The following is a 568987-nucleotide window of genomic DNA, read 5'->3' on the forward strand; positions in this document are numbered from 1 at the left end:
AAGGAAAGAGAGAAAAAGAATGGGTGTATATAAATAAATAAATAATGGATGGGGTACGGGGGGAGATGGGGCATTATAGTCACCGGACTTACCTCTCAGTGCTGATCATGTCACTGACAGCAACGTGACACCTATAACAGTGACAGTTGTCTTAGACAAGACACCTACCAAACCTGATGCCACTCTGCAGGTCCACAGGCACTTTCCCGAAAGAAACAGTGCCACCCAACAGACTGAATCTTTAGTGTAGTAAATTTGGTTATAGACCATTATTGTGAAAGCATGTTTATTTGAATATGTTTTCAAATATTTTTATTGTGAAGCAACATCAACTTAACCACAACCGTCAATGTCCTAAAGTTCGAAGCTTCTTTTTTTCTTTTCTTTCTTATAACAACATAATGAAAGTCAAATGAATGTATGTATAGTAAACAAGGAAAAAGCAAAGGAAACCCTACCACCCTGTCTCCTTTCCCCTTCCCAGCCCTCCCCTCCCCTCACCCTCCAGTGCTGTATAGGTCCTACTGCCCCCCACACTTAGTTCAGCTGTCAGTCTCTTCTAAATACAACAGTAATAGTTGCCAGATTTTTTCAAATTCCTTGAGTCTGTCCTTGACAACGTATCTTATCCTCTCTAGATGCAGAGTATCCATTAATGCAGCCGGCCATTGTCTGAGTGATGGAGTTTCCTCCTTTTTCCAGAACATCAGTATGAGTTTCTTTCCATTAAGTATGCCATAGGTCAGGAGTTGTTGCTGGGTCGCCTGGAATTTATTTGTCCTCGCAGAAGTTCCAACAATTATTAAATTGGGGTCTAGTATTATCTGAACCTTTAGTACCTTCGATAGGACCTCAAGTATTTGCTTCCAATACTCTTGTATCCTGGGACATAAAGCGTAACTATGTAACAAATTTGCCTCTGAGGACTTGGATTTCTCACACATTGGGGACACCTCTGGGAATATTTTATGAATCCTTACTTTTGAGTAATGTAGTCTATATAGGATTTTAAATTGTATTAAACAATGTCTGGCATTGATGGAACAAGAGTTAACATACTCCAAAGCCTCATTCCATATAACCTCCTCTATCTCTGTACCCAACTCCTTTTCCCACTCTTTTTTAATATTATCCATTGTTGTATGACACTTGTTTTGTATGGGGGTGTATGGGGTGTTAGGGAGGGGTAGCACCTCTGGTGGGGTAACATGTTGTGTCCTTTTCAAGGCGGTTAGTCCACCTTTGGTCCCCACCTGGCACTCAGCTCTCACCTGTGGCTCCCCGTAGCTGTTTGCATGCGACAGCGGCCACACCCCGGGCAACGGCTTCGACAAGCCGGCTAAACCGGGTGAGGGTAGCCAACGGGTCTCAAACCCTTGGTGAGATAGGGAGTTGTCTTTCCCAACATGTGAAGACAGACTCCGGCGGATTGAGCGGCGAGACCAATGGAAGGTCCAACGATCAAGAAGGTGGTCTCTGCAAGCGTCGTGGAACGTGTAGAGCAGGACAAGACACAGAAGATGTCCTGGTCATCCACTGCGCCTAGTCCCATCTCCAGCCGTCTCGACTCTGTCTTGCCACTGGATCCAGATGGGAATTGGGAAGAGAGAGAGAGGCTGACGCTGCGCAACTCTCCCCCACTTAAATCCAAGTCACGCGCTAGTCTCGACACCATCATAATGGTGTCGACGTCTTCATCGACGACAACGATGGACGAACACACTGATGGCATCATACAGATAGGCAATGATGTGTTCTGTTCCTAAACATGATCTTAAATGATGACCTAATTTATCAGGTTCTGTCGTCTCAAAACCAGAAAGATTATGTAGTGTCTTAGCTGGAGATACCTGAAAAAATGACTCTTTTACAATCCAAATTTGTCCTGGAGCTACTGAAATTTTGGGTTTGTAGGTAGCTGAGGATTAAACCTCCAATTCCTATGTATTTGCGTCAATTCACCCAGCTCCAGTGAGAAAGTAACAGGGCTGTGGTCTGAGATGACAATATTATGATATCTTACGTTATTGACTTGTGGCAGTACTTTGCCATCAAGGAGGAAACAGTCAATCCTAGTATATACATTATGAACTCTAGAGTGGAATAAATACTCGCTCCCTGTTGGGTTGAATAGTCTCCATATCTCACACAGATTCATATTGTCTATATATGTTTTCAGCAGGTTACTCGCCTTTGATGGTAATGCCCTCTGATTGGAAGATCTGTCTAAATATGTATCCAGAACAAAGTTAAAATCCCCTCCAATAATCAGGTTAACTGGTATCAATCCTAGAACTCGTCTAAAAAATTCTGGGTCATCCCACTTTGGTCCGTAGATATTCAGTAAGGTAACTGGCATAGATTGTATTTCCCCAGTAACTATAACACATCTCCCATCCTTGTCCGCTGTTGTTAGGTGACGAAATGGAACGTTTCTGCGAATTATTATTGCCACACCCCTAGATTTCACTGGAAACTTTGAGGAATATATTTGGCCTATCCACTTGCCCCTAATTTTACAGTGAGCTTCATTCTTCAATTGTGTTTCCTGCAGGAAGATCACATCGGCCTGTAGCGATTTTAGGTGAGACAGCACTTTACCCCTTTTCACCGGCTCATTAATCACATTTACATTCCAGGAACAAAAAGTAATGCGATTTCTTCTCCCCTGACCTCCTAACATCTCAGTATTTAACATCTGTATGATAATGTTTTTGATCTGTTCTGGACCTTGTAAATCTATCGGTCATTAGAAATGAATGGATCCTAAACAGCACTCCCTTACCCCTGTCCCTCCCTCCCCCCACAACCCCCATCACCCTTGAAAGCTCGAAATAACCAACAAAAAAACGTATCTTCATGCACAAGTACACCTAGTCGAAACTCTAGGAATAACTTCTTGATCTCTAACACTTCTCTGAACCAATTTAGTAGCTCCCCAGTTATATAGATGGTCACAGAGCCAAATCTGGCATCAGAATGAAATGTTTATTTGAATATGGTTTGTGCAACAGAAATTGAGTGTTTTGTACATATACGGTTTTATATTACATTAATCTAAAGGAGGAGGAAGTGTAATGTATGGATCTATTTTGAAGCAATGGTTCCCCTCAGCACTACGTATGGACTGATGTCTTCCCATGTGCATTGCTCTCCCTCGTTCTCCCCTCTCCCCTTCCCCCCTCTTTCCCTCTTTCCCTTCTCTCTCTCCCCTTCTCCCCCTCCCCTTCTCCCCCTCCCCTCTCCCCCTCCCCCTCCCCCTCTCCCCCTCCCCTCCCCCTCCCCCCTCTCCCCCTCTCATTGCTCTAATCTGTCACAACACAATACTGCAAACTCTCTTGGCTCAATAGTCCCTTGCCTGCTTAAATGCAAAGCAATTAAGATTATCCTATAGTCTGTAAATTCAGACAATACATGCAATGTCCCATGCTTATGTTAGTTTCCAAACCATATCTCTTAATTGGGCTCCCACTGTGCTAGTAGCCTGCTCTCTATACAGTCTGAGTAGTAGCTTTCCATAGAGCTGCCTAGCCTCCTGAGTCCCTCCAGCATTTTGTGCGTCTTGTTTGTTTTACACAGTTGTCCACATCATTTTAAAACTAAGTACTGCATGTAGGTTACATGTGAAGAGAGTATGGCTGCTTTTCTTTATAGCTGCTTCTTCTTAACTAACACCATGGAGTGGTAATAATCGACTATGGGTTGGAGGTGTTCAACAGAGAACACTTTGTATCCAATGAGGCTTTGTCGTATGACATTCATAAGAATGTAATTGATTAATTCAAGAAGTGAGCAGATAATCAGAAACATCTAAAGGCTTTTGGATAATCAATGAATATTTGTCAGATTTAAGTTAAATATTATAGAACGACATAAAAATTCAGAATTTGATTAATGCCTGTGTATTTAAGTATGAATACTACAGTGAAAGACCTAAAAATTGTTGGATCAAAACTTACATTTTCTCATCTAAATGATAAAAGGTGGGGCATGGAGATAAACACGAAACTTTCTCTCGAGATTAGAGTAAGTTCACACACACTTATTATATCTCAGCTCAATGTGGCACATTTCACAGAAAACTAGTCACAATGTTCTCTGAAAAGAATAAAGCTGGATCAGTTAAGGCAGAAACAGTGCGAAGAATGTACTGAAACAGAATTACGTTTACAACTTTCAGAATGTGAAAGCCAGTACACAAATCTAGATTACAGAACTGTGGTGAAAAGTTAAACACAAAAGTTTCTGCAGATGCTAGAAATCTGGAGCAACACTCACAAAATGCTGGAGGAACTCAGCAGGTCAGGCAGCATCCAGGGGAATAAACTGTAGACATTCTGGGCCGAGGCCGGATGGGAAAGGAAGGGGGTAGAAGCCAGAATAAGGAGTTTGTGGGGGGGGTGCGGAGGAGGGGAAGGAGTGCAACTTGGCAAGTGAAATTAGGTAATGGGGAAGATGGGTTGGAGGGTAATGAAGTAAGAAGTAGGGAGGTAATAGGTGAAAGAGGTAAAGGGCTGAAGAAGAAGGCATCTGATAGAAAATCTGATGGCATAAAAAGGCCATCCCCTTCTCGCAATTCCTCCGTCTCCCCCGTATCTGCTCTCAGGATGAGGCTTTTCATTCCAGGACGAGGGAGATGTCCTCCTTTTTTAAAGAAAGGGGCTTTCCTTCCTCCACTATCAACTCTGCTCTCAAACGCATCTCCCCCATTTCACATACATCTGCTCTCACTCCATCCTCCCACCACCCCCCTAGGAATAAGGTTCCCCTGGTCCTCACCTACCACCCCACCAGCCTCCGGGTCCAACATATTATTCTCCGTAACTTCCACCACCTCCAACGGGATCCCACCACTAAGCACATCTTGCCCTCCCCCACCTCTCTGCTTTCCGCAGGGATCGCTCCCTACGCGACTCCCTTGTCCATTCGTCCCCCCCATCCCTCCCCACTGATCTCCCTCCTGGCACTTATGCTTGTAAGCAGAACAAGTGCTACACATGCCCTTACACTTCCTCCCTTACCACCATTCAGGGCCCCAGACAGTCCTTCCAGGTGAGGCGACACTTCACCTGTGAGTCGGCTGGGGTGATGTACTGCGTCCGGCGCTCCCGATGTGGCCTTCTATATATTGGCGAGACCCAACGCAAACTGGGAGACTGCTTTGCTGAACACCTACGCTCTGTCCGCCAGAGAAAGCAGGATCTCCCAGTGGCCACACATTTTAATTCCACATCCCATTCCCATTCTGACATGTCTATCCACGGCCTCCTCTACTGTAAAGATGAAGCCACACTCAGGTTGGAGGAACAACACCTTATATTCCGTCTGGGTAGCCTCCAACCTGACGGCATGAACATTGACTTCTCTAACTTCCGCTAATGCCCCACCTCCCCCTCGTACCCCATCCGTTATTTATTTATATACACACATTCTTTCTCTCTCTCTCCTTTTACTCCCTCTGTCTCTCTCACTATACCCTTTGCCCATCCTCTGGGTTCCCCCCCCCCTTGTCTTTCTTCCCGGACCTCCTGTCCCATGATCCTCTCATATCCCCTTTACCAATCACCTGTCCAGCTCTTGGCTCCATCCCTCCCCCTCCTGTCTTCTCCTATCATTTGGGATCTCCCCCTCCCCCTCCAACTTTCAAATCTCTTACTAGCTCTTCCTTCAGTTAGTCCTGACGAAGGGTCTCGGCCTGAAACGTCGACTGCACCTCTTCCTAGAGATGCTGCCTGGCCTGCTGCATTCACCAGCAACTTTGATGTGTGTTGCTTGAATTTCCAGCATTTGCAGAATTCCTGTTATCTGATAAGAAAGACTGGTGGATCATGGAAAAAAGGGAAGGAGGAGGAGCATCAGAGAAAGGCGATGGGCAGGTGAGGAGGAAAGAAAGAGTGAGAGGGGATCCTGAGAGGGAATGAAAAAGAGAGAAGGGGGTGGGAGAGAACATCTATTTCTCTAACTTCCAGCAATCGCTCCCTCACTTCCCCTTCTAATATATTGGAAGCAGACAGAAAGCCTGGGAACAACCAACTACATTAAATCCACCGGGAACATACAAACCTCAATGCTGCTTGAAATGGGTAAGGAAGGCCAGAACATTAAGAAATAATGAAAATAAAATACAGGCTGAAACATCCAGAGGGCTATGTTGCTGAAGCAAACAACGGTTATTGCAGAATCTTAGGTGACTTATATAAAGATATTCAAGGAGGAGGTCAGGCTATGAGAGAGTGTATAGGAAGATGATAAGGGTTGGGTTAACCTACAGGCCAAGTCGAAAATGAAACACAATTGTATTATTAAAAGAAATAGGATTAAGATAACTCTAGGAGTTGGTTGCTGGCAGGGAAGATCAAAGAAAGAAAGCGAATATAAGTACAGGCTAGAGAGAGAACAAACATGACTGGAACTTGTAGCCAACAGGACATAGCAGCAGGAAAAAAAGACCGCACACGATCACCCAAAGGGTGAGTGTCTGAAATTTAATGGAACAGATTGTGACTGTCAGTTTTGTTAGTCATTGCTGTGCGCTGGATGCGACTTAAATGGGTAAATCTGTTTTGCGTATAACTAGTACTTGTACCCAAAGTGATTAGCTGTAGTTGCGAGAAGTGTCTCTTCTGTTAGGGAAAACTAAGTATGAATTGGCAAAATTTTACAAGTGTCTATGGAACTGTACTCCACTGAGAGACGATACCTTTTAAGCTATAACCTGATGCAAGTCAGTGTCTGTGGAAGCTTACCATAGTGAGAGTCAGTGTCTGTGGTTCTTTATCTCACTCAGATCCAAGAGCCTTAGGTCCCACAGCACCAGGTTCAGAAGCAGTTATTATCCTACAACCATCAGGCTCCTGAACCAGTGTGGATCACCTCAACTCAGAACTGATTCCGCAACCTACCGACTCACTTTCAAGGGTTCTATAACTCACGTTCTCACTACTTCTCATTCATTCAGTCATTTATTTACACAATTTGTCTTTTGCACATTGATTGTCGATCAGTCATTATGTGCAGTTTTCATAAATTCCTCTGTATTCCTGTAAATCCCTGCAAGAAAAGGAATCTCAAGGTAGCAAATGGTGGCCTATGTGTGGTTTGATATAAATTTTGACAATAAGTCACCCCCAGGCCATGCTCTTTTCTCACTGCAGAAGGTACAAGAGCCTCAGGACTCGCACCATCAGGTTCAAGAACAGTTACTACCCTTCAACCATCAGGCTCTTGAACAAAAGAGGATGACTACACTCGTCTATTGAGATGTTCCCACAACCGATGATCTCACTTTAAGGGCTCTTTATCTTGTTATTCCATACTCGTTATTTATTGTTACTTATTTATATTTGTATTTGCACAGTTTGTTGTCTTCTATGCTCTTGCAGATTCATTGATCCTGTTTATAGTTACTATTCTATAGATTTGCTGTGGATGTCCACAGGAGAAAGAACCTCAGGCCGTGGGTGGTGACATATATGTACTCTGATAATAAATTTTACTTTGAACTTCGAAATTTATTTTGACTTTGACTTTGAACTACATCTCAGTGTGTGGGACTGTGCTGTACAGGACTTAATATCTGTGCCTTTTTGCTCAGTTGTCACCTCAAGCCGTTGCCTTGCAACTGAATCCCAGTTAGAGTTGGAGTCTGCGGAAGTAAATCACGATGAGAGTTGGTATCTGGGACTCAATCCCGGTAGGTGTCTGTGGCACTGTAGTGCTGTGAGATTTAGTGTCTATTGGACTGTACCCCAGTGAAAGACGGTGTCTGTGAGATTGTACCCCAGTGAGAGACAACCACTGTGACTGCAGTGAGAGTTAATATACGTGGGAGTGAATCCCAATAAGTATTGGTGTCCATGGACTATTGTGCAGAGAGTTAGTATGTTTGCGACAGTATCTCCGTTAGAGTCAGTAACTGTGAGACTGTAATGTAGTGTGAGTCGGTGTCTATGGGACAAATTCCCTTATTACAGTTGGTGTCTGTGAGACTGTAGTGCTGTGTTATTGACTCTGATGTTGTAATTACCAATTTTCTTGTTAATGCTTCTATATTAACATTGAGACTGTTTTTGAGTCTATAGTGACAAATGTAATTTTTTATTAAAAGGAACTGTACAGCAGATATATTTTGTTTCTGCAGTGAAGAATAACAGATACATATTGAGTGTTTGACAGCAGAGTCCAGAGGAACAATCACTCGCAAAGGGAGAATTCCCTGCATTTAACGTAACAACATCTGTCATTCTAGCAACATCTGTCTCTCAAACATAAATTGAAGAGCTTTGATTTTTCCGATAGGCTGCCACACGTCATGCTGTGTGTCTATGTGTGGTCCAGAGTTCAGGAGCAGGATGTTTGCTTACAAGGTGTCTGTGTGAACCCAACCACTTTCTAGGTTTTACGTATTAGGGAGCAGGTGGTGGGGAAATCGATAGTGGAGCACAAACCTTAGCAAAGCGAACTAATCTCACTCTTGGTGCACCCCCACTTACAGCAAGCATTAGACAGAGCCACCACTACGTCTCTTCCCTTCCTATCCGTGCTCCTCAAAGCCTCCAGAACATCATTGGAAATGCTCCTCCGGCTTCGGTCCTCATCCCCAAATCCCATCAGGAATCTCCAGGTAGCGGGTTCATAGTTGGTGACTTCATTGGCAAGGTCCCAACTGTCGGGACCAGCGTCATCCATGGCCTGTGGCAGGTGGGAGAAGGGGTCAGTGATATCTGCAGGAGAGACCAGAACACGCTTATCAATAAATCCAAATAACAAGTAGGAAATCTATGTCAGCAGGTGTTCAAGCCAGACTGCAGGCAAGTCCATCCCCTGAGTCTGTTACACAGGGATGGGGGAGACCATTCAGCCTATCAACACCATCACACAGGAACAAGAAGGCAAATGCAATGTTAGCATTCATTTTAAGAAGACTGGAATATAAAATCAAGGATATAATGCTAAGGCCTTATAAAGGCACTGGTAAGGCTTCACTTGAAGTATTTTGAACAGTTTTGGGCCCCTTATCTAAGAAAGGATGTGCTGACATTGGAGAGGGTTCAAAGAAGATTCTTGAAAATGATTCCAGGATTGAAAGGCTCGTCATATGAGGAGCGTTTGATGGGAATTCAGAAGAATGAGGGGTGACCTCATTAAAACCCATTGAATGTTGAAAGGCTTCGTTAGAGTGGATATGGAGAGGATGTTTTCTATAATGGGGGAGTTTAAGACCAGAGGACACAGCCTCAGAATAGAAGAGCGCCTTTTTAGAATGAGGATGAGGAAGAATTTCTTTAGCCAGAGAGTGATGAATCTGTGGAATCCATTGTCACTGGCGGCTGTGAAGGCCAAGTCATTGGGTATATTTAAGGCAGAGGTTGATAGATTCTTGTTTAATCAGGGCATGAAGGGATACAGGGGGAAGGTAGGAGATTGGAGCTGAGAGAGAAAATGGATCAGCCATGATAAAACGGTGGACTAGACTGAATGGGCCAAATGCTCCTGTATCTTAAGGTCTCAGTCACAGAGCATCACAAGCCTGCTATATAGAACTCTGCCTGTTCTATTCTGTTCCTTATTCAAACCTAGGTTGTTCTATGTCTCAACTACTTCTGTGATGGCATAAACATCATTCTCAGACCTTAGGAAAAGCTTCCTACTGCCTCATGGCCCAGTGTCTTGACTTCAAGCATGCACTGACACTGCACAGAGGTGCGGTGGACGCTGCTGCTACCGCCCAGCCCCAGTGATCTAGTCATGGACTCAATGAGCCAAATAGTGAAAAATGAAGAAGTATTTACCACTGTGACTCTTGCAGCAACTGTGTCAGCCGCATGAGTTACTACCTGAGGAGCTGCCTGCAGTTGCAATGCCTGACAGTGACATGGGATAAATTAGATAACATCAGTTCACACCAACCTCTTTTTTATCAGTCAGCAAATTCACTACATTTAACAACTGAACATCCTGATGTGGTTTTCACCAGCAATGAAGGATGCTGTGGCTTCTCTGACTTCACTATATCCTGTCCCAGAAAATAGCATAAACCTTCAGCCTCTTAGCTCAACCTACCAATTCTTGAAAATTAACACAGGAAACAGATCAATATCGCTGCTTCTGATAACACACGGCACGGTACAGCTTCTGCTTGCGGCATGATAGCGTAGTGATTAGCTAACGTTTTACAGTACCTGCGACCCAGGTTTAATTCCCACTGCTGCCTGTAAGAAGTTTGAACTTTCTCCCCATGACCACATGTGTTTCCTCCAACTACTCTGGTTTCTTCCCACAGTCCAAAGGATGTTCTGGTTGGTAGGTTAACTGGTCACTGTGAACTGTCCCGTGAGTTGCCTCGGGTTAAACCAGAGGTTGCTGGGCAGCACGGCTCAAAGTATCAGAAGGGCCTGTTCCACGCTGTATCTCAATGAATAAATAGACCAGAACTCACAGTCACACAGGACGTGTCTGTCATATCCTGAGGAATTTGGGCTGTCTGTCCAGGACAATATGGTCAAAGGTAGTTACAATGATTATCAGTGACTCTCTCTTGCTGGTTGTCACTCTGCCTCTCTTGATTGCTCTCCCACCACTGGGGTTTCTGTTTCTCACATAGTGCAATGATTTCTCACCTTTCCCCAAGATCACTAGGGGAAGAAGTTACACTCAAAGGGGACAGTAGTTTGCTGGAGCCCATTATTACCAGCAATCTAACCTTTCCGTGTTGCACCTAGCTTCCATAATATGGTATTTAACCCTAGGCAGACATTACAGATAGGATGCTAATCCTTACCTGGTATGCTTATCTCAGTCCGTTTCCATCTGGAGCCTCCACAGGTGAAAATAACCGCCCGAATAAACTCTCTCCCACAGAGTTTGACACCGAGACCGGGATTCCGAGCGTCTGCCTCCAGTTGGGACTCCGGCATGAGCAGCCAGACGGCCAGGGTGAACCAGAACTTCTGCATTGCCTGACGTCTGCAGAGAGAGCAAGAGAGAGTGAGCACGAGTCTTACTGGTTGTGGATGAGACTCCGTCTGTGCTCTCCTTGCTCAGAGCTGGCTCTATTTAAACCCTTGTTTATATCTGATAAAGAGATATAATTATAGAGCAGTCACCACACACGACAGGAGACTGATAGTTTAATGAGTGGTGTCAGGAGCAATGTAAAGGTCTTGGGGAATGAGGCGGAGACTGACACTCTAGTGCCTCATACTAAGCACACGTCTCCTTTGTAACTTATCAAACAAGAAATTTAAAAAATTCATCTCAACCAAATACGCATGGAGCAGAATGTTTTAAAGCGGATACGTTGTTAAAATTGTCAATCCCCATAGCTCACCTCACACATTTCATTACAAGTTTTTGTTTAAAACTTTCTCTGCATCTTCTCCCTTTTGTTTATGGCTCCTAATCTCCTGCTCACCTTTTGCCAAAGTATTGTCATTGCATGTGAGGTGAGTCGTTGAGGAAACTTCAGTTTCATCCTCATACAGAGGCCAGAGTCCATTTTTGGGCAGGGGAATACAGAATCCAGTGTTTGTTATTGGGCTGATTAAAATACTCCTTAAGACCTGGCTACTTAAATGGAGTCCACACACTGACATTTATATGGACTTGTAGTAAACAGCACAGTCATCCCACTGACTATCAACCACCCATTTCTACCAGTTCTCCCCACATGCTCATCAGTTGCTCTATCTTGTTCCATCGTATTCTACCACTAATCTACACACTGTGGGGCAATTTTCAGTCTGCCAGCCCCACATGTCTTGGGATACTAGAACAAGCAGAGGAACCTATGTGACCAGAGTAAGAATGTGCAAACTCCACATAGTCAACACCAAAGATTTAAAGATTCAAAGCACAATTATTATCAAAGAATGTATAAATAATACACCTTGAAATTTGTCTGCTTACGGACAGCCACAAAGCAAGAAACACGAGTAACCCAATTTTTAAAAAGACCAAAAACCACTGTGTAGAGAAAGAGAGCAAAATAAAAAACACACATCATGCAAACAATAGAAGCAAGCCAATAGCAATCTGAACCAGACCGTGTCCCAGATCCAGTCCCGAAGTTCATCACACTAGCAGGATAGATGTACACAGCAGCTGGATCAGTTCACAGCCTCAGCACTGCGGAGAAAAGAATAAACAGTCGCAGGAGAACGAGCAACTTACACGTAGTTTTCAAACACATCCTTCTTCACACCCCCACCAGACACCCAAAATGAATGTTAATGTCTCTCTGGATTCATGCATATGTAGACATCAAATGAATGGATATTTTCTGGTTTGTAATCAGCCCCAATCTACAGCTCCAGGGAGGCTTTTGTCCAGAACTGCATTTTAAATTCAATCTACAATCCACATTCAAATCTGAAGATTGTTGCTGCTGAAATTAATATTTGCTCTATACCCTAACTACAGAATATGCTCTTACACAGTTTTAGAGCAATTGTGCACCCTCCACGCAGTCACCACCCGAGGTCAGTATCACAGGAGCTCTGAGGCAGCTGTGTAACTGCAGATATTCAAAAAGAGATATGGCAGTGTCCAGGTTCAAGAGCGATGTACGACCTGATGTTTGGCTGATTTAAACTCCGGGTTAGATTGAAAAGGTCAGGGTGTCAGGGCTGGAGGCAAAGGGTGGGCCAGTGTTCAGCTCACTGCTTGCAAGGTTTACTCGTCTCTGCACTGAACTGAGGCTGTGGCCTGCAACAGATAGGCTTCTGGATCAGCTGTGACTGGTTTCGTGTCTGTGGATTCACTTTTGTGAACTTCAGTTCTGAATGCTATTTGCTTACTTTTGTTTGCACGATTTGTTTTCCTTATGCACATTGGGTGTTTGATTATCTTTTTTTAAATGGGTTCTATTGGGTTTCTTTGTTTTGTGGCTGCCTGTAAGGAGATGAATCTCAAAGTTGTATATGGTATGCATACTTTGTACTTTGAACTTGGGTTTCCATGGCCGGCTAGAAGCCTGCGCTTCTATCCAGGGATAAAAGCTCATTCCCACCACAGAAGCTGGATGATTTAATTCCACTAAAGTGTCAGTAACAATGACGGTTCAGGGCACAACCAGTTCATTGGAGTTAGTCATGCCTATTGGCTAAGGAGACCTGCTGTGCTCAGCTAGTCCATACTACACCTAAAACAGTGGAATTGACTCTGTATTTATCTGCAGATCATAAAGTTCAGGGGCAAGAGACAAATAGCAAAACACTATAGATGCTGGAAGTCTGGAGAGAGGAATTTCAGAAACTATACAGAATCTGCAGAGAGAGAAAGTGAGTTGATATTTTGGAACGATGACCTTCCATCAGAACTGCGCTCAGTCAAATATGTTCTAAGTTGGAGAGAAGGGGAAGGGTTGGGGAGAACAATGAAGCAGCTCTGACTCCATCACCCTGTCACTCTGAGCTACCTGCTCTGCCACCTACACTGTTACAGTGAAGCTCAACATAATTTCAAGGAAGAACAACTCTACTTCCAGTTCAGTACAGTACAGCGTTCAGGAATTTATACTGAGCTCAATGGAGTCAGGTAACCAGTCTTATCAGTTTGTGACTGTTGTGATTGTGAATGAAGTCACATGGAGGCACTGAAGCTGGTGAATAGAAGTCTTTATTCAGCACACAAGTAGCCAACTTGGTAGAAGAGGCCTGCTAAACTCAAAGCACATCGCATTTTTATGCCCTTAAGAGTAATGGTAACTCAATACAGTTTCACTAGTTACAATGACAACATTTACTTCAATACTTTGGGTTGACAAAGCTTCACTTAGGTTACAAATAATTTTCAAACACCTAAATCTTCACACCAACACTCCAGACACTCTAGATTGAATGTTACTCAGCATTGTCTCTCTAGTTGCATTCATGCATATGCAGACATCTCAAGTGAATGAGTTTCCTGTTTTGCAGTGAACCCCAATCTGCAGCTCCAGGAAGACCATTGTTCAGAGTTGCATTTTAACTTCAATCTGTAGTCCACATTCAGATCTGAAGACTGGTTGCCGTTGAAATTAATAGTTGTTATATACCATATAACCTCTATTTTCTCTATAATTTCCTACCCTATATCATAGAGTCATAGAAAAGTACAGCACAGAAACAGGCCCTTTGGCCTATCTAGACCATGTCAAATTGCCTATTCCCATCAACCTGCACCAGGACCATAACTGTCAATCCCCCTACCATCCATGTGCCTATCCAAACTTCTCTCAAACATTGAAATCGAGCTTGCCTGTACCAATTGTGCTGGCAGCTCATTCCACATGCTCACTTATGTTCTTCTTAAACTTTTCACCCTTAACCCATGACCTCTGGCTGTAGTCCCACCCAACAGTGAAAAAAGCCTGCCTGCATTTACCCTATCCATACCCCTCATAACTTTAATACTTCTATCAAATCTTTTCACAATATTATATGTTCCAAGGAATAAAGTCCTAACCTATTCAATCTTCCCTCAAAACTGAGGTCCTCCAGACCCAGCAACATCCTTGTAAATTTTCTCTGAACTCTTTCAATCTTGTTTACATCTTTCCTGTAGGTAGATGACCAATACTGCACACAATACTCCAAATTAGGCCTCACCAATATCCTATACAGCTTCAACATCCCACCTCCTGTACTAATTACTTAGATTTCTTAAGAGCAATGTGCCAAAAGTTTTCTTTACAACCCTATCCACAATATCATAGAAACATAGAAAAACTACAACACTATACAGGCCCTTCGGCCCACAACGCTGTGCCAAACATGTGCTTACTTTAGAAATTACCTAGGGTTATCCGTAGCCCTCTATTTTTCTAAGCTCCACGTACATAGCCAGGAGTCTCTTAAAAGACCCTGTCTTATCCATCGCCAGCAGCCCATTCCATGCATTCACCTCTCTCATATCCTTATGCAATCTCTGCATCTCTCTAATTCTGAAGACTTGATCGCTTTGGAATTTAATTGTGCTACCACTTAAGGCCATGCCTTTAGTGGTAAAGTCCTAAACTCAGAACCTCACTTCGTAAACCTCTGCCCTCTACCTCCTTTAAGATGTTCCTTAAAACCTACCTAGGTTGATACCCCTCTTTCCATCTTGGTGTCAAGCATATTTTGCTCTGTCCTTTTGAGAGAGGGGAAGGACGAGAAAGTGGCTGAGAGAGAAAGAGCAACTATGAGTGAGGCAATATAAGTTTGGGCAACGTAAGCCTGCAAATGAATCTCAGTATGGATTTTTTGAACTGAGTCATCTCATCAATGAATTGCTGCATCTATTATGACGAAGGCAGACTCAGCAATTGATCTAAGACAAAACACTGAGGAACAATTTGTGATGAAAGCCTTTTCCTGTGAATGAATTCCCGTCAATTTGTATGTGTCAAACTGATAACTACTATTCTACCAGAGATCTCATTACTGTATCTGCCAACTCTAATATATGCAAATGAAGGCAATCATTGCACACATATATTATTGAGTATAATAATGCTATTTGGCCCAACTGCTTCATGTTAGTGCTGGTATTCCACTCTGTTATGTCCGCATGTCTTCCTACCCACCCTTTTCCTCATAATTATCTAGTTCTTTATTGAGACACAGGCTAATTATGATTATGAAGACATGTAGTCCTCTTTTATTGTCATTTAGTAATGCATGCATTAAGAAATGATACATTATTTCCTCTGGTGTGATATCACAAAACACAGGACAAACCAAGACTGAAAAAACTGACAAAACCACATAATTAATAACATATAATTACAAACAGTGCAACAATACCATAACTTGATGAAGAAGTCCATGAGCGCAGTAAAGTTCAAAGTTTCTCAAATGTCCCACATCTCACGCAGGCGGAGAGAAGGAAGAAAAACTCTCCCTGCCATGCCGACCACAATCCGACTCTGAGCCATCCGAAAACTTCGAGCTCTGATCAGCTCTCCGACACCGAGTACTGAGCGCCATTTCTGTCCGAATGGTTCGACCTCCTTCTTGGTCGTCAAGAGCAGGCAAGGCTGGGGATTTTGAGGCCTACCCTCCAAAAGATTCCCAACCACACAGTAACGACAGCAGCGAACGGGCGTTTCAGAAATGTCTCCAGATGTTCCCCTGTGCTTTCACGTCCATTCTCCATTAAATCAGAATTACAGGACAATTTACAAAGGCACCTTTGGACTGTGGGAGGAAACAGAAGCACCCGGAGGAAAACACGGACACGGAGAATATTCAAATTCTTTACAGGCAGCGGCGGGAATTGAACCCATGTCGTCTGTACTGTAAAGTGTTGTGCTAACTACTACGCTACCATGCTGCCCTAGTTTCTCTTTATTACCTCTTGGCTCATGATCTTGACCATTTCTTGTCTGCTTAGGTGCTCTGACAAGAGGTAAACATCTGACTGGATCAGTGAGAAGACCTGACCTTCAACAGAACTTCAGCTGGTTGAGGACGAGCTGCGTATTTATTACTATTCTCCAATGTTAGTGCAGTGGGTAATACCTTTGGGCTGCCTTCTAAGGTAATTACCCACCACCAGAGCCTGATACAGGTTCACATGGTGAGTATGAACTGTTGTGATTTGGTCAATGATGTTCTGTGGATACAGAAAACTTCCAGCAGCTTACCTGAATCTGCAGCAACACTGTCTATTGACTGACATAAATCAGACATTGTATTTTTCACTTGTTGGAAAGGGATTCTTCAGTCAAGGGAGGAAACCTTTCCTCTTTTAGCATGTTGTCAATGAGCTGCATGTAGTTTAGTGATCTATTATTGTCAAAGTTTTCAACAACATCCTTGAATACCTTCCATGTGAATTTCTCCAGTCCCACAGGAAGTTCTTCAATTTGCCTTTCATTAATGACCTATGTGATTTGTGGACCAACAAAAATGTGCCTTCCTTAATCTTGGCATCAATTATTCTGATGAATTATGAACTGAAATAACAAATGTAGGCAGTTTTTTAAAAGAATGCTGTGTGATAGGGAAATATCATGGTGGTTTTCAAGATCAGCAGCCCAGAATCCATAAAATACAACCGAAGTATTCAGGCAGCAAACTCGTTGTTCGGTGTAATGAGTAGGGAAGTGGTTTACTGGCAGTGGACAACTAACAGGCCGAAAGTGAGTGGGGGACGGGCAGTGGGTGGGGGACAGGCAGTGGATGGGGGACAGGCCGTGAGCTATGAGCTGACATGGTGAGTGGGGACAGGCAGTGAGCTACGAGCTGACAGATGGTGAGTGGGGACAGGCAGTGAGCTACGAGCTGACAGATGGTTAGTGGGGACAGGCAGTGAGCTACAAGCTGACATGGTGAGTGGGGACAGGCAGTGAGCTACGAGCTGACAGATGGTTAATGGGGACAGGCAGTGAGCTACAAGCTGACATGGTGAGTGGGGACAGGCAGTGAGCTACGAGCTGACAGATGGTTAGTGGGGACAGGCAGTGAGCTACAAGCTGACATGGTGAGTGGGGACAGGCAGTGAGCTACGAGCTGACAGATGGTGAATGGGGACAGGCAGTGAGCTACGAGCTGACATGGTGAGTGGGGACAGGCAGTGAGCTACAAGCTGACATGGTTAGTGGGGACAGGCAGTGAGCGACAAGCTGACAGATGGTGAACGGGGACAGGCAATGAGCTACGAGCTGACAGTTGGTGAGTGGGGACAGGTAGTGAGCTACGAGCTGACATGGTGAGTGGGGACAGGCAGTGAGCTACAAGCTGACATGGTTAGTGGGGACAGGCAGTGAGCGACAAGCTGACAGATGGTGAGCGGGGACAGGCAATGAGCTACGAGCTGACAGTTGGTGAGTGGGGACAGGCAGTGAGCTACGAGCTGACATGGTTAGTGGGGACAGGCAGTGAGCTACGAGCTGACAGATGGTTAGTGGGGACAGGCAGTGAGCTACAAGCTGGCATGGTGAGTGGGGACAGGCAGTGAGCTACAAGCTGACATGGTGAGTGGGGACAGGCAGTGAGCGACAAGCTGACAGATGGTGAGTGGGAACAGGCAGTGAGCTACGAGCTGACATGGTTAGTGGGGACAGGCAGTGAGCTACAAGCTGACATGGTTAGTGGGGACAGGCAATGAGCTACGAGCTGACAGTTGGTGAGTGGGGACAGGCAGTGAGCTATGAGCTGACATGGTTAGTGGGGACAGGCAGTGAGCTACGAGCTGACAGATGGTGAGTGGGGACAGGCAGTGAGCGACAAGCTGACAGATGGTGAGCGGGGACAGGCAATGAGCTACGAGCTGACAGTTGGTGAGTGGGGATAGGCAGTGAGCTACGAGCTGACATGGTTAGTGGGGACAGGCAGTGAGCTACGAGCTGACATGGTTAGTGGGGACCGGCAGTGAGCTACGAGCTGACATGGTGAGTGGGGACAGGCAGTGAGCTATGAGCTGACATGGTTAGTGGGGACAGGCAGTGAGCTACGAGCTGACGGATGGTAAGTGCGGACAGGCAGTGAGCTACAGGCTGACAGATGGTGAATGGGGGCAGGCAGTGAGCTACGAGCTGACAGATGGTGAGTGGGGACAGGCAGTGAGCTACGAGCTGACAGATGGTGAATGGGGACAGGCAGTGAGCTACGAATTGACATGGTGAGTAGGGACAGGCAGTGAGCTACGAGCTCACATGGTGAGTGGGGACAGGCAGTGAGCTACAAGCTGACAGTTGGTGAGTAGGGACAGGCAGTGAGCTACGATCTGACATTGTGAGTGGGGACAGGCAGTGAGCTACGAGCTGACATGGTGAGTGGGAACAGGCAGTGAGCTACGAGCTGACATGGTTAGTGGGGACAGGCAGTAAGTTACGAGCTGATATGTTGAGTAGGGACAGGCAGTGAGCTACAAGCTGACATGGTGAGTGGGGACAGGCAGTGAGCTACGATCTGACAGATGGTTAGTAGGGACAGGCAGTGAGCTACAAGCTGACATGGTGAGTAGGAACAGGCAGTGAGCTACAAGCTGACAGATAGTGAGTGGGGACAGGCAGTGAGCTACGAGCTGACAGATGGTGAGTGGGGACAGGCAGTGAGCTACAAGCTGACATGGTGAGTGGGGACAGGCAGTGAGCTACGAGCTGACAGTTGGTGAATGGGGACAGGCAGTGAGCTACAAGCTGACAGTTGGTGAGTGGGGAACAGGCAGTGAGCTACGAGATGATATGGTGAGTGCGGACAGGCAGTGAGCTACAAGCTGACATGGTGAGTAGGAACAGGCAGTGAGCTACGAGCTGACATGGTTAGTGGGGACAGGCAGTGAGCTACGAGCTGACATGGTTAGTGGGGACAGGCAGTGAGCTACGAGCTGACATGGTTAGTGGGGACAGGCAGTGAGCTACAGGCTGACAGATGGTGAGTGGGGATAGGCAGTGAGCTACAGGCTGACAGGTGGTTAGTGGGGACAGGCAGTGAGCTACGAGCTGACATGGTTAGAGGGGACAGGCAGTGAGCTACGAGCTGACCTGGTGAGTGGGGACAGGCAGTGAGCTACGAGCTGACAGATGTTAAGTGGGGACAGGCAGTGAGCTACGAGCTGACATGGTGAGTGGGGACAGGCAGTGAGCTACAAGCTGACATGGTGAGTAGGAACAGGCAGTGAGCTACGAGCTGACATGGTTAGAGGGGACAGGCAGTGAGCTACGAGCTGACCTGGTGAGTGGGGACAGGCAGTGAGCTACGAGCTGACAGATGTTAAGTGGGGACAGGCAGTGAGCTACGAGCTGACAGATGTTAAGTGGGGACAGGCAGTGAGCTACAGGCTGACAGATGGTTAGTGGGGACAGGCAGTGAGCTACAGACTGACAGATGGTGAGTGCGGACAGGCAGTGAGCTACGAGCTGACAGATGGTTAGTGAGGACAGGCAGTGAGCTATGGGCTGACATGGTGAGTAGGAACAGGCCGTGAGCTACGAGCTGACATGGTTAGTGGGGACAGGCAGTGAGCTACGAGCTGACATGGTTAGTGGGGACAGGCAGTGAGCTACAGGCTGACAGATGGTGAGTGGGGATAGGCAGTGAGCTACAGGCTGACAGGTGGTTAGTGGGGACAGGCAGTGAGCTACGAGCTGACAGTTGGTGAGTGGGGACAGGCAGTGAGCTACGAGCTGACAGGTGGTTAGTGGGGACAGGCAGTGAGCTACGAGCTGACAGTTGGTGAGTAGGGACAGGCAGTGAGCTACAAGCTGACAGTTGGTTAGTGGGGACAGGCAGTGAGCTACGAGCTGACATGGTTAGTGGGGACAGGCTGTGAGCTACGAGCTGACAGATGGTAAGTGCGGACAGGCAGTGAGCCACAGGCTGACAGATAGTAAGTGGGGACAGGCAGTGAGCTATAGGCTGACAGTTGGTGAGTGGAGACAGGCAGTGAGCTACGAGCTGACATGGTGAGTGGGGACAGGCAGTGAGCTACGAGCTGACAGTTGGTTAGTGGGGACAGGCAGTGAGCTACGAGCTGACATGGTGAGTGGGAACAGGCAGTGAGCTACGAGCTGACATGGTGAGTGGGGACAGGCAGTGAGCTACGAGCTGACATGGTTAGTGGGGACAGGCAGTAAGCTACGAGCTGATATGTTGAGTAGGGACAGGCAGTGAGCTACAAGCTGACATGGTGAGTAGGAACAGGCAGTGAGCTACAAGCTGACAGATAGTGAGTGGGGACAGGCAGTGAGCTACAAGCTGACATGGTGAGTGGGGACAGGCAGTGAGCTACGAGATGACAGTTGGTGAGTGGGGAACAGGCAGTGAGCTACGAGATGATATGGTGAGTAGGAACAGGCAGTGAGCTACAAGCTGACAGATAGTGAGTGGGGACAGGCAGTGAGCTACGAGCTGACAGATGGTGAGTGGGGACAGGCAGTGAGCTACAAGCTGACATGGTGAGTGGGGACAGGCAGTGAGCTACGAGCTGACAGTTGGTGAGTGGGGACAGGCAGTGAGCTACGAGATGATATGGTGAGTAGGAACAGGCAGTGAGCTACAAGCTGACAGATAGTGAGTGGGGACAGGCAGTGAGCTACAAGCTGACAGATGGTGAGTGGGGACAGGCAGTGAGCTACAAGCTGACATGGTGAGTGGGGACAGGCAGTGAGCTACAAGCTGACATGGTGAGTAGGAACAGGCAGTGAGCTACGAGCTGACATGGTTAGTGGGGACAGGCAGTGAGCTACGAGCTGACCTGGTGAGTGGGGACAGGCAGTGAGCTACGAGCTGACATGGTTAGTGGGGACAGGCAGTGAGCTACGAGCTGACAGATGTTAAGTGGGGACAGGCAGTGAGCTACAGGCTGACAGATGATTAGTGGGGACAGGCAGTGAGCTACGGGCTGACATGGTGAGTAGGGACAGGCAGTGAGCTACGAGCTGACATGGTGAGTGGGGACAGGCAGTGAGCTACGATCTGACATTGTGAGTGGGGACAGGCAGTGAGCTACGAGCTGACATTGTGAGTGGGAACAGGCAGTGAGCTACGAGCTGACATGGTGAGTGGGGACAGGCAGTGAGCTATGAGCTGACATGGTTAGTGGGGACAGGCAGTAAGCTACGAGCTGATATGTTGAGTAGGGACAGGCAGTGAGCTACAAGCTGACATGGTGAGTGGGGACAGGCAGTGAGCTACGAGCTGACAGATGGTTAGTAGGGACAGGCAGTGAGCTACAAGCTGACATGATGAGTAGGAACAGGCAGTGAGCTACAAGCTGACAGATAGTGAGTGGGGACAGGCAGTGAGCTACGAGCTGACAGATGGTGAGTGGGGACAGGCAGTGAGCTACAAGCTGACATGGTGAGTGGGGACAGGCAGTGAGCTACGAGCTGACAGTTGGTGAGTGGGGACAGGCAGTGAGCTACAAGCTGACAGTTGGTGAGTGGGGAACAGGCAGTGAGCTACGAGATGATATGGTGAGTGCGGACAGGCAGTGAGCTACAAGCTGACATGGTGAGTAGGAACAGGCAGTGAGCTACGAGCTGACATGGTTAGTGGGGACAGGCAGTGAGCTACAAGCTGACATGGTTAGTGGGGACAGGCAGTGAGCTACAGGCTGACAGATGGTGAGTGGGGATAGGCAGTGAGCTACAGGCTGACAGGTGGTTAGTGGGGACAGGCAGTGAGCTACGAGCTGATATGGTTAGAGGGGACAGGCAGTGAGCTACGAGCTGACCTGGTGAGTGGGGACAGGCAGTGAGCTACGAGCTGACATGGTGAGTGGGGACAGGCAGTGAGCTACAAGCTGACATGGTGAGTAGGAACAGGCAGTGAGCTACGAGCTGACATGGTTAGAGGGGACAGGCAGTGAGCTACGAACTGACCTGGTGAGTGGGGACAGGCAGTGAGCTACGAGCTGACATGGTGAGTGGGGACAGGCAGTGAGCTACAAGCTGACATGGTGAGTAGGAACAGGCAGTGAGCTACGAGCTGACATGGTTAGAGGGGACAGGCAGTGAGCTACGAACTGACCTGGTGAGTGGGGACAGGCAGTGAGCTACGAGCTGACAGATGTTAAGTGGGGACAGGCAGTGAGCTACAGGCTGACAGATGGTTAGTGGGGACAGGCAGTGAGCTACAGGCTGACAGATGGTGAGTGCGGACAGGCAGTGAGCTATGAGCTGACAGATGGTTAGTGAGGACAGGCAGTGAGCTATGGGCTGACATGGTGAGTGGGGACAGCCAGTGAGCTACGAGCTGATATGTTTAGTGGGGACAGGCAGTGAGCTACGGGCTGACATGGTGAGTAGGGACAGGCAGTGAGCTACGAGCTGACATGGTGAGTGGGGACAGGCAGTGAGCTACAAGCTGACATGGTGAGTGGGGACAGGCAGTGAGCTACGAGCTGACAGTTGGTGAGTGGGGACAGGCAGTGAGCTACGAGCTGACAGTTGGTGAGTGGGGAACAGGCAGTGAGCTACGAGATGATATGGTGAGTGCGGACAGGCAGTGAGCTACAAGCTGACATGGTGAGTAGGAACAGGCAGTGAGCTACGAGCTGACATGGTTAGTGGGGACAGGCAGTGAGCTACAAGCTGACATGGTTAGTGGGGACAGGCAGTGAGCTACAGGCTGACAGATGGTGAGTGGGGATAGGCAGTGAGCTACAGGCTGACAGGTGGTTAGTGGGGACAGGCAGTGAGCTACGAGCTGACAGTTGGTGAGTGGGGACAGGCAGTGAGCTACGAGCTGACATGGTGAGTGGGGACAGGCAGTGAGCTACGATCTGACATTGTGAGTGGGGACAGGCAGTGAGCTACGAGCTGACATGGTGAGTGGGAACAGGCAGTGAGCTACGAGCTGACATGGTGAGTGGGGACAGGCAGTGAGCTATGAGCTGACATGGTTAGTGGGGACAGGCAGTAAGCTACGAGCTGATATGTTGAGTAGGGACAGGCAGTGAGCTACAAGCTGACATGGTGAGTGGGGACAGGCAGTGAGCTACGAGCTGACAGATGGTTAGTAGGGACAGGCAGTGAGCTACAAGCTGACATGGTGAGTAGGAACAGGCAGTGAGCTACAAGCTGACAGATAGTCAGTGGGGACAGGCAGTGAGCTACGAGCTGACAGATGGTGAGTGGGGACAGGCAGTGAGCTACAAGCTGACATGGTGAGTGGGGACAGCAGTGAGCTACGAGCTGACAGTTGGTGAGTGGGGACAGGCAGTGAGCTACAAGCTGACAGTTGGTGAGTGGGGAACAGGCAGTGAGCTACGAGATGATATGGTGAGTGCGGACAGGCAGTGAGCTACAAGCTGACATGGTGAGTAGGAACAGGCAGTGAGCTACGAGCTGACATGGTTAGTGGGGACAGGCAGTGAGCTACAAGCTGACATGGTTAGTGGGGACAGGCAGTGAGCTACAGGCTGACAGATGGTGAGTGGGGATAGGCAGTGAGCTACAGGCTGACAGGTGGTTAGTGGGGACAGGCAGTGAGCTACGAGCTGATATGGTTAGAGGGGACAGGCAGTGAGCTACGAGCTGACCTGGTGAGTGGGGACAGGCAGTGAGCTACGAGCTGACATGGTGAGTGGGGACAGGCAGTGAGCTACAAGCTGACATGGTGAGTAGGAACAGGCAGTGAGCTACGAGCTGACATGGTTAGAGGGGACAGGCAGTGAGCTACGAGCTGACCTGGTGAGTGGGGACAGGCAGTGAGCTACGAGCTGACAGATGTTAAGTGGGGACAGGCAGTGAGCTACAGGCTGACAGATGGTTAGTGGGGACAGGCAGTGAGCTACAGGCTGACAGATGGTGAGTGCGGACAGGCAGTGAGCTACGAGCTGACAGATGGTTAGTGAGGACAGGCAGTGAGCTATGGGCTGACATGGTGAGTGGGGACAGGCAGTGAGCTACGAGCTGACAGATGGTTAATGGGGACAGGCAGTGAGCTACAAGCTGACATGGTGAGTGGGGACAGGCAGTGAGCTACGAGCTGACAGATGGTTAGTGGGGACAGGCAGTGAGCTACAAGCTGACATGGTGAGTGGGGACAGGCAGTGAGCTACGAGCTGACAGATGGTGAATGGGGACAGGCAGTGAGCTACGAGCTGACATGGTGAGTGGGGACAGGCAGTGAGCTACAAGCTGACATGGTTAGTGGGGACAGGCAGTGAGCGACAAGCTGACAGATGGTGAACGGGGACAGGCAATGAGCTACGAGCTGACAGTTGGTGAGTGGGGACAGGTAGTGAGCTACGAGCTGACATGGTGAGTGGGGACAGGCAGTGAGCTACAAGCTGACATGGTTAGTGGGGACAGGCAGTGAGCGACAAGCTGACAGATGGTGAGCGGGGACAGGCAATGAGCTACGAGCTGACAGTTGGTGAGTGGGGACAGGCAGTGAGCTACGAGCTGACATGGTTAGTGGGGACAGGCAGTGAGCTACGAGCTGACAGATGGTTAGTGGGGACAGGCAGTGAGCTACAAGCTGGCATGGTGAGTGGGGACAGGCAGTGAGCTACAAGCTGACATGGTGAGTGGGGACAGGCAGTGAGCGACAAGCTGACAGATGGTGAGTGGGAACAGGCAGTGAGCTACGAGCTGACATGGTTAGTGGGGACAGGCAGTGAGCTACAAGCTGACATGGTTAGTGGGGACAGGCAATGAGCTACGAGCTGACAGTTGGTGAGTGGGGACAGGCAGTGAGCTATGAGCTGACATGGTTAGTGGGGACAGGCAGTGAGCTACGAGCTGACAGATGGTGAGTGGGGACAGGCAGTGAGCGACAAGCTGACAGATGGTGAGCGGGGACAGGCAATGAGCTACGAGCTGACAGTTGGTGAGTGGGGATAGGCAGTGAGCTACGAGCTGACATGGTTAGTGGGGACAGGCAGTGAGCTACGAGCTGACATGGTTAGTGGGGACCGGCAGTGAGCTACGAGCTGACATGGTGAGTGGGGACAGGCAGTGAGCTATGAGCTGACATGGTTAGTGGGGACAGGCAGTGAGCTACGAGCTGACGGATGGTAAGTGCGGACAGGCAGTGAGCTACAGGCTGACAGATGGTGAATGGGGGCAGGCAGTGAGCTACGAGCTGACAGATGGTGAGTGGGGACAGGCAGTGAGCTACGAGCTGACAGATGGTGAATGGGGACAGGCAGTGAGCTACGAATTGACATGGTGAGTAGGGACAGGCAGTGAGCTACGAGCTGACATGGTGAGTGGGGACAGGCAGTGAGCTACAAGCTGACAGTTGGTGAGTAGGGACAGGCAGTGAGCTACGATCTGACATTGTGAGTGGGGACAGGCAGTGAGCTACAGGCTGACAGATGGTTAGTGGGGACAGGCAGTGAGCTACAGGCTGACAGATGGTGAGTGCGGACAGGCAGTGAGCTATGAGCTGACAGATGGTTAGTGAGGACAGGCAGTGAGCTATGGGCTGACATGGTGAGTGGGGACAGCCAGTGAGCTACGAGCTGATATGTTTAGTGGGGACAGGCAGTGAGCTACGGGCTGACATGGTGAGTAGGGACAGGCAGTGAGCTACGAGCTGACATGGTGAGTGGGGACAGGCAGTGAGCTACAAGCTGACATGGTGAGTGGGGACAGGCAGTGAGCTACGAGCTGACAGTTGGTGAGTGGGGACAGGCAGTGAGCTACGAGCTGACAGTTGGTGAGTGGGGAACAGGCAGTGAGCTACGAGATGATATGGTGAGTGCGGACAGGCAGTGAGCTACAAGCTGACATGGTGAGTAGGAACAGGCAGTGAGCTACGAGCTGACATGGTTAGTGGGGACAGGCAGTGAGCTACAAGCTGACATGGTTAGTGGGGACAGGCAGTGAGCTACAGGCTGACAGATGGTGAGTGGGGATAGGCAGTGAGCTACAGGCTGACAGGTGGTTAGTGGGGACAGGCAGTGAGCTACGAGCTGACAGTTGGTGAGTGGGGACAGGCAGTGAGCTACGAGCTGACATGGTGAGTGGGGACAGGCAGTGAGCTACGATCTGACATTGTGAGTGGGGACAGGCAGTGAGCTACGAGCTGACATGGTGAGTGGGAACAGGCAGTGAGCTACGAGCTGACATGGTGAGTGGGGACAGGCAGTGAGCTATGAGCTGACATGGTTAGTGGGGACAGGCAGTAAGCTACGAGCTGATATGTTGAGTAGGGACAGGCAGTGAGCTACAAGCTGACATGGTGAGTGGGGACAGGCAGTGAGCTACGAGCTGACAGATGGTTAGTAGGGACAGGCAGTGAGCTACAAGCTGACATGGTGAGTAGGAACAGGCAGTGAGCTACAAGCTGACAGATAGTCAGTGGGGACAGGCAGTGAGCTACGAGCTGACAGATGGTGAGTGGGGACAGGCAGTGAGCTACAAGCTGACATGGTGAGTGGGGACAGCAGTGAGCTACGAGCTGACAGTTGGTGAGTGGGGACAGGCAGTGAGCTACAAGCTGACAGTTGGTGAGTGGGGAACAGGCAGTGAGCTACGAGATGATATGGTGAGTGCGGACAGGCAGTGAGCTACAAGCTGACATGGTGAGTAGGAACAGGCAGTGAGCTACGAGCTGACATGGTTAGTGGGGACAGGCAGTGAGCTACAAGCTGACATGGTTAGTGGGGACAGGCAGTGAGCTACAGGCTGACAGATGGTGAGTGGGGATAGGCAGTCAGCTACAGGCTGACAGGTGGTTAGTGGGGACAGGCAGTGAGCTACGAGCTGATATGGTTAGAGGGGACAGGCAGTGAGCTACGAGCTGACCTGGTGAGTGGGGACAGGCAGTGAGCTACGAGCTGACATGGTGAGTGGGGACAGGCAGTGAGCTACAAGCTGACATGGTGAGTAGGAACAGGCAGTGAGCTACGAGCTGACATGGTTAGAGGGGACAGGCAGTGAGCTACGAGCTGACCTGGTGAGTGGGGACAGGCAGTGAGCTACGAGCTGACAGATGTTAAGTGGGGACAGGCAGTGAGCTACAGGCTGACAGATGGTTAGTGGGGACAGGCAGTGAGCTACAGGCTGACAGATGGTGAGTGCGGACAGGCAGTGAGCTACGAGCTGACAGATGGTTAGTGAGGACAGGCAGTGAGCTATGGGCTGACATGGTGAGTGGGGACAGGCAGTGAGCTACGAGCTGACAGATGGTTAATGGGGACAGGCAGTGAGCTACAAGCTGACATGGTGAGTGGGGACAGGCAGTGAGCTACGAGCTGACAGATGGTTAGTGGGGACAGGCAGTGAGCTACAAGCTGACATGGTGAGTGGGGACAGGCAGTGAGCTACGAGCTGACAGATGGTGAATGGGGACAGGCAGTGAGCTACGAGCTGACATGGTGAGTGGGGACAGGCAGTGAGCTACAAGCTGACATGGTTAGAGGGGACAGGCAGTGAGCGACAAGCTGACAGATGGTGAACGGGGACAGGCAATGAGCTACGAGCTGACAGTTGGTGAGTGGGGACAGGTAGTGAGCTACGAGCTGACATGGTGAGTGGGGACAGGCAGTGAGCTACAAGCTGACATGGTTAGTGGGGACAGGCAGTGAGCGACAAGCTGACAGATGGTGAGCGGGGACAGGCAATGAGCTACGAGCTGACAGTTGGTGAGTGGGGACAGGCAGTGAGCTACGAGCTGACATGGTTAGTGGGGACAGGCAGTGAGCTACGAGCTGACAGATGGTTAGTGGGGACAGGCAGTGAGCTACAAGCTGGCATGGTGAGTGGGGACAGGCAGTGAGCTACAAGCTGACATGGTGAGTGGGGACAGGCAGTGAGCGACAAGCTGACAGATGGTGAGTGGGAACAGGCAGTGAGCTACGAGCTGACATGGTTAGTGGGGACAGGCAGTGAGCTACAAGCTGACATGGTTAGTGGGGACAGGCAATGAGCTACGAGCTGACAGTTGGTGAGTGGGGACAGGCAGTGAGCTATGAGCTGACATGGTTAGTGGGGACAGGCAGTGAGCTACGAGCTGACAGATGGTGAGTGGGGACAGGCAGTGAGCGACAAGCTGACAGATGGTGAGCGGGGACAGGCAATGAGCTACGAGCTGACAGTTGGTGAGTGGGGATAGGCAGTGAGCTACGAGCTGACATGGTTAGTGGGGACAGGCAGTGAGCTACGAGCTGACATGGTTAGTGGGGACCGGCAGTGAGCTACGAGCTGACATGGTGAGTGGGGACAGGCAGTGAGCTAAGAGCTGACATGGTTAGTGGGGACAGGCAGTGAGCTACGAGCTGACGGATGGTAAGTGCGGACAGGCAGTGAGCTACAGGCTGACAGATGGTGAATGGGGGCAGGCAGTGAGCTACGAGCTGACAGATGGTGAGTGGGGACAGGCAGTGAGCTACGAGCTGACAGATGGTGAATGGGGACAGGCAGTGAGCTACGAATTGACATGGTGAGTAGGGACAGGCAGTGAGCTACGAGCTGACATGGTGAGTGGGGACAGGCAGTGAGCTACAAGCTGACAGTTGGTGAGTAGGGACAGGCAGTGAGCTACGATCTGACATTGTGAGTGGGAACAGGCAGTGAGCTACGAGCTGACATGGTTAGTGGGGACAGGCAGTAAGTTACGAGCTGATATGTTGAGTAGGGACAGGCAGTGAGCTACAAGCTGACATGGTGAGTGGGGACAGGCAGTGAGCTACGATCTGACAGATGGTTAGTAGGGACAGGCAGTGAGCTACAAGCTGACATGGTGAGTAGGAACAGGCAGTGAGCTACAAGCTGACAGATAGTGAGTGGGGACAGGCAGTGAGCTACGAGCTGACAGATGGTGAGTGGGGACAGGCAGTGAGCTACAAGCTGACATGGTGAGTGGGGACAGGCAGTGAGCTACGAGCTGACAGTTGGTGAATGGGGACAGGCAGTGAGCTACAAGCTGACAGTTGGTGAGTGGGGAACAGGCAGTGAGCTACGAGATGATATGGTGAGTGCGGACAGGCAGTGAGCTACAAGCTGACATGGTGAGTAGGAACAGGCAGTGAGCTACGAGCTGACATGGTTAGTGGGGACAGGCAGTGAGCTACGAGCTGACATGGTTAGTGGGGACAGGCAGTGAGCTACGAGCTGACATGGTTAGTGGGGACAGGCAGTGAGCTACAGGCTGACAGATGGTGAGTGGGGATAGGCAGTGAGCTACAGGCTGACAGGTGGTTAGTGGGGACAGGCAGTGAGCTACGAGCTGACATGGTTAGAGGGGACAGGCAGTGAGCTACGAGCTGACCTGGTGAGTGGGGACAGGCAGTGAGCTACGAGCTGACAGATGTTAAGTGGGGACAGGCAGTGAGCTACGAGCTGACATGGTGAGTGGGGACAGGCAGTGAGCTACAAGCTGACATGGTGAGTAGGAACAGGCAGTGAGCTACGAGCTGACATGGTTAGAGGGGACAGGCAGTGAGCTACGAGCTGACCTGGTGAGTGGGGACAGGCAGTGAGCTACGAGCTGACAGATGTTAAGTGGGGACAGGCAGTGAGCTACGAGCTGACAGATGTTAAGTGGGGACAGGCAGTGAGCTACAGGCTGACAGATGGTTAGTGGGGACAGGCAGTGAGCTACAGACTGACAGATGGTGAGTGCGGACAGGCAGTGAGCTACGAGCTGACAGATGGTTAGTGAGGACAGGCAGTGAGCTATGGGCTGACATGGTGAGTGGGGACAGCCAGTGAGCTACGAGCTGATATGTTTAGTGGGGACAGGCAGTGAGCTACGGGCTGACATGGTGAGTAGGGACAGGCAGTGAGCTACGAGCTGACATGGTGAGTGGGGACAGGCAGTGAGCTACAAGCTGACATGGTGAGTGGGGACAGGCAGTGAGCTACGAGCTGACAGTTGGTGAGTGGGGAACAGGCAGTGAGCTATGAGATGATATGGTGAGTGCGGACAGGCAGTGAGCTACAAGCTGACATGGTGAGTAGGAACAGGCAGTGAGCTACGAGCTGACATGGTTAGTGGGGACAGGCAGTGAGCTACGAGCTGACATGGTTAGTGGGGACAGGCAGTGAGCTACAGGCTGACAGATGGTGAGTGGGGATAGGCAGTGAGCTACAGGCTGACAGGTGGTTAGTGGGGACAGGCAGTGAGCTACGAGCTGACAGTTGGTGAGTGGGGACAGGCAGTGAGCTACGAGCTGACAGGTGGTTAGTGGGGACAGGCAGTGAGCTACGAGCTGACAGTTGGTGAGTAGGGACAGGCAGTGAGCTACAAGCTGACAGTTGGTTAGTGGGGACAGGCAGTGAGCTACGAGCTGACATGGTTAGTGGGGACAGGCTGTGAGCTACGAGCTGACAGATGGTAAGTGCGGACAGGCAGTGAGCCACAGGCTGACAGATAGTAAGTGGGGACAGGCAGTGAGCTATAGGCTGACAGTTGGTGAGTGGAGACAGGCAGTGAGCTACGAGCTGACATGGTGAGTGGGGACAGGCAGTGAGCTACGAGCTGACAGTTGGTTAGTGGGGACAGGCAGTGAGCTACGAGCTGACATGGTGAGTGGGAACAGGCAGTGAGCTACGAGCTGACATGGTGAGTGGGGACAGGCAGTGAGCTACGAGCTGACATGGTTAGTGGGGACAGGCAGTAAGCTACGAGCTGATATGTTGAGTAGGGACAGGCAGTGAGCTACAAGCTGACATGGTGAGTAGGAACAGGCAGTGAGCTACAAGCTGATAGATAGTGAGTGGGGACAGGCAGTGAGCTACAAGCTGACATGGTGAGTGGGGACAGGCAGTGAGCTACGAGATGACAGTTGGTGAGTGGGGAACAGGCAGTGAGCTACGAGATGATATGGTGAGTAGGAACAGGCAGTGAGCTACAAGCTGACAGATAGTGAGTGGGGACAGGCAGTGAGCTACGAGCTGACAGATGGTGAGTGGGGACAGGCAGTGAGCTACAAGCTGACATGGTGAGTGGGGACAGGCAGTGAGCTACGAGCTGACAGTTGGTGAGTGGGGACAGGCAGTGAGCTACGAGATGATATGGTGAGTAGGAACAGGCAGTGAGCTACAAGCTGACAGATAGTGAGTGGGGACAGGCAGTGAGCTACAAGCTGACAGATGGTGAGTGGGGACAGGCAGTGAGCTACAAGCTGACATGGTGAGTGGGGACAGGCAGTGAGCTACAAGCTGACATGGTGAGTAGGAACAGGCAGTGAGCTACGAGCTGACATGGTTAGTGGGGACAGGCAGTGAGCTACGAGCTGACCTGGTGAGTGGGGACAGGCAGTGAGCTACGAGCTGACATGGTTAGTGGGGACAGGCAGTGAGCTACGAGCTGACAGATGTTAAGTGGGGACAGGCAGTGAGCTACAGGCTGACAGATGATTAGTGGGGACAGGCAGTGAGCTACGGGCTGACATGGTGAGTAGGGACAGGCAGTGAGCTACGAGCTGACATGGTGAGTGGGGACAGGCAGTGAGCTACGATCTGACATTGTGAGTGGGGACAGGCAGTGAGCTACGAGCTGACATTGTGAGTGGGAACAGGCAGTGAGCTACGAGCTGACATGGTGAGTGGGGACAGGCAGTGAGCTATGAGCTGACATGGTTAGTGGGGACAGGCAGTAAGCTACGAGCTGATATGTTGAGTAGGGACAGGCAGTGAGCTACAAGCTGACATGGTGAGTGGGGACAGGCAGTGAGCTACGAGCTGACAGATGGTTAGTAGGGACAGGCAGTGAGCTACAAGCTGACATGATGAGTAGGAACAGGCAGTGAGCTACAAGCTGACAGATAGTGAGTGGGGACAGGCAGTGAGCTACGAGCTGACAGATGGTGAGTGGGGACAGGCAGTGAGCTACAAGCTGACATGGTGAGTGGGGACAGGCAGTGAGCTACGAGCTGACAGTTGGTGAGTGGGGACAGGCAGTGAGCTACAAGCTGACAGTTGGTGAGTGGGGAACAGGCAGTGAGCTACGAGATGATATGGTGAGTGCGGACAGGCAGTGAGCTACAAGCTGACATGGTGAGTAGGAACAGGCAGTGAGCTACGAGCTGACATGGTTAGTGGGGACAGGCAGTGAGCTACAAGCTGACATGGTTAGTGGGGACAGGCAGTGAGCTACAGGCTGACAGATGGTGAGTGGGGATAGGCAGTGAGCTACAGGCTGACAGGTGGTTAGTGGGGACAGGCAGTGAGCTACGAGCTGATATGGTTAGAGGGGACAGGCAGTGAGCTACGAGCTGACCTGGTGAGTGGGGACAGGCAGTGAGCTACGAGCTGACATGGTGAGTGGGGACAGGCAGTGAGCTACAAGCTGACATGGTGAGTAGGAACAGGCAGTGAGCTACGAGCTGACATGGTTAGAGGGGACAGGCAGTGAGCTACGAGCTGACCTGGTGAGTGGGGACAGGCAGTGAGCTACGAGCTGACAGATGTTAAGTGGGGACAGGCAGTGAGCTACGAGCTGACAGATGTTAAGTGGGGACAGGCAGTGAGCTACAGGCTGACAGATGGTTAGTGGGGACAGGCAGTGAGCTACAGGCTGACAGATGGTGAGTGCGGACAGGCAGTGAGCTATGAGCTGACAGATGGTTAGTGAGGACAGGCAGTGAGCTATGGGCTGACATGGTGAGTGGGGACAGCCAGTGAGCTACGAGCTGATATGTTTAGTGGGGACAGGCAGTGAGCTACGGGCTGACATGGTGAGTAGGGACAGGCAGTGAGCTACGAGCTGACATGGTGAGTGGGGACAGGCAGTGAGCTACAAGCTGACATGGTGAGTGGGGACAGGCAGTGAGCTACGAGCTGACAGTTGGTGAGTGGGGACAGGCAGTGAGCTACGAGCTGACAGTTGGTGAGTGGGGAACAGGCAGTGAGCTACGAGATGATATGGTGAGTGCGGACAGGCAGTGAGCTACAAGCTGACATGGTGAGTAGGAACAGGCAGTGAGCTACGAGCTGACATGGTTAGTGGGGACAGGCAGTGAGCTACAAGCTGACATGGTTAGTGGGGACAGGCAGTGAGCTACAGGCTGACAGATGGTGAGTGGGGATAGGCAGTGAGCTACAGGCTGACAGGTGGTTAGTGGGGACAGGCAGTGAGCTACGAGCTGACAGTTGGTGAGTGGGGACAGGCAGTGAGCTACGAGCTGACATGGTGAGTGGGGACAGGCAGTGAGCTACGATCTGACATTGTGAGTGGGGACAGGCAGTGAGCTACGAGCTGACATGGTGAGTGGGAACAGGCAGTGAGCTACGAGCTGACATGGTGAGTGGGGACAGGCAGTGAGCTATGAGCTGACATGGTTAGTGGGGACAGGCAGTAAGCTACGAGCTGATATGTTGAGTAGGGACAGGCAGTGAGCTACAAGCTGACATGGTGAGTGGGGACAGGCAGTGAGCTACGAGCTGACAGATGGTTAGTAGGGACAGGCAGTGAGCTACAAGCTGACATGGTGAGTAGGAACAGGCAGTGAGCTACAAGCTGACAGATAGTGAGTGGGGACAGGCAGTGAGCTACGAGCTGACAGATGGTGAGTGGGGACAGGCAGTGAGCTACAAGCTGACATGGTGAGTGGGGACAGGCAGTGAGCTACGAGCTGACAGTTGGTGAGTGGGGACAGGCAGTGAGCTACAAGCTGACAGTTGGTGAGTGGGGAACAGGCAGTGAGCTACGAGATGATATGGTGAGTGCGGACAGGCAGTGAGCTACAAGCTGACATGGTGAGTAGGAACAGGCAGTGAGCTACGAGCTGACATGGTTAGTGGGGACAGGCAGTGAGCTACAAGCTGACATGGTTAGTGGGGACAGGCAGTGAGCTACAGGCTGACAGATGGTGAGTGGGGATAGGCAGTGAGCTACAGGCTGACAGGTGGTTAGTGGGGACAGGCAGTGAGCTACGAGCTGATATGGTTAGAGGGGACAGGCAGTGAGCTACGAGCTGACCTGGTGAGTGGGGACAGGCAGTGAGCTACGAGCTGACATGGTGAGTGGGGACAGGCAGTGAGCTACAAGCTGACATGGTGAGTCGGAACAGGCAGTGAGCTACGAGCTGACATGGTTAGAGGGGACAGGCAGTGAGCTACGAGCTGACCTGGTGAGTGGGGACAGGCAGTGAGCTACGAGCTGACAGATGTTAAGTGGGGACAGGCAGTGAGCTACAGGCTGACAGATGGTTAGTGGGGACAGGCAGTGAGCTACAGGCTGACAGATGGTGAGTGCGGACAGGCAGTGAGCTACGAGCTGACAGATGGTTAGTGAGGACAGGCAGTGAGCTATGGGCTGACATGGTGAGTGGGGACAGCCAGTGAGCTACGAGCTGATATGTTTAGTGGGGACAGGCAGTGAGCTACGGGCTGACATGGTGAGTGGGGACAGGCAGTGAGCTACGAGCTGACAGTTGGTGAGTGGGGACAGGCAGTGAGCTACGAGCTGACAGTTGGTGAGTGGGGAACAGGCAGTGAGCTACGAGATGATATGGTGAGTGCGGACAGGCAGTGAGCTACAAGCTGACATGGTGAGTAGGAACAGGCAGTGAGCTACGAGCTGACATGGTTAGTGGGGACAGGCAGTGAGCTACAAGCTGACATGGTTAGTGGGGACAGGCAGTGAGCTACAGGCTGACAGATGGTGAGTGGGGATAGGCAGTGAGCTACAGGCTGACAGGTGGTTAGTGGGGACAGGCAGTGAGCTACGAGCTGATATGGTTAGAGGGGACAGGCAGTGAGCTACGAGCTGACCTGGTGAGTGGGGACAGGCAGTGAGCTACGAGCTGACATGGTGAGTGGGGACAGGCAGTGAGCTACAAGCTGACATGGTGAGTAGGAACAGGCAGTGAGCTACGAGCTGACATGGTTAGAGGGGACAGGCAGTGAGCTACGAGCTGACCTGGTGAGTGGGGACAGGCAGTGAGCTACGAGCTGACAGATGTTAAGTGGGGACAGGCAGTGAGCTACGAGCTGACAGATGTTAAGTGGGGACAGGCAGTGAGCTACAGGCTGACAGATGGTTAGTGGGGACAGGCAGTGAGCTACAGGCTGACAGATGGTGAGTGCGGACAGGCAGTGAGCTATGAGCTGACAGATGGTTAGTGAGGACAGGCAGTGAGCTATGGGCTGACATGGTGAGTGGGGACAGCCAGTGAGCTACGAGCTGATATGTTTAGTGGGGACAGGCAGTGAGCTACGGGCTGACATGGTGAGTAGGGACAGGCAGTGAGCTACGAGCTGACATGGTGAGTGGGGACAGGCAGTGAGCTACAAGCTGACATGGTGAGTGGGGACAGGCAGTGAGCTACGAGCTGACAGTTGGTGAGTGGGGACAGGCAGTGAGCTACGAGCTGACAGTTGGTGAGTGGGGAACAGGCAGTGAGCTACGAGATGATATGGTGAGTGCGGACAGGCAGTGAGCTACAAGCTGACATGGTGAGTAGGAACAGGCAGTGAGCTACGAGCTGACATGGTTAGTGGGGACAGGCAGTGAGCTACAAGCTGACATGGTTAGTGGGGACAGGCAGTGAGCTACAGGCTGACAGATGGTGAGTGGGGATAGGCAGTGAGCTACAGGCTGACAGGTGGTTAGTGGGGACAGGCAGTGAGCTACGAGCTGACAGTTGGTGAGTGGGGACAGGCAGTGAGCTACGAGCTGACATGGTGAGTGGGGACAGGCAGTGAGCTACGATCTGACATTGTGAGTGGGGACAGGCAGTGAGCTACGAGCTGACATGGTGAGTGGGAACAGGCAGTGAGCTACGAGCTGACATGGTGAGTGGGGACAGGCAGTGAGCTATGAGCTGACATGGTTAGTGGGGACAGGCAGTAAGCTACGAGCTGATATGTTGAGTAGGGACAGGCAGTGAGCTACAAGCTGACATGGTGAGTGGGGACAGGCAGTGAGCTACGAGCTGACAGATGGTTAGTAGGGACAGGCAGTGAGCTACAAGCTGACATGGTGAGTAGGAACAGGCAGTGAGCTACAAGCTGACAGATAGTGAGTGGGGACAGGCAGTGAGCTACGAGCTGACAGATGGTGAGTGGGGACAGGCAGTGAGCTACAAGCTGACATGGTGAGTGGGGACAGGCAGTGAGCTACGAGCTGACAGTTGGTGAGTGGGGACAGGCAGTGAGCTACAAGCTGACAGTTGGTGAGTGGGGAACAGGCAGTGAGCTACGAGATGATATGGTGAGTGCGGACAGGCAGTGAGCTACAAGCTGACATGGTGAGTAGGAACAGGCAGTGAGCTACGAGCTGACATGGTGGTGGGGACAGGCAGTGAGCTACAAGCTGACATGGTTAGTGGGGACAGGCAGTGAGCTACAGGCTGACAGATGGTGAGTGGGGATAGGCAGTGAGCTACAGGCTGACAGGTGGTTAGTGGGGACAGGCAGTGAGCTACGAGCTGATATGGTTAGAGGGGACAGGCAGTGAGCTACGAGCTGACCTGGTGAGTGGGGACAGGCAGTGAGCTACGAGCTGACATGGTGAGTGGGGACAGGCAGTGAGCTACAAGCTGACATGGTGAGTAGGAACAGGCAGTGAGCTACGAGCTGACATGGTTAGAGGGGACAGGCAGTGAGCTACGAGCTGACCTGGTGAGTGGGGACAGGCAGTGAGCTACGAGCTGACAGATGTTAAGTGGGGACAGGCAGTGAGCTACAGGCTGACAGATGGTTAGTAGGGACAGGCAGTGAGCTACAGGCTGACAGATGGTGAGTGCGGACAGGCAGTGAGCTACGAGCTGACAGATGGTTAGTGAGGACAGGCAGTGAGCTATGGGCTGACATGGTGAGTGGGGACAGGCAGTGAGCTACGAGCTGACAGATGGTTAATGGGGACAGGCAGTGAGCTACAAGCTGACATGGTGAGTGGGGACAGGCAGTGAGCTACGAGCTGACAGATGGTTAGTGGGGACAGGCAGTGAGCTACAAGCTGACATGGTGAGTGGGGACAGGCAGTGAGCTACGAGCTGACAGATGGTGAATGGGGACAGGCAGTGAGCTACGCGCTGACATGGTGAGTGGGGACAGGCAGTGAGCTACAAGCTGACATGGTTAGTGGGGACAGGCAGTGAGCGACAAGCTGACAGATGGTGAACGGGGACAGGCAATGAGCTACGAGCTGACAGTTGGTGAGTGGGGACAGGTAGTGAGCTACGAGCTGACATGGTGAGTGGGGACAGGCAGTGAGCTACAAGCTGACATGGTTAGTGGGGACAGGCAGTGAGCGACAAGCTGACAGATGGTGAGCGGGGACAGGCAATGAGCTACGAGCTGACAGTTGGTGAGTGGGGACAGGCAGTGAGCTACGAGCTGACATGGTTAGTGGGGACAGGCAGTGAGCTACGAGCTGACAGATGGTTAGTGGGGACAGGCAGTGAGCTACAAGCTGGCATGGTGAGTGGGGACAGGCAGTGAGCTACAAGCTGACATGGTGAGTGGGGACAGGCAGTGAGCGACAAGCTGACAGATGGTGAGTGGGAACAGGCAGTGAGCTACGAGCTGACATGGTTAGTGGGGACAGGCAGTGAGCTACAAGCTGACATGGTTAGTGGGGACAGGCAATGAGCTACGAGCTGACAGTTGGTGAGTGGGGACAGGCAGTGAGCTAAGAGCTGACATGGTTAGTGGGGACAGGCAGTGAGCTACGAGCTGACAGATGGTGAGTGGGGACAGGCAGTGAGCGACAAGCTGACAGATGGTGAGCGGGGACAGGCAATGAGCTACGAGCTGACAGTTGGTGAGTGGGGATAGGCAGTGAGCTACGAGCTGACATGGTTAGTGGGGACAGGCAGTGAGCTACGAGCTGACATGGTTAGTGGGGACCGGCAGTGAGCTACGAGCTGACATGGTGAGTGGGGACAGGCAGTGAGCTATGAGCTGACCTGGTTAGTGGGGACAGGCAGTGAGCTACGAGCTGACGGATGGTAAGTGCGGACAGGCAGTGAGCTACAGGCTGACAGATGGTGAATGGGGGCAGGCAGTGAGCTACGAGCTGACAGATGGTGAGTGGGGACAGGCAGTGAGCTACGAGCTGACAGATGGTGAATGGGGACAGGCAGTGAGCTACGAATTGACATGGTGAGTAGGGACAGGCAGTGAGCTACGAGCTCACATGGTGAGTGGGGACAGGCAGTGAGCTACAAGCTGACAGTTGGTGAGTAGGGACAGGCAGTGAGCTACGATCTGACATTGTGAGTGGGGACAGGCAGTGAGCTACGAGCTGACATGGTGAGTGGGAACAGGCAGTGAGCTACGAGCTGACATGGTTAGTGGGGACAGGCAGTAAGTTACGAGCTGATATGTTGAGTAGGGACAGGCAGTGAGCTACAAGCTGACATGGTGAGTGGGGACAGGCAGTGAGCTACGATCTGACAGATGGTTAGTAGGGACAGGCAGTGAGCTACAAGCTGACATGGTGAGTAGGTACAGGCAGTGAGCTACAAGCTGACAGATAGTGAGTGGGGACAGGCAGTGAGCTACGAGCTGACAGATGGTGAGTGGGGACAGGCAGTGAGCTACAAGCTGACATGGTGAGTGGGGACAGGCAGTGAGCTACGAGCTGACAGTTGGTGAATGGGGACAGGCAGTGAGCTACAAGCTGACAGTTGGTGAGTGGGGAACAGGCAGTGAGCTACGAGATGATATGGTGAGTGCGGACAGGCAGTGAGCTACAAGCTGACATGGTGAGTAGGAACAGGCAGTGAGCTACGAGCTGACATGGTTAGTGGGGACAGGCAGTGAGCTACGAGCTGACATGGTTAGTGGGGACAGGCAGTGAGCTACGAGCTGACATGGTTAGTGGGGACAGGCAGTGAGCTACAGGCTGACAGATGGTGAGTGGGGATAGGCAGTGAGCTACAGGCTGACAGGTGGTTAGTGGGGACAGGCAGTGAGCTACGAGCTGACATGGTTAGAGGGGACAGGCAGTGAGCTACGAGCTGACCTGGTGAGTGGGGACAGGCAGTGAGCTACGAGCTGACAGATGTTAAGTGGGGACAGGCAGTGAGCTACGAGCTGACATGGTGAGTGGGGACAGGCAGTGAGCTACAAGCTGACATGGTGAGTAGGAACAGGCAGTGAGCTACGAGCTGACATGGTTAGAGGGGACAGGCAGTGAGCTACGAGCTGACCTGGTGAGTGGGGACAGGCAGTGAGCTACGAGCTGACAGATGTTAAGTGGGGACAGGCAGTGAGCTACGAGCTGACAGATGTTAAGTGGGGACAGGCAGTGAGCTACAGGCTGACAGATGGTTAGTGGGGACAGGCAGTGAGCTACAGACTGACAGATGGTGAGTGCGGACAGGCAGTGAGCTACGAGCTGACAGATGGTTAGTGAGGACAGGCAGTGAGCTATGGGCTGACATGGTGAGTGGGGACAGCCAGTGAGCTACGAGCTGATATGTTTAGTGGGGACAGGCAGTGAGCTACGGGCTGACATGGTGAGTAGGGACAGGCAGTGAGCTACGAGCTGACATGGTGAGTGGGGACAGGCAGTGAGCTACAAGCTGACATGGTGAGTGGGGACAGGCAGTGAGCTACGAGCTGACAGTTGGTGAGTGGGGAACAGGCAGTGAGCTATGAGATGATATGGTGAGTGCGGACAGGCAGTGAGCTACAAGCTGACATGGTGAGTAGGAACAGGCAGTGAGCTACGAGCTGACATGGTTAGTGGGGACAGGCAGTGAGCTACGAGCTGACATGGTTAGTGGGGACAGGCAGTGAGCTACAGGCTGACAGATGGTGAGTGGGGATAGGCAGTGAGCTACAGGCTGACAGGTGGTTAGTGGGGACAGGCAGTGAGCTACGAGCTGACAGTTGGTGAGTGGGGACAGGCAGTGAGCTACGAGCTGACAGGTGGTTAGTGGGGACAGGCAGTGAGCTACGAGCTGACAGTTGGTGAGTAGGGACAGGCAGTGAGCTACAAGCTGACAGTTGGTTAGTGGGGACAGGCAGTGAGCTACGAGCTGACATGGTTAGTGGGGACAGGCTGTGAGCTACGAGCTGACAGATGGTAAGTGCGGACAGGCAGTGAGCCACAGGCTGACAGATAGTAAGTGGGGACAGGCAGTGAGCTATAGGCTGACAGTTGGTGAGTGGAGACAGGCAGTGAGCTACGAGCTGACATGGTGAGTGGGGACAGGCAGTGAGCTACGAGCTGACAGTTGGTTAGTGGGTCAGGCAGTGAGCTACGAGCTGACATGGTGAGTGGGAACAGGCAGTGAGCTACGAGCTGACATGGTGAGTGGGGACAGGCAGTGAGCTACGAGCTGACATGGTTAGTGGGGACAGGCAGTAAGCTACGAGCTGATATGTTGAGTAGGGACAGGCAGTGAGCTACAAGCTGACATGGTGAGTAGGAACAGGCAGTGAGCTACAAGCTGATAGATAGTGAGTGGGGACAGGCAGTGAGCTACAAGCTGACATGGTGAGTGGGGACAGGCAGTGAGCTACGAGATGACAGTTGGTGAGTGGGGAACAGGCAGTGAGCTACGAGATGATATGGTGAGTAGGAACAGGCAGTGAGCTACAAGCTGACAGATAGTGAGTGGGGACAGGCAGTGAGCTACGAGCTGACAGATGGTGAGTGGGGACAGGCAGTGAGCTACAAGCTGACATGGTGAGTGGGGACAGGCAGTGAGCTACGAGCTGACAGTTGGTGAGTGGGGACAGGCAGTGAGCTACGAGATGATATGGTGAGTAGGAACAGGCAGTGAGCTACAAGCTGACAGATAGTGAGTGGGGACAGGCAGTGAGCTACAAGCTGACAGATGGTGAGTGGGGACAGGCAGTGAGCTACAAGCTGACATGGTGAGTGGGGACAGGCAGTGAGCTACAAGCTGACATGGTGAGTAGGAACAGGCAGTGAGCTACGAGCTGACATGGTTAGTGGGGACAGGCAGTGAGCTACGAGCTGACCTGGTGAGTGGGGACAGGCAGTGAGCTACGAGCTGACATGGTTAGTGGGGACAGGCAGTGAGCTACGAGCTGACAGATGTTAAGTGGGGACAGGCAGTGAGCTACAGGCTGACAGATGATTAGTGGGGACAGGCAGTGAGCTACGGGCTGACATGGTGAGTAGGGACAGGCAGTGAGCTACGAGCTGACATGGTGAGTGGGGACAGGCAGTGAGCTACGATCTGACATTGTGAGTGGGGACAGGCAGTGAGCTACGAGCTGACATTGTGAGTGGGAACAGGCAGTGAGCTACGAGCTGACATGGTGAGTGGGGACAGGCAGTGAGCTATGAGCTGACATGGTTAGTGGGGACAGGCAGTAAGCTACGAGCTGATATGTTGAGTAGGGACAGGCAGTGAGCTACAAGCTGACATGGTGAGTGGGGACAGGCAGTGAGCTACGAGCTGACAGATGGTTAGTAGGGACAGGCAGTGAGCTACAAGCTGACATGATGAGTAGGAACAGGCAGTGAGCTACAAGCTGACAGATAGTGAGTGGGGACAGGCAGTGAGCTACGAGCTGACAGATGGTGAGTGGGGACAGGCAGTGAGCTGCAGTGAGCTACAAGCTGACATGGTGAGTGGGGACAGGCAGTGAGCTACGAGCTGACAGTTGGTGAGTGGGGACAGGCAGTGAGCTACAAGCTGACAGTTGGTGAGTGGGGAACAGGCAGTGAGCTACGAGATGATATGGTGAGTGCGGACAGGCAGTGAGCTACAAGCTGACATGGTGAGTAGGAACAGGCAGTGAGCTACGAGCTGACATGGTTAGTGGGGACAGGCAGTGAGCTACAAGCTGACATGGTTAGTGGGGACAGGCAGTGAGCTACAGGCTGACAGATGGTGAGTGGGGATAGGCAGTGAGCTACAGGCTGACAGGTGGTTAGTGGGGACAGGCAGTGAGCTACGAGCTGATATGGTTAGAGGGGACAGGCAGTGAGCTACGAGCTGACCTGGTGAGTGGGGACAGGCAGTGAGCTACGAGCTGACATGGTGAGTGGGGACAGGCAGTGAGCTACAAGCTGACATGGTGAGTAGGAACAGGCAGTGAGCTACGAGCTGACATGGTTAGAGGGGACAGGCAGTGAGCTACGAGCTGACCTGGTGAGTGGGGACAGGCAGTGAGCTACGAGCTGACAGATGTTAAGTGGGGACAGGCAGTGAGCTACGAGCTGACAGATGTTAAGTGGGGACAGGCAGTGAGCTACAGGCTGACAGATGGTTAGTGGGGACAGGCAGTGAGCTACAGGCTGACAGATGGTGAGTGCGGACAGGCAGTGAGCTATGAGCTGACAGATGGTTAGTGAGGACAGGCAGTGAGCTATGGGCTGACATGGTGAGTGGGGACAGCCAGTGAGCTACGAGCTGATATGTTTAGTGGGGACAGGCAGTGAGCTACGGGCTGACATGGTGAGTAGGGACAGGCAGTGAGCTACGAGCTGACATGGTGAGTGGGGACAGGCAGTGAGCTACAAGCTGACATGGTGAGTGGGGACAGGCAGTGAGCTACGAGCTGACAGTTGGTGAGTGGGGACAGGCAGTGAGCTACGAGCTGACAGTTGGTGAGTGGGGAACAGGCAGTGAGCTACGAGATGATATGGTGAGTGCGGACAGGCAGTGAGCTACAAGCTGACATGGTGAGTAGGAACAGGCAGTGAGCTACGAGCTGACATGGTTAGTGGGGACAGGCAGTGAGCTACAAGCTGACATGGTTAGTGGGGACAGGCAGTGAGCTACAGGCTGACAGATGGTGAGTGGGGATAGGCAGTGAGCTACAGGCTGACAGGTGGTTAGTGGGGACAGGCAGTGAGCTACGAGCTGACAGTTGGTGAGTGGGGACAGGCAGTGAGCTACGAGCTGACATGGTGAGTGGGGACAGGCAGTGAGCTACGATCTGACATTGTGAGTGGGGACAGGCAGTGAGCTACGAGCTGACATGGTGAGTGGGAACAGGCAGTGAGCTACGAGCTGACATGGTGAGTGGGGACAGGCAGTGAGCTATGAGCTGACATGGTTAGTGGGGACAGGCAGTAAGCTACGAGCTGATATGTTGAGTAGGGACAGGCAGTGAGCTACAAGCTGACATGGTGAGTGGGGACAGGCAGTGAGCTACGAGCTGACAGATGGTTAGTAGGGACAGGCAGTGAGCTACAAGCTGACATGGTGAGTAGGAACAGGCAGTGAGCTACAAGCTGACAGATAGTGAGTGGGGACAGGCAGTGAGCTACGAGCTGACAGATGGTGAGTGGGGACAGGCAGTGAGCTACAAGCTGACATGGTGAGTGGGGACAGGCAGTGAGCTACGAGCTGACAGTTGGTGAGTGGGGACAGGCAGTGAGCTACAAGCTGACAGTTGGTGAGTGGGGAACAGGCAGTGAGCTACGAGATGATATGGTGAGTGCGGACAGGCAGTGAGCTACAAGCTGACATGGTGAGTAGGAACAGGCAGTGAGCTACGAGCTGACATGGTTAGTGGGGACAGGCAGTGAGCTACAAGCTGACATGGTTAGTGGGGACAGGCAGTGAGCTACAGGCTGACAGATGGTGAGTGGGGATAGGCAGTGAGCTACAGGCTGACAGGTGGTTAGTGGGGACAGGCAGTGAGCTACGAGCTGATATGGTTAGAGGGGACAGGCAGTGAGCTACGAGCTGACCTGGTGAGTGGGGACAGGCAGTGAGCTACGAGCTGACATGGTGAGTGGGGACAGGCAGTGAGCTACAAGCTGACATGGTGAGTAGGAACAGGCAGTGAGCTACGAGCTGACATGGTTAGAGGGGACAGGCAGTGAGCTACGAGCTGACCTGGTGAGTGGGGACAGGCAGTGAGCTACGAGCTGACAGATGTTAAGTGGGGACAGGCAATGAGCTACAGGCTGACAGATGGTTAGTGGGGACAGGCAGTGAGCTACAGGCTGACAGATGGTGAGTGCGGACAGGCAGTGAGCTACGAGCTGACAGATGGTTAGTGAGGACAGGCAGTGAGCTATGGGCTGACATGGTGAGTGGGGACAGCCAGTGAGCTACGAGCTGATATGTTTAGTGGGGACAGGCAGTGAGCTACGGGCTGACATGGTGAGTAGGGACAGGCAGTGAGCTACGAGCTGACATGGTGAGTGGGGACAGGCAGTGAGCTACAAGCTGACATGGTGAGTGGGGACAGGCAGTGAGCTACGAGCTGACAGTTGGTGAGTGGGGACAGGCAGTGAGCTACGAGCTGACAGTTGGTGAGTGGGGAACAGGCAGTGAGCTACGAGATGATATGGTGAGTGCGGACAGGCAGTGAGCTACAAGCTGACATGGTGAGTAGGAACAGGCAGTGAGCTACGAGCTGACATGGTTAGTGGGGACAGGCAGTGAGCTACAAGCTGACATGGTTAGTGGGGACAGGCAGTGAGCTACAGGCTGACAGATGGTGAGTGGGGATAGGCAGTGAGCTACAGGCTGACAGGTGGTTAGTGGGGACAGGCAGTGAGCTACGAGCTGACAGTTGGTGAGTGGGGACAGGCAGTGAGCTACGAGCTGACATGGTGAGTGGGAACAGGCAGTGAGCTACGAGCTGACATGGTGAGTGGGGACAGGCAGTGAGCTACGAGCTGACATGGTGAGTGGGGACAGGCAGTGAGCTACGAGCTGACATGGTGAGTGGGGACAGGCAGTGAGCTACGAGCTGACAGTTGGTTAGTGGGGACAGGCAGTGAGCTACGAGCTGACAGTTGGTTAGTGGCGACAGGCAGTGAGCTACGAGCTGACAGTTGGTTAGTGGGGACAGGCAGTGAGCTACGAGCTGACAGTTGGTTAGTGGGGACAGGCAGTGAGCTATGAGCTGACAGTACAGATGGTAAGTGCGGACAGGCAGTGAGCTACAGGCTGACAGATAGTAAGTGGGGACAGGCAGTGAGCTATAGGCTGACATGGTGAGTGGGGACAGGCAGTGAGCTACGAGCTGACATGGTGAGTGGGGACAGGCAGTGAGCTACGAGCTGACAGTTGGTTAGTGGGGACAGGCAGTGAGCTACGAGCTGACAGTTGGTTAGTGGCGACAGGCAGTGAGCTACGAGCTGACAGTTGGTTAGTGGGGACAGGCAGTGAGCTACGAGCTGACAGTTGGTTAGTGGCGACAGGCAGTGAGCTACGAGCTGACAGTTAGTGGGGACAGGCAGTGAGCTACGAGCTGACAGTGGGCTAGTGGGGACAGGCAGTGAGCTACGAGCTGACAGATGGTAAGTGGTGGAACAGGAAGTTGCTAATAATAAAATGATCACCCGATCAACAACAAGCGAGAGAGTTAATAAATGACTAACTGGAAGCAGTGATTTCTTTTCTCATCCCTCCAACAAAAGCCAGAGATATTTCTATTGATGGCCGCAATGCGATGTCCCTCAGCTGGCTTCAGCGGCGATTGGACAAACAGGTTTTTCACAGTCCGCACCTCGCTGCAGTCAATGCCCCATTTCAACTTATTGGCCATTGACCAGCCGATGGCAACAGTGGTTATTTGAGCTTTCTGGGTGGTTCATCCTCCTCTTGTCCCTGACAATCATCCTGATGTCCCCAGAAATCCCAATGTCTGCAAGTCACGCCCACCACAACTCTGCAAGGAGTGGGGGGTCAGTGTGGAAGCAGACTGGCACCCCGGCCACTTAAAGCTTATCAAGTGTTGGTGACTGACAGGCAGACAAGGAGTGAGCAACAAGTATACAGGCAGTAGTGACTGATCGCCAACAAGCAAAAGGCAGTGTCTGATTGCCAGCCACTTATCCAGTTTAAGTTCAGGGGAAAAGCTCAATGGAAGCGTGCAGGTTGTTCAGAGAAACTTGCTTGGGGTTCTGGATAGGTCTTTCCCATCGAGGCAGGGGAAGATGAAGGAGCCATGGTCGATAAGAGATGTGGAACACCTAGGTAAGCAGAAGAAAGACACTTACTGAAGCAAGGAATAGACAGGGCTGTTGAGAGTTATAAGGTAGCCAGGAATGAACTTTAGAGATAGAAGAGGACGTAATAGAGTTTGGCAAGTAGGATTAATGAAAAACCAAGGTGTTCTGCATGCAACTGAAGAACAGGAGGAGAATGAACGAAGGTAGGGTCGATAAGGGATAACTAGAGCGAGGGTAGGATTGATCAGGGATAACTAGAGGGAGGGTAGGGTCAATAAGGGATAACTAGAGTGAGGGTAGGGTCGATAAGGGATAACTAGAGCGAGGGTAGGATTGATCAGGGATAACTAGAGGGAGGGTAGGGTCAATAAGGGATAACTAGAGTGAGGATAGAGTTAATCAGAGATAACGAGTGAGGGTAGGATCGATCAGGGTTAACTAAAGAGAGGGTAGAGTCGATAAGGGATAACTAGAATGAGGGTAGGGTCGATCAGGGATAGCAAAAGTGAGGGTAGGATTGATTAGGGATAACTAGAGGAAGGGTGGGGTCGATCAGCGATAACTAGGGGAAGGGTAGGGTTGACCAGGGTTAAAAAGAGTGAGGGTAGGGTTGATTAGGGATAGATAGAGTGAGGGTAGGGTCAATCAGGAATAACTAGAATGAGGGAAGAATCGATCAGGGAAAACTAGAGTGAGGGAAGGATTGATCAGGTATAACTAGAGTGAGGGTAGGGTCGATCAGGAATAACTAGAGTGAGGGTAGGGTCGATCAGGGATAACTAGAGTGAGGGTAGGGTCGATCAGGGATAACTAGAGTGAGGGTAGGATCGATCAGGGATAACTAGAGTGAGGGTAGGGTCGATCAGGGATAACTAGAGTGAGGGTAGGGTCGATCAGGGATAACTAGAGTGAGGGTAGGATCGATCAGGGATAAATAGAGTGAGGGTAGGGTCGATCAGGGATAAATAGAGTGAGGGTAGGGTCGATCAGGGATAACTAGAGTGAGGGTAGGGTCGATCAGGGATAACTAGAGTAAGGGTAGGATCGATCAGGTATAACTAGAGCGGGGTAGGATCAATCAGGGTTAACTAAAGGAAGGGTAGTGTCGATCAGAGATAACTAGAATGAGGGTAGGGTCGATAAGGGATAGCAAAAGTGAGGGTAGGATTGATCAGTGATAACTAGAGGGAGGATAGGGTCAATAAGGGATAATTAGAGGGAGGGTAGGATCGATCAAGGATAATTAGAGGGAGGGTAGGATCGATCAGGGATAATTAGAGTGAGGGTAGGGTCGATCTGGGATAAAAGAGAAAGAATGGGCCTGGTCTCATAGGAAGTAGGAGAGATCCTTAATAAATACTTTGCTTCAGTATTCACCAGTGAGAGGGACCTTGAAAGTGAGGTCAACGTGTCGATGTTAAGAAAGAGCATGTGCTGGAACTTTTGATAAACATTAGGATGGGTAAGTCACTATGGTCAGACTGGATATACCACAGGTTACCACGGAAAGCAAGGGAAGAAACTGTTGAGCCTTTGGCTATGATCTTTACATACTGATTGCCTCAGGAGTCATGACAAAGGATTGGAGAATGGCAAATATTATTACTTTTTTCAGGATCCCACACCAGTGTCGCCAACTGAAGCATCGTGGGAGTTCAGAACATTGAGATATCAGTGTATGCCGCTGTTGAAATAAGTGACACTGCAGCCTGTTACATCGAGCTACTGGTCTCCTGTCTCGCTGTGGCAGGAGTGATATCTCTCTCTGCCTCAATAGTGAGAGAGCTTGTGGAAGTCACACACACACACATTCTCACACATACACTCAAACACACTCACAAACACACACACATACACACAGTCACAAACATACACACATTCTCATGCGCAGTCACACACAAACACATTCTCACACACACTCACAAATATTCAAATATACAGTGACACACACTCACAAACATATTCTCACACACACAAATGCACAGTCACACACACACACAAACGTACACAGGCTCATATGCAAACAAACACACAGACTCACGCATGAACATACACACACACAAAGCACACACAGGCTCACACACAGACTTACACAATACAGACGCAAACACACAGACTCACACAAACATACACATGCACAGACTCACACAAGCATACAGATACACACACACACACATACACAGACTCACAAGCATACAGATACACACACACACACACAGACTCACACAAACATACACAAAGACACACACATAAACATACACTCACATTCACACACAGAGACACACACACAGTCACACACACACACACAGACTCACACAAGAATACAGACACAAACACACACAGACTCACACAAGCATACAGATACATACACAAAGACACACACATAAACATACACTCACATTCACACACTGAGACACACACACTCACACATACAGACATACATTCTCTTCTCTCACATGTAGGACACAGGATACAACTTTGGACTCTGTCGCATTACTGTTTACTGGAAGTAGGCACTGCTGGTCCAGTGAGGACAAGTTGGCAGAATCTGCTGAGCTGACAGCGTAACACTATTGCCCTGGAGTTTTTAGATTCAACATGAGAACAGAAATGCATTCATAAGATCACAAGATAAAGGAGAAGTAGAAGGCCTTTCAGCTATTCAGTCTGCTCTGTTATTCCATCATGGCCGATATATTATTCCTCTCAACCCCAATTTCCTGTCTCCTTTTGATGCCTTGACTAATCAAGAACCTTACCGACCTTCACTTTAAATAAATCCAATAACTTGGCTTCCTGGCCTCCACAGCTGTCTGTGGCAATGAATTCCACAGATTCGCTCTGTCTGGCTGAAGAAATTCCTCCTCATCTCGGTACCCTGTGTTCTGAGGCCATGGCCTCTGGTTTTAGACTTCATATTATCTCTGCAGAACCACTCTATCTGGCCCTTTCCGTTTCAGATACCGATGGAGTGCAGATGAGCGTCTGTGACTCCTATTGTGAACTCTGGTAACTTGTTCAAACTCCCTAGCTTTACTGTAATGTTTTGACATCTGTTCCACTTAGTAGTGCAATTATATTATTATCAACATTTCAGACTTAACAAAAGAATTTTTCAAATTAATTGGGCACCTAATTTTTAATTACATAGCTTCAAAGGGGGAGAAATGAATGACCTATGAGGGTTGGTATCTCTCAGAAAATTGGTCCTGAGGTGTTTACTCTCTCTGAGGTACAATTCCCTCTCTTGAAAGTGCAGTCTCTTCCTGAGATGCAGTTCTCTCTTCCAAAGGTTTGCCCCTCTCTGGGGTACAGTTTCATTCCTAAACTTCCCTTAATTTGCAACAGTATTTCGGAAAGTGTGATGAACAAGCTGCAAGAAAATCTCAGTACTGGATGTATTGGGTAACTATATTCAACCTTAGGTCTTTATCACTTGTTCAGAGTTGCTGCTTTGTGACATTTGTGTTATGACTGAGCAAAATGTCATTCTGTTGTTCAATAGAAAAGAGGAGTTGATAACTGGTCCATGTACCCAAGATAAAAATAAGATTAAAGCCAACAAGTAAAATGACATTTAACTAATGCCCTTTTGAGATAACATGAAAGTAAATCTTTAATTAAAAGTGGCTGTATTATGCTAACTATTTATGTCACAACCAGAGGTTGTTTTTTTTAGAGATTTTTTTTTGCCTGTTAGCATGTTGATTGTATTTTCTTGGTGTCACCTTGTGAGTTTGCAGTGTTCCTTGGATTGGTTACCTTTTATGTCAGGTTGTTTGTCTTTGGACCGACTCCGGGTTTTCACTTTGTGTTGCGGGAATCACATTTGGGATCATGGGGATTGTTAAACCCTCTTTGTATTTATCACTTTTATTCAGTTTGAGGTAATTGAATTAGCACAGGATTTTCAGTGTCTTGTATTGTAGTTATTTGGGGATTATTGCTTCGTCTGGGCACCAGTGTTGTCTCATTGGTCATGAATTCCCACATGCTCCTGGATGTATTTCAGGGGGACATGCCAACCCCTCTTTGCTCAGCCATTGTGGTTTCTTGTCATGTGAAACTGAGACCAAGTTCTTCTGTGTATCAGGAGCGATTTCAGTTTGTTAAGATTCTGCATAGTTTGCCAGAGCTCTTGATAGTTTGTTGGTTAATTTCTGTAATAAATCTTTAATTTTGTTTGATTTGCCAAAGTCTCTTGAGTTCACTAGTGACCCTTACAATTTACTTCAGGAAGGTCCAACACATTGGCAGGAGAATATTCCATGTTCCAAAGCTGTGGCTCTGAAAATGTCATCTTTTCAATTAATCTCCACAGATCCAAATACCTCTTACCTCGGACTCACCCTTATATTGCGCCCATTCTGTGGTGTCCATTGTAGATCCTCGTGCTCTGTGGACAGAAAGCCCTTCAGTCTTCACTTTACCAAGAAAAACTGTACAGTTTCACTGCTGGATGGACAGTAACATGGACCTTTGGGAAGTGATGACTTTCACCCTACTTCTCTGAGGAATTGAAATTTCTCTGGTTCCCCAAACCCACCAGGGAGCCCTTTAAAAAGAGTTCAGCAAAATTGCCAGTCCACATTCCAGAGAGATTTCTGCTTCTGATCATTAATCCATAAGTTTAGCGTCAGAAAAGGCAAAGTTTCATACAATGAGGTCAAATGTAAACTTGAGGAACGACACTTCATCTTCCATCTGGGCACGTTGCAGCCTTCCAGACTTAAGACTGAACTTTCTAGCTTTAGATAATCAACTCGTTCTATCCGCCCATTGTTATTTGTTCTAAGTACAGCGGAAAAAGTGCAAAATATGCATCATTGCTACTCTTACTGTTCCCCTGTGGACCTATTTGGTCCCATCCTATCAGAGATAATCCCTTTGTCCCGTACCGCTCCCAAGTTAACTGCTGCTGAAAACTAACATTACGGGCAAAGCACCCCCAACCATTGAGCACGACTACATGAAACGCTGTCGTAGGAAAGCTGCATCCATCAACAGAGACCTCCACCCCCCAGGGTAATGCTCTTTTCTTGCTGTTGCCATCAGGTAGAAGGTACAAGAGCCTCAGGACTTGCACCAACAGGTTCAAGAACAGTTACTACCCCTCAACCATCAGACTCTTGAACAAAGAAGATAACTACACTGGTCTATTGAGATGTTCCCACAGCCAATGATCTGACTTTAAGGGTTCTTTATCTTGTTATTTATTGCTATTTGCATTTGCACAGTTTGTTGTCTTCTGCACTCCGGTTGATCATTCATTGATCCTGTTATAGTTACTAATCTATAGATTTGCTGAGTATGCCCACAGGAAAATTAATTTCAGGAAGGACAGAGTCAAGCGAAAAGCTACCCACAATTTTGTTTCCTTCTGGCATTTGTTTACAGAACGAAGAGTGACCCGTGCGGGTTAGGGTTAGCATGTGAGCCATACTGGAGAACAGGACAGGGGTGAGCTGTGTTAGAACATAGGAGACAGAAGCAAGATAGACGATTTGGCCCTTCATGCCTGCTCTGCCATTTAGTAAGAGCAATGATAGCTCATAGCTTGGAGTTATGGAGACAGGAGGTGAACTGATTTAGAGTACAGAATAATATGGCAATTTTTTTGTGAGTATTACAAGTGATTTAGTTTAATCTGAAACCACGGTGTTAAGTCTAAAATAAACTAAATCATACAATACATTACATGGATTGGCTATGGTGCACTGGGAAGCTGAAAGGTGTTACAGTAAATGGGCAGTGTATTTAATATTTTAATAATAGTTAAATATAACTATGTCTCTTTTAAACACAAAAGCCCAGTGGATCTGAGGAAATCACATCTTTCCCTCTCCGCCTTCCGCAGGGATCGGTTCCTCCGTGACTCCCTGGTCCACACGTCCCTTCCCACGGATCTCCCACCCGACACTTATCCCTGTAAGCGTAAGTGCTATACCTGTCCCTACACCTCCTCTGTTGCCACCATTCAGGGCCCCAAACAGTCCTTCCAGGTGAGGCAACACTTCACTTGTGAGTGTGTTGGGGTCATCTATTGCATCCGGTGCTCCCGGTGTGGCCTCCTCTACATCAGTGAAACCCGACGCAGATTGGGGGACCGCTTCGTCGAGCACCTCCGCTCTGTCCGCCGCAACAGACAGGATCTCCCAGTAGGCAGCCACTTCAACTCTGCTTCCCACTCCCATTCAGATATGTCCATACATGGCCTCCTCTACTGCCATGATGAGGCTAAACTCAGGTTGGAGGAGCAACACCTCATATATCGTCTAGGTAGTCTCCAGCCCCTTGGTATGAACATAGAATTCTCCAACTTCCAGTAATTCCCTCCCTCTCCCTTCCCCTATCCCTATTTCACTCTGCCCCCTCCCCCAGTTGCCTACCTCCTCCCTCGTGGCTCTGCCTCCTTTTACTACCCATTGTGTTTTCCCCTATTCTTTCTTCACCTTTCCTGCCTATCCCTTCCCTGCTGCCCTTCCCCCACCCTTTTATCTTTCCCCTTACTGGTTTTTCACTTGGAACCTACCAGCCTTCTCCTTCCCACCCTCCTCCACCTTCTTTATAGGGCCTCTGCCCCTTCCCTCTACAGTCCTGACGAAGGGTTCCGGCCCGAAACGTCGACCGATCTTTTCCACGGATGCTGCCCGACCTGCTGAGTTCCTCCAGTGTGTTGTGAGTGTTGATTTGACCCCAGCGTCTGCCGATTATTCTGTGTGAACAGGAAGAATGGATCTGGGAAAATTTCAGATTTCAGCAAAGCAGAATCAAGAGACTGTTTAGAAAGGGAAATGAGATTTGCCAGGGTTCAGTCACTGAGTATGCTCGAGACAGAAATCGAAAGGCTCTTCAATAGTCAGGAGAGCAAAGCATATGGAGTCGGTACAGGAAAGAGGCGCTGGATTAAAAGATGAGCGATAATCATTAAATGGCAGAGTAAGCGTGAAGGGCCAAATGGCCGATCTGGCTTCTGTTTTTCCTGCTGTTAGAACATTGAAGTGCAGGAGGTGAATAAGAATCCTGCACCTCAACACAACTTGACAGCCATTTCCTGTATTGCAACGAGTGTCAGCACTGTTCCTATGGGCTCCTTCTAGTTGTTTGTACTGCAGTGCTTGTGTATACTCATAAAATGAGACTTGCACAATGTCAAATCATGTTATACAAACTAGTTTTTAGAGGTACTCTTCAAGTTTATATATCTTAAACCCTTTAAAATGAGACTGTACAGTTAGCTGATTCAGCTGATGCTGCTGGTAAGTTTAAAAAGTGAGACCACAGGGTAATTCTGCACAGCAGTCTGCAGAGTGTACGATTTGTTAACTAGGACGGATTTGACAAGTGGGTTTCATGGGAAAGTCACATTAGTTTCTGGCAGGGAGCATCTGCAGGTACAGCAGACTGGGCCCTGTGCTTTTACATTTGTTGTGGTGCATATGTGAGGTTGAGATCTTTGTGATCAGCAGATCTGGGGAGGTAGTCACACTGCTGCTGAATGGTGGGCAGGCAGAGAGAGAATGGGCATTCACCAGCCAAACTAGCCGAAGTCGGCAGTCGGTGCAGGAGTTCCCTGCGCTAATCTCGCTCTCTAATAAATCTTCCCCTCTGGAAACTGTTGGAGGTGATGGCAGCTAGATTCGGGAGCGTGGCTGCACAGATCTGGAGGGAGAACTGTACTGGAATAAAAGTAATGGGGTTTGATTAGTTAGAGGAACAGACAAGTGTTTCTGTGCCCGTTATTCTGGATGGTAAGTTAGCTCCACAGTGCCAGGGTGAAGGACGTCACTGAATAGCTACAGAGCTCCATGAAGTGAGATGATGATTTGGCTGTGGTTCATATTGGTATCAATGACATAGGTAGTAAGAGGAATGAGGTCCTTCAGGCAGAGCTTAGGGTAGGAAAGGGGTTAAAAAGCAAAAACCAAAAGGTATTAATCTCCAGTTTGCTATCAGTGGTATGTGGCAGCGACACAGGAACGTGAGGGAGATGAGATGGAGAGACAGTGGAGGAGTGCTTTCGTGGGCAAAAGAGGACCTCTATAGCCCAGGTGGGCTGCACTTCACAAGGACGTTTGCTCAAACTGTTGGAGAGGTTCACATTGCTTTGGCAAGGGAGGGACCGCAAGGGTATAAGAAGAGCAAAGCTGAGCTGAGAACAGGAGAGAGAAAACCTGTAGATGCTGGAAATCTGGAGAAACACACGCAAAGTGCTGGAGGAACCCAGCAGGTCAGGCGGCATCTGTGGAAAAGAGTACCATTGATGCTTCGGGCCAAAACGTCAACTGTGCTCTTTTCCACAGATGCTGCCTGGCCTGCTGAGTTCCTCCAGCATTTTGTGGTGTTGCTGAGAACAGAAGGATGGGGTTCGAGTGAGGGGGAATTCAGGCAGGAGAAGGAAATACTCGGGGATGATGACAGTCAGCATGTCTCAGGAATGGGCAGAAGGTACTAACGTAAGATGCATCAAAAAATAGGACTGCAGGCAGGATAATTGATGAGATAAAGTTAATGGCAAATAAATGAAAAGATATATGGGAAGACAGTTCACGTCAGATTAGGTCAGTGCAAGTATTTACTTACTGTGGTCAGTGAAAATGGAAAAGATACAACAAAGTTTGGTTACTGTGATTGAACATGAATGTAAATAAGTGCAGCAGGACTTGGGACAATATCCAGGCTTGGGTTGACAAGTGACAAGTAACATTCGAGCCAGGCAATAACCATCTCCTACAAGAGAGGCTCTAACCACCGTCCCTTGACATTCAGTGGCATCAGCATCACTGAATCCCCTACGATCAACTTCCTGGGGGTTACTGTTGACAGGAAACTGAACTGGTCTAGCCATATAAACACTGTTGCTACCAGAGCAGGTCGAAGGCTAGGATCCCTGAGGCGTGTAACTCACCTCCTGACTCGCCAAAGCCTGTCCACCATCTACAAGGCTCAGGTCAGGAGTGTAATGGATTACTCACCACTCGCCTGGATGAGAGCAGCTCCATCAACACTTGAGAAGCTCGACACCATCCAGTACAAGGCAGCCCACTGGATTGGTACCCCTTCCACAAGTATCCAATCCCTCCACCATCGACGAACAGTTGCAGCAGTGTGTAGTATCTGCAAGATGCACAGCAACAACACACCAAAGTTCCTAAGGTAGCACCGTCCAGACCCACGGTCACTAGCATCTAGAAGGACGAGAACAGCAGATACCTGGGAACACCACCACTTGGAAATCCCCCTTCAAGTCACTCACCATCCTGACTTGGAAACATATCACCATTCCTTCATTGTCACTGGGTCAAAATCATGGAATCCCCTCCCTTATAGCACTGTGGGTGTACCTACACCTCAGGGACTGCAGCATTTCAAGGAGGCAGCTCATCACCAGCTTCTCAAGGGCAACTAGGGATGGGCAATAACGAATTTTTAAAGATGTAATGCTGACAGATTTGGACAGACCACACTTGGAATATAGTGAGCAGTTCTGGGACCCTTGTCCAAGAAAGAATGTGCTGGCATTGGAGCAGGTCGGGAGGAGGCTCAGGAGATGATCCTGGAAATGAAAGCGTTAATGTAAGAGGAGTAGTTTGATGGTTCTGGGCCTGTACTTGCTGTAGTTTGGAAGAATGAAGAGGGATTTCATTGAAACCTATCGAAAAATATTGGAAGGCCTCGACAGAGTGGACATAGAGAGGAGTTTCCTACAGTGGGAGAGTCTGACCAGAGGGCACAGCCTCAGAATATGTCCCTTTAGAACAGAGATGAGGAGGAATTTCTTTCGCCAGAGGGTGGAGAATCTGTGGAATTCATTGCCAGAGGTGGCTGTGAAAGTCAAGTCATTGGGTATATTTAAAGCAGAGGTGGATAGGTTCTTGATTAGGAAGGTGTCAAAGGTTACAGGGAGAAGGCAGGAGAATGGAGCTCAGAGGTATAATAATTCAGCCGTATGGCCTAATTCTGCTCCATCGACCTGGCACTCAACGTCAGTAAGACCAAAGAGCTGATTATGGACTTCAGGAAGGGTAAGATGAGGGAACACAAACCACTCCTCACCGAGGGCTCAGAAGTGGAGAGAATGAGCAATTTCAAGTTCCTGGGTGTCAAGATCTCTGAGGATCTGACCTGGTCCCAACATATCAATCCAGGTTTAAAGAAGGCAAGATGGCGGCTATATTTCAATAGGAGTTTGAGGAGGTTTGACTCGTCACCTAAAACACATGAAAACTTCTACAGATGTACTGTGGAGAGCATTCTGACAGACTGCATCGCCTCTGGTGTGGGGTGTGGGGGGTGGAGGGGAGCGCTGGTGCACAGGATTGTAAGGAACTACAGAAAGTTGTAAAATTAGTCAGCTCCATCATGAGTTCTAGCCTCCTTAGTATCCAAGACATCTTCAAGGAGTGGTGCATCAGAAAGGACCCCCATTACCTAGGACATACCTTCTTTTCATTGCTACCTCCAGGAAGGAGGTACAGAAGCCTGAAGGCAGACACTCAGTGACTCAGGAACAGCTTCTTCCCCTCAGCCATCCAATTCCTAAGTGGACAATGAACCATGAATGCTCCCTCACTATTTTTCTGTTTTTGCACTATTTTTAATTTAATTATTTTATATATACTTACTGTAATTGATCGATTTATCTTGTTCTATATTTATCATGTATTGCAATGTACTGCTGCCACGAAGTTAACAAATTTCATGACAGATGCTGGTGATGATAAACCTGATTCTGGTCTTTTGATCATATGGTCTTACCATTTGGCTCCATGAACTCTGTCTCCTGTGTAATACACATCTTTGAATCTTGCCTTCTGTCTACATTTACACATTTCGAACACACAATCCACAATCCCTGTCTTCCATCTCTATTCCTCAGTTTCCACACTCAACAAATGCAATGTTCCGCGATCCTAAGCCAACATAAGATTTAGGAATTCTAATACCCAATGCATTTTTTGAGGATTTCTGGGAGCCAGCCAGTATTACTTTATGGGGAAGGATCTTGAAAGCCACCCAACTAGTTGGGCAATGTTAACAGGGAGTGTCAAACATTGACAAGATGATCTGCAGATGCTGGAAATCCAAGCAACACACATAAAATGCTGGAGGAACTCAGCAGGCCAGGCAGCATCTATGGAAAAGAGTACAGTCGATGCTTCAGGCCAAACCTGCTGAAGGTCGACTGCACTTTTTCCCAGAGATGCTGCCTGGCCTGTCCTGACGAAGGGTCTCGGCCTGAAACGTCGACTGGACCTCTTCCTATAGATGCTGCTTGGCCTGCTGCGTTCACCAGCAACTTTGATGTATGTTGCTTGAATTTCCAGCATCTGCAGAATTCCTGTTGTTTGCTGCCTGGCCTGTTCAGTTCCTCCAGCATTTTGTGTGTGTTGTTTTTGATTTCTTCTTTCAATATTTTCATTTGTTTCTGCATATAAGAATACAGAGTACAAGAAGATATATATTATAAACAAAAAAAAGATAAAATAATACCAAATACATTATATTAGAATCACACGTGCAATCACATTACCCTTTATTCATGTAAATTAAATTAAATCGTAATATTGAAATGTAATAATTTTATCATACAGAAAAAAAACCTAAGTATATGTTAACGCTTTCATTCCTGGGATCATTCTCTGACCTCTCCACCAATGGCAATGCACCCTTTCTTAGATATGGGGCCACAAAATTGCTCACAATGCTCCAAATGTGGCCTGACCAATGCCTTATAAACCCTCAGCATGGGGGTCAAAGTCTTCTTGTGGAAGTGCAACACTTTCTGCACTGACCTCTGGGAGCTGCTAGCACACGTCCACACAAACTGGAGAAGGAGCATTCAGGCAACACACACAAAATGCTGGAGGAACTCAGCGGGCCAGGCAGCATCTATGGAAAAGAGTACAGACCTGAGTCTCGGCCTGAAGCGTCGACTGTACTCTCCCATAGATGCTGCCTGGCCTGCTGAGATCCTCCAGCATTTTGTGTGTGTTGCTTTGGATTTCCAGCATCTGCAGATTTTCTCTTGTTTGTGAAAGGACCATTCGGGGATAGTATAGTATTGAGAACCCCAAGGCCACGTATCAGGTACACACACAGGTCTTGAGTAGAACGAGTGCCTCACCTTCCAAAATTCCCAAGGGCACAAAGCAACACACACAAAAGGCTGGAGGAATTCAGCAGGTCAGCCAACATCTATGGAAAAGAGTGAACAGTTGATGTTTCAGGCCAAGGCTCCTCTTCTGGACTGAGAGGGAAGTGGGGAGATGCCTAAATTAAGAGGTGGGGGAGGGGAAAGAGGCTTGCTGGAAGGTGATAGTTAAAGCCATTTGGGTGGGAAAGGTCAAAGGCCGGAGAGGAAAGAATCTGATAGGAGAGGAGAGTGGAGAAAGGGAAGGAGGAGGGGACCCATGGGGAAGTAATGGGCAGGTGAGAAGAAGTGAAAGGTCAGAGTGGGGAATAGAAGGAGGGTGGGGGAAAATTTTGTTCACTAGTAGAAGAAATCGATATTCATGCCATCAGTTTGGAGGGTACTCCGATAAAATATAAGGTGTTGTTCCTCCACCCTGAGGGTGGCCTCATCTTGGCACAAGAGGAATCCATGGATTGACACATCAGAATGGGAATGGGAATCAGAATTAAAATGTTTGACCATCGGGAAATCCGGCTGGTAGTGGAGGGAGCACCCACCTCCTGCAGCCTCTGTGAAAGACTCTGTAGTTCCCACATTGGTCTCATCAGAACCTACAAAACCAGAAAGTTAATAAATGATCATTTATCCTGTAGAATGGCCTAAAAATTGTTGCGTCTTCCTGTGTGGTACAAACCAATTCTTAATGGTACTGCACGCGCAGGGACTGTTGTTTGTCCCAAGCGAATTGTGGCCATGGGTGCATCTAGGCAAGTTGGGGTTCATGTCCTGGAATTCACTTCTGCGGTTGGCATTTTGAAGTTAGTGTTTAATGTCAGTTTTATAGGATCAGTTACTTAGGCCCAACAGTCACACTGTCCTAAAATGGGTCAAAGTTTTGGGAGTTGGTATCTTGAGCTCAATGTTTTGAAACTGGACCTTATTACAGAGTTTTGTTTTAGGACTTGAGTATGGGGTCACTTTTTCAGATTTGGCGGTTTGGGTTTGGGTTATCAGTATTTCGGGGGCAGTTTGTGGTCAGTAATTCAGCACTAGTGTTCGGGGCCAATCTTTTAAGAACAACGCTTTCAAGATCAATGGTTTTGGTTCAATTTTATAGTTGTTGTGTTATGGTTTGTGCAAAGAGGTGTTCTGTTTGGTATTTCCCCCCCCCCCACCCCATTTTAACCAATTTTTATAGGAGCACCATCAAGAGTGTCCTGACCTCCTGCATCACCATCTTATAAGACCATAAACACAGGAGCAGAATTAGGCCATTCAGCCCATCGAGTTTGCTCTGCCATTCCATCATGGCTGATCCTGGATCCCACTCAACCCCACACACCTGCCTTCTTGCCATATCCTTTGAAGCCCTGACGGACCAGGAAATAATCAACTTCTGCCTTAAATATATGCATGGACTTGGCCTCCTCCGTAGTCTGTGGCACAGCATGCAACAGATTTGCTACTCTCTGGCTAAAAAATATTCCTCCTTACCTCTGTTCTAAAGGGTCGTCCCTCAGTTCTGAGCCTGTGCCCTCTATTTCTGGATACTCTCACCATAGGAAACGTCGTCTCCCCATCCACCCTATCTAGTCCTTTCAACATTCGGTAGGTTTCAATGAGATCCCCTGCACTCTTATAAGTTTCAGCGAGTACAGACCCAAAGCTGCCAAACGCTCCTCATATGTTAACCCCTTGTATGGGAATTGCGAGGCATCTGACTGCAAAGGATTGTACAGACTGCTGAGATATTCACTGGGGTCTCTCTTCCACCCACGAGAGATATTTATCAGGAGCGCTGCATATGCAGAGCCCTTAGCATCATCAGTGATCCCTCCCATCCATCCAGCAATCTCTTTGACCCCCTACCATCAGGCAGGATGTATCATAGCATTAGGACGAGGACTGTTGGGAACCTGCTTCTTCCCCCAGGCTGTGAAACTACTGAATAACCCAGGTCTCACCAAGTGCCAGTAGTCTTGTACAGTTTACATTTTAGCTTGCATTGTATATGCACCTTATCCTTTGTTAATTTGCTTTTGGTAATATTACTTCATGTGTCATGTGTGTGAGTTATCAGAATCAAGTTTAATATCACTGGCATATATCGTGAAATTTGTTAACATTGCGGCAGCAGTACAATACAATACATGATAATAGAGAGAGAAAACTGAATTATAGTAAGTATATATACGTTAAGTAATTAGTGCAAAAACAGAAATAAAAAGGTAGTGAGGTAGCATTCATGGGTTCAGTAACCATTCAGGAATCAGACGGCAGAGGGGAGGAAACTGCTCCTGAATCACTGAGTGTGTATCTTCAGGCTTCTTCCTGATGGTAGCAATGAGAAGAGGGCATGTCCTGGGTGGTGGGGCTCCTTGATGATGGGCACTGGTTTTCAGAGGCACTGCTCCTTGAAGATGGCCTGGATACTACAGAGGCTAGTGCCCATGATAGGGCTGACTAATTTTACAACTCTCTGCAGCTTACTTCAATCCTGTGCAGTAGCCTCCTCCCTCCCTCCCCCCCCCCCAATACCAGTCGATGATGCAGCCAGTTAGAATGCTCTCCACGGTACCTTTGTAGTAATCTGCCAGTGTTTTTGAACTCTGAATGAAGTATAGCCACTATCGTGCCTTCTTTGTAGCTGTGTCAATGTGTTGGATCCAGGATAGATCCTCAGAGGCGCTGACAGCCAGGAACGCTCCCCCCTTCCCATCCCTCTGTAAGGACTGGTGTGCTTTCCCTCATCTGACCTTTTCTGAAGTCCACAATCAGTTCTTTGGTCTTACTGACGGTGCTGCAACACCACTCAACCAGCTGGTATATCTTGCTCCTGTACGTCCTCATATCACTATCTGAGATTCAGCCAACAACAATTGTATCATCAGCACGTTTATAGATGGCATTCGAGCTGTGCCTAGCCCCGCAGTCACGGGTGGAGAGGGCACAGAGCAGAGGGCCAAGCACGCATCCCCGTGGAGCACCAGTGTTCATTGTCAGCAAGGTGGAGATGTAATTTCCAATCCATACAGATTGTGGTCTCGAGGGTCCAATTGCAGAGAGAGGTAAGAAGGCCCAGGTTCTGTAGCTTTTTGATCAGAACTGTAGGAATGATGGTGTTAAACTCTGACAGCATCCTGACAGGTATTTGTATTGTGCAGATGATCCAAGGCCACGTGAAGAGCCAATCAGATTGCATCCGCGTAGACCTATTGCGGTGATAGGCAAACGGCTGTTATATATACTGTGTTATGCACCTTGGTTTGGAGGAACATGGTCAAGTTTGGCGGTGTACATGTGTACAGTTGAATGACATTAAACTTGAACTTGAAACCCTTTCGTCAGGAATGGTGTACTGGCGACGCAGTTTGTAATCAGTGGTTTAGCTCTATTTTGGGTTGCTATTTCTCGGTTAGTGGTTTGAGGACTTTACTGTGTTGGTGTCCTAGCACCACTGCTTTGTCTTGCGTGCTTGAGGTGGGTGTTTAGGGCCTGACAACGTCAGTGTTTTGCAAATCCTGTGTTGGCAATGATGTTTAGTGCTGAGTGATGTGGAGTTTATGCCTGAAGATTGTGTTTTAAGGTCTGCGATTTGAGGTCAGCATTTCAAGTTGGAAGTTTTGGGTGCTATGTTTCACAGTTAAGTGATTTGGATCCTGTGAGTGGGTCTTTTGGAGTCTGTGTGTGGGATTCGTATATTAAAGCTTGCTTAAGCGCCGTGAAAGTTTGAGAAGGAGATGTGGATCTCTGCTGCCATTCGGTGGACAATTCTGGTATTGCATATCATGCCGGTGTGTTGATGCTGTGAAGGAGCATTTGGCCTTTTGAGCATATTCTGTCATTCAGTAAAATCATGGCGGATCATCTGTCACAGCCTTAATTCTTGGTATTTTCTGCACCTAGAAATTTATCTGTCTCAGCCCCAGTTAGTCGAGCCCTCTTTTCTGAATGTCAGGTTCGAGCCTGTCGCTCGCTGCTGTCTGCATGCAGTTTGCATGTTCTCCCTGTGACTTGGGTGCCCTGGTTTCTGCCCACATCCCGAAGACATGCGGCTTGGTAGACTAATTGGCTAATATCTTGTGTGTAGGTACGAGGTAGAATCTGGAGAGAGTTAAACTAACATGGGATTAGTGTTAATGGGAGGTTGATGATTGATGTGGATTCTGGGCCAAATAGACTGTATCAGTTTTGTATAACTCTGACTCAGGTGCTGTCTGTGTGGCGTTTGCACGGTCTCCTGTACGCCTTGGAGTTGATCTGGTTTCCTCCTATATTCCGAAGGTGTGTAGTTTTGTAGGATAATTGGCCACTTTTGGTGAGACTAGACGATGAGGAAATGATGGAGTTGGAAATGGGAGTGATGTATTGACAATGACATGAGACCATAAGACTATAAGACATAGGATCAGAATTAGGCCATTTGGCCCATCATGTCTGCTTTGCCATTCAACCACAGCTGATCGTTTTTACCCTCCTCAGCCTATCTCCCTGGCCTTCTCTCTGTAATATTTGATGCCATGTCCAGTCAAGAACCTATCAAGCTCTGCCAACAACCTGGCCTCCACAGCTGCCTGTGGTAATAAATTCCACAAATTCACTCCCTCTGGCTAAAGACATTTCTCTGCATCTCTGTTTTAAATGGATGCCCCTCTATCCTGAGGCTGTGCCCTCTTGTCCTAGACTTCCCCACCATGGGAAACATCCTTTCCTCATCTACTCTGTCTAGGCCATTCAACATTCAAAAGGTTTCAGTGAGATCCCCCTCATCCTTCTAAATTCCAACGAGTACAGACCCAGAGCTATCAAATGTTCCTCGTATGATAACACTCTCATTCCCAGATTCATCCTTGTGAACCTCCTCTGAACCCTCTCCAATTCCAGCACATCTTTTCTTAGATGAGGAGCCCAAAACTTTTAACAGTACTCAAGGTGAGGCCTCACCAGTGCCTTATAAAGCCTCAGCATCACATCCCTGCTTTTGTATTCTAGACCTCTTGAAATGAATGCTAACATTGCATTTGCCTTCCCCACCATTGACTCTACCTGCAAGTTAACTTTAGGGTGTTCTACATAAGGACTCCCAAGTTCCTTTGCATCTCAGATTTTTAGATTTTCTCCCCATTTAGAAAATAGTCTGCACATTTATTTCTTCTACCAAAGTGCACGACTGTACATTTTCCAACATTGTATTTCATTTGCCACTTTCTTGCCCATTCTCCTAATCTGTCTAAGTCCTTCTGTGGCTTTCCTGTTTCCTCAACACTATCTACCTCTCCACCAATCTTCGTATCATCTGCAGACTTGGCAACCAAGCCATCTATTGCATCATCTAAATCAGTGAAATACAGCATAAAATGAAGCTTTCCCAACACTGACCCCTGCGGAATACCACTAGTCCCAGCTGGTGGTGCAGTGAGATCAGCACCGGACTCCGGAGCGAAGGTTCCCGAGTTCGAATCCAGGTCGGACCACCCCCGAGCACGCTTTCCATCCGTGCCGGGTTGAGCGTCGGGCTGGCCCCTCGGCCTCGTAAAAAATACAAGGGTCGAGTCAGGAACGTTCATAACGTAACCTGGTTAATCCTGACACCACGTGCCAGACAAGAACAGCTGAATGTCTGGTACAACATGCTTAAAAAAACGGGCAGCCAACCAGAAAAGGATCCTTTTATTCCCACTTGCTACCTCCTACCAATAAGTCAATGCTCCAGCCACGTCAGTAACTTTCCTGTACATTTTGTAGCATTTGGAAGATCACGATAAAACAGGGCAAAGTCAGCACAGTTTTTTTAAGGGGAGACCTTGCCTGACAACTCTATTAGAACTCTTTGAAAAGGTAACAAGATTAAAGTTTCAAGATTGTTTAATGTCATTTCCAGTATAGAAGTGTAAAGAGAACAAATTAATTGTTACTCCAGATCCAATGCAGCACAAAAAATATAACGAGATAAAGAACAGTACAAAAAACTCAAATATAAATACATAAGGTAGCTTGTATACTTTTTGCATTACTAATTTAAATGATTTATATATTTTTAATTCTTATTATAGTTTTTTAAAAATATTATGTATTGCAGTGTACTCCTGATGCAAACCAATAAATCTCACGATATATGCCAGTGACATTAAACCTGATTCTGATTTATGTGTGGAGGGGTGATTATTGGGTGGAGGTGTTGATCAGCCTTGGGGCAGGTAGTGAGCAGATTAGACACAAGATGGATGTTCCTTACTTGGATTTTCAGCACTTGAGGCTGCTAAAGAAGATAAGAGCCCATAGCGTTAGAGTCAAAGTACTAGCAATGATAGACGATTGGCTGACTGGCAGAAGTCAGAAAATGGGGATAAGAGAGCCTCTCTCAGGAGGCTTTTGGTGACTAGTGGCATTCTGCAGGGGTCAAGTTGGGGACTGCAACTTCGCACATTGATACATTAATGATCTGGATGAAGGAATTGCTGAAGGGTTTTGGCCCGAAAAGTTGCTGTCTGGCCTGCTGAGTTCCTCCAAGCCTTTTGCGTGTGTCGCTCGGATTTCCAGCATCTGCAGGTTTTCCCTTGTTTGTGATTGGATGAAGGGAATGATGGCGTTTTGCCTGGCTTGCGGTGGAGGTGAAGATAGATGAAGAGGTAGTGTCGCAGGGGCAGAGAGTCTGCAGAAGGACTTGGACAGGTTGGGAGAATGGGGATAGAAGTGTTAGATGAAATTCAGTGTAGGGAGGTGTGGGGTTGTACAGTTTGATAGGAAGAATAAAGTTGTAGCCTATTTTATAAATGGGGAGAGAATTCAAAATCAGAGGTGCAAAGGGATATGGGAACCCTAGTTCAGGATTTCCTAAAGGCTGAGTCGGTAGGAAAGAAGGCAAATGCAATGTTTGTATTCATTTTATGAGGACTGGACTAGAAAAGCAAGGATATACTGCTCAGGCTTTATAAGGCCCTGATCAGACATCATTTGGAATATTCTGAGCAATTTTGGAACCTATATCTAAGGAAAGATGTGCTGGTCCCAGAGATGGTGCAGAGGAGGTTTACTAGAATAATCCCAGCAATGAAAGGCTTAACGGGAATGTTTGATATCTCTGGGCCTGCACTAGATAGAGTTCATACGGTTAAGGGGAGATCTCACTGAAATCTACTGGATAATGAGAGGCCTGGATAGGGTGGATGTGGAAAGGACGTTTCATTAGTAGGTCTAGGATCTGAGGCACCACCTCAGAATAAAGCGATTTTAAACCGAGATGAGGAGGGAATTTCTCCAGTCAGAGCTGTGAATCTGTGAAATTCATTGCCACAGAGGGCTGTGGAAAACAAATCTGGGTGTATTTAAGATGAAGATTCATAGGTTCTTGATTGGGGAGGAGGTTAGGGGTTAAAGGGAGAAGGTGGGAGAATGAGGCTGAAAAAAAAATCATCCACAGTTGGATGGTGGACTTGATAGGCCTGTTCTGCTCCCTATATCTTACGCTCTCATCATGGGATTCCTCTGAGATTGATGGGTCAAATAGACTCCTTTTATGTGTGAGAACATGCCAGAGGAATCACTGCTAAAGAAAGGTTCTGAGCAAAACGGATGGCTGATGTAGACAAGACCAGAATCTCCAGATCCGGACGCATAGCCACGGGCAGGTATGAGTAATGGGAAATAAAAAGAAGCACTTCTGAAGAACTGTCACTGTTGAGATGCAAGAGGAACTGTTGAGGGTCAATGCGTTGATGGCCAGGTCACTGGATTAGTGGTTGTTTTAAACATCAGTATTGGCCATACACATTGGAGTGCCAATTCTGAAATAATACCTGGAATCCTATGAGTGTAGGTCGCTCCCTTGTTCAGTTGTTCATCTGAGAAATTGCACCTTTGGAAGAGCAGTAATTCAGTAGTACTGTCCCTCAGGCAGAACAGAGCACCCTCGTTCCCACCTCTCCAAGAGCGAGGTACTCCCTCACTTTTACCCCTTTGCTTCAGTACCCCCTCTCTGTGTAGCATTCCTCACAATGCCCCTCTAGTGGCACGGCACGCCCTCAGAACAGTGTCTCTCCTCCTGTGCTGCACTCCCTCGGGACTGCCCCACTGATAGAGCACCACTCGCTGGGTAATTTATACGTGCATGTTCCCAGAGTGGGGTTTGAGGGCACACCTCTCAACTCAGAGATGAGAGACCAGTCCTCTGTTGTCACTGCAGGCTCCCATAAGTTAACAGAGCGTAAAGGAACTGGCCAGGGGAGGGTTTGTTTCAGATGAAACGATTTGTGGAACGGAGGATATTTTAACCTTTGATAGCGGGGGATTACAATCATCTTTTATAAGAGGTTTGGTGACTTCTCTTTGTTGCCTTTGAGATTCAGGTTCTTACTAACATGCTGCATTTTGGGAGTTTGATGTCAACTTATCTACAGCTGCCTGGGATTGCCAGGTCAAAATGGAAGTTGGAACTATTGTTTCCTGAGGAAAGAGCTTTCCATAGCTCGCAGGCAGGTGGGGAAAGGCATATGTGCCCCTTCTAAAGCCTCTTCAGCCACCCCGCTCCAGAACCAAACTCTTTCCCCCCACCTGGTCCACTCCCAGAGTTCCACAGGTATTTCCATCTGTTTGGAGAATTGGCGGTAGCTGAGGGATAGTTCAGGAACAATTGTGGACTTTGGGAGTGTGTGGAGCGGAAGGATTGTCGTGGGTTTGATACTGGGTTGTGGGGAACTTGAGGAAAGAATTGAGGTTAGAATTGTTATAATCATTGTAGGAAAATATGGGGAGAAAGTAGGAAGAGGTTGGGAATTGTACACTGGGATTAGTTTGCATTCTTACACAGCACTGGTTTGGAGTAACATGATTAATCTGAGACTGATTAAGTACTAAATCAGCTGGGGATTATTTATTTCGAGGCACGGAACAGACCGGCAACCAATTTACTTAACCCTAGCCTAATCACCGAAAAATTTACAATAACCAATTAACCCAATAACCGGTCTGTCTTTGGAATGTGGGAGAAAACCCACGCGGCCATGGGGGGGGAACATACAAACCTGCTTACGGAGGACAGCGGAATTCAATTCCGAATTCCGATGCCCTGAGCTGTTGCGCTAACCGCTATGCTGTCGTGGCGCTATTGTCAACGATAATGGAGAGAAACGGGAAGAGAGCTATGGTTCTGATGTGGAACAGTTCAGCGTTCGATTGGTACCACTATGAATTAGTCTGAGATTAACCCGGGGATACATTAGAACAATGACATTAGTTTGATCCTGGAACATGAGAAAAGATTGTGGCAATGGGATAGGATTATCGGGATTGAGTGTGGAATTGAGATAGGACAGAGGAGCAAGGGTAAAGCTATAGGATAGATACAGGGGTCATGAGATTGGGATTAGGCAGGGATCAAAAGGGGGATATGGGAAAGAGCGGGATTAGTTTGGGATTGATACAGGGACACGGGGAAGAGTGCGATTAGTTATGGATCAAAGCAGGGACATGGGGAAGAGTGCGATTAGTTATGGATTGATACAGAGACATGGGGAACAGTGCGATTAGGAATTGATATAGGGACACAAGAAAGAATGGGATTTGTTATGGATCCAAACAGGGAGATGAGGAAGAGTGGGATTAGTTATGAATCGATACAAGGGAATAGGGAAGAGTGGGATTAGTTACGGATCGATACAGGGACATGGAAGAGTGGGATTAGGGATTGATACAGGGACATGGGGAAAAGTGGGATTAGTTCAGGATCAACACAGGGACATGAGAAAGAGTGAGATTAGTTTGGGATTGATAGAGGGACGCAGGGAATAGGGGTATTATTTAGGGATCAGTCTGGGACATGGGGAAGAGTGGGATTGGGGATCAATCAGGGACACAGGGAAGAGTGAGATTAGTTATGGATTGATACAGGGCTCTGGGAGAGAGCGGCCACAGGGATAATTTTGTTTTGAAATAAAATATTCACACTTTAAACAACTGTTATCCGTGCTTTTTTATTTGTTTATTGATTTTTGATGTTTGTCATATTTAAGTCCCATATATTGATGGTAAATTTGCGAACACACTGTACACTGATGGACAAACAGGGATAGAGAGGTACTGTCTTGTACAACAAACAGTGTGGCATAGCTAGAACGTGAATCTGGGCCATGAGTTTAGAAACAGTTTACACATGAGCATTACAAATGTACAAAGATTACAATCAGTAATTTCAACTGATTTTTAATACCTTTTCAACATATTTGTGAGATTTGATACTACAATTTACACCAGACCCGAGGCTGAATGTGGAGGGTTGGGTGTTGAAAGTGCCATGTCCTTCACTGTACTTCCTGAGCCAGTAGCCAGCATCTTGGATCGGGAACCGGGCTGTCTGCAAAGTGTGCAGTGTGTGTGTGTGTGTGCACGTGTGTGTGTGTGTGTGTGTGTGTGTGTGTGTGTGTGTGTGTGTGTGTGCGCGCGTGCACGAGTCTGAGTCTGTGTGTGTGCGTGTGCGCGCACGCACGCGTGTGTGAGAGTGAGAGAGAGGAAGTGTGTGTGTGTGTCTGTGAGTGAGAGGGAGTGTGTTTGTGAGAGAGAGAGAGTGAGTGTTTGTGAGAGAGAGAGAGAGAATGAATGAATGAATGAATGAATGAGTGTGAGTGTGTGCATTCACTGCACATTTGCCAGCCCTGTTTGCTGGCATTCTTCCATCCCAGGGTAACAGTTTGCTGGGGCACATTACTTGGACTCACAACTTCTGACCTCACCACGATCACCTCTTGGTCCTCTCATAGCAACAGTTTTGGAATGAACCATTTACAAACATTACATTATGTACAAATATCAATCAGAATTAAACAGAATAAAACTATGAATAATGAACTGAAAAAACTGTACAAGCTCAGTCCTGAGCTGCTGCTGTGGGACCATCCCAAGTGGCCAAGCCTTGCCAGCTAAGGTCTCTCTGTTCCCAGAGAGAGGGTCTTCCAAGATCAGGAGCAAGGATCCCCAAAGAATCCAGCACCAGAATCGAAAGGAACGATGGAGATCAGGTGGGTGATAAACCCAACTTCCCTGGAGAGCACGCAGACTCAAGGTGGACTCCAATCCAAAGGGACCTCCATACGCCCTGCAGAAAGTGACTCCACCCTGACACTCTTCCACCCTCCCAGGCCTTGTGCCTCCATCCCTTCCACAACTCCCTCTTCTGGAATTGGGATTCCTTCCCAGCTCCTTTTCCAAGGGAGTGAGCACCCCACGATAAACAGTTTAAAAAAAAGCCCTGTAGAAACTGAAAATCTGAATTAAAAGCAGAACCTGCTGGGAAAGAGAAAAACAGTCGAAGTTGCAGGTCAAAGACTCTTCCTCGGACTAAGCTAAAGCTAAGTCCATTTCTTTCTCTGGTCAATTAACCCTCCTCTGACTGTTTCCTGGATCCTCAATCCCAGTTTTTCGGGAGGTTCTGTTGATCTGTTAATAATTGCCACTGAAAGGCAGACTGGCTATGGAGCTTGTCAAGACGCTGTGGCCAAGTCTGAACACTGCAGAGGTTAAACACTCTTTCTAGACAGGCTGACCTCACCCAAACCTGACTCCCACACGACCCTGCATAAATGGCCCTGGGTGGAATGGTGGCTGCAGGCATCCCAGCCACAGGAATGATGGTCTTTGGAGAACTGCCAGGAACCTGCAGGGGCAGGGAGGAGCCTGAGAACATGGCCACACTGGAATAGCCTACCCTTTCCATCGACCTCCTCCCCACACCTTGTTTCCAGAGGGCCAAGATCCTTGACCCAGCACCAATGCAGTCCACCTCCCAGTCTACACTCAGTGGGCCATGAAGAGCCGGACTTGCTGACAATCCGGGCAGGCTCCAGCAGCACAGCCAGTAATCACCAACGGCGCCAGCCGCAGTCTCACCTCCCGCACAGCTGAGGCTGGCTGCCGGCAACACAAACCAAGATTAAGGCAACAAAAAAAAAATCTGATTGATCCTGACCTTTTTTATGTAGCAAACCAGGAAAGCAGCAATTTCATGTCTGGAATTTAATGACTGGACGAAATAGGAGCTGAAGGGGAGGCCAGAGCTCATCTTGATCCCAGCAACGGGAACAAACACCGTCAATCCTGCCATACACAAGCAGACACACGTGACTTCCCATGTGCTCACATATGAGTTCACGTCTGTTTGTATGTTAGACTTCAGGCCTGTACAGATGCATAGGTATTTCAATCTGTGTGGTGTGCATTTGTGTCTTGTGTTAATGCAAACACGCGCCTATGCACGTATGCATTTGCGTGTGTATCTGCATGCATGCGTGTCGCTGCATGTGTACGTGTATTTGTGTCCATGCATGTGTGTTCAGATATGTGCACACACAAGGGGGTAAAGTCACCTGTGCATTTGGCTGAGATACCCATTGGCTAGAAAGTTTGCAGCAGTGAGGGTGAGGACCAGGTCCTAGCGCTGACCTCAGTGACAGCTCTCACCCCACAGGAAGGGTGAAAGGGCCTCGCGATTGTCCCGGTGGAACAACTGGACCCTGGACCAAACCTGACTTCCAGCCTGTCCTGGACGTGAAAATGCAGCGAGTTCCTGGGACACAGAAAAGGGGTGGGAGGCAATTCCTTTCCTATGCCAGACAAACACATCCCAGAACCTCAAAACATAAATTATTAAAAGTCCCAAAGATATTGCGGAATTGTGCAAATGAAGATTGAAGGAAGACTTCACAAACTGAGGAGCAGAGTTTAGTGTTAAACTGGGTCCGCTCAAAGCCCCTGGCTATGACCCCTTGATCTAACTCTGCAGAATAAATTAGAAGTAAGACTACATAAAATATAACATTAAAAATAAAATAACTCATTGCTTGACTTAACTACGAAGACAAAGCTTGTAGGTAAATCTAGGAAAGGCACTCCCCAGATCGGGCACCCTCTTCAGAATCCTGGTACTGGAGAGAAAGTGACTCCCAGTGAAACTTACCCCCTCCACCTTCTCTTTCAGTATGTTGGTTTGTGGGGAGGTGGTCATGGGGTGGGGAGGGGTTGAGGGGCGAGAGTGTGGAACATAAATGTTGTTCTGAAGCCCCCTTCTCTCGCCCCCATTACCCGTGCTGAGGTCCAAGGCGGGCAAAGAATGGCTTCCATCTCTGGCCTGTTCCCGCTCGGAGTTTCCTGAGTGTTGGGGGCACACTGATGGCAGAATCCGGCCCGTGGGCCTGGATTCCAATCTACAGTTGACTCGCACGTCTCCAGAAAAAGACAAACTTCATCCGCGTGGTCCGTCCCACCAGCTTCCTGGTCTACGATTCCGCAGGGGAAGAGTCCTTGCACCTGGGACCTAGCTCTCTCTCCTCCTGTGTCACTGTGAAGTCAGCCACAGACTCTTCTGAGTTAATCCAGTTTGCGTCCTCTTCCCCCGTGCTGCTTCTCTCCTTGTCCGACGGGTCGGAATCATCCTCCTCTTCCAGAGTCAGCTCGAACTGGAACTTGTCTGGGCAAACCTCTTCTCCCTGGCTGGGATCATCCAGTGGAGGTGAGGGGCTCTGGGGGATCATACCCTGGTACCAATATCGGTTGTCTTCCAGCGTATCCAGGATGTCTTGGGCATCGGGGTGGACGAGGTCAGCCCACGTCTCCCACAGCGGGTGCACAATGTAATCGATGAAGCCCACCTGTGGGAGTAGAAGGAAAAGGTCAACCGAGTTTCCCACGTTGCCATCCCCGCACCCCACTCCACACCCCAAAGCTCAACTCCAGCATCCCCTCCCTTCACTGTCCCAATCAACATCTTCTCACAAACCCTTTCTGTGCACCCCTTCAGGAGTGTCTCACTGTCGGAGGGACGGTACCGAGGGAGTGTCTCACTGTCGGAGGGACGGTACTGAGGGAGTGTCTCACTGTCGGAGGGACGGTACCAAGGGAGTGTCTCACTGTCGGAGGGACGGTACTGAGGGAGTGTCTCACTGTCGGAGGGACGGTACCGAGGGAGTGTCTCACTGTCGGAAGGACAGTACCGAGGGAGTGTCTCACTGTCGGAGGGATGGTACTGAGGGAGTGTCTCACCGTCGGAGGGACGGTACTGAGGGAGTGTCACACCGTCGGAGGGACGGTACTGAGGGAGTGTCTCACCGTCAGAGGGACGGTACTGAGGGAGTGTCTCAGTCGGAGGGACGGTACTGAGGGAGTGTCACACCGTCGGAGGGACGGTACTGAGGGAGTGTCTCACTGTCGGAGGGACGGTACTGAGGGAGTGTCACACTGTCAGAGGGACAGTACTGAGAGAGCACCATTCTGTTAGAAGGGTAGTACTGAGGGAGAGCTGGACTATTTACAAGTGCACATTCCAGATGTTAAAGTGAGGCAGACTGATCTCATAACTTAAGTCGAAATGATAAAGGACATCCTCTAAAATTAATCCTTCAACTTCACTAAAGCAGTTTACTGGTCATTATCACTGTTTTTTATGGTGCCTTGTGTGCGAGTAGAGTTCATTTCTTTTTACATTACAATGCTGTGGGATACTCTGAGGAAGGCCTGTAAAACCTCCAGCTCCTATCTGCCTCTTATTCCTCATCATCTCAGTGTGAGTCAGGGTATGTGTGAGGGTTTCCTGTACTTTTAGTTTCCTGTCCTGAGTGCAACATGGATTGGAATTTCAGAGTTGGCAGAGAATTGCATGTTGTCCCTTAAATGGAGAAAGGCTTTTGGGGAAAATAAATAGGTCATGGTGTAGGAGAGTGGGACAGAGAACTGGCTGGCGATCAGGAAACTATATACAGGCATCATGGTAATGTAGCAGATAGATATTTTTTGATCCCAAAGGATATTCGTGTCACAGTAGCATTATAAGTGTGCAGATATAAATATTAGAAGTAGAAAAAATAAAAAATAAGTTACCACAAACAGTCTAACGGGGGGGGGGGAGGAGGGTCATCACTTCTCTTGCTATAGGTTGACTCATTATAGAGGCTAATGTATAGAGTCGACGATAAGAATGACCTCATATCGCACTCTTTGGAGCAGCACAGTTGTCTTTGTCTATTACAAGCTGGTGTGCAGAGGGTGAGAAACATTATCCAGAATTGCCAGGATTTTCCAGAGGGTCCTTTGTTCCACCACAGCCTCCAGAGTGTCCAGTTTGACTCCTATAACACAGCCAGCCTTTCTGATCAGATTATTGAACCTGTTGGCATCACCCGTGTTGATGCCATTGCCCCAGCACACCACTGGCAACAAGAGACTGGCAGAACACGTGAAGGAGAGGCCTGCATACTCCAAAGGACCTCAGTCTCCTCAGGAAGCAGGGGTGACTCTGGCCCCTCTTGTACACAGCCTCTGTGTGTTAGTGTTCCAGTCAAGTCTAGCAACGCTATTACAGCTCAGGGTTCAGAGTTCAATCCCAACATCACCTGTAAGGTGTCTGCACATCTTCCCCATGGAATGTGGGGATTTCCTCCGGGTGCTCTGGTTGGTCGATTAACTTGCCATTGTCAGTTGTCATGGTGATTAGGCTGGAGCTAACTCAGGGGTCGCTAAGTGGAGCAGCTCGAAGGACCTTGTTCGGCGCAGTATCCAATAAATAAATAAATAAATAATGGTCCTCTGGCAGGTTATCAGGATGCAACGAGTGATGTTCTGATGCTGGGAGCTCAGCTGTCTGCCATTTATACAAGAACATAAGAACTAGGAGCAGGAGTAGGCCATCCGGTCCATCGAACCTGCCCGCCACTCAATAAGATCATGGCTGATCTGTCCATCTACCTGCCTTTTCCCCATAACCCTTAATTCCCGTACTATGTAAAAACCTATCTAACTGTTTCTTCAATATATTTAGCGAGGAAGCCTCAACTGCTTCCCTGGGCAGAGAATTCCACAGATTCACCACTCTCTGGGAAAAACTGTTTCTCCTCATCTCCATCCTAAATCTTTTCCCCTGAATCTTGAGGTAATGTCCCTTAGTTCTGGTCTCACCTACCAATGGAAACAACTTTCCTACTTCTATCTTATCTATCTCTTTCAAAATTTTGTGTTTCTATAAGATCCCATCACATTCTTCTGAACTCCAGAGAGTATAGTCCCAGGTGACTCAATCTCTCCTCATAGGTTAACCCTTTCATCCCTGGAATCAACCTGGTGAACCTCCTCTGCACTGCCTCCAAAGCCAGTATATCCTTCCTCAAGTATGGAGACCGGAACTGCACACAGTAGTCCAGATGTGGCCTCACCAGTACCCTGTATAGTTGCAGCATGACCTCCCTTCTCTTGAATTCAATCCCTCCAGCAATGAAGGTCAACATTCCGTTTGCCTTCTTAACAACCTGTTGTATCTGCAAGCCAACGTTTTGCAATTCATGAACAAGCACTCCCAAGTCCCTCTGCACAACAGCATGCTGCAATCTTTCACCATTTAAATAATAATCTGCTCTTCTATTATTCTTTCCAAGGTGGATGATCTCGCATTTACCAATGTTGTATTCCATCTGCCAGACCTTGGCCCACTCACTTAACTTATCTATATCCCTGTGCAGACTCTTCACATCCTCTGTACAACTTGCTTTTCCACTCAGTTTAGTGTCGTCAGCAAATTTTGGTATGCTACACTCAGTCCCCTCTTCCAAATCATCAATGTAAGTGGTAAACAGCCACGGACCCAGCACCGACCCCTGCGGCACCCCACTCACCACTGACTACCAGCCGGAGAAACACCCATTTATACCAACTCTCTGCCTTCTATCGGTTAACCAATCCACTATCCATGTCAATACACTTCCTCCGACACATGCATCCGTATCTTATTTATAAGTCTCTTGTGCGGCACCTTATCGAACGCCTTCTGGAAATCCAATTATATGACATCCACTTGTTCCCCTCTATCCACTGCACTCATTATGTCCTCAAAGAACTCCAGTAAGTTTGTCAAACAGGACCTGCCCTTTCTGAATCCATGCTGCATCTGTCTAATGGAACCACTCCTTTCTAAATGTTTCGCTATTTCTTCCTTAATGACAGCTTCAAGCATTTTCCCGACTACAGATGTTAAGCTAACTGGCCTATAGTTGCCTGTCTTTTGCCTACATCCTTTTTTAAAAAGTGGCGTGACATTTGCTGTCTTCCAATCTGCTGGGACCTGCCCAGAGTCTAGAGAGTTTTGATAAATGATTACCAACACGTCTACTATAACCTCCACCAATTCCCTCAGCACCCTGGGATGCATCCCATCAGGACCAGGGGACTTATCTACCTTCAGGCCCTCTAGTTTGCTCATCACTATCTCTTTAGTGACACTGATTTTATGGAGGTCCTCACCTCCCATTTCATCCATAACATCCTTCTTTGGCATATTAGACGTGTCCTCCACCGTGAAGACCGACACAAAATAGTCGTTCAATGCCTCAGCCAATTCCTTATCACCCGATATCAATCTCCCCTTATCATCTTCCAAGGGACCTACGTTGACTTTAGCCACCCTCTTCTGCTTTATATATTTATATCTTTATATTTTTGCTATCTGTTTTTATATTTTGTGCTAATTTACTTTCACACTCTATCTTCCTTTTTCTTATTTCTTGTTTAGTTGTTCTCTGTTGCTTTTTAAAGTTTTCCCAATCCTCCAGCCTCCCACTACTCTTTGCAACTTTGTACACATGAGCTTTTAATTTGATACTATCTTTTATTTCCTTAGTTATCCAAGGCTGGCTCTCCCCACACTTACTGTCCTTACTTTTGACTGGAATATACCTTTGTTGAGCACTGAAAAATCTCTTTGAAAGTGTTCCACTGTACCTCAGCTGTCTTACCAAATAGCCTGTGCTCCCAATCCACATTAGCCAACTCCTCCCTCATCCTGTTGTAGTCTCCCTTGTTCAAGCATAATAGACTAGTTTTAGATCTAACTATTTCATCCTCCATCTGAATGTGAAATTCAGTCATACTATGATCACTCTTTCCAAGAGGATCTCTGACTACGAGATCATTAATCTTACCTGTCTCATTGCACAGGACTAGATCTAAGATAGTATTTTCCCTTGCAGGTTCACTAACATGCTGCTCAAGAAACGGATGCATTCTATGAAGTCCTCCTCAAGATTTCCTTGACCAACCTGATTCACCCAACCTATGTGGAAGTTACAATCCCCCATGACAACTGCCGTTCCATTCTTACAAGCCTCAGTTATTTCTTGGTTAATTGCCTCTGCCACTGCAGTATTTTTATTAGGTGGCCTATAGACAACACCCACCAGTGATTTTTCCCCTTACTATTCTTAATCTCTACCCAGATAGACTCAACATTCTGCTCCATAGATCTTATATCGTCTCTCACAATCGCCCTGATCTCATCCCTAATCAAGAGCACCACCCCACCTCCTCTGCCTTCCTGTCTATCTTTCTGTATTACCTGATACCCTTGGATATTTAATTCCCAGTCATCTCCACCTTGCAACCAGGTTTCTGTAATGGCCACTAAATCATATGTCTTGGTACTGATCTGTGCCCCAAGTTCACTAACCTTGTTTCTAATACTACGGGCAGTTAGATAAGGTGCCCTTATGCTCTTGTCCTTTTAGAATCTAGTGACCTATGCGATTTTTGCTTTTTACTTTTATGCTCTCTACTCTTACTTTTCTCTTCACTAACTCTAGCTTTGGTCTCTGCTTCACTTCCTTCTCCTCTTCTGTGGGGGCCCCATCCCCCTGCCACATTAGTTTAAAGCCTCCCCAACAGCACTTGCTATAAATGAAGGCACCAGAGGTACGGTTGCTGAACACAAAGGTAAGTCATGACAGGAAATTCAAATGGAACACTGCTGGGTTACTTTGATAGCTTAGGTGAGCAAATATCTGTCAAATAGAGTATAAAGGGTGAATTTGTCCATTTTGGCAAAAAAAATAAAAACAAAGCATATTTTATCATTTGCAGAGCTCTGAATCACAGAGGGATCTGGTGTTCCAGTAAATGGTTCACAGAAGTTGCAGCGGATACTAAGGAAAGTAAACAAAATATTTATTGGCAGGGAAATTGAATACAAAAGTAAGGAGTTCATGCTTCAGTTGAATGGAGCACTGGTGAGATCACATCTGGAAAACTGTATTTTGTTATTCTCCCTATTTAAAGGTGAATTTCCAGGCACTACAGTTCAAAGGTTTATTGCCTTAGGAGGAAAGGACAAAAGGCACTGGTCAGAGCGCACGGAGTATTGTGAGCAGTTTCAGGCCCTGATCTAAGACAAGATGGGCTGCCACTCAAGACGATCTAGAGGAGGTTTACAATAATGATGCTGGGAATGGAAAGGTTAACATATGAGGAGTGTTTGATGGCTCTGGGCCTGTACTCACTGGTGTTGAGAAGATTGGGAGGGGTTGAATTTGACTGAAAGTTATTGAATATTGAAAGGCCCAGACAGAGCAGATGTGAATGTTTCCTATAGTGCGAGAGTCTAGCACCAGAGGACACAGCCTCAGATCAGAAGGATATAGAATTAGAACAGAGACAAGGATGAATTTATTTAGCCAGAGGATGGTGAATCTGGAATTCATTGCAGTGGATATGGCTGTGAAGCCCAAGTCATTGAGAATATTTAAAATGGAGGTTCATAGGTTCTTGATTAGTAAGGGCATCGATGGTTACAGAGATAAGGCTGGAGAATGGGTCTGAGAGGAATAATAAATCAGCCTTTAAGGAATGGTGGAGCAAACTTTAAGGAGTAAATAACCTAATTCTGCTTCTATGTCTTATGCCCTACCAGTCTTATGCCATACCAATGGATTCAAAGGACAGTGGCAGCCACATACCTGGGACTTCTCCACCGACGCAGTGTGTTTATCGCACATCGGGCTGATCTCCATCCCGCGCTCCCGCTCCCTGTCACCCTGGCGGAAGAACTCCTCCAGGATTCGGTCAGTCCACTGCCGGTACAGCTCCAGAGGTTTGGTGGGGTTGCTGAGGTCAGCACAGTGCACCATGTTCCTCATCACCTAGCAACAGACACACATCAATACCAGGTTACCAGTGCGGGCCAGCCAATGGCAGCTTGGTCCATTCTTAGCCCCCACCCTGCCACAGTCTGTAATTGGGGGGAGGGTCAGGTGGCTGTGGAAAGACATCTCCCCCGCCCCAATGCTGAACTCTTCCAGACACTCGAAAATCCTCAACACTGTCACATCTCATGACACAGACCTGAGCTCTGCCACCATTGTCGATGCTGTTGCCAGTACAGAATATGTTGCCTTTGAGATGATCCCACGGTGAAGGTGACACGGGGTGAGACTGGTCCAGACCGAACAAGTCAGGCTTGTTGGTCCCTTGTAGGGGAAACTGCAGATAGTGGTGTCTACTGGTGCTCAAAGCCCTCACTGCCAATAATGGCGCTGCCCCAGGGACGAGTTGCCCCCTCCAGAAAAAGGCAAGCTCCACACAACACCCGTCTCTTGGTAATGTGTGCTAGGACAAGGGTAAAGGGAGCTTTTTCTGCATGTAACCTACGTCCTCGCCCACTGTTCAGAAAAAATGCAAATGCCTTGGGAAAGGCCAGAGGAGGCTTCAGTTGTGTTGGGGTTGATAGATCAGGCGTGATCTCCTCAACAGAGGTCAAGACTGTATTCCCTAGAGTGTAGGAGAATGAAGGGAGATTTGATAGAGCCATGCAAAATTATGAGGGGTATTAATAGGGTAATTGCAAGCAGATTGTTTTCCATTGAATTTGGGTGAGACTAGAACTTGAGGTCATGGGTTAAGGGTGAAGGATGAAATATTGAAGGGGAACTTGGGAGGAACATTTTCACTCAGAGGGTGGTGAGAGTGTGGAACGAGGTGCCAACATTCAGGTAAAAGGTACAGGTGAGCCTCAGGACTTGCACCACCAGGTTCAGGAACAGTTACTTCCCCTCAACCATCAGGCTTTTGAATAAAAGTGGATAACTACACTCACTTGCCCATCCATTGAGATGTTGCCACAAGCAAAGATCTCACTGTAAGGACTCTTTATCTCATTATCTCATGTTATCGTTATTTACTGCTATTTATTTATACTTGCATTTGCCAAGTTTGTTATCTCCTGCACTCTGGTTGATCTTTCATTGATCCTGTTATAAATTACTATTATACAGATTTGCTGAGTATGTCCACAGGAAAATGAATCCCAGGGTTGTATATGGTGACACATATGTACTTTGATAATAAAATTTACTTTGAACTTTTGGAATTTAAATACCTCCCTGAAGAGTGGAAAGCCTTGTTCAGAAAGTGTTGTGAAAATGGAGGGGAACTGGCTTGAAAGGTCACGGATGGAGATACAAACACGACAGCTATTTCGCTGTGCAGCAAGACAATAGGGTGGAAATGTTCCCAGAGGGTTAGCATGGACATGGTGGGCTGAATGGCCTGTGCCTGGTATCTATCAGTCCAACACTGACCGAGCTACTAACCCACCCATCCCAGCTAGAGCCCCTTCTCAAGAGCAGTCTCCGCTTCCCCACGCTCCAGCAAGGCACAGTTCCAGTGAGTGCCCTGACTCAGATTATGTCCCTTTCTCTGACAGGATTATTCCCTCGGTCTCCAAACAGAGTTGCTAGTCGCTTCCCCAGAATGGTCCACACGCATTTGTCTTTCCCCCACCCCACGTGGTCTCTCTCATGCCTCCCCCAAGCCCACCCAGGGTCTCCTGACACGGTCAGTACCTGGATCCTGTCCGTGTAGTTATCAAGGAGCAGCACCCCTGAGCTGGTAACCTTCTTTGTCTCCACCATGGTCTTCAGGTCTGCGAGTAGAGTCATGTGTTTGGACATGTCCGTCGCCAGGACCTGCACACGGGACACACAGCTCAGTAACTTCAACTTCAACCCAAACGTCACAACATCCCCACTTCCTCCACACCACAGCTTCCATGCCATGGACCGCTACCGTTAACCGAGGGGACTGTGGACCCCTGCTCTAGACAGCTTCCAACCCACAGCAATATGATTGGGAAATTTACCCCAGTCAGGCTTTGAGTCCACGTGAAAGCTGGCACCAGAGGGCACACTGCTCCTTTAGTTTTGCATCTGCAGCAGAGGGAGGCTCCCTCAGCACTGGCCTCCTCACCGTACGGTGTGCTCGATATGTGCAGGGATACCTCAGCACTGTTCCTTCAGTACAACTCATCCAGAGTGCAGCACTGCGATGATATCCCAGTCCAGCCTCTGCTGGGGATGCGATTCCCACAGTGGAACACTTGCTGTACCCAGTCCCCGAGACACTGTGATCCATACGCAGTGTGGAGCTTCCTCAGCACCACCCCGTACATCGTGCTAATTTCACTCAGTATTGCCCCTCCCACAATGCAAAGCTCCCTCAGTAACCCCCCAGTGTGTGAAGCTCCTTCAGTAACTCTCCCAGAGTGTGGAGCTCCCTCAGTATCCCCCTTCAGAGTGCAGAGCTCCCTCAGTAACTCCCTAGAGTGTGAAGCTCCCTCAGTAACTCCCTAGAGTGTGAAGCTCCCTCAGTAAACCTCTCCAGAGTGTGAAGCTCCCTCAGTAACTCCCCCAAGTGTGAAGCTCCCTCAGTAAACCTCTCCAGTGTGAAGCTCCCTCAGTAACTCCCCCGAGTGTGAAGCTCCCTCAGTAACCCCCCAGAGTATGAAGCTCCCTCAGTAACCCCGTCCAGAGTGTGAAGCTCCCTCAGTAACCCCCTTCAGTGCAGAGCTCCCTCAGTAACTCCCCAGAGTGTGAAGCTCCCTCAGTAAACCTCTCCAGAGTGTGAAGCTCCCTCAGTAACTCCCCCACGTGTGAAGCTCCCTCAGTAAACCTCTCCAGAGTGTGAAGCTCCCTCAGTAACTCCCCCGAGTGTGAAGCTCCCTCAGTAACTCCCTAGAGTGTGAAGCTCCCTCAGTAAACCTCTCCAGAGTGTGAAGCTCCCTCAGTAACTCCGAGTGTGAAGCTCCCTCAGTAAACCTCTCCAGAGTGTGAAGCTCCCTCAGTAACTCCCCCGAGTGTGAAGCTCCCTCAGTAACCCCGCCCAGAGTGTGAAGCTCCCTCAGTAACCCCCTTCAGAGTGCAGAGCTCCCTCAGCACTGTATGAGGGGCCATTTCTTGGACCGTGACCCTGGGACAGCTCTGTACAGGGTGGCGGCGGAGGGAGGAGGGGTGTCCGCTACCAAAGCAAGCACTGCAGGCACTCACCATGTCGATGACCATTTTGCGGAGACTCTGCCTCTGCCGTTTGGGAAGGTTCTGGAAGATGTCGCAGTTTTCCTCCTGGAGGAGCTTGAAGCCCACGGCCAGGTGGTGATTCTCCAGTACAGACTCATCGTTGTACATCAGAGCCAGCTCGGAGTCTGAGGGACAACAGAACCGTGAGTACAGGGCAGGCATGGAGGAGAGGGTGTGGAGAAGCCTGCAGACCCCCAACTCCGACCCCTCCCCCCAGCAGCTGAACCGAGTTCACCTGGGAACTCCGAGCAAGCCACGATTCAATCCCTGCTCTGCGACGTCATGAAGCTGCTGTGTCTGGTCATAAGGACAGGGTCAAGTGGGACCTGTTAAAAACTTTCCCCATCTGTGGTTCTACGCTCAGCCGGAAGTGCAGCGGGAAATGACTCCTCCTGGTCAACTCCGTTTTCAAATTATTGTGTACCCAGTGCTTCAGCAGTTCAGGTAAAGGAAATTCGCCCCTAAATTCACAAGTCACTGTCAAAAATTGGAGATTGTTACAGGCCACTGCCTGTAAGGAGTTTGTATGTTTTCCCGTGACCACATGGATTTCCTCCAAGTGCCCTGGTTTCCTCCCACAGTCCAAAGACGTACCGGTTGGGAGGTTAATTGGTCAATGTAAAGTCTCCCATGATTAGGCTAGGGTTAAATCAGGGGATTACTGGGCAGCACAGCTCGAAGGGCTGCTTCTCAATAAATAAATAATTAAATAAATAAAATTTGCTCTTTCAGAATTTACTTGAGGGAAAAAAAAACTTAAATTAACAAAGGAAGAAAGTTTTGTCAGTTTCTGCCAAGGGTTCACATTGTGGAGAACCACAGTAATTCTAGTTTTCTGGGAACACAATCCCTCTGTAATGCAGGGGGTGCACGGTGTGTCCTTAGGTCATAAAAGGAAGCCATTTGGCCCATTGAGTCTGTGACAGCATACTGAGCAATCCCTTATACCACAAAATCTTTCCTCTCTCTCACATTCCCATTCACTCTGTCCAGACTCTGTCACTCACCCACGCAAGGGCGGGGCGGGGGGGCATTTCCAGCTAATTAACCTCCCAACCCACATGTATGGGGGAAGAAACTCTTGCTGTCATGGGGAGAACACGCCAACTCCACATAGACAGCACCCGAAGTCAGGGCTGAGCACGGGTTGCTGGTTCTGTGAGGCAGCGGCTGCCCACACAAGGATCGGGCCTTTCGAGGAGAAACGCGACTCCCACCTGCCGGACAAAACCTCCACTCGGATGCCAGGCAGGGCACCAATGGAGAGATCATACAACTGGACTGCTAACTTGGATATTAACGAATAATCTTCAGATGCTGAAAACCTGAAATAAAACAGAAAACTCTAGAAACACTCAACAGGTCAGGCAGCATCTGTGGGCAGAGAAACAGTTAATATATTTCAAGTTCAGCATATATGCTGCCTGACCTGTTGTTTCTAGCTTTTTTCATCTTCTCCAGAAGGCTGGAGTAGCAACCTAGCTAACAGTACTGGGCCTCCCTCCTTCACTGCATGGCCTCACCTCCCCAGAGCAACCAGGGGCAGGAATAAATACCCAGAAACCGCCAACAAATGAAACCTTCTCTCAGTCCCAGACCTGATACTCACTGGTGTTGATGAGGAACTGATTGGAAACTCCCGGATGATCCACATCATGAATGGCTGCAGCGAAGAGCGCAGCCAGGGTTTCTAGGTCGGTGAAGACAGCCTGTAATAGACGGTGGAGAAAGGCCGTCAGACACACACCCCACACTCGGCCACCCGCAGCTGAGTGCGAAGGCAAGCTGTGTGCCACGCGGTCGCGGCGGCAGCCACCCAACTGAAGTCAGCTCTGTGTTTAAGGCACTGGTGACCCAGAGTCCATTGACAAGGGGAACAGTGGAGGCATATTCAATAGCCATGTTCATACAGGTAAGTGCCCAAAAGGGAAGGGGGTTGAAGGGCCAAGGGTTTGAGGGTTGGCTGGATTGATCTTACAAAGGACCGATATGGACTCAGCAGGCCAAACAGCCTTTATTCCAACTGCGACCACTCTGTGACTCCGTAATGCCAATGTCTGGTGACGTGAAACAAGAGAAAATCTCCTGCTTCAAGCAGTTTCAAGTTCCTGGGTGTCAAGATCTCTGAGGATCTAACCTGGTCCCAACATATCGATGTAGTTATAAAGAAGGGAAGACAGTGGCTAAACTTCATTAGGAGTTTGAAGAGATTTGGCATGTCAACAAATACACTCAAAAACTTCTATAGATGTACTGTGGAGAGCATTCTGACAGGCTACATCACTGTCTGGTATGGATGGGCTACTGCACAGGACCGAAAGAAGCTTCAGAGGGTTGCAAATCTAGTCAGCTCCATCAAGGGGCAGTGTCTCAGAAAGGCAGCGGCCATTATTAAGGACTTCCAACACCCAGGTTACCATCAGGAAGGAGGTACAGAAGCCTGAAGGCACACACTCAGCGATTCAGGAACAGCTTCTTCCCCTCTGCCATCTAATTCCTAAATGAACATTGAACCCTTGGACACTATCTCACCTTCTGTAATATACAGTATTTTTGTTTTTTGTATGTTTTTTTATCTATTCAATATACGTAAACTGTAACTGATTTCCTTATTTATTATTATTATTTTTTTCTCATTTATATTATGTATTGCATTGGACTGCTGCTGCTAAGTTAACAACTTACACATCCCATGCCAGTGATAATAAACCTGATTCTGATTCTGATCTGCAGATGCTGGAAATCCAGAGCAACACACACAAAATGCTGGAGGAACTCAGCAGGTCAGGCAGCATCTCTGGAAAGTACCAGACAGATGATGTTTCTGGCCGAGACCTGACGGAGGGTCTCGGCCCGAAACGTTGACTGTTCACTCTTTTCCAGAGATGCTGTCTGGCTTGCCGAGTTTTGCGCGTGTTGCGTTATCTAATGATCTGTCCTTCTGGAGAACGGTAGGGTGGGATGGGGGGTTCACTCTCGTTCCAGTAACGGGTCACGGGGCCTCTCTCCTACTGCGGAGTATGTTCCCTGATCAGGAGCGTGCGGACGGAGTACTCACGTCCAGGGCTGGGGTGGAGAGCAGCACGTGAGTGGACTGTACCACATCAGCGGCATGCAGGCTGTTGTGGTAGGCGACGTCAGCGTGGTAATGGTCCTCCAGCGTCATGATGTAAGTGAGGAACGTGTCGACCGGGATCCGGAAGGTCTTTAACAGATCTCTCTCCTGAAATAAAGCAACAGTCACTCCCAATGTACGGTGAACATTTACGTGTACACAGAGAGCAAACCTTCCCCACAGTATGCGGTGACACTACAAGTTACCTGAGAGATCCTGTCCTCAACACAGTGACTACAGTAACCAGAAACTCACTCCACCCTGAAAGACAGCCATACTGTGCCCACCTTTCAAACTACTCCAACGTCAATCTCATGCTTCCCTCCAGCATCGCCTCCGCTTGGCTTCCATAGTTACTATCCTCATTGCTGCCATGAGGGAGGAAGGACAGGAGCCTGACGACCCACGATCAACATTCTCGGAATATTTCTTCCCCTTTGCCGTCAGGTTTCTGAACAGTCCACCAGCTCCTGAACATTACCTCACTATGCCTATTTTGCACTATTTGTTTAATTTTTTATTGCAACTTCAACAGCTTTAATGGTTCCATTTAATATCAGAGAATGAATACAGTATACAACCTGAAATTTTTACTCTTCACAGACATCCACAAAACAGAAAAAAACCCCAAAGAATGAATGGCAGAAAATGTTAGAATCCTAAAGCCCCACCCCTCCCACGCACGAGCAGCAGCGAAAGCATCAACACTCCCCCCTCCCTTTTCCCTCCCCCGCTTGCACCAGCAAAAGCATCAACCCCCCTCCACCCTCCATACAAGCAATAGCAAAGCCCCTCAGAGACCATGACCTAGAGTCCATCAAAATGTACACTCCATCCCAACACTTCAATATCTTAGACAAGCCCTCTCTCTCCCCAGAGGGAGACATTGCTCCTGCAACAGTGACAGGGGAGACCAGCAGCTCGCCGTTTCGATGTGACAGCCTGCTTGTCCGAGTTCTCGCCCCGAGGACCAACGAGGAGGAGGTGGGGGAGTGGGGAGCAGGGAGCGGGAGGGGTAGGGGGAGATATCGCACGAGTGCAGGGGCCTTCTTTCGACAGCAGCGTACAGTGCCTGCTGTCTCGATGTTCCAGCTTCCTGCGAGATTGTATAACTTACAGTAATTCACTCTGCCTGCCGCCACAGAGCAACAAGCTGATGACTTATTGCCAGTGACAGTAAACCCAAATCTGATTCTGATGTAATGTATATCTTGGAAATAAACGGAAAATCATATCTTGTGCCATGAATAACGGCATGAAAATGTGCTATTATACATTTGCAAATGTTATAATTGAGCTATTAAGTTAACCAGAGATTGAGCACCCGCCCCTCAATAAACAGTGACCCTGTATAATTCAGAGGGCAATTCTTCCCTCAAATAAAAAGTATCTCTGCACAGTCATCCATTGAATGAACCCTACCCTGAAAAATCAGTGATTGTACAATGACTCAGTGTGTAATCATCACCATAAAGAAGGACTAAGGGGCATAAATGAGAGATCATTGCGTCCGTACCTGGAAGATGGCGTACATTATGCAGCTGAGCGGCCTGTTGTTTGAGAACTCAGATACCCGGAAAATGTTAAGGCCCCATTTATTCAAGTCATCGAGTTCCTGTAAACAAAATAGGACATTGTAAAAACCGAGAACCAATATTATATCTTAAGACCAAGAGATTTAGGAGCAGAATTAGGCCATTTGGCCCATCGAGTCAGCTCTACCCGTTCATCATGGCTGATCCATCTTCCCTCTCAGCCCCAATCAGTACCTGATCCACCAATACAAACCATTTGTAATCCTTCCACCAACTCTCCCCTGGTGGTGGTGACCCCCGCTCCCCACCTCAGCTGGTGGTGACCTTCCTCATAGCTTACATATCGCACTGTCGTCGCTGTGTTTGTTCCCGGCCGTCATCCCCTGCCCACATGACCGTGGGCTGTGCACTTTGCAAGTGTGACTGGGAAGGGAAGAAGCTGGTGGGCTCCCGTCCAGGCCCTGGCACGGACCAGACGGGGGCATAAGCTCAGGAGCCTCAGTACCAGTGAGGACCAGCCATTCCCCCAGCATCACAGGGAGGGCACACAAAATGCTGAAGGTTACACCGACGTGGTTTGTGGATTGGACTGCAGTTCACATTACGACGTGTTTCCCAGTCTCAGGCTGCTCCTTTTTCTGTTGCTATTTTTGGGTGATTTTTGCATTGGGACAGGCTGCAGGTAATGAACACTGAGCTGAACTAAATAGGGACCCTTGGATTGTGCTTTACATTCTGTGTTTTCGCTCGTTCTTTCTTGTTGCCATTTTGTTTCTCGTATGGGTGGGTTGATGTTTCTGTTTCGTGACCGTCTGCTGATGAGATGAATCTCAGGGATGAGTACTGCATTCGTACTCTGATAATAAATGTAGTTTGACTTTGAACTTTAAGTCAGGCAGCATCTATGGAGTTGACATTTCGGACCGTTGATGCTGCCTGACCTGCTGAGCTGCCCCAGTATTTTGCGTGATGCTCAAGGTTTCGGCACCTGCAGAACCTCTTGTGTTTATCACTCACCAAGGGCCTGCCTGCCTCAGGGCTGGCAGACTCGTGCACCCGGTACTCGGGACCCGTTCTCCGCCCTTACCTTGGTCAGTGCGTCTTCCTGCTGGGTCTTCACTCCGAACCGAGGGATGGAGGAGTTGGCGACGCTGAGGTTCGAACCGTGGGTCAGTTTCTTCACTCCGCTGATCTGACACATAGGCTGCTTTGACTTCTTCTCCCGCTCCTTCGGCGTGGGTGGCGGGATCTCCACTTCATTCTGCTTGTCTGAGAATACGGTGCGTGGGATATTAAATTAAACCCTAAACAACGGTGTGTGAAGTGACACGACTAGGGGGGAGGAAAACTGAAACGACGTGTTCTTACTGTGCAGAGAGAAAGGGAGGCATCTTGGACAGCAAACATAAGCACACATACATGTATGCCAAACTTACACGAAAACGCAGAACATATTCATTCAGACACACGCAAAGACACGAGTGAACATGCAGAACACATACACAAAGAATGCAAACATAGAGGGTGTGTGCAAACACGTACACACATCGTGTTAGGGAACACTTCAGCCTGACAGTTTGTATAGACCTATGCTACAGCGATCTCACTAGTGCCCGCATCTGGACCAAAGACAAACTGCAGGAGTACCTCAGTGGGTCAAGCAGCACCCATGGGGAGCGGGGGGGGAGAGGAGCCGTTAACATTACGGGTTGAGATTCTGCTCGAGAGAGGAAAGATGGTCAGTATAAAGACGACAGGGGCCAGTAAGTGACTGGTTGACCAGGAAGGGGTGAGACAAGGGCGAGTAAATGACTGGTGGACCAGGAGGGGTGAGGGATGATAGGCTGGAGGAGCCAGGTGAGGAGAGAGGCAAAGGTAGAATTGGCTGACAGAGGTGGGTGGGTGATAGATGCAGGCAATCAAGGGAGAGAGAGAAACAAAAAGAAAAATAGGCAAATAACGCCAGGCGAGGGGAGGGTGAAGGTGGAGGCAGAAGGAGAGTGGGAATACAAAATCCATGACTGCTGGAATCTGAGAAGTAGGGAAGACATGGGAGACATTTAATGAAGAGATGAAGGGCAGGTGAGGGAAGTGTGTGGGAAATAGGTGAATGGAATCACACGGGGCAGGAGAATGGAAAGAGACGATGGAGGGGCAGAGGGGGACACTGGGAAAGGGAACACAAATGGGGGGGCCATACAAAGATCATAAGAGAAGGGGACAGAAGAGATAAGGTTCCACTGCAATTGAAAAAAGATTAATGTTGTAGACTACCCAGGTAGAATATGAGGCATTTGTGTTGGGTCTCTCCCTCATCCTTGGAGAAAGCCAATGATGGAAAGATTGATGTAGGAACTGAAGTGGGAATTGAAATGATCTGTAGCTAAGAGCTCGTGATGGTCAATGTGGACGAAGTGCAGGTGCTCTGGAAACCTATTGCCTGGTCTGAACCTGGTCTTATTGAATTAGAGGAGGCCACGTGCAGCAGACGAGGTTGCAGGAGGTGCATGTGAATGGTTACCTCACCTGGAGGGACTGCTTGGGTCCCTGGATGGTGCTGAGAGGGAAGGCGTAGGAACAAGTGTGTCTGCAAGGGGAAAGTGGCACGGGTCAGTGGAGAGATGAGAGATACTGAAAGAGTGGTCCCTGCGACAGATAGAAAGGGGTGGAGATAAGGAGACCTGAGATCTCATTACAGCTGGTGGAAGTGATGAAGGATGACGTGCAGGAAGTGGAGGCTACTAGACTGAAAGGTGAGGACTAAAGGAACTCTATTCTCTCTGGAGGGAGGGTGGGTGGGAGTAGAAGACAAGGAAACAGAGGAAATTTAAGGGGGTTTCCCATCAACCAGAGTAGAGAGGAAGCTTGATTCCTAAAAAGGCCATTTCAAATAAACTGGGATGGAAAGCCTCATTTCAGTAGATGTGTCAGAGATACTGAAACTGGCAGGAAGGGGTGGTGTTCATACAAGAGACGGGGGGGGGTGATGTCTGGGAAGCTGAGGGAGTCACTGAGTTTATTGTAAGTGTCGATGGACAACTTGTTTCCTAACAGACAGATCCAGAAAAGGCAGTCCTAATGAAAGGTCTCGGGGTCTGAAGCCTCAGCTGTTTATTCTCCTCCTGACCTGCTGAGTTCCTCTGGCACTTTGCGTGCGTTACAAACGATAAAAGAGATTGGATATGGTCCAAGTGCACTTGAGATCAGGGTGGAAGTTAGTACAAAGGTAACAGAATGGACAAGTGTCCACAAAGTGCAAGAGTTTCTCATCTGCCCTCCTCACACGTTCTGCAGAGTCATTCCTGCGGGCAATTAATCAGTTCCTGTCTGAATGGTACAATTGAAACTGCCTGTTCAAGATCCTCATCACTCACGGCGTAAAAAAAGTTGACTCGCAGTACTTTTGGATCTTTTGTCTCATCTTCACCCCTTCCCCAAAACAAATAGTTGCCCTCTTCTGACTTTCTATACCACCCCCCCATGATTGACTTGTGTGAAATTTATTCAAAAGAACCACAACATCTCTATCCTATCACCAGAACTAAAACCACTCCCCCAGAATAATTTGGTAAATTTTTTCTGCTTGAGCTCCTAAGCCTAAAGTCCTCCATCCAGAACTGGACAGTATTCCAGTTGCGGTCAAGTTTATAAAAAGGGTCTTCAGGAGAGCTTTGCTCTTATACTCCATGCCTCCATTTATACAGCCTGGGGTATTGAATGACTTCTCTCACCTGCCCTGCCACTTTCAATAAGACTATAAGATGTAAGAGCTGAGTTCTGCTCTACAACTCCAACATAGCTGATTTGTTATCCATCTCAAACCCATTCTCCTGGCTTCTCCCCGTAACCTTTGACACCCTTACTAATCAAACACCTATCAAACTCCACTTTAAATATAACCAATGACATGGCCTCCACAGCTGTCTGTGGCAATGAATTCCACGGATTCACCATCCTCTGGCTAAAGAAATTCTTCTTCAACTCCGTTTCAAAGGGACATCCTTGTACTCTGAGGCTGTCTCGCCAGTCCTAGACACCCCCACTACTGGAAACATCCTCTCCATGTCCACTGTATCTCGGCCTTGCAATACCCGGTAGATTTCAATGAAATCCCTCCCTCATTCTTCTAAACTCCAGCGAGTACAGGCCCAGAGGTATCAAACACGCCTCAAACAATACCCTTTCATTCCCGGGATCATTCTCATGGACCTCCTCTCAAATGCCAGCACACCCTTTCTTAAATAAGGGGCCCAAAAGTGCATTCTGAGCAATGCCTTATAAAACCTCAGCATTACATCTTTGCTTTTATATTCTAGTCCTCTCAAAATGAATGCTGACACCATATTTGCCTTTCTTACCACTGACTCAACTGGCCAACCTTTAGGATAAAACCTGAATGCTTTCTCTCTATCCTGCCCTGCCACTTCCAATATTATGTACGTTTTCTCCCAGATCTCAAAGATGGTGCTGGTGTACATTGGCAACTCAGCGGGTTGCAGAAAATTGTACCAGTTTTCCTCCTAAATATACTCCTTTTGAACTACTTTCACTGCAATCTGCAGAATGTAAGCTTCCTCTTAATAACAGACTACAAAATCACATCAATGACCTTCAGATCCCACATTCAATGGCTAAATGGGGACCCTTAAAGTGTGATGCCTTTAAGGGTGAACGCCAAGGCCAAGGCCAAAATCATGGCAGGAGAGGTGGGATTCACACCAGGCTGAAGCACAGGGGGCTGAGGCTTCCTCTGCCTCTTCTTGTTAGCGAATGTACAGTCGCTTGAAAATAAGATTGACGATCTCAGGGCAAGGCTTCTGTATCAGAGGCAAATGAGGCAGAGCTCAACTGTTTGTAGCATTGAGACTTGGTTAACAGCGAAGGTGCTGGACGCAGCTTTCCAACTAGAAGGTTTTACAGTTTTCAGAGTGGATTGAACCTCGAATTCTGACAAGGAAAGAGGGGGCAGCGTATGCTTTTTAGTCAATTCTCATTGGTGCATGTATGTTGGGATCACGTACCAAGTGTGGGCACGTGGCCAAGTGGTTAAGGCATTCGACTAGCGACCTGAAGGTCGTGAGTTCGAGCCCCAGCCGAGGCAATGTGTTGTGTCTTTGAGCAAGGCACTTAATCACACATTGCTCTGCGACGACACTGGTGCCAAGCTGTATGGGTCCTAATGTCCTTCCCTTGGACATCGGTGTCGTGGAGAGGGGAGACTTGCTGCATGGGCATCTGCTGGTCTTCCATACAACCTTGCCCAGGCCTGCGCCCTGGAGAGTGAAGACTTTCCAGGCACAGATCCATGGTCTCATGAGACTAACAGATGCCTTTACTATGTTGGGATCATTTCGGCTTCTTGATTCTGGGACCGAGAACAACTAACGATTAAATGTAGACCATTCTATTTGCCTCGACAGTTCTTATCCATGATCCTGAAACTGTTGACAGACAGCAGCGTGCAGATTCTTGAGTGCTTGCTTGTAATCGGCCGCAGTTTACATACTGCCAGCTGCCAATTATAAGCAGGCGCTTGTGAAACTGCACGATGTCGTCTGTAAACAAGAAAAAGCCTGTTCTAACACATTTCAAATTATTGTTGGTGACTTTAACTAGGCCTGTTTGAAGAAAACTCTGACCAATTATCACCAGCACATAACCTGTTGCACCAGAGGTCCAAACACACTAGACCACTGCTACACTACGATAAGGAATGCCTATCGGTCCTTCCTGAGAATGCATTTTGACAAGTCAGATCATCTGGCGTACTCCTACTACCTGCATACAGACAGAGCCTAAAGCGCAAGGCTCCAGAGATCATGACAGCTAAGAGATGCTTGCGGGAGGCAGAGGAATGGCTGTAGGATTGCCCTGAGTCAGAATACTGGGCTGTGTTCAAGAAGCCGTCTGAGGACCTGAACGACTACACTGGGGTGGTTACAGGGCTTCATTAAAACAGTTGTGGATGACTGTGTCCCCACAAAATCGTTCAGGGTTTACCCCAATCAGAAGGCCAGGATGAACTATGTCATGCGGAACCTGCTCAGAACCAGATCAGAGGCATTCAAGTCTGGAGATGAAGAATGCGACAAGAGGTTCAGGTATGATCTCCGGAAAGCTATCTCTTGGGCAAAGTGGAGATTCTGGACTCGACTGGAATCAACGAGGAATGTTCGACAGCTGGGGCAGGGTCTCAATGCCAAAACCTCCTACAAAGTTAAAACTTGCGAAATAGGGGACAGCAGAGCTTCACTTCCAGATGAACTCAATGCCATCTATGCTCGCTTTGATCACCAGAACAGGGAGGAACCATCGCATACCCCATGTCTCCCAAAGATCCTTTGGTCTCAGTATCTGAAGATGACACGCGGGCTGCTTTCAAGAGAGAGAATCCAAGGAAAGCATCCGGTGGACAGAGTACCTGGCTGGGTACTGAAGACATGTGTTGACCAACTGGCTGGTGTAGTCACAGATATCTTCAACCTCTCAACCCAGCAGTGTGTCGTACCCACCTGCTTCAAGCAGGCTTCAATCGTACCAGTGCCCAAGAAGAGCGTGGCAACCTGTCTCAATGTCGATCGCCCAGTGATTACGTGTTTTGAGAGGCTGGTGTTGAAGCTTATCAGCACCTATCTGAGTAGCAACTTCGATCTGCTCCATTTTGCCTGCTGAAGCAACACATCTACAGCAGATGCTATCTCACTGGCTCTTCACACAAACCTGGAACGTCTGGACAGCAAAGATGCATACATCAGGATGCTCTTTATCAATTACAACTAGGTATTTACCACCATCAGCCCCTCTAAACTAATCAGTAGACTCCAAGTCCTGGGCCTCAATACCCCCTCGTGCAATTGGATCCTGGATTTCCTCACTTGTAGACCCTAGTCAGTTTGAATTGGCAAAAACATCTCCTCCACAATCTCCATCAGCACAGGAGCACCGCAGGGATGTGTACTTAGCCCTCTGCTCTACTCACTTTACACCAATGACTATCTAGCTAAGTACAGCTCCAACACCATATACCGATTTACTGATGACACCACCGTTGTGGGCTGTATCAAAGGGGCTGATGAATCAGCACACAGGAGGGAGATTGAAAACTTGACTGAGTGATGCCATAACAACCTCTCACTCAATGTCAATAATACCAAGGAACCGATTGTAACCTTCAGGAGAGGTCAGATTGGGGGGCGTGCCTTATGAGAATAGGTTGAGTGAACTCGGCCTTTTCTCCTTGGAGCGACAGAGGATGAGAGGTGACCTGATAGAGGTGTATAAGATGATGAGAGGAATTGATCGTGTGGATAGTCAGAGGGTTTTCCCCAGGACTGAAATGGCTAGCACGAGAGAGCACAGTTTGAAGGTGCTTAGAAGTAGGTACAGAGGAGATGTCAGGGATAAGTTTTTTTTACGCAGAGTCGTGAGTGCGTGGAATGGGCTGTTGGCAACAGTGGTGGAGGCGGAAACGATGGTTTCTTTTAAGAGACTCCTGGATAGGTACATGGAGCTTAGAAAAATAGAGGGCTATGGGTAACCCTAGATAATCTCTAAGGTAAGGACATGTTCGGCACAGCTTTGTGGGCCGAAGGGCCTGTATTGTGCTGTAGGTTTTCTTTTGGATTCTAATGACCAGAATTATCTCTGCTCATCTGCTAAAACCTGTGGAGATTTTCTAACCACAGATATTGGGTTGTTCTAATTTTGGATTTCGACATCTTGTAGGTTTTACTTTTCTTTCAGCATTGCTGCATTTCTTGTTATTCTCTCCAGTATGTAGTTCTTTATCAAATACCTCAGAAAGGTGGTGTCCATCATCAAGGACCCCCACCACCCAGGACATGCCTTGTTCTCACTGTTACCATCAGAGAGGAGGTACAGAAGCCTGACAGCACACACTCAGTGAATCAGGAACAGCTTCTTCCCCTCTGCCACCCGATTTCTGAATGGGCGTTGAAACCATGAACACTACCTTGCTACTTTTTTATTTCCTTTTTTTGCACTATGTATATACATACATACACAGACACACTGTATATATTTACAATAATTCATAGTTTTCTCTCTATTATCAGTATTGAATTTTACTGTTGCCTCAAAGTTAACGAATTTCACGACAAATGCCTGTGATATTAAACCTGCTTCTGATTCTGATCTTTTCGGAAATTCGTATATAACGCATCAAACCCACACACACGTAAGCCCACACAACATATAAATGCAAGCACAGGAATCCACCACTGTCCACTTACGCTCGGGTAAATCTCAAACCTCCTTAAAATGACCTCCCAGAAATCAGAACTAGTCTCCCCGCGGATCCCCTGCAGCCCCACCCTGTCCCCGGTCTCTTTCCACTGTCGCTGGACTCCATAACCCACCTGCTCCTCTCTTTGTCTCCCCAACTGCTTCAGTCTCAGCCTGCCCGTCCCCACCGCCCTCCCTCTATCAGAGGAATAGTAGGGAAGCCACTTGGCCTGCCAGGCTGAGCTGCTTTTCAATAAGATCACAGCTGACCTCACCTCCACTTGCATCCCCATCACGCTGCGATCCAAAACTCTCTTGCAGCCCTGCCAGTAATTAATGACACGATCTCTCTGGAGTTAGGAATTGCAGAGATTTACAGTTCCGTAATAGAAGAAATCCCAACTGATCTTGGACGTCTCTTTTCCTAAAGTTACACTTAACGTACATTTCTCCATCAGTAGAATCGTCCTGAAGACAATATGCTCTTCAAGGGTGAACCCATCTTCCAAGAATTGCTCTCTCCCTCCATCTCCTGAGGGTGCTGTCTTCCTCAATCTCATTTGGTGCTCCCTCTCTATCTCCCAGGGTGCTCCCTTATTCCATAGTGCCCCCTTCCCTCCCTCCCACCATATAGTTCTCCCTCCCTGAACCTCCACTGGCTGCTCCCTCTCTGTCTCCCAGGGACGCCTATCCCTCCTTGTCTCCCTCCCCATCTTGTCAGAGTGCTCTGTCCCTCATTGCTCCCTGAGGATGCTCCCCCTACCCCTTTTCCCCAAGATGCCTCTCCACCCCCCCCCCACCTCCCCAAGGTGTTCCCTCCCTCCCCGGCTCCCCAGGGCGCCCTCTCATTCCCAGTCTCTCCGCGCGAGGGCTCCACACTCACCAAGAAAGGTGCTGGCAATGTACTCGGACACCTGGTTGCCAGACCGACTCATCTCCGAGAGGTGTGTCAGCTCCCGGTTCAACATCCTCTTAAACTGCGGACGAAACAGAGGAAGGGATGTAAGTCGGGCGCTCCCCAAACCCACCGACACACACAACCTCCAACAACACATGGTGCCCGCGACTGACATTGCCACAGCCTCCCTCAGAACTGTGAGGGTCGCTCTGTAGTCCATGGGCAACAATCCTCCAAGTCCATAGGGCCTCACCCACTGCAGAGCGACTCTCCACGTAGCCCCCCACCCCCACCCCCGGGCCGGACTGGTGGGTGCACCAAGACCCACTGCAGACTCATCCAGGAGTGACCGGTCCAGGCAGTGACACCCCAGGGTGGGAAACGTGGCCACCGACTGCATGAGCCGATCCTGAGCCAAAGGAACTCAGCAGACACAAGGGAACAGCAGCAGGAGGAGGCCACTCAGCCCCTCAGTCTTGGACTAGCCCTCAGCACCCAGGCCCGAACTCCTCTGTCCCTTGTTCCAAATTCCACTGATCTTTCCAACATTCACATCTAAAACAAAGCCCTTTAAAACTGCCTCTCTTCCATCCCTGTACCCAAACTCAACAACGTAAATTCAGCTGCTTCTCCTCAAACCATTAGATTTCAAAGAACCACAGAACACTACAGCACAGAAAACAGGCCATTCGGCCCTTCTAGTCTGTGCCAAAACTTTATTCCACTAGTCCCATTGACCTGAATGGTTCATGAACAACACCTTTTTATTCCTTTTGTTAGCATTTATTTTTTTTTACAATTTACAGCAATTTTTATATACTGCTGCAGCAAAACACATTTCATATCTTATGAGCCAGTGATGATACCTCTGACTGTGGCTATTTCCTCCTCAAATTTCAACAGTGATCCATTTGTTGATGACTTCTTCTTCATCCTCGTCCGAAACACCAGCACCCACCCTCGCCCACCCCTCACACAGTCCCTGACGGTCAGACCTCACCTTAATGTAGCTCCAACACACTGAGAACAGGTAATCTGGCATGGTGGCTGTGTTGCAGGAGCACAGACTCTGCAGTGGGTCGGGAGATAGTCAGGGACCGGACTGCCCGCAGCGTAGACACAGGTAACGAACAGCACAAAGAGACAAGACCGGGAATTCACAGCGATTATAAGGAGATCTCTTGTTCCCCTCTCAATGATGCTGCGGTGAAATCCCAGAACTTTTTCTTTGCATTATCTGTCAGCTTCCGTGAACTTGCAGATCGGATGAAATTACAGAGAACCAGTTCAAGGAAAGGGAGATCGGAATTCAGCAGCTGAAATGCGACTCAAACGTTTGGAACGCTGGCTGCACTACCATCACGAACCCGTGGGACTCTGACCAAATCCCAGGGCTCTGGTTCACTGATAGATGATGAATTTCCCAGGCATCTAGACATTGGGAATCAGGAAATAACCCCGAGAGCAACCCAGGCAGAGGGGACAGTACCGAGGGAGTGTCTCACTGACGGAGGGACAGTACCGAGGGAGTGTCACACTGTCGGAGGGACAGTACCGAGGGAGTGTCACACTGTCGGAGGGACAGTACTGAGGGAGTGTCTCACTGTCAGAGGGACAGTACTGAGGGAGTGTCTCACTGTCAGAGGGACAGTACTGAGGGAGTGTCACACTGTTGGAGGGACAGTACTGAGGGAGTGTCTCACTGTCAGAGGGACAGTACTGAGGGAGTGTCTCACTGTCGGAGGGACGGTACTGAGGGAGCGTGACACTGTCAGAGGGACAGTACTGAGGGAGTGTCTCACTGTCAGTGGGACGGTACCGAGAGAGTGTCTCACTGTCGGAGGGACAGTACCGAGGGAGTGTCACACTGTCGGAGGGACAGTACCGAGGGAGTGTCACACTGTCGGAGGGAGAGTACCGAGGGAGTGTCACACTGTCGGAGGGACGGCACTGAGGGAGTGTCACACTGTCGGAGGGACAGTACTGAGGGAGTGTCTCACTGTCGTTGGGACGGTACTGAGTGAGCGTCACACCGTCGGAGGGACGGTACTGAGGGAGCGTCACACCGTCGGAGGGACGGTACTGAGGGAGCGTCACACCGTCGGAGGGACGTTACTGAGGGAGCGTCTCACCATCGGAGGGACGGTACTGAGGGAGCGTCTCACCGTCGGAGGGACGGTACTGAGGGAGTGTCTCACCGTCGGAGGGACGGTACTGAGGGAGTGTCTCACCGTCGGAGGGACGGTACTGAGGGAGTGTCACACTGTCAGAGGGACGGTACTGAGAGAGTGTCTCACTGTCGGAGGGACGGTACTGAGGGAGTGTCTCACTGTCGGAGGGACGGTACTGAGGGAGTGTCACTGTCGGAGGGACGGTACTGAGGGAGCGTCACACTGTCGGAGGGACGGTACTGAGGGAGTGTCTCACCGTCGGAGGGACGGTACTGAGGGAGTGTCTTGCCGTCGCAGGGACGGTACTGAGCGAGTGTCTCGCCGTCGCAGGGATGGTACTGAGGGAGCGTGACACTGTCGGAGGGACGGTACTGAGCGAGCGTGACACTGTCGGAGGGACGGTACTGAGGGAGTGTCTCACCGTCGGAGGGACGGTACTGTGGGAGTGTCACACCGTCGGAGGGACGGTACTGAGGGAGTGTCTCACCGTCGGAGGGACGGTACTGAGGGAGTGTCACACCGTCGGAGGGACGGTACTGAGGGAGTGTCTCACTGTCAGAGAGAACGGTACTGAGGGAGTGTCTCACTGTTGGAGGGACGATACTGAGGGAGTGTCACACTGTCGGAGGGACGGTACTGAGGGAGTGTCACACTGTCGGAGGGACGGTACTGAGGGAGCGTCTCACTGTCAGTGGGACGGTACTGAGAGAGTGTCTCACTGTCGGAGGGACGGTACTGAGGGAGTGTCTCACTGTCGGAGGGACGGTACTGAGGGAGTGTCACTGTCAGAGGGACGGTACTGAGGGAGCGTCACACTGTCAGAGGGACGTTACTGAAGGAGTGTTTCACTGTCAGAGGGACGGTACTGAGGGAGCATCACACCGTCGGAGGGACGGTACTGAGGGAGCGTCACACCGTCGGAGGGACGGTACTGAGGGAGCGTCTCACCGTCGGAGGGACGGTACTGAGGGAGCGTCTCACCGTCGGAGGGACGGTACTGAGGGAGCGTCTCGCCGTCGGAGGGACGGTACTGAGGGAGCGTCTCGCCGTCGGAGGGACGGTACTGAGGGAGCGTCTCGCCGTCGGAGGGACGGTACTGAGGGAGCGTCTCGCCGTCGGAGGGACGGTACTGAGGGAGTGTCTCGCCGTCGCAGGGACGGTACTGAGGCAGTGTCACGTTGTCAAGGGGGACGGTACTGAGCGAGCGTGACACTGTCAGAGGAACAGTACTGAGGGAGTGTCTCACCGTCAGAGGGACGGTACTGAGGGAGTGTCTCACCATCGGAGGGACGGTACTGAGGGAGTGTCTCGCCGTCGGAGGGATGGTACTGAGGGAGTGTCTCGCCATCGCAGGGACGGTACTGAGGGAGTGTCTCGCCGTCGTAGGGACGGTACTGAGAGAGTGTCTCACTGTCGGAGGGACGGTACTGAGGGAGTGTCTCACTGTCGGAGGTTCGGTACTGAGGGAGTGTCACTGTCGGAGGGACGGTACTGAGGGAGCGTCTCGCCGTCGGAGGGACGGTACTGAGGGAGAGTCTCGCCGTCGGAGGGACGGTACTGAGGCAGTGTCACATTGTCAAGGGGGACAGTACTGAGCGAGCGTGACACTGTCAGAGGGACAGTACTGAGGGAGTGTCTCACTGTCGGAGGGACGGTACTGAGGGAGTGTCTCACTGTCAGAGGGACAGTACCGAGGGAGTGTCACACTTTCGGAGGGACAGTACCGAGGGAGTGTCACACTGTCGGAGGGACGGCACTGAGGGAGTGTCACACTGTCGGAGGGACAGTACTGAGGGAGTGTCTCACTGTCAGAGGGACAGTACTGAGGGTGTGTCTCACTGTCGGAGGGACAGTACTGAGGGAGCGTGACACTGTCAGAGGGACAGTACTGAGGGAGTGTCTCACTGTCGGAGGGACGGTACTGAGGAAGCGTGACACTATCAGAGGTACAGTACTGAGGGAGTGTCTCACTGTCAGAGGGACGGTACTGAGGGAGTGTCACACTGTGAGAGGGATAGTACTGAGGGAGTGTCTCACTGTCGGAGGGACAGTACTGAGGGAGTGTCACACTGTCAGAGGGACAGTACTGAGGGAGTGTCTCACTGTCAGAAGGACAGTACTGAGGGAGTGTCACTGTCGGAGGGACAGTACTGAGGGAGTGTCACACTGTCAGAGGGACAGTACTGAGAGAGTGTCTCACTGTCAGAGGGACGGTACCGAGGGAGTGTCTCACTGTCAGAGGGACAGTACCGAGGGAGTGTCACACTGTCGGAGGGACAGTACCGAGGGAGTGTCACACTGTCGGAGGGACGGCACTGAGGGAGTGTCACACTGTCGGAGGGACGGTACTGAGGGAGTGTCTCACTGTCAGAGGGACAGTACTGAGGGAGTGTCTCACTGTTGGAGGGACAGTACTGAGGGAGCGTGATACTGTCAGAGGGACAGTACTGAGGGAGTGTCTCACTGTCGGAGGGACGGTACTGAGGGAGCGTGACACTATCAGAGGGACAGTACTGAGGGAGTGTCTCACTGTCAGAGGGACGGTACTGAGGGAGTGTCACACTGTGAGAGGGATAGTACTGAGGGAGTGTCTCACTGTCGGAGGGACAGTACTGAGGGAGTGTCACACTGTCAGAGGGACAGTACTGAGGGAGTGTCTCACTGTCAGAGGGACAGTACTGAGGGAGTGTCACTGTCGGAGGGACAGTACTGAGGGAGTGTCACACTGTCAGAGGGACAGTACTGAGGGAGTGTCTCACTGTTGGAGGGACAGTACTGAGGGAGCGTGACACTGTCAGAGGGACAGTACTGAGGGAGTGTCTCACTGTCGGAGGGACGGTACTGAGGGAGTGTCTCACTGTCGGAGGGACGGTACTGAGGGAGTGTCACTGTCGGAGGGACGGTACTGAGGGAGCGTCACACTGTCAGAGGGACGTTACTGAGGGAGTGTTTCACTGTCAGAGGGACGGTACTGAGGGAGCGTCACACCGTCGGAGGGACGGTACTGAGGGAGTGTCACACTGTCGGAGGGACGGTACTGAGGGAGCGTCTCACTGTCGGAGGGACGGTACTGAGGGAGTGTCTCACCGTCGGAGGGACGGTACTGAGGGAGCATCTCGCCGTCGGAGGGACGGTACTGAGGGAGCGTCACACCGTCAGAGGGACGGTACTGAGGGAGCGTCTCGCCGTCGGAGGGACGGTACTGAGGGAGCGTCTCACCGTCGCTGGGACGGTACTGAGGCAGTGTCACATTGTCAAGGGGGACAGTACTGAGCGAGCGTGACACTGTCAGAGGGACAGTACCGAGGGAGTGTCTCACTGTCGGAGGGACAGTACTGAGGGAGTGTCTCACTGTCAGAGGGACAGTACTGAGGGAGTGTCACTGTCGGAGGGACAGTACTGAGGGAGTGTCACTGTCGGAGGGACAGTACTGAGGGAGTGTCACACTGTCAGAGGGACAGTACTGAGGGAGCGTCTCACCGTCGGAGGGACGGTACTGAGGGAGTGTCTCACCGTCGGAGGGACGGTACTGAGGGAGTGTCACACCGTCGGAGGGACGGTACTGAGGGAGTGTCTCGCCGTCGCAGGGACGGTACCGAGGGAGTGTCACACTGTCGGAGGGACGGTACTGAGGGAGTTTTGACAGTGTTGGAGGGACGGTACTGAGGGAGTGTCACACTGTCGGAGGGACGGTACTGAGAGAGTGTCTCACTGTCGGAGGGACGGTACTGAGGGAGTGTCTCACTGTCGGAGGGACGGTACTGAGGGAGCGTCACACTGTCGGAGGGACGGTACTGAGGGAGTGTTTCGCCGTCGGAGGGACGGTACTGAGGGAGTGTCTTGCCGTCGCAGGGACGGTACTGAGCGAGTGTCTCGCCGTCGCAGGGACGGTACTGAGGGAGCGTGACACTGTCGGAGGGACGGTACTGAGGGAGCGTCACACTGTCGGAGGGACGGTACTGAGCGAGCGTGACACTGTCGGAGGGACGGTACTGAGGGAGTGTCTCACTGTCGGAGGGACGGTACTGAGGGAGTGTCTCACTGTCGGAGGGACGGTACTGAGGGAGTGTCACACCGTCGGAGGGACGGTACTGAGGGAGTGTCTCACTGTCGGAGGGACGGTACTGAGGGAGTGTCACACCGTCGGAGGGACGGTACTGAGGGAGCGTCTCACTGTCGGAGGGACGGTACTGAGGGAGTGTCTCACCGTCGGAGGGACGGTACTGAGGGAGTGTCACACTGTCGGAGGGACGGTACTGAGGGAGTGTCTCGCCGTCGCAGGGACGGTACCGAGGGAGTGTCACACTGTCGGAGGGACGGTACTGAGGGAGTTTTGACAGTGTTGGAGGGACGGTACTGAGGGAGTGTCACACTGTCGGAGGGACGGTACTGAGGGAGTGTCTCACTGTCGGAGGGACGGTACTGAGGGAGTGTCTCACTGTCGGAGGGACGGTACTGAGGGAGTGTCACACTGTCGGAGGGACGGTACTGAGGGAGCGTCACACTGTCGGAGGGACGGTACTGAGGGAGTGTCTCACTGTCGGAGGGACGGTACTGAGGGAGTGTCTCGCCGTCGGAGGGACGGTACTGAGGGAGCGTGACACTGTCGGAGGGACGGTACTGAGGGAGCGTCACACTGTCGGAGGGACGGTACTGAGGGAGCGTCACACTGTCGGAGGGACGGTACTGAGGGAGCGTCACACCGTCGGAGGGACGGTACTGAGGGAGTGTCTCACCGTCGGAGGGACGGTACTGAGGGAGTGTCTCGCCGTCGGAGGGACGGTACTGAGGGAGTGTCTCGCCGTCGGAGGGACGGTACTGAGGGAGCGTCTCGCCGTCGGAGGGACGGTACTGAGGGAGTGTCTCGCCGTCGCAGGGACGGTACTGAGGCAGTGTCACATTGTCAAGGGGGACAGTACTGAGCGTGCGTGACACTGTGAGAGGAACAGTACTGAGGGAGTGTCTCACTGTCAGAGGGACGGTACTGAGGGAGTGTCTCACTGTCGGAGGGACGGTATTGAGGGAGTGTCACTGTCGGAGGGACGGTACTGAGGGAGCGTCACACTGTCAGAGGGACGTTACTGAGGGAGTGTTTCACTGTCAGAGGGACGGTACTGAGGGAGCGTCACACCGTCGGAGGGACGGTACTGAGGGAGCGTCACACCGTCGGAGGGACGGTACTGAGGGAGCGTCTCACCGTCGGAGGGACGGTACTGAGGGAGTGTCTCGCCGTCGCAGGGACGGTACTGAGGGAGTGTCTCGCCGTCGCAGGGACGGTACTGAGAGAGTGTCTCACTGTCAGAGGGACGGTACTGAGGGAGTGTCACACTGTCGGAGGGACGGCACTGAGGGAGTGTCACACTGTCGGAGGGACAGTACTGAGGGAGTGTCTCACTGTCGGAGGGACGGTACTGAGGGAGTGTCTCACCGTCGGAGGGACGGTACTGAGGGAGTGTCTCGCCGTCGCAGGGACGGTACTGAGGGAGTGTCTCAGTGTCAGAGGGACGGTACTGAGGGAGTGTCTCACTGTCGGAGGGACGGTACTGAGGGAGTGTCTCACTGTCGGAGCGACGGTACTGAGGGAGTGTCACTGTCGGAGGGACGGTACTGAGGGAGCGTCACACTGTCAGAGGGACGGTACTGAGGGAGTGTCTCACTGTCGGAGGGACGGTACTGAGGGAGTGTCTCACCGTCGGAGGGACGGTACTGAGGGAGCGTCACACTGTCAGAGGGACGGTACTGAGGGAGTGTCACACCGTCATTGGGACGGTACTGAGGGAGCGTCACACCGTCGGAGGGACGGTACTGAGGGAGCGTCACACTGTCGGAGGGACGGTACTGAGGGAGCGTCACACCGTCGGAGGGACGGTACTGAGGGAGCGTCTCACAGTCGGAGGGACGGTACTGAGGGAGCGTCTCACCGTTGGAGGGACGGTACTGAGGGAGTGTCTCACCGTCGGAGGGACGGTAGTGAGGGAGTGTCACACCGTCGGAGGGACGGTACCGAGGGAGTGTCTCGCCGTCGGAGGGACGGTAGTGAGGGAGTGTCACACCGTCGGAGGGACGGTACCGAGGGAGTGTCTCGCCGTCGCAGGGACGGTACCGAGGGAGTGTCACACTGTCGGAGGGACGGTACTGAGGGAGTTTTGACAGTGTTGGAGGGACGGTACTGAGGGAGTGTCACACTGTCAGAGGGACGGTACTGAGAGAGTGTCTCACTGTCGGAGGGACGGTACTGAGGGAGTGTCTCACTGTCGGAGGGACGGTACTGAGGGAGTGTCTCACTGTCGGAGGGACGGTACTGAGGGAGTGTCACTGTCGGAGGGACGGTACTGAGGGAGCGTCACACCGTCGGAGGGACGGTACTGAGGGAGTGTCTCGCCGTCGGAGGGACGGTACTGAGGGAGTGTCTTGCCGTCGCAGGGACGGTACTGAGGGAGCGTGACACTGTCGGAGGGACGGTACTGAGGGAGCGTCACACTGTCGGAGGGACGGTACTGAGCGAGCGTGACACTGTCGGAGGGACGGTACTGAGCGAGCGTGACACTGTCGGAGGGACGGTACTGAGGGAGTTTTGACAGTGTCGGAGGGACGGTACTGAGGGAGTGTCTCACCGTCGGAGGGACGGTACTGTGGGAGTGTCACACCGTCGGAGGGACGGTACTGAGGGAGTGTCTCACCGTCGGAGGGACGGTACTGAGGGAGTGTCACACCGTCGGAGGGACGGTACTGTGGGAGTGTCTCACCGTCAGAGAGAACGGTACTGAGGGAGTGTCTCACTGTTGGAGGGACGGTACTGAGGGAGCGTCACACTGTCGGAGGGACGGTACTGAGGGAGCGTCACACTGTCGGAGGGACGGTACTGAGGGAGCGTCACACTGTCGGAGGGACGGTACTGAGGGAGCGTCTCACTGTCGGAGGGACGGTACTGAGGGAGCGTCACACTGTCGGAGGGACGGTGCTGAGGGAGCGTCTCACTGTCGGAGGGACGGTACTGAGGGAGCGTCTCACTTCCGGAGGGACGGTACTGAGCGAGCGTCTCACTGCCGGAGGGACGGTACTGAGGGAGTGTCTCACTGTCGGAGGGACGGTACTGAGGGAGTGTCACTGTCGGAGGGACGGTACTGAGGGAGCGTCACACCGTCGGAGGGACGGTACTGAGGGAGTGTCTCGCCGTCGGAGGGACGGTACTGAGGGAGTGTCTTGCCGTCGCAGGGACGGTACTGAGGGAGCGTGACACTGTCGGAGGGACGGTACTGAGGGAGCGTCACACTGTCGGAGGGACGGTACTGAGCGAGCGTGACACTGTCGGAGGGACGGTACTGAGGGAGTTTTGACAGTGTCGGAGGGACGGTACTGAGGGAGTGTCTCACCGTCGGAGGGACGGTACTGTGGGAGTGTCACACCGTCGGAGGGACGGTACTGAGGGAGTGTCTCACCGTCGGAGGGACGGTACTGAGGGAGTGTCACACCGTCGGAGGGACGGTACTGTGGGAGTGTCTCACCGTCAGAGAGAACGGTACTGAGGGAGTGTCTCACCGTTGGAGGGACGGTACTGAGGGAGCGTCACACTGTCGGAGGGACGGTACTGAGGGAGCGTCACACTGTCGGAGGGACGGTACTGAGGGAGCGTCACACTGCCGGAGGGACGGTACTGAGGGAGCGTCACACCGTCGGAGGGACGGCACTGAGCGAGCGTGACACCGTCGGAGGGACGGCACTGAGGGAGCGTGACACCGTCGGAGGGACGGTACTGAGCGAGCGTCACACCGTCGGAGGGACGGTACTGAGGGAGCGTCACACCGTCGGAGGGACGGTACTGAGGGAGCGTCACACCGTCGGAGGGACGGTACTGAGGGAGCGTCACACCGTCGGAGGGACGGTACTGAGGGAGTGTCTCACCGTCGGAGTGACGGTACTGAGGGAGTGTCTCACCGTCGGAGGGACGGTACTGAGGGAGTGTCTCACCGTCGGAGGGACGGTACTGAGGGAGTGTCACACCGTCGGAGGGACGGTACTGAGGGAGTGTCACACCGTCAGAGGGACGGTACTGAGGGAGTGTCTCACCGTCGGAGGGACGGTACTGAGGGAGTGTCACACTGTCGGAGGGACGATATTGAGGGAGTGTCACATTGTCAGAGGGACGGTACTGAGGGAGTGTCTCACTGTCGGAGGGACGGTACTGAGGGAGCGTCACACCGTCGGAGGGACGGTACTGAGGGAGCGTCACACTGTCGGAGGGACGGTGCTGAGGGAGCGTCTCACTGTCGGAGGGACGGTACTGAGGGAGCGTCTCACTTCCGGAGGGACGGTACTGAGCGAGCGTCTCACTGCCGGAGGGACGGTACTGAGGGAGTGTCTCACTGTCGGAGGGACGGTACTGAGGGAGTGTCACTGTCGGAGGGACGGTACTGAGGGAGCGTCACACCGTCGGAGGGACGGTACTGAGGGAGTGTCTTGCCGTCGCAGGGACGGTACTGAGGGAGCGTGACACTGTCGGAGGGACGGTACTGAGGGAGCGTCACACTGTCGGAGGGACGGTACTGAGCGAGCGTGACACTGTCGGAGGGACGGTACTGAGGGAGTTTTGACAGTGTCGGAGGGACGGTACTGAGGGAGTGTCTCACCGTCGGAGGGACGGTACTGTGGGAGTGTCACACCGTCGGAGGGACGGTACTGAGGGAGTGTCTCACCGTCGGAGGGACGGTACTGAGGGAGTGTCACACCGTCGGAGGGACGGTACTGTGGGAGTGTCTCACCGTCAGAGAGAACGGTACTGAGGGAGTGTCTCACCGTTGGAGGGACGGTACTGAGGGAGCGTCACACTGTCGGAGGGACGGTACTGAGGGAGCGTCACACTGTCGGAGGGACGGTACTGTGGGAGCGTCACACTGCCGGAGGGACGGTACTGAGGGAGCGTCACACCGTCGGAGGGACGGCACTGAGCGAGCGTGACACCGTCGGAGGGACGGCACTGAGGGAGCGTGACACCGTCGGAGGGACGGTACTGAGCGAGCGTCACACCGTCGGAGGGACGGTACTGAGGGAGCGTCACACCGTCGGAGGGACGGTACTGAGGGAGCGTCACACCGTCGGAGGGACGGTACTGAGGGAGCGTCACACCGTCGGAGGGACGGTACTGAGGGAGTGTCTCACCGTCGGAGTGACGGTACTGAGGGAGTGTCTCACCGTCGGAGGGACGGTACTGAGGGAGTGTCTCACCGTCGGAGGGACGGTACTGAGGGAGTGTCACACCGTCGGAGGGACGGTACTGAGGGAGTGTCTCACCGTCGGAGGGACGGTACTGAGGGAGTGTCACACTGTCGGAGGGACGATATTGAGGGAGTGTCACATTGTCAGAGGGACGGTACTGAGGGAGTGTCTCACTGTCGGAGGGACGGTACTGAGGGAGCGTCACACCGTCGGAGGGACGGTACTGAGGGAGTGTCTCACTGTCGGAGGGACGGTACTGAGGGTGTGTCTCACTGTCGGAGGGACGGTACTGAGGGTGTCTCACACTATCAGAGGGCAGTATCGTATCAGGCTGGCTTCTCAGTAAGGAAGCTATACAGCTCACCCGAACCTGGAGCCACAATTCCTTACTGTCAGGTCCCTGGTGAGGACAGGGACAACGTGGGGTATCCCAGTCTGTCACGGCCTCTCTCATCTGACAGTCAGGTGGTTGGTTCAAGAGGACACCCCTCACTGCCAGCAGCCCAGAGTAACTCAAATACCTGCCCATGTCAGCCACAGTCCGCCCAGTGCCATCGACTCACAGCATGGGAATCCAGGATCGATCCGTGGAAGACGGATGTATCCATGGGAATGGAATCGCCTATGGGTGTCGGCTTTATTAATAGTGAGGGACCTGTACACTTGGGGGGAATTTATCTCTGGTAGATGGATTATCCAAGTGTGTGGGTTTTACCATGGATGTGAGATCTATCCGCATGGCGTGGGGTCTATTTGTAGGTGTGGGGATCCTTCTGTGGTGGGGATCGGTCCGTGGGTGTGGGATCCGTCCGTGGTGGGGATCCGTCCGTGAGCGTGGGATCTGTCTGTGGGTGTGGGGATCCGTCCGTGGTGTGGATCCATCCGTGGTGGGGATCCGTCCGTGGGCGTGGGATCTGTCTGTGGGTGTGGGGATCCGTCTGTGGTGGGGATCCGTCCGTGGGCGTGTGGTCCGTCCGTGGTGGGGATCCGTCCGTGGGCGTGGGATCTGTCTGTGGGTGTGGGGATCCGTCCGTGGTGGGGATCCGTCCGTGGGTGTGGGGTCCGTCCGTGGTGGGGATGGACAGACGTGCAGCGGGTTAATATCCATAGAGAGGGAACAATCTGGATCGGGTAATGGATTGGTAGGATCAATTGGAGATCTAGGGGTGGTGTCCCAAGAACCCTCGGATTAGAGAGCCACGCCGGGGCAGAGGCAGGAGGGTGGAGGTGGTCACGGCCTCAGGGGGCGGTCACTGAGGACACTGGTGCGTCTACCAATGTTTGGTTGTGTTGCTTTAAGGAAATTGCGCTCAGTGACTGAGCCCAGTGACAGTCAGAAATAACCATTTCCATATGGGAATATGTTTAGACTCTGAAAGTTCGTCATTAAGGTCTAAAAATGTAGCAGTCTGTGGGAAAAAGGGCCACATGTGTCTGGACAAACCAGCTCTGCCTAGTTTAGAGTAGAACCCTTTAAGTCCCACTTCACTCCTGTATATTGGAGATGACTGGGACCTGGGTTACTCCAGTTACATCCTCACAAACGGGTTACCTCCACAGCCGTTTTGGTGCCCTGTCTGCAGCTACACAGTCTACATACTGAGCTAAGCAGGTAGTTGCTGCACCATTCGTCTGGTGGCTGGATTTCACGTCCTGGGGTGGCATTCCCATTTGAGGTGCGGTACAGCCTCGAGGGGTATCTGAGGTTCCCTGTGCCCTGACGTACCGTCTTACTGCACCCAGACTGCGCTTGGCTACGCCAGTGAATTCAACGCCCAGAGAGATGAAGCAAGAGGTCGTGCCAGCCGCTGACAGGATGACCTGTTTCAAAAGGGCAACAATTATACCAATGCCCAAGAATACCGTGAGCTGCCCTAATGAATAGCGCCCAGTAGCACTCATATCCACGGTGATGAAATGCTTTGAAAGGTTGGTCATGGCTAGAATCAACTCACCTGGACCCAGTGTAATTTGCCTGTCACATCTATAGTTCGCTGGTGGATGTGATCTCATTGGCTCTCCACGTGGCCTTGGATCACCCGGACTATACAATTACCCATGTCAGGATGCTGTTTATCGACTAGAGCTAAGGATTTAACACCACCATTTCAACAGTTCTGACCGAAAAGCCACAGAACCTGGAGCCTCAGTGCTCCCCTCTGCAACTCAATCCTCGACTTCCTAACCGGAAGACCACAATCTGTGTGGATTAGAAATCTCCACCTCGCTGACAATAAACACTGGCATACCTCAGGGGTGTGTGCTTAGCCCACTGCTCTACTCTCTCTACACCCATGACTGTGTGGCTAGGCACAGCTCAAACAGCGTCTTTCAACTTGCCGATGATACAACCATTGTTGGCAGAATCTCAGATGGAGACAAGAGGACGTACAGGAGTGAGATAAATCAGCTAGTGGAGTGGTGTCACAGCAACAACCTGGCACTTAACGTCAGTAAGACCAAAGAGCTGATTGTGGACTTTAGAAAGGGAAAGACGAGGGAGCATACCAGCCCACACAGAGGGATCAGAAGTGGAGAGAGTGAGCAGCTTCAAGTTCCTGGGTGTCAAGATCTGAGGATCTAACCTGGTCCCAACATGATGCAGCGATAAAAAAGGAAAGACAGTGGCTATTTTTCATTAGGAATTTGGGATTTGGTATGTCACCTAAAACGCTGAGAATTTCTACAGATGTATCCTGGAGAACATTCTAACAGGCTGCATCACTGTCTGGAATCGTGGGGGGGGGGGGGCTACTGCACAGGATCAAAATAAGCTGCAGAGAGTTGTAAACTTAGTCAACTCCAACATGGGTTCTATCCTCCATAGTATCCAGGACATCTTCAAGGGGCAGTGCCTCAAAAAGGTGGCGTCCATCAATATGGACCCCCATCACCCAGGGCGTGCCCTCTTCTCATTGCTACCATCAGGAAGGAGATACAGAAGCCTGAAGGCACACACTCAGCGATTCAGGAACAGCTTCTTCCCCTCTGCCATCTGATTCTTGAATATTGAACCCACAAACGCTACCTCACTACTTTTTTATTTCTGTTTTTGCACTAATTTCACAAGACATGCCGGTGATAATAAACCTGATTCTGATTCTGATTTTAAACCCAATTCCCTGTGTTGCTCAGGTTCCCAGTGCAGGGGTTGCCTCACTAACGTGGGTGCGAATCGCAGTGAAGGACGATAAAAAGACAGAGGTAGCTGGAGGCACACTGTCTCTCAGAGCTCTCCAAAGTCCCACCTCCATGTTCCTTTCCCACTAGTCCTCCTCCTTCCATTATTTATCCATTCTCTTTTCAGGAACAGCTTCTTCCTCCCGGCCATCAGATTTCCAAACAGTCCAACAGCCCATGAATGTTATTCCTTTTTATTTTTGTAAGTCACAGTGAATTTATGTTTGAGCTGTATTGCTGCTGCAAAGTAGCAAGTTTACCGTCAGTGACAGTAAATCAGATTCAAATTTAATCTGCTTCTAGCACTCTCTCAGGAAACACATTCCAGGTTCCCTCAGCAAGTCTCATCTCTCCTCAGCTCCTCTTTTCCAATCTGTGAACCTCCAGTCACTGAGGCCCCCTTCCCACAACCTAATGTCGCTCCACCTGATATGCCTTATCAAACACCCTTCCTGATTTGGAAGCCTCTATCCAGACTTCCCTTCTTTACTCACAGGAGAACATCCCCAGTTCTCCAGACTCTCCATAAAAGACATCCCACATCCCATGTCGTTATCCGTCTTGTTTGGAAGAGATTGAATTGAATGAATGGTCCCAAGACTCTGTCCGTGTCTGGAATATGTCAGACCATAACTGGTACTGGGTCAGTGGCGAAGCACTGTGTCCAATGCCTGTAGGATGTGAATGAGGGTGGGTTGGGTTCAGCCATGACTCTATCAGCCCCTTCTATGGGTATCAGAGCATCCCCGATGCCACTTAGAGGCTGGACCATGAGAGGGCAAGGGAGAAAATTGGCATTCAACTGGGTCAGGATCACACAGGAGTGGAATCAGAAGATGGAAGAGTGCTGTGAGGACCCAAGAGTTGCAACACTCAGCACAGGCTGTGATTTGATGAGCGTTTACGCTCCCTAGTAGAGCAAGGTCGACAGCTGTTGTGGTCCATGCATGTCGTGGCTTATGAACAGACTGATAGAGCTTGAAGGTGCCAGATGGCTGGGGAGGGGTCCTGGTGGTAGGGATTACAAAGACGTCTGCCAGTACTGCCTACTAGTTGAACTTAAAGCAGCCTCAGCAGTCCTGTGTTTCTGGGGTCTGTTTGAGTACCAATGGACGGAGCTGAGCCTCAGCAAGACACCGGGGAAAGGATGGAGTCAGTGTGGATGGCATCCAAGGTTCACAAAGCCAAAGCAGCAGGACGTGCCACTATAGTTAACACCACTCGCCATCTCTCTGTGCCCTCTGTCCTATCCTGGCTCGGTCTGTCCCCCCGCCCCCACCCCACACTCCAGTTCCCACTCACCCACACCCAACAGCCAATAATTTCCCATTAGCTAGTGGAAAGTACAGAGCGTCCAAAGACATTGAAACACAGCTGCTAAAGTGCGTTTCCCAAATATACACAAACAGATCTTAAGAGGCTTGATCAACGTCACTAATACCCCAGGGAGTCAGCAAAGGAAATGGGAAATGGGTTAACACCTTTAGCAGAGAGGCTCATAATACAGCAAATAGCATGGGATAATTATTACTTCCCCTCTGATTCATGTGTAGGAATGCGAGAGACAGAGACAGAGGAGAGAGAGGGAAGGAGGGAGGGGTGGGGGAGAGAGGGAGGGATGGCGAGGGAGAGAGGGAGCGAGGGTGGGATGGCGAGGGAGAGAGGGAAAGGTAGGGGAAAGGGCGAGGGAGGGAGAGAGAGAGTGAGAGAGAGGGGGAGAGAGAGAGAGGGGGGAGAGGGGAGAGGGGAGAGGGGAGGGGGAGAGGGGAGGGGGAGAGGGGAGGGGGAGAGGGGAGGGGGAGAGGGGAGGGGGAGAGGGGAGGGGGAGAGGGGAGGGGGAGGGGGAGGGGGAGAGGGGAGGGGGAGAGGGGAGGGGGAGAGGGGAGGGGGAGAGGGGAGAAGGGGAGAGGGGATAAAGTGAGAGGGTGAGGATGAGGGGGAGAGGGGATAGAGTGAGAGGGTGAGGATGTGGGGAGGGGGGGAGAGAGGATGGGGAGGGGGAGGGGGAGAGGGGGGATGGGGAGGAGGGGGGAGGAGGAGAGGGGGAGAGAGAGGGAGAGGGAGAGGGGAGAGGGGATAGAGTGAGAGGGTGAAGGGGGAGAGGGGAGAGGGGGAGAGGGGGAGAGGGGAGAGGGGAGAGGGGGAGAGGGGAGAGGGGAGAGGGGGAGAGGGGAGAGGGGGAGAGGGGGAGAGGGGGAGAGGGGAGAGGGGGAGAGGGGGAGAGGGGGAGAGGGGGGAGAGGGGAGAGGGGGAGAGGGGGGAGAGGGAAGAGGGGAGAGAGGGAAGGGGGGTGGAGAGAGGATATCAGTATGTTTCAGTGTACATATGCTCGTGTCTCTGCGTGTCTATGCACGTATCTGTCCTTGTTTACCTGTGTAGCCACCTGACTGCGTACACACTGTGCACAATACACAGAGGGAAGTGACAGCACCAAACAACCTGTTCTCTGCCATGCATCAATTAAGACAAACATCCTCTATGCCTTCTCCTCCTCCTTACCCACCTGTGCTACACATTCCGGGATCTATGGACTTGCCCCAAGGACAAACAAGGTGACTTTGTTCTTCAACACTCCCGAGGGCCACAGCATTCACCGTACACATATTTCCCCTGTCTGCCTTCCCAAAACCTGTCGCCTCTCATTTTAATTTCCCCCCATTTGGGGCCGAAAGACAGGGAAGTACTAATCTACAGCAACTAAAAATCTGCAGGAGAAACACAGTGGGTCGAGCAGCATCTGTGTGCGTGTCGAGGGAGAGGTGGGGTGGGGAAGAATCGTTGATAGTTAGTATCAATGCCCTGTATGAGGACTAAGGGTGGGGGGGGGGGGAAGATGGAGTACTTATCTAGAGCTACATCACACTGAAGGATGTGAGATGTTGCTATGGTAACAGCTCATTTCTCAATTCCTCAAAATCAGGAACATATTTTTTCCTAAAAGGATATATTCTGGAAGATTTTGCACTTTAAAATCATCACATTTATCTCAGTGCGAAGATTAAAGCTAGGGGTGAAGGGTTCAGGCGAATGGAGGAAGCACTTCCGGGTCAGGTACAGCCCGAGTCTCATTCACAGCTCTTCCATAGTGGCTCACGTAGAGCTGCAGAAACACACTGCGGTGGAGTGCTCTGCTCACCATCAGCGAGGATAACTGGGGACCACAGGAAGTTCCCAGACCAGCAAGTGGGCATCAGCTAGGCCGAGGTGCAGTCCCCCACAGGGGCAGGCTGGCGTTTGGAAGACGAGACTGACTGAATGCTCAGGTTGTGAAGAGCTTTGCCTCAGAGAATGAAGTCCTGTGGATTTTACACAGGGTTTCTGTTCCCAGTCACTATCCTCACAGAATCTTCTCCCTCTGCCTTCCATCACCTCACATATTTCTCTTTCCAGAGTTTAGCTCTAATCTACTCAATCCTATCTCACGCGACAATCCCCTCAAACCATGAAGCCAAGCCATTTTCTTCAAGTCAAATACATCCTTCCTTAAACAAGTTAATGTAAGCTGTACAAAGGCCTCCTGGTGTATTCACAATAAAAGCCCAGTATATTTGTATCAAAACATCTCTACATTCACACTCCATTTCCCTTACAATGAAGGCTTGTAAGATCTCTTTCAGAGGCTGATGTCAGAATACAGTGCCTATAAAAAGTATTCTCCCCCCCCACCCCCAGAGATTTTCATGCTTTATTGTTTTACAACATTGAATCACAGTGGATTTAATCTGGCATTTTTTGACACTGATCAACAGAAAAAAAGATTCTTTCATGTCAAAGTGAAAACAAAGTGATCTAAATTAATTACAAATATAAAACACAAAATAATTGATCGCATAAGTATACACCCTCTTTAATATGACACACCAAATCATCATTGGTTTTTAAAAGTCACACAATTAGTTAAAGGAAGATCTGTTTTTGGAGACCTGTGTGCAGTCAAGGTCTTTCAATTGATTGTGATAAAAATACACCTGTATCTGGAAGGTCCAACTGCTGGTGAGTCAGTATCCTGGCAAAACTACACCATGAAGACAAAAGAACACTCGAAGCAGCTCTGCGAAAAGGTTATTGAAAGGCACTAGTCAAGAGATGGATACAAGAAAATCCCTTGGACTACAGTTAAGTCAACCATCAAAAAATGGAAAGACTATGGCAAGAGGTAAATCTGCCTAGAGCAGGTTGTCCTCAAAAAGTGAGTGTCCGTGCAAGAAGGGGACTAGTGAGGGAGGCCACCAAGAGACCCATGACGACTCTGGAGGAGTTACAAGCTTGAGTGGCTGAGATGGGAGAGAAAACACATACAACTCTTGCCCGGGTGCTTCACCAGTCACAGCTTTATGGGAGGGTGGCAAAGAGAAAGCCACTGTTGAAAAAAACTCACATGAAATCTCGGCTAGAGTTTGCCAGAAGGCATGTGGGAGACTTTGAAGTCAGTTGGAAGAAGGTTGTATGGTCTGATGAAACCAAAATTGAACCTTTTGGCCATTAGAGTAACTGCTGTGTTTGGCACACGAACCCTACCGTAAAGCATGGTGGTGGCTGCATCATGCTGTGGGGATGCTTCACTGCAGCAGACCCTGGAAGACTTGTGAAGGTACAGGGTAAAATGAATGCAGCAAAATACAGGGAAGTCCGGGAGGAAAACCTGATGCAGTCTGCAAGAGAACTGCAACTTGGAAGAAGATTTGCTTTCCAGCAAGATAATGACCCCAATCATAAAGTCAAAGCTACACAGGAATGGCTTGAAAACAACAAAGTTAATGTCCTGGAGTGGCCAAGTCAGAGTCCAGACCACAATCCAATTGAGAATTTGTGGCTGGACTTGAAAAGGGCTGTTCACTCACAATCCTACGCAATCTGATAGAGCTTGAGCAATTTTGTAAAGAAGAATGGGGAAAAATTGCAGTGTCCAGATGTGCAAAGCTGATAGAGACCTATCCACACAGACTCAAGGCTGTAATTGCTGCCAAAGGTGCATCTACTAAATACTGACTTGTAGGGGGTGAATACTTATGCAATCAATTATTTTGTGATTCATATTTGTAATTAATTTAGATCATTTTGTAGCAATCTGATTTCACTTTGACACTAAAGAGTCTTTGTTGATCAGTGTCAAAAAAAAAGCCAAATTCAATCCATTGTGATTCAATAAAACATGAAAACTTTCAGGGGGGGGGTGAATACTTTTTATAGCACTGTATCTTTCAGGAGGGTGAGTCCGATCAAGGCGTTGGTCTCCAATGATGTACCTAGCAGGGCACTGAACGCCTCTACCAGACAATCTCTCACTGCTGCTGTCAAAGGTTCCCACCTACTTCAAAAGGGCATCAATCATTCAGAACCCTAACAAGTGGCCCAACAACTATCATCTAATAGCACGTACATCTATTGTGATGAAGAGTTTTGAGGTCGGGCATGTCTCAGCAAGGACCTAGACCGGCTGCAATTTGCCTACTGCTACAACAGGTCCACAGTAATTGCTGTCTCACTGGCTCCCCACTCGCCTGGGATCACCTGATAACTACATACCTGCAGCTCAGTGTTCAACACCATCAGCTCCTCCTCAACTAACTTCAAAACCTGGGCCTCTGTGCCTCATCCTGCACCAGATCCTTGACTTCCTCGCCGGGAGACCATAGGCTGTGCAGATCAGAAATAACGTCTCCTCTTCGCTGACGGTCAACACTGGAACACCTCAAGGATGTGTGCTTAGCCCAAAGCTCCGCTCTCTATACATTCATGACTGTGTGGCTAGGCACGGCTCATAATGCCATCTATAAATTTGCTGATGACACAATTGTTGTGGGCATAATCTCAGATGGTGATGAGGTAGTGGTACCAGAATGAGATAAATTGGCTGGTTGCAATAGCAACCTGAAACTGAACATCACTAAGACCAAAGAATTCATTGCAAACTTCAGGAAGGGGAAACTGAGGGAAGATACAGCAGACCTCATTGAGGAGCTGACATGATAGTGGAAAGGGTGAGGAGCTTAAAGTTCCTAGGTGTCAACATCCTAAGTTCTGGCCTGAGCCCAACGTATTGAGGCAATCATGAAGAAACCATGCCAGCAGCTATGTACGTTCCATTCAGAGTTTGAGGAGATCTGGTACGCCACCACTGTAGCAAATAATAATTGCTTTATTTATGTAGCACCCTTCATACATTAAGATGCAGGCTCAGAGTACTTTATGTAGATTGTAAAGATAAATCAATATAGTCAAAAAAGCAAGGCAAAATTAAAAATCATAAGTAACAATAAACATTATATAGAATAAAGAGTAACGGAATAAACCAAATTATAGAAATATAATCATCATCGATGGGCATTAAGTAATCCTATAAGTAGATTTTTAGAAGTGTTTTGAAACGTTCCACAGTAGAAGCCAGGCATATCTCAGTTGGTAGGGTGTCCCAGATGTTTCGTGCATAAGAGCAAAGGATCACATCACCAGTTCTGATATGCTTGGCTCTAGCAACACTAGGTGCACCAGTATTCATGGAGCTACGCTTATAGTTAGGGATGTAAGGGATCTACACTCTACAGATGTACTGTGGAGAGCTTCCTGACAGGCTGCATCATCTTTTGGCATGGAGGTGCCATTGTACAGGACTGGAAAAAGTTGCAGTGTATCATAAACTCAGCCAGCTCCATCATGGGCACTAACTACCCCAGCATCGACGACACCTTCAAAAGGCAATGTCTCCAGAACACAGTATCCATCATGAGGGGCCCTTACCATCTAAGGCACATCCTCCGAGAGAACCAGTGGGGTCTCCCTCCCCCTATTTGTGACATTTACAGGGAGCATTGTAGGCGAGGGGCTCGAAGCATTGTTGAGGATCCCTACCACTCACCCCATAATCTCCTTTGACCCACTACCATCAGGAAGGAGGTACAATAGCATCAGGACTAGGGCTGCCACACTGTAAAATAGCTTCTTCCCCAGGGCTGTGAGTCTAATGAATACCCTGCCACCACTGAGGTCTCGTCACTAGGACAGCGAGCTGCTTTCTGTTTTGTTTACCTGTGCTGCGTACCACATGCACTTTGAATGATATCTTATTAACTTATTTATGGTAATATTTTGCTTTCCGCGCTGTGTGTGATACATGTTTTGTGGGTGCTCTGTGAAGTACAGTAGCCTGAAGGTACACATGCAATGATTTAGGGACAGCTTCTTCCCCACCGCCACCAAATTTATGAATGGTCCATGAACACGACCTCACTATTTGCTCTCTTCCTGCACGATTTAAAGATTCAAAGTATGTTTATTATCTAACTATGTATGAAGTATACAACCCTGAAATTCGTCTTCCCACAGACAACCGTGAAACAAGGAAAGCTATTGTTATGTATTGCATTGTACCTGCTACCGCAAAACCAACAAACTTCACACACATCAGTGACAGTAGAACTGATTCTGAAGGTCAAGCCTCCATTTACTTCCCCAATGCCTTAAAATATGTGGGTGATAATTTTACTTGTTTCTATACATGGATATTCAGACCTCTCTGAACAGCAGTATTCGTTAGTCTCATTCCAGTGAAATGAGATTCACCTAAACCATCACCACGCATGTTTTATGCACATGATGATACCTTGCATTGACGAGTATTGAAAAAGGATGTTAGATCAATGTCATTGGCCAGTCCTACGCTCAGTCTGAGGAGGTGACTACACTCAGTGGCCATTTTGTTCGGCATCTCCTGCAGCTGCTGAGTGTATGTTCATTGTCTTCTGCTGCTGTAGCCCATCCACTTCAAGGTTTGACGTGTTGTGCACTCAGAGATGAACTTCTCGATATCACCGTTGTATTGCGTGGCTATTTTAGTTACTGTTGCCTTCCTGTCAGCTTGAACCAGTCTGGCCTCTCTCATTAACAAGGCATTTTCGCCCACAGAACTGCCGCTCACCGGATGATTTTTTTTTATTGTTTCTTGCACCATTCTCTGTAAACACTAGAGACTGTTGTACATGAAAATCTCTGGAAATCAGCAGTTTCTGAGATACTCAAATCACCCTATCTGGCACCAACAATCAGTTCATGGTCAAGTCACTGAGATCACATTTCTTCCCCATGGTCAAGATGTTCAGTTATTACTCAGACCAAACATCAGAATGGGGAAGAAATATGATCCAAATGGTTTGACTGTGATTAATGTGTGTGTGTGTGTAGTCGATTATGTCCTGAAGATGGGTCTCGGCCTGAAACATCAACTGTTTACTTTTTCCCCACAGATGCTGCCTGGCCTGCTGAGTTCCTCCAGGATTTTGTGTGCCTTGCTTTGGATTTCTAGCATCTGCAGATTTCCTCATGTTTTGTTGACTGCGGAACGATTGTTGGTGCCAGACAGGGTGGCTTGAGTATTTCAGAAATTGCTGTTCTGGGATTTTCACACACAGCAGTCCCTAGAGTTTACAGAGAATGGTGCGAAAAACAAAAAAAAGTATAACAGCGGCAGTTCTGGAGGCAAAAGAGCCTTGTTAATGAGAGTCCAGCGGAAAATGGCCAGTTCATGTTGGCAGGAAGGCGACAGAAACTCAAATAACCACGCCTTGCAGATGGGTATTTCTGAACACACAACGCATTGAACCATGAAGTGGATGGGCAACAGCTCAGAAGACAACGAACATACTGTACACTCAGTGGGCACGTTATTAGGTACAAGACATACATAACTAATAATGTGGCCACTGAGCACAGAAAAAGGTTATTGGGGCCAAAGGATTGGTATCAGTTTTAAGTAGAGCACACAAGGTTTTACTGGTTGTATGATACAGTTCTGTGCAACCTGCTATCACATCTGGGCCTCAAAATCTGTCCTTCCTGACGTCAGCTGTAAAGCTTTGATTGAATGGACAGAGAGAACGTGTTCCCACTGACAGGAGCATCAGCAACGGCCGGACACAGATGGAAAGGATTTGGCAAGCGATTAGGAGAACGTTGCCGTGCCGCGATTGTGATCTGGAATGTGCTGCCTAAAAACAAGATTTAATAGCAACTTTTAAAAGGAAATCGGGAAAAAATACTCCTAAGTGTAGGGTTGTGGGAAAAGAGTGGGGGACTGAGATTAGATGGGGAGCTGTTTTAAAGACCATGAGGAGCTGAGTGACCTCTTGCTGTGTAACATCAATATTGCTGTGACTTGCAGGCTAGTAACTTTGTATTGAAAACACTGCTGGTTAATGCTGGATCACAGATGATTGCAGCTTATTGTCCAGCCTGCTACACAGTTCCTCATGGGATCAGACTTCCATCTGCATGTTTTGCTCAGAACCACTGTGTCTGCATACACTCATTGCCAGGTGACCCAGTCCAAGCAATCCTGCCCATATTCAGGCCAATGAGTCACAAACAACCATTTCCCCGAAGACCTTTACAAACTGATCACAGGAATTTGCAAATATGACAGTGATTGGAACACTAAACAGTCACATTATCTACACCATACATCTTTATAAATCTAGGTTACATTTGCCTCTCATCCAGAAAGCAAATGCTTACCCACCCCCCACCCCCCCCACCGCACCAGCATCTGGTCACCGTAGGAGCATGAGCCCAAACTCTGAACAGGCTACTGGACCACGAGGGCTTCACATTTGCACTGGTTCAGATCCTCCACCCATCCATTTTTTACCCGGAGAATCTGCATTCACCTTTAAAATGCCAGAAGAACTCAGCAGGTCAGGCAGCATCTATGGAGAGGAATAAAGCGTCAACGTTATGGGCCGAGACCCCCTCATCAGGGCTGGTGAAGGGTCCCAGTCTGTAATGCAAATTCTTTATTCCCTCCATAGATGCTGCCTGACCTGCTGAGTTCCTCTGGCACTTTTTGTGTGCTACTCTGGGTTTCCAGCATCTGGGTAACCTCCTGTGTTTACATTGTGCCCTTCACATAGGAAAAGATCACTGGGTGGTTCAGAGGATTGTAATCACTTCTGGAACTGTGGTGGGCACGGACTGGGCTTGGCCGAAGGGATGAAGGAGTGTCCCTCCAGCTCCAATACATTTACCCAGTGTTCACATACTGACAGGGATACGGGATGCTGGTGGACCACTACCCTCAGTTTGTCACCTGCCAGGACTTCTTCAGCCAGAGGGCGACGAATCTGTGGAATTCATTGCCTGAGGTGGCTTTGGGGGCCAAGCCATAGGGTATATTTAAAGCAGGGGGTTGACAGGTTCTTGATTAGTAAGGGTGTCGAAGGTTGTGGGGAGAAGGCATAAATGGGATTGAGGGATAATAAATCAGCCATGATGAAATGATAGAACAGACTCAATGGGCCGAATGGCCTAATTCTGCTCGTACGTCTTGTGGATGGCAGAGCATGGGCACAAGCTGGAGGTCAGTCCAGAAGGCAAACGATGTCTTTCCAGTTCCCACTTCCTGGGTGTTTGTCTCGGCCTCCTTTAAGCCTCCTCAGTGGCTTTAAGGGGGGAAAAACAGGAGGCACAACTGTAACACCATGGTAACTGGAAAGGGGGCCCCTTCCTTCAGCACTCGCCTGTCCCACACAAACAAAATGTCACCCAGTTACAGCAGGGGAGCTTCAGTCCTGCCCCGAGACCAGATTCCTCATATACACACACCACCGAGTGGGTCACAGGTCTGGGAAACCAGCCACTGGTCCTGAGTCAGGCACAGGCCTACAGTGGGTGCTACACAAGAGGAGAGCAGAATACCAAGGTCCTACCTGACCCCACCAGGCTACCAGCCAGGGCTTGGAGCAGGTCTCACAAAAAAAGTCAACGAGAGGCATCTTCTGTCGGGCGCCAGCGACCGATCCGGGAGAATGCCCCGCTCCAAGGCGGAATTCCGCACCGATAATCCGGGGCGCCCCTTCCCACGCTGCCCTCCGGCTTCCCGAGACCACGAGTCGAGAGGGGGGGCTCCGAGCTCGCAGAGCTCATTCGGTGCACTTTAATCCGGAGTGACCTCAGGAGACGGGCATCCTCCTGGCATGTTGTCTGAGCCAGAATGCAGGAGCCAGGACCTGAACCCTCAGGGACGGATCACCGGCCTGCCTGCCCGCACCCTCTCCCTGACGACGCCTGGCGCTTGATGCAGCGAGAGCAAGCCACCGGGGGTCCCAGCTGACACAGGCCAAAGCAAGCAGCCGGTGACAAGATGTCTCCCTGCAGTGCAGACTCTGACTCCCCACCGTACACTGCAGTATGGAGGCGAGAAGTGAGGCTGCATCAGGCTCCCCTGCTCACGTCGTCCGCACCCGTTGTGTTCGTAGCTGGCAGCATGGGAATCCTTAGCACTTAGCAAGGCAAAGCACAAAGGTTGTCACATTCAATCCAGGGAAACAGCACTGTAAAATGGAGCCTCTCTCTCCCTCTCTCTCTCTCACTTTCTCAGTCCCTCTGTACTGGGTACCACTCTTATTCCTCGAGGACACAGGAGTCACCGTGTCTCAACCTTACTGATGATCTTGCGCAGTGCTTGAGGCCTTCGACTGCTTCCCAGCCCCTCTCGGATGTCTGGAATGCAGAGTGTTTACAGCCTTCTGTGTCACCCCAGCAGCAGCAGAGCTGTGCAAGCTGTTCCTGTGTATCCTTGCTGCAGTCAGTGATGTAAAGGGGGGGTTGGGGAGGTGTGCATCGGCAGCATCATCACACTGGGGACACGCGCACGCACACACACACATACACACACACACACACACACACACATACACACACGTATACACACAGACACACACACAGACACACACACATACACAGACACACATGTATACACACAGACACACACACACATACACACACACACACACACACACACACACACAGAGACACATACACACACACACAGACACACACACACACACACACAGAGACACATGTATACACACAGACACACACACACATACACACACACACACACACACACACACACACAGAGACACATACACACACACACAGACACAGACACACACACATACACACACACACATACACAGACAGACACACACACAGACATAAACACACGCACACACACAGACACACAGAGACATACACAGACATACACACACACGGACATAATCATACACACACACACACACACACACACACACACACACACAAACACAGACACACACAGACACTGCGTGCACTAACAGCCACGGATGAACTTTAATAACCCCCACACCCGCTTTCTTAAAACCCCTTTGAAATTACAGGCAATCGGTGGGAGGAGCAGAAAACATTCATTAAATGGGCCAATCCCAGGCACAGATTAATATTTGCTGCCGCCTGCCTGATACCTCGCTGGCACAAAATTGACTTCATCTCTCATTACCTACCTCTATTTCACTGCCTCCTTCCCTACCTCCTCCCCCCACTGATGTTCTTTGGCTCATTCTCCTCATTCACTCTCTATCTTACCCATTATCCATAACCAATGTCTCTGTTTCTCTCTCTCTCTATATATATAGATATATATAAAATATAATATATATATAATGACTCACTATCAACATCTAATGTCTCTGAATCTCTTTCTCTCCACCCCCCCCCCCAACTCCCCCTATTCCCTTGGTCCCTTCTTCTCTTTCCATTTTCTCCAGAGGGTGGTCTTAAGGGAATACGATATTGCAGGCAGCACGACCTTCAGAGGACAGGCAACAACAACTCCGCCACGATTATTCTAAACACTGTCGCTCTACAAGGTTGTGTCCTCAGCCCCTGACTCCACTCCCTGTACACTCACAAATGGGAGGCGAGATTTTGCTCGAACTCCATCTACAAGCTTGCAGATGATCCCAGCGTGATGGGCCTATCTCAAATATCGATGGTTCTGCGTACAGGGAGGAGATCGACACCTTAGTGGCATGATGTCATCATGACAACAAACTTTCCCTCAGTGTCAACAAAAGGGCCGGCCGCTGACTTCAGAAAGGTGGGGGTGGTTAACAGTGCTGTACATGATCCTTCCTACATCAGTGGTGCTGAAGTTGAGAGAGTTGAGAGCGTCAAGTTCCCGAGGTGTGAGCATCATCGATAGCCTGTCCTGGTCAACTATGCACTGTCACTACTGCCAGAAAGGCTCAGCAATGTCTCTACTTCCTTAGGAGGATGAACAAATTCAGCATGTCCCCAGCGATTCTGACCAATCTTGTCGATGCACCACCAAAAGCATCCTACCCGGATGCCTAACGGCTAGGCACGGCGACTGCTTTGCTCGCGATCACAAGCAACTGCGGAGAGTTGTGAACACAGCTCAGTGCATCACAGGAACCAGCCTCCCCTCTATAGGTTCTGTCCACACTTCTCACCGCCTCAGTAAAGCAGCCAGCAAAATCAAAGACCCCACCCACTCCAGATTTCTCTCCTCTGCTCTCTTCCACAGGGAAGGAGATAAAAAGCCTGAAACCATGTACTCCAGACAGCTTCAGTCCCAGAGTCGTCAGACTCGTGAACAGACCCCTCGTACAACAACATGGACACCTGACCTCACAATCAACCTCATTGCGATCTACACCTCACTATTTACCCGCACTGCACTTTCTCAGTAGCTTTTGCACTGTTACTGTTTTACCTAAAATTAGCTCAATACGTTTTGTAATGATCTGATCTGTAGGAACAGTGTGCAAGCCAAGCGTTTCACTGTGTAAGAGCAGCATGGTGTTGTGGTTGGTGTAATGCATATAGTGCCAGCAACTGGGGTTCAATTCCTGCCGCTGTCTGTAAGGGATTTGTACGTTCTCCCCGTGACCCCGAGGGTTTCATCCAGCAGCTCCGGTCTCATGCATACCCCAAAGACATACGGATGGGGTTACTAAGTTGAGGACATGCTAAGTTGGCGCCAGAAGCACGGTAACCCTTGCGGGCTGTCCATTGCACCCCTCAGATTCCATTGGTCACTTATTTCGCTCTCTGTTTCAATGTACGTGACAAATAAAGCAAATCTCTTTTATTTTGTACATGACAATAATAAACCAATATCAAAACACTCTTATAGAATGGCCGAGCTATTTCAAGCACCTGGGTGTCAGTATCTCTGGGGATCTACCAGGACCCAATATACCGATGCAGCTACAACGAAGGCAAGACAGCGACCATCTTTCATTTGGAGTTTGAGAAGATTTGGTATGTCTCCAGAAACACTGGAAGCTTTTTACAGATGCACTGTGGAGCGCATTCTAACCGGCTGCATCACAGTCTAATAATGGGGAGGGGGCTACTGCACAGGATCGAAATAAGCTGCAGAGTTGTAACCTTAGGCAGTTCCACCATAAGCACTGGCCTCCGCAGTATCCGGGGCATTTTCTAAGAGCAATGCCTCATAAAGGCAACATCCATCATGAAGGACCCCCAATACTCAGGACATGCCCTCTTCTCATTGCTACCATCAGGAAGGAGGTACAGGAGCCTGAAGGCACACACTCAGCGATTCAGGAACAGCTTCTTCCCCTGTGCCATCAGATTTCTGAATGGACATTGAACCCACGAACACTACCTCATCACTATGTTTTTTACACTACTTATTAACTGTTATATATACACTGTATAAACTTACTGTAACTCTGCTTTTTTTCTCTCTATTATTATGTATTTCATTGCACTGCTGACACAAAGACAACAAATTTCCTGACATACGCTGTTGGTATTAAACCTGATTCTGGATGGTCTAGAAGCTTGTGTTTGGTGGTGGGGGGAGGGTTGGGGTCAGGCATGATAACTGTGTGCTCTATCCACTGGAACTGGCTGAGCACGGGCAGGGTGGGGCGTGGGGGGAGCAGGCCTAACAAAGTACACTCATGTCAGTTGACTACCCTCTCAATGGCTTTGGAGAACTTTGTAGACAGAGCATTGAAGGTGCTTCTCCTGTGCTTTGAGGTCCTCATTGTATGTTCCAAATGACCGCAAAGAGCTCAGGAACATAGGATCCCTGCCACTTTTCTGACCACGTGGTTGGGACTAGATTCGAGCTCTTAGTCTTCAAATGTCTCTTTCCTGAGGTAAAGGCCGCACTGGCACTTTCTCGACGAAGGAGGACTTTGTCACAGGCCTGTCCTTCGTACCTCGGGGGAACCGTTCAATCGGACACCTCCGCACCATTTGCCACAAGTGAGACTTCCCGTGAGATGTAGCTAAACATCTTAATTCCCATTCCCCTTCCCATTCCAACGTGTTGAGCCATGACCGCCTCTTGTGCCAAGATGAGGCCGCCCTCAGGGTGGAGGAGCAACACCTCATATTCCGTCTGGGTACCCTCCAAACTGACGGTATAAATATCAATTTCTCCTTTCAGTGAACCAAATTCCCCCCACCCCCACCCTTCCTGTATTCCCCATTCTGACCTTTTAATTCTTCTCACCAGCCTATTACTTCCCCCTGGATCGTCAGCTCCTTCCCTTTCTCCTAATGTCCACTCTCGTTTCCTATCAGATTCCTTCTTCTCCAGCCCTTGACCTTTCCCTCCCACCCAACTTCACCTATCACCTTCTATCTAGTATCTTTCCCCCTCCCCATCCCTCTCAGTCCTGAAGAAGGGTACCGGCCCGAAACGTCGACTGTTTGCTCTTTTCCATGGATGCTGCCTGGCCTGCTGAGTTCCTCAGGCGTTTTGTGTGTTGCTTTAGATTTCCAGCATCTGCTGATTTTCTTGCCTCTGTCATTGAAGTCCGGCTTCAATGAGAGATACTGACTCCCATGTTGTAGCTGTTTGCAATCGGGGTGGTGTTCTGTGGCAAGGGCAGATTGGTACGGGAACTTTGACATTCAGATATTTACTATAAAGCTCATCTTAGAGTGAGAGATTCAATGATCACTTGGTTTGACTGAGGTTACATGGCTTTGGCTTTGAGGTTCCACAACCTACAAACTCACTTTCAAGGACTCTACAACACAGCATAATTTTTTTTTACTGTTTACATGATTTCTCTTCTTTATGCATATTGGTTATTTGTCCGTCTTCGTTTTTATATAATTTTTCATAAATTCTGTTTTGTTTTCCCGTAAAGACCTGCAATAAAATGAATCTCAAGGTAGCATATGGTAACATAAACCTATTCTGATAATAGATTTACTCTGAACTTGGTGTAGTCGGGCATTGCTGGTGGATATTTCAATCTTGAGGAACAACGAAAAAACATGAACCAGCCTGCGGTCCTCTGAAACTTCACATGCAGTTAACAAAGAAGCAAATATCTCTACAAGAGTCCCTGCAGCATCTGCTCTGGCCTCCCATAATGTCTGGGGTGCCTTGGTCAGGCCCTGGGGATTTACCCACTTTAATACACTTCAGAACAACAAATACTTCCTTCCTCATAATAAGCATATGATCCAAGACTCACTACTTATAAGACCATAAGATTTAGGAGCAGAATGAGACCATTTGGCCCATTGAGTCTGGACTACCATTTTATCGTGGCTGATCCATTTTCCCCCTCAGCTCCAATCTCGTGCGTTCTCTCCATATCCCTCCATGCCCTGACTAATCAAGGATCTATCAACCTCTGAATATACTCAACAACTTGACCTCCACTGCTGCCTCTGGTAACAAATTCCACAGATTCACCACTCTCTGGCTAAAGAAATTCCTCACCTCCATTCTAAAAGGGTGCCCCTCTATTCTGAAGCTGTGTCTGGCTTTATACTCCCCCGCCATAGGAAACATCCTCTCCACATCCACTCTCGAGGCCTTTCAACATTCGATGGGTTTCAATGAGGTCATCCTTTGTTCTTCTGAATTCCAGCAAATCCAGGCCCTGACTCTCTTCACAAGCCAAGCCTTTCAATCCTGGTATCACTTTCATGCACCCTTTCCAACGGCAGTACATCCTTTCTTAGATAAGGAGCCCAAAACTGCTTATAATACTCCAAGTGAGGCCTCACCAGTGCTTCATAAAGCCTCACTAGTACCATCATTTTCTTTAACATCCATGGTACACTGTTTAGTAAACACTGCCTTGATGCTGAGGGAAGGCAATCGTGCCTCACCTCTGGGATTTGGTTCCTTGGAGCCTGTTTAGGTGATTGGTGCCACTTAACAACACTGCTGGTAATCTCTGCAATCTCTGACCTCAGTCCAATAAAATGTTGTGGGAGTTCTCGGAGAGATTTACTCTGAGTTTCATGAAGAGAATGACTTTTCTGGATGTACCTGAGAGGGAAAGGGATGGGTAGGGAGAGCACTCATGCATAGTCACTCTGTAACATCTAGACATGCTTCACTCAAGCAAGTAGACCCTGCACAGCAGAGTAGTGCTTTTTATCTTCTTAATGCTCGGGATACACACAACTTGGAAGCTACAAGATGGAGTGTAAATAATCTACATACAGTATCACTAAAACCCATGCTGGGAGCTGGGCAAAGGGGGCCAGGAGACAACAAGTTAGCAGACACACTTACAGGTCACAACGCCTCATTTACAATCGAAGGGTTGCATGTCCAAGCACCACTCTAGTGAGAGATATAACTCAATTAACGAACTGTCAGCCACGAGACTAGCATCATGTTGACAGATTGTTGTTTCATTAGTATCATTCAGTACAGGGAGCAGCTTCACTGATCCAGCCAGAGATGACATACAGTACGTCTCCTAACTACAGAATGGTGGCAGCATGAAAGGTGGTCCAGGTATTCTACACCGACTCTCCACAAGAGTAATCCTGCCTCACCATCCTATCCTATCCCTTAAACCTGCAAATTATTTTCTTTCAGATATTTATCTAACTCCCTTTCAAACACTATAATTGAATCTGCCTCCTCAACTATTAGGCAGTGCATTGCAGGCCTATCTGCTTGAAGTGCAAAAAAAAAAATCTGCTTTTTGCTCTCGTCTCTTTGAACGTCAGATTTTACCCGACCTCCAACGAGAAAAGTCTTACTCCATTACTCTGTCAATGAGCTTCATGTTTTAAATACTTCCACCAGATCCCCTTGCAAGCTCATTGAGTTCCAGCTTCTCCAGTTTGCCCACAGAATGAAGTCCCTCATCCGTGCAATCCTTTTGCTAAGTCTCTTCTGTGCTGCTCTCCAAAGCCTTCACATCTTTGTAAAGATGGCACCCAAAGCCAGATACAACAGTTATGGCCAAACCCACAGCTTATTAAGGGTCAATCAGGACAGACCAAGAATGGTCTGCAGGTCTTTCAGGTGCAGGGATGCAGCTCAGGGCTCACAAGCCTGACTGGTAAAACAAAACTGTTTGGGAAACAGCAACGAAGAATCCTTCTACATCTGAGTGCGACAGTATTCCTGAGTCTCCACCTGGGCTTGTATGACCGTCAGTAGTGAAAGCCGAGAGAAAGCTACTGACTTGAAAGAAAGCCTGTAGAGAGTCAGAGGTGGAAGACCTTCATTGCTGCCTTAAGTGCCAGTGGCATAACGGGCAGTAACTAATCAGGATGCCCATTCTCTAGAACTTCATATTTTTGAACAAGATATTTATACCCTCTTAATCCATCCTGTTAGCCCCCAGATCTCTCCATTCTTGTGTCCTTTTGGAACTGCGTCTGTTTTCTATTGCCTTTCCTCAATTTTCCATCAAAGTACATTTATTACCAAAGTATGTATAAAATATACAACCTTGACATTCGTCTGCTTACAGGCAGCCACAAAACAAGAAACCCAAAAGAACCCATTTAAAAAAAGACCAACACACCACCCAATGTTCAGAGAGAGAAGAGAACACAAGTTTTGCAAACAATAAGAGCGAGCAACAGCATTCAGAACTAAAGTGAGTCCATGGATACGAAGCCTGGAGCAGCAGGAGCAGGCCCTCAGCCTTAACCTCAGTTCATCACATGGCTGAGCAAAATGGAGGTCGCAGACATGAAGTCAGGAGCAGGTGGTGCAGGCCACAGCCTCAGGTTTAGTGTCATGGAGAGCAGATTAAACGCTGCAGAGCAGCAAACCTCGCCTCCAACACCCAGCCTTTTCAATCCATCTAGCATGGTGTTTAAATTGTCCGAACATCGGGTCATTCCTCGCTCCAAGACCCAGGTCCTGTTCCACTGATATACTCTGGGCCTGGACTCTGCCACTGCGCTCTGGCCCACACCCGACCATTCCAAATCGGTTCAGCACTTAGATCAATCCAACCTCGCTCTTGATTTAGGTATTCGGGCTCTGAAACTCCTAATCTCTGACTTTTCTCTGCTTTGCACACCCCAGCTCAGTCTCAACCACACTCCGACCACTTCCCTTAAACCGTGTTCAACCTCACCCTGCCTCTGCATTGCACCTGCACACCCCGGCCCTCGAGTCAGCCTCGCTTTCACTCACCTCTTCACTGTTTGCGGTGATAGTTTACCACAAATTTCCATAGAAAAAGTATTATTAATAAGTATTTATTTATATTTCTTGCTTTATAAACTGCCAGTCCGTTGCCTGTCTTCAGTACTGCCATCTGAAACTGGAAGTTTCAAAATGCATCACTTTGTCCATCTCTTCCCTGTACCTTCTCTGCAATGTAAAACTATTCTCTCTTTTCTACTTCTGACAAAGCTTCTCTAACCTGAACCAGTGGTACTGTCTTTTCCATCAATGCTACCTGACTTACTTGAGCAGAGCACAAAAACTGTTCTCCAGCCTACTGTGTCTGCACAAACACCAAGCACCCATTCTAAACTAATGCATAAGATATAGGAGCAGAATTAGGCCATTTGGCCCATCGTGTCTGATCCATTTTCCCTCTCAGCCCCAATCTCCTGCCTTCTCCCCGTATCCCTTCATGCCCTGACCAATCAAGAATGTACCAACCTCTGCCTTAAATATACCCAGTGACTTGGCCTCCATAGCTGCCCGTGGCAACAAACTCCACAGATTCACCACTCTCTCATGTTCTAAAAGGACATCCTTCTATACTGAGGCTGTGTCCTCTGGTCTCAGACTCCCCTACCTTGGGAAACATCCTCTCCACACCCACTCTATCAAGGCTTTTCAACATTTGACAGGTTTGTAATGAGGCCACCTCCCCCCAACCCCCATTCTTTTGAATTCCAGTGAATACAGGCCCCGATGCTCTTCATATGACAAGCCTTTTAATCCCAGCAAACAAGAGAAAGCCTTCCTGCCGAAGGGTTTTGGCCCGAAACATCAACTGTACTCTTTTCCTAGGTGCTGCATGGCCTGCCGAGTTCCTCCAGCATTTTGTGCGTTTCTTTTAATCACAGAATCATTTTTATGAACCTCCTTGGAGTCCACTCCAACATCAACATATCCTTTCTGAGATAAGGGGCCCAAAACTGCTGACAATGCTCCGTATGAGGCCTTACCAGTGCCGTACAAAGCCTCAGCCTTCTCTCCTTGCTTTTATATTCCAGTCCTCTGAAAATGAATGCTAGCATCGCGCTGCTTTCCTCAGTTCCCATTTTATTGCCTTTATGTTTACAGGTGCCTTTCTAGCACCTCTTCCTTTACCGATTCTAAGAGTGGCAAATACATCTCCCTTTGCAGCATCTTCTTCCGTGGTGAAGAATGGTATATTCAGTACCTCAGCCTCAATGAGCAAATCTCTTTTTCAGTTTCCAATCAGCTCCATGTCTCTCCTAATGTCTTACCCATTTCAGAATCAGAATCAGGTTTAATATCACTGGCACGTGTTGTGAAATTTGTTGCCTTTGCAGCAGCAGTACAATGCAATACGTGATAATAGAGAAAAAACTAATTACGGTAAATATATGTGTGTGCATGTGTACACACACACACTCACTGTAATTTAGTTTTTTTTCCCTATTATTGTGTGATATATTTATGATATATACACAAACATAATAGAGAAAACTGAATTCCACTATTTACAGTAGTTAAATTAAATATGTAGCGCAAAAATGTTGGCACGTGGCCAAGTGGTTAAGACGTTCGTCTAGTGATTTGAAGGTCGTTAGTTCGAGCCTTGGCTGAGGCAGCGTGTTGTGTCCTTGAGCAAGGCACTTAACCACACAGTGCTCTGCGACGACACCGGTGCCAAGCTGTATGGGTCCTAATGCCCTTCCCTTGGACAACATTGGTGTCGTGGAGAGGGGAGACTTGCAGCATGGGCAACTGCCCGTCTTCCATACAACCTTGCCCAGGCCTGCGCCCTGGAAACCTTCCAAGGCATAAATCCATTGTCTCACAAGACTAACAGATGCCTATAAAGTGCAAAAATAGAAATAAAAACTAAGAAGCTGGTGTTCATGGATTCAATGTCGACTCAGCAGTTGGATGACAGAGGGGAAGAAGCTGTTCCTGAATCACTGTGTGTCTTCAGGCTTCTGAACCTCTTTCCTGATGGTAGCAACGAGAACGAGGCACGTCCTGGGTGATGGGGGTCCTTAATGATGGATGCTGCCATTGCTCCACAAGCCCATCAAGTACTTTTGAACTCCCTTTAAGTTTGCTGACAGTACTTTTCCCCAGGCCTCCGTTTGCCTCCCATTACAGGAACTTCAATAGGGAAGTTTAAAATGAAATGAGACTGGTTCTCACTTGTATTAGCAACCTGGCATTTTCTATATGCAGCTTCTGCTCGGCTCGAACTTTAGTTATCCACGCAGTTCCTGTTCTTATTGCCCGTCACTTCTCTCTCATGGGAATGTACCTACACTTTCACTGAAACACCTCCAGCTTCACAATACGTAGTGGATCCTTACATCCCCATGGAGGGGCCTAACAAGTGCTACCGAGTTCCAGAAGAGGTCCTCACCTCTCTCTGACTAACACCTCCCACTCTTTCTTTCTCTCTTTCCCTCTCTCTCTCTCATACTCACTTCCTTGCCAACAGAACTAGATTAGTTAGCCATTCACCTTGCTGTTCTTTGCAGGGTCCTCTGGGATTTAAGGAAAAGTCCCAGTTAGTTGTCTAAAAGAATTAATGCACCAAACTTTTTGTAGTCTGTGTGAAGGTGGTCCAGAATGAAGCAGCTGACATCGGAACATAAAATTGTCTTTATTTCTAAAGGAGCACTGCCTTTAGCTACACTAGATCCAGTTATGCAGGAGTTTCAAGGAAGGGCATCTCTTTCAATCTGTACAGATGCTACTTGCCAGAGAACACATAACCTAGAACAATGTGGCCCTTCATCCCACAATGCTGTACAGAACTCTAACCTACTGCAAGATCAATTTAACAACTCCTCCCTGCATAACCCTCCACTTTTCTTTCATCCATGTACAGTTCTGGTCACCGAATTATAGGAAAGATGTCAACAAAACCGAGAGTACAGAGGAGATTTACTAGAATGTTACCTTGGTTTCAGCACTTGAGTTACCGAGAAAGGTTGAACAAGTTAGGTCTTTATTCTTTGAAGCGTAGAAGGCTGAGGAGGACTTGATAGAGGTATTTAAAATTATTGGGGGGGGGATAGGTACAGTCGACGTGGATAGGCTTTTTCCACTGAGAGTGGGGGAGATTCAAACAAGAGGACATGAGTTGAGAGTTAAAGGGCAAAAGTTTAGGGGTAACACGAGGGGGGACTTCTTTACTCAGAGAGTGGTAGCTGTGTGGAACGAGCTTCCAGTAGAAATGGTAGAGGCAGGTTCAATTTTGTCATTTAAAAAAAATATTGGATAGGTATATGGACAGGAAAGGAATGGAGGGTTATAGGCTGAGTGCAGGTAGATGGGACTAGGTGAGAGTAAGCGTTCGGCACGGACCAGAAGGGCCGAGATGGCCTGTTTCCGTGCTGTAATTGTTACATGCCTATCTAATAGTCTCCTAAATGTCCCTACTGTATCTGGTCCTACCACCACCCTGGCAATGTATCCCATACACCCACCACTCTCTGTGTTAAAATAAAAACCTCTGACATCCCCCTTATACTTTCCCCCAATCACCTTAAATCAGGCAGAATGTGCCCCATATACTAACACTCTCTGCTGCTTCGAGAAGCCAGTTGTGAACCCATGCAGCCAAGTTTTTCAGGGTCCCATGCCTCCTGAATGTACCTGTCATGGGGAATCTTGCCGAATGCCATACACACCACATCTTGCTGAGTGTCTGCAGTTATTTGCTTTTATTCTATTTTTTTCTTGCCTTCTAACATAGTGAAGTATCCTGTGTTATCAAAGTGAACAAGTCACATAAGGAACTATCAGTCTTGGTGACCAAAGATGACAGGGGCCAAGGAGGACACATTCATTTCTTGGGATAAAGTCAACATTGTCCCTGAGAAGTTGGTGGCGATGGTGATTACTAACTGGCTTGTTAGGTCATTTCAGAGTACACTGTAGGAGTCAGCACATGGGGCAGGTCTAGTCTCATATATGGACCAGATCAAGTAAACATGACAGGTATTCAGTCTCAAACAGCATTAATTAGGTTTACGTGGTCATTATGAACAAGATTACTGACGCTGTGTTTTTTTTTTCTAAATTCCAGATTGTCAACTGGATTTCCACAGCTGCCCTGACAGGATTTGAACTCTGCAGGGAATAATGGGCTCAGCCTGGTCTATCATGGACACGGCCTTCCCCACCAAGGAAAGCGTCCACATGAGGTGCTGGTTCAAGAGGTTCACATGTCATCGAGGATTCCTGTCATCCAGGCCACGCCTTCTTCTCACTGCTCCCGTCGGGCCGGAGGCACAGAGGCCTGATGTCCCATACCACAAGGCTCAGGGGCAACACACACAAAGTGCAGGAGGAACTCAGCAGGGAGAGCAGCATCTACGGAAGTGAATAAACAGGCGACGCTTGGGCCTGAGACCCTTCTTCAGGGATCAGTGCTAGCTACTTTTACACACATCAAACTCTTGAAGCGACCTGTAAGCCCACCTCAGCATTACAACATTACGGACCACCTCTTGTAGTACCTGGACTTGGTTCTTGCACAGACATCTTTTGTTGCAAAGTCTTTTTCTTCACTGTCTTGCATAAGTTACGTTCTGAGTGTTGTCTGAGCCTACTTGCGAGCAATGCTTCCATTGTCCCTGAACCTCAGTGTACTTGCACACCTGACCGGCATCTGAGCAGCAGCTCGACCGCTGCATCACCACCAACTCTGAGGTCACAATTCAGCTTTATGACTCCTCCAAGGTTTAGTCAGGAGCTTGAAGCACAATGCTTGGACCGAGGTGACCTAATGGTTGCCGTGGGTTACAACAGGAACGTTCACAGGCCGCTGAGCTGGGCTGAGAAGTGGCAGATGGAGTTCAACCCCGAAAAGGATGAAGTGATACACTTTGGAAGTTCAAATTCAAAGGCAGAGTACAAGGTGAATGGAAGAATTCTTAGCAGTGTGGGGGAACACGGAGATCGTGGGCCTGCACTAGTCAGGAGGATTGAGTTCAAGAGCCGTGAAGTAATGTTGCAGCTTTATAAAACTCTGGGTGGACTGCACTTGGAGTATTGCGTCCAGTTCTGGTCGCCTCATTATAGGAAGGAAGTGGAAGCCTTAGAGGGTGCAGAGGTTTACCAGGATGCTGCCTGGATTAAAGAGCATATCTTATGAAGAAAGGCAGGGCTTCTCTACTTGGAGTGGAGGAGGATGAGAGACGACTTGATAGAGGTGTATTAAATGATAAAGAGCATAGATTGGACAGGCTGAGACTACTTCCCAGGGCAGCAATGGCTAATACAAAAAGACATACTTTGAAGACAATTAGAGGAAGGTACAGGGGTGGCTGTCAGGGGTAGGTTTTCACACAGAGCGTAAAGTGCGTGTAACTCACTACGGGGGGAGGGGTTGGTGGTAGAAGCAGATAATTTAGGGACATTTAAAAGGCTCTAAGATAGGTACATGGATGAAAGAAAAATGGAGGTAATGTGGGATAGAAGGGTTAGATTGATCTTGGAGTAGGCTAAAAGGTCACTACAACATTGTGGGCTGAAACGCCTGTACTGTTCTATGATCTAATTCAACTATTTGCTGTTGTAATTAGCCAGCACAGTCCTGGCCAACTACGGCCTCGTGAGCTGCATGCAAGTACTCATCGAAAACTGATGATTTTTTGGAACGTTCGAAGAGTGCTCCAATTTGGACCATGCTAAATTGGCAGCCACCAAAGAAAATATCAGAGCAGACATCCTTACTTCAGGAAATCACTTGTGGTTTCTCCCCCATTTCCAAGTATTAGAGGATGACCTCCGTGTAAACAGATGGAAGCTAGTGTCTCACTGGCACACTGCCCACTGAGAAGCAGGTCAGCCACATGGGATGCCAAGGAGGTAAGGAAAAGATGGGGAGGGAGGAGGGAAATAGGAAAGGAGGCAACTTGGCTGGGGAAAAGTGAAATTGAAGGGCAGAGCAGTGTACCACAGTACTGGGCAATGGGGCCTCTTCCTACTAGGGAGCTGTGCAACTGGCCCCTGCTATAGTATCCTAGGAATCATAACAGTATCCTCTGAAGTGGGGTTGCGATCTCAGTCAGTATTAAAAAGGCAGCACGTGTAAATCAACGCCAGGGCTCATACTGCTCAACAAACTAGCGGACTTTAAATCGCAAGATCTTGACCTCCAGTATGGTCCAAATTCAACAATGAGCAAAATACGAAGAGGGCGAGTCAAGTCCTGTCAATCCGATTTCTACTGGTACATCAGAAACACGTGTCACAGACATGATAAAACAGAAGAGGAAATGGGCGTCAAGGCTAGGGTGAACTGAGTGAGGGAATGGAAGGTCCAATTCTCAATACAGGGAGTCCTCCATTACAAGAAGGTGCAAATCCTTATAAATGGGGACAAAACGATTTGTATGCATTAAAAACCAGACCAGTTTTTAATAATACTATTTTTAGCATCCTATGTCTATTGATCATCCCAGAATCTCCTTAATCTACACTGTTTCAGAGGGAGGCAATACTGCAACTTAAAAATTCCTTTCCAGGTTTCCAAATCCCTTTGTGGTTTTTCTACAGAACCATGTATTGATAATCACCTGCAGCCCTGTAACCATATAATCATACATAACCATATAACAATTACAGCACAGAAACAGGCCATCTCGGCCCTTCTAGTCCGTGCCAAACTCTTACTCTCACCTAGTCCCACCGACCTGCACTCAGCCCATAATCCTCCATTCCTTTCCTGTCCATATATCTATCCAATTTAACTTTAACGACAACATTGAACCTGCCTCAACCACTTCTGCTGGAAGCTCGTTCCACACAGCTACCACTCTCTGAGTAAAGAAGTTCCCCTTCATGTTACCCCTAAACTTTTGCCCTTTAACTCTCAACTCATGTCCTCTTGTTTGAATCTTGCCCACTCTCAATGGAAAAAGCCTATCCACGTCAACTCTATCAATCCCCTTCATAATTTGAAACACCTCTATCAAGTCCCCCCTCAAACTTCTACGCTCCAAAGAATAAAGACCTAACTTCTTCAACCTTTCTCTGTAACCTAGGAGATGAAACCCAGGCAACATTTTAGTAAATCTCCTCTGTACTCTCTCAATTTTACTGACATCTTTCCTATAATTCGGTGACCAGAACTGTACACAATACTCCAAATTTGGCCTTTCCAATGCCCTATACAATTTCAACATTACGTCCCAATTCCTATACTCAATACTCTGATTAATACAGGCCAACATACCAAAAGCTTTCTTCACCACCCTATCCACATGAGATTCCACCTTCAGGGAACTATGCACCAACAGCATTCTTCAATGCCCTACCATTTACCATGTATGTCCTATTTTGATTAGTCCTACCAAAATGTAGCACCTCACATTTTTCAGCATTAAACTGCCATCTTTCAGCCCACTCTTCTAACTGGCCTAAATCTCTCTGCAAGCTTTGAAAACCTACCTCATCATCCACAACACCACCTATCTTAGTATCATCTGCATACTTACTAATCCAATTTATCACCCCATCATCCAGATCATTAATATATATGACAAACAACATTGGACCCAGTACAGATCTCTGAGGCACACCGCTACACACCGTCCTCCAATCTGACACACAGTTATCCACCACTACTCTCTGGCGTCTCCCATCTAGCCACTGCTGAATCCATTTTACTACTTCCATATTAATGCTTAACGATTGAACCTTCCTAACTAACCTTCCGTGTGGCACCTTGTCAAAGGCCTTACTGAAGTCCATATAGACAACATCCACCACTTTACCCTTGTCAACTTTCCTAGTAACCTCTTCAAAAAATTCAATAAGATTTGTCCATCTGAGAACTCTGAAGCCTTCAAGTGGCAGTTTTTTAATCGTGCCTGCACGTAACACGTTCCATCAGCTGATAGGGTTCTGGAATTCCCTCCCTGATTCAAACATTGTGCTTCAAGATCTCGGCCACTCTATGGAGGAACCGCAACTGGTGAGAGCAGCCTCCAGGCTGATGCTGTGTCTGAAATCCTCTAGAACTTGAAGCAGGTCGTGCGTGCATTCAGCAAGACCGAGACGTTCAGGCAGGGGCTGAGAAGCGGCCAGTAATATTTGTAACATCCAAGTATCAAGCAGAGACTGTTACCAAGACAGCAACTAACCATCTGTCCTTGACATCCTGGGGTCAACGTTGACAGAAACTCCACTAGACAAGGTGGATACGGCCCAGTCCATCACAGGTAATGCCCTGCTCCCTCCACCCCCACCAGTAAGCACATCTACATGGAGCACAGTGGCAGGAAAGCAGCATCCATCATCTAGGACTGTACTACCCAGGACATGCTCTCTTCTTGTTGCTGTCGTCAGGAAGAAGGGACAAGAGCCTGACCACTCACCAGGTGCAGGAACAGTTATTACCCCTCAACCAACAGGCTCCTGAAGCAGAGGGGATGACTTCACTTACCCCTTTCTGTTCCCACAAGCTACGGACTCACTTTCAAAGACTCTTCATCTGAAGTTCTCGATATTTATTGCTGATTTATTTATTAATTTTTCTCTTGTATTTGCACATTTTGTTGTCTTTTGCACGTTGGTTGGTTGTCTGGCTTGCTGGTGCAGTCTTTCATTGATTCTATTGCACTTCTTGGATTTACTGAGTATGCCCACAAGCAAATGAATCTCAGGGTTGTTTAAGGTGACATATACGTACTTTGATAATAAATTTACATTGCATTCACCTTGAATATAAACACAGGTCAGAGGCTGGGTACCTTATATCAATGACTCAGTTCAAAGTTCAAATTAAAATTTATTACCAGAGTACATACATGTCACCACGTACAACCCTGAGATTCTTTTACCTTCAGGCATACTTAGACAATAGACAATCGACAATAGGTGCAGGAGTAGGCCATTCAGCCCTTCGAGCCAGCCTTGTGATCATGGCTGATCATCCACAATCAGTACCCCGTTCCTGTCTCCTCCCCATATCCCTTGACTCCGCTATCTTTAAGAGCTAATTAGCAGATCTATAGAACAGTAACTGTAAACAGGATCACTGAACAACAAACATAGCAAATGCAAATACAGATAAATAGCAATAAATAATGAGCAGGAAATAACAAGATAAAGAATCTTTAAAGTGAGACCATCAGTTGTGGGAACACCATAAATGGAATGAGTTTAGTTATCCCCTTATATCTGATACTATTGTTTGCCTGGATGAGGAAGGCCCCAACAATGCTGAAGAAATGCAAAACCATTCAAGGTAAACCAACTTGATTGACTGACACCCCATCAATGCACCCACCACCCATGCTGGGAGGCTCAATGTGAACCATGTACCATTATACACCCAGGTTCGTCTGACAGCACCTCCCAAACCAGCGATCTCTATCACCAGACAGGAGTGGCGTCAGTGAGCACAGGCAAGGAACCACCCTGCCTTGATTGTTATCACCATCCTTCCAGCCTCACTGGGTCAGGAGTTTGGAATGTGCTGCCGTTCAAGATGGCGGCTCGATGCCAGCTTCTCACGGGCACTAAACGCTCGGCAGTGTGCCCGCAAAAACCTTAGCGTTCCTGAGCACAAAGTGATTCTCTCATTGTTAGGAATTCAGCAAGATGCCCCGGTGTTGTGCAGGCAGCTCACAAAGCTACCAGATACATTAGTGGATATACTAGATATACTAATATACTTCTGAACTGCGATCACTGTAGCCTGTAATTTCCCTTTTAAGGGCATACTTTTGAATTGACTAAATGATCTGGTGCTTCTGCGACCTCTTGGGAGTTTTGGCAAACTAGACTCTCGAGCGTGCAGGTATGGCTGGGGCGACCACTGCGAGGGGTGGATGCTGCGTCAAGGCCTAATAATGGAAGATGATCCCATTGTTGGTTCTACTACTCCACACCAATTAAAGTGTCGAGCTAGATTAAAGTCGTTGAGGACCACAGCGGAAACCAGACAGGCATTTGGTGATGTCTGCCTGCGTTGGAGTAGTCTCCCTCTTCTCTTGCTACCACCATCAAGTGGGAGGTGTGGCCCTACAGCCATGGGATTCCTAGACAAGTTTCACTCGCCTCGCGCTGAACGGACTCAGCGGCTGTGGTTCAGTTTCGGGCACTCCTGCAGTTCATGTTCCATGTGTTCCTGCTGACTTTATTTTAACTATTTACACAATTTGTCCTCTTTTGCAGATTGGATATAAGGTGGTCTTGTTGTGGGTGTTTTTTTTTTAAGCGAATTCTATTGTGCTTCTTTGTTTGAGAGCCTGCAAGAAGATGCATCTCACGGCTGTATTTCACATAAATACCTTGATAATAACTTTGCGTTTGACTCCTGGGGTCAGGTTGGGAAACCTGTCCAGGTTATGATGTTCAGTGGACTGCTTTGGCTCGGTTCTAAAGCAGGCAGCAGCTGAGCTGTTCTGAGCTCGCTCACCAGGGATAGAAATGTCGCACACACACCAGCCCACAGAGACGGATACACCCGATACGTGGGGCATCACTGACAAAGCCACAGAGACCGATACACCTCAGTGCAAGCACAGTATGTCACAATGCATCAAATGTAATACTGGCTCTCATTGTTACCCACTACGACCAAAGCAACCACAACAGGTCATCAATGGGTGAGTGTGTGCAGCATCCGTTTCCAGTCAGGAGGAGCACCCCATGCGGCTCTCACTCCCAGCTCTGACTTCAGAAACCCCACTCTACATCCTGAACCTCAGGCACCATGACACTTAGCCATTAGGACCAGACCTTGATCCTCTATCCTGGACATATACCCCTGGAACTTTCACTCCTCACCTCTGACTCCGACCCAGAACCCTCACTGACCCCAGATACCAGAATCCACTCTCTGGCCTCTGGCTCCAAGATCTCCCTCTGACCTGACCCGACTCTCACTCTGACCTCCCAAACCCAGATACGTCCCTCTGGCCCCAGAACCCTTTCTGACCCCAACCCTGGAACCTTTCCTTTGACCCCTGATCTCCAAAGTTCACCACCCCAACTCCAGCCAGTTGGCCTTGGTCCCCCACCCCTACTTTAACTCTTGACCTCAGGCACCGCAGTCACTGCAGTCGCTTCCCTGTGGCTCCCGGCACACCCTCTCCCCTAGCACGACCACCTATCTCCATCTAGGAGGACGTGTAGTTCCACAGAAGCCTCCTCCCTCCTTCAGTTACCCACCTTAAACCCCACTATCCACAGCTCTTACACCCACCCCATCCACCCCACGCCATCCAACCTTACCCAATGATGCTTCCAACCTCGTTCTGTCCCACCATCGTCATTCCCCTCACCCCGGCCCAGCTTCACAGCCCACTCCTCCATCACTCTCCCGGACACTCCATACACAGGCCATTGCAAATTCACTTCACCCCTCAAACCATCCGAAACCCGCTCACACCCTGCCCTGTCTGGTCACCACTCGACCAACAACCCAAACTCCAGCCCTTTGTCAACCTCACACCCTGTCCTTCTCCAGTTCCTCCACACAACTGGCCGTCAGCCTCCCTGGATCCGGCCCTTCCAGATGCTCCCACCCGCCCGCCCACCAATCCCCTCTCCCAAGGTTCTCCTACCTTGTTAGAGGCCATTTCGCTGACAGACCGGTAGGTCTGGATGGTTTCCAGCTGGTCCAGGCACCAGTCCAGTTCCTCCAGCGTTTCCTTTGCCAGCTGCTGGTACGTCTCATCTGAAGGCAAAGATTCACAGTTGGTTATTGAAGCGAAGCAGCCGCGGTTGAGCGTCTCTGAGCACACGTCCCTTCGCCGCACCGCCATTCAGATCCTATCATGTGCGCGGCCCGTCACTCATAGTCCCTCACAGACACACCCACAACTCAATACTCAGGTACAAGTGAGGTGGCCGCTCTGCCCCTCTAATCTGCTCCATCATTCAATCTCATTACTGATCCAACTACAACCTCATCACATTCTCCCTTGTCTCGTTGCCCATCGATAATCTATCTAGCCCGGTCTTAAAAATATTTGAAAGATTCTGTTTCCAAACTCCCCTTAAGGAAGACAGTACGCAAATGCCTTATTACAAAAAAAACTTCATAATCATAGGACAGTGATATTTTTAAATAGCAAACCAAAGTTCTGAACTCACATTGTGTTTGGTTCTGGTCATTACAGGAAGGATGTAGAAGCTTTAGAGGGGGTGCAGAGGAGATTTGCTGCCTGGATTAGAGAGCGTGTCTTATGAGGAAGAGTTGAGTGAGCTAAGGCTTTTCTCTTTGGAGCGAAGGAGGATGAGAGGTGATCTGATAGAGGTGTGCAAGGTGATAAGGAGACATAAATCCACCCACAGCTCCAAATTGCTGACGATACTACATTGATTGGCCTAATCTCAAATAATAACGAGGCAGCCGACAGAGAAGAAGTGATCACCCTGACACAGTGGTGTCAAACAACCTCTCCCTCAATGTGGCAAAAACAAAGGAGCTGGTTGTGGACGATAGGAGGAACAGAGACAGGCTAATCCCTATTGAAATCAATGGATCTGGGGTTGAGAGGGTGAACAGCTTGAAATTTCTCGGCATAAACATCACCGAGGATTTCACGTGCTCTGTGTATACCGGCTGTGTGGTGAAAAAGGCCAACAGCGTCTCTTTCACCTCAGACTGTTGAGGAAGTTTGGTGCCGGCCCCCAAATCCTAAGAACTTTCTGCAGGGCACAATTGAGAGCATCCTGACTGGCTGCATCACTGCCTGGTATGGGAACTGTACTCCCTTCAATCGCAGGACTCTGCAGAGAGTGGTGTGGCCAGCCCAGCCCAGCTGTAGATGTGAACTTCCCACTATTCAGGACATACAGAGACAGGTGCGTAAAAAGGGCCCAAAGGATCATCGGGGACCCGGGTCACCCCAACCACAAACTGTTCCAGCTGCTACCATCCGGGAAACGGTACTGCAGCCTTAAAGCCAGGACCAACAGACTCCGGGACAGCTTCTTCCACCGGGCCATCAGACTAATTAATTCACACTGATACAACTGTATTTCTATGCTATATTGACTGTTATACATAGTATTTATTACCAAATACTATAAATTGCACATTCACATTCAGACAGAGATGTAACGTAAAGTTTTTACTCATGTATGTGAAGGATGTAAAAAATAAAGTCAATTGAATTCAAATCTGGTAGATAGCCAGAGACTTTTTTCTAGAGCGTAAATGGCCAATACAAGGGAGCATAATTTTAATGTATGGGGGGGGGGTGTCAGAGGTAAGTGTTTTCACACAGTGGGTAGTGGGTGTGTGGAACGCCCTGCTGGGAGTGGTGGTAGAGGCAGATACATCAGCGGCATTTAAAGAAGCTCTTGGATGGACACAAGGATGAAAGAAAAAAATGAGGGCTATGTAGAGGGACGGGTTAGACTGATTTTAGAGCAGGTTAAAATATTGAAGTCTGAAGGGTCTGCGCTGGGCTGTACCACTCTGTTTTAAATCATCGGACAGTGACTCCTTGTTTTTAAACAGACAATCAAAGTTCTGAACTCTCCCACAGAATAACATATTCTCTGCAGAGTCACCTCTCAAGGCTGCTCACATTGCCTGTCCCTCTTCCACACTCCAGTGGACGTAAGCATAGCCTGTATCGTTATGCGTGTTCTCTCTCACGGAGATCCTTACTCAAAATGGCCGCTCCGGGTTAGGAAGTGGATTTGGTCATTGGTTTCCAAGTGTGGAATTGACCGGGAGAGTAGGAGTTGGTGGATCTTTGACCATCTGTATGACATTCTCAGATTGACCTTACGAAGACCGTGTCTGCACTATTGGAGGGAAAGGGGCAATTGGGGAGTTGGGTGGTTGGAAAGTAGGAGATAGGCAATGGGGTGGACAGAGATGGGAAAAGGGTGTGTGAAGGGGATGGTTAAGAGAGAAGGGATGAGGGGTGGGCAGTCCCATTACACTGAGCACTGTGCTCCCCAGGGTTCTGTGCACTGCCCACTGCTGACACATGCCTGGGTGGCAGGATTCAGCTCAAACCACGTCATCAAGCCTGTGAGTGACACAACAGTGGTTGGCCTCGACAACGATGATGAGTCAGAGGACGGAGAGGAAGCAGAGCGGCTGGTGGACCGGTGTGAGAACAACGACCAAAGTCTGCATGTGGACAAGACCAAGGAAATGATTATGGACTTTTGCAAGGTGGGGATGAACCACCCCCCTCTGTGCATACACGGCTCCTCTGTGGGGAAAGTTAAGTGCACCAAGTTCCTGGCAGTTCACATCATGACGACCTCACCTGGTCCCTCCCTGAATAAGAAGGCACGGCAGCACCTGCACTTCCTGAGGAGATTGCGGTAAGAGAGGCTCCCCTTCCCCCTCCGTCTTAATTGAATTGTATAGGAGCACCATTGAGAGCATCCTGACAAGCTGCTTCTCCATCTGATATGGGAGCAGCTGAGCGTTGGACTGGATGTCCCTACAAAGGACTGTGAGAACAGCCAAAAGAATCACAGGGGCCTCCCTTCCATCTATCGGGGACATTTATCAGGAGCGCTGTGTACGCAGGGCCCTTAGTATTGTCAAGCATCTCACCCATCCATCCAATATCCCCTCTGACTTTCTACCATCAGGAAGGAGACTCCGATGCACAAAGACAAGAACGGTGAGGATGGGAAACAGTTTCTTCCCTCAGTCTTCTGAACTCCCGGCCGCATCGTATTCAAAGCGTCACTGGATAAATTGTACTATACCCTACAATATTAAATTATGCACTTCACTTTGTTTATCTATGCATAATCCATTTGTAAATGTAGTTCTTACTTTCATAAATGATTGTGTGCCATGTGTACCACTGTGCTCTACACTCCGGTCCGGAGAAACACTGTCTCGTTTGGCGGTATACATGTGTATAGTTAAATGACAATAAACCTGACTTGAAGAGGAGGAAGAAACAATGGTGTGATGGTAAGAGGAAATGAATAAGGAGAAGGGGGAGGAAGGAGATGGTCTAGATGTTTGAAAGGCAGATGGAGGCAGAACCCCTCATTGCACCATGTGCGTGTGAGCACTAATAATAAACCAGCTCACACTTGCCCTCGCCTCCTGCAGCTACTCTAACCCTCTGGGGTCCACCGAATCCTTTCATCTCACTCCCATCGCCATCCCAGAAGCAGCCTGTAAGAGGCAACTGGACCTCAGGCAGTGGTTCCTGAGAGCTCAGTCCCACCACTTTGGTGACCTTCCAACAACTCGTGTTTTCAAAGGCTACGGAACTGTCTGGAAACATCGCTGGTAACCAGGGACATAAAACACAATCGGGAAGGTTTAAGACAGTTAAAGGTTATATGAACATATAAACCATGGGCTCATTGACATCCTTTTATGGCATAGGTGGAGAGGTGCAGGGAGGGAATTCGAACAGCTAGGACCAAATACTGTAGCTGAAAAGTATGGCTGCAGAGCAGTAATTAACTCTGGATGGGAGCAACACACTGGAATTAGAGGGGCGCGGAAATATTAAAGGATTCCTGCCCCGACCTGTTGTTCCATAGACCACAAACCAGTTTACTCCCATTCGCCAGGAGAACGGGTATAGGAATTACGATGCAGAAGAAGATTCATTACCTGATAGGGTGCAGAGTGCAGGCTGAGGTGCTATCGGTGATCTCCTGTGAAAGGAAAGCAGACAACTGATTAGTGTCACTTGCAGCGCATGAAGGCCACGAAACGCACAGGCAGCACACGGACCTGACGCGCTCAGGGAACCATGCAGACAAGATATGAACAGGATATACTGTATGTGCTGATTACACAGTTGGCAAGCTGATATGAAGCACGCAAACAACACAGACATGATACGCGCAGAGAACTCAAAGATGTGGACAACACGGAGATAGAATAAACGCTGCCAGGTGTAGACAGAGTAACGTTCAGTGAGAAGGCAAGCAGTACGCAGGCACAATACACACTTTCTTGGTGCCATATGCCCAGTTGGTTATTTTTTTGAGAATAGAAAGGCGTAAGGCATGCCAGCACTGCATGGAGCCACTGTACACAACCATGATTTGCGCAGGAACATGCATGACATGTACAGATTGAACATACACAGGCATCATACATCATGATAGAAACAGACATACAGTACAGACATAATTTGAGCAGACATGCATGCAAGGATGTAATGCTGAGGCTTTATGTGATACTGGTGAGCCCTTACTTGGAGTACTGTGAGCAGTTTTGGGCCCCTTAATCTAAGAAGGGATGTGCTGTCATTGGACAGGGTTCAAAGGAGGTTTCACAAAAATGATAACAACAGGAATTCTGCAGATGCTGGAAATTCAAGCAACACACATCAAAGTTGCTGGTGAACGCAGCAGGCCAGGCAGCATCGGTAGGAAGAGGTGCAGTCGACGTTTCAGGCCGAGACCCTTCGTCAGGACTCCTGAAACGTCGACTGCACCTCTTCCTACAGATGCTGCCTGGCCTGCTTCGTTCACCAGCAACTTTGATGTGTGTTGTTCACAAAAATGATTCCAGGATTGAAAGGTTTGTCACATGAGGAGCATTTGATGGTTCTGTGCCTCTACTCACTGGAATTCAGAAGAATGAAGGCAAATCTCTTTGAAACCTATCAAAAGTTGAAAGGCCTCGAGAGAGCGGATGTGGAGAGGGTGGCCAGAGGACACAGCCTCAGGATAGAGGGGCATCCTTTGATAAAGGAGATGAGGAGGAATTTCTTTAGCCAGGGAGTGGTGACTTCGTTGGAACAGGCAACTGTGGTTAAGTCATTGGGTATATGTAAGGCAGAGGTTGATAGATTCTTGATTAGTCAGGGCATGGAGGGATATGAGGAGAAGGCAGGAGATTGGGGCTGAGAGGGAAAATGGATCAGCCGTGATGAAATGACGGAGGAGACTCAATGGGCCAAATGGCTGAATTCTGCTCCTATATCTTATGGTCTTATGATTCATGATAATTAAACACAGACATATTGTGTGGGAACATTAATCATGACACAGTGAGCTAATACACAGACACACCCTGGCACAGCACAGGCAGAGACAAAACTCACAGAGAGCACACAGACATGAAGAGTACAAGGAATGTGGCTCAAGCCACGGGAAAGGACACAACGTTACAGTAACTCATTCAGAATAAATCACGGACAGTGGCGATTCTGCTGCCTTGTCTGATGTTGGACTGACTTTATTATTAGAGTGCTTTTTTCATTGTGAGCCCACTCAGACACTGCAGCTTCCCAGCCTGAGAAACTCCCTCCAGCCACTGCCCACTAAGCCGAGACTCGGCCCTGCAGCATTTCCCACAGCTGCCCACTACTGCCCTCTGAAGACAATCACCTGTATTTCAGCACAAGCCACGGCAATCGACACAGAGCTGAAAGCCAGCTCCTGCCTTCAGTATGTTGTAAGCCTAGGGATACATATACACACACACTCACAAATATTTTGCACACCACACACACACACACACACACACACACACACACACACACACACACACGGAGTTATACACACATACAGATATTTTCACACACACACACGTGAGGAGTTATAGACACATATAGACATTTTCATATACATACAAACACATCTTCCCATACGCTCAGTTATACACACACAGACATTTTTGCATACGTAGCTATAAATAAATAAAGGCATCCGTTAGTCTTGCGAGACCATGGATCTGCGCCTGGAAAGTCTTCACTCTCCAGGGCACAGGCCTGGGCAAGGTTGTATGGTAGACCGGCAGTTGCCCATGCTGCAAGTCTCCCCTCTTCACGTCACCGATGTTGTCCAAGGGAAGGGCATTAGGACCCATACAGCTTGGCGTCAGTGTCGTCACAGAGCAATGTGTGGTTAAGTGCCTTGCTCAAGGACACAACATGCTGCCTCGGCTGGGGCTTGAACTCACGACCTTCAGATCGCTAGTCGAACGCCTTAACCACTTGGCCACGTAGCTACACACACAGACAAAATTTCACATACAAACACACCTTGTGAGAAGGAGTATCTCAGGTCCCTAAGGGGCTGCTGACAACACCTTTAGCCTCCTCCCGTAGTGACTTCAACCTGAATGCATCAGTGTTCCTTGCTACCAACACCACGGGTTCTTGCAGGCCGCATGGAAAAAGCCAGGAGAACAGGCAGGAAACCTGCACTTTTCTCCAGCAGGGAGGCCTACACTGGACCAGCTAAGGTTCTTCTGGCAAGGAGAGCATCAAGATCCTTTGTCAGGGATCAGATTGGATTTTTGGTCATAGAATTTGCTGGGACGCCCTTCTCTGGCAATAGACCTGCCAAGATTATCTAGGTTGAACAAGTTGGGTCTTTATTCTTTGGAACGTAGAAGGTTGAGGGGGGACTTGATAGAGGTATTTAAAATTATGAGGGGGATAGATAGAGTTGACGTGGATAGGCTTTTTTCCATTGAGAGTAGGGGAGATTCAAACAAGAGGACATGAGTTAGAATTAGAGGACAAAAGTTTAGGGGTAACATGAGGGGGAACTTCTTTACTCAGAGAGTGGGAGCTGTGTGGAACGAACTTCCAGCAGAAGTGGTTGAGGCAGGTTCGATGTTGTCGTTTAAAGTTAAACTGGACAGCTATATGGACAGGAAAGGAAAGGAGGGTTTTGGGCTGAGTGCAGGTCGGTGGGATTAGGTGAGAGTAAGAGTTCGGCACAGACTGGAAGGGCCGAGATGGCCTGTTTCCGTGCTGTAATTGTTATATGGTTATATGTTACTTGGGGACCTGATACCGCCCAGCAGTGATTTAACCAAAAATTCCAGGCAGGATGAGATAGGATCTTTCAAGAAATCAGCTGGGATCCACCTAGTATTCCGAACTCTTTGCCATCAATGCATTGGAATTCTGTACTAAACACAGTGAGTGCAAGAGTCTGCACCACAGGAACTCTATTTTCTGTCAAACTGCTCTGAATCACCATCTGAACCGGCCAGCGACTCGGGGGAAGAAAAGTGGCACGGGAGGTCAAATGGGCGGTTAGAAGAAGATGGAGAATGTGACAGAGTCCAGAGCAAAGGGGAGGGGGAATAGGCCCAAGATAGCCATAAACATTTCAAATAACAGATTCCGGAGGAAGCTCCTTAATGGAGGCAAACGGATTTGTGACGGACTCCTTCCGACGTGCAATCAGTGGTGTAACATTCAGTGGAAGTTCAGACTGAGGGGGTGATGTGCGAGAAAGGATCAGGAGAAAGGCCACCGAAGCGAGAGGTGCTTGCGTGGGCCAGCAGGGACTGGGATGGCCAAATGGCCATCCCCTGCATGTTAGGGCCAAGGCAATTCCAGGCCGCCTGTGACAAGATTCACCTCTACAAATCTGATTAGGGACATATTTACCACAATGTAACTGGTGCCACACTGGCACACTTCGACTTGAGGTTTATTCTGACTTTGACCTCACCCCTCCAGGACCCTCGGCTGCTGTCAGCATTACTGTGTTACAGCGTGGGCAATCCTATCCTGCTTCCTCCCACACCCCCAAGCTCGCGCACACTGGTAGCTGAATTAGCCGCTGCAAATTGCCCTTGGTGTGTAGGTAAGTGGCAGAACCTGGGGAGTGTTGCTGAGATCTTGGGGAGAATAAAGTGGGTTGGAAGGTTGGTGCAGAGCCAGAATCTGTTTCTGTGCTTCACATCTTTGTGACGGCCCCTGCGCTGGATGCCCTGATACTCACTTGTTCGGAGGCCCTTGAGTGTTGGCCAGGACAGTGAAATTGTTCCTCACACTGCGCAAACTCGCCAAAATCTGAGGAGAGAGTAATCAATAAATACCGAGCAGATCAATACAGATCGTACAGTGTGACATTCCACCCCGCCGCAGCCCCCCCACCCGTGTGATCCCATCAAACACTTGCAGGGCAGGGATAGTGTAAACTGGCTTAAAGCTCCCTCAGCATCCTCCTCAATATCTTCAGTACGCTGGATGAGCTCAGCAGGTCGGGCAGCATCAGTCAGAAACGATGAGTCGACGTTTCTAACTGCTGAGTTCATCCAGCGTACTGAAAGTGTTGCTTTGATCACAGCATCTGCAGATTATTTTGTGTTTAAGCCTCAATATCTTAATTAGTGGGAAATTTCCCAACTGTGAAACGATACATTGAGTTAAGGAGACTTTGAACACCTTAACGCAGAATGGAAAAATAAACACAGAGGAGGCCAGGGAGCTGGCGGTTTAGATATTATTCTGATAAGTTGATCCACGTGCAGTTAGGTTAACAAAGAAGGCAGTGGCAATGGGTTGGGGTCTGTGGAATGAATTTGAGGCGAGAGGCAGATTTCAGTGGGGAGCTTTTAGCAAGAGTGATCACAATAAAATGATCTTCTGCATCTGTTCCCAGGCTTTCATTTCCATTGCACCAGAGATGTCCTCCTCCTTCAAAGAATGGGGTTTACTTTCCTCCACCATTCACGCTGCCCTCACCAGCATCTCCTCCATTTCTTGGACATGTGCCCTCACCTCATCTTCTGCCCCCTGAACAGGGATAGAGCGCCTCTTGTCCTCACCTACCACCCCATGAGCCTCCACATCTAGTACATCACTCCCCACAACTTCTGACACCTTCAGCAGGACCCCACCACCTTTTTAAACACATCTTTACCCTCCCCCCCCCAACCCATTTACCACAGGGATCGCTCCCTGCATGATTTCCTTATGTGTTCATCCCTCCCCACTAATCTCTCTCCTAGCACTTACCCCTGCAAGCACAGGAAGTCCATCTTCTCCCTCACCTTCATTCAGGTCCCTAAACAGTCCTTTCAGGTGAGACAGCATTTCACCAACTAATCTGTTGGGGAGGAGCGGTCATCTACTGTACCTAGAGTTCCTCATGGAGCCGCCACTTTCATTCCATCCGCGAAAACCAGGATTTCCCCGGTGGCCAACCATTTTAATCCCAATCCCCATTCCTATTCCTACATGTCGGATCATTGCCTCCTCTACTGCCTTGATGTGGCCACTCTCAAGTTGGAGGAGCAATATCTCATATTCTGTATGGGTAGCTTCCAAACTGGTGGCATGATCACAGATTTCTCCAACATCTGGAGGTCCCCCCCCCCTCAATTCCGCACTCTGGCCACCTTCTTACCTCTTGGCTTTTCATAACCTCCCTCCATTGCTTCTCCTCCTTCCCACTCTCCACTCCTACCGATTCCTTCTTCTCCAGCCCTTTACCCCTTCCACGTCACCTCCCAGCTTCTTATTTTCGCCCCTCCCCCACCCACCTGTCTTCACCTGTCGCCTTCTAGCCCGCCCTCCTTCTCCCGCCCCCACCACCTCATTCTAGGTTCTTCCCCCTTCCTTTCCAGTCCTGATAAAAGGCCCCCAGCATTTTGCGTGTGTTGCTCTGGATTTCCAGCACCTGCAGAAACCCCTTGCGTGTACAATAAAATGAGCTGAGGAAAGGAGGAAACAAAGGTGGAGAGAATGAATTGGTGGTAGGATGAATTGAAAAGGAATGTGGTTCTGGTGGGGGGTGGGGGGGAGGGAGACGAAGACCAGCATGAGGAATGGAAAGCCTGAAAATAGGAAAGAGGTTCAATATGGGCCATGCCATTGGAAATGGAGGGAAAGCAAAAGGATCAAATGATAAATTTGAACAAAATTCTGCAAAAAAGTAGTGGATATGGTCCCAGGCCATCACAGGTAAAGCCCTCCCAACCATTGAGCACATCTACATGAAACATTGTCACAGGAAAGCAGTACCACCATCAGGGACTCTCACCGCCCAGGACATGCTCTCTTCTCACTGCTGCCATCAGGAAGAATATACAGGAGCCTCAAGGCTCACACAACCAGGTTCAGGAACAGTTATTACCTCTCAACCGTTAGGCTGTTGAACCAGAGGGAATAATTCCACTCAACTTCACTCTCTTCATCACCAAACTCTTCCCACAACCTATGAACTCATTTCCAAGGACCCTTCTTTTCAAGTTCTCGATATCTATCTGTTACTTATTTATATTACTGTTTCTTCTTTTAGCATTTGCATAGTTTGTTGTCTTCTGCACTGTCTGAATGCCCTACTTGGGTGGTCTGTCTTCGATTCTGTTATAGCTACCGTTCTATAGGTTTGAGTATGCCCACAAGAAAATTAATCACAGGGTTGTATATGGTGACATATGCACTTTGATAATAAATTTACTTTGAACTTTGAGTTAAGTTTAAAATAAAATGGAAGAGCAGGCTCCACATAAAAAGAATTCAGAAAGTGCAAACAGTTTAACAAGGTTAGAAAAGGGACAAAGAATCAAGAAAATTGTAAGATAAAAAGGAGCACTAAAAATTGTAAATTAGGAAGTGATGCAGAACACGGGGCTAATAAGGAAACAAAAGATTTTCCTGTGGAGGAAGAGGGCACAGCTGAGGCAGTTATTGAAGACTTTGCATTTGCCTTCGCTGGTGAAGACATTGGTATTTGCACAGCAGAAGAGAAGGGACAGACGGGAGTCATCCCAAGTCCCTGGGGAAAAGTATATACTCAGACCACAATCTTTACAACCTACATGGACATGACAGAGGCCCAAAGGATCGTAAATGCTACCCCACCATTTAAAAGAAGTTAGAGGGTCACGGACTGTCAGGAAGGACATGGCAACAGGCCCTTCGGCCCATCAGGTCCATCCTGACAAATCAACACCAATTTACATTAAACCACTGGCCTCAATTTGTTCTCCCTACATTCCTGTTAACTGCTCTCCACCTCCTCGCCCCCCGGCAAAGATTCTACAACACATCTTCGTATTGGAATTAATTTACAACAGTCGTTCAGCTTACCATCCTGCACAGCTTGGAATGTGAGAAGTAAACCAAACACCCAGAGGGAACCCACATGTTCACAGGAAGAACGTGCAAGCTCCACACAGACAGCACCTGAGGTCAGAAATGAACCAGGGTTGCTGGACCGTGAAGCTGCAGCTCTACTAGTTGTGACACTGTGTAGCGGATTAAATCTGTCACCACAAGCCAGTCAGCCTCCTATATCAGTAATGGGGAAATATAAGAAACAATGATCTAAGACTAAGTTAACTAGCACTTGGGAAAATATAGGTTAGCTAATGCCAGCCAGTCAATTTTTGGGGACTTTCAAAACACCGTTGAGAAATTACTACCCTGTCGGTTTATTGACAGAGTTGAAGCCCCTGGGATTAAAGGGGATGTGGTGAGCTGGCTATAATACTGAAAGCAGAGAGCAGGCAGCTGTTTTTCAGATGCAGGGGAAATCCTCACGGAGTTCCCCAGGGGTCACAATACTACTGCTGCTCCGCAGACAACACAAGAGGAGGCAAGCAGTGTGGAGGTCAATGTCAGGATGAAGTGAGCTGATAGAGAACGGGTGAAATTTAATACCAAGATGTGTGAAGTGATACAATCAGTGAGGGGAAAACCAAACAACCAATCAATCAGATACAGCGCGAAAGAGGTTCTTCCGGCCCGGCTTTCTGTGCTGCCCAGCACCTTACTTGTTCAACACATCACAATTTACTAACTGGTGCGTCTTTGGACTGTGGGAGGAAACCAGAGCCCCCGGAGGAGACTCACGTGACTGCAGGGAGAACGTACAAACTCCTTATAGAGGGCACTGCAATTAAACTACCAACTCCAACACCCCTACAGCATCGAGCCAAGCGCTGCTCTACCGTGGCGCCCAAATAGGGAGACTGACTTCAAACGAGATGTGTGCAGTAAAAGGGGTGATGGAACAGTGACCTGGGGAATGGTGTGGAGGTAAAAGGTTAAGTTGAGAATCGTTAAACTAATTTGACAATTGCTAAGCTAAACAAATACCTCATCCTATCCTCATGAAGGACGAGTGAAACTAAGGTCAAAATAAAATGGACAAGACGGCTGATATTAGGCTGAAAATGTACAGAATTGAAACAGACAGAAAAAACTTAAAAAGGACACCAGAAGTTCACAACATGAGAGAAAGATTTGTGGGAAGATAGAATGGAGGATTACTTTTCTGTCAACAAGCAGTGTGAAAGGGAGTGAAGAAGTGAAATGTACTTGTGCAGGCAGTGTGCTTGGCTGAAATGCTGAATAAGGATGTTGTCTTTGCCTCCTCTTGTGAAGCTGATGTTCCTGTTAAGGCAGAGGAGAGGATAGTTGGGATTCATCCCAAGTTTCTGGGGGAAAAGTAGGGCACAGTTACACAAAATTTGGCCACAGAGAAACGAGGACAAAAATAAAAAAAGATTTGGGAGAGATATTACTTAAACATTGGTTGCCTGCAGTGCAGTTTTGTGACTCTTTGTGCTCATTCCATTATGGGAAGGATATCAGAGGCAAGGGGAGCTGATTTATGTTGACGGCCCATTTATGAGGTGGTACAGCTCCCCAGCCTGAGAGTAGAGTTTAACTGGAGGGTTTACAGAGCAGTTTTTAACAGAATCATCAAGGAGAGACAGTTCTCAGCGGTAGATACCCAAGAACATAGGCTGAAGATAATAAATAAATGCTGAAGTTCCCCAGGGGAGTGAGGAGTTTTCATTTCACTCAATGAGCTGCTGCAAGCAGGAATGGTGGCCGAGGCAGATTCAATAAAGAACAGGAAATCCTCGAACAAAAAAGAGAGAGTTGGGGAATTCTTCCCCAAAGAGCCAAACAGGTTCAGTGAAGCTGATGTTCCCGTTATGGCAGAGGAAGGGATAGTTGGGATTCATCCTAACTGAATGGCTCCTTTTGGACTGTAAATTCCCATCTCTCTCACCAACCAATCTGAGGTCAGTGAATGGAGACACAAAAGACTGCACATCTTTGAACCTGAAGCAACAAAACAATCGCAGGAGGAACTCAGCCAGTTGACAGTTCCTTCCCCCAACCCCGTACACATAACCCTACAGACGCTTTGGCCAATGAGTTTCCCCAACAAATTGTTTGAGGCCTGTAGACTCATATACATGACAGGTTCTTGTTATACTTGTCATTCCAATCTCCAAATCTAGTTGAATAGGAATGACTCACTCTACCCCTGATCCATACATTCAGCACAGAAATATATCGTCCCTCATATCACAAAGAAAAGGCTAGGATCTGATTTCCAACCCTTTCCACAGCAAATTATTGCGGAGTGGGATTTATGAAGGAACTGGAGATTAGTGGAGAGAGAATGTGGGAAAAAGACGGACTAGAACAAAGTGTTTAACCTTCAACTCACCTGAGCAAAAGGCGTGACGATAAGGTCCTCGGTATGACTGAAAGGAAGAAAAAACACAGGAATTGACAACATGGAACGACATTGGTAACAGGCCCAGAAATATATCTACCAATATATCTCAAGATGCTGAGATACATCTTAGGTACACTGGGACACATCATCAGTGATGTCACCTGAGGGGTCATCAGGGGCTTCGGGTCTTTCAACATCAGACACTCTCACCCAGGTGACCCAGCCAGGGTTGATCAAGCACTGGCTTGTGTCCCAGCAGTATTGGTCCACGTGTCACACCTCTTGATCCATTCCCATCTGAAGGCTCGTTCAGCAGCCTCCGTGACGGTCCTGTTGGCTCTATTCTTTGCAGCCCCCTGTAATGCCAAGGAGAGTAGGTTCTGCACAGTGGGCAGCCAACAAAACCTCTACACCCCACCTCCATGGGCTCACATCATGCCCTCCATCCCTGTCTCTGGCACTTGTCTACCAACTCCTGGTATTTGGCTTTCTTACATTCAAACGCCTCCTCAGTCCCAAGGAACTCAGTTCTACCAGGACCACCAGAGACTTCCACAGGTGAGTAAGAGGTAACGAGTGTAAAGGTGCTACATTATAGATAGGGCAGAAGTAGAGATGAAAGTAAGAGACAGATAATACTTTTCTAAAGCACCTTGGAAGAATTCACAGACATAGATGCAAGTTGTCATCTGCTCGGATATTTTGGCTTTGTGCACAGGAAATCACGTCTCAAGAATGTGATGGGAGTTTTTTTTGAGGTGACTGTGAGGAATAATGAGGGGTGGTGGTGGTGGTGGTGGTAGGGGTCCTGTACGTGGACTTTAGCAAGGCTTTTGACAAGGTCCCTCATGGTTGATCAGTCCAGAAGGTTAGAACTCATAGGATCCAGGTGAGCTGGCCAATTGGATGTAAATTGGCTTGGCGATAGAAGGCAAGTGGTAGTAGAGAGTTACTTTTCAGATTGGAGGCTTGTGACCAATGGCAGGTCATAGGATTAATGCTCTCTCCGGTGGTTTTAATATTATAGGTTTGGAGAAGAATTAGATGGCATGATTTGCAAATTTGCTCATGACATAGAAATTTGTGGTGCGGTGGGCAGTGAAGGCAGGGGTCTAACGCCATGTCAGGATCTAGATCAGAGGTTCCCAGCATGAGATCCATGGACTCCTTGCTTAATGGTATTGGTCCAGAGTATAAACAAAAAGATTGGAAACCACTAATCTAGATTAACTAGGAAACTGGGTGGAGCAATTTACCTGGTAATTATGTCCCCTTATCATGACCCTCCCAATACTGAAAACATGTCAGATGGAACAACTCAGATATATGTGAAGTGTAACCTTTTGGCAAGTTAAACCAGGGCAGGACATACACATTGAATGGCGGGGCCCTAGGAATGTGGTTGAACAGCAAGACTTGGTGTGACAAGAACATTGTTTCCTGAAAGTGGCAACACAGGAAGGCAGGGTGATGAAGAAGACATGACAGCATGCCTGACCTCAACGGAGGTGACAATGAGCACAAGTGTTGGAACTTCATGTTACAATTCTACAAGTGGTTGGTTAGGCCCCAGCTAGAGTACTGAGTTCAGTTCCGATCGCCATGCTATTGGAATAATGGGATTTAGCGAAAAAGGGTGCAGATAAGATTCACATGATTGTTGTCAGGACTGGAGGGCTTGAGTTAAGAGGAGAGACTGGATAGGCTGGGATCATTTTCCCAGGAGAGGAGGAGGAGAATGAGGGGTGACCATGGAGAGGTTTACAAAATCGCAAGAGGAATAGATAGTCAAGGGTCTGTTTCCACAGGATAGGAGAGTCTATTGTAGTTTAAGGACTAAAGACTTGAAGGGATTTGAGGGGCAAGTTTTCACATGGAGCTACGCACAAGGAGTCCCCCACTCTCTGGCACCATTTTTGTTTCATTGCCTATTTCTACAGCTATAGCATGGAGGGCATTCTGACCGGCTGCGTCGCTGCTTGGTACAGAGGCTCCAATGCACAGGATTGGAAAACACCGCAGAAGGTTGTAGACCCAGCCATGGGCACAACCTTCCCCGCCATCCAGCACATCGACAAGGGCGGCGGCATCCATCATTAAAGACCCACCTCCTCCAGGGACAGGCCCCCCTTCTCGGTACAGCCAGCAGGGTACCGGGCACGCCCCCCTTCTCGGTACAGCCAGCGGGGTACCGGGCACGCCCCCCTTCTCGGTACAGCCAGCGGGGTACCGGGCACGCCCCCCTTCTCGGTACAGCCAGCGGGGTACCGGGCACGCCCCCCTTCTCGGTACAGCCACCGGGGTACCGGGCATGCCCCCCTTCTCGGTACAGCCACCGGGGTACCGGGCATGCCCCCCTTCTCGGTACAGCCACCGGGGTACCCGGCACGCCCCCCTTCTCGGTACAGCCAGCGGGGTACCGGGCACGCCCCCCTTCTCGGTACAGCCAGCGGGGTACCGGGCACGCCCCCCTTCTCGGTACAGCCAGCGGGGTACCCGGCACGCCCCCCTTCTCGGTACAGCCAGCGGGGTACCGGGCACGCCCCCCTTCTCGGTACAGCCAGCAGGGTACCAGGCATGCCCCCCTTCTCGGTACAGCCACCGGGGTACCGGGCATGCCCCCCTTCTCGGTACAGCCACGGAGGTACCGGACCCTGAGGACCCAAACTCAATATTTTAGGAACAGCTTCTTCCCCGCTACCAGCAGATTTCTGAATGGTCCATGAACCATGATCACTACCTCACTATTTTCTCTATTTTTGCACTTTTATTTAATCTATTTCTTACTGTAATTTATAGAGTTTTTATGCATTGCACTGTACTGCTGCCACAAAACAACACATTTCACAGCCCATGTCACTAATAATAAACGTGACTGGTTCTGACGCAGAGAGTAACACACTGCCAGAGGAAATGACAGAGGTGGAAACAATTAAATTTACAAGGCTTTTGGACAGATATCGGAGCAATACATATCAACATATGCAAACGGAGCTGACAGGGATCGGCAGAGGCGAGCCGGCCCGAACAGCCCTGTCCCCATCCCCATGCAGTGAAACTCCACAGCGCTGAGGACGGAGACATGTGCAGGCAGACGGGCAGGGGAGGTGGGAGGGGAGGGTGAGGGGGCGGGAGAAGGCAAGAGGAAGGGAAGGCAAGGGAGAGGGTGAGGGCGGGAAAGGGGGCAGGAGAAGGCGAGAGGAAGGGAAGGCAAGGGAGAGGGCGAGGGCGGGAGAGGGAGCGGGAGAGGGCGAGGGGGAGGGAAGGCGAGGGAGAGGGCGGGAGAGGGAAGGCAAGGGAGAGGGCGGGGAGGGGATGGGGAAGGGGGAGGGGAGGGTGAGAAAGGGGAGGGCAAGGGGGCAGGAGAGAGCGAGGGCAGGGAGAACAGGTAAGGGAGAGGGCGAGGGAGAGGAAGGGGAAGAAGGGAGGGCAAGTGAGGGGGAGGGAAGGAGGGGAGTGGGGAGGGGGAGGAGTGGGGGAGTGATAGATAATTATTTGAAAGATCGAGGATTTCTGAACGGACTTTGGGGAACTGGCACAAAGGAGGGGCTGATGGCAATATATCTGAGCAATGATCACACTGAATGGCAGGCAGTCTTGAGGGACCTGGCCGCTTACTTCTGCTCCTACTTTCTTGTGCAGCACACTCAAAACATGGAGGAACTCAGCAAGTCAGGCAGCATCTGGGGAAAAGAAGAGATGGCTGATGTTTCGAGCTGAGCCCCTTCTTCAGGCCTGAGAAGGAAGGGGAAGATGCTAGAACAGATGACAGATGCCAGTTGGTAAAATTGACGAGCTCAGTATGGGTGCATGAAACGACACCAATGCAGTTGTCAACGTAGCGGGGGAAGAGTTGAACAGGGAGTGTTCTATGTAGCCAATGAAGAGCCCCAGGGCTACCCCTTGGGTTAGGAGAAAGTGGGAGAAGTTGATGGGAAAATTGTTCAGGGTGAGGACCATTCGGCCAGATGGAGGAGGGTGGAGGTGGAGGGAAATTGGTTGGTTCTTTTGTCAATAGCCTCAGAAAACACAGCTCAGAGGCTGTGTGGCCTGTCTATAAGGCACAAGACTTCACTTTCTTGGGTAACAGCACTGACAACAGCTCTCACTACCAGAGGACCAAGCAGACCGCCTGCTTGCTAACCCACCACCCTAAACATCCACTGCCCCTGTCATACCACAGCATGCCAAGATACGGAAACAAAGAACAGGAGTAAGCTATCGGCTCCTCGAGCCCATCCTGCCATTGAATATACTAACGGCTTATCATCTAAATTCAATGTTCCAGGCTTCTCCCCAAATCCCTTGACCATCTAATATGTGACACGATCTGTCATATCCAGTTACTTCCCCCACTCCTCCCCCTTCCTTTCCAGTCCTGAAGAAGGGTCTCAGACTGAAACATCGGCTTTTCCAAAAATCTGCCCGACCTGCTGAGTTCCTCCAGCAATCTGTAGTGTTCCTCTGGATTTCCAACATCTGCAGAATCTCTTGTGCACCATATATCCAGTCACCTGCTACCTCTACAACACTTTCCAAACTCCTGACATTTGCTAAAAACGATGAGAAGCAGGAGCACGGGGGCAGCAATGCCCCCAGATTGCCTTCTAATTCACACGACATCCTGATTTGGAAATACACTAGCAATCCTTTGATGTTGCTGGGTGATAATCCCTCAGCACCTTGCCTGACAGCATAATGGAACAATCTTCACCGGATGGACAACAGTGGTTCTAAAAAAAAAGCAGTTCACTGCCACTTCTCAAGGGTAATTTGGAAGGAGAAACAAACCCTAGTCTTGCAAATGATGTCCAGATCTGAAAAAGTGAATAAAATGGCAGTGACCACTGATGACTCTGTCTGGCAATCTGTGCTAGATCAGAAGAAATTCCCTACTCGCGTTAGGGAAGGCCAACACACCATATTGGTCCCCGGCACAAACACACTCCATCCTCCCCCCGGTAGTTCCTTGGTGTCTAATTGCAGCCTTGGTGCTAAAGTTGACTCGGTGATTTCCACACCTCAATGTTGTCACAAAGATCATCACTGCTACTCTCACCTCATCTGCTGCTGGAAATCCTCATCCATGCCTTTGTATCCTTTATTCTCTTCTCCATAACCTTGAGGGCACCCAAAACTCCTCTGCCTGCACCACGCCCCCTCACCCATCCTTCCGGGTTGAACAATGCCTCGATTGCGAAATGTTTCTCCCTGCTTTCACATCTCTCTTGGAAACTGTAATTGCTCATAAACAAACCTCTTACGATTACTTCAAATTAATTGATGGATACCCCGGCTAATTATCAAATCCGGGCAGCAAAAATGACCTCCTGTTTTTCTTGCAACACACATCAAAGTTGCTGGTGAACGCAGCAGGCCAGGCAGCATCTCTAGGAAGAGGTACAGTCGACGTTTCAGGTCGAGATCCTTCGTCAGGACTAACTGAAGGAAGAGTTAGTAAGAGATTTGAAAGTGGGAGGGGGAGGGGGAGATCCAAAATGATAGGAGAAGACAGGAGGGGGAGGGATGGAGCCGAGAGCTGGACAGGTGATTGGCAAAAGGGATACGAGAGGATCATGGGACAGGAGGTCCGGGAAGAAAGACAAGGTGGGGGGGAAGCCCAGAGGATGGGCAAGGGGTATAGTCAGAGGGACAGAGGGAGAAAAAGGAGAGAGAGAAAAAGAATGTGTGTGTATATAAATAAATAAATAATGGATGGGGTACGAGGGGGAGGTGGGGCATTAGCGGAAGTTTGAGAAGTCAATGTTCATGCCATCAGGTTGGAGGCTACCCAGACGGAATATAAGGTGTTGTTCCTCCAACCTTAGTGTGGCTTCATCTCTACAGTAGAGGAGGCCGTGGATAGACATGTCAGAATGGGAATGGGACATGGAATTAAAATGTGTGGCCGCTGGGAGATCCTGCTTTCTCTGGTGGACAGAGCGTCGGTGTTCAGCGAAACGATCTCCCACTTCTAGTTCAAATTATTTTGGTTTCTGTGGCAGAGAATGTTCAAACATTTGGTACGGTCTGACTCGGATAAGAGTGCAGCATAAATATCATGGATCCTGCCTTGTGTGGCACGGAAACAGACCTTTCGATCCATCGCGTCCATGCTGGCCACGAAGTCCACATACAGATATCATGATTAGTATTATCTACATGAGGTGCTGCCTCAAAGTGGCAACATCTGTCATCAAGGATCCCACTATCTGGGCCATGCCATCTTCATGCTGCTACCACCTGACAGGAGGTACAGAAGCCTGAAGCCCCACACCACGAGATTCCAGACAGTGACTTCCCCTCAGTCATTCAGTTCTTGACCCAACCGATACAGCCCGAGTGACCACAATAATAACAATACTATTACCACTTTGTGCACTAAAATTAACTCCCCCACCTTTCTACTTGTTAAAAGTTCAAAGTCAAAGTCAATTTATTATCAAAGTACATATATATCACCATATACAGCCCTGAGAATCATTTTCCTGTGGGCATTCACAGTAAGTCTATGAAATAGCAACAATTTACAGTAATGAGGCAGCACCATAGCGTGGTGGTTAGCACAGCATTTTAGAGTACAGGCAGCAGGGTTCATTTCCAGTTTCTGCCTGTAAGGAGTTCATACTTTCTCCCTGTGACCGCGTGGGTTTCCTCCGGGTGCTCCAGTTTCCTCCCACAGTCCAAAGATGCACCGGTGGTAGGTTAATTGGTCATTGTGAATTGTCCTGTGATTAGGTTAGGACTAAATCGGGGGGATTGCTGAGCGGCACAGCTCGAAGGGCCGGAAGGATCTATTCTGCACAATCAATTGATCAATAAATAAATACATTTCAGGCAGGTAAATAAATAACAGAATCAATGAAAGACCACCCATCGAGGGCATTCAACCAGAGCGCGAAGACAACAAACTGTGCAAATGCAAAAAGAAACAACAATAAATAAGCAATAAATATCGAGAAGATGAGGTGAAGAATGCTTGAAAGTGAGTCCATTGGTTGTATTCTTGTGTTCTTCCTTCTCAGAAAAAACATGGATGATTCATCCTCTGCTGTAAAGATGTTATCCACGGCCTCCTCTACTGTAAAGATGAAGCCACACTCATGTTGGAGGAAGAACACCTTATATCCTGTCTGGGTAGCCTCCAACCTGATGGCATGAACATTGACTTCTCAAACTTCTGCTAATGCCCCACCTCCCCTTCGTACCCCATCTGTTATTTTTTTTATATACACACATTCTTTCTCTCTCTCTCCTTTTTCTCCCTCTGTCCCTCTGACTATACCCCTTACCCATCCTCTGGGTCCCCCCACCCCTTTTCTTTCTCCGTAGGCCTCCTGTCCCATGATCCTCTCATATCCCTTTTGCCAATCACCTGTCCAGCTCTTGGCTCCATCCCTCCCCCTCCTGTCTTCTCCTATCATTTTGGATCTCCCCCTCCCCCTCCCACTTTCAAGTCTTTTACTAGCTCTTCCTTCAGTTAGTCCTGACGAAGGGTCTCGGCCCGAAATGTCGACTGTACCTCCTCCTAGAGATGCTGCCTGGCCTGCTGCGTTCACCAGCAACTTTGATGTGAGTTGCATGGATCATTCATGCAAGTTTATATGAATACTACTTATCTGCTGGTACATGCCTGTGATATTGTTGCAAGGAAGTTCTTCATTGCACCTCTGCACACATGTATCTGACGATAAACACTGACTTTCAAACTACCTACGGTATACATATTAATCCCATTTACCAGCACTTGGGCTGCAGCCTATGCTTCGGCCTTTGGAATGCTCGCCCTTATGGAATGAGAAAATTTTCTGGCAGCTTGAGCATGACTTATGCTTCAGAATATCACATCATCACTGCTATTGGGAAGGAGGTACAGGAGCCTTAGATCCCACACCACCAGGCTCAGGACCAGTTATTACCCTTCAACCACCAGGCTCCTGAACCGGCGTGGATAACTCAACACTGAACTGATTCCTCAACCTATGGACTCACTTTCAAGGGCTCATACTCTCCACACTAATTAATGAATCAATCATTCTTTTTTTTTTCATATTTGCATAGTTTGTCTTCTTTTGTACATTGGTTGTCAGTCTTTCTTTACTTGTAGTTCTTCCATTTTATTTTATTCGTTGTATTTATTTGTTCTACTGTGAATGCTTGCAAGAAAATTCATCTCAAGGTAGTATACGGTGGCACCTACTTGCTTTGATAATAAATGTATTTTGAACTTTGAATATCTGCACTAGGGCAGGCTGCTCCCGGGCAGGTGGGTGCTTTTGGAACTCGACACGTGGCACAGTTCATCTGTGTAGAAAGATGGACACATCTCCGAACAGGAAAAATTATTCCGAGGTTAGGATGGAAAGTAGACAACAGGATAACAGGATATGAGCATCAGCAGAGTCAGCCAGTGTCCGTGGTAAAAGAAAAGTGAACGTGTCAGGCCAGTGACCTGATGCAGGATCACAACAGGAAATGTTACTAATATCTCTCTCTCCATAGACACAGGTTTACATCTGAGCTTTTCCCACACTTTCTGGTTTTCATCAATTTCCGTATCTAGAACACAAGATTTTTGGAAGGAATACAACTCTGTTGACAGGAGGTACTTGTTAACGTAAAGCAGAGACTGAGCGGGAGAGACAACAGAAGATTAGGAGCAAGTCTGGGTAGCCTCCAACTTAATGGCCTGAACACAATTTCTTGAACTTCCGGTAATGAACGGCCGTCTCCTTCACCATGCCCCATTCTTGCTTTCCTCCCACACTTTTTCTTCTCACTTGCCCATCATCTCCCTCTGGTCCTCCTCCCTTTTCCCTTTCTTCCGTGGTCTTCTGGTCTCTATCAGATTATCCTGTCTCCAGCCCTTTATCTCTTCCACCAATCAACTTCCCAGCTCCTTACTTCACCCCCTTCCCCTCTCCAGGTTTCACAACAAAAGGAGTGGAGCTGATGAAGCTTTTATGAACCGGGGAAGAGTGAGGGATCGAGAGAAGGTGGAAGAGTGGGCGGGACGAGAGAGAGACAGAGAGAGGGTTGGGGGGTAAGTTCGGAGAGAGAAAGAGAAATAGTGTAACATGTAACTTTAGAAACATGTACTCACACATCACTGGTTACGGAGGAATTTCGTGACATTGTTTTTGGCGATATGTCATAGTCACTATCCGACCGGTAGAGGAACGACTCCCGGCGCTGGCTCTGGGGGAAAGTAGGATGAAGAACCAGTCCTGGACTTGCTTGTGCATCCATTGGACTCCGAGCTGGAGATGGGCCATTCTCAACATCGAAACTGTTGCAAAAGAGAAGACAAAGTTGTTAGTCACCAAGATTTTCAGGCCAGTGATTGAGTACTTGGAAAGTCAATGGATTCCTTCTCATATTTTGTCATTCCTTTCTCTCTTTTAAAGAGATCCTCCCTGTTGTTGACCTACCACCTCTGTCACAGGGGACTGGAGCACAAGGAAGTTATGCTGATGCTATATTCCTGGCATTTACTGAGCATTTCTGGGCAGCATACATTGGTAACGATATATTAACCCTGGAGGAAGAATGGTCCAGAATTCACTAAAATAACTAGGAGGGCAGATTACACAAACCAGGGTTGAATTTCCTGGAATTTACAGCCAATCAATCAAAACTTGCAGATATTGATAGGAACAGATTGGTGAATGGGGAGAACCATTTCCACTGGTTGGCAGTTACGTGATTAGAGAGTTTGGTTGAAAAATTTGATCGTGGTTTTTCAGAATCAGGTTTACTTTCACCGGCACATGTCGTGAAATTTATTAACCTTGCAGCAGCAATACAATAATAATACATGATAATAGAGAGAGAAAAAACTGTAAATATATATTAAATAGTTAAATTTAATAAGTAGGTCAAAAATAGAAATAAAAAGGTAGTGAGGTAGTGTTTATGGGTTCTATGTTCGTTCAGAAACCGGATGACAGAGGGGAGAAAGTTCCAAATTGGCATATCGGGCAGCAACCTTGCAGTTTACTTAGCACTTGTCTGTTTTGTGAGGCATGGTTGTAGCTCGATGCTCAACTCAGCTCAAGTAGAACTTGTGCAAGGAGCCAGCTGGATTTGAACCGGAGACCTCTCACTCCGCACTCTGGTGTAAATGGCACCACACCACTGGCAAAGGCAGAGAGGGGAAGAAGCTGTTCCTGATTCATCGAGTGTGTGCCTTCAGGCTTCTGTATCTCATTCCTGATGGTAGCAAGGAGAAGAGGGCAGGAGTGAAGTTAAGAAAGACTGTAGACAAGATGACGGTCAAGGCTTGACATGTTCTTTAGCAGAGGGCAATTGCTGCCAAGTCACCAGTTAGTTTTAGGTTATAGATCAATAAAACTTCTATTAACCAAAGATGTTAAAGGATACGAGGGAAGGGAAGGGCAGGAAAGCAATGTAAATGGTGTCAGTCAGTGACAAGATGAGCTTAAGGGGCCAAGTAGCTGTTTCTCTTTCCATGGCATACCGCGACTTGTCCTCATAAACCTCTCAGCACATTAATGATCAGTCCCTGTACCTGGCTGTCCCTTGAATTTCTGCCCACGTTGAAAGGACGAGGTGGAGCTGGTTAAGCCCATTTTCCAGCCTTAACCTCCAAATTCCTCATCGTGCCGCTCATCCTGAACGTAACCCTCATCTCCTCACCTCACCGCTTTGGCAGTCACAGAGACAGCACCAAGCTGCGTCTGATCTTGGGGTCCTTGTGTGAGGGCTCCAGGAATGAAGACTGGAATCAGTAAACTCAATTTCCCCATTGGCCACATGAAAGCAGAAAATGTGACAATCAAAGCTATTCGGCTTGGGTGATGCCTGTTCAGGTTAATAATAACACAGGCCTCCAAAAAAAATACAGCAACCACTTGCATTTATGTGGTGCCTATAACAGTGAAAGGCGTCATGCTGTCTTGTGCTTTCTGTGCTAACGCTGGCTCTCGTGAGCCAGAGGCAGTGTATTCCGTCAGAAGCATGAATTAATCCAGCATTCTCCTCATTCCAGGCTCTTTCTTTCAAAAGGCTTCAGCACCTGTAACTCTGAGGGTTCACCGCCCAGTGACGGGCCCTGTCATACTGTGACCGTGCCACAATCCGCATTCCTGCAATCGATAATCAGCGTCTGTCAGCAGCAATTTCCATAAACTGACTGACAAGCATTCTAACACAGATTGGCTTCACTCTCATGTTCAGACCATAAAACAGAGGAGCAGAATTAGGCCATTCGGCAATCCAATCTGCTCTGCCATTCCATCATGGCTGATTTATCATCCCTCTCAATCCCATTTTCCTGCCTTTTCCCCGTAAACTTTGATGTCATGACTAATCAAGAAATATCAACCTTCGCTTTAAATATACTAAATGATTTGGCCTCCACAGCCGTCTGTGGCAATGAATACCACAGATTCACCACCCTCTGGCTAAAGAAATTCCTCCTGTTCTAAATGGACAACCCTCTATTCTGAGGCTGTGTCCTCTGGTCCTAGACTTCCCCACCATAGGAAACAACCTCCTGACATCCACTCTGTCTAGACCTTTTAATATTTGATAGGTTTCAGTGAAATTCCACCCTCCCCCCATTCTTCTCGACTCCAGTGAGTACAGGCCCAAAGTCACCAAATGCTCATATGTTAACCCTTTCATTCCCAGAATCATTCTCGTGAACCTCCTCTCGACCCTTTGCAATGCCAGCATATCTTTTCTGAGATAAGGGTCCCAAAACTACTCACAATACTCCAAGTACACTCTGACCAATGCCTTAAAAAGCCTCAGCATTACATCCTTGCTCTTGTATTCCAGTCCTCATAAAATAAGTGCCAACATTACATTTGCTTTCCTTACTACTGACAAAGCTAGAAGTTAATCTTTAGCAAATCCTGCACAAGGACTCCCAAGTCCTTTTGCACCTCTGATTTTTGAATTTTCCAAGTGTTCACTTGACTATGCTCTTCCAGGGATATTAGTAATCAACCACCTCCAACTTGTCAGTATGTTTGGCCTGGTGTTTTCCAGGAACTGTATTGCTTCACGCTGAGGCCTCCAGTTTTCCTGCCTTCTTGCTCACCTCCTGTTTTTTTAAACTGTATCAGGCTGAAACGAGAATACTTACTCATATCGATTGAGAGTTCTGCTGCTACTCGAGTTGCCCCTAAGCACCCCAGAAGCACCCAGGGCAGCCCTTTTCCCACTGTTTCCACCAGGTAGGAGACACAGAAGCCTGAAAGCACACACTCAGCGATTCAGGAACAGCTTCTTCCCCTCTGCCATCCGATCCCCTGGACACCACCTCACCTTTTAAAATATATATCATCTCTGTTTTTTTGCACGATTTTTAATTTATTCAATATACGTATACTATAATTGATTTACTTATTTATTATTATTATTTTATTTTGTTTTTTTTCTTCTATATTATGTATTGCATTGAAGTGCTGCTGCTAACTGCTAACTTCACAAATTTCATGACACGTGCCGGTGATAATAAACCTGATTCTGATTTAGAAAATACTCTACTCCTTTATTCTTTTTGCCAGAGTGCTTAACTATGCACTTCCCTGCACTATATTCCATCTTCCACTTCTTTACTCATTCGCCCAATCTGTCTAAGGCATTTTGCAGACTCTCTACTTCCTCAACACTACCCACTCCTCCACCTATCTTCATAATGTCCACAAACTCAGCCACAAAGCCACTAATTCCATCACCCCAATCATTAACATATAACAGAGGTCCATGGACTCCTCGGTTAATGGTCATGTTAATTGCCAGACAATTTTCTGTCTGTGGCAGTATTTTTCCTGTAAAACCATGGGCTCTTGTTAAAGAGCCTCCTGTGCAACACTTTGTCAAAGGCATTCTGAAAATCGAAGTAAGCGACATCCACTGTCCCCCAGCCCTCCCCACCGACCTCCCTCCCGGCACTTATCCTTGCAAGTAGAACAAGTGCTACACATGCCCTTACACTTTCTCCCTTACCACCATTCAGGGCCCCAGAGAGTCCTTCCAGGTGAGGCGACACTTCACCTGTGAGTCGGCTGGGGTGATATACTGCGTCCGGTGCTCCCGATGTGGCCTTCTATATATTGGCGAGACCCGACGCAGACTGGGAGACCGCTTTGCTGAACACCTACGCTCTGTCCACCAGAGAAAGCAGGATCTCCCAGTGGCCACTCACTTTAATTCCACGTCCCATTCCCATTCTGATATGTCTGTCCACGGCCTCCTCTACTGTAAAGATGAAGCCACACTCAGGTTGGAGGAACACCACCTTATATTTCGTCTGGGTAGCCTCCAACCTGATGGCATGAACATTGACTTCTCTAACTTCCGCTAATGCCCCACCTCCCCCATATACCCCATCCATTATTTATTTATATATACACATTCTTTTTCTCTCTCTCCTTTTTCTCCCTCTGTCCCTCTCACTATACCCCTTGCCCATCCTCTGGGTTTTCCCCCCTCCCCCTTTTCTTTCTCCCTGGGCCTCCTGTCCCATGATCCTCTCATATCCCTTTTGCCAATCACCTGTCCAGCTCTTGGCTCCATCCCTCCCCCTCCTGTCTTCTCCTATCATTTCCGATCTCCCCCTCCCCCTCCCACTTTCAAATCTCTTACTAACTCTTCCTTCAGTTAGTCCTGACGAAGGGTCTCAGCCCAAACCGTCGACTGTACCTCTTCCTAGAGGTGCTGCCTGGCCTGCTGCGTTCACCAGCAACTTTGATGTGTGTTGCTTGATCCACTGACTCTCCTTTGCCTATTCTGCCCGTTAGTTCCTCAAAGAATTCCTACAGATTTGTCAGGCAAGATTTCCCCTTAAGGAAACCAAGATGACTTTGGCATCACTCAGAAAATGCTGCAGGAACTCAGCAGGTCAGGCAGCATCTATGAAAATGAACAAACAGTTGATGTTTCGGGCCGAGACCTTTCTTCTAGACTGGAAAGGAAGGGGGAAGCCGCCAAAGTGAAAAGGTGGAGGGAGGGGAAAGAGGACTAGCTGGAAGGTTAAAGGTTAAACCAGGTTGGTGGGAAAGGTAAAGAACTGGAGAAAGAAGAGATCTTACTTTGGCCTATTTTATCATATGCCTCCAAGTACCTCAAAACCTCATCCTTAATAATGGACTCCAACATCTTCCCTAGCATCGAAGTCACATTAACTGACTTTTAATTTCCATTCTTCTGACTCATTCCCTTCTTAAAGAGTAGAGTGACATTTGCAATTTTCCAGTCTTCCAGAACTATTCCAGAATCTAGTGGTACTTGATAGATCATTACCAATACCTCCACAATCTCTTCAACTACTTCTTTCAGAACTCTAAGGTGTAGTCCATCTGGTTTAGGTGACTTATCTACCTTCAGACTTCTCAGTTTCTCAAGCACCTTCTCCTTATTAATAGCGACTACACTCACTTCTGCCCCTGACGCTCTCGAATTTCTGGCACACTGCTACTGTCTTCCAGTGTAGACTGACGTAAAATACTTATTAAGTTTGTCTGCCATTTCTTTGTCCCTCAGTACTATCTCTCCAGCGTCATTTTCCAGCAGTCTGATATTCACTCTTGTCTCCCTTTTACTCTATAAATCTGAAAAAATGGTTTGTTATCCTCTTTTATATTATTGGCTAGCTTACCCTCACATTTCATCTTTTCTCTCCTTATGAATTTATTAGATGCCTTTTGTAGGTTTTTAAAAGCTTCCCAATCCTTTAACTTCCCACTAAATTTTGCTGTATTATGTGCCCTCTCTTTTTTTCCTTTTTTGCTAAGCTTGAGTTCTCTTGTCAGCTACAGTTGCCTCATCCTCCCTTTAGAATACCTCTTCATCTTTGGGATTTATCCATCCTGTGCCTTCCGGTTGCCCCCAGGAACACCAGACGTTGCTGCTCTGCCGTCACCTCTGCTAGTGTCCCCTTCCAATCAACTTTGGCCAGCTCCACTCTCATGCCTCTGTAATTCCCTGTACTCCACCGTAATATTGACACATCTGACTTTATCTTCTCCCTCTCAAACCGCAGGGTGAATTCTATCATATTATGATCACTGTCTCCTTTATCTTAAAGTGCTTAAGCTGAGCTCAGTCACATCAGTCTGTCTGATCCAGTGTCTCAGGGCCCTCCTGCCTGGGTGCCTAACTGCAGCACTTGGGATGACAAGTTATTTTGAAGCACAAGAGAGAAGGACTGTGCCACACACTGTCCCCAGCCCAGTTGTGAAAGGAGAAAGGTCGGGCATGGGACTAGCAACCCCATCCTGTAAAAGCCCAGAGCTACAGAAAGGGCAACAGAACCTTATCTCTGGTCGAGGAAGGATCTTCGCCTAGAAGACATATGAAATCTCCTGGTGAAAGCAGAAGCCACAAGGCCGATCAACCTTCACCCAGGACTGAGGACTCTGGCAAGCTGCTGTTGGCGGCTAAGCCCCATTTGGGGTGATGAGCTTAGGAAGGAGACAAGAGCCCCCAGCCTGGCTCAGAATTTTCACTTCTTAAAGAATAAAACGTACAGGCTTGGGCCTCCACATCTAATCTGCAAGCTGGCTAGTCGGCTTTCAGCAACGTTGTGCCCAAAACCACCTTTAGTTCCACTGTCTTTTAACATCCATTCCCACAGTTCTCCATGAAATCCCACACAACCCATCATTAAGGTCCCTCACCGTACAGGATACGCCCTCTTCTCATCACTACCATCAGCGAGGAGAAACAGGAGCCTGAAGACCCACACTCAGTGTTTAAAGACAGCTTCGCCCCCTCTGCCATCAGATTTCTGAATGGATCAGAAATGCTCGCTATTCCTCTTTCACACCATTCGTTTCCTCATTTTTAATGCGGCCAGTGGTAATTTGCTATGCCTGCACAGATCTGCTGCCACAAAACAACAAATTTCAGACTAATGTCAGTGACAATAATGTGATTCTGGTTCTGAATTCGTGACACTTTATTCAACCAATCCCATGGTTGTTGACACCCCGACAATCTGACAGTTTCCTGGTATATGGGTCACCAATTTCTGCCTCTGGCCTTTATTATCTACTTTCCCAGCAAAGACAGGCATTGATGCTGACATTCCCTATCACCTTCAACGTGACACAACAGCCCACAGCCACCTGAAAATATGCGTGTTTGAAGATCAAAACATGCAACCTATTGCATAGCTCACGGTCTGCCTACTAAATGATTTTGGGACCCAAACTACTACAGGAATCTCAAGGTACTGCCGCGTTACCGCCAAAATATTCCAAATTAATTGGAAGGCTAACAGAACCATAAGAAATGGGAGCAGAATTAGGACATCTGGCCCATCAAGCCTGCTTCACCTTTCAAACATGGCTGATTTATTTTCTCTCTCAACACCATTCTTCTGCCTTCTTCCGATATCCTTTGACAGCCAAGAACCTATCAACTTCTGTTTTAAATATACCCAAAGACTTCACCTCCACCGCTGTCTGTGGCAATGAATTCCACAGATTCACCACCCTCTGGCTAAAGAAATTCCTCCTCATCCCTATTCTAAAGGGACATCCTTGCACTCCAGAGCTGTGACATCTGGTCCTAGATTCCTCCAACTATTGGAAACATCCTCTCCATGTCCACTCAGTTTAGGCCTTTCAATATTCAGTAGGTTTCAATGAGATGCCCACTCATTCTTCTAAACTTCCAGTGAAAACAGACCCAGAGTCATCAAATGGTCTTCATACAAAACCATTGTCGACATCTTCTCCCTGGCCACCATCCCCAGCACTGAGGCTCTGATTACACTCAGTCAGAGTCACTGGGGTGAGCCACATCATTTCTATGCCTATCACCAGACTCCCAAAAGAGTCAATCTGTTGTGGGCTCTGTCAAGACACACGATTGCCAGCTGGACTGAGGAAAAGATTCAGAAATGTACTTTCAGCCCCTTTGAACAATGTAAAATCCCCACCTCCTGGGGGTCGCTGGTCCCTGACTGTTGAAAATGGAGTCGGAACATTCAGGGTGGCGCTGAGAAGCTTGATCTATTGGTTGGGAGCAGACTGTAGCCCAGTATCAACGATGGAAAGAATATGCAGTCTCTCAAACTACACACCGGCAACCCCCAAACCCCCTGCCCCACCCGTGGCAGAGTGTGCAGTTCCCACAGCAGTCAGCGTAGGCATCTTAGAACAACGATGAGGAGGAATTTTTGTTCCCAGCCAGAGGGTGATGAATCTGTGAAATTCATTGCTACAGAAGGTTACTGGGGCCATTGTGTACATGTATATTTAAAGTGGAGGTTGATCGGTACTTAATTAGGGGAGAAGGCAGGAGAATGGGGTTGAGAGGGAAAATAAATCGTCTGTAATCGAATGGCAGAACAGACAAGATGGGCTAAATGGCGTCATTCTGCTCCTATGTCTTAAGCCATCGACAATGACTTGGCAAAGAGCTCTACATTTGGTCTTCTACAATCACTGAACTTTGAATTTATCTACAAATCGTTGGATGACCTTGCTCTGGAATAGAGGTAATGGTTCCCATCTGTCCTACAGATTGGCTCTCCTTCAACACGGAGCTTGTTGGACCTGAAGGGCAGCACTGTGGTGAAAAAAAAAATTGGGACAAGTATCGGAATGATAAGGCAGCCTTGCCTGATAAAGAGTCTTCACAAACATTGGACACAATGCTTGGGATCTTGGCTTGCCTGCCAGCGTGAAGCTTTCATAAGGTGGAGGCAAATTTCTGAAGGTGAAATTTGATGCTTGTCAATCCTTCTCCATGGACGGAGTGTAAGGAAGGCCGCATGAAGTCAGGGAAGCCCATATACAATGTTTATTGCAGCTCCCTGTATCTTCCTGAAGGGAGCAGTCTCAACTATTATAAGTGGCCTTGACTTCATAATGTCATGTCCGCTTTGCCTGAAGACAGCATCTGCAGTACTATTTGAGGAGCAGCTCTTTAGCATCTGGGAGGAGGAAATTAAAGACCTTTGGTGTGGCAGACAGCAGGGACACCCCTCTGTGGAAACTACAGTTAAATTTGCCTCCAGTCTTGAACAAGGCAAAATTACGCCATCTTCAATGTCTCCTGACAAGCCCTCTTATTCCCACATCTGGAGTTGGCGGCCATGCCATATTGAGAAGGCAACATAGAGAATCTGTGGCGGAAGTTCCTCCCCAACAAACGTTAGAAAGCCAGCAGGGCTACTATCTGCTTCCAAGGCCATTCTGTTCCTTAATTTCCAAATAGACATTCTGGCTTCTTGTCAGTCAGGACCAGCAGCAAGGTTCGTACTGTATATTTGTGGTGAGATGGAGTCAAAAGTGCTCACATCAAGTACAGAGGCAGATTTGAGGAGATCTTTGAAGTACTCCTTGCAGATGCCACTACATCTCTGTTCTTGACAAATTTGCCTCCACAGTTGTGGTCTCAGTGGTTTGGGTCTTTGAGTATTTGAACTTCTGATGGCCTTGACATAAAAAGAATCTGAACACCATGATTACCAGCAAGTGGCAAGATTTTCTGAATTATTTTCATCCATCACCACTTACTGGCTTCCTGTTAGGTACTGGGCTCCAGATATCTGCAGATCTGACTCTTTTCCTTGGTGGAAAAGTGCAGTGGAGTCTCCAATCCAAGAGCATCTTGTCCTTGATGTTAATTAGCTCCTGATTATCTTCAGCAAACTAGTTGTGGGTGTTTTCTGGAAGAGAAGCCAAGAAGCTCTTTACTGGAGGTATTCATGGTGGACCCGTGCGGACTGGACCTTGAGGTGGCTCTGCATCATCGATGGCCTGGAGGCATCAGATTGTCTGTGACATAATAGTCTGAGGAGAGCTAGCTTTATGTGGTCTTCCAGATGTTCAGCATTCATTTACTCACAGCTGATGTGAACCTCCGAGTCTGTTGTCTGAACACTGCCGGGAACTATCTGGCAATAGGAGGTCTTGGCTTTGACAAGAACCTGCTCCTGCTCAGGAGGATAGACTTGTCGCTTCACCTACTCCAAAACCGCCAATCATCCTCCTCCTGGGCTCTGCATTCTTCCTTGACCCGACACTGAAGTCACCCAGAAGGATCAGATTGTTTCCTCTGGGATGTGGCCTAGGCCTTTTTTTAAGTTTGGAGTAGCCAGATTAAAACCTACTATCCCAAAATGCCCAAGTCTCTGCCTTGACATCCCAAAGCTACCAAAAGTCAACTTTGACATCCAATTATAGTTGAGCAGCCAATTTCATAATTGGCCAATCAAACTCATTCCCTCTCTACTCTCCTTGTCATTTCAAAATGCACAGCATTCAGCCCTACTCTCCCATAACACCTGATACTCACCCCATAATATTCAAAATAACAATCCCAACAACCCCAATCCTTCTATCCACTCTTCATCATCACCCTGTCTTCTTGAAGAACTGGGCAAAGACCTGCTTCTGGTGAAGTAAAGCTCTATCAAATCCGAAACACAAGCATCTGGTACTTATCCACATTACTACAGGTTGACCTTCACTGATCTGGCACCACTGGGACCTGAGGAGTGCCGGATTAGTGAAAGTGCTGAATTACTGAAGGATCACATTAAGCATAATCAGTGCCGGATTATCGAAGAAACCGGATTACAGGTAGTCAGATTAGTGAAGGTCGACCTGTATTACAAACACAGTCTCTTAATTTCAGAAGCATCTTAAACGACTTCACATTTTGCTCTGATATTGGGAGTGTTCATTGCCTCACATGCATTTCTATCTCTACTGTCATCAAAGGATCAAACAAGAAACTTTCCCTCAATGTCAGCAAAACAATTGAAATGGTCATTGATTTCAGGAAGGGGTGTGGTACACATGCTCCTGTTTACATCACAGCGTCGATGTTGAAAGCCTCAAGCTCCTATAAGTGAACATCACCAATAATTTGTCCTGGTCCAACCATGTAGAAACCATGGTCAAGAAGCGCTTCTACTTCCTCAAGAGGCTACAGAAATTCAGCACGTCCCCATTGACCTTCACCAAATTTTATCGATGCACAGTAGAAACCATCCTATCCAGATGCATTAAGGCTTGGTACAACAAGTGCTTTGTCCAAAATGGCAAGAAACTGCAGAGAGCTGTGGACAGATCTCAGCACATCCCAAAACCAGACTCCCTACTGAGGACTCTGCCTGCATTTCCCACCGCCTCTGTAAAGCATTCTACATAGTCCAGGATCCTATCTCAAACAAGAGAAGATCTGCAGATGCTGGAAATCAAAGTAATGCACACAAAATGCTGGAGGAACTCAGCAGGTCAGGCAGCATCTAAAGATCCAATCTACCCAGGACATTCTCTTTCTCCCCGCTCCCAACATATCGATGTAGTTATAAAAAAGGCAAGACAGCGGCTATACTTCATTAGGAGTTTGAAGAGATTTGGCATGTCAACAAATACACTCAAAAACTTCTACAGTTGTACCATTCTGACAGGCTGCATCACTGTCTGGTATGGAGGGGCTACTGCACAGGACAAAAGGAACTGCATAAGGTTGTAACTGATGCTGCCCGACCTGCTGAGTTCATCCAGCGTACTGAAGGTGTTGCTTTGATCACAGCATCTGCAGATTATTTTGTGTTTACGAAGGTTGTAAATCCAGTCAGTTCCATCTTGGGTACCTGCCTACAAAGTACCCAGGACATCTGGTCACCTCACTATAGGAAGGGTATAGAAAGGGTGCAGAGGAGATTTACAAGGATATTGCCTGGACTGGGGAGCATACGAGAATAGGTTGAGTGAACTCGGCCTTTTTTCCTTGGAGCGACGGAGGATGAGAGGTGACCTGGTAGAGGTGTATAAGATGATGAGAGGCATTGATCGTGTGGATAGTCAGAGGCTTTTTCCCAGGGCTGAAATGGCTAGCACGAGAGGGCACAATTTTAAGGTGCTTGGAAGTAGCTACAGAAGAGATGCCAGGGGTAAATTTTTATGCAGAGTGGTGAGTGCGTGAAATGGACGGCCAGCGATGGTGGTGGAGGCAGATAGGATAGGATCTTTTAAGAGGCTCCTGGACAGGTATATGGAGCTCAGAAATATAGAGGGCTATGGGTAACCCTTGGTAATTTCTCAGGTAAGGACATGTTCGGCACAGGTTTGTGGGCCGAAGGGCCTGTATTGTGCTGTAGGTTTTCTATGTTTCTATCTTTAGGGAGCGCTGTCTCAGAAAGGCAGAATCCATTATTAAGGACCTCCAGCACCCAGGGCAGCCCTTTTCTCACTGTTACCATCAGGTAGGAGATACAGAAGTCTGAAGGCACACACACAGAGATTCAGGAACAGCTTCTTCCCCTCTGCCATCCGATTCCTAAATGGACATTGAATCTTTGGACACTACCTCATTTCTTTTAATATACAGTATTTCTGTTTTTTGCACTTTTTAAATTTATTCAATATACATAACTGATTTACTTGTTTATTTATTACCATTATTTTAATTTTATTTATTATTATTATTTTTCTCTGCAAGATCATGTATTGCATTGAACTGCTGCTGCTAAGTTAACAAGTTTCATGTCACATGCCAGTGATAATAAACCTGATTCTGATTCCGATTCCCTCCTACTGGGAAGAAGATACAAAATCCTAAAAGCATGTACCACCAGGCTCAAGGTGTCAGCTTCTGTCTTGCTGATATAAGGCTATTGAATAGTCCCCTCAATGAAATCTTGACCTCACCATCTACTTTCTTACGGCGTTGCCTGTCCGCATTGCACTTTCTCTACACTCTTAAGGCTGGTTTATACTTCTGCGTCAACTTGACGCCGTAGGTACCTACGCCGTAGCCTGACGCGCACCTCTCCCAAAATGTAACCGCGCTTCGCGGCAATGCAGACCGAACAACTGTGATTGGTCCGCTTGGTAGCATCGCATTTCCTCCTACGCTGCAATAGCTTCCCATTGGGCGACTGAAGGGCAGGGAAGGAACTCTGGCTGCAATGCTTTCCATAAAGCTTTACAGACCTCCGAAATTATGGAGGACACATTTTGCTTTTACGAAAAAAGACGCTCACTTTAATCTTGTTTACCCCGAGAAGGACTACCATGACCATGAAGGCTTGCGCGGGCAGGTGTGTGCGCATGCGCGATGTGCCCGAATTGCAGAGCAATGCAGACACACCAACGCACAAGTATAAATGCTCACAACGCACGTTGGCCACTTGCGTAGGCTACAGCGTCCGTTTGACGCACAAATATAAATCAGCCTTTACACTCTGTCCTGTTCTTTGTTACGGTTTTCCCTTGTACTACCTCAATGCATTGATGAGATGAAATGATTTGCATGCAAAACAACGTTCTTCACTGTACCATGGTATATATGATAACAATAAACCAATTTACCAATTAAATCTAAACTATGATGCTTAGAATGCTTGCACCAACTTGGCAATGGATATGATAAAATAGGGAAATTTCGAGCTGTTGGTTTGAACAAATGTTCCGAAGGTCAACAAAGGGCATTTTATGCATTCCTCACACAGACACTTTCTCTAAAAAGCCCCTAATCACCCATCTTACAGGAGATGAGGCCTAGGGTATATTGATTTGAAGGAAAGGTCCGAGGGGCTGAGTGGCTGATATGCTTATGGTGATATGCTCACTTTGATTCATCCATCCATCCAACTCACCGTCTTGTCTACAAGTTAAAATTGCCTTTTATTTCTTTCTCTTGTTTCTTATTGTTTTCTACCCGAAACATTAACTCGGTTTTGCTCGCCACCAAAGCTGCCTGATCGACCGATCCCGGCATTTTCTGTCTCTGTTCGTAGCGTCTGCAGTTCTGTTTTTGATTTTCAACCCTGTAGGAGTTTATGCTTGTGATATGAGGTGATGAGGTGCTGTTCAGAGTCTGAAGAAAAGCCCCATTACTGTATTTACTCCCTGAATTAACACAGGAGCCAGATTATCAGACTGTGTAGGATGTAAGTTAGAAGTCCAAATGACTAAATTGGAAAATCAATGAAGCTGTTTTCACTCAAGTACAAAACATTTAAACTCTCTCCACAGATAGTAAATCAGCAATACTTTCTCATCAGTCTGAACACCAGTGAACATGAGGTAGGTGCAAGGCACCATCTTCTCCATAAGGTTGTAGCTCTCTCTGTAATGGATCACAGCTTTTCAAAATGAAGTGATTCCTAGATCTCAATGAGGTCATCAAATCAATTGATGTAATTCAGAAGAATGAGGGTTTTATCGAAGTATGTAAGATTTTGAAGGGGCCAGACAAGGTGGATGTCGTAAAGTTACTTCTGTTCCAGGGAAAATCTAAAACTAGAGTCTTTAGTTTAAGATGAGGAGCAATTCCTTTTTTCAAAGGTAGTAAAGCTTTGGAATTCTCTGCAGTTTGTGCAGGCTGCATAATTTCAAGACAGAGGTCGAATAGCCTTCAGATTGTGGGGAAATCAAAAGGTAATGGAGGCTGAGACAGGGAACCAGAATAAAAGTACAATCTAATTAACTGAGTTCTTATGGAATGAGCCAGGACTTTGGGAGACCAAACAAACTACTGCCTGTGTACTGCAACTATGATCTGCATCTCAATCGACATCCCTAAAGCAGATTATCATGTTGTTATTTGTGGGAGCTTGTTGTGTACAGTTGGGCAGCCGCAGTTCCTACATTGCAACATGATTACACCTCAAAAGTAGTTTATTCGTTGTGAGACATCCTGAAATGAATGTGAAAGGTGGAACGTAAATGTAGGTCATTCTTAATGATGAAAATAACATTAATTTCTCTCAGATTTTGAATGTGGCTTACACAATAGAAACTTTCAATTCCCCTCAAAAAAATTTGGATTACAAAAGCAAAATCCTTTTTACAAATCTGAAATAAAATAAATTCTGGAAATAGATAACATGTTAGGCAGCATCTCAGGAGGGAGGAACTGTTATTACAATCAAAGACTTTTTGGCAGCAGGGTGGATGTGGGGAGGATATTTCTTCTTCTGTAAGAACTAGGGGTCTTCGTTTCAAATAAGCCTTTCCCACTAAAGACGGGAGTTAATTGTTTTTCCTCTCAGAGGATCCTGAATGTTGCGATTACCTTCCTCGCAGGGTAGTAGAAGCAAAGTATCTGAATATTTTTAAGACTTGGAGAAACAAGGACATAACTTTTCTCACTTCCTAGAAACAACAGCCATGAAATCTTTCCTGACCCATTTTAGAAGTACAATGAGGCCTCCTTTTCACAAAACACATTTAAAGAAAAACATTCAGGAAACCTAGCAATATGGCTCCTAGGGTCAGAGGTCATAAGTCATGCCCAAAGTTCTCTATTAGTGGAAGAGTGGCTAAGAGGGGCCATGAGCCACAGATCGCCATACTGATGACATATGAATGACAAATGAAAACAGAATTATTGCAATCATCAGTACATGTATAAATACAACTTTGCATATGTAACTTTAAAATCTACTGCATATTGTGCCAGAATACAAAGGCATCTGGGATCATTGCCAGACTGGACCAGATCCGCAGCAATGTCTTCAAGTACAGACAACAGGTGTCAAGAGATAAGAACATGAGCTGACTGAAGAAAAGCATCATTCTCCAAACCTAAAACCCAACAAATCATCACAAAAACTGGCTTAGCGTTAGCAGAAGCTTCAGTGATTATGTTTGTGCTCCAATGTCTATTTTACCCTTTGTCCTCTCCTTATCACTGTGTCCCATGTATCTAAACCCGCTCTAAAGCCCTAACCATTCTCCACACACCCTATCCTGTCCCGTACCCACACCCCGTTCCCCTGCACCCTCCACTCTGATTAAACAAAACCTACTCCCACACATTCCTCTGATAACCTTTTGGCCCTACCTTCAACTGTTGCTCCTGAACTGCCTAGACATTTAACTCACAAAAACGATCTTATCTATTTCCAATATACACCAAGTCATTACTGCATTTCTTTCCTATACTTGTACACATCAGAACACAAACACATCATTCAGAGGAAAATATACCTAAACTTCTCACTCTCCCTCTCACACTCACGCACACACACACACAAAGGTTAATCATTTGGAAAGAGTTATTACCAATCAAAAGCAAGTTATTCATCAGAAACTGGATCGTGATCCAGAAATTGCTACTCGTGAGATGATTATTGATCAGGAATGGATTATGGATTACTTCAGAAAGGGTATAACGAGGGAACACACACCAATCCTCACAGAGGGATCAGAAGTGGAAAGAGTGAGCAATTTTAAGTTTCTGGGGGTCAATATCTCTGAGGATCTAACCTGGGCCCAACATACAGCTGCAGCTATAAAGAAGGCACGACATTGGCTATACTTCATTGGGAGTTTGAGGGGATTTGGTACATCACCTAAAAGAGCATTCTAAGTGGCTGCATCACCGTCCGGTATGGGGGGAGGGAGTGGGTGGCTACGACACAGGGTCGATATAAAATTAGTCAGCTCCATCATGGTCACTAGCCTCTGTAGCACCCAGGACATCTTCAATGAGCGGTGCCTCAGAAAGGAGTCGCCCATCATTAATGACCTTCACCACCCAGGGCATGCCCTCTTCCCATTGCTACCATCAGGAAGGAGGTACAGGAGCCTGAAGGCACACACTCAGTGATTCAGGAACAGCTTCTTCCCCTCTGCCACCCGATTTCCGAACGGACATTGAACCCGTGAACACTACCTCACTACTTTTTTTTCCCCATTTCTTTTTTTTTTGCACTACTTAATTAATTTAACTATTTAATATTAATATACTTACTGTAATTCACAGTTTTCTTTTCCTCTCTGTTATCATGTATTGCATTATACAGGTGCCGCAAAGTTAACGAATTTCACAACACATGCCGGTGATTTTAAACCCGATTCTGACCTGGAGCTGAATACTGATCAACAGTAACTTATCTTCAACAGAGAGTTATTGATCAGGAGCAGGGCATTGATAGGGCCCAGTCGGCAGATCTCGCTCTGGACAACAAATCTCCAGACATGCGCCGGCGATATTAAGCCTGATTCCGATTCCGATATTAATCCAGAGCAAAAATGCTGTGGCTAGCTGGAAGAATTACTTCAGTTGTTAAGATTCTCTGAGCTGTGTGGCTGTTTCCTGGTTTTAATAAGTGGATTTGTTTCACCTGCTCCTTGATAGGGTGTTTGCTTGGCACAGGTACCTGGACCATTCTGGTAAATACAGAGAAGGAAAGGCGACCTTCAGCCACACACAGTCCTCAGCTGACTAAACTCAATCCCAGTGTCACCACGACTACTGGCGGTCCCTACCTGAGTCTTTTCCCTCTTCCTCTTTGCAACATGGTTGCACCCCTGGGGTGGGCTGATGTCTAAGAATTTGAAACGGACTGGATGGTTCTACAAAGAAACAACATAGACTCGACGGGCTCCTCCGAACTGCAATGGTTCTATAATTCTGTGCACGTATACCCAAAATGGAACTGCTGTTTGAGCCCCTGTGGCCGCTGGATGGAGCCCCTAGGTGAGACCTCTTGACCCCAGGATGGAGTTGCAATTTGAGCCCGTGTGGCCCTGGATGCAACTGACGTTTGAGCCTTTGCAGCCCCGGGGTGGAGTTGCCGCTTGAACCCTGTGGCTCCAGGATGGAACTACCCTTTGAATCGTTTTAGTCCCGGGATGGGGCTGCTTGTTGAGCATTTGTAGCCCCGGGTTTGGAGCTGCTGTGTGCAGAGACTCCGGGACGGAGCTGGCATTGGGACGCTCGCGGCTCCAGGACGGAGCTGGCATTGGGACGCTCGCGGCTCCAGGACGGAGCTGGCATTGGGACGCTCGCGGCTCCAGGACGGAGCTGGCATTGGGACGCTCGCGGCTCCAGGACGGAGCTGGCATTGGGACGCTCGCGGCTCCAGGACGGAGCTGGCATTGGGACGCTCGCGGCTCCAGGACGGAGCTGGCGTCCGAACGCTTGCGGTGGCAGGATGCAGCCGATATTAGGGCGCTTGTGGCTACGGGATGGAGCTGATGTCTAGTGCTATTTTTCATCGCCCCTCCTTCCCTGAATTGCCGTTTAAGATTGCCGGTAAGGACCACCAACCTAAGAGTCCTGGTGAATCGTTGTTTCTTAATGTCTTCCTCACAAAAGGAGAAATGCATAACACCGTCCTCCAAGAGTTTAAGTCCTTCCCTCGGTTACATCCGAGACCCACAGAGAGAAAACGCCAAAAGAACTTCCACCATTCAACTTCCCCCAGCACTTACTTCTCTCTGTCCCGAGATACGAGAGGTAGCACGGCAGCCCTGAAAACCCGGAGACGGGGACGTTGCTCAGGACCGGACCGGACCGCATTGCAATTTAAAAATACGTCAGACTACCTTTACGGCAGACAGAATGAGTGGTTGCATCGCGGCTTCCCTCGATACTGCTGTTAGTTTAGGGTCAATGAACTGCTCGCGGTGTTCTTGTGCTGGAGATACAATCTTGTACCACTTCTTTTCACGATGTTTATCAATGATTTGGATGTTGGAATTGATGGGGTTTTTTGGGTCAAGTTTGCAGACAGCTTTGTGGGCTGAAGGGCTTGTATTGTGCTGTAAGTTTTCTATGTTTCTATGATACAAAGATAGGTGGAGGGGCAGGTAGCGTTGGGGCAGCAGAGCATCTACAGAATGATTGGACAGAATGGGCAAAGAAGTAGCAGGTGGAATATAGTGCAGGGAAGTGTATGCTCACGTAAGGAATGAAGACCTGGACTTTTTTTTTAACCAGAGAAAATTCAAAAATCAGAAGTGCAAAGGGACTTGGGAGTCCTTGTGCAGGATTCTCTAAATGGTAACTTGCGGGTTGAGTCAGGGGTAAGGAAGGCAAATACAATGTTAGCATTAATTTCGAGAGGATTAGAATATAAGATCAAGGATGTGATGCTGATGCATTATAAGGCATTGGTCAGACTACAGTTGGAGATTGTGGGCCCTTTATGTGCTGGCATTGACAAGGACCCATAGGAGGTTCAGAAGAATGATTCTGGGAATGGAAGTGTTTACATATGAGGAGTGTTTGATGGCTTTGGGCCTGTACTTACTGGAATTTAGAAGAATGAGGCGGGGGGAATCTCATTGAAACCTATCAGATATTGAAAAGCCTGAAGAGAGTGGATGTGGAGAGGATGTTTCCTGTAGTTGGTAAGTCTAGGACCGGAGGGCACAACCTCAGAATAGAGGGAAGAACAGATGAGAAAGAAATTCTTTAGCCAGAGAGTGGTGAATCTGTGGAATTCATTGTCACGGATGGCTTTGGAGGCCAAATCATTGAGTATATTTAAAGCAGAGTTTGACAGGTTCTCGGTTAGTCAGGGTGTCAAAGATAGCAGGGAGGAGGTCGGAGAATGGGTTTGAGGAGATGAACAGTCTCAGCCCAAGACATCGACCGTACTCTTTTCCATAGGTGCTGCCTGACCTGCTGAGTTCCTCCGGCATGTTGTGTGTGTTGCCCTGAATTTCCAGCATCCGCAGATTTCCTCTTGTTTGTGATTGCACTGCTCCTGTTTCTTATGCTTTTACTGTATGTCCCTATGGTGATGAACCTCTCGAATTTTCTGTCAGGATTGAGAAGGTTAAAGCAATGGAGGTAGTTAAAGAGGATATAGATACACTTTTGACAAATCAGAGAATTTTCTGCTCTGGGGAACTGGTGCAAAGAGGAGATGAGGCCTGGAACAGAACAGTCTTGGTCATGTTGAATAGGGTGAGCAAGTGGCCAACTCCTGCCTCTATCTTCTGGTGTTTTAGCCAGCAGAGGAATGAATTTAGAATTACTGCTGTGATCATTAGCACAGGAAGAAGGTGTGTGAGGTCTGGGGTTACCCAGGGTACAATGCAGCCCAGTCCTAATGTCAGGCAGTGCCAGTAGAACGGACTATCCACACAGAGCAGAAACAGTGACTAGGTTCTGAACATCTGAGCAAAGTAATATCCCGCAGAGGCTGGAAATCCGAAACAAAACCGGGAGATGCTGGAAATGATCAGCTCATCGGACAGCATTGGGGAAGAGAGGAACAGACAAGATTTCAGATTGATGAACTATCATCAGAAGTGAAAAGTTAACTTTGTTTCTCTCTCCACAGATCCTGCCTGACCTGCTTTGTATCTCCAGCATTTTCTGGTTTTACTGTGGTTCCATAGAGACGTCGGACACTTCAACTACCACAAAACGCAGTAGAGCCAAATGGTGTATGTATAGTTACTGTTGTAAAGAAGTAACCAGATAACCAGTTATCTGGTTCTGATAAATAGTCTTGGCCTGAAACTTTGACTGCTTACTCACTTCCATAGATGCTACCTCACTGCAGAGTTCTTCCAGCACTTTGTGTGTGTTGTTCTGGTTTCCAACGTCTGCAGAATAACTAGTTTACTGTGCAATGGTCACCCAGGACAATAATGGGCAGAAGCAACTGGATAACACCTCTGAGATATCTGTGGGAGACTTGATAGCTCTGAGATGAATTTTGTACTTGCGTGATGGCAACCTTAGTGTTGCCTCTCACACAATGCAGCCCCCCCCTCCCCGCCCCAGTATTGTTCTTTGGCAGCTCAAGGCCATCGCTGTGCAGCATTTCTGCAATGCAGCCCTCCCGATGTTGTAATATTTCTGCAGCTTTGTCAATCCTACATGCTCCCACTACTGCCCTTTCAGCAGTGTCACACTTCCTCAATCCTGTCTCTTTCAGAATACGTTTTCCTCAGAACCAGCCCTCTGGCAGTGCACGACATTCTGGGTCCTTTGTGACACAGTTCGCAAAACTGCCCACTGTCAGTCCCGTATTCCCTAACTATGCCCTTCTGACAGTGCAGCACTCTCCCAGTATTGCCTCTCCAACAGCGGAATATTCGTACAGTACCACACCTCCAAATATTCAGCAATCCTTTGGTACTGCCCCTCTGACAGTGCAGTACTCCCTCAGTGCCAAACTTCTGACAATGGAGCACTTCCTCAAAACCATTCCTCCACTAGTGAAATATTCCTTCAGCACTCCCTTAGTTCAGTCCCTCTGCCAGTGCGAAACTCCCTCAGTATTGTCCCTCCAACAGTGTGACACTCCCTCAGTACTGTCCCTCCGACAGCGTGACGTTCCCTCAGTACTGTCCCTCCGACAGTGTGACGCTCCCTCAGTACCGTCCCTCCGACAGTGAGACACTCCCTCAGTACTGTCCCTCTGACAGTGTGACGCTCCCTCAGTACTGCCCCTCCGACAGTGTGACGCTCCCTCAGTACTGTCCCTCCGACAGTGTGACGCTCCCTCAGTACCGTCCCTCCGACAGTGAGACACTCCCTCAGTACTGTCCCTCCGACAGTGTGACGCTCCCTCAGTACTGTCCTTCTGACAGTGACACTCCCTCAGTACTGTCCCTCTGACAGTGTGACGCTCCCTCAGTACAGTCCCCCTGACAGTGAGACACTCCCTCAGTACTGTCCCTCCAACAGTGAGACACTCCCTCAGTACTGTCCCTCCGACAGTGTGACACTCCCTCAGTAGTGTCCCTCTGACAGTGAGACACTCCCTCAGCGCTGTCCCTCTGACAGTGAGACACTCCCTCAGCGCTGTCCCTCTGACAGTGAGACACTCCCTCAGCGCTGTCCCTCTGACAGTGAGACACTCCCTCAGGGCTGTCCCTCTGACAGTGAGACACTCCCTCAGCGCTGTCCCTCTGACAGTGAGACACTCCCTCAGCACTGCCCCTCTGACAGTGAGACACACTCTCAGCACTGCCCCTCTGACAGTGAGACACACTCTCAGCACTGCCCCTCTGACAGTGAGACACTCCCTCAGCGCTGTCCCTCTGACAGTGAGACACTCCCTCAGTGCTGTCCCTCTGACAGTGAGACACTCCCTCAGCGCTGCCCCTCTGACAGTGAGACACTCCCTCAGCACTGTCCCTCTGACAGTGAGACACTCCCTCAGCGCTGCCCCTCTGACAGTGAGACACTCCCTCAGCGCTGTCCCTCTGACAGTGAGACACTCCCTCAGCGCTGTCCCTCTGACAGTGAGACACACTCTCAGCACTGCCCCTCTGACAGTGAGACACTCCCTCAGCACTGTCCCTCTGACAGTGAGACACTCCCTCAGCGCTGCCCCTCTGACAGTGAGACACTCCCTCAGCGCTGCCCCTCTGACAGTGAGACACTCCCTCAGCGCTGCCCCTCTGACAGTGAGACACTCCCTCAGCGCTGTCCCTCTGACAGTGAGACACTCCCTCAGCACTGTCCCTCTGACAGTGAGACACTCCCTCAGCACTGTCCCTCTGACAGTGAGACACTCCCTCAGCACTGCCCCTCTGACAGTGAGACACTCCCTCAGCACTGCCCCTCTGACAGTGAGACACTCCCTCAGCGCTGCCCCTCTGACAGTGAGACACTCCCTCAGCGCTGCCCCTCTGACAGTGAGACACTCCCTCAGCGCTGTCCCTCTGACAGTGAGACACTCCCTCAGCGCTGTCCCTCTGACAGTGAGACACTCCCTCAGCGCTGTCCCTCTGACAGTGAGACACTCCCTCAGTGCTGTCCCTCTGACAGTGAGACACTCCCTCAGCGCTGTCCCTCTGACAGTGAGACACTCCCTCAGCGCTGTCCCTCTGACAGTGAGACACTCCCTCAGCACTGCCCCTCTGACAGTGAGACACTCCCTCAGCACTGCCCCTCTGACAGTGAGACACTCCCTCAGCACTGTCCCTCTGACAGTGACCTCCCTCAGCACTGTCCCTCTGACAGTGAGACACTCCCTCAGCACTGTCCCTCTGACAGTGAGACACTCCCTCAGCACTGCCCCTCTGACAGTGAGACACTCCCTCAGCACTGCCCCTCTGACAGTGAGACACTCCCTCAGCGCTGCCCCTCTGACAGTGAGACACTCCCTCAGCGCTGCCCCTCTGACAGTGAGACACTCCCTCAGCGCTGTCCCTCTGACAGTGAGACACTCCCTCAGCGCTGTCCCTCTGACAGTGAGACACTCCCTCAGCGCTGTCCCTCTGACAGTGAGACACTCCCTCAGCGCTGCCCCTCTGACAGTGAGACACTCCCTCAGCACTGTCCCTCTGACAGTGACCTCCCTCAGTACTGTCCCTCTGACAGTGAGACACTCCCTCAGCACTGTCCATCTGACAGTGAGACACTCCCTCAGCACTGTCCCTCTGACAGTGAGACACTCCCTCAGCACTGTCCCTCTGACAGTGAGACACTCCCTCAGCACTGTCCCTCTGACAGTGAGACACTCCCTCAGCACTGCCCCTCTGACAGTGAGACACTCCCTCAGCACTGCCCCTCTGACCGTGAGACACTCCCTCAGCACTGCCCCTCTGACAGTGAGACACTCCCTCAGCACTGCCCCTCTGACAGTGAGACACTCCCTCAGCACTCACCCTCTGACAGTGAGACACTCCCTCAGCACTGTCCCTCTGACAGTGAGACACTCCCTCAGCACTGCCCCTCTGACAGTGAGACACTCCCTCAGCACTGCCCCTCTGACAGTGAGACACTCCCTCAGCACTGCCCCTCTGACAGTGAGACACTCCCTCAGCACTGCCCCTCTGACAGTGAGACACTCCCTCAGCACTGCCCCTCTGACAGTGAGACACTCCCTCAGCACTGTCCCTCTGACAGTGAGACACTCCCTCAGCGCTGCCCCTCTGACAGTGAGACACTCCCTCAGCACTGTCCCTCTGACAGTGAGACACTCCCTCAGCGCTGCCCCTCTGACAGTGAGACACTCCCTCAGCACTGTCCCTCTGACAGTGAGACACTCCCTCAGCACTGCCCCTCTGACAGTGAGACACTCTCTTGGTCTCAACTTTTTTTCTGATTTTGCCTGAGATGCCCAGTAGAGCCTGAACTGTTTGAATGGTTTGGCTTTATAAGGAGCTTCAGACAATGAGTGACCATCGCTTTGTCCCTTAGGTTGTACAGCATTACAGTGGATCATGTTGCTGGCTCTCAGTTCCAGTAACCCGGATATGACTGTGATCTCTAGTGCTAACTGTGTGGAACTTGCACATTTTCACAATGACTAAATGTGGTTTCCTCAGGTCTTCCAGCTTACCCCCATATCCCAAAGAAAAACAGGTGGGTAAGTTATTTTGTTACTGACTGTAGGTTAGTGGTGATGTATTAACGGAGTGGATGTCTGTGTGAGGATACTTTGCCGGTAAAATTAGTGGGAAACAGCATTGGTGGGATTGCTGAGAACCAGCATAGGTCAATAGACTGAATGGCCTCCTTTTGTGTTCTACTGTTGTGTGAATTGCTCTTGGCTGGACAATACCTTACGTCAATGATAATGTCTCACCCAATAAATCCTGATCATAAAACTCTGGTGAGATATCAGTGACTGTGAATCCAAACTCCACATTCCATGCTTTCCTCATTCCACCCAATACACTTAAAATATTTTGTGAAATATTCATCAGGTAAACTCTTTGCAATCTCAAAGGCCATCTTTCATTAACTAATGTCTCTGCCCTGAGAAGAACACTAACACCAACCTCAGCATCACCCTAATGTTCCTTTACAAGACCAGGAGCCTTATTCCTCACCCATCTTCCAGCTAACCCCGTTCTTAATCCTCACCCAAATCTTAATGTTAAATCCTTTACTTCTTTACCAATACAGCGGTCGGAAATTGGAAGTTATATACACAGAGACTGTTTATGGTGAATGGGATTGTAACAGAGGGTACGTTGGTGGATGGAGGTGTTTTGATCTCGTTGAAACCTATGGAATAATGACACTTCTGGATAGAGTCGATGTGCAGAGGATATTTCCTACAGAGGGGGCGTCTAGGGCCAGAGGGCACAGACTCTGAACAGAGGAACGTTCATTTAGAACAGAGATGAGGAGGAATTTCTTCAGAAAGTGAGCGGTGAACCTGTGGAATTCTGTGGAGGCCAAGTCATTGGGAATATTTAAAGCAGAGGCTGATAGTTTCTTGATTTGGTAGGCTGTTCAAGGTTATGAGGAGCAGGCAGGAGAATAGGCTTGAGAGGGATAATAAATCAAAGATACTGGAATGGTGGAGCAGACTTGATAGGCTAAGTGCCCTAATTCTGCTCCAATGTCTTATAGTTTTGACCTAGTAGTCTCTGTACTCTCACCTCCCCCGCGCCCCCCCATGTCTAATCAGTTTTCTCCCCTTCTCATCCACCTTTTTCTCCTCTAAAGGTTCCCATCCCATGATCACCATGCCCTCCCTTCACTCGAATTGGACACCAGTCAGGAGTTTACTGGAGTTGGCTGTGACGTAGAACATGGCTGATTTTGTGTCCCCACTCGCCGTGGGGGTTAGGTGAGGCACAGCCCTGCAGACGGGGTGTCACAGAGTGTCTGTGCGTCCGTGAAGGCGTGGCGGCAGGCCAGAGGCTGACAAGCTCTGGAGAGTGGTGCAACTCACAGACCTGCTGACTCGAGTTAAGATTAGACCCAGGCTTGAGGTCAACTCAGGTGCTCGCTGTGTGGAGTTTGCACGTTCCCTGTGGCCACGGCAGTTTCCTCCAACATCCCCAAGGTATTCAGGTTGGTTCAATACTTGGCCGCTCTGAATTGGTCCTGGTGTGTAAGTCAGTGGTAGAGCCTGGTGGGGGGGGGGGGGAACAGGGGGAGGGGGTGGAAAGCTGAGAATGTGGGGAGAATAAAAATACAGTTCCTGCAGAAATGTGATTATTTATTTCTTGGTTGATTGTTTGAGATACAGCGTGAAATTGGCCTTTCTGGCCCTTCGAGCTGCACCACTCAGCAATCTTTAGATCTAACCCTAGACTAAACTTACAATGACCAATTAATACGTCCTCGGACCGTGGGAGGAAACCGGAGCACCTGGAGGAAACCCACACGGTCACGGGGAGAACGTACAAACTCCTTACAGGCAGCAGTGGGAATTGAACCCGTGTCGCCTGTACTATAAAACGTTGTGCTAACCACTACACTACTGTGCTGCCCCAAAAGAAAGATAATGATTAGCATGGATTTGATGGGCCAAAGGGCACTAGATTACTTTCTTCTCCTAGAAATAGACTGAGCAGCTGACAGCCTAACACAGTGAATGTGCTCCAGGTAATTCTTGCAGGGCAAACCGGCTGAAATGGTGCACTGTATGGTCTGTCGTGGCCTGAGGTCAACATCTGGGAGGAAACTTGTTGGGAATCTGGCGTGAAATGTCATCCAGTGGTAACCCGCACGACGCCTGAATCCGTTTCTCGGAAGTCCTGCCAGGTTTTAGCAGGAACTCAGTCATTGGCAGTATACGCTAAACCCGGCTCCGTACATTAGCAGCGGTCTTGGGAGGGTGTGTGTTGAAATAGTGACGCCAATCTGTCCCAGCCCCTTCTGTTTAGCTGTGACGACAGAACCATTCATTTCCAGCTAAGAGCTTGGCGCAATGCCAGAAGTCAGGGCAACGCCAGCTACAGTTAGACGTGTGGCTGTCAATTCCCCAATATCCTATCTCACTACACGCCCAGCTGTGGTCAAAACATCTCGCTTTAAGAACTGCTTTATTTTCCTCAAACAAACTACTGGAGGAAATGAATGGACCGAGCAGCACCTGAGAAGGCAGAGGGATAGTCAACCGGACTTTATTTCCTCAAATTTCCACTCAATTCCTTTTAATACTCGCGGGCAGATACAAAATCCGTGGTACTATGGGGCATTGTTGCAGAAAGTGATTGTTATAGAAGTTTAACTTTGCCCTGAGAATTTTCCTGGTATGATAGAAGCAGCTGAAAATGAGTTGAAAGTAGTCTTTTAAAACACGATGCATTCCTTGCTGGGGGGGGGGGGGAGATTGCCAATTTCATGTAGACTGTCGGAGAATTCCAGTTGGTTCATTGGCCACTTTGTTAGTAATTTTATTTATTAAGACATACAGAGCACAAGTTACAGGGAAAATATGTTTAAATCAGACTTTTAGTCGCCTTGGTCTGAACTTTCAGTTCACAACTTCCTTCAAACCAACTGTGAATTGTGATTGAATTAATACTCCAGCCTAGGGAGAGATCTTTTGCAGGCACTACATTTTATGAGAACCTGTGCCAAGTTTGATTGATATACACCGGTCCAGGTTTGCGCTCAAAATTCCCCAATCTCTTGCACCAGTTTTAACGACACAGGAAAGCAGGCGCACAGGAGAGAGCATCCTAACATGCTGCTTCGCCGCATGGTGCGGAAACTGCGCTGCGGCGGGGCAGGAAGGTTCTACAACGGGTAGTCAAAACCGCCCAACGCATCACCTGTCCAACGCATCACCTGTCCAGCCCCCACGCCATCAGGGACATATACACAGAAAGGTGCCGGGAAAAGGCCAGTGACATCATGAAGGATCCCCCCCCCCCCACCCACCCACCCAGAAGTTTGTCCCTCTTCCAGGAGGCTACGTTAGCATCCACGGCCAGGACCACAAACAGTTAATTCTCCCAGTCCGTCAGGCTGATGAGCACCCCCACCCGTTAACCCATCCCACCACCGCTACGTACACATCACCCAGTGTCACTTTGTGTAACTTGTACACTGTTTTATAGGATTGCTTTTGTATTTACTTTTGTTGTGTTTTTATTGTTTTTTTTTAATGCAGCATCGGGTCCGGGGTAACAATCATTTTGTTCCCCTTTACACTTGAGTACTGAAGATTGACAATAAGCAAACTTGAATTGTGAGTCAGTCACTTGGCCCGTCAAGGCTGCCCTGCATTTCAATCTGGTGATGGTGATCTGCACCCCTCTCCCAACTTCCCTCCTGTGCCATCTACAGCTTGGCTGAGTTCCAGTGACTTGTTCTGAGGAATTAAGGCAGTTAAGTGGAAGCCACACTTCTTGATAGTCCTGGGAGCTTGAACAAGTTCACTAAACCTTTACTGTCCTCCAGGGCAAAGGAGTCAAAGTCTCACATCCCTCTGACAGGTGAGTAGGGACCTGACTGAGGTATCTGGCAGGGAACAGCACTATCAGTCAGCACTGGAAGGACAGCAGGCATCATTACCAATTTCCATGATAACCCGCTGCTCTTCCGGCCACGTGCAAGCCTGACCCGCCCTTAGTTTCACATGGGGAATGTAAACATGGAGAAGTTTCAGCAGTTGCTCAGGATTTACTGTTATCTTGGACCGGTTTGGCCAGTCCCAGGTTGGACTAGGCTGAACCAAAGAGACTGGCAGGCTGGTCCTATCACTACAGGTGACTTCTCGGTAGGTCCAGTAGACCCTAGACTTTGGCAACTCTAAGGCCAGCACAGGTCATCGTGTTTTTGGAAGGAGTCTCCAAGCACAGTCGGAAGTAAATCATAAACACGAGAAAGTCTGCATTCTGCTGGAAATCCAGAGCAACACACATGAAATGCTGCAGGAACTCAGCGGGTCTATGGATAAGAGTAAACCGTTATTGTTTCGGGTTGAGACCCTTCATCAGAGCTGGAAAGGAAGGGGAAAGATGCCAGAATAAAAAGGTGCGGGGGGGGGGAGAAGGAGGCCAGCTGGAGGGTGATAGCTGAACCCTGGTGGGTGGGAAAGGTCAAGGGCTAGAGAGGAAAGAATCTGATAGGAGAGGAGAGTGGACCATAGGAGAAAGGGAAGGAGGAGGAGACCCGGGGTAGGTGAGAAGAGGTAAAAGGTCAGAGTGGGGAATAGAGGAAAGCGGGGGGGAACTTGTTTACCAGAAAGAGAAATCCAACTTCATGCCATCAGGTTGGAGGCTGCCCAGACGTAATATAAGGTGTTGCCCCTCCATCCAAAGGGTGGACGCATCTTGGCACAAGAGGAAGCCATGGACTGACATGTTGGAATGGGACCGACAATTGGAACTGAAATGTCTGGCCACCGGGAAGTTCCCTCGCAGTTGGGGACGAACAACTCCCATTGCTCTGGTTAGCAACAAACCTCACAGAAACAGAATGGGGCAAAAATGGATAGAGAATCAAAGGACAGAGCGAGAAACATAGTTGTAGAGTACAGAAACAGGCCCTTTGACCCATTGAATACATACTAACGAGCAAGCATCCATTTACATTAATCTCTCCACATTCCTGTCAACTCCCATTGGATTCTATCACTCACCTACACAATTAACCCACTACTCCACATGTCCCTTCAGTCACAGACAGAAGATGTAACTTTCACCCAGACAGTACCAGACTGAAGCTGGGCTGGCAGAAACGCAAGGCAGCGGCTCCACCAGATGTACAACTCTGTCACCACCAGGACTGAAAAGCCCAATCCTGGCGCTGTCGAAGGAGGGAATTCCAGATCTCAGGGCACAGAGAGCTAAAGGTATGTCAGAAAGTTGTGGAGTGATTACATTTGAGAATAATCATAAGGCCATAAGATATAGGAGCTGAATTAGTCCATTTGGCCCATCGAGTCTGCTCTGCTATTTCATCATGGCTGATCCATTTTCCCTCTCAGTCCCAGTCTCCTGCCCTCCTCCCTGTATCCCTTCATGCCCTGACCAATCAATAATCTATCATCCTCTGCCTTAAATATATGAAAAGACTTGGCCTCCACAGCTGCCCGCGGCAACAAATTCTACAGATTCACCACTCTCTGGCTAAAGAAATCCCTCCTCATTTCCGTTCTAAAAGGACACCCCTCTATCGTGAGGCCGTGTCCCCTGGTAAGGTCCAAACTGGAAACGCACAGACATTTGGGCTGGGGGAGGAGGAAGGTGCGGGTTGCTTGCAGGGCTGAAGGAGATGCAGCCGTGGGAGATTTGAAAACAACGATGAGAATTGACAAATGCTGCTGGAAGAAGAGCCAGTGTGTGAGTGAATGAGACTGAACGACAGCGCAGAGATTTGGAGATAATACAGTCAACTGTGACACCGGCTGCAGATCAGAGAGCCGGGGGGGTGGTGGGGGGGGGGGGAATTATTTGAATTACTGTAAATCTCCCAAATTTGCAGTAAAAATTTGGGAGCCGACCGCACACTCCAGGTTAGAGATTCAGAGGTGTTTGTACGGTTGAGGATGGGTCTCTAACCCTGTGAGTGACTGACTTGGAAAACAAGAGATCATTAACACGGAGAGGAAGCGTTAGTCAGTTAAGGAATAAAATTAAAGCCCAGCATGGCCTTGTCCAACCTGAATCCAGTCTGACCCAGATACTAATAATTTTTCTATACCAGATCCAACCATCACTACCAGTAAAATCTCCAATGTGTTATTGATGGGATTAAAAACGACATACCCGAAAGACATTGATTAATTAATACAAAACCACATGCACAAATACTAAGCAAATCACCCTGACCTCCTAACCTCGATGAAACGTGGCCAGGGCTGAACCAGACACAGATGTTTTATCAGAATATATAACCAGCCAACTAGGCCCAACACATTTAGTTAGGTTGCACTGGGCTGAGCCAGGAGGCCAGGCTCCCTTCAAGTTCAAGTTTATTGTCATTCAATTGTACACATGTATACTGCCAAATGAGACAACGTTCCTCAGAGTTCCCAACCATGGACCCCTACCATTAACTGAGGGGACTGTAGACCCCATGTTGGGAACCCCCTGGTCCAGACCAAGGTGCGCAAACCAGTATATATAACTCATACACAAAACACATAATGTAATATTACCACAAATAAATCAACAGATAATAACGTACGCATATAATACAAGTTAAAACATAAACAGTGTAACACTATTGGCGTTTCATACGTGATGAGATCTGGGCAGTGGCAGGGAATTCAGTAATCTTACAACCTGGGGGAAGAAGTTCTTTCCGATCCTGAAAGTCCTTGTCCTAACGCTACGGTACATCCTGCCTGACGGTAGTGGGACAAAGAGATTGTCAGTGATCCCTCTCATCTGTCCAACAATGCCAAGGGTCCTGCTTACGCAGCACTCCTGAGATGTGTCTCTACTGGGTGGAAGAGAGACCCTGATGATCCTCCCAGCAGTGCTCGCGATCCTTTGTAGGGTCTTACAGTATCAGTTAGTGTAGAAGGGGACCAGGCTGGACAGCCGGAGTCCAGAAAGCACAAAGTGGGTCTCCCCAGGAAGCGAATTCTTGAGGGAAACATTTACAAGGAAGTTACCAGGTCTGGAAGATCTGAGATATAAGGGAAGGCTGAATAGGTTAGGACTTTATGGCTTGGAATGTAGAAGGTTGAGTGAGATTTGATGGAAGTATACAAAATTATGAGGGGTATAGATAGGCTTTTTCCACTGAGGTTGGGTGGGACTACTACAAGAGATCAAGGGTTCACAGGGAAAGGTGAGAAGCACAAGGGGAACATGAGGGGAAATTTCTTCACTCAGAGGGCAGTGAGAGTGTGGAATGAGCTGCCAACGCAAGTGGTGCATGTGAGCTCGATTTCAACATTTAAGAGAAGTTTGGTTCGGTAGATGGAGGACTATGTTCCTGGTGCTAGTCGATGGGAGTTGGCATTTTAAATGGTTTGGTGCAGACTAGAAGGGCCTGTTTCTGTGCTGTACTCTTCTATGACTCTAAGCTATAGGGAAGAGATTTAAGGCAGGGGATTAGGTTGAAAGAGGACAGAAGCAAGGAGAAATGAATAAGGACTACAGTCCAGGTCACTGTAATGTTTGTGAGCATCATGGCTTTAAAGGGTACTGTAAACTTTCTCTTTACAGCAGAATCAGAAATAGGGGAAAATAACTGGCAAATGAACCAAGATTAAAATGAGATACTGACATGCTGGGTTATGGACTGTAGTTTTGACAGACCCTGGATCACGGTCTCTTTGGGTGGTGGGGGTGCTTCTACTGGTGGTGAGTGGGCAGGGAAGGTGTGGGGTCAATGCTTTTGCTACTGCTTGTGTGAAGGGAGGGGTAAGGGGGTTTTTGAGGCTTCAATGTTTCTATCATTTGTTCTACGGGATGTCTGTGAAGAGGAAGAATTTCAGTATACACTGTATAAATTGACTGATATTGATCGATTGAGAAATAGTTTCAAGCCGCGCCACCCAACAATCTTCTGATTATAACCTTAGGCTAATCACAGAACAATTTACAGTGACCAATTAACCTACCAACCGGTACGTCTTTGGACTGTGGGAAGAAACCCGAGCATCTTGAGAAAACGTCCAAGCTCCTTACAGGCAGTGGCGGGAAATGAACCCAGGTCACCTGCACTGTAAAGCGTTGTGCTCACCACTACTGTGCTAGCCGCCCCATTTTAAATGAACCTTTGAAATCTGGAATGCATTGTCAGTGAGAGCACTGGGGATAGATTCAGTTGGGACATTTAAAGGCAAATGAAAAGGAAGGCAAAACTTGCAGGGTTATAGGGCGAGGGCAGGAGAGTGGGACTAGCTGGATTGTTCTTGTATGAGAGCAGGCAGTGACTCGATAGGCCAAATGGTCTTCCCTGTGCTGCAGTGACTCTGTGATCAAGTTAGAATATGGACTTTAGCTGTCTACACACACACACACACAAACACACACAAACACACACACACACACACACACACACACACACACACACACACCTCCTTGCTTCAACCTGTGACTGCAGAATGAGCTCATCACTACAATCGCAGATGCCTTGTTGGCCCAGGTCCCATTAAGGTCCGTTGCCACAACGCGAGCAGGTACAGGAGTGTTCCTCCGAGACAGATGGAGGTGCTGTGATGTGTGATGAAGCAAGCAGGGTGCCAGCAGGAGAATCCTGGCAGAAAGACGCCACAGCGGTGTCACGCTGTAGTTCAGGATGCCAGTGAGCACCATCACTCACCGGGCAGGGCGCACGGTAAATCCCGGAGACTCGAGTCTTCACAGACGTTTAGATGTGAGCAAGTGATTGAAGAGCTAAGGAGCTGAAAGCTGAGCAGATGAAACTGCAGTGGTCATAGATAAATGTAGAACAAATAAAACTCTGCGCAAAGCAACCCCGTCAGGCGTCAGACCTCTGACAGAGCTAGGTTTTTCACACAGTGCCTGGACTGCACTGTCAGGAGTGGAGTCGGAGGCTGATACAACAGGGACGTTTAAGAGACCCGTAGGGTAAGCTGATGGATGAAAGGACAATGGAGGATTATGGGCCAGATAGGAGGGAAGAGTTAGGTTGGTTGTGGAGTAAGTTAAAAGGCTAGCATAACATCGTGGGCTGAAAGGCCTGTACTATGTTTGTGGCGGAGAGCAATGATAAGGGATCGTCATACTCTCAGACGGAGTGAAACTCTGTCAGTGAGGGAGTGCTTTTTCAGATGTTCGGTACTGAGGCACTGTTCGAAATCCAGCGGTGAAAGAGTACTGAACCATCGGAGGGCAGTACTGACGCAATGCTACAAGTCTGGAGGGGCAGCAGTGAGGGAGCTCTGCACGGTCGGAGGGACAATAGTGAGGGAGGACCATACCTGTTGACATGGTGGCTCTGGGAATCTGCTGTATTGTTGTATTAAGCTCTCGACTGAAGATCAAAGGGCAAAACAATTCCTCTAAAAATTCTTTAAATTTCTTAGAACAATTGACAACTAAGGGTAGTCTTTCTGAGAGAAACAGCAGTCTAAAGTGGTCACAAAGAACAGGAATTCTGCAGATGCTGGAAATTCAAGCAACACACATCAAAGTTGCTGGTGAACGCACGTCCTGACAAAGGGTCTCGGCCTGAAACGTCGACTGTACCTCTTCCTAGAGATGCTGCCTGGCCTGCTGTGTTCACCAGCAACTTTGATGTGTGTAGTCTAAAATGGTTTTGCATTTATTTTGAAAAAGAAAGAGCCATGGTATTTTGGTTTCAATCTTTCAGGGAGTGGGTAAATGAGAGCAAATCTTTGTCCTGTGATGAGAGCTATCAGTCTCAGAAGTATCAGTGTTAGGTTTGTATCTTCTGTGGACTGCACCCTCCAGTGTTAATCCTCTGTAGCTTTGTCCACTGCCTTTATAGTTTGAAACCTTTTAATTAACATATTCTTAGGAATGCTTTGGGTGTTTTTTTTAAATGTGTGTATTATTTCTGAGAAATTTAGGTTATGTTACTGAGCTGATTTAAACAGTCTGTTTAGACCCCTCACTCAATATTGAGTGAGAGGTTGAAATAGATGGCTTAAATCAGCTCAGTGGACAGTACCCACAGTTCAGGCAACCTTTGCAGTGTTTTAACTATAAACTGCTGGCGTGGACTTCTGTGCCTAAAGATGACTTGCGTAAAGAACGACAATGTTTGTTTTAAGAAAGAGTTGCGACTGTGGAATATATTTTAAATCCACTGATCTTTTCGAAGTATTTTAATTGCTTTTGCCTTCCATACTTTGAATTCATATACAGCGTAACACACAAGAACACAGCAGGTCAGGCAGCATAAACGGAAAAGAATAGGAGTCGACAATTTGGGCCAAAAGCCCTCACCAGGACTCGTGTGTTTATTCATATACATTGTCGTATTTGGAATTATTTTTCTAGGGTTATTACGAACTGTCTCCTTTCCCGGCATCTAAAAGATTTCAATAAGTGATCAGAAACTGTGACAGAAAATTCTGCAAACACTCAGTATCTCTGGAAACAGAAACTGAGTTAACATTTCAGGTTAAAAACCTCAGATTCTGTGCGACCTGGTGTGCATTTCTGGTGTTACTTCAGTTAAGACCATAAGACATTGGAGCAAAATTAGGCCAATTAGCTCATCGAGTCTGCTCTACCATTCCATCAAGGCTGACTTATTATTCTTCTCAACCCCTTTCTCCTGCCTTCTCCCCATAATCTTTGACAACCTGATTAATCAAGAACCTATCAACCTTTGCTTTAAATATAGCCAAGTACGTGGTCACCACAGCCATCTATAGCAATGAATTCCACACCCTCTGGCCAAAGAAATTCCTCCTCCCCTCTGTTCTAAACGGACATCCCTTTATTCTGAGACCGTGCCCCCTGGCCCGAGACTTGCCCATCATAGGAAACATCCTCTCCTCAAATACTCTGCCTAGGCCCTTCAACATTCGACAGGTTTCAATGAGATCTCCCTCATTCTTCTAAACTCCAGCAGGTACAGACCCTGAGGCAGTAAATGCTCGTCATACATTAACAGTTTCAATCTCTGGACCTTCTCCAATGCCAGCACATCCTTTCTGAGATAAGGGGCCCAAAACTGCTCGCAATGCTCCAAGTGCGGTCTGACCAATGCCTTATAAAGCCTCAGCATTTCCAGCATCCACAGTTTTCAATTTTCGTTAGTGTTTGTCAGCTGTGTTGAGGGAGGCAATGAATTTATTCCTTTCTCACAGAACTCTTTTGCCTTCATCAAAGGGTTTGAATATTCCGGATCCCTCATGCTGCCACATAATTCCTTTTTTATTATTATTATTTAGCGATACAGAGCAGGATAGGCCCTTTGAGCCATGGCGCCCCAACAGCCCCCCGACAAACCTGAATAACCATAACCTAATCACAGGACAATTTACAATGACCAATTAACCTACCCGGTATGCCCCTGAGTTGTGGGAGCAAATCGGGGCACCCGGGAAAAAAAACATGCATTCCACAGGGAGTGTGTACAGACAGCGTCAGAACTGAACCCTAAAACGTCCCGAGGTGCGATAACATCACGCTGAGCGCTATTCTACCGCGGCGCCTGTACAGGAATGTTGGAGCTTTGATTTCACTGTGAAACCAAATCTTTCCTCCTCCTTTCTAGAAGGCTATGAAATGGAAAAGTGATCCCATTTTCGACTTTTCTCTTATTTTATCTTTTCCTCATATACCATGTTGTTAATAAAATATTCGACTGGGTTTTACGTGAACTATTGAGGCTAATTAACCAATTAAATTTGGAAGTCCTTAGTTCAATTGCAGCCACTATGACCCTCTGTTAGTTGTAATTGTGGAAGAACATAAGGCCAGGAGGAGAGGTTATTTATTTATTTTTTGAGATATAGTGCAGAACAGGCCCTTCTGGCCCTTCGAGCCATATCGCCCAGCAATGCCCCTGATTTAATGCTAGCCTATTCACAGGACAAATTACAATGACCCATTAACCTACCAACTGGTAGGTCCTTGGACTGTGGGAGGAAACCCACGCGGTCACGGGGAGCACGTACAAACTCCTTACAGGCAGCGGCGGGAATTGAACCGAGGTCGCTGACTGTAAAACGTTGCGCTCAGATGTTCTGAGCATCTCAAACTCAGATTATTACATAAACAAATGTTTTTGTATTGCTGATTAATGCAAGGCCTTGGTGGTTAGATAATTCTGATCGCCACACAAGAAAATAAGGGAAAGAGTGTACCATTGGGCCAGTTAAGCCTATCCCCGTCTGTTCAATATGATCATGATTATCTGCCTCAGGCTTCACCTTTTCTTCCCCATCTTTCAAAATATTTGCTACTTTCTCTTTCGGTAGCTCCAGTGACCCTAGTTTCCAACCTCTCTGGGCTAAAGATTCAGAGGTGTTCCCACCATCCGCACTATTTAAAAACTGTGCTCTAGTCTGGGGCGGCACCATAGTGTAGTGGTTAGTGTGAGGCTTACAATACTGGGGATCCGGGCTCAATCCCCACTGTTGCCTGTTCGTTCTCCCCGCGACCACGTGGGTTTCCTCCGGGTGCTCTGGTCTCCTCCCACAGTCCAAAGACATACCGGTTGGGAGGTTAATTGGTCATTGTAATCAGGCTAGGATGAAGTTGGGGTCAGCTGGGCAGTACCACTCGAGGGGCTGTAAAGGCCTATTCAGAGCTCTATGTCAATAAATAAACAAATAAGATAAGCTGTGTCCCCTTGTTGAAGATACTCTCCATTAGTGGAAATATCTTGACATTTAATCTGTCATAGCATCTCAGATGTTTCAACACTGCTTTCTTGATATGTGTGACTAGGGGAAAGCAACAATGGAATAATATGCAACAGACACAAAATGCTGGAGGAACTCAGCAGGCCAGGCAGCATCTATGGAAAAGAGAACAGTCGACACTTCGGACCGAAACGCTTCATCAGGATTGTACCCTTTTCCACAGATGCTGCCTGGCCTGCTGAGTTCTTCCAGCATTTTGCGTGTGTTGCTTTGGATTTACAGCTCCTGCAGATTTTCTCTTGCTTGTGAATGGAATAATACTTTGTACAAATGCATGTTGTCGATGGACTACACCATAGGATTGTTGAAAATTTAGCAACAGAGCTATAAAATAGTTAGCTTTCTCACTGACAGTGCTGTTTTTTTTTAACTTGTGTAGCCATAACTTCTGCAGAAAAGGGGAAGTTACAGATTGGGACTGTCATCAACTTATGACATCGGAAATTGTAAGATGAATGAGGGGGTGTTTTAAGCTTTCAGGGTGGAAATATTTATCTGATATTTAATACAGGGATTAGTATTGTATATCCAAGCTGGATACTTTTGGAAAGCAGGGACATGGGAACTGGGCAGGAATGTACTGTATGTCACTTTATTTATTCACTGTTTGAGACATGGGCATTGCTGGCAAGGCTGGCTGTGTTTATGTACAAACTGCTGGAGGAACGCAGCGGGTCAGGCAGTATGTACCGTGGAAAATGAACAGACAATATTTCGGGCCAAGTCTCTTCATCGGCCTTCCTTTGCAGTCTCAGCTTGAAACATCGACTGTTCATTTTCTTTCGTAGACGCTGCTTGACTCGCTGAGTTCCACCAACACTTTTTGTGTGGTGATCTGGATTTTCAGCATCTGTTGTCTCTCTTGTCTCTGCTTATCGTGGCAAGCAAGACCCTACGGAGACGTGGAGCAGCCACGTTGATCCTCTCACATCCCCTTTGCCAATCACCTGTCCAGCTCTTGGCTCCATCCCTCCCCCTCCTGTCTTCTCCTATCATTTCGTATCTCCCCCTCCCCCTCCCACTTTCAAATCTCTTACTAACTCTTCCATCAGTTAGTCCTGACGAAGGGTCTCGGCCCGAAACGTCAACTGTACCTCTTCCTAGAGATGCTGCCTGGCCTGCTGCGTTCACCAGCAACTTTGATGTGTGTTGCTTGAATTTCCAGCATCTGCAGATTTCCTCTTGTTCACATCTATATTATTGGGTTCTTTGAAGGGGGTTTTCCAAATGATAGGAATTGGTGGGGACTTTTTTTTTTAACTTTAATGCACGTTGTTTCAGAGGATACGTTTAAGATATAATTGTGGAAATTGGGTTTTAGTGAGTGTACCACATCATAGGCTTCCCTAAATGCCAACGGCATAACAAGTGGTGATGATGACCACATCATAGAGTCATGAAACAATATAGTGTAGAAAGAGGCAATTCGAACCAATTTGATCATGCTGTCTACATTTGACCCTTACTCCTCTCAATCTTTCCTATGTGTTCAAATATTTCTTAAATGTTGTATTGTACCTGCCTCTGGCAGCTCATTCCATTTCAGTTCCACCATCTGCATCTGCCCCTCGGTTCCCTTTCAAATCTTCCCCATCTCACCTTAACCCGGTGCCATCTTGTTTTTGATTCCCTTTCCCTGGGAAAATGACCGTGTGTGTTCACCCTGTCTATGTCCCTCATGATTTTATGCATCTCTATTTAAAGTTCACGGCATGGCACGGTAGCGTAGTGGTTAGCACAACGCTTTACAGCGCCAGCGACCCGGGTTCCATTCCCGTTGCTGCCTGTGAGGAGTTCGTACGTTCTCCCGGTGACCGTGTGGGTTTCCTCCAGGTGCTCCAGTTTCCTCCCACAGCCCAAAGATGTACCAGCTGGTGGATTAATTGGAAGTTGTTCCAAGATTAGACTAGGGTTAAATCGGGGGTTGTTTGATGGCGATCGAAGGGCCCATTCCATGCTGTCTCTCAATATGTAAACAAATAAGTCAATTATATCTTGGCATAGATTCCTACAAGAAAATCCAAGATCAGCAGATGCAAATGAGGCAGATCCACAACAATCCCAGTAGTTGGGGAATCCATTGTTGTAGATGACCAAGAATCATGGCACAGGAACAGCTAAGATGGAGGCCCCAGCTGTTTTTAATAGCTCTTGAATGGAAAATCCTACAAGAAGTAGTGGATACGGCCTGGTCCATCATGGGCAAAGCCCTCCCCACCGTTGAGCACATCTACATGGAGCACTGTCGCAGGAAAGCAGCATCCATCACCAGGGACTTCCACCATCCAGGCCGTGCTCTCTTCTTGCTGCTGCCATCAGGAAGGAGGTACAGGAGTCTCAGGACTCACACCACCAGGTTCAGGAACAGTTATTACCATCAGTCATCAGGCTCTTGAACCAGAGGGGATAACGTCACTCGCCCCGCCACTGAACTGTTCCCATAACCTATGGACTTACTTTCAAGTACTCTTCCTCTCAGGTTCTTGATATTTCTTATTTTTTTCTTTTGCATTTGCATGTTAGTTGTTAGTCTATCCTGTTGGGTGCGGTCTTCATTGATTCTATTGTGTTTCTTGGATTTACTGCGTGTGCCCACAAGAAAATTAATCTCAGGGTTGTATATGGTGACATATCTGTACTTTGGTAATAAATTTGAAGCCGTCAGCGCAGGAGTTGAGTGGGCGAAGTGATCCCGACCCTCCAAGCAGAGCATTGCCTTTGTCAGAGCTGGGGAGCAGCCAATACCTGCCAAAAGAACATCTGCAGGCATTCTGACCTCTGCAGGGAACTGGCAGCTGTTGGTGGACCTCGAACGGCAGCTGAAGTTCCCCAACCATATCGCAGCCACCACCCTGCGACCAGACATTGTCCTAGTGTCTGAGTCGACTAAGCAAGTGGTGCTGCTGGAGCTGACAGTCCCATGGGAAGATAGCTTGGAAGAGGCCTTTGAAAGGAAGCTCTCCAAGTACGCAGGACTGGTCAGCAACTGTCAGCAGGCTGGATGGAGAGCAAGGTGTCTCCCAGTGGAGGTTGGTTTTCGGGGATTTGCAGCCCGTTCCTTAGAGCCTTCAGCAATTTGGGCATCGAGGGAGAGAGGAAGAGGAGAGCCATGCGCAGTACCACCGATGTGGCAGAGAGGGCCTCAAGATGGCTGTGGCTCAAAAGAGGGGAGCCATGGAGTCATAAGTAGCTAGCCATCTGGACACAAGCTGGGGTCTGATCAGACCCGGTTGGGTCACCTGGAGGAGGTTGTATGATGTTGAAAGACCCGAAACACCCGATGATTCCAGGAACATCACTGAGGATGTGTCCAGAAGCATCGGTAGATGTTATGTACACAGCTACTTTGAATTTTTGAATAATTAATGCAGTGACCCCATAGATACTATTTTGAGGAAGGGCAGAGGGTATACCGAGGCCTATCACTGACCGACATTGCTACTACAGGGTATCTACCATCATTCACTGTTGTCTGTGGGATCTTGCTACGTGAGAGCTGGCTGCCTGCTGTTTCTCCACGCTGTACCTTCTCTGATACTGAAGCTGAAATGCGTGAGAGCTTCAAGTTGCTGGGTGTGAACATCACCTGTCCTGTTCCAACCACACTGGTGTCACAGCCAAGGAAGCTCACCAACGCCACTACTTCCTCGGGAGCATTAAAAAAACACTTTGGCATGTCCACGTCGACCCTCACCGACGGATGCACCATGGCTTGGCAAGGCCTCTGCTCTGCATGTGACCACAAGAAACTGCAGAGGGTTGTGGACACAGCTCAGCACATCACAGAAACCAGCCTCCCCTCCGTGGACTCTGTCAGCACTTTTTGCTGCCTCGGAAAGTCGGCTAGCATAAACAAAAACCCCACCCACCCCAGACACTGTCCATTATCCTCTCTCTCTCTCTCTCATCGGGCAGAAGATACAACAGCCTGAAAGCACTTACCACCAGGCTCGAGGACGGCTTCTGTCCCACTGTTATCAGACTCTTGTACAATGAAATGGAACCTTGACCTCACAATCAACCTCATTATGATCTCCACTTCACTGTAGATTTTACACTTCACTCGGCATTGGTACTGTTTTACTTTATTCTAGCTCAATGCACTGCGTAATGATTTGATCTCTATGAGCAGTGTGTAAGAAACCTTTCATTATGTCTTGGTACAGTTGACAATGATAAACCAATGCCAATACCAGTAGGACATCTTGAGGCTGTGTAGGGTGCAAGTACAGTTACAGTGTTCTAAGTGGGGACAGAACACTGTAAACCCCAGCCTAGCCTCACCAATAGACAGCTGCTGAATCCCCAGACAGGAGGGTGGAGGGCAGGCCTGTGATGATATGTGAGAGCAAGCGAGTGAGAGAGAGACAGAGAGAGAGAGAGAGACTGGATTCATAGTAGCAGGTTGAGTGAGACATTGTGCGCAAAGTTCACAGGATGTGGTGAGGTCAGTGGCGAGGAGAACTGACTTGACGTGAATGCACAGATAAGACGGAGGTTACGGTGAGGAAAGACGTCACATTCTCTGGGGCAATGCCAGCCCTCGTACACTCACAGCTTCCCCTCAGCTGGTACTCTGGGTCTGAGGTACCTCCAGCTGTGCCCCAGAACCTGTGCTGGGGGCTGACAATTAGTGGGGTGGGAGGAGGGAGGGGGATTGAGTAAAGGGGTGAGAGTTGGTAATGGGAGAGATCAGCGGGTGAACCTCTCCCATTCACACCACCTCCCGCCCTTTCACTCACTCCCTCCCTCACCTTTCTGTCACTTCAAGTCTCCCCCCTTCCCCTCCCAACCCCTCTGCTTTCTCACCCACACTTCATCCTTCAGCCACTCTCTCGTCCACACACACCAATTCCCAATTTGCACCTCTCTCTCCCCAGCCCTCACCCCTCTTTCTACCCTCCTACTCGCCCCAGACAACCACAGCTTTCTCTCTTCTGACTTCTGGCCTCAGCCCCTTCCTGCCTCCTCTGACTTATACACTCCATATCCTCACTTTTTCCCCTACACTTCATTCCGCTCCCCCCACCACCATCCCTACCAATCACCTCTGCCCTCTCCACTCTCCCTTTGTCTTCTTGCTCCTCTATTATTTCCCTCCTCACCCCCTCATCCCCACCTTTCCATCTCTCTGCCACCTCCACTCTCACACTCCCCCACTCATCACATCTTCCAATCCCTCTCTCACCCATTCCCCATTCCCTGCCTCTTACTCCTATCCCACTCATTCTTGTGCCCTCCCCCCAAGTCCCTCTCCCCTCCCTAAACCTCCCTTCCACACCCCAAACCCAGCTCAACCTCTCAAGCCCCTCTCCCTCTTCTCTCCACTCACACCCTCCCTTCTCGACACCTGTACCCTCTCCCCGCCTTTCACCTTATCCCTTCTGATCCCTCAGCACCTCCTCCCACCTCACCCTCCCTACCTCCCCCTATCTCTTCCTCCTTATTGCCTCTCTCCTTCCACACTTTCTACTCCTCCCCACCTCCCCTTCCCCTTCTACAAATGCCTCTCTGCCCTTTCCCCCACTCAACTCTTCCCTCCTCCCCTTCTCCACACACCCCCCAACTCTCTCCTCTGACCCAGTTCTACCACCCTCACCCACTTCCCCATTTCCTCTGCCCCTCCCCACAGACCGTGGTTGAATGAACTCCTGTCACTTCCCCAGTAGGAGGAGGAGATGGGTGGAATACCCCTTGAGGAGGGAGTGGAATACCCCCTGCCACAGGGGGTGGAATAACCCTAGAGGGGATGGAATACCCCTAGGAGAGATGCTGGAACACCCCCGAGAGGACCTTCTCCTGGGTCAAGGATTCCTGGGCAAAATGATGCCAAGATATTTCAAAATCCAAAGTAAATTTATTATCTAAGTATAGTTGTGCTAGAAAGTTTGCGAACCCTGTAGAACTTTCTCTGTTTCTGCATAAATATGACCTAAAATGTGATCAGATCTTCATGTAAGTCCTAAAACTACAGAGAAGCCAATTAAATTAAAAAAAAACATTATACATGTTCATTTATTTATTAAGAAAAATAATCTAATATTGCATGTATTTGTTGGAAAAAGTATGTGGGCCTTTGCTTTCAGTAAGCGGTGTGATCCCCTTGTTCAACAATAACTTCAACCAAACATTTCCAGTAACTGTTGATCTGTCCCGCACATTGGCTTGGACAAAATTTAGGCTTCATCTCTGGGATGTTGGTGGGCTTCCTTGCGTGAACTGCTTGCTTCAGATCCTTCCACAACTTTTCTATAGAATTAAGGTCAGGACTTTGACTTGGCCTTTCCAAAGCACAAATTTTCTTCTTTTTCAACCATTCAGGTGTTGATTTACTCTTGTCTTTCGAATCATTGTCTCGTTGCATTATCCAACTTCTATTAAGCTTCAGGTGACAGACTGCTACCCTGACATTCTCCTGTAAAATGTTCTGCTACATTTTTGAATTCATTGTTCCCTCGACGATGTGCAAGCTGACCAGGCCCTGAGGCAGCAAAGCAGTGCCAAACCATGATGCTCCTTCCACCATGATCCACAGTTGGGATGAGGTTTTGGTGTTGGTGTGCAGTGCCCATTTTTCTCCAGACACAACAATGTGCATTTCTGCCAGAAAGTTGAGCTTTTGTGTCATCTATTGATAGAACATTGTCCAAGAAGCATCGTAGAACATCCAGGTGGTCTTTTGCAAACCTGAGATCTGCAGCAATGTTTGAGTTTGGAGAGCAGTGGTGTCCTTCCATGAACACCATTCTTGTTCAGTGTTTTTCTTTTCGTGGACACATGAACAGAAACATAGGCAAGTTCTAGAGATTTCTGCAGGTTTTCTGCTGTTAACCTTGGGGTTCGTTTTCACCTCCTTCAATATTGCACTGTGCTGTTGGTGTGATCTTTGCAGGATGCCCACTCCTAGGGAGAGTAGTAACAGTACTGAGTTTCCTCCATTTGTAGACAAGTTCTCTTACTGTGGACTGATGAACACTCAGGTTGTTAGAAATGCTTTTGTAGCCTTTTCCAGCTTCACGTATCTCTACAACTCTTCTAAGGTTTTCTGACAGTTGTTTTAATCGAGGCATGGTGCACATAAACAGATCTTTCTCGAGAAGAGCAGGTTCTGTCAGTAACCTGATTTTGTGTGTCCTTTTCATAGGGCAGGGCATCTCTACAACCCACACCTCCAATCTCATCTCATTGACTGGAACACCTGACTCCAAATAGCTTTTGTAGAAGGCAATACATGTAATCTTGGATCATTTTTTCTCAATAAATAAATGAATGTGTAATGTTTATGTGTTACTTATTTAATTGGGTTCTCTTTATCTTGTTTTAGGACTTATCTGAAGATCTGATCACATTTTAGGTCATATTTGTACAGAAATAGAGAAAATTCTACAGGGTTCACAAACTTTCCACTGTATATTACCCTTTACTACCTTGTTTTCTTGCAGGTATTTACAGAAAAAGAAATACAATACCATTTACAAAAAAAAAACTATATATAAGCAAATATAACCTCAGTTATCCATTGAGGGGGAACTTCTTTAGTCAGAGAGTGGTAGCTGTGTGGAATGAGCTTCCAGCAGAAGTGGTTAAGGCAGGCTCTATATTGTCATTTAAAGTTAAATTGGATAGATATATGGACAGGAAAGGAATGGAGGGTTATGGGTTGAGTGTAGGTCGGTGGGACTAGGATAGGGTAAGAGTTCGGCACAGACTAGAAGGGCCGAGATGGCCTGTTTCCATGCTGTAATTGTTATATGGGTTATAAACAAAGACTGACAAACAACCAATGTGGCAAAGGAGACCAATTGTTCCAATAAAAAATAACACTGAGAACGAGTTGTAAAGGGTCTTTGAAAGTGTGTCTGTGGAACCTGTTCAGAGTAGTGGTGAGTGAAGTTGTCCACGCTGGTTCAGGAGCCTGATGGTTGTAGGGTAATAACTGTTCCTGAAGCAGGCAGCGTGGGACCTGTGTAGCTCCTGATCAATGGTAGTAGTAAGAAGAGGGAATGGCCTGGATGGTGGGGTCTGGATGATGGATGCTGCTGCCTTGTGGCAGTGCTCCATGTAAATGCGTCCAGTGGTGGGGAGAGCTCTGCCTGTGATGGACTGGGCCGTAGCTGCTACTTTCTTCAGACTTTTCTGTTCCTGGGCATTGGTGTTTCGATACCAGGCTGTGATGCATCCATTTAGGGCACTCTCTTCTGTGCATTAATAGAAGATTGTCAAGGTTTTTAATGATATGTTGGATTTATGCAAACTTTTAAGGAAGTTGAGGCACTGTGGTGTTTTCTTTGTGATGGCATTTATGTGATGGTCCCAGGACAGGTTGCCTGATCTGTTAACACCAAGGAACTTAAAAGCTACTGACCCTTTCAAGCTCCATTCTCCTAATGAGGTCTGGTTTATGGACATCCAGCTTCTTCCTCCTGTAGTCAATAATCAGTTCTTTTGTTTTATCGATGTTGTCCTCGTGGCACCACTCAACCAGATTTTCAATCACCAATATCAACCAGTGCTGTTAAACCCTATTATTTTATAAAGCACTGTGCTTCGATTGAACTCATAGATGGCTTTCCCAAACATCTTAAGAAACTATTAGCAGATTACATCAGAGCTCTTTCAGCTGCAGCCAGACTTAGAAAGTGAATTACAACTCTTAATTCTGTCATAGACCCATTTAATGGAATTTTAACTGAAACTACCAATTAACATGTTTTCAAAGAGCTCTGTAAAATGATGTTCAGAGGGTGACAGTTTCGTGGATTCTGTGTACAGGAATTGCGGTTACAGTTGTAACCTGTACTGTTAGTGGAGAGAAGGATGCCACGGGAGTGTAGCGGTTATCATGACACTGTTACAGCTCAGAGCTTTGGAGTTCAGAGTTCAATTCCGATGTCTTCTGGAAGGGGACTGTACGTCCTTCCTGTGGAATGCGTGAGTTTTTGCCTGGGTGCTTCAGTATCCTCCCACAGATCGCAGACGTACCAGTTAACAGGTTAATTGGTCATTGTAAGGCTAGGGTTAAATCGGGGGTTTCTGGATAGTGTGACTCAAATGGCCGGAAGGCCTATCCGGTGCTCTTTCTCAAAATAAAAAAACTTCTCTATGAGCAGCTAAGGAGCCTTGTTCCATAGCCTGTCCTGTACTGCCCTCTGCTGGTGATGGATGTCATAGGCAGGGAGTAAAGGCAACGTGGAAAGCACGAGTCCTGGACATAAAGCCACGGAAATATCAAAGTTTCACAGCCTGGCTTCAAAGCCTGTGACCTTTAACACCACAGGACTCAACTGCAAGGTGAACATTTTTTAATATGTCAGAAGGAGGCGGCCATCCAGACGGCTCTAGGGTTAGAGGGATGGTTTGTGTGAAGGATTGAGTAGAGAGGCTGTGCAATGCTCTGTATGAGGGTCACTGTGAGGTTCTGTGCAAGGGTCCTTGTGTGGGATGATGGGGGCTTATAGAATACAGAACACTACAGCACCATACAGGCCCTTCAGCCCACAATGTTGTGCTGACCTCCAAGATTAATCCAACCTTTTCCCTCCCAAATAGCCCCCTCTCGTATTAGAAACATAGAAAATAGGTGCAGGAGTAGGCCATTCGGCCCTTCGAGCCTGCACCACCATTCAGTATGATCATGGCTGATCATCCAACTCAGAACCCTGTACCTGCCTTCTCTCCATACCCCCTGATCCCTTTAGCCTCAAAGGCCATATCTAACTTCCTCTTAAATATAGCCAATGAACTGGCCTCAACTGTTTCCTGTGGCAGAGAATTCCACAGATTCACCACTCTCTGTGTGAAGAAGTTTCTCCTCATCTCGGTCCTAAAAGGCTTCCCCTTTATCCTTAAACTGTGACCCCTCGTTCTGGACTTCCCCAACATCGGGAACAATCTTCCTGCATCTAGCCTGTCCAATCCCTTTAGGATTTTATACATTTCAATAAGATCCCCCCTCAATCTTTTAAATTTCAACGAGTATAAGCCTAGTTGATCCAGTCTTTCATCATATGAAAATCCTGCCATCCCAGGAATCAATCTGGTGAACCTTCTTTGTACTCCCTCTATGGCAAGAATGTCTTTCCTCAGATTAGGGGACCAAAACTGCACACAATACTCCAGGTGTGGTCTCACCAAGGCCTTGTACAACTGCAGTAGTACCTCCCTGCTCCTGTACTCGAATCCTCTTGCTATGAATGCCAGCATACGATTCGCCTTTTTCACCGCCTGCTGTACCTGCATATTAGCCATTTCATCCCTGGAAAAGTCAGAGTCAATGGAAAGGTCAACAGACAGGTCTGTGTGAGAGTCAGCGTGTCAGTCTGTATTGGCGGAGGTGAGGGTATGGGCCTGCTAGACCATGGGAGGGGTGTGAGGCTAAGGGTTTATGTTAAGTTGCACGAGGGTCTGTGCAAGAGGGAATTGGGGCCTTGTGAGCGTCATTGTGAGAGTGAGATTGAGAGCAAATGCAAGAGTCTGTGGGGATCGGTACGGGATAAGTCAATGATGGAGAGAGCATGAATGTCTGTGTGAGCTGAGTTAAATGCGAGAACATGTGGCAGTCATTGTGAGTAAACTGTCAGGATGAGTGTAAGTGTGCCACTGTGTACGAGGGTGTGTTTGAATGTTGGTGTGTCTGCGTGAAGGTCAGAGGGTGAAATGAGTGTGAAACGCGAGTGTGACAGTTTCTGAGGGTGCGTGTGAGTGTGAAGGATAGTGCAAGGATGTGTGCGAATGGAGTGTGTTTGGCTGTGAGTGTGAGGGGAGTACGAGGACGAGTATGAAATACGGGGAAGTGTGTGGTGAGAGTAAGGTGAATGTGAGGATGAAAGTGAAGTTTGGGGAAGTGTGAGGAGAATGAAAGGTGAGTGTGAGGTAAGTGTCAGGTGAGTGTGAGTGGTGTGAACTGACTGTGAGGGTGAGTGTGTGGTGAATGTGAGGTGAACGAAGTGAGTGTGAGGGGTGAGAGTAAGGTGAATGTCAGGGTGAGTGTGAGTGGTGTGAGGTGAACGTGAGGGTGAGTACGTAGTGACTGAAGTGGGTGTGAGGTGAGTGTGAGAGTGAACGTGAAGCTGACTGTGAGTGTGGATGAGGACGAGAGTGAAGTTTGGGGAAGTGTGAGGGACAGTGCGAGAGAGAGAGAGAGAATGTGGGGAATGTGAGGGTGAATTTGAGGGGGATGTGGGGTAAGTGTGACGGGGTGTGAACATGTATGAATTTGGGTGTGAGTGGGAGGTAAGTACGAGGGAATGTGAGGGTGGAGGTGGTTGTGAGGGGTTTCTTGTGACCAGCACGGTGATTTTACAGTGAACGCTGGCTGCTCTGCTGATGTCAGGGTTTCCATGGCAACAGGGCCATTGCCCTAGACAGCTATGCAGGCATCACAACGACAGCAAATTCCAACACATTCAGCTCATGAAGCTTTCCTCGGACATGGCAGGGACTTTCCTGCCACCCCTCTTTACCCAGAGCTGACAGCCTTCTCCATCCCTGTAAACGTACCCTCCCCAACTCCCATCTTGACTAGTACATCAACAAAACAGATACATTCCAGTGTATTAATGCACAAAGTTCAAAAAATCCCACTACCCTGAGAATTTAATCCAGATAATCAAATAATCCTGAAGATAAAGAATGTACCAGCAATGATAAATACTGTGCATCAACAGTATCCTCAGAGAGGAAATGTCCTGTCCTTCCCATTCTGGCCTATATGTGACTCCAGATCCACAAATGAGGTTGGTAAGACAAGGGAATACACACTCGAGAAGTGGAAAGAGTGAGCAGTTTCAATTTCCTGGGTATCAACATCTCTGAGGATGTATCCTGGGCCCAACATATCGATGCAGCTGCAGAGAAGGCATGTCAGTGGCCGTATTTCATTAGGAGTTTGAGGAGATTTGGTTTGTCACCAAAAACACTCGCAAATTTCTACAGCCATACTGTGGAGAGCATTCTGACTGCATCACCGTCTGGTATGGAGGGGAGTTGGCGTGGGGTGGGGGTTGCTACTGCAGAGGGTCAAAGCAGGTTGCAGAAAGTTGTAAACACAGCCAATCCATCATGGGCACTAGCCTCTGTGGTATCCAGGACATCTTCCAGGAGTGATGCCTCGAAAAGGTGACATCCACCATGCCCCATCACCCAGGACATGCCCTCTTCTCATTACTACCACAGAGAAGAGGCACATACTCAACGAATCAGGAACAGCCTCTCACCCTCTGCCATCCAATTTCTGAATGGACATTGAACCCATGAACACTACCTCACTGCTTTTTTACACTGCTTATTTAATTCAACACTTTATACTTACTGTAATTTACAGTTTTTATTATGTATCACTTTGTGTATTACTGAAAAACAACTGTCACAACGTATGCTGGTGATATTAAATCTGACTCTGAAATGCCCTTTGACGTGGCCTCGGAAGTCAAGGGCAATCAGAAAAAGGTAATCGATTCAGTCTTCCCACGGATACTCAATTCCATTATGTATTAGGGGAATTCTGACTTCTTGGAACCAGGGATAATTCCACATCAGCAGAACTTTCCCCTCTCTCACGTGCTCAGGCTGTCGGTGACCCTGGGCCGTGACAATCAAATCTGTTGGCTCCTAAATACCGACTGGGTGGAGAGAGCGTTTGTTATTTCCACTGGGCTGGGACATCTTCCCCTGGGTTAATGGTGTTATATAAAAAAAAAAGTTCTTTCACACATCAGAAACTGAGACTTCTGGTGGGACGCAAGTGGTTAACTCTTTGCTAGAACACATCGGCCGTTAAAACTTAAAACTAGTAGGATGCGAGATGATGTGGGGCAACAGTTTGCCGAGCTTGTTGATTACAAAGTAGATATCCATACTAAAGTCTTAGTGCCCCAAGGAACAGACAAGGATGAACGATGAAGGGATTCTTTCTATCACCTATGCATTACTGCTTTGGACTATGGCTGAAACAGGGCCACAATAGATGCCATCTCAGGTTTACAGCTCCTCTCTGGACCATTTGAATAGTAAACTCACCTACGTTAGACGACTACTTATTTAGACCATAAGACGTAGGAGCAGAATCACACCATTTGGCCCATCGAGTCTGCTCCTCCATTCGATCATGGCTGAACTTTTTTCCTCACATCAGCCTCACTCCTCAGCCTTCTCCCCGTAACCTTTGATGCCATGGCCAATCAAGAATCTCTCAATCTCCACCTCAAATACACTCAAAGACCTGGCCTCCACAGCTACTTGGGGTAACAAATTCCACAAATTCACCACCCTCTGGCTAAAGAAGTATCTCTGCATCTCTGTTTTGAAAGGACGCTCCTCTATCCTGAGGTTGTGCCCTCTTGTCCTAGACTCCCCCACCATGGGAAACATCGTTTCCAGATCTACTCTGTCTAGGCCTTTCAGCATTCGAAAGGTTTCACTGCAATCCCCCCGAACCATCAATCATTCCTCATATGATAACCCTTTCACTCCCAGAATCATCCTTGTGAACCTCCTCTGAACCCTATCCAATGCCAGCACATCTTTTCTTAGACAAGGAACCCAAAACTGTACACAGTACTCAGGGTAGGGCCTCACCAGTACCTTATAAAGCCTCAACATCACATCCCTGCTCTTGTATTCGGGATCTCTTGAAATGAATGCCAACATTGCATTTGCCTTCCTCATCACCAACAACAACCTGCAAGTTAATCTTTAGGATGTTCTACACAAGGACTCCCGAGATTGGCATCCCAGATTTTTTGATTTTCTCCCCATTTGGAAAATAGTCTGCACACTTATTTCTTCTACCAAAATGCATGACCATGCACTTTCCAACATTGTATTTCATTTGCCACTTCTTTGTCTAAGTCCTTCTGCAGCTTTCCTGTTTCCTCAACACTAACTGCCCCTCCACTAATCTTCATATCATCTGCAAACTTGGCAACAAAGCCATCTACTCCACCATGTAAATCACTGACATGCAGCATAAGAAGTGGCTCCAACACCAACCCCTGCAGAACACCACTAGTCACTGGCAGCCAACCAGAAAAGGATCCTTTTATTCCCACTTTCTGCCTCCTATCAATCAGCCAATGCTCTAACCATGCCAGTAACTTTCCTGTAATACCATGGGCTCTTCACTTGGTAAGCAGCCTCATGTGTGGCACCTTGTCAAAGGCCTTCTGGGAGTCCAAATACACAACATACACTGCATCCCTTTTATCTATCCTACTTGTAATCTCCTCAAAGAATTCCAACAGGTTTGTCAGGCAGGATTTTCCCTTAAGGAAACCATGCTGACTTTGTCCTATCTTGTCCTGTGTCACCAAGTACTCCATCCTTAGCAATTGACTCCAACATTTTGCAATCCACTGAGGTCAAGCTAACTGGTCTACAGTTTCTTTTCTGCTGCCTTCCTCCTTTCTTAAAGAGTGGAGTGACATTTGCAATTTTCCAGTCCTCTGGCACTATGCCAGAGTCCAATGATTTTTGAAAGATCATTACTAATGCCTCCACAATCTCTACCGGAACTCTGGGGTGCAGTTCATCTGGTCCAGGTGACTTGTGTACCCTTTGGTCTTTCAGTTTTTTGAGCACCTTCTCCCTTGTAATGGTAATTGCACTCATTTCTCTTTCCTCGTACCCTTCAACATCTGTCACACTGTTAGTGTCTTCCACAGTGAAAACTGACGCAAAATATCCCTTTAATTCATTTACCATCTCTTTGTCCCCTGCTATTATTACTCCGGCCTCATTTTCTAGCAGTCCTATATCTACTCTCATCTCTCTTTTATTTTTTATATACTTGGAAATGCTTCTTCTATCCACCGTTATATTGCTTGCTAGCCTGCTTTCATATTTTATCTTTTACCTCCTAATGCTATAGGAGCTCAGCAGGCCAGGCAGCATCTATGGAAAAGAGTACAGTCGACGTTTCGGGCCGAAACCAGGACTGCCAAATGGTTTCAGCCCAAAACATCAACTGTACTCTTTTCCATAGATGCTGCCTGGCCTGCTGAATTTCTCCAGCATTATGTGTGTGTTGCTCGGATCTCCAGGATCTACAGATTTTTTCGTTTGTTTTTACCTCCTAATGGTTCTTTAAGTCGGTCTCTGTAGGTTTTTAAAAGCTTCCCATTCCTCTATCTTCGCACTCATTTTTGCTTTGCTATATGCCCTCTCTTTCGCTTTTACATTAGCTTTGATTTCCCTTGTCAGCCACAGTTGTACTATCTAGCTATCTGAGTATGCCTTTGTTTTTGGAGTACATTGACCCTGCCCCTTCCTCATTTTTCCCACACCACTGCAGCTCTGCTGTCATTCCTGTCAGCATCTCCTTCCAATTTACTTTGGCCAATTCCCCTCTCGTACCACTGTAATTTCCTTTACTCCACTGAAATACTGCTACATCAGACTTTACTTTCTCCCTATCAAATTTCAAAGTTAAACAGCCATATTGTGATCACTGTCTCCTCACGGCTCCTTTACCTTAAGCTCCCTAGTCGCCTCTGGTCCACTACATAACACCCAATCCAGTTCAGCTGATCCCCTAGTAGCCCCAACAACAAACTGCTCTTGTAGGCATTCAACAAATTCATTCTATAGAGATCCATCACCAACATGATTTTTCCAATCTACCTGAATGTTAAAATCTCCTACGACTATCATAACATTGCCCTTTTGACACTCCTTTTCTATTTCCCATTGTAATCTGTAATCAACATCCCAGCTATTGTTTGGAGGCCTGTATATAACAGCCAGAAGGATCCTTTTACCCTTCTAACTCAATCCACAAGGATTCAACATCTTCTGATCCTATGTCACATCTTTCTATTGATTTGATGCCATTCTTTACCAGCAGAGCCATGCTGTCCCCTCTGCATACCTTCCTATCCCTCCGATACAATGTGTAACCTTGGACATTAAGCTCCCAACTACAACCATCCTTAAGCCAAGATTCAGTGATGGCGACAACATCATACCCAACAATCTGTAAAAGTGCAACAAGATCATCCACCTTATTTCTTATACTCTATGCATTGAGATATAACACTTTGAGTACTGTATTTGCTACCCTTTTTGACTCTGCATCCCTAATGCACTAATAGTCACCCTGCTGGCTGCAAATTTGTCCGATCATCTGCCTGCCCTTCCTGACTGTCTGACTGTACGCTATCTTTGCTTTTTTTTAACCATCTGTCCTATCCTGAGTCCCTTCAGTCTGGTTCCCATCCCGCTGTCAAATTAGTTTAAACCCTCCCCAACAGCTCTAACAAACCTGCCCAAGAGAATATTGGTTCCCCTCAGGTTCAGGTGTAACCTGTCCCTTTAGCACAGGTCATACCTCCCCCAGAAGAGATTCCAATGATCCAAGAACCTGAAGCCCTGCCCCCTGCACCAGCTTCTCAGCCACACATTTATCTGCCAAATCATCCTGTTTCTACCCTCACTAGCGTGTGGCAGAGGTAACATCCAGAAATTACTACACTGGAGGTGCTGCTTCTCAGCTTTCTGCCTAGCTCTGTAAACTCTCTCTTCAGGACCTCTTTGCTTTTCCTTCCTACGTTATTGGTACCAATATGTACCAAGTCATCCAGCTGCTCTTCCCCCACCTCTCCAAAGTGCTGTGGATGCAATCCGAGACACCCCTGATCCTGGTTCCTAGGAGATAACATACCACCCGGGTGTCCCATTCACGTGCACAGAATCTCCCGTCTGTTCCTCTGACTATTGAGTCCCCCATCACCACTGCTCCCCTATTCTCCCTCTTTCCCTTCTGCACCATGGACCCACGCTCAGTGCCAGTAACTCGGACCCTGTGGCATTCCCCTGGGAGGTCATCCCCCACAGCAGTGTCCAAAATGGTATACATACTTATTATTATACTTACTGTATTTACTTACAGCTCTGCCTTCAATACTAAAATTCTACCCATCTCCAAATTCTCCCCTTGACTTCCTGACCAGCAGACAGCAATCAGTAAGGAGAGGTGGCGCCACCTCACTTGTCATCCGTGACGGCGTGGTTAGTCTGCTCTGACTCCACCTGCAAGTATGCTACTGTAGGGGGCCGAATCTCTGATAACAGTGAGTCAGAGTACAGGAAGGAGACAGAGAGCCCAGTAGCATGGTGTCACGATGACGGTCTATGTCGGCAAAACAAAAGAAGACCACTTATTGACCTGAGGAAGAGGTGCGGTGCCCATGCTCCTGTTTACATCAACAGTGCTGGGGCCGAGCCTGTTGAGAACTTCGACCTCCTGGGAGTGAGCGTCAGCTGTCGTGGACACAATGGCCAAGGAAGTGCACCTGTGCCTCGACTTGCTGAGGAGGCTGAAGAAATTTGGCCCGATTCCTTTGCCTCTCACCAGTTTTAACAGATGCAGCAGGGAAAGCAAACCCTCTGGATGCCTAATGGGCAACTGCTCTGCCAAGGGCCACAAGAAACTACAGGGAGCTGTAGACACAACACAGCTCAGCACAGAAGTCGGACTCCCTTCCATAGACTCTTGGCTCAGCAAAGCAGCCAACGCAATCATACCTCCGGACATTGTCTCTTTCCCTCCCTCCTACCAGGCAGAACATGTAAAGCCTGAAGGTTGATGCATTCAGGCTGAGGCTCAGCTTCTGTCCCACTGTTGTAAGACTACTGAATGGTACCCTAAATGGATTCTTGACCTCACAATCTACCTCGTTATGGCCTTGCCCTTTACTGTCTGCACTTTCTCTTTAACTGTAACATTTTACTCTGCACTCTGTTACTGCTTTTTCCTTCTCCTACCTCAACAATGTGATGAAATGATCTGTATATATAGCATGCAAAACAAAAATTTTCAGTGTAACTTGGTACATACAAACAACATTTTATAGATTTGCCAGATCTGAGTGCCCAAGGGTGGGATTAATTTACTAGTAGGGCAAGATTCCTGAGATGTAAGATTACTGATTGTGTGCTTCAGGCGATGGGTCACATAAATCTGGAAAGTCCAGTTCCCCTCCCTTGGCATTACCTGCCCTACACACACACACACACACACAAACTGCTCCAGAGAGGAAGGTGTATGAGGGTGAGGTGGGGCTATGGTGGAGAGAGTGACTTTGGAGGAGGTGGGTTGAAGCTACTTATCTTCTCAGTGAGATCTGGGATGTGTTGGGCCTCATATCTAAGAAAGGATATGCTGACATTGAAGAGAGTCCAGGGGAGGTTAATATTTAAGAAGGTTAATATATAATGAAACGGTTAATATACGAGGAGCTTCTGATAGCTCTGGGCCTGTACTCCATGAAGTTTAGAAAAATGACGGTGGGGGGAATCTTATTGAATATTGAAAGACGTAGATGGAGTGGACATGCAGAGGCTGTTTTCCACAGTGGGAGAGTTTAGGGCCAGAGGGCACAGCCTCTAAATAGAAGAATGTCTCTTCAGAACAGAGATGAGTAGGAATCTATGCAGCAGAGGGTGGTGAATCTGTGGAATTCATTGCCACGGAGGGCTGTGGAGGCCAAGTCATTGGTTATATCTAAAGTGGAGGTTGATAGGTTGCTGATTAATAAGGGCATCAAAAGATATGGGGAGAAGGCAGGAGAACGGGGTTGAGAGGGAAAATAAATCAGCCATTATGGAACAGCAGAGCGGACAATGATAGGCAGTGGCCTAATTCTACTCCCATGTCTAACGGTCTTATGATTTATGAAGGTGACAGGAGTGAGCTCGGACCTGAGGATCTGTGTGAAGGAAGGAGCAGGAGGCTGTGAAATCCTCTATATCGAGGGTCACTGTGAAGTTCAATGCAAGGGTTCCCCAGCGCCAGTGCTGGACACAAGATGCTCGTTTGCCTGGAGAGTGCGGCTTTGGTCATCACTGTTGAGCTCAGTCCCTCCTGAAGTGGGAGTCACTCTCTGTCTCTCCTAATCAGGAGTAGCAATTGCTCCTAGTCTCTGCTTGTGGAGTGGAAGTGTGGAATGGGAGTCATTCTTTGTACCTCCCATCTAGAGTGAATCCTTCCTGTTTGGTAGCAGGAGTCAACCTCAGTCCCTTCGGTATGAGAGAGTGTAGTCTAATTTCCCCCTGTTCAATGGTTCCGGTCAATATCAGAGAAATGTATGCAACATACATCACGAAATTCTTGTTCTTCACAGACATCCACAAAAACAGAAGAGCATCCCAAAGAATGAGTGACAGTAAAAATGCTAGAACCCCAAAGCCCCCTGCTCCCCCTCCCACCCACAAACAGCAGCAAGGCAATGACCCTCCCTCAGCAAAAATAAAAGCATCAGTACCCTCCACCCACCAAGCAAGCAATAGCAAAGCCCCAAGAAAGACCATGATCTGTAATCTAATTGTTCGCCTGACAATTTGACACACCATAGGGTCTCTCTCTCCCCAACAGTCACCCTTTCACAGCAAGAGGGGAGACATAACAAATCAACTCGCTGATTCGCGGTGTTAAAGTCTGCCACATCACTATCCCCCCGCCCCCCGAATTCTCCAACTCATGAGTCAGCAGCAAACTCTCCCCCACCAACGAGACAGAGAGAGAGAGAGAAGAAGAGATAAAGCACACGGTTCACTGAGCACAGAGCCCCCAACAGCCGATCTGCTCTTCCCAATGTTCTGTGTTCTCCCGTTTTTTGGGCAAAAACGCTGCTTGTAAGTCTCTCGTGTACAGGAGTGTGCGATTCGCAGTCCCTCCTGTCTGACACGAGAGTAAGAGAAGCTCTCAGACCCAGTGTTATTGAATCCTGTGAGTCATCAAAATGATTTAGGTCTGTTCTCAGTATATTTACAGTTGGAAGCTCGGGATTTAGACTGACCAGCAATCAGAACAAATCTACAAATAAGGATGAAACGTGGATTGCTGCAGCAGTGGTTCCAAGTTAAGTCACCAGAAACCACTCAAACATCCTGGAAAAATATTTAGTGCAGTCTGCAGTTTGTGTAGAGCTGGAACCTGAATGTCCAACAAGGAGAGGAGAAGATGGCGTCACGACACAGCGCGCGCGGCCACCCCAGTGATACATATCTGTTATCTGTCAAGCAGGGTACCATACACAATCCTGATTTGATGGAGACAGACGTGAGAGCACGGAGGAACATCTGGTGAAACTTCTGAAATGCCTGCTTCGCTGCTGCTGCTACTGTGTGATCCAGAATCTCTGGAGGGGAAGGCCCCGAGTCCTCGGCTTTGCTTGTTGCTTGGTGGCCGGGGCGGGGTCGAAGCGCTCGGCAGAGATGGTGCTCGGTGTGGGAGGGCTGGTTGGAGGCTCGAAGTTTTCGGACGGACTCAAGAGTCGGCTGTGGTCGGGTGCTTCCAGGTTGCTGCATCGGCAAGTTTGCAGCGCTGGAGGTTCATGGCAGGGAGAGTTTCTCCCTTCTACTGTCTGCGTGAGATGTTGAGCTATCGAGACTGAGACTTTTTTCTACCGTGCCCATGGTCTGCTCTTTATCAAATTATGGTATTGCTTTGCACTGTTGTAACTATATGTTATAATTATGTGGTTTTTGTCAGTTTTAGTCTTGGTCTGTCCTGTGTTTCTGTGATATCATACCGGAGGAACATTGTATCATTTCTTAATGTATGCATTTCTAAATGACAATAAACGAGGACTGAGTGTCCTCATAATCTAAAAAAAAAATTACTTTCTCCTGGTCTGGGTACAGGCATAACAGAAACACTCTGAGGTCATTTACACTTGGAAGAGCAGATGCATTTGGAACAAGATCCCATCTAGAGCACAAAACCTTTGATTTTAACCTCTGCCTTCTGCCATGATGAACCTACTCTCAGCAACACCTCATTTTCCATCAAGGCAGCCTCCAACCTGATGGCGTGAACATTGATTTCTCCAACTCGCAGTAATTCTGTTTTCCCCAAACTCCTTCCCCCTTCTTCAATTCCTTGTTCTGGCCTCTTACCTCTTCTCTTCACCTGCCTATCAACTACCTCCTTGGTGCCCCTCCTCCTTCCCATTCTCCTATGGTCAACTCTCCTCTCTTATCAGATTCTTTCTTCTCCAGCCCTTTTGCCTTTTCCACCAATTACCTTCCAGCTTCTTAATTCACCCCTCCCCCACCCAACTGGCTTCACCTATCACCTTCTAGCTTGACCTCTTTCCCCTCCCCTCTCTGTCTTCTTCTGGCATCTCCCCCCTTCTTCTCCAGTCCTGATGAAGGGTCTCGGTCTGAAACGTCAACCGTTTATTCCTTTCCATAGAAGCTGCCTGACCTGCTGAGTTCCTGCAGCATTTTGTGTGTGTTCCTCTAATTTTAAAGATTAGATTGGCTTGGACCATCAAAGCATGCAATGAAATGAAACCTTGTGTGTCAATGACCAACACAGTCCGAGGATTGTGCTGGGGCAGCCCGCAAGGGTCATCACGCCAACACAGAATGCCCACAACTCACTCGCCCTAACCGTGCACCTTTCTGGAATGTGGGAGGAAACTGGAGCACCCGGAGGAAATCCATGTAGTCACCAGGAGAACGTACAAACTTCTTACAGACTGTGGCAGGAATTGGACGCTGACCGGTGATCACTGTGTTGTAAAGTGATACAGCCAGTGCTTCCTTGGTGTCACTCCACCACTGGGGTTCTCCTCAGTACTTCCTCCAAGAGAGGGGCACATCCTCAGTATTGCTGATACTCTCTCAAAACTGCCTTTGACAGAGAAGAATTTCTTCGATAATCTCTTCCACCAGAACAATGCTCCTTCAGTATTGCCTCAAATACATACCCCATTGAGTCCTAGAGCAATCTAATCCCAATCCAATTCCCCACTAACTTCCCTGTGACCTATTCCCCTTATATTCCCAACATCTTCCTCCTGATGTGGATGTAGAGAGGATGTTTCCTGTGGTGGGGGAGTCTAAGCCAGAGGACACAGCCTCAGAACAGAGCGGTGTTCTTTTAGAACGGAGATGAGGAGGAGTTTCTTTAGCCAGAAAGTGGTGAATCTGTGGAATTCTTTGCCACAGGTGGCTGTGGAAGCCGAGTCATTGGGTATATTTAAGCTAGAGATTGATAGATTCTTAATTAGTTAGGGCACGAAGGGATACAGGGAGAAAGCAGGAGATTGGGGCTGAGAGGGAGAATGGATCAGCCTTGATGAAACGGTAGAGTAGACTCGATGGGCCAAATGGCCTAATTCTGCTCCCATATCTTACGGTCTTATGATTCTTCTATCATTCACCTGCATTAGGAGTAACATACAATGGCTAATTAACTTACCAGCACACCTTTGGGATGAGGGAGGGGACTGAAGCAGCAGGAGAAACTAATGTAGCCACAGGGAAAACATGGAAATTATACACACACACAGAGCGCTGGAAGTCAAGATTGAACTTGGGTCACTGGAACTATACAGCAACAGCACTGCCTACTGCGTCCCTTTGTCAACCACCCTAACACTGGTATTCCCTCTGTACAACCTCCAACACAGCACAATGCACTCACTAATGGTTTTGAGAGACAGATGCTCCCTTGTTACTGTCCTTCTGATATTCTTCCAGTAATGCACTTAGTGGGGACTATACTTAATGGTGTCCGTGGCTCCCTCGTCATCTCTTGGAATTAATATAGCTTCCAAGGATTGAAGTAAGCTGCACAGAGTTGTAAACTTAGTGAGTTCCATTATGGGCACTAGCCTCTGTCGCGTCCAGGACATCTTCAAAGAGCAATGCCTCAAAAAGGTGGTGTACATCATTAAAGACCCTCCCCACCCATCACCCAGGTCATGCCTTATTCTCATTGCTACCATCAAGAAGGAGGTACAGCAGTATGAAGACAACACAATGATTCAGCTTCTTCCCCTCTGCCATCTGATTTCTGAATGGACATTGAAACCATAAACACTACCTCACTACTATTTTATTTCTATACTACTTACTTAATTTAAATATATATAGTAATGTAATTCATAATTTTTCTCTATTATTATGTATTGCATTGTGCTGCTGCTGCAAAGTCAACAAATCTCATGACATATGCTGGTGATATTAAACCTGGTGCTGATTCTGAGATGGGTAATTGATGGTGAGCATGAATACGGTGGGCCGAAGGGCCTGTTTCTCTACTGTATGACTCTCTGGCACAGCAGGTTGAAAATTCTTCCCCTTGTGATTAATCACTTTACTCCAAGAGCACCACAACCTTGCCGTACGGTTTGCATGCTTGTGAGCCTCAATGACCTGGAGAGCTATGTTGGCCAGTGTGAGGGCCTTGTGCTCTGGCGTTTGGTAGGGTCACTCATGCCAAACAGGTCAAAGGGTAGAGACCAGACTATGAGTGGCCACCGGTCCTCCAAGTTCAGGGGTTCAGCTCAGGGCGAACAACCCTGACCGGACAAAAAATCAATTGTTATAGAAACAGCAATGAAGAATACAGTCAGAGATGGAGAACTTTCATTGCTGCCTTAAACGCCAGCAGTGTAACAGACAGTAAATAGGTAAAATTAATTGATTTGTAGCTTCAATGATCACCTCACACACCTACTACATGCTGCCCCTGTCAGCTTTTACAGGTATGCTGAGGACACCCAGATCCATTCCCCACTTGCATCGGCAACCTCCCTCTTCTTCCTCCACTTTTCAGTGACGTCCAGTTAATCAGCAGGAAGTCTGATGGCATCAGCCTCAGTCTGCTCTGCCCTCAGTGCCAACTCAGTTTTGTCCCCGGTCAAAGACACAGACATCGAGCACGAGTGAAGAGTCAGGTCCCACCTCCTCTCTCCATCAGCCCGTCCCTGAAATGCAGTCCATCACTCTAGAACATTGCCTGCCACCGGCCCAGATTCCAAGTATTTGACCATCACTGCTCCACAGAATGGAATATTGCTCAGTCTCTGGAAGATCACCCTTCACTGTTGCAATCTTAGAAATATCACCCATCTGAACCCCAGATATCACCCCACTATCAACTATGATTGCTCAAACTACAGAGCATCACCTATCCATACCCCAGACAATAGAATATTACAGAAACATAGAAAATAGGTGCAGGAGTAGGCCATTCAGCCCTTCGAGCCTGCACCGCCATTCAGTACGATCATGGCTGATCATCCAACTCAGAACCCTGTACGTGCCTTCTCTTCATACCCCCCTGATCCCTTTAGCCACAAGGGCCATATCTAACTCCCTCTTAAATATAGCCAATGAACTGGCCTCAACTGTTTCCTGTGGCAGAAATTCCACAGATTCACCACTCTCTGTGTGAAGAACTTTATCTATCCCTACCCCACACTGCAGGGGTTCCCAACCTTGTTTATGCCATGGACCTCTACCATTAACCAAGGGCACCCCTGCTCTAGAACGTTACCTGTTATTTGCTCTGGTATACCAATGCTGCACTAGTCTCTGGAATATCAGTGTTATAGCCCCAGATATCCTGTTACCACCGTAGATCCTGAAGATCGACTATTATGGCAGCAGGCTCAGAAATATTGTCCATCCCTGCCCTAGTGTCTGGAATACTGCCTTAAATGCAGGAATGTTGCCCATCATTGTCCCAAACTCTGCAATGCTGCTCAGAGGCCACCAAGCCGCAAATTTTCTTTGCTATACCATATGTTCTGGTATCTTTTAGTGAGGCAGGAACACTTGAACTTTCCCTTCTGCGTTACTGGTGCTGAACCTGTACCCAATATAAGCAGTTCAGATATCAGACCTGCAGCAGATATAATTAATTCCTTTCATTCTCTGAAAGCTTTCCACTTGAAATTTTGATACATGTTCAATCACAAAAAGTAACCCTGGAGTGTTAAAGCTGTTCCTCTCTCTAAAATCTCCATTTCAAAGGGTACAGCCAACAAGCAGTTTGAGCCCACAATGGATGAACACAAGAGATTCTGCAGATGCTGGAAATTTTGAGCAACACACACAAAACGCTGGAGGAACTCGGCGTGTCAGGCAGCATCTATGGAGGTGAATAAACAATTGACGTTTCAGGCAAGTCTTAATAAAGGGTCTTGGCTTGAAATGTTGACTGTTTATTCCTCTTTGTAGACGCTGCCCGAGTTGATGGATTCCTCCAGCTTTTTATGTGCGGCCCATCATCTGTAGTCTGTTAGAATCAGATCCTGTGTGTAGCAGCCCCTTTGAACTGCAGAGGTCAACTCCTCGTCTGTTAAACCTTCCCTCATGAAATGAAGAGACTCACGTCACTCACTCTTTGCAGGAAGGGCAAATATTGGTTGGAGGCAGAAGCAGGTTCCCGGGTTGAAATGGCTGTTTAGCTGGGGAAGGGAACCTGTGGGTTCAGTCTCAACAACACCGCAAGGGCTGGAGGAAACAAAGCCAGGTTCAGAGCTCACAATTGGCGGTCAGCGCATGAAATCCTTACCAAGACTGGACACTGGAGTGCCGACGGTATTCTCGAATGTTCTTATTCAGGTGCAATTTGCGGAAGAGCCGGGGTGAATTCCGTGGGGAGCATCGCGGAGACAGGGGCCCGATTCCATACAGCCTCGGGCGGAACAGGTCCCAGCTGGGCGAGTCCGAGGAACCGGGGAAAAATGCCTCACCCTCGACCTCTTTCCGAGCCGCTGTGACCCCCAAACGGCTCTGGACCTGGACCTGTGGGAGAGGCGGCTCTGCCAGGGAGCGCTGTGGTCTTAGAGTTCCTTCCATTCAGGCCGGATCGCAATGATCTGTTCCGGGCAAATGGCACAAGCGTGTGGGAAACAGCACGCTGTTACAACTCAGTAACTCTAATGCAGGGGCTCCCTAATCACAAAGTCCTTTCTACTTTGTATTGATTTTGATCACGAAAAGCAGAAGTATTCGACTGTAGTATATAGGGTTCTTTGAAATCTTCAGAATTTCCCTCTCTCTCTTTCCCATGTATCTAAGTTCCTCTGTTAAATTTGCAAACAGGCAAAAGGGTACCCGGTTGATGTTCCAACTCCTATAATCCCGTATTCACACACCGAATGACGTCCACCTCGGCATTCTATCGTGAAACATCAGCCTCCCTGCTCCCGGATGTCACCTCTCCTCACTTAGAGCCTCCTCTAAGTCAGTCTCACCGGCTTTCCCTCCAAATGCCGTCCCGCCCTGAGGGAGAGAGGTTCCCGCTCAGGTTCCCGGGTGCTCGCAGGAGATGGGGACTCGCGGAGCACGCTTCCCACTAGTTGGCGAACACCGCGATAAGGTGCATCTTCATCGCCCGGAGCTGGGGGCAGCTGAAGTCTCCCAGACGTTGCCCCTTCTGCAATCTGCCCCGGGAGGAATACTCACTTCCCCCACCGAACACACTGCAGCCGGCAACAATCTCCGAACCACCCTTTCCATGTAAGTGCCATCAGGAAGTGAAAGTTCCCCTCGATGTTTGTCCAACTCTTAAAAGTCCAGAATGCGCACATCTCCAGTTTGAGTTCACATCATAAATAGTCCGTAAGGTCACAGTTTACTCCCAATAACCCATAACTTCGCAGCATTAAAAAAAACCGAAGGATTCCGGTGAACAAATAAACGATGAATATTATTGTGTAATCTGATTTTAAAAAACTACGACTATTTAACTCTTTGAGGACCGGCCATTTTTGAAGCTATCAAGCAAGTTCTCTTTACACTTCAACGATGGTTTAAGGGTTCCGGCATGTCTCCCATGGATATTTTGATTTGACACAAACGGATTTGGGATTTTTAAGCACTTGGCTGTGTTTTATTTCGGAGGAAGGCTAGGCGTTTATTTCTGGTGTGAAAGAGTTAATGTGGTTCTGAGAGGAGGTTCCTGTTAATTTGCGGCGGCATAACTCAGACAGGGAGACTGCGGGTCAAGGACAAGAATGGGAGTTGTTTACTGCCCCATCTGCTACATTGAGTTTTGGAAGCAAGCCAGCACCCTGATGTTCAGTTCCGTTCCCAGAACATGGTGCCTGGACAGGACCAGCCGCTCACTGGTGTGCCAGACCCAACCCTCTCCAAGACAGGTGTAAACACACTAAAGGGAAACGTGCAGCATGAAGGTGGTTTGGGCACTCCGGCAAACCAGCCGACCAGTTCCCACTTCCTGGTCATATGAGGTGGTGACTCTTTGAATTAAAAATGCAAACCATGGGAAGTTTGGTTCAAAGTGAGTTGGAGAGGACCTTGCCATTATCAGCATGATTCGCGGAACCCCAATAACAGCCAGGACGCCCGCCACCTTGCAGTGCAAGACAAGAATGGCTGAGGGTCAGCCCGCTAGCCCTGCTTTTTAAAGATGCTGTGGGTCATTCAGTAATTGCTTGTTATTCCCACCAGTGAAATTGGACACCCATGGGCAATTAAAAAGATTCTCTTCTTGAAAGGCTGCAGAGGTTAGTGAGCTGCTCTTGGGAAGACAATTGCGTGATTTTTAATTCGCTCGTTACTCAGCGATAATTGGACAGTTTGGTCCGAAATATGTCTGAGGTATTGCACTGATGAGCAGCTCCGCAGTTTTAAAGGATGCAACTGGGCACAGGGTCCGTTATTGTCAAGACTCCTGTAAGGTAGTCAGAAACACTGCAACACTTTTGGTGGCTGACAGCCTGGCTTCTCTGTATCACAGAACACAGAATACAGCTCAGGATCAGGCCATTCGGCCCGCAGTGTGGTGCCGAACCAGCTAAAAAGCAAATCAAAAGCACCCAATCACTCAACCCTCCCATCTACACAAGGTCCGTACCCTTTCATCTCCCTTGCATCCATCAGCTTATCTAAATGTCTCTTAAAAGCCTCTAATGTATTTGTCTCTACCACCACACCAGGCACCCACCACCCTCTGAGTGAAAAAACTTACCCTCACGTCCAATGCATGCTCTCTGGTATTAGACATATCTACCCCGGGAGAACGATACTCCTTGCTTGCTCTATCTATGCCTCTCGTAATCTTATAAACCTCTATCAGACCCCCCCCCCCAACCCCTGGGGTTGAAATGCTCCAGAGAAAGCAACCCAAAGTTCAAAGTAAAATTTATTATCGGAGTACATATGCGTCACCACACGGAACCTGAGATTCTTTATCTGCGGGCATACTCAGCAGATCTATCGAACGGTGACTGTCAACAGGGTGCTGCTGCCATCAGGTAGAAGGCACAGGTGCCCGAGGGCTCACACCACCAGGTCCGAGAGCAGTTTCTACCCCTCAACCATCAGACTGTTGAATAAAAGGGGATAACCACACTCATTTAAGGACACTTTTATCTTGTTACTTCATGCTTGATTTTTATTTATTATCTGCATTTGCACAGTTTGTTTACAGATTACAGCTCCTGATGTTTGTAATTTAGCCTCTCGTGACAGCACATGCCCTCTAAACCAGGCAGCGTCTCGATCAGCCCCTTCTGCGCCCTCTTCAAAGCAGATTTCAGCAAAGTTTAAGTTTACGGTATTTCCTTTGTTGATCAGAATAAATAGGATCTGTAAACTTTTTATTGCTGCACCTCTACAGCGGAACGACACAGCTGTATTTGCTCTGAACTACTCGGGTTTATTTCTACAAATCCTGGAGCCTGCAGCCAGTCTTCGCTCTGTCACACATCTTCACACTGGGAAATGCCATCCCTGCAAATAATATTATTGATTTTTCTTAAGCTAAAAACAAACTGCTAGGCAAACTCACTGAGTCAAGCAGCGTCTGTGGAGGGGGAGAGATGGTTGATGTTTTGTGTTAAGACTGTGCCTCCGGGCTAAGGCTTTCAGCAGCTCGTTTTTCACTCCAAATTCCAGCATCTGCAGCATTTTATGTCTCCGTTTCACTCTTGACTTTTAACTCACAAGCAGGCATTTGATATTGAAAAATCGATTCTAAAACAGGTAAATAAACAATCACTTGCAAGTGTAAAGTACAACTAATATTGTATAATATTACTGCTGCTTCATGAACAGTTATTGGTCTATAAGACATTAGAATGAGCAGTAGGTCTTAGAACATGCCTTAATGGAAGATGGTGTGACAGAAAGGTTTAGGGAGGTTAGGCCTAAAGCAGTTGAAGGCACTGTCACCAGTGGTGGAGTCTTTAAATTTCAGGATAAGCAAGAGAAACTCAGAGATTTCAGAGGATTATAGAGTTGAAAGAGATTACAGAGACAAAATACATGATACTATAAAGGATTTTGAAAACAAGGCTGATAAGGTCCCAGACCTGAAGCATTAACTGCTTCTCTTTCCACGGATGCTATCTGACCTGATAACAATTCTGACTATGCTGAAAATACTCAGCAGGCCGGGCGGCATATGTGGAGAGAGAAACAGGTTCAACAAACAGCACGGCAGATGAACTAGCCTCCCCTCTACATTCCTGGTTGCCTCATTAAAGCAGTCAGCATAATCAAAGACTCCACCCACCCCAGACATTCTCTCTTCTCCCCTCTCCCATTGCGCAGAGGAAGTAAAAACCAGAAAACACGTAACACCAAGGCTTGAGGATATTTTATATCCCACTGCTATCAGACTCTTGTACGATAAGATGAACTCCTGGCCTCCCAATCGACCAAGGTAGATTGTGAGGCCATTTGTTTACCTGCACTGCACTTTTATGGTAGATTTTACACTTGGTTCTGCACTGTGTAACGATTTGATCTCTATAAACGGTACGCAAGACAAGTTTTTCACTGTATACTCAGTGGCCACTTTATTGGGTAAAGGAGTGGAACCCGGTGTGACCTTTCCGCTCCTGTGGCTCATCCACTTCAGGATTCGATGTGTTGTGCGTTCGGAGATGCTCGTCTGCACACCACCATTGTAACACGCGGTGAGCTGAGTTACTGCTGGCTTGGGCCAATCTGACCAGTCTCCCTGACCTCTCTAAGCAACAGGCATTTTCGCCCGCTGGATGTCTTTGCCTTTGCTCCATTCTCTGTAAACCCTGAGCATGAAAATCCCAGGAGACCAGCAGTCAAACCACCCAGTCTGGCATAAACAATCCATGGTTATTGTTGCTTAGATCACATTCCTTCCCCATTCTGATGTTTGGTCCGAACAACAACTGAGTCCCATCTACTGCCTTCGTCACTAGTCGACAAGCCACTACAATCCTCAATTCTCCCTTTATTTTTCCGTTCCTCAGAAACCTGCCATTCGCCTTCCTCCACACAACTCCTGTCGCCTAGTACCACCTGCCATTCGCCTTCCTCCACACAACTCCTGTCGCCTAGTACCACCTCCCATTCACTGCCTCCATCTTCTTCATCGCTTCCTGACACCTCTACCCCACAATCCTCGACTGAAACCCTCTATCCAAATCCACACAGTCGCAACAGGATCACTGTGCTTCATGGGCCCAAATGAACCTCTTGACCGTGTCTGCGTGCTTTTGTGCATTGAGTTTCTGCAACCCAATTGGCTGATTAGATATTTACATTAATGAAAAGGTGTACCTAACAAATGGCCACGGTTACGTTTTGTAACTCCAAAACAAAACAACTAACTGAAAAGAAAACAGGAGAGCCAGGAGATAAGTCATGTACTTCATTTTCACTTTTAGCGAGAAGCACATATATGACACGGTAGCATCTGACGTATACAGTTCATTTATCTTTACATATTAACCTATAATGAATTATTTAAACAAACAAGAATGCTTAATCAAACAATATACTTACAATATTACTCAAATACTACTGAAGTACTAAATACACAACAGTCACTGAGTTTATCTTGGTACATGTGTAATGCCCTGGTTAAAAACATGCTTTACTGTATTTTGTTTCAGCTGCTTTTCTGCTAAACACAATGTGTTCTGTTAATTAAGCTTCACAGACCAGTTTTTTGGTTTCTAAGCCGTTTGCTCAGCTTAGGAATGTTGTGTCTGCTGATCGGGTTTATCTTGGTAATGTGCTGTAACATTCTGTACAGTGCGATGTCATGGAACAATTCGGGAGAGCTGGGCAGCGTCAGGTTTCTTAAGGACCGTGGGCTGGGTTTCGGTTCTTTGTTGGCCGGAGGTGCGAAGCGGAGCACGAGGGAAGACACTCGCTGAATGCTGCTCGAAGGAGAGACCCCGTTGTAAGAAGTGCTTTGTACAGATCGATGGCTCCAAGGAGCGAGTGCCAATTCTCCTGAGTTAGCCAGTTCGTTCCAGATGGTCGTCGAGGGAAATTTAAACTGTGGTTGGTGCCCTTCATGCAGAATGTGGGTTCAGCGCGCGAGTAATCAAAATGACACATCCTGGCCACTCCAGAAATGAGCTCTAACGTTCATGTGCACATTTAGACTGGTTTAACTGTAATGGACTTTTTTTTTTCTCTATTACCTGTTTATTAAATTTGAAATATCTAAATATACCTCCACTTCAATTTTATGCCAGTGTAAGGTCTGTTATGTCCTGGTGAGTGATAACTTTGCATGGGGCGACATTTGCACAGTATTCACCATAATCTCCATTCCCTTATCAGAACATTCCAACTTTCCTGTTTGGCTGAACCGAAGGAGCTGGTGGTAGACCTGAGGAGAGCTAAGGTACCGGCGACCCCTGTTTCCATCCAGGGGGTCAGTGTGGACATGGTGGAGGATTACAAATACCTGGGGATACGAATTGACAATAAACTGGACTGGTTAAAGAACACTGAGGCTGTCTACAAGAAGGGTCAGAGCCGTCTCTATTTCCTGAGGAGACTGAGGTCCTTTAAGATCTGCCGGACGATGCTGAGGATGTTCTATGAGTCTGCGGTGGCCAGTGCGATCATGTTTGCTGTTGTGTGCTGGGGCAGCAGGCTGAGGGTAGCAGACACCAAATGAGAATCAACAAACTCATTTGTAAGGCCAGTGATGTTGTGGGGATGGAACTGGACTCTCTGAAGGTGGTGTCTGAAAAGAGGATGCTGCCTAAGTTGCATGCCATCTTGGACAATTTCTCCCATCCACTACATAATGTACTGGTTGGGCACAGGAGTACATTCAGCCAGAGACTCATTCCACCGAGATGCAACACTGAGCGTCATAGGAAGTCATTCCTGCCTGTGGCCATCAAACTTTACAACTCCTCCCTTGGAGGGTCAGACACCCTGAGCCAATAGCCTGGTCCTGGACTTATTTCCTGGTATAATTTACATATTACTATTTAACTATTTATGGTTTTATTACTATTTAATTATTTATGGTGCAACTGTAATGAAAACCAATTTCCCCCAGGATCAATAAAGTATGACTATGACTATCATACGACCCTAGACACGTGCTGCTTATTGAGGGTGGCTTTCTCACCGTTGCCCATGCAATGCTGAGTCACGTGGTGGTTAGCCAGAGTTGGCTGACAAGCCTGGTTTATTCTGAGCCACGGCAAGAGGGTTACACATATGACAATAAATCAATACTAATACCGATTTCAAGTTGAATGTCCTTGACCAGAAATGGGAAAGTGAAAAAATAGTTGTGTTTGAAGCTGCGGGGGATGGGCGGGAAGAAGAAAGTGAGCATAAATGAGGTCATGGCAGAATATGTGTAAGATAGTGAGTGCGTAATATTTAAGGTATGGCAACAATAGTGCTAGGGTGGAGACCCAGATTGTCCTGATAACATTGCTGATTTTGATGTTGTCTAGGAACATAAATAAGGGCAGCTAAAGAAAGAAGCAAAGGTAGATTTTGGAACTGAGAGGCAAAATATCACAGATGGTGGAAACAGAAGTGACGTCCACTAATGGTGCGATTTCCCCCCTTGACAACCAATTACTTCAGTTTCACTGGAGTTCTTTATGTCAAATGCCACACTGAGTCACTTTCAGTAGTTTTATCCTCCCTGCATTATAAATATTCTCCACCTTTCTGAGGCTCTACCCTGGGCAGCATATCAAGCTTATTCAGACTCCATTCAATATGCCAATTGTTTTGCATGGTATGCAACATTCCTGCTGTTAAGAGTGGGTCAGGCAGCATCTGTGGAGGGAAATGGACACACAACCTTTTGGGGGTTGAGACCCCTCATCTTGCAGTATGTTCATCCGCCTGTTCCCAATGCCCCCCTCCATACAGAAGGTCGATCTGCCTGCAGAATATCCACTAGGTTACACGGTCCGCACAACACTGTGGGCCGAAAGGCCTGTCATGTGCTGTAGATTTCCATGTTCTATGTTCTATCTCCACTATATTTTAACCCCTGGCAGTATATTCACTCTCCCTGCACCACACTTACTCTGTTAGTAGTACATTCAGCCTCTTACAGTATAATGCATCTCTCTGCAGTATATCCAATCTTCCACTGTATATTCTCCTACCTGAAGCATATCCAGCATGCTAGCCTGTACCTCACGTTCATTTTCCTGCACAACGTTTATTGTGCAGTGTTCTCCTGTTGCATAGTCACCCTCTCTGCACCATATGTCATCATTTCCCTTTTTGTGGGACATTCATTCTTCCGTGTTTTTTTTAAACCCACAATGTACTATCTCAAGCACCGATGGCATCCGTCTGTCTGGAAGGACAATGGAAAGCCTGGGAGACACGGTGTGGAGATCCTGGAATGCCCAGTTGTCAAGATCCCCCCCTCGGCCTCGCCCGTGTAGGCCAAAGGGAAGCCTGGGAGACACGGTGTGGAGATCCTGGGATGCCCAGTCGTCAAGATCCCCCCCCTTGGCCTCGCCGGTGTAGGCCAAAGGAAAGCCCGGGAGACATGGCGTGGAGATCCTGGGATGCCCAGTCGTCAAGATCCCCCCCCTTGGCCTCGCCGGTGTAGGCCAAAGGAAAGCCCGGGAGACACGGTGTGGAGATCCTGGGATGCCCAGTCGTCAAGATCCCCCTCTCGGCCTCGCCGGTGTAGGCCAAAGGAAAGCCCGGGAGACATGGCGTGGAGATCCTGGGATGCCTAGTCGTCAAGGTCACCCTCTCAGCCTCGCCGGTGTAGGCCAAAGGGAAGCCTGGGAGACACGGTGTGGAGATCCTGGGATACCCAGTCGTCAAGATCCCCCTCTCGGCCTCGCCGGTGTAGGCCAAAGGAAAGCCTGGGAGACACGGTGTGGAGATCCTGGGATGCCTAGTCGTCAAGGTCACCCTCTCGGCCTCGCCGGTGTAGGCCAAAGGAAAGCCTGGGAGACACGGCGTGGAGATCCTGGGATGCCCTGTCGTCAAGGTCACCCTCTCAGCCTCGCCGGTGTAGGCCAAAGGAAAGCCTGGGAGACACGGTGTGGAGATCCTGGGATGCCTAGTCGTCAAGGTCACCCTCTCGGCCTCGCCGGTGTAGGCCAAAGGGAAGCCTGGGAGACACGGTGTGGAGATCCTGGGATACCCAGTCGTCAAGATCCCCCTCTCGGCCTCGCCGGTGTAGGCCAAAGGAAAGCCTGGGAGACACGGTGTGGAGATCCTGGGATGCCTAGTCGTCAAGGTCACCCTCTCGGCCTCGCCGGTGTAGGCCAAAGGAAAGCCTGGGAGACACGGCGTGGAGATCCTGGGATGCCCTGTCGTCAAGGTCACCCTCTCGGCCTCAACGGTGTAGGCCAAAGGAAAGCCTGGGAGACACGGCATGGAGATCCTGGGATGCCCTGTCGTCAAGGTCACCCTCTCGGCCTCAACGGTGTAGGCCAAAGGAAAGCCTGGGAGACACGGTGTGGAGATCCTGGGATGCCCAGTCGTCAAGATCCCCTCCCTTGGCCTCGCCGGTGTAGGCCAAAGGAAAGCCCGGGAGACATGGCATGGAGATCCTGGGATGCCCAGTCGTCAAGATCCCCCTCTCGGCCTCGCCGGTGTAGGCCAAAGGAAAGCAAAGCAGTACGTCTGGCACCAGCTTGGCTGCAGGAGCTACCGGAACAATGCTGAGTGATGTCCAGCCACCTTAGGGGCTCCACTCTGGATCTTGTGTCTGGGTTCACTCCCATACCCTTTGCCTCTCCCGAGGCTGCCCACAAGGCAGTTGGGCTATTTATCCATAGCTGGGGATCTGGTTCACGAGCACCAGGGTGTGTCCTCACACCGATGGGCCTGCGTGCTACGTGGGATAGACCTCCTCCCCGTCCTCTGTAGTTCAGTCTGAGTCTGAAACGAGTTCGGTTTCCAGCCAGGAGGCACGACGAGGCTTGATGTTGGCGAGGCTATGTACTGGCAGGGAAAGACTTTTACATTCAGCTCTCCTTTTTGTGAGACTGCTACCCTGTGGTAGAAACTGAAACAGCAACAAGCATTGCCCACTACACTACCACACCACCACACCAGACTCGTCACAACAACCGTCAGACACACTCAAGTACAACATCATCTAATTCTGCCCTTTGCAGTATAGTCAGTCTTGCACAATATTAACCCCCTTCAGTAAATTTACGCCTGCATTAATCCACACTGCTTCTCATTGATTAGCTCACCCTATTCCAAGTGTTTATCTTTTCACTCTGTGATCTTATTTTATTACTTATTGATTGAGATACAGCGTGTAATAGGCCCTTCCGGCCCTTCGAGCCACACGGCCCAGCAACCCCTGATTTCACCCTAGCCTATTCACGGGACCCTTCAAGAGGACCACAACCTTGTTTTAGGGTTCGGAGGCTTGTGCGCCTCAGTGACCCGGAGAGCTATGCTGGCTGGAGTCAGGGGCTTTACGCTTTGGCTCTTGGTAGGGTCACCCATGCCAAACAGGTCAAAGGGTAGAGGCCAGACTAAGAGTGGTCCACTGATCTTCCAGGTTCGGGGGTTCAGCTCAGGGCTAACAACACTGACTGGTGAAACAAAACTGTTACGGAAACAGCAGTGAAGGATCCTTCTACATCTGAGTATGATGGTATTCCTGAGTCTCCACCTGGGACTTGCATGACCGACAGTAGGGAAAACCGAGAGGAAGCTACCGATACGATGAAGGCAGCCCTGAACACCGGCAGAGATGGAGGACCTTCACCGCTGCCCTAAACACCAGTGGTGTAACGGGCGGTAAGTAATAACAGGACAACATTCAATGACCAATTAACCTACTAGCCTTTGGACTATGGGAGGAAACCTTGGCCGGCTGGTGGCGCAATGACATCAGTGCCGGACTCTGGAACGGAGGTTCCCGGGTTCGAACCCAGTCGGGGCCACTCCCGAGTACGCTTTCCATCTGTGTCAAGTTGAGTGTCGAGATCGCAACTCGACCTCGTAAAATAAAGGGAAAAACGCCGCAAAATGTCTGAGTGAGGAGTGGCGTGACACACAGTCTCTCTCTTTTGCTCCACGCCTTGTAAAGGCATGAAAAAGACATCGCCCCGCCAACATCGCACACGCACGGATGCACACATGCAGACGCACCCGCCCAAAAAAAAAAGGGCTATGGGAGGAAACCGGAGCACCCGGAGAAAATACACACGTTCCACAGGGAGGACATACAAACTCCTTACAGATGATGTCAGGACTGAACTGCAAACTCCGACATCCCGATCGCGTAGTGCTAACCACTACACTACCATGGGGCCCATGATAATATTTAGATTCTTTGCCACCACAGACTGGCCTGTAGTTCCCAGGCATATTGTTACACCTCTTTCTAAAAAGGGTATAACATCTACCCGACCTCTGGCACCTCCTCGAACTGAACAAAGAGTGAAAGAATATGGTGGCCCCTCCAATTTCCATTCTGCTTCCTTCAACAAGCTGGGATACATCCTATCCTCATCAGATGACTTATTTAGTTTAAGCAAGGCTGGCCTTTCTAATAGATTTCCCTCATAAATTTCCAGCACGTCCATTAAATTCTGCTTCCTCCACTTTAATCAACACCGTGGCAGTGTTCTTCTCCTCGATAAAGACTGATGCACAGTCAGTTCATCAGCACTCAGGGGCTTGAAGCATAAATTACCGTGGCTGCTCCTAATTGCTCCCATGACTCTTCTAATTATCTGGCTAATATTCACATGCCTGGGGGATATTTTTGAATTACTCTTTATGTTAACGTTTTATATTATATTAGTTTTGATCCCTATACTCTGCTTTAATCTCCTTCACACTTTCCCTCTCAGCTTACTATATTCAGCCTGGTTCTCACTGGAATTAGTCACCCGACACGTGTCATACACACACTCTTGTGTGTCATCACATTGTTTCTCTCGCCTGTCACCCGTGGAGCTCTGCTGTTGGTTCCCTGCCTTTTCCCCTCGTTGGAACGTGCCCAGGATTTTACCTGAAATGTACCTCATCATTCTGTTGCGTTTCTAGCTACGAATGCAGGGAACCACTTCACACTGGCCAGATCCCCTCTCGTCCCGATGAAGTTCACCCTTCCAGTTAAAAAACACCTTTATGATTGTTCTCAGTCCTTCTTTGTAAAATTAAACTTGACACGATTGCTACTGCTCCTCAAGGACTTTTCCGCTGACACCTGGTGCAGCGTATTGCTAGAAACCAGATCCAGCAATGCCTGTTTCCAAAAATGATTCTGACCAAGTAAGTCCTTTGCTGTCATCTTGTTACCATGCCACAATTCTTTTTTTCGCATTTTGACAGGCGTGCTGGAAGATCTTAACCATACATGCATTATTAGATAGTTCTGCCTGCACAGCGCACTTGGGTGGAGCATTGCAGTGATTTACCACTCTCTGAGAGCAGTAGTTATTCATCTCTGTCCTACCTGGTGACCCTTCATACTGAAACCATGCCCCTGGTTCTAGATACTCCCACATCCTCCTGGGCAGGATTGGTCTCGCTCACAGCCAGGTACTAGTGGCTGAAACAGTTCCTGCCATGAGCACCAAGTGTTCTGGAAGTTCCCACTACATCGTGGATACCTCACCAGCCTAGGTTTTAGCATACAAACAACTAATATATTACTATATTACTAGTGTATAAATTTCCATTAAGAATCCAGAGAGTGGTAGTAAGTGGAGGAGAAGATGGCGGCACAACGGCAGCGCGCGCGGCCTCTCCGGTGAATGATATCTGTAATCTGTCAAGTAGGGGACCGTGCACAATTCTGATTTGATGGAGACGGACGTGAGAGCACGGAGGAACATCTGGAGAAACTTCAGAAATGCCCACTTCGCTGCTGCTGCTACTGTGTGGTAACCGGAATCTCCAGAGCAGAAGGCCCTGAAATCCTCGGCTTTGCTTGTTTCAGCAGCCGGGGCGAGGTCGGAGGTGCTCGGCAGAGGATGGCGCTCGGGAGGCTGTATCGGAGGGGCTGGTCGGAGGCTTGAAGTTTTCGGATGGACGGACTCAGTGTCGGCTGTGGTCGGCTGCTTCCAATGCATCGGCAAGTTGACTGTGTCTGGAGGTTTATGGCGGGGAGTTTCTCCCTTTTGCCGCCTGCTATGGGGACTCGGGAGTCGATCGACTCGGGGACTTTGAGACTTTTTTTACCGTGCCCATGGTTTGTTCTTCATCAAGTTATGGTATTGCTTTGCACTGCTGTAACTCTATGTTATAATTATGTGGTTCTGTCAGTGTTAGTCTTTGGTTTGTCCTGTTTTCTGTGATATCACTCTGAAGAAACGTTTTCTTAACGCATGTATGCATTTCTAACTGACGATAAAAGAGGACCGAGTGTTCTCACAATCTAAATTTTTAAAAAATGGTTGCCTCACTGAGTGGAGGCCTGTGACTAGTGGTGTACCACAGGGATTAGTGCTGAATCTTTTGTTGTTTGTCATCTGTATCAAAAATCTGGATGATAATGTGGTTAACTGGATCAGCAAATTTGCAGATGACACCAAGATTGGGGTGTAGTAGACAGCGAGGAAGGCTGTCATGGCTTGCAGAGGGAGCTGCATCAGCTGAAAAATGGCAGATGGAATTTAATGCAGACAAGTGCGAGGTGTTGCACTTAGGCTGGACCAGTCAGGGTCGGTCTTACCCAGCGAACAGGAGGGCACTGAGGAGTGTGGTAGAACAAAGGGATCTGGGAATACAGGCCCATAATTCATTGAAAGTGGTGTCAAATATTGATGGGGTCATAATCAAAGCTTTTGGCACATTGGCCTTCATAGGTCAATTTATTGAGTACAGGAGATGGGATGTTATGTTGAAGTTGTATAAAATGTTGGTGAGGCCTAATTTGGAGTACTGTGTTCAGTTTTGGTCACCTACCTACAGGAAAAATGGAAACAAGGTTGAAAAAAGTACAGAGAAAATTTACAAAGATGTTGCCATGTCTGGAGGACCTGAGTTATAAGGAAAGGTTCAATAGGTTAGGACTTTATTCTTTAGGTCGTAGAAGATTGAGGGGAGATTTGATAGAAGTATACAAAATTGTGAGGGGTATAGGTAGGGTAAATGCAAGCAGGCTTTTTCCACTGAGGTTGGGTGGGACTACAGATAGAGGTCTTGGGTTAAGGGTGAAAGGTGAAAAGTTTAAGGGGAACATGAGGGGGAATGTCTTCACTCCGAGGGTCATTAGAGTGAGGACCAAGCTGCCAACACAAGAGGCACTTGCGAGCTCGATTTCAACATTTAAGCGAGGTTTGGATAGGTACCTGGATGGTAGGGGTATGGAGGGCTACGGGCCCGGTGTAGGTAGATGGGAGCAGGCAGTTTAAATGGCTTTGGCATGGACTAGATGGGCCAAAGGGCCTGTTTCTGTGCTGTACTTCTCTGTGACTATGAGAATTTAAGTGGATGCTAAACCTGTCAAATTCCCACTTTTCCGCACGCCCCGGGGGGGGGGGGGCGGGGGTGGAGGATGTAGTTGCCTTAATGGAGTAGTCAAATTTCTGGAGTGCAATTACAAGGGTTTGCAATGACTGACAGCGAACATATTCAACCATCGTCTCTATATTCACTGGTTAACACTGGCTGTGGATTTCTGCAAGGTTGAGGGATTGGAGGGGAGGCAAATTTATTCCAGGAGGACCCCACACATCAGACGGGGCTTTATTGGTGACGAACAAGCCTCTCTGTTCAGTTGACAATTAGTTATGGTGATGAATGCTGGCTCTGCCTGCAACTCTCAACCTTAGAAAAGAATAAGAAATTCCTACCTCTCTCCTTCCCTCTCGCCTCCCACTCCCACCATCCTTCAATAAAGGTCCCGAAATCCTTGGTCCTCAGCAACAATCACATCCTTCGCAATCCCTTTGATTCAGCGTTAAATGAGGCACCTCGTCCCTTGCAGCACTCCCGAGCCCAGAAGGAGCCTGCAACAGGATGACTCATCCATCAATAGATAAAATAAATCTCTCAGAGAAAAATGCAGTCCTTCAAAAATCTTTGCAGGAACCTTGGAATCACAAACAACTCAATGGACAATGCAGAAAGGATATATCTAATGTATTTAGATTGAGGTGATTTAACCTGAAGGCCTGTCTTTTTTCAATGGTGACATCCTCACAATACCCGCTAAAAAGAATACTGAGATCAAATCATCAACACATTTTCCATTCTACCAGACACTGCTCTAGTGAGTCCGACAATTATGAGTGGGTGAGAGAATGCAAACATGTATGCGAGACTGCGCAAGGATCCCCAAGAGTGAGAATATGTGCCTGTGCTTTAGTGAATATAGCTATCTGAGTAAGAGTGGATGTCTAAGCATATGTATGGAAATTGGACCGAGCAAGTGGATGTGCGACTGGGTAAGAATATGTGAGACGTGGGAATGTATGAAATGATGAGAGGAAGGGTGAGTGTAAGAGGGAGTGAGGGACTGTAACAGAGTTGGGGCAAGTGAAAATGTATGGCTGAATGAGTGTGAGGGAGAGTTTGAGTGAATCTAACAGGATAAGGCAAGAGATATCTGCCTCTTACTTTCCGAGCTTGCCCAGGATTCTACATACATACATACACACGTCCATCTACACAGCAGTGAGACCCAGGATAGAGCAAGTCCCACCGTTCATCAACACCTACACAGAGCAGTGAGACCTAGGCCAGAGCAAGGCCCACAGAGCAGTGAGCTCCAGAATGGAGCAAGGCCCGGGATGAAGCAAAATCTACAGAGTAGGGAGACCTGGGATAGAGAAAGGCCCAGGATGGAGCAAGGCCCATGGAGTAGTAAGCTCCAGAGTGAATTAAGGAACGAGTGGAACACTGTTCAAAGAGAAACAAGCCCCAAAGATGATACAAAGAGAATCAGGTTCAATATCACCAGCATATGTTATGAGATTTGTTAACTTAGTGGTAGCAGTACAAGGCAAAAATGATAATATAGAGAAAAAACAATAGTCATTCAATTACAATAAGTATATATAGATATATTACATAGTTGGATCAAAAGAGGGCAAAAACAGAAATAATATATACAAAAGTGAGGTGCTGTTCAAGGCTTCAATTCCATTTAGGAATCTGATGGTAGAGGGGAAGAAGCTGTTCCCAAATTGCCAAGTGTGTGCCTTCAGGCTTCTGTACCTCATTCCTGACAGTAACAATGAGAAGAGAGTATATTCTGGGTGACGGAGATCCTCAATAATGGAGGCCACCTTTCTGATGCATCGCTCCTTCAAGATGTCTTGTATACTTTGGAGGCTAGTATCCAAGATGGAGGTGACTAATTTTACAATTTTCTGCAGCTTCTCTCGATCCTGTGCAGTAGCCCCACTATACCAGACATCCTGTCAGAATGCTCTCCATGGTACATCTGTAGGAGTATTCAAGAGTTTTAGGTGACAAACTAAATCTTCTCAAACTCCAAATGAAATATATTTGTCTTGCCTTCTTTGTAGTTGCATCAATATATTGGGACCAGGTTAGATCCTCAGAGATCTTGACACCCAGGAACGTGAAATTGCTCACTCTCTCCACTTCTGACCCCTCTATGAGGCTTGGTTCATATTCCCTCGTCTTGCCCTTCCTGAAGTCCACAATCAGCTCTTTGGTCTTATGATGTTGAGTGTGAGGTTGTTGCTGCGACACCACTCAACTAGCTGGTATATCTCACTCCTGTACGCCCTCTCATCACCATCTGAGATTCTGCAACAATGGTTGTATCATCAGTAAATTTTTAGAATGCGTTTTGAGTTGTGCCTGGATAGCTGGAAGGGCAGGTGGTATTGAGGATTCAGGGAGTTTGCAGAAGGACTTGGATACGTTAGGAGAATGGGCAGAGAGGTGGCAGATGGAATGTAGTGAAGGATATGCATAGTCATGCACTTTGGTAGAAAGAATAAAGGCATTGACTAGTTTATAAATGGAAACAACAGTAATTCTGCAGATGCTGGAAATTCAAGCAACACACACAAAAGTTGCTGGTGAACGCAGCAGGCCAGGCAGCATCTCTAGGAAGGGGTGCAGTCGACGTTTCAGGCCAAGACCCTTCATCAGGACTAACTGAAGGAAGAGTGAGTAAGGGATTTGAAAGTGGGAGGGGGAGGGGGAGATCCAAAATGATAGGAGAAGACAGGAGAGGGAGGGATGGAGCCAAGAGCTGGACAGGTGATTGGCAAAAGGGATACGAGAGGATCATGGGACAGGAGGTCCGGGAAGAAAGACAAGTGGGGGGGACCCAGAGGATGGGCAAGGGATAGACATGTCAGAATGGAAATGGGATGTGGAATTAAAATGTGTGGCCACTGGGAGATCCTGCTTTCTCTGGCGGACAGAGCGTAGATGTTCAGCAAAGCGGTCTCCCAGTCTGCGTCGGGTCTCGCCAATATATAAAAAGCACAGCCTTTTGTCTATCCATGGCCTCCTCTACTGTAAAGATGTAGCCACACTCAGGTTGGAGGAACAACACCTTATATTCTGTCTGGGTAGCCTCCAACCTGATGGCATGAACATCGACTTCTCTAACTTCCGCTAATGCCCTACCTCCCCCTCGTACCCCATCTGTTACTTATTTTTATACACACATTCTTTCTCTCACTCTCCTTTTTCTCCCTCTGTCCTTCTGAATATACCCCTTGCCCATCCTCTGGGTCCCCCCACCCTTGTCTTTCTTCCCGGACCTCCTGTCCCATGATCCTCTCGTATCCCTTTTGCCTATCACCTGTCCAGCTCTTGGCTCCATCCCTCCCCCTCCTGTCTTCTCCTATCATTTTGATCTCCCCCTCCCCCTCCAACTTTCAAATCCCTTACTCACTCTTCCTTCAGTTAGTCCTGACGAAGGGTCTCGGCCTGAAACGTCGACTGCACCTCTTCCTAGAGATGCTGCCTGGCCTGCTGCATTCACCAGCAACTTTTGTGTGAGTTTATAAATGGGAAGTAAATTCAGAAATTGGAGTTGCAAAGGGACTTAGGAGACCTAGTGCAGGATTCCCTAGATGTTAACTTGCAGGTTTAGTCTGTAGTAAGGAAGCCAAATGCAATTTCGCGAGTTAACCAAGGAGCAAGCGAAGCTATGTTCAGAGAGAAACAAAGATAATGCAAAGATATGTTGGTGGGAGGCAGTGTTGAGGAAGCAGGAAGTTTGCAGAAGGACTTCTATTGTTAGCATTCATTTTGAGAGGGCTACAATATGAAAGCAAGGTTGTAATGTTGAGGCTTTATAAGGTTTTGATCAGACTGCATTTGGATACCGTACTGTGAGCAGTTTTTGGCCCATATCAGAGAAAGGACATGCTGGCATCGGAGAGGGTCCAGAAGAGGTTTACGAGAATGATCCCGGGAATGAGCGAGTGCCGTATGAGGAGTTTTTGATGGCTCTGTATCTGTGCTCTCTGAAGTTTAGAAAAATTAGGGGCTATCTCATTGAAACCTACTGAATACTGAAAGATATAGATAGAATGGATGTGGAAAGGATGTTTCTAAACAGTGGGAGAGTCTAGGACCAGAGACTCAGAATAGAAGAATGTCTGATGAGGAGGAAATTCTTTAGCTAGAGGGTGGTGAATCTATGGAATTCATTGCCACAGGAGACTGTGGAGGCCACGTCACTGGGTGTAATTAAAGTCGAGATTGATAGATTATTGCTAAGTAAATGCATCAAAGGTTACAGGGAGAAGGAAGGAGAATGAGGTTGAGAGGGAAAATAAATCGCCCATGATTGAAAGGCGGATGAGAACTGACGGTCTAATCCTGCTCCATGTCTTATGGTCAAAGTGAGGCAACAGTAGGGTAGAGCAAGACCCAGAAGGTAGTGCGTCCAAAGTGAAAGCAAGACCAAGACTATGTCAGCAGCAGTAAACTCTCAAAGAGAGGTGGCTTCAGACTGCAGTGAGCCATACACCAGGGCAATCATTGTACTGAGCTACAATCAAACCTGTTTGTTTTTCACAAACTGCTTCTTTAGAATATGTACTGTGTCAGTAAATTACGTCAATTAAGAGATGTGGCAGGGATTTCAATAAATATGTAGAAGTGGTGGATAATTTGGTGGATCTGCTGGTTGATTCGTTGTGGCAGATAGTGGGGCAGGAGTGCAGATTAGCAGAAGTGAGCATCTGACAGCAAGCCCGCACCATTTGTCACCCACATTAGCAACTTCCTCAGCTAAGGGTCCTTGAAGGTCAAAACTAATTAATGTTTAATTCATTCAAGCAAAAAAAAAGACGGCGGGGGGGAGAGAAAGAGAGCAAGAGAGATATGAGGGATGTTAACAGACAGACAGGCGGAGGTAGAGAAATGCACTTGATAGAGAGGAGGAGAGAGGGGACAGGAGCAACGGAAAATAGAGAGAGGGAGGTAAGGTGGGAGAAATATAGCGACAGGTACAGAAGGCATGGGGGAAAATTAAAACTATAGAGGTAGAAAAGAGTTGGGGCAACAGAAAAAATGGGGAAAGGCTGTAAGAGTGAGGTACACATTGAAAGGCAGTGAGCAAACACAAACGGGGAGAGGGTAAGGTAGATATAGAAACAAAGAGGTAGGCAGAGTGAGAAAGAGAAAAATATACTGATTGTGTGTGTGTGTGTGTGTGGAAGAGATGCCTGGAACTTGCTAAGAGATAAAAAACAGAGACTGTGATGGAGAGAAAGAAAGGAACAGAAAAAAAGAGAGAGGTAGAAGGAGTGAGAGGGAAAGAGAGAAATGAGCTGTTGCTTGAATTTCCAGCATCTGCAGAATTCCTGTTATCTGAGGGGAAAGGAGGATTAGGATCAAGAGAGACAATCACACAAAGTGGACAGAGACAGTACTGGGTAGGGAAATTTCAAAAGAAAAAGATGAGAAAGGGAGAGAGATAAAATAGTGTGTGTGTGAGAGAGAGAGAGAAAGAATGTGTGTGTGTGTGTGTGTGTGTGAGAGAGAAAGAGTGTGTGTGAGAGAGAGGAGTGTGTGTGTGAGAGAGAGAGGAGTGTGTGTGTGTGAGAGAGAGAGAGAATGTGTGTGTGTGAGAGAGAGAGAGAATGTGTGTATGAGAGAGAAAGAATGTGTGTGTGAGAGAGAGAGAGAATGTGTGTGTGTGTGTGTGTGTGTGTGTATGTGAGAGAGAGAGAGAGAGAAAGAATGTGTGTGTGAGAGAGAGAGAAAGAGTGTGTGTGAGAGAGAGAAGGAGTGTATGTGTGTGTGAGAGAGAGAATGTGTGTGTGTGTGAGAGAGATAGAGGATGTGAGTGTGAGAGAGAGAGGGCGAATGTGTGTGTGAGAGAGAATGTGTGTGTGCGTGAGAGAGAATGTGTGTGTGCGTGAGAGATACAGAGGATGTGAGTGAGAGAGAGAGAGTGTGTGTGTGTGAGAGACAGAAAATGGAGAAAGACACAAGTCTTACAAACAAGTAAATCACGGGGAGACAGAGACATTAACAGAACTCATTATAGGAGAGTATTCATATTGTAATATTTATTTGGTTAAACACCTGAAATATTGTTGTAATATTAGGAGACTTTACATATTGCTTATGAATCATACATCTTACATTACAACACAGTTTCATGGTGGTATTTTATTTAGCCTGGGTTGTGACTGAATAAAACATTAAGTAATTCTATATAAATGGGGTTGTCTGTCAACACATCCAAAGGCCAAATGTTTGTACTGGAGCTGTTCCCTGGGTTCTGACCATGCATTAGGGTTACTCCAGGGAATCCAAGTCAGCAGTGGTAGGAGGGTCACTTGATAATAGCCTACAAAAGTCAGCACAAACAAAAACTGGAACTGCTTGCACTGTGCCCAATAATTTTAAGAGTCAGTAATTAAACTCTTTCAGTGACTGATGTTGTCTAGTGGTCTTTTCATGAAACAAGGACTAAACAGTTACAATCAGACAGAATCCAGCTGCAGTCCCTTGCTGCGTTTCACAAATGTAGAACTAGAGAAGGCAATGAAAAAGGAATTTTGAAATGAAGGCAATGTAGCTGTTCTTTACATTAAAGGGGTACACGTTCTAGCCGATTTTCCCCTCCAGGCTGATGATCTCGTGCTCCAGACCCGGTTCTCTGGAATTCCCTACTTCACTCTTTGCCGGGGCTCCTCTGTCTGGATTTCACTCTGCGTGGAGTTCACTGCTCTCAGTCCTTTTTCTGTTCTGCTGTTATCTGGTCCTCTTGTTGTCCCGGACCTCACTCTGCCCTGCACCTGGATTCATCCTTGGCCTCACTTCCCATGGGACAGCGCTGCTTCACCACATGAGATTCCGACAAGGGGTGAAAATGCGGTCTGGATCACTCATATTCATTGCACACGCTGTGTCACAACCCACACTGTGAGTGAAGAATGAACCTCACAACAGCCTCCTTTAATATCGGACCTGAGATACAGCAAGTACACTCAGTGGCCATTTTATTAAGCACCTTATGTAAGTTAGAGGAGGTCCCTGATAAAGTGGCCACCGAGTGGGGTCTGTGTTGGGACCGCTTCTTTTTACGTTATATGCCAATGACTTGGATGACAAAATCGATGGCTTTGTTGCAAAGTTTCAGACAATACAAAGATAGGTGGAGGGTCAGGTAGCTATGAAGAAGTAGAGAAGCTACAGAAGAACTTAGACAGATTAGGAGAATGGGTAAAGAAGTGGAAGATGGAATACAATGTCCGAAAGTGTACAGTCATGCACACTGGTTTAAAAAAAAGTAAAAGGACAGACTATTTTCTAAATGGAATCTGAAGCACAAAGGGACTTGGGAGTCCTTGTGCAGGATTCCCTAAAGGTTAATAAGCAGGTTGAGTCAGTGGTGAGGAAGGCAAATGCAATGTTAGCATTCATTTCAAGAGGAATAAAATATAAAAGCAAGGATGTAATGTTGAGGCTTTATAAGGCACTGGTGAGGCTTTACTTGGAGTACTGTGAGCAGTTTTGGGTCCCTTATATAAAAAAGAATGTGCTGACACTGGAGAGAGTTCAAAGGAGGTTCACAAAAATGATTCCAGGATTGAACAGCTTGTCATATAAAAAGTGTTTGATGGCTCTGGGCCCGTATTCACTAGAAGTCGGAAGAATGACAGGTAACGTCATTGAAACCTATTGAATGTTGAAAGGCCTTGATAAAGTGGATGTTTCCCATAGTGGGAGAGTATAAGACCAGAGGACTCTGTCTGAGAGTAGAGGTATGTCCTTTTAGAATGGAGATGAGGAGGCATTTCTTTAGCCAGACAGTGGTGAATCTGTGGAATTTGTTACCACAGGCAGCTGTGAAAGCTAAGTCTTTAAGTTTATTTAAGGCAGAGGTTGATAGATTCTTGATTAGTCTGGGCATGAAGGGTTATGGGGTGAAGGCAGGAGATTGGGGTTGAGAGGGAAAATGGATCAGCTGTGATGAAATAGCGGAGCAGACTCGATGGGCCAAATGGCCGAATTCTGCTCCTGTATTTTATGGTCTTATGGTCTAAGTTGCCACAGTGTAGGTTCGTGTCTTCTGCTGCATAACCCATCCACTTCAAGATTCGAAGTGTTGTGCGTTTAGAGATGCTCTTCCGCACACTGCTGTTGTAATACATGGTTATTTGTGTTATTGTCTCTTTCTGTCATGTTGAACCAGCCTGACCATTGCCCACAGAACTGATTGCCACTCTCAGGATGTTTTTTTTTTGTTTTTCACACCATTCTCTATAAACTCCAGAGACAGTTGTGCATGAAAATCCCAGAAGATCAGCCGTTACTGAGATACTCAAACCACCCCATCTGGCACCAACAATCACTCCATGGTCAAAGTCACCTAGATCACATTTCTTCCCTATTTGATCTGAACAACAACTGAACCTCTTGACCATGTCTACACACTTCTATGCACTGAGTGCCTGATTAGATATTTCCATTAACGAGCAGGTATCTAATGTGTACCTAATAAAGTAGCCACTGAGTGTAGTCTAGAAAATCCACTGGTTTATTAACACTCACCACCCACCCCAGCCCCGAGGGTGCCTGATAATTGGAGTTTGACTTTATTCAAATCTTTTGCACAAAGAAATCTGAGGCAGTGCCTCCTAGTTGTGGGGTGAGTTCCTCACAACATCCACCTTGTCAGTTTCTCTCAAAGCCTTCGAGACTTAGTGAGTCACTTTGTTCTCGAAAGCTCTCGCAAGCACAGGGCAATTTTACACATCGCTTGGGGAACTCAGCAAGTTAGGTAGGGGAGCAAGCAGTCAACATTTCGGGCCGAGACCCTCCATCAGGACTGGTGGAAAGGTCTTGGCCTGAAGTGTCAACTGGTTGTTCTCCTCCAGAGATGCTGCCTGACTCGCTGAGTTTCTTCAGCATTTTGTGCCTGTTGCTCAATATTTTCAGCATCTTTAGACTCTCTTGTGTTTACACAACCTCTTTCCTTCTTTCAAACTAGGGAGCCTAAGACACACTGACACCAACGTAAGCATATTCTGAAGTGTAAAGATCAGAACTACACAAATTCCTACACATATATTCTCATCAATGCCTTGTACACCTGTAGCAAATCTTCCTTACCATTCTTCTGCAACCTCCTACCAATAAACATAGAAACATAGAAAATAGGTGCAGGAGTAGGCCATTCAGCCCTTCGAGCCTGCACCGCCATTTATTATGATCATGGCTGATCATCCAACTCAGAACCCCGCCCCAGCCTTCCCTCCATACCCCCTGATCCCCGTAGCCACAAGGGCCATATCTAACTCCCTCTTAAATATAGCCAATGAACTGGCCTCAACTGTTTCCTGTGGCAGAGAATTCCACAGATTCACCACTCTCTGTGTGAAGAAGTTTTCCTTAATCTCAGTCCTAAAAGGCTTCCCCCTTATCCTCAAACTGTGACCCCTCGTTCTGGACTTCCCCAACATCGGGAACAATCTTCCTGCATCTAGCCTGTCCAATCCCTTTAGGATTTTATACGTTTCAATCAGATCCCCCCTCAATCTTCTAAATTCCAACGAGTACAAGCCTAGTTCATCCAGTCTTTCTTCATACGAAAGTCCTGCCATCCCAGGAATCAATCTGGTGAACCTTCTTTGTACTCCCTCTATGGCAAGGATGTCTTTCCTCAGATTAGGGGACCAAAACTGCACACAATACTCCAGGTGTGGTCTCACCAAGGCCTTGTACAACTGCAGTAGTACCTCCCTGCTCCTGTACTCGAATCCTCTCGCTATAAATGCCAGCATACCATTCGCCTTTTTCACCGCCTGCTGTACCTGCATGCCCACTTTCAATGACTGGTGTATAATGACACCCAGGTCTCGTTGCACCTCCCCTTTTCCTAATCGGCCACCATTCAGATAATAATCTGTTTTCCTATTTTTGCCACCAAAGTGGATAACTTCACATTTATCCACATTAAATTGCATCTGCCATGAATTTGCCCACTCACCCAACCTATCCAAGTCACCCTGCATCCTCTTAGCATCCTCCTCACAGCTAACACTGCCGCCCAGCTTCGTGTCATCCGCAAACTTGGAGATGCTGCATTTAATTCCCTCATCCAAGTCATTAATATATATTGTAAACAACTGGGGTCCCAGCACTGAGCCTTGCGGTACCCCACTAGTCACTGCCTGCCATTCTGAAAAGGTCCTGTTTATTCCCATTCTTTGCTTCCTGTCTGCTAACCAGTTCTCTATCCACATCAATACCTTACCCCCAATACCGTGTGCTTTAAGATTGCACACTAATCTCCTGTGTGGGACCTTGTCAAAAGCCTTTTGAAAATCCAAATATACCACATCCACTGGTTCTCCCCTATCCACTCTACTAGTTACATCCTCAAAAAATTCTATGAGATTCGTCAGACATGATTTTCCTTTCACAAATCCGTGCTGACTTTGTCCGATGATTTCACCGCTTTCCAAATGTGCTGTTATCACGTACCAACATACCACGTGTTCCATTGCTTACTCTGTCTACATGTTCACTTCCTGCATTTTATAACCAGCAAACCAAAATCCTTCCACATACTAATTATATTCTCACTATTTCACAACTATTTTGTTCTGTTTTTCCGTCAAGTGAATAACCTCACATTTTCAAAAAAGCGACCACATCAGCCTCCAACTTGCTTAACTGATCTATATCCTTCTGCAGACTCCTGTCCTACCCCCAGAATATTAAGCTTCCAGTCACCAGAAACCCAATGTATGTTATATTCTATCTTTCCACCAGTCATGAATGTAGTATGTGCGAGACTGAGCACACAAACTGTTTCTTGTGCTATCCCAATAGCAACAGTTTGTTTAAAAAAAAACTATTTATTCCTGTTAGAGATTCAGAAGTTGTGGTTGATTACAACAGACATTAATTCAAATGAGAACCATTCTTCAGTTCTTAATGTAAATTGCAAGCAGTTTGAAAAAGTCAGCTTTGTAAACAAACCATCCTTTCTAAACAGTACAGACTACTGATCCACAGCAAGGGACTGGTTGATCAAGAGATATAGTATGCAGGGTGATGTGATTATGAGATGTTCTTATATGCTTCAGCCAAACATAAGGCAATAGAGGTATGTTAATTGGTCTACATTATAAAAAGGCAACTCTCGCTAAGTTCTCTTGCACCATTGTGACTGAGTTCAAGGAAGCTTAGAGATCAGATGCTGTCATCCAGCGCATTAAATGTGTTAAAAACATAATTGATCATCAATTAATAGTTGGGATATTTGTGTACCCAACAGCCCTCACAAAATTAATTTTGGGTGTCTGGGTTCTCTGTCCTCAGAAGCTTTATCAGATTAGATTAGATTATGAGCTCACTCAGTCCTCGTTTATTGTCATTTAGAAATGCATGCGTTAAAAAATGATACAACATTCCTCCAGAATGAAATCACAAGAAAACACAGGACACATCAAGACTAAAACTGACAAAACTACATAATTATAACACATGGTTACAACAGTGCAAAGCAATACCTTAATTTGATAAACAGCAGACCATGGGCATGGTAAAAAAAAGTCTCAAAGTCCTGATAGACTCATCATCTCACGCAGGCAGCAGAAGGGAGGAACTCTCCTTGCCATGAACCTCCAAGCGCTGCCAACTTGCCGATGCAGCACCATTGGAAGCACCCGACCTCAGCGGACTCTGAGTCCATCCGAAAACTTCGAGCCTCCGACACAGCCTCTCCGAGCACCATCCTCTACCGAGCGCTTCGACCCCGCCCTGGCCGCTGAGCAACAAGCAAAGCTGAGGACTTGGGGCCTTCTCCCCCAGAGATTTTGGACCACACAGTAGCAGCAGCAGCAGTGAAGCAGGCATTTCAGAAGTTTCACCAGATGTTCCTCCGTGCTCTCATGTCCGTCTCCATCAAATCAGGATTGTGCATGGCACCCTACTTGACAAATAACAGACATCACCACTGGAGTGGCCGCTGTGAGCTGCATCGCGCCGCCATCTTCTCCTCCCTACCTTTTAGACCATTCCCGTGAATATGTTTTCAACGTTCAGAGGTGTCTCCCACTATAGACATGTAACTCAATTGAACCACTGTCAGGCTTGAGATAGTGAACTAAGCGATATCATTGTGGACATTGAAATTGTATTCAATTTCTTGACATTATCTTTGCTCTCAAAAGTATAAAAACTTGATGTACTTTGAGTTGGAGAGATTCAAGTGAGAGGGTCTTCAAGAGAATGCCGGCTTATCATGATGAATAAAGACTTCTAATAACCAGCTTCCATGACTCAGTTCACATTTACAATAATTGCTAAACTCTGTTGCCTACCACCAACAAACACTTGTTTTGATGTGTTACCACCAAAGCCATCAACCATCCAATCATAGTCCTCTAATTGCCTTTTGAAAAACTGAAGACCCACACCCACTGACTTACGAACAGCTTCTTCCACCCTGTCATCAGATTTTTGAATGGTCCATGAACCCATGAACACCACTTCATTATTCCTTATTTTTTGCACTATTTATTTATTTTCTAATTTATAATAATTCTTATGCCTTGCACTGTACCGCTGCTGCAAAACAAGTTTCATGTTATTTACTAATGATAATAAACCCAGTTCTCTCATTCTTACATTATTTTCCTTTCTAGCAATCATGCTGGCTCTCCCTTTTCCTATTGCAATCTTCTAAGAGCCCTCTTATCTCATCCTTAATAATGAGTTACCTGCGCAATCACACTGTCCTTTGACAAAAAAAGGACTCTTTAAAACAAGGACCACTTTCCATAATGGGAGCCAATTCTTGGTAAAAACCAACATTGAAAATGAAATTCACCACTACTTTCAATACACAGCCCAGCTTTTTGTTGTTTGCAGAAAAAGGATACATTGGATTCCGATCAACTAGGACACATCGGGACCAGTGCATTTTGTCCTATTTAAGCGGCTGCCCCATTTAGCCAAAGTTACATGGAAATAGTTAAAAAGGTATAAAAAAAAAGACAAACTACCATTTAACGGAGTAACATATTATGTATTTAAATGAAATACAGAACAAATTAGAACTACTAAAACTACGACAGTACTATAAAACTATGTATTAGTTCCTAACAAACTCATTCGTAAGGCCAGTGATGTTGTGGGGATGGAACTGGACTCTCTCACGGTGGTGTCTGAAAAGAGGATGCTGTCCAAGTTGCATGCCATCTTGGACAATGTCTCCCATCCACTACATAGTGTACTGGGTGGGCACAGGAGTACATTCAGCCAGAGACTCATTCCACCGAGATGCAACACTGAGCGTCATAGGAAGTCATTCCTGCCTGTGGCCATCAAACTTTACAACTCCTCCCTTGGAGGGTCAGACGCTCTAAGCCAATAAGCTGGTCCTGGACTTATTTCATAATTTACTGGCATAATTTACATATTACTATTTAACTATTTATGGTTTTATTACTATTTAATTATTTATGGTGCAACTGTAACGAAAACCAATTTCCCCCAGGAACAATAAAGTATGACTATGACTATGACTAATAGTTATTGATGGAGAAATTAATCCAGTGAATGCTGCCATGTTCTTTTGGTTGACTGTAAATGAACAAAATCAGCGCAGACACCTAGCGCAAATAATTGACCACCTTCATATAATGTTATTGACAACTGCATCCTTCAAGTCTTCATTTTCATTGTAACATTTAGTATGATCGTCAATAACTTCAAATTCTTTATAGTTTCTAAATTATTGAAATAGTGAAATTGCTCTAAGCACAGAGCAGTGACTAACAGCCACACAAATGCATGCAACCGATGCTCCATCCCTCCCTCTCCTGTCTTCTCCTATCATTTTGGATCTCCCCCTCCCACTTTCAAATCTCTTACTAGCTCTTCTTTCAGTTAGTCCTGACGAAGGGTCTCGGCCCGAAACGTCGACTGTACCTCTTCCTAGACATGCTGCCTGGCCTGCTGCGTTCACCAGCAACTTTTATGTGTGTTGCTTGAAATTCCAGCATCTGCAGATTTCCTCGTGTTTGCCTAATTAGAAATAATTTGGCAACAGTCTCCTGTCCCAATTAAGTGGCCCCAAACAAACGAAGGGAATCCTGGCTACTTTCTTGATTAGTTTTTGTTCTTTGAGAGTGTTCCCAAATAAGCAGCTGCTCCGATTAACCAATGGCCTCATTAATTGGAATCCACTCTACTTACAGATCAAGACCTCAGACCCATCACAAATTCACGGCTGACAAAGAAGCAGTGATCCCCACCTCTCTATATGTACTTGAGACCTCGATGATTTGCAGCAGATATATTGAAGTCCTGAAGAAATACCAACAAAGCTGTCTCCACAAAATCCTCTGAATTCATTGAAAGGATAAGTGAACCAGTATGTGTCTACTAGCAGTTTAACATTGCAGGCTCTGCCACCTGAGTCACCTACTCAACACAAAGATTTCTGAAATGGATATAGTTTATTTCGAGCTCTGTCATTAACAATCCATTACCAAGTGGAGAGGGGAAAACATTCAAGGACGTGCTTAGAGCCCCTCTGAAGAAATACAACATGCTCGCTGACTCCAGGTCATCACCCACCCATGATTGGTCAAGATGGAGAAGCAGCGTTCAGGGTGGGCCACAAAAATCCAGCATTCAAAATAAAAGACCACCACCATCCAGGCCATGCTCTCTTCTTGCTACCACCATTGGGCTGGAGATAGAGAAGTCTTGGTTCCCACACCAACAGGAATGATTACCCTGGAGCCATCAGGCTCCCCGAACCAGAGCAGATAACTTTATTCACACTACTGTGATACTACTGTGTTGCCCTATCTCAAATCCTTCCATGAAAGGTAAAATAAAGACCAAATGGAGACACAAAAGACAAGTTGATTGCCTCTTTGCAAAACGAAAAGTTTCAAATGCTTTTCAAGAGAAGGCATATAGCATGCAATATTAAAATTCTTTCATTCCGCTTGTGGAACTGTTTGATTTGAAAATGAATATGTTATAAAATATATATATATTGTTTAAATTATTAATCTTTGATATTCCAAACACCTTGATCATTTTAAGCAATGTTTTCTAGGCATTTGCTCCTTATTCTAATATTCATCAGGAAATGAACTCACTGGATAAGTCACTCCGTTACCCAGCACATACTGTGAAGAGAGAGGACCAGAGTGAGTATGTGCATTCAGCAGTAAACCAAGATAACCCAATTGTCTATTCCTTGCTTGAGCTCAAAGAGAGCATGTAGAGGACTGACATCTGAGCTGAAACCACGAAGTTCTCACACAAACTAATCATTTCCTCTCTGGTGCTTCCTCCTGTTGACTCTTGCACCAAACCCACTCCTTACATTACACATCACCAGAGTAGGGCTGGCCATGTTTTCCTCTGGTCCCGAGTCCAAGGGTTTCTTGCACTGCCTTTTCCAGGGATGTCCAGCCAATCCTACATTGTTTGGGGACTCAGTTCACCCTAGCGAGGTGCAAGTTAGTAAATGCCCAGCCCCTGAATGAACATGGCTGTGGGTACAGCATCCCTCCTCAAAGACTAGGAGAGTACAAACAGAGGATATTCAGCCTATCATCTGTGCTAGCCAGCTGATTCTATCTGTTTTCTGGTGTATTCCCCATCCCTAGAAACGCTGTTGAATTTCTTGCATTTTAGTATCTGCGATTGATCTCTCTGTGGTCCAACAATTCAACCCCTAGTTGCAATCTTGGCTTGTGAGCCAGCAATGCATGGGTGAGAGTTCAACATACTGTCGAGTCACAGAGTCAAACAGTATGAAAACAGACCACTTGGTCTGCCCGCCAGCTGCACACCCATTGGTATTAACTCCATCCTCCAGCTCTTTGCTCATATCTTCACATATAGACAATTCAAGTGGTCATCTGGACTCCTTTTAAAAGAGACCCTGCCTCCACTACCCTCTGCTGGTTCTGAGTGCTCTCTGGGTAAAAAGATGTCCCTCAGATCTCCAAATTTCCATGGCCTCCTCTACTGCCGCGATGAAGCAACACTCAAGTCGGAGAAACAACACCTTATATTACATCTGGGTAGATTCCAACCTGATGGCATGAACATTGACTTCTTGAACTTCTGGTAATGACACCCCCTACCCACTTTCACCGTTCCCCATTCCTGTTTCCCTCTCTTACCATATCTCCTTACCTGCCCATCACCTCCCTCTGGTGCTCCTCCCCCTTCACTTTCTTACATGGCCTTCTGTCCTCTCCTCTCCAATTCCCTCTTCTTCAGCCTTTGATCTCTTCCACTAATCAAATTCCTAGCTCTTTGGTTCACCCCCCCCTCCCAGTTTCACCTATCACCTACCACCTTGTACTTCTTCCTCCCGTCTCCTCCCCACCTTCTTCCTCTGATTTCTCCTCTTCCTTTCCAGTTCTGACTAGTCACTCTCTCCCGTGGTTGCTGTCTGACCTGATGCGTTGCTCCCAGCATTTTGTGTGTGTCGTCGCAAATTTCTTACCTCTTTTCCTAAATCCATGTCCTCTGATTTCATTCACTTTTGATATGGGAAATGGTTTCCTACAGTCTACCCTATCTATACCTCTCATAATTTTACGTACTTAAGTGAAGTCCTCTCGTAATACCCTTCGCTGCAGAGAGAAGAAAGCCTCTCCAGGCTCTCCTCAAAACTGAAATGGTCCAGCTCATCCACCATCCTGGCGAGTTTCCTCTGCACATCCTTTCTATGCATGGCAACCACAACCGCATGCACACTCCATCTGGGGTCACAGCTAAGGCTGGAAGGGAACCAACAGGCAGATCAGCCAAACAGCCCAACATAGGCACCATTAATGGCAATGGTTTTCTAACAGATAAAAGCAGGTTTGGAGGATGCAGTGGGTCGACAGGCCATAAAGAGTAAACAGAGCTCTGTCCTCCCCACCTACCCCAACCACACTCCCTGCCATACACACGTTGCAGTAAGAAAACAGAGGTTAGAGCAGGAAGGTGGCATTGCCAAGCAGCAGTGCACCACTGTTTGCAGAATACGTGGTTGATATGATATTGATCTGCGCTGTGCTCTTCTTGTTTGCATCTATAATCTAATGCCGTCCTGGAGAGCCATTGCTTCTTCAAAAGCTCGAATGTACAAAATAAAACCAGAAAGGGTTGGAAAAACTAAGCAAGTCGGGCAGCATCTGTGGAAAGAGGATGAATACAGCTCCAACACCCAGAGCAAAGTGGCCTAGTAGATTAACACTCATAATATTAGCGATTATTGGCTCAGTTTAGTCAGTCACCACACTATCCACCACCCTCAGCATTCAGCCCCACTTTATTACCTGTAGCTGCAATATGCAACCTCCCGTGAATGGGTTACAGCAACTCTCCAAAACTTTCTTCAAAGCACTTGAACCCAGAGTCTCCACCACCATGTAGTTGGTTGTGAGAACATCATCGCAACAGGCCACACATGTCTTGGAAATGTACTCCTTCAATGTCACTGGGTCTAAATTCTGGAAATTTTTCCCAGCAGCACTCCTGGGACACGATCACCAAAGGACTGCACAAGCTTAAGATGGTGGTTCACAATCACCTTCTCAAGAGCAATTAGGAAAGAACAGTAACTGCTAGCATTTCAATGGCCCGACCATCCAGGGAATAAGGGATAAGATGCTCGTGTGTGATGGCCTATCTCTCTCACTGCTCTGCCTCGGCATTCAAATAGTCTCTCTCTCCCTTGAGGCTGTTGGAAGATGTTACCGAAGTCCTGCAAAATATGGATTGGACTGGGCTTGTTATGCCTTTTATATTCTGTGTTTTTGCCTGTTCTTTGTTGCCGTTTAACTTGGCGCGATTTGTGAGTTTTTTTGTGTGGGGTTGGGGGAAGTTGGGATTTGATGTTCTTACAGTTTATACAATTAGTTTTTCTGCATGGGGGAGGCATTTGAAGATGGTGTTGCTGTTCTTTCTTGTTGCCAGTTGGCGCAATTTGTTAGTTTTTTTTTGTGTGGGGGTTGATTTTTTTCCATGAACGACTTCCCTGGTTTTCTCAGGTGGCAATCTGGAGAAGGCAAATCTCAGTTGTATACTGCATACAGTCTTTGATGAACATTTGAACCTTCAGATTGAAAACAGTCCTGATTTCAGAGGAAGTTGGAAATACTGTCGCTGCCGGGTATGTGTGAGTATGATGTCATCTGCAAAGTTTGAATCGCACCAGTGAAAGGTGACATGGCGACAGAACATATTAAACTCAACTGCTTGATGCTTTTCATTCGAGATGTTGAAAGATTAGAGCAACGTTTATCGCTTGTCTTGCTTCAAAGGTCACATCAACACCACACAAGCACACACTCCACGTTTACTGTCACATCCTGGAGATAGAACGCCACCAACCCTCAGAACCTGTCTGGAGATAACATCTGCTGCTGCTATTTGGCTCTCTAACTGTCAGATAAGACTTGCCCCTTGGGGAACTACATCAGCTTTTTCAGGGAAATATCTGCCTGGGACCTGCTCAGGATCAATGCACTTTTCAGTTTCTGCAGTCCTGGCTGTTAGTGTTCAGACAGTCTTCTCAGATAATCCCCCAGGAATGAGGATGGGTTGCTTCCACTCTGGTTTAGTGGGTCTGAATTTAGTGGGCAGATGCAGTTTAATGTGGATAAATGTGAGGTTATCCACTTTGGTGGTAAGAATGGGAAGGCAGATTATTATCTAGGCAGAGTCAAGTTAGGAAAAGGGGAAGCACAACGAGATCTAGGTGTTCTTGTACATCAGTCACTGAAAGCAAGCATGCAAGTACAGCAGGCAGTGAAGAAAGCTAATGGCATGCTGGCCTTCATAACAAGGGGAACTGAGTTTAAGAGCAAAGAGGTCCTTCTGCAGCTGTACAGCTGTGAGACCACACCTGGAGTACTGTGTGCAGTTTTGGTCTCCAAATTTGAGGAAGGACATTCTCGCTATTGAGGGAGTGCAGCGTAGGTTCACAAGGTTAATTCCCGGGATGGCGGAACTGTCATATGTCGAAAGATTGGAGCGACTGGGCTTGTATACTCTGGAATTTAGAAGGCTGAGAAGGGATCTTATTGAAACATATAAGATTATTAAGGGATTGGACATGCTGGAGGCAGGAAGCATGTTCCCGCTGATGGGTGAGTCCAGAACCAGAGGCCACAGTTTAAGAATAAGGGGTAGGCCATTTAGAACGGAGTTGAGGAAAAACTTTTTCACCCAGAGAGTGGTGGATATATGGAATGCTCTGCCCCAGAGGGCTGTGGAGGCCAAGTCTCTGGATGCTTTCAAAAAAGAGATGGATAGAGCTCTTAAAGATAGCGGAATCAAAGGTTATGGGGATAAGGCAGGAACTGGATACTGATTGTGGATGATCAGCCATGATCACAGTGAATGGCGGTGCTGGCTCGAAGGGCCAAATGGCCTACTCCTGCACCTTTTGTCTATTGTCTGTTGTCTATTGAATTGACTGTTGAGGTCGAAGTGGCATCCATGGCACGTGTACATCTGAATAGTGAAAATCGTCTCTTGTGTCAACGACCAACACAGTCTGAGGATGTGCTGGGGCAGCCCGCAAGTATCACCACGCTTTCCAGCGCCAGCATAGCGTGCCCACAGCTTACCAACCGGTACGTCTTTGGAATGTGGAAGAAAACCAGAGCAGCCGGAGAAAGCTCATGTGCTCACAGAGAGAAGGTACAAACTCCTTACCAACACCGGTGGGCATTGAAAACTGATCGCTGGGGCTGTAAAGTGTGACACTAGCACTGTACTACCCTGTTAATCTCAGTAGAAGAATTTCAAAAGTAATTACACCCAATCTCTGAATACCAAAGCATCTTAAAATAAACAAGTTATAAGCACTTTTAACACAGTAAATTATTCTGGAGGAGTGTTATGCAACTTTTGTAGGATAGCCAGGTAATGATACTGATATAAATGATGACACAAATGATAATGTTTTTATCAATATCCTAATTTGTGTTCAACTTGCTTCTAAACAACAAGAAGCCAATAATGGTTTTGTGTTTAAAATGCGGGGAATTATGGCTGGTGATTTTTAAGTGTTTCACAACATAATTTGCTTGAAATTATTTTTAAAGCCATTACCTAACCCAGAAACTCATTAACAGTCTGGTGTTTTTGTCCAACCAGCATTTCATAATTGATTTCAAAATATTCAATGTTTCACAGATTAAACACTCCTGGACAAAGTATACCTATCAGGATGGCTTTGTTTACTTTCATTTTTTTAATCCTCCAGTTTTTTTTCTCCTTACCCCCTCTCCAAATTGTATTTAGCCACTCGTATTCATGTTTATCCTTCACTAAATTGTCAACCAAATCATCATCTGAGATCAAATTAACTTCCTTTTGTGGAAATCTGTTCCACCTATACCAATTACCAATTAGAAAAATATTCTGATCTTCTCAAGTGGCTACAGAACTTTAAAACATTGAACAAGAAATTAACTCCTTCCTTTCTCTTATTACTATATAAAATTTGTAATTAGTAGCATAGGTTTATGGGTATGTTATTTACAACACTCAAGATGATAGCAGTAATGTGAATTATGTTTCTGAATTTGAAGTAAAATTTTTCTGCAGTGTATGCTCATTAAGGTAAAATTCTGATGTAGCGTCGATTATTCTGACTTCATAATGGTCCAGCATCTGGCTTGCTCAGTAGAGTGGCATGGTAGTGTAGTGGTTAGCACAACACTTTACAGTACAGGCGACCCGGGTTCAATTCCCACCACTGCCTGTGTTTGTACATTCTCCCCATGACCACATGTGTTTCCTCTGGGTGCTCTGGTTTCCTCTTCCGCACTGTGTCTCAATAAATAAACGAGTCCAGCGGTCAGAGTGCAGTTGGACTGCGTAGCCAGAACAGAGGTTCCCAACCTAGGGTCCATGGATCTCTTGCTTAATTGTACTTGTCCATGGCATTAAAAAAAAAGGTTGGGAACCCCGTTCCAGAGTGTGGCCAAGACTGTGATATGAACTGTGAGCATGTAAAGACTGGGGTCCATAACACCAGCACCAGGAACATGGCTACTGGGACTGAGAGTGCATTATTAGATACAGGGGTGGAACCAGTGTGGCCTTCTGCTGCTGCTGTAGCCTATCCACTTCCAGGTTCGACATGTTGTACGTTCAGAGGTGCTCCTCTGTACACCACTGTTGTAATGTGTGGTTATTTGAGTTAATGTCACCTTCCTATCAGCTTGAATCAGTCTTACTATTTCCCTCTGACCTTGCTCATTAACAGGGTGTTTTCACCCACAGATCTGCTGCTTACTGGATTTTTTTTTTGTTTTTCACACCATTCTCTGCAAACTCTGGAAACTATTATGCATGAAAATCCCAGGATATCAGCAGTTTCTGAGACACTCAAACAATCATCCCATGGTCAAAGTCACTTCAATCACATTTCTTCCCCATTCTAATTAACACACACAAAATGCTAGAGGAACTCAGCAGGCCAGGCAGCATCTATAGAAAAGAGTAAACAGTTGATGTTTTGGGCTGAGACCCTTCATCAGAAGTCTTGACAAAACAATTAGTCATTGTTAAGTATGGACTAGGTGTAGCTCAAGTCTAACCAAGCAGCTTACATCAGTTGAGCAATTACTGGCATTGCACCCAGTAGGGTCACGAGAAAGCTTGGCCCAGACTGTCTGGCTGGAGACTCCAAGAGAGAAATGCTTTAAAAGTGACTGGGTCCTTGCAGCTGTGCTGGAGGTTTCTGACCAGGTCAACATGAGGCACCTAGTTGGCCAGATGCAGTGTACCACTGACCTAACAGGGGAATTATCAGACAATATAAACACTGAAAGAGATTGAGAGCGAGAATTCTGAAGGAAGCTGGTTGCTACTGGGCAGATATACAATTCTGAGAATGGACACGAGCCCAGAACTAGAGAGTGCACAGACCTCAGGAGGTCAGTAAATTAATTCTGGTGCCACCACCATTGTAAACGAGCAAATCCAGCAGCCAAATTCCACACAGAGGGCTATTATGCCTGAATAATCTGCTGGTTTGGAGTTGAAAGTGGCAGCACAGGGGTCATTCATTATCCTGCCATGCAGAAGGACTTATATACTTGTGCAGAAGCAAATTCAGTAGAGCTTGATTCTCAACATCTCCCCTTTCTCTGTACTTAATGTCAGATACAGTTTAAAAAAAAATCAGGCAGGGTATAAGCACCAATAACTCAAATTCTAAAGAAGAATCTTGGCCCGTGATGTTGACTTTCATTTCCATAGATGCTGCCTGACCTGCTGAGTTCCTCCAGCAATTTGTGTGTGTTAACTTCTTTTGTTGATTTTGATTTTCAGATAGATTAAAATTAGTTCAAAAAAAATTAAGTTCTTACGTTCTTTATTGGCCAGTTGACTGACTAACCATAAAGAATCAATTATCACCTGTGAAGATCACCAAATCAAAACACCAAAGAGCATGAATTTGCCTGATACGCTGTATTCATAGTAGACTCCCAGCCCAGTGAAAAGCCTTTTACTTACTGTTTCCACACTGACCAGCAAGTACCCAGTTAAACTAATCCTGCTGTCCACATGTCTTGGTCTTGGTCTTGGGTGTCTCAATTCAGAAGGATTGCATTAGCTCTTGACAGCTGGTTGCCGTCAGAGATTGTGTTCTTTGGACTTCACTACCCAGGTGAAGCAGGCAGAAATGAATCACTCCCAGCAACTCACTCAGTTCCCTTCCTACACAGGCGGAGCTGAGCGCTCGTTCCCAGGACACTGACTGCCCCTACTTGCCATCCCTTTGAGTAATGTTTGAGTTTGCGGGGGGGGGGGCATGGTAGTGTAGCGGTCACCGATCGGGGTTCAATTCCCACTACTGGCTCTAAGGAGTTCGTATGTTCTTCCTGTGACCATGTTGGTTTCCTCAGGGTGCTCTGGGTTTCCTCCCACATTCCAAAGACGTACACTTACGGTAAATTGTGAGCATGCCAGGTTGGCACCAGAAACATGCTGACACTTGCCGGTTGCCCCCCTGCACAAGCCTCGCTGACCTGGCAAATAAAGCTAATCTTTATCTTTTTGTAAATGTTAGTGTTACCTAGCTCTTGCCAGTGAAAAGGGAAACACGGGAAGTCACCAGGACACACTTCCTCCATGCGTTACAGAGAGCAGTGTGCATGTCTGTTTCTAGGGGCAGGTAACATTCAAGTACGTGCATCCCAGTTGGGGAAGCTCTACGTCTCGATAAAACTTGAGATCAGGATTCTAGCTTTTGTAGTTTATAGCTCAGCATATTGGTCTTTGTGAGAGCTGTATAGGGCAGCTGGTTTGGGAGGTCAAAAAGCTGGCAAAATGGATTCTAGAGGGGCTGAAAGTGCAGTTAAAAACTCTGACCTGGCCCTCCAAAGGTGAAAAAGACACATAATGAAATATGACAGGAGTATTTCATATGGTTCTTCGAGCCTGCTCCACCATTATGATTGTTAACTCCATTTTTCTGCCTGATTGTCTATAACCCCGATGTGATTAACACTCAAATATCTTCTCAGCCTTGGTTCATAATTCATTGCTTCCAGATTTCCAAATTCCAAAGGTTCACAAATCTCTGAGAGAAGAAATCCTTCTGCATCTCAGTTTGAAATTGATAAATCTTTCACCTGAGAATTTGATTCTAGACTCTGTACCAGGGGAGAGGGGATATTCTCCCAGCATCCTAATTGTTAAGCCCCCTCTGATTCTTTTATCTTTCAATAAACCTAATACACCTCACACTCAACCCCACACACTCCCAATATGTCCCACACACCTCACACGCTCTGAATATTCAACACCTCTCACTCCCAGTATGTCCCACACACTTCACATTTCTGAATATTCAACACCTCTCACTCCCAGTATATCCCACACACCCAACACTCTCAATATTCAACACCTCTCACTGCCAGTATATCCCACACACCCAACATACTCTCAATATTCAACACCTCTCACTCCCAGTATATCCCACACACCCAACTCTCTGAATATTCAACACCTCTCACTCCCAGTATATCCCACACACCCAACACACTCTGAATATTCAACACCTCTCACTCCCAGTATATCCCACACACCTCAAACACTCTGAATATTCAACACCTCTCACTCCCAGTACATCCCACACACCCAACACACTCTGAATATTCAACACCTCTCACTCCCAGTATATCCCACACACCTCAAACACTCTGAATATTCAACACCTCTCACTCCCAGTATATCCCACACACCTCACACACTCTGAATATTCAACACCTCTCACTCCCAGTATATCCCACACACCTCACACACTCTGAATATTCAACACCTCTCACTCCCAGTACATCCCACACACCCAACACACTTCACATACCCGGCACACACCAAACACTCAACATACCTCACACACACAACACATTCTGAATACCCAGCACACCTCAAGCAACTAACCTACCCCACATGCTCACCACATCCTACACAAACGTTACATCCATCACAACCTGACACATCAGGCACACCCAACACACCCGTTAGCTCTGACAGGGCAAATCACACTGCACACATTCAGCAGACCCGACACACGCTATCACATATATTCCTTTAGTCCTCCCCACCCATCTCCCTTCTCAGGAAGTTAACATGTGCTGGATCCTCCCTTTACTCTGACCCTAACCAAAGCCCTTGATTCGGAAACGTTTTTCTCTCTCCACAAACACTGTCTGACCTGCTGATTTTTGCAACACTTTCTGTTCTCGTTCCACAACCCGTACTCTGGTGCCAGCTGTGAAGCTGGCTTAGTTCAAGTGCCTGCTGTCATTTTCCTGCCTGGAATTATAGGTGGTCTGAGGTACTGGGAACTCTGATCACCTTCGGACAGAAAAGCCACATCTGCAGGCTGCCAACATTACAAGGTTAATTTTTTTTAAATTTCAAAATATACTTTATCCAAAAATAAAATTATGTACAGTAAACCATTCAATGACTCTCAATCCTTTACAGATGTTTCCATTATGGGCTTTACATTTCCACACTTTTAGCCACCCATGTGGCAATCCGTTGTTTCACCTTTCCAAACCATTGTTGAGGGGTATACTCCCCGCCACCCCGACCCCACCCACTCCCGCGGGAGAAGAACCCTAAACAGCGGTCCTTCCCCACCGGGCCCTTGCGGTGGCTGCACCAAGTTTCAGTGCGTCCCTCAGCACGTACTCCTGCAGCCGAGAATGTGCCAGTCAGCAGCATTCTGCCACGGACATCTCCATGGGCTGGTAGACCATCAAGTTTCGGGCCGACCAAAGAGCGTCTTTCCATTACAAAGGTTAATGTGTCAGAGTGTCTGAGCTTTCTCTCTCTCTCAGCGAGAGACGTACTCCTTGGATTCGTCTCCACGTTCGTGACATCACTCTTAATTTACGGGAATAATTGCTTTGATTTGCCTTGATGCTGCAATTAGTCAAAAAATGTTTGACAAAGCCACGGAATGCCTGAAACTAGTCCTTGAATGAAAAGGCACATTTCACCATGCCCAGCTACATTCACTCTTAAATCATGCAAATAATTTTCCATAGCAGCCGACAATGACTAGTGGTGTGCCACAAGGACCAGTCTGGGAGCTCAGTGGTTTGTGGTACATACCAATGATTTGGATGTAAATGTAAAGGGGTGGAATAGCAAGGTGCAGAAAACACCAGGATTGGTGGATTTGTGGACAGTGTAAAGGACTATCAAAGAATGCAGCGGAAAAATAAGGAAGCTATAAAAAACTGTAGTTTAGGCCATTTTTGTAATGTGTACGGTTCTGGTTGCCACATTACTTAATAGATATGGGATATAGATTAATCTCCAATAGGCACAGGTGGAGTTTAATCTAGGCAAATGTGAGGTGTTGCACCTCGAGGATAGTCAAATGATAGGAGGAAATATACAGTTAATGGTAGGCTCCTTAATAGCACTGAAGTACAGAGGCTTCTTGGGGGTGAGGAGGGGTCTGTTGATAGTTCACTCAAAGTGGCTATGTAGGTGAATAAGCTGGTAAAGAATGTACCGCTCTTCTTTGGGTAGGGCTGCTGAGGATGCTGCAGCTATGAGTAACGTTAGTCAGACCACGCTTGGAGTATGGTGTGCACTTCTGGCTGTCCAACGATAGGGAGGGTGTGGAGATAGTGGAAAGGGTGACGACGCAGTTTGCCAGGACGCTGCCTGGATTAGAGGATCTGAATTACAATGAAAGCTTGGACAGACTTGGGTTGTTCTTGGAAGCTGAAGGAGACCTAATAAGGTTTCTTAAAATTGAGAGGCATAGATAAGGTAGATAGGTGGCATCTTTTCCCCAGGTTAGAAGTATCAGACACCATGTTGATAAGGTTAGAGGGTGGAAGATACAAGGCTACATGAGGGCGAGTATTTTTTTAGAGAGTGATAGGGACCTGGAATGGATTACAAGGGGTAGTAGTGGAAGCAGTTTAAAAGGCTTTTAGTAGACACGTGAATATGAAGGGAATGGAGAGAGATGGATGACACACAGGAGAAGGATATTTAATATAAATTGGCATCAAAATCAGTACAATATAATGGACTGAATAGCCTGCATGCTATAATACGGTTTTACGTTCCCTGTAATGATTGAATATTGAGCAATTCTGCACAGGAACTGGCCTTCAGTCCAGAATGTCTGCACCAAGCACAATACCAGTTTAAATTAATCCCCTTTGCCTGCACATGGTGTGTATCTCTCCATTCCCTGATCGTCTAATTGCCTCTGAAAAGCCACTCTTCTGTGTGTTTCCACCAGCTCCTTTGTCAGTATGTTCCAACTTCCTACAACACTACGCATGAAAAAAGCTTGCTTATCCCATTTAAGTTTTCCCCTCTCACTTTAAAGTTATTTAACATTTCCTCCCTGGGAAAGAAGACCAGGACTACTATGCTATCTATGTCTCTCAGAATTTTATATACTTCTACTGGATTTCCTCTTAGCCTCCAACACTCCAGAGGAACTGATCCAAATTTGTCCAACCCCACCTTTCAGCTAATGCTCTCTATCCAAGCAACATCCTGATTAATCCCCTCTGCATCCTCTCTAAAGTGTCCACATCTATTCTGTGTTGTGGCAACCAGAACTGCACACATTACTCCAAATATGGCCTAACTAAAGTTAGATACAGCAACAACATGACTTCCTTATTTTTATATCTATCTCCCCAACCAACAAAGACAAGTATGTCAAATGCATTCTTTACCACACCTATTTGTGTGGCCACTGCTGTTGTGTAAATGGAATCACTGGAGAAAATTACTGGTAGATACAAAGCAACTTCTTTATTCGACAAAACAAGGTGCAGCATGCATCATATGGAGACACTTTTGGTCGAGAGGTCTGCTGGCCCAACGTGGGGCTCAATATTTTATGTGCCAAACATCAAAGGACAACTCCACATTTACAATGTATGGACAATGCTTTCTTTGAAACTACATACAACCTTCACACCTCCTGATTCGTATCCATACCACAGTCATCCAAACGAATTTTAATTGGCATTGTGTGGTCTGGAATTCACTGCCTTTAGGAACCCATTGTTCAGAGCTGCACTCCAAATTAAACCTACAATACATATTCAGATGTGAAGACTGGTAGCCAAAGTCAATTGCTAAATGTGTATGTCCTGAACCCAAAAATCACTCTAACAGCCCCTTCCAGGGAGCTATGAAATTGCACCCAAAATCTCTCTGTAATTCAATGATCCTGAGAGTTGTACCATTCACTGTAAGTTCAAAATTCCAACCCAAAAAAAAATCCATTTCCAAGATCTGTGATCCATGAATGTTTGTTATTCCAGTAGAGACGTAATAAGGACAGAGTACAGAGTGACCCCAGCTCTATGTGTGTGTGTGTGTGTGTGTGTGAGAAAGAGAGAGGGGGAGAGGAGTAGGGGAAAGAAAATAGAGGGAGTGAGACAAAAATAGAGAGAGAGTAAGTAAGTAAGGAGAGAAAACAATCACATGAAAAAAAGAGTGACAGGCAGCAAGAGAGAAAGGGACAGACAGAGTGAAACAGAGAGAAGGGAGAGAGAGAAACAAGTGACAGAAGAAGAATAATAAAGATAAAGAAAGGAAGGCGGGAGAAGGAGAAAGGAATAAGAAATGTGGTAAAAAAAAAGATTAACAAAGACAGAGAATGCTTTCTTGTCTCAGTAGAATGCTTATGGTCCACAATTCAGTGATGGCATATGAATAATTCAGGAATAGGAGAATGGGGCAACTACATCAAATGCCTAGACACTGCCTCTCCAACACAGGCGCTCAAAGGAAAGCACTGAAACTGGTACCAGATACAGGGCTCAGAGGCAGAGGGGGCTGTTAGCCCACTGCATCCAGAAACAGTATCAGTTGATCTTATGTCCAACGCAGACATCCCACTAGTTATTAGTTACACCAGTAGATGCATGTTCAGATTTCTTTGGTACACAAAAGCAGGAACCATTATTGTCTGCATTGAAATAAATAAAGATGCATCAAATTTTTAGGCAACGATCTATCCACACACAGAAGAATTCACTCAGAAAAATGCAAATGCAAGAGCAATTAGTAATTCTGAAAAAGGGAATAGCTATCTTAAAAATATTTATAATACTTTGAGAGGAAATTGATAGCCACAATAGGGAAGGAAGCAGGGAAAAGTCAAAGGAAATTTAGCAGACTTGAGAGCAATTGTGTGCTTATATTTTTTTCCAGTCACTGTTAAGGTAGTCCTTGGAAGACTTGCATGGTCCCCGATGGCTTCATTAACTGTGCATACTCCACTCTTCAATTGAAAAATGTGTCCTTTCATACAACAACACAGCCAAGTTCCAAATACTATGAATTAGTATACTGAACTGATAAACTGGTTTATTATTGTCACATCTGAACAATACAGCAATTTCAATCTGAGCCATTTACTTTTAGGCACTGTCTAGAAGCAGTATTAAAAGAAGCAAGTTATGCCTGTCGTATATCCTGCAGATATTAATGGATCCATTTTCAACTGATCATTTTCAAACTATCTTTCAATGGCCCAATTTAATAACGGAAAATGTATACAGTATACAACCTGACAAGCCTACTCTTGACAAACATCCACTAAACAGAAAAAACCCCTAAGAATGAATGACAGAAAATGTTAGAATCCCAAAGACCCCCCCTCCCATGCACAGGCAGCAGAAAAAGCATCAATCCTCTCCCTTTCCCTCCCCACATTTGCTCCAGTAAAAGCATCAACCCCCCCCCACCCTCCATGCAAGCAATAGCAAAGCCCCCAGAGACCACGATCTAGACCCCATCCAAAACCACTGTTCGTCCCAACACGTTGGCATCTCAGGCAGGCATTCTCTCTCACTTGTGAGGGAAGGAGACAGATAATCGTTCCTGCAACAGCGAGGGGGGAGGCCAACAGCGCGGTGGGTTTTGATGTTACAACCTGCCGCTTCGCCTGTCTGAATTCGGCGACTTGAAGGCTGCCAGACCTTCCCTTCATATTTTTCATTGCTAATTCAGCATCTCCACCTCTTCAGCCACTGCTATGGCACCAAGCATCACAAAACCAACATCAGCCAAAGCCTTGGCCATGTTACTCTGTACAGAGTGACACAAAAATTTAAAAAATGAAGGTGGAGGCTGGTTATTCATCCTTGAATTAAGCAGCACAATAAAAGAAAACCTGCTGAACATAAGAAGACAGCGGCAGCCCTGATGAGGAAGGCTGGGTTCAAGATGGATTCCAAACACTTGAGCAGAAACACTTAGGTTGACACTCCAGGGTTGCATTAAGGTAAAGTTGTTCTGTTACCAGGGGAATACTGAGGGGAGTAGTCAGGAAGGGGGGCAATGCGCTGTTGAAGGGGCTGAATCTGTCTGATTGTCAACACCGAGGGAAGCCAATGAGGGCGCCCTCCTTTGTCTGAAGGTAGTACTGAGGAAGTGCTGCACTCTGAGAGGGGATGTACCAGGGAGGTGCTTCCCCATGAGAGAGACAGACTGAGGGTTGTCAAAGAGGGGCTACAGAGCGAGCACCCCATTGTCAGAGAGGCAGCACTGAGGAGGTGATGCCCTGGGAGACGGGAAGCCATGAGGCAGTTCAGCACTACTCCAGGGTCTGTCTTGAAGAAGCACTGGTGATCCGCTTGCTGAAGTAGAAACTAATATTGAACAGCACGAATATCCAATGTTCTCTCAGCCAAGAACATCAATACTATCTTAACTGCTATTGATCTGAATGTTGTTAGTGTTTTTATTTTCAGTATCACTGTTTTAGATTATGAGAACACTCGGTCCTTGTTTATTGTCATTTAGAAATGCATGCATGCATTAAGAAATGATACAATGTTTCTCCGGAGTGATATCACAGAAAAACAGGACAAACCAAAGACTGACACTGACAGAACAACATAATTATAACATATAGTTACAGCAGTGCAAAGCAATACCATAATTTGATGAACAGCAGACCATGGGCACGGTAAAAAAAAGTCTTGAAGTCCCGATCGACTCCCAAGTCCCCGATAGCAGGCGGCAAGAGGGAGAAACTCCCTGCCTTAAACCTCCAGGCACCGACAACTGCCGATGCCTTGGAAGCACTCGACCACAGCCCACACTGAGTCTGTCCATCCGCAAACTTCAAGCCTCCGACCAGCCCCTCCGATACAGCCTCTCCAAGCACCATCCTCTGCAGAGCGCCTTCAACCTTGTCCTGGCCGCCAAAACATGCAAAGCCGAGGATTCCGGGCCTTCTCCGGAGATTCCGGACCATGCAGTAGTAGCGGCAGCGAAGCGGACATTTCAGAAGTTTCTCCAGATCTTCTTCCGTACTCTCACGTCTGTCTCCATCAAATCAGAATTGTGCATGGTACCCTACTTGACAGATTACAGATATCATTCACCAGAGTGGCTGCGTCGCACCGCCATCTTCTCCCCCCTCCTCCACTATGTTTGCTGCATTCCCTGCAGTTCAAAAGTAACTGTGCAATCATCTGAACCTAAAGAGTGTCTGGTGGAGAAATGGATATGAATCAAGACCACATTCTTGTGTTATACAAAGCGTTGGCATGCAGTAAGCAGGCACACTCCCCATTGCGTTTGGAACTGCATTCTCTCAGAGCAGAGACGACGTGTTGCTTGAACGCATGATGCATATCATCAGTGAACCAGTGTTTGCAGGGCCACCCGGAGTGACTGTTGTGATAACACTGAGCGTGAAGTCACTGTGCATTTTCACACACACAGTAGGAAGTGTGGCAGCGTACCCTGGTAACATCAAACGGAAAATATTCCAACTGCTGCAGCCAGAAGAGTCGCATCAAGTCAACTCCTGTTGACGATGGTCCAACAGTGAGCAATGACACTGGCACCAGGACACCAACAAAATGAAACAGTTCAAGGAAAAGGTATTTAATCAGATAAGGAAGGATTAAAGTTTAGATGACAACTCAGGAGCTTAAGGCAATGAGTAGCTGACCTAAGAGCTGGATTTTTACAGGCTATCAGCATTGGTTACATTGTTAACTACACCAGGTTTGGAAGGGTGTGTGTGTGTGTGTGTGTGTGTGTGTGTGTGTGTGTGTGTGTGCAGACATCCCACCCTGCAAAAATTCATTTCAGGGAGGTGGCACCATCAATTTGCGGGAGACTTCCGGGAGAGGTGGGATGTCTGCAATAGAGTAGCTCCTTAGCAGCTGGCCAGCTAGTTTGAATAACGTTAGCTATGCCAATGAACGAATGACACCTGTTAATCTCACCTCAACCTGAGCAAACAGTGCAGCAAGCAACACTGTCACTATTTTGACCCCTATTAGGCAGGGGTACACTTTACTGTAGTCTGGGGTGACGTACGTTTTATATTTTCTTTGGAACTCTCTGCCATGGCGCGCTCTCTCTCTCTCGTGGTCACTCACGCGCTCTCAAGCGCTCCCGCTTGCTTTCTCTCTTGCTCGCTCGCTCTCAAAAAAATTGACTTCCGTGATATTGTATATAATTTGCGGGCATCAGGGAGCCACTATTAATATGTGGGAGACTCCCGGAACTTCCGGGAGAGGTGGGATGTGTGTGTGTGTGTGTGTGTTGCCCAGACTGTCACCTGAAGACAAGAGATGAAAAGTGACTAACAGAGATGTAGCTGAGGGAAGAGTCAGTATTATTTCAGGAGGGGAGGACACAGACTGGCATTCGGAAAGGTTGTGTAGGCCAGGGACTTGGATCAATTGCCACAGCAACAATGTTGATTTCAATGTGTCAGTAGGTCTGGTAAAGAGAATTCCTCTGAGGATACCCTCAAAGAATGACCTTGCTCACTGCTGCCCTGCTGCGTAATTGCAAAAAATGGACAGTATTTGATGCCAGGTTGAGTTCAATAGCTTTCCAGTCAGACAGATCTTACTCATGGCTCTTTATTCTAATCAATATTGCAACCTAGATTCCTGTGACAATTTCTCTGAGCTGTCAGTCTGCAAAAGCCTATGGTTTTTCTTCACAGGAGTAATTTTGACCTTCAGAGTCGGTGAGAACTCGCAATTTGATGCTGGCTGGCAAGACTGTAATTGACTGGTGCTAATTTAATCAGGCAATTTACTGATGTTAACCATTCTGTTTGCTCACAAGCATGCACCAAGTTAACAGATCAGTGCTCGTCATTCACACTGTTGGGCCTAGCTGCAATACAAACTCAAACCCTGCCCTTAGCAACAGAGATGATTGACAGCCAGCATTCACACCAACAGCAACCTCACAAGGCCAGTTCACACAGATGAGGCGATCAAGACGGTGCATCAGTGTATTTACTTCCTTAGGCATCTGAGAAGACCAGCATATCGGTGATGATTCTCCTGAACTTCTCCAAATGTGCTACAGAAAGTATCTGGATGGGTTGCATCTCAGCTCTACTCTTGATGGGACCTGCAGAGAGGAGTGAACATGGCTTAGTCCATCTCAGGGGTGTCATTTCCTTCTGTCTTAAGTGTATAAAAACTAGGAGAGTGTAATGCTTCAGGAAGGCTAATAGTTTGATCAAAGATGTCTGCCACCCTGGTCATTCCCTTTTTTCTCTTCTGCCTTCTGGGAAGGTCCTTTAACATCTGCCAGATGATGCCGAGGATGTTCTATGAGTCTGTGGTGGCCAGTGCGATCATGTTTGCTGTTGTGTGCTGGGGCAGCAGGCTGAGGGTAGCAGACACCAACAGAATCAACAAGCTCATTCATAAGGCCAGTGATGTTGTGGGGATGGAACTGGACTCTCTGATGGTGGTGTCTGAAAAGAGGATGCTGTCCAAGTTGCATGCCATCTTGGACAATGTCTCCCATCCACTACATAATGTACTGGGTGGGCACAGGAGTACATTCAGCCAGAGGCTCATTCCACCGAGATGCAACACAGAGCGTCATAGGAAGTCATTCCTGCCTGTGGCCATCAAACTTTACAACTCCTCCCTTGGAGGGTCAGACACCCTGAGCCAATAGGCTGGTCCTGGACTTACTTCCTGGCATAATTTACATATTACTATTTAACTATTTATGGTTTTATTACTATTTATTATTTATGGAGCAACTGTAACGAAAACCAATTTCCCCCGGGATCAATAAAGTATGACTATGACTATATAGGAGTTTGAAAGCCCAGACATCTAGACTTAAGGACAGCTTCTCCTCCGTTGCTATCAGACTCCTGAACCAATCACCTCTGACCCACTCCGTTCCAAGTTCACTGCTACCAAGTTCTCATGCCTTTAGCTCTACCTCTCTCAAAATTTTCCATTATTGTCATTTCAGCATTTCCCCTACACTGCTCAAAGCATTCTGTTGTTCTCTGCCCATCACTGTATTTATTGTTATATCTATATTTACTCTATTATTACCACATATATTGTTTACTCTGCGAACTTCATGTTAACAAGGAATTTTATGGCCACCAGGCGTACATGACAATAAAATAATATCATATAATCTATTTATTCAACTTTAAGATCCTCGGCCAGCAGACATTAATTGTCCCTTGCAGGTGCAGCTTTTTGGTAACGAGGTCTCCAGCTCTGGCTCTAATTTTAAGGTACCGCCTTTTTGTTCTGGAACATTTCACATGGGTTTCTTTCTGCTGACTTGCTCAGGCCCCTTAATTGCTTTAATGATATCGCAATTTCACAGTTCAAATCACACTTTAAAGTTGTATGTTGCTTTGGTTCTAATGGACTGGAATTTGAACCTGATTAAACTGCCTCAGACTGATCTACAAACATACTGCCGAACAACCTTCCTTAAAGGAATCAGCATGTATTCCAGTGTTCTGGACTCATTATATTTGGATTGGTGAGTGGGAAAGAACATTAAACTTTGCAGGAAGTTTAACTTGATGGCTGTTTGAGGACACCTTTCCAAAAATCTTCTTCTGTGAAAAATCAATTTGGTGGGAAAGGGAAAAAAAAGTGAGAGAAGTGACTTTAATTTCTCCTGTTCAAGGTGATCAGGAGCTGCTGAACAAGAAAGAGGTCTTTCTGTGGAACCTTCAAAAGCCTCGGAGGTTTTAAAGAACTTTACAGCCGTTGTAGGCTGACTGTTAGTTAGTAATCTGTGAACGTGGGTACTTCAGGCAGCACATTTGCAAAGCTATCAAGGGACTGTCACATTTTATTTTAATCAATGCTGCAGTGACCAATAATTCTTCTCCATCCTTCTCCAATTATATGGTTTAGTATCCCAGGAGCATCTAATTCACTGTGAACTAGACAGAGATGCAAGATATAAGATCAATAACTCTATAATGAGAATATATCTGTGCTAAAGGAACTAGTTATCCAATCATGACAAACAAGCTACATGGTTGCTGAAGGACGGAGAGGAATCAGGGAAGATCCACTATTCGCCGATTAAAGCTTCCAGGAAGATTGAGAATTCGAGGCAAGTGAGGAAGGCGAGCAAGAGTTCAGCGCCGACTGCCCGCCTTTTGATCACTGCCGGAGCAGCCAATCACTATGTGGACTTGCTGTGGCAGGCAAGTAGGCCTCTGCCTTGTGTGGTGTCCCTCTCTTTCAAAGAATGTTGGTGATATCATAGGATGGCATCATGGCTCTGCGTTTATGGATTGGACAGTTACATTTATGGACTGTGGGCTTTTTCAGACTTTCGTTTTTGTTTTATTCTGGGTTTTTTTTTTACCCATTCCTTTTCCATTTTGTTGTGCGAGGGGAGGGTGTTTGGGGGCTTTAAGATTCAAAAGATTCAAAAAAGATACAAAAAAAAACTTTATTGTCATTCTAACCATACATCAGCTCTGCAGGGCAGAATGAGACAGCGTTTCTCAGGGGCAGTGCAATCATAACATAACAAACACAACACTAAATAATAAACATAACAATAATTAGTAAAACACAACAGCCACATGTCAGTTAAGATCAAGTTATAGTGTCCAGTGCAAGTTAGAAGTGTCCAAAGCAGAGTCAGGTGGAGCAGCTGTTTAGCAGTCTGACTGCCTGTGGGAGGAAGCTGTTTAGTAACCTTGTGGTTTTAGTTTTGATGCTCCTGTAACGTTTGCCTGATGGCAGAAGAACAAACAGTTCATGGAGAGAGTTTGAGGTGTCTTTAATGATGTACTGTGTCTTCTGGAGGCATTGACTCTGAAAGAGGTCTTGGACAGAAGGTAGGGAGACCCCAATAACCTTCTCTGCTCCCCTAACCACCCTCTGCAAGGCTTTTTTGTCGACAGCACTGCAGCTGGAGTACCAGGCTGTGATGCAAAAGGTCAGCACACTCTCAACCATGCCTCTGTAGAATGTAGTTAAGATGTTAGTGGGGAGTGATGCTTGTTTAAGCTTCCTCAGAAAGTGCAATCTCCGCTGGGCCCATTTCACAATCCCAGTGGTGTTCCTGGACCAGGTGAGATTGTCCGAGATCTGCACCCCAAGGAACTTGATGTTTTCCACTCTCTCCACTGTGGAGCCGCTGATGCTGAGGGGTGTGTGCTCAGGCTGAGACCGTCTGAAATTGACAATCATCTCCTTGGTTTTGATGACATAAGCATCAAGTTGTTATCACTGCACCAACTCTCTAGGTGTTTGCCTCCTCCCTGTATATTGGTTCATCATTTTTTTTTGATGTTCTGTTAGTTTTTTGTGATGGGGAAGGGTTTTTGGGGGTTGATGTTCCTGTTCTGTTTTATGCAGGGGGAGAGAGATTTAGAGGGTTAATGATTGGGATGCTGTTCTTTTCTGTGCGGGGCTGGGGGAGGTTGGTTTGAAGCTTCTCTCTGAAGAACTTTCATGTTGATTCTTTGTTTCGTAGCTATCTGGAGAAGACAATTTTCAGAGTTGAATACGTGCTTTGATAATAAATGAACCTTTGAACTTCCAGATCACCTTTGAGCTAGACTTGAGGTAGTCCCGAATGCAGATCCACATATATGGGTGCAGGCCCAAACTCAACCAAGCACATAGTCTCCAGATCTAAGTCCTTGTACATCGGTATGGACACAGCCCCAAACCAGAAAGCATTCACGTTACAAATCCAATTGTGAAACACCTCGTTGGCTCATTGCTGCCTCCGACTGCCACGAAAATCTGCTTGGTTACCAGACCGAAAGAAAAGAGTGGGAATACAAGAATCTCAAGTTGCAGGCTCCAGTCAAAGGGATAGATTCTCGAGTCCCAACTATTCTATTTTAATTTATTGATTGAGATACCGTGTGGAATAGGCCTGTCTTGTCCTTCAAGCCACGCTGCCCAGCAATCCCCTGGATTTAACCCTAGCCTAATTCACAGGACAATTTACGATGACCAATTAACCTACCAAACAGTATGTCTTTGGACTGTGGGTGGAAACTGGAGTACTCGGAGGAAACCCACGTGGTCATGGGGAGAACGTACAAATTCATTATGGACGGGAACAATCAATAGCAAGTGATTTGCAAGAGGGGATCACATGGTTATCGTTCCAAGTAAGCTGTTAATGTGCAAAAATAAGTGGGAGTGTGAGTACAGAGAAAGCTGTACAGCAGATTGAAGGGATTTGGACAAGCTGGGTGAGTAGGCAAGGACATGGCAGATGGGATACAGTTTGGAAGAAAGTGAAATTGCCAGTTTTGGCGTATAAAACAAAGTATTTTTTAAATGAGAGTTTGGGTAATATTGATGCTCAAAGGGGTCTACAAGTCATTGAAGGCCAACATGCAGGTTCAGGAAGGTAAACTGTACATTGACCTCCTTTCAGAGAAGCCTGTAGCATTCCATTGTAGGTTTTCACAAATTAAAATGGTGGAGGTATCGATCGTGTTCAGGCGTGTGTTCTAGAAAACTCACCACTCTTGCAGCTGTGAAGTTACTGAGTGACACCAGCACACAGAAATATTTGGTGGTGTTGGTGGAGATCCCTCACAGCTCCAGTCAGTGGGGTACCAAAGGGAGATGTTCTCGAGCCCCGACCGTTCAATTTTATTTTGATTTACTGAGATCCAGCATGGAATAGGGCCTCAGCATGTACAAACTAAGCAACGGCATTTTGCTCCCAAATCTCCAGCAGTTTCAGAGCGGCTGCGTTAGCTGATATGTTCAATAACTCTGGAATTGCCCGGCAGCATTGGGGTCTCCAATGAAGGTTTTTGCAAATAAAATGGTGGAGGTGTTTTATGTTTGAGAAAAACTGTAGCAACTCATTTATTGTACTCCAAACACTGAAAACAAAGTGCTGTCAAAATACTTTATGTCGTTTCGTCAGACCAGCCTCTTAAAGTGAACCTCAACTCAAAGTCAGTGGTTGTGAATTATGTATGTTTCCAGCAATGACACTACCCTATACAATCAGCTCTGCCTCTCCTACATTGCCGTGCAGCTACGTTGTTGTTGCATTCTTCTCTAAACAGATATCCTCTGCCAATGCAGTTCCCTCAGTATTGTCCCTCAGACGTGGGGTTCCCACTGTGCTCTTCCTCTCACAGTGACTTGATCATGCTGTGACAGTAGAAATGTCTAATACCGGGGGCATGCATTGAAGGTGAGAGGGGTTGGTTTGAAGGGGATGTGAGGGGTAGGTTTTTCACTCAGAGAGTGGTGGATGCCTGGAATGTGCTGCCTGGTATGGTGGTAGAGGCAGATACATTAGAGGCTTGTAAGAGACAATTCGATAGGCACATGGGTGTAAGGAAGATGGAGGGATATGGACATTGTGTAGGTAGGAAGGACTAGGTTTTTGTTAATTTTCTTTTAGCTTGTTGGATACAAGATTGCAGGCTGAAGGGACTGTTCCTGTGCTGTACTCTTCTATGTCTGTATCTATCCCTCAGCACAGTCCCTTTGATAGTGTAACTCTTCCCCAGTGCCGTCTCTCTGTCAGTGCATTATTCCCTCAGCACTGCCTCTTTGACGGTCCAGTGCTCGCTCAGCGTGGCCTCTCTGACAGTGGACCATGTAAATTTCGGCCTAGACTTCTTAGTTCATCTCTGGTGAATCGACTGGTGTCTGTCTTTGGGGTAAGAGTGCGGCTCAGTGAACTACAACTGACAATAATGCTCAGCATGTCCCAAGTTCTAGATCTTGTTGTGCTGCAAGTCACCAGTATCGAAACTTATTGCAATACTCTTGATTTCTCCTCTGTCCACCTCACTTGGAGCCCCTTGGTGTCTGTGGGACCTGTAACCTGTGGTGGTCATTGGGTGGAGGGGGATGAGGGAGATAACAAGGCTGAGAAAAGTTCACAGCTGCCCTGTGATGTTTAAAGACAGCAAAACTCACTGAGGAGTGCAAGATGACACACAGCAGAACGATATAGTCCAAGATCAATGAACAGCAGAGAAACAGGCAAGTGTACAATCTACTCCTACACTTTCACCAGGCTTATCCAATCACTGCCACCAACCAGCATGACATCAGCAAATGACTGCAGCATCAGACTATTTTTACCTGACCTTTGTCAGTACCACTCAATCACAATATTTCTATTTTTGGGTCTTCAATTGATGAAAGGGAAGACTTCATTCAGGCAAAACCAGTCAGCTGAACATTTTCAGGTTCGACTCTGGAAACCGAGCACGACACAGGCCTTCAGGAATTCATAAATATCCTAAAATAGATCATATATAACGTTGCTGAATACCTTCACAGGATTGAGGAGTGGTTGTACCAGTTGGCTCACTATGCTCATATTGGCTTTGTGTAAGACTATATTGGGGTTGTACAGTGGTGTAACACTATTAACAGTGCCAGTGACCTGGATTCAATTCCCGCCACTGTCTGTAAGGAATTTGTACAGTGCATTCTCTGCATGACTGCACGGGTTTCCTCCGGATGCTCTGATTTTCTTCCTCATTCCAAAGGCCTACAGGTTAGTAGCTTCATTAGTCACGTGACTGCAATTGGGCAGTGAGGGCTTGTTAGGCCAGCAGGGTCTGCTACCGTGTTGTAACTCTAAATAAACTATAAAAAAAGATAAAAATCCAGACAATCTGATAGAGCAGCCTTTCTTCATGGCTCCGATAAATCTGTCCCTTCACCTGCACATCCAGCTCATGAGGACAGTCAGAACAGAACAGAAGTTGGCTGCTTGATACTCCACCGGTCATCAGGCCCCCGCATGCTTCAGCTCTGCTTCTGCCACAAGGCCGACATCCGAGAAATCATTTTGGTAAGCACTGAGCAATCCCTTCGATTGTTCTATTTATCCTTCATTAGACCGAGAGGTCAGACCTGTTTATAATATTCCATATGCATTCTCTCCAGAGCCCTATATAATCCGAGCAAGATGTTTCTACTCTTGTACTCCAAACCTCTTGCAATAAATTTCTATTTCCCTTCCTAATATCCTTGCCGTATCCTATGCCCTCTGAACACTAACATCTTTCTCACTCTGACACATTGCTCTTCTACATTTTTCCGCCGGAGTGGATGACCTTAAATCTTTCAACTTTGTATTTCATCCACCACATCTTTGCCATTCATTTGGTCTGTCTATATTGTCCTAAAGCTTCTCTATGACCTTTCCACAGTTCACACAATCATCCAACTTTGTATTATCAACAAACTTAAAGATATTGCCTTTAAATCACTGATATAGACTGTGATCCCTATGTACAATATTACTTTGGAAATAATATCTTATAGTTTTATTTACTAATCTAATTTGTTTAGCACCGTATGAAAGGATTTCTGAGAATCCAAATACACCTCATCAACACGTTTTTTTTTGTTATGCCTGTTACACTGCTGGCGCTTAGAGCAATGAAGGTCCTCCATCTCTGTCTGTCCTTGGTCATTCCAAAGTAGAAGATTCTTCATTGCTGTTTCCGTAACAGTTTTGTTTGACCCGTCAAGGCTGTTACCCCTGAGCTGAGCCCCTGAACCTGCAGGACCGGTGGCCCATTCTTAATCTGGCCTCTACCCTTTGACCTGTTTGGTATAGGTGACCCTACCAAGAGCCAACAATAAAGCCCTGACTCCAGCCGACACAGCTCTCTGGGTCATTGAGGCACACAGACCTCCAAACCGTGACAAGGATGCAGTCCTCTTGGAGGATCAACTCCTTTGCCCTTATCTATTTAACGAGTTGCATCAAAATGGGCTGAATGGCCCATTGTACTGTGATTTAGCCCGAGGAGTGAGAACCCCTAGGCTTGTTTCTACGGAACTGGACTTGAGTCAATCTCTTCATGCAGTGCAAGGCTTCCCACACTCTCCTAGTCTGGGGTACTTTTATTAATGGTTGTTAAATGAGTGACACAAACAGGGTAAAGAACTGAGCAACACACACAAATACGCTGGAGGAACTCAGCAGGTCAGGCAGCATCCGTGAAAACGAACAGTCAACGTTACGGGCCAAGACCCTTCGTTGGGACTGAAGAGGGAGGGGCCAGGGGCCCTATAAAGAAGGTGGGGGGAGGGTGGGAAGGAGAAGGCTGGTAGGTGCCAGGTGAAAAACCAGTAAGGGGAAAGATCAAGGGGTGGGGGGGGGGAAAGGCAGGAAAGGTGAAGAAGGAATAGGGGAAAACACAATGGGTAGTAGAAGGAGGTGGAACCATGAGGGAGGTGATAGGCAGCTGGACGAAGGGGCAGAGTTGGGAGAAGGGAGGGGGAGGGAATTAGCGGAAGTTGGAGAATTCAATGTTCATGCCAAGGGGCTGGAGACTACCTAGACGGTATATGAGGTGTTGCTCCTCCAACCTGAGTTTAGCCTCATCATGGCAGTAGAGGAAGCCACGTATGGACATATCTGAATGGGAGTGGGAAGCAGAGTTGAAGTGGGTGGCAACCGGGAGATCCTGTCTGTTGTGGCGGATGGAGTGGAGGTGCTCGATGAAGCGGTCCCCCAATCTGCGTCGGGTCTCACCGATGTAGAGGAGGCCGCACCGGGAGCACCGGATGCAATAGATGACCCCAACAGACTCACAAGTGAAGTGTTGCCTCACCTGGAAGGACTGTTTGGGGCCCTGAATGATGGCAAGAGAGGAGGTGTAGGGACAGGTGTAGCACTTACACTTGCAGGGATAAGTGCCGGGTGGGAGATCTGTGGGGAGGGACGTGTGGACCAGGGAGTCGCGGAGGGAATGATCCCTGCAGAAAACGGAGAGGGGTAGAGAGGGAAAATGTGCTTAGTGGTGGGGTCCTGTTGAAGGTGGCGGAAGTCGCGGAGGATAATGTGCTGGAACCGGAGGCTGGTGGGGTGGTAGGTGAGGACAAGGGGAACTCTGTCCCTGTTGTGGTGACGGGAGGATGGGGTGAGGGCCGAAGTGCGGGAAATGGAGGAGACGTGGGTGATGGCATCATTGTTGAGTTCCTCCAGCGTTTTGTGCGTGTTGCTTTGACCCCAGCATCTGCAGAATATTTTGTGTTTAAGAGAACTGAGCAGGCCAGGGACACACAGTGTGAGGTGAATTAAACTACATTGTTCTCCAGCTCTGGAGTGGAACAGTCATTTTGACCCAATCATTGTCACTTTCATTTCCTTAATATACTTTTATTTCTTGTACCCATGTAATGAGAGAGTGAGCACTGAGGTAATGGATTATTGCCCACTGCAACATGGCATTGAAGCACATCCATCCTGATCTGTTCACCTCATTAGTTTTTATATTGATAGTAACCACTGCCTTCATTGTTCAATAGTCAGATTAATTACAGCGTGACATCTGTGCTGTTCCGCCAACAAGTAGCAGATGTAACTAACAGGAATCCACTTATTTCCTTGCTCCGTGAATACAGGTGCTTCTCCATCTTTTCTTCGTCTTCGGCTCCCGTGCCCATTTCTCATTATTTAATTCCATTGGATAGTCTGTTTTTATGTGTCTCAGGAACATTGCTGCAGTTAAGTTACAGTCGTGATTGAACATTTGGCCAGAATAATTATGGTGCCTCATTTGCGTTGTGCTCGTCAGGTCTCCAATTGCTTGACACTACGATTGTCGGTGAAGGGCAGTGGTCCTTGTGTGGAGCCCGGTGATGTGAATCCCTCTCTGCTGCTCTGTGTAGGCAGGCAGCTCAAATCACCCAGGGCCGGGCAGCACCTCCCGGCATTAGCCCTTCACCACACTGAGAACCGATGCTTCAACAATGTCCAACCATTAAATCTTCATCAGTAATGAGAATTAACCCTTTACCGCAATAGAACTCTTCAGCAATACTGAAAATTAGCCCTTTACCAGAAATGAGAATTAATGTTTCATCAACACCAAGTGTAAGTCTTTTGGTAGAGCCAAGCATTAATAATTTATCTGTCCTGAAATTTAACACTTAAGCAGAAATGAGCATTAACCCTTCATCAACAGTGAGAATTCATCTTTTATCAGCACAAAACATTAACTTTTCCCAAGCACAGGGCATTAATCCATCATCTGCACATAGAACACAGAACAGTACAGCACAGGAACTGGCCATTCAGCCTGCATTTGCTAAAAAGCAAATCAAAAACACTCAACACTAATCCCTCCTACCTACAGCATGTCCATACCCCTCCATTTTCCTTACATCCATGTGTCTACCTAAACGTCTCTTACAAGCCCCTAATGTATTTGCCTCTAACACCATATCAGGCAGTACACTCCAGGAATCCACTCCCCTCTAACTTACTCTTTGAACCTACCCCCTCTCACCTCCAACGCATGCCCTCTGGTATTAGGCATCTCAGCCCTGAGAAACAGATACTTCCTGTCTACTCTATCTAGCCCTCTCATAATCTCATAAACAATTTATCAGCGCCTTCTGAAATCTTTTCTAGCTGTAAGCATTAACCCTTCAACAATACTAAATGCTGCCTTTTAGGCAAGAAGGGGTAGTGCTTATGGTGAAGGGTTAATGCTGACAATTTAACCATTACATTATCTCCTCATTGTCACCAAGTATTAATCAGCCCTAAGTGGTAAACCTTCACCAGTACAGTTAATGGGAGGGCAGGCAAGGGCGGGGTGGTGGGGGAGTTGAGTGCACTAACTCTTCAGCAGCATCAGCCATTCAGTTTTCACATGTAGAATTAATCTTTCCTCTGCACTTTTATTTATCTATTTATTTATTTATTGAGATACAGCACGGAACAGGCCCTTCCGGCCCTTTGAGCCACACCGCCCAGCAATCCCCCGATTTAACCCGAACCTAATCACGGGACAGTTTACAATGAACAATTAACCTACCAGCTGGCACACCTTTGGACTGTGGGAGGAAACCAGAGCACCCGGAGGAAACCCAAGCGGTCACAGTGAGAACGCACAAACTCCTTACAGGCAGTGGCGGGAATTGAACCCAGGTTGCCTGTACTGTAACGTATCGTGTCACCCTTAAACTTTTACCATCTCCAAATATTATACCTTCGCTAGCGCAGTGTTGTAACTCTTTATCAATACTGAGGATTAATTCTTCTGCAGCATCAAGCATTAACTTTCACAAGCAGAGTGTGAATATGAATTCTTTGCATTACCCTTCAGCGGGATTGAACACTAATCCTGCACCAGCACAGAGAATCAATCCTTTACAAATACCGAATATTAGTTTAACCCTCCACCAGTACCAAGCATTAATAACGCATGCAGCTCACAGAATTCTTGTTAATTCATTTGTAGATATGATCAGTATGAACATTTAAACGTGCTCTTTTGAAGGTTTTGTTTTGCAGGAGAATGGGCCAACAATAGTCACAATAGTTGTCGATTCATAGACTTCCCAAAGAACAACCCGAGGGGCTCCTTGGGATCAAGAGAGAGCTGGAATGCTACACTGAAGGCATGAACAGGAATTGGGTGATAGCGTGAGGGTTGAGGGGGAAGTTAAGGGGGAAAAGTGGAGTACAATTCTCAAGAGAGTTCGGGTGCCTGGAGTCTAAAAGGTGAGAGGCATACAAGTCAAAATTGAGTGGAGGTGAAGTACAGGTTAGAGCACAAGAACATAGAGCTCACAGGTATTTAAACACCTAGATGGCAACATTGCAATCGGAAATTAAAGATTAGTTTTTCTCTGCACCACACTCCAATCCAGTTGGCGGCTGTAATGCACCTTTAAATTGGACTGCCAATCGCCATCTAAAGTGAGAAGAAGAAGATTAGGTTTATTTGAAACATACAGTGAAATGCGTCATTCGCATCAACATCCCCAACACAGTTCAAGGATGTGGTGGGGGCAGCCCACAAGTTTTGCTATGCTTCTGGGGCCTACAAAGCATGCCCACAACTTACTAACCCTAGTCCACACGTCATTGGAAGGTGGGATGATGCAGAGTACCCAGAGGAAACCCACATGGTCAGGGGAAGAATGTACAGACTCCTTAAAGGTGGAGGTGGCAATTGCTGATGGGCCAACCACTATACTGGAGGAATGGGAGCAAAGACAGACTGGAGAGACAAGGGAACAGATATTGAGAGGCGCAATAAAAGGCATGTTTAGCAGAGTCTCAGAAGGTTTCGAGCTATGGAGATGGTACTCAGATAGCCAACTGGGAGAACAGAGACGGCAGTGTGTAACTGGGAGAGCAGTGGAGGATGGCAGTGTGTAACTGGGAGAGCAGTGGAGGACACCAGTGTGCAACTGGGAGAGTGGTAGAGATGGCAGTGTGTAACTGGAGAGCAGTGGAGGATGGCAGTGTGTAACTGGGAGAGCAATGGAGGACGGCAGTGTGTAACTGGGAGAGCAATGGAGGACACCAGTGTGCAACTGGGAGAGTGGTAGAGATGGCAGTGTGTAACTGGGAGAGTGGTAGAGATGGCAGTGTGTAACTGGGAGAGTGGTAGAGATGGCAGTGTGTAACTGGAGAGCAGTGGAGGATGGCAGTGTGTAACTGGGTGAGCAATGGAGGACGGCAGTGTGTAACTGAGAGAGCAATGGAGGACACCAGTGTGCAACTGGGAGAGTGGTAGAGATGGCAGTGTGTAACTGGAGAGCAGTAGAGGACGGCAGTGTATAACTGGGAGAGCAGTGGAGGATGGCAGTGTGTAACTGGGAGAGCAGTGGAGGACGGCAGTGTATAACTGGGAGAGCAATGGAGGACACCAGTGTGTAACTGGGAGAGTGGTAGAGATGGCAGTGTGTAACTGGAGTGCAGTGGAGGACGGCAGTGTATAACTGGGAGAGCAGTGGAGGACGGCAGTGTGTAACTGGGAGAGTGGTAGAGATGGCAGTGTGTAACTGGGAGAGTGGTAGAGATGGCAGTGTGTAACTGGAGTGCAGTGGAGGATGGCAGTGTATAACTGGGAGAGCAGCGGAGAAGGCAGGGTGCCACTGCGATTAAAACATGAATGGAGAATTGAGTTGGAAGTAAGGAGGTGGCTGCAAGGTCAAGACTATCAAAGGTCTTTGTTGTGGCGAGCATTTAGTTCCCAATGAGGTTTTCTAAATTAAGCCCAATATACCCAACTTCTTGGTAAATCTTTTAACCACTAGGGCCAAGCAGATTAGCAAACACCGTAAGATTCAATTTCTTGAATTGCTAAATGGTTCAACATTTTTATAGCATTTTTATTTCTTGAGAATTGAAAACAAAATAATATAAGGCAGGCTTCCGAATTTGGCACATGTTAAAAGAATGTTAGAACACAAAATCTGGGAATGAAACTCTGAGAAAAAGAACAAACCTTTACCACAGTGTTGGGTAGTCTGCCTCTGCTAGATGTTGATGAACCAGTGTATTTTAAAAGGTCACATGGTAATTACACCCTTAATATAATACTATTCCTTGGCACTTTGTGAATTAAGGATCTCAGATGTGGAACCATAGAAAAGTTGCAGAGGAGATTTACAAGAATGTTGCCTGGATTGGGGAGCATGCCTTATGAGAATAGGTTGAGTGAACTCGGCCTTTTTTCCTTGAAGCAACGGAGGATGAGAGGTGACCTGGTAGAGGTGTATAAGATGATCAGAGGCATTGATCATGTGGATAGTCAGAGGCTTTTTCCCAGGGCTGAAATGGCTAGCACGAGAGGACACAGTTTTAAGGTGCTTGGAAGTAGGCACAGAGGAGATGTCAGGGGTAAGTTTTTTACACAGAGAGTGTGAGTGCGTGAAATGGGCGGCTGGCGACAGTGGTGGAGGCAGATACAATAAAGTCTTTTAAGAGACTCCTGGACAGGGATATGGAACTCAGAAAAATAGAGGGCTATGGGTAACCCTAGGTAATTTCTCAGGTAAGGACACGTTCGGCACAGCTTTGTGGGCCAAAGGGTCTGTATTGTGCTGTAGGTTTTCTATCTTTCTATGTTTCTACTCTGTACCTTGACCACATGACAATACAGGAGCTATCCTAAGCAATGGTTCCATAATTCCATGGGTGAAGATCTTAATGATTGTGTGTTTGGATAACCCTTGCTCCTGCCGTTCAACACAGACCCCTCTTAGAAGTTCCATGGCTAAGTGAAGGTCTATTTCATTTCCATGAATTGTTGGATAAAGACTCCACCTGGAATATTTGCACCTCTTTTTTTACTTCAGGAAACCATGGAAGTCTCCTGTGTGGGTTTATTCTGAACCTTTCTTCATTTCTGTTGTAGTCTATAACCCTGGAATAGCTTGATCAGTGTTACTGTGGTTCTGTGTGTTGGAGCGTGTGGGTCAACTTATCACAGGATATAAGGTTTCTGCCCATTCTTGTGGTCATGGTATTGATGCACAAAACCTATCTTCCACTTTAAGATGGTACTACTGAAGACAGGTGACAACTTACTGTCGGTTCATAAGCAAGAAATACAACTAAGTACTTTATTAATAACACTTTTTCTGTGGAAAAAATGTAGTAAACCATGCAGAGGTGAGCAAAGGCAGGCCGACTCGAGGGCTGAGGTGTGAGGGTACAATGCAAAGTGGAACGTTTGAGGCGAAGTGATAGGAGGAAGGTCGAGACATGGTTGAGATAGAGTTGGGGCCCACGAAGCGGAGGAGTTTCGGACCTCATCCACCTTGACCAAGAGCACGGTCTGATCGATTTGGGAAGTTAGGGTACGGGCAGGAATGTGGTGGCGCGGTCCAGGTGCAGGCCCTGAGTGTATCGATGCAGCATGGCCCTAGACCTAGGGAGCCTGCCCTGCTTTATTTTGTACGAGGGACAACCCGATGTTCGGATGATTTAAAGGCCGGGCCAGATGGATTGAAAAGGCAGGGTGTCGGGGTTGGAGGCGAGGATCGGGCTGGTTCTGCGAGCTCTGCTCTGCGACAATTTGTTCCACTGTGTGATGAACTGAGGCTGAGGCTGTGGGCCTGCTCCGGGCCTCATCTCAATGGATTCACTTTCATTCTGAATGCTATTGCTCCCTTTTATTGTTCACACTGTGTTTTTTTTTCCTCTCTCTCTGCACATTGGGTGTTTGTTAATCTTTTTTAAAATGGGTTCTTTTGGGTTTCTTGTTTTGTGGCTGCCTATAAGGAGACAAATCTAAAGGTTGTATAATTTATACATACTACAATAATAAATATACTTTGAACTTTAAAGTAGTCAGTCTATACAGTACTCTGAAACCCTACCTTAGAATCCTGTTAATGTAGCATTATCCCATTTAGCACAAATTCCTCGGATTTGACAGTCATTAGTATCATATTGACATTTTTGGTGTAAGATTCTTAAGAAGCCTAGCATAGTCTTTCTGGCATCTAGTTTGCCCAGGTGAGACTAGCTTGCCCATCTTGCTTCAGGTGAAACTAGTGCAAAGCCCAGTCTTCACCTCAAGCAAGATTTTCAGCAATAATGGTCTGAATTATGACATGTACTGCTGACATACACCACCAGCTTTTAATAATGTCAAAGGCTCAAAATGAATGTTGCTTAAAAGGTCAGGCATATTTCTCCTTGTTGCACAAAGTTGCACAACTCCATTAATTCAAAGGTATTGCTTTATTCATAAAATTTAAATGAATATTATACAGAATATTCTACGTCACCTTTCTCAGTACAAGCCATGTTATTCCACGCTGTCAACTTTTCACAAGCAAAATCTTTTTCTTTTAACATGGATTCCAGCATCTCAAGGATAAATGGTGGGAGGGCCCACAACTGTGGTCTTTTCTCATGTACCAAGCTTAAGCTCATCCCTTAGTATATTGACGTGGACCCTGTTTGTGGACAATGCCTTACACTGGAAGAACAGCAAGTATTGAGTAGACAAGAGGACTTCTTTCACAACATTATATTTTTCCAGCCACATCGACGTTTGCCTCATCCTTGTATTATCCAATGAGGGGTGTGGTATCAGAAACCTTCACCTCCTCGCAGCTCTGCCTTCAGGAAATAGGCCTCATGAGGTCACACTTGGTATAATGGAGATAACAGGAGGTTTGAAAAACATACACAGGTTACTGAAAAATGGTGCCGGTTTGAGCCAAGTTACTTGAGCAAAATTTCCTTAAGGCAGGGAATTGCCAGGGAAGAGTCTACAAATTCACAAGTGTCCTCAACAAATTTCTGAATTTTCACGAGATTCACAATGCAAATAACCTTACCTGATATGAAATCTAAATTCACATTGATAAAAATTCAAATGCTCCCTACTCTGATAGTAGAACTTATTTTTTCACTTCTGCACTTGTGAGAGATGGTATTGATGGTTACACTGGACAACAAAGATTTCACTTCCTGAATACCTTTCAGTGTATCTTATGGATTTTGGGCTGCTGATCACAAAAATCACCATGAAATTTCCCTATCAGGCACCATTTTTTAAATAAAAATCACCAATATTTGTTATTTCAATTCATAATTCAAGTCAGGATAACTGATGCCAAGATTAAGGAAGGCATTTTTGTTGGTCCGTGAATCAAACAGGTCTTCAGTGACAGGCAACGAGAAGAACTTCTAATGGGACCAGAGAAAATGGCAAAGAAGGCATTCAAGGATATTGTTGAAAATTTTCTTGGCAACTACAGAGCAGCAAAATATGTACAGCTGGTTAACAATATACTTCAAACATACAAAACCATGAAGTGCAAGATGTCACTAAAGATTCATTTTCTGCATTCCCATTTAGACTTCCTCCCTGCAAGTCTTGGCGCTGTCAGTGACGAGCACGGTGAAAAATTTCTTTGGGCCATTGCGGTCACTGCGAAACGGTATCAGAGCCACTGGAATCCATCAATGCTGGCTGATTATTGTTGGACACTTAAGTGAGAAGCCTCAGACACTGAGTACAAATGAAAGTCATCAACAAAACATTTTTAGCTTGAACTACTGCAAAATGTCATCAGCATTTTGCAATTAAACGCATTGTATTCAATAGAAGTTAATTTCTATCTCTCTAAATTGTTATGTAATTCATGTAATCTGAAATTATGTTTGTATTCAGCTTCAAGCGGTCTATCATAAACAAAAAAGAAATCTGAGGAAGCAACACTTTCAAAAAGATTTGTGGTCCAGTGTTATCAGAGATCATAGGCAAATCTTAAGCAAGCCCAATGCCTGCATTACTTTCAAACTCAAAACCAAGACCACCTCCACTCTCAAAAAGCTTGCCTTTGGATTACCGTAGGCACTCTTAACTAAAATATGACACAGTTTGCAGTTTTCTGTTCACTGTATCTTAAAAACATTATTAAACTGATTACTAATGTTGATTTCACACTAAAAATGGCCCAGGTGAATTGCCGGGGCTCTGAATCTTTAAAGGAGAGCACATTGTCGGTTCAGTTCAAGTAATAACATCGTGGCAATATGATGCTTCATGGTGGAGATGCATCAGAACAGTCCGATATCCACAATCTGATGAACAGGGTGGGAAAATCAGAATTCTTGCATACTCCATTGAGGGAATGGTAATTTTGTAGAACCCCACACTAATGACAGGAGAGTACATTTTGGTTACCTCGATGCACCCTTCAGTGAATTTTGAAATATTGAACTATCAGCACAATCTGAAATAGGTTGTCACACGCCCCAATCCTCAGTACGAGCCGAGGGAAAGCCGCAATTCCTTGCCAGACCATACAAGTGTAATGCCCATCAAAAATACCAAGAATTCAGATTTTGAATATATTTATAAAGCTTCCTCGAAAAGAGAACCCGCATGCCATATACAGAAATAATCTCTCAGGAATAGGCCTCATTATTCACAGACTGCCCAATGGTCAGTGCGTACATCCATTTATTCTCAATTACATTTTCTAAAAATAGATCTTCCCACGCAAGATTCAGCCACGGGGAGCTCATCAGTGCCACTGATGGTGTTAAAGCGGTAGTGTTCATTCTGTGTCAATAGTTGTGGTCTTCTCCCTATCAGAAAACCACTGGTTCAAGACCTATTCCAGGGGTTTGAGCACTGAGTCTGGGTTGATTCCCTAGAGGAGGGAGAGTGAGTGCTAGTTGGGCGCAAGTAATGTCTTTTGAGGAAAAAAAAAGTAGCTTCTTCCAACCACTATGATTATATGGGATTCCTTGGGGCAATCAGAAAAAGGTTGGAGAGCACTCAACACTCCAAACCTCCAAAATGAAGCTCACATATCTTACTGCTGCTGTATGTGAGATTGTCTGCTGGTTCTCATTACAATAGCTCAAAAGTAATTCAGAGGCTGTGCTACAGTTAGAATCACCAAAGTTCCTTCTTGTCTTTCACTGAACGCCATTCTGATTCTCCGCTCCAAGCTGATAATCTTACTTAGAGCCCACAGTATTAATATGGGGGGGTGGGGAGGGAGTTAAGAGTTAGTTGCTGGCGTGGGGGGTTATCTATCCCCTTACTAGTTATCATCCTAGTGTTAGTACCAATGCTGGTAATTATAATTATCCTGCTATGTAAGAGCTTTTAATAGGCAATCACTTTTAAATTAAATATTACAATAGTAGAATTAGGGCATCAAGCTGCTATTGTGAGTCTTCAACTCAATGGCTTGGATGTAAGTTCTGCAGGATCTGTTTATACTCATGAACTTGTTAATGGAAAATGTTGAGTGGAAATGTGATAGCTATACACAGAGATGCTTAAGAATATCTAATAATAGAGGTAGAAGCACCTGGTTTTGATTGCTGACCTCATCCGTCTTCCATAGATGTGGGTCTCAAATAAAGAAAATATAGGAGATGAATGCAAAGAGACTTAGAGTCTGTAAATTGTGGACAAGATGTGGTAAGCAGCACAAAAGAAGTTATTTATTAATGAACAGGGAAGGCTACAGAGGTGCTTTCACCAATTCTAAAGTTTAATATTTAATCTATAAGGCTCCCGCAAAATGCATAAATTGCCAGACAAGGAATAACAAAATCATTTGGATAGTGGACTAAAAAATTTAACACTGTCTGTGTGTGTGGGGGAGGGGGCACTGTTGTTGTGTCCACAATTTCAGATACGTGCATAGGAAAGGTTTAGCACAGGGATTCCCCACCTTTATTATGCCATGGGCCCTTACCATTAACCGAGGGATCTATGAACCCCTGGTTTAGTGGGATTTGGAGAAACGCAGGCAAGTACTACTAGCTCAGGAAGATACCTTGATTACCATGGACATGTTGGGCAAAAAGACTATTTCCATTCCAACACTGTGACTCAATGCTTCTGTGCATGTCTAAGTCTAGTACATGGTATTCATGGTATTTAATCAAATTTCCACTGCCCTCTCCATCCCACCTGGATTCACCAGAAACCAAATTTCAGTCCAATGCCTAAACGGAATTGAGATTTTAGGCAGGTGCTGCTAAAGTCCTGAGGGAACATCCTTAGGAATCAGGTAAGTGTTTGGAATGAGATGCAGTAGGAAATCTCAGGCCAAAGACAACTCCAGTTTCCCAACTAATGTTGGAAGGAACTCAGGCACCTCCAAGCTCAAATGGAAACGGTGTGAGACAGCTGGGACTGAGGGGAGGTGAATCATACTGGACGAGACTGAGAGGGACTAGATGGGACTGAGAAATTTGTGCAATTGAGAGGAAGTAGGTGGGACAGAGAAGATATGAGGTGACACTGGGTGAGACTGTAGAGACTGAATTGGATGGGACTGGGATGGGTTGGCTGACTTGGGGTGAATGTGAAAAACTAGATGAGACCGAGGGAGACAGAATTTAGTTCTGTGGCCTTTGTTGATGCTTTCCACATCCCGTGTTTTCAGATGTTTTTTGATATCACATGGAGTCAATCAAATTGGCTGGATACCAGTATCTGTGAAGGTGAAGTTCTCAGAAGGAAGCCACAATAGATTCTCCATTCAACCCTTCATGCTCAAAATGGTTGCAAATGCTTCCTTCGCACATGCCAGGCTGCACCCTGGGATCGTAAAAGGATAGGGGCAGACTGACTGGAAACAAGAGAGACTCAGCATGTAGCTAACTGTGCAAGGGGCAGAGTTTGGACTCAGAGGGAGTATGGGATCTGGGCCACCCAGCAAGGATTGTACCAATAGTTTTATATTGAAGTAGCATCTAATTTGCTTCTGTTGTTTGAAATGCTCTGACAATAAAGCTCTTCTCAATTGAGTTTGGGATACAGGTGCAGCGTCTATAAACTACCCCAATGAAAAATGGATATGTCAATTTAATAAAATGCTCTAGAAGGTATTATGTGGTAAGTGTTCTAACCTCTGACTGTAGTAGCTGTCACTCATTTCTTCCTACTCAGAATCCCATTGATGAAACATTTACTAAACATTGCTTTTCATGTGTTTGCTGACAGCTGCTGTCTGGTCTGACATTGCTTAAACAGCGGGCAGGTGGTGTTGGTTCAAAGATTTATCTCGCTGGCTGGCTGCTGTGTGCTTGTGGGAGGGAAGGTGGGGATCTCATATATACAAGTACTAAACTGCTCTGTTGAATGACAGATTCACACTTCCTCCAGGAAGCTTCACACTGACAATATGTTGTTTGGAATTCAGCTCTCTTCACTGCCAGTTTCCAGGTGGTCCTGGAAAACAAAAATGACCATGTGGTGCCAGTCTGGACCATACCCAGCGTTGGGTTTGTTGAAATGAGGATGAAAATAGTTCTGTGGCTCAAACCGCTCTTGACCACACTCTCGGTGTGGCCTCATCTACATCAGGGAGACCCAATATAGATTAGGGGACCACTTTGTTGAATATTTTTGCTCTGTCTACTAAAAAGGTGGGATTTCCCATTTGTCACACATTTCACTTCTACTTCCTATTCATATTCCAACATGTCAGATCATGGCCTCCTTTACAGTCATGACAAGGCCACAATCAGGTTGGAGGAGCAACACCTCACAGTCCATCTGGGTAGCCTCTAACCTGATGGCACGAACGTTGATTCCTCTAACTTCTGGTAATTTCTCCCACCCTACCCCTTCTCTCTCTCTCTTTCCATTCCCCATTTTGGCCCCTCTCTTACTCTTTCACTTATCCTCACCTGCCCATCACCTCCCTCTGGTGCCCCTCCTCCCACCCTTTCTCCCATGGTCCAATGTCTCCTATCAGATTCATTCTTCTTCAGCCCTTTACCCCTTCCACCTACCAGCTTCCAGCTTCTCACATCACCCCCTCCAACCCAGCTTAACCCTCAACTGGTTTCTCCAATCACCTACCAGCCCATACCAGTTCCCATCTCTCCCCCCCCCCCGCCTCTTACTCTGGCTTCTTTCCCCTTCCTTTCATGATGTAGGGCCTCAGACCGAAACGTCAGCTGTTTATTCCTCGCCATGGATGCTGCCTGACTTGCTGAGTTCCTCCAGCATTTTGTTCAAAGGTTCATTTATTATCAAAGTATGTATGCAGTATACAACTCTGACATCCTTCTTCTCCAGATAGCCACCAGACAAAGAAGAATCATGGAAGTCAGTTTAGAAAGAAATAGCGAACCCAGCCCCTCCCCACACACACACACACAAAAGACCATTTTGTGTGTATTGATCCCAAGATTTCCAGTATCTGCTGGAACCTCGTGTTTACATCTACAGGACAGGCAGCAGAACCTATGTAAGTACCTGAGAGGGTCGAGAAAGAGTAGGCTGTTTATCTTACGACTCTACTCCTCCATTCAATAAGATCGTGGCTGCTTCTTTCCAACATCTACTTTCCTGTCAGATCTACAGATCCTCCAGGTTCCTTAATGCCTGAAAATCTATTAAAAATACTCCAAATATGAGAATCCACGGTGCACAAGGTACAAAAGGCTTGCTGAGTGGGGAATTTTGACTTTACCTCTGAACATACCCTGAAATTCTGCACCCTTCAGCCCCGGTACTAGACAGCAAACCTAAGGAAATAGTCTCTCCGCATATACCTGGTCAAATTCTCACAGAATCTTTGAAATACAAAAAGCTACAGGTGCTGGACATATATATAAAAAAAAGAACTAGCATCTGTTGGGGAGGAATTAGTGTTCATGTGTCAGATCGGAGACACAAGGGACTGCTGGAAGCTGGAGCACCATACACAATGCTAAAGGAACTCAATGGCTTCTCTCCTCTGATGGAAGTAACTGCCTAACATCACATCTGCAAATACCACCCTTGAACTGACATCATTCCCTCCTCCACCAGCAATCACCACTCCATCCTACCGGACCAGATGTAACTCTTCACCCTGCCCTCTCCCTCGCCTGCCAGCTCCAGCTCCACCCTTTTCTTCATTTTTTTATATTGGCTGTCGGTCCAGATGAAACACTAACTAGCCATCTCTCTTCACTGAGATGGTCCGACTTGCAGAGTACCTCCAGCATTTTACCCCCCTGAATGGAAAATTCTACAACAGGTCTGTCCTGGGACCTCTACTCTTCGTCATTTTTATAAATGACCTGGATGAGGAAGTGGAGGGATGGGTTAGTAAATTTGCTGATGACACAAAGGTTGGGGGTGTTGTGGATAGTGTGGAGGGCTGTCAGAAGTTACAATGGGACATTGATAGGATGCAAAACTGGGCTGGGAAGTGGCAGATGGAGTTCAACCCAGATAAGTGTGAGGCGCTTCATTTTGGTAGGTCAAGTATGATGGCAGAATATAGTATTAACGGTAAGACTCTTGGCAGTGTGAAGGATCAGAGGAATCTTGGGGTCCGAGTCTACAGGACAGTTAAAGTTGCTGCGCAGGTTGACTCTGTGATTGAGAAAGCATACGTGCACTGGCCTTCATCAATCGTGGGATTGAGTTTAGGAGCCGAGAGGTAATGTTGCAGCTATATAGGACACTGGTCAGACCCCACTTGGAGTACTGTGCTCAGTTCTGGTTGCCTCACTACAGGAAGGTTGTGGAAGCCATAGAAAGGGTGCAGAGGAGATTTACAAGGATGTTGTCTGGATTGGGGAGCATGCCTTATGAGAATAGGTTGAGTGAACTCGGCCTTTTCTCCTTGGAGTGACGGAGGATGAGAGGTGACCTGACAGAGGTGTATAAGATGATGAGGGGCATTGATCGTGTGGATAGTCAGAGACTTTTTCCCAGGGCTGTAATGGCTAGCACGAGAGGGCACAGTTTTAAGGCGCTTGGAAGTAGGTACAGAGATGTCAGGGGTAACTTTTTTACGCAGAGGATGGTGAGTGGGCTGCCGGCGACAGTGGTGGAGGCAGATACAATAGGGTCTTTCAAGAGACTCCTGGACAGGTACATGGAGCTCAGAAAAATAGAGGGCTATGGGTAACCTTAGGTCAGGGGTGGCCAACCTTTTACAATCCATGCGTCAATTTTTTCACGCACGAGTTCAGATGCGATTTTTTCACGCACGAGTTCTATATTAACATATTCTTACAAGAATTAAATGGGGGTACAAGAGTTGTATGGTGCATCTGAACTCATGAAAAAATTGATGCACAGAATGTAAAAGGTTGGCCACCCCTGCCCGAGGTAATTTCTAAGGTAAGGACATATTCGGCACAGCTTTGTGGGCTGAAGGGCCTGTATCGTGCTGTAGGTTTTCTATGTTTCTAAGTAGTGGGCTCAGACCAGTTCATCACAGGTAAAGCCCTCCCAACTATTGAGCACAGCTACAAGAAACGCTGTCACAGGGAAACAGCATCCATCATTACAGACCCCCACCACCCAAGACATGCTCTCTTCTCACTGCTGCCATCAGAAAGAAGGTACAAGAGCCTTAGGGTTTGCACCATCAGTTTTGGGAATAGTTACTAACCCTCAACTATCAGGCTCTTGAATAATAACTCCATGCAACTTCGCTTGCCCCATCATTGAAATGTTCCCTCAACCAGTGGACTCACTTTCAAGGACTCTTCATTTCATGTTCTCAATATTTATTGCTTATTGGTTTATATTATTGTTCCTTATTTTTACATTTGCAGAGTTTGTTTTCTTCTGCATTTCCCTGTCAGCAACTTTCCTGCTGAGGCTGATTTACAGAGGAGAGGGTGCTGTGAGAGTGATAGTTGGGTGAAAGCCAATAGCCCGAAAGGCTTCAATGCTTTGGCGTAAGGTTGCGCCGGGTGGGTTTTGTATGAGTGAAGGTGAGAGGGGACCTCAAACTAACAGACCCATCTAAATACAACACTGTGGGACTACCTTCACCAGGCAGAGTGCAGGAAATCAAGGTGGTGTTGCAGTACCTTCTTTTAAGGGAAGCCAGGGATGGGCACTTCTAGCCTTGCCAGCAATGGACCTATCTTTTACATCAATTAAATAATGTAAGCTAACTACTAAAACATCACTGCAAAATTCATCAAGACCCTTTCACTGGTATGAAAGTTATAGCTCTGGCTCCTGTAAGATTGAAACAACTCAGAGAATCATTTCCCCATATATCAATCCATGAATATTTTAACATCTGAGAGGTGAACTTGTATGACAACTAAACCCAAAAGCTTCTCTATCCCAGAAGGGAGAGGCTGATATCAAAGACTCAGGACAGTTCTGCCAGTTAATGGGAAACAAAACGAGGTTTTAACCAGAACTATTTCATTCATCTGGTTTATAATTCATTTTGCTGAACACTATCAATCTATATCGGCATTTCGACCCACTGCCCGCTGAGAGGGGAGCAGCAGCACTGCCAATATGGGCAGGAGTCACTGATTACAGAATCCCTACCTTCCATCAGCTACCTTGCCTCCCAGCTACACCCCCCCCAACACAAACCTTCATTCCTCTGCACTGATGACTCATCCATTCAATGCAACATTCTGAGTACAGCTTGAGATGCAAAGGCGGGGAGCTCACACAGCACACAGCGAAGCCTGTCTGTTGTTTAAACATCCAGGCTTTCAAATCCAGTCACACAATGAAAGCTGAAATGAGTAAACCTGTTCATGCTTTGGTCTCTGTTCCATCTTTTCCACTTTGTTTTCCTTTTTTTTTTGCATTATTTATTCTGTAACATAGCTATTTTATGTTTTTACACTGGACAGATGCGGCAAAACACATATCATGTCATGTAAGTCAGTGACAATAAAACTAATTCAGCTTCTGATCATACAGTTACGCAAAAGGACAAAGATGGACCACACAACAAACTGGAGAAGGCTGTGACCCAAACAGTGATGTTCCCAAGACGGACTTCTTAATTCCTGTCCTTTTGATGACTTCCTGCAGGTCTTGACTTCGGTTTTACCCGGAACTGAAATACTGTAATCACAAGTCATGATCTCTTAATCCAATTTCTGTCAGAATGGCTCAAACGAGTGTCATGCACACTCATGACATCTTCACCTTCATAAATGGCAACAGGAAGTTATCAGCCTTGCAAAAACAATCCTTGGCCAGAATAGTCTGATCCGGCTTCACTGTGAGCAGGGCTTCAACTGAAAATGGATCCAACATTTTCAAACTTCCATAAAAATTGAGTTTAAGCACAAGAAATAAGCACTACCTGCTCTAATTTCAAGGAATCCATGTTGTTAAACCCCTCACTTGCAGCATTCTGCCACGATCTTTCTTTCTGAGCAAGGAATAATTGGGTTGGTTGGATGCCAGGATCTGCTGTAGCACTGCAGCATTTTTTTCTCTCTGTTGCTAGTATCCATCTCTCTTAATCGCCCAAATAACCCATTTCATAAAGCGCCGTGACATCCAGGAGTCTCGACCATGGAAAGTGAATCACCATGAATTCACTGGTGCACACTGGAAAATACCAGCTCAAATCAATAATGTATACCTGCTTCACATTTCACACACACTTTATTATGAGCTTCCAGAAATTTGGTATGTCACCAAAGACTCTTGTAAATGTCTACCATGTACCAGGGGGAGCATTCTGAGTGGCTGCATCACCACCTGGTATAGAAACAACAGTACACACGATCGCAAGAGGCTTCAGATGGTTGCAGACTCAGGCAGCTCCACCACAGGCATAAGCCTTCCTACCAACAAGGACATCTATAAAAAGGTGGGGCCTTAACAAGGCAGCGTCAATCATTAAGGACCCTCACCACTCTCTTCTCAAAGTTCAAAGTAAAATGTATTATCAGAGTACATACATGTCACCACATACAGCCTTTTATCCTGTGGGCACACTCAGCAAATCTACAGAATAGCAACTGTAACAGGATCAATGAAAGATCAAGAGGAGCATTAAAGGCATCCGTTAGTCTTGCAAGACCATGGATCTGCGCCTGGAAAGTCTTCACTCTCCAGGGCGCAGGCCTGGGCAAGGTTGTATGGAAGACCAGCAGTTGCCCATGCTGCAAGTCTCCCCTCTCTACGACACCGATGTTGTCCAAGGGAAGGGCATTAGGACCAATACAGCTTGGCATCAGTGTCGTATCAGAGCAATGTGTGGTTAAGTGCCTTGCTCAAGGACACAACACGTTCCCTCGGCTGGGGCTCGAACTCACGACCTTCAGGTAGCTAGTCCAATGCCTTAACCACTTTGCCATGTGCTCACAAGAGGAGCATAGAAGACAACAAACTGTGCAAATGCAAATATAAGGAAATACCAATAAATAACGAGTATGAAATAACAAGATAAAGAGTCCTTAAAGTGAGATCATTGGTTGTGGGAACATCTCAATAATTGAATGTAGTTATCCTCTTGTTCAAGAGCCTGATGGTTGAGGGATAGTAACTGTTCTTGAACCTGGTGGTGCGAGTCCTGAGTCACTTGTACCTTCTACTAGAAAAGAACATGGCCTGGGTGGTGAGGATCTTTGATGATGGATGCTGCTTTCCTACGACACTATTTCATGTAGATGTGCTCGATGGTTGGGAGGGCTTTACCCGTGATTTATAGGGCTGAATACATTTCCTTTTATGGGATTTTTCCATTCAAAGGCATTGGTGTTCCCACACCAGGCCATCATGCAGCCAGACAATACACTTTCCGCTACCCATCTGTAGAAGTTTGTCAAAGTTTTTGATGTCATGTCGAATCTCCTGAGGAAGTAGAGGTGCTGCTGTGCTTTCTTTGCAATTATATTTTCTGATGGGTCCAGGACAGGTCCCCTGAGATAGTAACACCCAGAATTTAAAGTTACTGACCCTCTCCAACTCTGATCCTCTGATAGGGACTGACTAATGGACCTCTGGTTTCCCTCTCCTCAAGTCTACAATCAGTTCCTTGGTCTTGCTGACATTAAGTGAGAGGTTGTTGCTATGACACCTCTCAGCCAAATTTTCAGTTTCTCTCCATATGCTGATTCATCACCACCTTCGATAAGGCCTTCAACGGTGGTTTCATCAGCAAACTTGTATATGGTGTTGGGGCTGTACTTAGCCACACAGTCATAGGTGTAAAGCAGGGGGCTAAGTACACATCCCTGTGGTGTTCCCACACTGATGGAGATTGTGGACGAGATTCTCATTACTACCATCAGAGAGGAGGAGGGAGTACAAGAGTCTGAAGACGCACACTCAATGTTTTAGGAACAGCTTCTTCTCCTCGCCATCAGATTTATGAACGCTACTTTGCTATTCTTCTTGTGAGCTATTTATTTATTTTTTAATGTGATTTATAACAAGTCATCATGCTATCACCGGACCGCTGGCACAAAACAATGAATTTCATGGCTTACTATACGCCAGTGACAATAAACTTGATTCTGACTTCGCTAGCCTCTCTTTTTTCATTGTAAGCTGCCCTCCTGCCTTGTGAAGTTCAACCTGAGCATTAAATCAAAAGTGTGCTGTATATGGAGATGAACAAACTGGACAGTAAAGTGAGAAGAACTGGTCAATCTAGGCTAGGACAGAGGGACAGGCGGTAATAGGTCTCAGTGGTTTTAAATTACGACAGTAAGCATAAGTACAGTTCCTGTTTCTGATTACTGGGAGTGGATTGTGCTGGTTACAGACCTGCCAGCAATCAGCATATGGGACCAAAATTTAATGCACCAGCAGGCTTTGGGAATAAAAGATGCTCAAAGCAGGCAATTTGTACAGAGGTTCAGAAAAAACAGACTGCAAGAGTTCATTAGAGACAACTTCTAAGCTGATTAAAAGAGGTCCTTAATACACAGACTAACAAAGTATTGTATCAAAGATCTTCCAAGGCTCCTGAAAAAGTACTTTTGATATGACGAAGGGTATTAATGATGCTGAAAAATAAAGCTATTTAATGGAATTCAGAATCATTACCTGTGAAGTGGAAGATGTGCCAGTGCACAAACAAATACATGCTAAAAAGTTTCAGGAATGTGTAACTAAAAGAAGTTAGTTGGCAACCTCCTCTTAGAAATGCTGTGAACTTTTCTTCTGAACATTTCTACATTAAAAGAACTCCGTTAGATAGCCTGTACACAACCTGACAGTAAAGCAGACAAGGTCAGCAAATGTATCCAGAATATCACTTAGAAAGAACACTTAGAAACGAAGTGATGTTTTATACGACACTCGTGTGTGCAAATTTTGGCGCCGTGGTTTGTGCAACAGTACTACAGCTTGGGGTATCGGAGTTGGGAGTTCAATTCTGACACCATTGTGTATTTATTTATTTATTGAGATATGGTGTAGAACAGGCCCTTCTGCCCCCGTGAGATGCGCCACCCAGCAATCCCCCAATTTAATTCTATCCCAATCACAGGACAACCTACTAACTAGTATGTCTTTAGACTGTGAGAGAAAACCAGAGCATCCAGAGGAAAACCATGCGGTCACGGAGAGAACATACAAACTCCTTACAGGCAGAGGCAGGAATTGAACCCAGGTCGCCAGTACTGTAAAGCGTTGTGTTAACCACTATGCTATCGTGCTGCCCTATATCTGTAAAGAGTCTGTATGTCCTCCCCGCAGAATGTACAGATTTTCTCTGGGTGTTTCTTCCACTGCCCAAAGACGTACTGGTTTGTAGGTTAATTTGTCATTGTAAATTGTCCTGTGATTGGGATAGAGTTAAACAGGGGTTTGCTGGGAGGCACGGCTCAAAGGGTTGGAAAGGTCCATTCCAGACTGTATCTTAATAAGTAAACATACTCAGCTACACGTTAAATATCTAGCATGTGGTAATGCATGCAGTGAAGTTACACTGAATAATGGGTTCGGACACTGTTTGAAAGTAGCACAATGTGACATATTGATATGGCTCAGAAAAACAAGGTAGTGCCTTAAACTTTCAAAGCACTGGTACAATTGCGATGAGAAATTGCCTAATCTGATTGTTTCAGTAATTGCTCCAGTTAAATGTATTTATGGGATATTAAAATGTCAGTAGAAGGCTAAAGATTACATGAGCTGTATGCAATTAACCTGAAGGAATTTATGTCTCTATTAGGGACTACTTTGATAAAGTTTATTTGACTCTTCCCTTCGTGATAATGCTACTTGATATGCTGAATACTTCCAGCATTTTGTGTGTTTGTTTAGGATTTCATGTATCTACAGTTTTAGCATTTGTTAAACTCCAGCCTTCTGAATGTTGCAGTTCATTTGTATAGTTAATTGGCATTTCAAAAACATTGTAACCTTTAGAATTAGTTATCAGTCTTGAAAGAAGCATATAGTACTGTCATTTCAGTCTTGGCTAGCTTCTTGAGAGAGAAGATTTTTAACGGCAAAAATCTGATCTCTTTTGTGATAAAACAATGGAGTTTCTGAGCTGTGGCCCAGTTACTGGTGGGATTTGGAGGAATTGGGTGTTATATCTGCGCAGTACAGAACAGAACAGTGGTTGAGGTCAGTCTGACTGGTTCTTGGATATGTTCATGTCATATGTTAATATGCTAATATCTGTTCAACAATCCTCTGAGGAACCATTAAGTCTGAAAATAGAGAGATGAGACCCATATGTTATCCGGGTAGTGTGAATGAGGATTGGTTAAGGGAGAGAGAAGGCTATTTCAGGTTGGGAGGCTATGACCAGGAGCGCTGCAGAGATCAGTGCTGGGACCCCAGCTGTTTTCAATCCATACCAATGACATGAATGAGAAAATAAAGGCTAAGATCACATATTCTTGAAAAATAAGCAATTTTTTGTAGCCTGTGGGTAGGTGCAGAGAGCTTTATGACTGGGGATTGGATATTTGTTACTGACATAGAGTCTCGCAGCATAGAAACCATGTGAGTTGATCACCAAGTACCCATTTACACTAATCCAAAACCATTCCTATTTTATTCTTCCCACACCCCCTCAACTCTCCACAGATTCTATACACGGTGCAATTTATAGGGCCCAATTAATCTACTAACCTTCACATCTTTGGGATGTGGAAGAAAACTGGAGACCCAGTATCACTGGGAGAGCATCCCTCCACACAGGAAGCACCAGAGGTTCGGATTGGACCCAGATTACTGGGGCTGAGCAGCAGCTCCATTAGTTGCAGCAGATGGATTTACATGCCGATCGGGGACTGGCCTAGTGCACTTTATCGGCATATGGAGTTTGCCCTTTTGCAAGGCAACGCACACAAAATGCTGGAGGAACTCAGCAGGCCAGGCCGCATCTATGGAAAAGAGTAAACAGTTGACGTTTCGGGCCGAGACCCGTCTTCAGGACTGGGAAGAAAAAGAAGTCATGATAAGAAGGTGGGGAGAAGGGAAGAAGAGGTACAAGGTGGCAGGTGGTAGGTGAAACCGGGAGGGCAGAGGGGTGAAGTAAAGAGCTGGGAAGTTGATTGGTGAAAGAGATAAAGGGCTGGAGACAAGGGGAATCTGATAGGAGAGGAGAGAAGGCCATGGAAGAAATGGAAGAAATACCTTGCTCTTCTTCACTTTGTGGCAGTGAAGAACATGATGGAAGGAAACCTATGGGCTGCATATTTTTTTTGTAATGAAAGTTCTGCTGGAATTCTGCAGGTTGGAAGCCACAGACTTCCGTTTGCAGGATTTCCCGGGGAATGGGTAATTGGGAATGTTGTGGAACGTCAGTAGCTGCTGCAAGCCTCAGGGGAAAAGGGGAGGAAAGCACCACCATCTCTTCATCCACCTGACACAGAAAGACTTGTGGCTGACCTTACACACATTCAACAGCCAAGTCTCTGCTGTGCATGTGCTGATGTTCCTTTGAGGGAGCACAAAACTTTTATCAACATTAACAAAATCTCAGGAGTTGGACAAACAAGGTATTAAGTTAAGGTTATGCCTAAAGTAGATTGGTGGCTACATGGTTTATGCAGGACAACCCAGAGTATGCCATATCTCCAACCAACCTAGACATGTGGCAAACCAAATCAATGCACCCATCTTTCAGAAGTCAAACAGGAAGACTACCAGACCAAAGCCAGCAAGGAAAGCAAGTACCTCAACATGTGGGGGTGGGGGGACAGGCCACCCTCAACATGACCCCCTACAAACATTCCTTCAGCTATATATAGCCAACAAGAGCAGGGAGCTGGCAACAAGTTTCTGGCAAGGAGAATTCCTCCCCTCTCTCCCTACCGTGGCCCCTGCTGGGATGAAATCCAGACATAGGAAGGAAGGCCTGATCACCTCAAATTGAAAAGCCCCGCTTGTCAGTCCCCAGCCTCTTCCCCAGGAAATGGAAGGGAAAAAGGTCATGACAGGTGGGAAAGATAAACCAAGAAAGGAAATGGTCTTCCAGAGAAAGCTGATCTCTCCAAAAGCAGGATAAGTGAAAAAAAAAGCTGCAGGTATCTCTGGCAAAAGTCAGCAACAACTCCTCATCCAAGGAAAAAGGCTCGTGGGCAGATTGATGCTGCAGACATAAATGTCAACGAGAAAGGAAGGGAGGAAGAAAAGAAGCCCCAGCCATAAAATTGTGAGGGTGAGAAGCCGTGCAGTTTCCCTGCAGCTCTGGGCGAGTAGCAACAACGCAGTGTCTGGTGACCTCCAGCTCTGGGAGACTGGAAGACCAGAGATAGATAGTGGAGAACCAGGCTGCTCACCCCTCAGCAACACCGGCCACTTCATCATAATGAATACCACCTCTGGGGGGTGGACCAGCATCAACGCTTCAGCGCAGAGCTATGTAACAGTGAATGTAAAGCCTTGGGCTAATTGGTAGAGAGTAACTGGGTCTTAAGTTTAAAAGAACCAATGATTTTAAGGATCACATTAATCAACGCACAGTGTGTAAAGAGTACATTGCAAAACGTATTGTGACCTGCGCTACCTTGCAAACGTCAAGGCTGATTTTCCATGAGTGCAGCCTACCACACCAATATAACTATCAGCAGTAGCTGCAGTGGGGCCACCATAGGCAATGGGTATGGTTTGAAGGCAATCACTGCCACTCCAAGGAAGCAGCTTCAACATCTCCAAAGGCAAAGAAGTGGTTGATAGATGTTTCCTTATAAAATATACAACCCAGAGAAACAGTCCATCGCAGCTAATCAATACGTATACTCCGGCTCAGAAGAACCAATGACAGGCCATCTTCCAACTGTTCTCACCACCGCTGGCAACATCCCGGACAGTTGTTCTAGCCGATTTAGTCTGGCAGGGTGGAGAACAGAGCTCTGATAGAAACAGTAAAGGATGTCAAGCAGTATAGTGGAGCAATGCTAATACACCTGATTGAGACCAGATAGCTCACTCTGGTCACAGATGGACTTTTTCTGTGTCCTAAGTGCTCACAGTCAAATTCACTGACATTACAACTGTGTTCTTCTCTCAGCACTGCCCACTACCTGCAGGAAGACCTGCATTGCTGGGTAGCCGCATTTCTGACTTGTGAGTTCTGTCATAAGCTGGAGGGGACTTGTATTGAGAATATGGAAATCCTTCTGTGTCAGCCTGTACCATTAGAAATCCACAGGCAGACCAGCCTCCCAGAACTCTGAAGCTTTAGATGTCAGCAAACTGGAGAGTCTGGATAGTCTATTGACCCTGGAGAAGCTCACAAGCTCTACTAAGTACTTTGTGTCAAATAAAACTCCAAGAAATGATACCTTACCAGCTGAGTTGTATTTGGCTCTGTGGAACAGGACAGGTCCAAACCTGCTGGAAATGTAGAACACTATGTTTCTAGTTGTCAACATGTCAGAATCTATAACTTAGAGCATCATCATCCTTACCTAAGAGCAAACAGGGGATAGGGAGGAGATCAGAAATTCACTATTAAATGTGGATTACAAGATTTTATCCAAGGCAATCTCCAGTTGGGCTAAGTATGCTGAGGGGCAGGTGATTCACTGAGAGCGAAGCTGCACAGTACCTAGCAGAATGATCTCTGACTGCCTGTGGTGCTCTGGGACATTTGTCTATGTGCAAGACAGGACAGAATACTGTACAGGTCATGACTGATGTTCTTTCCTAAATGGGACGGGGAAGGAGAACTGTAATTGGATACAAATGCCTTACAGAGAAATGTAAAGTTTCTGAATCAAATCTGGAATGAAGCAAGACTGCCCACACTCCTTCATCTTGTTTGTGCAGTATTTTTTTACCCCATAACGGGGGCGACAATACCAGGCAAAGGGGATCTTACGTTAAGGTCTTCCTGTATATGGAAACTGCCACTGTCTTCTGCTATCAATATGCAGATCGAGCGGTTTCTACAGTTTGAACTGGCCTCAGGAGTGAGTCAGAAAAAAACAGTAAATCTGGCTAAATCTCCGTTCCCTTCACTATCAAGTCTGATTACCTAAAGGCACAGGGAATCTGGTTTAGAGGAGCCTGAGGATGTGGCAAGAATTGGTTGGAGCTGGTAACCAAGATGAACACAAATTGGGAGTGTGGGAGCAGCAAGAAAAGAATCTGATCATTAGGTATGACCTGCTTTCATTGTTTTTTCACATTGTCTGATCCTGCACTGAAGCTGCCTTCCAGATACAAAATGGATCAAATCCATAGGGACATGAGTACTGGTCTCCAGAGAATAGCGGAGGAGAAACATCCGATGGAGCCTACATGTGGGATGGGAGCTGGACACTTGCCTAGTCGTCTTAGCTCAAGAGAGGCCTTCGATAGAACATTGTACTTTTGTGATTGGTTGCATCTTGCTGTGGGTAGACCCTGGATATACAACCACCAAGTGTCACTACACACTCTGGCTCTACCTGCTGAAGGATACACCTGGCCTCACTGCTGCAGACTGTTCCATTTAGCTGCACCACCTGCATTTTTTAAGTTTTCATTTTATCTAGAGATGCAACATGATAACAGGCCCTTCCTGCCTCAGGAGTCCACGCCACTCATTTGACCAAGTAACTCACTAACACACACTTCTTTGGAATGTGGGAGGAAACTGGAGCAGCAGGAAGAAGTCATCGTGGTCAAAGGGGGAACGTACGGATTCCTTACCTACGCAGTTGAATTGAATTTGGGTCATTGGTGCTGTAATAGTGTTATGCTCACCACCAGAGGACCATGCCTCGAGGAAGAAAAGGGTACTTTTCAACAGATCACAATTCATCCAGGTAGCACCTTACAAGAGATGTCCTGACAACCCTGTGAGGAAGGGATATGGTGGATCCTATGGGATGGTTCCCCAATGACTCTAAGTAAACTGTCAGTCACCCAGCAGAACTTCAGAACAAGCACCAAACCCTTGCTTGACTGGTGGTGAGAATGACACACACTACCAGCTCCTTCATGCTATGGGGAAGCCTCAAACCCACAGCCTGTGGCCCTCAAGGTGGTTGCAGTGTGGATATGATAGGATCCACCTCCTTGAGGGCTTGTTGATAGATCTGAAAAGGGTTGTAGTGACTCTTGTGAAGTTTGTTCCGATGTACACAGCCTCTATAGGTTGTTTCCAGGGACACATCCCAAGACAGATATCAATTGCTGCTGGTAGATCATCAGTTTGGTGAAAGATCCACTTTGCTTGCCTGGATCTATTGGCCTTACTGGGTAAGATGATGGTTACAAACAAATGATGCCTGCTGGCACATTCCATGGTACAGAACCGCATTGAATGTCTAGTACGCCTTTGCAGAAATTTCATAGGAAAGAGACCACAGCCTAGGATCCTACTTCAGATGAACCCTGGCAAAGATCACTGGACAGTGAGGGTCTTGGCCCTACATCAGGGGTCTCCAATTTTTTCTGCACTGCGGACCGGTTTAATATTGAAAATATTCTTGCGGACCGGTCGACCCCTGGGGGGGGAGGTAGGGTTGCCACCGGACAAGAGTACCAGTCAAATACGTTGTGTTTACCCAGAGAAAGACTACAATGACCATGAAGCCTTGCGCGGGCGCCAGTGCGCATGCGTGCGCCTCCCAATTATTTTTCCTGCAAATCGTTTTGCCATTCTGTTCGGGGGATGGTGTGTTAATCGCGACCAGAATATAGCTGATAAGTGGCTAATACACTCAGTTTCCTTTCTAAAAGGGTTTATCTAACGAATTTAATATTAAACACACAACGCATATTTTCCTCGCATGAGTATAGTAATAAGTCAATTATCAGGGGAGCTTGAAGTAAGTGTTGAACGAACTTCCAGTAGAAGTGGTAGAGGCAGGTTCGATTATTATCATTTATGGAAAAATTGGATAGGTATATACACAGGAAAGGAATGGAGGGTTATGGGCTGAGTGCAGGTCGGTGGGACTAGGTGAGAGTAGCGTTCGGCACGGACTAGAAGGGCAGAGATGGCCTGTTTCCGTGCTGTAATTGTTACATGGTTATATAAGTAAGTCAATAGCATCATAACATTTTAAGTAACGTTTGGATATTAAACACACAGCACATATTTTCCTCGTACGAACATCTGAAATCATTGCAACACACCAATATCGCTGAATCAGTGGGAGCCCTGGGCTTGCATCCCTGCAACAAGACGGTCCTATCGAGGGGTGATGGGAGACAGCGATACTTGAAGGGGGTTCCTTATGTCTAGTCTATTCCGCGATTTAGTTCTCGTTGCATTCATTGCAGAAAACTCCGCTTTGCAGAAATATGTTGGAAGTAACGTTTTCAGTGCTTTCGTGGCTATCTCAGGATATTTAGACTTGACTTTGATCCAGAATGCCGGCAGAGATGTTATGTCAAACATACTTTTCAGCCCGCCATCATTTGCAAGCTCGAGGAGTTGATCTCCTTCCCGCGGTGACATGGATGACCTCGCGTGCGTTCAAGCTCAACAGTGCATGACAGGGAATGAGGAAAGGTGCAGCTGACTCATATCGCCAAATCATATCGTTTCCTCACAGCCCGGTAGCGTATGCTTTGCGGCCCGGTACCTGTCCGCAGCCCGGTGGTTGGGGACCGCTGCCCTACATAATAGCCTCCCGAACACTTCACTGTTGCAAAGTTTAGATTTAGATTATGAAGACACGCAGTCCTCTTTTATTGTCATTTAGTAATGCATGCATTAAGAAATGATACAATATTTCCTCCGGTGTGATATCACAAAACACAGGACAGACCAAGACTGAAAAAACCACATAATTATAACATATAGTTACAACAGTGCAACAATACCATAACTTGATGAAGAAGTCCATGAGCACAGTAAAAGTTCAAAGTCTCTCAAATGTCCCACATCTCACGCAGAAGGGAGAAGGAAGAACTCTCCCTGCCTTGCCAACCACAGTCCGACTCTGAGTCATCCGAAAACTTCGAGCTCTGATCAGCTCTCCGACACCGAGTACCGAGTGCCATCTCTGTCCGAACGATTTGACCTCAATCTCGGTCGCCAACAGCCTACAAAGCCGGGGATTTTCAGGCCTACCCTCCGAAAGATTCCCGACCACGCAGTAATGACAGCAGTGAACAAGCGTTTCAGGAATTTCTCCAGATGTTCCTCTGTACTTTCACGTCCCTTTCCATCAAATCAGAATTGTCCACGGCCCCTATTTAACGGATACGATATCATTTTTCACCAGAGGGCTGCGCACGCACGGTGCGCTGCTCTCTCTCCTCCCACTGTTTAATGGTAAAATATTAGCAACAGTGACATGGAATGGATTGCATTGCATTGCCTGGTAGAATGAATGAAGATAATGACAGCATCTTATTATATTGCTGCATATTTTATGAATGAAGTACACTTTTGAATGAAAAATGTCCTTGCTGATGATACAAAGCTGTATAACAATGTGAGTAACGAGGAAGCTGTAGAATAGATCCAATATAGACAGACTAAGCCAATGGCCACGTCATGGCGGAATATTATGTGGACAAATACCCGATGGAAGATCATGCGGAAAAATAAGAGATCGTCAACTTTAGTTGCAAAATAGAAAAATAGAGTATTTTTTCAATAGCAAGAAATTAAAAGATAGTGGTGAATCATGAAGAAATGGATGCCCTTCTACACAAATCATTGTGAATGTACAGAACACAGTTACAAAGGCATTGCCCCCCCACACACACACACAAAAGGATCTCAGTACAAAAGTATGGATATTTTTCTGAAATTACAAATCATCCAGCTGACACAAGAGCTGGACTATTCCACACAATTCTGTTCTCCTTAGCTAAGGATGGATATACTTGGAATAGAGAGCGACAACGGCATAGAGTCATACAGTATGGACCTGCTCAACAACTTACAGTTGCCAATTAACCTACCACCCTGCACATCTTTGGGATGTGGGAGGAAGCCAGAGCATTCAGAGGAAACCCACACAGTCACAGGGAAAATATGCAAACTACCCATGGACACTCTGGAGGTCAAGTTTAACCTGGATTACTGGAGTTCTGAGGAAGCTACACCATTGTGCCAAAAGAGTACTGTAAAGATTAACCAGATTCCTTGGATGGAGAGGTTGATATATGACAAGAGCTTAAACAGACTTGGACTATACTCTTAAGTTTTAAAAAAAATGAAAGGTCCTTGAGTTGAAATGTACTAAATTATTAAGCTGCTTCAGAGAGGAGATGCACAGGCGCCGTTTCCACTGGCTGGAATGTCTAGAATCAGTCTCAGTATTAGAGGTTAGCTATTCAGGAACTAAGCAACAAGAGATGTCTTCATCCAGAGGTGAGTGGACCTTAGAAGCTCATTCAAGATGCAATCGGAGTCCTAGATGTAAAGGAAACCAAGTGATGTGGGGTAAGTGTAGGAAAATGGAGCTGAGGTAAAAGCTCAGCTGTGATCTAGTCATAGTCATACTTTATTGATCCCGGGGGAAATTGGTTTTTGTTACAGTTGCACCATAGATAATAAATAGTAATAAAACCATAAATAGTTAAATAGTAATATGTAAACTGTGCCAAGAAATAAGTCCAGGACCAGCCCATTGGCTCAGGGTGTCTGACCCTCCAAAGGAGGAGTTGTAAAGTTTGATGGCCACAGGCAGGAATGACTTCCTATGACGCTCAGTGTTGCATCTCGGTGGAATGAGTCTCTGGCTGAATGTACTCCTGTGCCCACCCAGTACATTATGTAGTGGATGGGAGACATTGACCAAGATGGCATGCAACTTAGACAGCATCCTCTTTTCAGACACCACCGTCAGAGAGTCCAGTTCCATCCCCACAACATCACTGGCCTTATGAATGAGTTTGTTGATTCTGTTGGTGTCTGCTACCCTCAGCCTGCTGCCCCAGCACACAACCGTAAACATGATCGCACTGGCCACCACAGACTCGTAGAACATCCTCAGCATCGTCCGGCAGATGTTAAAGGACCTCAGTCTCCTCAGGAAATAGAGACGGCTCTGACCCTTCTTGTAGACAGCCTCAGCGTTCTTTGACCAGTCCAGCTTATTGTCAATTCGTATCCCCAGGTATCTGTAATCCTCCAACATGTCCACACTGACTTCCTGGATGGTAGAGCATGTGCACAGGTGGACATGGAGCTTGTGGGGAGAGGAGGAGGAGGGGTGCAAATGTGACGATAACAGAGATCATTTTACAGCATTAAGCCATTTATTTGTCCCTGAGATATTCCATAAATCCTGGGGTACAGAAATTAATATGAAAGATGATCTGTGGAAGGGACTCTGACATGAAGTGACAACTCCATTTCCTGTTTCACAGATGCTGCCTCATCTGCTGAATGCTGCCAACACTTTCTGTTCATATTTCAGATTTCCAAGAGCTGCAGTTTGTTTTATCTGGGGTATGACTGAGAGGGATAATGTATCTGGTACTGGGAATGAACGTTGTGGGGCATCTGAGAGTGGAGAGATGTGATGTTAGCATAAGGTGGGGAAGAGGAGTTGCATGGGATGGGGAGGTCATGAAGAGTAAAGAGGCCGGACAGCCAATAGGAGAGCAAGTGTTAGATTAGTGGGGGAAGGATAATGTTCACCAGGTAAGAAGGTGGGGGTGGCTCCATCAGTGAAGAAAGTGGGGTTCTTGGAGGAGTGAGAGTGTCAGGAGGACAACTATCTGGGAAGGGTAAAGTGTTGAGGAGAGGTTTGGAGAGGAGGGAGGTGGATGTTGAGGGGGAATGTGGATTTCCACGAGGGTTGCCCGAGAGTGGAAGGGTCCGGGTACTGCCACTATACATCAGACATCCCACCTCTCCTGGAAGTTCCGGGAGTCTCCCGCATATTAATAGTTGCTCCCTGATGCCTGCAAATTATATACAATATCACGGAAATCAATTTTTTGAGAGCGAGTGAGCGCGAGTGAGAGAGAAAGCAAGGGAGAGCGGGAGAGAGCGCACGAGCGACCACGAGAGAGAGAGAGAGAGCGCGAGCGAGAGACAGAGCGGGAGCGCGCCATGGCAGAGTGTTCCAAAACAAAAGAAAATATAAAACGTACATTATCCCAGACTACACTAAAGTGTACCCTTGCCTAGTAGGGGTCAAAAATAATGACAGTGTTGCTCGTTGCGCTGTTTGCAACAGTGACTTTTCTGATGCCCATGGTGGGTTAAGACTGTAAAAGGCATGTTGAGGTGAGTTTAACAGGTGTCATTCGTTCATTAGCAGAGCTAACGTTATTTAAACTAGCTGGCTGGCTGCTAAGGAGCTACTCTATTGCAGACATCCCACCTCTCCCGGAAGTCTCCCGCAAATTGATGGTGCTGTCTCCCTGAAATCAGTTTCTGCAGGGTGGGATGTCTGATACATTGACCAACTATTGCTCTCTGTCAGGGCAGGGAAACTGCTGTCATTGTTTTCAACTGTGCCATAGATCCATTTTGTTACCCTCCAGTTAATTTACCACTTTCAGTGACCTTACCCCGAGTTTTGTGAATGCGCCTGTTCTCGGACCCGAGGTGGCCAGCAATCTCCCCACACTGGAGGGATTTCTGTAATACCGACTTACTGCCTCTAGGTGGGGCTACAATGCACTTTTGGATTCCAAGTTCCCTTCGGGGATTGGAAATGTCATTGACGCCGAAATTTGACAGCGGTCTGGATTGAAGACTTCCCGATCAATTAGCACCAAAAATGACCTGAAGTCAGAACATGTACTAAACTAGTATTCTGGAGCTGTCATTTACTCTCAGGTTGCTGTCACCTACCGGTATTGCTGCCCGTGAGCACTCTACGGGCGGGAGTGGAGGGAAGAGGGGTGGAGGGGTTGCCCGGTGGTGTCCGGAGGTGCACTACACTGCTATAGAGGTGCCGAATTGAGGAAGCATCAGACCACAAGAAATAGGAATAGGGATTGTACACATGGCTTCTCAAGCCTCTTCTGTCAGTCACAAAATATTGTGGCTGATTTTGGCCTTGGATCCACTTTCCTTAACCGTTCCCCTTTATCCTTGACTGCCCTGTAGATCAAAATTCCTTGCAATATATCCAGTGATTGATTTACCACAGCTCTTCAGGGTTTGAGAATTCAATGACAGAAGGAATTCTTTCACATCTCCATCATAAATAGGGAACTCTTTCTGAAACACTGCCACTTAACCCTCGGTCTCTTCCCCTTCCTCCGACAAGGGGGAAAAGATCTTCTCAACATCTACTCTAGTCAAAACCCCCTGCCGACTTAAATGATTATGATCACTGCTCATCCTTCCAGTCGCAAAGCCAAACAGCAAAGAAAGAGCTCGCTCTGTCCACCTTCCCTGTACCAGTCATTAAATGTCCATCTACAGTACGTAGTTCAGTCCCTATCTTTCTCTCTCACACCTCATTTTGCGGCCCGCTCTCCACCACCAATTCTCTTGCCAGCTGCACAAGAGGCAATTAACAGCAGCCAATTAATCTAATCTGCAAACCTTTGATAGAAACCCACACACTCACACAGGGAGAGCAGGAAAGCATCCAAGTGAGGATTCAACCTAGGTCACTGAATCAAATTCAAGTTTAATTATCATTCAACATACATGAATACAGCCGATCGAAATGGCATTTCTCTGGGGCAGGGTGTGAAATATACACAGCACGTGAATCAACATAGAAAGTAAAATAAGCAGTCATGCAAGAAAAAAAATATATATATGCTGTACCATTGTGCTTCATAAGAAAACCCTTTAAATGCAAGTATACCCCTCCTTAAATAAGATGGGGACCACAGCAATACAGAATAATCCAGCTGTCGGGCATGTTTGAGACAGAGTCGGAGTCAGGACTAGAGGTGAGGGTTGGGGCCAGTTCTGCTCCACAAACATTTTACTCCACTATCCTGTGCCATGCTCTGGGCTTAGCGCCCGCCAGCTTCGTGGCAGTTTGCTCCTCTGTGTGATGGACTGAGACTGTGGCCTATTCCAGATGATGCTGCTTTATTGGTTACATGATTTGTTTTTTTTTCTCTCTCTATGTGCATTGGGTGTTGGTCTTTTTCAAAAATTTGGTTCTTTTGGGTTTCTTGCTTTGTGGCTGCCCGGAAGCAGACCAATTTCAAAGTTGTATAATTTATACATACTTCAACAATAAATGTACTTTGAATCACTAAAGCCATATATCAGGATATTTGTTCCCTAGCCCTTTGCATTAAAAGCCAACATACTAATGATGTTCCTCTTTACCTGCTATACTTGGGGGCCAAATTGTTTTACTTCAGGTTGATAAACACCCAAAGAATGTGTAAAGGATAATAACTGGTTAATGCAGGATTAGTGCAAATGGGTGCTTGATGGTCTAATGGGGACTCTGTGAAACCAAGGGCATGTTTGCATGCTATATGAACGCAGATATAATACAGATCCTCCTGCACACAGCACTGTACAATGTTCTGCTTTTCTAATCTTCCTAACAAAGTGGATACCTTTAAATGTCTCTACATTATACTCCACCTGTCAATATTCTGATCATTTACTTAACCAAACTACAGTGGATTCCAGTTAATTGGGCCATTGGTTAATCAGGGCTGTCACTTACTTAGGACAACTCTTAATAAATAAAAACAAATTACGAAATTGCCGGGATTCCCTTTGTTTATTGGGGGCACTATGCAGCTTAATTGGGGCAGGAGACTTGTAGAACAGGTTCTAATTAGCATCAGTCGTGCGCACTTATGTGACCATTAGATGCTACACTGTGCTTAGAGTGAACAGTTTTTAAATTAGGGTAGTTGCATGTGTTTGTATTCAAAAAAAAATAATGATTTTTGTCACTAATAGTTGTTGAGAAATAAGCAGTAAGACAATTCAGAACAATTTTGCTCACCGAGGCTTGGAGATGCCAGAAATGCCAGCAGTTACAATGAAACTATTTCACCACTTCAGCAGGTTGGGACCTATGAAGAATTTGAAGGTATCATTTTGAATTTTACAATGAAAATGAAGATTTGCAGGATGTGGGCATTCAGAGCATTGTATGAAAGCAGTCCATTATCTACAATAGGTGTCTGCGCTGATTTTGTTTATTGCCTACACTGGATGAATTCCTCCATCAATAACTGTTAGGAACTAATGCACAGTTTTATAATACTGTAGTACTATTGGTAGTGTTCTAATTTGTTACACAGTTTCTCTTTTTTATACCTTTTATATATTTCCATGAAACTTCAGCTAATTGGGGCAGCCACTTAATTTGGCAAAATGTACTAGTCTGATGTGTCCCAGTTAATCAGGATCTATATGTGGGCATGGCTATATCTATGTTATCTCAAAATTGGATAACCTTGCCATAGAGATAGTGTGATGACAATTCACAAGGCTGTTTCCAAGGACAGCGGATTTGCTGTATGAGGAGAGACTGAATAGACTAGGTCTGTATTTTCTACTGCTTGGAAGAATGATAGTTATTTTGCTGAAGCTTACAAAATTTATACGGGGCTTGACAGGCGTGAAGCAGAGAAGATGCTTCCCCTGGCTTCAGAACCTAGCAGCAGGGTTTATGGTCTCAGAATAAAGGGCAGGCCACTTATAACTCTTATAAGGTGGAACTTCTCAACTGAAGATGATGAATCTCTGAAATTCTCTACCCTGGGGGGTTGTGAAGGCTCATTCATTGCTTTCATTCAAAATTGAAATCAATAGATTTCTGTATATTGATGGAATCAATGGAAATAGGATAGGGCAGGAAAACAGAACTGAGGTAGATATTTAGCCATTGATTTTGACAAATGGAGATGCAGTCATGAAATAGTTCTCCTGTGCTCCTCTTTTTTACACCCTTATGTTCCTATAAATCAGGGGTTCCCGACCTTTTATGTCATGGACGCCAACCATTAACCGAGGGGTCTGTGGGCCCCAGGTTGGGAACCCCTGATACAGATCCTGGACCATTCGCACGGCCTTCACTTCACTCCTTTAAAGAGAACTACCAATATCAATCTTGCCGTCTACGTCAGAACATGGACCAACCCTGTAATTTTCATCCTGTGACATCACTCAGCCTGTGTTTAATTACAACCTGTTTAATATTCTCCACACACTCTCTGCTCTCCTGCCACATGGCCTTGCAATTACAATTCTTAAGCCCACACAGATTACAGGGCGCTACAACTGAGCATAACCCCTTATCATCCCATGTTTACTAGTAATTCTTCCAGCGCCATTCATGGAATTATACTGTAAGTACATCACATAGAAAGAGGCTGTTCAGCCCATGTTATTGGTACTGGATGAAAATGTCCAATTCAGCCTCATCCAACTCACTAGCTACTGGCCTTTAGTTACAGCACATAAGTTCTTCATTTCATACTTGAAATATATTCCGCCTTCACTAACCTTTCAGGCAATGGGATCCAAGCCTCCACTGTCTTGAACCTGAAAACAAAACCTGCTTAGCTCCACTCTGATGTCTCTACCACAAAGGGAAATGTATTTGTTCTATTCATCCCGTTCAAGGTATTCGTGATTTTATAAACACCTCAAAGTTCAAAGTAAATTTTATTACCAATGTACATATATGTCACCATATACAACCCTGTTTCATTACTGATACTGAGCTGGTGTAAGGACTGTGGCTGAGATTTCCTATACTAGCAGATGTATGTCTCCATCCTGGCTGCCCCAGGGTAAGAATGCAAGCTTGATCCTCAACAGCCCAACGTAGCAGGATGGCAGTTGATCATAATGCTCTTCTATGGTAGTAAGGCTCTCTGGGGAGGCTGAAGAATGGTGCATTGGCACCATTGCTAGAATGAGCTGCAGATTCCATCATTCTCCTACAGAATCAGGTTACCTTTCATTCTCCCAAATGCCAGTCTCAACTTGATCCACCTAAGGGTATGGGAGTGTGGGCTGGTCGTATCAAAACATGGTGGTAGACAGATTAAAAGCAGCTTTATTCATGCAGCAGAAGTTGGTGGGTTCAGGTTGTGGTAATATATATAGAACTCAAATTACACTTGACCAGAGGTGCTTTGCCCTGCAACACTGCTGAAATTATAAAATGCTTGGTTCCTTTCCACCTGAGACACATTATCTTGAAGAAAGTAAATTGGTACCTTAGAGCTCAAAATATTTTATTAGACTGTTCCCTGACATTATCAAATGAATTGGGTGGGAAATGGTTTTAAGAAAATCCCTTTACTACATTTTCCAGATTCAGGCAGAAATTTGTAGTGCTCAGCAGAGTAACATCCCATCCATCTTCAAACTAATGTCACTTAATGACAGCAACATATGCCAGCATGGTTGAATTTTCCTTCAGATGGTAATTCAGATCATTCACTAATGAAAATCCTGTAATGAAATTAAGAAGAGTATGATATAAATCAATTGAATTTATTAATTGTGGCTATGTGAATCAGCCATCCAAAGGTTTCAGTGTAACCAGTGGTGCAAGAATACGGAAGCAAATAGCTGGACATTTGTCTGTGCAGGACATCATCTGAGTGGCAAGTCATGAGGTCAACTGTGCCCTTTGTACGTGCGGATAAACATGCCACCACTCACTCCCCATACCAACATATGACTTTTGAGATACTGCCCTTGTACCTTTAACATTAACCTATACAAGGACAGGCAGTCATAGCTTCAGTAAACATTTCCCTGAAAGGCATCACAGAAACTGCAAAGTTCCTTCAGTAGTGGTCCTCCAACTACATAGCTTCCCTAAATGCTACACCTCTGACAACACAACATGGCCCCAGGGTTGCACTCTGATAGCGTACTATTTAACCCAGATAAAAGTGAGGTGTTGCATCTTGGAAATTTGTTGCAAATGCTAGGCGACAGTGCACTGCTAAAGGCAAGATCCTTAACAGTGTTTCTGAGCAGAGAGAGATCGTGGGATTCAAGTTCATAACTCCCTGAAAGTGTCTACACAGGTCGATAATGTGGTTACGAGGTTTTTGGAATGCTTGCTTTTATTTGTCAAGGCATTGAGTTCAAAAGTCAAGAGGTTATGTTGCAACTTTATTAAACTCTGGTAGGCCACAGCTGGAGTATTGCATTCAGTTGAGGATGCAGAAAATGCTGCCTGGGTTAGAGGGATGTGCTATTGCAAGAGGGAGGACAAACTTGGGTTGTTTTCTCCGGAGCGTTGGAGGCTGAGAGGAGATCTGATAGAGGTTTATAAGATTATGAGAGGCATAGACAAAGTAGCCAGGGTGTATCTGTTACCCAGGATAGAAATGTCTAATACCAGAGGTCATGCACTGATGATGAGAGGGGAAGGGTTCAAAGGGGAATGTGAGGGTAAGTTTTTTACACAGAGAGTGGTGGATGCCTGGTATGATGGTAGAGGCAAATACATTAAGAGCTATTATGCGATGTTTAGATAGGCACATGAATGTGAGGAAGATGGAGGGATATGGACATTGTGTAGGTAGGAGGGATTCGTTTTTTGCGTGTTTTTGATTTACTTTTTAGTTGGATTGGCACATTGTGGGCCGAATGGTCTGTTCCTGTGCTGTATTGTTCTATGTTCTATTCCTTCAGTACTTCCATTCTGCCATTGAAAAGTGCAATGCTCCCTCACCACTATACCTACAACCATAAAGCACCTTGTCAAAACAAACCCCTTCTGAGGTCCCCTCACTTTCAACCTGGGAAACATTTTCCTGTTTTGTTGAAGGATAATAGTATTCCACTGCCTGATCAATCAGTAATACTTAATTTAATCACAGTGACAAAATTAACCTTTCAAGTTTCAATGAAGTCTGGGGCATGTGATAAAAAGTGCAAACCAGAAACAAAAGCTTGAAGGGATAACCTTTCACAGAAGCTGGGTTTAACTAAGATTATTTTTGTGAGGGAAGCTGCACTATTGTAACAAGAAGCAGATTGTATTTCTGGTAATAGGCAGTGCAACAGCAGTCATCGGAGCCCGATGAAAATAGAGACAAGAGGCGAGGCTCCCAACATATGGGGGAAATTTGAGGAATAGCCCAGAACTTATCAGAATTGAACCATAAGTACCTCATCAATTGAATTAACCACTATGAAGCACAGACGACAGTACAAGATAAAGCTCCCCACCGAGCAATATGTTAGGCATTACAGGCTGAATTTGCTGAGAGTGAGCTATGGGTCAATAACAAAACTTCCTTATGCCTTCACAATCTTAAAGAGAAGGTGTGGCTGCACTTTAGATAAAGGAAATTCCCTGAGTTTAGAAAGTGAGAAATGTTCCACTGACCCAGAGTTAAATCTCTTGACAATGTAGTTAACGTATGAAGCCACCTGCTTGGTGAAATAGTCTTCCCTTATCTAATTAAAAGTAGCTTCCATATTTTTTCAAGGGAGTTCAAATTAAACTGAACCATGACATAAGAAATCAAAAGTGCTGCACAATTTGTGTACAGATGGAGGAGAAACCACACACTGAGAAATCACTTGTAGAAATTGATTGCTTTATCAGACAGTCTGAACATTATACACGTAGGCGATTCACACAGACTAAACACCACGCTTAGAGTTGAATTAAAAAGTCCAAGCTATATGCTCAGAGCTACCGAACACAGGCTGAGCTATAGGCATACAAGTTATTTTTTATTTATTTGTTTATTCATTGTTTGATCTGGATGCTGCCGGCAAAGTTAGTGTTTATTGCCCATCAACACACATCAAAGTTGCTGGTGAACGCAGCAGGCCAGGCAGCATCTCTAGGAAGAAGTACAGTCGACGTTTTGGGCCGAGACCCTTCGTCAGGACTAACTGAAGGAAGAGTTAGTAAGAGATTTGAAAATGGGAGGAGGAGGGGGAGATCCCAAATGATAGGAGAAGACAGGAGGGGGAGGGATGGAGCCAAGAGCTGGACAGGTGATTGGCAAAATGGATATGAGAGGATCATGGGACAGGAGGCCCAGGGAGAAAGGCAAGGGAAAACCCAGAGGATGGGCAAGGGGTATAGTCAGAGGGGGAGGGAGGGAGGGGGGGAGAGAGAGAGAGAGAGAGAGGGAGAGGGAGAGGGAGAGGGAGAGGGAGAGGGAGAGGGAGAGGGAGAGGGAGAGGGAGAGGGAGAGGGAGAGGGAGAGGGAGAGGGAGAGAGAGAGAGAGAGAGAACATGTGTGTATATACATAAATAACAGACGGGGTACGAGGGGGAGGTGGGGCATTAGCGGAAGCTTGAGAAGTCGACGTTCATGCCATCAGTTTGGAGGATACCCAGATGGAATATAAGGTGTTGTTCCTCCAACCTGAGTGTGACTTCATCTTTGCAGTAGAGGAGGCCGTGGATAGACATGTCAGAATGGGAATGGGATGTGGAATTAAAATGTGTGGCCACTGGGAGATCCTGCTTTCTCTGGCGGACAGAGTGTAGGTGTTCAGCAAAACGATCTCTCAGTCTGCGTTGGGTCTCGCCAATATATAGAAGGCCACATCGGGAGCACCAGATGCAGTATATCACCCCAGTCGACTCACAGGTGAAGTGTCGCCTCACCTGGAAGGACTGTCTGGGACCCTGAATGGTGGTAAGGGAGGAAGTGTAAGGGCATGTGTAGCACTTGTTCTGCTTACAAGGATAAGTGCCAGGAGGGAGATCAGTGGGGAGGGATGGGGGGGACGAATGGACAAGGGAGTCGCGTAGGGAGTGATCCCTGCGGAAGGCGGGGGGGGGAGGGAAAGATGTGCTTACTGGTGGGATCCCGTTGGAGGTGGTGGAGGTTACGGAGAATAATATGTTGGACCCGGAGGCTGGTGGGGTGGTAGGTGAGGACCAGGGGAACCCTATTCCTAGTGGGGTGGCGGGAGGATGGAGTGAGAGCAGATGTGCGTGAAATGGGGGAGATGTGTTTGAGAGCAGAGTTGATGGTGGAGGAAGAGAAGCCCTTTTCTTTAAAAAAGGAGGACACCTCCCTCGTCCTGGAATGAAAAGCCTCATCCTGAGAGCAGATGCGGCAGAGACGGAGGAATTGCGAGAAGGGGATGGCGTTTTTGCAAGAGACAGGGTGAGAAGAGGAATAGTCCAGATAGCTGTGAGAGTCAGTAGGCTTATAGTAGACATCAGTAGATAAGCTGTCTCCAGAGATAGAGACAGAAAGATCTAGAAAGGGGAGGGAGGTGTCGGAAATGGACCAGGTAAACTTGAGGGCAGGGTTAAAGTTGGAGGTAAAGTTAATGAAGTCAACGAGCTCAGCATGCGTGCAGGAAGCAGCATCTGCAGAATTCCTCATGTTTGCGTTTATTGCCCATCTTCAGTCCTTGAGAAGATGGTGCTGAGCGGCTTTATTGTCCCACAGCAACATTGAGAAAGGGGTTCAAGCCTATTGTCATTACAGGTAAATGAAACATCGTCCCCCTGGGGGCCAAGGTGTACGTACAGTCACACACAGCGCATATAGTTACGGTCCAGCACACACAGTCACAAAATAAAATTAGCACAAGCCCCTGAATGGCACAGCCTGGACATTGACAGGTTGACATAAAGTATGAGGTGTATGCCTATATAAGGCAGTACAACGTTACTGGCACTATCATAATAAAAGCAAGCAGTCATACAAACATGTGAAACTTCAGCAGCATGGGGCCAGAAGCTGTTACCCAGCCTGACTGTTATCAGCTGTGGTATCTTTTGCCTGACAGAATTTAGACCGAGGTGAAGGATCTGCAATATGGTGTGCAAACTGGAGGAGAATCTGCGGGTCGTGCGTTCCCATGTGCCTGCTACATGTCATTCTCGCTGGTACAAACGTAGGGCGTGGGATGTGTTGTTGGAGGAGCCTGGCCAAGTAACTGCAGTGCACACTGCAACCAATGCACATCAGTGGTGCATCACATGGACTGTTTTGTCCTGGATAGTGTCATGATCCTTGAATCAGAATCAGGTTTATTACCACTGATATGTTGTGAAATCTGTTGGCTTGCGGCAGCTGTACAGTGGAATACACAAAGATGACTATAAATTGCATTAAGAATATACATAAACAAATTATGCAAAAAGTGAGTGTGCTTCTGATTTGTACCTTGTAGATGGTCAAAGTATCTTGGGATGTCAGGGGGGCTGGAGCTCACCACCAGTTACGCAGCCTCTCACTTGCTTTTGTAACCATGGTGACCTCCAGGACACTGATTCACCAATGGTCATGCCAATGATTGAGAAGAGTAGGAGGTTAGACTCTCTTTCATTGGAAATATAATTTCCTGGCAATTTTGTGGGACAAATGTTGCCTGTAACCTGTCGGCCCAAGCTTAATGTTGCCGGGATCCCACTGCAGCCAGGAGCAGTCTACTTTGTTTGCTGATCAGCTGCAAATGGGACTGAACATTGTGATATCGTCAGAGACCATCAGTACTTCTGAACTTGAGATGGAGTGAAGGCCGTTGATGAAGCAGCTGAAAACAGATGGGCTGAGGAATTGCAGTGATACCCCTGGAGCTGGAACGACTGATCTCCAGCAATCACAACTATGTCCCTTTATGAAAGGTGTGATTCTAGTGTTTCGCCTTTCACAGTTGACTTCAGTTTTACCTTGAGCTCCTTGAAGACATCCTCTGTCAAATCTTATCTTGTGTACAAGGGCAGTTACTCTTACCATGCCTCTGGGATTCAACTCTTTGGGTCATGTTTTTTTTCTCCTTCTACACAATGGGTGTTTGTTGGTCTTTTTCTTGATGGGTTCTATTGAGTTTCTTGTTTTGTGGCTGCCTGTAAGGAGATGGAACTCAGAGTTGTATAATGCAGACATACTTCAAAAATGAATGTACTTTGAACCTTGAACTAAGGTTGTGATGAGGACTGCAGTAGAGTAGACCCGGCAAAATCCATACTGGGCATTGGTGGATAAATTATTGGTCAATAAGTAACTCTTAAAAGCACTGTTTTACTGAAGTCTTCATAATAATTAGCCAGACTGGATTATGGCCAATATTGTAACTATACCGGAACAGCTTGCATTAAGATACAGGTCAATCTAGGATACAGATCTTGCAGGTCTTCAAACCTACGATGGACTATTACCCGGTCCCACAGCCTCTGCTGTATCCTGTGCTTTCAGCCATTGATGTTGTATAGAGAGAATCAATCTGACTGAAAGTTGACTTTTGCAATGGTAGGATCTCAAGAGGAAGCTCAATCGAATTATTTATTTGAAATTCTGCCTGTAGGTGATTGTGAATGCCTCACCTTTGTCTTTAAAGTTCATGCACTGCGTTCCAGCGGCTTGGAGGATTGGGGTGTTTTCTCCTTTTCCCATTGGCTCATAAATTGTATACAATTGTGATCAAATTGGTAGGCTTGGACTGACACATTCGTTGAGAAGTTGCTCGGTCTAGTTAGGAACATTACAAGATCACTTGTGCCAGGAGCAAATTTGCCACGTACAGATTCAGTGCCTTGGTTCATGTCAGATAGTTTGCATGGTTTTATTCTTTCCCTGTTTGAACATGGCAATGATGGTATAACTGATTGGCTTGATTGACTACATCAGGGAATCCTTAAAAATCAATCATGCAGTGCTGGTTTGGAATCATATGTAGGCTTGAGTAGGGATAGTAGATTTCTCGAAGAGCATCAATAAACAGATGGGTTTTTAAACAATCCAAGCAACACACACACACACACACACACACACACACACAAAATGCTGGAGGAACTCAGCAGGCCAGGCAGCATTTATGGAAAAAAAATACAGTGAACGTTTCAGGCTGAGTCCCCTTGGCAGGTTTCCAACATGTTTTGCGTTCATCATCACAAACTACTTGTGGTTCTTACCAGAATCCCAGACTAATAACTGATTTAAATTCCATGGCTGTAACGGTGGGATTTGAATGTCGGTCTCTGCATAATAAGCCCTGACCTCTATATTAAATCAATTCTTCAACTCCAGGTAAAAAATAAAGTGGTGATTCACGGAGTCCAAGCACTACAATAAGTCAATTCACATAGTCCATACTCAGTCACCAGCACTAGTGAAGAGTTCATTTAGGGCTCTAAATTGACAGTAAAAGGAAATTCACTCAGTTAATAGTGCCTTCTGATAACGTCCCATTCCCATTATTACTCCAGTAGATAAAGTTCCAACCTGCTCCCAAAGAAATACACAAGGCCTGAGCTCACTGCTCAGAGGCAATTCACACCGTTTAATTTCCACACCCAGAGCAGATGAACACTGACCAAACTCTATACCAGGAAATGATTTACACTGTCTCCACAAGAGAAAAACCATACAATCAGAATTTTGCCCCCACAGCTTCTCAACTCTAAATCCTGACCAAACCATAAGTACTTGCTCTACACACAATTTAAACATTGTAATCTCCAATTTTCACACAAATGTAGTTACCAACACTGGACTTATTTGTGCCATCTGTGCTATATGACCAGAAATAATCAATGTCATCCAAGCTTACATCTAGAGGTGATCTGCACAGTCCAATCTCTGTACCCTAAAATGACGACACACCACGGTCCACACTGTAGATTCACACAACCTGAAAGTTACGCGCAGAAACAATTCAGAGTCTGGGCACAATATGGAGAAATGATTTGAACAGTCTGAGACCTTTATGGAGGGGTCATTCACATAATCTGAGCTCTTTGTGGTGTGGCAATCCCCAAAGTCCGAGCTCTACTGTCAACCTGCTTACATACTCAGAGCTATGGAACCAGGGCTGATTCAAACACTGCTTTACAGAGAGGAGACTTTCAAAATCTGAGCCCAAAAGCAGAAGCCATGTAATCTGAGCTGTAACAAAGGTGTGATTTACCCAATCTGAATTCTACATCCTGAGGCAATTCACACTCTGCTCTAAACCCAGAGATGATTGGCTTTCTTGGTGTTCTGACTCTCAGGTGATTAATGCAGTTTGAGCTCTAAACCCAGAGACAATTAACAGGTTCTGTGCTCTACAGTAGAAGGCAAATTAAAGAGTACAAGCACTAAAAAACAATGACAATTCACACAATCTGAACATTACTAATCACACTCTCTGAGCTCTCCATCAAGAGACAATTCACACAGTTCAACCTTTACTTCCTGAGGTAACCCACACAGCCCCTGCTCTATACTTGGCTAGTTCACACAGTTTCAGGTATGATCAGAATGCTGATTCTGAGCTTCACACTGCAGTGATTTACAGTGTCTGAGATTGATGACTTCACACAGTCCAAGCCATACATCCAGAACTGGCTTACACACACCCCGACTCCAACACAGTCCACTCAGCGGAGGTTCACACAGTACAAGCTCTACATCGTGAAGCAGCTGACAGCCGGTGTTTCACACTCAGCCATTGTGTACACAGGCTGAGCTACAAACATCGAGCAGATTTACAATCAGTTGTCTACACTGCAGGGATTCACACAGAGCAAACTCAACTCTATTTCACACCTTGCGAACTCTACACCCTCAGACAGTTCATGCAGTGCAAGCTCTACAGTGAGAGGCCGTAAGGCCAGTCCGATCTCCAAACCCACACAATTTGAGTTCTACAATCAATTGTGATTTTTTAGATTAGATTATGAAGACACGTAGTCCTCTTTTATTGTCATTTAGTAATGCATGCATTAAGAAATGATACATTATTTCCTCCGGTGTGATATCACAAAACACAGGACAGACCAAGACTGAAAAAACTGACAAAACCACATAATTATAACATATACAGTAGTTACAAACAGTGCAACAATACCACAACTTGATGAAGAAGTATTTTCATAGACAAATCTCACAGGATCCATCTGTTAAACTCCTGAAGTTTGCAGACGACACAACTGTTATTGGCCTTATCCGAGACGGTGATGAGTCTGCATACAGATGGGTGGTGGAACGGCTGGCCCTCTGGTGTGGCCAGAACAATCTGGAGCTAAATACGCTCAAGACTGTGGAGATGACAGTGGACTTCAGGAGCAGCCCCCCCCTCCCCAATACTCCCCCCACTCACTATACTCAACAGTATTGTGTCTGCTGTGGAGACCTTCAGGTTTCTGGGTGTCACAATCTCCCAGGACCTGAAGTGGACACCCAACACGGACACTCTTATCAAAAAGGCTCAGCAGAGGTTGTATTTCCTACGTCAACCCAAGAAGTACAACCTGCCTCAGGAGCTGCTGATTCAATTCTGTTCAGGAATAATCCAGTCTGTTCTCTGTTCGTCCATCACTGTCTGGTTTGGATCAGCTACCAAACAAGACAAGAATAGACTCCAAAGAACCATCAGGGCTGCGGAAAGGACTATTGGTGTGAAGCTGCCCTCGATCCAGGACTTATATGCATCTAGAGTCAGAAAGCGAGCAAGCAGCATCATTGTAGACCCATCACACCCTGGACATCACCTGTTCCAACTCCTTCCTTCTGGTAGGCGCTTTAGATCACTGTATGCCAGGACAAATAGGTACAAGAACAATTTCTTTCCGTATGCCATCAGTCTTATGAATACTTGAATTTTCGTCTATTATAAACCAAGTCCACCTGTACATACACAGGTATACCTCATTGTATATAGTTCATGATTATTTGCACTATTGTTTTGTTTGTTTTTTTGATTCTGTACAGCGAGAGCTCAGGGAAACCGGCATCAAATTCCCTGTATGTGTCCACGTACTTGGCGATAATAAAGGATTCTGATTCTGATCTACACCGAGATCTCAACCGTCTTGTATGGAGGGCCACTCTACAGGACTGGAAAAAGTTATATACCCAGCCATCTCCATCATAGGCACTAGCCTCTCCAGCATCGAGAACATTGTTGGTAGAATCTCAGGAGTGAGATATGCCAACTAGTGGAGTGGTGCCGCAGCAACAACCTGGCACTCAACGTCAGTAAGACAAAAGAGCTGATTGTGGACTTCAGGAAGGGTAAGACAGAGGAACACATACCAATCCTCATAGAGGGATCAGAAGTGGAGAGAGTGACCAGCTTCAAGTTCCTGGGTGTCAAGATCTCTGAGGATCTAACCTGGTCCCAACATATCTATATAGTTATAAAGAAGGCAAGATAGCAGCTATACTTTATTAGGAGTTTGAAGAGAGTTGGCATGTCAACAAATACACTAAAAATCTTCTATAGTTATACCATGGAGAGCATTCTGACAGGCTGCATCACTGTCTGGTATAGAGGGGCTACTGCACAGGACCAAAAGAAGCTGCAGAAGGTTGTAAATCTAGTCGGCTCCATCTTGGGTACTAGCCTACAAAGTACCCAGGACATTTTTAGAGAGCGGTGTCTCAGAAAGGCAGCGTCCATTATTAAGGACCCCCGGTACCCAGGGCATGCCCCTTTCTCACTGTTACCATCAGGTAGGAGGTACAGAAGCCTGAAGGCACACACTCAGTGATTCAGGAACAGCTTCTTCCCCTCTGCCATCTGATTCCTAAATGGACATTGAAACTTTGGAAACTACCTCACTTTTTTAAAAAATACACAGTATTTCTGCTTTTGCACATTTAAAAAAAATCTATTCAATATATGCAATTGATTTACTTGTTTATTTATTATTATTATTATATTTTCTCTCTGCTAGACGATGTATCACATTGAAATGCTGCTGCAAAATTAACAGATTTCACATCACATGCTGGTGACAATAAACCTGATTCTGATTCTGCTCTTCAAAAGGCAATGCCTCAGAAGGCAGCATCCACCATTAAGGATCCCCCATCACCCAGGACACGCCCTCTTCTCATTACTACCATTAAGAAGGTGGTATAGGAACCTGAAGAATCACACTCAATGTTTTAGGAACAGCTTCTTCCCCTCTGCCATCGGATTTCTAAATGGATAACGAACCCATGTAGACTACCTCACTATTTTTGCTCTCTTTTTGCACTACTTAGTTAATTTTCTTTTAAATATATTTTCTTACTGTAATTTATAGCTTATTGCTTTGTACTGCTACTGCTAAACAACAAATTTCACGACATATGCCAGCGATATGAAGCCTGATTCTGATTCACACAGTTGGAGTTCTACACTGTCACTTAAAACAGCCTGAGTTATGGACACAGGGGTGACTCATGCATTTTATGCAATAGTCTGAGTCTGCGCCTTAAAAATAACTGTTCTACAAACCCTGCTCTGTGTTGTGAGGCAATTCACAGAAACCAAGCTCCATGAGGCGATTCATGCAGACACAAGCTTTACATCCAGGGGTGATTGACATAGTCCAATCTGTTTCACAAGAAGGAATTTGCACAGTCCAATCTCTACGAGCAGATGTGATTCGCGCAGTCCAAGTTCTGCAATGAGAGAATATTCATGAAGTGTGATTGCTACCCAGAAGCAATTCACAATGTCTGAGCTATAAACACGGTCTGTGATATACAGTAAGCCTGTGGCAGAGTCAGATATAAAAGCCGAGAGTTCATTCAGCCTGCGTTCCACACTCAGCAGATTTGCACAGACTGATGATTCCAGATGTGACTCAGATAGATTAACAATAAGGACCCATTAGCACAGCATGATCTCGACACACAGATGTGGCTGATGTTCTACAGTTAGTCAGTACACATAACTTGAGCTATATGCTCAGCAGTTACTTTATTAAGTACACCTGTACTCCTGCTCATTAATGCAAAAAATCTAATCAGCCAATCACATGGCAGTAACTCAATGCATAAGAGCATACAGACATGGTCACGAGGTCATGTTGTTGTTTGGACAAAACATCATAATAAGGAACAAATGTGATCAAAGTAACTTTGACAGTGGAATAATTGCTGGTGCCAGATGGGGTGGTTTGAGTATCTCAGATGTTACTGATTTTCATGCAAAACACTCTTTACAGTGTACAGAGAATGGTGCAAGAAAACAAACAAAAAGTCCACTGAGTGGCAGTTCTATAGGCGAAAATGCCTTGTTAATGAAAGAGGTCAGAGGAGGATGGTCAGACTGGATCAAGCTGACAGAAAGGCCATCATAATCACACATCACAATAGTGGTGTGCAGAAGAGCATGTTTGAATACAAAAATTTGTTGAACCTTGAAGTGGATGGGCAGTAGAAGTTACATAATGAAGTGTCCTCCAAGTGTATAAACTGAGCTGTAAGAATCAGAACCAGGTTAAATATCACCAGTATATGTGAAATTCGTTAACTCTGCAGCAGCAGTACAATGCAATACATGATAAAAATTTTAAAAAACTGAATTACAGTAAATATATATCTAACAAATTTAATATTAAACACACAGCGCATATTTTCCTCGCATGAATATAGCGGTAAGTCAATTATCAGGGGAGGACAGGGGAGCTTGAAGTAAGCGTTGAATGAACTTCCAGCAGAAGTGGTAGAGGCAGGTTCGATATTATCATTTAAAGAAAAATTGGATAGGTATATGGACAGGAAAGGAATGGAGGGTTGTGGGCTGAGTGCAGGTCGGTAGGACTAGGTGACAGTAGCGTTCGGCACGGACTAGAAGGGCAGAGATGGCCTGTTTCCATGCTGTAATTGTTATATGGTTATACAAGTCACTTATAAATCAATAGCATCATAACATTTTAAGTAACGTTTGGATACTAAACACACAGCACATATTTTCCCTGTATGAACATATAAAATCATTGCAACACACCAATATCGCTGAATCAGGGGGAGCCCTGGGCTTGTTTCCCTGCAACAAGACGGTGCCATCGAGGGGTGATGGGAGACAGCGATACTCGAATGGGTTCCTTATGTCCAGTCTATTCTGCAATTTAGTTTTCATTGCATTCATTGCAGAGATATGTTGGAAATGGAAGCAACGTTTTCAGTGCTTTTGTGGCTATCTCAGGATATTTAGCCTTGACTTTGATCTAAAATGCCGGCAGAGATGTTATGTCAAACATACTTTTCAGCCCGTCGTCATTTGCAAGCTCGAGGAGTTGATCTCCTTCCCACACTGACATGGATGACGTGCGGGTAATGACCTCGCGTGCGTTCAAGCTCAACAGTGGGCGTGACAGGGAATGAGGAAAGGTGCAGCTGACTCCTATCGCCAAATCATATCGTTTCCTCGTGGCCCAGTAGCGCATGCTTTGCGGCCCGGTACCAGTCCGTGGCCCGGTGGTTGGGGACCGCTGCAATACATGGTAAAAAAAAACTTAATTACAGTAAAAAATATATATTTTTAAATTTATATTTTAAAGGTTAAATTAAGTAAGTAGTGCAAAAACAAATAAAAAGTAGTGAGGTAGTGTTCATGGGTTCAATGTCCATTCAGAAATCAGATGGCAGAGGGGAAGAAGCTGTTCCTGAATCGCTCAGTGTGTGCCTTCAGGCTTCTGCACCTCCTTCCTGATGGTAGCAATGAGAACAAGGCATCCCCTGGGTGATGGAGGTCCTTAATAAAGGACACCACCTTTTTGAGGCATTGCTCCATGAAGATGTCCTGGATATTATGGAAGCTAGGACCCATGATGGAGCTGACTAATTTTATAACTCTCTGCAGCTTACTTCGATCCTGTGGAGTAGCCCTCCTCCCAGATGGTCTTGCAGCCAGTCAGAATGCTCTCCAAGGTACATCTGTAGAAATTTTTGAGTGTTTCTGTACAATAAACGAGTTCAGAGTCTGAGCTCCACACAATGAAGTGAATCACACACTCCATGCTCCACATTCAGTGAGTGCACACATTCTGAGCTGTAAATGCGGAATAGGTACGTGTTCTATGCGCTGCGAGCTGATTCATCTGGAAATCTGAACTGTACGAACAGAATTGCTTCACAGTCAGTGCTCTACACCAGATACAGCTCACATAGTCTAAACACTGCGATGTAAAGAAATCCCCAAAATGAAGCTCTGCACCCAAAGGGGATTCAGACAGTTTGAAGTATAAACCAAGAGCGGTTCAAACCCAGAGGCAATTCACACAGCTTGACCGCTATAATCAGAGATAATTTGTTTCTGCACACGCTCAGTGGTGATTAACACAGTTCAGTCTCTGCAGTTAGAGATCATTTACGTAGTGCGATACACACAAAATGCTGGAGGATTTCGGCAAGTCTATGGAGGGGAATAAACAGTCAACATTTCAGGTGGAGTCCCTTCATTAGTACTGGAAAAGAAGAGGGCTGAATCCAGAAAAAAAAAGGTGGGGAGAGTGTGGATGAGCACAAGATGGCAGGTAAAAATAGATAGATAGATAGACATACTTTATTAATTCCGAGGGAAATTGGGTTTTGTTACAGTTGCACCAACCAAGAATAGAGTATAAATATAGCAGTATAGGTAAGACCAGGAAAGGGGGACAGCAGGGAGCATCTGCATAGCGTGAGCTCTACAGTGAGAGGAGGTCCACGCAGATCAGGTCCTATACCCACGGAGGATTCCCAGAGATGGATTCTGCACTCAGAGGCAATTCACACAGGCCAAATATCACACTCATAGGAAACCCAGTCTGAGTTTAAAATCAAAGGAGATTTGTTCTAAGCTCTGCACTCAAAACCATACTCTACACTCGGCTGGCTCACACAGGCCAGGATGTGTGAACCAAATGAGTGGCTCAATGTCCTGTGAAGGCCAAGCTTCACAGGACATGTTCTGTCTGAATGCTACATCGAAAGTGGACTCATACATTTTGAAATCTACACCCAAGGACATTCCAGGCATTACAGAATTAACTCAGTCCAACTTGTTCCATTTTAGGATGGTGGGTTCTGGGTTGGCTGATGAAGCCAATATGGGAACCGGACACTCTTCCACAGAAGAGGCAGGGGGTGACTGAGGTAGTGAGATGGTCTGCCCCTTCCACCACTTGCATAGGGATTCACTGCACTCCCAAAGGATGGACACTAGGTTCTAATTCCATCTCAAATGCTTCTTCTTTACAACGAGTGGTCACAAACTAACGCTTCCCAGGAGCCAGTGGAAGCTAGGAGCACATCCTTAAAATGTTACCTCCATTTTGCCCTTCCATTTCAGTAGTCTCTTCCTAATACTGAATTCAGAATAGAGTGCACAACAGACATGCAAAGAATGTGGCCTGCCCAATATAACTGAACAAGCCTTGAAGCTAAGGATATTGTCTGAGAAGAGGGCATTGACATTGGTTTAATTATTCTTCCTGTGACTTTGAAGGATTTTGTGGAGACATTATTGGTGGTATGTTTCCAGGCCTTGAGGTGCGCATTGTAGGAAGTACAGGTTTCATAAAGGGAGCAGGGTCTATTACTGACCTGTAGGCATGATTTTTATATGAAATTTAACATCCCGATCTTCAACCATCCCTTTCTTCAATCAACCAGTGGCTGTTCTGGTACACTGATGAACTTAAGGTAGGAACCTAAAAGAGGTTACTCACGAGGAGAGATGTAACACAGCCTTGGATTTTGAGGGAAGAACATGCAGAAACTGTGAGGATATTGACCATTATCTTCCAATGCTTTCTGAAAGCTCAAAGTAAATTTATTGTCAAAGTATTTGTAGGTCAACATATACTATCCTGAGATTCATTTTCTTGCAGGCATTCATAGTAAATCAAAGAAATACACTAGAATCAGAAATGAATAGATACTGCATTGCTGACAGTGGACTGAAGAGTAGAAAATGTTACTCCCGTTTTCAAATAAGAGAATGAAGAGAAGCCCAAGAACTACAGGCCAGTTTAACCTTAGACTTGAGAAAGCTTTTCAGTACATTAATCTGGGACAGGATTAATAGTCACCTGGAGGAATATAGATTAATTAAAACAAACCAGCATGTTATTAATGGAAAATTATGTTTACAGAGAACATAGAACAGTACAGTATAGTACAGGCCCTTCAGTCCATGATGTTGTGCTGACCTTTTAACCTACTCCAAGATCAATCTAACCTTTCCATTTTCTTTCATCCATGAGCCTATCTGTCCCTAATGTATCTACCTCTACCACCAAAACCACAGAAGTGCACTTCATGCAGTTAGTTATGACACTTCCTCCCCCACCCCCTCCCACTGTACTTTCCTCAAATCAGTTTAAATGTATGCCCTCCCATACTAGCCATTGCTGCCCTGGCAAAAAGTGTCAGGCTATCCTCTCTATCTATGCCCCTTATCATCTTATACACTCCTTTCAAGTCTCCTCCCATCCTTCTTTGCTCCCAAGAGAAAAGCCCTGGCTCGCCCAACCTTTCCTCACGAGACGTGTTTCGGTATTTTAGTAGAATTATCTGATGAGGTAACAGAGTTGACAAGGGTGTGGTGTGTCACAGAGTCATAGATAAGTACAGCTCAGAAGAAGGCCCTTTGGCCCATCTAGTTCATACTAAACCACTGCTTACTTCCATCGACCTACACTGGGACCATAGCCCTCCATACCCCTACTATCCATGTACCTATCCAAACTTCTCTAAGATTTTGGAATCGAGCTTGTATGCACCATTTGTGCTGGCAGTTTGTTCCATACTCTCATGACCAGTTGACTGAAGAAGTTTCTCCTCATGTTCCACCTTAACTCACCACCTCTGGTTGTAGTCCCACCCAACCTCAGTGGTAAAAGCCTGTTTTCATTTACCCTGTCTATACCTCTCACTATTTTGTATACCTCTATCAAGTCTCCTCTCAATCTTCTACATTCTAAAGAATAAGATCTTAACCTATTAAATCTTTCTTTATAACTCAGGTTCTCCAACACCCTTGTAGATTTTCTCTGTACTCTTTCAACCTTGTTTACATCTTTCCCGTCGGTAGATGAGCAAAATTGGACACAATACTCCAAATTAGGTCTCAGCAATGTCTTACACAACGTAAACATAACATTCCATTTCCTGTACTCAGTACTTTGATTTATGAAGGCCAATGTGCCAAAAGCTTTCTTTATGACTATCTTTGACAGCACTTTCAATGAATTATGGACCTGTATTTCCAGATCTCTTTCTTCCACTGCATTCCTCAGTGCCCTACTGTTCACTGGTTGGTCCTAATGAAGTGTAATACCTTGCTCTTTTCTGCATTAAGTTCCATCTGACATTTTTCAGCCTATTTTTCAAAGATTCAAAATGCATTTATTATCAACGAATGTATAAATTATACAACCTTGGGATTTGTTTGCTTAACAGGCAAAGCAAAGAACCCAAAAGGACCTGATTTTAAAAAAAGACCTACTCCCAGTGCCCCAGAGAAAGATAAAAAACAAAACATGCAAACGATAGAAGCGAGCAACAACAACAGCACTCTGAACCAAGCTGAGCCCTTAGATCCAAATCCTCAGAGTAGGCCCAAAGCCTACTGCAAACAATTCAGTTCATCATATCAGCGGGGCAAGTAGCCGCAAAGTTCGCAGACATGAAGCACAGCAGCCGGGGGCAGTCTCACGGCCTGAGCGTCGTGGAGAGAGAGAAGCCCCCACACTATCTGGGCTGGCGTTTAAATTGTCCAAACCTTGCACTGGGAATCGGGCCCTCTGCGGCAAATTGCTGCGGGCCTAGATATCACTGCCAGAGAAGCCATTCTCAAACTCTCCAAATCTCACCTGACTCCCAACACCCTGCCGTTCCAGTCCAAACAGCGTATTGTATCCTGCATTAGAACCTGTGTCTCGCCATGGCGAATCGCTCCAGGCCTGGCATGCTACCCAGCGATTTGCATCGGACCTGGAATTCACTGCCCAAGAAGCTGTTCTCGACCTCACCAAATCGGCTCACACCCGGGTTAGTTGGATGGACATTAGAACTCCTCTGACCTGTCTTCTCCCTCCAAATCATCCACTCCAACCAGCACGGCTCCAACTCTAAGTCCGTCGATTTTACAGCACACCAGTAGAGCACATTTTGCAAGCTTGCTTTGCCCTCACTTACCTTTTCATTGTTTGCAGTGATAGTTTACCACAATGTACTTCAAAAAAAGTGTTATTCATAATGTTTTAATCTGATTTCCTTTGCTTTCGAACCACAAGTAAGCTGTTGCACATCTTTGACAGCGCCACCTTGAAAACCAAATGCTGGTTCAGATCCCTGAGAGTCACGTTAAGCCTTTCTCACTGTCCTCAACACCCCCAATCTTGGTATGGACTTACAGAAGGCTTTTGATAAGCTGTCACACAAGAGGATATTAGACATATTGAAACATGCCATAAAAGGGGCACAGTGTAGAATTTTTTAAATTATTTTTTTTTAAGTGCAGAATAGGCTCTTTGAGCCACAGAGCCCAGCAATGCCCCAATTTAATCCTAGCTGATCCCACTAACAGCTACGTCTTTGGACTGTCAGAGCATCCGGAGGAAACTCATGCAGTTACAGGAAGAACGTACAAACTCCTTACAGGCAGTAGCGGGAATTGAACCCTGGTCACCTGTATTGTAAAGCGTTGTGTTAACTGCTACACAACCGGGCCGCCTTGTCAATGTAACAATCAACAGAAGGTTATGGTGAATGGTGATGGTAAAGTGGCAGAATACGGAGAAATGTAAAAGGTGATGTGTTTTGGTAGGTAGATGAAGGGGAGGCAATAAGGATACTGTTCTAAACAGGGGACATGTGCAAAGGAACCTAGGGGTATGTGTGCACAAATTCCAGAAGTGGCTGGTCAGGTTGAGAAGATGATAAATAACCCATTAAAAATGCTGGACTTTGTTGATAGTGTTGTAGAATATTAAAGCACATCATGGCCTCCAAGAGGGAATTGGATAAGTGTATGAGAGAGAAGAGCTTGCAAGACTACGAGAAAGGATAAACACAAGAGATTCTGCAGGTGCTGGAAGTCCAGAGCAACACCCAGAAAATGCTGGAGGAACTCAGCAGGTCAGGCAGCATCTACAGAAATGAACAAACAGTCGATATTTCGGACCAAGACCCTTCCTCAGGACTGGAAAGGAAGGGGGAAGATGACAGAATAAAAAGGTGGGGGAGGGAAAGAACAGCTACAAGGTGAGAGAAGGGCTGGAGAAAAAGAAATCTGATGGGAAAGGAGAGTGGACCATGGAGACAGGGAAGAAGGAGGGGCAGCAGGGGGAGATGATAAGCAGATGAGAAGAAGAGGTAAGTGGTCAGAGAAGGGAATAGAAGAGGGAAGACGGAGGGAGAAAAAAATAAATTTTACCGGAAGGAGAAATCAATATTCATGCAATTAGAATGAAGGCTACAAGGATTGATTGTTGGAAGCATCTTGCGAGTTGTTTGGTCAAGAGAGGCATGGACATGATGGAACAATTGGCCTAACTCACTGCAATCATTCTATCATACTATGTCTGCCTTTTCTCCTTTGCTGAGAGGTTGCTCCTGAGATATAGGAAGACAGTCAGTTTTTGTTTAAGTCTTTAACTCTTAAGGGGCATAGACCCCTGACTGTCCTGGGCCGGTCTTTCAAATTGTCCCCAAATGTAGGCCATCTGCTGGTGAAAATCCTTCCTTTTTCAGGGATGAGGTCTTTGGAGCCTTTGTTGGCGTTTCTGCAGATCTGGATTTTTTTCAGGATGGGGTTGCTGGTCCATGCCTAACACTCCTCCTTTTGTCGCTGGGCTTGGGATGATCCATGGCAGGGATGAAGATATGCAGAGGCAATTCAAAAAATCTTCACCAATGTGAATCTTCAACACAAAGCAGTCAGTGACTGTGCACCGAGTCCAGCCCTTGTTCTATCATGGACAGGTTTACAAAGTCTCAGCTGATTCACATATTGCCAGGCTCCACACCCAGAAACAATTCCAACAACTTAGCCTACAGATCGGCAGTGATTCACATACACTCAGCGTCCACTTTATTAACTACAGGAGGTACCTAATAAAGTGGCCACCCACTTCTGCTGTTGTAGTGCATCTACTTCAAGGTCCAAAGTGAAATGCAGAGATGCTCTTCTGCACACCACTATTGTAACCGGTGGTTATTTGAATTACTGGCACCTTCCTGTCAGCTTGAACCAATCTAGACATCCTCCCCTGACCTCTCTCATTTAAAGGACAAGGTGTTTCTGCCCACAGAACTGTCACACTGAATGTTTTTTTTTGTTTTACTGTAAACTGTGCACTGTTGTGCATGTAAATCCCAAGAGATCAGCAGTTTCTAAGATACTCAAAACATCACATCTGGCACCAACAAACACTGCACCGTCCAAGTCACTAAGATCGCATTACTTCCCCATTCTTAACACCAACTCAACCTCCACTTCTAGTAATGTTTAATGGTGGTTGGCAGACCAACGTAAGGTGTATTACTGCCACTTACTGAGCATCATTTAAGCCCACCAAGTACTTTTCTTCCAGAAATTCTTCCTTCACCACCCCTTTCACATTTGTGTCACATAGTACTATGAGCATTAAAATCCCCTGACCTTTACAAGGTTCCACACGGTAGGCTTATTCAGAAAGTTAGAAGGCATGGGATCCAGGGAAGTTTGGCCAGGTGGTTTCAGAATTGGCTTGCCTGCAGAAAGCAGAGGGTGGTGGTGGAGGGAGTACATTCAGATTGGAGGATTGTGACTAGTGGTGTCTCACAAGGATCTGTTCTGGGACCTCTACTTTTCGTGATTTTTATTGACGACCTGGATGTGGGGGTAGAAGGGTGGGTTGGCAAGTTTGCAGACGACACAAAGGTTGGTGGTGTTGTAGATAATGTAGAGGATTGTCGAAGATTGCAGAGAGACATTGATAGGATGCAGGAGTGGGCTGAGAAGTGGCAGATGGAGTTCAACCCGGAGAAGTGTGAGGTGGTACACTTTGGAAGAGCAAACACCAAGGCAGAGTACAAAGTAAACAGCAGGATACTTGGTAGTGTGGAGGAGCAGAGGGATCTTGGGGTACTTGTCCACAGATCCCTGAAAGTTGCCTCACAGGTGGATAGGGTAGTTAAGAAAGCTTATGGGGTGTTAGCTTTCATAAGTCGAGGGATAGAGTTTAAGAGTCCCGATGTAATGGTGCAGCTCTATAAAACTCTGGTTAGGCCACACTTGGAGTACTGTGTCCAGTTCTGGTCACCTCACTATAGGAAGGATGTGGAAGCATTGGAAAGGGTACAGAGGAGATTTACTAGGATGCTGCCTGGTTTAGAAAGTATGCATTATGATCAGAGATTAAGGGAGCTAGGGCTTTACTCTTTGGAGAGAAGGAGGATGAGAGGAGACATGATAGAGGTGTACAAGATAATAAGAGGAATAGATAGAGTGGATAGCCAGCGCCTCTTCCCCAGGGCACCACTGCTCAATACAAGAGGACATGGCTTTAAGGTAAGGGGTGGGAAGTTCAAGGGGGATATTAGAGGAAGTTTTTTTTACTCAGAGAGTGGTTGGTGTGTGGGATGCACTGCCTGAGTCAGTGGTGGAGGCAGATACACTAGTGAAGTTTAAGAGACTACTAGACAGGTATATGGAGGAATCTAAGGTGGGGGCTTATATGGGAGGTAGGGTTTGAGGGTTGGCACAACATTGTGGGCCGAAGGGCCTGTACTATGCTGTACTATTCTATGTTCTATGTTTAGGTAGCAAACTTCTAACATTTCATTGTAGGATTTAAAAGAGAAAAAAACATTAATAACCCTTCTCTGAACATTAGCTAACACACCTAGCATTCAATTGAAAAAAAAAAGAAAAACAATTATAACCCTTCTTTGAGGTCTGAATATTATTTACCCCCCCCATTGTAAAGCAACACTAATCATTTCTAGACTTAAGCCTTTTATCTCGACATGTTTTTCAGCAGCTTCTAATATAATTTTATATTTTTCTGTCCTACTTTTTGTTTGTGCTGTACAATTTACCACATTTGCTATGAAATAAATTTTATTTTATCAAAATCAATAAGTCCTTTGTTATAAAATCATGCACTTTACACACTGACTTTAATCAATACGTACTCTGGATATTAATAGCTCCCACTGACACTGTCTTCTGTACTCTCTGAAGGGCCTCTGCATATGAAATGTCCATATTTACCCGAACAATACACTTCCATAGCATTCTTATACAGTATACAGGACACCTTGCATTAGTAGAACTACTGAGTGGTTGCCTTCACTTTTACTACATTTTGGCCTAATGCCTTCTCCACAATGATCATAATCATGTTCTTCGCCACATTTACCACACTGCTTTTTTACCGCTACACTCAGCTGCCACATGACCAAACTTCTGGCACTGGAAGTATCTCAGAGTGGGTGGCACATAGATTCGAACCATATAATTCATTTAACCTAAATTAACCCGAACCAGCAATTTTTTCCATCAAATCAACACCAACAAGCTATCTGTTCTCACACAACCACAAAACCTTTTAAACATTTAGCACCTATAACCTTTCCCCCGACTAAATGATTTTTAACACAGTGCATGAATACATCTGGGGGAGGGGGTTTCACAACCTTTTTTATGCTACGGACCCCTACCATTAACTAAGGGTAACGTGAACCCCAGATTGGGAACCCCTGATCTAGTGGCTCTCCTGTAATTACCCCCAAAAGCCACGGTTGTTCAATATAATTGCATGGTACTTACTTTCCTTCCTCCCACAACTTTTAACCCTAAAGCTTTCTCACATTGATTAATATCTCTACAAAACATCAAGGGCACTCTTCAAAAGTTTTGCGCCAACAATATCTCTCAATCCTGTTTTTTCCCCAAATCTTTAGTTAATCTAATTGGACTGATATCAGAAACAAGTCCACATTCAAAACTCAACAAAACCTTCAACTCTTCCTTCCTTCTTCTATTTAAATCCTGTCTACTGCCTTCGTCACTAGTTGATAAGCCACTACAATCCTCAATTCGCCCCTTTATTTTTCCGTTCCTCAGAAACCTGCCATTCACCTTCCTCCACACAACTCCTGTCACCCAGTACCACCTCCCATTCACTGCCTCCATCTTCTTCATTGCTTCCTGACACCTCTACCCCACAACCATCAACTGAAACCCTCTATCCAACTCCACACAGTTGCAACAGGATCACTGTGCTTCATGGGCCCAAATGAACCTCTTGACCGTGTCTGCGTGCTTTTACGCATTGAGTTGCAGCCGCATGATTGGCTGATTAGATATTTGTACTGATAAGCAGGTGTACCTAATTAAGTGGCCACAGAGCGTCATGCTGAATTCTATACACAGCTCAATTCCCACAAAGTGATCACTACACCAAAAGGCAATTCGCTTCATAGAAAGGTAATTCACACAGAGGTGATTTACAAACCCTGAAGCTTGTTCATAAAGCCTGAGCAATAAAGCCCTCAATCCAATCTCTATACTCTGAGGCAATTCACTGATTCCAAACTGAGCTTTGCAGCTAAATTAGACTTGTATATTCTGAGCTCCACACCAGAAACTGAATAACTCAGTTGGTGTACATTGTCCAAGCTATGAAGTAGATCTTCAGTCTGTGCTATAATAATGCACACAGTCCAACAGTGCACCCAGATTTCACTCAGTCCACTTTATGAACAGTCAAACTTCACAACAGTCTGGACTCTACACCCACACCTACAGGCAATTCACAGGATCAAAAGCACTTCACTTCACTTCACACAGAGGCGTCTAGCGCAGTTTGGGATCAGCACTGAGAACAGTCCAAATTCTACAACTGTAGCTGATTCACTCAGTCCCAGCCATACACCAAGTGGTGATTAATGTGGACTCTAAACCCAAAAATTGTTTGCACAGTTTGAAATCTATCGTGAATAGCACTGACTGAATTAAAAACAGAGGATCCATAGCTGATTCACACAGTCTGAGCCCTATCTTAATAGGCAATTCACAGTCTGAGCTCGACACCGAGGAGAGATTCACAGTTCAATTTCCACACCAACAAGAGATTCACACTCTTCCAGGCTCTACAATCAGAGCTGATAAACAAACTACAAAATCTACATGTCACAACCACGGATTCGGCAGTACAGCAGACGCGGCAATTGTGCTTGTGAATATGCACGTGTCAGCTAATTATTTTTTCATTGTGATAGTATTTATCTCCATTCATTCTGTCGTAGTATTTGTCGAGACTTGGACATAGCTACGCTTCATTATCTGCATTCCGCCATGCCTGAGAAATTGGACTGTCGAGTCAACTGACTCTGAAGAGTAGCGGTATTCGTTTTATTCTTTGTTGCTCTTTTCAGCCACAGTGTAGGCTTCGTTGTCCATTTGAGAGTTTTAGTCAACGGCCCTGTTTGGCCCAGCGTTTATTGTTTTCTTTCCCCTTTAACACTGTTCACATTAAAGTCTGTGAACTATCAACCTGCTTCAGTGTCTCTCACTCCACACTTGGGCCACATCCGAACCATGGTGACACTACACCTGGAATGTTCCAGTCAAAGCTCTACATCTAGGTGTGATTTGCACAGACCAAGTTTTAAACACACACAACACAGGAAGTACTCACAACCTCATCTCTACAGTGAGAGGTAATTCGTGCAGTCCAAACAATATTTCTAACTTCCAAATTAACTTTACCCATACTTTACACCCTGCACTTCCACACTGCCTCCAGTTCTTCATGTTTCAAAGCCATGGGATTTAAAGATGTTATAATGCAGGGCAAAACAATGATAAATTATTAATAGATTAATATTCTCATGCCAGCAACAAGTTCCTCTGCATTTCATTATGTTTATGTCCTGGGGCAGCTTTTTTTTGGGAGTTTCTGTGCTGCTATTGTTTCCAATTTGTGACAGCTGCAATTCTTCACCTGTACTTCGTTAAATGCAATTTGGAACATTGCCAGAATATAAAGGTGCTACAAAAATACCTATCATTCTTCCTGGATTTTGTGTCAGGTTTACAATGAATGACCAATAAGATATTGATTGCACTGAGAGGGTGAAGAGTCATTGAGTAATAGAGAAGTACAGACAGAAACAGGCCCTTCGGCCCATCTAATCTATGCCTAGACATTTAGACTGCCTACTCCCATCGACCTGCCCGAAGACCATAGCCCTCCAAACCCTGAAAATTGATGTAACTATCCAAACTTCTCTTAAACACTGAAATTGAGCTTGCATGCACCAATTGTGCTGGCAGTTGGCTCCACACTCTCATGACCCTCTGAGTGAAGAAGTTTCCCCTCATGTTCCCCTTAAACTTTTCACCTTTTACCCTTATCTATGACCTCTAGTTGTAGCCTCACACAATCTCAGTAGAAGAAAACCAGCTTGCATTTACCCTACCTATACCCCTCATAATTTTGTATACCCCTGTTAAATCTCCCCTCAATTTGCTACATTCCAAAGAATAAAGTCCTAACCTATTCAATCTTTTCTTATAACTCAGGTCTTCCAGACCTGGCAACATCCTTGTAAAATTTTCTCTGTACTCTTTCAACCTTGTTTTACATCTTTCCTGTAGGTAAGTGACCAAAACTGCAGACAATACCCCAAATTAGGCCTCACCAACATCTTACACAATGTCAACATAACATCCCATCTCCTGCACTCAATATTTTGATTTACAAAGGCCAATGTACCAAAATACCAATGTACCAAAATACCAAAAGACTTCTTAGGCTACTGTGATGCCACTTTCAACGAATTATATCCAAATCCCTTTGTTCTGCCAAACTCCTCAGTGCCCTACCCTATACTGTATAAGACCTCACCTGGTTGGTCCTACTGAAGTGCAACACCTCGTATTTGTCTGCACTAAATTCCATCTCCCACTTTTCCATCTGGTCCTGATCTTGCTGCAAGCCTTAATAACCTTTTTCACTGTCCACTACACCCCAAATCTTGGTGTGATCTGCAAATTTGCTGTACTAGTTAACCACCTCCAGATTGTTGATATGGATGACAAACAACAATGGACCCAACGCCAATCGCTACGGCACTCCACTAGTCACAGGCCTTCAGTCAGACAGGCAGCCATCTACTACCACTCTCTGGCTTCTGCCACAAAGCCAATGTCTAATCCAATTAACTACCTCATCTTGAATGTTGACCAACCTCCCATGCAGCATCTTATCAAATGCCTTACTAAAGTCCATGTAGAGAACATCCACTGGCTTGCCTTCATCAACTTTCCTGGTAGCTTCCTCAAAAAACTCTAAGATTGGTTAGACATGACCTACTACGCACAAAGTCATGCTGACTTTTCCTAATCAGTCCATGTCTATCCAAGTACTTAGATATCTGGTCCCTCAGAATACCTTCCAATATCTTTCCCACTACTGATATCAGGCTCACCAGCCTATCCTGGTTTATTTTTACAGCCTTTCTTGAACAGAGGCTGAATATTGGCTATCCTCCAATCCTCAAGTACCTCACCTGTCACTACTAATGATTTAAATATTTCTGCTACGAATCCAGCAATTTCCGCACTTTCCTCCCTCAGAGTCTGAGGGAACACCCCACCGTGCCCTGGGGATTTATCCACCCTAATTTGCCTCTGAACAGCAAACACCTCCACCTCTGTAATCTGTATAAGGTCCATGAAGTTGATGCCACTTGGCCTCACATCTATAGAGTCTATGTCTGTCTCCTGAGTAAATACAGATGCAAAAAAATTATTTAAGATCTCCCCCATCTCTTTGGCTCCACAAATGAATTACCATTCTGATTTTCCAGTGGACCAATATCATCCCTTGCAAACCTTTTGTTCTCAACAGATCTGTAAAATCCCTTGGAATTCTCCTTCTCTGCTATAGTAACCTCATGACTTCTTTCCAGCCCTCCCAATTTTTTCTTAAGCATTCCCTTTCACTTCTTATACTCCATAATCACCCCATTTGTTCCTACCCGTCATTACCTGCTAAGCACCTCCTTTTTTTCTTAACCAGGGCCTCAATATCTTTTGAAAACCAAGGTTCTCTACACTTGTTATCTTTACCTTTTATTCTAGCAGGCGCGTACAAGCTTTGTACTCTCAAAATTTCATCTTTGAGGGCCTCCTGCTTACAAGTACACTTTCGGCAGCAAGCCTTCTGTCCCAATCCATGCTTGCCAGATCCTTTCTGATACCATCAAAATCAGTCTTTCTCCAAGTTAGAATTTCAACCTGCAGACCTGACCTATCTTTTTCCATATTTAATTTTGAAATTAATACCATTGTGATCACTAGATGCAAAGTGTTCCCCTTCACAACTTCGGTCACCAGCCCTGTCTCATTCCCTAACAGCAGGTCAAGTATCACATGCTCTCTCATTGGGGTTTCTACGTACTGACTAAGGAAACTTTCCTGAACACATTTGACAAACTCTATCCCATCTAGTCCTTTTACAGTATGGGAGTCCCAGTCAGTATGTGGGAAGTCAAAATCACCTACTATAACAGCCTTATGTTTCTTGCAACAGTCTGCGATCTCTCCGAAAATTTGTTCCTCTGTATCTTCCAAACTGTTGGAGGGTCTGTAATATAGCCCCATTAACGTGGTTATACCTTCCTTATTTCCCAGTCCCACCCATAATGCTTCGCTGGATGAGTTCGCCATTCTACGCTGACTGAGCACTGCTGTGACATTTACCCTGACTGGTAACGACATCCCTCCTCCTTTAATCCCTCCTGTTCTGCTGCATCTAAAACACTGGAACCCCGGAATACTGAGCTGTCAATCCAGCCCCTCCTGCAATGAAGTCTCACTAATGGCTTACAGTATTATAATTCTAGGTGCTGATCCATGCCCTGTGCTCATATGCCTTTCCTACAGTACTTCTTGCATTGAAATATGCACAGCTCAGGACATTAATCGCCCCATGCTCAACCTTTTGGTTCCTGACTTTGAGGATTTTTTTTGTGTTCTTTTTGCTGGTGGTTAAGAAGGCATACGGTGCATTGGCCTTCATCAATTGTGGGATTGAGTTTAGGAGCCGAGAGGTAATGTTGCAGCTATATAGGACCCTGGTCAGACCCCACTTGGAGTACTGTGCCCAGTTCTGGTCGCCTCATTACAGGAAGGATGTGGAAACTAGAGAAAGGGTGCAAGGGAGATTTACAAGGATGTTGCCTGGATTGGGAAGGATGCCTTATGAGAATAGGTTGAGTGAACTCGGCCTTTTTCCCTTGGAGCGTCAGAGGGCGAGAGGTGACCTGATAGAGGTGTATAAGATGATGAGAGGCATTGATCATGTGGATAGTCAGAGGCTTTTTCCCAGGTCTGGAATGGTGGAATGGCTAGCACTAGAGGGCACAGTTTTAAGCTGCTTGGAAGTAGGTACAGTGATGTCAGGAGTAAGTTTTTTTATGCCGAGAGTGGTGAGTGTGTGAAATGGACTGCTGGCGACGGTGGTGGAGGCGGATATGATAGGGTTTTTTAAGAGACTCCTGGACAGGTACATGGAGCTCAGAAAAATAGAGGGCTATGGGTAACCCTCGGTAATTTCTAAGGTAAGGACGTGTTCGGCACAGCTTTGTGTGCCGAAGGGCCTGTATCATGCTGTTGGTTTTCTATGTTTCTATGCTTATGTGTTTTTTTAATGCTACATCAAATCCAAAGTAACAATCATGTCATTGTCCTTTACACTCGTATACTGAAGAACAACAATATAATCTTTTGAATCCAGTGGTAAAATGTTTTAGTCCTGCATTGGGAGCCCGACCAAGGATATTTTCTACCATCCTGCTAATGAATCAAAGTGAAGAAATTGCTTGCTGGGTTGCGGACAGGCACCAAAGATTATTTTGGTTTTGGAGAATTTATGTTATTATTAGAAATGCCTGTGGAAATATGTTTTCTTTTGCAAAACAAGACATATTCCAGTAGTCTTGAAAATAATGAAAGAGATCAGTCTACGGCATATGCTTTAAATCCTAGGAGATGAGATAAAAGTGAAGAAGTTTGATTAAGAAGTGAAATGGTGAAAACTTTCTGAAATTCATGAACCAGCATTAAGAGGAGCAGCTGGTCCTGAACAGGCTGGATTAGAGTGAGACTGGATTGAGTTTGTACAGAGACAGGGAAGGTTTAGTGCAGAGCTGAGCTGGGAGAGGGCTGGTCGGGGCAGGTTTGAGATAGGACTGGGTTGAGGTGAAGTGTGTTAGGGCTGGACTGGGTCCGGATCAGGTGATGGCAGGGCTGGGGCTGGACTGGCACAGGACTGACTGGATCAGAGAACTAGGGTGGATAACACCAGGGAATGATTCATAATGCAAGATCCCCTTCTCTTGGTACAATCTGTTTATTTCTCCTTTGATGAAAACAAGCTGTTTTCCAGAGCTCTTGTTCTTCAACTTTGACTCTTGTTTCCTAGAACCCTTATATTTGGTCTAAACACATTCTTGAGAACCAAAGAATGCTGGAAAAATTAGCAGATCAATCAGCTACAATGGAAAGAAAAACGGTTAATAGTTCATGTTGAAGACCCTTCATCAGACCTTCCATCTGGTCTACAACGACAGCTCAGCCTATTTCAAAGTGGTCATGGTCTGCTGTTCCATTTTATTTTCTGTTACATTCATTGCTGTAACAGATAACGTTTTGCTTTCTTTGGCATGGCAGTTCAGATGTTTTGGTTTTTATCTGAAATTATCATACTTTTGATGATCTTACAGATATTATATCCCCAGTAAACATTGTCCCCTGCCAAAACCCCTGCCATTGGTAGGTAGAAAGACTTCCTTTACATTTTGGCTAATTTCCAGTTAAATAAAAGCAGAATACTGCAGATGCTGAAAAGTGGAAATAAAACCAGAAAATGCTTGATATCCTCAGCAGATCAGTCAGCACTTGCAGATACATAGTTAATGACTTTGATCAGATCCGGGAAATGTAGAGCAAGGGGCAGAAAAATGTAGCTGGGGAGCAATATGAAAGGGCAAGTTGAGATGGAATGTAATGCATGCATGATTAAATGACAAAAGGGATGATATTGTCCATACGTCTACAGTCACTGTCTCTAGAACAGAGGTTGACAAAGCTTTTTATGCCTTACCATTAAACAATGGGGTCCGTGGACCCCAGATTGGGAACACTGCTCTAGAACAAGCTTTTCCAATGGTCTCCCTGCAGGAGGATAGACACAAGGGGGATCACTTTTCATACCTAGGAGGCTAGCTATGAGACCAGAAAGTATGATCCTTCACATAGTTGCTCCAACTAATAACTGATACAACAGAGAAGTTTTCTTTCACAAGTATCTAATTGTCATAATACAAGGCAAAATGTTATTTAGTTTTTTATATGTTTTATTCATAACATTACTCTATATCCAGGAAGAAAGGTCTGCTTCTTCCTTGTGAAAAGGGTGGACCAGAATATCTTGGATCTGATTCTATTCCAGTACTGTAGCTACATAGCTGGATACGTGCAGGATAGGACATGGAGAAAACAGGTTATAGATGAGGTCAGGCACAGATCAGCAATGACCTCTGAACAGCGGAGCAGATGCAAGAGGTTGAGTGATGTTCCCCTGGTCCTACTGTCCTTGCATGTGTCAGGCCAGATATGAGGAAATAGTTTAAGCTTTCCTTTTTAAAAACACAGAAGTGTGCACCAAATTAGCTACCAGACTGGTTTGAATTTGTGAATTGATTTGCATTTGGTTGCAGTGAATAATGAAGACAACTGCTCCTCAGGGCTCCAACCAGGAAGAAGGGTTTAAGATGTGCGGTGCGCAACCTGTCAGTGCTGTGTTTTATGAATGAAGAAATCCTATCATTTATGCAGTATTCAATGACTCAGTATGCAATGTGTGGCATCCTGGCGACACAGGAGCCGGCATTCGCTCAGACTTTGAGATAATTTTAGCCTTTTAGGCGTGACAGATGTTTGCAACGCTCAGATTCGATTGTGCCAACCATTGAGATCAAGGATGCTAAGCAGCAATTATTTTGACATGTAATTTCCTCATATCATTATGTGCGTGGTAGTGGAGGGGATGTGATGGGGTATAAAAATAGAACAGAGAAGAAGACATTTTGGCTTAGGGAACTTGATTCAACATTGCTTTTAATAAGCGAAAGTGAAGGAGAAATGCTTGAAACATACAGTATGTCTCTGCCTTTACATCTGTGAGCATGCACTGTGTGCTCATGTGGTGGTGCATATGTAAGCTTATCTATGAATGCACATGGGTGCCTGTGTATGTCTGGCGTAAACTCATGCATTACACTGGACAACAAAGATTTGGCTTCCTGAATACTTTTGCCTGAATCTTAGGTATGGGTTTTGGGCTGCTGATCATGAAAGCTATCATGAAATTTCCCCATCTCGCATCATTTTTTAAAAATCGTCTTTCTTTAAAAATTTCAATTCATAATTCAAGTCAGAATAACTGATGCCAAGATTAAGGATAGCATGTTTGTTGATCCACAAATCTAATTGGTCATCAATGACAGGCAATTCAAAGAACTTCTAGTGGGACTGGAGAAAAATTGCATGGAAGGTATCAACGGTGTTGTTGAAAATTTTCTTGGCAACTACAGAGCCACCAAACTACGTGCAGCTTGTTGACAACATGCTTCAAGCACACAAAACCATGAAGTGAAACATGTCACTAAAAGATTCATTTTCTGAATTCCCATTTAGGCTTCTTCCCTGCAAATCTTGGTGCTGTCAGTGACAAGCATGAGGTTTCACCAAGATATTGCGATCATTGAGAAATGGTATCAGAGCAACTGGAATCCATCAATGCTGGCTGATTATTGTTGGACACAAGTGAGAAGCCTCAGACACTGAGAACAAATGAGAATCATCAACAAAACATTTTTAGCTTAGTTGAACTATTGCAAAATGTCATCAGCATTTTGCAATTAAACGCATTGTATTCAATAAAAGTTAATTTCTTGTTTTTCTAAATTGTTATGCAATACATGTAATCTGAAATTATGTTTGTAGTCAGCTTCAAGTGATCTATCATAAATAAAAAGAATTCTAAGGAAGCAACACTTTTGAAAAAATTTGTTGTCCAGTGAGCAATATATAGCATTTACAACCCAGAAACTAGCAATTTAGTCCAACCACTGGTCTGGACTAGTCTTTTCTGGGATGCCATATGGTTATTGCCTGCTGAGGTTCCCTGCACACTGGGTTTGAGATTACACTCCTGTTCACTCACCAGGACGCAAGAAAATAGGAGCAGGAATAGGCCATGAGCCCATTCATATCATTCAATATGATCATAGCCTATCCATGCTGGCCTTAACTCCTCTTGTGTGCCATCTCTCTATATCCCTCTAATTCTCAATCTATCAAATACTTGCCACTATAAATATCCATTTATTGATTGATTGAGACACAGTTTGGAATAGGCCCATCCAGCCCTTTGAGCAGCACTGCCCAGAAATCCTTGATTTAACCCCAGCTTAATCACGACATAATTTACAATGACCAATTAACCTATCAACTGATACAGCTTTGGACTGTGGGTGGAAACCCATGCAGTCACAGGGAGAATGTACAAACTCCTTACAGGCAGAGGTGGGAATTGAACCCCGATCACCTGTACGGTAAAGCGTTGTGCTAACCACTATACCACCGTGCTGCCCTAAAGATCCAGCTTCCACCAATTACTGAGACAAGAAATATCTAATATCTAAGTACATCAGTTTTAAATGACTGGACCTTTATCTTGTAGTTATGCCCCCTTGTTTCAGACTCTCCCACTAGTGAAAGCATCCCAACATCTACCCTTAGGGTCTAATGTGTTTGAATGAGGTCATTCCTCGTTCTCCTAAACTCCAAGGAATATAGGCCTGAACTATTTAATCTCTTTTGATAAAACAACTTCTCATCCCAGAAATAAGCCTGATGAATCTCTTTTGTACTGCTATCAATGTTGTTATATACAGGAGATTCCGGTTAATCGGACCAGGTGCTTATTTGGGACAACTCTTAAAGAACAAAAACTAAACTGAAAAAATTGCCAGGATTCCGTTTGTTTATTTGGGACATTATGCTGCTTAATTGGGACAGGAGACTGGTGAACAGTTTCTAAATGGTGTCAGTCGCATGCCCTTGCATGGCTATTAGACACTACACTGTGCTTGAATTTTTAAATAGAGTTGTCACTGATAATTGGTGAGAAGGAAGCAGTAAAACTGTTTTGTTCACAGTGGTTTAAAGCATATAGGCTTGGTATGTTCTGGCCGCAGTCTGTAAGGAGTTTGTATGTTCTCCCCGTGACTGCTTGGGTTTCCTCCAGGTTCTCCAATTTCCTCCCACAGTCCAAAGATGTACTGGTTGGTATGTTAATTGGTCATTGTAAATTGTCCTGTGATTAGGCTAACTCTACACTGTATGTCAATAAATAAATATATAAATGTCAGAAGCTGCCCGGAGTGAAAATGAAATGATTTTAATATTTCAACAAGTTAAGAATTAAGAATTTGAAGGTATCTTGAATATTGCAATGAAAATAAAGATTTGGAGGATGCAAGCACCTAAAGCATTGTATGAAGGCAGTCCAGGCAGTCTGTTATCTGTACTCCGTGACTGCACTGATTTTATTCATTTACGGTCAATGATAAGAACCAGCAGATGAATTCACTCTGGGTACTAATAAATAGTTTTTTGGTACTGTATTGGTATTGGTAGTGTTCTAATTTGTTCAGTATTTTATATAAACAATAATTTGTTACACAGTTAAATAGTAGTATGTATTTTTTAACTATTTCCACGGAACTTCAGCTAATTGGGGCAGTTGTTTAATTAGGCCAAAGTGTACTGGTCCCAATGTGTCCCAATTAACCAGAATCCATTGTATGCTCTGATAAGGGATCATAACTGCACACAGTATTCCAGGTGAAGCTTCACCAACACTGTGTACAATTTCAACAAAGTTCCATTCCTAGGAAATGCCTGCTAGAATCCCTGAATTACCAAGAGGGGTTTCTTAAAATTGGTACTCCAATCTGCAGAACCACTGTTTAAAGACCTCTAGTGCATGTGAAGAGGCTGTAAAATTACTTCAGTGGGCAGAAGCACTTAAAAGCATCCCTGCTGATGAGAGAATGGGACTGTCAGGTAAGCCCAGTGGACTGCACTCAGTCTCAAGACTCAGATAAACTGGAAGTGCACTTTCCTTTGAGTTTTGCCAGAATTCGGCTCGCATACTGACCCTTGATGAAACTGGGTGCTTGTTGAGGTTAGGAGTGCTGGGAAACTTTTGAGTTGAAATAGCAAAAGTATCAAAGGTCAGTTTTGGTTCTGGCAAAAAAATTGCTTTTATGAGGAAAAAGGGGACTATTAACAGTTTTTTTTCTCTCTGTCAGAGGATCAAACAATAATCCCATAGAGGCTAAATATGAATTTTAGCTTGTTATCACTATTAAACCAGCTCCTACCAATTCATCCTTGGGAAATGGAGCTCCTACTTTTACCATCAGCAAGCGAGTGTGTCGAGATAACGATACATCAACGTTACAAGTGAAATGTTAGAGGTACGGAGTTGATGCACACCAAATCGTGGGCTCTAAAGGCCCAGGGTGGCCAGGGCAGTGGCTCACTGCTAAATGTCACATCCAAGATAAATTAGACAAGGAGAGTAATCATTTCTAGGAGAGATTTGCAATTCCAACAAGAAACGAACATCCTAAAGTGACTAACAGCTAATCTTTTTCAAGTGAAGTCACCGCTTTGTCATAAGGAAACACAGCAATTATCACTGGGATAAGTGCCCAGATAATTGATTATTAGTGGTTTAATCCATGGATGAACACTGGGAAAAAATCACCAGCTTGTCTGCAAATTATACAAGAGATCCTGCAGATGCTGGAAATATCGAGCAACGTACACATAAAGTGCTAGAGGAACTCAGATGAGGGGAAAGGAAAGTCAACATTTTGGGCTGAGGGCCTTCTTCAGGACTGGAAGGGAAGAGGGCAGACGCTGGAATATAGAAAGGTTAGGGAGAGGAGGAGGAGCACAAGCTGTCAGATGATAAGATGAGTCCAGGTGAGAGAGGGGAGGTAGGTGGGTGGGGGGGGGTAGATGAAATAGAATGATGTGAGAAGCTAGGAGGTGTTGGGTGAAAGAGAAAGAAGGAATCTGCTGGGAGAGGGCAGGAGACAAAGGAATAAAAAGGAGGAGGTGATGGCAGGTCATGAGGTAAGGGGCAGGGAAGAGAAGGAGTTTCCTGCACACCCGTCCTCACTCCATCTCCCCATGACATTACAGGGATAAGATTCCCCTTGTTTTCACCTACCACCCACAAGCCTGTGATTTCAACAGATTATCCTCCACAACCTCTTCCATCTTCACGAAGATCCTACCACCAGGCAGATCTTTCCCTCTACCCTCTGCTTTCTGCAGGAATTGGTCTCTCTGTGACTTCCTTATCTGTTCATCCCTCCCCACTGATCACCATCTGGGCACTACATCTGTTCCTACACCTCCTCCTTCAACAACATTCAGGGCCCTACACGGTTTGCTTCACCAAATCTGTTGGTGTCCCTTTTTGCACTCAGTGCTCCTGGTGCAGCCTCCTCTACATCGATGATCTTCACTCCACCCACAAAACCAGCCCAGACCTCCTGGTGGCCATGAACTTCAATTCCATTTTCCATTCCCACGCCAACGTGTCTGTCCATGGCCTCTTCTACTCCACTGAGGCTAGATGCAAGTCAGATGAGCAACATCCAAGTAATATCCAACCTGAAGGCATCAAGATCGATTTTTCTAACTTCCAGTTCTAATCACTCACCTCTGTTTTCCTTCTCCCTCTCCCTTTGTCTTTCCCCATTCCTATCGCTCCCTGACCCCTTCCCTTCTCCTCCCCTCCCTCATGAACTTCCCATCACTTCCCTCTGGTTCCTCACATCCTTCCTTTTATTTTATGGTCTACTCTCCCCTCCTATCTCACTTCTTCCTTTTCAGCCCTTCACCTCCTAGCTGCCTACTTCACTTGCCTTTCATCCCTCCTGCTTCACTCATCTACCTTCCCTCCCTCACCTGGACTCGTCTATCACCTACAATTTAGTGCTCCTCTTCCTCCTCAACCTTTTAAATTCTGGTTTCTACCCTCTTCCCTTCCAATCCCGATGAGGGTCTCGGCCTGAAACATCGACCGCTCGTTTCCCTCCATCGAAAGAGCTGCTGAGTCTCTTCACCCTTTTGTGTGAGCCCACACATTATACCACAGGATCTTTTACATTCACCAAAGGGACAATCAAGTCAAGTCATTTGAAGGAAGGCCTAATTGTACTTCCTCTCTGGCACTGCTGTACGTGACAGTACTGTGCCTTCAATAGGACAGCGCTTCCTCAACTCTGTCCCTCCAACAGTACATTACTTCCTCAAAACTGACCTCCAACCTTACAGTACTTCCCTGCAACAATTCAGAATTCTCTCACTACTCCCCCTCTAACAGTGCAGCACATCCCCCCCTACAGCAGTCTTCCTGTCTTCCTCAGTATTGTGCCAAGATTCTGTGCTAAATAATCCTCAGTGGTCAATCTGTTTATTCTTATTCTATACCTATCCAAACATCTCCCTCCCTTGTTTAGATATTCTGTCAAACATTTTAATTAAAAGTCATTATTAATTTGGCTTCTTGTTCCACAAATGACATGTTAAAAACTTCCCGAAAACAGTGTTTATTTCAAAATTTTCCACGCTTTCTTCCAGAGCTAGGGCAGCAACGATGTAGTGGCCTCAGATGGATCATTCAGTTATGAAAAGTGGCTTAGTTTCTCAGTTAGATTATTCATATTACTTGTTGAATGCAAGTATCAGTAGGCAATGCATACATTAATACAACTAAAACAGTCATCTGGCTGAGCTGATCAGTGTCTATGGAACCAACGCTTCACTAATCAAAAGGGGGAATGTACAGTAAAGTGCCTTCCACCCTCCCAGTGCAATCTGCAGATACTCTGAGGAAATGGGAGGGGGAATTGGTCAGACTGCTTTGACAAAGTGTAAGGAATAGCCAAAGTTTTTCACCAGACCAGATGTCTCCGAATGGATTTTTTTTTCCAAGTACAAAACATGACATTGAGAAGCAATTGAAATTGTTCAGGGTTTAACAAAAGACCAGGTTGTTCCCTGGAGGAGACTTGTATAGTTCTGGTAAACAGCTTTCAGTGGTCGAAGAGCCGGCCTGCAGAACGTCTGCTCCAACGCCACATGCAAAAATGCCATTCCCTACTCCCAGTTCCTCCGTCTCCGCTGCATCTGCTCCCAGGAAGAGGTTTTCCGTTCCAGGATATCTCAAATGTCCTCTTTCTTTAAGGATCGTGGTTTCCCTTCTGCTGTCATCAATGATGCCCTCACCCGCATCTCCTCCATTTCCCGCACTTCGGCTCTCACCCCATCCTCCCGCCAGCACAACAGGGACAGAGTTCCCATTGTCCTCACCTACCACTCCACTAGCCTCCGGATCCAACACATTATCCTCCGCAACTTCCGCCATCTTCAATAGGACCCCACCACTAAGCACATCTTTCCCTCTCCACTCCTCTCCACCTTCCACAGGGATCAGTCCCTCCGCGACTCCCTGGTCCACACGTCCCTCCCCATGGATCTCCCATCTGGCACTTATCCCTGTAAGTGTAAGTGCTATACCTGTCCCTACACCTCCTCTCTTGCCACCATTCAGGGCCCCAAACAGTACTTCCAAGTGAGGCAACACTTCACTTGTGAGTCTGTTGGGGTCATTTATTGCATCCGGTGCTCCCAGTGCAGCCTCCTCTACATCGGTGAAACCCGACGCAGATTGGCAGACCGCTTCGTCGAGCACCTCCGCTCCATCCGCCAAAACAGACAGGATCTCCCAGTAGCCACCCACTTCAACCCTGCTTCCCACTCCCATTCAGATATATCCATACATGGCCTCCTCTACTGCCACGATGAGGCTAAACTCAGGTTGGAGGAGCAACACCTCATATACCGTCTAGGGAGTCTCCAGCCCCTTGGTATGAACGCAGAATTCTCCAACTTCCGGTAATTCCCTTCCCCTATCTCTATGTCACTTTGCCCCCTCCCCCAGCTACCTACCATCTCCCTCTTGGTTCCGCCTCTTTCTACTACCCATTGTGTTTTCCCCTATTCTTTCTTCACCTTTCCTGCCTATCCCCTCCCTGCTTCCCCTCCCCCACCCCTTTATCTTTCCCCTTACTGGTTTTTCACCTGGAACCTACCAGCCTTCTCCTTCCCACCCTCCCCCCACCTTCTTTATAGGGCCTCTGCCCCTTCCCTCTACAGTCCTGACGAAGGGTTCCGGCCCGAAACATCGACCGATCTTTTATACGGATGCTGCCCAACCTGCTGAGTTCCTGCAGTGTGTTGTGAGTGTTGCTTTGACCCCAGCATCTGCAGATTATTTTGTGCTCCAACTTTATCTAGTGTTGCTAGGTTTCTAGGCGACATTTAGGCAAAGGTCTGGAATTGTGTTATAGTCATACAGCAATAGAGCACAGATACAGGCCCTTTGGCCCAACAAGTCCATGCTGACCCAGTTGGTCACAATTTGCTGCATTCAGCCCATATCCTTCTGAGACCATGAACCAATGACCTGAGATCATGTACCTATCCAAGTGCTTCTTAAATGACATCATCGCACCTACCTCAACCACTCCCTCTGGCACCTCATTCCATATACTCTGTGTGAAAAGTTGCCCCTCAGATTCCTTTTAAATGTTTCTCCTCTCTTCCTAAATCTACGCTCCCAGTTTGGACTCTCCCTATTTGGGCAAACATTGTTACTGTCCACCTGATCTATACTTCTCATAACTCTAAGCATTTGTATAAATTTACCCCTCACTCTCCTACATTCCAAGGAAAAGAGACCAAGCCTGACCAATATCTCCCTATAATTCAGGCCTCCAGTCCTGGCAACATCATCATATTTATTTATTTAATTACTTATTTGTTTATTTATTCATTGAGATACAGCTCAGAACAGGCCCTTCTGGCCCTTTGAGCCGCACTGCCCAAAAATCCTGCCATTTAATCTTGGCCTAATCACGGGACAATTTAAAATGACCAATTAACCTATCGACCGGTACGTCTTTGGACTGTGGGAGGAAACTGGAGCACCCAGAAGAAACCCACATGGTCACAGGGAGAAAATATAAGCTCCTAACAGGCAGAGGACGGAATTGAACCTGGGTCATTGGTACTGTAAAGCGTTGTACTAACCGCTATCCCATCATGTCACCCCACGAGTGCATTTCAACGCTCTTGCCAGCAAACCACATCTTTCCTATAACAGGTGACCAAAACTGTCTGCCGTACTCTAAGTGTTTATTAATGTACCTTCTAACCACTGGAGATTGGATTGCATTTCAACAACTTATTTAGAAGCCCATTACTAACAGGGTGCTAACTTCCTCTCCATTCTGTTCTAGTTATTGACAATATGGCTTGTCACTTCCCTCCTGCATCAAGAGCTAATTGCCACTTAATGGGTATCAAATGTTAAATGGCAAGTATTTATTTCATATCCAAACTTATGTTAAAAGGCTTAATTTGAAGTGCATTGTCATCCACAGGCCATTAGCCAGCCACATGATCCTTCATCTGCTTCATTAAGGATCTTATATCCCTCAGGGACACAGGGACTCTCAAGTGCCCACGTTCCCTTAATCCTCTCACCGGTCAGCGATCAGGCTGTGCATTGGTCCATTCTATTCATTGCCTGGGATACAAAAACTTCTTGAATTTAGGGAATGCGGCAAGACAACTCATGGGTGAAATCAAACAAAAAACTGACATCTAAAATAAAGCAACATGTTGTACGACCCAAAGATGTAGGAGCAAAATCAGACCATTTGGCTCATCGAGTCTGCTCTGCCATTTCATCATGGCTGATCCAATTTTTCTTTCAGCCCCAGTCTCCCGCCTTCTCCCCGTACCCCTTCATGCCCTGACCAATCAAGAATCGATCAACCCTGGCCTTAAGTATACATAAAGACCTGGCCTCCACAGCTGCCTGTGGCAAAGGGTTCCACAGATTCACCACTCTCTGGTTAAAGATGTTACGGTACAGTACAGTGCACGAGTCCTAGGCACACATAGATAGCTAGGTTGCTAAAGACTTTTGCACGGTACTGCATTTGTGAATGTGGAGCAGAGAGCAAGTTTGTAGTCCACAATAGAGACCCACATCAAAATCAGGTTTATCAACACTCACATATGTATTGAAAGTAGTTTTTTTTCCACAGTAGCAGTACAGTGCAATACATAAAATTATTACAATACTGTGCAAAAGTCTTTGGTACCTGAGCTACTGTATATACATGTGCCAAAAACCTATGCAAAGTATATGATATTTAAAGCTTGGCCAAAGAAGTTGGTCTTAAGGGATGAGATATGAAGGGTGGACGAGCAAAAACTGAGATATGTAAGGTGGAAATTGCATGAAGCCTCAACTGCTGAGGGCATAGCTGACCAAAGATCCATTAAATTCGAGTGTGACCAAGAAGCTGGAGATCAAGAACGCCACAGAGATCTTGAAACGTTTGTAGATTGGTGGAGGTGGAAAAAAAACTTGGGAGCTTTGGGTTGTTGCGGGGTTACTGCAATGTGAGACCTTGGAGTGATCTGAAAACAAAGATGAGAATTTAATATCAAATCATTGCTTAACTGGTAGGTTAGTGAGCACAGAAGTGAACTTGTCCTGAGGTAACTAACTTAGTGATTGTGAGAACTGCGCAATGTTTGTGCACGGACAAGAAGACAGTTTTGATGATGCACACAGTATACATGCTGAATGCCTATCACTGTGCAGTTTCACCCAGGACATGTTGCCCACCCAGTAACAGTACACTGCGAGTCTACTATTTTAAGCTTTTCGACATATTTTGCACGCCAAGCTGTCTGTTCTAAAATAAAGTTTGTTGCATTGGGAGGCCTGGATACTTTCCAAGTACTCAACCAAATCTGTGGCTGATGAAAGCTCAACATAAAATCAGTGCACCAGGATGCAATCTGTTGATTTTAGAACTAAACTAAAGGCTAAGTCAACACTGGGTGATACAACAACCAAGCAGAACAGTTTTCTGTTTAGGGGAGCCATCCTTCTCTAGGAACAAACTGTGGCATCTCAAATGAGCTATTACAATGTGAGCTGCTTCAAGTGTATAGCTGCGAAAGTATAAATCCTTACGTACACACTGTCTGTATTTATTAGTAACATGGGGAAACTGGAATTCTTGGATCTGTTTTTCACTTGCGGTCATTTCAGTGGAGCCATACTACCCAGTTAATATTTAGCTGGGCAGTGCTGATATTCAACAAGCTTGGCAACTGCTGATAATCATCTCCTCACTAATGGAAAGTCACAGCAAGACACATGGGAAATACAGAAGGCCAGGTATGGTGCAGAATTGGAATCAGGTACAATTATTATGTTTGAGAGGGATTTAGACGGGCACCTGAGTAGGCAAGGCAAATGATACAGAAGACTGCAGATGCTGGAAACGGCGCAAAAAGCAAATTGCTGGAGGAACTCAGCAGGCCAGGCATCTCCTGTGGAGTGAAATGGGCAAATGGGATAGATGGATACACAACTAACGTAGGCAAATGGGATTAGTGTGGCTGGCCAAAACATGGATGTAGTGGGTCTCAGAGTCTGTTTTTGTGCTACATTACTCTATTACTGTGTGACTCTGGTGACACCCTTCCCTCAATACAGTAACATAAACAGAGCACACCACACCACTTCACCTGCGACGACCCTCACCTCTGTCTCACAAGAGCTGAGCCCTCACCTGTACAAGTCACATCTGGAAGTGCTGCAGCTCATACCGCTCCATTCTGTTGACAATAACCCGCAGCTGGGGGTTCCTGTAACCACGACGATCCTTCTGTTGACTCTGACTTTGATGGTTGCTGGGAGCACACAAGGATCCGAATTATCTGACACATTTATCTGACTGAATTCTTTACAGTCGGGGGGTGGTGGTGGGGGGGGGGAGGAATGGCCAATAACCAAGGCAAGATAGGTAAACGTGACCTTTAAAAAAGGGAATATAGAATGGGGACGTGAAGCAATTAGGTTTCGAAATCAGATTAGGCAATGGAAGCGGAACTGTCAGTGTAATGGATGTCTTCATGCTTCAGCAGTTAGAAGCTCAATCGACATTTTCTACACATGTTCCTGAGAACATACTGTTCAAAATTAGACCTGCAATTAGCTAGCATAATTACAAAATTACACTATCTTGTAACCTCAACTCTGAAATACTTTATGCATTCATTGAAGCAAATAGCACAAAAGGATGCTATTTGGGCCATTATATCATGCCTCCTGAAAACCAGCCGTCCAGTCAGTCCACTCCCTAGCTCTCGCACTTAGCCATTAGGTGATCCAATGTTTGTCCGGGTATTCTTTATATATGAAAAGTGCCTCTGCCACTACCTTTTCAGGCAGTAAGTTCCGGCTGCTTACCATTCCTTGAGTAACAATTTCTCAACTCTTCCCTAATCTTTCAAAGAGTTGCCTTAAATCTCTATCCCCTTGTAAATGACTGCTGCGCAAAATGCTCACTATCCAGGCCTCTCATAACTTATTGTTTTTTATGTACGAAGGGATGCACGGTACGGCTGCCAATGTAGTTTAGGATGTGCAACTCATCTCAACAAACTAGGTGGATGATGTGTTCCCAGGACCTTACTGAGCGCAGCCAGAAATGCAGTAAACAGTTGATGCTTCTGGGTGAAAGGGCAGTGAGGGGTGGGCCAGGCTCACTATTACACCTTCCCCTTGTGAAGGAACAGGTCTGCATACACTGCTCATGGGTTTTGTAGAGCAATGGGGAGCTAACACATTGGTTATAAAGGTGGAAAAGAACAGAAGAGTCAATACTCTGACCTAGTCAACTGGGGAGGCCCGTCTGCGATGGGGTATATTTATCACAGAACGATATATGCTGGAATAACAATGAGCAGCTAATAAAGGTACGATCACTGTGTACAGCCTGAGTTTGCTTTTCAGGGAAGTGCTTTATAGAGTAGATCATTAAGATTAATGTTGATGGCCACATTATCAAAGGATTGAAGTCAAATTAGAAAAGTATGTTTACTAGAGTTTATGTTGCCAAAGCAGCCTGCCCAAGCAGGTTCCAGATAGCAATCAGTGCAGGTATATTTTCCCCTGTAGAGTTATAGGCATCAAAAAGAAAGTAATTAAAGTCTAGCCCTTAAGGGACTCCGGCATACTTGGAGGTAAAGCCTATCCAAAATGATTTAGTTAGTTGCAGTGAGGCTAATTACAGTCAAATGCGATACCATGTAAGAAACTATGTCTTGCTATTGGGACTCTGATACAGTTCCACTCTTGCTGCTGGAATCTAACCTGAATGTCACATGATACCACTTTGAACCCTCATATAACACCACTCTGACGCTGGAACTATGTTGTGGCTGCGCAACACTCTAAACCGTTCAATCCTGAAGCTGCCTTCATTTGTGGCCATCTAGTAGGACATCTAGAATTGATCAGGGCAATACCTCAGCTAGCTGCTTTGTTTTAAGCTGTGCAGTTGGAGGGCAAGATCTGTGTGACTGAGGGGGATAACGCTCTCACTCTTGAACTCTGACTAATTGTTACTACAAGCATAAAGTGTACATTTCCAGCGGATCTGGCCAATCCAGTCCATTGGGATTAAGTATAATTTAGCTGGAAAGTTATGACTTCCAGGAGTTAAATTCCTTTCAGAGGAATGGATGGACCTGCAGAATCTCCCTTAAGCCACACAATGTTATACAGTGTCAATAGCTTCTTGTTCAGCTTCCATACCCCCATGCCAGACTTCTGGTCTTCCTTCAGCCAGCAGGAGGCAACGCTCAGAGAAGAACGTGGATCTGACTGAGAGCATAAAAGGAAGTCTACCCAGGAGTGGAGTAACCCATCTTATCTCAAAAAGGTGTACTAAGCGCTCCATTTGTACATTCACGGAAGATAATGTGAGGTTAACGCCTTTCGCAATTTCAGTCAAGGGTATGGACCTGGTGTCCAATTTTCCACTGGCTTTGTTGGAACATCAACCTGTATAAATGATGCAGGTAAATGACCACCCGGACTAAATGGCTAGACTTCACCAGCACTAGTGGGAAATCGTTGGAAGATAACCAGCCATTCTTTTGTTGGGGTATAAACAGTGATAACATCGAGCAGAGTGCTCTTGTACTTTTTAAAAATTTAGCAATGCAGCACGGAACAGACCCTTCCGGCCCAAACTCCCAGCAACCCACCTTCTTAACGTCACAGGAACATTTACAACTACCATTTAACCAACTAACTGACATGTCTTTGGATTGTGGGAGGGCACCAGAGCACACGGAGGAACCCCACATGGAGAATGTACAAACCCTTTACAGACAGCGTTGGAACTGAAAACTCCGGAATGCACCGAGCAGCGATAGCGCTCTGCTCACCGCCACGCCATCTGGCACCCCGTGTTCTATCCACCACAATGAGAGAGTCGCCAAGCATCTTTCTGACTTTATTGTCAGTGACCTTCGGGTTGTATCTTGACTTCCAGCGCTGTCTGTGTGGAGTTTGCCTGTTCTGCCTATGACCAAACAGGTTTCCTCCAGGTGCTCCAGTTTTCCCGTGCGTCTCAAAATCAAGCAGATTGGTAAACTGGTTCCTCACTGCTCAGTGGTGGGATTGATATCCATATAAGCATTTTGGGAGCATTGCATAAAGGGTAAGTTAGTGAAGGAATGGTATTATTTTGACAGCCAGCATAGAATTGATGAATGAATGACCTCGTTCTACATTGTAAGGAAAACTGGGCACTTAATCCCATATTCCAAACTTTGATCTATGGCCCTAAAGCTCACAGCATTCCAAATACAAATCCGAGGACTGTTTAAATGTGATGGGGGTCTCTGCCTCTGCCACTCTTTCCAGCAGAATGTTGCTGACATTTACCACCCTATGAGTGAGAAAAGCTTCTCTTTACCCCACCTCTAAACCGCTAATCAACATTGTTTCTTTCCACTAGGGTTATTATGAAACCCACCGTGGCATGACAGCAACCCAGAAACTCCATTTCTAATGCTGCAGTTTTTTAAAAATATAACTAAGGTCAGGGACCAGGCATAATGCCCTTCATAGATGAACATCTTGCCTGGTTAACACTGGAGACAACGTGTAGCAATGGAACAATACCCAAACCTGAGTCATGTATCAAAAATGACATGTGAGCTTTGTGTTTCAATTGTCCAGTGAGAGTTGGCCTTTGCCCAGAGTCTAACAATTTCCAGTGGTAATCTCCAAAAATCAATGGCATATTCTTCTGAAAGCTGTTCTACCTTCCCAAAGGCCAAACAAAAGAGTGGACCGAACATCCTTTATTAATGTCCAGTAATTGACCTGATAAGCACATGAATATATAAGTGCCTTATCAATAGACAGAAAGCTGAGGGCTTTAAGAAGTCTCCTAGACTCTCCTCATGGATTCTTACAAGCAGAGGATAGACTAGACTTCAGTTGTATTACAGTATTGTCATCAATCTCAATAGAACACTTACACCAACATAATCCTCCCCTAAACTTGCTGGGAAATCACTCCAGTTGACCCAAGGTAACATGGATCAGCTGATTACTTAACCATAGAAGACATAACAATCCTGCCATGTGCTGAGTCTCTGGGGCAAATGAACACCAGTCAAGGTTTTGACTCCTTTTGGTAGAGTGAGCTTCCTATCAGTTAACTTGGGAATGGCCACTGGAGTCCTCCTGACCAATGTGGTTCAGCCACTTATCACTGTAAATGTCTTATCTATCAAACAGCACAGAGTGTTCCATTGTTCCCAGCTATGTGAGCAAACTGCAGCTACAACACACTGGGGTAACAGTGCCATCAGAACAATTTGTTCCAGTCATGTCAATTTGCATAAGGTTCCAATTAAAACACTTCCAAGACAGCTTAAAGGGTATGAAAATCAATTAAACTCCATGATCTTCACCCATGGAAAATGAACATTAAATACACAGTAATAAAATTTAGATGGCTGCTTAGATAATAAAACAATTACCCTTTTTTCTCAATTAGTTAGCTAACTTTTACATTAACGCTCCCTTGTATGCAGGACTTTCCCCTGCAAAAAAAAAGGGTCTCCCTTTCTCCTGCTGTAAGAATCGAGGAGTCCCTTTGAGGCTGTGCTGTATGCTGCCTGAATTTTGATACCTGAACAGCAGTTGCATGAGTTGTTGAAAACGTAGTTAGTTGGTTGAGCGTATCCAGCTCAACACACAGGTAAAGCTGTCCCTGCCATTGAACACATCTATACAAAATGTTGTCGCTGGTAAGCAGCATCCATCATTAGGGACCCCATCGCCCAGGCATGCTCTCTTCTCACTGCTGCCATCAGGAAGAAAGTACAGGAGCTTCAGGACTCACATCACCAGCTTTAGGAACAGTTACTACCCCTCAGCCACCAGGCACTTGAACCAAAGGGGTTAACTTCATTCCGCTTCACATTGAAATATTACTGCAACCTATGAACTCTTCATCTCATATTCTTGACATTTATTGCTTATTTATTATTATTATTTCTTTATTTTTGTATTTGCACAATTTGTATACTTTGCACTCAGTTTGAACACCCAAGTCAGTGTGATCTTTTATTTAATCTATTGAGGTTATTATTCTATTATGTATTTATTGAGAATGCCCACAAGACAATGAATCTTAGGGTTGTATATATGAACTTACATAATAAATTTACTTTGAAATTTTATTTCATTTCCTCTAACAACTCTCACCTTCCTCTCAGCAAACTTACACTTTAAATTCAGCAAACTTGGAAAGGCTTGAAGAAGATCGCACCCCACAAAAATTGTGCTGAACTTAAAAGTGCAAGATGCAAAGTATTCATCAGAAGGTATCTTTATTTTGCTATCATATTGTTTCACTTCCTTCTCAATCTGCTTCGAAAACTCTTACACAAGATTACCACGCAGTTAGTTTAAATTAAGACTGGTGTCATTGCTCAGTAACTAACATTTCCAATTTCCCATTACCCATTACCCATGCTAACACAAAAGTCAGCACAGAACCCAAAACTCGATTAATGCCAACATATATCCTTGCTCCCATTCTCCCTCCATGCCAGCTTCTGAATCTTATGACATATTTGCCAAAAGAGTGCAGAAAATTCACTATACTTACTTAAACACCTAGAGGATTACTTGTTTACTTTTTAGATCATCATCATAGCTTGTCACACCTGACAGCCAGCCACTCTTAGTGTTGTTTGGTTGACGTTGAGCAGGTCAGTGTCAGCTAAATCAGGTGAGAGTGGGCAGTTGCACAGAACGTGTTCGATGTTCTGCACCCTTTCGCCACACTCACAGGATTCGCTGGTCTTTAAACCCCACTTCACCATATTGTCTCCCGTCCTACAAACTCCTGCTCTCGCTCTGTTGAGAGCGCACCACTTCCGTCTGTCAAGCAGTGCCCCGACTGGTAACATTTCTGTGGGGTCTTGCACTGTATTGTTTGGTGGGGTTCTGGCTTCTGTTTGTTGCCAGAGGTCAATCCTGTATGTTTGGGGGTATGTTCCATGCGGTAGTTCCTCCACTGTAGCAAAGCTTTTCCTCGATTTTAGGTGGTTGGAAACTGGCACATGACGATGTAGTGGGTGCTGTGGATCCGAGTTCTGTTTACCTTTTTCAATTTTTGTTATAGTGTGTCTTCGGATCTCTGGGGGGGAGCAATGCCTGCAAGTCTGTAAATGACGTTAGTGGGTGTGGGGTGCAGTGTGCCCGTGATTATTCAGCAGGCTAGGTTAAGCAACGGGTCTATTTTCTTCGCATGTGCTGATCTGCCCCACACAGGTGCACAGTATTCTGCAGGTGCATAGCAGAGTGCTAGGGCAGTTGATCTAAGTGTGTGAGCATTAGCATCACTTTTTAGGTGATGCCTGCAAACAACATGTCCAATGGCGACATGCTTCAGATAGTTCACAAAATTAGTTATTTACTTCCTTTACTACTTCTTCTTTCAAAAATGATTCTGCTACTACTGGAGCCTGTGCTCGACAGATTGATTGTGTGTTTTCAGGCCAATAGAGTGGTCTGACACTCCGGGGGAATTTGGTGAGGTTTTGAGTGAAGTGTGTGGGTTGAAGGCCGCAAAGCCTGGAGACAGGGAGCCAGCCCATGACCGAAACCATTTCCCGCCAATCTTGCCGATTAAAGCGTTGAGGAGATTGAAATCAGTGAAGACGGAAGTGAAAGGCGAGCAGGCTTTCAGCACCGTCTGCCTGCAAGTGACTGATCTCTCTCCTGCTTGCTACTCCCGGAGAAAGGTGCCTGCATTCAATCGGTCTCTCTCTCTTCCACCCCCCACCGCTCACTTGTTGGTGCTGGAATCTTGGGTCTTGGGCAAGGATTAGTTGACACGGTTTATGTACTGAACTCTGTAGATCATGTAATGCTTTGTGTCTGGTTTCTGGTTGCTCCCCTTTTTCATTGATGTTTTGTGCGATTTTGATCGGGGGAGACTAGTTCAGTAACCTGCAGTTAACAAACAACACAGTGCTAAACTGAACTGAACTGAGCTGAAAATGAACATTCCTGGACTTTTTCATTGGCTTTCTGGTATGATGTTTCATATTCTAAGTTTTTTGCTCATGTTTTTTTTTGCCGTTGGCAAGATTTGTTTTTTTTGCACATTGGGGATTTGATTTTTTTCTTTGAACAGGTCCCATGGTTTTTCTGTTTTGTGGCTGTCTGTGGGAAGAGGAATCTCAAGGTTGTATACTGCACACATATTTTTATAATAAATGTACTTTCAATCTTTTAATCTTTGAGATTTTACTCCCTTTTGTAGCTAACAAAATATAAACCTGGCCTGTCTATAATTGACGTAAGAAAATCTGCAGATGCTGGAAATCCAAAGCAACACACACAAAATACCGGAGGAACTCAGCAGGCCAGGCAGCATCTATGGAAAAAAGAGTAAACAGTTGATGTTTCGGGACGAGACCCTTCATCAAGACTGGAAGGAAAGCTAAGTGAGAGCAAGAAGGTTGGGGGAGAGGAGGAAGAAGTACAAGGTGGTAGATGATAGGTGAAACCAGGAGAGAAGGAGGGGTGAAGTAAGGAGCTGAGAAGCTGATAGGTAAAAGAGATAAAGGGCTGGAGAAGGGGGAATCTTGATAGGAGAGGATAGAAGACCAAGGCGGATAGGGACGGGGGGCCTGAAATCAGGTTTAATATCACCACATATGTTGTGAAACTTAAATTTGCAGCAGCAGTACAATGCAAAGCATAATAAGAAAGAAAACAAACTGTGAATTACAGTATGACTATATATATTAAATAGTTAAATTAAATAAGTAGTGCAACAAAAGAAATAAAAAAGTATTGAGGTAGTGTTCATGGGTTTAACGTTCATTCAGAAATTGGATGGCAGAGGGGAAGAAGCTGTTCCTGAATTGTTGAGTGTGTGCCTTCAGGCTTCTGCACCTCCTTCCAAATCAAAGGTGGTGACAAATTAGCATAGGGAGGCAGATAGGCTGAGTGGTGCCACAACAACACCTCTTACTCAATGTCAGCAAGACCAAGGAGCTAATTATTAACTTCAGAAGGAAACTATAGATCAATGAGCCAGTCCTCATCAGAGGTTCAGTATACTGAGTGGCTGCATCACAGCATGGTATGGAAACACTAATGCCCTTGAACAGAAAATCCGACAAAAATTAGTGGATGCAGCCTAGCGTATCACAGGTACAGCCCTCCCCACCATTGAGCACATCTACACGAAGCATTATCACAGGATGCATCATCAGGGAGCCCCACCACCCAGGTCATGCTCTCTTCTCGCTGCCGCCATCAGGAAGAAGGTGCAGAAACCTCAGAAATCAGACCAGCAGGTTTAGGAACAGTTATTACCCCTCAATCATCAAGCTCGAACCAGAGGGGATAGCTTCACTCAACTTCACTCATCCCATCACTGAACTGTTCCCACAACCTATGAACTCACTTTCAAGGACTCTTCATCTCATGTTCAATACTTACTGTTCACTTATTTATTGTTATAATTATTTCTTTTTTCTCTTTCTTTTTGCACAGTTTGTTGTTTTTTGCTCACTGGTTTGTCCGACCTGTTGGTGTGGCCTTTCTTTGTTTCTAATATGGTTATTGGATTTATTGAGTATGCTCACAATAAAATGAATCTCAGGGTTGTATATGATGATATATAGGTACTTCGATAATAAATTTACATTGAACTTTGAACTACATCTGATTTATTCCAGTGAAGGCAGGTCACACAGTGTAAAGTTGGCCAGCCCTGGAAACATACACTGTCATTTTGTGAGCTGTGTGGTTCTCTGGGGATGCCAACCCCTCTCAAATTCCACTGTAGCACAGCCAGCTACTAAGCGAGAGCATAAATGGGACAGGAATTCAACACAGGTTACAGAGACTGCTCTGCCAACTGAAATGATCAGGTCTGATTCTTGACCTCAACGTTCTTCCTCCTCAATCCCAACATCTCTCACTTAGTATCCAAAACACAATTAAAAGTTCATTTAGTACAAAAACACTACAATAGACGGCAAAATAGATTCCTCTAATAAGATTAAATAATTTGACTTTTAAAATAGTTAAATATGAAGATATTAAGGACCCTCTCATTACATAATTGGAGACACCACTAACTGTAAATGTAAACAAGCCAATGATTAATAGACACACAGGATTACTCGTAATGATATAGAGGTTTTGATTTCAGTACTGTCAGCAATAATAGGCATTTCTAGGTCATTTTGCGTTGCTGCAGAAATTCAATCTGCATTTCCTGGCATTTCACTGCAACTCCAAGGACAGTGTTTAATTGGCCTTTGCTGGAGTCGGATTTAAGCCCCATATTCTGCTTCTGTCCTTTGGACTCTAACCCCCGCCCCCCCCCCAACCCACCCCTTGATCAAGAGGTCCTGAACAACTATGATCCAACTAATGGTACCAGCCCTCAATCCCTCTGCAAATTCAACTCTCCACCAGTCTGGCTGATGTCCTCCCCAACTGAAGAGAAAAAGTATAATGCCTTGAGCTTTGGACACCATTGTAATTTGAACAGCTGAACTATGAACAAACAGCCATTAGTGCACCATGTTATGACTGCACATGGACCTTTAATAACATGCCTTACTTCTATGCCTCTGTTTTATTTACAAATAAAGTCATTAAACAAGTTTATTACTGGGCCAACCGCACAGCTAATGTCCTGCAGTTTTATGTCCGAATTTCCAGATTGAGTTAATGACATGTACAGAATGTAAAGTGATCAATATTGTATTGATATATATCAATATCTATCGTATTGCTAGACAATTTATACTCAATGTACTGTACGTCTGATAAAAAAATTAATTACTTCATCTGCTCAATCTCACACTAGACTGTTTTCAATCGTTTGGACACAAGACATCGTTGCACAATGTTCTCCTCTGGGCACCAGGGTGCATGTTCAATACATACTGAAAGGACTGCTGCTGTCTGAAATTACTTTGGACCAGTTTCAACAATGTTCCCATTACTCTAAAAACCCTCACTTGTCTTAAGCTTAACAGCAACAAAACATTTTGGTCAAGGAACAAACAGAACTTATAAGCCTTCTGATGTTCTTCATTTGAAGAGCCTTTTGTACAAGGTAAAGATGCAAGCTAATGTCTAAGCAGGTTTGGGCACATTCCTCATCAAAGATAGCTGGACAGTTAACTTTGGCGCCTGATACTAACTCAATCTGTTTGCAGATGCTGCTCAAACTGCGAACTGACCTCAGATGTGAACAGAAGACAGTGATGTTCTATGTACTGGGAGGTATTCATTTGGGACTCTTCAATGCCCAGCAACGCACCCCTCTTAAGCTATCATTACTCCTGATGGCTTCAGCAAAGGATTCTATACCGCACATGACCAAGACAGGGGAAAGTGGGCAACCCTGCCTGACTCCAGACTTAATGGGGAAACTGCTAGCTTCCCACCCATTGATTTGGACTCCACTACAGGTTTCTGTGTGGAGCAGTTGGATCCGATTCCTGTTCCCCTCCCCAAAGCCAATTTTGGAGAGTACGTCTATCACATACATGTGTAATATCCTGTCAAAGGCTTTCTCCTGGTCCAAGCCGACCAGGTAGGCATCTACCAGCCTGTCCTGGATGTAGGCAATAGTATCCCTGAGCAGCAGATTGGAGTTATTTTTTATATCAAGATAAACTTGATTCATAGTTTTAAAATGACATAAATAAACCATGCAATGTCTTCTCATTCTTACATTAAAATCAGTGGGACTATTGCCACTCATGTAGATCCTTGGGGTGATGCACTTCTACAATAATTGATGGGCTTCCTCACCAAACCCATCCCCTCTGTCTCCAGTGGGAGAAGAACCTATACTGTGGTCTTTCCCCACCAGCCCCGAGCAGTGTCTGTACCAAGCTTCAGTGCATCTCTCAGCATCTCAGCACGTACTCCCGCAGTCTGGAATATGCCAGCTGACAGTGTTCCTCCACGGACATCTCGACATGTTGGCAGGCTAACACGTTTTGGGCCGACCATTTCACTGAGTTGATGACCCATCAGCAGCACTTGATGTTTATTTCTGTGTGTGCTCCTGGAAACACCTCACAGATTAGAAACTCCTCTGTCACACAGCTGCTTGGGATGAACTTTCTTCATACCCTCGGTGCAAACCCACAGTCTGGAAAGAGATGAGCAACCATCTCATTCCATTACAGTCATCCTGCAGGCAGCAGGTTGTGGGAATGATGCCCCAGGCATGGAGGAAGGGTCTGACTGGGAGGGCCCCTATCACCACCAGCCAGGCAAGGGCTTGGTGCCTGCTGGTGAGGTCTGGCAACGAGGCATTCTACTAAATGGTCTGGACAGTCTGACCAGGAAATTATCCCAACTTCTGCAGTGTCTGCAGAACCTCCTGTGCTGACCACTGCCTGATGGCCTTGTGGTCAAAGATGTTGGTCTGGAAGAACTTTTCCATGAAGGACAGGCAGTGTGGCAACGTCCAACTGACTGGGACGTTGTACGGTACCAGGGCCTGACCCATCCATCATAACAACAGGGACAGAGAGAACCTTGGTGCCTAGCGGTACTTGGTGCTCACATATTTCAGGTCCATGCGCAACCTGTAAAGGTGGTCACAGGTTTGGTCTGGGTGGATCATCTGTCCCAGAACACACTTGACCCTGTTGGCAATGGCTTTGGACAGGATCTCATAATCTACGTTCAAGAGCGAAATTTCCTCCTTCTTCTTGTAGATGAGGGTAATGATGCCCTTTCTCATGGAGTACGACATGCTGCCAGCTAGAAGCTTTGTATACTTCCAGCAGGTCTAGGACCATCCAGCCCCAGTCTGGGACCAACAGCCAGTAGGCTGTTGCTTTCAGAAGTTATATTTGACTCAAAGGAACAAATGGAGCCAGTCAGCTCCTCTAGAATCAGTGGCTGTCCAAACTCTCCTGCTTGCTATCATCTAACACCTTCATGATAGGTGACAGGAAGTTCTGGAATGTGCCAGTCAAATAAACCGGATTCTGATGTTTCTCCGGTTCTGGCCACATGATCATCCCTGAGTTCAATTGTTTCACCTTTGACATAAAGCCTCAGTTGCTGAGCCTTTAACTGGAATTCTTTCCAAAACTTTTAATTTTCTCTACATCACACTTTCTTAACAATGCTCCTTAAAACTTACTTTCAAGACAAAACTTTTAACTACCTGCCCTGGCACTTTCTGAAACAAAGCACTCTGGGAAGTTCTGCAAATTATTGTCATTCGTGCAATTATAACAGCTCAATATCTATTTTATGGGAATTACCTGTAGTTTGGTCCTCCAAGAGGACCACAACCTTGTCATAGGGTTTGGAGGCTTGCGTGCCTCAATGACCTGGAGTGAGATGTTGGCCGGAGTCAGGGCTTTATGCTTTGGCATTTGGTAGGGTCACACATGCCAAAACAGGTCAAATGGTAGCGGCCAGACGAAGAGTGGTCCACCAGTCCTCCAGTTCAGGGCTAACAACTCTGACCGGTAAAACAAAATTGTTACAGAAACAGCAATAAAGAATTCTTCCTCATCTGAGTGCAATGGTTTTCCTGAGTCTCCACCTGGCATTTGCAAGACTGACAGTAGTGAATACCAAGAGAAAGTTATTGAAATGGTAGATAGATAGATAGATAGATAGATATACTTTATTGATCCTGAGGGAAATTGGGTTTTGTTACAGCCATAATAGAGCATAAATATAGCAATACAAAAAACACAAACAATCAAACAACAAAATGCAAACTATGCCAGATGGAAATAAGTCCAGGACCAGTCTATTGGCTCAGGGTGTCTGACCCTCCATGGGAGGAGCTGCAAGTTCAATGGCCACAGGCAGGAATGACCTCCCGTGCCACCCAGTGTTGTATCTCGGTGGAATATGGCCGAAGTCCAACAGTAAAAAGTTCAATATCCGGTCTACAAACACGTTCCTCGATCGTAATATGACCCGGATTGCACCATCCGTTGTTAACCAGATCAGTAAGCACCCAACTCCTTTACGTTTACCGCTTTCAGTGCACTTCCGGTCAGCCCGAATGGTCTGGCAGCCGTCCATGGAAAAGTTTTGATCGGGGGGTATGTCCTCGTGCAGCCCCGTTCCAGTAAAACACATAACACTGCACTCCCGAAACGTCCTCTGACGCCTGGCTAGTGCCATGAAATGATGAATGCCACCAGAGATGCAAAACCTTCACTGTTGCCCTAAATTTCAGCAGCGTGACGGGCAGTAGGTAGCTATAGTCTGATGTATGATGTCATAAAGAGCAACAAAATGTGGGTCTAAATTAATCCACATGGATAGTTTGGATATGTACAACCTGAGTATGCTTTTCTGCTATCTTAACATCCCAAAATCTGGGCCTTAAACATCACACATGGGAAAGTCATGGAGCAAAAAGTATTTGCTGTGGAAATGATTGAGTGCTTCTGACTGACAGCAAAATTTTCCACTTTCAGGAATACTGCACCTCCCACACAGTTATAGTACCTGGAGAAGCCAAAAACACTATTCAAAAATAACAATGCACTTATCTAAAACAGCCTATTTGTTTACTGCCCGAGAGAGGGAGAAGCTCTGAGACTGAATTTGATATATTTATGTCTGCGTTCATGGCATTGATTTGAAGAAATCAGTACTGTATCTCATTTTCAGGAGCAATTAACTGTTTAGATTTTAATTTCCACAGAAACTTCCAATCTAAAGCTTACAACTACAGAAGACTATGTAAATCAGTTGTAGTCGTCTGCCCCAGCAGTGCCATACCTTATCATTGCATCTAAATGAACAGAGCCATGCTCTCTCTCTCTCTCGCTCTCTCCAACATACGGATCCGTGCTCTATCTCAGCCTTCATCCTGAAGATGATGGGTGAATAAGTGGTTCCTGGACTAAGCTAGCCCATAGGTAATAGAGTTTGAATGATTTTGCTCACAGACAGTGGAAAAACATGATGGATAAAGGTTTGCCATAAGAGTCAAGATGAGGTAAAGGCCGATGAGCTCACACTGGGGTGGTGGGGGTGGGGATACGATGTCATAGGATGAAGTAGGCAGTCATAAAGCTGTTGTGTATATGTCACTCTGAATATTATGTTTGAAGAGAACACACTGGACATCACAGGTGATTTTGATTAGAGTTGTACAAGTACTACAGCTGGGACAGAGATCTGATTTCAAGAATTCAAACAAGCTGATAGCTGTGGAACTGACTTGAAAATGGCAAGGTATGTTCAAAGACTTCGGAGAAGAGTTTGAAAAAGGGAATTACTGCAGTTTGGAAGGACAGGCAGATTACGTGTTATAGGATATGGGACAATCCAGGCAAATGGGACAGGTATCTTTATCGGCATGAACAGGTTAGACTATAGGACCTGTTTTCTTTTGTTGTATAACCATGACACCAGGTATTATTTTTTGAGTGAAAGGTGCAGACAATAGACTTAGAGTCCTCTTCTTCTTCTGGCCCTTAGCTTCCCAGTGCAGCATAGGCCTTCGATGACCTCCCATCTCCAGGAGAGTCCCCATTGTCTAATTTTGGCCTCAACGTCTGTCTTCCACGTTCTTTGAATGTCCCCTTTTCCTCTTTCCTTGGGGATTCCATTTTAAGGACTGCCTGCTGGTGTTGTTGGGTGGCTTCCTCATGGTGTGGCCAATCCACCTCCATTTCAATTCTCTATGGACTCCTGGTTGCTGTTTTCCCACAATGTCTGGCTCGGTACTTTGTCAGTTCATCTGATGTTTAGGATCCTTCTCAGGCACCAGTTGATGAAAGCCTTCAGTTTTTGTAATGTCTTCTTTGTTGTTCTCCAAGTTTCAGAGCCATATAGGAGCACTGTTTTAACATTTGAGATAAAGAGTCTGATTTTGGTTTTCCTTGATAGGATTCTGGATGTCTACACTTTCTTCAAGATGTCAAAAACCACTCTGGAATTGTTGATCCTGGCTTTGACTTAAGAGTGGGGGAGCCAATAAATTCAGACTCAACCAGCTTTACAGTGCAAGAGGTACGTTTGAAGAAGATGGTGTGGAGGTGGTGAAAGTACAAAGGAGGGGTAAGGCACTCCTTCCCTCTGCTAGCCTGCAGGCCAGCCCTTCGGCAAGCTGCAGCACCTTCTGAACTCCTTCCCCCCCAACCAGGGTAACGTGAAGCCATCACAGCAAGTGCCGAATGGTCACGTGAGCAGCTGGTGCACATCACAAGTCCTGGTTATGCGACCACTGATGCCAGGCAGACAATCTCTGAAGAGTATTGATAATGGCTGGGGTCACCCGTCTTGTAAGGACTCTGCCCAGAAGGCGGCAACGGTAAACCCCATCTATAGAAAAATCTGCCAAGAACAGTCACAGTCATAGACCATGATCGCCCACATCTTATGACATGGCACTTAAAGATAATGACGGCAGTGTGGTCAATCATGTTAAGTGCAACATATAGACCAACGGGGCCAGAGAGTGATACATTAGCTTTATTCCAGTGGCACGGGGTGTCAGCTACAGTGCAATACAGTGGAATAATCAGCATTAGGAGCCTTGGCCACGGCAAACTGAAGGAGAAATTAAGATCCCTGTGTCTGACTGTGTGGACACCTGATCGGGTAAGGACTGTACCCTCTCTTGTTTCTGCAATAGTTTCTACCACTCCATTCCTGACTCACATGAACAATGACTAAAGCAAAGCAGCAAAGAGCCATTGAAATATTTGCAAATGTAAACCAACACCCTCATGGTAGGAAGGTGGTGAGTAGGGGAGCACTGGGAAGATATTGCTAATGAGTGTTGATTATTAGAAAACAACAGTCAGAAATATAACTGTGGGTGGGAGGGAAACAGTGACGGTATCATAACACTGAGTCACCAGAACACATTTACATTAGCTCAGCTTCTTATCAGTTCCAAAAATGCACTGGTATCGCAAAGAGGTCTTAATGATTTGATCAGCTTTATCCTTCTTACCTACCCATTACTCCATAACTACGCAACCATAGACTAGAACATCTGCCTAAAAAATGCTATCTCAAGACACGCTTACATAGACAGGTAATAAAAAGCAGAGTGCTGTTGAGAGCTGCTCCAAAGTCCATCCTGATAGAGACTACTTATATATGGAATCCAAATACTCAGACTCAGTGACGTTATGATTCTGGCAAAATGGAGCCACCTCTTCATTCTCTTCTCTTCTTACCTCCTGGCTTCCTACTGCCATTTTACCTGGCTTGGAAGCAACATTTAGCCTTGGAAAATTCTAAACTGCATTCCAAGACCACGCTGTCCTTTGAAGGGTGTGGGAATCCAGCACTCTGGAAGATGAAGGCTTTATGTGTCAATGCAAGGAGCATTCGTAATAAGGCGGATGAATTGAAAGTGCAGATTGTTATTAATGATTATGATATAGTTGGGATCACAGAGACATGGCTCCAGGGTGACCAGGGATGGGAGCTCAACGTTCAGGGATATTCAATATTCAGGAGGGATAGACATGAAGGAAGGGGAGGTGGGGTGGCGTTGCTGGTTAAAAAAGAGATTAACGCAATAGAAAGGAAGGACATAAGCCGGGAAGATGTGGAATCGATATGGGTAGAGCTGCGTAACACTAAGGGGCAGAAGACGCTGGTGGGAGTTGTGTACAGGCCACCTAACAGTAGTAGTGAGGTCGGAGATGGTATTAAACAGGAAATTAGAAATGTGTGCAATAAAGGAACAGCAGTTATAATGGGTGACTTCAATCTACATGTAGACTGGGTGAACCAAATTGGTAAAGGTGCTGAGGAAGAGGATTTCTTGGAATGTATGCGGGATGGTTTTTTGAACCAACATGTCGAGGAACCGACTAGAGAGCAGGCTATTCTGGACTGGGTTTTGAGCAATGAGGAAGGGTTAATTAGCGATCTTGTCGTGAGAGGCCCCTTGGGTAAGAGTGACCATAATATGGTGGAATTCTTCATTAACATGGAGAGTGACGTAGTTAATTCAGAAACAATGGTTCTGAACTTAAAGAGGGGTAACTTTGAAGGTATGAGACGTGAATTAGCTAAGATAGACTGGCAAATGACACTTCAGGGATTGAAGGTGGATATGCAATGGCAGGCATTTAAAGGTTGCATGGATGAACTACAACAATTGTTCATCCCAGTTTGGCAAAAGAATAAATCAAGGAAGGTAGTGCACCCGTGGCTGACAAGAGAAATTAGGGATAGTATCAATTCCAAAGAAGTAGCATACAAATTAGCCAGAGAAAGTGGCTCACCTGAGGACTGGGAGAAATTCAGAGTTCAGCAGAGGAGGACAAAGGGCTTAATTAGGAAGGGGAAAAAAGATTATGAGAGAAAACTGGCAGAGAACATAAAAACGGACTGTAAAAGCTTTTATAGATATGTAAAAAGGAAAAGACTGATAAAGACAAATGTAGGTCCCCTGCAAACAGAAACAGGTGAATTGATTATGGGGAGCAAGGACATGGCAGACCAATTGAATAATTACTTTGGTTCTGTCTTCACTAAGGAGGACATAAATAATCTTCCAGAAATAGTAAGGGACAGAGGGTCCAGTGAGATGGAGGAACTGAGCGAAATACATGTTAGTAGGGAAGTGGTGTTAGGTAAATTGAAGGGATTGAAGGCAGATAAATCCCCAGGGCCAGATGGTCTGCATCCCAGAGTGCTTAAGGAAGTGGCCCAAGAAATAGTGGATGCATTAGTGATAATTTTTCAAAACTCGTTAGATTCTGGACTAGTTCCTGAGGATTGGAGGGTGGCTAATGTAACCCCACTTTTTAAAAAAGGAGGGAGAGAGAAACCGGGGAATTATAGGCCGGTTAGCCTAACGTCGGTGGTGGGGAAACTGCTGGAGTCAGTTATCAAGGATGCGATAACAGCACATTTGGAAAGCGGTGAAATGATTGGACAAAGTCAGCATGGATTTGTGAAAGGAAAATCATGTCTGACGAATCTCATAGAATTTTTTGAGGATGTAACTAGTAGAGTGGATAGGGGAGAACCAGTGGATGTGGTATATTTGGATTTTCAAAAGGCTTTTGACAAGGTCCCACACAGGAGATTAGTGTGCAAACTTAAAGCACACGGTATTGGGGGTAAGGTATTGGTGTGGGTGGAGAATTGGTTAGCAGACAGGAAGCAAAGAGTGGGAATAAACGGGACCTTTTCAGAATGGCAGGCGGTGACTAGTGGGGTACCGCAAGGCTCAGTGCTGGGACCCCAGTTGTTTACAATATATATTAATGACTTGGATGAGGGAATTAAATGCAGCATCTCCAAGTTTGCGGATGACACGAAGCTGGGTGGCAGTGTTAGCAGTGAGGAGGATGCTAAGAGGATGCAGGGTGACTTGGATAGGTTGGGTGAGTGGGCAAACTCATGGCAGATGCAATTTAATGTGGATAAATGTGAAGTTATCCACTTTGGTGGCAAAAATAGGAAAACAGATTATTATCTGAATGGTGGCCGATTAGGAAAAGGGGAGGTGCAACGAGACCTGGGTGTCATTATACACCAGTCATTGAAAGTGGGCATGCAGGTACAGCAGGCGGTGAAAAAGGCGAACGGTATGCTGGCATTTATAGCGAGAGGATTCGAGTACAGGAGCAGGGAGGTACTACTGCAGTTGTACAAGGCCTTGGTGAGACCACACCTGGAGTATTGTGTGCAGTTTTGGTCCCCTAATCTGAAGAAAGACATCTTTGCCATAGAGGGAGTACAAAGAAGGTTCACCAGATTGATTCCTGGGATGGCAGGTCTTTCATATGAAGAAAGACTGGATGAACTGGGCTTGTACTCGTTGGAATTTAGAAGATTGAGGGGGGATCTGATTGAAACGTATAAGATCCTAAAGGGATTGGACAGGCTAGATGCGGGAAGATTGTTCCCGATGTTGGGGAGGTCTAGAACGAGGGGTCACAGTTTGAGGATAGAGGGGAAGCCTTTTAGGACCGAGGTTAGGAAAAACTTCTTCACACAGAGAGTGGTGAATCTGTGGAATTCTCTGCCACAGCAAACTGTTGAGGCCAGTTCATTAGCTATGTTTAAAAGGAAGTTAGATATGGCCCTTGTGGCTACAGGGGTCAGGGGGTATGGAGGGAAGGCTGGGTTCTGAGTTGGATGATCAGCCATGATCATAATAAATGGCGGTGCAGGCTCGAAGGGCCGAATGGCCTACTCCTGCACCTATTTTCTATGTTTCTATGTTTCTATGAGGGACTGGACTGTGAGAAAATCCTATCATGGCCAAACTTCATTTTAAAAGAAAGATGCACTGGGTCTGGCTGGGGCAATAGATTAACACAATAGGAACAAATCAGGGCAAAAAGGAAGGTTGGAGGTAGTTGAACTACCAGAATGGCCTTCAAAACCAGCAAAAAGGCATAAGCTGGAGGGGTTGTATGCTGGAGTTGAATGAGGAGTGGAGGTGGGGTAGGTGCTGGCTACTTCTGAGAGTGTTGTGCTGATATGGGGGTAGCAAGGTAAGGCTGGGGCAGGAGAGTGCTCCAGAAGTCCTCTATCCCAACATAGGTCTGCATCCGGTGGATCCTATGAGGTACACCTTTCCTACTCAGGGTCCTCATCAAATTACCCTACGAGATCTACCACAGATTGACTGTTAATTAAATATAGGGACAACCAAATCAGAGAGACATCAGTTGTGGAAACCTCTCCCCTGCCCCAGAAGAGCAGCCCTCCCCTTCCTCTCACCCCTTGTCAGATTCTGCTGGGCACAGAACCTGTTGAACTTCAGGTATAAATTTGAGACAAGGTGACATTTAACCAGATTGCGATTAGTTCCACTCATTTTACTAAGCCAACAGTTTCAACTGTACACGTGCCTGCATTAGAAATATAGGAACCTTAAACTTCTGCTTATAAAATGAAATTGCATTTCCTGTCACCCATTACAAGGTTGGTAATTTTCTACGGGAAATTAAAGCCTATTCCTTTCTTGTAATTATATAAAATAATTAAATAATTAAATAAAAATAAAGAAAAGAGCTAATGTCCATTCAGAAATCAGATGGCAGAGGGGAAGAAGCTGTTCCTGAATCACTGAGTGTGTGTCTTCAGGCTTCTGTACCTCCTTCCTGATGGTAGCAATGAGAAGAGGGCACGTCCTGGGTGATGGCGATCCTGAATGATGGAAGCCGCCTCTTTCAGGCGTCGCTCCTTGAAGATGTCCTGAATACTACGGAGGCTGGTGCCCATGATGGAGCAGATTTCCCAACCTGAAGGATGTTTGTGAGCCAGATGGGTGGTTGGGATCACCTAGTAATTTTATGGTCACCATTACTGAGATGTATTTTTGTTACAGATTTGTTGAATTGCTTGAATTTTAATTCCCCAGCTGCTGTGGTGGGATTTAAACTCAAGTCTCTGGATCAATGGTTCAGGTCGCTTAATTACAGTGTTACTACATTGATACTTTTCAGCATATTCCCTCTCCCCGAAACTCAAAAAAGCTGAAAAAAATCCGTTCGGTGATATTTAACACTCAACTTCCAGCTTTCAGAACAAAATTCGATTAAACTATGCTAATTAGCTGTAATTCCTTCTTGTTTATTCAGCTCATTTAAATAGATCCCACACAATTTCCATGTTGTTCCATTAAATTATACCTAATCATCTCTGTACTAATGAAATGGGATCCCAAACTGCACTAACACTTATCTCAGGGGCAAGATAATGACTGTACAAAGTATAATCACCTGACAACACTTAACACAGAAAGGTCTGCAATAGGGGCTCAAATGTGACTCATGGGCTTAAAAAGCAGGGTGGCTGATGGGATGACAACGCCTGCAAGTCTGGTTATGGTGGACTCAATGCAAACAGCCGTACAAAAAGAAACTTTTAGAGTTGGAGGCTGAGATAATGGGAAAGGGATGAATGGCTACTTACTTGGGCCGGATGGGCAGTTGAGGGCGGTTGGGCTAGCTCATGAAACCCCCATGTACAAACCCAGCCTACGTTAACAAGCCTCTGGCAAATGAAGGGGTACTTTGTGTAATGGAGGGCTCGGACTGACAGTGACAATGCAGCGAGCTGAGAACTCGAATAAAAATCGAAACAAAATCCCTGTAAGGTGTGGTGGCTGCACCATAGATTGCATTTGTCAATCAGTAATTTGGTGGTTCCATGACGTACTGGACCATTGCCCATACTCTTAATTTCAGACTACTTAAGGGAGGCTTCTCACTAAGGAGACAATAATTCCTTTATCATCCTTGAAATGGAACCCAACCCCTTAATGACAAGTCATCCTTAATCAAATGCATTACTGAACAGCAGCCACATGAGCGGCAGACTATAGGAGGAGGACGAGGAGACACAAGAAGCTGTAGATGTTGGGAGTCTGGAGCAAGACACAAAATGCTGGCGGAATCAAGTGGGTCAAACTGCATCAGTGCTGAGAAATGGACAGTTAATGCTTCGGGTTGAGATCCTTCATCTGGACTGAAAGACAAGGGGAGATAGCCAGTTTAAAAATGTGGAGGAAAAGGGGGTAGGATGAGCTGGCAGATGGTAGGTGACAGAGTTCCCATTGTCCTCACCTACCACCCCACCAGCCTCCGATCCAGCACATTATCCTCTGCAACTTCCGCCACCTTCAACAGGACCCCACCACTAAGCACATCATTCCCTCTCTACCCCTCTCCGCTTTCCACAGGGATCGGTCTCTCCAGGACTCTCTGATCCGCACGTCCCTCCCTACGGATCTCCCACCCGGCACTTATCCCTGTAAGTGTAAGTGCTACACCTGTCCCTACACCTCCTTCCCAACCACCATTCAGGGCCCCAAACAGTCCTTCCAGGTGAGACAACACTTCGCTTGTGAGTCTATTGGGGCCATCTATTGCATCCGGTGCTCCCGGTGCGGCCTCCTCTACATCGGTGAAACCTATCGCAGATTGGGGGACCACTTCGTCGAGCACCTCCACTCCGTCCGCCACAACAGACAGGATCTCTCGGTTGCCACTCACTTCAACTCTGCTTCACATTCCCATTCGGATATGTCCATACATGGCCTCCTCTACTGCCATGATGAGGCTAAACTCAGGTTGGAGGAGCAACACCTCATATACCGTTTAGGTAGTGCCCAGCCCCTTGATATGAACATAGAATTCTCCAACTTCTGGTAATTCACTCCCCATCCCTTCCCCTATCCCTATTTCACTCTGCCCCCTCCCCCAGCTGCCTATCACCTCCCTCATGGTTCCGCCTCCTTGTGTTTTCCCCTATTCCTTCTTCACCTTTCCTGCCTATCACCTCCCTGCTTCCCCTCCCCCACCCCTTTACCTCTCCCCTTACTGGTTTTTCACCTGGAACCTACCAGCCTTCTCCTTCCCACCCTCCCCCCACCTTCTTTATAGGGCCTCTGCCCCTTCCCTCTACAGTCCTGATGAAGGGTCTCGACCCGAAACGTTGACTGATCGTTTCCACAGATGCTGCCCGACCTGCTGAGTTCCTCCAGCGTGTTGTGAGGGTTGCTTTGACCCCAACATCTGCAGAGTATTTTGTGATCCAGGGGTAGTAATACATGGATGGAGGAGAGGAGAGTGGGAGTTGTGTTAGAAGATGGGAGATGTTAGGTGGAAGTGACAGGGCAGCATGGTAGCACAACACTATACGGTTGGCGACCTGTGCTCAGTTCCCACCGCTGCCAGTTAAGGAGTTTGTATGTTCTCCCTGTAACCATGTGGGTTTCCTCTGGGTGCTCCAGTTTCCTCCCACAGTCCAAAGACGTACTGGTTAGAAGGTTGCTTGGCCATTGTAAATTGTCCTGTGGTTAGGCTCGGGTTAAATCAGGGGTTGCACAACTCGAAGATCCGGAAGCGCCTATTCCGCACTGTACCCCAACAAATAAGTAAACAAATACATGGGAGGTGGGCCATAAATGGGAATAATGGGGGAAGGGAACCCATAGGTGGAGTGTGTTGGTGATGGACAGATGGAGAAGGGAGAAAGGGGAAGAGGTATGGTGAGGAGAATAGGTGGATCAGAATGAGAGAGAAAAGGGCCAGAGAGTCAAGAAGTTGGAGAATTCACTTTTCATGTGACCAGGTGGAATACGAAGTGTTCCAGAATATGAACCCTTCCAGCTGACGTGCTCTAGTTTGCATTTAGCCACAACTTGGAAGTGGAAGGGGCTGAGGACAGACATGTCAATGTGTGTTTGAGGAGGAGAATTAAAATGGCTGGGAACAGGAAGTCCCAAAACACAAGAGACTGCAGATGCTGGAATCTGGAGACAAAATAGACTGTGGATGCCTGCAAACAAATTATAACATGAGAGAATAGAAGGGAAGAAAAGACTAGCTGGCCAAGTATTCTTCAATGGTGCAAAAGGGAAAAATCATTGCCTGTTGGGGTGCTGAGTCTCAAGAAGTTTGTGACATTCATAACTCCAGAGTGGGACCTGAGTTCAAATTTGAATCTAGCCTGAGCCCCAAAACATTGCTACAGCAAATTCTCACAACTACCAAAGCGGAAAGACCCAACAATACGTTTTATCCTCCTGTGCTTCTTTGAACAGTCTATTGTGTCTCCAGATCTTCTATATCCACCTCAGAGATTGGGCAAGATCTTTGTTGACATCCCAAGGCTGTATGTGGTATACATACTTTGATAATAAATCTGAACTTTGAAATTTGAGCAATGGTGCAGGTGGTGCGGAGGGTTCATTAGACGTAGGTCATTTATTTATGAAAACTAAGTAAAACTCCAAGCGGAGGAGGGGGATGGGGGTGATGCACTGAAATCACCATTTTATTCTGCTGAATATAATGGGATGTCTCAAAGCAACTCTATCAGACACTGGCCCCAAATTATTCGCTGCCCACAAGGTGGCTGGTATGGCTAGAAATGGGATCTACTTATGCATAATTTTGTGTGCAGTAAAGCTACTTTGCATATATCAGATTGCGATATTATTTCCAGGTCAAGTAGCCGCCATCTTGAAACTGAGACACATCTGATGGCATCGTCGGTGTAGAGTATCCAGTAGAAGTTAACTGTTAAAGGTGCAACCCTTATCCTACGTTCATACAGTAACTCACAACAAGGAGCAAATAGACCCCCGCAACAGGTCAGCAAGGAACTGTGACGTTGTGTCCCCACACGTTTGTCAATGTTTTGTTCCCTGCACTTGTCAGCTTCTTTTTGTTGCTCAGAATACTTCAGTCGCCACTGCTCAGTCTCCATTACTTTTCACGGAGATATGGATAATGGATAACCACATCTACACAAAGTGCAGCAAACTGCAGCTCCTCAGAGACTGTGTTAAGGAGCTCTGAAGGGAAACTGAGGAAGTGATATTAGATTATGAGAACACTCAGTCCTCTTTTATTGTCATTTAGAAATGCATACATGCATTAGGAAATGATACAATGTTTCTCCGGAGTGATATCACAGAAAACAGGACAAATCAAAGACTAACACGGACAGAACCACATAATTATAACATATAGTTACAGCAGTGTAAAGCAATACCATAATTTGATAAAGAACAAACCATGGGCACGGTAAGAAAAAGTCTCAAAGTCCCCGAGTCGATCGACTCCCGAGTCCCCGGTAGCAGGTGGCAAAAGGGAGAAACTCCCTGCCATAAACCTCCAGGCACCGTCAACTTGCCGATGCATTGGAAGCAGCCGACCACAGCCGACACTGAGTCCATCCGTCCGAAAACTTCGAGCCTCCGACCAGCCCCTCCGATACAGCCTCCCGAGTGCCATCCTCTGCCGAGCACTTTCGACCTCGCCCCGGCCGCTGAAACAAGCAAAGCCGAGGATTCGGAGCCTTCAGCTCCGGAGATTCCGGTTACCACACAGTAGCAGCGGCAGCGAAGCGGGCATTCCAGAAGTTTTCCAGATGTTCCTCCATGCTCTCACGTCCGTCTCCATCAAATCAGAATTGTGCACGGTCCCCTACTTGACAGATAACAGATATTCATCACCGGAGAGGCCACGCGCGCTGTCATCGCGCCGCCATCTTCTCCTCATATATAGGAGCTAGAGAGATAGTCACCCCTAAGTTACTGGAGGCAGGTACTTGGGTGACTGTTAGGAGAGGGAAAGGAATTGGGCAGCCAGTGCAGAGCACCCCTGTGGCTGTTCCCTTCGATAATAAGTACACTGCTTTAGATACTGTTGGGGGGGGGTGGGACTGACCTACAGGGGTTGGGGGGAGCTGCAACGACCAGGTTTCCGGCACCGACTCTGGTACTATGGCTGAGAAGGGAAGATGGGAGAAGAGGGCTGAAGTAGTGACTGGGGATTCTATAGTCAGAGGAGTAGACAGGATATTCTGTGGGTGTGAAAGAGACACTCGGATGGTATGCTGCTTCCCAGTTGCCAGGGTCAAGGACGTCTCAGTTCAGGTCCACGGCATTCTAAAGGAGGAGGGTGAGCTGCCAGAGGTCTTGGTACATATTGGTACCAATGACATAGGCAGGAAAAGGGAGGTCTTGAAGAGAGAACTTAGTTTGGGATTTAGGTAGAAAGTTGAAAAGCAGGACCTCCAGCATAGTAATCTCTGAATTGAGGCCTGTGCCATGCACTAGTGAGGATGCGGATAGGATGATATGGCAGATGAATGCGTGGCAGAGGAACTGCTGCGGGGGGAAGGCAGGGCTTCAGAACTCTGGATCACTGTGATCTCTTTTGAGGAAGGTATGACTTGTCCAAAAGGGATGGGTTACATCTGTACCTGAGGGGGACCAATATCCTTGGGGGCAGGTTTAAACTAATTTGAGGATGATAGAAACCAGAGAGATTGGGCAGTTGGTATTCAACTAGATGCAGCGTGTCATGAGACTGTCAGATGGTAGGGCAAATTTGCGGTTAGTGGGATGAGTTGCAGTGTAACACGGTGACAAAATTGAAACGGGTGAAGGTGTTTTATGTGAATGCACACAGTATACAGAATAAGGTAGGTGATCTTGTAGCACAGTTAGAGTTTGCGCATCACCGAGTCAGGACTGAAAGAAGATCACAGCTGGGAGCCTAACATCCAAGGTTACAGATTGCACTGAAAGGACAGGCAGGTAGGTAGAGGGGATGAGGTGGCTTTGTTGGTAAAAAAATGAAATCAAATCCTTAGAAAGCGGTGACATAGGGCAAGAAGGTGCTGAACCGTCGTGGGTATAGCTGAGAAAAACTGCAAGGGCAAAAGACCCTGATGGGAGTTACATACAAGACCCTGATGGGAGGTACATACAAGACCCTGATGGGAGGTACATACAAGACCCTGATGGGAGTTACATAGAAGCCTCCGAGCAACAGCCAGGATGTGGCCTACAAATTACAACAGGAGATAGAAAACAAAAAGACAACGTTACGATAGTCATGGAGGATTTCAATATGTAGGTAGGTTGGGAAAATCAGGTTGGTACTGGCTCTGAAGAGAGAGGGTTTGTAAGGTGGCTTTTTAGAGCAGCTGATGACTGAGCACACTAGGGGATCAGCTATTCTGGATTGGGCGTTTTGTAATAAACGGGACTTGATCAGGCAGCTTAGGGTAAGGAACCCTCAGTACGCAATGATCACAGTATGATCGAATCCACCATGCAAATTAAGAGGGAGAAGCTAAAGTCACATGTATCGGTGTTATAGTGAAGTAAAGGGAATCACAGAGGCATGAGAGAGGAGCCGGACAAAGCTGATGGGAAGGGAACTCAAGCAAGGTCGTTGCAGAACAGCAATGGCTGGAGTTTCTGGGAGCATTCAAAGGCGCAGGATAAATACATCTCAAAAAATTATTCTAAGGCACGATGACGCAACCGTGGCTGACAATAGAAGTCAAAAACAACATAAAAACAAAAGACAGGGCATATAATAGGGTAACAATTAGTGGAATCGTTGGCGCATATCCAAGTGGTTAAGGCGTCGGTCTAGTGATCTGAAGGTCGCTAGTTTGAGCCTCAGCTGAGGTAGCGTGTTGTGTCCTTGAGCAAGGCACTTAACCACACATTGCTCTGCGATGACACCGGTGCCAAGCTATATCAGCCCTAGTGCCCTTCCCTTGGACAACATTGGTGGTGTAGAGAGGGGAAACTTGCAGCATGGGCAACTGCCAGTCTTCCATACAACCTTGCCCAGGCCTGCACCCTGGAAACCTTCCAAGGCGCAAATCCATCATGAGACTAATGGATGCCTATTATTATTATAATTAGTGGAATGTTAGAGGATTGGGAAGCTTTTAAACCTCAACAGAAAGCAACTAAGAAAGCCATAAGGTGGAAAAAGATGAAATATGAAGGTAACCTAGCTAATAATATCAAATATAAATACAGATTCAGATATATAAAGAGTAAAAGAGAGGCGAGAGTAGATATCAGACCACTAGAAAATGATGCTGGAGAGGTGGTAATGGGGTAGAAGGAAATGGCAGATGAAATGTATAAGTATTTTGCATCTGCCTTCACTGTGGAAGACACTAGCAGTATGTCGGAAGTCTGAGAGTGTCAGGGGCATAAGAAAGTGCAACTGCTATTACTAGTCAGAAGATGCTTGGGACGCTGAAAGGTCTGAAGGTAGTTAAGTCACCTGGACCAGAAGGACTCCTCCAAGAGACCAGAACATTGCCATAGTTTAGAGGCCTGTATGCCCCAATGACCCAGACAGCAACGTTGGCTGGAGTCAGGGCTTTATGCTTTGGATCTTGGTAGGGTCACTCATGCCAAACAGGTCAAAGGTTAGAAACCAGACTAAGAGTGGTCAACCGGTCTTCCAGGTTCAGGGGTTCAGCTCAGGGCTAACAACCCTAAATGGTAAAATAAAATTGTTATGGAAACAGCAATGAAGAATCCTTCTACATCTGAGTGTAACTCCATCTGGGACTTGCTTGACTGACAGTAGTGAAAACTGAGAGGAAACTAAACACCAGTGACATAAAAGGCAATAACACCAGCGGAGCTACACCATAGGGTTCTGAAAGAGGTGGCTGAAGAGATTGTGGCGGTATTATTAATTATCTTTCAAGACTCACAAGATTCTGGCATGTTTCTGGAGGACAGGAAAATTGTAAGTATTACTCCACTCTTCAAGAAGGGAGGAAGGCAAAAGAAAGAAAATTATAGGCCAGTTGGCCTGATTTCAGTGGTTGGGAAGATGTTGGATTATTAAGAATGAGGTCTCAGGATACTTGGGAGAACATGATAAAAAATGCCAAAGTCAGCACAGTTTCCTCAAGGGGAAATCTTGGCAGACAAAACTGTTGGAATTCTTTGAAGAAATAACAAACAGTATACACAAAGAAGAATCGGAAGATGTTGTGTACTTGGATTTTCAGAAGGCCTTTGACAAGATGGCACACGTAAGTCTGCTTAACAAGATAAGAGCCCATGGCATTATAGGAAAGATACTAGCAATGGATAGAGAATTGACTGATGGGCAGGAGGCAAAGAGTGCAAATAAAAGGAGCCTTTTCTGGTTGGCTGCCAGTAACTAGTAATGTTCCACAGCTGTTGGTGTTGGGACAACTTCTCTTTACTTATCAATGATTTGGACAATGGAATTGATGGCTTTGTGGCCACATTTGCGGATGTTATTAAGATAGGTGGAGGAGCAGGTAGTGCAGAGGGACTAGTTAGGAAAATGGGCAAAAAAATAGCAGATGGAATACGGTGTCAGGAAGTGCATGGTCATGTACATTGGCAGAGGGAATTAAAGCATAGACTATTTTCTAAATGGACAGGAAATTCAAAAATCCCATGAGTAAAGAGACTTAAGAATCCTTGTGCAGGATTCCCTAAAAGTTATCTTGTAGGTTGAGTCAGTGGTCGGAAGGCAAATGTAATGCTAGTATTCATTTCAAGAGGATGAGAATATAGAAATAAGGATGTAAAGCTGAGGCTTTATAAGGCACTGGGCGAGGCTTCACTTGGGGTATTGTGAGCAGTTTTTGGCCTTCTATTTGAAAAAGGATGTGCTGACATTGGAGAAGTTTCAGAGGAGATTCACAAGAATGATCCCGGGAATGAAAGGGTCATTGTACAAGGAGTGTTTGATGCCTCAAGACCTGTATTCACTGGAATTTAAAAGAATCAGGGGGAGTCTCATTGAAACCTATCAATTGTTGAAATGTTGAGTCCTGCCAAAGGGTCTCGACCTAAAACGTTGACTGTACCTTTTTCCATAGATGCTGCCTGGCCTGCTGAGTTCCTCCAGCGTTTTGTGTGTGCTGCTGATTTCAGCATCTTCAGATTTTCTTTTGTAAGTGTTCAAATGCCTAGATAGCCGGGATATGGAGAGGATGTTTCCTGTAGTGGGAGAGTCTAGACCAGAGGGCACAGCCTCAAAATAGAGGTGAGGAGGAATATCTTTAGCCAGAAGGTGGTGAATCTGTGGAACTCATTGGCTTCATAGGTAGCTGAGGAGGCCAGGTGTACATTTAAGCCAGAGGGTGATAGGTTCTAGATTAGTCAGTGCGTGAAAGGCTACAGGGAGAAGGCAAGAGAATGGGATTGAGAGAAAAAATGGATCAGCCATGGTGAAATGGCAGAGCAGATCTGAAGGGCCAAATGGCCAATTCTCCTACATAATGGTCTTATATGTGTTGCAATCTCTGCCGAGATAATAAGGTTAGTGAACCTTTGAACCTATGTTTGATTTTGAGAAAAGATGGGGTTCATTTGGTCGTTATTATCATTTGAGTTAATTGATAGATTTCCTCCACGATCTGATTGTAAATTTTTGGTACTTTTTCTTTTCTTGCTGGCGGTTTGATGTTCATCTTTAGAAGCTTTCTGTATGACGCATGGCTCTGGGGTTGAACACTTAATGGGGTTTTTTTTTCTCACTTTTTCTTGCTTAGTAGGGCCTTTTTATCACCAAAATTTTTTCAGTCTTTAAAATAATGTTTTTTTTCTTGAGACATTGTAGGTGTTGCTTACCTCGATGTACTCGTGTTAGTTTTGGATAATAATAATAAAAAGATTTGAAAAGAAAGGAAGGTTATGCCTCAATGTGTCATGGGGCTAGTTGAGGCATTCGACTCAATCTATATGGACAATTACAGTGAGATGTATTAAAAACAAATGCCCTTCCTCTTCACACATTATTTTTGATGTAAATGGCTGATGCATGTGGTTGATTAAAGCTCACACTTGCTTCCCAGCAGCAGCATTGCAACAGCTATGATCCCTGTCGGCAACACAGTCTGGGACCAGCACAAGGAAACTTTTACTGCATGATTCAGAGTGAAGATCACCCTTAGAACTGTCTTTAGCCAATTCTACGTGAGTCACCCAGTTGGACTGAAAAGATGAGGAATGATCCGTTAACTGAAATGTTCACTACCTACTCTATGCTGCTTGACTGAGTACTCCCAGCAGTCTCTGTTACGTTTTGTTTTACTTTCTTTTGCATTCCTACAGAACTGAGGATGACCTTCTTCCACTCCATTTTTGAGGGGTTTAATGATGCTCAGGACAGCGTGGAAACTGTAGCCTCTTCTACAGATGAAGCAAGATGTGGCTGACAAGATGGGAGGTACAGTCTATTTTTATTTGAATGTGCTAAGTGGCTGTTCATATATGTGTATGCTACACCAAAAGAGGGTGAACTCCAATTCTGAGCACATACATTGTGGGTGCACTTTAGAGTCAGAACCAAGGCACATTATTACACAGAGGGAGCTTACTTCAGTAAGCATTTACCCGTAAGACATTTGATCCTTGCTATGACTATCACTGGCTCAACTGGGTTGGGGTAGAAGCTGAAAGCCTCTCACTGTCCTCTGTTGAAGGGACTGTATAGTACAAATTTCATAATTCACTCAAAGAGCAGATGTCAGCTGTACTCTACAAGCATTCAATGCTAAATCATTTCAAAACCAATTACCTGAGATAGCCTTGGTTCTGACCAAATCTACAAAGTTATGAGTATCTTGTCAAAGTCAATATGAATTAGGTTGGGATAAAATTTGCTCATACTTACCTCTCTCCTTTTAATACTCAGATTATAACTACAGCCAATTCCCACAGATCCATCAGTACACTCCAAAGGTAAGCCATGTGTGAAGTGCATCAAATGTTGTGATGATGGGGTAAGGATAATTTCTGCTTCCCTAGGGTATTGAGCTACAACTCGATTCCATCGCCATCAATAATGGCTAACACTTTCATACAATCTCTTGGCACAGCTGCTGAAGTGGAAGCAAGTCTAACAGAATAGAATTTTACGAGTTTATACATACTTCCTCTTTGCTATTCACTGAGTTTGATTTGTAAACTTTATCTACTTACCATCATGTATGTTAGATATTATGTTCTTGGAAAAAATTAAAAGGCCAGAAATATTTGAAACCACTAAAATATGAATATTTTCATGTGCATATATCTCTCCCCCATCAGTGGTAACTACAAGAAGCACTGCCTCTAGAAGGACACATCTATCATCGAAGATCCCTACCATCTGGGCCGTGCCATCTTTTTCGCAGCTACCGTTGGGCTGAGGTACAGAAGCCTGAAGCCCACACCACCAGATCCAAGCACAGCTACTTCCCTTCAAGCATTTGGTTCTTGAAACAACTGGCAAAACCCTAATTGCTTCAATTTAGCGCCACTATGACCACTTTGACCACCTTGTACTAAAATGGACAATTTTTTTGAGTTTTCTTGCAAAGATTATGTATAATTTATGCTCTTCTTGTGAATGCTGCTTATACAATGTCATGTGGCTATGATGCTGCTGCAGGTTTTTCATCAGAGACTGATGGATGAAATGATATTCTATCTCCAATGGTTAATCTTCAAATACATTTAAGTCAATTTTATGGGCAGTGTTGGAACACATCAAGGCTAGTTTCTAACGTACACATCATCTACACCATTCCTTTTGTTAATCTGCATTATTCCTGGCTGAAATTGCTTGATTGTTGGCTTACCTACACTCCGCATCTAACCTATTCTGTCCCTGTCCTGGGAGTATTTGATGGAACACTGTTGGGGGATCTTCACTGTGCAACTAAACCATGCTTTTCCTGACCTGTGAGTGTTTGGTAGAAGAATGTAACAAGAGGTTTGCTTTCTGTCTGACTCATGCTGACCCTGCTGTGGGAGTGTTTGATGGCATATTGGTTGTTCAAAATAGAATTGTTCTTACAACATAGAACAGGAGGAGGCCCTTCAGCACACGACATTTGAACTGACTTATGTGCGTCAGTTTAAACTACAGATCTGCCTGCACGTGGTCTGTACCACTCAATTCCATGCCTGCCTACATGTCTGTCTGAAAGCTTCTTAAACGTTGCTTTGAAATCTTCTGCTTGCTACACTGTTGGAATAGAAGAGGAGGGAAGTGGTCCAGCAGTTTAATGTACAATAAATATTTAAAGATAACATTTTCCATGAGATCCCCAAACTTGGCAAGGGGTGATTTCCTAAACTATCATCAAACTGTATGTCTTGTTAAAAGAAGAAAAGTAGTGAAAAGGGGGTCAAATTGGTACAACAGTCCTATTCCAGCGCAGAAGGGAGCCTAGGTAGAACATAGTGATTGGCTGAGTAAGCATAACAGCAACAGAACACAGTGAGGTCCCTGTAGCATCAGACGCATGAAACAAGCTATTCCCAATATGCACCCCCCTTCTCGGGAAAGAAAGACCCCAGAGCTGAACTCCCAATATCATAATATCAACAAAACAAATTTAGATCCTCAGTGAATGGGTCTGTCAACCACAGCTGTTCTCTCAAACAACTCCTCTACCTCGGCTGACCACTGATCTCCATTTGGGACCCTGACGACCACTGCTGTGCCCTGCTTCTAATCTGTTTGTTGTATCTGAATTCCTCCAAGAGGACCACAGCCCTGTCATGGTCTGGAGGCTTGCATGCTTCCATGATCTGGAGAGCTACGTTGGCTGGAGTCAGGGGTTTATGCTTGGCTCTTGATAGGGTCACCCATGCCAAACAGGTTAAAGGGTAGAGGTCAGACTAAGAGTGGTCCACCGGTGCTTTAGGATCAGGGGGTTCAGCACAAGACTAATAACGCAGACAAACAAAACTGTTACAGAAACAGCAATGAAGAATGCTTGTACATCTGTGCATGGCTAAGGACAGATAGAGAAGGAGGACCTTCACTGATGCTGGAAAAGCCAGTGGCATAACGGGCAGTAGGTAAGTACCCGAAGATTGGTATGATATCAGTAAGCTTCTTGGGTGGCTTCATGCAGTCATCCCTTTATGTAACATATATACATATTCTGAATTATAAACTGGTGCTATTTCAATGAACTATGGCATTCACTCCTAAAGTCTCATGTCATCTACTAAGGTAAAGGACAGGGGCCTGATTGGAGTTCTGCAGGGCAACTAACTCCTGTGTATCATTAACTTTCCAAATCAACTGAAGTTGAATGAGTATGGTAATATTGTAGCTCGAGTGAAAATGATGCTGCTTCAGATTACTGAGCTAATGCCCGGCTTCGCTGCCGCTGCTACTGTGTGGTAACCGGAATCTCCGGAGCTGAAGGCCTCGAAATCCTCGGCTTTGCGTGTCTCAGCAGCCGGGGGGAGGTCGAAGGCGCTCGGCAGAGGATGGCACTCGGGAGGCGGTATCGGAGAGGCTGCTCGGAAGCTCAGAGTTTTCGGACGGATGGACTCAGGGTTGGCTGCTTCCAAGGCATCAGCAAGTTGATGGTGCCTGGAGGTTTATGGCAGAGTTTCTCCCTTTTGCCGCCTGCTATCAGGGACTCGGGAGTCGATCGACTCAGGACTTGAGACTTTTTTTTACTGTGCCTATGGTCTGTTCTTTATCAAATTGTAGTATTGCTTTGCACTGCTGTAACTATATGTTATAATTATGCAGTTCTGTCAGTGTTAGTCCTTGGTCTGTCTTGTTTTCTGTGATATCACCCCGGAGAAACATTGTATCATTTCTCAATGTATGTATGCATTTCTAAATGACAGTAAAAGAGGACTGAGTGTTCTCATAATCTAATGGTAAATAAATATCCCCAAAAATTCATGTTCTATACCACCTTCTTCTCAAAAGGAATCCTAGGAAGAGCCAACTGTGCATACAGTTTCCATTGAGAAAGGAAAATTATTCAAGTATAGTCCTCTCACACAGTGAACCTTGTTGCACATGTAGACATATAGTGTGGAAGAAAGTTATCTTTCTGTAGAACGGTGGAAATATTACTTTTTTTAAATAAATTAAGTGCATTAATTAGGTCTCCCACAGCAGTGAGTCAGAGGTATTAAAAGGTATTGGGAATGTGATCCTATGTTTTGTTACTATGAAAAGGGAGGTATAATCTGAAGTTGAGTAGGAAGACACCTCTGGAGATAAATGCTGAGGTCCCACATTAGGGAATTGATAGAATCTGGAAAAAAACATTATGAAGGAAGCACAGTTGAATGAACTCAAACTTTAATTGGCATCTCTCAGTCAATGTATTGGAAGATATTAGGTATCTCCCCTACCTTCAGTTCATCCAAACTACCTACCCTTGTCTTTCACCACAGACGTATAGTACTATGCATTAGTCTTAGGCACATACATATGACCAGGACCTTTGCACAGTACTGTACTTGTCCATGTGGAGCAGAGAGTGAGTTTGTAAATCTGGCAGGAGCAAAGGATGTTGGGGATGGTGAGGATGGAGCTCTGCGGGAAGTGTGTGACACAGGTGGAAGAGGGGTGCCAGAGATGGGGGGGGTGTGATCCGGGTGCAGGCACACCCAGCCCTGAGAAACCAGGCAAGGTTTATTGATCATTACAGGATGTCTCTCTAGTGCTTCCCACTCCTCTCCTCTCCCTTCCCCTTTTTCCAACCATGATTCCCCTCTCCCTGCCCCCTTTCCACTCTCGGTCCACAATAGAGACGTATATCAGAATTAGGTTTATCATCACTTACATATGTCATGATATTTGTTTTTTTTTGCAGCACTGCAATACCTAGAATTACTACAGAAAAGAGCAAAGGTCTTTGGCAGCCGAGCTGTATATATGTGTGCCTAAGAGTTTTGCACAGTACTGTACGTGACATTTGATAAAATCGCACTGTATTGCATAATTTCTTGATACCTAACAATATTAGCCAACAGAACTCAATAAGCTAAAAAAATCCCAAATTACTCAATAACATACTCATACATGCAATTTTCAGATTGTTTTATAAAAATTTGTTAAATACCTAAACCAATTCAGGAGAATTTTGAAGAATGAAAAGCAATAAATGAGTTTTAAAATATTTCTCCAGAAAGTTTGTCTTCCTTCCAATCATCAGTATAAATGCTCTAGCAACAAATGTTATTGCCACTGCTTGCGACAATGTCTACAAGATAAAAGGTGTTCCTGTCTACATGTTCACATTCAGTATTTCTGTCAGAAACCTACAACAGTAACGCACAGTTTAATAAATTTATATAAACTCATATTACCTGAAATACTGGAATTCAACCTCCAATCTTTTGATAAAAATGAAGTGACTGTAAAATTCTCACAGGTTGAGAGCACAGTCTACAGAGCCTATAAATCTTGGCTCAAGAAAGCAAAGAAATCAAGATGCAAAAGATCTAATTAAAAGCATCCCCACACAATTTCTTACCTTGGAAATATGCATAGGAGTCCAAGTAAAAGCTTCAATGTAACCATAAAAGATGTAAAAAAGAATTCAGTTATATTCTGAATTACCTTATTACATAATAGGTACCTTTAATAAATGAGTGGTAAATTAGGAACCACAGCTAATATGAACAAAATTCAATGAAAAATATTTAAAGTTTGATCATTTTGCTCCATTACTTGGGGAGGTGGGGTCTGATTAGAATTAACCACCAAATCTCTGGAAGGTCAGAGGCCAGTCACAACTAAACTAGTTAGTACTGAAAATACACTCAGATATTGAAAAAGGATTTTTGAATAACAGATAACTGTTTTGAATATGTATAGATATTGATGAGGCTTGAAATCACAAGCAGCAGAAGCTCAGATGGATCTGCTGGTACTGTATACATCAAAGACTGGGGGTGGGGAAGTGGTATTCCTATTCTGGGTTGACTTCATTATCAACTCGCCCGTGGGACCTGAGGGAGAGCTATGAATCTCAGAAAGTAAACATGTGTGGTATTGCAAACGCAGATGCTGGAAATTCAAGCAACACACATCAAAGTTGCTGGTGAACGCAGCAGGCCAGGCAGCATCTCTAGGAAGAGGTACAGTCGACATTTCAGGTCGAGATCCTTCGTCCAGTCCTGACGAAGGATCTCGACCTGAAATGTCGACTGTACCTCTTCCTAGAGATGCTGCCTGGCCTGCTGCGTTCACCAGCAACGGCTGGGACACCATTCAAACGCCAACTTCACACATGGTGTATAGCCAGTTGGAACTTGCCACCACAAGATTCCTGTGCTACATCACGCTAATAGGTTGTGGGGAGGAGGCCAAAACAATCATTAAAGAGGCTTTAAAATACAAGCATATTTGATATGTGTGTTGTAGGCAGGCAGCGTTGAGAAGGGAATTTGGTTTGTGTATTTTGGTAGTTTATGCAAATGACGTAATAACAATTTCACACATGAATATCACGGAATCACATCAGCCAGCAACAAGCAACCATAGCAAAAGCTCGCCAGGCTCTACACTACTGAACACTCTCCTCACTGCCCAGACGCTGCCTCGCTGATTATAACCTGCAGCCACGGGACAGACACAGCACCCACTGGACACTGCCCTGTCCGGACAGACCCTGCCGCCACGGGTTAGACTGTTGCACCCATTGGATAGACGTTATCCCAGCTGCTCTCGCACTGCCCCGTCACGATGAGCACTACCTGTGCCCTGGGACGGACTAATATAACACTCCACATTTTAATAAACGGTTAAAAAAACTTTGGAAAAACTTTAACGCCGTGCCTTTGTGCTAACTCGGGAGGGTTTGGGATCTACTGACAATCCATATACACTATCATAGCGAACCTCCAGAGCGAACCCTGTCAGCGCGACTCGCGTTACACAGAAATTTCGCTATCAGGAAATTGAGTTATTTCTTACCGCCGGGGGGTTCCTTGGAAGGAAGAAGGCCACGACATGCGAGATTTATTCAGGCCGGGCCTGTCGCTCGTATCCACGGCGTTGGAACGCTCCATCTGTCGGTGCACATGCCGGTCGGTGTCCGAGTAGCCGCGGTGTTTGATTTTGATTGGGGTCCGGGGCTGTCTCCACAAGTGCTGAGGGGGTTTCAGCGTGTTCAGCGAGCACGACGGAGGATCCATTTTCTCAGAGACCAGTGAGTGGACGACTCAGAGGCAGATCCCAGCGCCGGGCAGTCCCGGCGGAATTCCACCCGGGACGGACAGAAAATTAGGGTCGAGATGGAACGGGTGAGAACTACGGACCAGAGGGAGGTCGGGTCACCTCATCAGCCCACCGTCTCGCACTCTGCAGGTGACTCCCTCCGTTATCCACGCACCCGGGGCAATCACATCTCACTTGGACCAGGCTTCGGAGCGCTTCGTGTCCTGAGATGCGCACTCTTCATCCACAGTACGTGCCCTCTTGGTTTTCCAACCTTTCCTCTGAGATCCCGCCTGCTCTCCCCTTACTTCACTTTTCTTCCACGATCCGCTCCAACCTTTATATTTGTCACAGTACCCCGTGTTGATCAGATTCTTGAAGCCGCCTCTGCCCTTCCCCTTGGCTGCATCTTGTGTTTGTAATCCCGAGTCAGTCAGCAGCCAATCCTGTCCCTCTGCGCCGGCATTCGCTGGTTTGGGCTCTTACTGTGCTCAGTCAAGTCGACGTGTTAGCCCCATTTCTCTCGAGCCCCGTCCTGCCCGGGGATTCTGCGTATCGCCGATAAACTTCTAGCGGCTCTTCACCAGCACCGGGTCCCCCATCCGTGCGCTGTAGCAGTCAATAATATCCGCCCCTTGTCGCCAAACTCACAGACGCACTCGCTGCGCGTTACCCTCCTGCTGGGGCTCGCTGTGGGAGCCCAATGCTGCCGAGCTCAGCTTGCCTCTGTCCTACACCTTCCCTCTCCCTCACACACTGAAGATTAGCCTCGGTGGATGAGCAGTACTCGCGAGCGCTCTCTGTCACCCATTCTGAGAGCCCACAACTGCTTCTCCCAATCCCCTGCCATCGCCGCCTTCTCCACCTGCTTCTCTCTCTCTCTCTCTCTCTCTCGCTCGCTCTCTCTGCTCCTTTCCCCTCAGCCCAACCCAATTATTTTCATTGCTCTCGTCTAGGGCGAAGATCCCAGCACAGCGCAGACGTGCCCGAGCCAGGACCAAGGAGGGATGAGTAATATGCTTCCTTCTTGGAGTTCGCTGTTTCTGTTCATGTAAAGACTTTGAGAGAGGAGATGTGGGTTTTTTTTTGGTGCATTTGATGTTTATTTTCGGGCGAAGTAAGGATGCGTAATTCAATAGAACATCGTGGAAAGAAGTATGATCGGTCAATAGCCCTGCAGCGAGGGTGTGAAGGGGTCCTAAATCGGAGAGAGAGAGTAGATGGAGGCTGAGGGAGAGGGTTCTGGAGTGAGAGGTCTGAGAGAGGTTTGGGAGGAGGGGTGATCTCCGAAGTCTGGAAGAGACCAACAGATTGACGGGGAAAGTCATACTTTGAAGGAGAGGAATCTCACAAATTGAGGGTCAAGGAATCTTAGTTTCCGAAGGACAGTTGTCTAAGGATTGATGCGGGAAGAGTTCCACAACCTGAGAGGGTTCACAGACGGGGAGGGAGTGGCCCAGACAGGGTTGAAAAAGGAAGTCAACAAATTGGTGGGGGGTGGGGGAGAGCACTGAGGGCAGATAGACTCAACTGAAGGAGGATGGGAGGGGTTCCACTAATAAAGGGAGAAATCCCACCATTTGAGAGAGGGAGGAAGGAGGGAGATATTCCCAGACGGGAGGGAATGTGGGGGGGGAAGAGTTCCAGAGGGTGATGGAGGGAAAGGTCTGCAGAATGAAATTGTCCTAGAAACAGGGTAATGGAAATCCCATGGTGTGAGGGAGGGGGTTGTCTTGCGATCAAAAGGAGGGGAGATACCCACAGGCTGGTGGAGATGGAATGCTACCCTTGGAGAGGGGGACGAAGTGCCAATGTTTGGAGAGGAATCCAGATCTTATAGACAGAGGGAGGGGAGATCCACCAAGTTGGAGCAGGACGGTCCCACAGATATGTTAGGGATTTCAGACTGGTGTGGGGGGGGGAATCCATGATCTGAGGAAGGCATGATTTCTACAGATCAAGAGGGTAGGGTCCCGTGATCTGAGGGAGAAGTCGTTTCTATAAAGTGAGGAGGATATGTCCACAAGCTAAGGGAGACAGGAAGTCCTATAGTCAGAAGAAATCAAGTCCTGCAGCCTGAGGGTGAGGGTGGCTGCAGAAAGAAATTCCACAAGTTGCGGAGTGACTAAGTGACAGAAGGAGTCTCAGAATACAATGAAGAGAAGTTGCATCATCTGATAAACAGTGAGTCACCTATGCTGAGGAAATCAGCATATGTAGGGCAGGACCCCAGTACATTGTGTCTTGGAGGAGCTGTAGAGTTGTTCAGAGGGCGATGGCAATTCTGATATCTCTCTTCTTTCCGATATTTATTCTACTTTATCCCGTGATGGATCCCATCTCTGTTTCTGTCTTTCTTGCTCTCTCACCTCTCTTCATGCGGCAAGTCAGGATAGCTTCTGATCCAACACCACTCCCTATCACACCAACAGTCAGACCACACTCCAGCAGAAGAGAACAGACGATACGTTCCAGGATTCACACTCACACCATTGTGGCTACTCCTTCTGCGTCTCCCAATGTGATATCTTAGATTCTTCATGGATACGTTTCTCTCCATTGTCTGCCATCTGGGTTTCATCTCTTATCTGACTAGCTCAACTTAAGTTTTACATTGCTGCAACCCTTCCCTTTCTAGAGCTTTTATAAGGTCCCAAAATCTATCTTACAAATTAAGCATTTCAAGTTTGACAGATTTGTTTGCCTCAGATTCCCTGGTATTGGGAGAGCAAACCGGGCCAGAAGTCTGTTTTCTGTAGAAATGCGGTGACTTCCACTAGATGGTAGACATCACTTGATCGAGAAGGTACCTTTACTGGTCAAGGGTTGCACATGAACAGCAGCCTCTTGGGCAAGTTACTCAAAGGAAATCAGCATAGGGTAGTAGCCCAGGAGGGTCAGCACCCTCAGGAGAGGAACTGTAACACAGGCAGAGTCTACACCTTCAGAAGAGATGGGGAGAGTGATGAAATTTGAATGTTAAAAAAGTGCATCGATATTTAAGCCTTTTTTTACCACTTCCTCCAAACCCGTGGCTACGACAAGGCATCCGAGATCCATGACAGCAACTTTTTCCATAGCATCTCACAAACATGTGGCCATTACCACCAAGGCTTGGGAATGCCGCTACCTATTGTTCCTTCTCTATCGCATGTCATTCTGACTCAGAAATGATCACCATTCCTTCAGTTCCACTGAATCAATACCCTGGAATCCCTTACTTAGCTGCGCTGTGGGAGTTCCTTCGGAACAGAGTGCAACGATTCGAGAAGATGGTTCACAATCACAAAAGCAAACAAAGAAATGTAATCAGAAAAGCAGATGAAGATGAGTGGTGAAGCAATACCCTAATCCCACAGATGAATGAAGAAATGTTAGTTTTTTTTTAGTATTAGATGTATCTAATATTATAGATTCACAACAAATGAAAAAGGGAAAATTAAGCAATCTGTCATGAATAGAATTTGAATGAGGTGGTGGTGTTATGTCATGTGTTGTTATCTGCTTGTAAATTAAATGATGTATTTGTCTCCTGTATAGCTGTGTTCATTAGTTTAATTAATACCATGCAAATAAATTGCTTCATATCCCCCACCAAAATTATCTAACAGCCTTTTTAGTGTTGTTTTTTCTCATAATTAAATCAATACTTATGAATGGAATTGCATGAAAAAATATATTAACTGATTAACATGAATGAATTGAAAATACTTTATCGAATTTCATCCTTCCTCATACTCAGGTGTTTATCCAGTTTCCTTTTAAAAGTCTCCATTGTATTAATTTCTACCGTATCAGGTAACATGTTCCAGGTTACAACTTGCCATGCAAAAAAATGCTTCTCATCTCCCTTCTGAATCTTCTACCAATCTCATTGGCTCTGTGCATTCTTCTTACACTGGTAAATGATTATTATCACATGTACCGCGGTAAAAAAAGTTTTGCATGCCAATTTTACAGTTTATGTATCACGTCAGTGCACTGAGCTAAAACATAAAACATAGAACAGTACAGGCTATTAGCACCCTATTACCTTGTAGGTAGCACAAAGGTAAAGCAATAACATTGCAGAATAACAGGTTGGCATTACAGAGAAAGTGCAGTAGAAGCAGACAAAAAGATGTGACAGCTTCATGGAATCTTAGAAATCACACATATTTATAGCAGAGAAGGCTATTCTGTCCATTTTGTCGATGCCAGCACAAAACTGGACTTTATATTAATCCTACTTCACGGTTCTTGGTCCACAGCCCTGCAGATTGTGGGTCTTCAAATGCCCATCCAGGTATGTCTTTTAAGTGTGGTGAACTTTTCTGCTCCCAACAAGTTCCAAACTCCCTGTATTAATCGAGTGAAATAGTTTTTTCAATTTCCCTCTGATCTTTCTGCCAACTTAAATTTATGTTTTCTCATCATTAATCTCCTTGCGAAGACAGATAGATCATCACTGATTGCCTTACCCAGGCTTCTCATAATTGTATACACCTCTCCCTCGGTCTCCTTTGTACCAAAGGGAACAAGTCACCCTGGCACCCTCTGCAGTGCTCCTACATCTTCCCTAAAATATAGGCCAGTACTGCATTGTGCACTTAGTGCGGCTTAACTGGAGTTTCTGCTTAGGCACCCCATTTCCTGACACTTGTGAATCCATATTCTAAAGAGCACACTAATTAAAAGTACCAAGAAATATTAGGAATTGCTGTACATTCTCAGCATTTTGCTCCTTTTTTTTGCTGACCATCAGCTGTCTCCATGTTGTCTTTGTTCCTAATGCATCTGGATTTCAATGCATTCCATGGGGAACTTGACTGAATACCGTGTTACTGTGGTGCAGAATGAATACGGCTATTGGGTAAAGACTACTCTGTGTGTGTTGGAAGCTAACTAAGTGTGGCATTTCCAGGAAAAGTCTTGCTCTAGGGGACAACTTGAGGGTATTGAGCTGACAGCTACCATTTTAATCCATTGAAATAGGGCAGAGGTAGTGACTAAATCTAATATTAACAAAACGTGACACTGTTTAACTTTGTTTTGAATGATTTAAACTGAAATAAAATAATTTCTAGTAAGATAGTGATTTACAGGAGGGCAATGCACTGTTTCGACAGAAGAACAAAGCAGAAGTCACTATTAATCTGAGCTGCCTATCAGGATGTGATTCAAAATTGTTCAGTTTCCAATCAGTCTGGAGTCTGAAATGTTGAAAGCAGCGACTTTGCCAGAACCAGGCTTTGGGTCATACGTAAGGACTTCAGCACTATGACAGCGTCCAATTATTTAAAGAACAGATGGCTGAGCATGTCCTCATCGTTCTCCCATCATGGCCACCAACATCATAGTTCCCGCACCCCATACCTCCTGTTTCTACCTCCTACCCAAGATCCACAAACTTGCTTGTCCAGATAAACTCATTGTTTCAGCTCGTTCCTGCCCCACTGAACCAATATCTGCAGACTTTGACTCTGATTTATCCCCCTAGTTCAGTCCCTTTCTACCTACATCCAGGCCACTTCACACGCTCTGGATCTTTTCAATGATTCCAGGTTCCAGGCCCTCATCATCTGATTTTTACTATGGATGTCCAGTCCCTATACACCTGCATCCCCTACCTGGAAGGCCTCAAAGCTTTCTGTTTCTTTCTGGACACCAGACCCCACCAGCACTCTTCCACCACCACTCTGCTCCATCCAGTGGAACTTGTCCTCACTCTTAATAATTTCTCCTTTAGATCCTCCCACTTCCTTCAAACAAAAGGTGTAGCCATGGGCAGTCGCATGGGTCCCAGCTATGCCTGCCTTTTTGTCAGCTACATGGAACAGAGTATGTTCCAAGCCTACAATGGTGGCTGTCCCCACTGTCCTACGCTACATTGACAACTGCATTGGTGCTGCTTCCTGCACCCATGCAGAGCTCGTCGACTTCATCCACTTTGCCTCCAACTTCTACCCCGCCCTTAAATTTACCTGGTCCATTTCCGAAACCTCCCTCCCCTTTCTTGAGCCCTCTGTCTCTATCACTGGAGTCAGCTTATCTACTGATGTTTATAATAAACCCACGGACTCTCACAGCTACCTGGACTACACATCTTCCCACCATGTTACCTGTAAAAACACCACCCCCTTCTCTCAATTTCTCTGCCTCCACTGCACCTGCTCTCAGGATGAGGCTTTTCATTCCAGAATGAAGGAGATGTCATCCTTCTTCAAAGAAAGAGGCTTCCCTTCGTCCACCATCAGTGCTGCCCTCAACCACATCTCTTAGATTTCACGCTCGTCTGCTCTTACCCATCCTCCTGCCACCCTACCAGGGATAGGATTCCTCTCGTCCTCACCTACCATTCCACCAGCCTTCACGTCCAGCACATAATTCTCCGCAACTTCCACCATCTCCAACAGGATCCTATCACCAAACACATCTTTCCCTCCCTCCGCCCCTGCTTTCTGCTTTCCACAGGGATCACTCCGTATGCAACTCCCTTGTCCATTCATCCCTCCCCACTGATCTCTCTCCTGGCACTTACCCTTGCAAGCGGAACAAGGGCTGCACATGCCCCTACACCTCCTCCCTCACTACCATTCAGAGTCCCAAACAGTCCTTCCGGGTGAGGTGACACTTCACCTGTGAGCCTGCTGGGGTCATCTACTGTACCCAGTAGATACAGTATACAGTATCCAGTGTGGTTTTCTCTATATCAGTGAGATCCAACATAGATTGTGAGACCACTTCGCTGATCACCTACGCTCTGCCTAGCAGAAAAAGCGAGATCTCTCAGTGGCCATCCTTTTTAATTCCACTTCCCATTCCCATTCTGATATGTCTATCCACAGCCTCCTCCACTGTCACACTTAGGTTGGAGGAACAACGCCTTATATTCCATCTGGGTAGCCTCCAACTGTCATGGTTCTGATCGGGGTCCCTTTAAATTTAGCTTGTTTATGTTACAATCTGGACCGTTGATTCCCTGTTTTCCCGTGTCCCTCGACTTTGATGATTAGAGGCAATTAACACTCAGCTGAACCGGGAGTTTACAGTCTCCGGCTTTCAGCCGTTCGGTGCAGGAGCGTCTGCAAAGTCATGGCGTGCCAATGTCATCTGGCTGGAGCAAGGCTAGTCTCTGCCGAAGTATGTGCCGGTAATTCGCTCTTCCTCACCGGAGCAACCCTGTCCAGTTACCTCACTGAAGTGAGCCTGCAAAGTTTCCTCATCAAGGTGGGTCTGTCAGTTAACCCGCCGGAGAGAATCAAGAGCCGCTGTCTACTGTTCCCGGGCTGAGTCGAGAGCTCGGCACTACCCGGAGGTTCCAAGCACCGCATCCTGGCTCCGGCGGCATCCAAGTACCACGTCCACGTCCTGGCCCCAGCAGCGTTCAAGTACCACATCCAAGTCCTGGCCCCGGCGGCATCCAAGTACTATGTCAAGTCCTGGCCCTGGTGGTGTTCAAGTACCACGTCAAGTCCTGGCCCTGGCAGCGTTCAAGTACCATGTCAAGTCCTGGCCCTGGCGGCTTCCAGTTCTGAGTCTAGTCCTGGCCCTGGCAGTCAGTGATTTCTGTCCTACCCCCTTGTCTGAATCCCTTCTCTGCCCCTCTCGCCTCTAGTCCTCGTCTGCACTTTGGTCTAGTTCCATCACCGGAGCTAGATAGGTACCGTCTGGTGTTCATTCGTGTTGGTCTTGTCTGGTCTTGTCTTGTCTCGTCCTGTCCTCGCCTCCATGGGGTAAGTCAGGCCGTCTTGCCATTGCCCCGCGGGGAGTCGTGTCTTGTCTTGTCCTTGCCTCCGTGGGGTAAGTCAGGCCGTCTTGCCGTTGCCCCGCGGGGGGTCATGTCTTGTCGTGTCTTGTCCTTGCCTCCGTGGGGTAAGTCAGGCCGTCTTGCCATTGCCCCACGGAGGGTCATGAGTCCTGGCCCTATATCCTGTACCCAAGGAGGGGTCCGGCTCTCTGTTCTGTGTGCGAGTCCCGGCCCTATGTCCTGTGCCCAAGGAGGGGTCCCAGCTCTCTCTTCTGTGTGCGAGTCCCGGCCCTATGTCCTGTACCCAAGGAGGGGTCCCGTCTCTGTGTTCTGTGTATGTGTCCATGGTTCCATGTACTTTTTCTCCCGAGACCGAGGCTCTGTGTTCCCATGTTCCTCCTCTCCCTAGCCCATGTCATGTCCATGCCTGGTTCTGGGGTCCGAGCCCGAGGCAAGACCCAGGTACTGGGTCCTTGCCCAGTCTCGGGCTCAGAGTCCATACCCTAGCCTCTTCATGTCTCCTCTAGTTCTGGGAGCCGATTCCGAGTCCTAGCCCAGACCCTTGGTCCCAGTCAAGTCATAGTCCTCAGTCCTGGTCCAGTTCGCTACTCCTGCTCCTGCCTAGCTCTCCTGATATCAAACCATAAACTAAATCTAAGTAACCTCACAAGATGTGTCTTGCATTTGGGTCCACCCTTGCTCCCAATGCCCGCCACTGTGACACCAACCTGATGGTATGAACACCGATTTCTCGAACTTCCAGTAATGGTGCCTCCCCCCCCCCACCTTCACTATTCCCCATCCCCCTTTCCCTCTCTCACCTTATCTCCTTACCTGCCGATCGCTTCCCTCTGGTGCTCCACCCCACTTTTCTTTCTTCCATGGTCTTCTGTCCTCTCCTATTAGCTTCCCCCTTCTCCAGCCCTGTATCTCTTACACCAATCAATTTGCCATCTCTTCATTTCACTCCTCCCCTCCCCCCCAGTTTCACCTATCACCTTGTGTATCTCCCTCCTCTCCCCCCACCTTTTAACTCTATGCCTCATCTTTTGTTCTCCAGTCCCGCTGAAAGGTCTCGGCCCAAAACATCGACTGTACTCGTTTCCATAGAGGCTGCCTGACCTGCTGAGTTTATCCAGCAGTTTGTGTGTGTTGCTTGGATTTCCAGCATCTGCAGATTTTCTCTTGTTTGTGGCTGAGAATGTCAGCACACAAGTTAGTTGTCAACTGAAATACACCGAACACTGAACTGCAGCCACTGAGGACCCATAGAAGGAATGATTTCTTTACTGCTGGTATTGAGAATCTTTGCAGTGCTCTACACTGAAGCCACGAGATCCTCTCTTGGTGACTAATTTGCGAACTTTATCAAAAGATGGTGTAGGTTTAGAGATCCTAACACCTACAACTTTTCCTGTTTTTCACATTCTTCTGTTCCTAGCTAATATGGCCTTTACCCCAAAAGTCATTAGAAAAGAACAAAAATTCTGGTCACGAAATTCAACCTTTCCTCACTGCTCTCTTAGATCAAGCAGTTTGATTATTTATTTTACAAGACTAACATTTAGTATTTTATATTCCACAGGAAGAGATAGCTTGTAGATATCTACTTAGTGATCTAGAATGTAGTTACTTGTTGCCTGTAACAAATGTGCAGTGAACTTTACCTAACTGAAAGTTCATTGAAACTAAACAAGAACCAGAACTTAGAGACCCGTTTTAGTAACTTCCAGTCGATGTCTAAGAAAATACTAAATTAGAACTTAAACCCATGTGGAACATTTTGGAAGTGAAGATACAAATAAGAGTCAATGATTGGTAATTTTCTCCAATGTGACCAGGCTTTGGGGAGAGTTTTCCAACCACACAAAACATATCAGAACATTGTACAGTTAATAGAAAATGTCTTTATAAACTAAGCAATAAATTTCTCAAAAAAATGGATTGTTCTGAAGTAATTAGTTTGAACTTAACCCTTTATATCCGAAGACTGAAGGTGCATTGTGAAAAACATCAGGCTAAATTCCAAACCTTTCATCACCCTCAGGAGTAATTTCATTGCACTAAACTTAGTGTTCTGTATATCATTCATTGCCTCTGAACTAGAGGAAGAAATGACAGACTGAAGTGTGCCTCCTGAGGTATCAGTCAACTCCTAGAACGCTGCTTCACAGAATTAAACTTAACAATAAGGAAGATACTGCAGCTCCAGATTGGGGACGCTACTCTTTTGCTTTTGCAATTTTTACATTACAGCTAGGTTACTGAAGTGGAAAATCTGGAAGCTTATTTCACACAGAGACTAATGGAATCTGGAAATTCCTTCCTCACATAATGAGCATCAATTGAAATTCTCAAAACTGAGACTGATAGGTTTGTGCTGGAATCAAAGGGAGAGAAAAATAGGGGAATAAATAGATTTATGATCATCTGATTAATTTGTGGAATCATAGTGCTAGGTTTAACTTATCCAGCCTGGTTGTTTGTTGTCAAGATGCTGCTCATTTGTCCATTTTTCATGTGTTGGACCCTTGCAATTATCTGTGCTTTCATTGCCTCTGCAGTCTGTGCAGTGGGCAACAAGCACAGAATTAAACTCATCTCAATTTGGTAAAAAGTAGATGAGTACTGAAAGACCTCTTAGTAACTGGTTCGCAGTTTACCCTGTTAATTCAATAGATAAATTTATTCCCCCTGTAGGAAAGAACAACAATCAGAAGGTCTGGTTCCTTTCTTGCAACATACATCAAAGTTGCTGGTGAACGCAGCAGGCCAAGCAGCATCTGTAGGAAGAGGTGCAGTTGACGTTTCAGGCCGAGACCCTTCGTCAGGACTAACTGAAGGAAGAGCTAGTAAGAGATTTGAAAGTTGGAGGGGGAGGGGGAGATCCAAAATGATAGGAGAAGACAGGAGGGGAGGGATAGAGCCAAGAGCTGGACAGGTGATAGGCAAAAGGGGATACGAGAGGATCATGGGACAGGAGGTCCGGGAAGAAAGACGGGGGGGGGTGACCCAGAGGATGGGCAAGAGGTATATTCAGAGGGACAGAGGGAGAAAAAGGAGAGTGAGAAAGAATGTGTGCATAAAAATAAGTAACAGATGGGGTACGAGGGGGAGGTGGGGCCTTAGTGGAAGTTAGAGAAGTCGATGTTCATGCCATCAAGTTGGAGGCTACCCAGACGGAATATAAGGTATTGTTCCTCCAACCTGAGAGTGGCTTTATCTTTACAGTAGAGGAGGCCGTGGATAGACACTGTAAAGACGAAGCCACACTCAGGTTGGAGGAACAACACCTTATATTCCGTCTGGGTAGCCTCCAACCTGATGGCATGAACATCGACTTCTCTAACTTCCGCTAGGCCCCACTTCCCCCTCGTACCCCATCTGTTACTCATTTTTATGCATACATTCTTTCTCTCACTCTCCTTTTTCTCCCTCTGTCCCTCTGAATATACCTCTTGCCATCCTCTGGGTCCCCCCCCCCCACCTCCTTGTCTTTCTTCCCAGACCTCCTGTCCCATGATCCTCTCATATCCCTTTTGCCTATCACCTGTCCAGCTCTCGGCTCCATCTCTCCCCCTCCTGTCTTCTCCTGTCATTTTGGATCTCCCCCTCCCCCTCCCACTTTCAAATCCTTTACTCACTCTTCCTTCAGTTAGTCCTGACGAAGGGTCTCGGCCCGAAACGTTGACTGCGCCTCTTCCCAGAGATGCTGCCTGGCCTGCTGCGTTCACCAGCAACTTTGATGTGTGTTGCTTGAATTTCCAGCATCTGCAGAATTCCTGTTGTTTGGTTCCTTTCTTGGTCTGTTTTGTCCCAACTGATCCCAACCAGAATCAAAATAACAGAAAGCACTGACTACTAGTGCAGGAAGTTGTGGTATGTGAAGCAATCCTTCCATGGATATTAGTGAGGCCAGGATCGCAGTTTCCTGTTATGCCACATATTGCTGGAGTGACTCAATGGCCAGATAATAGATCTTCTAACTAACATTCCATCAGGTAACCTGCGAGACCATTTCCAATCGGCCCTGTACTTTCACACAGACTGCTTCCATGCTGTGAGCTAATAAAAATATTTTCTGCAGTATTCATGTTGGTTTTTTTGCTATTACAGAAGTTGTGGTTGTGCCCCCACTGCTAAACGATCAAAATCAGCCAAATGCACAGAGGAAAATTCAGACTCTACATCAGCAAATTGTATAGCCCAACCCTGCAACATACAAAACAGATACTGCAATCTGCTCATGACTGAATTTAAATTATATATTTTCAAATCAGCTGAACTCAATATTTGGAATTGTATCACCAATAGCAGCAATTATAGAACATCGTGTTTTTATTAAAAACTAACTGCAAACAACAGGCTCAAGCCCAATTTTTCTGAGACACTGTTTAGAAATCTCTGAATCCCTCGTCTCTGCCCTTAAGCACTAGCTTTTACTTGGTGTCTGCCTCTGCCTTTGTCTCTAATCGCCACAGGGGAACTGAACTTGAATAGGCTGATAGATTAATGGCCACAAAACAACATTTTATAGAAACATTCCACATTGAGTTTGAGAAACAAGAAGGCTGGAGAATTTAAAAACTATAATCATTCAGCATATTTAAATTATTTTGCATATAGCTGTCATCTGAAGCTTCTGACCTAAAAATTATGTAAAATAAGAAGTATTTGCCTTCTAAACCCAGCACCTATAAATTTAATTTTATCAAAATGAAAACTAAATCACGTCCATACATACTGTTATGTTGCATAGATATGTGTATGTTGCATACACGGGCACACACACATGTGGCTGATAATATAAATGGTTTTCAGACAGAGATCTTTTGATGCAAAAATTAATTAATTGATATCTGTAGGTAACTGCATTTTGCTTTCCACTTCTGGGTCAACCAATTAGATTGAGGTGATATTGTGCTCTACCAGCCCTGGTGACCGTCTGCTGCCCTTAATGAATCAGGCAAGTTTAGTTTAGTGACCCTAGCAACAGAAGCCAATCACAAACGAGAGAAAATCTGGAGATGCTAGAAATCCAAGTAACACACACACACACACACACACACACAAAATGCTGGAGGAATTCAGCATCTATGGAAGACAGTCTAGTCGATGTTTCAGGCTAAGACCCTTCTTCAGGACTGGAGAGAGAAAGAAGATGAGGAGTCAGAGTGAGAAGGTCGGGGGTGGGGAGGGGAGGAAGAAATACAAGGTGATTGGTGAAACTGGGAAGGAGCAGGGAGGGGTGAAGTAAAGAGCTGGCAAGTTTATTGGTGAAAAAGATACAGGGATGGAGAAGGGGGAATAGGAGAGGACGAAAGGCCATGGAAGAAAGAAAAGGGGCAGCAGCACTAGAGGGGGATGATGGGCGGGTAAGGAGATAAGGTGAGAAAGGGAAATAGGAATGGGGAATGGTGAAGGAGAGGGGGGTGGGGCATTACTAGCAGTTCATGCCATCAGGTTGGAGGCCACCCAGATGGAATATAAGGTATTGCTCCTCCAACTTGAGCGTGTCCTCATTGTGACAGCAGAGGAGGCCGTGGACCGACATGTTGGAATGGGAATGGGAAATGGAATTAAAATGGGTGGCCACTGGGAGATTCCACTTTTTCTGGCAGACGGAGCATAGGTGATCAGCGAAGCCGTCTCCCAATCTATGTTTGGTCTTGCCGATATACGGGAGGCCACACCGGGAGCACCGGATACAGTAGGTGACACCAATAGTCTTGCAGGTGAAGTGTCGCCTCACCTGGAAGGACTGTTTGGGGCCCTGAATGGTAGTGAGGGAGGAGGCGTAGGGGCAGGGTGTAGCACTTGTTCTGCTTGCAAATATAAGTGCTGGGAGGGAGTTCAGAGGGGAGGGACGAATGGACAAGGGAGCTGCATAGGGAGCAGTCCCTGTGGAAAGCAGGAAGTGGGGTGGGGGGGGCAGGAAAGATGTGCACAGTGGTGGGATCCAGTTGGAGATGGCGGGAATTATGGAGAATTATGAGCTGGACATGGAGGTAGGTTGTAGGAGCAATACCCTATATTCCGTCTGGGTAGCCTCCAACCTGATGGCATGAACACTGATTTTTTTGAACTTACGTTAATGGCCCCTGCCCATCACCATTCCCTTTTCTCTCTCTCACCTTATCTCCCTACCTGCTCATCGCCTTCCTCCGGTGCTCCTCCCCCTTCCCTTTCTTCCATGGTCTTCTGTTCTCTCCTGTCAGATTCCCCCTTCTCCAGCCCTTTATCTCTTCCACTAATCAACTTCCCAGCTCTTTACTTCACCCCTCCCCCTCTCCTGGTTTCACATATCACCTACCACCCTTGTACTTCTTCTTCACCACCCTCACCCCCGCCCCCCCCATCTTCTTATGATAACTCCTCATCTTTTCTCTCCAGTCCTGACGGAGGGTCTCCGCCTGAAATAGCGACTGTACTCTTTTCCATAGATGTTACCTAGCCTGCTGAGTTCCTCCAGTGTTTTGTGTGTGTGCTGCAACAGAAGTTTATACTATGTTATAAAAGGGTAAGTGATTCCACCAAACTTGAAGTTGGGAGCTTTAGCTCTGAGCTTAATGCTAGATACTATTTAAAAATCAGCCACTCTGCATTTTAAGTTCCGCCAGAGCCTCCATCTGTAGTATCACTATCACCTAAACCTTTGTTCTAAACCACATTGTTTCTTGGTGTAATTGCCCCAAACTTCTCTCCCCCAAGAACAGCAAATAAACCACAACCTAAACATCCTCCTTAGCCCGAATGAAAAACAGCAGAACTATTACAATGCATTAGTCTCTGACTTCTTCCTCTTTCTTTCCAGTCCTGAGGAACGATCTCTGCCCAAAATGTTGACTGTCTATGTCTGACCCGAGGAGTTCCTCCAGCACTTTGTAAATTGCCAGCTTCTGAGAACCCCTTGTGCTTATCACCTTTTTCTGATGAATTAATTTTTGTGGTTGGTTCCCAGTGGAATCTCTTCAGCACATCCCACCAAACGTGAGAAATTAAATTACGGGAATGTGACACTTTCTTGGTTCTTTCATCATCCCAAGAGAAGTCAGATTCGTTTCGTCGTTTTAATTTCACAACAAATGATACTACAGCGAGGTCGCAAGTTTAGATTAATTTTACAGCATCAGCTACATTGTGAGATTAACTCTGGGTGCAGTCTATAGCCATTGTTCAATTTGGAGTTGTCCTAGCACACATATTCACAGCGATCAACCATCGCACCCAATCTGACTCCTGGTAAGTCCCCATTCTGTGGCAGCAACCTTCTCAGGGACAGGAGAGCACCCACCATCTGATCCAGGCTTGGTGCTTGCAATCTGTTGCTTCCACCAACCTTTGCTTCGACATGCCAGAAGGTCCCAGGTTCAGTTCCAGCACTGAGGAAGCCAGTCACCCACTTCACAACAGAACTCATAACATCAACTAAGTCAGTGCCAATTAACAAGTGGAGGCCACCCACTCTTGCATAGTGGAGAAAAATCTACTCAACTCATTCAATCTTGCATGATCCTTTTTATTCGTAGACTTGCTCCCTTAATATTTCATCTGTCTGGCTGGAACACGAAGATCCACATTCCAAGAGACTGTGAGAATGGCTCCAAAGAAGCACAATACTCAGCCACGGTTAAAGGAGAAGTGAGGATACCTCGACTTCTAGGCCTCTCTGTAATTGTATGGTTTTGCACTAGCTTTCCCAAGCCCAGCCCCAGATCTGGGGATAAGCCATATACTTTCAGTGCTCACCAAACAACACTTCCAAACCACAAACACCAGTGGACAGGTCATGTAGCAAAGAACACCGGAGACAGTATTGCAAAGCTGCTGCTATAGGGATGTTAACAACTGCAGTGTTGTGACATTGTAGGCACATTGGCGAAGTTACTGAGCCAGTAATTCAGAGACCTTGACTAACAATCAAGAGACCCAGAGTTCAAACCACACCATGGCAACTGTGGAATTTAAATTCAGTTAATAATCTGGCTTTTCAAAAAAAAAATACAGCTTGCATTAATAACGGTGACTGGATCATCATAAAAGCCCATCTGGTTCACTAATGTCCTTCAGGGTAGGAAATCTGCCTTTCTAGCCCAGTCTGGCCGAGATGTGACTACAGATTCACAAAAGTGTAGTTGGTTGGTAAAGATGTACTCTGAAGGGGCTATCCTGCCCAGGGGCAATTAGGGATGGGCAATAAAAGCTGGATTTGCTAGTGAATGCCACAACCTAAAAATTAAAATCAAACAAAAATCAAACTGACTGCCTGACCTCAAGAGAAACTATCAAGCTTGTTGATGAAAATATTTTTTACTTGAAAAAGTGAGAGGTTGAATTTATTGCGGCTAAGAGTAAAAGAGATCAGGTAAATATAGAAGAAATAACCACTTTTAAAGTAGGTTTTTAAGCTGAAGTGAAATCAACTGAGATAAAGCGTTCCTCAGCTTTGACAAATTGAGAAGAAATTATTCTGAGTAGGAGTCAGTCTTAATTTCAATATAGCCAATGTGCGAGGAGGTGGAGCATTTAGGCTGGGAACTTGCATTAAGAGAAGAGCTCAGATATGCACTGAACACTGTAAGGGACAAAAGCAGCAGAGACCATGTGAAATCATTTGGAAGTCAACAGAAAAGCAAGGGATCATTGATCTGACAGCTAACTCTCTACTGTACTCCTGGCTGAACTCAACTCTGCCAGACACGCAATAAAGTAGCTCACTGCTGCCACACTGTGGTATTAGACAGCATTCACTAAAGGTAGGCACTGGGGCAGCAAGTACTCAATCATCAGTGACATTCAAAACCACTGAGGAAATGAGACCGGTTAGAAAACAGGAAGACTTCTTCTCAATCTATCATAAAACATACAGTTCCTCTCACCAACTGACACTCCCAACAAGGAGATGAGGACTAGGGAGAGAGGAATTCAAAAAATGGAGGTTATGTTCCTTAGCTCAGGAGCAACATGGGATGATCATATCAGGTCCATATCAGGAGCAATTCTTCATCACCTGCTCTGTTCACTTATGTCATAATATAGGAAGTACACCATTAAAATTAAACAGCTCTCCACGCTACAAAGAGCAAACCAAGCAGGGTGTATTAAACACAACAAACTGTTCAGCCAAGAAACACAGTAGGTAACATGTCTCATGCATTTGATACTGAGGTGTTAACAACCAAAAGTTGTACCAACAGGTGCATAAGATTTCATGATGTGTGCAACCTATAAGTGTGTTAAGTACAGGGCTGCATTTAAATAGAGGTTGTGTTAAATCTTTTGGTGGTGTGTTAGCTCCAGTGCTGCATTCAACCAAATAATGAATTCGTATAGCATTATGTACAACTATCAGGTATGTTATATAACAAGCATTGTTCATCCATGGAGTACATTACATATGGCACCATGTTCAGCTGCAAGATTCATCATTGTGTTTGACTAAAAAGATGAATTACACACAAGAATTATTCAAACAACTAATATATTGCAAAGTTCATATAACAGGTCTTTAGATACAATGATGTAGTCTACCAACAGGTACAACAGTTTTCGCATCATGTTCAATTAACAGATGCAATTAAACCATTTTATTTTAGCAGGTGTGTTCGAGAAAACACAAGTATATTAGACCACAGCATTGTGTTGACTCAAGGTTCAAGATTGTTTAATGTTATTTCCAGCACACAAGTGTAAAGGAGAATGAAATAATTGTTACTCTGGGTCCAATGCAGCACAAAATATAAACACAATGAGATAAAGAGCACAATAATAAAAAGCACAATAAATATAAATACATAAGATAGCTTATATACATAGATTGATTGTACAGTGATGCTAGGTACAGGAATGTCTATATATAAGGTGACTGAAAGGAAAAGAACCTCAGGATGTATATTGCATACATTTCTCTGACATTAAATGTACCTTTGAAACCTTTGAAATGATAAAGTAGTGGTGATGGGGGCTGTGGAAAGGTGGGTTAAAGGGAGATGCTAGTTATGGCGCTCTGATCAACCGACAGGTTTGGTGGTTACAGCACTGTTTACAACCAATAGGTGTGTTAGATGCATCTGTTTAGTGAACATAATGCTGTATCAAATATATCCCTTGGATGGACACATCTTGTTATCCAACATAGCTTTTGGCTGAACAAAGTGCTCTACTAATTTGATTTTTGATTTGATGCACCATCAATGGATTGAACACTACCCTCTATCTAAACACACCTATTGGTTGTAAACACTACAATATCTAAACACACACAATCCTCTAATCTAAAGCACCAGCTAGTTATACACTGCACAATATGTTGTTTGAATGAATGAAATTCTCTACCTAACATTGAGGAGTGCATTCAATCCTCTGTATTAGGGTGGAGGACCCTATATTCCCAATGGGTACTCGCCAACCTGATGGCATGAATATCGATTTCTCCTCCTGGTAAACAAATTCCACCCCCTGCTCCCCTCATCTAGTCCCCACTCTGACCTTTTACTTCGGGGGGGGGGTTTTGTTGTTGCTTACATGGTGGGGAGTGAAGGGTTGGTGCTTCTGCTAGTGCAAAGGGGGGGGGATCAATGCTTCTGCTGCTGCTTATACAAAGGGAGGGAGGAGGGAGGGGGCTTCGGGGCTTTGATGTTTCTATCATTCACCCTATGAGGTTTCTTGTTTCGTGGATCGTCTGTGAAGAGTAAGAATTTCAGGTTGTATACTCTGATATTAAATTGAACCTCTGAATCTTTCTCATCTGCCTATTACTTTCCCTGGGTCCCCACCTCCCTCCATTTCTCCTATGGTCCACTCTCCTCTCGTACCAGATTGTTTCTTCCCTGCCTTTGACCTTTTCCACCCACTTGGCTTCATCTATCACTTTCCAGCTAACCTCTTCCCCTCCCCTCCCCTCCACCTTTTTATCCTGGTATCTTCCCCTTCCTCCTCAGTCCTGAAGAAGGGTCTGGGCCCAAAATATCAAGGATCTATTCAATTCCATAGATGCTGCCTGACCTGCTGAGTTCCTTCAGCATTTTGTGCATGTTACTTTGGATTTCCAGCATCTGCAGACTTCCTCATCTCTACCTAACATACCCGTTGGTTATGCACATCACAGGATCTAATACATTCCTCATGTGTTATCTCATGCAATTCTTGGCTGAACACCTTGTTCTGCTCGATATACCTTGCTTGGCTAGTATATTTGGCCAACTCTTTGTGGTATGGAGAGCAGTTTGTCTTTAATGAGATTGTTCCTATATTGTAAGATCGATGGGCATAGCTACTTACAGAGAAGGCGATGAAGAATCGCTCCAGACTTGTTCAGGAAATTATATAGGAATCAGGGAATATGATCCCCGTTTTTTGGATCCACGTCTGCCTAGTCCTTGTCCCTGTCCCTTTGTTTTGGGGTGCCTGGGGGTAAGTTGCAAGGATCGATGTGTTTCTGGATAGATTGGGAAGATTTAAAGACATATTTCAAGTTAGATATCCTTCTTTCTAATCAATTTCATTTCCTCACTGGTTCAAGCAATAGTCAGGTTCGATAGCACCTGTATTCAATTAGGAGTTGTTTTGGATGTTTCAGCTGAAAGGTGCATTAGATAGAGGACTACTTTCAACCAATCATTGTTGCGTTCCAGGACTGCAAAAGTGCCGATTGCTGAACCAACAGTTGCATCTTACTATAAGCTGTGTTCAACCGACAAGTTTATTAGATATTGAATTGTGTTCATAAAAGAGGTGAGTCAGTGACAGTGCCCTCTTCAACCAAATCATGCAGCAAATAATATCATCCTTACATAAGGAGTCATGTTCAACCACAAGACGTTTTGCATAATATACTGTGTTCAACAAAGAAGAGAATTAGATATGGAACGGTGTTCAACCAACAGGTGTACTGCAAAACAAGTTATGTTCGACCAAAGAGTACATTAGGTATAGTGGTGTTTAACTGCTAACTGCAATAGTTACAGCATTGTGTTATACCGTCAGGTACATTACATAACAGGTTGCATTTAACCAACAAACACTTCAAGTGCATTGTGCTTTAGGCAACAGCGATATGGTCAAACAACAGATGTGTTAATTGTAATGATGTGTTAAGCACACTTTATAAACCAATAGATATGCTAGACAAAACATGGTACCCAAATAACCCATGTATTAGTTAGAGCCCATGTATTAGTTTAATTAAGGTGTATCAGAGACAGTGTTGAGTTAATTCAAACAGTGCAGTAACTACACTGCTCTGTTCAACCACCAGGTGTGGTATTTATAACACTATGGTGAAACAACAGGTACTTCAGATAGACTGCTGAATTCAAGCAACAGACTGCAAGGCACTACACTACTTTCAACCAACAGGTGAATTAGATGAGGATCTGAGCTTTTAGCTAGCACATATATTTGAGGGAGTTGTATTCAACTAACAGGCATTTGATACCATTCTATATTCAATCTGCAGTTGCATTTGCTGCAGTACTATGTTCAGTCAAAAGATGCATTAATTACAATGCTCTATTCAGGAACATAGTGAGTGTTCAACCACACTTGCATGTAGTAAGTCCCTCCTGACAAATCAACAACAGATTAGAATAATGCAAAAATAACATCCATCTGTTGTACCATGTCTGACCTATTGACATTGAGAAATTGTGTTTTATGTAGTGATAAAATTGGTGAGGATACAGAAATGGTCAAAATAACACATTCCCATTAATGTATCCAAGACTGCAAAATGCACTGTCACAAATTACAATTAAATAATATCAATCTATTAGTCAAAAACAATACTAAAAGTGATCAGTATGTGTGTCTGTTGAGTATTGTATTTGAACAATTGCTTTGGACAACAACAGCTACTGTGGATATAACGCTATGTTAAGTCAACAGGTACATCAGATACAGCAAGCATTTTGCAAACAGATGCACTAGGTACTACGCTGTATACAACCAAAATATGTATTAGATTTATTAGTACATTTAACCAATATGTGAATGAGATGTAACAGTGTTCAACATCAAGTGCATGAGATGTCGTGAGGATGCATTTTATCAACAGATGTGATAGAGACTGTGCTGACTTCAGCCAACAGGTGCAATCGAGTCACTGCTGCTCAGTGAGTTGCCTCCTGTTCACTCACGGAGCCATCAATCTGGAGTTAATGCTCCGGAAATTGGTTAACAGCATCCATTCTGCACCTGATCTACTAGAGCTATTGGGAAGGCCCTGGTCAATTTTATCTGCCAGAGGCTTCCCGTCAACTCTTCTGAAACTGGCAATATCTAAATCATGTTGCGTGTCATTAAAAGTCGACCTAACTCAGCAGAGGCTTAACTAGAGTGAACCTAAAAAATGAACAAATCCTTGCCTGAGCCTGAAGATGTATGCACATTCATTGAATACTTCAATCACAACCGGTCTGCACTGTGCTTTGGACACATTAAAATGCCAGTCCCAGGGCTGCACTCAGACACCACTCCTTCATTTCCATTTTGACGCCTGTTTCTGGAAGCAAGTCCAGTGCCAACTACCACTGCACCGACTGATACAATGCACCCAGCTCCAAGCTATAACCCCCTGGCTCATACCTGGTCTCTTCGTCTGGGTGCGTGATAGCTATGCGGGGAGGGATGAGCAGTGGCAGGGTGGTTGGCCTCTGGAACCTGTCCACCTCTGGTGACCTGGACCTTGTTCTCCACTGCGGTACTTGAAGAGTGCCAGAGAAAGTGTGGCGACCTCGGCGAGTGTCCATGCCCAGTGTACTGCTGGAGGTGTACGACCGACTGCAACACCCTGAATCCAAAGTCTCCTTATTTTTCTAGAAAAGAAACAGACAGGGTGAGCCAGGGTTTCAAACCATTTCACCAAAAGTCACATACTTTCACCTGCTTTCCGGTGAATCCAATGACCAGTCAACCCAGCATCACGCCACCTTGTCCCAAAACTGTACAACTCACTGTTATGCACGATGACATTTCATTTGTTTGCATGTTTATGCATACGTGTAAAATTAGATACACTGAGTCAGAGACAGAATAAAAATCATTTAACACTGTGCCATGATGCACTTCCCAGTGCAAGTTCATAAATGGTTATATCCAAATAAAGCTCTCACTGCACTGCACCATCAAACAGCTTCACAGCAAGGACTGAGATAAGACCATAAGACATAGCAGTGGAACTAGGCCATTCAGCCCATTGAGTCTGCTCTGCCACTCCATCAGGGCTAATTTATTATCCATTGCCAACCCCATTCTCCTGCCTTTTCCCTCTAACCTTTACTAATCAAGAACCTATCAATCCCTGCTTTAAATATTCCTGAGCAATACACACAAAATGCTGGAGGAACTCGGCAGGCCAGGCAGCACCTATGGAAAAAAGTAGAGTCAACGTTTTGGGCCGAAGCCCGTCGACTGTACTTTTTTCCCATAGATGCTGCCTGGCCTGCTGAGTTCCTCCAGCATTTTGTGCGTGCTGCTCGGATTTCCAGCATCTGCATATTTTCTCGTTTGTGCCTTCCTTATCACTGACTCAACCTTCAAGCAATCCTACACAAGGACTCCAAAGTCCCTTTGCACCTCCGATTTTTGAATTTCTTCCCAGTTTACAAAATAGTCTACACCTTTATTCCTTCTACTACAGTGCATGACCATAAATATCCGTCCACTATATTCCATCTGTCACTTTATTGCCCATTCTCCTCATCTGTATATGTCCTTCTGCAAACTCCCTTTTAACCTTCTATCCATGCTGGTTATTTCCTGTAATACCACAGGGTCTTATTTCTGAATATAAGACATAGGAGCAGAATTAGGCCATTCCGCCCATGAAGTCTGCTCTGCCATTCAATCATGGCTGATTTATTATCCCTCTCAACTCCATTCTCCTGCCTTCTCCCAGTAAGCATTGACAATCTCATTAATGAAGATCTTATCAACCTCCACTTTAAGTATACCCAATGACTTGGACATCTGTAACAATGAATTCCACAGATTCACCATCCACTAGCTAAAGAAACTTTTCCTCATCTCTGTTGTAAATAGACATTCTTGAATTCTAAGGCTATGCACTCTGGTCCTAGCTTCCCCCACTACAGTAAACATCTTCTCCACATCCACCTTATCCAGACCCTTCAATATCTCATAGGTTTCAATGAGATTCATCCTCAACCCCAGCAAGTGCAGGACCAGAGCCATCAAACGCTCCTCATCTTTTAATCCTTTCATTTCTTGTGAAGTTCCTCTGGACCCTCTCCAATACCCAAAACTGCTCACTGTACTCCAAGTGTGGTCTGACTAATGCCTTAGAAAGCCTGAGTGTTACATCCTTGTATTTATATTCTAGTCCCCTTGAAATGAATGCTAACATTGCATTTGTGTCCTTACCACTGACTCAACCTGCAAGTCAACCTTTAGTCAACCCTACACAAGGTCTTCCAAGTACCTCGGAACCTCTGATTTTTGAATTTTCTTCCCAGTTATAAAATAGTCCTTACATTTATTCCTTGTGGCAAAGTGCATAACCGTGCAATTCCCTACATTATATTCTGAGTCCCACTTCTTTACTCATTCCTTCAACTTGTCTAAGTCCTCCCACAGAACCCTGCTTCCTCAACACTACCTGCTCCTCCATCTATCTTCATATTGTCCGCAAATTTGGACACTAAGCCATCAATTCCTTCATCCAATTCATTGACCTACAACGTGAAAAGAATCATTCCTAACACTGACTGCAGTGGCACACCAGCAGCCTACCAGAAAAGGCCCCCTTTATTCCCACTCTTTGCTTCCTGCCAGTCAGCCAATCTTCTATCCATGTTTCCTGTAATACCATGGACTCATATCTTGTGTGGCACCTTGTCAAAGGCTTTCTAAAAATCCAAATAAACAACATCCACTGACTTTCCTTTGTCTATCCGGCTTGTTATTCCCTCAAAAAATTCCAACGGATTTGTCAGGCAAGATATCCCCTTGAGGAAACCATGCTGATTTTGGCCTATTATATCATGTGCATCCAACTACCCTGAAACCTCATCCTTAAAAAAGGACTCCAACCACTGAGGTAAGGCTAATTGGCCTATAACTTCCTGTCTCTTCCCTCCCTCCCTTCTTTAAGAGTGGAGTAGCATTTGCAATTTTTCAGTCCTTTGGAACCAATCCAAAATCTACTGATTCTTGGAAGGTCACTACTGATGCCTTTGCAAGCTCTTTCGGAACACTGGGCCGTAGACCATCTGGTCCAGGTGACTCATCTACTCTCAGACCTTTCAGCTTCCCAAGCACCTTTCCTTAATAATAGCAACTACACTAACCTCTGCCCCCGCACTCTCAAATTTCTGGCATACAGCCGGTGTGTTCCAGCGTGAAGACTGACGCAAAATACTTATTAAGTTTGTCCATCATTTTTTGGTCTCCATAACTACTTTTCCACTGGCATTTTCCAGCAGTCCAATTTTCACTCTTGCCTCTCTTTTACTCTTTTATCTAAAATAACTTTTAGTATCCTCTTTTATATTACTGGTTAGCGTAGCCTCATATGTCTGGTAAACCCACTATTCAATGAGTTGTGGCATATTTATGCCATAATCAGCAACAGTATGGCAAAATACACACTTTATGTTCTGAATTTATGCCTACCACAATGGTGACACACTGTTATATGATGGCCTGTAATCCAGAGGCCTGGAGTGATAGCCAAAGCTAATTCCCATTACTATGGTAAATGGGGAATTATATTTCAGTAAATTAAGTATTCTGAAAGGAAAAGCTAGTGTAACTAATGGTGACAAAACTATTTGCCGCATGTCAGAAACCTCCCTCTGGTTCTCTAATGGCCTTAAGGGAAGGAGTCTACAATTTATTTCTGGTCTGTGTAGGGTTGCCAACTGTCCCGTATTAGCCGGGACATCCCGTCTATTGGGCTAAATTGGTTTGTCCCACACGGGACTGACTTTGTCCCGTATTTCCCCCACTAAGGTAGAGCATTTCTATGAAACCGTTCCTAAGCCGAAGGCATAAAGCGAAGAAGCAATTACCATTAATTTATATGGGAAAAAATTTTGAGCATTCCCAGGCCCAAAAAATAACCTACCAAATCATACCAAATAACACATAAAACCTACAATAACACTAACGTATAGTAAAAGCAGGAATGATATGATAAATACACAGCCTATATAAAGTAGAAATAATGTACAGTGTAGTTTCACTTAACAGAATCGGGAAGATTAAGCCAAAACCAATTTGTAGAAAAAAATCGGCACGTACACACATGCGCGCGTCCCGTATGCACACGTCACGCATGCGCACACAGGTGCCCACACAAGGCTTCATGGTCATGGTAGGCTTTATCGGGGTAAACACAAGTGTCCCGTATTTGACTGTTACTTTTGTCCCTTATTTGGGAGTGAGAAAGTTGGCGACCCTAGGTCTGTGCAATATGTGACTCCAGACTCGCAGTAGTCTGGCTTAAGTACTCTGAAAGTACCTTCACCACAAAGACAACAGGTCAAGTGCAGAAGGGAATGAGCAATAAATGCTCATTTTGTCAGTGAGGCCCTCATCCCAGGAATGAATAGAAGAAACATTTGTTGAATATCTAAAGACCAATCAGCATTCTAAAGTTCAAAGTTGAAATTTTGTAAATTCAAGTAAATTTAATATCAAAGTACATATATGTCACCCTATACAACCCTGAAATTGGTTTTCTTGCGAGTATACGTAGTAAATCCAAGAAACACAATAGAATCAATGAAAGACTGCATCCAATAGCATGGGCAAACATCTGATGTGAAAAAGACAACAAAACTGTGCAAACACTAAAGAGAAAAAACAGAATAATAATAAATATTGGGAACATAAGATGAAGAATCCTTGAAAGCACTGTTCCCTGTAAGCTGTACGGGTGCATGGCCACATAGTAACTGAAATGCTCCCGCGCAGATGGAATTTTCTTTTACTTACAACGAAAGCATTGCCTTAAAAATATTGCAGCAATACTGTGATTACAAATTTGTCACTTAATGAGAAAATTAAGACTGGTTCAATTAGATGTTCACTGATATGGTGAGCTACGTGCTTAAAAAAATGAAGAATTTGAAGATCTGTCGATTCTTGTTGAATTCATTGAAACATTTTAAGTTTCTACTGCTAACTGCTAACGTGGATTCATATGAATTCAATCAAATATAAATCCAGAAATAGACTAAAAGTGGAACATGAGAATTAAGATGCATCTTTCATCTGGATATGAAATTAATCTGGACACTGTTTATTGACAAAGCAATTGTAATAAAGACTGTTGAGAAAAAGTTTACAAAAAGTGAAAGATTTTCTTTGTTGTACGGCATTTCATTTTACCCTTAATTAATAAATAAAATTAAAAGTATGTGATTTTTCAATTTTTATTTTAAGTATTCATAGTATGCATATTACAAAAAAACACATTTAAAGTCCATGTAGTTTTCAGGCTGTGTAAAATTTCCTGCTCAGAGCAATGGTTGGTTTGCAGAGATGTAAAAAAAATTAAAGGAAATGTTGTTTGTATGTAATTCCATAGGTTGTGGGAACAGTTCAGTGATTGGGCAACTGAAATTGAATGAAATTATCCCTTCTGGTTCAGAAGCCTGATGGTTGAGGGGTAATAACTGTTTCTAAACCTGGTGGTGTGGATCCTGTGGCTCTTATACCTTCTTCCTGATGGTAGCAGTGAGAAGAGGGCGTTCTAGGGTTTTCAAAGTGATAGCACCTTTCAAGATGGGATGTTGCTAAAAATGAACCTTCTATCCAGCCTTAGTAGGATCTGAAATCAAAAATCTGTAGACACTGGAAGTCTGAAATGAAAACAGAAAATGCTGGAAACTTCAGCAGGTTAGGCAGCATCAATGGAAAAGGAAAAGAGACCTTGCTAGAACTGTCTGAGTAAGGGTTTCTGATCTGAAGCATGAATTCTGCTTCTCTTTCTACAGACACTTACCAACCTGGTGTGTTTGCAAACATTTTCTGCTTTACTTAGGTCAGGCTGTCCTGGATTAATGACTAATGAAGAGGTTAACAATATTCTGTACTGAACCTGTACAGTTCTAGAAGGTTAAAGGCCTAGGGACACATTAGCTTTGCCCCCGACAGTACTGTCCCTGATTCTGCAAAGATGAGCTTGTATTCTAACGGGAAGATGTGTAGCCCATCGCATCATCCCAACCATGAGGGTTCATTAGGAGATTGACTCAGAGGCTCTGAGACACCATGTCATCTACACAGCTGAATTGCCAAAGTAAGTTGATGTAAATGATTTAGAAAATATATCATCCAATATCTTATTCTAAGCTCAACTACAAACAAGAGAAAATCTGCAGATGCTGGAAATCCAAACAACGCACACAAAATGCTGGAGGAACTCAGCAGGCCAGACAGCATCTATAGAAAAAGAGTGTAGTTGACATTTCAGGGCAAGACCTGATGAAGCGTCTCAGCCTGAAAGGTTGACTGTACTCTTTTCCATAGATGCTGCCTGGCCTGCTGAGTTCATCCAGTATTTTGTGTGAACTGCTTCTTATTCCAAGGTGTAATGTTGTCATACTGCATGTGCCTGGATCTGCCATTTGGTAGAGTCAGTAACACCTTCCTCACTTGTTCCATCTCAGTGCTTCATCCCTGTTGCTTGAATCCCTCTTCCACTGATACCCTGACTTCTGATTCAATCCTCCAGAACCCACTCACCACTACACACCAACCCAATACCTTCCATTTCTCAAGGCATCTCCGAATCTTTCAGCTGCCTGTCAAGCTCTGCTAGTTCTGCAAACAAGTAGAGGAAAAGCTTTTCTTTGCAACAGAACATGTAAGGCTGCATATCAGCACAAACAGAATTTTGTTGCTGGACTATCCCTTCTACTTTTCCCTTCCCAGAGAGGCATTTTAAAGCATTGTTTCCAGTACTGAAGAATTTCAGCTCCAAAGTTTTCATTATCTTGTTGTAAAGGGATGCAATCGGCTTTAAGCAGCTTTAAACTGAATTTCCCTATGTTGTTCCAATAATAAAAACTGTTCCAATAATAAAAACTATTCCAATCACAAGAAAATCTGCAGAAGCTGAAAATTCAACGCCACAGATGGAGTTCAACCCAGATAAGTGTGAGGTAGTTCATTTTGGAAGGGCAAATATGATGGCAGAATATAGTATTAATGGTAAGACACTTAGCAGTGTGGAGGATCAGAGGGATCTTGGGGTCTGAGTCCATAGGACACTCAAAGCTGCTGTACAGGTTGACCCTGTGGTTAAGAAAGCATATGTTGCATTGGCCTTCATCAATCGTGGGATTGAGTTTAGGAGCCGAAAGGTAATGTTGCAGCTATATGGGACACTGGTCAGATCCCACTTGGAGTACTGTGCTCAGTTCTGGTCGCCTCATTACAGGAAGGATGTGGAAGCCATAGAAAGGGTGCAGAGGAGATTTACAAGGATGTTGTCTGGATTGGGGATCATGCCTTATGAAAATAGGTTGAGTGAACTCGGCCTTTCTCCTTGGAGCGACAGAGGCTGAGGGGTGACCTGATAGAGGTGTATAAGATGATGAGAGGCATCGATCATGTGGATAGTCAGAGACTTTTTCCCAGGGCTGAAATGGCTAGCACGAGGGGGCACAGTTTTAAGGTGCTTGGAACTAGGTACAGAGGAGATGTCAGGAGTATGTTTTTTTACGCACAGAGTGGTGAGTCCATGGAATGGGCTGCCAGCAACGGTGGTGGAGGCGGAAACGATAGGGTCTTTTAAGAGACTCCTGGGCAGGTACATGGAGCTCAGAAAAATAGAGGGCTATGGGTAACCCTAGGTAATTTCTAAGGTAAGGAAATGTTCGGCACAGCCTTGTGGGCCAAAGGGCCTGTATTGTGCTGTAGGTTTTCTATGTTTCTAACATACACAAATGCTGGAGGAACATGGAGGCCAGGCAGCCTCTATAGTGACGTTTCGGGTCAGGACCGGAAAGAAAGAGGAGAAGTCAGATTAAGAAGGTGGGGGAGGGAAGGAAGAAGTACAAGGTGGAAGGTGATAGGTGAAGCCGGGAGAGGGGGAGTGGGTGAAGGAAAGAGCTGGGAAGTTGATCGGTAAAAGAGATAAAGGACTGGATAAAAGAGAATCTGATAGGAGAGGGCAGAAGGCCATGGAAGAAAGAGAAAGGGGAGGAGCACCAAAGCAAATTGATGGGCAGGTAAGGAGATAAGGTGATAGAGGGAAACAGAAATGGGAGAATAGTGAAGAGGGAGGGCAAATAGTGGCTGTTCGAGAATTGATGTTCATGCCATCAGTTTGGAGGCTACCCAGGCGGAATATAAGATGTTGCTCCTCCAACATAATTGTGGCCTCATTGCAGCAGTAGAGGAGGCCATAGACTGACATGTCGGAATGGGAATGGGAAGTAGAATTGAAATGGTTGACTACAGGGAGATCCTGCTGTTTCAGGCACACAGAGCACAGGTGCTTGGCAAAGCGGTCTCCCATTCTACGTCGGGTCTCACAATATACAGAAGGCCACACTGGGAGCACTGGATACAGTAAATGACCCCGACACACTCACAGGTGAAGTGTCGCTTCACCTGGAAGTATTGTTTAGGGCCCTGAATGGTAGTGATAGAGGAGGAGTAGGGGCAGATGTTCCACTTGCAAGGATAAGTACCAGGAGGGAGATCAGTGGGGGGGAACGAGTTGACAAGGGAGACGCATAGGAAGCAATCCCTGCGGAAAGCAGCAAGTTGGGGAGGGAAAGATGTGCTTGGTTGTGGGATCCCATTGGAGATGGCAGAAGTTACGGAGAATTATGTGCTGGAGACGGAGGCTGGAGGGGAGGTAGGTGAGAACAAGAGGAACCCTATCCCTGCTGTGACCATGGGAGGAGTAGACTGTCTCCAGAGAGTTCAAGGGAGGAGGGTGGAGGTAAAGTTGATGAAATTGACGAGCTCAGCAAGGGTGCAGAAAGCAGCACCAAAGCAGTTGACAGTGTAGCATAGGAAAAGTTGACAAGTGATACGGGAGTAGGCTTGGAACATGGACTGTTCCACATAACCAAGAAAGGGGAAGGCATAGCTGGGACCCATGTGTGTGCCCTGGCTACACCTTTGGTTTGAAGGAAGTGGGAGGAGCCGAAGGAGAAACTATTGACAGTGAGGACCAGTTCCACCAGACAGAGGAGAGTGGTGGTTTAGGGGAACTGGTTGGGTCTGTTGTCCAGAAAAAAGCGGGTGGGGATGGAGGTGTATAGGGACTGGACATCCATAGTGAAAATGAGACAATCGGGCCAGGGAACTTGAAGTCAATGAAAAGATCAAGAGCATGCAAAGTGTCATGGATGTAGGTAAGGAAGGATCTGAAACAGGGGGGATAAAACAGAGTTGAGGTATATAGATACAAGTTTGGTGGGACAGGAACGAGCAGAAACAAGCTGGAACAGGCAGGTTTTTTGGGTCTTAGGTAAGAGGTAGAAATGGGAGGTGTGGGGTAAGGGAACTGAGAGGTTGGTGGCCATGGGTGGGAGATCCCCAGAGTTGAAAGGTCAGTGATGATGTGGGAGTTGTTGCCTGGCCTCGGTTAGGTAGAGGTTAGTCTGCCTGACTACTACAGCAACCCCCCCTTATCTGCGGATTTGATGGTGAGGTTGGGATTAGTGCGGAGAGAATGGAGGGCAGCACGTTCGGAAGGAGTGAAGTTAGAATTGGAGAGAGGAGTGTTAAAGTTGAGATAGTTGATTTCTCATTGGCAGTTGGCAATAAAAAGCTCCAGAGCAGGCAGACAACCAGAGTGGGGTGTCCAGGAAGGGGAGGAGGGTTGAAGACAAGAGAAGGCGTTATCGTTGTCGGCTGGAGAATCCTCGCCAAAGAAGTAGGCACAGAGATAGAGGCAGCAGAACAAGAGCTCAGCGTCATGGCGGCCGCGGAACTCACTGAGGTGCGGGCACAAGCAAAGGCGAGGCGCTTACGGAGGACAGAACTTCATGCCTCAGTGAGGGGAAGGTCGGAGGGAAATGTGACGACACGGCATGGATGAGAGCTGGGATCAGAGGGGGGAAGAGGGTTGGTAGTGTCTGAGGCGAGGGGAGGGTTGGAGTGTTCAGGGAAGATGGAGTGGGAGGAAGATGGAGTCTCTGAGGACCCAAGAACTGATGGTGGGACCTAAGAGACACAGGATTGCAGCATGGTGGTGGCGGTGAGGGAAGGGGACACTAAGGTTCCAGCGGCACTGCATAAAATCTCAGCCTGGAGGTGCTGTGGGTCAAAGTCTAGGATAGAGTCGGAATTAGAATAAAAACTATTCACTCTCGCTGTTGTGGGTCAGAGCAAAACACAGTCCTGGCAGACGCAGCAGCTTCAGTTTGCAGTAGCAGTCTCAGTGTGTTGTCAGTCCCAGTGGCTGATGCGCCAATGTAGAGCAGAGGTTCCCAACCTGGGGTCCGCTGACCGCTCAGATAAAAAAGGTTGGGAACCCCTGGTGTAGAGGAACAATTCCCAGCATGGAAACTACAACATGAGAATTGAGTGTCACGCAGAGTAGGCCCCTCATTAATGCAACATAATAAATACAGTGAATCACTGGCAAAAATAATGATCAATTTGAGAATGTGTTGAGGTGATGAGGGATGGTGCACTGCAAACATTATGAAATAACGGGAAAGCCTTGGTGTGTAGGAGTACAGTACAGAAAACAGCAACATTAACTCTTCAATATGAACTCCAGTATTCAATTTCATGCTGAGATGCGCAAGCATGTCTAACTTACAGGTTATTTCTACTTCATTCTGCAAAGTGCTACTTCCAATAATTTATTTGTGATGTGTTTGCTATTCATCTCTCTCCCGGATAAACAGCACGGTACCAATATTTAAGGGACTAATGGCTCTTTTCTGAGTCCGAGGTCTCTCAGTGACTCTACTCAGATTTAACCACACAGTGGGTTCTTTCATTTGGTATGTGATCTGAACACTCAATCTATCTACTGTAGTTATTCTTACCTTTACTTACTAAATTCCAGCATTTGTAGCCTTCGTGTTCCTGCTTATCGCTCTCCAGCTCCTCCCTCCCCCTCACCCAACTTGGTTCCATCTGTCTTTGCCTCTCATCCACCTGTCAATGTCTTCTAACTCCACCTCTCCCCAGTTCTCATCTACCTTGAGGTGTCCTTCATCCTTCACCTCTCCTCAGTTCACCAATCGCCCATGGACCCCATCTCACCACTCCCCCGCACCTCTTTATACTTTATATCCCATCTTTCCACTCTTAGTTCTGATGCAGGATTTTAGGCCCCAATGCTGACAATTCCTTTCCTGCTCGGATGCTGCTTAAACTGCTGAGTTCATCCAACAGGTTATTTGTTGCTTCAGAATCTAGCGTCTGCAGTGTTTTGTGTTCCCCTGGGTTATTCCATTGCAACTCAGTGTGCATGTGCCAGTGCAGATACTCTGCACAATCCTAACCCACTCCAGATCCCATAACCTTACAATTCTCTGTCTTAAGTTTGATCTATTATCGGCAGGAGGAGAAGATGGTAGTGCGCCGCACGTGCGCAGCTCTCTGGTGAAAAATGATATCGTATCCGTCAAATAGGGGCCGTGGACAATTCTGATTTGATGGAGAATGGACGTGAAAGCACAGAGGAACATCTGGAGAAATTTCTGAAACGCCCGTCTGCTGCTGTCGTTACTGTGTGGTCGGGAATCTTTCGGAGGGAAGGCCTCAAAATCCCCGGCCTTGCCTGCTTTTGGCGATCGAGAAAGAGGTCGAATCGCTCGGACAGAGATGGCGCTCAGTACTCGGTGTCGGAGAGCTGATCAGAGCTCGAAGTTTTCGGATGACTCAGAGTCGGATTGTGGTCGGCATGGCAGGGAGAGTTTTTCTTCCTTCTCCCATCTGCGTGAGATGTGGGACATTTGAGAAACTTTGAACTTTACTGCGCTCACGGACTTTCTTCATTAAGTTATGGTATTGTTACACTGTTTGTAACTATATGTATAATTATGTGGTTTTGTCAGTTTTTTCAGTCTTGGTTTGTCCTGTGTTTTGTGATATCACACCGGAGGAAATAATGTATCACTTCTTAATGCATGCATTACTAAATGACAATAAAAGGGGACTACGTGTCTTCATAATCTAATCTAATCTATTACATTACTGGCTGCAAGCATTTCTTTTCATGTTCCTTCACAGACATTGTCCTAAACCACTAAAAATTTAAATAACCAGGAATAATGTCCTGACGAAGGGTCTCGGCCTGAAACGTCGACTGTACCTCTTCCTAGAGATGCTGCCTGGCCTGCTGCGTTCACCAGCAACTTTGATGTTTGTTGCTTGAATTTCCAGCATCTGCAGAATTCCTGTTGTTTGCATATATATTTTTTTTTATACATTGTGAAAAGCTCACCAGAAGTGCTGGAAAGCCATCCATAACATTCATTCATCTCCTAATTACCAGGGCTACTAAGTCTGCCAGATTCTATTTCAGCGAAACACATTGCACTGAAACCATGTTATCTTTGCTTATTTCTGAAAGGCTTTAATTAGAAAGAAGGAGGAGTGCTGGAACCTTTCAGAAGGAAGCATAAATAACATTCATCGTCTTACCTCAATGTCCAAACTGTAACCCCTTCAAGAAATTAACAATATTTATTACACTAGAAAACAGACGTAGTAGACCATATGACCACTCAAGTCAGCTCCACCATTTAATGACATCTTGACCTCAGTTCCATTTTCCTATCTGTACCCCACAATCCTTGATTCAAGTTCAAAGTAAATTTATGACCAAAGTACATATATGTCACCAAATACAACCCCGAGATTCATTTTCTTGCCGGCATTCTCAGTAAATCCAATAACCATACCAGAATCAATGAAAGACCCCACCAATGTGGCAGATAACCAGTGTACAAAAGACAACAAACTGGGCAAATACAAGAGAAATATAGAGAACATGAAAAGAAGAGTCATTGAAAGTGAGTCAGTAGGTGTGGGAACAGTTCAGTGATGGGGCAAGTGAAGTTGGGTGAAGTTACCCCCTTTGGTTCAGGACCCTGACGGTTGAGGGGTAATAACTGTTCCTGAACATGGTGGTGTGGGGCCTGAGGCTCCTATGCCTTCCTGATGGCAGCAGTGAGAAGAGAGCATGACCTGGGTGTTGGGGGGTCATTGATGATGGATGCTGTTTTCCTGTGATGGGCTGGGCCATATCCACTACTTTTTGTAGGACGTTCTATTCAGGGGCATTGGTATTTCCATACCAGGCTGTGATGCAGCCAGTCAATATACTTTCCACCACATAATGTATCTATAGAGGTTTGTCAAAGTCCTGGATGTCTTGCTGAGTCTTCACAGAGGTGCTGTTGTGCTTTCTTCGTAATTGCACTTACGTGTTGGGCACACGACAGGTGCTCTGAGATGATAACACCAAGGAGTTTAAAGTTGCTGACCCTCTCTACCTCTGATCCCCACTGAGGACTGGCTCATGGACCTCCGGTCTCCTTCTCCTGCAGCAAGTAATCAGCTCCTCGGTCTTGCTGACATCAAGTGAGGAGTTGTTGTTGTGGCACCACTCAGCCAGGTTTTCAATCTGCCTCCTACATGCTGATTCGTCACCAGCTTTGATTCAGCCTATGTAGTGTTGTCAACAAACTTAAATATGGCACTGGGGCTGTGTTTAGCCACACAGTGATAAGTGTAAAGCGAGTAGAGCAGGGGGCTAAGCACACTGCCTTGTGGTGCACCTCTGCTGATGGAGATTGTGGAGGAGATGATGTTGCCAATCTGAACAGGCTAGAGTCTGCAAGTGAGGAAATTGAGGATCCAATTACATGAGGAGGTATTGAGGCCAAGTTTAGAAACATAGAAAAGCTACAGCACAATACAGGACCTTCGGCCCACAAAGCTGTGCCGAACATTTCCTTACCTTAGAAATTACCTAGGGTTACCCATAGCCCTCTCTTTTTCTGAGCTCCATGTACCTGCCCAGCAGTCTCTTAAAAGACCCTATCAAATCCACCTCCACCACTATCGCCGGCAGACCATTCCACCCACTCACCACTCTCTGCGTAAAAAACTTATCCCTGACATCTCCTCTGTACCTACTTCCAAGCACATTAAAACTGTGTCCTCTCGTGCTAGCTATTTCAGCCCTGGGAAAAAGCCTCTGACTATCTACACAATCAATGCCTCTCATCATCTTATACATCTCTAACAGGTCACCTCTCATCTTCCGTTGCTCCAACGAAAAAAGGCCCAGTTCACTCAACCTATTCTCATAAGGCATGCTCCCCAATCCAGGCAACATCCTTGTAAATCTCCTGTGCACCCTTTCTATGGTTTCCACATCCTTCCTATAGTGAGGCAACCAGAACTGAGCACAGTACTCCAAGTGGGGTCTGACCAGGGTCTTATATAGCTGCAACATTACCTCTCAGCTCCCAAACTCAGTCCCACGATTGATGAAGGCCAATGCACCGTATGCCTTCTTAACCACAGAGCCAACCTGTGCAGCAGCTTTGAGTGTCCTATGGATTCTGACCCCAACATCCCTCTGATCCTCCAGGCTGCCAAGAGTCTTACCATTAATACTATATTCTGTCATCATATTTGACTTACCAAAGTGAACCACCTTACACTTATCTGGGTTGAACACCATCTGCCACTTCTCAGCCCAGTTTTGCATCCTATTAATGTCCTGCTGTAACCTCTGACAGCCCTCCACACTATCCACAACACTCCCATCCTATGTGTCATCAGCGACCACTGTTGCTTCCCCCAAGTAGGCTGCCCCCCCCAACAGTACTCAAGCAGGAGTACTTATTGTCAAGGGGTACAGCCACAGGGGTGCTCTCTAGCGTCTGACTCCTGCCCTTTCCTCTCCTGTTACCCACTTATCTGTTTCCCGAGGCCCCGGGATGACTACCTGCCTTTAGCTCCTCTCTATCACCTCCTCACTTTCCCTGACCAGACGAAGCTCATCGAACTGCATCTCCAGTTCCCTAACACAGTCCCTGAGGAGCTGCAGCTCGACACACCTGGTGCAGATGTGGCCGTCCGGGAGGCTGGGAGTCTCCTGGACTTCCCACACCTGACACCGAGCACAGAACACCGGCCTCACACACATTCTTGCTGTCAGTATTCTACACAGGCACCCTACCTCGCCTCGACCCATTATCGCCGAAGCCCCATTGAGCCAAAGCCTTTCTACTAAGTCTACCTCTACTCCATCACCCACTCCTCTGACGCCCGCTCTATAAGGTGTCTCCTTTTAAACTCTTCTCGCTGTTCTCACTGACTGTCGTCCACGCGCTTGCGCAGTCATGCCCCGATCAAACCACTGAAGAAATAACCGCTTTAGAAGCTTACTGGTTATTTTAGAGGTGATGGCAGTATTGGATGCTGAGTATTCAGATGTATGCATCTTTGCTGTCCAGATGTTCCAAAGTTGAGTGAAGAGCCAATGAGAAGGCATCTGCTTTGGACCTGTTGTGCTGGTGGGAAAACCGGAACAGATCCAAGTCGCTTCTCAGACTGGGAGTTGATACGTTTCATCACCAACCTCTTAAAACACTTCACCACTGTGGATGTAAGTGCTACTGGATGATCGTGATTGAGACAGGTTACCATGTTCCTCCTACAATTTAAAATTCTCCCTCAACTTTGAACATATTTACTGACTCATTCTCCACAACCAACCAGGTAGAAATTTCTTTTCTGAAACTACACTCCCAAGTCTAGATCATGACATTACAGAAAACATCAACTCATTAACAACTCCATCAAGCCCTACCAGGACATTATCAGATTCCTAAGGATGAGTTGTTGCTATGACACTATAAATCATTGTTTCTATTTAATCCCTTTCCTATAAACATTCTTGTTCATTGTTTGTTTACCCTCCCACAACAGCACTAAAAGTCCATCATTTATCATTTTGTTCTTGGCATCTATTTTAAAATTAGGAACATACAAACATAAGAAATAGGGACAGGAGTAGCCCATTTGCTTGATCATCATTCACCAAGTTCATGGTGGATCTCCTACCTCAATGTCATTTTCTGGCACTTTTCCCAGATCCTTCGATTCCCTTGATTCAGAAATTGTTTGTTTTGAATGAATCACTGACTGAGCACCTGCAGCTCCCCAGGGTAGAGAATTCCAAGATTCACTACCATCTGTGTGAGGAAATGCTTCCTCATCTTAATCCAAAATAGTGTACACCTTCTTCTGAGACTGTGAATCCTAGTTCTAGATTCCTTGGCCATGTGAAACATGTATCACCAACAAACATGGAACTATAATATTAGGTTCCCTTAACATATTGTTGATATCAATTCTGAATAGTTGGAATCTAAGCTGGAAACCTCATTAGTCATATCTTAATTACCAAAGAACTACTGTTTATTCTCATCCTGCCTACATCCAGCCTTTTAAGAGTTTTGCACATTTCAATGCTATACTCCTTTAAATTTGAGTGAGTACTGGCTCAGAGTACTCGGTGTCTCCTCATATGATAAACCAACCAATCCTGGAATGAGCCTAATGAATCCTTGCTGCACTCTCTCTGTGATTAAGTATACCCTTTTCTTGGTAGTGAGATCAAAACTGTGCAGTAATGGTCTCATTAAAGCCCTATACAACTGCAGTAAGGCACTTTACTCCTTTACTTCTCTACTTAAACCCCACCTTAAAGGTAAAATACTATTATCTTTCCCAGTTACTTGCTGCTCTTGCATTTTGGCCTTACCTTCTTCAAAGGTTTCTTAGAACATCAACATTGTTCAATTCTCACCATTTAAAGTCTATACTCTGCTTTTCTGTTTAGAACAACAAAGTAGATATTTTCACATTTTTCTACATCTTCATTATTACATTATACCCTATTCTATTCACATGTACAGTATATTCCTTTGAAACCTTTTTAGATTTTCTTCTATATATATGATCCCACCTAGCTTTGTATCATCAGCAAGCAAGGAAACAGACATTTGATTCCCTCAACAAATTGTTGATATTGATTGTGAACAGCTGGAATACAAGCACTGATCCATGCAGCACTGCTGTAACCATAGCTTAACTATCTAAGAACTATTTGTTTATTCTCATTCTTTGATTTTCCTACAAGTCTTTGCTCTCCCTTCACCAATTTTAATTTTCGACAGAAATCATCCAATCCTGATGCATTAATAGTTCAATAGTTCCATTTAATATCAGAGAATGTATGCAATATACAATCTGAAATTCGTGTTCTTCGCAGACGTCCATGAAAACAGAAGCGTGCTCCAAAGAATCAGTGACAGTAAAAGTGTTTGAACCCCAAAGCCTGCTACTCCCCCCCATCCCAAGCACAAACAGCAGCTAAGCAACGACCCTCCCCCTCCTCCCACCACTTATTTCAACAAAAAAGTATCAGCATCCTCCACCCCCCAAGTAGGTAGTGGCAAAGCCCCAAAGAAAGCTCATGATCTGCAGTACAAGAAAAACCAATCGTTCACTCAACAATTCAACATACAGGCTCTCTCTCTCCCCTAATAAAGGGACAAAGAGATGTCACACAGCAAGAGGGGAGACTAAAGCCCAAAAAAAGATGCTCGCTGATTTATGGTGTTAAAGTCTGCCACGTCACTTTTTGGCAACTTAGTATAGCAACTGCTCTGTGGAAGTCTGCAAGAAATTACAGAGTTGTGGACATAGCTGAGTCCATCGTGGAAACCAGTCTCCGCTCCATCAACCTTGTTTATCCTTCTTGCTGCGTTGGGAAAGCAGCTAACGTAATCAAAAACCATCTCCCCCCCCGCCCCCCCCACCAGTATAGTCATTCTCTCTTCTTCCTCCATCCATTAGGCAGAACATACAAGAGCTTGAAAACACACACCACCAACCTCATGCAAGCTTTTATCCTGCTATTGCAAGAGGCTTAAATGATTTTTTTCTATGATTAAGATGAACTAATCTCACAATCCACTTTGTTGTGGCCCTTTCACCTTATTACCTACCTACACCGCACTTTCTCTGTAACTCTAACTCCATATTATCATTCTGTTACTGCTTTTTACTTTGTACTATCTTGATGTACTAATGTTTTGAAATTACCTGTAAGTTTGGCATGCAAAACAAAGTTATTATCTACTGTATTTCAGTACATGTAACAATAATAACCCAATTACCAATTTTCAATCCATGTCAGCATAATATCCCCATTCCATGTTCTCTGAACTTGATGACCAAATTGGTTTTTGGAACTTTATCTCAAGCCTACTACAAATCCAAATACACCACATCTACCAGTTCCCCTGATCTATTCCACCAGTTACAAAGTAGTGCAAAAAAAAAGTAGTGAGGTAGTGTTCATGTCCACATTGAAATCGATGGCAGATGGAAAAAGGCTGTTGCTGAATTGTTCAGTGTGTATCTTCAAGCTTCTGTACCTCCTTCCTGATGGTAGCAATGAGAAGAGGGCATGTCCTAGGTGATGGGGGTCCTTAATGATAGATGCCACCTTTTTGAGGCACTGTCCCTCGAATATATCCTATATTCCAGCACTTACTCCACCACAGATATTCAGCTAACATGTCAAAAGTTCCCTGTTTTCTCTCCCCTCCTTTACTAGACAGTACTCATATTTGCTACCAGAATATACTGTGGACCTGAGGAACCACCATCCAGCACTGTCAGGCAGGAAGGTGGTGAAGAACTGGATGGCTAACAAAAGCAATAAAAAGTATATTCACATAGCATGAAAGAATGGCAACTAATATCGTCAGTCACTCATCCTGATGTGTGAATCTCAATCTCACCTTCCCAGTTTGGTAGTAGTTCCCTTCCTTTCCAGAAAAACTTTCTTCTAGATCTCCCTTGAGCCAACATCAGAGCCCTTCCTAGAAACATTTCCACAAGAGAATAAAGTTTGGAAAAGTTACACTTCGCTTCCTCTTATTCCTGTGTCCTTCATTTTTAACCTTAGTCTCCTGGGATGTAAAGGCTTCACTGAGCACAGTCATCTGCCATCAACAGAGATACTGAACCCTCAGCCTTGGCTGAATACTGTGAAGCTTGGGACAGAGAATCTTAATAGGAACACAGGGTAATTTCTTAGCTTCACAGCATTAAATTATTATATTTATTTTTATCCTCTATTTCATCAGCCATTCAATAAGGAGAGTCTCCAGAGGGATGAATCACCCTGCCTTATTTAACTTAGATTAAGATGATGCTGTTTTTAACTTATTCACCATTTATGTGAGCCCTAATCTCCTTACTGAATTGAACTAACGCTTTTCTCTTGCCACAGATGTTTGAAATTCAAAGCCATTATCATATTAAATGAAAATGATTGCTAAATGATTAATTTTTTTAAAACCAAACTATATTCGTCAAAATCTAAAAGTAGAGAAATTGCACAAAACTTGGGTAAAAATATTTTTGAGGTTCATGTCTACTTCTATTCTGAATTTTAGTCTTCTCCCTTCCCCATTACCTTCTCTGTTTTCACTTTGACATGAAAGAGTCTTTTTCTGTTGATCAGTGACAAAAAAAATCAAATTAAATCCACTGTGATTCAATGCCGCAAAACAATAAAACATGAAAACTTCCAATGGGGGTGAATAGGCACTGTAACAACACTTCCCAACTCCTATGTTCAATGCCTGGCTTAAGGCGGCCAGCAGCAAAGCCCTTCTTCACCACCCTACCTACCTGTGACGCTGCTTTCAGCTCTCCTAGGTTCCATAACACTTCCCAGGGCCCTACTATTCACTGTGCAAGTCTTATCCAGTTTGAACCCCCAATATGCAATATCTCATTTTTATCTGGATTGAAAACCACTTGCCAACCCTCAGGACACATCAAGACCCATCTGAAAATTTTCATAACCTTCTACACAATCTACAACACCAGCTATTTTATTATCATCTGCAAACTCACTGACCATGCCTACTTTCTAAACAGGGTGCAAATTCAGAAATTACAGCTGGAAAGGTACTTGAGAGAGTCGTGATGGATTCCATAAAGATTAACTTGCAGGTTGAGTCAGTGGTAAGGAAGGCAATTGCTATGTTAGCATTCAGTTCGAGAGGACTAGGATCTAAAAGCAAGGGTGTAATGCCTAGTATAAGGCATCAGTCAGACCGCACTTGGAAGATTGTGAGCAGTTTTGGGCCCCTTATCTAAGAAAGGGTGTGCTGGCATTTGAGAGAGTCCAGCAGAGGTTTAACAATGAATTTAGGCTAGTGAACGCAAGCGCAGAGTAACTGGGGACTTGAATATGAAACTCTGACAATAGCTTATTCACAGAAGAATCAACGAAGATGCACAGGTCACTCAGAACGAGCATCACTATGGAAAGGCTAATTCAAGACTGTGCGACAACGTAACTTAAAATAGTACAAGGTCGCACGATATTTCTCATCATCCAGGGTTTCTGAAACCTGCCAGCCTTGTTCCTCACCCTAACAGGAAATGCAGACTTTGAACTCTCGACACCACACTTGTTCCTGTACACTTCTTGGGTTTCATTAAATTAATTGCATAATCTTGGATCTCATTTGCTTTTTCTCAAATTAACCAGGGGTTCCTAACCTCGGGTTCACAGACCCCCTCGGTTAATGATAGAGTCCATGGCACAAGTAAGGTTGGGAACCCCTGGTTTACACTTTGCTTGATAAATTCTATTAGTTTCTTTTGTGCTCACCTAACCAGCCCACTGTAATCACCCTAAAGTCTGGCACTTTGTCAGTTGTAATCACATTGTCAATTTTAGTATTACTGACAAACTTCTTAACCTTGGTCCCTATATAACTAAATTTGAATTATGAAAATCAAAGTGGCCAATACCTTTGCAGAACACAACTGTGCATATGTTACCAGTCACTGCAACCTCCACTGACTAATGTCCTTTCCTTTCTCTCAGTTACTTTTCATTTCAGTTCGCTGCTTTCACTTGGATCCCATAGGCTTTTACTTTCTTCACCAGTCATGTAGGATTTTGCCAAGTACATGATGTTTCTAAGAATCCTTTGAAGTGTCTGCTGATCTGGGTCTTCCTTGTGCCATAAGAATTCCAAACTTACACTGTAAACAACGAGAGGAGTTGATAGTTCTAACTTCCAGACTCCAGAAATCTGTGCCAGGATTCAACTGACCTTATAGAGATGTGTGAAATCATGAAGTGACTGCACATCTTTTTTCCCCAGGGAAAAGGAACCAAAAACTACAGGGCATAGGTTTAAGGTGAAAAAGGAAAGAATTAAAAGGGGCCTGAGGAGAAATTTCTTCATGCAGAGGGTGGAACAAATAGTTGAGGCAGGTTCAATAATAACATTTAAAAGACATTAGCGTAAGTATAGAGATTGAAAAGATTTAGGTGGATATTGGTAAAACACAGGCAAATGGGACTAGCTTAGTTGGGTGACTTGATTAGCATGAACAAGCTGGCCGGAAGAGCTCGTTCGACAATTTTTAGAGCATGGACCTGTAGCTTGTTGTTAACCAAAGACATTAATTTTTCAGAGAAAAGTAGCGAAGTGCAGGTTGGATGGAATTATGTCAGAATCAGAATCAGGTTTATTATCACCGGCATGTGTCATGAAATTGGTAAACTTAGCAGCAGCAGTTCAATACAATAGATAATATAGAAGAAGAAGAAGAAGAAAATAAATAAATTACACTATATGTATATTGAATAGATAAAAAAATCATGCAAAAAACAGAAACAATATATATCAAAAAAGTGAGGTAGTGTTCATGGGTTCAATGTCCATTTAGGAATTGGATGACAGAGGGGAAGAAGCTGTTCCTGAATCGCTGAGTGTGGGCCTTCAGGCTTCTGTACCTCCTTCCTGATGGTAACAATGAGAAAAGGGCATGCCCTGGGTGCTGAAGGTCCTTTAGTAATGGACGCTGCCTTTCTAAGCAACGCTCCTTGAAGATGTCCTGGGTACTTTGTAGGCTAGTGCCCAAGATGAAGCCAACTAAACTTACAACCCTCTGCAGCTTCTTTCGGTCCTGTGCAGTAGCACCCCACCCCATACCAGATAGTGATGCAGCCTGTCAGAATGCTCTCCATGGTACATCTACAGAAGTTTTTGAGTGTACTTGTTGACATACCAAATCTCTTCAAACTCCGAATGAAGTATAGTCACTGTCTTGCCTTCTTTATAATTTCATCGATATGTTGGGACCAGGTTAGGTTCTTAGAAATCCTGACATGCAGGAACTTGAAACTGCTCACTCTCTCCATTTCTGATCCCTCTATGAGGATTGGTTTGTGTTCCTTCGTCTTACCCTTCCTGAAGTCCACAATCAGCTCTTACGTCTTACTGACATTGAGTGCCAGGTTGCTGCTGCGACACCACTCCACTAGTTGGCATATCTCACTCCTGTACGCCCTCTCGTCACCACCCGAGATTCTACCAACAATGGTTGTATCATCAGCAAATTTGTAGATGGTATTTGAGCTATGCCTAGCCACACAGTCATGGGTATAGAGAGAGTAGAGCAGTGGGCTAAGCCAGTGGTCCCCAACCACCGGGCCGTGAGGAAACGATATGATCTGGCGATATGAACTGATATGAGTCAGCTGAACCTTTCCTCATTCCTTGTCATGCCCACTGTTGAACTTGAACGCACGCGAGGTCCACAAGGATATTGTCAATATTAAACCGGTCCCCGGTGTGCAAAACGTTGGGGACCCCTGGGCTAAGTACACACCCCTGAGGTGCACGAGTGTTGATTGTTAGTGAGGAGGAGATATTATCACCAATCTGCACGGATTAGGAAGTCAAAGATCCAATTGCAGACAGGGGTACAGAGGCCCAGGTTCTGTAACTTCTCAATCAGGATTGTGGGAATGATGGACCAAAGATCAACCAAAGTTTTGTTAACTAAGAGGCTTTGCAGACTGAATGTATCCTGTTGTTCCTACATTCCCGGTGATGGGACACAGCAGTGTACCACTGAATTTTCCATTTAATGTATGCAGATGCTGGGTGAAGCTGGATACTTTCCCCATTTAATACCAAATGAAAAGTTCCTGAACGATGCTTTAGTTGAATATTTCAATGTTAATAAAATACATCAGCTTTTTGCAAGGAAGCTGGGGTTACCTTACCCCCCCAATACAGTGCCTTTCTCTTCTTCTACTGAAGCAAGAGGTTGGAAAATCCCTGCTGAAGTAAGCCAGATACAAGATAAAGACAGTGAAGGAGAGAGGGCTGCAGTGGAAATGCCTCATCAAAACTACCACAAATTGGAAAAGACCAAGCACACCTCTGATGGGAAGCAGACATTTCAGGTTCTGTTTTGTTTGGGAGATAGAGAGGTGGAAGGTGGCTAGAGAAAAGAGGCATTGTTTCTCCTAATTTCCTTTAGTTGAAAAGCTGAAAATTGGAACGGTTGCAACGAGATAATGGTACATAAATCGATCACAAAGTATGTAGGCTGCGTTGAATTTGGTCTGATATCTGTGTGCAGTTCAAAAAAAAAGGATGCATGGCATTACCAACCAAAAGTCTGAGGATGTAGCTGAGGGACAGAGACCCAAACGCTGCCAGAGTGCCTCCCTTGTCTGTACTGTGAGCTAAAAACTAGGGAAGAGATAAATCAGCTGGATTTCTGCTTCTGAGCTTCAACCAATGATTTATGTGAGTATTGGGTGAGGAGGAGTATTGCCTCAGGTAACAAGCTTACTGTGTGCACCTTGATAAACTGCCAGAGAAAAGTTCATGGCTTTGGACAGTAAGAGAGAACATCGTTCTACAACTGCAGAGAAGAAACTTGGAGAAAATTTTAAAAAGGTAATTTGAAATGAGATATGAAGGTACTGCATGTTCATGGTCATTGCATTGTGATCCATGTTGCTATAGCAACAGCCAGGCATGTCATAAATGGTTTTGAAAGATGTTGAAAACACTGATGGTAAGGGGATGCAGCATTTCATTTATGACCCTTTCACTCTGTAGGCGTCCAGCATCCAGAAGGTCAGTCTGTTACCAGTACTATTGTTCTGTTTTGAGGATGGAGAATGAAATGTTAAGGACAAATTCAGCATAGCCCCCACCTCCCTGTCAATGAACTCCCTCCTACCCTCATATTAGTTTGTTTTCTGCTGAGAGTAGGAATGTGTGATGGAATTTATATTTGATGCTTCTGTTAGGACAGAGTAAATAGGTGCACATTATACATATAAATAAATTTATTACATTCAAACCAAAGCAAAATACAGCAGGTGCTGAAATTCTGGAATAAAATCAGTAAATACTGGAAATGCTCAGTAGGTTGGGCAATCTTTATGGAGAGAGAAACTGAGATCTTCAAGTCAAAGAGTCACAGACTTTTGAAATGTTAATTCAATCCCTTTACATGCTGTCCGATTAGTTAAGTATTTCTACCACACATGGCATTGAATAGCTGTAGAATTATAAGCCAAGCAAGAGATGTCACACTTGGGAGTTGTGATCAAAGTGACAATGTGCCAGAGGTTAGAGGGTGCAAAGGATGGGGCAATGGGCGAGGCGGTAAACTGTAACAATATTTCCAAAAGCATGGAAGATAGTCCATGTGCTACAATTTGGCATTTGGTGTTGGAGGACAACTGGAGGAGAGGGTAGTAAGAGAAAATATGAAACTGTGAGGAAGAAAGTTGGCAGACATAACTACAGCCCAACAGCATTCCCTTGGAGCTGAACATTCTCATATATGACATCATGATTAATAGGATGGGTGTAAACATGGAGGGGAAGAGCTTGTATACAGAGTCACATTGAGTACAGGCAGGCTGGAGGAGCAGAATGGTCAAGGAGACAGGACAGGGAATAACATTAACAAATAAGACCAGAAGATCGGATTCACCATGTTAGTATTCGTGAACGTTGGAGATCCCCCCCTCCTGAGTACAGATGGTACAACTCTCATTACAGAGAAGGCTCAGATCCTGCAGAGATGGGCTGAACACTTTGAAGCCGTCCTCAACCAACCGTCATCTATTAACAATGAGGCAATGGACAGGATTCCCCAGGTCGACATCAACAGCGCCATGGATGACCCACCGGTAGTAGCCGAAGTCATGGAAGCTGTCAGCCAGCTATCCAGTGGCAAGGCCCCGGGGCAGACGTCATACCTGCAGAGATCTACAAAACCGGTGGTCCTGTACTTATAGAGAAGCTCACTGAGTTGTTCCAGTCCTTTTGGAAGCAAGGATCCATTCCTCAGGAACTTAAAGATGCATCCATCGTACACCTCTACAAGAGGAAGGGCAATCGACAAGTATGCGACAACCACTGAGGAACCTCGCTGCTCTCCATCGCCGGAAAAACCTTTGCAAGAGTCCTGCTAAATTGTCTGGTCACTCATCTGGAGTTGGGCCTGCTGCCAGAGTCACAGTGTGGCTTTCACAAAGGTCGTGGGACTATTGACATGATTTTTGCCGCATACCAACTTCAGAAGAAGTGTCAGGAGCAGAATCACGAACTCTACCCAACTTTTGTTGACCTCACGAAAGCCTCCGACACTGCCTGCCAACAAGACCTGTGGAGGATCATGTCAAAGTTCGGCTGCCCCACCAAATTCATTCAGATAGTACGCCAGTTCCATGATGGCATGATGGCCAGAGTGCTGGACGGCGGAGAATCCTCTGAGGCGTTCCCAGTCACCAATGGCGTCAAACAGGGCTGTGTGCTCGCACCCACACTGTTCAGCATGATGTTTACGGCCATGCTGAATGATGCCTTCCAGGACAGTGACGCTGGAATCAGCCTCAAGTCCAGAGTGGATGGGAAGCTCTTCAACCTGAGGAGACTTCAAGCTATTACCAAGGTGAAGGAGACTGTTCTGTTCTGAGATTCATGAACGTATACACACACACACCAGCACAGTTGCACGCAAACAATGACACACACATATGCACACACACGCATACGTACCTAAAATGAATTAGGTTTTGATTATATTACTCCAGCTGGAGACCCGATCCACATGAGCATAGCCTTTACTGTGAAGAGTTTTCTTCTAATAAAATGATTTTCACTGGTTTCAAACTGACCCCTTGATCTGCCCTCTTACACCCAGTTTATTTTTATTAATGCTTTCCAGATTTTATTAAATTTCCACTCATTTCAGATCTTCTTCCAGTAAGGGGTCTCTTAACTCCGACTCTTAAGAGTAGAGATGTGTGAGTCTCTTGTAATTATTATAAAGTTTTCAGGAACTAGTTGTTCATGGGAAGGATAGCATCTTTCATCTGTCTCCTTTGCCTTTGAAAAGGAGGGATAATGGTGTCTTATGGCAACTTCTTTGCTTGCATCTTCAGAAACAGCTCTATTTCCATCTTTAATATCTTGATTTTTACCTTTCAGGATTCTTTTGAAGACCCTGACCTGGAGTTACACGCTAACTTCGGTTCTTTGCGGGAATGGGACCCGTTCCTGAAGTTCCACGACTGGCCATATTCAACTTGTCAAGGGTTTGACCTAAGAATCTTGATCGTGTTCGGAAGCCTAAGATCTCGGGGCTCTGGAGATGGGTGGATCAAGAGTCGGTGTCGTGGCAGGAGACTTGTGTGTCATCGGGGAGGCCAGAAAATCTTTCGCCGTGGGCCCGAAGACCTGAGCTCTTTGCGATCTTTGGACACAGAGCTTGAAAAAAGCGACGAACGGATTTCTAACATGGTAAACCAGTGGGTTGTTGTTATGTCTCCCGCTCGCTGTGAAAATGGGGTACACCTCCCTCTCCCTTGCCAGGGAGAGAGAGAGCCTGTGGTTTGTCAAATGTCGGATGAAATGCGAAGCCTTTGGGGTAACTTTGGTCTGTGTCTTTGCTATTGTTTAACACATGCTTGGGCTCGGTGACGGTACCGATGCGCTTTTTTTTGCTGGTGGGGGGAGGGGGGGATCGTTGCTTGCTCCTGCTTACGCACGGGAGGGGGGAACTGGGGGGAACTTTGGGGTTCTCACATTTAACTGCCGTTCACTCTTTGGGGCACTTCTCTGTTTTCGTGGACGTTTGTGAAGACAAAGCTTTTCAGGATGTATATCGTATACATTTCTCCGACATTAAATTCGACCTTTGAACCTTTTGAACCTTTGATGAAAAGAGAACTTGTTATTCTGGTGGTTGTCCTCCTACCATGTTTATGGACAGGAAGTTTTGGGATTTAGAGCACCATCAATGAAGGAACACCAAAATATTCACAAGTTAGAGAACCGGAGGGGAACATGGAGTTGATGAAGTTCCTTCAAATGCAGATGATGTGGGTGGAGGGTGAAAGATTGCGAGGTGTGGTCAGAGTAGCCTAAGCACACAACTGTCGGGCACACTGCAGACAACACCAGGCACCAAAGACAAAGGATTGTATATTTATAATGAGGGGTGGGATGCCAATCGCATGGGATACTTCATCCTGGATGGCTCTGACCTTCAAGTTTACAGTGGACAACTCTATAATGGTGATGTCATTAAATATGAAGGGTAGGTTGTTAGATCTTCTCTTTCCAGAGATGCGCATTTCTGTAAACTGAATGTTTCTTGCCTCTCAGCAAGGAATAAACGCAACAGATTCTGCAGACAATGGAGATCCAGAGCAACACACACCAAATGCTGGCTAGGCAGCATCTATAGAAATAAATAAACAGTTGACATTTCAGGCCGAGACCCTTCTTCAGGACTGGAAAGGAACCACACCATTTGATCTCACAATCATGTATTAGATCATACTATCATAAGACATTAAAGTAGGATTAGGCAATTCAACCCACTGAGTCTGCTCCACCATTCCATCTTGGCTGATTTATTATAAACAACAAAAGAAAATCTGCAGATGCTCTAAATCCAAGCAACACACACAAATCGCTGGAGGAACTCAGCAGGCCAAGTTCCTGCCTTCTCCCCTTAACCTTTGACACTGTTACTTATCAAGAACCTGTCAACGTCAACTTTAAATATACCTAATGACAAGCTCCATGGCCGTCTGTGGCAATGAATTCCTTAGAGTCACTACCCTCTGGCCAAAGCAATTTCTCTCCATCTCTATTCTAAATGGACATCCCTCTAGTCTGAGGCTGTGTCCTCTGGTACTAGATTCATCCACTATAGGACACTTCCTTTCCACATCTGACCTATCCAGGCCTTTCAATGTTCAATAGTTTTCAAATGAAATCCCCCCCACCCCACTCTTCTAAACTCCCGCAAGTATAGGCCCAGAGCCATGAAAAGCTTGTCCTACATTAACCCATTTATTCCTGGGATCATTCTTGTAAACCTCCCCAGATCCTCCCAAATGCCAGCATGTGCTTTTTCACATCAGGAGACAAAAATTGCTTGTAATACTCCAAGTGTGGTCTGCCAATGCCCTACGAAGCCCTTGGCATTATATCCATGCTTTTATATTCTAGTCCTCTCGGAATGAATGCTAACATTGCATTTGACTCTCTTCCAACTGACTCAACTGCAAATTAACCTTTGGGAATCCTGCACAAGGACTCTCAAATCCATTTGCACCTCTGACTTTTGAATTTTCATCCCATTTGGATAATATTCCACAGCTTTATTCCTTCTACCAAAGTGCATGACCATGCACTTCCCTACACTCTATTCCATCTGCCACTTCTTTGTGCATTCTCCTAATCTGTCTGTACAGACTTCTTTCTTCCTCAACACTACCTGACCCTCCACCCACCTTTGTACTGTCCACAAACTTGCCCACGAAGCTATCAATTACATCATCCAAATCACTGACATATAATGTGAAAAGAAGTAGTCCCAACATAGACCCTTGTGGAACACCACTAGTCACCAGAAGCCAATAAGAAAAGACCCCCTTTATTCCCACTCTCTGCCTCCCGCCAGTCATGCTAGTATCTTTCCTGTGAATTAGCTAAGATAGACTGGCAAATGACACTTAAAGGGTTGACGGTGGATATGCATTGGCAAGCATTTAAAGATCGCATGGATGAACTACAACAATTGTTCATCCCAGTTTGGCAAAAGAATAAATCAAGGAAGGTAGTACACCCATGGCTGACAAGGGAAATTAGGGATAGTATCAACTCCAAAGAAGAAGCATACAAGTTAGCCAGAAAAAGTGGCTCACCTGAGGACAGGTGAATTGATTATGGGGAGCAAGGACATGGCAGACCAATTGAATAACTACTTTGGTCCTGTCTTCACTAAGGAGGACATAAATAATCTTCCGGAAATAGTAGAGGACAGAGGGTCCAGTGAGATGGAGGAACTGAGGGAAATACATGTTAGTAGGGAAGTGGTGTTAGGTAAATTGAAGGGATTAAAGGCAGATAAATCCCCAGGGCCAGATGGTCTGCGTCCCAGAGTGCTTAAGGAAGTAGCCCAAGAAATAGTGGATGCATTAGTGATAATTTTTCAAAACTCTTTAGATTCTGGACTAGTACCTGAGGATTGGAGAGTGGCTAATGTAACCCCACTTTTTAAAAAAGGAGGGAGAGAAAAACTGGGAAATTATAGACCGGTTAGCCTAACATCAGTGGTGGGAAAAATGCTAGAGTCAGTTATCAAAGATGTGATAACAGCATATTTGGAAAGCGGTGAAATCATCGGACAAAGTCAGCATGGATTTGTGAAAGGAAAATCATGTCTGACGAATCTCATAGAATTTTTTGAGGATGTAACTAGTAGAGTGGATAGGGGAGAACCAGTGGATATGGTATATTTGGATTTTCAAAAGGCTTTTGACAAGGTCCCACACAGGAGATTAGTGTGCAAACTTAAAGCACACGGTATTGGGGGTAAGGTATTGATGTGGATAGAGAATTGGTTGGCAGACAGGAAGCAAAGAGTGGGAATAAATGGGACCTTTTCAGAATGGCAGGCAGTGACTAGAGGGGTACTGCAAGGCTCAGTGCTGGGACCCCAGTTGTTTACAATATATATTAATGACTTAGATGAGGGAATTAATGCAGCATCTCCAAGTTTGCGGATGACACGAAGCTGGGTGGCAGTGTTAGCTGTGAGGAGGATGCTAAGAGGATGCAGAGTGATTTGGATAGGTTAGGTGAGTGGGCAAATTCATGGCAGATGCAATTTAATGTGGATAAATGTGAGGTTATCCACTTTGGTGGCAAAAACAGGAAAACAGATTACTATCTGAATGGTGGCCGATTAGGAAAAGGGGAGGTGCAACGAGACCTGGGTGTCATTATACACCAGTCATTGAAAGTGGGCATGCAGATACAGCAGGCAGTGAAAAAGGCGAATGGTATGCTGGCATTCATAGCAAGAGGATCCGAGTACAGGAACAGGGAGGTACTACTGCAGTTGTACAAGGCCTTGGTGAGACCACACCTGGAGTACTGTGTGCAGATTTGGTCCCCTAATCTGAGGAAAGACATCCTTGCCATAGAGGGAGTACAAAGAAGGTTCACCAGATTGATTCCTGGGATGGCAGGACTTTCATATGATGCAAGACTGGATCAACTAGGCTTATACTCGCTGGAATTTAGAAGATTAAGGGGGGATCTTATTGAAACGTATAAAATCCTAAAGGGATTGGACAGGCTAGGTGCAGGAAGATTGTTCCCGATGTTGGGGAAGTCCAGAACGAGAGGTCACAGTTTGAGGATAAAGAGGAAGCCTTTTAGGACCGAGATGAGGAAAAACTTCTTCACACAGAGAGTGGTGAATCTGTGGAATTCTCTGCCACAGGAAACAGTTGAGGTCAGTTCATTGGCTATATTTAAGAGGGAGTTAGATATGGCCCTTGTGGCTAAAGGGATCAGGGGGTATGGAGGGAAGGCTGGGGCGGGGTTCTGAGTTGGATGATCAGCCGTGATCATACTGAATGGTGGTGCAGGCTCGAAGGGCCGAATGGCCTACTCCTGCACCTATTTTCTATGTTTCTATGTTTAATACCACAGGCACTTAACTTGTTAAGCAGCCTCATGTGCAGCACCTTGTCAAAGGTCTTCTGTAAATCTAAGTAAGCAATATCCACTGACTCTCCTTTGTCTACCCTGCCTGTTATTTCCTCAAAAAAGTTCCAACAGATTTGTTAAACAAGATTTCTCCTTAAAGAAAGCATGCAGTCTTTGGCTTACTGTTTTATCCATATATTGTTCTGTGAGAGATCTTGACAAATCCTACTATGGATGCTTGACGATTTGTGTCGCAAAGCTGTCAGATTGACATAAAACTAATCCCTCTTAAAAATTGATCTGTTTTAAACCCAGCCTGGTCTGGATCTCTTATGACTCCAGTCTCCCTGTTTTTTACCCACCCTCTGAAGTAGCTAGTCACAGTATTACACTCAAGATGAATTGGATGGATGAGAACAGTCTGCTTTGTCAGCAACGAATTCATTCCAAGAAGCCACTCAGCATTGATTGGATCTGTTCAGCATTTAAATACCCAGAATCACAGCTCCACATAATTGAAAAAAAGATTAATCACCAGACTGTGACAGTCATACATCATAGAACAGACCCTTCTGTCCACTGAACCTGCTGCTACCATCCATCAACCATTTACACCACCATTATCGAGAACTGCTCCTAACCTGAATAGTTTATAAATTTGAAATAAGGAGAAACAGCTATGATGGGAGAGCAAACAGCCATGGGAAGAATGGCTGCCAGCCTGCTTCCTGAATGCACCTAACTTCCATCTAAACCTCTGGAAGTCCCAGTTAATATTGTGGAAATTAAGATCACCCACAACAACAACCTTGCTGCTTTTACATTTTTCAATTATTTGCCTATTATTTATACCTATATAAAATTACAATTAACAGTAGCACAGTAATTAGCGTGACACTCTTACAGTTCAGGGCATTGGATTCACGAGTTCAATTCCAGCATCCTCTGCAAGGAGTTTGTACTTTCTCCCCATGGAATGCATTGGTTTTGCCCAGGTGCTCCAGTTTCCTCCCACAGTCCAAAGACATGCTAGGTTGGTTAATTGGTCATTGTAAATTGTCCCGTGATTAGGCTAGGGTTAAAATGGGGTTGAGGGGGAGTTGTTGGGCCAGTAGAGTCTACTCTGTGCTGCATCAAGAAGTAAATAAAATAAATAAATTAGACAAGGATTAGCTTTGTTTGTCACGTGTACAGTGAAACACATTGTTCTGTGTCAACCACCAACACAATCTGACCCTCTGCCGGGGGCAGCCCATAAGAGTCACCATGCTTGTGGTGCCATTATAGTACGCCCACAATTTACTATTCCTAACTCGTACATCATTTGGAATGTTAGAGGAAACCAGGGAACCTGGAGGAAACATATGTGGTCATCGAAGTACATACAAACTCCTTAACAGATAGCTGTGGGAACTGAACCCTGATCTTCTGATTGATGTCACAGTGGAGAGTTACTCTAATCACTACGTTACCATGCTGCCCATTAAATATTAATACAACCTGCCCATATTAATTTTATTAATCCTGTACTAATCCCGATTTACTCTCCCACATTGGCATCAACTCTCTTCACATTCTTCCACTCACCTACACACAAGTACATGGATAATTAACCCATCACCATGTCTAGCTTTGGTATGTGGGAGGACATGGAAGAAATCCATATAATTGGACCAAGAACACAAGAACACCACAGTGACATGTGGTGGTGGTGGTGGGGGGGGGGGGGTCAGGTTCAGCATTGAATTTGGGTTGCTGGAACTATGAGGCAAAAGTTCTACACACGACTACACCTCCCCCCCCCCACCCATGAAGTCTACACTGACAAAAGTCGAAGATCTTGTTAAAAAGTTGAGGTGTGATTTGCAGCTGTACCAAAAAAAAATGGTTAGGCCACACTTGGGGTATTGTGTATAGTTATGATTGCTACACTAGAGGGAGGACGTGATTGCAATGGGAAAAATGCAGAAGAAATTCACAAATGTTGCTTGGAATGCAGGGCTTTACTTATAGGGGGAGACATCATACAGGTTGGCATGGTAGCTTAGGGATTAGCTTAATGCTATTACAGTGCTAGCGACCTGGGTTCAATTCCACTGCTGTCTATAAGGCGTTTGTATGTTCACCCTGTGACTGCGTGGGTTTCCTGTGGGTGCCCTGGTTTCCTCCCACATTCCAAAGATGTATGGAGTCAGTAGGTTAATTGGTCACATGGGCATATTCAGGTGGTGAGGATTCATTGGGCCAAAATGGCCTGTTACCATGCTGTATCTCTAAATAAATTTGGGGAAAAAACTATGTTCGTTCTCCTTGGAATGTAGGATGTTGAGGGGGTGACATAGTGGAGGTTTATAAAAATCATTACAAGCATAAATAGGACATGTAGTCTTTTTCCTTGGGAGGGGAAGTATAAAACTAGTGGGCATGGGTTTAAGCTGAGACGGGAGAAATTTAAAGATCTCATGGAATCATAGAAACAGGCCCTTGGCCCATCTAGTCCATGCCAAAACTATTTCAACTGCCCACTCCCATCAACCTGCACCCGGACCATAGCCCTCCATACCTCTACTATCCATGTACCTATCCAAACTTTGCTGCATGCACCACTTGTGCTGGCAGCTCATTCCACACTCTCACGACCCTCAGAGTGAAGAAGTTTCCCCTCATGTTCCCCTTAAACTTTTCACCTTTCACCCTTAACCCAAGACCTCTGGTTGTACTCCCAACCAACCTCAGTGGAAAAAGCCTGCTTGCAATTACCCTATCTATACCCCTCATAATTTGATATACCTATCAAATCTTCTCTCAATCTTCTAGGTTCCAAGGAATAAAGTCTGAACCTACGCAATCTTTCCATATAACTCACATCTCCCACACCTGGCAACACCCTGGTAAATTTTCTTTGTACCCTTTCAACCTTGTTTATATCTTACCTGCATGTAGGTAATCAAAACAGCACATAAAACTCAAAATCAGGCCTCACTAATGTCTTGTCAACACCTTGTCAAGCCCTGGGGATTTATTCCCCCTGATTTGCCTCAGGACAGCAAACTCCTCCTCCTCTGTAATCTGTACAGGGTCCATGAAGTTGATGCCCCTTTGCCTCACTTCTATAGACTCTGTGTCCATCTCCTAAGTAAATACAGATGCAAAAAATCTATTTAAGATCTCTCCCATCTCTTTTGGCTCCATACATGGATTACCATTCTGATCATCCAGTGGACCAATTTTGTCCCTTGAAATCCTTTTGCTCTTAATAGATCTGTATAATCCCTTAGGGTTCTCCTTCACCTTGTCTGCCATAGCAACCTCATGCCTTCTTTCAGCCCTCCTGATTTCACTTTTAAGTGTTCTCTTGCACTTCTTATGCTCATTTGGTCCTACCTGCCGAGACCTTCTACAGACCATTTAAAAAAAATTTTAACCAGGGCCTCAATATCTCTTGAAAACCAAAGTTCGCCATCTTTACCTTTAATTCTGACAGGCACATATAACCTTTGTACTCTCAAAATTTCACTTTTGAAGGCCTCCCACTTACCACGTACACTTTGCCAGATAGCCTGTCGCAATCCACACTGACCAGATCATTTCTGATACCATCAATAGTGGCCTTTCTCCTATCTAGAATCTCAACTCACGGTCCAGACGAATCTTTTTGTACAATTACTTTGAAACTGATGGCATTGTGTGGTCACTAGATGTTAAGTGTTCCCCTACACAAACTTCTGTCCCCTACGCTGTCTCGTTTCTCTCATTGGAACTTCTCCGTACTGATCAAGGCAACTTTCCTGAACACATCTGACAAACTATCCCATCTAGTCCTTTTACACTATGGGAGACCCAGTCAATATGTGGAAAGTTAAACTCACCTACTGTAAACCTTATGTTTCTTTCAACAGTCTGCAATTTCTCTATAAATTTGTTCCCCTAAATTTTTCAGAATGTTGGGTGGTGTGTAATATAGCCCCCTTAATGTGGTGATAGCTTTCTTTTTTCTCATCTCCACCCATAACACCTCACTGGACGAGTTCTCCAGTCGGTCCTGACGAAGCACTGTCGTGACACTTTCCCTGACAGTACCACCCCTCCTCCTCTAATCCCTCCTGATCTGTCACATTTAAAACAACTCAACCACTGAATATTGAGCTGCCAGTCCTGCCCCCTCCTGCAACCGAGTCTCACTAATGGCTACAATGCCATAATTCCATGCGCTGAGCTCATCCATCTTTCCTACGATACTTCTTGCATTGAAAAATATGCAGTTCAGGACATTAGTTGCACCGTGGTCAACCTTTTGATTCCTGACTACCTGAAGTTTTATTTCCTGGGAATCTGTCTTCACAATCTCTCCACTAACCGTTCTGGTATTCTGGTTCCCATCCCTCTGCAGCTCTGGTTTAAACCTCACCATGTAGCATTAGCAAACCTTCCCGCACAGATATTAGTCCCCTTCCAGTTCAGGTTAAACTGTATAAATCTCCTATTTCTGGCCACACTAGCATATGGTATGGGCAGTCAACCTGAGATGAAAAGCCTGGAGGTCCTGCCCTTTAACTTAGCAACTAACTCCCTGAACTCTCTTTGCAGAAACCCGTCACTTGTCCTATCCATGTCATTGGTACCTACATGGACCATGATCTCTGGCTGTTCACTTTCCCACTTAAGAATACTGAGAACTCGATCCAAAATATCCTGGACCCTGGCACCCAGGTTGCAACATAACAACTGGGAATCTCATTCTTGCCCACAGAACCTCCTTTCTGTTCCCCTAACCCTTTCATCACAGCTCACCTCTTCTTCCCCACTCCGCTCTGAGTCACAGAGCCAGCTCAGTGCCAGAGACCTGACTGTTCTGACTTTCCTCTGTTAGGTCATTCCCCCCCCCCGCCAAACAGTATCCAAAGTGATATACCTGTTGTTGGGGGGGTTGGCCACAGGGGAAGGCTGCACTGACTCTTTAACTCCTTTCGCTTTCCTGACCGTCACTTAGTTTCCTGTGTCCTGCACCTTGGGTGTAACTACCTCTTTATATGTCCTATCTATCATGCCCTCAACCTCCTGAATGATCGGGAGCACATCTAGTTCCAGCTCCAACTCCTTAATGCGGATTGTTAGAAGTTGCAGCTGGATGCATTTCTCACAGGCGTAGTTGTCAGGGACATTGGAGATCTCCCTGCCTTCCCACATCCCAAAAGAGGAGCATTTCACATCCTGCTTAGCATCTGTATCTTTTTAACTGAGCAAATGTAAAGCAGGGGAAAGAAAACTCTACCTACAGCTTTTTGTTTTTGCCTTCCCTGGATGAATTCTCTCTTCATTGAAGTCTCAAAGAGCTAAAGCTCAAAATCTCCACTCCAGCTCTGTCCACTCCAACAATGGCTGCTCCGCTTGCTCCTTGCCTTGCATTAATTTGTTCTTGCTAATCAATCCCAAACTCCAAATGGTCACTGCTCAAGGCTCTAGAAAGCTGCCACAAGTAGCTGCTTTAATACTCGATCAGCGAGCCTGAGAGAATTATGTCCTTTTCAAGCTTCTGATCTCTCTGACTGGTCACTGCTCAAAGCTGTGAGAGGCAGGTTTATCCAAACAGAAGCTAGTAGTTATATGGAACAAACTGCCAGAGGCTGATAGAATTACAAAATTTGAAAAAAAAATTTGGACAGCTACTTGAATAGGAAAGGAGTAGAAGAATACAGGCCTAATGTGGGAAAATGGGATTCGTATCGAAAGAACTCACAGTTGGCATGGACAAGATGTATCAAAGGGCCCACTCTGTGTTGTACAACTCCATGACAGTACCATTAACAATGATTCAGTGGTGTGCTCAGAGCCACTGGACAAGCTCTCCTCTCGGGGCTATAGTAAGCACAAAATATTGTTGGCAAAAATTATAGAGAAACAACACTGTCAACAAAATTAGACCTGACTTTTAAACAATTTGATAAAGTGAGCAGACCTCGAAAAGAAAATAATGCTGAGGTAACAAATGAATTAGAGATGGCTCTGATTCTTTTCCAACTGTTTATTCACATTGCTTTAGTTGGCAGAGTTCCAGCCAATTCATCCATTTCATTTTGTTCCATTTCAAAAGTATAACCATAAAGATACTTCCTTGCTCATAGGCACTGAAAAGGACAATATTGGACATTTGCCACTGCACTTAAGTAATAACCTTAGTGACTAATTCTGCTCTTTAAAAGTAATAAAACCACTGGCCTTAGAAACCCAGACAATATCGGAGTGTTTTGTTTGAGGAGGCTAGAGATACTGCAACAAATTGACCGTTAGATGAAACATTTTATCATGGACTAGACAGCCTGAGGAACTCTGAGTCCCAATTTGATGCCAGGATTGCAGAGCAAAACCATCTCCCAGTATCCAGAGAGTTGGGTCTTAATAACTTGACTGGCCTGCTCCATAACAGTGGCACTGGTGCACTGTGGCAAGAGCTAGTCAAAATATTTCTTGCCTGAAGGTTGGTGGCAGGTTTCAAATTGTTGGACTTTGATAGAGGATCAAGGCCTCCTCCTCCTAGTGCTGAGGGTCCCATCCTTGTAGCCAAGAAACAGCTGAAGCACTGTGTTGCTGCTTTCTGCTGACCACATAGAATGCCATGTCTGCAAGGAAATGGCAGTGGTTATTCAGCAACAAGATGTCTGCATGACCATTTAATGTACTTACACGACATGTTTTGTTGCTGAAGGCTTGGAAAATGTACTGGAAAGTTAATCTGTTGTGTGATGGCAATGAACACCTCATTTACCTCCCTGGAAGTAAGTAATCCATAATCCCACTCCTGGGCAGCAAGTTCAATGAATGCCCATGTATGTGTTCAGCAGGGTCACTTGATAGCTCATTTCCTCATATGCTTCCTACTCTTCAGCACAGACCAATGTGTTAAGAATTCAGCTTTCATGTTTTTTTCCAGTTCTGAAGAAGCTTTCTTGACTTGAAACACCAAATCTTGCTTCTTTCCCACTGATCCTATTTGATCCACTACGCAATCCAGTTTTTTGATTTAGCTTCTGGAACAGATACTGCTATTCTGAATCACTATTACAGAAACACAGAGAAATTCAATGAACACATATTTTGATCTTGGCTTCTAAATTCTAATTTTTCATGTACCCATTTTCCATATTGGAGCCCCAGCAATAAGAGTTAGTTTGAGATGGAGCCTTATTGTTTTCATTCAATGTATGATACCCATCACACATGTACACTGATCAACCTTTGCTCTTTCTCTCTCTCTCTCTCACACACACACACACACACACACACACACAAAGACTGTAAACCATGTCTTATTTTATTTCCTTCCCTAGTCCAAATGGTGCAATAGGTTCTGAGACCAAAAGTTTCACAATGACTGCAATGTGCTATCTATAGAGTATTCAGATGACAAGTGGGGTGAATACCACTCTTAATACAAGGAAATTACCATGGGTTCTCAAGCCACTGGTAAAATACCACCAACATTGTCTCCAGAATATCCTCCAAATTCACTGGATGATGTGAAATGAACAGCGTAAGCATCCTGTCACACACCTTAACCCCCAGTACTTAACTGGTTAGTTGTGAAGGTGCACATTTTCTCTGTGATTGCACAGCTTTCTCCCAATTGCCCTGGCAACCTTGCGCATGCCAAATACATGATGGTTGGTCGGTTAATTGGTCATTGTAAATTGCTCTCGGTGTAGGTAGATTACAGCAAAATTGAGGATGGAGCACAGTTAATGGAAACATGAGAGGAAAAATGGGACTAGTATAGATGGTTGCACTTGATGGCTGGTTTGGATGCCACAGGCCAATAGGCCTTTTTCTGTGCTGTATCACTATGATGTGGATGGCAGGCCTGACACCAAATAACTTACAATTTTACCTTATTTTTGAAGGGAACAGTCTATCAGATGGACAAAAGAAATGATTCAAAGATGTATTCAAGTCCTGCATGAAAATTTACAGCATCATCTTTGATTGCTGGATATCCCGGAAAAGAAGCATTTGAGGTGAGACTTACTTAGAGATTGAGACTCTGCACACAAGACCCGTGCATACATGTTAAGAGGTGCACCATTTTACAAATTACACACATCTTCACCCTGCTAGCCTCTTCCTGTCCCAATGAAGAAAAGTCTATAGTTCCCCTAATGGCTTCATTAATCTGAGAATCAAAGAACAGGGGTGAAAGTAGTAATCATCAGCCAGAGGAATTTCCCAAGAAGAGGAGAATATAACCTTCCTTTTTCATAAAGTTTAAACAATGTACATGTTGCTGCAATCTTTAGCAATTAAAATAGGAAGATTATTTAATTTATTCCCAGAATATGTGCATCATTATGAAAGCCTATATTTAATGTTACGTCTACTTGCTCTTCAATAGTAAAAACAACAGAAAATGCTAGGAACCTTCAATAGGAAAGGTTGCATTTTTTGGAAAGAGAAACAGTATCTTTCATTTCAGAAACTTCATGAGAAAAAATACTATTTGCTTTCAAGAATCTCATCAGAACTGTTGCCAGTAATTGATTAAACTGCACAGACAGTAGAACCACTGCTTCACGATGCCCAGGTTCAATTCAGATAATAATTCTGTGGAGTTTACATGCTCTCCCTGTGACCATGTGGGCATCCACTGAGTGCTTCAGTTTCCCCTAACAACCGAAAGGTGTGTAGGTCAACAGGTTAATCGGCCACTGTAAATTTATTTTACTGTGTAGGCAGGGAAATGGTAGATCTGGAGAGCTGATGAAGAATGTGATCCATATATTTTTCCGAATGGGTAACAGGGACATGGTGGGCTGAAGGGCCTGCTCCTGTGGTGTATGACTCTAGCTCAGAAAGAGAATATACATGTCAATATTAAAGTTGCAGAGAATGGGAGACTGTTATAGAAGGCAAAAGGACATCTCTGATTGGCTGAGGCCAGGATTGCCCGGTTTACAGAGTCATCTGGTCAACAGATAAATGTAGGCCGTTAGTGAGGTAGGAAACAAAAAGGGGAAGTTGTGAAATGGGATGCTGAACTCTAAAAGCAAAGGGGGAAATTCTAGAAATGTCCAGCTGAACAGGCAGTGTCCGCTGAGACACCAAGTTAATAACGCAAAGGGATAACCTTGCTTCAGAACTGGCCAGCTCCAATGCAAAAAGGAAAAAAAATTCCCAAGATTTTTGAATTTCATATTAAGTGCCAAAGGCTGCAGTCTCCAAAGTTGGAAGATAAAGGGCTATTCCTCCAGCTTACATTGGGCTTCACTGGTTCCCAGCAGAACATCACAAGCAGGTAGGTCAGAGTGGAAGTGGAACTGACAAGAGAAATTAGGGATAGTATCAATTCCAAAGAAGAAGCATACAAATTAGTCAGAGAAAGTGGCTCACCTGAGGACTGGGAGAAATTCAGAGTTCAGCAGAGGAGGACAAAGGGCTTAATTAGGAAGGGGAAAAAAGATTATGAGAGAAAACTGGCAGGGAACATAAAAACTGACTGTAAAAGCTTTTATAGATATGTAAAAAGGAAAAGACTGGAAAAGACAAATGTAGGTCCCCTACAGACAGAAACAGGTGAATTGATTATGGGGAGCAAGGACATGGCAGACCAATTGAGTAATTACTTTGGTTCTGTCTTCACTAAGGAGGACATAAATAATCTTCCAGAAATAGTAGGGGACAGAGGGTCCAGTGAGATGGAGGAACTGAGCGAAATACATGTTAGTAGGGAAGTGGTGTTAGGTAAATTGAAGGGATTGAAGGCAGATAAATCCCCAGGGCCAGATGGTCTGCATCCCAGAGTGCTTAAGGAAATAGCCCAAGAAATAGTGGATGCATTAGTGATAATTTTTCAAAACTCATTAGATTCTGGACTAGTTCCTGAGGATTGGAGGGTGGCTAATGTAACCCCACTTTTTTAAAAAAGGAGGGAGAGAGAAACCGGGGAATTATAGACCGGTTAGCCTAACGTTGGTGGTGGGGAAACTGCTGGAGTCAGTTATCAAAGATGTGATAACAGCACATTTGGAAAGTGGTGAAATCATCGGACAAAGTCAGCATGGATTTGTGAAAGGAAAATCATGTCTGACGAATCTCATAGAATTTTTTGAGGATGTAACTAGTAGAGTGGATAGGGGAGAACCAGTGGATATGGTATATTTGGATTTTCAAAAGGCTTTTGACAAGGTCCCACACAGGAGATTAGTGTGCAAACTTAAAGCACATGGTATTGGGGGTAAGGTATTGATGTGGATGGAGAATTGGTTAGCAGACAGGAAGCAAAGAGTGGGAATAAACGGGACCTTTTCAGAATGGCAGGCGGTGACTAGTGGGGTACCGCAAGGCTCAGTGCTGGGACCCCAGTTGTTTACAATATATATTAATGACTTGGATGAGGGAATTAAATGCAGCATCTCCAAGTTTGCGGATGACACGAAGCTGGGTGGCAGCGTTAGCTGTGAGGAGGATGCTAAGAGGATGCAGAGTGACTTGGATAGGTTGGGTGAGTGGGCAAATTCATGGCAGATGCAATTTAATGTGGATAAATGTGAGGTTATCCACTTTGGTGGCAAAAATAGGAAAACAGATTATTATCTGAATGGTGGCCGATTAGGAAAAGGGGAGGTGCAACGAGACCTGGGTGTCATTATACACCAGTCATTGAAAGTGGGCATGCAGGTACAGCAGGCGGTGAAAAAGGCGAATGGTATGCTGGCATTTATAGCAAGAGGATTCGAGTACAGGAGCAGGGAGGTACTACTGCAGTTGTACAAGGCCTTGGTGAGACCACACCTGGAGTATTGTGTGCAGTTTTGGTCCCCTAATCTGAGGAAAGACATCCTTGCCATAGAGGGAGTACAAAGAAGGTTCACCAGATTGATTCTTGGGATGGCAGGACTTTCATATGAAGAAAGACTGGATGAACTGGGCTTGTACTCGTTGGAATTTAGAAGATTGAGGGGGGATCTGATTGAAACGTATAAAATCCTAAAGGGATTGGACAGGCTAGATGCAGGAAGATTGTTCCCGATGTTGGGGAAGTCCAGAACAAGGGGTCACAGTTTGAGGATAAAGGGGAAGCCTTTTAGGACCGAGATGAGGAAAAACTTCTTCACACAGAGAGTGGTGAATCTGTGGAATTCTCTGCCACAGGAAACAGTTGAGGCCAGTTCATTGGCTATCTTTAAGAGGGAGTTAGATATGGCCCTTGTGGCTACGGGGATCAGGGGGTATGGAGGGAAGGCTGGGGCGGGGTTCTGAGTTGGATGATCAGCCATGATCATAATAAATGGCGGTGCAGGCTCGAAGGGCCGAATGGCCTACTCCTGCACCTATTTTCTATGTTTCTATGTTTCTATGAACAAAGAATTAAAATGAATCACCCTTGTGGACCAATCATACATCCTTTCCTGAATGCTATTTGTGAACCAGTTGAACAAAAGGAGAACAATAATCCAATAGTTTCATGGTCGGTACAGCGAAAAAGAGCTTTGACCAACAGCGAATCCAGATATCGGAAGTTTTTTTTTGGTGTGTGCCTGCGTGCGTGCGAGTCTGTGGCACAGTGTCACTGATTCTGCCTCTGTTATTCAGAGGGGGGGGTGGAGGCACGCTGTGGTAATAGGGGATTCGTTAATTAGGGGATTGGACAGTAGGTTCTGTGGGTGAGAATGAGAATCCCGGATGGTATGTTGCCTCTTGGGTGACAGGATCCAGGATATCTCGGATCAGAGTCCTCAGCATTCTTAAGTGGGAGGGTGAATACCCAGAGACAGTGGCCCATGTAGGTTTCAATGCCTTGGGTAGGGCGAGGGACAAGGTTCTGCATAGGAAATTCAGGGAGTTAGGTGCTAGGTTACAGGGCAGGACCTCCAGGGTTGGGACCTCAAGATTGCTACTCGTGCCATGTGCTAATGAGGCCAGAACTAGGAAGATTATACAGTTTAATATGTGGCTAAGGAGCTGGTGTAGGAGGGAGGGCATAAGATTTTTGGATCATTAGGCACTCTTCTAGGGAAGGTGGGACCTGAACAGAAGGGACAGGTTGCACCTGAACTAGAAGAAGACTAATATCCTACCAGGAAGGTTTGTTAATGCTGCATGGCGGAATTGCAGGAGGATGGGAACCAGACTGTCAGAACATTTAGTGGAGAGGTTGTGGTGGCAGGTGTTGGGAAGACCTCAACAAAGTTAGGAATCAAATAGTTGAGCATGGTGTGATTCGTATCCTGAACTGCAAGAAGCATCGTAGGAAAGGTGGATAATGGGGCTGAAGATGAGGTTGCTGGTTTACAAACAGAGGCAATGTGTAGTGAGGAAAGGCTGTTGATAGGGCGAAATTACAGTCAACAAGATGAGCTGCAACGTAAAAGGCAGACAAAGTCGAAAAGGGTGAATACAGGACTGAAGGTGTACATTTGAATGTGTGCAGAATACGGAATCAGGTAGATGAACTTACAGCACAGTTGCAAATTGGCAGGTATGATGTGGTACAGACAGCCGACTGAATCTGCGGATGTGAACTTCCCTCCATTGAGGACTTTTACAGCAGCAGGTGTGTAAAGAAGGCCTGGAAGATCATCAGGGACACCAGTCACCCCAACCATAAACTGCTTCAGCTGCTTCCATCTGGCAAATGGTACTGCAGCATTAAAGCCTGGACCAACAGGCTATGGGACAGCTTCTCCCTACAAACCATTAGACTTATAAATTCACGTCTGCATATTGTGACGGAGTCATAACACTAAGATTTTTGTTCCCTCACGTTGTGGGATGGATGCAAATTTTATATAAGTTCAAATGCAAAACATATTGTACCAAAAGGACAGGAAGGAAGTCGGGGTGGGGTATTGCTCTCTTGGTAAAAAAATGAAATCAAACCGTTAGAAAGAAGAGACATAGGGTCGGAAGGTGTTGAATCATTGTGGATAGAGCTAAGGAACCGCAAGAAGGAAGAGGCAGAAGAAAGGAAACCACAGCCCAGGGCTGACCCTAGTGGTTGGGAAGATGCTGGAGTTGATTATTAAGGATGAGGTCTCAGGGTGCTCAGAGGTACGTAATAAAATAGGCCACAGTCAGCATGGTTTCTCCAAGGGAAAATCTTGCCTGACAAATCTGTTGGAATTCTTTGAAGAAATACCAAGCACGATAGACAAAGGAGAATCGGTTGATGTTGGGTACTGTGCTTGGATTTAAAGAAGGCCTTTGACAAGGTGCCTCACATGAGGCTGCTTAACAAGCTACGAACCCATGGTATTACAGGAAAGATCCTAGCATGGATAAAGCAGTGGCTGATTAGCAAGAAGCAAAGAGTGGGAATAAATGGAGCCTTTTTGGTTGGCTGCCAGTGACTAGAGGTGTTTCACAGGGGTCTGTGTTCAGACTGATTCTTTTTACGTTACAGTATATGTCAATGATTTAGATGATGGAATTGATGGCTTTGTGGCCAAGTTTGCAATAGTATGAAGATAGTTGGAGGAGCAGGTAGTTTTGAGGAAGTAGAGAGGTTACAGAAGGACTTGGATAGATTAGGAGAATGGGCAAAGAAGTGGCAGATGGAATACAGTGTTGAGAAGTTTATGGTCATGCATAGAATAGAAGAAATGAAAAGGTTGATTATTTTTTTTTAATGGAGAGAAAATACAAAAAACTGAGGCACAAAGGGACTTGGGAGTCCTTGTGCAGGATTCACTAAAGGTTAATTTGCAGGTTGAGTCCGTGGCGAGGAAGGCAAATGCAATGTTAGCATTCTTTTAAAGAAGGCTAGAATATAAAAGCAAGGATGTAATATCGAGACTTTATAAAGCACTGACAAGGTCTCACTTGGAGTACTGTGAGCAGTTTTAGGCCCCTTATCTTAGAAAGGATGTGCTGAAATTGCAGAGTTCAAAGGAGGTTCACGAAAATTATTCCGGGATTGAATGGCTTATCATATGAAGAGTGTTTCATGGCTCTGGGCTTGTATTCACTAGAATTCAGAAGATCGAAGGGTGTTCATTGAAACCTTTCGAATGGTAAAGGACCTTGACAGAGTGGATGTGGAGAGGATGCTTCCAATGGTGGGAGAATCTAAGACCAGGGGACAGAGCTGCAGAATAGAGGGGCGTCCTTTTAGAACGGAGATGAGGAGGAATTTCTTTAGCCAGAGAGTGGTGAATCTGTGGAATTCTTTGCCACAGACAGCTGTGGAGGCCAAGTCTTTATGTATATTCAAGGCAAAGGTTGATAGATTCTTGATTGTCTTGTCTTGTCCATACTGCATCAACCACCGCCTCTGGGCTATAGTGGTTAAGTGCCTTGCTCAAGGATACAACTCAGCTGCGGCTCGAACTCGCGGCCTTCAGATCACTAGTCCAACGCCTTAACCACTTGGCCACGTGCCAACAGGTCAGGGCATGAAGGGATACAGGGAAAAGGCAGGAGATAGGGGGTGAGTGGAAAATTGCATCAGTCATGATGAAATGGCGCAGCAGATACGATGGGCCAAATGGCCTAATTCTGCTCCTATATCTTACGGTCGTATGGTCACCATTACTGCTAATAGTTTTCATTTTATTCCAGATGCACTTAGTTAACTGAATTTCAATTCCCAGATCCTACGGTGAGATTCAAACATATGCCACTGGATAGCTAGTCCATTACATTTTCGGCTCCACTGGGAGAGAGATAGGAAGTACAAGCAGCAGTCTTTGTAGGGATAGAGTAGCTATGAGTATGCTATTCAATGATTTTAATGAGGTTCTCTATTATGAATCATTCACATCAAATTCTTCACCCCCTGAGTACAAAAAAAATGTTAGAAATCATCAGCCTTAAGGGTGTTTTCTAGTACTTTACAGCTTCTCCTCAACCACACATTTCTATGGGGAAGGGTTAGTGTGAAAGCTCAGATTTCTGCTGGAAGGAACTGATTATTCACATCAACCTCCAACATCTTCCCCCTCCCAAATACTAACCAGTTTTATCCCTGGAGAGGGAGCAATACACTAGCATTTTCACACTTGAAGGGAGCTGAGCACTTTTACCACTCCCATATTGCCTGCATGCTTACCAGAGGGGAGAAATACCTCTGGAGAGAAGGCAATGTACGTAAGAAATAGGAGTAGGAGTCGGCCATCTGGCCCGTCAAGCCTGCTCCGCCATTCGATAAGATCATGGCTGATCTGACCATAGACTCATCTCCACCTACCCACCTTTTCCCCATAACACTTCATTCCCCTACTATGCAAAAATCTATCCAACCTTGTCTTAAGTATATTTACTGAGGTAGCCTCCACTGCTTCATTGGGCAGAGAATTCCACGATTCAGCGCTCTCTGGGAAAAGCAGTTCCTCCTCACCTCCATCCTAAATCTACCCCTCCAAATCTTGAAGCTATGTCCCCTAGTTCTAGACTCACCTTTCAGTGGAAACAACTTTCCTTCCACTACCTTATCTACCTCTTTCATAATTTTATATGTTTCTCTAAGATCTCCTCTCATTCTTCTGACCTCCAGTGACTACAGTCCTAGGTGACTCAATCTCTCCTCATAGTCTAACCCCCTCATCTCTGGAATCAACTTGGTGAACCTCCACTGCACCGCCTCCAAAGCCAGTACATCCCTCCCCAAGTAAGGAGACCAGAACTGCATGCAGTACTCCGGGTGTGGCCTCACCAGTACCCTGTACAGTTGCATCATAAACTCCCTGCTCTTAAATTCAATCCCTCTAACAGTAAAGGCCAACATTCCATTTGCCTTCTTGATAACCTGCTACACCTGCAAACCAAACTTATGTGATTCATGCACAAGCACTCCCTAGTCCCCCTGCACAGCAGCATGCTGCAATTTTTTTACCATTAAAATAATAATCTGCTTTTTCATTTTTCTCTTCCAAATTGGATGACCTTGCATCTTCCAACATCGCATCTCATCTGCCAGCCCACTCACTTAACCTATCTACCGGTATATCTCTCTGCAGACTCCCTGCATCTTCTGCACAATTTACTTTCCCACTCAATTTAGTATCATCAGCAAACTTAGATACAATACACTCGGTCCCCTCTTCCAGATCGTTAATGTATATCGTGAACAGTTGTGGGCCCAGCACCACCCCCTACAGCACACCGCTCACCACTGATTGCCAACCAGAGTAACACCCGTGTATCCCAGCTCTCTGCTTTCTATCAGTTAACCAATCCTCTATCCACGCTAATACATCCTTATCTTATCGATAAGTCTTTCATGCGGCACCTTATTGAATGCCTTCTGGAAATCCAAGTAAATAACATCCATCTGTTCACTCTATCCACTGTGCTTATTATATCCTCAAAGAACTCCAGTAAGCTTGTCAAACATTACCTGCCTTTGCTGAATCCATGCTGTGTCTGCATGATGGATCCATTTCTTTCCAGATCCCTCACCATTTCTTCTTTAATGATAGCTTCAAGCATTTTCCCAACTGCAGATGTTACAGATGTGCTGAGAGTAATTTTGATCTTGAGGCTTTGTTACCAAACTTTATTTATCCACTTAGTAATTTGCAGTAAAACTAAGGTTCCTGCATTTGCATTTCTTGCTGGGTCCTGCTCTTCTCTGACTCACATGAGGGCCTTAGCTCCCCTCAGCCTTTCACCTGGGCCCATGCTCTCTTGAATCTTGCCCAGTACAAAGGGGAATTTATTACAGTGAATGTAGTGCCTAAGACCATTCTTGGAGAGTGCTGTATATTAATTATTTCCATTTGAATGCAACTTCTGAAGAAAATGCTTGACAAAGCACCACAGGACCAGAACTTGGTACTAAGACCAGTGCCATGAAAAGATATACTAAAATGCAGGAAAGATAACTCCGCTGGTCTCTTTGCAGTGAATTACAGGGAGGGCACAGAAGGCCACACTTTGACAAAACACAGTTCGGGATTAAAGAAGAAACAAAATATACAGGATGTAAATATAAAATAAAACAGGAATGATATCTATGGAGGCACAAGGAAAACTGCAGATGCTAGAAAATGAAGCAGGGAAAAACAAACTGCTGGAGGAACTCAGTAATAATTAAATCACTTTGTGTTGGCAGCACTGTTAGACTGCAAGGCGCAAAGTAGAAGGCGGTGAAAGAGCCTGGGCTTCCTTCCAGCCACTTGCTTTAAGGTTATTAAGCAATAGCAATATATTTTAAATTGCTTAGTGAACACCAGACCTACTGACAGTGTGGACTGAATAGTCTCCTCCCATGACAGAAGAATTCTATGATTCTTCTGTGAAGTTTATTTTATTTAAAGCAAATAGGAAGGATCTATTTCCTTTGGTAAATAGCAGGATTAGATGGTGGCTGACCTGCTGAGTAGATCTGGCACTTTTTTGTTTTTATTTAAGAAGAGTAGGAGGATCAGAAGATGAGAAGTATTTCACCCAAGCAATGCTAGCATTAGGAATTCACTGCCTTGAAGGCCAGTTAAAAACTTCCTGGTGAGAGTATGATCATTTATAACCTCACGGATTATGAGCTGAGTGGAGCCGGGAATTGTGATTGGGCTGGATAATTCTTTCATCAACCAGCTTCAACTGAAAGGGCTGAATACTTCAAAGTTTTAGATTTTGCTGAATGCGTTACTGTATGTTGAGCATAAATCAAGATTCTAGGAGCATCATTTGATTACAAATAAAGCTACACACAGTCAACAAGAAACAGAAATGATGATGAGCAACTTTTCAAAAGACACTTCGGAACTTCCTTATCAGACAATGGGGGGAAAAAACAGTCGACACAAAGCCAACCATGTCATTCAGGACACGCCTTCCTCATAAAAGCAAAACCAACAAAACTACTCACTGATCCAGATATGCTATATGAAGCTAAGATGTATTATTTCTTCAAATATACAATCTATAAATGTATTCATTCCAATTTACATTAATTTCTTGGGCTTTAATCATTTGGTACCCTTTAAACACTTAGTAACAGACCTCCAAATCAAAGCCACTGCATTTCAGTTCTCCCTTCAGCAGAGGGTGTACTTGCTCTATAGTTCTGATTGTTCATAGTCTGATGCTGAATCCTACCCGGTACCAATTTCAAATGAATAATTGATGCTTTATTGTATCTTTGCCAAAGGTATCCAGGAGATCAAGCATTAAGTCTATTACATTGGGATGCAAAGTGTCATCAAGAGCTCAGACACGAGATTTTAAAGGAGAGCCAGAAAGATTTGGAAGAGTTTAAAAGAATTTTAAGTCCAAAAGACCTGTCAATAATGGTAAGGCACAGAAATGGAGAGTTGAGAATCTGACAAAGATAATGTTGACAGGGGAGCATACAGCTGGAGTAATGGGCATAGCAGGATCAAAAAGATCTTCAGAACACAAGCAAAATATTCCACCAACATCTGCCTGGATCTGTCCTAACTGGATATTAAACCCCACCTTCCATTTTCTAACCATAGATTGAAGAACAGCCTTCCACTGGGGACAGCTCTACACCAGTAAGTTCTATGTGGAATCCGAATGGACAGTGGCAACTCCCACACCTCTTAGATTAGGAAATCTGCTTGTTGAGCCAGGTGAAATTACAGAGATTCTATTAAAACAAATGGAACAAATTGGCTGAATAGAGTTTATTATTTGATTTAATTAAGTCAGTTTAACAGCTTTGAATTATTTTAAGAGGACACATGTATAATTTAGTGTTTTATTTTTAAATTTTAGCAGTATTTTATTTTATTTAAGGATGCAGCACAGAAACAGGCCCTTCTGGCCCAATGAACCCACGCCACCTAGTTATATCCATCTGATCAATTATCCTACGAACTCCTATGTCTTTGGAAAGTTAGAGGAAACCAATGCTGTCACAACCACGGATTCAGCAGCGCAGCAGATTCGGCAATTGCGCTCATGAATATGCACGTGTCAGCTAATTATACTTCATTGTGATAGCATTTAACCCCATTCATTCCTTCGTAGTATTTGTCGAGACTTGGACACGGGCATAGCTACGCTTCGCTGTCTGCATTCTGCCTTGCCTGCCTGAGAAATTGGACTGTTCAGTCAACTGACTTTGAAGACTAGTGGTATTTGTTTTATTCTTAGTTGCTCTTTTCAGCCACAGTGTAGGCTTCATTTTCCATTTGAGTGTTTTAGTCAACGGCCCTGTTTGGCCGAGCGTTTATTGTTTTCTTTTCCCTTTAACATTGTTCACATTAAAAGAACTATCGACCTGCTTCAATGTCTCTCACTCCACACTTGGGCCATATCCGAACCTGGTGACAAAAGCATTCGGAAGAAACCCACATGGTCATGAGGACAGTGCACAAATTCCTTACAAACAGACGTGGAATTGAACCCGGTAATTGCGGTTGGAATAGTGTTATGCTAATCACTACGCCACTGCACCATCTGTAAATAATCTACAAGCATTATATGCTTATTCATTAACAGGTATCAAGTGACTATGAATGTCTTAGAAGATCAAAAAATGTTAAAAGGTTTGGGGAGCTGAGACAGTTCTCATGCTGCATTACATCACAACCATGTATTGGGAGCCATACACTCAGTGGAACAAAGAACATGGAAATCTATATCACATTACAGGCCATTCCGCCCACAATTTTGTGCCAACCATGTAACCTACACTAGAAATTGCCTAGAATTACCCTAAGGCATGGCCCTCTATTTTTCTAATCTCCATGTACCTATCTAAGAGTCTTGTAAAAGACCCTATTGTATCCGTCTCCACCACTGTTGCCAGCAGTGCATTCCACACACCCACCACTCTCTGTGTGAAAAACTTACCCCTGACATCCCCTCTGTACCTTCCTCCAAGCACCTTAACCTATACCCCCTCGTGTTAGCCATTTCAGCCCTGGGAAAAAGCCTCTGACTATCCACACGATCAATGCCCCTCATCATCTTATACACCTCTATCAGCTGTCATCCTCTGTCACTCAAAATAATCATTACTCCAGATCCGATACAGCACGAAAAAAATCAAAAAGATAAAACACATAATAAAAAAATCAAAATAAATATAAATACATAAGATAGCTTATTAACATGGATTGATGGTATATCCATAAAGTGACACTAGGCATGGAAGTGTCTGTACATAAGGAAACTCTGACAGGAACTGATGAAGTAGTGGTGCTGGGGGTTGTGGAGGAGTGGGTTAGTGGGTGGAGGTGTCGATCAGCTTTACCTCTTGGGGAAAGTAACTGTTTTTGAGTCTACTGGTCCTGGTGTGGATGTTGAAAGGGGTGACAAGTAAAAATGTATGCTTGTTATAAGGAAATGACTTTAGGTAGAAGGAATTCTTTCTCCACTAATTGTGGAAAGAAATGCAGATTATGGGGTGAGGGATGGAAGCAGAGAAACATTGAGGACATGTTAATGTTTGAGTCATAGAGTAAGTAGATTATCTGTATTATCAGAATAACTGTAGAGATTGACTGTGCCCACGTAACTGCATTTGGCTATCTTAAGGGTATTGAGCACTGAGATTGGATGCCAGACAGCAAAACAAGTAAGATCTTAAACCACATAAGTTGACAAGGTGGAGGTCAAAGCTCCTGGAAGCAAGCTGGACAATCCAGATCACTGCAGAAGATCCCTCTAGTCATGCCAAACTGTGATTCTGCCTAGTCCCATCGACCTTAAGTTTGTTCACCTTTTGTGTCTCAATCCCTCATTATTGATATATTCTCTGTATGTAGGTGGCCAGAACCACTCACAATAACGGACATTGTTGAGGCCAAATGCAGTTATGTGGGCGCAGAGGGAACACATGGTTGGAAATCTGAAAAATGTTTCAGATATTAAAGGAGAAAGCCAAGGTAACAGAATTGAAATAAAACAGAAAATGCTGGAAAATGAAGAAGGTCAGGCAAGATCTACAGCAAAAAAAAACTTAATGTTCTGGGTCTCAGGACCTTCCTCAGAACTCAAAGAGATCGTTTTGATTAGCAAGACTGGAATTTAAAATTGGCTTACAGAGAAGTGAAAACAAGTACAACAAGGACAAGGATGACTGGTGGGTACAGGTGGTAGATTTTTGCATGAGTTAAAAGTTAAAGGAAGATGAGAGATTTGAATGAAAATACATTGGAATATGAAGTGTAATGAAAGAATGGAAACAGTTTCCTCAGCAGAACCACAGTAAAAAGCAGACTAAGTTGAAAAGTAGCAATATCTGTAATAGAGTGGAAAGCTCATAATTAGCTTGAGGTTTTTCCGTAGATAAGGCACTTACCTTGAAAGGGTTTTGAGTTAAGATATTGAATTCCAGAGGAAATGTCACTTGCAAGGTGTTCCAAGTATTCTATGGTTCTACTTCAGATTTCCAGTATCTGCAATTTGTGCTTCCATTCCCTTTTTCCAAAGTTTATCTCCAATTAGAGAAATGTACCTTATCCTAGACTAAAGGCCGGAGCAGTCTAATGTAGTGATGGTGAAAGAGGCAATAAAGTTAATGAAACGGTAATTCTGAATATCACCAGCAGACATGTGGAAACTGACCCGATGCCTAGGAATATCATTTCAGGATAACGGGGAGGAATTATTGATCTTTGGTCTATTCCTGAGGTAACACCGGTGCTTGGAATAGGGAAAAAGTCATTAATACATGCTTGAATGAGTAGGAATGGGACCAGGCAAGGGGCTGTCCTTTTTATTGGAAAATATCATATCAGAAACTAAGTTTATTTGTCCTGTGAACTTAACCTGCATTAAAATGCTTTTCATACAAACAAGGAACTTGAGGGTGATCATTTGAGGGTGTTAGGCTATATAATTATTTAACATCACTTCTAAGTGAAACTGAAATATAATAAGACCATAAGATATAGGAGCAGAATTAGGCCATTCGGCCCATCGAGTCTGCTCTGCCATTTCATCACGGCTGATCCAATTCTCCTCTCAGCCCCAGACTCCTGTCTTCTCCCCGTATCCCTTTATGCCCTGACCAGTCAAGAATCTATCAAAAACCTCTGCCTTAAGTATACATAACGGGACTCTGGCACTCTGCCCAGTGCCGTGATCAAGAGAGCAAGGAGAAATACAGTAGTCATAGGGGATTCCATAGTGAGGGGAACAGACAAGAGATTCTGTGAGCCGGACAAGGATATCCGGATGGTGTGTTGCCTCCCTGGTGCCAGGGTACGGGATGTCTCAGATCGAGTCCAGAGTATTCTGAGGAGAGATGGCGAGCAGCCAGAAGTCTTGGTACATATTGGTACCAATGACATAGACAGAAAAAGAGGAGGTCGTCCTGAAGGAAGATTACTGGGAGCTAGGAAGAAAATTGAAAAGCCAGACCTCCAGATTAATAATCTCAGGATTACTGCCTGACCCATGCGCTAATGAAGGTAAGAATAGCAGAATTAAGCAGATGAATGTGTGGCTAAGAAACTGGTGTAGGGGGCAGGGCTTCAAAGTCTTGGATCATTGGGATCTATTTTGGGGGAGGTATGACTTACACAAAATTGATGGGTTGCACCTGAACTCAAAGGGTACTAACATCCTGGCAGGATTGTTTAATATAGCTGTTAGGGAGGGTTTAAACTAAATTGGCAAGGGGAAGGAAATCAGGGTGTTAGGGAAGAGGAAAATAGAAATAAATCAAAGATACTGTGCAGCAAAGATGGCAAGGAGGACAGACAGGTGAATAGACAGGATAATTTGCTGTGTGATAGAAATATAGCAAAATCGGTAACAGATACTGATCTAAATGTACTGTACTTAAATGCATGCAGCATTAGAAATAAAGTGGATGACCCTGTTGTACAGCTACAGGTTAAAAAATATGACATTGTGCCCATCACCGAGTAATGGCTAAATGATGGATGTGATTGGGAGCTGAATGTCTAAGGATACACAGTGTATAGGAAAGATAGGAAGGTAGGTAAAGGGGGTGGCAGGGCCCTGATGGTAAGCAACGATATCAAATCACTAGAAAAGAAGGGACATAGGATCAGAAGAGGTAGAATCCTTATGGGTCGAGTTAAGAAATAGCAAGGATAAAAAGACACTAATAGCAGTTATATACAGGCCTCCAAACAGCAGCCGGGATGTGGACTACAAGTTACAGCTGGAAATAGAAAAAGCACGTCAGAAGGAAAATGTCAAGATAATTATGAGGGATTTTAACATGAAAGTGGATTGGGAAAGTCAGGAAGGTACTGGATCTCAGGAGAGGGAGTTTGTATAATGCCTATGGGATGGCTTTTTGGAGCAGCTTGTCCAAAAGCCCACCAGGGGATCGGCTGTTTTGGATTGTGTGCTGTGTAACGAACCTGAGGCGATTAGGGAGCTGGAGGTAATGGAACCCCTTGGAAGTAGTGATCATAATATGATTGAGTTCAGTTTCAAATTTGAAAAGGAGAAGCTGGTATCAGGTATATTGATATTTCAGTGGAACAAAGGAAATTATAGTGGTATGAGAGAGGAACTGACCCAAGTCGATTGAAAAAGTAAGCTAGATGGAGGGATGGTAGAGCAGAATTGGATGAAATTCCTACAAGAAATAAGGAAAGTGCAGGAAAAATATATTCCAAGAAAAAAGAAAATCATGAATGGAAAAGTGGCACAAATGTGGCTAACGAGAGGGGTTAAGGCTAAAATAAAAGCAAAACAGACAGTGTACAAGGAAGCAAAAATTAGTGGGAAAACTGAGGACTGGACAACTGTTAAAAACTTACAGAAGGAAACTAAGAAAGTCATTAGGAAAGAAAAGATGAATTATGAAAGGAAGTTGGCAATCAACATAAAAAAGGATACTAAGAGATTTTTAAATATATGAAGAGTAAAAGAGTTACACGGGTAGATATAGGACCGATTGAAAATGATGCTGGAGAAATTATAATGGGTAACAAAGAGATGGCAGAGGAACTAAATGAGTATTTTGCATCAGTCTTCACAGTGGAAGACATTAGCAACATACCTGATAGCCAGAGGTCTCAGGGAATTGAATTAGGTACAGTCAAGATTACTAGAGAGAAAGTGCTTGGGAAGCTAAATGGACTAAGAATAGATAAGTCTCCCGGACCGGATGAGTTCACTCAACCTATTCTCATAAGGCAAGCTCCCCAATCCAGGCAACATCCTTGTAAATCTCCTCTGCACCCTTTCTATGGTTTCCACATTCTTCCTACAGTGAGGCAACCAGAACTGAGCACAGTACTCCAAGTAGGGTCTGACCAGGGTCCTATATAGCTGCAACATTACCTCTTGGCTCCTAAACTGAATCCCACGATTGATGATTGATGATTGATGACTGATGATGATGCGTTCAAAGCAGCAGCTTTGAGTGTCCTATGGACTCGGACCCCAAGATCCCTCTGATCCTCCACACTGCCAAGAGTCTTACCATTAATACTATATTCTGTCATCATATTTGACCTACCAAAATGAACCGCCTCACAATTATCTGGGTTGAACTCCAACTGCCACTTCTCAGCCAATTTTGCATCCTATCAATGTCCCGCTGTAACCTATGACAGCCCTCCGCACTATCCACAATACCTCCAACCTTTGTGTCATCAGAAAATTTACTAACCCATCCCTCCACTTCCTCATCAGGGTCATTTATAAAAATCACAAAGAGTAGGCGTCCCAGAACAGATCTCTGAGGCACACCACTGGTGACCGACCTCCATGCAGAATATGACCCATCTACAACCACTCTTTGCCTTCTGTGGGCAAGTCAGTTCTGGATCCACAAAGCAATGTCCCTTTGGATCCCATGCCTCCTTACTTTCTCAATAAGCCTTGCATGGGGTACCTTATCAAATGCCTTGCTGAAATCCATATACAGTACATCTACGGCTCTACCTTCGTCAATGTGTTTAGTCACATCCTCAAAAAATTCAATCAGGCTCGCAAGGCACGACCTGCCTTTCACAAAGCCATGCTGACTATTCCTAATCATATTATGCCTCTCCAAATGTTCATAAATCTTGCCTCTCAGGATCTTCTCCATCAACTTACCAACAACTGAAGTAAGACTCACTGGTCTATAATTTCCTGGGCCATCTCTACTCCCTTTCTTGAATAATGGAACAACATCCACAACCCTCCAATCCTCCAGAACCTCTCCTGTCCCCATTGATGATGCAACGATCATTGCCAGAGGCTCAGCAATGTCCTCCCTCGCTTCCCACAGTAGCCTGGGGTACATCTCACCCAGTCCTGCTGACTTATCCAACTTGATGCTCTCCAAAAGCTCCAGCACATCGTCTTTCTTAATGTCTATATTCTCATGCTTTTCAGTCCATTGCTCCCTACAATCGCCAGTAGTGTCACCTGCAGCCATGACGCTATCTCTGATTAGCAGTGCCATGCCTCCACCTCTTTTGCCTCCCTCCTTGTCCTTTCTGAAACATTTAAAGCCTGGCACTCGAGGTAACCATTCCTGCCCCTGAGCCATCCAAGTATCTGTAATGGCCACAACGTCATAGCTCCAAGTGCTGATCCACACTCTAAGCTCATCCACTTTGTTCATAATACTCCTTGCGTTAAAATAGACACATCTCAAACCATCAGTCTGAGTGCGTCCCTTCTCTATCCTATCCTCCCTCTCCTCCTATCTCCCTCTCGCACTGTCTCCAAGCTTTCTCTATTTGTGAGCCAACTGCTTCTTCCTCTGGCTCTTCAGTTTGCTTTCCAACCCCAGCAATCCTAGTTTAAACTCTCCCCATATCCTTAGCAAACCTCCCCACCAGGATATTGGTCCCCTGGGATTCAAGTGCAACCCGTCCTTTTTGTACAGGTCACTCCTGCCCCAAAAGAGGTCCCAATGATCCAGAAATCAGAATCCCTTTCCCCTGCTCCAATCCCTCAGCCACACATTTATCCTCCACCTCACTCTATTCCTGTACTCACTATCACGTGGCACAGGCAGTAATCCCGAGATGACTACCTTTCTGGTCCTGCTTCTCAACTTCCTTCCTAACTCCCTGTAGTCTGCTTTCAGGACTTCCTCCCTTTTCCTGCCTATGTCGTTGGTAACAATATGTGCCACAAATTCTTCAAAGAATTCCAAAAGAGGACTACGTGTCTTCATAATCATAAAGATTTGTCAGGCAAGATTTTCCCTTGAGGAAACCATGCTGACAGTGGCCTATTTTATCATGTGCCTCCAAGTACACTGAGACCTCATCCTTAATAATGGAAATACAGAGTGGCCAAGGACAAGTTCCCATGACATCAGCAGATATCCATTACAAAACATGAGTGGGAGAGTAGGCCTGTACCTCCACTCAGTACGGTCATGATGAATCTGAGATGAGAAGATTGGTTTTGATCACATCAGCGTTGACTGGTCTTGTTGATATTGCTATGAGCCTGTGGGATTTAGTATGCTTTTTGAAGAGTATTTTTGGAAATTTTGAATCTATCAAGGCTGGAAAGTAAGAGATCAGAAGGGGAATATCAAATTACTTGGATATGGCATCTCAGTTTTGAAGTTCCAACCCTATTTTTCAAATCACTTCATGGTTTCACTTTTCACTACCTCTGTAACTTATAACCCTTTCTCATATCTATGTGGTTTCTTTATGTTGTTACACCTTGGGATAGTTGTTAGAGCTTTCACTACCTATTAAATGCCCCAATGGCGTGAGCACGACAGCCTCTCAAGAACCAAGTTCAACTGCTGGCCTTAATGTATGGCTTAGATACTAAACCCGGTGAAACCATTTCTACTGACAGGAGAAGGGCAAGGGTGGGTTACTGGTGCCTTAAAACCAGTTGCTTTGGGCAGATGGGGCTTGTCAGCCGTGTTCGGCAGCTCATCTCGGAGAAGGAAGACTCTGACCTCAGACCTCTGCTGCCTTGTGGCTATGCCTACTCATGGGGAAGGCTTCAGGAATAAACACTAAGGAAAAGTTCAGAGCTGGAATCCTAAGGCAGTCCTATGTTGAGTTCAATGTTGACTGGCAACTCCTGCTACACTTCTGATGCCAAGTTGTCTCTGCCATTCCTTTTGGTTCATCTGATGCATCAGGGGCGGGGGAGGGGGGGGCTTGCAGCATGGGCAATAGCTTGCTCTCCGTATTGTACTGCCCAGGCTTGCATATCTAGACAGCTAGGACACAACATCCATGGCTGAACCTTACCGACGGAAGCCTCCTCCTCCTCATATCTATGTATTTTAAATTCTGGCATAAACTCAATTGCTCATTCTCAAACTCAATTGCTCCACTTTTAGTAGCTGTGTCTTCACTTCCCAAGGCCAAAGGCTTTGGCACTCTCTCCCTTGGTGTGTACTTGCCATAGGTTGAAATGTTTCCCATTAGTATTGAAGATGAGTTCATAGAAGCATACAGTACTATAGCATAGAAACACAGCCTATATAGTCCATGCCGAACTGTCTTTTTGCCTATTCCCATCGACCTGCACCTGGACCATAGCCTTAATACCTCTCCTGTCCATTAATATCCAAACTTCTCTTAAATGGTGCAACTGAACCCACATGCATCACTTCCACTGACAGCTTGTCCATACTCGCATACCCCTCTTAGTAAAGAGGGTGCCCATTAGCATTCCTTAAATATTTCACCTTTCACCCTTAACTTATGACCTCTAGTTCCGTCTCATCCAATTTCAGTGGAAAAAGCCTGTTTGCTCTTCAAGTCTCCCTCATTCTCCTACACTCCAAGTGAAGTGTGATGGAGGTGAGTTGCAACAGTGGAGCTAGAAAGGTTGTAGGATAATGAAGCAGGCTGGGTTCGTACTGGTCTTCATGAGGCTACGTCCACACTACGCCGGATAATTTTGAAAACGAAGCTTGTTCTCTTCGTTCTGACCCTCCGTCCACACTAAAACGGAGATTTTCAGAGACGGTCTCCAGAGTGAATAATTCTGAAAACGCCTAATATCCGTTGCAGTGTGTACGGGGTAACCGGAGATTTTTAAAACTGCTGTCATGTCGTGCCGGAACAGATGGTGGCAGCGCGGCATTTCATTGTTTTCTTCTTCTTCTTATTATTATTATTATTACTACTTTATTGTCGCCAAACAATTGATACTAGAGCGTACAATCATCACAGCGATATTTGATTCTGCGCTTCGCAGAACTTAACAATTTCAGAACAGACGGCAACGAGACTGAAGCCAGAAGAGTTAGAAATGTACTCAGCAAATACTCTGACCCATAGCTTACTGAATAAATAAGTATACTCACTTTGCCCTGTTTTCTGTCCTTGCTTGTACGAAGGTGGTTTACCTATTTAGGCTAGTACTTCTCTGACAATAGATGTGTAACAGCCTAATGTAACATTGTATGGAAATACAAGATAACACTGATGCAGACATGTTTTATACATTTAACAAGGTGCTTTATTAATGCAACAGAGTTAGTCAGTTTTTCAATGTTCGTCATCAGCCGGGTCATACTGTCCGTGAACTCCCTGTCGGTTACCTCCATACGCTCCAGTATTTGTTTTTTTTTTCAGTTTTAAGTCCTCCTGCGCAAGAACCAAGAGCAAGTCCTTTTAAGTTTTTCTACTCTGTAGCTGGACAAATGCGCACCAAGTATACCGTTTCCTCTTCACTTGTTTTCTGTGTGTCCTGCGCATGGCCAGTAGGAGGAGATTTGCCCAAATATCCATTCTAATGAACAGAGATATTTTGAAAAACGCTTAGTGTGGATGCCTGTCATTTTTACTCAAAACCGGCGTTTTCAAAATTACCCGGCGTAGTGTGGACGTAGCCTGAGATCGGTTCTGTTGTAGACCTGTTGGCTTGCATGCCATTGTGAAGCAAAGATAAGATGGAGATGAATTACTGTGGTCAGCCGAAAATGTGCAAGATGTTCTATTTCCCTCTAGAGTGATGAAGTGTGAGGTTTTGATGAGATAGGAGAAGGTCACGAATACTTGCTACTGCTATTCCATGCATTTTTGTTGGAGTTATCGCATAATGAAGATCATGCCCATTGAGCTTTAAGATGGATAGAATCAATACTTTGATTCAGATACTGACACGGTCACACACACAGACAAAGAGACACACACACAAATACACAAACTGAGACATGCGCAATGTCACACAAAGACACTGACACGGTCACACACACACACACACACACACACTCTCACACATACACATACACAAACACACAAACTGGCCACCAGAAAAAGGAGAACGAAAATGACCCTAGTGATGAATTTCTTTATGGCAGATAGCAGAAATATCTCTTTACAGTTATCAGAGTCAGACTTTCCTCCTTTCTAAAAATGGTTAGATGGTTACAGCACCTCTAAGGTGCACCAGTATATCCTCCTCTTCCCAGATGAGGATGATAAGATCATAGCACATAAGATCATTCTTGCTTAAGAATGCTTCAGCAGCAGAAGTGAAAAAGAAGGGGTAGAACTTCAGTAACAGATAGAAGTAGGGTTTAAAGTTGAGCTGAGGATGAAAGATACTGCAAAGAAGCAGCAAGGCCATATTTGTCCTGAATGTTCTGGACCATGGTCAGAAAACTCAGCACAAATTCTTGTCACCAATTCTGTAAGTGCTCAGCTGATGGGAGGATTCACCTTAGCTTTGTCTTCATTCAAGATGCCTCTTGTGCAATCTACACATTATGGATTGAATTTGGGTTCAATGTTTGAGCCAATTGCTCCCACCTCACATTCTAACCACTGGGAGAGAGGACAGCCCAGGGTCCCACTGTTTCAGAATCAGAATAAGAATCAGGTTTATTACCACTGGCATGTGTCATGAAATTTGTTAACTTAGCAGCAGAAATTCAATGCAATACATAATATCAAAGAAGAAATAAGTAAATAAATTAATAAATTACAGTATACATATATTGAACAGATTAAAAATCGTGCAAAGAACAGAAATAATATATATTTTAAAAGTGAGGTAGTGTTCATGAGTTCAATGTCCATTTAGGAATCGGATGGCAGAGGGGAAGAAGTTGTTCCTGAATTGCTAAGTGAGTGCCTTCAGGCTTCTGTACCTCCTACCTGATGATAACAGTGAGAAAAAGGCATGCCCTGGGTGCTGGAGGTCTTTCATGATGGACGCTACCTTTCTGAGACACCGCTCCTTGAAGATGTCCTGGGTATGTCCCAGGATGGAGCCGACTAAATATACGATCCTCTGCAGGATCTTTTGGTCCTGTGCGGTAGCCACCCCTCTCTCCTCCACCATACCAGACAGTGACGCAGCTTGTCAGAATGCTCTCCATTGTACATCTACAGAAGTTTTTGAGTTTTTTCCCTCCCTAATATTCCCAGCAGCAGCAACTTTGAAGACTGACATATCTCCACCTCTTATCCCACCAATGAAAGTGTAGAAAGCAGCCTAGGGAAATGTAGTTTTCCCCTCCTTACTTATACTAGGTGAAGATAGCACTATCCCCTGGTGAGGAAGAAGAAAATGTGAATGGAAAAAAATCTGCTTTTAAATAGGGAACCATTTGTGAGAGCACAGCTCAGGCCAGAATCTATTTATGTAATAGAATTCATTGACTAACATTTGAAACACTTACATCTTCTGCATTCACTGCCAGGACACTGGTGCTCTTCTTCATTGCGTGGCAAGCTTGGCCAAGTCCTCCAACAGGAGATAAGTTGGTACTGTGTAAGAATTGGCCAGTTCGGTGATAAATTCAATGAGCTGCAAAGATGTGCTCGTCCAGGCTCCACTTCATCAACGTTCTGCTCTCTGGTACCCTGCTACTGGCCATCAATTTCACCCTCAGCCTGCTATGCCTAGCATTAAAGTCACCTCCTGAAAATGAAAACAAAATATAGAAGTCACTGTTGTGCATGTGTTTGATTGGGAATGATGTGAATTCTTTGCAGTACTCTGAGACTTGAAAGAGCGATCCTCTTTACATCCACTCCTACCAACAAGGCACGTCTAACCTCCCTTGCCCTCTGAACTTGTCTCCACCTCTGGTGGAATTTCATCCACACCCGAATGTGACGACAGACCTAGATGAGGATGGTTAGGACCCAAGTGCTAGAGTATCCGAGACTGAAACTAGAACTGAGTAAAACAAGATGCTAAACTAAAACAAAATGCTAGCAATAATCCAACTGAGTTAACGACTGAGCACTGACCCTCCATTTAGGTGTTCCTTAAATACTGAAATCCTGGCGCCAATACATGGTAGCCAATCCGCGGGATGGACCTTAATCCTTAAAGGAGCCACACTAACTATCCATACTCCAGAGAGTTAAGAGCATCAAAATTCCTGAAGTTGTATCATAACACTGTCATTATTCCCATGCTCCAGATTGTCCAACATACACCATCAAGATACTACTCTTAGCCTCCAGCAATATGCTCTGCAACTATGACCATGGTGTTTTATCCCCCTTTTACCTTTCTACAATGCCAGATGTGATGAAGCATCTCATTCTCATCAAATTTTAAAACAGTAAATGCTAGAAATATACAGCAAGTCAAGCAGCATCTGTGGAAATGGAAAAAAAAGGATAACATTTCAGGCTGATTATCTTGTCAAAGAACCTTTGACTTGAAAAGTTAATTGTTTCTTTTTCCAAGGTAATATCTGACTAGCTAAGAACTTGCATTTTCTGTTTTATTTCAAATTTCAGTTTTGTTTTGTTTTCACTCCACTCTCTACCTGATTCCTCTGCTTCTGTTCATTGCTCCATCAAAAGTCATTTCTTTCCTGCAATTCCCACTGCTACTTACAATTCCTATTCTAGCTTCTGATAGAAGATTTCCAACCTCCCAAGGTATAATCAATTTCCCCTCATTATATATTGCCCCTTGGTTACGTGCAGAGTTGCAGGCATCATTCCTTAGAGGGGATATGATAAAAAACAGATTCATAAAGCCACCTGGCCCATCAAGTATGTACCAGCTCCAAGTAGTGTAACCTTTTCAATCTCATTTCCTTGACATTCCTTCAGAGCTCTGTGTTAACCTTCCCGCCCACCACCAAGTATCTGCACAATTTCTTTATGAAAATCCTGATTGACCCTTCTCCTGTCTTTATACACAATGATTTCCAGATCATAGCTACTCCTTGAGCAAAGAAACTATTTCCTCAAATCTGTGAATGATTTTAAATCTGATCAGCCAGGTCCTTGAACCAGCACAACCAGCATTCTCTATTTAGCTCGTCTGAACAAAGTCATGACCTCATATGAACATCATGATACAGAAAAGCAAAAAATCTGCAAATGCTAGAAATCTGAAATGACCGCAGAAAATTCTGGAAAGAGTCAGAAAGTTAAGCAGAATATATGGAGAAAGAATAGGGTTACCAAAGCAGACATGAATCAGGACACCAATGTCAACACATTTTATTCAAATCAAAAGAACCTTGTATCTTTGTCATTGACTCCAACACTCTCACTGGCCAGCCAACATCAGGAAGGAAGTACAGGAGCCTAAAGGCACACACTCAATGATTCAGGAACAGCTTCTTCCCCTCTGCCATTCGATTTCTGAATGGACAGTGAACCCATGAACATTACATTTTTGCACAACTTAATTAATTTAATTATACTTACTGTAATTCACAGTTTTTATTATTACATATTGCAATGTACTGCTGCTGTAAAAACAACAAATTTCATGAGATATGCCAGTGATATTAAACCTGATTCTGATTTGCTTCATTGCCACTCAAATTTGCATATCCAGTCCAAATTTGATATTTTTGTGCGTTTGCCATATTCCTCACTTCACCCATCCCAATTCTCATGATTTAAATGCGTCTAACTACATTTTTAGTATCTATAGATAGTGTGTACATCATCCTTATTGGCAGTTCCCACCTTCCATAAATTCCAATTATCTAATTTTCACTGAAGAAACTGAGACAGAAGGAAAAAGCCAAAAATCAGAAATAAAAGATGTGGAAATGAGAAATACTTAACAGGACTTTGAAAACAGGTGGGGTTAAGTGCCATGCGGGAGCCTCAGCAGAATTAACACTGCATATTAAAATTTCTTAATTTTGTTTTGAAATTACACATCCATAAATTAGCAATAAACAGTTTCATATTTATGTAAGATTCTTTTGCCTGCTGGTAACATTTTCATTAACAGACAGCTCAACCAAATGGTTAAATCATTTGATGCAAAGCCACTTCACCTGAGACTTTCAGTGACCGTGTCAGTCCGTTATTACAACCGCACAGAAATAAACTCACCGAAGATGCTCTTTCCTTTTGTGTGAAGGGCAGTACAAAACTGCTTCTCACACATCAGTGTGTCATCTACCTTTCTGCAGCTTAATCAGTTGGAATTGCTTGATACTTAACTTTTTTCATGCCTACAATATGTAGCATCAGCAAGTCGTTCAAATTGCAGCTGATGTTCAAAATGAATTGATGACCACTTCAACAAAATACTATCTAAGTGAGTGTGGGAGGGATGAAGAGATTTAGAAGGAGCTCCTGAGTGTGCAGCCAAGGAAGTCTTTGTTCCCCAGAAACTGACTCCATACCTCTCCATGGCAACTACCTGTGACTAAACCAGCCCATCTGCAGCCTTGTTGTTGGCACCAAGCTGAACTTGGACCACATATCTGAGCTGTCACTCAGAACACCAATGCCATTTTAGTATTATTGCTTGTTTCTCCCCTTAACCCCACACCACTAGCCACTCTGACCTCTTCCTGTACTCTGACTCATCATTATTCAAAACTTGGTTCACTATGGTGGTGTCATCTGCAAGTGTACATGGAGTCGTGAGTATATAGGGAGTAAAGTGGGGTGCTGAGGATGCATCCTTGTGGACCAATAATGTTGAGTACATTTGTGGTGGAGGTGTTGCTACTTAACCTTACTGATTGCAGTCTGTTAGTCAGAAAGTCAAGAATGCAGTTGCAAAGGGAGGCATTGAGTTCCAGGTCTAGGAGTTTGCAGATGGGTTTGCTTAGAATTATGGTATAGAGAGCATAGCTGTGGTCAGCAAATAGATGGATACAGCTATCTTTACTATCCAGATGCTCCAGAGAAATATGTAGAGCTAGGGAATTAGCATCTACTGTGGACCTGTTTCAGTGGTAGGCTAATTACAGTGGGTTAAGGTTGTTTGAGACTGGGATTGAAAAGGACATGGTTGGGGATTCCATCTGGGCCAGATGTTTTCTGAAGAAAAATGATATGATATCTGCAGCTGGGTACAGCTGCATTGGACGTTGTCAGCAATTGAAGTTATCTGGCACTGAAGTGATAACTGGATGAGGAATTCACATGCAGAATGACTGAGGCAGAGTTAGACATAGGTGATGAAAGGCAAATGACTGTTTTGATCAGAAAGATTTGGGGTGACACTGGGGTTAATAGTGCTGGATTAGAGTGTAGAAGTAGCCCAACTAATTCATGGGTTACTTCTTATCATGGAATGTCTAGATAGTATAAGACAACCATGACTTCTTTGTTCTCAGCTTTTCTTTCTTCTTTCTTTGTTCTTTCCCTTCTTTACGTTGAATAAGTTGGTTATGGTTACAGTCTTTGTTATGAACACCTAATAAAACAGCTGTAACCACGAAGTTTTCTACCTCATTCTTGACGTCTGAAGAAGCACTGGATCAAAACAACTCAGGAACCAACAACTGTGATGCTGAGGCCATGACACTCTACTTCAGAAAATACAGTGACCAGAGAAGGGAGCAGTCTCGGAATTCTGGTGGAAGATCAAATTGATGCGATTACTGTACCTTTCTGAAGTTTAATTGTAAGAAGTTACAGCTGATCCTTGAAGTATTATTAGCAGGAAGTGGTGCAGTTGGGATAAAGAGCTTTCCCAAAGAAACCATGAAGATATTTAGCTGAGCAGGATCAGAACCATGCAGGAGCCGACCCACTGTGGATAACGGTGGAGTTGCACTAGTAGAATAAAATGAAAGCTCCAGACCCTCAAGCTGTACCTAGCTCTGCAACTGGATCCTCGACTTTCTCACCGGAAGACCACAGTCTGTGCAGATCGGAAATAACATCTCCACCTTGCTGATAATCAACACTGGCACACCTCAAGGATGTGTGCTTAATCCACTGCTATACCCATGATTGTGTGGCTAGGCACAGCCCAAATGCCATCTTTAAATTTGTTGATGATACAACAATTATTGGCAGAATTTCAAATGGTGATGTAAAGGTATATTGGAGCAAGATATATCAGCTAGTTGAGTGGTGTCACAGCAACCTTGTACTCCATGTCAGTACAACCAAAGAATTGATTATGGACTTAAGAAAGGGTAAGATGAGAGAAACATGCAACAGTCTTCATAAAGGGATCAGAAGTGGAAAAGGTGAGCAATTTCAAGTTTCTGGGTGTCAACATCTCTGAGGATCTATCCTGAGTCCAACATATCAATGAGGTTCCAAAAAAGGTACGACAGTGGCTGTATTTCATTAGAAGTTTCAGAAGATTTGATATATCACCAAAGACACTCGCAAATGTCTACTGATGTACTGTGAAGAGCATTCTAACTGACTACATCACCATCTCGTATGGGGGAAAGGGGCAGGATCGAAATAAGCTGCAGGAAGTTGTAAACTCAGTCAGTTCCATCATGGGCACCAGCCTCCCCAGCATCCAGGACATCTTTAAGGAGCAATGCCTCAAAAAGGTGGGAGTATGTTACGAAGCACTCCTGGCCACGCCAGCTTCTGGGATTTAGATGCTCTAACTCTCTGGAGTATGGATAGTTGGATAGTTGGTGCGGCCCCTTCAAGGGTTCAGGACAGTCCCACTAATTGACAATCATGTTTTGGGTGCAGTGAATTGAGTACTTAAAGAGCAGCTGAACCGAGGTTCGGTACTCAATCTTAAGCCCTACTAGTGATATCATCTGGCGTTTGCTTTGTGCTCAGTTTTCGGTCCAGTTTGATACCGTGTTTCAATCCTTGCTTTGGATACTCCAGCATCTGGGTCTAAACCATCCTCGTCAAGGACTTTCGGCACAGTACGACTGAGCCAGTATGGACCCAGTGGGGTATCAGAGTCTTTCATCTGCTGTGGCCAGGCATAGCGATAGGATTTCCAGATAGAGCCAAAGATATTTGACGATGACCTGGGTTCTTGCTGCAGCTTCCTTGTCCTATGTTCATTAGTAATGAACTCCAGCCACCCTGGTTTCTTTCACAGCACAAAAAGGAGGCCTTTATTATCTGATTGGAAGAGCCCTGGCTTGGGCCACTGTGCATTGAGAACGTAGGTCAGAGATTTGCTTGGGTTTAGAGGAATTCATGGCCGACACGCGGAAGGGTTTCCACTACCCCGCCAGAGCCAGCAGAGCTTCAAACCACCTGGTGAAGATATGACAGGGCAGATGGTCAGTGGCCAACTATGTGATAGAATTTCAGACCCTGGCTCAAGAGAGTGACTGGAACAGGGAGGCCTTTACCACTCCATGGACTCTGAGATGAACTGGAAGAATGTCCTTGCCTTGGGAAAGCCAGCAGAGAACTTAAGAGGTTCTGGTCGACCGGTCCATTTGTCTTGATAATTGCCTGGTAAAGCGAGAGTGGGACAACTTAGGGAGGTTGAAGAGGGCCAGTCTGAGCTCATTCCCAATGCATCACAGTTCCAGTCCCAACCTCGGACCATGGCCAGTTTGTCTCTTGCTCACTACTCTGTCAGCCCATGCAAATCTATTACACAAGGCTCTCAACCGATGAGAGGTCCTGGCGTTGGAATCAAGGTTGCTGCTATTACTGGGGGGAAGGAGGTCACCTGCAGGCTGTATGTCTGAAGCTACAGCCACCTGGAAAGCTGCTAAGACCATCCAGTGTTGGGAGGACTGTGACAGTAGGAGCCACTACACCCAGTCCCATGGATTCTAGTTTCATGCTGACGGAGGAGTTCACCTGGGGTAAGAACTTGAGGCAGATAAAGGTTTTTGTGGACTCTGGGGCAGTGGGTAGTCTTCTGGATTTAGGAACCGCCCATCAGTTCGATATACTGCTGCGAGAGTTGAGCAAGTCCATGCCCACCTGCCAGGTAATGGGCAGATCCAGCAACAGACTATGGTTTTGCAGGTGAGGATAGGGGTCATGTGAAGACATTAGTTTCTACATTATTGACTCTCTACTCATACCCCTGATCCTCAGGTACCCTTGGCTGTCCCAGCATAACCCAACTGTGGACTGGAGGAAGGTGAGAATCATTGCTTGGTCCATTCATTGTAAGAGGGTCTGTTTGCGGCGTGGTGTTCTGACACAGACTCTCCTGTGACCAACGACCAATAAGGGGGCAGCCTTCAGTGCGAGGTAATCTGAGTGCGGAGACCTAGTCCTGCTCTCAAGGACGGACAAGCCAGTTCTGGCAAACAGGACAGTGTGAGTCCTGACACTGACTAATCGGGACTACCAAGGAACTAGAGAGAGGGAATCTCTGGTTCAGGAGAGATCCAAGGAGATGCCCGAGCACCTGGAAAACTTGCAACTAAGCTTAAGGAAACCATCCACCAGGTCTCGAAGAAAGAAAGACTCCTTTATGCTGATCCTTGAAGCCTATTCCTGGGGTGCAAGGACCATCTGTAATGTCTTGCTGCCAATGCCTGAGAACACAGACGGGAATTTTTACTCTGAGTTGGCCACCGTTTCTACAAATGAGTTTTGTGAGCCTAGGGAGAGGACTCTGAGGTCTGTTGAATCACCACTGCCACCTAAGAAGCCTCAGGGGTCGTCCTCAAAGGAAGGTCTGGAGGAGATAGCAACACCCAAACTAGCTGAGATCCTTTCCATCTACAAGGACTTGCAGGAGGTCTTCAGCAAGGGAGAGGCTTCGACTCTTCCACTACACCGACCCTACGAATGTGCTATAAACCTGCTACCCGGTACTTGTCCCCTGCGGGGTTGATTGTACGTGCTTTCAAGCCCAGAGAGAAGTGCAATGGAAGAGTATATAAAGGAGGCTCTTGCCATGGGCTTCATTTGACCCTCACCTCACCTGCTGGTGCAGGCTTTTTCATCATATAAAAGAAAGATGGGAGACTGTGGCCATTAACTGACTATAGGGGATTAAACCACATAATGGCCAAGAATCGATAACCCCTTCCACTCATGATTATGGCCCTCGGGATGCTTCAAGGAGCGAGAGTTTTCATAAAACTAGACCTACGAAGTGCATACAATCTGGCCCATATAAGGGAAGGTGATGAGTGGAAGACTGCATTCAAAACACCGACAGGGCACTACGAGTACTGGTTATACCCCTTGACCTTACTAATACTCCAGCCATTGTCCAGGCCTTTATAAATGACGTGCTCCAGGATACTTTCCATAAGTATGCCTTCATCTCCTTGGAAAATATCCTAATCTTCTCGAAGTCCATGGAGGAGCATGTCACTCAGGTCAGGAACATTTTAAAGAGGCTTCTAGACCATGGACTTTATGTCAAATTGGAGAAGTCTGAATCTCACTTGACGACTATTTCATTTTTGAGTTTCATCATCTCCAATGGCAATCTCAAGGTGGACCCTACCAACACCCACACAGTCAGAGACTGACCACCATCATCCAGTTTCAAACAAGTCCAACAAGTCCTGGTGTTTGCAAACTTCTACCGGAAGTTCATCAGGAACTTCAGCTCAGGGAAAGCTCTGCTGGTGGCGCTAACAAAGAGATCCACAAGCCCTTTTGTCTGGACTACTGAAGCGAAGGCTGTTCTTGCAGAGCTTAAACAGTGGTTCACAACAGCTCGCATCTTGGTTTCTCCTAATCCAGACCTTCCCTTCATTGTGAAGGTGGACACCTCAGACTTCAGGAGTATGTGCAGTGTTGTCTCAACAGTCACCTTCAGACAGTAAATTGCACCTGTGTGCATTCGTCTTTAGGTGGCTATCCCTGGCAGGAAGGAACTATGACATTGGGAATTGGGAGCTCCTTGCAGTTAAGTTAGCTTTGGAAGAATTGTGTTACTGGCTAGAGGGGACCAAGAACCCTTCTATCATTTGGACTGACCAGAAAACCTGGCTTATATTCAGGAAGCCGACAGGCTAAATTCCAGACAGACCAGGTGGTCTTTGTTCTTTGACCACTTTGACTTCATCCTGACCTGGTCAAAGATCCAGAAGCCAAATGCCTTGTTCCATCAGTGTGATGAACCAGAAGAAGAGCAGCCTACCACGATTTTGTCCCAAGCTAGGGTGATAGCACCTATTCATTGGGGAAGCAAGGCTCTTGTTCGCAAGGCCCAAGCACAAGGGGAGATTCCTGGGAAGAGTCTGCTGGGTCAGTTGTTTGTCCCAAGTTCTCTCTAGTCCCAGGTACTCCAATGGGGATATTCATTGAGAATGACCACTCACCCAGGGATTGCCAGGATGCTCGAGCTTATCGAGGAATTATTGGTGGCTCTGAATGACGAAGGAAGTTTGGCAGTACATGCAGACATGCGAGGTGTGTGCCAGGAACAAAGAGCCTGCACATTACCTCAAGAATTCCTCCACACACTACGTGTTCCAGAAAGACCATTGGTAGATGTCTCCATAGACTTTGTCATGGGGTTTTCAACATCCAAGGGGAAGATGGTCATCATGGTAATTGTTGACCAGTTTTTGAAAGCCTTCAAGTTCATTGCCTGGGAGAAGCTACCATCTGCGGCAGGGATGGCCGAAATTGCCTTGGACCAGGTCTTCAGGATCCATGGATTCCCAGTGGTTATTGTCTCAGATCGTGGTCCACAATTCGCATCACATTTCTGCAGGGCATTCTGTAAGCTGATGGGGCAACAGAAATCCTTTCCTCTGGGTTTCACCCACAGTCCAATGGCCAGGTGGAACGGACCAAGATTTAGAACGTACCTTAAGATGCCTGGTCTCACAAAGATCTGATGAGTGTGTGACCATTTAATGTGGGCAGAGGTCACCCATAACTCATTACAGCATTTGGCACATGGGATGTCGCCAATCAAGTGCCAGTTTGGATATCCTCCAGTTCTCTTTCTGGAACAGGAGGCTGAGGTTGAGGTCCCTGTGGCTGAAAACCTCATCCAACACTGCAACCAAAAATGGATTAGGGCAAGAGGGATTTTGCTGGCTTCAACCCAGAAAGCAGAGACCAAGGTGAACCAAGGGAGAAGAAAGGGACCCACTTTACAGCCTGGTCAACAGGTCTGGCTGTCAACTCATGATTTGCCTCTCCGGATCGAATCTAGAAAGTTAGTGCCCAAATTCATTAGACCCTTCAAAGTCCTGAAGAAAATAAAAGCTGACGGCTTACACCTGCAGCTCTGAGGAAAGGAGCTGGGTACCTGAAAGAGAAATCTTGAATCCTGCTCTCATCCACAACTACCATCATTGCCTCTCCAAGCAGCCAGGCCCATCAGGGATCGGGTATTGCTATGAAATGCTCCCCACCATGCAAGCTTCTGGGATTTTGACACTCAAAGTCTCTGGACTATGGAAACCTGGCGCGGCCCCTTTAAGGCGTTAGAACAGCCCCGTAATTGGAAATCATGTTGTGGGTGCCAAGAGTTGTGTATTGAAAGAGCACCTGAACTGAGGTTCAGTGCTCAATTCTAAGTCCGACTAGTGATTGTTTTGTGCTCAGTTCTCAATCCGAATTGATACCGTGGTTTGACCCTTGCTTCTGATACTCCAGCATTTGGGTTCAAACCTTCCTTTTCAAGGACTTTCATTACAGAGCCATCATGAAGGACCCCCATCACCCAAGCCATGCCCTCTTCTCATTGCTACCATCAGGGAGGAGGTAAAGGAGCTTGCAAGCACATGCTCAACGATTCATGAACTGCTTCTTCCCCCCGCCATCAGATTTCTGAATGGACATTGAACCCATGAACACCACCTTACTACTTTTTTGCATTACTTATTCAACTTTTATATATTTAGACAATAAGATGTAAGATATAGGAGTAGAATTAGGCCATTTGATACATCAAGACTGCTCCGCACATCATGGTTGATCTATTTCCCTCCCAGCCCCAATCTCCTGCCTCTTCCCTGCAACCCTTAATGCCTGACTAATCACAAATCAACCTCTGCCTTACACATACCCAATGACTTGGCCTCCACAGCTGCCTGTAGCAATGAATTCCACAAATTCACTACTCTCTTACTAAAGACATTCCTCCTCTTCTCTACTCTAAATGGGCATCCCTCTGTTCTGAGGCTGTGTCCTCTGGTCTTAGACTCCCCCACCATAGAAAACATCCTCTCCAAACCTATTCTATTGAAGCCTTTCAACATTCGCAGAGGTTTTAATGAGAGCCTCCCTCATTCTTCTGAATTCCAGAGCTATCAAAGACTCTCAGACTTTCAATCCTGGAATCGTGTTTGTGAACCTTCTTTTAACTTCTCCAATATCAGCATTTGCAAAAGTGCTCAAAAAACTCCAAATGAGGCCGCATCGGAGCCTTTTAGAGCCTTAACATTACTTTTATATTCTATTACTCTCAAAATGAATTCTAACATTGCTTTTGACTTCCTCATCACTGGCTCAACCTGCAAATTAACCTTTAGGGAAAACTGTATGAGGACCCCCAAGTCCCTTTGCACCTCAGATTTTTAAAAATTTTCTCTCCATTTAGAAAGCAGTCTATGCTTTTATTTCTTTTACCAAAGTGCATGACCATTTACTCCCCAACACTGTATTCCATTTGCCACTTCTTTGCCCATTCTTTTAATCTGTTTAAGTCCTCTGGTAGCTTCTCTCCTTCCTCCACACTACTGTCCCTCCACATATTTGTATCATCCGCAAATTTGGCCACAAAGCCATCAATTCCTTCATCTAAATCAATGACATATAATGCAAAAAGAAGTGGTCCCATCACAGACTCCTGAGGAACATCACTGGTCACAGGCAGTCAACCAGAAAAGGCTCCCTTTATTCTCACCCTTTGCCATCTGCCAATCAACCAATGCTTTATCCATGCTAGTATCTTTCTTTTAATACCATGAGCTCTTAACTTGTTAAGCAGCCTCACGTAGCACCTGAAAGGTTTTCTGAAATTCCAAGTACACAACATCAACCAATTCTTCTTTGTTTATTCTGCTTGTTATTTCTTCACAGAATTCCAACAGATTTGTCAGACAAGATTTTACTTTAAGGAAATCATGCTGGCTTTGATCATAACATATGACTCCAAGTACCCTGAAACCACAACCTCAACATCTTCACAACCACTGAGGTAATATGAACTGGCCTATAGTTTCCTTTCTTCTGTCTCTCTCCCTTCTTGAAGAGTGGAGTGATGTTGCAATTTTCCAGTCCAGAACCATACCAGAATTCACTGATCCTTGAAAGATCATTTCTAATGCCTCCACTCTCTTTAGTTACCTCCTTTAGAACTTTGGCGTGTAGACCATCTGATCCAGGTGACTTATCTATCCTCATACCTTCCAGTTTCTCAGACACCTTCCCCCTAGTAATGGCAACTTCACTCACTTCTGCTCCCTGACTCTTGAACTTCCACCATACTGCTAGTGTCTTTCACAGTGAACACTGATGCAAAATATTATTCAGTTTGTCTGCCATTTCTTTGTCCCCCATTACTATCTCTTCAGTATGATGTCCAGTGGTATGGTATCTACTCTCATCTTTCTTTTACACTTTATATATCTGAAGACACTTTTAATATCCTCTTTAATATTATTGGCTAGCTTATCTTTGTATTCCATCTTTTTCTTCGTTATGACTTCAGTTGCCTGGTTGGTTTCTGGAAGTTTCCCAATCCTCTAAAGTCCCATCAATTTTTGCTCTCTCTTTAGCCTTTATGCTGACTTTGACTTCTCATGTCAGCCATGGTTGTGTCATCCTGTCTTTGTAGTACTTCTTCTTCGGGATGTGTCTATCCAGCATCTTCTGAATTGCTCCCAGAAACTCCAGCCATTGATACTCCACTGTCATCCCTGCTAGTGTTCCCATCCAAACAATTTTGTTCAGCTCCTTACTCGTGTCTCTAATTCCCTTTACTCCACTGTAACACTGATACATCTGACCTTGGCTTTTCCTTCTCAAATTGCAGGATGAATATATCATATTATGATCACTGTCTCCTAAGGGTTCCTTTACCTTAAGCTCTCTAATCAATTCCAGGTTTGTTGCACACATCCAATAGAGAATAGCTGATCCCTAATGGGCTTTACCATGAGCTGCTCTAAAAAGTCAGTTCATAGGCATTCTACACATTCCCCTCTTGGGATCCAGCACCAACATAATTTTCCCAATGTACTTCCATATTGAAATCCCCCATGATTATCGTAACATTGCCCTTTTGACATGCACTTTCTATCTCCAGTAAACCACATCTTTGCTACTGTTTGGAGGTCTAAGTATAACTCCCATCAGAGTCTTTTTACCCTTGCAGTTTCTTAGCTCAATCCACAATTCTACACCTTCCGATCCAATGTCACCTCTTTCTAAGATGTCATTTTTTATCAACAGAGCTACCCCATCCCCTCTGCTTACCTGCCTGAATTTTCGATACAATGTATATTCCTGGGCATTAAGCTCCCAGCTATAATCTTCTTTCAGCCACGATTCAGTGATGCCCACAATGTCAAAGCAATCTGTAACTGTGCTACAAGACCATCTACCTTATTTTGTATACTGCGTGCATTCAAATATAACACCTTCAGTACTGCATTCATCATACTTTTTGATTGTCTCCCTTTTACATTGCAACTTATCCCGTTGACTGCAATTTTGCCTTATCATCAGCCTCTCCTTATTCAGTCTCACTAGCCACTGTCTCTGTTTGCAAACCAACTACCCCTTCCTCAACCCTATCACTCTGGTTCCCATCCCCCGTCAATTTAGTTTAAACCTTCTCAAACAGCTCTAGCAAAGCTGCCCACAAGGATATTGGTTCCCCTTGGGTTCAGGTGCAACCTGCCCCTTTTGTACAGGTCATACCTCACCCAGAAGAGATCGCAATGATCCAGAAATCTGCAACCCTGCCCCATGCACCAGCACCTCAGCTATGCATTCATCTGCCAAATCATCCTATTCTTACTCTCAGTGGCATGTGGTACAGGCAGCAATTCAGAGATTACTACCCTGGAGGTCCTGCTTTTGAGCCTTCTACCTTACTAAAATCTCTCTTCATAACCTTTTCACCATGCTACCATGTCATTGGTGACAATATGTACCAAAACTTCTGGCTACTCACCCTCCCCCTTTAGAATGCTGTGGACCCGATCTGAGACTTCCCTGACTCTGGAACCTGGGAGGCAACACAGCATCCAGGTATCTCTATTCCTCTGACTATGAAATCTCTTATCACCACTGCAGTCCTATTCACCTCTCTTCTTTTCTGAGGTATAGCACCAGACTCGGTGCTGGAGACTCGATCACTGTGGCTCCCCTCCCCCGACAGGCAGTCCCCTTCAACTGTGTCCAAAGTGATACTTACTATTGAGGGGAATAGCCATAGGGTATTCTGCACTGGTTGCCCATTTCCCTTCACTCTCCTGTATAAGCTGAAGGTGATTGAGCTGCAGCTCCAGGTTCTTAACACCTTCTCTGAGGAGTTGTAGCTCAGTGCAGCTGGTGCAGATGTGGTAATCCAGGAGTCTGGAGGTCTCCCAGAATTCCCACATCTCACACACAGAACAAAACTCTACCCATAGAGCCATTCTCATTGCACTAACTGTGCCCTAACAGATGAGGAATGAAGAATAAGGAAAAAGAAATTTACCAGATGCTTACCTTGCCTAAGCCTGATCTTGCCGATGCCTAATGAGCCAAACCCTCTCCAACACTAGCCCACTCACACAATAGCCACTCTGCTTGTCCCTGCCTTATTTTTATTCATCCTTTCTCATGATTGGGTGCAATCTAACTCTGAAAGCTGTCATGAAGCACTGTCTTTCTAATCTTGAGTGCGAACCTAAGTGAAAACATAGCTCTTTTGTCATGCTTCCATTCACTGATTGGGTGCAATCCAACTTCTTACTGTAATTCACAGTTTTTATTATGCTTAGCAAAACAAAAATCACAACATATGCTGGTGATATTAAGCCTGATTCTGATAATGTGGAGTAACAACGTGTCAAGCCATAAATTGTATTACAGCTGCTTGGATAAAAATCACTTCAAACTATCTGCTAAGGCTAAGCTGAGCACAGATTTGAGAAGTAACAGCATATTCCAGACAACACGGACAAGGTAGGGGCACAGAGAGTAATTTTCTTTTGAGGAGAAGGCAGTGATTTTGAAAGCAAGGAGTTGGCACCTCAGCAGAAGAAACCATTTATAATGTCACCTCGTACAGGGTAGCAGGAAAGGATGCTGGTTGGTCAGCAGCTTGGTAGGAACAGGGACAAAGAATGACAATGACAGTGTCACAGATAAGATGAGTGCAGATTTTATGGGGGGGGTGGTGATTTGGTTTCATATGCAAATAGAAAGGGGAAAAGCAGCGGTGACAGAGCATGAATGGTCTCAGGTTTCAGTGGAGATAAGGACAGAAGCAGATTTTAAGAAGATGAATAACAATAAAAAAAGTTGGCATAGAATTCCATTGTGCATTTACCTGTCTGTTTTGGTGATGTAGGAAGTGAGAAGTGCGAGCTGAGGGTGAGCTGGGGAGAAGTGGGAAACATTCTCAGCGAAGTCTACAAGTATACCTTAGAAGCAGACATGCTATCATATTTCCTCTCCTCACTGAGTTCAATTTTGATAGTGCCACCACCCATAAGCTGAGTTGGATCATCTTGCCACAGATCAGTTACTTAGCCTGTGTTTCTGGTGGCCTGTTTATCTGTCTCACAGAATTTAAAATAAATTGACAACGCATCCAAGGAGTTTTGAAGATGCACTTTCTGTAGGCAGGCAGAATGGTGAGCACAATAGCATGTTACAGTTTAAAGATTCACAATATTTGAAATGTTTTCCTCACCTCTCACCATCATCTGCTGAAATGCTCCACACCCTGCACCTGCTCCTTCCAATTTGAACAAGCCCATGGGATGAGATTACACTTCCAGCCAATAAACAGATCTACTGCCATGGCAAGTAAGTAAACATCAGAATCGTTTGTGAACCTGCATTTGGTTTTGAATAGAATTCATCACAGCAGAGATAAGCTGAGAGAGCTGGATGTTGCTTAGGTGCAAATTATTATTTGAATTTATTATCTTTCATTATGATCAATCAATGTAAATATTCTCTGCAGGACTGTGGTGTAAATGGAGAATGGATTCATTCAGAATAGGCACCAGTAAACAGATCTCTCATTATTATTCAGGACATGAATGGTGGGGACAGATGAATTGTTGCTCTCTAATGTTGGCTGCCTTTGTGGACTTGTACACCGCGCCAGAAATGTTCACTGATTCAAAAGGAAAAACAAACAAGACAATTTTTACACTGCCTCAAGTCATGTAACCATAGCAACTGCAGAAAGAAAAGTATGGAGAGAGCAAAGAATCTTCTATGAATTGCACGGAGCAGAATTGGTCTCCCCTCCATCTGACTGTATGGTTGGTAGAGCCTGACAGGAATCAAGAGAGTTGTTAACATTGCTACAAGATAACATTCACATCACTTGACCATCCGTCAGGTAGAGTTCTAAAGCAGATCATCCATCTATTTTATCTAATGTGTAAGACTGGGTATAATCTTTGAGCTTTGCATTGATTTTGAAGTCTTTAAGGTACGCAAGCAAAGTGGGTTGCTTCTGTTAAATTTCATTACAGCATTGCCTTCTTCTAAAACTTGCTACAATATTTAGAAATGGTAAACAGTTGACAAAGCAATATGAACAATGTTCAGGGAAAATAATTACGGAAAGAAAAGTGACAAAACGCTGATGCCTTGAGCAGAAAAAGTATTTCAAAGATAGAGATGTTCTACTCATATAAATTTCTTCCAACAAAAGTTTGTAAAGTAATGTGATCATCCACTGAATGCTGGACCAGGGGAATTGAGTGATGGCAAAAAGCTGTATGGTTGCACCTTGTTCAGGTGAGGCTACTTTACTGGCCTTTGCTGCTGTGGGTGAAAGCTAGTGCTGCTAGTTATCCACCCCATACATCATCCCGCTTGGCCATCTGCTGGAGATCAAGATGGTTGAGGTTCCTCTCTCCCACCAACCCTAACTGTCCATACTTGGAGCACTGTCCAATAATTGTCAACACTGTGATGTGATGACAGTGAGAATAGTGAACACAATATTTGATTGGTATGAATGCAGCAGTATATACTCAAGGGATATGACTGATATGGAAATCCCTCCACTTCACCAGGAATCTAAAGCTAATCTGAAATAAAATGACTAAACAGACATTTCCTGTCTTTGCTCCTTTGTCTAAGAAACAATCTGTGGAATGCTCTGCCTCAGAAGGCAGTGGAGGCCAATTCTCTGGATGCTTTCAAGAAGGAGTTAGATAGAGCTCTTAATGATAGCGGAGTCAAGGAATATGGGGAGAAGGCAGGAATGGGGTACTGATTGTGGATGATCAGCCATGATCACAGTGAATAGTGTAGTGACTAGTGGGGTACCGCAAGGCTCAGTGCTGGGACCCCAGTTGTTTACAATATATATTAATGACTTGGATGAGGGAATTAAATGCAGCATCTCCAAGTTTGCGGATGACACGAAGCTGGGTGGCAGTGTTAGCAGTGAGGAGGATGCTAAGAGGATGCAGGGTGACTTGGATAGGTTGGGTGAGTGGGCAAACTCATGGCAGATGCAATTTAATGTGGATAAATGTGAAGTTATCCACTTTGGTGGCAAAAATAGGAAAACAGATTATTATCTGAATGGTGGCCGATTAGGAAAAGGGGAGGTGCAACGAGACCTGGGTGTCATTATACACCAGTCATTGAAAGTGGGCATACAGGTACAGCAGACACTGAAAAAGGCGAATGGTATGCTGGCATTTATAGCAAGAGGATTCGAGTACAGGAGCAGGGAGGTACTACTGCAGTAGTACAAGGCCTTGGTGAGACCACACCTGGAGTATTGTGTGCAGTTTTGGTCCACTAATCTGAGGAAAGACATCTTTGCCATAAAGGGAGTACAAAGAAGGTTCACCAGATTGATTCCTGGGATGGCAGGACTTTCATATGAAGAAAGACCGGATGAACTGGGCTTGTACTCGTTGAAATTTAGAAGATTGAGGGGGGATCTGATTGAAACGTATAAGATCCTAAAGAGATTGGACAGGCTAGATGCAGGAAGATTGTTCCCGATGTTGGGGAAGTCCAGAACAAGGGGTCACAGTTTGAGGATAGAGGGGAAGCCTTTTAGGACCGAGATTAGGAAAAACTTCTTCACACAGAGTGGTGAATCTGTGGAATTCTCTGCCACAGGAAACTGTTGAGGCCAGTTCATTGGCTATGTTTAAGAGGGAGTTAGATATGGCCCTTGTGGCTACAGGGGTCAGGGGGTATGGAGGGAAGGCTGGGGCGGGGTTCTGAGTTGGATGATCAGCCATGATCATAATAAATGGCGGTGCAGGCTCGAAGGGCCGAATGGCCTACTCCTGCACCTATTTTCTATGTTTCTATGAATGGCAGTGCTGGCTCGAAGGGCCGAATGGCCTACTCCTGCATCTATTGTCTATTGTCTGAACTGAAAATACAGTGATTAAGAACCAAGAATAACTAAACATTTCAATAAATGTCCATTGGCACCAAAGCAATTTACCTTGATGATTCACTTCTTTCTTCTCCTCTTTATATTTCATTATCCATTAATTTGTCCCTTCCTGTTCCTTTTATCTCCCTTCTCTGTTCCCATATAATTTGTTCTTTGCAAATGTTCCTACTTTTTTTTATACTATCTCCCACCCTGCTTATTTTACACTCAATTTGGGTCAATCTCAGTAAAGGAAGATGGTCTTGTTATTGCAAAAACTTGGCACATAGAAAAAAGAGATGGTCTACTTTGTCATGCAGTAAGAACATTGCTCAATACCACTTTCATGGATTAACTCCATACTCCTTGACTATCCTATTATCTAAAAATCTATCCATCTTCTACTTTCAATATACTTGGTGAATGAGCCTCCACAGGGCCTCTTGCCCAGAGAGTTCCAAAGGTTCACTCTCCTTTGCTTGAAGAGATTTCTTCTTATTTCTGTCTTTAAAAACCAAGCCCTTATTTTGAGACAGTGACTCCTGGTTTCAGACACTCCAGCCAGTGGGTACACCTACCCTGACAGCCCTGTAAAAATTTTGCAAATTTCAATCAAATTATTTTTGTTCAAATTTAGGAGATTGAAGATCCAGTCTACTTCATCTCCCTTCACATGACTCATAAGAGAACCCAGCTCAATGTGAGCTCCTGTACCCATCTCCGCAGTCCAGGTGAAGTCTGCAAATGCATTTCAGTTCCTTGAGTTCTGTACTCTAACTCATCTCCATCTTTTCAATAATTTGGGCAGTGTGTTTACAAGTGGAACCAGATTCCAATAATGCCACTTCAGGGAATTGTTACATCAATAACTGCCCATGACACTGCCCTTTAGATATGAACAATCTGTCAGGTTGAGTATGGGGCCTGCTTTACCGCAGTCTGACCTGCAGGGAGGAAGATTTCTTCCAATGTGGATTAAAGCTACAACACCTGTTCAGCCCAGAAAGAAACTGGCAGAACAATATGTTCATGACACAGGTATTAACCCATTCCATTCTGGATGTTCTTTTTTTCTCTTGCCTTGTTCTAATTTTTGTTTTTTTTTGTTTCAATGTTCTCTTTCTTTCTGAAAGATTTGGAGCAGACTCCGTTTCAGGCTTTCTGAAGGGAGTAGGACTATCCAGTACTTCAAAGGCCATTCTTTAGTCTATGAATCCAGAGTCTATGGGAATTGTCTCTGACCCCCCCCAATACTTTATAAAATCCCAACAGGAAATTCTAAACAACAATTAGGAACAGGAACCCCAATTGATTTCCCCTTCATTTTCCCAGGGAAATCAGCGAAATCATGAACTTAACACAAACCAGGAATAGAGGCTGACACACTGAGTTATGTTCAATGCTGCATGTTATATTACCAGGTCAAATATTACCTATGATTCACTAATGAGACTACTGTTGCTGGCAGAATGTCAGATGGCAACAAGGAGGCATACAGGAGTACGACAGATTGCTCACTGAGTGACCTTACACTTGCGCTCGACATCATACGACCAAGGAATTGACTGTGAATCTCAGGATGGGGAAGTTGAGAGAACACATACTAAGCTTCATTGAGGGGTCAGATGGTGAAAGAGTGTGCAGCTTCAACTTCCTGGGTGTTAACATTTCAGATGATTTATCTTAGGCCCAACACATGGATGCATTCATGAAGAAGGCACACCATCGACTACATTTCATTTGGAGTTTGAGGAAATTTGGTATGTCAGCTAAGATTCTTGCAAATTTTTACAGATATATCATGGAGAGGATTCTGACTGGTTGCATCTCCATTCAGTATTAAGGCTCCAAGCCACAAATCTAAAGAGGCTTCAAAGGGTTGTAGGACTCAGCCAGCTCTATACAGGCACAACCCTCCCCATCATCAAGGACATCCTCAAGAGGCAATGCTTCAAGAATGTAATGTCCAACATTAAGGACTCTCGCCATCTGGGACATGACCTCTTCTCATCACTACCATCAGTCAGGAGGTACAGGAGCCTGAAGACCCACACTCAATGTTTTAGGCATTTTTGTTGGTCCGCAAATCAAACAGGTCATTAATGACGGGCAATTCAAAAAACTTCTAGTGGGACCGGAGAAAACTGCATGAAAATTACAAGGATGTTGTTGAAGATTTCCTGGAAACTACCAAGCACCAAACTACATGCAGATGATTGACAACGTGCTTCAGGCATACAAAACCATAAAGTGCAACATATCACTAAAACTTCAACTCCTGCCTTCCCACCAAGACTTCTTCCCTGCAAATCTTGGCACAGTCAGTGATGAGCATGGTGAAAGGTTTCACCAGGACATTGCAGTCATGGAGAAACAGTATCAGGGCAACTGGAACCCATCAGTGCTGGCTGATTATTGTTGGACACTTAAGCAAGAAGCCTCATACACAGAGTACAAATGAAAATCACCAACAAAACATTTTTAGCTCAGTTGAACTACTGCAAAGCATCACACCATTATGCAATAAAATGTATTGTATTGGATAAAAGTTAATTTATTGTTTCTCCAAATTCCTACATGATACAAGTAGTCTGCTATGTCAGAAACTAAAAGAAAAACTCTGAGGAAGCAATACTCTTGAAATAATTTGTTGTCCAGTGTAACAAGCAGAGGTGCATTATGTAAACAAATGATATGTTTGCCCATTGTATTGAACAATTACACATTCTCAACTAATGTAACTCACTCTCCATGTTCCTGAACCAAATTTCAACAGGCACTCATAGGTAATTACACCGCAAAATATGGGTGGGTAGAATCTTCTCCCCATACACACCACTTCACCCTCGCTAGCCCTTTCCCAACATAGTAAAATATCTGGAAACAAGCATAGTCCAGAATAGGTGCTCCAAGTCACCTATTTTTTGTTTGAAGGGTAGTATTATTGTTATTCCCTAGAATGCTGACAGATAGGACTCAACCAGAAGAAAGTTCATATCCTGACATTAAAACATTCACCATCGATTCAAACAAACACTTGTTCAGTCATTGGCTCAGCTGATCAATCATGTCGGCCAAAGAACCTCATTCTGGAATCTACATGCTCAGAAACAAAATGCAGTTTTCTATTTTAGGCATTTACACAATCCAGCTTGAGAAGGAATGACCTCATATTAAAATACAGTCCATTTCTCTGCTATTCATCACCCAGTTGGTATTTTGAAGACAGAAAGGAAGCAAATATATCTCAAGGGACAGCAGTGAAGCATAGTTATACATGAGGTATTTTGTCAGGGTTAGGTAGAGTGAGCTTTAGTTTGCAGCTCACAGAGCAATACCTAAATGAAAGAAATGCAGTTGAAACTGATTTCATTTCTGGCTGTAACAAAATGGGGGGAAATGCACAATTACGAAGAAGAAGAAAGCATATCACTTTGAGCTATTGACACTCATACAGTAGATGAACTGGATGTCTATTAAGTAATCCTCAATTGTGAAATTGGCCGCCTGAGGGAAAGACAACAGTAAACAATGAGGCAATTATATCGGTTCCTAGACTGTGCGAGAAATATATTGTGGTGTGGCTGAAAACCGAGAAGAGGAGGAGCACACAGACAGCAAATATGAAATTATTTCCTTATCCAGGATTGGAGTTAAAGAAGTAGGAATATGGTGCCAGTGACTAATGCTGACACATTGCAGACAGCAATAGAACAAAGAAGCTTTAAGAAATATGGGTCATGAATGGGCAGGGGAGATCCTGCCATATCCTCACTCATTCACCTAACACACCAATATTGCAATGGGACCTCTCTGCATCCTTTTCACATCCCAAATTACTTTAATCAGCAAACTTGAATATATTATGCTTGATTCTCTTGTCCAAATTGTTGATATACAATGTGATGAACTGAGGTTCCAGCAACAATTTGCTAGTCACAGCCTTCCAACCTGTAATGATTTGTTTGTACCAATGCTCTATTTTCCGTCTATTAACTAATATTCAACTAACATCATTATATGAGCCCAGTTTCTTTTGTTTATTAACCTCCTGTACATCTTCTAAATGCCTTTTGAAAAGTCCAAGTACAGCACATTCATTGGTGCCCTGTTTGACTTCCTTATAGCATTATCCTTACCACTGCCATTTAGCTCTGATCTGAAGTTCTTCATTGTAGTTCTCCCTCCTTTTTTAGATTGGGCTTACATTTATCACCTTCTCGTCAATGCGAATTATTATTGAATCTATAATATTTGAAAAATAATGACCACTATTCTTTGCCACTTGTTTCAAGCCCTTAGGAAGCAACTAGAATTGAAACTTAGAAAATAGGAGCAGCAGTAGAATATTTAACCTTTCAGCCCTAATGCACTATTCAATATGATCATTGTTGATCAACTGTTCTATTTCATCCATTTCATCTACCTTATCCCACTTTATCCCCACACCCCTCTTTCCCTTTTACATTAAGAAACACGTATCCTTTTTTGAATATATATAGTAACTTGATCTGCACAAGATGAAAATTTCACCACCATTTGAGTGAATAATTTTTTCCCGATCTTGGCTCCAAATTGCATACGCTTTATCCTGAGGCTAACACCCTAGTCTTGTTTTCCCACCACTGGGAACATCCTCCATGCATTATGTCTATTCCTGTTAGAAATTTACTGATTTCTCTGAGATTCCCTCTCATTCTTCTAAATTCCAGTGAGTATAGGTGCAATTGACCCAATGCTCCACATAAGTCCTGCCCTCTTTTTGAAGTAAACCTTAACCGCACTCCTTCCATCCCAATATCTTTCCATGAATAAAGAGAGCAATACAGACAGAAAACTTCGAATGATTTCTCAGAACTGTGGAAGGATATCCTTTGTCCTTCATTCAAGTCCTCTTGCACTGGAGGCTGACATGCTATTTGCCTTCCTAACTGCATACTTCTCAAAAATCAAGATTCAGGTAGCCAGGTCTCATGGTACCTCCTTCTTTCCCAGTCCATGACCATTCAAATAATAATCTGCTCGGTTTATAGAATTACAGTGGATGACCTGACACTTATCTATGTAATACAATATCCAATTTGTCTAAAGCCCATTGGAGACTCTGTACATCCACCAAACAGCTCAAATTCTCCTAAACTTTGTGTCATCTGCAAAATGGATATGGTATATTTAGTTCCCTCATCCAATTCATTAACCTAGACTTAACCTAGGGAGTGGCTCTTGAGTAGGAGATAAGAGTGATAGAAAGATTTAATTCAATAAAAGGTGAAAGTAGAAAGTGGAGGAAACCAGCAAAAAAAAGATGCCATAGTACCAAAAGAAAAAAATGAGGGCTAATAATGTTAAAAAGAGTAATATAAATGACCTTGTCTGCTCACGCACAGAGCATTAGTAATAAGGTAAATATATTAGCAGAATATAGAAATAAATGGTTGTGATAATGTTATTACAGAAACATGACTCAAGTGTAAGTAAGCATGAGAAATGAAAATACAGAGGTGTTCAATACACAGGCAAAAAGGAAAAGGCAGAGGGGTGATGTTAGTACACAAAGAAATCAATATGCTGATGACTAAAAGAAAATCATAACATGGAATCTGTATGCTAAGTATCTGTGGAGCTAAGTAACACCAAGGGGAAGAAGACATTGGTGAGTGCTATCCATAGGTCCCCAAAGGGAGGCAATGATATAAAATCAACGAGGAAAATTAGAGGAACATGCAATGTTTACAACTATAAAAATCTTAGTGGTGTTTCTTTGAGTTTTTAGCCCTCTGTAACCTTATGTTGTTTCTTGATTTTTCTAGCTAAGCTCCTTTCTCTCTATTGCCTCTATAACAGTAATTCCCAGACTTGTTTATGCTATGGACTAATACCATTAGGTAAGGAGTCTGTGGAGCCCAGGATGGATACCCCGCTCTATAATGATCTTTATTAAAATGTGCACTCGTCCTCAACATATTGCCGTTCTCTAATCATGTTGCAACCTCTATTAGATAATACTTAATTATTTTCATTTATCATATTACTTACCTATGTTGTTACAGAATATATTACCCTGACAATAAAAAAAACAAACAGTACTAGTGAAATTAGATCTAGTTAGGTGACAATGATTTTATCATTAGTCATAATTTTAATCTGGTTTGCTGAAAAGGTAAATATTGATCAGTATACTCAAGGTGATTTTCCTTTTCCATTGAGAGGACAAAAGGTGTTTGGGTTTAACATTTTATCCAAAATACAGCACCTCAGGAAATCACAAGGGACCCTGCAGATGCTGGAAACCACCCTACCAGGTATACGGTTCCTCTTGTCCGCACCTACCACCCTACATGCGTCCACATCCAGCACATAATTCTCTGTAACTTCTGCCATCTCCAATGGTATTCCACCCCAAGCACACCTTTCCCTCCACACCCCAACTTTCCACTTTCTGCAGGAATTGCTTCCTACACAACTCCCTTGTCCACTCATCCCTTCCACTGATCCCCCTCCTGGTACTTATCCTTGCAAGCAGAACAAGTGCCATACCTGCCCCCTATACCTCCTCCTTCAATACCAATCAGAGTCCTAAACAGTCCTTCCAGGTGAGGCGACTCTTCACCTGCAAGTCTGTTGTGGTCATCTACTGTATCCGGTGGTCCCATTTGGCCTCCTGTATATCAGTGAGACCCGATGTAGATTGGGAGATTGCTTCATTGAGTACCTTCGCTCCCTCTGCCACAAAAAGCAGAATCTTCTGTTGCCACCCATTTCAATTCCACTTCCCATTCTCCTTCGACATGTCAGTCCATAGCCTCCTGTACTGCCGCGATGAGGCCATAATCAGGTTGGAGGAGCAACATCTTATATTCCGTCTGGGTGGCCCCCAAATTGATGGCATGAACATTGATTTCTCGAACTTCCAGCAATTGCCCCCTGCTTTCACCATTCCCCATTCTTATTTCCCTCTCTCATCTTATCTCTTTACCTACCCTTCACCTCCCTTTGGTGCTCCTCCTCTTCCCTTTCTTCCATGGTTTTCTGTCCTCTCCTATCAGATCCCCCCTTCTCCAGCCCTTTATCTCTTTCACCAATCGATTTCTCAGCTCTTTACTTCATTCCCTCCCCCTCTCCTGGATTCACCTATCACCTATCACCTTGTATTTCTTCCTCCCCTCTCCCCACCTTCTTAATCTAACCTCTCTTCTTCTTTTCCACTCCTGATGAAGGGTTTTGGCCTGAAACATCAACTGTTTATTCTTTTCCATAGATGCTGCCTGGCCTGCTGAGTTCCTCCAGCATTTTGTGTGTGTTGCTCTTATTTTAGCTAAAACCCCACCATTCAATATGCTTGACTTCCTACTTGCCACAGCCATGCAGGCTCCTGGAAAGGCAAAAATAGTACAAGGTTAATAAAAGAAAGTCTGAAGAAATACTGGAGGCAATCAAAATTACAGTACATAGACCACCAGGTTGATGTTAATTTTTAAGCTACTTGTCTTCCACGTAATGTAGTTTATGCTCTCCGAAGATCAGAAAACCCACAGGCATCACATTTCCTCAGAAGAAATTAGCAATTCTTCTTATCCAAATTGTTCCAATCTTGAATGATTTAGGACCATGTCTCCAATTACTTTTAACAAATGGCCCCTTATCCAATTATGTACTTAGAGAGTAAAGGCTTTTTTTTTTAGCATGCTTAATTAGTGGAAAGCAGGCATCTATGGAAAAAAGATGATAGCAGGACAAAACCTTGTATTCCTTGCAACTTTGATAGTAATTCCCAGATTTTGCTGAATGTGGAATCAATAGTCAAGAAATGATCAAATGTCAGGATATAAATACATAAATCAGATCCTATTGTATTTCCAGACCAAAGGACACAATTAATATAGTATTTGAGGCTGCAGACACATTCATTTAATTTATCTCCACATCATACACCACGTTCAGTCATTCTTTCAGCAGATAGGCTCAGTCATCAAAATTCAGTTGTGTGTACATAACGTAAATGGGTTAGAGAAAATTACATTGGCAGATAAAATCACAAATCAAGCAAATTGAATAATTGACCCCTCTCTATATTGTCCCAATAACAGATGTGCGCAACGAGAAATAAAGACATTATAAACCATCGTATACAGTTTACGTCAGTGCTGTGCTGTGTGAGTGGAATTATTGTGTACCATTGTAGCATCACTAGATTGGAAGCATTGATGGAAATTTGAAATAACTATTAGCCACTGTAAGTAACTGCTTTTTGCTGATTAATAAGAATAAATTCTTTGACTAAATTAACAAACAAACATCACTTTCCTCTTTTGGTCCTCAGATATTAAAAAAAAACCACTCCATTAATTTAAAGCTATACTGACAAACCTCTTTGGGTTCACCTGCTATCTCACTTCCTACAATCATATGCTTGATCTCCTTTCCTTCATCAAACTACGACCAACATGTAACAGGATAGCAATACAGACAACAGAAGAAAGGGGGAATCCTGGGGCCTTCTAGAGCCTGGAGAATTCCCAGTTCCATATTGGCTCAGTATGCAATACATTTGCTTCTCAGTCCAGGAGGCTATGGGATCAAGCCCAACTCCAGAGACTATTGCACAAAAAATACAGGCTGATAGTCCAGAATAGAGCTGAGGGATGTTAGCGTTTCAGTCCAATATGTCGACTGTTTATTCCTCTCCACAGATGCTTCCTGACCTGCCGAATTCCTCCACCATTTTGTGTGTGTTGCTCTGGATTTCCAAAGCAACACATACAAAATGCTGGAAGGACAGCAGGCCAGGCAGCATCTATGGAAAAGAGTAAACTGTTGACATTTCGGACTGAGACCCTTCATCAAGACTAGAAAGGAAAGGGGAAGCCTGGTTGAATTTTTTGAGGATGTGATTAAACACATTGATGAAGGTAGAGCCATAGATGTAGTGTATATGGATTTCAGCAAGGCATTTGATAAGGTACCCCATGCAAGGCTTATTGAGAAAATAAGGAGGCAAGGGATCCAAGGGGACATTGCTTTGTGAATCCAGAACTGGCGTGCCCACCAAAGGGTGGTTCTGGACAGGTCATATTCTGCATGGAGGCCGGTGACCAGTAGTCTGCCTCAGAGATCTGTTCTGGGACCCTTACTTTGTATGATTTTTATAAATGACCTGGATGAGGAAGTGGAGGTATGGGTTAGTAAATTTGCTGATGACACAAAGGTTGGAGGTGTTGTGGATAGTGTGGAGGGCTGTCAGAGGTTACAACGGGACATTGATAGGATGCAAAACAGGGCTGAGAAGTGGCAGATGGAGCTCAACCCAGATAAGTATGAGGTGGTTCATTTTGGTAAGTCAAATATGATGGCAGAATATAGCATTAATGGTAAGACTCTTGGCAGTGTGGAGGATCAGAGGGAACTTGGGGTCCGAATCCATAGGACACTCAAAGCTGCTACACAGGTTGACTCTGTGGTTAAGAAGGCATACGGTGCATTGGCCTTCATCAATTGTAGGATTGAGTTTAAGAGCAGAGAGGTGATGTTGCAGCTATATAAGACCCTGGTCAGACCCCAGTTGGAGTACTTTGCTCAGTTCTGGTCGCCTCACTGTAGGGAGGATGTGGAAACCATAGAAAGAGTGCAGAGGAGATCTACAAGGATGTTGCCTGGATTGGGGAGCATGCCTTATGAGAAAAGGTTGAGTGAACGTGGCCTTTTCTTCTAGGAACGATGGAGGATGAGAGGTGTACAAGATAATGAGAGGTATTGATCGTGTGGATGGTCAGAGGCTTTTTCCCAGGGCTGAAACGGCTAGCGCGAAAGGGCATAGTTTTAAGGTGCTTGGAAGTAGGTACAGAGGAGATGTCAGGGGTAAGTTTTTTTACACAGAGAGTGGTGAGTGCGTGGAATGGGCTGATGGCACTGGTGGTGGAGGCGGAAACGATAGGGTCTTTTAAGAGACTCCTGGATGGCTACATGGAGCTTAGAAAAATAGAGGGCTATGGGTAAAGCCTAGGTAGTTCTATGGTAGGGACATGTTCGGCACAGCTTTGAGGGCCGAAGGGCCTGTATTGTGCTGTCTGTTTTCTATGTTTCTAATAATATGATATAGCAAAAATCCATGGGAAATTAAGAGGATTGAGAAGCTTTTAAGAACCAGCAGAAGGCAACTACAAAAACAATAAGGAAAGGAAAGATGAAATATGAATGTAAGCTAGCCAATAATATCAAAAAGGATACCAAAAGTTTTTTCAGATATATAAAGAGTAAAACAGAGGCAAGAGTGGATATCAGAAAGCTGGAAAATTACACCGGAGAGGTAGTAAGAAGGGACAAAGAAATGGCAGATGAACTCAATAAGTATCTTGTGTCAGTCTTCACTGTGGAAGACACCAGAAGTAGGCCAGAAATTCAAGTGTCAGAGCATAAGTGAGTGTAGTTACTATTACTAAGGAAAAGGTGCTTGATGAGCTGAAAGGTACAAATGTAGATAAATCTCCTGGACTAGATGGACTACACCCCATGGTTCTGAGAGGGGTACCTGAAGAGATTGTGGAGGCACAAGTAATGACCCTTCACAAATCATTAGATTCTGTAATGGTTTTGGAGTACCAAAAAATTACAAATGTCACTTCACTATTTAAAGGAGGGAAGCAAAATTAAGGAAATATAGGCCAATCAGCCGAACATAAATGGATAGGAAAATGTTGGAGTCCATTATGAAGGATGAGGGTTACTTGGAGGCATGGGATATATTAGGACAGAATTGAAAATACACTTGGACTAAGATGTTAACTGTCCTGTGCTATCACCAGTGGGGTCATCAGTTGATCTGCCACCTGTCTTCAGGAGAGTCGGCCGCTTATGATCAAGACTCTCTCGAGGTGGTGGGCCAGCAGTGCTAAAGCACCACCTCCCACTGGTGAGCTTAAAAACTTGGCATCTGCCTCTATCAGAGTTGTTGGTCGCTTCCATCCAACAGATAGTCTACTCTTCAGGTGTCTATGCAACTACTGAAGGGTTTGCAAAAGATGGATACACTGTCAGACTATCTGCCCCTCTGGACGTACTTGGTCCACACTCATGCTGATCCTTTCTCTGCTCCCTCAGCTACAGCCCTGCTGGTTGACTTGATCTCTCTTCTAGTGAAGCCAAGGTCACACAGCAACTTCTAGAAAGTGAATACAATAAAGCCACGGCAGCCTACTTCGAATGGATAGCATGAGACCTTCCACCCTCTGTCTGTGCACTCCAATCTTAATTCTGCATACTTGGTTAACTTGCGCTCATGGGCTTCATCAATGTTGTCTTCCCAGGGGACTGTGAGTTCACCAATAATTACTTCTCTACTGGTGTCAGACCATACGATTATATCTGGACGCAATGCGGTGAAAGCTATTTGCTCCGGGAAACTGCCTTTCCCATCCAGGTCAGCCTTGACACACCAATCATTGGCTGAAGAAAGTGTGCTTGATCGTGAGCCTATGCTGTACACCCTTGACTTGGAGCCTTCTTTCACAAATGATATGCGATGTTCTGTGCAGCATGGGGCATGAGATAAGTTGTGCTGCAGTACTCTCTGCTCAGCCGCTTCTGTTACAACTTTGAGAACATTGTTATGTCTCCAAGTGTACATGCCGCTGGAAAGATTGACTCTGCGTGCACTCAAAATATGTTGAAGTGTTCCCTTCTCATCACAAGCAGCACACCTGTCTGTCTTATCTTCATACCAGGTGCTGAGGTTGGCAGGTGTTGAGAGCAGATGGTACGCTGCTCTGCACAGAAAAGAAATGTGGAGCGGTTCCATCTGCCACAGAACATTCCAAGATAGATGTCGTTGTTCAACACTTTCCCAGCAGGACAAGCCCCTTGTTTGGCCAGGCCAGTTGTTTTAGCTAACCTCTTCTCCTCTTCTACCTCTTGTATTTCTTGTGTTACAAGCTCACGGCGCTCCTTACTTGTAGAAGATGACCACCACTTGTGGGTTGTCCATCCAAGTCCCTGGTGGCCTAGCTGGGTAGCCCCAACTATCTCCTTGTGCTTCAATCTAGACTCTGCCTCATCAATTGCTACATGGGCTGACCACTTCCTGCCTGATCTCATATCCAGCTGGGTGTCCTTGATGACAGGTTCTTTGGAGTCTCGAAGCATCAAGAATGGTCTTACCTTGGCTACCCTGACCTCTTCAACAAAGTCAGTATCAGGGGAAATCTTGCTTGACTAATCTGTTGGAATTCTTTGAGGAAATAACAGACAGGATAGTAAAAGGAGAGTCAGATGATGTTGTTCACTTGGATTTTCAGAAGGTCTTTGACAAGGTGCCACATATTAAGCTGCGAACAAGATCACAGCCCATGATATTACAGGATAGATAATAGTATAGCTTAGTTGGCTGGTGATGTAGTGGCATCCGCAATGAGCTTCAAGATGAGTGGTCCCGGGTCCGAATTCAGCCAGTTTCTTGCACGCTTTCCATTTGTGCTGGGTTGAGCATCAAACTAGCAACTTGGCCTCATAAAAAACAGACAAAATGCTAAAAGAACAGCAAGGTTGCTGCCCGATGCACCACAAGGCGTAGATAAAGTTTCACGGACTGGCAGGAGGCAAAGAGTGGAAATAAAAATGGCCTTTTCAAGTTGGCTACCAATGACTAATGATGCTCTGCAGGGGTCAGTGTTGGAACTGCTTCTTTTCAAGGTATATGTCAACGATTTGGATGACAGAATTTATGGCTTTGTGGCCACGTTTGTGGACAATACAAAGATAGGTGGAAGGGCATGCAGTGTTGAAGAATCAGACAGTCTATAGAAGGACTTGGACAAATTAGGAGAATGGGCAAAAAAGAGGCAAATTGAATATAGCGTAGAGTCATGCAGCTTGGTGGAAGGAACAAAGGCATAGACTATTTTCTAAATGTGCAGAAAACTAGGAGGAGAAGATGGTGGCGCGACGGCAGTGCATGCAGCCTCTCCGGTGAATGATATCTGTAATCTGTTAAGTAGGGGACCGTGCACAATTCTGATTTGATGGAGATGAACGCGAGAGTACGGAGGAACATCTGGAAAACTTCTGAAATGCCCGCTTCGCTGCCACTGCTACTGTGTGGTAACCGGAATCTCTGGAGCAGAAGGCCCCGAATCCTTGGCTTTGCTTGTTTCAGTGGCTGGGGCTAGGTCGAAGGCGCTCGGCAGAGGATGGCACTCCGGAGGCTGTATTGGAGTGGCTGGTTGGAGGCTCGAAGTTTTCGGACGGACAGACTCAGTGTCGGCTGTGGTCAGCTGCTTCCAAGGCATCGGCAAGTTGACGGTGCCTGGAGGTTTATGGCAGGGAGTTTCTCACTTTTGCCGCCGCTATCGGGGACTCGGGGACTTTGAGACTTTTTTTACCGTGCCCATGGTTTGTTCTTCATCAAGTTATGGTATTGCTTTGCACTGCTGTAACTATATGATATAATTATGTGGTTCTGTCAGTGTTAGTCTTTGGTTTGTCCTGTTTTCTGTGATATCACTCCGGAGAAACATTGTATCATTTCTTAATGCATGTATGCATTTCTAAACGACAATAAAAGAGGACTGAGTGTTCTCATAATCTAAAAAAAACAAACTAGAAATCAGAGGTGAAAAGTTACTTGAGCATCTTCATGCAGGATTCCCTAAAGGCTAACTTGCAGGCTGAGTCAGTGGTAAGGAAGGCAAATGCAATGCTAGCATTCATTTCGAGAGGACAAGAATATAAAAGCAAAGATGTAATGCTGAAGCTTTATGAAGGATTCATCAGAGTACACTTAGATTTGGGCCCCTTTTCTAAGAAAGGATGGGCTAGCATTGGAGACAATCCAGAGGAGGTTCATGAGAATGATCCTAGAATGAAATGGTTAACGTATGAGAAGCATTTGATGGCTCTGGGCCTGTACTCGGAGATTAGAAGAATGGGGAGAGGGGTGATCCCATGGAAAGCTATTGAATATTGAAAGGCCTAGATAGATATGGAGAGGATATATTCTATAATGGGGGAATCTAGGACCAGAGGGCACAGCCTCAGTACAGAAGGATGTCTCTTTATAACAGAGATGAAGAGGAATTACTTTAGCCAGAGAGATGCACAGACAGCTCAAATCATTGGCTATATTTAAAGTAAAGGTTGACAGGTTTTTGATTAGTAAAGGCATCAAAGGTTAAGGGTAGAAAGTAGGAGAATGGGGTTAAGAGGGATAATAAATCTGCCATGATGCAATGGCAAAGCAGACTCGATGTGCTAAATGGCCTAATTCTGCTCCTATTTCTTATGGTCTGAGAATAAATCCATTTGAAGGACCTTGCAGGGAAAACAGATCTAGAAATCTTTCTTGACCAGCTGTTGATAATCTTCGTATAGTATTTACTGTACAATTAATGGATATTGCATTGGAAGACGTTTTCCACTTACTTGGTTAGAGATATGAAATATTCCGCAGATATTAAGTGACAAAGATTAATTATTGTTGGCTGCCATTTGATACCGAAGCAAAGTTACGTGCTTGAAATGATCATATGTGGGTAAGAGTTTTAATTAGGAGTCAAAACAGTAAAACATGTGCTCCAAAGGTAGCACAAAAACTGATATCTAATAAACACAAGGCCAAGTGCCAGCCTCTTGTTTTACTCTCACACATTAATCAAATTAATTTAAATATTTTTTCTTTGCCTGAATGGGAGTGTCTGTTCTTTAGAAATTGTATTAAATTACCACCGCCTCAATACAAATATCTTTCTTAGATAAAATCTGAGCAATAGATCGCCAACTGGCCTGGTGAAAAATGATCCATTGTTTCCTGGTTTACAAGGAGGGCCATAGAACTGCAATTTCATGTCTTTTACTCTTCTCTCCTCTTGACTTGTATGGCAAATAAAGACTAATATCTTTCAAAAACACAAGAAAATCTGCAAATGCTGGAAGTCCAAAGCAACACACACAGAGTGCTGGAGGAACTTATAGCAGGCCAGGCAGCATCTACTGAAAAGAATAAATAGTCAGCATCTCTGGCCAAGATCTTTCTTCAGGACAGAAGAAGGGTCTTGGCCCAAAATGTCAACTGCTTACTCTTTTCTGCAGATGCTGCCCGCCATGAAGAGTTTCCCAACATTTTGTGTGTATTGCTTAACATCTTTCAAAACAGGATTGGAAAAGCTCAAAATGTTAACACCTTCATCACAATCCTTTAAATATTGTCACTTTCCTCACTAATTCTTGCAAAAACAAACTTACTTCCAGGAGCTGAAATGTTAAGAAGCAGCAGAGAAATCTGTCAAGAATCCAAATAAAAAGTACACAAATCAGATGATATGAATAAAACATGATGTCTTCAGAATGTCCTTAAGAAGGCTCATTGTCACAGCTATCTCAAATTACAGATGTGCAGTGCAACTATTGGCTGACAACAGGCTATTTGATAAAAGGGTATTGCACCTGAGTCCAAATCTGCTTTTATCTACCACCTTACTTGTACATCCTACCAGGTCTCATGAGATACAATAGAAAAGCAAGAACTCTGGTATATTTAGTTATTAGCAAATCCCATAGAGAATTCTGGAGAAACCTCTTCACCGAGAGATTTGAAATTGTGGTGGATAGTATTATGATTTAAAGGAAAGAAAGATAAACACAATGAATACTAAGATGAAGAAGTATGAAGAAAAGGTTCATGTAGCACAGAAACATCAGGAGCAGATGTTTCCATCCAGGGGGTCAGTGTGGACATGGTGGAGGATTACAAATACCTGGGGATACGAATTGACAATAAACTGGATTGGTCAAAGAACACTGAGGCTGTCTATAAGAAGGCCAGAGCCGTCTCTTATTTCCTGAGGAGACTGAGGTCCTTTAACATCTGCCGGACGATGCTGAGGATGTTCTACAAGTCTGTGGTGGCCAGTGCTATCACGTTTGCTGTTGTGTGCTGGGGCAGCAGGCTGAGGGTAGCAGACACCAACAGAATCAACAAACTCATTCATAAGGCCAGTGATGTTGTGGGGATGGAACTGGACTCTCTCACGGTGGTGTCTGAAAAGAGGATGCTGTCTAAGTTGCATGCCATCTTGGTCAATGTCTCCCATCCACTACATAATGTACTGGGTGTGCACAGGAGTACATTCAGCCAGAGACTCATTCCTCCGAGATGCAGCACAGAGCGTCATAGGAAGTCATTCCTGCCTGTGGCTATCAAACTTTACAACTCCTCCCTTGGAGGGCCAGACACCCTGAGCTGATGGCTAGTCCTGGACTTATTTCATAATTTACTGGCATAATTTACATATTACTATTTAACTATTTATGGTTCTATTACCATTTATTATTTATGGTGCAACTGTAACGAAAACCAATTTCCCCCGGGATCAATAAAGTATGACTATGACTATAGATGGGCAAAGAAGCTTACAGCTGCACTCAAAATACTCTATAATCCTTCTTCTCAGATTCTAATTCTAGTTCCACGCATGTAGACTGGAAATGAAATGCGAGACCTTGGATTTGACTTCCTGTGTTATCCAACATTTTACCTCCCATTTGTAGGAATGGAACTTTGCTCCTCTCATCAAACTGGACACAGGCAGCAAATGCCAGAGTAGATTGAAAATTGCCACAACTGCACGTTTAGAAATCATCTAGTCAGCCAAACAGTTGCAAAATGAAAAGCAGTAACTTAATGACATGAAGATGTCAAGAGAGTTAATTCAAAGACCTGCTTCTCTGTGGCATCCCAGTTGTAAGAAAGAGATGCCCCAAATGAAACACTCTGTAATAATTGCAAGTATATTAAATTATCTGGTTGGCAAGGTTACATTTTCAGCCAGGGGATGAAAGCTTTGATAGCCTAGTGCTCAAAAGACCTCACTGAAAGCTTGAACTTCAGATCATACTGTAAGTACTACAAAGTTATAATACAACAGAAAGCACAAAATGGGAGCAAATGTTTTAAAATGCTCTTAAAAGCAAACTTTTTGAGCAATTTTTATATAACACTTTCAATATAAATAGACATCATTTTTGATTAAATGTAACATCTTTATTCTAGCTGCATGTGTATCAACTATTTATAAGGTTTCTTTCCCTGTTGTTGAGGAACCCAGGGGAAGTGCCAGGGCTATTCCCCACGATGCCAAGAAACCAGTAGAAGAAAATGTGGCTGTTCAGCAAATCATGTTAGCTGATGGCAAGTTGTTTTTGAACTTGGAAGAGTAAGCCAAAAGCAATAGATTCAGGAAAGACTGACTGAAACAGGAGATAGAGCAATGAGTCTTGACTTAAGCAGTTATGAAGCAAACAGAAAGATGCATGATGAACAGAGTAATTGCCTTTAACTAAATAGGACAGAGAGTTTATATTACTAGAAACCAGGGATAAACTATTCTCTACAGAGCGAAACAGAGGCTGCACACTATGAAGACAAATGATTCTGCAAGCCTAGTTGAAACCTCAATACACCTTTAAAGATGAATGCTACACTGGAAAAGTGGCTTGCCTGAAGTTGAGAGAGGACAGGGATATCATGGAAAACAACAACAGAAGGTCAAAAAAAATTCTGCTTTGCAGCTGTGTAAACAGAACCAGTACAGCATGAAAATAAAAAAAAAGAATGGCTTTAGAGTGGACTGGAATTTGAATCTTTGACGGCAACAAGAAACACTGCTTGCTCAATCCATCCATTTTACTTGAAGGGGTCAAATGGCCACACCTCAGTGTAATCTAGTGAAGATAGCACTGCTTAAAGAAGGATCCACTCAACCCTCCTGGTGGACTTACTGAAATAGTACAAAATATGCCTCAATGCAGAGAGTTTTGAAAAGAGGATAACACGAAACATAAAAAAACCTATTACGGGTATTAAAAGAACACATCAACAATTATGAGATTAGTGCAAAGACAAAATGTTTGGAACACTGCCAACTACTTCACTCCTCAGGGATTATTCAAATGGTTGGGTTCAAGCTTTTAGTGACCAAACCCTGTAATATATGTAAACAAACTCAATCTGTACAAAAGAGGCATTAATAAATAAAATGAAGAGTTCAGTTTGACAATACAGTATTTGGAAGAAATAATAACAGCAGGTAGAATGTTTGATGTACTAGGGTTAGGTTTAGGAATACACCTTCCTCACACATATCAGAATCAGAATCAGGTTTAATATCACCGGCATATGTAATGAAATTTGTTGTATGTGGCAGCAGTACATCTTCACCCATGAATTTTGAACTGAGTTCATCTTAAGCCTCATGGAAATTTTAAAGAATTAACATCAGATTTTCAAGTGAAGTGTTGCCTCACCAAAAAGGACTGCTTGAGGCTCTGAATGGAAGTGAGGGAGGAGGTGAAAGGGCAGGTGTAGCACTTCTTCCACTTTCAGGGATAAGTATTAGGTTGCCCAAAAAATCGACTACTTATAATTTACCATACATGCTGCCTGACCTGCTGAATTCTGCCAGCATTTTCCATGTGTTACTCTAGATTTCTAGCTTTTGCAGAATCTCTTGTGTTTCTAATTAACCTCTGAACCTTGGGGTACCTCAAGACCTCAGACATACCAAGGTATTTCAAAAGCAATGAACTACATTTGAAGTCACTTCTTTAATATTGTGAAAACAGAAGACAACTTGCCTAGTGGATTTTCACAAAGCATATTGCTATAATGACCAGATTATATTTTTTCTGTTGATGCTGGAAGAATAACTTAAAGTCAAAAGAAATTCATTGTCGAAGTATGTACTGTATATGTTACCGTATACTACCTTGAAATTCCTTTTCCTGCAAGTATTTACAGGAAAATATAAAAATGCAAAAGAATTTATGAAAAACTATACATAAACAGAGACTGACAAACAACCAATGTGCAAAAGAAGACAAACTGTGCAAATGAAAGAATAAATAATACTAAGAACATAAGTTGTAGATTCACGAGTTGTGGAGTCTTTGAAAGTGAGGATAGAGGAAAACACTGGGAAGAACAGCCTTTCCCTTGAGTAGGAGGCATTAGTGGGAGAGTAAGTTCACATGTCGAAGTGTCATTAGGTTCATGTTCAACTCTCATCAACCATGAGGAAGCCTGGGTAGTGCCACGAGAAGAAATTTAAACAGAAGAAATTATCATATGTAATCACAGAATATGGACTCAAAGCACAGAAGGAAGTCATTTGGCTCATTGTGCCCTTGCCAGCTCTTCAAATTAAATATTTTATTTTTCCTACCTGTTCTACCACAGCCAGGGAAAATAATCCTCCTCAACTATTGTCCAGCTCCCTTCTACTGAAAGTGCTTCTGCTGCATGATCAAGCAGCACATTCAACAACACAACTTTTTGCATAAATTGCGTCTCTCACATTGCCTTATGCTTGTTTTAGTTGTTCCTTTTGACTATACTACTAGCCTGTCATTCAAGTCACAATTTCCTCTTCGTTACATCATCATTTGATGATGTCATCAGAATCTGATCTTAATTGCTGGCTGGATGTAAATCAGGTGAAGCCAAGATGGTGGGGAGAACATGGGCTGGATTGAGGTAAGCTGCCTTATGCACTGTGCATGAATGGTGTTGATTGCCCTGCAGAGCAAAATTTACCAAAGCCCTCAAGTCTAGCCTAGCAAAGACTTACTTCATTTATAGGTTTCCTTTTGCCTCCTCTGCCCAAATGTTCCCCACATAATCCACACCCCTCTTTTCCCAATCCCTCTTCAAACACATATCTTCATTTTCCTCAAGCTGTCTCCTGCCACCCAGTTTTTAATGCTTCTCGACCACGCCTCAACCACTGACACTGGCGGCCTGCTCTCCTAGAAAGAGCATCTAGCTCCCTCTGCTTTGTTGTTGGTCCTTCAAACAGAAGATAATTCCCACAGGACTACACACATCAATCTAGGTAACATGCTGAAATGAAGCTTGAATTCAGATCCTTTTGCATTAGATGTAACTGCACGTAACATTGAGCCAGGGCTAACCAATCAATACATTATACGAGAGTGCAGTAGTAAGAACGAGACTGGCTGAACTACAGAAAATGCTGGAAATGGAAGACTTTGAAACAAAAACAGAAATCATTCATACTTTCAGCATCTGCAGTAGGTTTTCATTGGCTAAACAAACAGATTGAAGTAACATGCGGTATTTATTGGACCCATGAACAGAACATAAAATTCCTAGGTCTCCTCTAATGTGTTGATTACTCTAATGTGTTGATAGTATCAATTGTCTGGCGACAATAAAGTATAAAGTATCGCAAAGTATTACTCTTACCCAGAGTGGATGGGATTCTTGGAGTACTGTACCATCTCAGCTGTAACCAGCACATGGATTTCTTCCTGATGGTTGTAATTAGTCAGCTACAGCAAACAGCAATCTTGCACAATGTGCATCGTATCAAAACACTGACTGCTTCATCTTTTAACATATTTAATTCATTTTGAAAGCAAAAAAATTTACAAATGTCAATAATCTGAAATAAAAAACAAAATCAAAAAAATCCAGAAACACTTAATAAGTCAGGCAGGTTTGTGCACAGAGAATCAAGTTAATCTTTCAGGTCACTGACTTTTCACAAGAACTGACACGTTAATGCTGACATTGTTTCTCTTTTCACAGATGTTGATTGATGCTGAGTATTTCCACATTCTATTTTTATACCACTTTCCATTTCATTTGTCAATCCTCTCTCTTTCACTTCCTTAAATTATTGAGTCCTTACTAGGACCAAGCTTCCAGGCTACCTACTACGGCTTATCCTATTCATATGTGACTCCTGGTAATAAGCATTGGTCGTCTATGTAAATTACCAAGAGACCATGTGCCCTGGAGTCTGGAATCCTTCTAGACTGCTGAGACTAGCTTTGGCACTGCTCCACTGCATTGAGACACAGGGTGACTGCAGGTGCTGGAATCTGGAACAATAGAAAAACAAACCGCGTGAAAAAAAATTCAAGTAACATTGGTGAAAGCAAGGTGATGGTTGACTTTTTTGGTCAGGAGTTTAGAGGGAAAACAGCCGGTATATAGAAGAAGGATCTCGGCCTGAAATGTTGATTATCTATTCATTTCCCTAGATACTGCCTTTACCTGCTGATTTCCTCCAGCATTTTGTGTGTGTTGGTATAGAAGTGCAGGGAAGAGTGAAGCAGAGCCTAGTAGATAAATGGTGGAACCAGGTAAGGGAGGGATGATACACAGAAGGAATTCCTCTTCCAGGGTCTTTGAGACTTGGCGTTCTTTTGATAACTGGCTGAGCACTAAGGGAAAAAATTAAAGCAAAACAAAGCAGTGACACCGATGACTATTTGTTAGTGGCATCCATGTTCGCGAGAAGGTGATCAAGAAAGTCTTACTGACATTACACCTGTCAGAAAAATCATATTTAAACTGTTAAACCTGAAATATCTCTGAGCTACATATTGTAGTTACCAGCATCAAAATCGCAGCACATCACACAAACCAATCTTCCGTCCGTGGACTCACTTTACACTGCATGCTGTCGGAGCAGTCCTGCCAGGATAATCAAGGACATGACCCACCCAGCCCTCTTCCCTCCGGGAGAAGGCTCAGGAGCTTGAAGACTCGTACGGCCAGATTTGGGAACAGCTTCTTTCCAACTATGATAAGACTGCTGAATGGATCCTGACCCGGATCTGGGCCGTACCCTTCAAATATCCGGACCTGCCTCTTGGTTTTTTTGCACTACCTCACTTTCCATTTTTCTATTTTCTATTTATGATTTATAATTTAAACTTTTAATATTTACTAATTTTAACTATTTTTAATATTTTTAATATTTAATATTTGTAATCCAGGGAGTGTGAAGCACAGAATCAAATATCGCTGTGATGATTGCACGTTCTAGTACCAATCATTTGGCGACAATAAAGTTTAAAGTATCAACAAAAGGGGAAGCAGCAAAATTCGGCTGCCGAATTAACCAGCACCAGCCAGACCAACACATTGCATCTGTCATCAGCTTGTTGCCAACATTTTACCGACACATAATTTGCAAGCTTCAATCCATCCATTTGCTTGTGTCATTGAATTTAAACAATTTTTGCAATGAGTCGGAAATCCATTGAAGCAATGATTCACTCAGCTCCTTGAATCGCACAGCTGGAGAGATAGTGGATCTAAGCACCCAAGCACAGAAACAATAATTTCAATTTACTTCTGAAAGGCATGGTGAAATCCTTCAGCTTACACGATAAGAAGCAGAATGTTCCCTCAGTACAGTGCTCCTTGTGCTTTTATGAACATTTCCCACAGAACTATTTCCTCTCATATGGAAGTGCAATCTGAAATTTGCTACATTCTCTCAGCTATGGTCTCCACGTGTAGCCACAGGATGTGTGAGTTCATGAAATTCTGGTAAAGTTAAAGTTGTGGAGAGCAGAATGTTCAGTCAGAAAGAGGATGTGTGTTAGACAAGGCAGGTTTATGTGGAGAGATGGTGGATGAAGACGGGAGAGAGATGGGAATAAGGATTAATACATATGGCAGAATGGAATGAGGATAGAATGGGAATGGAAATGAGGATAGGGACAATATATCAAAATCATTTCCTAAGATATTGGAGCACAGCTGGTAAATTAAACTAACAACGTGTTTTAATAAAGAAAGCAACTTGCTGAAAGGGACAGAGGCAGGGAACAGATTTGAGCCAGTTGAACCCTCATAATGAAATGTGTGCATGTGTGTGAGTGGGAGAGAGAGCGAGGAAAGAGAATGGGAGTGAGTTCATGTGCAAAGATTGAGAGAATGAGCATTTGTGTGCATATTGTACAATTCTGCAGGCGTATAGATAAGACATAGAATGGGATTGATCTGACTATATGAGTATGGTGGCATGAAGGTATGGGGATAGCAACAGAGAAGATGGCACCAGCAAACAATCTGACAAAAGGTGACACCCTTCTGACAGTTCACGAAACTACTCCTTTCACTCCTTTCAAATATGATTCTGCGATCTACATTTTGATGGTCTGTTTTCAGATCAATTGAGCGATCTGGCACTTTGCTGTGTCTGAGGGAGTTTGGTGAGGTTTCAACTGAAGTGAGAGGCCTGGAGATCAAGAAGCCTGGAGATGGGTGTGTGAGCCCACGATTGACTCCGTTTCTTGCCGGGCTTGCTGATTAAAGCATCGATGAATATTGAAGTCAACGAGGACGAGGGCAGAAGATGAGCTGGTGGTCGGCGCCATCTGCCTGCAAGTATCCGGTCTCTTTCTTGTTCGCTCCTCCTGAATGAAGGTGCCCGCAATCGATTGGTCTCTCTCTCTCTCTCGGATCTTGGGCAAGATTTAATCAACACAGTTTGTGGATTGGACTCTAGTTCACATTATGATCCGTTTCTGGTTTCTGATCACTCCCCTTTTGTTCGCAAACAACAGGAATTCTGCAGCTGCTGGAAATTCAAGCAACACACATAAAAGTTGCTGGTGAACGCAGCAGGCCAGGCAGCATCTCTAGGAAGAGGTGCAGTCGACGTTTCAGGCCGAGACCCTTCGTCAGGACTAACTGAAGGAAGAGTGAGTAAGGGATTTGAAAGTGGGAGGGGGAGGGGGAGATCCAAAATGATAGGAGAAGACAGGAGGGGGAGAGATGGAGCCAAGAGCTGGACAGGTGATAGGCAAAAGGGATACGAGAGGATCATGGGACAGGAGGTCCGGGAAGAAAGACAAGGGGGGGACCCAGAGGATGGGCAAGGGGTATATTCAGAGGGACAGAGGGAGAAAAAGGAGAGTGAGAGAAAGAATGTGTGTATAAAAATAAGTAACAGATGGGGTACGAGGGGGAGGTGGGGCATGAGCGGAAGTTAGAGAAGTCGATGTTCATGCCATCAGGTTGGAGGCTCCCAAACGGAATATAAGGTGTTGTTCCTCCAACCTGAGTGTGGCTTCATCTTTACAGTAGAGGAGGCCGTGGATAGACATGTCAGAATGGGAATGGGATGTGGAATTAAAATGTGTGGCCACTGGGAGATCCTGCTTTCTCTGGCGGACTCCCCCTCGTACCCCATCTGTTACTTATTTTTATACACACATTCTTTCTCTCACTCTCCTTTTTCTCCCTCTGTCCCTCTGAATATACCTCTTGCCCATCCTCTGGGTTCCCCCCCCCCCGTCTTTCTTCCCGGACCTCCTGTCCTATGATCCTCTCGTATCCCTTTTGCCTATCACCTGTCCAGCTCTTGGCTCCATCCCTCCCCCTCCTGTCTTCTCCTATGATTTTGGATCTCCCCCTCCCCCTCCCACTTTCAAATCCCTTACTCACTCTTCCTTCAGTTAGTCCTGACGAAGGGTCTCGGCCTGAAACGTCGACTGTACCTCTTCCTAGAGATGCTGCCTGGCCTGCTGCGTTCACCAGCAACTTTTATGTGTGTTGCCCCTTTTTTGTTGCTGTTTTGTGCATTTTTGATCAGGGTAGACTCGCTCTGTGGTCTGCAGTCAACGAACAACAAAGCACTAGATTGAACTGAACTGAGATGAACTGAATATTCCTAGACTTTTTCAATTAGTGGTTTGATGTTATATTCTGTACTTCTTTTTGCTCTTTTTTTTTGATGTTTGCACGATTTGGTCTTTTTTTGCATGTTGGGGGTTTGATCATTTTCTTTGAACAGGTTCCATGGTTTTCTTTGTTTCATGGCTGTCTGTGGGAAGACGAATCTAAGGGTTGTATCCTGCATACATACTTTGATAAAAAATGTACTTTGAATCTTTGGATAATGTGAAGAAATGAGTGAATTGTTTCAAAGGCAATTCATTAGTGGTACATAAGGAAATGAGAGATGCAATATATTTGTGGGGGGGGGGGCCACAGTGTCCTTTCAATTAAATAGATTAGCATAACATGGTACAGGTCAGCAGAGAGTATGTGTGAAAATATGATCTAAATTTCAGGAGAAATGGGGGGGATAAATTGAAAGGAAAAATGTATAAATTTGCTCTGCTGTGCAGGCCTGCAAACACTGCCATGAGAACACACGAAAGCACTCATCCACAAATCTTTTATCTCTGCAGCAGTATATCAGCTCTTTTCAGACCTACCTGGAAAACACTGTATTTCCACACTATTGCTGGAATGGTGCTGAAAGAGTTAATCTACAGTTCTGAGGCTCTGAAGGAAGTAAAATTTCAGGTGCCTTCTCTGCTTTTCAGTAGAAGTTAGAAACCACTGCCAAACTATGTCAATTTCACAAAAATAAACCCAGAAACTCCCTTCACTTTACTCCATGAGACCATTATGAATAGCCCTCACTGACAATAAACACCGTCACACCTCAAGCTTGTGTGCTTAGCCTGCTGCTCTATTCTCTCTGCACCCACGACTGTGTGGTTAGCTACAGCTCAAGCACTATATAAATTTGCCAATGACACAACTGTTGTTGGCAGAATCTCAGACGGTGACAAGGAGGTGGACAGGAGTGAGATAGATCAGCTGGCTGAGTGGTGTCACAATAACAATCTTGCAATCCACATCAGTAAGACCAAGGAATTGGACTGTGGACTTCAGGAAGGGTTAATTGAGGGGTCAGTAGTGGAAAGGTGATCAGTTTCAAATTCCTGGATGACAACATCCCTGAAGATCTGCTGTATCCTGGGCCCAACACATTGATGTAATTATGAAGAAGGAACATCAGTGGCTATATTTCATTAGCAGTTTGAAGAGATTTGGTGTCACCAAAGAATCTAACAAATTTCTACAGATGTACTGTGTTGGCGCATGGCCAAGTGGCTAAGGCGTTGGTCTAGTGATCTGAAGGTCGCTAGTTTGAGCCTCAGCTGAGGTAGTGTGTTGGGACCTTGAGCAAGGCACTTAACCACACATTGCTCTGCAACGACACCGATGCCAAGCTATATCGGTCCTAGTGCCCTTCCTTTGGACAACATCGGTGGCGTGGAGAGAGGAGACTTGCAGCACGGGCAACCGATGGTCTTCCATACAACCTTGCCCAGGCCTGCACCCTGGAAACCTTCCAAGGCGCAAATCCATGGTCTCACAAGACTAACGGATGCCCGTGGAAAGCATTACAGCGAGTTGCATCACTGCCTGGTATGGAGAAGACACTGCATAGACTCAGAAAAAGCTGCAGAGGGTTGCAAACTCAGCCAGCTCCATCGTGGGCACTAGCCTCCCAGCATCAGGGACACCTTCAAAAGGCAATTCCTCAAAAAGGCAGCATCCATCATTATGGAAATACTCTTGTCTTATTACTACCATCAGAGAGGAGGTACAGGAGCCTGACAATCAATACTTAGCTTTTTGTCTCCTCAGCCTCTGAACAGACAGTGAACCAATCCATGAACACTACCTCATTACTTTTGCTGTCTTCTTGCGCTACTTATTTAAATTTTTATATGTACAAACGTTTGTATATATAATTGTAATTAATAGTTTTTAAAAAATATATTGCACTGTACTGCTTCCACTAAATAACTAAAGGCATCTGTTAGTCTTGCGAGACCGTGGATCTGCGCCTGGAAAGTCTTCCCTCTCCAGGGCGCAGGCCTGGGCAAGGTTGTATGGAAGACCAGCAGTTGTCCATGCTGCAAGTCTCCCCTCTCCACGACACCAATGTTGTCCAAGGGAAGGGCATTAGGACCCATACAGCTTGGCACCAGTGTCATCGCAGAGTAATGTGTGATTAAGTGCCGTGCTCAAGGACACAACACGTTGCCTCGGCTGGGGCTCGAACTCACGACCTTTAAACAACTAATTTCACAACATACTGTATGTCAGTGATATCCTACCTGATTCTGATATTATCAAACCTCTGAGCTGCCCCTGAAGGCACAGAGTTCCAGCAAAGAGTAATAAATCTTAGGAATTCTTTCCCCAGAAACTTGTTAAGAGTAGGTTATTGGGGCATTAAAAGGGGAAATAAATAATTACTTGAAAGATCAGGGAATTGAGGGCTATGGAGAAATAGCACTAAAAAGGACATGGAACCTGGGTAAATTCAACTATTATCATATTGAATGGTGGTGCATGTTTGAAGCCCAAGTGACCTACTCCTGCTCCTACTTTCTCATGTTCCTTAGTCTGGTTCAGTTGAATTTCTGGCCAATGGTACTCCATCAGTTAAGTCGTATCTACAGAAAGAGAAACAGTTAATGTTTCACTGTAGGATTCCAGACCCAAGATGTTAATTATTTTTTCTTCCATGGATGCTACCTCTCCTGTGTTCCATCATTTTCTGGTTTTGATTAAGATTTCTAGCATTCGTATTTTTTTCTTATTTTAGATCTATCTGTATACAGGTAGGACAGTTACACTTTCTGAGGAGTTGTAATTAGAATTGAATACTGTGTAAGCACGAATGAACATTTCCACTTCTGACCAAATATAAAATTATTAGTGAACTCTCTGAAGATGGCTGAGTCCAGGGTACTGCCCTTAAGAGCTTCTTCCCCTCTGCCCAACGATTCCTGTGGATATTGAACCCATGAACACTACCTCACTATTTTTTATATAAATTTTAATTTTATACTCACTGTAATTGATTTACATATTTTTTTCTATATTATCATGTATTGCATCGTACTGCTGCTGCTAACTTAACAAATTTCACGACATATGTCAAGTGTTAATAATACTAATCCTAAACCTGAACTCTAGCAATGGTGCCTTGGGTCTAAAATGATTGATTTCCACCACCCATAACATCTCATTTTGAGGAAGGTATGACTCCAACTATTTGAGTATTTTCCCTTAATGATCTACTACATTTAATTTTACCAGGATTCCATAATCCTCATTCATTCAGATGCTGCCCCTTTTTTTTTTAGGGCAATCACTCTCACCTCACATCTGACCAAAGCTCTAAGGAAATCTTGAGTTGTTACATATTAACTGATATGACTCCATCAAACATTCAAAAATCAAATAATGCACAGGTTAAAAATAGAGTAAACCTCCCTCCATCACATCCAATCAAACACTACTGAAGAAATGATAACTTCCAGTAAGATGGTGGCCTCTCGGGAACAATCAAAGATGTTTTTTTCTTTGTTAAACGTGTTTTTTTAATGCTTGCAAGACTATACTGGGCTCAAAGAACTTCAGATACAGCAGGCCTACTGCATCAGTGGTGAGCTGCTTGTTGATCGGAGTATCTATCCAGGGTTTCGAAGGGGCCAGCTGACATATCGATGGAGCTGGCCAGACGGGGTTTGGAGGAGCTGCCTGCTACTCAAAGGCATCGGAGCTGGAATGCAAAGGCGGCGATCAGTGTAACCATGAGCGAATGCCTTGGAAGTTTCTCTTGCAATTGTAAGACCCTGTTGGACATGGATAATGTAAGATGCTGCAGGCATGTTTCCATTGGCTGGTGGCTAGTCAGGTGGAGTGGGAGCGGCAGAGCCTCGGTTGTAGCTAGGACTAGCTGCAGGCTTGCCTGCTCCTGCAGTCCAGGTGAGCAGACGCCAGAGACGGTGCAGTGTGGCACCTGTGCTTGGTTGGAGGCTGGTCTCCCCATTGGTGCTGCCCTCCAGTGCTCAAACAATGGAATGACAGGCTGGATTGCATGCATCTGTGCACTGCTGGGAGACTGTACCATCAATTTGCAAAACATGTCGCTCAGGGCCTTGGACGACATATGTGTTTTTTCTTTTGCGTGACTATTCTTTTTTGCTCGCTGTCTTGAATGTGCTGTGTATGTTTTGCACCTTGGCCCCTGAAGAACACTGTCTCGTTCGGCTGTATCCATGTACGGTTGAATGATAATTCAACTTGGTTTGATTTGAACCATGGGCTTGATGCAGAGTAAAGCTCCCTCTACACTTTCCCATCAAATGATTCTAACCAGATGTAGTGCTTGTTAGATATAGAGTAAAACTTCCTCTTCGTAGTACCAGATTTTCCCAGTACAGTAACAACACAGCTTAAATACAGATTAGCACTCTCTTTCCTCTCTCAGAGCAGTTATAACACAAGTCAGATATTGAGCAAAGTTCTACCTACACACAGTGGCTACCAAGTGTATGTATGTTTGAGGTATTGAACTGCTGGAGTCTATCCACTTCAGGGTTCCACATGTTGTGCATTCAGAGGTGCTCTTCTCCACACCACTGTTGTAACACATGATTATTGAGTTACTGTTGCTTTCCTGTCAGTTTCAATCAGTCTGGCCAACCTTGTCTGATCTCTCTCATTAGCAAGGTGTTTTCTGCCCACTGCTGCTCACTGGATGTTATTTGTTTATCACACCGTTCTCCGTAAACTCATTTTTTATGTGTGAAACAATGTAGACTGTTGTGTGTGGAAATCCCAAGAGATCAGCATTTTCTGAAATACTCAAACCACTCCATCAGGCACCAACAATCATTCCATGGTCAAAGGTACTTATATCGCATTGCTTCCCCATTCTGATATTTGGTCTGAACAATATCTGAACCTCTTAGTCATGTCTGCAGGCTTCTATGCATTGAGTTGCTGCCACATGATTGGCTGATTAGGTATTTGCATTAACCAGCAGGTGTACCTAATAAAGTGGCCATTGTGTGTAAAATACCTTCAAATATTTTCAGGGTAGGTGCTACACTGGAAAAATGTAGAATTAAAATCTTTCTACATTGTACTATCAGGAGCTTCCAAAGCAGCTGCAGCACAAGTTATCTATGGGTAAACCTCTACCTATACTATATCATCAAACCTTCCAAGCAGAGGTTAAATACAGAAACACACATAAAAGTTGCTGGTGGGACGCAGCAGGCCAGGCAGCATCTCTAGGAAGAGGTGCAGTCGATGTTTCAGGCCGAGACCCTTCGTCAGGACTAACTGAAGGAAGAGTGAGTAAGGGATTTGAAAGTTGGAGGGGGAGGGGGAGATCCAAAATGATAGGAGAAGACAGGAGGGGGAGGGATGGAGCCGAGAGTTGGACAGGTGATAGGCAAAAGGGATACGAGAGGATCATGGGACAGGAGGTCCGGGAAGAAAGACAAGGGGGGGGTACCCAGAGGATGGGCAAGGGGTATATTCAGAGGGACAGAGGGAGAAAAAGGAGAGTGAGAGAAAGAATGTGTGTATAAAAATAATTAACAGATGGGGTACGAGGGGGAGGTGGGGCATTAGCGGAAGTTAGAGAAGTCGATGTTCATGCCATCAGGTTGGAGGCTACCCAGACGGAATATAAGGTGTTGTTCCTCCAACCTGAGTGTGGCTTCATCTTTACAGTAGAGGAGGCCGTGGATAGACATGTCAGAATGGGAATGGGATGTGGAATTAAAATGTGTGGCCACTGGGAGATCCTGCTTTCTCTGGCGGACTCCCCCTTGTACCCCATCTGTTACTTATTTTTATACACACATTCTTTCTCTCACTCTCCTTTTTCTCCCTCTGCCCCTCTGAATATATCCCTTGCCCATCCTCTGGGTTCCCCCCCCCCTTGTCTTTCTTCCCGGACCTCCTGTCCCATGATCCTCTCGTATCCCCTTTTGCCTATCACCTGTCCAGCTCTCGGTTCTATCCCTCCCCCTCCTGTCTTCTCTTATCATTTTGCATCTCCCCCTCCCCCTCCAACTTTCAAATCCCTTACTCACTCTTCCTTCAGTTAGTCCTGACGAAGGGTCTCGGCCCGAAACGTCGACTGTACCTCTTCCTAGAGATGCTGCCTGGCCTGCTGCGTTCCACCAGCAACTTTTATGTGTGTTGCTTGAATTTCCAGCATCTGCAGAATTCCTGTTGTTTGCGGTTAAATACAGAGTTCCTTTTACACTGTCTCGGTAATCCTCCGTTCAGAAAAGTCCTCTCAGGGTATTGTAATTTTCTGTGGTACCCAATTATGCAAAAAATAAAAGTAGTGGGGTAGCATTCATGGGCTCAATATCCTTTCCAAAATCCGATGGCAGAGGGGAAGGATCTGTTCCTGAATCACTGAGTGTGTGCTTCAGGCTTCTGTACCTCCTTCCTGATGGTAGCAATGAGAACAAGGCATGTCCTGGGTGATGGGGAGAGCAGGAGATTTAAGCACACCAGCATTTAAGCAAATTACAAGTTTCTTTCAGAGGAGTGTCAGCCTCCAAGGAGTATGTCTTCGGTGAAATATTACATTTGTGTGGGAGCAATGTGCCTGATAAAGTGTTTTGTATCCTTGAAGACTTTAGAGAGTGGACATATTGATCGAATCAGTTTGAGCTGCCTTCAGAACCAAGAAACAGATGTGACTAGGTTTTGTACTAATTGCCCACATCAACCATCCCACTGGAATTCCTGCTTTGACGTCATACATAAAATATCAATGATGTGCTAGTGAAAATATAAATCAGGGTCAAACAGCAAATTAGAAATGCTCCCACTCTTCTAAGATGAATGGCTTGCATCTTGACACCATAAAGATCATTTTCTATTTTAGCTTACAGTATATTTTGCTGCCTTAAAATAGATTATAAATCACTATGTCAAGGCTAGTCAGTCACAATTATTAAATTCCACTACATGCAACAGAATTAGCTTCCTACCTGTCGAAATAACATGACAAATGCTTTGCATTTTCAACAGTTAAATGGTGATGTTGTTGTAGAGAATTGAACATTTTTCTATCTGTGCATATTTTATGTATCCTCATTTATGTACATATACGTGACTAAATATTAAGACATGTATGTATATAGATCTGTGTGTGTGTGTGTGTGTGTACATGTATGTATGATGCATGTCTACAAGTTTCAATAGTTGTACATATTTATCTATGTTCTATATCTGCATGTGTAGGTCTGTGTACGTACAGTATGTTTATGCATGTGCATATTTAGATGAATGCATAAACTAATTAATTAGGAAAGGTGGTTCAGAGAGTGTTGTATTGTAGTTGCAACATGTGGGAACCTGGATGTGGTATTCCAGAAGGCAGTGACACCCCTTAGATTAACTATCTCTGTGTGGGCAATTGCTCAAGGACTGGATGGTATGGCTGCAAAATTAGATAGAAGACACCTTGCCAAACCTTTACCCTTGCCAGATACAAGGTTCTTGCTCCCTGTGGACACCGGGGTGTGGCCTGTGGAAGAATTAATGAAGTGTGTCAGGAATTAGTTCTTCGAATCCACCCAGGAATAGTCTTGATTGCATTTGATCATGAGTAATAAGGAAGGATTAATACGACATCCTGTGGTTAAAGATCCTCTTGGAGGTAATGACCACAAATTGATAGAATTCCAGATGCAGTCTGAGGGTGAACACCAAAGGAGCAAAACCACTGCCTTAATCTTAAGTAAAGGCAATAATGATGGTGTGAATATGAAATTGACTAAGGTGAACTAGGAAAATAAGCTATGAGGCAAATCAGTAGATATACAGTGACATGCTCAAACAGCGGGAAGTTATCCCTTTTGGGAAGAGGGAATTTATGGAAAAGAGCGGCATAATCCATAGTTAATAAAGGGGGTCGTAGATAATGTTAAATTGAAAATGAGGACATATGAAGTAGCAAGGGCTAGCAATAAACCAGATGAACTGGAAAAATTTTAAGATCAGCAAAAAGCTAAAAATCTCACAGGATGGAAGAAAATTCATTTAAAAAAAGCTTGAGTATAATATCAAAACAAACTGTAAGAGTTTCTATGGATATATAAATAGGAAGACAATGGCTAGGGAAGGTGTGGAATCTCTAGAGAATAAGGCAGGCTGGCGAGTTAATAACATGAAGTATAGAGAAGACATATGTTGAATCAATTTGTTTTGCATCAGTCTTTATCTTGGAGGACACTGCAATTATCCCAAAGACAAGATGTGCTAATTTCAAATAACAGGAAAGAACTTGTAAAAATCCCAATCACAAGGAATATAGTACTACTGAAATTCATAGAGCTAAAGACCAACAGATTGCTGGCATCTGAAAACTGACACCTAAGGATTTTAAAGGAAGTAAGTTGAAAATTTTCAAAACTCACTGAACTCCAGGAGGGTACTAGACAACTGGAAAACAAGCAATGCAACTGCCTTGTTTAAAAAGGAAGGAGTAAGATAGAAGGCAGGCATCCTTAGGCTAGTTAGTTTAACAGTTAATTGGTTTTTCACTCTACCATCTCGCCAACAAAAAGTATAACTAATCATTTAGGAAAACTAAATATAACCGAATCTAGTCAACATGTATTATGGAAGGTAAATTATGTTTGACAAATTTACTTGCATTTTTTTAGGATCTGACAGGAAGAGTTGATAATGCGGTAATGTGTATTTATATTTGCAAAAAGCATTAACAAGGTACCACATAAAATATTGGCACATATATTAAGCACCCAAGCTATCGGAGGAATTGTGTTAACATGGATTGCAAACTGTCTGTCACACGGAAAGCAAAGAGTTGAAACAAATGGGTCCTTTGAAGGCCGGAGGGATGTAACTAATGGAGTATCCAGGGAACAGTTCTCGGCCCTTAATTGATTTCTATTTACACTAATTAACTGAAGGAGGGAACAAAATGTAAGGATTCCAAATTTGCTGATGATACAAAAATAGGTGGGCGGATATGTTGTGAAGAGGAATTGTGAATCTGCAACAAGATTTAAGTAGGCAGACCAGGCTCTGAATGAGGGCTGGTGGCCAACCCTCTCCCCACCCCACTCCCAGGTCATCGAATTGCAGAATCTAAGTTTCACGAAGGCAGAGGAATGAGATCTGATGACTCCCTGGGTACACAAATCGATGAAATATGAGTTTGAGGCCTAGTATTTGGGGTCTTGTCATTGGCAAGTCCAGAATTCAGTAGGTTCTGGGTACATTGCTGAAGATTAAGACCTGAGGGTCAAATTGGAAGTCCAGAAATCGAGGCCTATTGGCCAGAGCCCAATTCTGCAAATCTCTGCGAATCTGCTCCAGAAGTCTAAGCCCAATGTCTGCAAGCCTGAGTCTAGGCCTGTTGGAGGCTGGAAGCTGAAGACGGCCAGTCCTAGGGTTGGAGGGCTGGGTGAGAAGTAGGAAAGTGATTTGTTCTTCTGCTGTTATGTCACTTGTTGTGTTCTGTGTTGTTCTGCAGAACACTGTGGGCATTCTGTGTTGGCGCAGGAATGTGTGGTGACACTTGCAGGCTGCCCCAGCACATCCACAGGTGTGTCGGTTGTTACGGCAAATGGCACATTTCACTGTAGACTTAGATGTTCATGTGATAAATAAATTTGAATCTTGAATCTTGAAAAGTAAATTGAGTGATTGTTCAAAAACCTGGCAAGTAGCGTTTAATGTAGAACACTGTGAACTCATGATTAAAATAAGTGGCAGATTATTATCTAAACAGAGAATGCAAGTGAGTGAAGTTCAAATGGATATGAAAGCTCTCGTTCAACAATCACAAAAAAGTTAGCAGGCACGTCCAACATGTAGCTAAGAAGGCAAAAATGGCATGTTGGTCTTTATTGTGCAGTGCCTTGATTTAAACAGGGAAATTTTATTATATTGTCGTTGTAGAGAGTGTTGGTGAGGCCACATTTGGAATACTGTGCACAATTTTGGTACTAGTCCAAATGAGATTCACCAGTCTAATTCCTGTCAAGAGAGACTCTGAAGTCTGAGTCTGTATTTCTTAGGGATGACAAGAATGAGAGGTGACCTCAGATTGTCGGTGTAGAGATGCCTTCATAGATGGAAGAGTCACAAGCAATGGGATATAGCTACAAATTAGGAATCCAGTCATTTAAAACTGAAGTCTATAGAAACTTCTTCTCTCAGAGGGTAGTGAATTCTCTACTCCCAGGGGTAGTGCAGGCCAGATCATTTGACATACTGCATTTAAGCTGGCAATAAGTACTTGAAGAATTAAGGAATTGAGGGATATTGGCAATTGGCATAGAAGAGAAGTTAAGGCCAGTGGAGATCAGCCATGATCATGATGAATGGCTGTGCATGGTTCAGAAGCCTGGCGGCACAGTCCAGCCTTAATTTTCCTGTGTATACTGTATGTATCTACATGTAAGTATTAGATGTGCATATGTGTATATACTAGTATAACAAATCTGATTTCCACCTTATTGCAAACTGACAGATCCAGAACTTCTAATCCATAACATCAATCAAAGCAACTGCCAGCAGAACTTCATGCAGGTAATTGAAGTGTCAATGAGATAGCTATGTTTTGATGTTGCATGGACAAACCCATGCCTGCTCATCACCAGGGTATAAGAGCTATTAATTTTTTTTCAGAATGACCCTAAGTGACCAACAGATAAAGAAACTTCCCTGTCAAACTCAGGGCTGAATTTTTTAGCCAGCTTCTTGAGCTTTGAGGATGGAGTTAGCTCACAACTTCCAATGAAAACCTTTGGTGTCAGTGTAGCAAGCTTCAGGATTTGTTGGCATCTGGAATATATCAGGTATAGTATGATCATAAGGTCTCAATTACCCTCTTAAGTCATATCCTTCCTCAGGCAAGGTGGGAATTTATCCTATTTCATAACTTAATAAGATGAAGCAATCAGATTTAGCCTACAGAGAAAAGCTCACACTGAATGTGGTAAAATCCACTGCAAGATAGAACCCTGTGCCTGAGAACTAAAACGCTACTTGCCAGGTTTTTGAACAATCACTCAGTTTACTTTTCAAGATTCAAATTTATTTATCACGTGAACATCTAAGTCTACAGTGAAATGTGCCATTTGCCGTAACAACCGACACACCTGTGGATGTGCTGGGGCAGCCTGCAAGTGTCACCACACATTCCTGCGCCGACATAGAATGCTTTAAAGAATTGCCCAATTGCTAGAGGATGTTTTCTTTACGGGCTGGCAATCGAACAACTCTAATATGCGTGACGTTCAAAGCTTCAACTGCAATGAAAGGACTGTGCACAATTAAAGGCCTCTAATTCCCAGGTGCTGCCATTGTTGAGTACCCAAAAAAGATTAGAAGCCAAAGGGTCAAAAATCACAGTGGGGGGGGGGGTAGAATACTGATTGTCAAGGGCATTGGTGGCTGCAGGGGCAGAGTACCGAGGAATTAGAGGTGTCCAGACTAATGGATATGGAGGAGGGAGTGAGTGGTTAGATCAGGCGATGCTCACAAACAAGGGGAGGCTGGGTTGGGTCACTTCAGAGGGAATGTGGAAGAGAGTCGAGTGAGGACCTACAGTAAAGAGGACCTGCCTGTCAGGTAGCCTGTTTAGGCTGTAACAGCAAGATAACACTCAAGGTGCTGTGAAAACCCACTTCTGCACGAATGGCCACATATCAAAAGCTATCTGGACAATTATTGTGCACATTTAGACACTGCAATATACTTCAAAGGTACTCTACATGTCACCATCTTAGGGCCATAGAGAACTCTAAGTGAAAATCAACCACTTTGTATAACTCATGTGAAGACACATTTTTTGATGGTGTTTCATCTTTCTTTTCCAAATTGGGTGTGTGGCACATTGAAATATAGTATTATGTGATCCACTTTCTAGACACATGCCTTAAACAAATCTTAACACCAGCAAAACATTGCAAACTACAGATTTTTCAATTGACCCATGTTTAATTTTTTGATGCTCCTTCTCATTTTAATAGCCTTAGATATTCTTTGCAGAGGAATTTATAAGAGTTAGCCAGCTCATTCAAGTCAAGACCCATCTCTACACCCTCTCACCGGTACCTGGCCCCTCTTCACCAATCTCACACCATTATACAGTTCATGCATCTTGAGAAGTCGGAAGATATAAAGTCCCAGGGTCTCTTTTCCAACCACTGCCAAGTTGCTGATGTCAGCCTACCTGCATTGTCTAATGACTTTATCGATATTGCTCCTTAATCATCTGCCTGTGGCTACTGTACAGTGTTGATCCATGCATATTGGCAAATAGTTCAACTTCCTTTAACAAGGTTACTAACTCTGTAAGTAAAGGCGTTCTGTACACACATTGGAGTTTTCCCATTAATAGCTCAATATTAGCTAGATGGTATTTTCCTTGCACTGCGGATGCTCAGGGTATTTACAGTTACTTCTGTTTTGTTAAATATGTGGAATATGAGTCCATTCTTTGCAAATGTCAGTTGTATCCATTTATTTCCTCTTTGAAGGAACAGAATCTTTTTCACACAGTGTTTACAGAACCTGCAAATATTTATTTCTCCAACTACGGGTGACTCTTGATTAAATGTCCACAGGCTGTTTAAGTGCAGGAGAGACTGGGATCAAGCCCGACACTGTTTTCACAAGCATTCAGCTTGGCTGAGCCACCGAAGTGCTCTGGAGGAAGCGCCCTACATGACTTAACCACCTTACCTCTGAGGTAAATGATTATATCACCCCTTCCACTGCTCTGACTGCAATCAGTTAACTCAGCTGAAATTGGAACAGAGATCTGAGGAGTTTCTGGTTTGTATGATTCAATTACCAACTGATTTCATTAAATAACACATCAGGGAGAAACAAGAACATTTCTATCCAATTTGTGTGCTGCTTTATATACAGAATTTGGCATGTAACATACACAGAGTGAAGCCACAGAGCAAAACGTGGTCATCATAAAATTTGTTAACCACCACCCCTCACCCTCCTCGACCAGCTATCACACCCCATGGGCTACGGAGGAACGATACAGTTTTTCACAGTGAAACCTCTTGCCTATTGCCTCATGTTCAAACTGCAACATGACTTTCAAACAGCTAATCAGTGGCTGCAGTGAAATACATAATAAAAATAGATTGAAATATACAAGAGACAGACAAGAAATTAATAGATTGCAGAGACCAGAAAAATATTTATGATTAAAATAAACATATAAGACTAAGATACAATCACCATCATTGGTTAAAATCCAGCCAGACTCTGCAGTAGCTCACTATGAGATTCAAATACGAACCGTGTAGCTATATAAAACCGAGGCTCACCTTTATAATAACTGAGAATAGATGGGTCAGTCTGTTACAAGGAGATATTCTATAAAGGAAAGATTGTCCAAAAATAAAATCCCCAGCTCTCGCACAGGAGAACCCCATTCACAGAACCTTCTCTTTGTTTATCAACGTGCGCAGCCTGACGATGTGACAGCTCAGTTAATCACTGTGTGCAGAGAGAGAGAGAGATAGAGAGAGGGAGAGAGGGAGGGAGAGAGAGGAAGAGAGAGGCAGGGAGAGAGAGGGAGGGAGAGAGAGGAAGAGGAGAGGAAGAGAGAGGGAGAGAGAGAGGGAGAGAGAGGGGGAGAGTGAGAGGGGGAGGGAGAGAGGGAGAGGGGAGAGAGAGAGAGAAAGAGAAAAGACAGAAGCAAGGAAAGACTGCAGATCAAGTAGGGGTTGTGAATAAATAAAGATCTGAGTTTTGTGTGTGTGTGTGTCTGTGTATGTGTCTAGGGGAGATGGTCTAACTATATAGAGAGGTTCCTGCTGTGCTCCTCATAGTCACTTCCCATGAGAGCTTACCTGGGAAGCCATGAGGAAGTATTTACATCATCACATCTATCCATTCAGAACATATGTATAAAATAACTAAAGATATAAATCAATTTAAGAAAATGCTCATTTAGATTACCACTTGCTCCTTTGGAAATTAACCACCTAATTACCAAAGGAGTCATGATCTTTCTGAACATAATGGGCAAGGCTTATATAATTGACAGTAGCTCTTAGATTTATTCAGTTAATGAAATGATGCATCAAATACATCCCACGGCAATGGTGGATTGTTGCAGGTGGCGATCTCAAGAAAGCCTGGGCTGCTATTCCTAACCTCTAGCCAGCAATACCTGCTCCATGTAGATAAAGGCTTGGACTGAGTTCAGATGCTGTTCCTTGGTGGATATCCCAACGATGTTCACGACCTAAACTTCAAAATGAAGAATGGCCTTTTGAAAAAAAACAATAGGAAATCTTGGGAGAAATTTACTGAATTTTCTTTTACATGCATAAGGTTTATAATTACCCTATACAGTACTTCAGCCCAGAATATAATAACATTCCGAATGTCTCCTCAGCAAAAAGGATTAGCGGCAAATTTCAGTAATTCAGCAAAGAACCACACCTTCCCAACTGTCTCAGTAAAATTGATAATGTAATAATAATGTTGAAATCAATTTTGATCAAACAGTTGTTTGCTGTTTAGGGAGGAGGTGAAGTGTGATGGTGTTAACTTATATTGTTACCTTTTTCTTAATATTCATTCTGCAATAAATAACTTCACCACTGAATCATTTTTGTTTAAAAATCCTCAACTGAAGGCATACTCTTCCTTTGTCATGATTAAATAATAACTTCATTGAAATAGGGACACAGAATGAGGAGCAAACTTCTAAACTAATTTTCCCATAGGCAGCCATCCACCATTGTTCACTGAATTTATTAAAGCAAGTTATGTACTCAGTGGCCAATTCAATAGGTACAGCTGTACTCCCGCTCGATAATGTAAATATCTAATCAGCCAATCATGAAGCAGCAACTCAATGCCTAAAAGCATGCAGACATGGTCAAGAGGTTCAGTTATTGTTCAGATCAAACATCAGAAAAACTAAGTGTCTTTGACTGTGAAATAATTGTTGGTGCCAGAGGGCATAGTGTGAGTATCTCAGAAGCTGCTCACCTCCTGGGATTTTCATGCAGAAGTCTCTAGAGTTTACAGAAATTGATGCGAAAAACAAAAAAAAAAATCAATCAGCAGCAGTTCTGTGGGTGAAAATGCCTTGGTAATGAGAAAGGTCAAAGGAGAAAGGCCAGACTGGTTCAAGCTGACAGGAAGGCAACAGTAACTTAAATAATCACGTTACAACAGTGGTTTGTATAAGAGCATCTCTGAATGCACAATGGGTCAAACCTTGAAGTGGATGGGCCACAGGAGCAGAAGACCATCGAACATACACCCGGTGGCCACTTTATTAGGTACAGAAGCGACCTAATAAAGTGGCCACTGGGTGGATATCTGTAATTAAATTCTTCACTTTTCTTAAAGTCTCTGCTACATCATTCCATCTGCCACTCAAAAGTGGAGAAATGTGAGGAAGCCTGGGAAGAAATGTCCAATTAATCTTTGCTTTCATCTTGGGGTATGTTTATAAAATGCATATATGATATGAAAATACAGCTAGAGCTCATAACCAGGGACAAGCTCTTCTGAGACATGGAATGAAGGTGGGAAGGTGACAGGATATTAGTAGGAGATTAGTGGGAAATTATTGTAGATTGCAATGGTACTTCAAAAAAGATAAACATTCAAAATATGGCATCTCTCAGGTCACCCCAAAGGTCTTTACAACTAATGAGGTCCTTTAGAATTATGGCTGTTATTGTATTGTTAAATATGTGGCAACCAATTTTCACACCTTCAGGCTGTAATTTGATAATGACCAGTTAATCCAATTTTTTAATACTGAGGAAATACTATTCAGGATACTAGTGAAAATTCACCTATTATTCTCTGAAATAGCACTATGGGATCTAACTTTAGTTCAAAGTTCAAAGTAAATTTATTATCAAAGTACATATATGCCACCACGTACAAGAGAAAATCTGCAGATGCTGGAAATCAAAGTAATACACACAAAATGCTGGAAGAGCTCAGCAGGCCAGGCAGCATCTGTGGAAAAGAGTAAACAGTCAATGTTTTGGGCCAAAACCCTTCATCTTGACTGGAAAAAAAGATGAGGTCAGAGTAAGAAAGTCGGGGGGGGGGGAAGAGGTGAAGTAAAGAGCTGGGAAGTGATTGGTGAAAGAGATAAAGGACTGGAAAAGATAAAATCTGATGGGGGAGGATTGAAGGCCATGGAAGAAAGGGAAGAGGGTGGAGCACCAGAGAGAGGTGATGGGCAGGTAAGGAGATAAGATGAGAGACCATGGACTGACATGTCCGAATGTGAATGGGAAGTAGAACTGAAATGGGTGGCCACCAGAATAGATAGATAGATAGATAAATAAATAAATATTAAGAACATGAGTTGTAGAGTCCTTGAAAGTGAATCCACAGGTTGTGAAATCAGTTCACTGTTAGGGTGAGTGAAGTTATCCACTCTGGTTCAGAAGCACGATGGTTGAGGGGTAACAATTGCCCCTGAACCTGGTGGTATTGTAAATCGATTGTAAACAAGGTGGGAGAGCAGAAACCTGATTGGATGAGGACTAACCAATCAGGAGGGAAGGACTACAGGGGTATAAATACCACTGGACCTGACATGCCCCAGCATCATCCCTGATGAAGATGGTGGAGTTTGTCATCAAAATGCTGCCCATAATTGATGCCTGTACCCAGTTGGAAGCACGAAGAGAGTTTATTTGTGATATGTTGTTCATATTGTTATATTTTTCCATATAATAAATCTATGCCCGCTCACAAAACGTTCTTGTCAAACCTATTTTCCCATTTATTTCCCTGTAAGGTATTCTCCATTTCTGAAATTCAGTTCCATTGGCAGGAACTCTACCCAGGGTTGAAACAGATATTTATTTTGTTTACTGGTTTATCGTTAAGGGTGAAATACTGGAATGAAATAAATCTTATGCGCCCCTAATACTGTCACACTGGATATCAGTGATATCAGTGTGAAACCATTCAATATTCCTTGAAACTTACAATCAATCTTAAATCAATAAATGGCTGTTATTAAATAAACTGACAAAGTACAGTTGTGATGAAAAGTCATCTTTCTGTAATGTTAATTTTGTCTGTCTGCATACATACAGCAGGCTTAGAGAATGGTTCAGCATCCATTGTACTTTGTTTTTGAGAAACTAAAAGCAGCTTCCAGGGTTTCCATGTGTTGATAATTTTATAAATTCCTCTAGCAAGTAGAATACTAGCAAGTAGTATTCACTAGTAGCAAATTTAAGTTTGTTAATTTTCAGTATCTGGAATCTCATTTTCTATTGTAGCTTACATTCCTCTGAGTAAATTGGTTTATTATTGTCATGTACACAGAGGTACAGTGAAAAAAAAAGTTTTGCACGCCATTCATAAAATTAATTTCATTTCAACAGTGTATTGAGGTAGTAGAAAGAAAACAGTAATAGAAAACAGAATGAAGTTACATGGAAAGTGCAGTGCATGTCAGGAATTATAAAGGCTTGACCCAAGTGCAAAGCAGTGGAGACAGTTTAACGGTGAGCAATAACTTTACTAATAATCTGTAAAATAATAAGCCATGAGGGGCCACAAAAGACAAGGGAACTGAACGCTGGGAGGAACTGGTTGAGGTTGGCTGGTTCGATGAGTGAACAAGGATTGTGAATGAGAGACGGATATAAATAGGTTGCAGGTGCTGAGCTGGAAACAAGTGATAAGTGACAACTGTTAGCTGGGTGTAAACTGGGGGGGAGACTGCATGTGCAGGCCTGTCAGTGCATACAGACAATACTAGGAGACCATTCATTCATCTTCAAATGGTGGTATCAAAGCCGTCCTTGAGCTTGATGGTACATGCTTTCAGGCTTTTGTATATTCTGCTTGACGGGACGGGGAAGAAGAGAGAATATCTGGAGTATGTGTGTAATGAGCTTGCTGGGCCTGTACAGGGAGCTGGAGGGTGTTTGGCTCTGAGGTTTCTAGAGCACCGTCTCTACATGGAAGTCTGTCTTTCCTCCGCACCTGGGTTCCACCATTGACAGTGCACACCGTGATGGACAGACCCTGTGATATAATGGACCCAGTGGAGGTTTTATACTGGCTTGGACATCTGTCGGCTGGAGGCAAGGATACCATCTATTCTCAAGTCTACGTTATGAATGTCTCTAGTCTTCGTTCTGAGTTCCTCTAGTCCATGTTCTGAGTTCAAATTCCAAACTTCTCCAGTCTACATTCAAGGCTTTTCCAAGGGTTCTCAGGTCAACAAGGTTCACCAAGTCTCCCATGGCCCTCATGTTTCCGAAGTTTATTCAATGTTTCCTAAGTTTATTTATAGTCTCAATTTCACCAGGACTGTCTCAAGATCACCAGGTCTGTCTCTAGTAGTCCCTGGATCTTGACTTCTCGAGGTATCCCTGGGCTGTCAGGTGGTGGGCAGTGGGGTGTGGGATGGGGCAGGTACAGTAATGAGCTCTCCAGGCCTCTGTAGGGAGCTGGAGATCATTTGGCTCTGAGGTTTCTAGGGCCCTTAAATGGTTAATTGCTGTTTAAATTTTTATCATTAATTGTTTAACCTTGTTTAGTTTAGTTTGATAGGCTCCAGGTATTCCAGGTCACCTGTACTATTTAAGCGGATGTTCCTTAGTGCTTAGTGTGGGGCCATAGCTTTGAGAATGTTTTGTCTTCCAGCATCACTTGGTTGAGCCACCAATGTTATGTTGGGTAAATATAAGCAGGCTTTTTCCCTGAGGTTAGTCAGACTACAACCAGAGGTCACAGGTTAGGGTGAAAGGTGAAAAGTTTAAGGGGAACATTAGGGATAATTTCTTCACTTAGAAGGTCATGAGAGTGTGGAATGAGCTGCCAGCATAAGTAGCGCATGTGAGCTCGATTTCAACTCAAATGAAATTTGGACAGGTACATGGATAGTAGGTTATGGAGGGCTATAGTACTGGTGCAGGTCGATGTAAGTAGGTAGCTTAAGTGGTTTCAGCATGGACTAGATGGGCCAAAGGGCCTGCTTCTGTGCTGTACTTTTCTATGTCTCTATATTCACAACTCTTTGCAGTTTCTTGTAGTCACAGGCAGAGTACCTGCCATACAAAGCCATGATGTATAAGATGATTGCTATGTTGCATCAATAAAAATAAGTGAGAGTCAGAGGGGGCATTTAAAATTTCCTTAGCCTCCTGAGGAAGTAGAGACACTGGTGAGCTTCCTTGTCCACAGGAGGACCAAGACAGGGTGTAGGAAATGTTCATTCCTAAGATGTTAAAACCTTCAACCCTTTCAACACCTACAAACAGAGCATGTGCATCACACCTTCACTTCCTAAATTAATGACCAGTTCTTTGTTTGCGAACATTGAGAGAAAGGTTGTTGTCATGACACCATGTCATGAGCTTCCCTTTCTCCTTCCTGTACTCTGACTCATCATTATTTGAGATCTGGCCCACTACGAGGGTATCACTTGCAAATTTGCAGATGGAATTAAAGCTCAATCTGGCCATACAGTCATGAGTGTAGAGGGAGGTAAATAGAGAGCTGAGGACTCGGCCTTATGAAATACCAGTTCCTTCCTCCTTCCTTCTTTAGCATTTTCAGAAACTGGAAAAGGCTGAATATGAAAATTTAAACACTACTATTTTTAGCAAGAATTTAATGCTTGAATTCTTCCATGCTCAGCAGTTGCTTTGATTAAGGTGATCAATTCTATATATACACTGCAGAAAAATACCACAGTTGCTGTAAATCCGAATTAAGAGCAAAAAATGTTGGAAATGTTCAGTGATTACAAAGCATCTGTGGGGGTGAGAAAATGTTTCAGACCTCATTAGGACACATCAATGGGAGGTAGTAACTCTGTTTTCCTCATCACAGATACCCTTAGATCTCCTGAGAATTTTCATTTATTGCTTAGAAAACCAATGAAATTCCTTTGATGTCTTTCCCAAAAAAGGAACAAGCCTACTTTGAAAACTGCCTTAGGGATTTTCCATGGGTTGACCGAAAGCCTCCCCTACAATCCACAGAACGTAACTGGGAAGTGAGAAGCCATTTGACAAACCTATTGGAAATGTCTGAAGAAGTAACTGTTAGAATAGATGAGGGGAAACCAGTGATGTATTGTACTTTGATTTTCAGAAATACTCTGATAAAATCCTACTTAAAGGGGCAGAGTTTTGGTAATAATGAATTGACACAAAGGTAACAAAGGTTTTGAATAAATGGGCTTACTTGGACAGACAATAATTCATGGAGTACCATAAGGATCAGCGTTTGGCCCTCAGCAAAATAAAAAAAATCACAGAATATAAAAACGTATAAGACTGAAAAATGTCTATAGTCCAAATCCATATCTAAAACACAGAAAACCTGGGTAACATTCTCTGGGCACAGTGGCAAGCTTTTCGCTCTCTGTAGCAAGCATCCCACCAATGATCAAAAGGCAGTCTCCATAGCATAGTGATCCCCCGGCAATCAAAAGGCAGTCTCCCCTCTCCGGCAGCAAGGTGATCCCATCAGCGATCAAAAGGCAGTCTCCCCTCTTTGGGAGCAGAGTGATCCCATCACTGATCAAAAGGCAGTCTCCCCTCTTTGGGAGCAGAGTGATCCCATCAGCGATCAAAAGGCAGGCAGCCAACACTCACCTTCTACATTCACCTCAGTTTCAATCTCCCTCGTCGCTTCAGTCAGCAAAAATCAGTTGAACATCAGCTCGCACCCCATCCCGCAATCTTCTTGCCACGAGGTTCGCGCACGCTGCCTCTGTGTCCCAGAAAAATCTTGGAGATTGCAGAGTACTGAAACACCCAAGCAACCTCCAAACTGCAAATCACAGGCTCCAACATTTCCAGAATCACATCCAAGATGAAAATCAAATGTAAAAGAAGTGAAATATATGGTTTCATGACCGAAGGAGCATTGTACGCAGGTGCCACCTTGATCGGAAGTGAACAAAATATAATTCAAAGTTCAAAGTAAATTTATTATCTAAGTACATAAATGTCACCATATACAGCAAACCTGAGATTCATCTTCTTGTAGCCATGCTTAATAAATCCAGTAACCACAAAAGAATTGATGAAAGACCACACCAACAGGGCAGATAACCAATGTACAAAAGACCGCAAACTGCAGAAACACAAAAAGAATGAAATAATAATTGTTGTCGTGTGAACAAGTCACAGGAGAGAAGTACAGGTAGAAACAGAGCCGTCTCTTTATTTGACAAAGTGAGACAGAGCAAGTGTCACATTGACAACACACACAAAATGCTGGAGGAGCTCAGCAGGCCAGGCAGCATCTATGGAAAAGAGTACAATCGACGTTTCCAGGTCTCAACTTGTGCGACTAGTTTAGTGATGGGGCAAGTGAAGAATGAAACTATTCCCTCTCGTTCAAGAGCCTGATGATTGGGGGGCAATAACTGTTCATGAACCTGGTGGTATAAGTCCCAAGCTCCTAAACCATCTTCCTGATGCAGCAGTGAGAGGAGAGCATGACCTGGATTGTGGGGATCCCTGATGATGGATGCTGCTTTCCGGCAATAATGCTTCATACAGATGTGTTCATTGGTGGGCAGGCCTTTTAACTGTGATGGTCTGGGCCGCATCCACTACTTTATGTAGGATTTTTCCATTAAAGGGCATTGGTTTTTCCATACCAGGCTGTGATGCAGCCAGTCAATATACACTCCACCACACATCTACAGAATAATGTCAAAGTTTTAGTTGGAATGCCAGGCCACATCTTTGCACACTCCTAAGGAAGTAGAGGCACTGCCATGCTTTCTTTGTAATTGCACTTACCTGCTAGGCTCAGGACAGATCCTCAGAAATGATAACACCGAGAAATTTGAAGTTGCTGACTCTCTCCACCTCTGAGCCCCCGACGAGGACTAGCTCACGGAGCTCCAGTTTCCTCCTCCTGAAGTCAATAATCTGCTTCCTGGTCTTGCTGACATTGAGTAAAAGGCTATCGATGTGGCACCGCAACCTCATTGAGTTACAAGAAGTAATTCAAAGAGTTCTTGTGACACTAAATGGTGTGAGATTGTGAACTGTGAGGAGGATGCAAAGACGCTTCAACCTGACTTAGATAGATTGGTAGGCGTAATACAAAGTAGAAAATATGCAATTATTCACTGCATTTGGAAAAATAGAAATGTGGAGTATTATTTGAATAGTATTAGTTTGGGAGATAGTGACATACCAAAAGTCTTGGGTGTTCTTGTATATCAGTCTCTAAAAGCAAACATACAGGGGCAGTAAGCAGTAAGAGAAACAATGACATGCCAAAGTTCATAGTTAGATTTGAGAACAGGAGCAAGATGCCTTTCTTCAAATATGCAGGACCTTGGTGAGACCAACTGTGGGGTATTACAGAAGGGTGGCCTCCTCACTCAAGCTAAGATATACTTTCCATAGATTGTGCCCGCCAAAGGTACACCAGCGAGATTCAACGGATGGTCGGACAGACTAATGTTTGAATTCACTGCAGTTTAGAAGAATGTGGAGGATTGAATTGAAACCTACAGAATTCTGACAAAATTAAACAAACTAAATGGAAGAAAGATGTCTTTCCTAGCCGTAGTGTCTAAAATGAGAGATCACAATCTCAGAATACAGAACAAGTTCATTATCACTAATTTAATTGGGTTGGCACAACATTGTGGGCCGAAGGGCCTGTTCCTGTGCTGTATTGTTCTATGTCGTATGCACATAAACCTTGTAGCATTCTAGATTAATGAAAATTCTGGGATCACTTTCCACATGAATGCAGTTGACATCCATCTTTACCTGCCCTCTGTTCCTATATTCCTCTCAAGCTGTTTATTATTATACAGTCTTTATGCAGCTATGTCTTCTTCCCAATGAACAATTACTATTCTTGTTCAGAAATTTGGTTCCCTTGTATTCTGTTTATCTTCCTAATATCGATCTCCATCTCTAGAGATGCTTTATTACCATTCTTTTACTATGACTATCATTCACAATCATTATCTTAAACCTTATCATTGAAATTCTTTGTTAGAAGTTTGAGGAGATTTGGTATGTCACGAAAGACTCTCGCAAATTTCCATAGATATACTTTGGAGAACACTCTGACTGGTTGTATCATGGCCTGATACGGACGCTCCAGTGCACAGGTTTGCAAGAGGCTGCAAAGGGTTGTAGATTCAGCCAGCTCCATCATGGAAACAAACCTCCCCACCATCGAGGACAACCTCAAGAAGGCGGCAACACACATCAAAGTTGCTAGTGAACGCAGCAGGCCAGGCAGCATCTCTAGGAAGAGGGGCAGTTGACATTTCAGGCTGAGACCCTTCGTCAGGACTAACTGAAGGAAGAGCTAGTAAGAGATTTGAAAGTGGGAGGGGGAGGGGGAGATCCAAAATGATAGGAGAAGACAGGAGGGGGAGGGATGGAGCCAAGAGCTGGACAGGTGATAGGCAAAAGGGGATACGAGAGGATCATGGGACAGGAGGCCCAGGGAGAAGGAAAAGGGGGAGGGGGGAAGCCCAGAGCATGGGCAAGGGGTATAGTCAGAGGGACAGAGGGAGAAAAAGAAGAGAGAGAGAAAGAATGTGTGTATATAAATAACGGATGGGGTACGAGGGGGAGGTGGGGCATTAGCACAAATTAGAGAAGTCAATGTTCATGCCATCAGGTTGGAGGCTACCCAGACGGAATATAAGGTGTTGTTCCTCCAACCTGAGTGTGGCTTCATTTTTACAGTAGAGGAGGCCGTGTATAGACATATCAGAATGGGAATAGGATGTGGAATTAAAATGTGTGGCTACTGGTAGATCCTGCTTTCTCTGGCAGACAGAGCGTAGGTGTTCAGCAAAATGATCTCCCAGTCTGCGTTGGTCTCGCCAATATATAGAAGGCCACATCGGGAGCACCGGACGCAGTATATCACCCCAGCCGACTCACAGGTGAAGTGTCGCCTCACCTGGAAGGACTGTCTGGGGCCCTGAATGGTGGTAAGGGAGGAAGTGTAAGGGCATGTGTAGCACTTGTCCCGCTTACAAGGATAAGTGCCAGGAGGGAGATCAGTGGGGAGGGATGGGGGGGACAAATGGACAAGGGAGTCGCGTAAGGAGCAACCCTTGCGAAAAGCAGAGGGGGGGGGAGGGAAAGATGTGCTTAGTGGTGGGATCCCATTGGAGGTGACGGAAGTTAGGGAGAATAATATGTTGGACCCGGAGGCTGGTGGGGTGGTAGGTGAGGACCAAGGGAACCCTATTCCTAGTGGGGTTGCGGGAGGATGGAGTGAGAGCAGATGTGCGTGAAATGGGGGAGATGCGTTTGAGAGCAGAGTTGATGGTGGAGGAAGGGAAGCCCCTTTCTTTAAAAAAAGAGGACATCTACCTCGTCCTGGAATGAAAAGCCTCATCGTGAGAGCAGATGCGGCGGAGACGGAGGAATTGCGAGAAGGGGATGGCATTTTTGCAAGAGACAGGGTGAGAAGAGGAATAGTCCAGATAGCTGTGAGAGTCAGTAAGCTTATAGTAGACATCAGTAGATAAGCTGTCTCCAGAGATAGAGACAGAAAGATCTAGAAAGGGGAGGGAGGTGTCGGAAATGGACCAGGTAAACTTGAGGGCAGGGTGAAAGTTGGAGGCAAAGTTAATAAAGTCAACGAGCTCAGCATGCGTGCAGGAAGCAGCGACAATGCAGTCGTCGATGTAGCGAAGGAAAAGTGGGGGACAGATACCAGAATAGGTTCGGAACATAGATTGTTCCACAAAGCCAACAAAAAGGCAGGCATAGCTCGGACCCATGCGGGTGCCCATAGCTACACCTTTAGTTTGGAGGAAGTGGGAGGAGCCAAAGGAGAAATTATTAAGAGTAAGGATTAATTCTGCTAGACGGAGCAGAGTGGTGGTAGAGGGGAACTGATTAGGTCTAGAATCCAAAAAGAAGCAGAGAGCTTTGAGAGAAGGCGGCATCCATCACAGAGGACCCTTGCCTTCAGGGACTTGGCCTCCTCTTGCTACTAGCATCAGGGAGGAGTTAAAGGAGCCTGAAGACCCAATTAATGATTCAGAAACAGTGTCTTCCCTCCACCATCAGATTTCTGAACAGTCCATGAACCATGAACACTATCTCAGTATTCCTTTTCTTGCTCTATTTATTTATTTTGTAATTTAGAGTAATTTTATGTCTTTACACTGTGCTGCTGCTGCTGCAAAACAACAAATTTCATGTTCAAAGTTAAAAGTACAACAAATGTCATATCATATACGACAGTGATTCTGATTCTATTAATAAATGGCCTTTGCTCTTCTTGGTGAGGTTAGCACTAACAGCAGAAATGGCAAGGTAAGCCTCTGGTCTCTACTCATCTTCACACTGAACTTCAATTCAGCCACCAAAACCTCTCACCTTAGATGACATGTAACTTACATAAGATTTCAGAGCCAAATGATTCACAGTCTATATGTTCAAGTACTGAGAACAATGAATGGATCATTTTAGATAAGGCTGGAGGATAATGTATTAATTCATATCTTGGCCTTTTCTCTTTGGAGTGACGGAGGATGAAAAGTGACCTGATAGAGGTGTATAAGATGATGAGAGGTATTGATCGCGTGGATAGTCAGAGGCTTTTTCCTGGGGCTAAAATGGCAAACACGAGAGGACACAGTTTTAAAGTGCTTGAAAGTAGGTACAGAGGAGATGTCAGGGCTAAGCTTTTTACGTAGAGAATGGTGAGCGTGTGGAATGGGCTGCCAGTGACGGTGGTGGAGGCGGATACGATAGGGTCTTTGAAGAAACTCTTGGATAGACACATGGAGCTTAGAAAAATAAATGGCTATGGGTAACCCTAGGTAATTTCTAAAGTAAGTAAATGTTTGGCACAGCATTGTAGGCCAAAAGGCCTGTATTGTTTTGTAGGTTTTCTATCTTTCTATATATCCCTAGAGTTAAAAGGGCCTGTATTTCCCTCCAGGAATCAGACTCTGTATCTTTCATATTATCGTTATTTTTCACTTACCTCTGGCAGAAATGAAATTTTCAACTTCTTTACCATTGCAACAGGAATTTCTCCCTGTAGTCCAGTATCTTGCCTATTTTGTTTCAATTTATCGTGGCTGACAACTAAGTCCAGTGTAGAATAACACATTAAAAGCAAATCACACAAAATGCTGGAAGAACTCAGTAGGTCAGACAGCATCTGTGGAAAAGAGTAAACAGTCAATGTTTTGGGCTGAGACCCTTCATCAGGACCAAATCGTTGACTGTTTACTCTTTTCCTTAGACCTGCTGAATTTTGTGAGTATTGCTTGGACTTTCAGCATCTGGAGATTTTCTTGTGTTTGCACTAAAAGCAAATATCTACTTAGTCCTGATGAAGGATCTTGGCTCGGCCTGAAACATCGGCTCTTTATTCCACTCTATAGATGCTGTCGAACCTGCTAAGTTCCTCCAGCATTTTGTATGTGTTAACCTATTTCGTATGTCTGCATCAGTAAACTGATTTAATCAAAAATATATCTGCTCTTATTATTCCCACATTGCGTTATACTGTTGATGAAATAATTACAGTTCAGAGGGATTCACTTAATTATTCTATGATGAACCCTCTGGGCTCTATTTTTGTATGTTAACTGAATTTTCAGAACTTTTCCAGTAGATAATTACCTCCCCCCACTCCTCCATTCAAAAGCAGATCAAGGGAATTTTATAGAAATTGCTGTTATGTTTTCTTCCTTTAGAAGTAGTAAGTCCCTGCCCTCTGCAGGTTTACAAAAAGCAGCTTTTGGCTTAGCTCACAATTGCCATATCAAGCACATGATTCCTACTGAAAAGCAGGTTAGCAACATGACATAGCTCTTTCCATGGCAGCCATATGCACTGTCATATAGTGGGAGGAAATTCTGAGTTGGAGAATGGAGAGAGAGAGGGGAAATTGGGATTGTAAATCTGGCGGCAGCAAAGGATGTTGGGAATGGCAGGGTGGATGTGGTTCAGGTGGCACAGAAGAAATGCCAGGGTGTGACGCAGGTGCAAATACACCCAGCCCTGAAACACCAGGCAAAGTCATTTGATTCCAATTGGTTTATTGATTATTACAGAATGTCTCTGGTACCTCCTGCCCCCTTCCCACTCTCAGTTCACAACAGAGACCCGTATCAGAATCAGGTTTATTGTCACTCATGTATGTCAGCAATTTTTTTTGCGGCAGTATATATGTAACACTTACAATTGTTATAACTTCCAAAGGGTAACACTTGCGAAGTCAGTGTGTGCTTACAAGGTAGGTGTTCCAGTGGAGTCACTTTAATTTGATCTGATTCTTGTTTAACAGTCACAATTCACAACCCTTTGATACAATACCTATCAGTTTGTAATGGCATCATCACATGCACTAAGTATATCAGGGAAATTTTATCCTGATTTAGCAATTAGTTGCTAAAGAATTTGCCTTTATTCTTCCTCTTTTTCTTCTTTTAATCCTCCAAATTCATGTCCTCCTTTCTGCCTCTCAATGAAAAACAATCTTCCTATTTTTTTCTCTTTCATGATTTTCAACACTCCTATCAAACATCTTTTAAATGTTCTGTGCCCTATGGAGAACACACCAGATCTTCCAGTTCAGTATCATCAGAGATAGAAACAGTGTAAAAGTTTTGGATGAAACAGCCTTTCATCAGTACTGAAAAAGATGTTTTAAGAAAAACATGTTTTAAGTTGCAGAAACCATATAACCATATAAACCATATAACAATTACAGCACGGAAACAGGCCATCTCGGCCCTTCTAGTCCGCGCCGAACTCTTACTCTCACCTAGTCCCACCGACCTGCACTCAGCCCATAACCCTCCATTCCTTTCCTGTCCATATAGCTGTCCAGTTTAACTTTAAACGACAACATCGAACCTGCCTCAACCACTTCTGCTGGAAGCTCGTTCCACACAGCCACCACTCTCTGAGGAAAGAAGTTCCCCTCATGTTACCCCTAAACTTTTGCCTTTTAACTCTCAACTCAGGTCCTCTTGTTTGAATCTTCCCCACTCTCAATGGAAAAAGCCTATCCATGTTAACTCTATCTATCCCTCTCATAATCTTAAATACCTCTATCAAGTCCCCCCTCAACCTTCTACGTTCCAAAGAATAAAGACCCAACTTGTTCAACCTTTCTCTGTAACTTAGGTGATGAAACCCAGGTAACATTCTAGTAAAGCTTCTCTGTACTCTATTTTGTTGACATCTTTCCTATAATTTGGTGACCAAAACTGTACACAATACTCCAAGTTAGGCCTCACCAATGCCTTGTACAATTTCAAGGCATTGGTGAGGCCAAATTTGGAGTATTGTGTACAGTTTTGGTCAGCAAATTATAGGAATGCTTGACCTCTCTCTTCCAATTTAGAAGAAGGGCCCTAGACAACTTTGTTTCTCTCCCCACGAATGCTGCTTGATCTGCTGAAATTTCAGCATTGTGTTTTTGCTTCACATTTCTAGCATCTGCAGTTTTTGTATCAATTAGACTTCTCTATCTCTTCAGATAACCAAAGCCATAAGGATCAATGGCATAATAAAGATATCAGTAATGGGACTTGCAATATATATTTGTAATATATATTACATCTTCAATTTTTTATTTAGATTTCGAGCATCCTGTATTTAGTTTTGTTATACTCCCTCTCAAGATGTTAACAACTTCAAATTGAACGGTGACCTGAATTGTATACAATACACCTGCTGATTCTAACACAAACAAGAGAAAAGCTGCAGATGCTGGAAATCAGCATCCAATGTAATTATATTTATTGTCATATTTGAATTCATATTGGATTCTAACAAACTCCAACTGTAGTATGGTGTAGAGGTTACATTAGTGGACTAGCAGACAGAGCAAATGATCAAAATACATGAGTTTAAACTCCACCATGGTGGCAGTGGGAATTAAATAAGTCTGAGATTTTAAAGAAATATGCAGACTGACTAACAGTAACCAGGAAACTACCAGGCTGTCATAAAAGTATATCTGATTCATTACTAAAAACAGAAAATGCTAGGGACTCTCAACATGTCAGTCATGATCTGCAGAAAGAGTACCACAGTTAATGGTTCATTAAAACTGGAAAAGTGTTTTAAGTTACAGAGATGAGCGGAACAGAGAGAACAAAGGGAATGTTATGACAGGATGGAAAGAAAGGTTGTGTAGGTGACACAATTACTTTTGATGCCTTCTAATTGAGGGAAATTAATATTTGTTAATCTCTCTGGACTTCAATGGATCAATGAAACAGACCAGAAGTAAAGAAGTTAAAGTGGGAGCAAATGGCGAATAGTTGACCATGATAGTGAACAGGAAATTGAACACTGGTAATCTGAAAAGCATTCTTTTAACTACTTGCTTAGTTCAAGGACAATTAGGGATGGACATAACTGCCTGCCCTACTTATGATGTCTACATGCTGTGAATATCTCCACCTGTGGTTAAGAAGGCGTATGATGTGTTGGTCTTTGTTAGTCAGGTGACTGAGTTCAAGAACTGTCAGGTAACATAGCAGCTCTATAAAACTCTGGTTGGAAAACACCTCGAATACTTTGTCCAGTTCTGGTCACCTCATCACATGAAGGCTGTAGAAGCTTTAAAGAGGGTGCAGTGGAGAACTACCAGGATTATTCCTGGATTAGAAAGCATGTGTTATGAAGACAGGTTGAGAGATCTCGGTTTTTTTCTCTTTGGCGAGAAGGGGCATGAGAGGGGTGACTTGATAAAGATGATAAGAAGTATTTATCGAGTGGACAGCTGGAAACTTTTTCCCAGGGCAGAAATGGCTAATATAAAGGGGCATAACTTTAAGGTGTTGGGATGAAAGTATTGGAGAGATGTCAGAGGCAGGTTTTTTTACACAGAAAGTGGTAGGTGCATGGAACATTCTGCAAGGGGTGGTGGTAGAGGTACGTACATTAGGAACATTTAAGGGATTCTTAGACAAATGGATGAAAGAAAAATGAAAGGCTTTGTGGGAGGAAAGAATTAGATTGATCCTGGAGTCGGTTAAAGGGTCGGCACAACATCACCCAGAGGGCCTGCAATGTGCTGTATAGTTCTGTGTTCTATGCATCAACTCCTAAAATATCCTATTAATTGTTTAGCTTACTAGTAAATTGCATATTCTCATACATTCTCGATAGTCATCTGGTAGTTACATGCAAGATGATGTGAGCAACTTAAAAGCTCCAGTTTGCTCATGTACTTATCGAAATCTGTTGCTTGCGAAATTCCTGAACTCAAACTGAATTTGCTGCTCCCTAAGGTTTTTTCCTTTATGCAGCCACAGCTGGAATGTCTTGTCAGCCTTTCCACATTTGACAGTGCCTTCCATTCACATAAGCACAGCTGATGACATTAGGAGAAAAAATAGTCTTGTATTTTGTGCATTTACCTCAAATTCTACGAATCTTGAAGTTGACTCCCTGAAAAATATCCGATTGCTGCCTTAAAATTATTTCATTGTTAGGAATAGGATTGATTTAGGGTAAAGATTATACAAAAGCCTAGGGATTGGGCCCAACACCAGCTTGAAAGACATAAGAAGCAAGATTACCTTTTTCTTCTGAAATATACAGCTGAAAAGCAGCTGGACACTGTCAGCTATCACCCTCTATTTCCTGAGAAACACATACGCAAAATGCTGAAGGAAATCAACAGGTCAGGCAGCATCTATGGAAATGAATAAACAGTCAACGTTTCAGGCTGAGACCCTTCATCCATAATGCTGGAGGAAAGCTGGTTTAGTAGTATCTTTGGAAATGAATAAGCAGTCGATGTTTATTCAACCACGAAGAGACTCATCCCGAAATGTCAACTGTTTATTCATTTTCATAGATGGTATTTGGCCTGCTGAGTTCCTCCAGCATCTTGGGTCTGCTACTCTAGGTGTCCAACATCTACAGAGTCTCTTGACTTCCTGAGGAAGAGTTGCGGCCCGAAATGTTGACTGTCAATGGACACTGCTTGACTTGCTGACTTCCTCCAGCAGCTTGTGTATGTTGTACTAATATACAAAATATTTATTTCAGAGTTGATAATGTAACTGGAATTTATAATTCAGACTATTTGCATTGATTATCTACTGTCAGCCTCCACTCTTCTCTCTATCCCTTCATTTTGTTACCCTGTTCAATGTACAGTGATTATACATTTACTTTGTAGGGCTAGTAACATTGTACTGAAACCAGCGCTTTCTCCAAATCTGGATCTTGTTGCTAAGGGTCCAAACTTGGTACAAGACCAATGTTGGATGACGTCAGAAAAAAGACAGCATTAGGGTTAATGCAAGGTGAACAGCGAGAGGGTGAACCAACCATTTAAAGGCAGATGAATAGATAGGCACCCATTTTTGTGCCAGATGCGTTCAAGTGTTTTGAGTAAAAATATGGGTCATGAGTGATGTAAATGATAATGAAAATAAATAGATCAGGAGACTCATGTTCAAGGGGTGCCCATGAACATTGGTTATCGGGCAGGGGTGGTGAACCTATGGCACACATATCCAAGATGGCACACACAAAAAAACTGTTGGCACACTGCATGCAGTGCCACCCCTCAATTCTTTAAACTTAACCCATGATAAAAAGACACATAATAATTATCTTTACTGCCAAACAAAGCAGCGAATAACCTTTTACAAACTGGGAGCAGTGAGATGTTTTCACAGGAATGTCTCACGCCGGCTTGGCAGCACCTAGATGATTATGAGAACATGTAATGTTGGAAGATATGTTTCACAGACCAGGTGTACAAATCAGTGTTTGGATTGTAAATGGTTGGGCCAGTAGCACTGGCTTTGCTCTGCTTCTATTTTTTCTTGTCATTTATGAATGAATGCTGGATGTTCAGTAATAATAATGGTAAATACTGTGTGTAGTTTAGCACCAACATTAATTTTTTTTACAATAAACATGTTTTATCTATATTAGTAAAACAATATTACTTATCAGTGAGATATTTTAAAATAGTATTTACCCTTTTCAGCTTGTTCAGAATGTCAGTTACACCAGCATAGAAATAAACATGTTTAAATGATGGGAGAAACAGCACAGATTTTCAAGAGTGGTTTACTGAACAATTTTCTTTTAAGATCCAGTAAGATAAAGAAACTGCAAAATTCATAAATTTTGCAGACCATGTAACATTAGACAAATTGAATTTAAAATTAATCTTTTAATTTAGATATATGGATGATAGGGGTATGGAAGGTTATTGTCCTGTTGCAGATTGATGGGAGTAGGCAGTTTAAATGGTTTGGCATGGACTAGATGGGCTGAAGGGCCTGTTTCCATCCTGTATTTTTTCAATCACTCTAAAAATATTGCAGTGGATTGATCAGTGGATAATCTTGAAATCAACTGATTAATTTATGAAGCAGCTCAATTTGGAAGCAAATTCTTTTGACTTTAAGACCTGTAATCCTGGAATTCCTTTACTGAAATTTTTAACGGCCTGAAAAATATACCGTTGGCAATGTTAACAGTATTTTCATTGACATATTCATGTTTCCAGTGATGAACTTGGTCAAGTCAAATTATAGGAGTACACTTGCTGATGAAACCAAATACAAACCAGATAAAAAATATTTGTCATTGTTAGTGCAACAACCAGTTGCACTGAAAGTAAAATGTATTTATTTTTCTTTCCTTGATCTTCTATTAACATGCACCAAAGTTTATAACCACCACTGGTTTAGGTTAAATTTTTCCAACAGTTGTAACCAGGGGGCTGGACTTCTGCTCTTCACACAATGTGTAACTTCTTGAACTCTGAATTCTGCTCTTTTTAATCATACAGCAGAAGCCAACTACTCATTCCCTTATTGTTTTGCACACTGATGGATTCAATAATCTAAGAAGTAAACAAAGTCTTCACTGTGTGACTTGGTGAATACAAATAAGTGCGCCAACTAATGTCATGCTTCATTCAAAAGTATCACTTGCTCTTCCCTTCCTCGTAGATAAATGGTTATGGTTGTTTTCCATAACCTTCAATCAAAATACAGAATATGATTAGCACAGAATTAGCAAAGATCAAATTGCCCAAATAGAAAATGTTTGTCATGTTATCCATCTTTCAAAGTTGAATCTGAATCATGAGGAAATGAGATTAATGTCACAGGCATAAACTAATTTCTAAACCACCGAATCAAACGCACCCTCAAACAAAGGAAGAGGCGGCAGGTTATTGGCACACTTCCTTTGTTTATGAAATGATTTGTGACAATAAATAATCCAAAGGAAAAGAAGTTCTGAATTGTGGTTCTCTAATGAGAACAATTAACAACAATGTTGGGAAAAAATACTTGCCCCCTAAATCAACTTGTAAGGTTTGTACCATTCAACTTTTGAAAAGCACAGTTGAGACTATTGTAGCAATGAACATTTTGATTGTAATTGAAGTAAAACCCAGTTCACAAGGTTCAGAAATTGTTCCCTTGTGAGATTGTGATTATAGTTTTATTCTTCTGTTCTTAGGAATGTAGTGTTCCTATTTACATGAGAGAAATGCACAGACTTTATGCAACAACTTCTGCCTGTGAAAGCTAGCCCATGCAAAATGCCTGAAGATGAAGAAAAGCAATCCAGGAGCGGGTGAGGATTCAGTGGCCCTCAATCTTACCACCCTGTTATAGGAAGAATGCAGAGGTTTTGGAGAAGGTGCTGAAGAGGATACTGCCTGGATTAGAGGACATGTGCTATGAGGAATTCTGGCTGCTTTATCTGAAGCAGCAAAGACTGTGGAGAGAACTGATAGAAGTTTATAAGGTTATGAGGGGCACAGATAGACAGCCAGTATCTTGTCTATCAGGACCAATGTCTAATGCTAGAAGGCATGCATTTAAAGTGAGGGGGTGAATACATGTGAGAAGGAGGCACTTTTTTTTTTACAAAGAAGACAAGTAGATGTCTGGAATGCACTACTGGTGGTACTAGTGGAGTCAAATATGATAGAGGCATTGAAGAGGCTCTAAGATAAGCATATGAATACATGGAGAATGGAAGGATATAGACCTGTGAGGCAGAAGGGGCTAGTTAAGTTAGGCTTTTGATAATTGGTTTAATTCATTCAGGAAAACAGTGTGGATCATAGGGTCTATTTTTGTGCAGTACTGTTCTATGTTCTATGCCCTATAGTCATGATAATATGGTCAGGCATAGTTAGTGACTCCAGAAATATCAGCTAGAAGGCAAAGTAAAATGATTGAACCATTTGGCAGAGCTTTATCAACACACACAAAATGGCAGCATTGTTGGAAAAAAGTACAGTCAACATTTCGGGCCAAGACCCTTTGGAAGGGAAGATTTAAACTCCTTCAGGATTGGCATCCCTGGAAGAGACTTTGCAGTGTAGTAATCGAATCTAAAGGGTCACGGCCCGAAACATCAACGGTACTTTTTTCCATAGATGCTGCCTGACCTGCTGAGCTCCTCCAGCACTTTATGTGTATTGCTTGGATTTCCAGCATCTGCAGATTTTCTCCTGTTTGTGGCAGGGCTTTAGTTGTCATTTCCTCTGTTCAACCGGGCTAGATGGTTTAACTGAATCCAACATAGCCATTTGCTCTTCCATGACCTTTTTCCTGACTGAACTTTGAAATGCGAAACAAACTAAACTATCATAAATCAATTGAATCAATGAGTTAAATCTGAAAATCTATCTCTGGCAGAAATAACTTCAGATGCATAGCTGGTAGAAATGGAGCCCAGGTTGGCAGCCTGGTAGTGTAGTGGTTAGCACAACGCCTTACAATACAGACGTCCCAGTTTCAACCCCGCCACTGCCTGTAAGGAGTTTGTACATTCTCCCCGTGACCACGTGGGTTTGCTCTGGGTGTTCCAGTTTCCTCCCACAGTCCAAAGGTTGCTAGGTTAATTAGTCATTGTAAATTGTCCTGTGATTAGGCTAGGATTAAATTGGGGGATTGCTGGGTGGCACAGTTCAAAAGGCTGGAGGGGCCAATTCCATGCTCTATCTCAATCAATCAATAAATCGGAATCAGGTTTAATATCACTGGCATATGTTGTGAAATTTGTTGACTTTGTAGCAGCAGCACAATGCAATACATAATAATTGAGAAAAAAACTGAATTACAGCAAATATATATACTGTATATAAATAGTTAAATTGAATAAGTAGTGCAAAAATATAGATAAAAAACTAGTGAGGTGGTGTTCATCAGATCAATGTCGATTCAGAAATCAGATGGCAAAGGGGAAGAAGCTGTTCCTGAATCATTGAGTGTGTGCCTTCAGGCCTCTGTACCTCCTTTCTGATGGTAACAATGAGAAGAGGACATGTCCTGGGTGGTGGGGGTCCTTTTTTGAGACATCGCTCCTTGAAGATGTCCTGGATACTATGGAGGCTAGTGCTCATGTTGGAACTAACTAAGTTTCCTTCGATCCTGAGCAGTAGCACCCCCTCGCGCCATACCAGACGGTGATGCAGTCTGCTAAATTTTTGAGAGTCAATGAGGCTATTGAAACCACTGGTAAGATTAAAACGAAAGATTTTTATTAACAAATTGTGATCATCTGGGCAAGGAGAAATCAAAATAAAATTGTCCATTAAATGGCCAGAATATCTGTAGAAGACTGACGCATAATTTGGTCCAATTTTCCATCCAAAGGGCACAAGGGACAAATCTCCTGACTCAGATTTGGCTATCCAATTTTGACTCTGCAAAATCTTAACAAAAAAACATTGAAATCAAGTGTAAGTTCTCTCTAGGGTGTAGGAGATAGGCTGAAACAAGCTCGTCAAGTTTCATCTCAGAAGTGGCAAGCTTTTGAAATCATTTTAATGAAATTGAAACAAACACTTGAATGTCAGCAGAGGACAGTGTTTGAATTTAAATAGCTTGGATTTGCCTTCTCAGTGGGAACTCAGTACTAACTCCAAGTATCACAACATCATTCCGTGCATTAATCTTCATTATTTGGGTCAAATAAAAGGATTATCTTGACAACCATGTCTGCCTGCTAAATTTATATGGTACTCAATCTCTGGTTTCCTTATGTTGTGCTGTTTCTTTTTAGTTGTGGTTCCCTAATACTTTGAATGGTTAATCAGAAAATTCATTTGTAATAGCCTCCCTCACTAATTCAAAGTCAGTACTTCTGCAGTATCCCAAAAGATCTACAGACTAATCTCTTTTATTGAACCTAATCAGAAAAAAAAACACAAAATCAGGGTCCAAGTGTACATGTAACTCCCAGTTCTTCCTCGCCATCCTCACAACTCTTCATCCTTTTTCCATCTTTGTGACACATACCTCATCGAGCTTCTCGTTGTGATTAAATATATATTTTCTCCAACAGATTACCAGGGGGAAAAACATATCCATTGTCATATTTCCCCACCGTTGATTCTGGTCACTAGACACATTTCATCCTTCAATAGACAAAAATCTATCTTCTCCCTTCCCCTCTTCCCCCTCAGTCCTGAAAAAAGGTATTGGTCTGTAATGTCGATTGTTTCTTCATTTCCATAGATGCTGCCTGACCTCCAGCATTTTATGTGTGTTGTTTTGGATTTCCAGCATCTGCAGATTTTCTCATGTTTCTCTTCTCTTTTCTTAGGCAGTCATTCAAGATTGAGGATGATTTGGAGCCCTCACTCCAATGCTGTGGGTTCTGAAGTGGTAAATGAGCCCTGTGTATGAACTGCAGAGAATTTCAAAGATGAACAAAAGGTGGCCATTGGGTATCTGGCAGGTAGTTTGCAAGATGCTGTGTCCCTTCTACCTTTTACACAGAACATGTGTGTGCTCTGATACATGGCCTTGAAGCTTTTATTACCATACCATATGATCCTTCTCCACTCTGAGTGGAGTGAGTAGTCAGAGATTCCTATCAATTAGTGAAATGTTATATTTCTTCAAGGATATTTTGAGCACACTGTTGATTGTTCTTCTGCCATCTGGTAGCCTTCTTATAATGAGAGTTAGGAAGTGAGTGTCTGTTTTAGGTGTTTAGCATCGGGCATGCAAACGATATAGCCTGTTCATCACCGACAACTGTGGTATTCTCCGGCACCCTGAAATATCTGCAGTAAGTAGTCCAGGAATCAGAAGAACATTCAAAGCCTTGGCCACTTCCTCATTACCAAATATCAATTCCCCCTTTTCATCCTCCAAGGGACCTATGTTCACTTTTGTCACCCTTTTCCACTTTATATAATTATAAAAACTTTTACTATCTGTTTTTATATTATGTGCTAGTTTATTTTCATAATCTATCTTCCCTTTCTTTATTGCTCGCTTAGTGGCTCTTCGTTGCTTTTCAAAGTTTTCCCAATCTTCCAGTTTCCCACAACTCTTGATGACTGTATGCATGAGCTTTTAGTTTGATGCCTTCCTTTATTTCCATGGCTAGCTCTCCCCACCCTTACTGTCCCTGCTTTTAACTGGAATATACTTTTGTTGAGCACCATGAAAAATCTCTTTGAAAGTCTTCCACTGTTCCTCAACTGTCCCACCATATAGCCTATGTTCCCAGTCTGCCCTATCCAACTCCTCCTTCATCCCATTGTAGTCTCCCTTGTTTAGGTACAATAAACTAGTTTTAGATCAAACTATTGCACCCTCCATCTGTAAGAGAAACTCAATTATACTGTGATCACTCTTTCCAAGAGGATCCCTAGCTACAAGATTGCTAATTTTACATGCCTCTTTGCACAGGGCCAGATGCAAGATAGCATGTTCCCTTGTAGATTCAGTGACATGCTGTTCAAGAAAGCTGTCATGTATGCATTCTATGAAGTCCTCCTCAAGACTGCCTCGACCAACTTGATTCATCCAATCTACGTGCAAGTTAAAGTCCCCCACGATAACTGCTGTTCCATTCTTACATGCCTCATATATTTCTTGGTTTATTGCCTGTACCACTGTAATGTTATTATTTGGTGGCTGATAGACAACTCCCACCAGTGATTTTTTTTCCCCTTTACTATTCGTAATCTCGACCCAGATGGATTTAACATTCTGCTCCTTAGATCTTGTATTGTCTCTTACTATCGCCCTGATCTCATCCTTATTTAAGAGTGCTACCCCACCTCCCTGCCTATCCTTCCATATTAACTGATGTCCTTGGATATTTAATTCCAAGTCCTCTCCACCCTGCAACCATGTTTTTGTAATGGCTACTAAATCATACTCCTTTATACTGATTTGTGACACGTTCGCTGACCTTGTTACGAATACTACGGCCATTCAGATAAAGTTGTGCTTTTAAAATCTAGTAATCTTTGTCTCTTATACACTTGACTTTCTACACTCCATCCTTACTTTTCTCTTTTTAACTTTATCTTTATCCACACTTTTCTCTTTTACTTTATCCATACTTCTCCAATCTGTTGAACCCCACCCCCCCGGCCGCTATTTAGTTTAAAGCTCTATCCACAACCCTAGTTGTGCAATTCACCAGGATCCAGGTCCCGTCACAGTTCAGGTGGAGCCCGTCCCAATGGTACAGCTCCCTCCTTCCCCAATACTGGTGCCAGTTTCCCATGAACTCAAACCCACTTCTCCCACACCAATCCTTGAGCCACACATTTAACTCTTTAATCTTCTTAACCATGTGCCAATTGCATGTGGCTCAGGAAGTAATCCACTTTTTAGATCTGTTTTTTTAATGTACTCCTTAGCTACTCAAATTCCCTCAGCAGAACTTCTTTCCTTGTTCTGCCTACGTCGTTGATACCCACATGGACCATGACAACTGGATCTTTCCCCTCCCACTGCAAATTCCTCTGCAGCTCAGATAAGATGTCCTGAATCCGGGCACCAGGCAGGCAACACAGCCTTCGGGACGCTCCATCCTCATGACAGAGAACTTTGTTTATTCCCCTGTATATAATATCCCCAATTACCACTACATTTCTCTTCTCCGCCCCCTCTTGAATGGCTCCCTGAACCACGGTGCCATAGTTAGGGCACTCATCCTGCCTACAGCCCCCACTCTCATCCACACAGCTCTTCATCTCAGAGCTTTAAAACAAGTATGTGAGAATACTGAAGGCTCTAAAACTATGATACTTTAATTCAATAACCAATCCTTGCAGTTTAGAAAACTACTCTGGACTGGACTGGACTCTGGAAAGCTATTCTGGACTGGGTTTTGAGCAATGAGGAAGGGTTAATTAGCAATCTTGTCGTGAGAGGCCTCTTGGGTAAGAGTGACCATAATATGGTGGAATTCTTCATTAAGATGGAGAGTGACATAGTTCATTCAGAAACAAAGGTTCTGAACTTAAAGAGGGGTAACTTTGAAGGTATGAGACGTGAATTGGCTAAGATAGACTGGCAAATGACACTTAAAGGATTGATGGTGGATATGCAATGGCAAGCATTTAAAGATTGCATGGATTAACTACAACAATTGTTCATCCCAGTTTGGCAAAAGAATAAATCAAGGAAGGTAGTGCACCCGTGGCTGACAAGAGAAATTAGGGATAGTATCAATTCCAAAGAAGAAGCATACAAATTAGCCAGAAAAAGTGGCTCACCTGAGGACTGGGAGAAATTCAGAGTTCAGCAGAGGAGGACAAAGGGCTTAATTAGGAAGGGGAAAAAAGATTATGAGAGAAAACTGGCAGGGAACATAAAAACTGACTGTAAAAGCTTTTATAGATATGTAAAAAGGAAAAGACTGGTAAAGACAAATGTAGGTCCCCTACAGACAGAAACAGGTGAATTGATTATGGGGAGCAAGGATATGGCAGACCAATTGAATAATTACTTTGGTTCTGTCTTCACTAAGGAGGACATAAATAATCTTCCAGAAATAGTAGGGGACAGAGGGTCCAGTGAGATGGAGGAACTGAGCGAAATACGTGTTAGTAGGGAAGTGGTGTTAGGTAAATTGAAGGGATTGAAGGCAGATAAATCCCCAGGGCCAGATGGTCTGCATCCCAGAGTGCTTAAGGAAGTAGCCCAAGAAATAGTGGATGCATTAGTGATAATTTTTCAAAACTCGTTAGATTCTGGACTAGTTCCTGAGGATTGGAGGGTGGCTAATGTAACCCCACTTTTTAAAAAAGGAGGGAGAGAGAAACCGGGGAATTATAGACCGGTTAGCCTAACGTCAGTGGTGGGGAAACTGCTGGAGTCAGTTATCAAAGATGTGATAACAGCACATTTGGAAAGCGGTGAAATCATCGGACAAAGTCAGCATGGATTTGTGAAAGGAAAATCATGTCTGACGAATCTCATAGAATTTTTTGAGGATGTAACTAGTAGAGTGGATAGGGGAAAACCAGTAGATGTGGTATATTTAGATTTTCAAAAGGCTTTTGACAAGGTCCCACACAGGAGATTAGTGTGCAAACTTAAAGCACACGGTATTGGGGGTAAGGTATTGATGTGGATAGAAAATTGGTTAGCAGACAGGAAGCAAAGAGTGGGAATAAACGGGACCTTTTCAGAATGGCAGGCGGTGACTAGTGGGGTACCGCAAGGCTCAGTGCTGGGACCCCAGTTGTTTACAATATATATTAATGACTTGGATGAGGGAATTAAATGCAGCATCTCCAAGATTGCAGATGACACGAAGCTGGGTGGCAGTGTTAGCTGTGAAGAGGATGCTAAGAGGATGCAGAGTGACTTGGATAAGTTGGGTGAGTGGGCAAATTCATGGCAGATGCAATTTAATGTGGATAAATATGAAGTTATCCACTTTGGTGGCAAAAATAGGAAAACAGATTATTATCTGAATGGTGGCCGATTAGGAAAAGGGGAGGTGCAACGAGACCTGGGTGTCATTATACACCAGTCATTGAAAGTGGGCATGCAGGTACAGCAGACGGTGAAAAAGGCGAATGGTATGCTGGCATTTATAGCAAGAGGATTCGAGTACAGGAGCAGGGAGGTACTACTGCAGTTGTACAAGGCCTTGGTGAGACCACACCTGGAGTATTGTGTGCAGTTTTGGTCCCCTAATCTGAGGAAAGACATCCTTGCCATAGAGGGAGTACAAAGAAGGTTCACCAGATTGATTCCTGGGATGGCAGGACTTTCATATGAAGAAAGACTGGATGAACTGGGCTTGTACTCGTTGGAATTTAGAAGATTGAGGGGGGATCTGATTGAAACGTATAAAATCCTAAAGGGATTGGACAGGCTAGATGCAGGAAGATTGTTCCCGATGTTGGGGAAGTCCAGAACGAGGGGTCACAGTTTGAGGATAAAGGGGAAGCCTTTTAGGACCGAGATTAGGAAAAACTTCTTCACACAGAGAGTGGTGAATCTGTGGAATTCTCTGCCACAGGAAACAGTTGAGGCCAGTTCATTGGCTATATTTAGGAGGGAGTTAGATATGGCCCTTGTGGCTAAAGGGATCAGGGGATATGGAGGGAAGGCTGGGGCAGGGTTCTGAGTTGGATGATCAGCCATGATCATAATAAATGGCGGTGCAGGCTCGAAGGGCCGAATGGCCTACTCCTGCACCTATTTTCTATGTTTCTATGTTTCTATGTTACACATATTTGTTTGCTGTCTAACACGAACGGAGACAATAATCAGTCAACCATACACCAACTAATTTAATAACTGTATTGGAGTGACAATTAATAGAATAGTCAACCAAGAAGAGTGACTGAACAACTTGAAAATATCAGTTTTATTAGAAACCCAGCATTCCAGAAAGCATTTGCTTAAGTTGGATATAAACAATGATTAGTAAAAGCTGAAATTCACTGCACGAGTGACAAATTATTGACATGGTAGGAAATTGACTGGTTCCAAGGAGGCGGGAATTGAGCACATGCTTAAATTTTAGGATGTAACTGGCAGTGTCCAGCAAAGTCAATTTTCCATTGTTTTACTCATTGGTTATTTGTTTATTATTGTCACATGTATCAAGATAGACTGAAAAACTTGCCTTACCTACTGCTCAAAAAGATCAAACCATTACACAGTGCAATGGGATTGAATAAGGTCAAACAATAACAATGCAGAATAACGTGTAAAAGCTACCGAAAATGTGTCGTGCAGATAAACAACAAAGTGCAAGATCACAACGAGGTAGATTGTGAGGTCAAAAGTCTATCTGATGTAAATGATGAGTTAGAAAGCCATTTAGGCTAAGATTGTTGAAGACAGAAAGTTAAACAGCTTTGCAAACAGTGTAGAAGAAAACGTAAAAATAAGGTACAGGCTTCCCCCGCCATTCGAAGGTAGAGCGTTCCTATGAAACGGTTCGTAAGCTGGAATGTCGTAAAGTGAAGAAGCAATTACCATTTATTTATATGGGAAAAATCTGTGAGTGTTCGCAGACCCAAAAATAATCTACCAAATCATACCAAATGACACATAAAACCTAAAATAACAGTAACATATAGTAAAAGCAGGAATCCTATGATAAATACACAGCCTATATAAAGTAGAAATACTTTTCTACAATCACTGCCGCACTGTTCTCCGTAGCAAAAATCTCATGCAAGGGCTCTCGGCAGAAACACTCTCTCCAGTAACCTTTAAGCTATGAAGCTGCCAAATAATACCAAATAACGCGTAAAAATACACAGCCTATATAAAGTATAAATAATGTATGTACAGTGTAGTATCACTTACCGGAACTGGGAAGACAGCACCGAGCACACTGATGATGGTGTGTTAGACTGAGTCGTCGAAGGTTGGGGTGGTGCAGTGGTCCCCAACCTCCGGGCAGTGAACCAATACCGATCCGCAAAGAACGCAGTGGTGCAGCAGTAGCCGGGACGCAACCAGGATATCTTTAAGAAAAAAGCCGTAATAAACAACCTAATTAATTAGGTGCACCCAGCACATAAATGTCAGCCCAGATAGGAGGCGATGCAATCGGCAATCGCTTCTGATCTGGGCCGACAGTTACGTGCCGGGCGGCACCTAATTGATTAGCTTGTTTATTTCAGCTTTTTTCTTACAGATGCGCTGGGTGCCGCTGCATTCTCCGTGGCAATGTACTGGTCCGCAGCCCAGGGGTTGGGGTGGTGGAACACTGGGGTGTCACCTCATCGATCAGGGCAGGCAGGTCATCTTCTTCTATATCTGCTTGTCTCGTTGTCGAAGGTCGAAGTTTGTCGTCTGCTGTGGCTGATGTGGAAGGCTTGAAAAACGACAGTATGCTTGACTGCTGAGCCTCGCGCATTTTTCTATGATCTCATGCAGTTGCTTCACGTTCAGTTCCTGGACGACTTCACTTTCGGTCCATTCGCTACTGCACTCAGTTTCGATTGTTATCCTTTCCTCTTCCAATTGCATCAGCTCTTCATCTATCAGTTCTTGGTCATGGGATGCCAAAACCTCTTCAACATCATCTTCGTTAACTTCCACAAGCCAAACTCACTTTGTCCTTACTTCGTTCACCACGATTGAAACGCTTAATTATGTCTAGTTTTACGCTAAGCGTAACACCCTTACGAGCTCTTTTAGGCTTTTCCGTTACCTTAGAACTCATCTTGCAAATGGCCACCCACAGACACGTGTTTAAGCAATGCCAGCTAGAATGCAGTTCCAGGGAAGGAGCTTGGCTGCTCGGGGCACGCGCTGCCTTTTTTCGTAACCGTGAAAACACCTTCTGTTAGCGAAAACAGGCAACTAATGTAGGCCTTTCGTAACAGCGAGGTTTCGTAAAGCGAACGTTCGAAAAGCGGGGGACACCTGTATAAATGACTCGGCAATACTGCAGAAAACTAACCATAAAATAAATAAATGAGAGATCAAGCACTTTGAATCTAAAATGTGTAGGACAGAATACCTACTAAATGGTGAAAAGCATTAAACAATGAAGACTCAAAGGTAATGAAGGACCTACGTATATTAATCATTAAAAATGACACAGAAAGGTTCAGAGATACTCAAAAAGGTGACTGAAATTCTATCCTTCTTATCTAAAAAACTAAAAAACAAGAGGACAGAAGTTCCGTTACTGTTACACAGATCACTGGTTGGGCCATCGTATTTAAGTGTCACATCTTAGGAAGCATATATTAGCCTTAGGAGGAATGCCAAGAACATTTACAGTACCATTACTATACTTGTGCCCTCATAATTTAAAGTACAAAGGAAGGTTATACAGACAAATGTTGTATTAAATACTATGGTAAGTATCTGGAAAGCACAGCTGAAGAGAGTGATGGAAGCAGAACCACAAAAGCATTCAAGGAGTATCTAGATGAGCACTTGATTCATTTAGGCATTAAAGGCTCCAGGCCAAGGAAAATGGGATTAGTAACAATGGTTGTTCAGAGGTCATAGTAGTTACGGTGGATTGGATGGTCTTTTTCCATGCTGAATGAATCTAAGGCTAAAAATAATTTGAAATTATTTTCCAACACAAATTGCTTAATAATGAAAATGGAAGAATGCCAGTGTTGTCCACAGATCAACTGTCATAAGGAAGAATAGACTACTTCTACTTCCATGTCACGCTTCTTTAGCATTCTAATGTTCACATATAATGGCTAAATTAGACAATATCATAACTTTCAAATTTCCACCCAAATTACAAATTTGACCACAGTATCTAACCTCCATATCAATGGAACTTCAAGGTTTCTAATTCCTCCAATTCAGGCCCTTTATGATTTTTTTTTTGTACGTTGCATCCAGAGTTTCTCCGGTTAGCGGACGATTTCCCTCCACGCCTCTCTGACGTAGTGGGGAACCACATATGAGGCAAATTACAGCAGTGGTTTGCCATTGCCTTCTGCCGGCTGAGTTTCCAAAGATCACCAGCTCGTTACCCGGCACGGATGGAAAGCATGCAGGGAAGCCGGCTGGATTCTAACTCAGGACCTTTCATCCCGAAGTCCGGCACTGATGCCACTACGCCACCAGCTGGGTCCCTTTATGATATGCTTACTTTAATTTTTCCACTATAAAACACTCCTTAAAAATAGCACTTCCTCTAAGTTCAAAATCAAGGTTAATATCACTGGCACATGTTGTGAAACTTTTCAATTTTGCAGCAGCAATACAATGTACATAATATTAGAGAAATAAACTGAATTACAGTACTGTAAATACTTCAATAGTTAAATTGAATGAATAGTGCAAAAAATAAAAATACAAATTAGTTAGGTAGTCGTCTACAGTAGGATCCTATCACCAAACACATCTTTCCCTCCTCCCCCCCCCCACTTTCTGCTTTCCACACTCCCTATGCAACTCCCTTGTCTGTTTGTCACTCCCTCCTGGCACTTATCCTTGCAAGCAGAACAAGCGCTACACCTCCTCCCTCACTACCATTCAGGGCCCCAAACAGTCCTTCCAGGTGAGGCGACACTTCACCTGTGAGTCTGTTGGGGTCACCTACTATATTTGGTGCTCCCAATTTGGCCTCCTGTATATTGGTGAGACCCATTGCAGACTGGGGACCGCTTCACCAAACATCTACACTCCATCCGCCAGAAAAAGTGAGATCTCTCAGTGGCCATCCATTTTAATTTCACTTCCTATTTCCATTCTGACTTGTCTGCCCTTGGCCTCCTGTACGGTCGCAATGAGGCCACACTCAGGTTAGTCATAGTCATAGTCATAGTCATACTTTATTGATCCCGGGGGAAATTGGTTTTCATTACAGTTGCACCATAAATAATAAATAGTAATAAAACCATAAATAGTTAAATAGTAATATGTAAATTACGCCAGGAAATAAGTCCAGGACCAGCCTATTGGCTCAGGGTGTCTGACCCTCCAAGGGAGGAGTTGTAAAGTTTGATAGCCACAGGCAGGAATGACTTCCTATGACGCTCTGTGTTGTATCTCGGTAGAATGAGTCTCTGGCTAAATGTACTCCTGTGCCCACCTAGTACATTATGTAGTGGATGGGAGACATTGTCCAAGATGGCATGCAACTTAGACAGCATCCTCTTTTCAGACACCACCGTGAGAGAGTCCAGTTCCATCCCCACAACATCACTGGCCTTACGAATGAGTTTGTTGATTCTGTTGGTGTCTGCTACCCTCAGCCTGCTGCCCCAGCACACAACAGCAAACATGATCGCACTGGCCACTACAGACTCGTAGAACATCCTCAGCATCGTCCGGCAGATGTTAAGGCTGGTTGGAGGAGCTACACCTTATATTCCGTCTGGGTAACCTCCAGCCTGATGGCATGAACATCGATTTCTCGAACTTCCAGTAATGCCCCCCCCCCACCACCTCACCATTCTGCATTCCCATTTCCCTCTCTTACCTTGTCACCTCACTCTGGTGTTCTTCCCCCTTTACTTTCTTCCATGACCTTCTATCCTCTCCTATCAGATTCCCCCTTCACCAACCCTGTATCTCTTTCACCAACCAACTTCCCATCCCTCTTCCCCCCTCCCAGTTTCACCTATCACCTTGTGATTCTTCCTCCCCTTTCCCCCTCCCCACTTTCTTATTCTGACTCCTCATCTTTTTCCCCCAGTCCTGATGAAGGATCTCAGCCCAAAATGTCGACTATACTTCTTTCCATAGATGCTGCCTGGCCTGCAGAGTTCCTCCAGCATTTTGTGTGTGTTGCTTGGATTTCCAGCATCTGCAGATTTTCTCTTGTTTGTGCAGTGAGGTATTGTTCATGGGTTCAATATCCATTCAAAAATCAGATGGCAGAGGAGCTGTTTCTTAATCATTGAGTGTATGCCTTCAGGCTTCTGTACTTCATTCCTGATGGTAGCAATGAGAAGAACTTATTTCTGCTAATACTAGAACCATGGTGTTTCAAGAAGGTGATAACCAACTCAAGGGTAATTTGGAAGGAATAATAAATGCTGATCTTACAGGCAACAACCATATCCTCTAAAATTAAAGAAAGAATGAAGATGTCAATTTGTCTTTGAAATAGGTAAATATATCTAAGGTATATTGTTGTCTCCAATAAACAATCTATATTCTTAAAATCTTTGTGGCTAAGTAAATGGAGGGGAGGGGGTGGAGGGCCTTGCAGTCCTTTAGCGAAGATATTCTTATTTACTGGGCACCAATTCTGATATTTCTCATTTTAGCCATAGTAAATAGACATCACAGTGTGTATCTGATACAGCTACTGTCTCATGGCTCCAGCAACTTTCGTTCAATCTCAGCTCTGGTGTTGTCTGTACAGAGTTTGTGTTTTCTGTCACCATGTGAGTTTCCAGGTGCTCTGGTTCTTCCTAATCCCCAAAATATGCAGATTAGTAGCTTAATCTACCACTGTAAATTGACCCTAGTGTGTAGCAGAATTGTGTGAAGTAGGAATAATTTAAAGGAATGTGGAGAGAAAACAGGATGAGTAAAATGGGCACAGAGCGTATTAATGCGAAAGTGCTGGGTCTTTGAGCGAGAAACAACCTGATGTTTGGACGATTTTAACACCAGCCGGATGAATTGAAAAGGCAGGGCGTCTGGACCAGAGGCCAGAGTTGAGCTGCTTCTGCTTGCTGCTGCACAATGTTTACTCTGCTCTCCGCTGCACTGATGCAGGGGTTGCGGGCCTGTTCCGGGCTTCTTCTCTACGGACTCACTTTCATTCTGAATGATGTTGCTTGCTTTTATTGCTTGCACGATTTGTGTTTTTTTCCCCCTCTCTCTGCACATTTGGTGTTTAATGGTCATTTTTAATGGGTTCTTCTGGGCTTGTTGTTTTGTAGCTGTCTGTAAGGAGACGACTCTCAAGGATGTATAATTTATACATACTTCGATTATAAACATACTTTGAACTTGATAAGGCATCCGTTAGTCTTGCGAGACCATGGATCTGCGCCTGGAAAGTCTTCACTCTCGAGGGCACAGGCCTGGGCAAGGTTGTATGGAAGACCAGCAGTTGCCCATGCTGCAAGTCTCCGCTCTCCACGACACCGATGTTGTCCAAGGGAAGGGCATTAGGACCCATACAGCTTGGCACCAGTGTCGTCGCAGAGCAATGTGTGATTGAGTGCCTTGCTCAAGGACACAACATGTTCCCTCAGCTGGGGCTCGAACTCACAACCTTCAGGTCTTAACCACTTGGCCACGTGCCCACACTGAACTTGATAAATGACAAAATATTCTGCCCTTGCTCAAGAGTTTTCTCTGTTTTCTCAAGCTAGACAGGTAGATAACTCCGGTCCCAGCGTAGCTGTAGTTGAAGGCAGTTGTATTATTCACCAATGTGTTACAGTATGCAAGGAGACAGTGTAGAAGACATTAATCCTTGAAGTTCTAACGAAAGGCAGATTAAAAGATGAACTGCTGCGAACCCAATAGGAAGCAGTGAGATCTAGTAATTAGAAATAAAATAACAATCCAAATCAGGAAAAACATAACTCAGAAAGAAAGCCATCTACTTTAATTCCACTAGTTAGACTGCATAATGTGCATAATAGAGAAGCAGTTGGGCAAGTACAAGGAATGTAAATATTCATGGAAAGCACAAGAATGTTTAGTCAATAGTTTCACTCTTGATCAGAAATATAAAAATGCACGGTGTATTGATTTATTTGGTTTAGTTAGAGATACTGATATAGTTGGTAATAGGGGTTTGCAACACGGGATCTGTGTCACAATGTGATTTGAATTTCTGTGTTTGTTATGAATGTTAGATGGTAGATTTTGCTGGAAGGTTGGCGCTTGTTATTCATTCATTAAACAGGGTGACAAGCTGACATTCATACATATGGCAGTGCTTGTGATGTGGAAACAACATTGTCATTATGGGAACAGCTCCAATATAATGAATGGTCATTTATACAGAAAAGAGATCCATTTCCAAGTGAGGATGTTGTGCAACTTGAAGTATCCAAGCAACAGTGGCCCTGCGCTTCTAATTGGTCCAAATTGAGGCTTCTCCTTTTACTGGGGGAATAACATTCATGAGTTGCTACTATCCCGTGAAAAACTTTGCAGGCTTTGCATCAATCTTGGGCTATAGTGAACACCTGGTGTAAGTCATGGGCTAGCAATGTAATGATACCTTTCCTTCTTAGTGAATGGGGTAGAGGTGCTTCAATACCTTTGCAGATGTGAAGGTCTCCTCTCACAAACACTGTGTCTTGCAGATGGAAACACAGCTTTGCATATTAAAGAGTTAAGCCTTCCACGTGATTTGTACCAATGATGTGGTCTTGATGCCACAGCAATTTAGTCCCTGCTTCTGGTAACTTGCTAGTGAATCTCTAGGATCTTGCTATAGGGGAGAATGGGAAATGCTCATGCTGGTGAATGGCAATGGGAAATAGTGAGACTTTCACTTGATGCCCACATAATACGTCACACTAGCAACACTATTCTGCATTAAAAATACAAAAGATGGAAAAATATTGTTCTACTTAGGCACAATTAATTCTCTACTCATCTCCTGAACTAGCAGAATGGGATCTGTAAGTGCTATCTGACAACATGTCCGGACAGGGCTTCCCCATTGATTGCCACTGTACTCCTGTGATTGTAAGGCAGATATGAGCTGTGTCTTTATGAAGGAAAAACAGCAAACATGAGGTCTCTCTTTGGAGAGCACCACAGAGTGCCTCTTGAGAAATCCTATTAGAGGACTCTGATATTAT

At 45.4% G+C, this 568987-nt stretch overlaps 2 protein-coding genes and 1 long non-coding RNA gene across 9 annotated transcripts; all 3 read right to left on the minus strand.

Annotated features, from left to right (window-relative positions):
• Positions 1 to 8448: 8448 nt before the first annotated feature.
• LOC134339345 (relaxin-3-like) lies at positions 8449 to 11343 on the minus strand. The gene is made up of 3 exons (XM_063035760.1): positions 11330 to 11343; positions 10781 to 10965; positions 8449 to 8723 (listed from the first exon to the last, which is right to left on the minus strand). Exons 1-3 carry the CDS (start codon positions 11341 to 11343, stop codon positions 8449 to 8451), a joined length of 474 nt encoding a protein of 157 aa, XP_062891830.1.
• Positions 11344 to 68692: 57349 nt separating this feature from the next.
• On the minus strand, positions 68693 to 477179 carry LOC134339299 (3',5'-cyclic-AMP phosphodiesterase 4B-like). Of its 7 annotated transcripts, XM_063035677.1 has the most exons (16): positions 477044 to 477179; positions 416297 to 416526; positions 163325 to 163510; positions 154210 to 154246; positions 148729 to 148799; positions 144635 to 144678; positions 140631 to 140743; positions 95233 to 95326; positions 87193 to 87374; positions 86087 to 86185; positions 84514 to 84678; positions 83065 to 83164; positions 81426 to 81580; positions 79947 to 80069; positions 78063 to 78245; positions 68693 to 71945 (listed from the first exon to the last, which is right to left on the minus strand). In XM_063035677.1, exons 1-16 carry the CDS (start codon positions 477083 to 477085, stop codon positions 71574 to 71576), a joined length of 2196 nt encoding a protein of 731 aa, XP_062891747.1. In that variant the 5' UTR covers positions 477086 to 477179; the 3' UTR covers positions 68693 to 71573. The 7 variants fall into 7 exon arrangements, with proteins under 7 accessions (XP_062891747.1, XP_062891748.1, XP_062891746.1 ...); XM_063035678.1 differs by lacking the exons at positions 416297 to 416526; positions 477044 to 477179 and adding an exon at positions 394741 to 395853; XM_063035676.1 differs by lacking the exons at positions 416297 to 416526; positions 477044 to 477179 and adding an exon at positions 225225 to 226458.
• LOC134339301 (uncharacterized) lies at positions 325494 to 358144 on the minus strand. Its single transcript, XR_010016374.1, has 3 exons — positions 357930 to 358144; positions 329065 to 329548; positions 325494 to 327731 (listed from the first exon to the last, which is right to left on the minus strand). It is a non-coding gene; the product is annotated as an uncharacterized LOC134339301 (long non-coding RNA).
• Positions 477180 to 568987: the final 91808 nt, after the last annotated feature.

This window comes from Mobula hypostoma, chromosome 29 (assembly GCF_963921235.1).
Source record: "Mobula hypostoma chromosome 29, sMobHyp1.1, whole genome shotgun sequence".
NCBI lineage: Eukaryota > Metazoa > Chordata > Chondrichthyes > Myliobatiformes > Myliobatidae > Mobula > Mobula hypostoma.

Excerpts from the sequence above, each read along its gene's own strand:
- LOC134339345 (XM_063035760.1), bottom strand. Across the intron at positions 8,724-10,780 it reads GACTGAGATAAGCATACCAG|ATATCACTGACCCCTTCTCC; the intron begins GTAAGGATTAGC and ends TCTCTCCTGCAG.
- LOC134339299 (XM_063035676.1), bottom strand. The coding sequence starts at position 225,511 with ATGGAAGGAACTCTAAGACCACAGCGCTCCCTGGCAGAGCCGCCTCTC. Across the intron at positions 154,247-163,324 it reads TCCTCCGTAACCAGTGATGT|TCATACCGAGGACCTTATCG; the intron begins GTGAGTACATGT and ends TCTTCCTTTCAG. Across the intron at positions 86,186-87,192 it reads AGGAAGACGCACTGACCAAG|GAACTCGATGACTTGAATAA; the intron begins GTAAGGGCGGAG and ends TTTTGTTTACAG.